The following is a 576,716-nucleotide window of genomic DNA, read 5'->3' on the forward strand; positions in this document are numbered from 1 at the left end:
AAAGTTTTGTAAACCTGGGAATGCGTCTAAATCCAACTTTTCCCTGAAGCAGGCGTAAGGAGGCGCAAAGAGGAAAAAGACTTTTAATTCTCCTTGTTTTTCCTCTTTCTATGCATGTTGCATTCTTCAGCACACATAGAAAGAGTAAAACACCTCTCATAATTGTTTTTGTGCAGGAAGGTGTCCACTTCTGCACAAAAACAATCATCCCCGCAACGCAGTCCCCCTTGCACCTGCACCATGGTGCAAGGGTGCCTGCGTTGGCGCATGGCATCCAATTGTGCGGCAGCGCAGGTGGGAGCTCATACGTCATGTTGTTGATATGACGCATCCCTTTGCTTTGAAAGTAACACAACGCCGTGCAGCCAAATGGCTTGTGGCACCGTGCTCCGTTACTTTCTTGTAAATAAGGCCCATGGTTTATGTGAGGTAGAATTATTTAAACTACGGGAACTTTGACATTCCCTCCCTTTTCTCCCTGCAGAACACCACAGAGTTGAGGTTGAAGCTTTATTAAACTCCAAACTCAGTAATGCGAATGCCATCTAGTTGTGTCTCACCACTACCACTACTCACCAGTGTCTCACCAGCTACCACTTCTTTAGGCAGTGAAAAATGCAGCAGCACGCCACAAATTTGGGCCTATTAGAGATTTAGTGACAGCTTCTTCTGCGACCTCCTCGTTGGCTTCGAGACAGTAAATGTGTGGGATTTAAAACCCTCTTAATCAACCATTGTTGAAAGATCTTGGGCTCAGTAATTTGAAAAAGGTGGTGCTGTATGTATCAGCATGCATTTGTCAGTCTCCTGATCAGGGGCTGTAGATAGTCCTACAGTTCTTGTGCAAAAGCCTGGCAGCTGTAGGTTTTCCGTAGTGCACCCCACATGTGGAAATCTGAGATGTTCCACTAGAGATGATGGACTTCCCAACAATTATGTAGTTTGAGAAGGCTCTAAAAACAATTCAGTTTTTTCACGTTGTGCTCCACGTGCCATGTTTCGATTTCCTCTTTACATTTTTTAGGCCAGTCATTTGCTACTAACAGATAGGACTAGGATAGTAAACACACCAAATGTATTTCATCATATTTTAGCTTTATTCTTTCATGTAACGTTAGTACAGCCAGCCAGTCAGTTCAGATTTCATGTTGTGGGTGGAGGGGTCAGAAAGGAATGAGCTCAAGTACAACAAACAGGAAATGGTCGATACATGCCCGGGTGAAAAAGGCTGACAGAAGATTAACATCTTTTTGGGCTTTGGACTGAACCAGAAGCATGCACATAATCTTCAGTGAAATTCATTCTAAGTGAATGTGTCATTCACATAGGTATATTTGATTGCCTGATTAGGTTTAACTATCCCATGTGTTGATAAGGCCAGTCCAGCAGACAGGCATGCAATCTCTTTCAAACCCACCTCTGAAATTTCTAAAAATGCTGTAATCTATCGGGTATAGCACAAATAAATACAGTAAAGACAGAACGTGTTCCCAATTAGGAACATTTTAAGGATCATTAAAAGGTCCTGTCAATTTGTTTTGAAAAATTGAAACATTTAATTCCAGAGAAATGGTTATGATCTAACTGTGAATGCCGAATTACAATGCAGCATTGTCTTCAGTAAAGATCCACCATACAACATGAATACACTAATGTAGTTTTAGCTCACATGATCATTCTCACAAATATTTATAAAATCTGTTGATGTTGCAGCCGGATCGCTGTTCCTCTTCCCAGATTTCTGAAAAAAAAAAGGAAAACAGTTGAGTTCATTTTCGCCATTGTGCCCTAGAACAAAAAAAATTCCATTACCAATTTGTAAGAGTACATGTTCGAGATATTAATTTTTTTAGAGATATTTCAGTTTGACGGTATTCCCATTGTTTCCAACTATATGCACTTCTGTTTATATGTCCATATAAAATTCTCCGGAAACGTGGTCAAGTACAAAACATAGCACAATCCTAAAAGGAACAACACCAATAATTACAGTTGTCATGGAACACATTTAAACTATGCCCCCTTTATGAGTGGCCCAGAGGAATGCCAGTTCATTTCCCATACTCAGGAACTACCATTATCAAGGGCCCTGCTAAATCCAGGGGCAGGGAAATAATAGTTATTGTAGGTTTTGAGGGAATACTTTATGAGCATTAATATTGATAGTGTTTATAAATCGCTTGATTGCCCGAAGTTGTCTTGGCGCTGTTGTCTGCTAGACATCATAATATGTTCAGCTTTGGTATTATCGTGCCGATCCCCTTGTTTTCATTGGTTCTTTACAAAGAGATTCCGGCTGCTTCCAGGTCCCGAAATCTCTACATGAAATACCACAGTTTAAAATTCCAGTGGACCTGGAAACTCCTGTTACCAGACCAATCAAAATAATTGGGCCACTAGTAATGTGGGCAACGGTTGACCCCACTGACCTCAAGACCTACTGGCCCATCTCGCTCCTTCCCTTCACAGCCAAAGTCGCGGAAAAAACTGTCAACAGGGAACTGGCTTGATTCATCAAAGAGAACGCCATCCTTAACCCGTCCCAATCCAGATTTTGAAGCAACCACAGCACAGAGACCCCCCTATTCGCCGCCACAGACGACATCCGCACCCTCCTAGACCAGGGAAACTCCGGAGGCCTCATCCAGCCTTCTACACCATCTCCCACCACACACTAGGCACCAGACTACTCAACGTCGGAATACAGGGAACAGCCCTAGACTGGATCTGATCATTTCTCACCAGAAGAAGCCAAAGGATCAGACTACCACCCTTCCTCTCCGAACCCACGAATATCACCTGCAGAGTCCCACAGGAGTCATCACTGAGCCCGACCCTCTTCAACATCTACATGGCCCCCCCTCGCAGCCATCCTCCCAACAGCACGGCCTCAACATCCTATCCTACGCAGACGACATCCAGTTCATCCTCTCCCTCACCAAAGACCCCACCACCGCCAAACTGAACTTCCAGAAAGGAATGCAAGATGTCCCGGTTTGGATGACCAACAGCTGCCTGAAGCTCAATGCTGAGAAGACAGAAGTCCTCGTCTTCGGAACTACCCTTTTAGCATGGGACAGCAGCTGGTGGCCAACCGCCCTCAGAATCCCAACCACCCTATTAGACCACGCCAAAAACCTTGGCATTGTACTCGACTCATCACTCACCATGAACCGACAAGTCAATGTGTCACCTCCAGCTGCTTCAAACCCCTCCGCACCCTCCACAAGACCTTCAAATGGATACCCCCTGAGTCAAGGAAGACAGTCACCCACGCACTCATCACCAGGCCACTGGACTATGGAAACACACTCTACACTGGCATCAACAAGCCCCTATTTCCGAAACTCCAGACAATACAGAACATCACAGCCAGACTCGTTCTCGGCATACCCCGGCACAAACACATCACCCAACACCTACGCAGCCTCCACTGGCTCCCCGTGGAGAAAAGAGTCACCTTCAAAATCCTCTCTCATGCCTACAACTGCCTACACGTCGTAAAGAAAGGACACGGGAACCCTACTCACAATGGAACCAGGGTGATTAAGTATTATAATGAAGACAGTGGCTCCTGTGGAAGAGATACTTAATAGTAGTTTCAAGGAAAAGCGAAGAAATCGCATATATATGCAGGGTTTGCAGTGAGATGTCAGATAGAAAGAGACTCACACACACTGATTGAGTTCTTCTGAAATTATATTGAAAAATACATTCACAGTAAAATAGTCTTACACGATATAGTAAAAATTATTTACATTTTGTGTAGTGTGTCCCAAGTGAAATTATGAAACAAAACATATGAATAACATTTGTGAAACAATATGTGCAAGGTTTCAATTAGACTTTGTTATTTACAAAAAGCGACCACTCTCTCTTTTCAAAATACATAACATCTATATGATGATAGAGTGCCAGTTACAATGGTTCGCTTTTCACAGTTGTCGACGGCGTTTTGACCCTAATATGGATGTAGGGTCTCTTCAGGACTTACAATGTTGGAGACATTTGGGGAAATAGTGAATTATTTTGTATTAGAATTGGCGGTCAAATAAAAGTATGGGGTATTGTTTTTACCGATTGAAGGGCTGGAAACTACCTGATTTTGGAATTGCTGGTATATGGGTGGTGTACATGAAAAAAACGTGTGCAAGTGAATTAAAATGCTCACTAGGAAACCCAGCCGGGTTCTGTTAAAGAAGACAAAATCATATAGTTTGTGTTAGATAAAGGGTGAAAATAAGGGCAAGGGGAAAAGAGAGAAAAAAAGCACAGGTATGCTAGCATTATCAGGTCTCTTGGTCACTTACCCCTAATAAGCGCGTGAATTATCGCAATTCAGTGGTGCGCAATAGCTGTCCTTTTGGTTTCCAGGCTTGGTTATGGATGATTCCTTATCCGGATGTTTGCGTCATATTCAACGCGGGCGTTTAATAATATATTCACCGCTGGTGTTGATTTCTACGGTAGGAAACCAATCAACCATTAAATACTGTCTATTTGTAAGTTAATGGTCATTTATGCGATGAATTACATATATTTTTGGGATAAATTGATCAATGGAGGGGAGCATAGTAGCTTATCTATCATTTAGAAAAACGTGGTCCGCCTTGGTTTCAGTATAAAAGGGCTCATTAATTGGAGGTTCATGTCTATTTCATAACTAATGGTGATTTTAAGATATATTCAATTAATGGTATTGTGTATTCATAGTGAAGTACCTTCTCTGAAGGCGAAATGGGAGGCGGATTTAGCGACGGAGATCCCGGAGGCGTCGTGGTCTGGTATAGTAGAACGGGCCTGGAAAGGGACGCGCAACGTGAGGTTTCAGCTGGTGCATTTTCATATCCTTCACAGGGCGTACCTGACCCCCGATAAATTACATAAGTATTTCCCCACCCACTCGGCGGCCTGACCGCGCTGCCCAGCAGAGCTGGCTGATTTCCAGCACATGTTCTGGTCCTGCCCAGCGCTGGGCTCCTTTTGGCAAGGGGTGGTGGAGCGCTTACGAGAGGTCACAGAAAGGGATTTGCAGACCTCAATGGTGCACTGCGTCCTACACTGGTTCCCACACACATCAAAGAACAAAATTACTAGTAAGTTTCTGGACCTGGGCCTGCTTTTAGCGAAACGCGCCATAACATCCCAGTGGAAGGCGACTAGGGGTCCCACGGTAGAGAGATGGCAGGCGGAACTCAGCAAGTGGGCCCGCTGCGAGGGGGAGGTCCGTCTGCAGTTAGGGCAGGCAATGATCCAGCTTTGGAGAGGGCACGAGCCTGGGAACGATTGGTACTGGAACTCACACTTTCGGAGTCTGACGGCGTTGGCTCCCCCACACGTAGCCCTGCTCCTTAGGCAACATAGCCTGGGTTTAAGGTTGTCCAGGATCTTTCCCTTAGATTGCTCCACTTCCCACGTGATGACTGCAGTCTCCTACTGCCTAATCCTAATAGTCTGTCTCGGGCCTGAACTACTAACGACGGATCCTAGGTTGCTCTGGTAGTACTCTGACACGCCTGGGGGGGGTGATGCTGGGGGGCGGGGGTTGGGGGGGCTTGGGGTTGAGGGAGGGGGGATGTTTTTTTCCTAGGGGTTTGAATGCTGAGGGATGGGTGGACAGAAGGACAAGAAAAGCGGTTACGAGAACTTCCTGCGGAACGGTTGCAATTGTTTTGTTCCCTTGCTTTTCAGCGTCTAGTACTCTCCTGTCTAATGCCACCCGACCTCCGGGTTGTGGGCTGGATGGCCGTGTGATGCTTTCTTTAGAGACCTGTATAATGCAAATGCTGACAGCTGGATTGTTGCTCGAATTGGTTGTACAATATATAAGTCTGCAAAAAAAAATATTTAACAAAATAAAAAAATAGTGAAGTACCTTCTCTCATGGATGTTAAACGGTTAAGTGAAAAAGGTTTCCCTCTAATTGTGACTTAACATGTATGCGCTAGTCTATACAATCAGGGCTATGCATCTTACATACCTTTCTGTGCTTAGTACAGCATCAAAAGAACTGCTTCCGTCAGTTCTCGGGTGGTGCAATGACGCCTGCCGAGTGCGTTCAGTTTCTATTTAAGGACTCAGACATTTCCAGTTAACTCCGGTTTCTGTAGAAGGGTGCACGGCGGCCGCCCCGTACAGTTGCTGGTACCGGGCACGTATGACGAGGCCCGTGACCTGTATTCCAGTGATAAAATGCCCGATTTGCATATAGCGTTGCCCAGTGGAGGATAATGATTGCGAATATAGGTATTTGTAAAGTGAAGGAAGATAGGATGATTAATTATTAAGGCAACCAAAATGGAAGAAAGAAAAAGTGAAATAATGAGGAGATGAAAAACAGACTAAGAGGTTGCCGTGAGTCAGCATTATCTACTAGTCACCATACATGCCAACATTTCAGAAGAGCAAAGGGGGAGATTTAAAAAAAAATCGGGAGAATGGGGCCGTGAATCGGGTTACTGGCATGTATGGGCTTTGGAAGTGTGCTGCTGCAGGGTCGGACATTTGAAACGCAAATGCACGTTCTTTTTCTTCCCTTTCAGAAACCTGGAGCCAATGGCAGGCGGAGCAAAGGTGATGCAAGGGTTGAACACTGCCTGGCCTGGCATGTTGCTGCTGGCAGTGCATTCACCCCCCCCCCACCCCCCTCCCCCTAGCCCGCCCCTGAAACTGGGCACACACACAGCCCCCGGAGTACTTCACAGGTCTTTAAAAGACCATGCGCTAGTTAATGAGGCTTAATTGGTTTTTCAACCCTCCCAGCCCCTGCATCACCTCTCTGACTTTTTCTGGAAGAATTAGCACGTTCCACAATACCAAGCCCTGTCAGCTGAAAACCTTGAGGAATCGGGTTTTTGCTTGCTGGAATCGGGAGGCGGGAGACTAGCCCTCAAATCGGTAGTCTCACGCCTGAATCGGGAGGGTTGGCATGTCTGAGTCACGTTCATGTTTCCTGAACCATTTTCGAGCATAGTGGCAGCTGCCGCAGGGTCATATTTTTCGCGTGTGTGCTGTAATGGGTAGGGGACTGGGGTTTGTGCCATGATAGGGGTGATTGGCATTTGGGAGGGAAATGTCCCGAGTGCTAGGATGTTTATGGCATGTGTCTTATGGGGACAATAAAGATTTGTGTTGTGTTGATGTAATTTAGCACTGCCACAAACAAGTGTTCCTTTTAGTCATGTTAGGTGAGGGTATAGGGTATTGCTTCCTTTTCTTGTGGGACCTTCAGCAACGGTCTGATATAGCAGAATAAAATAGGCTACCCATTTAGTATTTAAAATTGTAGGACCAATATTCTTCCCCCTATATTAATAGCATTCTCATAGTTGTCATCAAAAATAGTATTTAAACAATGAGGTGAAAAATGATAGTTACATTGATTGTATATTCATCATGTATAAAACAGAGTAGTTCGGTTTCACAGAACATATTAAAACAATTTGCCACAATTTTATGTACTAAATGAGTAGCGTAATGATAGATAAGCTACTATGCTCCCCTCCATTGATCAATTTATCCCAAAAATATATGTAATTCATCGCATAAATAACCATAAACTTACACATAGACAGTATTTAATGGTTGATTGGTTTCCTACCGTAGAAATCAACACCAGCGGCGAATATATTAATTAAGCGCCTGCGTTGAATGGTGAACGTTGTTTACAACGTGGTGTTTACACCGCACGACCCTTACCATGCTGCCATTACAACGCAAGTCGTTACTACGACTTGCGCTGGATGGCGCTGTTGGTTAAGGAATATTGTAATTTTATATTCCAACACCTTCCCTACTGTTACGTGGACTGGTGTTGGAAGATAAAATTAGAATATTCCTCAATCCGCGCCCTTCATCGCAAGTCGTTGTAACGACTTGCGCTGTAATAATCGCGTTGTTAAGTGCCGCGATCTAAAAGATCGCGTTGTACTGACATACATTCGCGTTGAATAGGATGCAAACATCCGGCTAAGGAATCATCCATAACCAAGCCTGAAAACCAAAAGGACAGCTATTGCGCACCACTGAATTGCGATAATTCACGCGCTCATTAGGGGTAAGTGACCAAGAGACCTGATAATGCTAGCATACACTTGCTTCTTTTCTCTCTTTTTCCTTTGCCCTTATTTTCACCCTTTATCTAACACAAACTATATGATTTTGTCTTCTTTAACAGAACCCGGCTGGGTTTCCTAGTGAGTATTTTAATTCACTTGCACACGTTTTTTTCACGCACACCACCCATATACCAGCAATTCCAAAATCAGGTATTTTCCAGCCCTTCAATCGGTAATAACAATACCCCGCACTTTTATTTGACCGCCAATTCTAATACACAAAATTCACTATTTCCCCAGATGTCCCCAACATTGTAGGTCCTGAAGAGACCCTACATCCATATTAGGGTCGAAACGCCATCGACAACTGTGAAAAGCGAACCATTGTAACTGGTACTCTATCATCATATAGATGTTATGTATTTTGAAAAGAGAGAGTGGTCGCTTTTTGTAAATAACAAAGTCTAATTGAAACCTTGCACATATTGTTTCACAAATGTTATTCATATGTTTTGGTTCATAATTTCACTTGGGACACACTACACAAAATGTAAATAATTTTTACTATATGGTGTAAGACTATTTCACTGTGAATTTATTTTTCAATAAAATTTCAGAAGAACTCAATCAGTGTGTCTGAGTCTCTTTCTATCTGACTTCTCACTGCAAATCCTGCACATATATGTGATTTTTTTGCTTTTCCGTGAAACTACTATTAAGTATCTCTTCCACAGGAGCCACTGTCTTCCTTATAATACAAATGCCTACACAACATCAGATCCACATACCTCAACGACAGAGTCAACTTCCTCATACCTGAAAGAAACCTCAGCTCACCCAACCTCGCACTGGCCAAAACCCAGCGCATCCACAGAGCCAGAGCAGGCGGAAGATCCTTCTCTCACATTGCAGCCAAGACCTGGAACAAGCTACCGGCAAACATCAGATGTGCTCCCTCCCTGAACACCTTCAGGAATACCGTCAAGACATGGCTCTTCGGCTAACAACTCTGCCGACCCCCCACGCCTTGAGAACCTCATGGGTGAGTAGCTCACTTACAATTCCCCTGATTGATTGATTGATTGATTAATGTGGGCCTATGACGTTACATCTAGAAAATCCACAGATATGGAAATCAGACATGGGCATTTTCAGCGTTCATATAACAAAAATGTGTCCTCATCAGGACAATCTGAAGGTTTCACACATACTCCACGAGGGATAAAATAAAAATAGCACATAGGTAGGACCATTGCAAAGATTTGTGGAACCCTACTCACAACAAAATCCTCATCCTATGGCAATGGACCATTTATATTCTTTCTAGGAGCAATTTGATGCAATCCTGCTGGTGGTGCCTTAACCATCCTTCTGCCATAGCTGTGCGATAGACCTAGCAAATGTCCTAGGTCCAAAGAAGGGTGACACGAGCGAAACTGCAGCCCTGGAAATATGCTGATGATGTCTGTGAAAGCATGATGATGATCTCTGTAAAAGCACGCTAAAGGATATTCATAAATTTGCAGCTATACAATAAAATATATCATAACAGTAAATTCCGTATTTGGCAGATGTTTTGGCATTTTTATTTTCTTTAGCTGCGCCAAAGATTTCAGAGATCCCTAGTAGCTGAGGACTTCATGGTGCAACCAAGTCTGGGTTACAGGTGAGTGAACTGCAGTCTTAGCTGCTTCAGTACACTTTGTCACCTCTCTTGTAACTCAAAGTGATGGGAAGTAATGTGCACCATGTTTTTTCACGGACAGTGAGTCTTACAATTTCTAGACAAATATACTTTTCCAGATATATTGGTCCATGGGGAAAAAAAAGGTTTTACAATGCGACTAATGCAAACAATGGCACTTATATCATTGCTTAAAGCAAATTCAGCTCAAAGGTAAGTAGCCTTTCAAGCACTTTAATCCAGATAAGAGGATCCTAAGTAATTATTATGAATAATTCAATCACTCGCTGTAAAAATCTATCTTAGAATAAACAATCAAGTCTGTTTTTGCATTGATAGTTAAAATAAATCTGATTGGGTCTAAGTAAAGCATGTCATGTGAAGGTTCACAAGAGGGCACTGTGAGGCACCTGTGCGATTCTTTAGAAGCATTGTGTATTCCTGTAACATATGGGACATTTCAACTTTGTTTATCAGATCATGTGAGAAGTATTTATTCAAAGTAAGTTTTTAGACATGAACTTAGAAATATTCCTGCCCGCCCGACAATGCTATTAGCTAACTAAGATGCAAGTCAGCTGTCATGTGTACCTTATATGTGGCATGCTTTCTTATTACAGATGGAACAACATTATAGGCTAATAAATAAAACACAAGAGGTTTTTGTACAGCGCACAGCCTGAGCTCACATATTTGAAGGCGCTCTTCTATGTTATAACTAACAAAAATGAGGCTCGGTGTAATACATTATTTGCTTAGGATCACACATTTTGGTCAAGCAGGGAAGCTTCTTCCACCAGCCACCACCGGAAACAACATCACAATGCTATACATAAGAAATAGCCACAATATATTGCCTCGTTTAAAGTGGGCTAGCCAAAATCAAAGCCAGGTGGAAAGAAGATGAAAAATATTCACTATTTGATATTTTTTTTGTTTAGTACAAAAATAAATTGCTCTCACAAGGATACTGTTAGGTTCCATACTTGACTCTAAGTCCTTGCAAAGTTGTTGCATATCTCCACACCTTTCTCAAGCACTCTGACATGTCAGGAGAATGACTATTTGTGTTTTGGAAAATTTATAAAAAAGAAGCTCTGGGGAAAGAAATCTCAATATCCATGAACACTAGAGAACTGGAGACTGTTTTTGGGAGCAAGAAACAGCTAAATGATAAATTTCTTATTTGAAGATTCAACTTTTTGGCATTAAAGGTAATCGGCTTTGTGCAACCGTCTCAAGTGGTATGGTACAAGACTGTCATAACTAAAATATCATTTTGATATTTTTTTAAATGATATGTAGGATACAATATTTCTATCAAACAATATTTTGGCCAATAATATTCATTGATACAACCTTCACTTGAGTCATGGAGTCATTAACAACAGCATTGCGGCATGTTTAATTTTCTATGGGCCTCATTTATGAAAAGTGACACATCGCTGCGTGAAAACAGCAATGCGTCACTTTTCATTGCACCCTCCTTGTGACATGCTGAATGCGTCATATTTACAGTGTGATGCATATTGTCGCAATGAGTTACAGATACGTCAGTATTTCTGACGTATCTGTAGGCGCAAAAGTGACACATTGCGGGAGTGTGTCACAAAAGTGATGTAACTCCATCAATGGGTCATTTCACATGGGCAAGTCCCATGTCAAATGTGCCTGCGTCAGTCTTACGCGTGCTGTTAGGCAGGCGTAAGATATTGATGCATTTGCGTCTTAGAAGTGATGCAGTGAAAGGCTTACTTGCATCAGAATGCCCACCATGCATACATTAAACCTGACACAGGTATAATGTGGCGCAGGGGTTTACAGAATGACGCATCTACCTAGATGCGTCACTTTGTAAATATGACGCAACACGGTGCATTGTTTATGCTGCTGATGCGTCACAAAAAGTGATGCGCGAGCGGCGCAAAAGAGACGCATGGGCTCATAAATAAGCCCCTATGTTTTTTGGCCATCAAACTGGGCAACTTATGATTCTAGTGTTATTTTGATGGACATTTAATTTAATTTCTTTCGCGCTGCATCCACAATGTATGTTTGTATGTTGTTAATGTCGAGTTGAGTCATAAATTGATTAATCATCTATCAAGATACATGACAATAGAAGGGCAGGATTGCCTTGGAAAACTTTTCAACACACAGAGTTAAAATGCAGCATTAGATTACAGAAACTAAAAACTTTGTTCCCACAGGCCACACATTCTAATTCCTAACATCTTACATTCAAATCACTCTCTTCTCCTCACTGAACTATTGGATTCTCATAGACTTAATATTGCAAAAATAACCACCTCTTGAACAGGATTAAATAGCACTTCAAGTAGCGGAAGGAATATAAACCTTTAACACTTACATCACTCAACCTCTAAGAGCTCCACACGGGCAAATTTAACCATTTTACTTTGCTAAAAATAGAGTCATTAGCAGAGATTACGTAGTTTGGATAAACCTCTTTTAAGACTTTCCATAATATATATATATATATAAATATTCAAACTATCCCTTTATTATCTGGTATATGCATTTTGGGTTGGAAAAGCCCCTTGCGTGATTTTACAGATGGTCACCCCTGCCCTAAGCTTTTCATCTGTACTTTTTACTGGCATCCTAATATTTTTCTCCCAAACACTCTTGACAATCATGCCGTGCAATGGCCTATATTGTTTGAAAGATTCTAAGATCCAGAGCCCGGATCTGTGCTCTAGAGGGGAGCGCCAGGTGTTCCTCGCTTGGACACAGGGTTACGGTTAATATCCTGGACAGAATCCAGACCGAACCGACACCTCATCAAATGACATACATCTCCATAATCCCTACTCCTCCCCCAGCAACCACCACTATTTTTACTATACCCACCTCGCCTCACACTCGTATCACCTCTCCCCCAGCCTTCCCACACGCCCCCTCGTCCTCCACTACCACTGCGCATCTCCACAACCACACCTTCATCCACCCTTTAGTTAACACACCCCTCCCCACCTCTTTCGACATTCCCAGTAACTCCATTGCGGATTCTGCTCCAATCTCTCCTTACACACTTACTACCGATCAGTCCGCAGTCCCACCTTCTCCCTCTCCCTGCACTACGAATCTCACCATCCCTCCTCCTACAGCTCACACCAATACCCCTTCACATCCTCTCTTTACCCCCCTTTTCAGTAACTACCACTCTATAAGAATGCCACACAACAAATCATATCCTCCTAATGCACACATCAATACCTCACCACGTCCCCTCTCCACCCCTCCCTTCCCCATGGACTTCCACACTGAAAAATCACCATTCGTCGAACCAGTTCACGTCACGCCCTGGGACACCACACAAGCAATAACCCCTCCTCACTTAACCACAGTTAGGCTATCAATATGATTACTCCTACACCTGACCCCAGACTCGATGAGATACTATTATCCTTACAACAAATAAAAGAGGACATCCAAACTCTTCACGACCTGATACGGCAACAACCCAAGCCACAAGCGAAACCCATTCATCGGCCATGCACTAGCCCCAGCCTCAATTCCCCAAATGGAAAACAGTACCTTACCCCAATGCCTCATCCCGTCCAATCAGGGGAAAAAACCCTATCACCGAATGAGCTCACTTCCCTACATCATTCCTACGAACTTCCCTCCCTACCCTCTAAACCTGCGCACACAGATGACACACAGAAACTGTCCTTAATCCAACTCATCCAATCCAATGCATCTGAATTACAAGACACACTCCCAGAGGTATTGTTGAAAATAACTTCAAGAAAGTACCTATCTCCCATGACCAGAACACCACTCTGACTAAGGCCCAGCTAAAATGTATCCTACTAAACTGTAGACCAGCAGCATGTCATGCCGTCGATATAGCTGACCTCATTATAACCAATGAACCCGACCGTATCATTTTAACGGAAACTTGGCTAAACGAATCATCCACACCCATCTTAGACATTTTAGTTCCCCCAATCTATTACATCACAAGACTAGATAGACTTGATAGGTTAGGGGGAGGCATTGCTTGCATTCATAGGAACAACTTCTCTGTGAACCGCTCCAACTCCCCGGTATTCTCTTCCTGTGAATACCTTTGCCTAGACATCACAAGCAATAACAAGCCAATATGCTCACTTCACTCATTCTACCATCCTCCTGGTAACAACCTTACCTTCATCGAACACATAAGGGATATTCTAGCCACAAATGTCAGTCAACAGAATACTCAGATCTTCCTGGGGGAATTTAACCTCCACTGGAACGATCTTGATGACCCAGAGGTCAATAGCCTCAAAGCTTTCCTTTCCGACCTCAACTTGTCCCAAATCTGTGATAGCCCCACCCACGAAAAAGGCTCAACCCTTGATCTAGTAATTTCCAAAGCAGACTCTACCCAGCTGGAATCGATTCTCCCTTGCGACTGGTCCGGCCATCACATAATCACTTTCCACAGCAAGGAAGTAGTTAAACTACTCTCTGTCCAACCTGCAAGAACGAAAATCTGGGAGAGGAACCTAGAAAACCTCAATCCTGCCGCACTCACAACTGCTAGCCACATCCTTACACCACCACCGGATGGATGAAAGGATGTACAGGATCTGACCAATCACTACTTCCACTCTATGAACAGGGTACTTGACAACCTAGCTCCCCGACAATTGAAAAGAGTCACCACAAAAGACTCAAACCCCTGGTATGATGGTAGGCTAAATGAAGACAGAAGATCAATGAGAGCAATTGAAAGCCAATGAAGAGCTGCTCCATCCGCTGCCCACCTCAAATTACTAAGAAGCACCAGAAACTCCTATTACAGAAAGATTAGACGTACAAAAGCTGACTTCATTTGTAAGCAATTAGACCAAGCTAAGAATCGCCCCAAAAAACTCTTAGAAATAATCAAAGCTCAATCTAAGGGTGTCTCCCACTCACCCCAATCTAATCCGGAAACAATCCCCAATTGCGAAGAACTTGCCTCCTTTTTCACAACAAAGACTGAAAACTTAAAGACAGACCTACTTAACAACCTATCATCCTATACCTACCCACACATGAACTCCTCGCTGACCACACCAGTGACCCCGCTTAACTGCTCTGCAAAGCTCAACCTCAAGAACAACGCCTCCTTTACCACCTTCAACCTGCAGTGAAGAAACTATCTTAAACACGCTCACAGCTTTGAATCCCTCCAATCATTTCACAAACCCTCTCCCAGCAACCCACTTAAAGACCTTCATTCCAGTGCTAGTGCCCCTATTGACCAGGATTATAAATACCTAATTTCTGCAAGGAACTATCCCAGACATCCTCCAGGCTGGTCAGGTATCCCCCATCCTAAAGAAAGTATCTGCAGAGCCATCAGATCTGAATAACTATCGCCCAATATCCAACATTTCAACCCTGGCCAAACTACTCGAAAAATGTGTCCACATGCAGCTTAGTAACCACATTGACCACTTCAACCTGCTCGATCAATTCCAATCTGGCTTTCGAGCAGGGCACAGTACAGAATTAGCCATGACCCACATAATAGATGACGCACTACAAATACTGGATCAAAACAAAGCCTGTTTGTTAATCCTACTTGACTTATATTCAGCCTTCGATATAGTCAAACACGACAACCTTCTAGACCTCTTGAACATAGAATGGGTTTATCTGGAACGGTGTTAAACTCACTTCCTTCCTCCAAAACAGAACACAAAGATTCAAGATCAACCAATCCTTATCTAACCCCACCCCAGTCACATTGGGAGTACCCCAGGGATCTTCCCTCTCCCCAACACTCTGTTTATGGAACCACTCACTGAGCTTATCAACTCCTCAAATATCCAATATCACATGTACGCCGTTGACACAAAACTCTACATTAAGGGCCACTCTCTTGAAGACATCAAGTTCCTTAACTCAACGCTCCAAAAAACACAGACCGGGCTGGCAAAGAACCATTTAAAACTAAACACACTAAAAACAGAATTCCTATTAATCGCCCCCCCCAACCAAACAACCATCATCCGCGAGTGGATAAAGCACCTAACTGCACTTGAAGGTCAACCTCTCATCATTGATTCTTCTAACTCTCTAGGAATAACTCTGGACAATAAGCTAAATATGCAGAAACACATCAGCACTGCAACTAAAGGAGCTAGTTTTCAGATGAACACCCTGAGAAAACTGAAACACTTCATACCCCCAAATGACTTTAAATAGGCAGTTCAAACCCTAGTAATTCCCAGAGTGGACTATGGGAGTGGTGCTCGCTGCGGCCTTCCCAGATCAACAACCGCTCCGCTAAGAGCCTCAATCAATACAGCTGCTAGACTCATCACAGGCTCCAAAAGAAACTGCCACATTTCCCCTGACCTTCGTTCCCCTCAACTGTTTACCTTTTTTGAAGCCGGAATCCATTTGAAAATCGCATGTATGACACATAAGGCATTGCACCACAAAACCCTAAAATACCTTTCGGAGATGGTGGTAACAAATCTACTAGGAATTCTGATAATCTTCTACTTAAACCAGGTTTCTCCAAGAAAAAAACATACAATCGTACCTTCTCAGGAATGGCCCCCAGGATTTGGAACGCCTTGCCCCAAGAAACTAGACTTAATCCGTCCGCTGCTTTCTTCAAAAAAGAAGTGAAATCGACTCTCTTGTCCAAATTCACCTGTACTTCCTATACACTCTTGTAGATGTGTGCTAGTCTCTAATAGTTGCCAGTAATGCATTCGCATAATTCATTGTATTTATATGTATATGTCATTTACCTGTATTTACCCTGTAAAGCGCTCTGGTACCCGCAAGGGTCTTGTTTGGGCTATACAAACCAGTCAAAATAAAAATAAAATAAAATAATCTTGAGGTGGTGGTATTACCAAACACTTTTTCTGATCTGTAGTACAGGACAGGCCTTTTTCCTACCCTTGAAGAGTAATACGCCTTTGGGCTCACTTGGGTACATTTCCACTACTATGATATCCCTAGACCCTGGGCTGATATCCTGGAGTCAGTGATGTGTGCACAGGGAGTATGTATGGTGACTAGTTGTGGGACTCTATGTTCAATGCAAGTGCCTGACAATGAAGCCAGTGGGATCCATTGTTTATTATTCATGGTAAATCATGACATGAGGCGGAGGGACAGCCCTTCCCCAGACTGTCAAACTGTATTGCTGACATTCCTGAGCTTTAGTTTCAGACAGGTGTGAGAAGATAGAGACAGGGTAATTGTATTTGCTTGGCAGTGGTGTTTTTGAGAGGCCTGTAGAGTGTCTCTTCCTGAGGCCTGTAGATTGTCTCTTCCTGACCACCACTATTTGGCTTAATGGATGATATGGGGAAGTGGAGACAGAGATCTCCTTTGTTGTGCTCTGTGAATCATCCAGCACCTGTGTCTCTCCCAAATGCTGATGGGTTCCAGTGCAAGCTCCACACATGTGAAGGGGCTTGTGTTTGGGTGCATCGCCACTGTTTGCTGTGAAAACCATTACGTAAAACATTGACCTCTTTCTAGAGGAGAGATACACTAAACAAGGGGATCCCTTTGGAACAGTTTCAGAACCTTGAAAATGAAATAAACATTCCCTCTCTGCAACATGATTATAAAGGTGGGACTGAAAATTCCCCAGCTACTTCTAGACTTCTTGCTGACTGTCAAGGTTACGGTTGCAAAGTGCCTAAGGACCTCAGAAGGTTCAGGCCTGGTGTTGCTGACAGCCAGTCTCTCAGAGCTGAGGGGACAACACCTGAAATGGCTGCAAGATGCTGTTGTAGAATCTGTTGGACTGCAGTTGTATCAGTGCCTGCCTGGCCTGCTAAGAGAGAGGAGCAGAAGATACTGCTTCAGAAGGAGACTGCAGACAGGTGCCCAGCTTCCGTGGTCAAGAAGAAAGGACAACCCAAAAGTGAGTACTAATATGGAAAGGCAGCAGAAGCCAACACAAATGTTGGAGTGTATTTCCCTGCCTCTCCAATTGCTATTAAGTCCCCATCGGCATGCTGCAAAAAGGAGCAACAGCAAATAAGGAGCTGACCCAAGTGCTTGACTGGGAACCTTATAGTTCCTGTTTAAATTGTGCACCAACCAAGAAAGAAAGAGCGTTACTGCACCCAAGATTGTGTGCTCACTCTGCCAGCAAGCAGAGGATCATCAAATACTGAAGCCTCATCAGCAGCAGAGAAGCGACTCTTCACTTCTTTGTAATTGGTTCTTTTGGTTTTGGCCTGTACTCTGGCTGGAGCTGAAAGCCTCACCAGCTGACTTCTCATGCACTGCACCAAGTTCCCAAATAACACAGGATTAAGGTGGGGTCATTGCACATACATCCACGAGTGAAGACTTTGTGCAATTTACCTAGTTCCTGCTATGCTTACATAATTCCTGAACCCTTGAAATTGTGCTCACCAGACTTTGGGACTCCTTTGGCTTAGGGAAATGCTAAGGTGGAGGTTAATCTTAACTAAGACATTGAAAGATTGGCTTACGGGCCACCAACTCAGAAGCCAGTTTACATTAATCACAGCCTGCACCAATGAGATTATTCAAAGCCAGATAGATTTTGTAAATGAATTGAAATACCAGTATTTGTAAAGCGCACAGCTACCTCCGAAGTGGTTTCCCGGCACTGGGGGCCCTCGGGAAGATTAAGTGAGCTATGGTCCAGGGTCGCATGGTGCTGGGCTAACCTGCCGGCGGCGGCGGAGATCGAACCGTGATTCCCATAGTCCGGAGTCAGTTACCCTGGCCACTGTGCCACACCTCTTCCCTGTTCCCTGCTGTACCTGTGTTAGAACCCTGTACCCATGGGCATATTCTTTTGTGTGGTATTTTGTTTTGGTATAACAAAATATTTCTCTTCATAATATATAAGCACATGATTGGACAATAATTGCTGCATAATAATTGGTAGCTGTTAAGATCTGAATCTCTACAGCTCCCCCACACACAATCTGCCTACAAAGTCTTTGACTACTCACGCCACTACTTCAAGAGTCAAATGCTGAGGAGGTATATTATTTTGCAGTGCCATAGTAGATCAGACCATGGGCCAGCATCAATATCTGTGTTGCCAGCACTTTGCCTTATTACTGATGTTCTTACATTCACGGTTATTGCTCAATATTTACCCGCAAAAGCCTTGGTTCAAGAAGCAAATATCATGTGATAAATGTAAAATTGGATGTGTGCCAAGGCTACATGAAATGTGCTATTAACATTTACTGCATCATTTTGACACTGAACAGGTATACCAGGTGCTTTTTGTAGATGAGGACATACCTCAGATACAATCTAAATGCAGATGGCTAACCATATATAATACAGTACATACAAAACACACAATTCATGCCAAATAATGCACACTATGCACAAAAATATTTACACAGTTTCTCTCATTTGAACAATCCAATATTTATCACCTTTGTCTCGGATGGGCCAAAATAGCAGATACAAACTTCATGAGATTAATATGCCTCCTTAGTGACTGCACCTGTTGGAGAGGCAAAGCACTAGACAACTGAGGCCCAGGAGCTTCCTTTTCCCAGCCTATGCTTTGGACGCATCAGCATTCTTTGGTGGAGCTCCTGTGCATCCAGGATGCAAGATAAACCTTCATCCCACCTGGGGATGCTACTGCAGGGCCTGACAAATAGAGGTAAATCCTGGTTTGGGATTAGTCCAGGATAGATTAGGCATTACTAGAAATAGGGGCTCTAGTTGAAATAGGTATGTACTCTGTCCAAGTGGGGACCCACACTAAAAGTTTACCCTTGCTCACCCTCTGGTAGCTTGGCGCTGAGTAGTCAGACTAAACTAAAGATGCAATGAATAAGGTATTTGTGCACACAGTAACACAGTGAAGACACCACAAAAGTATTGTACACCACTTTAGAAAAATAGCCAATATTCATCTGAGTAAAACAAGACCAAAATAACAAAGTCCGACATACACAAATCAAGATATGAATTTTTACAGATTACATCAAAATGCAGTGCTTAGAAGTCTATAGTTCCAACTGGGGCCTTCTGGTCACACTTGACTGGGACACATCAAAAAGTTTAGTCCGACCAGGATATTGTGCAGGCCAGATACAGGAGTCACGTAGATCCCCCTACAGTACCTTGGATGCGTCGGAAACCAAAGATGATGCAAAGTGCAGAGAAGGTGAGGCATCGTGGATACAGGTGATGCGTTCGTTCCTGAAGGCAGTACAAGGTCATTGAAGCTTTGCCGCACCAGGACGATGCCTTGCACAGAGGAGGTGATGTGTTGGTTGCCGATGCGAGACCTTGATTCCTGAAGGCGACGCAGTGTTGAAGGCGCTGGGCGTTGATTCTTCGACATCGAATTAAAACCGATGGGTTGAAGGCGATGCGTCAGTCGAAAGTCATGCAGGTCTGGTGATGCATCGGAGTCTGGACTGTGCACCACGAACTTTGGTGGTGCAGTGTCTGAGACTCACGCTGCAGCAGTTCTTCAGAGGTGCTGCAGCAAAGTTGGGGCTGCTTCGAAAGTCTCCCTTGTATTGTGCACTTGGTGAGCTGTGTCCATTTCACTGGGATATTCCGGTTCAGAACTGATGCTTTGGGTTGATGTGCCAATTTCTTATTGCACCACCAAATCTACCTCCAAGGGCCCAGGACCAGTTTTGGTGCAACTTGGTAGGTCCGGTCAGGACTCACAGCAGATGTCCTGAGACTTCAGCAACAGGAGACAAGCTCAGTCAAGTTCTTGGAGAACCTTAGAAAGTAGGATGTAGAGAATACAGTCCGTTCCTCTCACTCACAGGCAAGACGCAGCAGGCCAACACAACAAAACAAACAGCTAAGTGGAAGTCCCTCCTGGCAGCACAATAGCTCTTCTTCCAGGAAGATTTTCTGCAGTCCAGAAGTGTTCTTAGTATATGGTGTCAGAGGTCCAGTACTTATAATCATTTTCGCCTGTGAAATTGGGAGACTTCAAAGAAAGTTCTTTGTAGTGCACAAGACCCTGCCCTTCCTGGCCCTGGACCCAGACGTGCTGCAGGTAGGTCTACTGCTCTTTATGAGAGGAAAAGCAAAGGCCTATTCAGGTTCAAGGGTCAACTCCTCCCACCACTCTAGCTTCGGAAGACCCATCAGCCTGGTGATGGGCCATCAGGATATGCAGGGCACACCTCACTCCCTTTGAGTGTGACTGTCTAGAGTAGATTCACAAAGCCCAACTGTCACCCTGACCCAGAAGTGTATTCTAGGGACAGGCAGAGGCACGAAATGGTTAAAGTAAGAAAATGCCAACTTTCTAACAGTGGCATTTTCAGACCTGCAATTTGAAAACCAACTTCACTAAAAGATGTGTCCAGAGACATCAAACTCCTATTTTCTATCTGCTCCCAATTGGAAGTTACAATTGCAAAGTGTTACAAGGCAGCTCCAATGTTAACCTATAGGAAAGATATACCTTGCTGTAGTGAAAAACGAATTGAGCAGTTTTTCACTACCAGGACATGTAAAATTCAAAACTGCATGCCCTAAGGTTTAAATACACTGCACCCTGCCCATGGGGCTAACCGGGGCATTCCTTAGGGGTGCCTTGCATGTAATAAAATGGAGGATTTGGGCCTGGCAGGTAGGTGAATTTGCCAGGTCGACATGGCAGTTTAAAACTGCACACAGAGGCTCTGCAGTGGCAAGCCTAAGGCAGGTTTGAAGGGCTACTCATATGGGTGGCACAATTAGTGCTGCAGGCCCACAAGTAGCATTGGATCTAGAGTCCTTGGGCACATGAAGTGTGCTGTACTAGGACTTATTACTTATTAAGATATGCCAATCATGGAGAAACCAAATGCCATTACATTTTTTTTTAAATTAAGTTGTATTTGTCTAGTTTCACATACTTTGCAGGGCTCTGCACACATCAAATACACAGTAATTTTGACTTTGACTTTTATGGATAATAGACAAAAACCACAGCATAACAAACTCCACCCCCCCCAACTCCCCCTACCCCCCAGATTGCGCCCATGTCACATAAGTCCATCCACTTAATGCCATTACGTTTTAGACGCAGAGCACATGCACTTTAGCACTGGTCAGCGGTGGTAAACTGCCCTGAGTCCTAAAACCAGCAAAAATTAAGCTAAGCACACAGTCAAAAATAGGAGGTCAGAAGCAAAAAGACTGGGGAAACCACACCAAAAGATGCCAGGTCTAACAGGCCTCAATATGTAAGAGTCACGTTGATCTAGGACTAGAACGGATATTTGTTAACAGACACGCATTCGGTTTCCATGTCAAGCGATCTACTGGTCTCATGTGATGCATCAAGAACTAGATGGGAGCTTCTTGAGGGAGTAGTGCATTCAAAGATGGAATCTTCAATTTCTCCTCTGTGACTGCCTGTCAGTCATCAGTAGGAGATGATGGAAGTGTTCTTAAAGGACGGGCATTAGTTAGCCTTTGTTGGCCTGTGAGTCTCGTTTACCTGGGAGGGCCGTCCTCCACAGAGCATCTGCATTATCAATGCCTGCTGACTTCAGAATGTCTAGCTGCCTGTCACCTTTCGGAACACTTTTGCCCATTTCCCGACTGTTGGTTCACTCAAGTTTTCAGGTGTGTCCTGGAGTTAAAGGAACTTGGTTGGGGGATTGGCAAACTGCCCTGAGGGGTGCACAGGAAAATATGCCAAATGTGGGCCCTGTGGGAGACATTCACCAATGTGTGCCTTTTCCCAGCATTGAGACTGTCAGAAGCTAGAAAATCACTTTATAATATACCGGTTATTCCCATCAGCTTTTGGCTTTGGTCAACGTCTCAACATTGCATTTAAAGATATACCAGCTATTTTGCCACTGGTTTATATATTACCAGATTCACTTTCAACAACAGCTTAAGTGCCTGGGTTGTGGTCAGAACTGTTTTGCATGTGCCACTACACCTCCATGTGTTTATGTATTGATCGCACTGTCCTTGAAAAGGCATATGGCAATACACCTGTTTTGTGCAAGACTCCAGGTAGCTATCAGCCATTACCTTCATCAGATTAGACCCTATTTAAATACCTATTCAGCTACTTGCACACTACCCAGCAGAGAGCCCACCTCCCGCCCATAGACTCTTGCAAAAGGACACAAACGAGCTCTGAAAAATAACATACCCTTACACTGCACTCTAGGTGGGGCTGGACTGTATACCAATTCGTTTTTTGTAGTGTAGAACAAGGTCCATGCAATATGACTATTCACAGGGCAACATTTCATGTTGTATGTCTTAGCCTGACCTAGTTTTCTATCATAGGTAGCATCGTAATAAAATAATTATTCAGCCACAAAACACTAAAAGAAGGGAGAACTGATGTTCTGCCCTGTAGTGTTTCAATCGGCTGTTCTATGTTGTTCTAGGAATGAAAGTCAGATGTTGTCTCGTCTCTAACAGATTATTTATTTTCCCATTATTCCACTCACTTTGCTTGTCTATCTTGTCTCAGGATCAGTGCTTAATTTGTAAAAAAAAAAATAATAATAAGCGACAGGGCCCTCTCCTGGAGGCCACTGCAGCTTTTACCACCTATTGCCCCTTTCAGCGCAGTCAATGCTAGTACCAACACAACTATTGACCATCACACTTCTACAAGTGTGGCTGATACTAGCAGCTAACCAAAGCACATGAGGCTAAGAGGTGTCTTTTACCTATTTTAGCTTTGCCTGAGTTTTTAATATTTCGTAATTTTGAGAGGAGATTTTGTTGTGGCAGGTGTGGGGGCCTTTTCTGCTACCGTTCACCAGTAGCTTTTGGGGTTTGTCTCCCCCTCCTCAGTCCACCGCAGCACCTGTTGCTATATGAGTGGGAGGCGGGGTCATCAGTTTCGCTCCTTCCGTTCTCCCTGCCATCCTGAATCACGGCGGTCTAGTTGTTTTACCATACCGCATCCTTAGGGCATAAAACGAGACAATGGCACCAACGTGCAGCTGATTGTAGCTGAGGGGTCATCAGTTTCACTCCTTCCGGTCTCTCTGCCAGCATGAATGGCAGCGGTCTAGTTGTTTTACCATACTGTGCCCTTCCAGCATAAAACAAGATAATGGCACCGACGCACAGCTGACTGTAGCTGCTAATCAAGGCATGCGAGGCTACGAGTTGCCTTTTACATATTTTAACTTTTCCCAGCAGACGCGTGCGGCTTTCAAGTCAAAGGCAAGCCTGTCTGCGCCCGTCCGTGCCTGGACCGTGCCTAGTACCGGTCCCCCGGGTGGTTTTTCCATTCAACCCCATAGGGCTTATAGATACTCTGCATACATGCTACAAGAACTTAACTCAGGTAAGACATGTAACAGTCCAGTTCTATCTCCTGAGGACTGTGGTAATTTAGTAACCTGTCCAGAATGTAACAGGAGCCTTCTCAATTTAAAACTAAAAACCCTTCGCTCCCCAGACAAAAAAGTTGTTCCTGACATGAAACAGGTATGGTGTACTCTTATTAATGCGTGGTCCCTGGTGAAGCATACCATGGATTTTGCTGACTTTTTAGAGGTTCAGCCTTTAACTTGGCATTTATCACCGAATCCTGGGCAGATACAGCGGCTGGGCCGGACCTGGCCATAGTGATTTCTTAAGTTTTCCTCACCCACAGACTTGACAGGATAGGAAAAAATGTGGAGGTATAGCCATAATATATCAACAGTCCTTCATATGCTCCAAAACGGAACCTACTATCCTGAAAGATTTAGAGGCTGTGGCGTTTAAATTACAGTTTTTGAAACATTATTCCTTTAATGGAATACTTTTATATCGTCCTCCAGGGCACTGTTTTGTCTTTTTTCCTACTTTCTCCCAGTTTTTAGATTTTAAAAATCGATTCACCAGACTTCACAATTTTAGGCAATTTTAATTTGTACTTAAAAACCCCAGAGAACACTAATGCAGCATATCTTGCAGACATGTTGCTTAGTCTCGGACCAGAACAGCGGGTCAAAGAACCTACGCATCAAGCAGGCTATCGACTTGATGGCCTTTTCTCTGACTGCCCATACTTATCAACATCAGCAGCCCTACCCTTGCTATGGTCTCATCATCGAGCAGTTATGTTTAACATTAAATTAACCCACTCATTGCATTGCACAATAAACCTCGACCAGTAAAGCTGTCATGCAATGGTATTTGATAAAGGAGCTAGAGCTAGATGCCATCCTATCTGAAACACGGCCCTACATAACAACAGATTCTGATAGAGTGGACCGTCTATACCAGGGATGGTTGGACAAGGCCACAGAGAAAATAGCACCGGCTAAAGTCCACAGGATGAACCAGCATACTCCCTCTGAACCGTGGTTCACAGAAAATCTAAGACTGCATAAACAAGCATGTTGTAGGCAAGAAAGAAAATAGAGGCTCCATTATGAGAATTCAGAAAAAGAAAAATATAAAACTATTTAAGCCTTGTATAAAGATCTGATTTAAAAAGAAATGCAAATATTTCACCCGGAAGATAGAAGCAACAAAAAACTCCACAAAAGAGCTCTTTGTCAAACATTTATCCAAACCTCCAGAAAAGGGGAATCAGGGCATGGACCAAGCCTTCTGCAATTCATTGACAGGAAAGTTTCCCCATGTCTGGAAGATAGCACACACCCTTCCTTTACTTAAAAAAGCTAATCTATATCCCACTGATCCTGGGAACTATTGTCCAATTTCCAGATTGCCCCTTCCGGACAAAATAACTGAAAAAGCTATCAATTCTCAGCTGACAGCTTTTTTTGAGGACCAGAGCCACTTAGACCCCTGCCAAATTGGATTTAAGAAACATCACAGTACAGAATTGGCGCTGATAAGTGTATCAGAACAGATCAGATTGATGCTGGATGTGGGCAGTAGTGCAGTGCTGGTCCTGTTAGACCTCTCAGCAGCATTTGACACTGTAAACCACAATATTCTGCTGAATAGGCTTGAGGACATTGGGGTAAACGACAAAGGTCCTGGTTTTTAAATCATTTTTGTCAGACAGAATTCAGTTTGTTGCAGTTGACAATTTAAAATCTTCCTCCTTCTCTCTCCCATGTGGCGTCCACCAGGGTTCGTCTCTTAGCCCGACCCTTTTTAACATCTATGTAGCTCCATTGGCCAAACTTATTCCATCTTTTGGGTTATCTGCAGTCCCTTACACAGATGACACCCAATTACTGATCTCAGTATCATCCAATTTTTCAGAGACAGCAAAGCGTTTTTACACTTGTAGACAGGAGATCAGAAAATGGATGGCCAGAAATTGCATGAATCTGAATTCAGGCATGACCTGGGTATTGCTCTTTGGAAAGAAACCCTCCTTTTGGTCATAAGATTGGTGGACACCTGAACTTGGCCAACTTTCGTTGGCAGTAACAAAGGTAAAAATCTTTGGAGTTATCTTTGATAATCAACTGACCTTTGAAGGGCACGTACATTCAGTCACGTCTACCTCTTTTACTATGAAGCGTTTAAGAAATATCTTCCCCTTATTCCGAAAGACCTGCAAAAAACTGTCATTTCCACTCTGATACTCTCAAAAATTGACTACGCAAATGCTCTTTTCGGAAAAATCTGAAAGAAAAGTTTCAATGAGCTACAGGTTCTACAGAACTCAGCTGCTTGCCTTCTAATTGGCATATCTAAAAGACAATCAGTCTCGGCTGTCCTTACACTTCTCCATTGGCTACCTATTGAAAAGCATATACAGTTTAAGGCACTGTGCATTGCGTTCAGGGCTCTACATGGGGAAGGCCCTGAATCAATTAAGCTTTGGTTTCATTGGTACATTCCGCCAAGATCCCTTTGCTCAGAATCAGCATGTCATATCACTGTCCCTAGAGTAAGAAAAGCACAATGGGGCAGGAGAAGTTTCATAGGCAGCACTTCCTGTCTCTGGAACAGCCTTCCCTTATACCTAAAAAAGGAAACAGACCTCTTCTCTTTTAGGAAAAAATTTAAAACCTAGCTCTTCAATCTATCAGGAGCCTTTTAGCCTCTGCCAGCCTCTTAACCTTGGCCAGCCCTATTAGCAAGCCTGCGCGCCTAGACACCCCCGGGTAGTAGTGCATGTTTATTATTAATTTCTATTTCATTTAATTTCAAATCAGACTCTTCCAAGCACCCTCCACTATAGCAATCACTTGGGTGCAGATATCAGTTATGTTTTATGTATTTTAAATTATTAAACAGCTGTTATTCTGCTAATATCTAATTTAGACAAACAGTGCCACCATGTGGGCGGACTTTCATAGGTGCCGGTGCAGACAATTAGGTACCGGTGATGAGCACCGCAAACCACCGGCTCAAACTAAGCACTGCTCAGGATAATCGGCCCCAAATAGGTAAGGCAAACCAGAGTTGCACTTGTCTCTCAGACAGCCTGGCAATCATGAACTGCCAAATGGGCTAGCTTGAAGGGCCAGTGTGTATGCCGTATTGTTTTTGGTCCAGTGGCCCTTGACGGGCCCAAAAAACAAAAGCCGCCCACACATGGCTCTTTCTAGCAGAATCATCTGGAAATGCCTGACTGCCCGAACTGCCCATCGAACACTGAGCCACACCCACAATCACATCTTAAGATGTTGGTACCTAAATCCACATCACATGAGGGAAACCTCAACTTTTAAACTTATTTCCTAGTCGAAATCTGAGGTTGCCGATTCCGAACTTTCTCTTGGCCAGACCACCTCTGGAAATAATGCTGAGAAATTCACATGTCATTGTAAATGACAAGCACCTGTTTAGAAACGTGCATATAAACATGAAAATCAATAAACATATTCATTTCTAATCAACAGAAATGTTAATCAATTTATAGTCAATATTATACCGTTTGGGTGGTAAGAGGCAGCAATTATCAAGGCAGAGAAGATGCGTGAGGTATTATTACATATGCAAGATACAGACACACTTCCACACCGAGGTTTGAAAGAAAATATTATTTCTGAAATATTTCTTCTCACCAGATTGTTTCCCTGTCCAGCCGTCCCTTGATATGCCACAAAATGGATGAAGGTGTAAACTCTGTAAAACATAAAGACTTGTTAAATAAATTCAGTTGCTATTATCATCTAGACTCGAATACTTTCCATTATTAATATTTTCCTTGTAGGTATTTGTAAAGGATAAAAGCTTGTTATATCCATGGCCACTGGAATTATGGGGCAGGGGAGGACCAAATTATGCAGCCAGACTGACTAATTTATGTGCCATGAAAAGGCAAATCATGTGACATAATTCAGCACATTTTGTGATAGCATTACTTCATTCTTTTGTCATTTTCACACGTGGTAACAGTCTGGGCAAATATTTCACCTTATTACCACAAGTTTAACACCCATATACAGCAATATGCAATTGAAAAATGACAAGTTAAGCTTTGAAAAAGTCTTTCCACTGCGTGGGGACACCTGTCACCACATTTTTAGTAACAAGTTTGATCTGGAAACATTTGTTTTTTGTTAAAATTGGCAGATTATGGAGTAGGTAATGGACTATGTGGCAACTGACATAAATCCATAATTTTCTTGAAAATGCAACACCCACAGAATCACATATTTCCATAGACCGTGAGAATATATCTCCTACCCTCGTCTACGATTGTACACTAAGCAAATCATGTTCTCACTTGCCAAGGCACAGGTCCAATTCTACTTAGATCTATGGTACCCACCTGCTGGTAAAATCCTGCTTCTTAATCATATCTCATAAAACAGTTGAGCAACTCACCTGTACTAAATGCTGAATTTTTATCTCAAATTTGAGAAAAAATATCTCAGCTGTTATGGAATAGAGTCTTCAGAAATTATTCTCTACCAGATAATGATCATAATCAAGGTGATTTATTTCTCTGGGCATTGATGTTAGCGAACTCTGGAAGTCTGAGTCTGTTTTTATTTTTCTATTTTACGATTTGCATGATAAATAAAGTTTCTTTGGCCCACATTTACTAAAGTTTGTGCAAATGCAAAATATGTAGCAACTGTAATGCAGTACTTTGAAATGGAAAGTAACCCAACACTATATTTTGCATTGCATCCCATGAGCACCTGCGCAAAGCTTTACTAAATGTAGGCCTTAGTGAGTTGTGATTTATGTCTATCTTCTATTCATACATCAAAGGAATCATGCCACGGCCGTTTTCAAGTCTTTCTTCTCTATCTATATTGGAAGAATCTCTGAAAATGTACTTCTGTTTTGCATTATATATTTGCAGGAGCCGCTCTTTTCTATACCCTAAATGCCAAATGCACTAACATTAGCAATACCGACTTCCTAAACACGATTATCTCTGAGTCGTAGTTAGGAAACCGGTATTCCGAAAGTGTGAACCTTTTTATTTTCGAATAGCGATTTCCTGTAGATCTCAAATCGACTTAACTCATGAATAGAGTAGTTCTTTAATCCATCAAGTAGAGATCATTCTCAAAATTTATATACAACAGTCTTCTTTTATAAAATACATCATACAAAAATAAATAAATAGTTATAGCGTAAAAGGTTACAAGAATTTAAAATCATATGAAATGATACAGAGCATGTGACCATTGACATTAAAAACAAATACCCTGTGCTGTGACTCCATAACAGGAGTCCTGAGTAAGAGCCCAGAACCTCACTTTTAAGAGAGGTTCAGTATCTTTTATTAGGAATTTAGCATCTTCCCACATAGCCTTCAGCCTCAATCTGATTAACCAATGCCTCAACTCTCTAAACCACTTCACCCGTCCTTCCGCTTTATCCAGCTTGTGTACTTCCTCTACAGCTTCTTTAACTGGGATTTGAGGTTTGCTGGTCCATATTCTGAACGAAAACACTAATGCTTTCAATTCCGCTATGTACTTAACAACACTTCTTAGGCCAAGGTCTAACCGAGCCAGTAGAAGTGGAGTGCTAATTGGCAGTTTAGTAATGACCTTATAAATGTATTTTCTGCCTGCTCCAGGCTCTTTGTCTGGTCCAAGCCCACAGTTCTACACTGTAGATTGCTACCCCAGACCTCTAGCTCGATGTATTTCTAAGGCTGGAGAAATAGGACGTTAAGCAGTTTGATTAGGTTTCTTGACCAGTGCCGAGTCAACATTCTGTAGTGTAAGGGAGCTCGTTTGGATTTGGACAGTCCGGCTCAAGTTACTATTCAGTCTGAACCCCAGGTAGTCAAAAACCTTGACTTGTTCTAGCGTGTTTGAGCCCAAACCGATTTTTCCTTTAAAACAACGGTGGGGGTTAAAAGCCAACGCAGGCTGTGGCACCTGGGCTATACATTTTGCACACCCATAGGTGTTTTTGCAATCAGTAGAGTTTCATCTGCGAACAGGAGTGATGGAATTTGTCTGCTCGCAAACTTAGGCGGGTCCCCCCTGCAGTTATGCAGAGCTTAAATTAGCCCATTCCAGGGCCGGACTGGCTACCGGGCAGTTGTGTGTGCTGCCATGCTGGGGCTAATTTCGTTGATGGGGACCTGCGTGTGCAAAACGAAATTCGTTTTGCTTTTTTTATTTCAAATCGCACGCAGGTCCCCATCAACTAAATAAGCCCCCACCACAGAGAAATTAGCCCCCAGCTCAGCAGCACACAACACAACTGCCCGGTAGCCCATTCATATATAAGGTAAATAGGGTTGGGGCTAAAAGGCATCTTTGTCGTACTACTTTGAGCACTCCTATCTTCCCAGTGAGTTTGCCCCCTTGGTTCAATCGAACTTGGGCATAATTATCCTGGTGCATGCGCACTATGTGTTGTAGCAGACTGAATCCCTCAGGGCGACTTATAATTTGGTGCAATTTATGGAGTCAAATGATTGCTTAAGATCTACGAATATGATATGATTTCTAATGGTGACATTCTTCCAGGTAACCAGTAAGAAACAGAATACCGGATGTAAGGTACTAGTGGATTCCCTGAAGCCAGCTTTTAGGTGAGACAGTGTATTGTTTTCCTCGATCCAAATGTTTAGGTGCATCAGGATCAATTTACTAAAACAATGTAAGCCATATCTATGAGGCAGATTGGTCTGTAATTAGAGGGATTCCCTTTTTTAAATATGATTTTGGCACCCTTCCAGGTACTTGGGATATCCCCTCCTAGCTCTATTGCGTTAAATGTTGAGTGAAGTACAGGACCTCATATGCTGGGTTCTGAGCAGTAAAGACCCCCCGTTATCTTGTGTAATCCTGGAGCTTTACCCTTACCCAGGCTGCTAATTGCAGTCACAGTTTCTTCTAAAGTAAAGGAGACTACTTCTGCTGCTTCTTTCTCAGGTAGCAGATTTGAGTCGTCCTTTGAGACCTCAGAGTCCTTATCGCTGCCGTCCATGGCATACAACTGTGCAAAGTGCTCCTCCCAAACATGTGATTGAATTATAAACTCCTATTTATTACCGTGTGCACTGCTCCACTGGCCAATAAATGCCAAAATGATTGACTATTTTTCATTCTTGATGCTTCAACCAAAGTTCGTCAATTCTCTTACTCCCAACTTTTCTTACCCTCTATCTGTGCCTTGTTGTAGGCTCTTCTTCTCTCCATTATAAGAGCACTGCTCCCACCTTTTACTGTGGCAATTAGGGTTGTCTTAGCCTGTTTGCAGTTCCAATTGAACCAGGGCATATCCCTAAGTCTGGGGTAGTGCTTGCTGTTTGTCTAGAGACGTGACTCTTAATTACCTTATGAAGATGGGAGAAAGTAGACATGATAGCTAAGTCATCGCATCCCAAGTTGCTCAAGTTAATGAGGGCAGATGCCACCTCGACGTATATATTAGCTAGAGAGTTATCATCTGAGGCTAAATGACTCAATTTGATCAGTCTATCATCATTTAAGGTGACTCTCAGGGAGACAGAATTGTTTAACAAAAATTGAATATCGACTAAGCCCAGAACCATTGCATTATGATCAGTGTCATATCTTGGTATAGTGGACATGTCATGTACCCTATGCCATAAGTCTAGATCGACCATTATATCGTCGATTCCTCTTTGAGCGTTCGCCCTGTAGAATGTAAAGGTAGCTTCTAAGTCAGATTCCATCTGCCCATTGCAGGCACGTACTCCTGGGTTAGGGTAAAGGCTAGAAATACTTGCTGCCCTGCCTTTGTGCATCTCTTGAGCAGGGGTGTCTGGAGTTTTTTAATACCCCTTCATAGTTCTTCCTCTAGAATGAGGTCCTGCACATAGTCACAGGCTCATGTGCAACATTACAATCTCCAGCTACAATAACAAATGTCCCTCTATCTGTGTTGTCTTAAAAATTGGACAAAATTGCTAATGTGCTAGATTCCTGGATTTGGTTCTTGAAACAATTATATATATTAATTAGTCTTAAGGAAAACTGCCCTTTTAAAGATATGAGGTCAATGCCTAGTTTATCAGCTGACTCTATATTTCGTTTATTAACTTTGCAGGCCAGGCTTGTCCTAACCCAAATAAGTAGACCTCCCGATGGTCGACCTGCAGGTGAAGGTCTAGCTTGAATGCTAAAGTTAGTGTACCCTACTCTGAAAATTGGTTCAGTCTACCATGTTTCCTGGAACATGCATATGCGGAATTCCTCTATTAAATTAGCCCAATTGGAATCTTACAGTTTGGACCTTAGCCCTGCAACGTTCCAAGAAACTCTTTTTTATTGGTCTTTAAGGTTTGGGAGCTCTTGTACAGTAGGGCCCTCAGCTGACTCTTCTATACCTGTGTTTGGATCATGTTCTGGGTAAAAATAGCCTTGAAACGGGGTAATTTGCATACTTATTGAGGTATTAGCTCTAAGGAATCTACTCCTCTCAGGATGACTTGTTCATTCTTCGGGTAAACTATTTTAGCGATCAGTGGGACCTTTGTGAGTCAATCTAAACTGTCAAGGTCGGTTAGAGACTGGAACATATTATTAGTTGTAAGTGCATAAGTTTGGTGGCCCCTGTGCTGAATCTGGGTTGGGGAACAGGATCTTAGTGTATTACATGGGAATGCATGAGATGTCTGTAGAAATACCCCAAGGGTATTCTCCTCCACAACATAAACCATAACGATAGTGCCCGCTTTTGGAAAATTGTAAATACAATTACGCACCCGCAGCATGGAGGCACTTTTCCCCACATACTAGAGAACACCTGGGCCCGTTTCATATGATCATTTCAATCATAAAATTCTGGGTTTCTTATCAATTTCCCAAAACAGGAACTTATTGGGTGTCCTTTCGGAAGGCACTCAAACTAAGGAGGGAGTCCTACAAACATCTTCCGACATAGATCAACTGCCGGAGGAGGAGACAAATGCTGCAGAGCTGCTCCTAATGAGGTGGCAGATCGCAAAGGGTAGAAAGGAAGGGACCCCGGGCCCATACGGAATTCCCCCGGCTCTGTTCAAACAGAGGGCAATCATTCTTTAACTACTATCATCAGAAGAGAGGTCACTGGCAATAATACCAGACTCTTGAAAAGGCTCCGCGATTGTCCCGATACACAAAAGCAGTGACAACACCTTGCCTGGTAATTATCGACTGGTGACTCTGATTGACAATGAGGCCAAACACTTTGCAGGAACTGTGTTGGAGGAACTTACAGCCTGGGCTGATGCCAACATAATAATACCACTAAACCAGACAGGCCTCCGGAAAACAACAGGTACAACAACCAACACCCTCTCAATCTCTCTGCTTATTGATGCAGCAATATCCAAGACAATGCAGCTGCACCTTTGTTTTATTGACTTTAGCTCTGCTTTCGATAATATAGTTAGGGCAAGACTGTGGGGGAAGCTAACCCACTAGGGCATTCCACAAGCTCTCTTAAAAATGTTAACACTCCTTCATACAGACACCTGGGTACAGGTAAAACTGGGAGCAGGGACCGACCTTTCGAGAAGAGTAACAACAACCAAAGGCCTGAAACAGGGCTGTGTGCTGGGGCCTACCTTATTCAATCTATTTTTGGCAGATCTCCCACAAACCCAGGCTGGGGGGCACAACTTTGTCCAATCTCCTGTATGCCGCCGACGTAATTCTTCTTAGCCACACTGCAGTTGGCATGCAACACCTCCTTAATGAAATGCAGAACTACGCCAGAAGAAACAAATTGTCAATTAATCTTATTAAAAAAAAGCATGACCATTATTAACAAGAGGAAATGAGCAAGGTCCTGGCACCTGGGAGGCACGCAAATAGAACTAGCGGCAGTTTACAAGTACCTAGGCGTTTACATAGATAAAGAAGGATCCTTTGCATGACCTCAAGAAGAGATTAAAAGAAAAGGTGAGGTGTTAGCACTAACATTAAAAAAACTCAAACATCAAAACTAACTGGTCCAACTCTAAGCCCCCTCCTGAAAGTAGCACAGGTAAAAAATCTACCCACTATAACCTATGGCATCGAAATAAGACGCCAAGTTACTGGACAAAACTCTAGTCAAAGCATACAGAACCATGATCAGCCTCCCAAACGACACCTTCCTGGTGCAACTAAGGCTCGAGTTTGGCCTATTGAAGCAATCATGGGCCAGGTATGGCGCATACATCATCTGCTGGAATGAGATCAGATTATCGGCCCCAAACACTGTAAACCAGATCTTATGGCAAGACCTCCAACAGAGGGAGAATTCCCTTGCAAGAAGCTACCTTCAGGAGGCTCTGGTAAGCACTGGGCTATCCGTCCTCTGGAACACGCAGATCCATTACCCATGCTTTAAAAAGCTGGCCTGGAAATCCCTAAAACAGCTGTCATTGGTGGAGGATAAAGCCGCCTTTTTGCCCAGATCTCATGATTGGATTACTTTGAATAACTATAAGATCTTAGCCCCTCAAAAATACTTCAACCTGGGATATCCAAAATCATTGAAAATAAAATTCTTAAAATTTCACCTTGGAATGCTCCCAAATACACAGAACCTTCCACCGTAGCTGCAGGCATCATACCCAACTTCTTGCAGCCTCTGCAAAAATGGCCTGTGTCAGTGCTACAACTCCACAATGCTGGCCTCATTAAGCAATTAGACTTCCTGATGTTATCTTTTGGCCTCTGTAGTTTTGTCACAGTGGCCTCCAAATTACTGAGTCTCTCCAAAAGAGGGGAGTGATTAGCAATCAGAGCTGATTCAAGTTTAATAAATATTGTATCCAGCTCGAGCCTCAGTTCAGGGTCAGAGTCATTGTTGCAGTTAGGAGGCTGAGTCTTACTTGTACAGATTGACGGGGTGAATCTTCTTTATCCTCCTACATTGGCAGGTATTTGAGATCATCTTTGCATGCTGTTTGAATCAAGCCAGGATGTTTTGTTTTCTTCTTCCCCTTTGTTGGAGGCCCATTTGCAGTTGTTGAGGAAAGATTGGGAAAGGTTGGGCATTTTGGACTGTTGTCAGGACCCCATAGCAATGCAATCTTGGTGGATCAGATCACTTTGCAGAGTTGCAGGGTCTGCATGTAGTAGATAGATTTCTTCTCTGTCCATTGATAAGCGTTGGTGTGCTAGTGTAATTTCATTATCTAGGACTTTTGCAGCACGCACCAAGAAAGAGTCAAGAGTGTTGCCTTGGGGTCTCTTGGGGAGCCCTCTTTGTCCCCACATTCTTCCTTTTTACCGTCTTTTGGGCAGATAATAATTCAATAATAGATTAAAATAGATATTCCTACCACACTAACATATTGCAACAACCAGGGGTGCCGGACCAATTCAGCCATGTTCAGTCAGAGGCACTCCATCAACGGGAACTATGAGCGTCTGCCTCCACATGAGAAAAAACCATTGGGGATAATGCTGTCCACAAGAGTTCCTGGGGCTGATGCTTCCGTCCCCCCTCTTTTTTGGCCGATTCTTAGCAGCCTTGACCCAAATGCTCCTTAGTGGGCTGTGTTTCATACAGCGCGATAGTGACACTGAACAATATTTTACCAGAGTCAGAGGACCAAGATGGGGGCCAGCCCAGCCTCCTCAGGTCTCTGATGGGCACGGACGGGAGATGGTTAGAGCTTTTAAAGTGCGTGCTGCTCCCACAATACACCTCCTCTGTATTGCAGTCTGGAACACAAAGTCCCTCCACGGTCCGGCACCACACCGGCACAGCACCAGCAGGATTGTGTCCTGCGCCGCAGTAGATGGTTAGCGCTTTTACAGCACATGCTGCTCCCACAATGCACTTCCTCTGTATGGCAGTCTGGGGCACCGAATCGCTCCACACTCCGGCACCACAACGGCACCAGCAGAATTACGCCACATGCCATGGGAGAGGTATAGTGCTCTTACAGCGTGTGCTGCTCCCACCATGCACCTCCGCTGTATGGCAGTCTGTAACACCGTGTCACTCCACGCTCCGGCGCCACACTGGCACGCAGTTCAGTATTTGTAAGGGGCATGTTTTGGGTGTTCCCTTCCAAATACAGATTCAGTATGGTATGTATTGCTGTTTGGCAACTTCATTCCATTCAAAAAACAGTAATACTTTACCACCATTTTAAAAGTGGTGGTAACCCATTTGGAAATGGTAAGTGGTCCCCTAGAAATACCTTCCACTTTGCGAATTTAAAAAAAATATTTTAAGAAAAGGCAGTGGTCCCACAGACTACTTCCTTCTCTTGAAAAAACCAAACTTCATATTTTTTATTTTTTATTTTTGAACGCATCTCATTTTCCTTTAAAGGGAAATGGACTGCTACTAAAAAAAAGTTTTGCTTTATTAAAAAGCAATCACAGACATGGTGGTATGATGACCTCAGCAGGCCACTATCCCTGTGATGGCTTTGATTTCTAATACGTCACAAATTGCAACCTACATTATTAATATTCTTTAGGTTGGTTGATTTGTGAAATACTAGGATTCACTATTTGGGTAAAAAAAGCATACATTAGGAATACCGATTTCCTAATTGCAATTCGGAGATAATCACAATTAGGACATCAGTACTCCTAATGTTGGTACATCTGGCCCTTAGATACTTAATAGCCTCATATTTGATGCTGAGGGTATGGGAGTGAGCTAACCAGGGCTCTTAGAACTCTATTTAATTTCTATTTTTGCTGCTGCCTTCTGAACCCATAAAGACCAGGGGCTGGGAGAGAACCAGCTATTCCAAAGTGCTAGGCAGGGATAGCACCATTGATGTCCCCAATTAATATCCACAGTGTATGAGATTGACTTCTTTGCCTGATAACGGCTGGTATGACATGTGGCCAAGAGACTCATGCCCTGAATAAGGGTGTTGGGCATGTTTCGTTAAAGAGAGGATGCAAGATATGTTTAGGCATGCCCACATTGTCGCGAGCCCTAGTAGATGGCAGATAGGATGAGGCTCCTGTCTCAGGTGTAGTTTCTTGTGAAGAGATTTTAGTGAGCTGAAAATGAAAATGAGTTTAATATACAAAAGGAATTATACTACGAGGTACTTGTTAGATTAACAAAAGGAATTATTTGTTCTTTCGAAATGAGCTGAAAACACCCCTCTTCAATGATTACTGATGAACAAATGCTGAATGTGCCCCCCTCTGGGTTTGAGCAGCTAGCCATGAACAGCCTTTGAGCAACATACTGTTCCAAGAAAGCTAAAGACATTGCTGTCTTGCCCACTCTCTGGCCCTAGACATCGACACTGCGACCTCTACTTGTATGTAACTGCCCTCCATCACTGTTCTGGTGTCCAGTTCGTTGAGAGCATGCCTAATTTCTCAGGGCAGGCTTTAGTACTGGTGACGCCCAGTGTAACAATCTCTCTTGGTACCCCCAATGACCTCCTTCTCCATGGATTACCTCACTGCCACCCTCCAACAGTGCCCCTGATCTCTCCATAGCCTCTCTCTCACATGCATTTAATTTGTTTTATAGCGCTACTCATACCAGTGTAGGGTGTAAGAGCACTTTACGTCACTGATATAGAAACAATCAATCATGCATGTGTAAATCAGTCTACAGGGAATGTTTCATAAAACAATGAGGATTAGAAGGTGAAGGAATCATGTCATCCATACTACTAGGCAGTATATTTCAAGAGCACTTGGTCTGGAGAAGCACAGACTCTGGATTCATAATTTACCACAGTGGTTGGGTTTGGCTTTACTAATACGAATGTATTTCTACCCAAAACAACCCTTTTCAGCAACAATAAGATAATGAAAGACGTGGAATATTTAGGGTTCCCACTCTACGCCTTGCACTTTGCATGCAGCTCTTTAATTACAGTTAATACATTAATGTGATATGTTAGGATTGTGGTTTATAAACTGCAAGTAGCAAAATCATCTCTGTGACAAAAGCAGTAACCCAAAGAGCTATCCGCATAAAATACAGTTCCATGATATCTGCATGGTACACGTGCTTTGACCCTGTGTGCTCCTTTATGAGAAGTCGGATCTGCCACTAGACAAAACTCGATCTCTCTGAAACAGGAACATTAGTCACAAAATGTATCTTGCCATTTTTATTGTTACCTGTAAACTGTTTGGCACACGAGGAACTCTGCAACAAGTGCTTTTAAACTCACAACTTATTTCTAAACACAGCGTCCCCCTTCCCCAGGTCAGGGTCACGTATGCCTGTACCGGTTACACCCCGCTAGAACCGGCCCGCATCAGGACCACACATCCTACTTCCGTTTCTGCAGTTTAGCATCTGTCTGAGGTCCGCTACTGCTCTGAACCCCAGGATATGCTGATAGATTACTTACTTATAGGTCGTCACTTACCGTTGACAGAAACTAGCTGCATATTGGCGCATGTTGTCACCAAGATCATCTTCCACAATGTTTATATGACCCATGGCAAGTCTGTTGCCACTATGGTCCCAATTGTGAGTTGTGCAGCATACAAGTCATGTCTGGAATTCTACTACACACAGGGGCATATTGCCAAGCAATAGCGATAATTATCGCTATTGCTTGGTTAGAGACAAAAATTTACCGCTGAGCTGCGGCGATTTTTATCGCAAATAAACCTTGGTATTACCAAGGTTTATCGCAAATGCGATAAAAATCGGCCGCAATGCATGAATATCGCTGAAAAGTCAGCGATATTCATGCATTATCGAGCTAATGCTCTTAGCCATGTTATCCACCTCCCATTGGATAACATGGCTAAGAACTGCTCAGGGCAGGTGTTAGCTTTTGGAGATATTCGCGCTTAGCGCGAATATCTCCATAAGTTGGTAATAGGAGATAGCGATGTTAGCGACTGGAAACAGTCGCTAACATCTTGGCACGCCCACTTTGCATGTCATTAGTGATAAATATCACTGACATGCAAAGTGGGGCCCAAGATGGTCGCTATCTCCTACTAGCTGTCGCTAACTGGTGTTAGCGACAGCTAGGTAATAGGGAGATAATTTTATCTCCGCTTTCTTGGCTTTTAAAGCCCAAAAAGCGGAGATAAACCCCCTTGATAATATGCCCCACAATTATTAGTGGGCTGGTGTTCCCCCACATGAATTTCCGAGATTCAGAAACTCAGTATCCGATTTCACCAGCCAGAAAATCTAGCTGTAAATTCACAATAGGAAAGAGCTCACTTCTCTTTACCACCCTCACCACACCCCTCCCTCAACTCTTCACCCAACCTGGCCCGTCACAAACTTTTACAACCTGCCAAGAGCGTGGCGTTTAACTCTTATTAAACAGATATATGTGTAGAAATGCCTAAAGCAAGTGATAAATGTCTGCGGAAAACTTCACAGAATTGGGTGTTCCATGCAGAATTCCAACCTGTAAATCCAACTCCACACAGTTATTCCCTATTCAGTAGAGAGTATCTCGTATTCGGTGGATAAGTGTGTGGTAATAACAGGCAGCAAAGGAAATTCCTGCCTAAATTATAATCGGGCCCTTTGTCCTCCACTGATAGTCATATTCATTTAACGCTGTAAAACATATATCATTTGTTGTTCAAATTATATGTCTTTAAGCCCATATGTTAATTGTGTGTTATTTATATAACCTTTCTCATTCTCTAAATTTTGATCCAATCTATTAATTTTTCCCATTCAACAAATGTTAATTTATGTTTTATTCACATCGTCCTATCATTTGCATATGCACTATTACCCAGTTGTCTAAATGGGTCACTTAACACTCACTAGAACATGGTCTAGGCTATAGCACAGTCCCTTATTCCCTTTTTGATGTTTCGACTTTATGTGAGCTCTGATTACGTTGTGTTTCATGATGAAACTTTTTTTCCAGTACTGTCATGCCAATTAGATTTAAGACCGCACACAAAAATATAAAGACACCTGAATGTATGTATCACAGTACTAAAAAATAAATAGGTATTTAATGGTCCAGCACTAGAGAAAAGGAATGCTGAGTTCCTGCCTCTCCGCATGGGCCAGAACCGTTTTGCAGAACTGGCCCACATATTGGACTGGACTTCTTTTTAGATTAACACATTTTGTATTGTTTTTAAGAACAACAGAGTAGGTCACATTTCCAATCAATTGTAGTGTCCAAGCAGTTGCACACTCTGATAAAAAAACATTTACATAACATTGCATAGTCGTACATTATAATTAAAAAACAACAGTATCCCAACACCCAATGCCTCACAACAGGTCCAATTGACTGGACTTTCAGACGGCCAACAGCACTGGTCAAATATACATCGTGTCCTGAACGTTTGAGCAGTATACTTCAGTCAGGAAAGTACTATGCAGTTCATGGATATCCTTTGGGGGAGCCTGGTGTAACAGCTGGTACCCTAGGCTGGCACTGCGCTTGCTCCCCTTGTCCCAGTAGCCGTGAATGCAGAAGTAGCAAAATAATGTGAACGTAGATTTAAGAGCCATGTATATTGACTCCTCACAACCCCTACAAATGAGTAGCAGGCTGAAGACAGGATGGGGGCAGGACGAGGCTTCAACACTGTAACTTCATCAGCGGTCAAAGGATGCATAATGCCATTTCTACTAACTCTACATTCAAAGCACTTTCTGTCTGTGTGTCTATGCATTGGTAAAGTGTCATTCTGGCAGGAAGAGTGTGGTATACACCAACCAATGGAAAAGAATAATCTAAGCCACGACGAAGGTACTGGGGAGTGATTTCGGGTAATATACACTGCCCTGTGTACCGCTGGTGCCAGAGGCAGTGTTATCATCAGCAAAAAAAGTAAGCGTCCCTTACTCCCATAACATCAAGTAGGAGGTTGTTGAGGGGTAGTGGTGGGACAATGGTTCAACCATATGATGTCACCAGGGTTCACAAAGCATGTGATGTCACTTCCGCTACCTTTCACATTTTCGTCATTTATCCAATGGACATCCATTTCCAAGGTTAAATCAAAGATAAATGCTCACCTGTGATAGAGAAGTGCTAGGAACTGTAGAAGCAATAAAGCAGCGAAGGACAGTAGGAACATGAATCCAATGGGCTCCACAGAAAGATGTTCAGTCGTGGAAATAGTGCCATTTGAATACATCTTTGGCAGCTTAATGTGTATTGAGGGGCCAATCAGCTGAAGGAAGAAGGTTGCCCCAATCCACAAGAGGTTCATCATGAAATAAATAAATGTTGTCTGTTGGAAAGAAAGGGAAGAACAACAGATATTGAGATATTTACAAATAAAATCTGGGGCAGTATCATGATGGGCTGAGGCTGTATCATGATGGGACAGGCATCTGCGCCCGTCCACGTCCGGTCGGGGCTAGGGGCTCCCCACTATGCCCAGATTATTCAATATTCATTCGAGCAGATGATTAATCTCCAAGGCCCGTGGCCTCTGGACGATACCGGGACAGCACGAATCAACAGCTTGGGTTTGGCAGCCTCGCGCTCCTCTCCCCTCTCCCCCCCTACCCTCTCCCCCTACTATCGGCCCCCGTCCTGACCTACCGGCTCCTCCTACCCCCACTACTTTATCCGCCTATTATCTCAACACCAGGTCAGCAGTCAAGCACTGCCACAAACTTTTCATCTTACTGGACCTGTACAAACCCGATCTCCTATTTCTCACAGAGACATGGTTCCGCGACAACTCCCTTCCCTCTCTACTAGCCGCGCTCCCAGCCTCATACTATGCTTTACGAGCTGACCGACCTTCTGGCAAACTGGGCGGCGGTGTCGCTCTCATTGCCCGCAAAGAAATTTCCTTTCAAACTCTAGTCTTCCCCTCCATCGCCTCATCTGACTTCTTAGTCGCTCGCTCACTTTCTTTTACTACCCCGCTTACCTGCCTTCTTATGTACCGTCCTCCCCCACCCTCCCATCTCTTCCTTCCTAGCTTCCAAGACCTGGTTGCTACTCTAGCAGTCAACAACTCTTCAATCCTGGTGTTAGGAGACTTTAACTTTTGGCCCTCAGACCCGGCTGAATGTTCCACATCAAAAGAATTCTCGGAAACCCTTTTTTCCCTTAACTTCGCCCCTCACGTTCACTCCCCCACCCACATCCAGGGACACATCCTTGACCAGATTCGGACCCTGAACTGCCCAGTAACCTCTCTGTCTATCTCCCCTTGCACTTGGTCCGACCATTTCTTGTTCACTTTTTCCCTACCTCTTAGTCCAGCCCCCAAGCCCTCTCTTCCCAAAAACATCTGGGCACGCTCCTGGAAGCATGTAGATGTGGCCTCTCTATCCGCCATACTCTCTGCGTCCAGCCCGGACTTTTACGGTCTGTCGTCATCCGCGCAAGCCGACTCCCTTAACTCATGGCTTCGATCAGGTTGCGACTCTGTCGCCCCCCTAAGGCGGGTGTCATCCAGACGCACCAATGAGCAAACCGCTGGTTTAATGAGGAACTCAAGGCCCTAAAGCTCAGGGTTCGTCGTGCTGAGCGGACCTGGAGGCAGGATTATTGCCCGAACCTTAAAAACCAATATATCACCCTTCTGGCCTTGTACAAAAAATCAATCTTGGCGACCAAGACTGCCTATTTTTCCTCTAAAATCCTAACTGCCGAAAATCAGCCCAGAGAAATCTTCTCCATCATGCACGATCTTGCCTACTCTGACCGTGTTACCCTTAAACCAGCTCCATCCCAGTCCTTATGTGATTCCCTCAACTCCTTTTTCCTAGACAAAATTTCCAATATCAAAGCAGAAATCCCCCCCCTCCTCCTTTGTCGACCCCCAGAATCCGCCAGTCTCGGCTCGCCTTGATTCCTTGCCCCTTCTTACAAAAGAATCTTTCCTCTCCCTCCTGCCCTTGGTCAAATCAGGTTCCCCTCTGGATCCCTGCCCTGCTCACATCCTGAAACAGATCTTTTCTGCCTGTGTCTTGCCCCCTCTTAATTTCCTCAATAACTCACTGTCACAGGGCATTGTCATTCCATCTCTCAAATCGGCCATTATCCTTCCCATCCTCAAAAAACCCGGCGCCGACCCTTCCGCTCTTGAAAACTATCGCCCCATCTCTTTATTGCCCTTTCTGGGGAAGGTACTAGAGCGCCATGTGACCAGAGCGCTTGGCACCTTTGTGGAGGAGAACAGGGTATTAGCCCCCGTCAGGCGGGCTTCCGCCCGCAGACTCCACGGAGTCTGTAGTGTTATCGATCCTTGACAACCCCAGAGAGGGCATGGACACCAACCACCCCCAGGCCCTGGTCCTCCTCGATCTCTCCGCCGCCTTCGACACGGTTGACCACTCCATCTTACTGTCCCGTGCCAGGGCGGCGGGGATTGGGGGCTCGACCTTGGTCTGGCTGTCCTCCTTCCTGAGGGACCGCACCCAGGCGGTACGCCTGGGCGACTATTCGGCAGACTTCTGCGCAGTTCAATGCGGAGTTCCCCAGGGCTCCTCCCTTTCTCCTCTGTTATTTAATTTGTACATTGCCCCCCTCATTTTTGCCCTTCAACAGATGGAGGTCTCCGTCTACAATTATGCGGATGACCTCCAGCTCATTTTTTCTTTATCCACATCCCCTGAGTCCATGTCCAACTTCCAATCGGTGATGCTTTTTATCCGGGACTGGATGAACTACAACCACCTGAAGTTAAACCCCCACAAAACGGAGCTGGTTCTGACAGGTGGTTGCTCCAGTCCCTGGACCCCTCTGTTCTGGCCCCCCTCCTTGGGTCCTCCTCCTCCCCCCTCTTCATCTGTTAAAACCCTTGGTTTCAAACTAAACGACCAACTCACTCTTCACTCCCAAGTTAGCTCTGTGGTGTCCTCTTCTTTTCTTTCACTTCGTACCATTTGCAAAGTTTCCCGTTTTTTTTCTTTCTCTGCCCTTAAGCTCATAGTCCTGGCAATGGTATCCTCTCGCCTGGACTATGGTAATGCCCTTTACTGTGGCATGCCCGCCTACAGCATGCGACGACTTCAGCTGGTCCAAAACCAGGCAGCTCGCCTGGTCTTCAACCTGGCCAAATCCCATCACGTCACTCCCCTCCTCAAGTCCCTACACTGGCTCCCTATCCGAGAACGAGCCCAGTTCAAGCTGGGCTGCATCACCTTTCAGGCCCGGGCCGGCGCAGCCCCTGCCTTTATCTCTTCTGAAATCAAACCCTACGTCCCTGTCAGGGAGCTACGCTCATCCGCTCAACAATTGCTCATAGTTCCTCGCTTTAAACGCAAAAAGTGGGGTGGCACGAAATTTTCTACTCTCGTCCCTGCTTTTTGGAATTCTCTCCCTGCCCACCTCAGATCCTGCGCCCAATACACACTCTTCCGTAAGGCCCTAAAAACTTTTCTTTTTCTCAAGCTTTTTCCCCATAACTGCTTCTCTTCACTCTCCTTCGCCTCCTGCCCTCCTGGGCGCCATGAAACCGCCAGGTGTACGCGCGCTTTATAAATAATTTTAAACTCAAACTTATGTGCCTGGTGTTTAAACTTCAAACATGGAACTTGCCTGAGTTAATGCATGAACATTAGAAGGAACAAGCTAGAAACAGTAAACAGAGACTGCCTCTCTCTTTTTCAGACTTGTTCTGTCTAAAGTTCACAGTTAACCTAAGAAATTCTGTGTTCAATGTGTGAACTTTAGCCACCTCATATGCAGCAAACAGGCGTTCAGCCCATCATGTCACAGCATCAGGCATCACCATAAACAATGGCATACAGTAGTGTAAATTCATACATACTTGGAAGCAACATGTATTGGGGATATTGTCTAGCAACATAGAAAATCTGTCAACACTGTTATACATGGTTCCTTGCAAATGGCACAAAGGTATGTTAAACCTTTCACTGTTGTGGTTTTGTGCATCTCTTTGCTGGAGTTTTCTTCCCTAAAAATCCATGCTAGGTTGTTCAAATGCATGTACCTCTTTGGTTTCTTTGTGCACTTGTTCAAACTATATGTTTGCTTTTGACACATTCAGGGCTACATATTGGGCAAACCCCACATCAATACCTCATTGAAGCCTGAAAATGTAGTGATAAATGTGGAGGTAAATTCATATATATACATATACATATATATATATTATATATATATATATATATATATATATCCACAGATCAGGCTCCAAACTCGTAGTCCAATGGCGCTCTTGTCACCGGTGCTGACTTCAAAGCAGAGCCCCGCTTTCGTCTATTCTCCAAAGAGCTATCAATGATAGCATAAGTCAGCACTCAAACAAAGGATATATTTCCCAAATTTTCCTTTTATTGTTCAAAAAGGCAGCATTCCTCGCATAGTACCAACGCGTTTCGCAACGTACTGTTGCTTGATCACGGTAAGGATACAATGTTGCTGTTCTTTCTTATATTTTTCAAAAAAAACGGCCTGAGACCCATCAGTATGATCTCACTTCCTGTCCAGCAACAGGAAGTAGCTTGGGAGTTGTAGTTTTTACATTAAAAAAACGAGTGTTTGTAGTTCTGACATTGGGGTCAATGCAGTCTCTTATTTCTCTATGGATGTGTTAACATAATCAATCAAGTAATACATTTCTGTACATTTCATAGAAAAATTTCAGGGATGACGCTTATTGTATCATAACATTTGTCAAAAAAAAAATTGTCTTTTTTTTTTTTTTTTTTCCCTTCTCTCCATTAAAGTGGGGGTAGAGAAGGAAAAAAAAGAAAAAAAATGTTTTTGACAAATGTTATGATACAATAAGCGTCATCCCTGAAATTTTTCTATGAAATGTACAGAAATGTATTACTTGATTGATTATGTTAACACATCCATAGAGAAATAAGAGACTGCATTGACCCCAATGTCAGAACTACAAACACTCGTTTTTTTAATGTAAAAACTACAACTCCCAAGCTACTTCCTGTTGCTGGACAGGAAGTGAGATCATACTGATGGGTCTCAGGCCGTTTTTTTTGAAAAATATAAGAAAGAACAGCAACATTGTATCCTTACCGTGATCAAGCAACAGTACGTTGCGAAACGCGTTGGTACTATGCGAGGAATGCTGCCTTTTTGAACAATAAAAGGAAAATTTGGGAAATATATCCTTTGTTTGAGTGCTGACTTATGCTATCATTGATAGCTCTTTGGAGAATATATATATATATATATATATATATATATATATATATATATATATATATATATATCTCACCGATGAGGCGCCTTCACACTTTGTGCTTCATACCATTTATTGGAGATTTCACAAAGATGCAGCAGCTCGCAACCACCAGCTTTCTCCTAAGCCTTCATTGTCCACACGTGTTTCAGGAGCAATCTCCCTTATTCACTGGCACAGGCATCATTGAGGCACAGCAGCAGATTTCACAGCGCAGCTGTGCTGTTTTTGAATGTTCAGCCCAGTGGGCGTGAGTAACAAGTGCATGTTGGAAGACTGAGTTCTACTTATTAATATCTCAGTGATTGCGCCGTGAGTCCCCCTAATTTGATGGAAACCACAGTAGGCACTGGTGCTTGCAACCCACTTATAGTCTTGTCATTTCAACCTCCAACTGGACACAGAGTTCCATCAGCGGACCACGAGGCGGCGGCGCCCTGTGGCGGAAGAGCTGATTCACAGCGTAAAAGAAGAAGAGACGCTGCTGGAACTCCATGTCCAGTTGGAGATGGAAATGACAAGGCAGAATAGGGAGGAAGGTGGGCAGGAGGCGCAGGGTGGGGGTCGTGCCATGTACCATGTTATGTAAACATAAGCTTGTAAATCTGTGTATGTATATATACATCCACACACACACATACGTACAAAGCGCTGAAAAAAAACTGGATCAGCCAGATATAAAAGTGTACCTCCTCATCGGCTAGGCAGAAACCAATAAAAGGCTTCAATTAGGTAAGACTTTAGAGGTGCATGTGAAAGGGGAGCATTCCTTTCACTTCTGATTCCCATGTTGACCTGACCTTTGACCAAAACAAAAACCGGGAAATTTATTTAAAATTTACAAAAGTGTTGGGACACCGGGACTGTTCTCTGAAAACCAGGACTGACCGAGGAAATCCGGGATGTTTGATCACTCTACTGATTCAGCAATGGGAGAGCACAGAATGTTCCTATCTTCCTTCTGCCATCCTCCCCTGCTCCCTGACACACTCCGAAGGCCCTCCTCCTCCCTGAACTCACTGCGCCCACATTACCATCAGCTCAATTGGCAAAATAGAGCAGAATTGTCCCCAGAATGGTGAATCCACATACTGAAAAGAACGTGATTCTGATATGTCCTTGATGTAAATTCTAATTGCTCATGGGACATTTGGCCAGGAAAAATGTTTCTATAAAATCATCAGCGCCATTTTACCATTTGAGGTGCATGATTCCGGTTTCAATGCTGTGTCTGCTTGCTCTTCCGCTCTATATGCAGCTACACTTTTGATTCCTCTCTCCTTCTTAAAAGTGCTCATTCATCTTGTTTTGTCTATGAGTTCTATGGTATTTGTAGAGTGCCTATACACCTCCAGATGCAAGTGCCCTTTATGATAAATATTAAATAAATAAATGTGATATGCACAAACACCTAGCACCATGCCGCAAATTGTGCTATTTGCCAGGTATGGTGGAATCTCCTCATTAGGCAATTTAACCCAATCACGCCATGCCTGTGTGCTTCAGATTCTACTGGCCTACAAGGGGTACCAGAGGACTCTACAATGTAGGAGTATAAAACTCTTCACACTGCCATCCTCCTTGATGAGAACACCAGCAGGGGCTAAGTGAAGCTCCTCAATTTCATTGGAGATACCTCCAAATGCGGGTCATCTTTGCATTCTTTGGGCTCCCTTGATTGCTCATGGCCTGCCTGCCCTGACCCCCTCTCTTCGTGGTGAGTCACCTGGACCTTGCTGGTCCCGACATTGCACCTTATTCGCTTGCCACATTGTTCGCAGTTGCCAAGGCTTGTTGGTACTCCCGACGGGCATCGACCCCTCAACTCTTGACATCTGATGTGGGGCACTCGTGAACGGCTCCTGGTCTTCCAAAATGCAGCACGCATAGAAACAGCAAAAGCGAGGAGAAATAAAGCATTTCACCTTGTTTCGCCTTGTTAAGATCAGGTCTTCCCTGGTCTTAATTTTAGCAATGCCCCATATTTACGCCACCCACGTAAATAGGGGGCAGCATCAAAATCAATGGGTGTTGAGGCGAAACGCGTGCACTGCAACACCTTTTGCCCACCCTTTTCACGCTAAGTATAGCATTAAAGGGGGTCTTATTTACAAGGAAGAGTTAAGCCACATTAAGTGCCTTAATGCAGCCTTGTAAATAAGGCAAAGCCCCTATGCCAGAGGAACATCATAAAAAGTGCTGTTCCTGTGGCGATAGGGGCTTGTAAATATGCCCCTTGGAGAGTGCCCTCTGGGGTTGGGGTTCGCAGGAATGACACTAGTGATGATAAGTATACACTAATAGACATAATTGTGTTATTTTCCCCAAACATTATCATTGTTTCCCTCACCCTAATTTCTCAGGTAGCTTTAATTCTAATGGGATAGGCTGTGAGTCCAGCATGAGTCCAGCATGAGAAAGAGCACAACATACTTCACTTTTTCATGACATGCGAGAGAAAGGACGTCTCAACATAACAAATATTTCCATGTAGAGAAAACCCACAATTTTTGATGTTGTATCTTGACCCATCTCATTCACATGCAAAAATCTGCTGAAGTATGACTCTTAAAATTCATTCTCATAAAATGCATGCCAGCTAATCCTTATTTGTAGATAGCTTAATGTACTCATAGTGACTTCCAAAATGTGAATAAATCTTACCAAGCCGTATGATGCATAGATGTACAAATTTTGGGTGAACTAGGCCATAATTTCGAACATTTATTGAATGATCTGTTACAAATGCTCTCATGTGGCCGGCATGTTTCTTTTGGAAGCAAGCTTTCAGGCAGTCGGGGCTCCTGCAGGTAAGCGCTTCGGGGTGGGGGAGTCAACAGATGATTGAATAGGATATATGTATTTTATTTTCCCTATTCCGTCGTCTGTCGGCTTCCCCCCACGCAGCCCCGCACAACCGTGCTTACCTGCACAAGCGGTAATTGCTTTCAGGTAAAACAAAGTCTACTCCATGTACCTTCTCTGAGCCCTCCTGCTCAGTGAAAGAAAATTCTGGATCTGCCTCCAAACGAATGCTGGCCACCTCCATGATGCTGACAGGTGGAGGACAAAGCACAAAGGCCTCAGTTCATAAAGAATGCGAATCCGCACCTACAAGTTTGGTACCTCTCATGGGTGCACACTTATGACAGAAATTCACAAATAAACTCATGAAAAGGCACGGCATTTAAAGGTTTCCAGCTGGAAAAAGTTAGCGAATTCCGTAAGAGAAGCATTATACATCCATAATGGTACATATTGTGAAATTGCTGATGGTGAAATACCATCAACTTTATGTGCAATGGCCCTTTATTTCCTTTTTCTCCACAAATAACATGTTGTGCCCCATAATGGAATTTATTAGCCCCTTGGTAGGAGTTAATCTCAGATCATTTCAAGAGTGTGAATGTATAAGCAAGGAGTTTGATAATATGCACAAACTATCAAGTTTGTGGATGTTCCCAATATTCGCAGGCAATCCAACCTTTGCACACTACTCTTGAGTGTGATTTTCTCTTGCATTCTATTTCTCCCTCATGGGAATGTAGCACATGAGCAGAAGGATTTACAAGCCCAATGCCAGCAGTTTTTAATACCCTATACTTGTAATTCAAGCCATTTCTGTAGATAAATCAGAGGTACACATGCAAATGGCCCTGTGAATTGAGCATATAATCACAAGGAAAATCTCACTTATCTCATCTCCCAGGGGAAGCACTAACAGCATGGACGCCATTTAGAGGTCACCAGGGGTTGCAGCTGCGACCCCTGGCTTGTCCCTTGTGACCTCTGGCACTGCCTTTGCAGCGTCTGGCCTCACAGGAGACACAATCAGTACTAGGCACAAAAGCGCAGCTCCTCTCTCCTTGTTTTTTGTCAATTCCTTATTTCACTAAAAGAGAATACAATTAGTGTTAAAAAGAATGAATTACAGTTTGCCTGAACATGACCCTTCCTGGCAGCTAAGGCAAGTAAACAATTGTGTTAAATATATATTGTGTGCACACTTGCGGGGGAGAGTCTATCTGTGTGAAAACAAGTTGGTGTATGTGTAATATGTATATGTAAGCATGCATGTGTGAGTGAAAGTAAAGGTATAATGCAGTGGCCTAACAATAGATAGTTCTAACTTGTTAATGACCCCTGACCGTCCCCAAAACCTATTTAATTGCTAATTTCTCAAAAACGGCGGAACAAAAGTATACTAAATCACCAAAAGTTAGATTTTTGAGTAAAGCTCTGACTTTCTGCCACATTTGGTGTACTTCCGTTCTGTCTTTTTTTTGTATCAGAAAGCAACGTTTCCTATTGCAATTAGCATGGGAAATCAGCATTTTTGAAAATCCCTATTTATTTTGGTTTCTACTTGATGGATCAGCACAAAACTTTCATGGACAAATCTAAGGTTGATGAAGTTTTTCTGAAACGTTTTGTGCAGATTTCTAAAAAGACACCAACGTTATTAATGTGGAAAAAACTATTTACATTGTCAAGTGCTATGTTATGGCTACCACACAAAGGACAACCAAACACATCTTTTAGGTTAAATTCAGCTTCACCTCCCTCGAGTCACAGAAAGCACATTTTCTCTTATTATTATCAATTAACTGTACAATTAATTAAAATCATTACAGTAAAAGTGCTCAACATATTGCGGCTAAAACAAATAGTTAAAAACTGTTGTTTGTAACAGAAGTTTAAAACATATTTTGATCAAACAATTTGCCTCCCCTCCCCAATCCCACCAAAGTCAATCTTCCCTAGGGTTTGTGTTTATGGAGGTGTGGCTTTGGTGGCAGTCCGGGATCCCGTGTTGTTCTATGGGTAGTATGGGTAGCATTGTAGAGCTTTGATTCATTCCCATTGGCCTCTGATCCATTAACCATGAGAGGCGCTTTCCTGGAGGAGATACTGGAAGTGCAGACAGGCATCAATACACGGTCAAGACCACCTCAACACCATTGCGCTGGTTTTGTAATGTACTTCTCCAGAGGTTTATTTCGTTCATTTGCCGTTTTTAGGGCAGTCCTGATGTGGTGGATAAATTTCCCCCGTCTGCTAGGGTCATCGTGTTAGGCTTGGAAAAACACATGGCTGACACTTCGCTTCAGGATTTTGTTCCATTGATGGTACAAATCAGACGCAATAGTCGCCTACGTTACTTGATAAGATTGGGGCAACAACATAGAAGCTGCAGCCACGATTCCCTCTTGTATGGGCGGAGTCTACAGTTTGTGGCTCCCCCCCCCTTCGAGCCCGTGCAGCGTTAAAATCTGGGATTTCTAATTTGATTAGTCTCTTGGACAGAATTTTGCTTTGGCTGATGGAGTGATAGCGTCACTTAGGTAAGCCTGGGCTTTGCCGCTGTGTAAGATCTATACAGCGGGTCTAAGATAGGGCATGACGGAGGGAATTGCAGTCCAGATCAAATGATCACTTGTTTGCCTATCAATCTTTTCCATGGGTTCAGAGGGATCTCTGGCCTCAATATGCTCTCCTCCACTATATTCAATGTTTCGATAGCTTTATCAAGGGAGAAGTGCCAGGGCGTACATGACTCTTCGAAGATTGATCTTAACTGGTGTTTTAAGGTGTTAGCTGGGGCCCTTAAAATCCTGAGATAGAGGGGCATATTACCAACGTTAAGCGATATTTATCGCTAACGATGCTTAGCAACGAATTTTTTACCGCTAAGCATCGTCAGAAATTATCGCAGATTAACCATGCTATTATCAAGGTTTATCGCAAATGCGATAAAAAACGTCCGCAATGCATGAATATCGCTGAAAAGTCAGCGATATTCATGCATTACCGAGCTAATGCTCTTAGCCATGTTATCCACCTCCCATTGGATAACATGGCTAAGAACTGCTCAGGGCAGGTGTTAGTTTTTGGAGATATTCGCGCTTAGCGCGAATATCTCCAAAAGTTGGTAATAGGAGATAGCGATGTTAGCGACTGTTTCCAGTCGCTAACATCTTGGCACGCCCACTTTGCATGTCATTAGTGATAAATATCACTGACATGCAAAGTGGGGCCCAAGATGGTCGCTATCTCCTACTAGCTGTCACTAACTGGTGTTAGCGACAGCTAGGTAATAGGGAGATAATTTTATCTCCGCTTTCTTGGCTTTTAAAGCAAAAAAAGCGGAGATAAACCCCCTTGATAATATGCCCCAGAGTTTTATGATGTTGCCCTGGCACATCAAGTCTGGTCTCACCACTCCTAGCTCCAGCCTTAGCCTTGGAATTTGGAGCACTGTTTTATATGCTTTAGATTGTGCTGAGTTTAAGCAAGCATGCTGTGGCCCGGGGAAGGCCTGGTGGCCATAGCTGATTGCTGGTAGCAGTTTCACTTTTAACACTTTCAGTATTGGGCCGGCAGTCGGGCTGATCAGGTGATGGTTTAGTTGCTTGAGTAGATGTATGACCCTATTAACCTTGGTTCTCTCATGTTTCAAATGGGCAATCGCCTTAGCCCGTTCCGTGATTTGCAAGTTGCCCAAATGCCATTGTGCTTTCTTTTTCTGATGGTAGGTCCCAAAGATGACAACCTTGGTCTTTCCTTGGTTTTCTGTCAGATTATGGATGTTGTTAAAGCGATTTAAAGCAGTTAGGGCTCTTTGTAGGCCCACCTTTGTGTGATCTATTATGGCGGTATCATCGGCGTATTGAAGCTCCGGCAGCCTCGTGTTTCCTAGACTTGGTGTTACTAGGCTAGGTCTTTTTAGGGCGTCCCTCAGATCCGCTGTGTACAGGTTGAAAAGAATGGGAGCCAGCACGCAACTTTGTTTCAGCCCGTTCTCCGTGTTAATTTTCGGGGACACTGTGCTGGCGCTAGTTTTTACTCTTACCCAGGTGTCTTCATAGAGCGATCCTATTGCCTTCAGTAGGTTTGGTGGAATGCCTCAGTTTTCTAGCTTCCACCATAAATTTCTGTGAACCACTTTATCGAAGGCTGTACTGTAATCTATCAAGCAACATAAGAGTGGAGGGTGGTTCTTCCGGGTAGCCTGGATGGATAAGTAGGCCAATGCCAGTACGTTATCCATGGTCGATGCCTGTGACCTGAAGCCAGTTTGATAGGATGGTATAATGCTATTGGAATTAGCATGGGAAATCAGCTTTTTTAAATACCCCCATTTATTTTGGTTTCTACTTGATGGATCAGCACAAAACTTTCATAGACAAATCTAAGGTTGATGAAGTTTTTCTGAAACGTTTTGTGCAGATTCCTAAAAAGACGCCAAACTTAATGGGGAAAAAAACTCTTTACATCGTCTCAAGTGTTATGTTATGCCTACCACACAAAGGACAACCGAACACATCTTTTAGGTAAAATTCAGCTTCACCTCCCTCGAGTCACTGAAAGCACATTTTCTCTTCAAGAAGCATTACATCCAATAGGCAGAGAAAAGAAAGTGTTGAATAAAGTATGTGGATTGAAAAAGATGTATAAGACAATCTCGTCTCAACTTCTGTGCCAGCGTTCTAGTGTAGCAACTACTAACTGATAAAAACGCCTCTTATTATTGGCATACGTTAGAGATGGGAACAAATAATTGAGTAATAGTGAAATAAAAAAACAGAACAGTCATCAAAAATGCATATCATTTTAGGTGGTTCACCAATATTCAGACAGGTACAGTGGTATTACTAAGATATATAAAGAAGATCCACATTGAACAATCTGTACAAGAGGTATTATTGAACTTAATGTCTTACTTTTCAGGTCGTATTGCACATTTCAGAACCCTAGAAGTGTGCTCCTTCCTGAGTGGATTTGATTCATTTTTAAAATTAATGTTCTCTTTAAAACTGGTACAATGAACCCTCGAGGACAATGTATGGAAGGAACACTTTATATGTTAGAGGATCATTGGGAAAATCTTCCCCCTGAGAACTAGGATATATAGTAATATGTTCAATGTCAGAAAAAGGTCACTTCATTTCACAATGTTTCATTATGTTCCTCATCAATTTCTTAAGCATGCAAAATGTAACCACTGAAATGTGGGCAGAATTGTTATCTCGGTTTGCAACATGCATAGATCTTCCAGAATTCACAGTTCGATGACAAATGTATGTTCATACCTTGTTTCTCAATGATTTCAAGTCACTCTCAATTCTTTCCTGTGTTGCCTTGTCTTCCTTAATGGGCTCCAGGTAGTGGCTCATCAAGCTCTCCCAAAACTCCCTTGCATCCTTAAATGTGTTGATTTTCAAGACATCAAGAATATATTTAAATTCATATAGGTAATAAAACAAATGCTGCTTGTAAATTGATTGCACATGACAGTGACAACATTCACTTCCATCAGTAGGCATTCCTGCAGCAACATTTATATCAATATTTTTCCTCATCTTCCAAGGAAACAAACCATTCAGCCAACAGAGTTTTGTTAGCTCCATTCCACCCAAATATTTATTATATAGACCCACTCTTGTGAACATTCAATGGCTCGCCATAAATTTCAGGGATTTTGCTCCAATCTTAATTTAGAAAAAGCCTGTTTGGTTAGGGTCACCTTCACATTACATGTTTCCCTATGGCAGCCTCACCCAGTGCACCATCTCCTGAGGCGTTGTACATGCAAGAGTTCCCTGATCCCATCATCTTCGACAAATTGAGGTGGGTCTGGATCCTGGTGGTCAATTGGAGTGAAGGATACAGGGGTGTATAGTCACAGGGAAGCATGTCCGAGGCATCACAATATGAGTAATAATTCAGTAGGTTGAGTACTGTACAAGAGGCAACATATCTGTTTTTAGAGAATAAACTAGCTATCAGGAGCCATGGCCTCACTGTTATTAGCATTTAAGTGTCTTTGTCCGTGAGTCTTGGCATCCAACATTTTATGTCAACCCTGCAAAGGAGTAAGAGAGCAACATCCCATAAATAGACCACAGGATTAATTCCTGTTTTTACATACAACCACCAAAGTCCCTGTAAAGATGTCTAGTTTTGTTTAAAAAGGGCTGTTTGAAGCAGGAGTGGATTCCTATATGTGTTTGTGGTGCAAAGTAAACAACCCCTTCCTCTACTGAAAGGAAACACTGACATGTATGGGAGTGAGTATTATTCATCATTGTACATGTGTGTGTTCATTGGTGGAATTGCATGTTTCATACTATGATGTGTTCGGTTCGCGATGTCTGGCTGGGATTGATCTACCCACTTGAGATTCCTTTTTTTAGTGTGGAAATTGGTCATATCTTCCGAATTTTTCATGTCACAAGCCTAGTTTACGGGTGGGTGAAGCTGATGCTGAAGATGACCTTATCAATGGCAGAGCCAGTATGAATACTATATAATCAGTGGAGACACAGTGTGCCCATCACAACCTACTCTTACCATATTTATCATGTACACTATAGCAGAGTTTCATGGAAGAGCATATGTTCGCTCCTAACATACATTGTGTAATCTCTTTGCCTGTGTGGGACACTTGTAATGGGGATGTTAGAAATGAACCCACTGTGACAGTTTTCATGTGGGGTGATGAGAATTCAAACATTTCTCACAGACATAAAGGATTTTCTAACAATGAAAATGTCTAACAAAGCGATGCTACAACTATGGCGGAATCAGTTTTTTTTTTAAACCAGTTTGTTACTCCACGGTAGACTGGCATGTTTCATCTCCCTCATGGACTAACAGACTTGTTTCAGAAAACAAGTCCTGCTACTGACGGTGTCAGGAGAGGGTGTGGAAAGTAGCAAATCTGGTATAGACTATAAGCAGGGGGTACATAATTTACTGTGTATCGTAAACAGCCTCTGTTCCGAGTTGTCCTTCAAAATATTAGAAATTACAAGCACAATTTATTATTTTCTGCACCAAGTGACACATAAATCATGTTTTTCACCTGCTAAATTTCAGCAGGTTTGACCAGTTGAAGTTCAATAAAGGAAAACTGAGGGTGTGGAATTTACAGTGAAACTCAGAATTTGCATCCCTGCACAAACAAGTATTTGGAATTCACCATCCCACTCATTGTGAGGGGGCAAATGTAATAGCTGTAACACACGGGGACATGTTTAATAGCTCCACCAAACTGCATGTTGACTTTACTAACCTCAACGGAATCATATGTATTTTTTTACTTTCTCTCAGAGATTCCAGCTGCTGAAAACAGCAGAAACCTGGGGAAATTAAAGAATTTCCAGGGAAATCCGACCTGATAGCACCAATTCCCCATTATCCCTCATTTCTTAGTGGATGGTCGGAGTCCATCTCATTATGGCCTGGATTTTTCCTGCCATCAGTAACTCCAGGGGTGAGGAAAATTCGGCCCTTTTTCTGGGCTACTCATTAATGAGGGCCTAAGTGTCTTGCACATAATTATGTCTATGACGTACTTATTCCCTGTCAACCAGCCAGTTACTTCCGTGGGGTTGGTAGTGGCTTTCTCACTTGTCCCCTTGTGCTCCATCTCAGTGTCTTGTTACATGGACCGTTTTCTACTTTTTCTAATGAGTGAGCTGCTCGCATTCATATTTGTCCTTCTTTCTTTGGAATTAAAAAAAGAAACTCAGGAAAATATTTACTCACATTAGCCTTTCCACCAGTGACGTAACACAATGTGAGGCCCCCCCTGCAAGATATGTTGAAGGAGCTCTCATACTCCAATCAGTAGGGGCTGAAAGGGCCCCCTCCAGTATGGGTAAGCCTGGGGGCGCCACTGCACGGCAGGGGCCTTTGTTATGCCCCTGCTTTCCAAATTAAATTAGAGTATAGTATGTGCAATTTTTGTGCTTTTTGTGCCACCTGCCTAGGTTCTTGACGTTCAATTACATAGACCTAAAATATCTGTAAAGTTACATTTTTATACTAATTATTTGAATAAAATGTAATTTAAATAAATGAATTAAAGTGATAACTGCTTAATAACAATGCTAGGGCAATATATATGTACTCATGTCCCGGTGAGTTTCGGATACTTACCTTTTTGCCCATTTAGATTTACAAATTCTCAAGAAGTGTAAACAAATTAACTCACTTCAGGAAGGTTCTCTTCTTGAAATACACTGCATCTTGACTTCTCATTGAGCTGTTCAATCCAACCTACAGGAAAAAAAATACAGAGTATAAAAAATATGGCTATTCTAAAAAATAATTGTTATAAGTGTTTTATTCTGTTTCTACTTTTTAACCGCATGCGCGCTAGCGGTTTTCCCGCTGCGCGCTGAGATTTTAAAAATCCCTTACGTGACAAGGTCAGCTCTTCATCCGCGTAGCGCAGGTTACGCCCATGACGAGCTGACCTTGTCATGAGCGTAGAAGGGGTTAAATTATATGTGTTCACCATGGAAGGAATTGCAATGTTAGAAAACATTATGTGACTGGCAGGTTTTCGTATAGTATCCATACCGCTTAAGCAAAAGAAAGCTGAAAATATTTTTGTATTTTATATTGTGGGCAGTGGTGGCCCGTAAGTACAGCTTAGATTGGAGAGGGGGGTTACACACACATATGCACACGCACAACTATGCATTTACATGCGGACATGCACACACACACCCATTCACAACACACTCACTCACAAATACAGATACATTCATACACGCGCACGCACCAAACAGCCAATTAAAACGCAACACTTACCTGCTGCAGCTCTCGGCGAGGGAAGCTTTGGAGGTGCCAGGAGGATTGGGACTGCTGCCTCCCCTCAGCCAAGGAGGAAATGTGGCAGTGCCTACCTTGTCACAGAGTGGATTGGGGTCAAATAAACTGCTGACCCCCACTAAATTCTGTCAGTAGGTGTCAGTGATAGACAATCAGCCCTGAAAGTCCTGGGCACTTCAGGGCTTAAAACTGAAGCACCCAGGTACAAAGCTATCACTGATGCTCCCCCTCGTCACAAGAGGGAGGGCCTCGAGAAGCTTTGCTGAGCCGAGAAGGTCACACCCACAGGAGCTGTGACATCCTCAGCCTAGCAAAGTTTAGATCAAGCAGCCAGGAGACTGTGCATTTAGGCATGTTTAGCTACTGGCTGCCTGACCTGAAAAAAAAGAGTGTCTGTCAGGCTGACCTATGCTTAGCCTTATAGGCACTCTTCATGCCCAAAAGGTACGGGATGCGGCCCCTAAGCCCTAATGGATGGACTGTTTCTGCTTGTAGGACATTGGAGCAGAATATCCACGTTGGCTATCCTGCTGAAGCTGCAGAACAAAGCATTTCGGAGATTTCAATCAGGGGTGTAAAACATAATCCCAAGACAAGTGAAGCAATCCAGAATTTTAAGAATATCCATCAAAGATCCATTTACATGCAATGACTTTAAATGGAAATCATTTACATTATTCCAGGTTATTCTGAAAATGATCTGGCCCGTCAGACCTATGTCGGACACTCCTGCTCTAAAATGTGAGCCTCAGATGTGTTTTATAATGTTTCTCTGGCCTTTAGCAAGACCAATTAAGCTTTTCAAGATGGACACAACTGTCTTAATAGATTAAACTATTTCTAAAATACCAAACGTGCTGACCTAGTTGGCATATTGGCGCATCTAAGCAGGGGGAGGTACACAGTTAATTTTCCTGGAAAAATGTAGGAAAAAGTACTGTAGAGGTGCAATAGCACATTATTCCGCATTTGCTCTTGCAGAACCTGATGTTTTGCTCTGGATTTTGAGAGTGATTTATAATAAGCCCCTAAGTTACCCTATCATCCTCACTGTTTTTTGCCCACCACAGTCAGACACCTAGGAAGTTCCCATGCACACCTCTAACAGACTCCCATTCACTAATAGCTACAGTGTAGCAGAACGGGCAGAGGTTCATAAAAGCCTTGCATTAAGTTTTTTTTTCACGAGGAAATTGCATCGTCTGATGTAGTTTAGCTCCTTAACCCCTTCGGGGCTAATGACGAGCTGGGCTCGTCATCGCGCTTACCTGTCCTGCGCGGATGACAAGGCCAGCTCGTCATCAGCCCCACCCTCGGGGGAAGCGCTGGCGCTCCCCCCGAGGCTCTCAGATCGTCATTGTTTTGCTGGGGGCGGCAGTGGAAGAGCTTCCGCTGCCTCCCCCGCCCCCCCCCATGGTAATCCCTGATGACGTCAGCGCGCACAGCGCGCGCTGACATCATCAGGGATTCCCAGCGCTCGGGAAGCCATTTGCTTCCTGCGCGCTTCAGAAGAAGGTAGGTTTTGGGACTCCGGCGGGGGTTTGGGGCAGCGAAGAGGCATCAGGGGAGAGGAAAGAGATTTTCCTTTCCCCTGATGTCTCTTTGCAGGGCATTTCTGCCTCACGATCGCGCACAGCGTCGCGATTGTGCGGCGGAAATGCCCCCACTAGACACCAGGGATATACTTTTAGTTTTTAGGAAGTGACCCCTTGGGCAAGGGTCACTTCCAGGCTGGCTGGCAATATGTTTTCGTTTTTCTGCCCCCCCTGGGGGGAAATCGGCCCGTTTTTTCGGCCGTTTTGCCCCCAGGGGGGGCAGAAATTCCCCACTAGCACCAGGGATATAGATTTGTACAAAGATGGCGGCCATTTATTTTGTTTACGTTTTTCTGTCCCCCCTGGGGGCAAATCGGCCCGTTTTTTTTTGCCGTTTTGCCCCCAGGGGGGACAGAAAATGCCCACTAGACACCAGGGATGTAATTTTAGTTTTTAGGAAGCGACCCCTTGGGCAAGGGTCGCTTCCAGGTGGGGTCTGAGTATGTTTTCGTTTTTCTGCCCCCCCTGGGGGGAAATCGGCCCGTTTTTCGGCCGTTTTGCCCCCAGGGGGGGCAGAAATTACCCACTAGAACCAGGGATTTTTGTTGGGGCAATGTGTTTGTTTTGGGAAGCGACCCCTTGGGTAAGGGTCGCTTCCAGGTGGACATGATTGTGGTTTTTTTTTTCTGTCCACCCTGGGGGCAAATCGGCCTGTTTTTTTTGCCGTTTTGCCCCCAGGGGGGGCGGAAAATGCCCACTAACACAAAGTTTTTAGGAAGCGACCCCTTGGGCATGTTTGCTGGTGGTGTGTGTGGGGAGTGGTACTTGGCTGGATGGTGTGCGTGGAGCGGTGCTTGGCTGGCGGTGTGTGTGGAGTGGTACTTGGCTGTCGGTGTGCGCTGAGTGGTGTTTGGCTGGCGGTGTGCGTGGAGGGGTACTTGGCTATCTATGCACAGAGTGGTGCTTGGCTGGCGGTGTGTGTGGAGTGGCGCTTGGCTGGTGGTGTGTGTAGAGTGGTACTTGGCTGTCTGTGCACGGAGTGGTGCTTGGCTGGCGGTGTGTGTGGAGTGGCGCTTGGCTGGTGGTGTGCGTGGAGTGCTACTTTGCTGTCTGTGCACGGAGTGCTGCTTGGCTGGTGGTGTGTGTGGAGTGGCGCTTGGCTGGTGGTGTGCGTGGAGTGCTACTTTGCTGTCTGTGCACGGAGTGCTGCTTGGCTGGTGGTGTGTGTGGAGTGGCGCTTGGCTGGTGTTGTGCGTGGAGTGCTACTTTGCTGTCTGTGCACGGAGTGCTGCTTGGCTGGCGGTGTGTGTAGAGTGGCGCTTGGCTGGTGGTGTGCGTGGAGTGCTACTTTGCTGTCTGTGCACGGAGTGCTGCTTGGCTGGCGGTGTGTGTGGAGTGGCGCTTGGCTGGTGGTGTGCGTGGAGTGCTACTTTGCTGTCTGTGCACGGAGTGCTGCTTGGCTGGCGGTGTGTGTGGAGTGGCGCTTGGCTGGCGGTGTGTGTGGAGTGGCGCTTGGCTGGATGGTGCTTGGCTGGCGGTGAGTGGTGCTTGGCTGGTGGTGCTTGTGGAGTGGCGCTTGGCAGGTGGTGTGCGTGGAGTGCTACTTTGCTGTCTGTGCACGGAGTGGTGCTTTGCTGGCGGTGTGTGTGGAGTGGCGCTTGGCTGTTAGTGTGCGTGGAGTGCTACTTTGCTGTCTGTGCACGGAGTGCTGCTTGGCTGGCGGTGTGTGTGGAGTGGCGCTTGGCTGGTGGTGTGCGTGGAGTGCTACTTTGCTGTCTGTGCACGGAGTGCTGCTTGGCTGGCGGTGTGTGTGGAGTGGCGCTTGGCTGGTGGTGTGCGTGGAGTGCTACTTTGCTGTCTGTGCACGGAGTGCTGCTTGGCTGGCGGTGTGTGTGGAGTGGCGCTTGGCTGGATGGTGCTTGGCTGGCGGTGAGTGGTGCTTGGCTGGTGGTGCTTGTGGAGTGGCGCCTGGCAGGTGGTGTGCGTGGAGTGCTACTTTGCTGTCTGTGCACGGAGTGGTGCTTGGCTGGCGGTGTGTGTGGAGTGGCGCTTGGCTGTTAGTGTGCGTGGAGTGCTACTTTGCTGTCTGTGCACGGAGTGCTGCTTGGCTGGCGGTGTGTGTGGAGTGGCGCTTGGCTGGTGGTGTGCGTGGAGTGCTACTTTGCTGTCTGTGCACGGAGTGCTGCTTGGCTGGCGGTGTGTGTGGAGTGGCGCTTGGCTGGTGGTGTGCGTGGAGTGCTACTTTGCTGTCTGTGCACGGAGTGCTGCTTGGCTGGCGGTGTGTGTGGAGTGGCGCTTGGCTGGTGGTGTGCGTGGAGTGCTACTTTGCTGTCTGCACGGAGTGCTGCTTGGCTGGCGGTGTGTGTGGAGTGCTGCTTGGCTGGCGGTGTGTGTGGAGTGGCGCTTGGCTGGTGGTGTGCGTGGAGTGCTACTTTGCTGTCTGTGCACGGAGTGCTGCTTGGCTGGCGGTGTGTGTGGAGTGGCGCTTGGCTGGTGGTGTGCGTGGAGTGCTACTTTGCTGTCTGTGCACGGAGTGCTGCTTGGCTGGAGGTGTGTGTTGAGTGGCGCTTGGCTGGTGGTGTGCGTGGAGTGCTGCTTGGCTGGAGGTGTGTGTTGAGTGGCGCTTGGCTGGTGGCGTGCGTGGAGTGCTACTTTGCTGTCTGTGCACGGAGTGCTGCTTGGCTGGCGGTGTGTGTGGAGTGGCGCTTGGCTGGTGGTGTGCGTGGAGTGCTACTTTGCTGTCTGTGCACGGAGTGCTGCTTGGCTGGCGGTGTGTGTGGAGTGGCGCTTGGCTGGTGGTGTGCTGGAGTGCTACTTTGCTGTCTGTGCACGGAGTGCTGCTTGGCTGGCGGTGTGTGTGGAGTGGTGTTTGGCTGGCGGTGTGTGGGGAGTGGTGTTTGGCTGGCGGTGTGTGGGGAGTGGTACTTGGCTGGATGGTGTGCGTGGAGTGGTACTTGGCTGTCGGTGTGCGCTGAGTGGGGTTTGGCTGGCGGTGTGCATGGTCTGGTGCTTGGATGGTGGTGTGGGTGGACTGGAACTCTGCTGGCGGTGTGTGAGTAGTTACTTTCTGTTGGTCACTACACACACTGCTAGTTGAGTGACACTCTACGCAGTCCATCATTTTCTGTAGTTGCTATGTCAGATATGTGGGCGTGTGAAAGTGATGGGCGGCTGGCGGTGTGAATGTTTTGTATGTGTCACACGTACAAAAGGTGTATGAATGTCCTTACTGCCCCTGTGTGATATGGGTACTGGTAGTAGCAAAAGACTGACTGGCACCAAAGTGGTCAGGCACTTTACAAAAATTCAAAAAATTATCCAGTGTCTTGATGTTAAAACTCATCTAATCTCATTTGGTCTAAGCCCTAATTGATGGCCCATCTGGCCGAATTTTAATTTGGGGGGCAAATTTGTGTGTTGTTTTTTTAATTGTTATATTGTTTGTGAAATGTGGTAGTAATTTTTTTTTCTTCTCTATTTTTGTCTTGTTCCAGGCTTTTGCTGTTTGGATTGTTGTAGGTTGCGTGTCTGTTTGCAGCTTGTGTAGTTGCTTGTGCTTGGTAAGTGAATGTATTTTGTACTACTTCTCCTTGATGTTTGTCTTTTTGAAAAAGGTTGTACCTCTAGCAGTTTGTGTGGCTCTGTGTTTTTTTTTTCAGGATTAGTGTTTGATGTGCACTTTGTTTTCTAATGTCATTTCTTTTTTTCTTTCTAGTGGGATTTCATTTCTTTTCGCTGTGTCTCAACAGAGTAGGTGCTGGTGAGTGTAGCTATATTTTGTAAGAGTGAAATTGTTTTGGATTGTATTTATCTTTTAGTGAAAGCCTTACCTTGTTTACTTCTTACTTTGCACAGTGTAGGTTGTTGTTCACTTGTGTGTGCAGTCTTCTTGCTTTGTAAGGATAATGGCTAGTCGCAGGATTACTGCTCAGCAGGTTCTTGGTTTGCTTTTTGAGTCTTCCTCGGACCATGGTTCAGAGTCTGAGTCCGATTCGGACTCCCAGGAAGTGGCAGAAGATTCAGGCAGTGAGTTTTCTCTTCGCATGGAATCATCATCATCGGATGATGACTCTTCTTCTAGTGCTGATGAAGGGCCTATGGTACAGGAGGACATTGTGTTGCCGGTAGTGGGCCAAGAGGCACCTGTGCTGCTGCCTAGGGCCGCAAGGTTTCCTTTCTTTTTACGTCGGCAAGAGGCATGTGGGCTGGAGCCTGCACCCAAAAGGCTTCACATTGCTGTGGTGCGCAAAGGGGCATCTGGTGCTTTTCGTCTTCCTGCTCGTGTAGTGCAGCAAGAGGCATCTGGGGCTGTTAGGCTTCCCATTGGTGTAGAGCGGCAAGAGGCATCTGGGCCTGCTGGGTTTCCCGGTGGTGTAGTGCAGCAAGAAGCATCTCAGGCTGCTGGGCTTCCCGTTGGTGTAGTGCAGGAAGAGCCCTCTGGGGATGCTACGTCTTCTGTTGGTGTTGTGCAGCCAGAAGTATCTGTGGCTGTTAGGCTTCCCGTTGGAGAACAGCAGCAAGATGTTTCGGTGCTGCAGGCTGGGGTGGCTGCTCCCCCCGTTGATAGGGATGGCCTCTGGGTTCCCCCTGGCTTGGTGCAGCCGGCATTGCCAGAGTTCACTGGTGTTCCTGGGTGTAGAGTGAATACAGAGAATTTTCTGCCAATTAATTTTTTTCAGTTGTTTTTTGACGATGTGTTTTTGCAAAAGATTGTTGAGCAAACCAATTTATATGCAGAACAATATTTGAGGGCCAACAGTGCCAGCCTTAAGCCCTATTGTAGAGCAATCCGGTGGACTCCCACCAATGTTGAAGAGATGAAGAAGTTTCTGGGATTAACTTTTTTGATGGGCTTGATAAGGAAGTCATCAATTACTTCATATTGGTCCACTAGTCCCTTGATGGTAACAGCTGTATTTCCAGCAGTCATAAGTCGTGATCGGTATACGCTTCTTCTTCGGATGATGCATTTTGCTGATAATAGTTTAGCGTTGTCACGCGATCACCCTGATTGTGACCGTTTGTTTAAAATTCGGCCTGTCCTTGATCACTTTGTTGATCGTTTTTCTGAGATTTTTGTCCCTGGTAAAGAAATTGCAGTGGATGAGTCTTTGGTGTTGTTCAAGGGCCGCTTGGTTTTTAGGCAATACATTCCTAGTAAGAGGTCACGCTATGGAATCAAACTGTATATGCTGTGTGACAGTGAGACTGGATATGTCTACAATTTCAGGGTGTACACTGGTAAGGAGTCCCGCATTAACCCTCCCGGTTGTCCTTCTACTTTTGGAGTAACTGAGAAAATTGTGTGGGAACTAGGTAGAGGATTATTTAACAAAGGCCATCATTTATATGTAGATAACTTCTACACTGGTGTGCAGTTGTTCAAGGAGTTGGCCAAAGTGGGCACTGTTGCTTGTGGCACAATGCGCAGTAACCGTAAAGGTTTCCCAAAGGAACTTGTTTGCAAAAGGCTTGTGCGGGGACAGTCTACGGCATTGCGATGTGGGGAGCTTTTAGCTGTGAAGTATTCAGACAAGAGAGATGTGTACATGCTGACTACTATCCACGATGAAAGTACTGTACCTGTGCCTGTTTGGGGTCAGGGTGCTGAAGTGCGCAAACCTGTGTGCATTCTAGCTTACAATAAGTTCATGGGTGGTGTTGACAGAGTAGATCAGAGGTTGGAACCTTATGCTGCTCTTCGAAAGGCTTACGTTTGGTACAAGAAGTTGGCTATCCATCTGTTCCACTTGGCATCATTTAATGCTTTCGTTGTGTACCAGAAGTCTTGTTCTGGGACGAAGATGACTTTTCTTAAGTTTCAGGAGTCTATAATAGGCAGCCTTGTACTTGTGCAGCAGGCAAGTGTTCCTAGATTTGGAGTGGTGGAGGAAGTGGCTAGATTGCAAGATCGCCACTTTCCTGAATCTATTCCTTCCACTACTGCTAGAGACTTTCCGACTAGAAGATGCAGAGTCTGTTGGCGAAGAGGCGTGCGGAAGGAGTCTCGTATATACTGTCCTGACTGTCCTTCTAAGCCTGCATTGTGTATGTCAGCTTGTTTTAAATCGTACCACACGCAAAAGAACTATTGGGAGTTTGATTGAGCTGTAAAGTGAATTGCTTGGTCTGCATTCTGTAAAACATTTTTAGTTTGTTTCAAGGATTGGCATTAGTGCAAAGTTTTTATTTTAAGAATTTGTGTTACCTGATTTGTAGGTATTTCCATTTGTTTAGTGTCATTTTCAAAAAAAGAATTCTAAATGTGTTTGTGGTGTGTGCCGGCTGGTGCTTGGCTGGCGGTGTGTGTGGAGTTGCGCTTGGCTGGCGGTTTGTGTGGAGTGGTGCTTGGCTGGCGGTGTGTGTGGAGTGGTGCTTGGCTGGCGGTGTGTGTGGAGTGGTGCTTGGCTGTCTGTGCACGGAGTGGTGCTTTGCTGGCGGTGTGTGTGGAGTGGCGCTTGGCTGGTGGTGTTCGTGGAGTGGTACTTGGCTGTCTGTGCATGGAGTGGTGTTTGGCTGATGGTGTGTGTGGAGTGGTGCTTGGCTGGCGGTGTGTGTGGACTGGTGCTTGGCTGGCGGTGTGTGTGGAGTGGTGCTTGGCTGGCGGTGTGTGTGGAGTGGCGCTTGGCTGGTGGTGTTTGCGGAGTGGTACTTGGCTGGAGGGTGTGCGTGGAGCGGTGTTTAGCTGTCTGTGCACGGAGTGGTGCTTGGCTGGCGGTGTGCGTGGAGAGGCGCTTGGCTGGTGGTGTGCGCTGAGTGTTTGGCTGGCGGTGTGCATGGTCTGGTGCTTGGCTGGTGGTGTGGGTGGACTGGCGCTCGGCTGGCGGTGTGTGAGTAGTTACTTTCTGTTGGTCACTGCACACACTGCTTGTTGAGTGACACTCCACGCAGTCCATCAATTTGTGTAGTTCCAGTGTCAGAAATGTGGGCGTGTGAAAGTGATGGGCCCTTGAATGGCGCTGTTTGCTGGTGTGAGTGTTGAAATGTGATGGGTCCGCGGCTGGCGGTGTGAATGTTTTGAATGTGTCACACGTACGAAAGGTGTATGAATGGCCTGTAAAGAGGTTGGTGCCTTGACGTGGCTTTACAGCTCACGAGCTGTGAGTCAGTGGTTCAGTTTATCATACTTGCAATTATACACAGTGTATTTCATTTTTGTGAAATTACTTGCGTATACAATTGTATGTACTGAATCATCACTCACCCTCGTGCCAAATCCAACCAGTATGTGTGTGTGCTTGCGGATTAGATGGGTGTGCAGTAATAATTGTTTTTTTTCTCTTTCTGCATTAGGGTGTACCTTGTCCCTTATTGTGATTGTTGTAATGTGTTGCTTTTATTCCAGATGGTGTCAGTGGTCTTGTTTGTATCAGGTATGAAAGGTGCGTGAATGGCCTGTAAAACGGTTGGTGCCTTGTCGTGGCTTTACAGCTCACGAGTTGCGAGTCACTAGTTCGGTTTTTATGCATTTATTTATTGACAGAGCATTTCATTTTTTTGAAATATCTTGTTAATAAAATTTTATATACTGAACCATCACTCGCCCTCGTGCCAAATCCAACCTGTATGTGTGTGTCTTTGAGGAATAGATAGCCGTGCTTGAATGTTTGTCTTTTGAGTAACTCTGTTAAGGTGAGGTACCCTTTTACTCGGGAGAACAAGGGGAACGCTGGGTGGTAGGACATTTTTGCCGGCACGGCGATCCCACGGCAAAATTTTTGTAAAAGTGCTATTTTTACCTAATTAAGGTTTGCAAGGAGTTCTGGGTAGGAAAACATTGGGGGACCCACGCATGCCATACCTCCCTGGACTCCCCCGGGTGTCTACTTTTCAGAAATGTGTGGGTTTGGTAGGTTTCCCTAGATGGCTGTCTCGCACGGGGCCAGAAACCCAGGTAACCCCTCTTGCAAAAGCTGGAGAATTCATGTTCACCAGCTTTTGCAAGAGGGGTTACCCGGGTTTTTGGCCCCGTGCGAGACAGCCATCTAGGGAAACCTACCAAACCCACACATTTCTGAAAAGTAGACACCCGGGGGCTTCCAAGGAGGTATGGCTTGCGTGGATCTTCCAACGTTCCTTTACCCAGAATCCCTTGCAAACCTCATTTTTTGCTTGGAAATAATCATTTTTTTTCACACGTTTTAGTGTGGGAAAGCGTGGCATCACTGGGCTCACACAAATTACCTCCCACCCAGCGTTCCCCAAGGTCTCCCGATAAAAATGGTACCTCACTTGCGTGGGTAGGCATAGCGGCTGCTTTAGGAAAAGGCCCAATTCATACTGTGGAGACAAAAACATTACCTTTAGCCAAATAATCTTATTTTTTGAGGGGGTCACCTGAGCTTTTGGCCCGGGGCTTGGCAGGCATCTTTGGAAACTACCAAACCCAAACAGTTCTGAGAACTAGACACCCGGGGGAGTCCAGGGTGGTATGGCATGCGTGGGTCCCCCAATGTTTTCCTACCCAGAAACCCCTGCAAACCTGAAATTTTGGTCCAAAAACCAACTTTTCCATACTTTTTTGGGTGGGATCTCGCTGCCGGAACAAATGTCCTACCACCCAGCGTTTCCCTTGTTCTCCCGAGTAAAATGATACCTCACTTGTGTGGGTGGGCCAAAGGCAAGTGACTTAGGCTGGGGTGCTTAATTTGTAAAACGTAAATATGAGTAAAAACTACCTTTTTCAAAATTCATTTTTGGGGTGTTCTACTTTGGGGCACCCACACAAGTGAGGTATCCTTTTACTCGGGAGAACAAGGGGAACGCAGGGTGGTACGACTTTTTTGCCGGCACGGCGATCCCACGCCAAAAAGTTTGGAAAAGTGCAATTTTTACCTAATTTTAAGGTTTGCAGAGAGTTCTGGGTACGAAAACATTGGGGGACCCATGCATGCCATACCTCCCTGGACTCCCCCGGGTGTCTAGTTTTCAGAACTGTTTGGGTTTGCTACTTTGCAAAGAATACCACCGAGCCCCGGGCCACAAATTCAGATCCCCCCCCCCAAAATCAAGGTAGTTTTGCAATAAGGTAATGTAAATTAACCACCGTACGATTTGAACCGTTTCCTGTTGCAGCCACTATGTCTACCCACGCAAGTGAGGTACCGTTTTTTTCGGGAGACCTGGGGGCACGCTGGGTGGGTGGAAATTTGTTGATCCACGCAGATTCCAGAACTTTCCACCACAGAAATGTGAGGAAAATGTGTTTTTTTGGTCACATTTTTATGTTTTCAAGGAGTTCTGGGTAGGAAAACATTGGGGGACCCACGCATGCCATACCTCCCTGGACTCCCCCGGGTGTCTACTTTTCAGAAATGTGTGGGTTTGGTAGGTTTCCCTAGATGGCTGTCTCGCACGGGGCCAGAAACCCAGGTAACCCCTCTTGCAAAAGCTGGAGAATTCATGTCCACCAGCTTTTGCAAGAGGGGTTACCCGGGTTTTTGGCCCCGTGCGAGACAGCCATCTAGGGAAACCTACCAAACCCACACATTTCTGAAAAGTAGACACCCGGGGGCTTCCAAGGAGGTATGGCTTGCGTGGATCCTCCAACGTTCCTTTACCCAGAATCCCTTGCAAACCTCATTTTTTGCTTGGAAAAAATCTTTTTTTTTCACACGTTTTAGTGTGGGAAAGCGTGGCATCACTGGGCTCACACAAATTACCTCCCACCCAGCGTTCCCCAAGGTCTCCCGATAAAAATGGTACCTCACTTGCGTGGGTAGGCATAGCGGCTGCTTTAGGAAAAGGCCCAATTCATACTGTGGAGACGAAAACATTACCTTTAGCCAAATAATCTTATTTTTTGAGGGGGTCACCTGAGCTTTTGGCCCGGGGCTTGGCAGGCATCTTTGGAAACTACCAAACCCAAACAGTTCTGAGAACTAGACACCCGGGGGAGTCCAGGGTGGTATGGCATGCGTGGGTCCCCCAATGTTTTCCTACCCAGAAACCCCTGCAAACCTGAAATTTTGGTCCAAAAACCAACTTTTCCATACTTTTTTGGGTGGGATCTCGCTGCCGGAACAAATGTCCTACCACCCAGCGTTTCCCTTGTTCTCCCGAGTAAAATGATACCTCACTTGTGTGGGTGGGCCAAAGGCAAGTGACTTAGGCTGGGGTGCTTAATTTGTAAAACGTAAATATGAGTAAAAACTACCTTTTTCAAAATTCATTTTTGGGGTGTTCTACTTTGGGGCACCCACACAAGTGAGGTATCCTTTTACTCGGGAGAACAAGGGGAACGCAGGGTGGTACGACTTTTTTGCCGGCACGGCGATCCCACGCCAAAAAGTTTGGAAAAGTGCAATTTTTACCTAATTTTAAGGTTTGCAGAGAGTTCTGGGTAGGAAAACATTGGGGGACCCATGCATGCCATACCTCCCTGGACTCCCCCGGGTGTCTAGTTTTCAGAACTGTTTAGGTTTGCTACTTTGCAAAGAATACCACCGAGCCCCGGGCCACAAATTCAGATCCCCCCCCCCAAAATCAAGGTAGTTTTGCAATAAGGTAATGTAAATTCACCACGGTACGATTTGAACCGTTTCCTGTTTCAGCCACTATGTCTACCCACGCAAGTGAGGTACCGTTTTTTTCGGGAGACCTGGGGGCACGCTGGGTGAGTGGAAATTTGTTGATCCACGCAGATTCCAGAACTTTCCACCACAGAAATGTGAGGAAAATGTGTTTTTTTGGTCAAATATTTATGTTTTCAAGGGATTCTGGGTAACAAAACCTGGGGGTAGGCAGACGAGTCACCCCATCCTGAATTCCCCTGGGTGTCTAGTTTTCAAAAATGTATAGGTTTGCTAGGTTTCCTTAGGTGCTGGCAGAGCTACGGCGCAAAAACAAAAGGTAGTCTTTTTGTCCGAATCGTGCAAAATTTCACTGGGAAATTGAGGTGCGACCATGCTGCGTTTTGCGCTGTTTCATGTCGCAGCCACTATGCCTACCCACGCAAGTGAGGTACCATTTTTTTCGGGAGACCTGGGGGCACGCTGGGTGGGTGGAAATTTGTTGATCCACGCAGATTCCAGAACTTTCCACCACAGAAATGTGAGGAAAATGTGTTTTTTTGGTCACATTTTTATGTTTGTAAGGGATTCTGGGTAACAAAACCTGGGGGTAGGCAGACGAGTCACCCCATCCTGAATTGCCCTGGGTGTCTAGTTTTCAGAAATGTATAGGTTTGCTAGTTTTCCCTAGGTGCTGGCAGAGCTACGGCGCAAAAACAAAAGGTAGTCTTTTTGTCCGAATCGTGCTAAATTTCACTGGGAAATTGAGGTGCGACCATGCTGCGTTTTGCGCTGTTTCATGTCGCAGCCACTATGCCTACCCACGCAAGTGAGGTACCATTTTTTTCGGGAGACCTGGGGGCACGCTGGGTGGGTGGAAATTTGTTGATCCACGCAGATTCCAGAACTTTCCACCACAGAAATGTGAGGAAAATGTGTTTTTTTGGTCAAATATTTATGTTTTCAAGGGATTCTGGGTAACAAAACCTGGGGGTAGGCAGACGAGTCACCCCATCCTGAATTGCCCTGGGTGTCTAGTTTTCAAAAATGTATAGGTTTGCTAGGTTTCCTTAGGTGCTGGCAGAGCTACGGCGCAAAAACAAAAGGTAGTCTTTTTGTCCGAATAGTGCAAAATTTCACTGGGAAATTGAGGTGCGACCATGCTGCGTTTTGCGCTGTTTCATGTCGCAGCCACTATGCCTACCCACGCAAGTGAGGTACCATTTTTTTGGGGAGACCTGGGGGCACGCTGGGTGGGTGGAAATTTGTTGATCCACGCAGATTCCAGAACTTTCCACCACAGAAATGTGAGGAAAATGTGTTTTTTTGGTCACATTTTTATGTTTGTAAGGGATTCTGGGTAACAAAACCTGGGGGTAGGCAGACGAGTCACCCCATCCTGAATTGCCCTGGGTGTCTAGTTTTCAGAAATGTATAGGTTTGCTAGGTTTCCCTAGGTGCTGGCAGAGCTACGGCGCAAAAACAAAAGGTAGTCTTTTTGTCTGAATCGTGCTAAATTTCACTGGGAAATTGAGGTGCGACCATGCTGCGTTTTGCGCTGTTTCATGTCGCAGCCACTATGCCTACCCACGCAAGTGAGGTACCATTTTTTTCGGGAGACCTGGGGGCACACTGGGTGCATGGAAATTTGATGATCCACGCAGATTCCAGAACTTTCCACCACAGAAATGTGAGGAAAATGTGTTTTTTTGGTCAAATGTTTTTGTTTGAAAGGGATTCTGGGTAACAAAACCTGGGGGTAGGCAGACGAGTCACCCCATCCTGAATTGCCCTGGGTGTCTAGTTTTCAGAAATGTATAGGTTTGCTAGGTTTCCCTAGGTGCTGGCAGAGCTACGGCGCAAAAACAAAAGGTAGTCTTTTTGTCCGAATCGTGCAAAATTTCACTGGGAAATTGAGGTGCGACCATGCTGCGTTTTGCGCTGTTTCATGTCGCAGCCACTATGCCTACCCACGCAAGTGAGGTACCATTTTTTTCGGGAGACCTGGGGGCACACTGGGTGGATGGAAATTTGTTGATCCACGCAGATTCCAGAACTTTCCCCCACAGAAATGTGAGGAAAATGTGTTTTTTTGGTCACATTTTTTTGTTTGAAAGGGATTCTGGGTAACAAAACCTGGGGGTAGGCAGACGAGTCACCCCATCCTGAATTGCCCTGGGTGTCTAGTTTTCAGAAATGTATAGGTTTGCTAGGTTTCCCTAGGTGCTGGCAGAGCTACGGCGCAAAAACAAAAGGTAGTCTTTTTGTCCGAATCGTGCAAAATTTCACTGGGAAATTGAGGTGCGACCATGCTGCGTTTTGCGCTGTTTCATGTCGCAGCCACTATGCCTACCCACGCAAGTGAGGTACCATTTTTTTCGGGAGACCTGGGGGCACACTGGGTGGATGGAAATTTGTTGATCCACGCAGATTCAAGAACTTTCCACCACAGAAATGTGAGGAAAATGTGTTTTTTTGGTTAAATTGTTTTGTTTGAAAGGGATTCTGGGTAACAAAACCTGGGGGTAGGCAGACGAGTCACCCCATCCTGAATTGCCCTGGGTGTCTAGTTTTCAGAAATGTATAGGTTTGCTAGGTTTCCCTAGGTGCTGGCAGAGCTACGGCGCAAAAACAAAAGGTAGTCTTTTTGTCTGAATCGTGCTAAATTTCACTGGGAAATTGAGGTGCGACCATGCTGCGTTTTGCGCTGTTTCATGTCGCAGCCACTATGCCTACCCACGCAAGTGGGGTACCATTTTTTTCGGGAGACCTGGGGGCACGCTGGGTGGGTAGAAATTTGTTGATCCACGCAGATTCCAGAACTTTCCCCCACAGAAATGTGAGGAAAATGTGTTTTTTTGGTCAAATTTTTTTGTTTGAAAGGGATTCTGGGTAACAAAACCTGGGGGTAGGCAGACGAGTCACCCCATCCTGAATTGCCCTGGTTGTCTAGTTTTCAAAAATGTATAGGGTTGCTAGGTTTCCCTAGGTGCTGGCAGAGCTACGGCGCAAAAACAAAAGGTAGTCTTTTTGTCCGAATCGTGCTAAATTTCACTGGGAAATTGAGATGCGACCATGCTGCGTTTTGCGCAGTTTCATGTCGCAGCCACTATGCCTACCCACGCAAGTGAGGTACCATTTTTTTCGGGAGACCTAGGGGCACGCTGGGTGGGTGCAAATTTGTTGATCCACGCAGATTCCAGAACTTTCCACCACAGAAATGTGAGGAAAATGTGTTTTTTTGGTCAAATATTTATGTTTGCAAGGGATTCTGGGTAACAAAACCTGGGGGTAGGCAGACGAGTCACCCCATCCTGAATTGCCCTGGGTGTCTAGTTTTCAAAAATGTATAGGTTTGCTAGGTTTCCCTAGGTGCTGGTTGAGCTACGGCTCAAAAACAAAAGGTAGTCTCTTTGTCCAAAGAGCTTAAGATTTCACTGGGAAATTGAGGAGCGACCACGTTGCATTTTGTGCCGTTTCCCGTGGTAGGCACAAGGCCGACCCACACAAGTGAGGTACCATTTTTTTCGGGAGACCTGGGGGCACGCTGGGTGGGTGGAAATTTGTTGATCCACGCAGATTCCAGAACTTTCCACCACAGAAATGTGAGGAAAATGTGTTTTTTTTTTCAAAATCTGAGCTTTGCAAGGGATTCTGGGTAACAAAACCTGGTGGTAGGCAGTCGAGTCATCCCATCCTGAATTCCCCTGGGTGTCTACTTTTCAAAAATGTATAGGTTTGCTAGGTTTCCCTAGGTGCCGGAAGAACTAGGGTGCAAAAACTACAGGTAGGCACTTTGCCAAAAAAGGGTCAATTTGTAACTGCAAAATTTAGGTGTGACCACGTTGCATTTTGCGCCGTTTCCTGTCGCAGGCACAAGGCCGACCCACACAAGTGAGGTACCGTTTTTATCGGGACACTTGGGGTAATTCAGATTTGTAAATCAACTGTTATTACCAATTGAGATTTCTTGCATTTCTCCCTTTGAATGAAAGATATTGTGTAGAAAAAAAAACTTTATGAAAAATGACCAATAATTCTCATGCTAGTATGAGTATTCCCAACTTTGAAAATGTGCAATTATATACTGTTTCTGAACTCTATAATTTGTACCCAATTCATACATACATAGGTGTCTTTCATGCAGATTATTCCATGTGTACATTTTCCAAGACAAAGTGCACTATACCCAGTAAATGAAAAAATACCATTGCAAGTTGCTGCTCAGTTTTTGGATCTGGGTTCGTCGGGTTCTTGGTGAAACTACAAGTCCCATATATCCCCACAACCAGGAAGGTCTAACGGATGTAACGGTATATTGCTTTCCAAGAGCTGTCAAAATTAGAGAAAGTTATAGGTGAAAACGTTGAGACAAAAGGCCGTTGTTTTCAACAAATTTTCAAATATTCCAATATCTAACTGTTAGTTTCTATAACGAACCCTTCATGGATTTAGACAAATGACCCCTTTCTGAATTCAGAATTTTGTCTATTTTTCGGAAATGTAAAGCTTTCCAGGATCCATTATTGCTTTCAAACTCATTTCTACCATTAACTGGAAGGAGGTGGAAAGCTCTAAAAATAGCAAAAATAGGCTATGTCCCAGAAAAATGCCAAAACTGAGTGAAAAATTTCGGTTCTCTGACAAAACACTGTCATTCCCTAAAAGCTGAGAAAATGGAGAATTCAGCCCCACAAACCCTTTTTTGATACCATATTCAGGGAAAAAGCCAGAGGCTTTCATTTGCAGCCCGTTTTTCCCATTTTTCTGAAAAAAACAAAAAAAACACTATATTTTGGTTAATTTCTGGGACCCCTCCAAGGGAATCCACAAACCCTGGGCGCCTTTAGAATCCCCATGATGTTGGAAGAAAAGGACGCAAATTTGGCGCGGATCCCTTATGTGGTCAAAAAGTTACAAGGGCCTAAGCGCGCACTACCCCAAAACACCAAAAAAAGCCTTAGCACAGGAGGGGGAAAAGGCCTAGCAGCGAAGGGGTTAAAGAATTACAATTTTCTAATACACACTTTTGAATAAGGACTCCACCAGTGGCACTTACTTTCTTTTGATTGAATAGGATTTTCCTGTAAGATAGCTGCCTCTGTTTCTTGACTGAAAGAAAAGAAAGATGTGATTTTTGTATATTTCAGCCTTTAAAAAAAAAATCCTGATACTAAATTGTACATAGAATTTTGATAAACCTTTTCTGAATTCCACACGACAACATCATGGTCTAGTTGACTGCTGAAAGAGAGAACTTGGTGAAAGAGCTGTACTTTATTAATATCAATATTTTCAAAATGCGTCGGATCTGATTACTGGCCTCATTTCAGTAAGATCGCAGTTGGTGGGAAAAGCAACTGAGCCACACGGTGAAGAGGGACTGAGGGTGAACAAAGACTTTCAAAGCTAGAGTTGATATTATACATGGTGTAATGTGTTATTGTCCATGCTAAATAATGTATGTCATTTTGAGGAGTTAATGGTGACATAGCCCTTAGGGATTAAGGGGCATAATTTCAAGAGCGACGTTAAAATTATCGCCGCTTTTTCGGCAGGAAACTGCCGCTAAAGTGGCGATAAGGGGCTTGATAATATGCCCTGGAGAATTCCCATAGAAGCCCAGGTTAGATGTCTAACCTGGGTTTCTATTGGAATTCTATAGAGCATATTATCAAGCCCTTTATCGCCACTTTAGCGGCAGTTTCCTGCCAATAACGCGGCGATAATTTTATCATCCAGTATTGATAATATGGCCCTAAGTTATCATCTACCATATGAATATTTGGATGAGGCATTACGGCCAGAGCAGTCGACTTATTAACTGGGGAGCCGGGTTCACATCTCATAGACGGCTCCACATCTGTCATTCTGGGCAAATCTCTTACTCTTCACTTGCTTCAGGAAAACAAAAATAAATGAATGTGACCTTTTGAAATATAATGGTGAAAAACACAAACAATTCAACCATTTTAATTGTTCTTAACTGTACTCCTATCTATCACTACTATATCTACACTAGAGAGAGCATATCAGGAGTATCCTTCTGCCAGACCTGTTGGAATGATCTAACCCCATACCTTGATATAATGTGTCAGGAAGCCGGCCTTAGTGCATTGACGTACGTACTATCTCTAAGTGTGCAGGCCTACACATGTTTTTTTGCACAACTATCTTCCTTCTCAGGATGAAGATCAGGCCAACAGAGCTGCATTTCAGACACCGCTCACAGCATTTTCCATGATTACTTCGGTGTGAAGTGCTTCTCACCGAATGAAGCTTGGATGCTGTTTAAATAATAAAACACCATCCTCATCATACTGTGCCAGAGGTGCAGAACAATGGGGCATATTACCAAGCAATAGCGATAATTATCGCTATTGCTTGGTTAGAGACAAAAATTTACCGCTGAGCTGCGGTGATTTTTATCGCAGATAAACCTTGGTATTACCAAGGTTTATCGCAAATGCGATAAAAAACGGCCGCAATGCATTAATATCGCTGAAAAGTCAGCGATATTCATGCATTACCGAGCTAATGCTCTTAGCCATGTTATCCACCTCCCATTGGATAACATGGCTAAGAACTGCTCAGGGCAGGTGTTAGCTTTTGGAGATAGTCGCCCTTAGCGCGAATATCTCCAAAAGTTGGTAATAGGAGATAGCGATGTTAGCGACTGTTTCCAGTCTCTAACATCTTGGCACGCCCACTTTGCATGTCATTAGTGATAAATATCACTGACATGCAAAGTGGGGCCCAAGATGTTCGCTATCTCCTACTAGCTGTAGCTAACTGGTGTTAGCGACAGCTAGGTAATAGGGATATAATTTTATCTCCGCTTTCTTGGCTTTTAAAGCCAAAAAAGTGGAGATAAACCCCCTTGATAATATGCCCCAATGTCTTTAGTTATTATGTGGGGAAAGAGTCCTCTCCTAAGAGCATAAACAACAAATAAGGGCATTGCATTCTATTATACGTGACCCTGAAACAAATTGTGCAGACTTCAGGGTGACAATGCCTACCAGGAATAAGGGCTTTTGGGCACATTTTGTGTTAGGGGAAAACATGTGCAAACCACCATTAGAAAAAGATGCTAAGGTAAATAGGAAAGCTAAAATTGAGACTAAATGTAAACTCTGTTAAAGAATATTAAAGTGCACAAAAATAAGGAAACACAACATGATGAAATAGCTAAAACTCTTGGGGAATGCAAAATTAACCAAAACTTGTGAAATAAAAGAGAAAGTAAATAGCTGATCATGCATTACTTTTTTAACATTCATTGTCTGTTTATCAATCCATGTTTTTGGAATTATTGTTAAGGGCATGAGGATAGGGCGAGTTTTAATGTTGTGCAGCATGCAACTGTTTTTACTATACAGACATATTAAAATACAGCAGCTCCACTTCTAGAGGGGCCAGTGACCTACAGTCAGTGCCTGGGGTGTCACACTGTGGGAGGTTAGTGCGACCCAGGGTTGCAGCATAAGATACAAAACGCAAGATTTGCATTATAGCGCTTGCCATTTTTTAGGACAAGGCGCCAAATAACATACGCTTGCATCCAGTCCTACCATGTGATGAATAAGAAAGGGCAGGATCTCTGCCTGTGAATGACAGGCATCTGCCCTCTCGCAGGGATGCAGACTCAGACGCCCAAAACCTTTACGCTGACAGCATCACTGGCCTTCAGTGGATACCACTATAGACTTCAATAGCAATGAAGGGCTTTAGAAAGGTAAGCCCTGCATTGTATGTCACATTGCAGAAAGTTGATTTACTGTCGGGCTTCTGTCTCCTGCCTCAGTTCGAGGCAGGGCAGGCAGCCTGGGAAAGACTGCCCAGACTTAAATACATTGATTTGTTCAGAGATACAATAGTATCTCTAGATGAATAAATCTATTTAACTTTTCTTTAGCTGAACATGTAGAAATTTCTGAGGGGTGCAGCCCAGAACCCTAATGAAGTAACTGCCCCTGCCTTCACCTTCAAAAATGTGACCGAAAAAGGAGGCCCAGAAAAGTGGGATACATTGGGGGGGACTCCCTCCCCTGGGCAAGGTGAAGTAGTTCCTGAGGAGGGCTTATTGAGCAGAAGGACTACTCACCCTGTCCCTGGCAATCCTAAGGATCAGTGCTTAATTTGTAAATGAATAAGTGCCAGGGCTCAAACCTTTGCTCAAAATCCCTCAGGCCGGTGCAGCTGAATATCTACAATGCCAAGTTCCCAAACCGTGTATCTTTATTCCACATCATGCATTTTCCACCTGTCACGCTACACTCCCTGTCACAATACACTCTTTACCTACCTTTTGCATGTTATTTTTCTTCCACTGTTTCCCTCTTTCACACAGTATTTCTATCTTTTTCATCCTCCTACTTTCTCTGTCTTGTACTGGGTCAACTATGATAATGGTCTCCAAAAATGAGTACCTGTGGGTCCCATCTGCCACCACCAGCTCAACTTAAGCACTGGTTGTTGACTTGACCAACATCTACATTCAGACAAGTGAAAGGAGGATAAGGGTATCGATGGCCAAAAGCTTTGAGTTAAGCACTGCTGGTGCTAATGGTGACTAATTGTAATGTGTTACTGTGGTGGTAAGGAAGGATGCTAAAAAAAATGTGACTACAAATAAATATAGGGGTGGCTGCCCAGATACTGTGCAGTCTCCTACAGCATTGCCAGAAATCTAGATGCTTTGTGAGGAATGTAGTAGTGTCCAGAGCATTGCTTCATTGAAGTGAATGTATGGTATGTTATTGTTCCAAGTTCTAATTGTTTTATAAACTTTCCGACAGAACTTTTTCAAACTTTATAAAAATGTAATTGAATTGAGCATCACGATATGCTCTTTGAAATTTCTGTAATTTCTTATCTTTTATAAGATTAGTTTTCCTGACTTGATATGGAAATTATTTCCTTGACACATACTTCAACATAGACTTTCTACCCAAATGTTAAGGTAAGATTGCTATTCTACAGCCCTTAAGGCCCACACCACTTCACTTTCCTCGAATGCAATTTAATTTCTAGCACAAACTATCGTGTTTGGACACCAATCAACGTTCTCCCTATGAAAAAGGTAACACTGCAAAACGAAAAAGTCATGATGCGCTTCTCTGATTGAATTAATTTTTCATCTTGTGCACCTTGCCAAGTGACTTTGCTCACATACCTTACCTGCTCAGTGAGGTGAGATGTGATGTTGGCTGGTCACATCAGGTCACATCACTGTTGCGCTCTAATCTTCTGTGCAGGTCGCAGGGGCATCTAAAGTTCAGGCTGTCCTGTCATGGCCTGCTACCCACCTGCTCCCTGTAATGCGGCCACTGCCGGGCTCACGGACGCAGCACAGCAATCGCGGTGTGCGAGCGTTTTTACACAGTGCTGCAGACTGCAGTACAACATCCGTCTGACATGGACTGCACTTGGTGGTAGGCCCAGGCCACGAGCATGCAATAGACAGGCAGAATGAATTATGTATGGCCTGCTTCAGCAGGATTCTGTTCAGAGCATTTGAGCTGGATATGCTATTCTACCAAGCTAAACACTTTAAATTAACTCTGACTTTGAAACAAGAGTTTCCTGAGACCTGAGTTTCCCAGCCTGCCTCACCCAAAGCTCACTCAGCACCAGCCCGCAATCAACTGTAATTATCCAAACAGAATACATGCTCCTTAGTGAAAGACAGGAGTACACTACTGACATCACTGATGCAGTCATCATGCCTGCACCTGGGTGGGCCGTTATCTAGAGACATACATGGCAATGCCAGACAGACAGTCGAATCGAAGGAGGGCAGGACGGACAGGTACATTTATTATTAATAATTACTGGGCCCAGTACACACGGGAGATAAAGCAAATAGTCCCGGCCCTGGTAATTAAGTCCCGTTGCTAAGCACCGGAAACACCGGCACAAATTAAGCTCTGCCGAGAATGCTATGTTGAGGGTTTTACAGGAGTCCAGAACTTACACTGCCATTAAGCAAACACAGGGGGACTAAAGTGGGAGGGTAGGAGGCAATGGAGAACCCACTGTGGTCCTTGGACAATGTTCCGTGGAATTATATGTTAGAGCACACCGTGCTTAGCAATCCCTCCCTGGCTCTTAGATGAGGCTTAGTGGTATTTCAGGCTAGGCCACCCTGTGGGTGGGGACACAGAGAACCTTCTTTTATACAAAGTCAAGGTTGTAGGAGTAAGAGGAAAGAAGCCTCAACTTTTGGCAAGGTGAGAGGAATTTCTTAGGGAAAGACACAATAAAACCATCCATGACCACTTGGTAAGACCCAAGAGGATTAGACTTCCTAGCCTCGCTTTTTGGCAAGACCAGAGTGTATTTTAAACCCCCATTCCCCTGATCCAAGACAGTTCAGCATGGCAGGAAGAGATATATAGAAGTGGGTGGGCCCGAGGCTCACTCACTAATTCATGGTCCAGCAGCAGCTACTGCTGTTTGTGAACATTAAGAGGGATTTTCTTAAAACAAACAAATTAACATGCTTTGCCATCCTTAGCAATCTTTTTGACATTTAGGATTAAATAAACCATTTTTGATATATTCTCTAATTTGATCTGAGAACACATTATAGTTCAAAATCAAGTGTGAGCCAAACAAAACTGCTGCCCACTGAACATTTTTCAGATGGGTTCCAGCCAATCACGGTCAATCATGTTCACGAACATTTGGGAAATTCAGCCAATAAGAATGCTCTTTTGCATTTTAAAAATGTTCCAGATGTTCTTGAGCATCTAAGGGGTGTATGCACCAAAGCACACATGAACAATGGCAGCATTAAGGCACTGTTCAATACCTGTTGAATATTGTGTAATTTGTTTAAGCCTTTTTTCTTTTCATTGATGGCTACATTTGTCTATGATAAGTTTCTAAAATTAAAACCCTTCTCTCTTCTTAATTCTCCTTTCTATTCTTTTCTGTCTTCTCTCCAAGCTAAATCTAACCCTTTTGTCGTTCACTTTAAGTATTTATTTATTTTGCATGGTATAATTCTGCCCTGCACGCAATCCTAATTTGCTGTTCATTCACTAGTTATGCAGTTCTCTCCTCCATTCCTGTATTTATAAATCAGCAATGACTCCAACTCAGATGTGTAATGCATAACCCAGGGGCGAAATCCATCAGGGGGCCCCCATCCATTTAGCAGAAGCCAAGTAAATATCTGTGAGATATGGGAGACTCAAGAGTCTCTCTTCACATTCCGCAAGGGGGGCTTTATTTTGAGTTACGCCATTGCTCCAACTTCGACTGATATTTTCCCAGGTTCTACAAAATTTGTGTGTACATAAGATTTATACAATCAAGAAATGTCTCTGTTTTTGTATCTATGCTACATCGTCAATCTCAATAACAAAGTTTGAGAGAAAAAGCTTAAAATCCTTTTTTGGCCCCCTCTCTCATTATAACTTTGCTCTCTCAATTGCACTGCCTTGCACTACTTATTTTTCTTCAAAGTTTGGTGCAAAATGTTCTTTGTACATTTAGTATCAATGAAAACATGGTCATTCCTATGGAGTATTGTATCAACCCTAAATGAAATGGTGTACATGTTTTGTTTGTGACTGCTACAACCTGTGCTAAACTAGTCCAAATAATTATATATAATCAATGATTGGCGAAACCTAACTGTCAGTGTGAGTCCTAAATGAAAAGAACTGGGCAAAAGTTCAATGTCTATTTCAGTGTTTTGAACATAAAAATTCTTAATACCACACTTATTTATAAAATGTAAATATATTTAGCAATTTCCAAATTGCCCATTATGCTCTTTGATTCTCTGCTAGCTTGGAGACTTACTTATGTCTCTTGTTCATTTCTACCTTTTATGGTCAGGCTGGGCAATGCAGATGTCGCCAGACAATTCTGTGGGAATCACCAGAAAATGGACTTTGGCTCCACCCACATGCTGGGAGCCAGGAGTGGTGTTCTGATTCTGCTGAAGTTGTGTGCTTCCACAAAAATTGCTTTACTGCCACAAAGCAGTTATCATTTTGTTTATTGACAAGCTGTCTAAGGTTGCACTTTCAGGGGCACACACATGACATTGTAATGTTATTAAAGTGCCTCAGATAACTAAATGATGTGTGGCGTTTTTCTCTGGCAGCAGCATTTTCTAACTTACATGGATTTTCAGGTATCTCGTGGCAGTATCACTTTCACCTGACCTTTAAAACTGCCCCAAATATTATTGTACTGTTCTTTGCTTCCCACAAATCAGTGGCGGCTCCTCGTGGGAGTGCTGCGGGCAGTGGGGTGGGGGAGGGGCAGGGTGCGGGGTAGTAAACTCTGGCTTTCGGGCAAACAGAGTTAAGTAAAGAAATATATAAATAAAAAGAATGGCATTGCGCGAGCTGCATCACAGATTGGCGCTGCAACGCCCACAATGTAATTTGTTTTATTTATTTATTTCTTTACTTAATTCCGTTCGGCCGTAAGCCGGAGTTTACTACCCCCACCCTGCCCCTCCCCGGCCCCGCCTCCCACAGAACTCCCACGAGGAGCCGCCACTGCCACAAATACATTTCAATTTACATGCTATTTACTAGCAATACTTGACATTCCCATACAACAATCTTGTAGACCAAGACCTATTTGCTTTGCCATTGTTTGTTTAGGATTGTAGTCATAGAAGAGGGGCAACACAGTTTTGTACTCCTTGATTTATAACGCTATTTCTGCATTCTGTTTAGACTGGTGTTGTAGTTTAAGCATTGTATTCAGACTGGGGCTGCATTGCATTTTTTATTTTGTTTTCACTCTAATGGTTATATTCTCAACATTGTTGCTTTGATTTTGGAAACAGTAAGATAGTTCCAACAGCGGAATGCTTTAGCAGTGATTTGGGTTGCACATTTTAGAGCCATTTGCCTCTGAGTGGGTGGGTTTTAGGGGTCTCTAAAAAGGCATCTGTTCTCTTCATTGACTTACAACTGTATTCTTTCCTATTCTTTCAGAGATTTGCTGACAATGTTAGTGGCAACTCAATGATGTAATGGCGCTTTGTGTTGTGGAGTGAAGGGACAACCAAAAAAACCTATACAGCCCCCTTGGGGAGTTTAAGTGGGGTTCATCTCCTGCTTCATTTGAGGGCAATGGACCTCACTGGAAAGGAGAGCTGCTCTAAGAAGGGTATGTAAGACCAGCTAGGAAAATGGCGCTGGGGACACCTATCTAGGCAACCACTGTCTTCCAGATACTTTCTTTAAAAGACCCATTACTGCTACACCATGAAAAAAGAGACAACTACGTTTATTATCTCAGCTTAAAGCGTTGGTAACAAACTAGTGGAACAACAAAAGGATAACAATGTACATCATTAGCTATTTTCCAATTCCCTATGTACTGCACAGGAGTACTTTCCCTTCTCGAGGGCTGGCCACACTAATAATCTTGTGAACTGGCATCATTGGCCTGGGCAAATTTGGTGTCTGTTTAAAGATGGAGTAGGATAGCTGTGTTGGACTAGAGTATATAAAAGGTGAAAAAACTGTTTACCCTAATCAACAAGGGTGGAAAGCAACTGAGGAGTCCAGTGCAGCTTGCAAGATCTGGGCTTTGCTTCTCTGGTCTTCCGTATGAGGAATCAGATGTGTAGAGCGCGCCTTACAACGGGCCCTCAATGGCACTGAACAAAAGTATGATCACACATCTTATTGTAGAGGCAGGTTACCACATTATTTGGTACAAGGTTTAGTGTAAGGTTCATCAGCAAGGTAAAAGATTCTGTAGTCTTTACTTCCCAGTCACTTAGACATGTGTGTGTGTGTGGGGGGGGGGGGGGGGGGGTGTGCTGGAGCATGTTTGCAGCCATAATAGTCATTCTTGGGGTATGCCTAGGGTCACTGGATTTTTGCTGCAGTGAAGGACCAAGTTATGCGGCAAAAAAAAGGAAAATGATGCAATGTAATGTATCACATTTTGTGTTAGCATTACCTCATTATTTTGGCATTTTTACACCTTACAGTGCACTTCTGAGCAAAGGTTTTACCTCCCTAGTACCACTTTGACACCAAAATAGTAATATAAGCAACAGAAAGGTGACCAATCAACCTTTAGGAAGGGTCTTCCACTACATGATAACACATTTTGCAGCGGTTTTTAGTAACTTTTTATTCATTGGAGCTAGAAACAAAAATGTTTTTATTGCTGAAATCTGCAGATTATGCAGCAGAGGATGGATTAAGAGGCAAACGCTGCCAATCCATAACTATGTGTAAAATGCTGCAGCCCTAAAATCCCCAAAATCCTGGGGCCCTGGGTATGCTTTAAAAAGTTGCTGAAAAGCACAGCAGTGAGCCATCTCTAGAAAGATGAGACCTGGCTCCAGCAACAGCTTCTGTATCTATTCACAGTGGGTCGTCAAAAAGCTAAAAGCCAGAGCCCCTTCTAAAGTGTCTTCTTATGCCTTTTTTCCTCTGAAGGGACTGCCAGATCTTGACACCAATCTCTTAAAAAGCTATGCTAAAAGAGGCTACAATTAAATGGAATACCTAAGAGGAGTGTCTACCTTCAGATGGGAAAGCTATATCCAATGTTAGAAATATTAATTGAGGACATCGCATCAGCTGAAACCCTGAAGTAACGGGTGACAAGTTATCTGATTGTTTTTTGTCTGTTCATGCTCAGATTCTGATGAGGCCCTGTCCTCTATAAAATCAGGAACTGAGTTGTACTGCACTTTGTTGAGGGGCTTCCTCCTGGTAGGATATTAATTTCCTGACAATCAGAGTCCAAACTACACAAGTGGATATGGTTCTTCCTCTGCAACCCATCGCCTCCTGCCAGGCTGGAAGGTAATACCATCATTAATATGTTATGAGGCAAACATCCTAGGCACACCGCCTGTTTAGAGTTGGAGAGCAAAGTTAACAATTCAGTCATCAGTTGAGGCAGCCATTTATGGTTCCTATTTCTGTCTTGGGGATGTAAAAGTAAATTACCACTATTCATTAAACAACCATTTACAACCCATTACTACTTTGAGACCTACACCCTCCACCAGTCTCTCTGAGACACACAACATGTAAACATCTTCATCCAGTCACCCTTTCTTTGCTCTCCAGTTTCCTAGTCACCATCCATTAGCAATGGAGACTTAAATCCATTTACCATTCAATCACTCAACCAGACACCCCTCTAGACAAAATGCTCTCACGCCCACCCTCTCCCACCAGTCAGTACCATTTCACATACATCAAACTACTAGCCTCCTACCACCCTGTTCTTATGCCCCTAACAGCCTTGCCTCACGCACCATTAAAAACCATTGACTCTGCCATGATTATTTCTTCCCACCAGGACACCTTATGTTCTTTTCATGGTCTTCATGATGTCCCTTCCCAAAATTGAGCTAATGGAGTCTGAGACCCCGCCTAACTATTACTGTTCACTAGATGCTTCATTTGTTGACAGTAGAAGTTGAAAGATGGAAATCTACTGACTTACATGGGTAAAATGGCTTTTTGGTATAACGTATGGTTTCTGATGGAATTAGGTTTTTGCTTTGGATTTCTCACAGAGAGGAATTCAACTCTGGGTAAAGATATCCTGTCCAGACTCGGTTATACTGTAAAATCTTGGAAATAACAAAAGATTCAAAATCTAATCAAATTGAAAGTTCCTCATAATGAATGTCTCAAATGTTAACTATTGTTTCTTTACCTTTCCTGTGGTGCAGCATCTTCTAATTGCGCTATTTGTGTTTTTTTTGTGCTGGGCATCATTTTATAGTTGTTATTGCGAACCTGCATCTCGATGTCCCAACAGAAGCATTGCCATTTCTTCTGGTACCATGCATGTGGGGTAGGCTCGTCTTGCTCCTCTTTCTTTACTTCGATTGTTGTAGAGGTCTCCCGGGTACCCCAGGAGACCACGTGCAAGTTAGCCATTGAGTAGATGGTCATTAGGAGATAGCCACTGGGAACACAGATAATGTACAGCAGACCATAGATCAGCAGATGGAACTCTTTTGGGTGCAGCATTGCTGTTACTACGTACAAAAGACTCATAAAAATGAGAAACAATCCAGTGGGAGTCATGAAAGTTTCCTCCTGAACCATGTCACCTATAAACAAAGAGAAAGAGCAGAGTGTGTGATAAAGTTTTATTTATGTTTATCCCACCACAATACATCCATAGCAAGTTATTTTCACAAAGGATATTTCCATCCCTACATTGGCACCTAGGCCACTGCACATGAGAGATTCCTGTATCTTTAGCATCCTACTTATATCATCTCAAAATACAATATCTTATAAAAAATAGCCCTGCTGAATACCGTTTAAGAGAAGTTAGAAGGGTTTTAAAGTCAGAGTGCTATTATCTGGGCAAGTTACTATGCAAAAAAAAACAGTAAATGAACCTGTTCTTCATAGGTGTTCAGCTGCAGTCCATCAGTGAGGGCATCAACGGATGTATTAACGTATTGATTGCATACATACCTTTCCGTTAATTTTGTTAGTGCACCACCACCCACGATGTTAACAATGGAGGAAAATGGGAACTACAGTTGCTGGAAGACTATTGTAGCATGTCTGAACTCTTCCAAACATGACATCTTTTGCGCCGAACACATTCAAAATATTGTTCCAAGGAGTTGACAGCAGTAGGTATATGTAGCATTGACAGATAATGTCACAGCATTTTGAAGGTAGTGACACCCAAGTCCACTATAAGTGAGAATCCTAACTCCACTGGTTTCCACCACATGTTCACTCTGTTGAAAATTGGGCTACTGGTTGAGTGGGGTGAAACACAGCTGAAGCAGAAAACACAATCCCTGTCAGGGTGAAACAGAAGCAAACCACAAAGTAAATTGTGCCTAACCCTCTGGTGGCTTGACTTAGAGGCGATGTGTAAAGTATGTATACTGCAGTTCAAAACAGTAATAAAGTGAAAACACAACACATGAAAAACCCCATACCAATTTAGAAAAATAGAGTAAAATTTAATAAATGATTTCGGATTTAAACAACAAAAATTCATTCAGCAGAACTAGAGCTATGCAATCTCAAAGATATAAGTGAAAATAGTGCCTAACTGTGGTTATCTGTGATGCCGGACTGGGAAAAAGCTACAAGTGCACTCCGACCACGATGGAGCAGACACTGGGACCAAGTTAGCTCTGCTGAGCAAGAGTACCTTAAATCCTGGTTGCGGAGTGTTGTGGGATACCGTGTTGAGGATGAGTCGCACAGCAGCAGTTCCAAAGAGCTGCCCGGTTGTGATGCGAAGTCCTGGGTAATTGTTAAGGACATAACAAACATAAGGGAGGGACTGGGACACTTATAGGTTCAGCATAAATGCCCCATAGTAAATATATAACAACAAGTTATGCAGTTCCTGAAGAATGTAAAAAGAAAAAGAAGAGGACCGGTTGGTGTAGGTTAATGTCCAAAACAGGGGGAGAAGGTGTCTCCCACTTTAGGAACTAGGGCCCTCACACACCTGGCTGAGTGTCATGCTTCATCATAGTTGATGCTCTTTGTCAAGCCGGCGCTGCAATGTCTGACAGGCACCCCATGAGGGGCTCTTTGTCGGAAATCTTTTATTCCCAATGCCTCAAGGTGCAGTGCGGTGCGGGTATAGGGCCTTGTGATGTAGATGAGTGTCGAAAGTGTGGGTGCCAAGTGTGAGTAAAAATAAGAACATGGGATGTAGTGGTACTCAAAATTAATTTTTAATCAGCGAGTCTACTAATCTCATTTAAAAATGATAGTGACACACTACTGATGTAGTGTTCTGCAGGGGCTAAATTCTAGAGGTCAACATGCTTCTTGCCTAGGTTGTCCCAAGATCAAATGGCAATTATTCGGGTCCAAAGATGTAAAACAAACTATCTACACAGTGCTTGGTTTCCTTAATTAGTATCCATGGTAGACTAAACACACAAACAAACAACCAGTGAGGTAGCTGGTTTATTTTAGACTACCACTGCTTAGCAGTTGTAAAGTTGTAAACTGCACAGAGTCTTAAAGCCAAAAAAAAAATCTGCAAAAATGGGGGAGTAAGGCAAAAAGTTTGGGGATGTCCCTGTAGAAAGGGCCAAGTCCAACGCACTCTAATAGATGTCGCTATTTGGGGAATAGGTGCTTTGTCACAGGACCAATTTTTGTGGGAGTCTGTGCTCTTTGGGACAGACGTACTAAAAGACTAGTAAAAAAAGTAGTATCAAATTGGAAATTGACTTTTTGTAGACATTGTTTTATTTTAATGATGTGGCTTATGTACAACTAGGTTGTATTGCAAAATCTCCATTTGCAGGGGACTGCAGAATGACTGCCGTAATGTATATTAATTACGCAGGCCACTATTTGTGACCCCTATCTGAATGGCTAAAAACACAAGGATGGTTGGTGACAAGGAAGAGCAGACCATTATCCCTGTGAATGCATTCCTTGAAGGAACAAGTGCTAATATTAACAAAGATATTTCCCATTAGGGAACAGATATGGCTATTAAGCTGTCCCTTGAGGCTGCCAACATCATTCACAAAGAACAAAGTGTCCCAAGAGGATACCTTCTTGTTTGTGAATCAATTACCACCTCCTGTAAGGTGTTAGTAACTTATTAGTGAACCAATTGCATTGCATACCATTGATACGTGTCATACTAAATTGTAATCTGGACAAGAAGCCCCTTCCAAATGTATGACCCACAGGGTTGGGTGGAATGTGTTTAGAAGATAGGACATGTACTTTTAAGTTTTTCATGTCTTGGTAGGGAAAAACTCTCCTAATTTAGTTTTGTACTGCTGCAAAGCCTATCTCGACCACAGGATAACTCTGGGATTACTTTATTACATCTTTTAAGTGTAATTCCCAATTAGCAAGAGATAGACTTTTCACGTTTTGTACCACTGGACTCCCAATTTAAAATCACCACTTATGGTAAAGTTGGATTTTAAATTACCGTTTTTCCAAAATGCCACTTTTAGAAAGTTGCCATTTACTTACTATCACCATTTGGTGCCTACTGCCTGTCTCTATTCATTCTGGGTGGGGTGACAGCTGGGCTTTGTGTATGCCCTTGTGACAGCCACAAACAATGGGAGCTAAAATGTATCTGGAGGGGAATTCCTGGGAGATTACACCTGAATAGGTTGTGTCCTGTCCACACACAAAGGCCTGCATACCCCTTGTAGTGACTCTGGATCCAGGACAGGAAGGGAGCTTTCTTTGAAGTCTCTCCCACTTCAAAGGCACAAATGAGTATAAGTACTGGACCTTCAACACCATAACTTCAGTACACTTCTGAACTTGTTAAGACTCTGACTTGTTAAGACTCTGACAGTAAGACATACTGCTGTGCTGCTAAAAGTACTGCTACACTGCTGGACTGATGCTTTGCTGGCCCCCTGCCTTGCTGAGTTGCTCTGCTGCCTGACTGGGTGAGAAAGACTTGACCTGTATCACTTAAAACCCAGAGGGACTCCAAGGACTTGCCTCCTGATCTACGTTTTAGAGATATCAAAGACTTCAATTCATCCTGCTACAGCACCTGGACTTTGCTTGCTCCAAATCTTGCCCTGACAAGAAGTGGCAACCCAGTCTTGGCCCCTTGGAAGTGGGTATAAAGTGCTGTTTCAACCAGAACCTGTGCATCTTCTTTGGGACCAGCACATCTTCGCCTTTGCATGAGTCGGAAACAGCACATCCTTGTCATTGAGTGGCGCGGACCCAGCGCATCTCCTTTGAAACCAGCACATCGCCTTCGGAATCGATGCATTGCCTACTGCATGAGCAGTAACCGTCCATTGCATTCAGAACCAGAGCCCTGCTCGCTGAACTGATGCATTGCTGGTAATGTGTTGAGAAAATCGACTCACCTCATCCAGTGTGTGGCTCGACACAGATGCACCTCGTATCTTCGTCGGCGATGACACATCTGGAATCAAAGTACTTTGGTTCTGTGGGCCCAAGTGGGTCCCTATATCCAACCTGCGCACCATCACGATCAGCCTGAACTTTTTACTTTGCCCCAGTCCAGCGTAGTCAGATATCCTATCTAAGCACTTATTGTTTCTAAGCGCTATTTTACATGTATTCTTTAAAAATTCATTTCTCGACTTCTATTTGTTGGATTTTTTAGGTTTGGTCTTGTTTTATTTATAGCATTATTCTATATTTTTCTAACCTGTGTGGAATTCTTTATGGTGTTTTCACTGTTCTACTGTTTTAAGTGCTGCAGAAATAATTTACACATAACCTCTTAAGTTAAGCCTCACTGCTATGTGCCAAACTACCAGAGGGTGAGCACAGGATATTTTAGGGTGACCTTGACTAGGATTGTAGTTCTTGCTAGAACAGGGTGCATACCTCTGCCAACCAGAAACTCAATTTCAACAGACACAATAAGGTGTTAACATCAAGCACTGCCCTATTTAGCACTAAAATTATCAGTGACAGCTTTTTCCACTTTTAACTTCTAATACCAATGACATAAATATATTTTGACCTTTATACTTAATTGGTTCAGCCTTACCTGATGAAAGAACCTCAATTTAAGGCCAGGGAGCTACTTCCTGGGTGGGCACTATCTATATAGCAATATTAATATACAGAACAGAACAATTCATCTTCTCAGTTCTGACCCTTTAAATAAAGCCATTGTTATTCACTGTCTCGAGGCACACCACTTATGGGACAAACAGCAGAGAAGAATTTGACTGAAAACTTCAAGAAAACTAAACTTGTCTTGGCAGAATCACCCAAATCCAATGACTTCTGCTCTGAACAAATTTCCTAATTTTGACCAAAGAAGTTGAAAGCGGGGAGGACATAAAGCATGTACGTGATGATATCACTAGCTAAATAAAGACAGTCATTAATTCTCTCTCTTTGAACAAACACTAGAAGCATGGCATGCGCCCATATCTTAAATTGTTCATTTACCCCCTCCATGGCTAACTGTAATGAATGCCACCTTTGGTGACAAATTCCTACACTCCAACTCGTTTTAATTATCTTTCAATTGACATGTTTTCCTTCATTGATGCATTCTTGAGTTTGTCAGATCTACCTGCTCGCTTGGTTGAGAGTGTGAGGGTTGCATTAACTGTGTTCCCCCCATTCAGGAACTCTGGGTATACATTGACACCTTCCTGGCTCACCACCATTGTTCTAAGCATACCTGCATGTACAAGGTTGGTGGTACATGTTGGGGTGATCCCCCAGAAGGTGGAGCCGCTCCTCCACTTATATGAACATGAAGTGCCATTCTCTATTCCTGAAATGACATGGTGTGTGCACCAAAGTATTTCTCTAACATCACATAGTCCGGTGCTACAGGGCTCAATCCTGGATGGAAACTCTTTAACAGCCTCTGCGATAATTTGAAAATGTTGAAAGGAAAGAGGATGAAGTGCCTGGTCATCATGCAATCCGGTATTTGTGTCTTGCTAGACTTCAGCTAAGTTTATTTTTGGGTTATGACCTTCCCTGAGCCAGCCTACATCTTTAACTCCAACTTCTCCTACACCCTGATCCCTTCAGCCATATTTACTCCAGGCACATGCCTTCCCTCACCTCCAATCATTTGTTCTATTGTAAGTAACACCTTACTTTGAAGAAGAGGGTACCTGTCCCTAACTATTTCTCGCATACATTTAAAAAGGGCTTCTGACAGCCAAGTTGAAGTTTATTTTATTTTATTGAATATTTGATTGTATAGATAAGCTTTATACACTGTTGTTCCATATATTATCATATAATAACGTCACATTCCACCCACTCCACTTTATATAAAAGCAAAACATTTAGTTCCCTGACAGTACAAATTAAATTAAATGTTATTGTAATCTGTATTTTACATTTCAAGAGGCCCTTTTACATTCAGCGTATTTATTAATTTAAGAATTGAATATAGTATCATTGCACTGTGAGGCACAGGTGAACTTTATATAGTAACAGCAACAGCCACACAAAGGGGCTTGTAATAAACTACGAATGGAAGAGACAAGAGGAAAATGGGCAGAAGATTAGAGCGACAGTGAGAGGAATGGAGACGAGTAGACCACAGAGAGTGGTATGAGGGAAAAGTGGAGGAAGGAGCAGGTGAGGGGGCAGCAAAAATTGGATTGGAGGGTGAAGGTCGGGAAGGAAGGAGGGTTGAGTGGACAAGATAGGAAGAGAGAGAAAGCATGAGAAGGGGAGAATAACTGGGTAGAAGAGACAAAATGATGTATTGGGGATAAAGGGAGAGGAATAAGAAAGGTAGGAGGGAAGCAGAAGAGGAGGTGAAAGATTGTTGTAGGAAATATCGAGGACAACCTATCGAAAGCTACAATATCGTGACTGGAATACTGAGGGACAAAGTATTGAACAAGTAAGTGCACAGAGGGAGGCAAAGATTTACTATTCTTAACACCACATCTACGTGCTTGAAGATATATCATCACATAGGTACAAGGCATATGAGGAGTTATGTATAGAAATGCATTGAAACTTGCCTTTTGATATTTTGTCCCTCAATACTCTGGTCACAATATTGTGTCCATTTAATATTTTGCACTCAATATTCGCGACTTGCGCCATGTCTAAATGGATAAGCAGGGTTGAAGACTAGAGAGGGGAGGAGAAGAGAGATCGAGAGAGTAAAATTTGTTGTGTATAATTACCCTTATACAACATGTTGTAGTCATTCAACAGTACACTATCACTCCATTTATTTATTTTATTTGGCTCGGTGTAGCACTTGGGCAACTTGGCAGCCACTTCAAAGCAACAAATTGTATAGCTACAAAAAGGGAAATGATGATCATCAGATAAGACAAGATGAGATGAGCATCAGATAATATAATGAAAGCATACGACTAATGCAATTCTGGGAGTACATAGCCAAGATGGAAAATAAAAAAACGGACAGGCGGAATACAGTTACAGCCGACGCCTGGCTTGACCACACGGCAGAAATATATACAATGATCCCAGGTGGCCAAAATGTCAGCTTTTTCCCAGTAACAGATGGGGCTGAAGTGGAGGAAGACGACCAAACAGATATGGGGGGTCAAGTGCTGGAGCCGAAAGAAGTTATGAAGATTTAAAAAAATATAAAACAGGACGGAGCCCCGGGCCCAAACGGCCTACCAGGCAAACTGTTTAAGCAGGATCCTAAGGAGAGGGCAGACCTGTTAACAACGCTGTACTGGGAATGCAGAGCCTATGGTGACGTGCCGGATGCCTGGCGAGGCTCTCTATTGCAACCAATATATAAGAAGGGAGCAAAAACGGACTCTAAAATTTATAGACTCATTGCCTTGCAAGACATCAAAGGCAAAGCATATGCCAGCCCTTTGTTACATGAACTAACAGCCTGGATAGAGGATAATGAAATGCTACCTTTTTACCAGATCGGATTCCGAAAAGACTGCTCCACTATAGATAACATTATGGCCCTTTCGTTCCTGGCATATCAGGCAAACTCCAGTAAATGTCTGCCAGTATTTGCATGTTTCATAGATTATTCAGCCGCCTTCGATGGAGTTAAACAAAGTAAGCTGTGGCACAAATTGTCCTGCTGGAAGATCCCCGGAATACTATTGAAGGCACTGATGTCACTGTATACCAACATGCGGGTGAGGATCAAACTGGTGGGGGATACAGTCACACATAAAATGTCAACTGACCGTGGCCTAAAGCATGGCTGCGTTTTAGCACCTACACTTTTTAATCTTTACACGGCAGACCGGGGGAATGCTATACATGGAGCAAGTTTGTTAATCCCAAAAATCGAACAGCAACGACTAAATATACTTCAGTACGCTAACGACCTGGTGATTCTTGATCACACCAGAGTAGGTTTACAAAGAGGGTTGAATGCACTAAATAATTACAACCTGGAAAACGAACTTGTGGCCAACTTCAGTAAAACAAAAGTTGTGGTGTTTGGTAAACACATGAAGAAAACATGTTTAAAGTGGAGACTGGGCAACAACAGCATAGCCACAGAAAGAGCATATCAATATTTAGGAGCATGGCTGAACAACAAAGGCAAGGCAACCTTGCACCAGTCCAAGACGCAAGCCAAAATACAAGCCGCCATTTCCACCCTCTGCAAACTCCATGGTAAATCATATAGCCCTACCACGAAACCCATCATGAGAGTCACAAAATCAAAACTCCTTGCTGTTGCTGGGTATGCATCACAGGCATTCCCAGGTAAGATGGAAAAGATGATGGAAAAAGCTCAGTGCCAGTGTTACAAAGGGCTTTTTAGGCTCCCCAAGTACACAAGAAACTCCCACATTCGGCTTGAGTTTGGCCTTGTACAACAAAAATACGAATGCAGGAGCACCCTGGTTAAATTTTGGTTCAAGACGACAACAGCTCAGAAAGGATCAGAAAGGAGGCATTAAGAACAATATTTGAGGGGTTGTCGAAACCATGGCAGAAATACTGCCTGGAGACAGTGGCAGAGTTGGACCTATCTGCAGCATTCTGGTCACTAGAAGGTCTAAACTACCTTGCAATAAAGAGGGTGCTAAAAATGCACACAACCAGATATCAAGGAATGAAGATATAGCAAGACTGAAGGTAAACAGAGGTCTGGCCGGCCTAACTAAAGAATACGAGTCGCATTAAATCCAGCCATACATAACAGTTCTCTAGGAAGGAAGTATTTGAAGGAAATTCAATGGGCGCGTCTAGTCCCCCTACCAATAAAAGAACTGAACCCGGCTTGGAAATCATTGAACAATATAGTCAGTTGCAGGCTGTGTAATTATAGGGATGAATCATTGGTACATCTACTATGCTGCTGCCCTGCATTACTACAGCATCAAGGTATTCTGTTAAAACCAATGATCCTGAGACATGGGACCAGAAGATGCACTGATGCAGTGGCACTGCTTCAGTCAAGTTTAGAGTCTTCAAACCTGGTGAAATTTGGCAAATATATGAACATGACACGAATGGCCCTAATCAGAAACAACACAGAGGAAAAACGTGGGGTGGCAACTGTGCCCCACAATGAACTACCATTTAATTTGAAATGAAAACCCAGGGAATATGGATCTTTGCTAATATTGATTTTTTTTTAAAAACAACAACAACAAAAAACCATTGAATATAAGAACAAGGCCACATTTTAGATATGGTCTGGTATTACTGACCAACCAATAGTCTTTTATTTATATATATACGTTTAGACAAATGTTTTACAATGTCGTGAGATACGTATTTTATTGTAATTCTGGATAATGCACTGCAATTTTGCAAAGATTTTAAGTAATTATGCAAAAATAAAATTCATTCATTCATTCATTGTGACTAATGACCAGTGGATACTGAAAGGCTCTCCTTGATGTTACAGATTTTAAGGACATTGATTTCCTGAACATTTTTCTTTCTCCCTCTACCAGCCTTAACATTGTTTACATCTACCATCTTTCAGGCTCATCTAGAGCTTAACTTCACTCTTTCTAAGAATCTTAGGACCTCATCAGTTAACCAGACCTTAATTTTAGGTGATATACATATCTGGTTACATACGCCTGACTCCTACGTCATTCTCAAATACTATCACATTATAGAAACCCAAATGTTCTCCCGCTTGGTTATCTCCCCTTCCTCTCTCGGAAGCTAAAGTTCAAACATTTATTCTAATTATGTCAACCTCATGTTTACACCAATTATTTCCTAAGCCGATTCGTTTTAAACCTCTTGACCACTAAGTTAACCAAATGTCTTGTCGGTCCCGATAAGTCTTCATAGTATACACTAAGCACAGGTGTTCTCAGCTGTTCTAGACTTTCTCATGGATATACTCCCTCACTCTATAGGGTGGCATTCAACTCTCATTTTAATAGCCATCCTTTAATTGCCCTCTAATGCAAACCTCAAACATTCCCATCTTCCTGTCCACATTCAAACTATATACCATGAATTACACCTTGCTCATGCTAAAGCTAATAGAAGGTGAGGGAAGCAACTACTGCTTTGAAATCTGATGTTGATGTATTGCACTTGATTCTCACCTAGCTACTATCACTTCAATTAGCCATGTTCAAACTAGCATAGGTTGCTACTAAGAGAGGTCTCCTCAAATGTATTGATGATATAAATAAGCCAATGACCTTAAATTGATGGTGCAGCTTTATCCCTAAGCCCTCAAATATTCAGCTACCATCTAACAACTTCAGCCCTAGTATTGACTGTAGTTTTGCTTTATCTTTCTGTGACTATTACAATTTAAGTAGAACCCAATAAGAGATACATTTCTACACCATTGTCTTTTAGGTTGCCATTTGTTCTTCTTCATTAGACGAGGGGAACTAGTTAGTTATGTTTGGGTTCTACTGGAGGCATCTTCAGTAGCTAAACTTTAGGCATGTGTGGATGACATCCCCCCTTCATATCTGAGCCCAATTCCTTGATTTCTGACTTTCGCCAAAAGTGTTATTGTGCACTCCTCTTCTCAGATTATTGCCTTAGTCTATATAAAACAGAAACTATAACTTTGACAATGGCGTGATCTATGTACAATGTCTCAGATGCAGGTATGAAATGTGTCAACTATCTTGCCAGGCTAGTCTCTAACTCAGTATTCAAACTCTGGAGTGATACTGTTGAAGTGTTGATATCATCTGTAATACTCGTCACACCATCCTTGGTAACTCTGAATTTCCAGAAAACGTTTCCACGCATTACCTCTATACTAACAACTTTAATATGGGGATATGAGGACCAGTGCCGCTCTGATGTGGCTACAACTGGCGAAAGGAAGAGGCATGTTGATAGCTTTATAGTTTTTGGCAATTATGCTACTTTCCTGCTGAAACAAAAACAACTGTGGTTGCCCAACCAAGTGAAACGTGTTCCAAAATGGCTCCGGCCATAAAACCTCTTGGTATCATACGAGACACTGTGTCAACTTTTCAGCTTGTTGAGGGAATTGGGCATATAAATAATTATGCGGGCAACAGTTAACAATTGATGATCTAATGTCAATGGTGTCAATCCAGTTCAACAACAAAATGTCAAGATGAATCACACCTTTTTTAACTAAAACTATTGTCAGGGAAGGTGCAGATGGATGACATATCATATGTGTGCAGGTAAAAAGGATGATGTTTTCTGAGCTTGAGAAGGAATCATTTCTACCACGTGGGAAATGGAGCAATTTTGCAACATTATTGGGAATAGGTTCAAGGCTGAGTGCTTGTACGGCACACAAAAATGCAGTTGTACATCATACCATATTTTACAAGGACCAGTGAAATATGAAAACTATTTCACTAGCCCCTGTGAAATATATTTTTCATCATCATATTGGCACTCTGCATTGCTTTAAAATTGTGAGGGCACCTCAGATTATACAGGAATATTGGACCAAATAACACAGCCGGGTACTTTCAATTATGTGGCAAGAAAAGGAAATTGAAGCTCTACGTTCTTTGGCAGTATTGCTTCGATCCATCAGAGCTAAAATAAACTTTTTGTTGACATTTGCAAATTATCCACCAAATTATTTGGCTAGTGTGCTGAATACATACTTGCACAGATAACGCTGCAGTCACAGAATCTCACGATTCCACAGACTCTATCGTTCATTATTTTATCAATAAAGTATACATGAAAGTTAAATAAAACCTAAATATTGTGACTTCAAGCTGTCTGTATTGTTGGCTGCACCTTTAAGGGAAGATCTTCAACAACGTCTCCTTCTATAGAGAAAATGTGTTTCTCAGCTAAGCAAAGGGTGCTTTTTTTCTAAACACCTAGGGGCATATTAGCAACGAAATGCGATAAATATCGCAATCCTCGTTTAGCGAGGTTTTTATTACCGCTGTCTTTCGCTGGATTACATCGCCCTGTTAGCGGGGTATTATCAACACGCCGCTAACAGGCAATGTAAAATCCAGCGATAAGAGTGGAAACCTGCGATAGCGGGAGAAATACTACGATAAAAATATAATGATATGAAAAAGCTTGCTGATCGCAAGTGTAGACTTAACCCATCAATCCACCTCCCATTGGAAAGATCATTAAGTCATATTTTTTTCAGGTGTTAAATACATGCGAAAAACGGGGCTTAGCGTGACTTTTATTATCGCTGTGCAGGTCCGGGGCTGCATTAATGATAGTGCGAAGTTGTGTTAACGACTATTTACATGGAATTCAGGTAAAGAACTCCTACCTTGCATGTCATTAGCGATGACTATCGCTGACATGCAAGGCGATGGAGAAAATGCCAGCTATCGCCTGAAAGCTTGCGCTAACGCATGTTAGTGCAGGCTTGCTAATAGGGCGATGAAAATATCGCCGCTTTTTTGGCAAAAGGTGCTGCAAAAGCGGCGATATTTCACTTGATTATATCCCTCCTACTCTCTTAGGGGCATGTCATCAAGACAATTATCGCTGCTTTAAAGCGGCGATAATTGTATCACACTATTAGCAAGGTCACTCTATCGCATGAATCCTTGCCTCAGAGCCCTTTCCCTTAACGCCCAGCTTTGCATCTCTAATGAGATGCAAAGTGGGCGTTCCTCCCAAAAATAACATGAGAAACGTCGCTAACCGACATTTCTCCTATTTACAATCTGCACTCTAAAGAGCATAGCGATAAGAAAAGTAGCGCTAACCTTGGTTATCGCTACTTTCCTTACGCCTGCTTTCAGGTTGACTTAGCCATCATATCCAATGGAAGGTAGATATAATGGCTAAGTCCACCCTGCCCTATCAGCAAGGTATCACCTGTTTTTTGTGCGATTATCGCTGGTTTTCCAGCGATGAGCACACATTTTGTAGCTATTGCTGGTATTTTATCGCTTTTGAGATAAGCGTCGCTGATAGCGCGCTATCTCAGGGATAAAATACAGCGATAGCAGGCGATAATTGTCCTAGCGCTAAGTGCGCTTAGCGATAATTATCGCCCCCTCTTGATGATATACCCCTTAATTACATACTTTTATTGCGGACAAACAGAAGAATCCCGTATTTTATTTACTTTTTCAGTTAACACTTCCCTGTTTGAAAAATGTTTTTAAAGAAACGTCCTATACTCCAAAGGTAGTGATGTGGTGATCTTCACTTTGCCTTTGGTCTCCTGGACTATCATGTCAGAAGAACTGCTCAAGGACAAAATTATTGGACTGCTACCTGTGATGAAAAGAGCATTATGTGATCCGGGTAGATGACATTTTGACATACAATTGAGAGAATTTTCGCGACAATCGAGGCAGATTTGATTTTAAAAGGGGGTACATTCTCCCAAAAACTATTTTGTAATTTAAATTTGAATATGAGGCACAATACAATATATATTCTATGTTTAAATTCCTAAATTGATTAGGTTTTGGGGTCAGATGAGAAACAAGCATTTACAATGCAATGGTTTCGCCTTTACATTAGGAGAGAAAAGGGGTGTCAGAGGCTACGCAAATGAACGCACACGGTAATGCACAAGGGAGCGACAGATCTAGTGAGGGAGTGAATGAAGAATCGGCTTTGAGCTATGGTTGAATGACTCATTGAATAAAAGGAGAAAAGTGGAAGTCAGTGGCCGAATGCCTGGGTAAGTGGGTCAGTGTTTGAATTACTGGGTGAACGGATGAAACAGTGACTCCCTCGCCTGGGTGAGTGATTGAATGGGAGCGTATTTTTATCTCCACAAATGAATCACAGGTGCATCATTGACTGCGAATTTGAACATGCGTTTGCAACATTCACAGGCGTAGTTAAACACATCGAAATGCAATGCAGTTTGGAAAACAAATCGTCTGGACACCTGTAAAAACTGAATTTTGACACAACTAAACCTACTAATTTCCTCGTTCAAAGAGAAATATAATTCTTCAGATATACATCAGCACTATACGATTTGTTTGTCTCCGCAATGCCACAATTGTGCATGCTAAAGCTCTGCAAAATGGAAACTTGCTGTGAAAAAAGTATGCCTACATTTTCCGGCATGGAATGAGGTTACAAATGTGCCTCAGATGTTGCTTTTGGCGTGGTTGACTTTGAGTAGTTTGAAAAATATAGAAACGTAAAAGCGAAGGAAAATCGTTAAGCTCCTCAACTTTCACGCAGGAAAAACAGTGAATTTTGCACAAAAAAATCATAGGTTAAAAAACGTGTTTGTGCTCGCAGCACACTTTGTTCTCTACCCGTGCATGTGTCTGCCGGGTGTGTAAACGCTATCAATGTGCATACGTAGGTGCCCATTGTTCAGCACTATGGATATGGCACGCGGACTCGCACTTGATGGCTTGAGCGCGTTGCGTGCAGTTTCCACTTTTGTTCCCGCTATGTTGGCCTCCTGTGTCTCCCCCAGGGTACATTTTGCAATGCGATGCCCAGCTCTGTATGTAATGGGTTAACGAGGTAAAACAAGGCCACCCGCCAGAATGCTAGCAGTCGAAGCTGGGGTGGCTCGAGTACATTATCCACGACGCAGCGACTACTAAGGTCGAGAAAAGAAGCCGGAAAGGCAAAAGGGGCAGTGAGCTGCTGAGAGGCAGTGCTTCATTTTTGCCGGTGGTCGCGGGTGGTGACCTCTCACTTTTGCCAATCAGAACTTATTTTTGGTCATTAGAATTTGACCAGGAGCGAGAAAGGCAGCAAATTGGTAATATTAGAGAAAAATAGGAAAACAAAGACTGGGACAAATCAGGAGAAAAGGGGGCCTGCAACTGCAAGAGTGGGATGAGGAGACAAGAAATGTCGGATTTGTGGAAGAAAGAGACACGAGGTGGAGTCGAAACTTGGTAATCGGTAACCCCTATATTATTGGCAAAACTGCGGCCGGTCAACAAGGAAAACTGTGGGTCCATGCACTTTTTCTTTTAAACACATTAGCAATGGGGGGACACGAGGAACTGTTGAGACGAGACGGAGAGATGGCAGACGGGACAGACACAGAAGTGCTGACGACAGACGATGGCGTAGCAAAGGTGCCGGCTGACCAATAACAATACAACAACCATAGTTCAGTTTGCTCCGTGCCGCTGCATGTGCTACACTAGTGATAGCCACGCCCCTGAACACAGAGAGAAGCCAAGGAAGCACTAAGGAAAATATGGTAATCAGACAAATAGGACGTGTGAGGAGATCCGTCAACACATGAAATAGTCGTGAGAAAAATAAGAACTGAAAAAGAGACGCAAAAGAGGTGCGTTTACAGATCGGGCGCTAGCAGTCCTGTGGTCGACTGCCGGGACCTGCCCGACTCCTCTGTCCCATCTCACATCTATAGCAGACTTTCCAAGCCGGGCGGGGCGCTCCCCGGCCCCGCACCTCTCAGGCCTTTTTGTGCAGGGACAGAAATAGTTCCGAGAAGTTTGTTTGGAAACTGAAAAAGTCAGTCTGCCCCTTTTCCTCCTCAGTTTCCTCCCCCGAGCCGGCGTCATCAGCGGAAACAAGTCAGGTCCCGGGCCGGCAGCCAATCACAGCGCGGCCCGGGGAATAACGTCACGGGGTGTCCCGGGCCGGCAGCCAATCACAGCGCGGCCCGGGACACACGGCAACAAGGGGCGGGACTTAAAAAAAGAGTCAGAAACGCCCACGATTCACGTTCTGACCAGGAAAAAGTGATTGACACTGATGTCTTCCAATGGCTAGCCTCCATTTATGGAGCTAGCCAATGGAAGAAGGGGCGGTTTCAAGTCCCCACTACTGAGATAACATTAGATTTCGCCCTGGGCGGGGCACTGCTTACGCAGTGCTACGGCCAGGGCGAAACCTAAAAAGTATTTAGTATTATCTACTTTAGCCCCTGTAAACCAACTGGGGACCCACTGGACTATGTGCACACCTTACTTTGGTATAGTATATACAGAGCCAGCTTTCTACAAGAGGGAACATGGAAATGTAAGAGAGTGAAAACAACCTATTGCTTTGGTTCCGACCACAGAGAGGCATTGGTCACATTCATTGCATTTGCCTGCTGTTTATAAAAGGAAAGAAAAGAGGTTTGTTGTGACAGAAGAAATGTATGGAAAACACACAAAAATAGAGGAAGCCACCTACCCCTATGCAAATGTATGACCAAAAAGATATACAAAGTAGAAGGAGCCCAGGCCATATACTCCTGGACGGGGGTACCCATACTAAAATATATGCGTGAGTGTATACCAACACAAATACATGAAGGAAGATTCGCATATGCAAATATGCATGCACAAAGTAACAATCATATACACAAACGTATCCAAGGTGTGCAACATGTTCACCTAAAATTAATCAATATATAAACATTATTAAATAAATGCAGGAAGGCACACAAAAACGCACATAGCCAGGCATATTCAGAAAGACACACACAAACACACACTAGAAGGTAAGGACACACTTGCTCACACAAACGTTTGTAGAAAGGTAGAGACATGTAATAATGACATTAAGAAGGTACACATACACACTCTTGCTCACACACCTCATGGCTAGGGAGGTATACAGAGATCCTACCATAAGCACATAGGGGCAGATTTATGTTAACTGGCCCATCCCCAGGGATGCGCCAGTTAACATGCGCCACAGTGCGCCACAGCTCCGCCACCCATGGTGCGCCGCATTTATGATGCGGCGCACCATGGGGCAAAAACGGCACAGATGCGTGACGCATCTGTGCCGTAAAGGTGACGCATTGCTGGAGTTGCGTCGCAAGCACGACGCAGCTCCAGCAAGGCTCGGGGGTGCCCCATCTCCACAATGCTGTGTCAAGACCTACGCCTGCTTCAAGCAGGCGCAGGCTTTTGACGCAGCATTGGCCTGAAAGTGACTGAGTGAAATCTTATAGATTTCACTCAGCCACTTTTGCGAGGCGCACCTGCCCCGGAACGCCCACCCTGCGCCGGAACGCCCACAAGCGGCGCAGGGCTTTACAACGTGACGCATCTGCCTAGATGCGTCACGTTGTAAATCGTTCGTAGGGATGCGCCACGTTTACGCCGCCTTGCGTGACGCAACAGCGGCGTAAACGTGGCGCAAGTGCCTCATAAATCTGCCCCATAGTGTACAGACAAACATGCAAGATGCAAGGCGCAGCGAGATTTTCCAAACACACAGCAGCATATCAACACACGCCTCAGGACTGCTCTTCTCAGAAATCGCAGCATAGGACCATTGTGAGAATACAAATCTGAATGGGGTGGAGGGTAGCACATGGAGGAGGAGAGCTGTTGGAGATGGTGGGAGGGTGTCAGACCGCAATGCTCACTTGTAGAACCTCAGAACTGGTTACAAAGCCAAACACAGCAGCAATTGTGAAGGCACCACATAAATGCAACTGGGCAGACTTGGGCTGCTCTTTCTGTGGATGGCAGGGGGAGAGCGGTGTGACAGGGTAAGGAGGGCTTTGGTGGGCCACATGGGAGAGAACATATGTACGAATGGGACACGGAACGAGAGCCTACATAGTAAACAAGGGAAGTTAAGCCCTGAGGGAAACAAAAAAAAGAGGCAAAACTATGCATTCCTGTACAAATACAAAGCACACTGGAGAGTAGTGAGAGTCAGCCTCTCCATATTACAGCAAGAAAAGACAGATCCATCTAACAGCTCCTAACAATAAACAGCTTGGAAAGGCAAGGAGGAAACTTTTGTAATACTTGTCTGACTTGCCATGCCAGTAAAATAAGTTTGTATTTTTATGTATAAGAAAATAAAGTAAGACAGCATACCAGATGCTGCAAAGACTAACTTAAGTTGGTTACAGTATGAACTACTGAGATCGAACCCATCTCAGTGTCTGTAGCCAATGGAGGTGGAGCTCCGATGCCCAGATGTCAGCAGGAGCCAATTCTCGGACAGGAGGCTGAGAAGGGTCAGGGAAGACTGCTCTGTGAGGCCAAGGGCTGCACACACCCCAAGTTCATGCACATTCTCTTTTTTCTGCACATTGTGTATCAAAACAATGCATGTGTCAAACCCAACAGATTAAGAAAATTAAAGAGGCGCCATCAAAATCAGCCTCTGACATTTGATCTCGGTCTTTGAATGCATAGCAAATGTGAGGAGAACAAGAATTACAGCCATGTTTACAGAAACGGAATTCAGAGCTCGTAGCACCTGAGAACATCTAGCGCTTGTGTGCGGCGCACTTGGAAAAGGAAAAAAGGAGTACCTTTTACAGTTGCTATAATGGGAAAGTGGAAGGTTACAAGTACTGGGACACCGCTCCGTGGGAGTAAACAAACAACGAAAAGATGGGACAAATAGGAAAAATTAACTACTTAGAAGCAAATATTTTTAAAGGACCCCGACAAATGAAAAGCAGTGGGTGGGCCCGTAAACCCACTGAGTGAATACAGCAAGTCTCGGAGAGACAGTGCATGCGAAGTCTAGGCTCGACCTAAAAAACTGTGCTGTCTATAGGGTCCAGTGTACATTGTGATTCCTGTGCAGAGTGTTACACTCCTAAGCCAGTGTCATCCTACTTTTTTTTATTCCTTCAGCATTGCAGGAGTTTGGAACCATTTTTTGACTCCTTGAAGCAAAAGCCTATTGACAAAGGGGCTAAAGTTCCAGGGCTGTTAGTCTATCTGTACATAATGTAACCAAATTGCAGTATGGCTTCTGCATTTTATATTCTTAATTTTGTCTGGGAGAGAAAGGCAAGAGAACCGTTAGAGGGGGACTTAGGAAAAGATCCAACTGTTTGGTACACATGGTAGCGCCCCAGAAAGATGAATGGATGAGTTGGCCATGCCATTGGTTGAAGCTGTGTTGCTCAACCTAGTGAGCTATTTTAAATACTATTCTAAAGTCCTAATAGATTTATAGAAATGGATGCCCCCCTTTCACATGGACCAAAGACAGAAGCTTCTCTTGAATAATTCACTGCTTGGTAGGTTTGATCGTTTTGTCAAATGCACAGGGCTTGTTCGCTAATAGACTACCAGGACTACTGAAAATGAAATATGAAGACATTTAGAAAGAAAACAGCATTGGTTTTGAGAGTTACTGGTGATGGTTCCTGCTTACACCAAGAGATTGTGAGATGTCAACACTCCCCCTTTAAATGACATTCTCAGAATCTACTTGAAGGGGCATCTTGAAAAAAAAAGTTGAAGTGAAGTAAAAGACTATGCATTTTAATGAGACATAGGCCTTGGGGACAACCCTATAACCCTGGGAAGTGTAATTCATTTTTTTTATGTATATTGTGTACATTTGGTTCATATGCATTACAGCACTTTAAACGAGCTCCCCACAAGGGTAGATTCATTTTTAAGACATCAGGAGTTTATGTGGTTTGCCCAGATTCACAAGATTAAGAGCCAGAACAGGGATTTGAACCGTTTTCTCCAGTTCCAAAGTTGGCAGCTATGGTCCCCAGGCCACACCTCTTCCCCTCCTCTCATAAGCTCTTCCAGGGAACACTCAAAAAGTATTGGACTATTTCACTAGTGCCCCATCAAAAACTCTTGTTTTTTTACCGCTTATGAGATAGATGGGCTGTAAAATGTACAATTTTATCCTATTTTTATGTTTTTTCCTTGGGTGAAATCACTCCACCTGAGACTTGTAATGATGTGCACCCGTAGGTATTGATTTCATGGGAGCCTGGTGCTAGCACGGAGGTCAATGGCAAGGCGGTGGTGGCCCAGAGGTAGAAGTGTGCCATATGAGTCGCAAACGTGGGCCTCAACCTCCTTAAAAAAAGCTTTCGTCAAGGGTATTTGTTTATTTACTTACAAGTTAAGCACCGACTAAGAGTTCCTCCTGTTACATGACCGAAAGCGTAGTAGTATTCGGATCTTACCTGTGACATCGTTGCGACCACTGGCTGGCAGGTCGAAAAGCTCACAAAAGTGGCTCTTGTAAGGAGGGTGTAGGCGCTATCAATGATCGGTAAAGTGAAAAGGTCGCTCTCGAGTTCAGAGTGAGCACCTCAAACCGAAGGGCAAATTCAGCGTTTACAGTGGATGGCAGCATGAGAATATGACCCCTCTGAGCACCGTGAAAGCTTGTTTTTGGGTTACCAGAAGCATTACAGTGAATCTAAAAAAACAAATGCATCATGTACATTGCTCAGTTGACAAAGATAAGTGTTACATAGTTGCAAAATAGGGAACTAATTCAGTAGGGCAAAGATGTGAATAATCTTATCAGAAGACTCCATGTCTTCTGGGACAAAACATTTCAATCCTGAGAATTCGTTTAACAACCTAATGCATGCTGTGGGTTGTAGTCTCCGTTCATTTAAACGGAACATAAGTGGACTTACACCCTTGAAAATGTTGATCTGTGGGAAAAAAGTAAAGTGGGTAGTGTCCCGGTTGACATAGATTCATCTAGCGACCTAAGTTTGAGAAAACTCCAATAGACCAATATTTCATGAAGGACCAAAACACTGTTTACGTGCCTGTAAAGTCTGTTGCTAAATCTGCGTTTTATCTCTTAGTTCTCATTAACCATGTGGCCACACAGTAAGGGACATTGTATCCCTATATGGCGAAGCCCCTTTGACCTCAGACTTTCTCACTTAAAAGTATTCTCTTACATTTTTTTACCCACCACTGCGCCTATAGGGTGTCGGTTGCAGCGCCAATAACTTGGTGGGGTCCGTTTCCAGGTAGTCTGTGGCGTGACCCATCTCGCCCGGTAGAGTGAGAGGCAGGGACGTACTGGAGTATCTATTAAGAGTGCAACATGTGCAGCGCCACCGGGTCCCATGGGTGAAAGGGACACTAGAACTACAACTAACGATTATTATTTTTTTATGGCGAGGGCTTAACAACTCCGCACGATAACATACTCGTCAGAAATTCCCGGTCAGGCGCTTAGCTTCAAGTTCTGAGTCACCCGAGCCACCTAATTCAAAGGAACATCCAGGTGGGTGTGGAGGCGTTAGATACATAAAGCTCGCGCGCCTCACGGGTCACACACTACACCAAACAGTAGCGACACAGTACCTCACTACAGGGAGTTAGGCAGGCCAGCCTCCTTCACCCTTCCAGCCAGCATGTCTTTCGGATGGCCGCAGAGGAAGAACCGCGCCCTCCTCATTGTCATGAAGTCCTTCCACACCCGCTGCCCCCTTCCCTCGCGCAGCGGGGCTGGGGCGGACGCGCACAAACTCTTCAGAGTCCTCTCGGACATGGGCTTCACGGTGACGCTGCACTTTGACCTGACGGCGCAGGAGGTCACGGACGCCTATCAGGAAGGTAAGCCTCGGGGCGGCTTCTTCTCTGGCGGGAACTTAATTGCTGATTCTATAGAGGTGTGCAAGCCACAGGTCAAACGGGAGAGTCGAGACATGGGTCTGGCTAGGTTCTAAGAACCCTTACACTAGCCGAAACAGGTGCATGTAAAGCGTGCAACAGACCTCATGTAAAAATCTAGTAAAGTATGTCCAGAATTAAAAAAATGTATATCTTTAATTTAGGGACACGTTTCACTTTAGCATTTCGGATTATAGGCGTGTATTTGAAGCGTTTATTAATAATGATACATTTTGAACATGAACTTGGAAACATTCGTGCCTCCGTTCACACTGATGAGGATGCCATTAGTGAACTATGTGCAAAGCCACTAGAATTATGCGGCAGGGAAGGGCCACATTAAGTGAGAAGGTTGACTGTATTATGCAGCGCGAACATGAAATTAATGCGGCACATTTTGTGCTAGTGTTACAAAATTATTTTTTCATGTTATTACACATGGTAACATGTGGCAAATATATATTTTTTAAATCTGCAGATTATGCAGTTTATTATGTTTTTATGTGGCAAACGCGGAACATCCATATTTTTTGCAGAAAACGGCACAGATGCATAATTCCACTGACCAAAAGAGGCAAATCAGTTGTCCTGTGTACCCTCTGTGTAGCCTCGATCTTTATCATACATGGAGCAACGTGAAAGTCTATTAAAATGAATACAGAAGTAGTTTTTGTGCAGCACACATCCTGAGCCCACATATTCCAAGGTGCTCTTATGTGCAATAATGAAACAAGCCAGGTCCCGGGCCGCGCTGTGATTGGCTGACGTCACGGGGGTGTCCCGGGCGGCAGCCAATCACAGCGCGGCCCAGGAATGATGTCACGGGGGTGTCCCGGGCCGGCAGGCAATCGCAGCGCGGCCCGGGACAAAGGGGCGGGGCTTAAAAAAAGCACCAGAAACGCCCCCGAATCGCGTTTTCGTGAGAAAGCGCGATTGACAGCCTCTGTCTCCCAATGGCTAGTCTCCATTTATGGAGCTAGCCAATTGGAAACAGAGGCGGCCCGAACCTCACTACTGAAAACAAAAGATTTCGATCTGGGAGGGGCTTTGCCCCTCGCCAGGTCGAAACCTAAAAAAGGGGTTAATCGTTCTGATATTGCATATAGGGCCCGAGTCACAAAACTAATCTGAGGCAAAATCCTAACTTTATGACTTTCGGTATTCACAAAAGGCATTTAGGAGTAGTAAAGTTAGGATTTTGTCTTAAGTTTTGGTCTTAAGACAAAATCCCAACTTAAATTAGGAATTTGTCTTTAATTTGTCTCAAGTTTTGGTCTTAAAACACAATCCTAACCTAAGTTAAACTTAAATTAAACTTAAGTTAGGATTTTGTCTTAAGACCAGTACTTAAGACAGATTTAAAACAAAATCCTAACTTTACTACTCCTAAATGCCTTTAGTGAATACCGAAAGTCGTAAAGTTAGGATTTTGTCTCAGATTACTTTTGTGATTTGGGCCCTCTGTGTGTAAGTGAGATTTGCTTTGGATTTGCAAGGATTTTGTTAAGTACATTAGAATAGCAGTTACGATTTTCATGTGAGGGCCACTGTGGTCCCAGATTAAAGAACACTACTCATACCAGTTGAAAGTCGCATGAGGAAGCTTTTATTGGACCAGTTAAGAAGCGATTTGAGTGCCCAATTTGAGGTTTAACTAGAGTGCAATACATGTACATGTAATATCTCTATGAGTGATATATATATAGTATGTAATACAAATGCAGTTGTTATAGCACTGTGAATATTACTAAAGGTCTTGAGATTGAAATATGTCAGTTAGCACAATCTTCACTGGCAGACACACACTCACCTATGATGGATAGGAAAGTAGCAGTCATCAGGAATGCATAGCCAATGCTCATGTAAGCAGCAACAGTGATTTGCGTGTCAGGCTTGGTCACGAAGCAGACTAGTAAATATAATGCTGGAGGGATGATGGCTAACACGATGGTTAGATTTCCATTCCAATGAAACACAAAGCTTAAGGCACCTGTAATACAGCAATCAAGACACAAAGTGAAAAGCCTACTTTGTATGCATCTACAGAAAGGCGTAAACAGTTCTTGGATGATGTGAAATAATTTTCATTAAAAATATGTAACCTACGGTGTCTCATATTCCAATTAAAAAGAGTACTAGAACCCAATGGCTTTATTTTCTGAGAAGACTATTGTCCATTGCTCTAGGTTTGTAGCCGTTGTACAATATTTTAATTATGCTTCTTTTTTGTTGTTGTTTAATTTGTCTTTTCTTTCTTGAGTTCTCTAATCTTAGTATTTGGAATTACAAATTATCGTACTGACAGCCCAATGAGGTCCTGATCCAGCGGGCTATAGAAAATATATCATAAACTACACTACCCAATTTCATAACCTATAAACAAAATTCTAAACTATACATGGACCCATTTATGAACCTGATATATTTTGGGCCTACTGAATCAGGTGGTCAAATAAATCTATATACACATTATTTACAAACTATAAACATTTTATACATTTGCAGAAAGAATATTATCATTAGAATAAAACCCAACCATTTAAACGACCACCATAGGCGACGTGATCTAGCTAATGGTAACCTATACTTCTAAATAACCAAGACCAGCTTGTTTGTCAAAAGTAAGATTTTATTTTCTAGATTATGGTATATATGTTGTAAGTTTTATAAATGAAATTTATTTGCAATAAAGCAAGCATGATAGTAAGAAATATGAGAAAAATACAATTTAAGCAATTGAATCAATTTAAAGAAATTATATAAAGTTTAGCATTTCTAAAACCTATTTCCCTAACTGAGCTAAATAGACAGAAATTAAAGTAAAGTTCTTTGAGGATTCTTACGTGCTCCACGCAAAGTCCAGCAGCACATCACCCTCATCGGAAAGTCAGAAAGCAGCAGCCAGCCCAACCCTAAGGGCATGACTTTTTATACCTTTCTACGCTAACTAAACTAGCAAAGGAAAGTTTTCAGAAATACTCGACGTCCCATTGGCTGAGAGTGACAAGTGACATGTCACCCGATTCTTAAAAAGTTCCACAAAATCATGTCTTACAAAGACCATTGTCTCTTCCACGTGAAGCCAGAGGCTTCCTGCGATTGCAACTTTGTTTTAAGTCATCCTCGCAGCTTCCATAGTCTTACAGTGCAACTTCCGCGGATGCCAAGTTAAGGACTGACAAAAAGTTCACTTTCGACCTTGGCCATGTCCGACAGAATGATGTCAGCTCATCAGTTTTTGCTTTGTGAATGCAGCTTCAATAAACGTTTTAATTCAGAATGGGCGTCTCGTGACTTTCTGCAGAATTATAGGTCAGCTTTTATTTTGCGGCTCAAATAGCTAGGCCTCAAAAGCAGGCAACTTATGATTTCTAGTATAAAACAAACACAAGAAAAGTATTAATGTAAGAAATAAAGTATATTCTGTATCCACCCCATGGTTTACTAAATAATTAGCCCACCCGATTAATCAAATGTTACCTAGCCATTGCAAACAAATAAAGCAGCGTTTATATTTACCAGTCTCCGTTTTTCTATGAGACCCATATGCACCTAGAATAGTAGAAATGACATCATACAGACAAGGAAAAGCAAAACAAGCACATGCTTATTTAAGTCTGCAGCAGTTAGTAATGACAAAAACGAAAACAATAAATTATTTTATTATTTTGCACGAACAAAAAGATGCAACATTTATGCACGTTTATGAGCACACATGTTAGTCCCCCCACGTGTAAAGTTTAATCTAGGTTGTATTAGCACGACATATCACAAATCATTAATAATTTTATTCATGTTATGGAAATGTGACTTTGCGAGTTTAAACAAAATTTTGTTCTCTATCTCGCTCCATCAACTCCCTCATCTGGTGATTAACAAATCACCACACCAGCACTCAAAATTTTGGTAAATTTATTTTATAAGAAATCGATTCAAATTCATTGTATTAGTAAACCTAAAAGTCTGTTTCAGCATAATCCTTGCAATTAACATGACGCTCTCTATGTAACTCCTGCAACTCAATCTCCCTTTCCTCTTCTTTTCTGAGTTTATAAATTCTCTTCTTTTCTCTCAAATGCTTCTTTCTTTTATGCAACAAACATCCTACTTTAGTCAAAATAAAAATGAATATAATTATAATCAAAGGTGCCAGAATCTTGCCAAGAATTGAACTTCCGATATTATGAAACCAGTTTTTAATTGCTTGAAACCTATTTGAAAGTTTCCCAGTAAAATCTTCTTCTTCTAAAGGAATTATTTCAGAATGCATTTGTGTAATATTCTTAATATACATTTCAATATTTTTACTTTCATCCGGTATATATGTACAGCAATGTTGGACATGTAAAATGCCACAGACTCCTCCCTCCTTTGCTAGGAGTATGTCTAAAGCAAGACGGTCTTGAATTACCATGGATCTAATTGCAATAACTTCAACATTCACTAATTGAAACCCATCAGCAGTGTCAGTTGATAATCTATCAACTATAGTGGACAATTTTCTGATTCTCCCTGCATTTAGGGTTATACCAACAAAAGGTATTACAGCTTGGAAAATATCTCCCAGAACTTCAGTAAAAGTTTCTCTTTTAGCTCTATTTACATAATTATGAATTTTAAATAATCCTTCTGAATCTCTGTCAACATGAAACACTTTAGGAAAAACAATTCCCACATAACAAGTTCCATACCAATGGTCTGGAAGGTTGTAGTAGGCTTTGTCACCACAAACAAAATAAATTCCAGGAAAGATAGGATCTTTTCCACCTTTAAATCCCCAACCTCCCAAAATCTGATAAGTATCTTCACAGTTGCTTGCACCTACAAAATAATTATCAAAAAGTGTGTTATCTCTTCTAATGCAAAGCTTTCCACTAACAGGTTTGTCTATGTGAATTGCAATATTTTCAAGCATTTTGCCATTTAGTTTCTCATCCTCTTTTTGCCAGAATGATGACTTAGTCTGCTTGACTAATTCATTTCTCTTATAAATTGCTCTTCTCTCCTCAACCATATTCAGAAATTTCTTTCCTTCAGCACTTAATTTACATGTTAGATTATTCTTGTAAGCATACTCATAAGTGAGTTCGTTAGTAACAAGGAAATATTCTCTCAATTGTTTAGCTTTCTTATGCTTATTTAAAGCATTATCAATCTTGACATTAGCAAAAATCTCATCATAATTTGAATAGTAATATTCTAAACGACCAGTTTGATAAAATAAACTAGTTAATACACTACATGTAACAGCATAAGTGAGAGGAAGCATATTATATGTTACTCCCTCGGAAACAGAAGCGGGTAATTTAACGCATACATAACAATCCTTTGCATCCATTACCTTTACATATTCACTCAAAAGCTTTGTGAAAGTATTGCTTGAAAAATCACCTATTGATTTATCTTGATGAATGTTAGGCTGATGATCAATAACTTTAGCAGATGCACTATGTTTAGTTTGGCTAACTAGAGCTTTGCTTGTTAAATTAACTTTATGTAATTCTCTATTCATTTCTAAAGGTATAATCACAGCTAGTACCAACCAGAGCAGAACTAAAATGAGCAGACACACCAGAGTCATCTTACAGCATCTTTTAAAAACAGAGCATTTTGAAGTGCTCTCCTTAATGTAAGGCATTTTAGGTTAGTTTTAGCCTCAAAAATAAAAATTAAATTTTAAAATTTATATACACCCCCCTTTTAAAATATATTTTTCTTTTATAACCCTAAACAAGATTTCTTCGACCTTATGTCATACATAAGTTTTCTTCTACTAGACAGTTTTCTTCGACCTTGTGTCAACTAACAGGATTTCTTCAGCCTTATGCCAATTTAATAAAATTGTACTTCAATCATTGTCACTAATTTCTTGGATTTCGTTTTCTTCTTCACTACTATCATATATGTCTATAACAGGTGGAATTACTAAGTAAGTCCACTCAGGAGACTTGTATTTTTGGTTTGGTCTAATTATTCTCTTCCCTTTTCTTGATATCACTTCTATTTTCCTTCCAACTCCAACCTCTTTTCCAGGACTCTTTTGACTACTGATTTCTTCAACTTGTTCTATTGGCTTTTTAATCAATCTGACTCTCAATCTTCCACCAGGCCAGTAGTCTGCTTTTCTCACGTACTTTTTCTTTGGTTCAGAATTATTCGATTCAGATTTCCAAGTCCTTTTCTTTCTGCTTTCACTTCCACCTTCCACGTCACTTTCCTCAGTTTCGTAGTCTGAAATTTCAATTGACTCAGGAACTTCTCTATACGGCAATTTCACTCCTTCAGGAACTTCACTTTGTCTTCCATCACTGGTACTCGGTAATTCGTTCTCCTCCTCTTCCTCAATTACCTCTAGCTTCCCAGATTTCGGAATTTTGTTCCTTACTTCAGAGCTTGTTCTCTGCCTTTCGATACTCTCCTGGTCTGAAACTTCTTTTGGTTCAGCTTCTCTGTCTTCAATATAGACAACCGAATCCTCAGTTATCTTTCCTTTTAGCAGATTCTCTTCACCTTCAGAATCTATTTCAATTATTTCTAAGTCTTTTCTTGTCAGATTTCCATTCACTGGCACAGTTTCCAGATGTCGACTTTCTTGTCGATCTTCAGAATCTGGAATTATTTCACCTTCTGTTCTGTCTTCTGCTTCAGAATCAGAGTCATCTGTGGTATCACTTTCAACATCAGAACTCTCAGGAGTTGGTATTGGAATAGTATGACTTGGATGAATCCAGCGCTTCAATCCTCTGCACTTTACAGCATTAGTAGTGATCAAGATTACCTGCCTAGGTTTCTGCCATCTAGGAGATAGACAATTCCTCCTCCGATGTACTTTCGTTCTGACCCAGTCTCCAGGTCTCAGATCATGTGTCAAAACTTTGTCATTTGATTGTGCTTCAGTTCCCACCTGATTAGACACAGAAGTTACCATATCAGATAACCTTTTACAGTAATCCAAAATTGCACTGTCATTTATGCTCAACAGTTTACCTATAGGTACAAAAGCTTGCCTCATAACTCTTCCCATCAAAATTTCATGAGGACTCAAACCTGTCTTTTTATCTGGTGTACTTCTTATTGACATCAAAACAAGTGGAAGAGCATCAGTCCACTTAACTCCTGTCTCTAGACACATTTTTCAATTCTGTTTTTGATAGTTCCATTTATTTGTTCAACTACACCTGATGCCTCTGGTCTGTATGCACAGTGTATTTTCTGCTCAATGCTCATAGCTTCGCAAATTAATTTCAACAGTTTGTTATCAAAATGACTTCCTCCATCACTCTCAATAGTAACTGGAAAACCGTACCTTGGGATGATTTCTCTGAGCATTAGTTTTGCTACTGTAATTGAATCACAATGTCGTGTAGGAAAAGCTTCTACCCACCTTGAGAACAAGCATACAATTACAAGTACATATTTCAAACAGTTGTGTAAGGGCATTTCAATGAAATCTATTTGTAACCTGGTAAAGGGACCACCCTCTCGACCAATTATTCCTGTCCCCACCACTGATTTTCTGTTTGGATTCATTTGTTGGCATGATAAACACCTTTGACAAAAAGATTCTGCAATGGTTCTAAATTTGGTATTGAACCATGTTTCTTTAAACAGTCTGACCATAGAATCTCTTCCTAAATGTGCAGGACCATGATATAATCTGGCCATGTCAGAAATCATGCAATTTGGTAAAACTACTCTGCCATCTTTGTAAACCCACACTCCATCTTCATCACGTTGTCTACAATCTGATCTTAACCACTGGTCTTTTTCTTCATCATCTGCTTCGTTTTGTAAATCTCTAATCTCATTCCATGTTTCTACAATAGTTGTTAGCATTAATGAATTTGAATCAGTTTCTGTACTTCTATTCCGATTGTATGAATAATTTTTCCTTGCGCAGTACTTTGCTGTTTCATCTGCGAAGGCATTTCCTTTGGAAATATAATCAGTCCCTCTAGTGTGTGCTGCACACTTGACTATGGCAATTTCTTTTGGCAATTGTATTGCTTCAATTAATCTTCTAATGAAAACTGCATTTTTAATTGGTGACCCTGTTGATGTCATGTATCCTCTCTGTGACCAGAGTTGTCCATAATCATGCACAACTCCGTACCCATACTGACTATCAGTAATGATGGTAACTCTTATATCTTTTGATACTTCACATGCACGAATTAAAGCAATCAATTCAGCTACTTGTGCTGAACGAACTCCTTCAAGACATGATGCTTCTTTAATGTTTTCGACTGTACAAACTGAGTATGAAGCTTTCAAGACACCACCTTCGGATCTTAAGCATGAGCCATCTACAAAGTAGACAAAATCCGATTCAGGCAAAGGTCTGTCTTTGATGTCTTTTCTTGGTTTTGTGCAGAATTCCATGACATCTAAACATTCATGTTCTGTCTCAATGTCATTAACGATTTCTGAATCAGGCAGTAATGTAGAAGGATTCAGATTCAAACATCTTGAAATCGAAACATTATCTGCTCCTAGTATGATTTTCTCATACTTTGTCAATCTGCTACTTGTTAAATGTTGAGTCTTACCTCTTGTCAGTAATATTTCAACTGAATGAGGCACAAAAACTTTTACAGGAAATCCCATAATGATTCCTTCACTTTGTTCAAGACTGATACTTGTAGCTGCAACTGCTTTTAAACAACCTGGTAATGCTTTTGCAATTGGATCAAGAACTGCAGAGAAGTATGCAATAGGTTTCTTTAGGTTTCCATGTCTCTGAATTAACACAGATAATGCACATCCTTCTCTCTCACTGCAATACAGTTCAAAATCTTTCTCATAATTTGGCATACCCAAAGCAGGAGCTTGGCATAAGCTCTTTTTCAAGTTTTCAAAAGATTCCATCTCAACATCATTGAGAATAATTGGATCTTTTACATCTGATTTGGTCAGTCTTTGTAGTGGTTTCGCAATTACTGAAAATCCACTTATCCATTGTCGACAGTAACCTACCATTCCCAAGAACATTCTGACCTGTCTTTGTGTTCTTGGCGGTAACATTGCTTGAATCATTTTTATTCTCTCTATTGTTACTTGTCTTTTTCCTTTTGCAATTCTGTGACCAAGATATTTCACTTCCTGTTTGCAAAACTGTAGTTTTGCTGGGGACACTTTATGTCCTTCTTCTGCAAGGCGATTTAACAGAATTATTGTGTCTGTTACACAATTTTCTCTTGTCTTTGCAGCTATTAACAAATCATCAATATACTGCACCAGCGTAGACCTACCTGGTAAGTCTAAATCTTCTAATGATCTTTTTAACAGTTCGTTAAAGATTGAAGGACTTTCTGTATAGCCCTGAGGGATTCTTGTCCATCCAAGGGTCTTACCTTGGAATCTGAAAGCAAAGATTTCATAACTGTCTGGGTGTAGAGGAACAGTAAAGAATGCATTGCAAAGGTCAATGACTGTGTACCATTCAGCATCATATGGAATCTGAAATAGAATTACTGCTGGATTTGGAACCACAGGACAACATGGAATAACAATTTGATTAACCTTTCTCAGATCTTGTACGATCCTAAATGTTCCGTTAGCCTTTTTAACTCCCATAATTGGTGAATTACAAGAGCTACTCTTCATTTCTTCCAATACACCTTGCTTGATTAATTTTTCAATTACAGGTGTAATACCTTCAATTGTCTCTGTTTTCATTTTATACTGTGGAGTGTTTGGAAATTCTATTCCCTGCTTCAATGCAATTTTAACAGGATCTACGTTTTTCATCAGACCCATCTCATTCCCAGTAAAATCCCATATTTCAGATTTCACTGTTTCTTTTAGCTCTTCAGGTAAATCTTTTTCTTCAAATGCAGGAAACAATTTTGTTTCTTCTGCTTCCATCATCATCATTGTCATTCTGTACAAACCATCTTCCTCCATTGTTTGTAATTCAACTCCTTCAGGAGAACAATATATTCTGCAATTCATTTTACATAGGATGTCCCTACCTAATAGATTTACTGGACTACTATTACAAACCACAAATCTGTGTTTGTCTCTGTAATTTCCAATTTCAACTGGTACTGGATCAGTTAAGTCTGTTTTAATTTGCTGATTACTTACTCCGACAACTTGGATGGTATCCCCAGAGAGAGGTAGGTTTTCAATTTCCACTGATCTAACAGTAGAACGGGTAGCACCAGTGTCCACTAGAAAAGTGATGTCTACATCATTAACTTTCCCGTTTACATAAGGACCAGACTGGTCAACCTCAAGAGTGGCTCCAACAACACACTCTTCCTCCTCTCTCGGGCACCGTCAGCAATAATCATCAGAATCACTGTCTTGGCTTTCTGTCAATAAAAACTGTTGTGAAGCATTTTGCATTTGAACCCTTTGCTGCTTTTGCTGTTTTTGTGGTTTTATTACCTGTTCACATCCCTGAAATCCCACGTTTGGATTATATTTTTGAACTCCCCCACAATTCGGAAAAGGTGGTTGTGGCAACTGGTCTTGTCGATTATTCACCTGTTGTTGTTGCTGTTGTTGTAATTGTCGTTGAACATTAAATTCATTTAACCCCTGTTGCATCTGTAGCTGTTGCTGCACGTTAACACCATTCTGCATCTGTGGATTCAATAAGGGATTCTTTAAATTTCTAGGAGGATGAGGACACTCGTCCCTCCAATGTCCAATTTCGCCACAATTAAAACAAGGTAATCTTTGTTTCAGCTCTTCTATCTTTGGGCTAAATTTCTTTTGGAAATTATTACCTTTAAACTTTCCTTGTATCTGGTTCGTATTTCCAGTTTGAACAAAATTAGTGTTCTTATTTCCCATGCTGGCAATCTGTTGCTCAGCCACTTTTACCTGTGCCCACATGGCTTTTTCCTTTAGCTTTTTCTGTTTTACTTCTAATTCATCGCTACAATATTTTGCCTTTCTCAGAATATCATCAATAGATAGTGCTTGCCATCCGACAATACTAGTTCTGATCATTTCTCCAATTTCAGGCTTTAGTCCATAAACAAATCTATAGATAAAATGACTCATGTCTTTCTCATCTAATTTTTCATAACCACTGTATTGTTTAAAGATTAACAGTAGTCTTTCATAAAAAGAATGAACTGATTCTTTTGTTTCCTGCTCTGTTCTTTCTATTTTAACCCAATCAACTTCTTTGGGTGGAATTTTGTTTTTCATCCAAACAATTACTTTCTCGTAAAAATCCATTACGAGTGGATTTGGGGCACCTGTTTCTTTGATTCGCTCAGGTTCTGTTTTTGGCCAACTAATAGATATTTTACATTCTGTCCAAAGATCAGATGGAACAACAATGTCAAAAAATCCATCCAAATCAATCCACAGAACTTTTGATACTTTGATAAATCTATCGACTTGCCTGTACCACTCAACAGGTTTCTCTCTTAATTTAGGAAAATCATTTGTGAATAACAGAATGTCTTGTCTCGACCATGGGACATGAACATATCCTCCACCTGCAACTTCTCTCATTGGAAATTGTTTTGACATTCTTTCTAATCTTTCATCTTCCTTCCTTTTAGTCCATTTCACTCTCCATTTGTTCAGTTCTCCTAGCTTTTTGATGTAGACAATTAAATCTTTAATGTGAACTATTCTTCCCATTGAGTTCAAACTCTCAATGTCGCTTTCTGAGAAATCTAATCTGTAATGTTTTGCAAAATTCTTTTGTTTACTCACATCGATTTCAAGTTCTGCAGCTAGATCCTCTAATTGATCATATTTATTTTTCGTTTTCCATTGAATACTTTTGCAAATGAATAATAGTTCATCATCCCGATAGTAATTTAAACTATCTGGGCCAATTGTTCCAATTATTAATTCTTCAATATTTGCTTTTAATTTGGCCACATCAAGCTTTGGTGTGGTTACCCTGACTTCAGGACTTCCTACATCTGACATAGCACCCATTGGTGTTTTTGGAGATAAATCCTCATTAAAGGTTAAATCAGGCATTCTCGATCTAGAAGTGTTTAATTCAGTCAAGTCTGAATAAAATTTTTCAGCAGGCTTTTGAATTTCTGTATTTAAAGGAATAGTTAATCCAGTTTTGTTTGTATTTCTTTGATCAAATACAGGCTGAACAGGACCTATTGTTACTGGAACTGTGACAGCTTCCATGCCTTTTGTCATTCTTTTGATTAATTCTTCTTTAGACCTTAAGTATTCATTATAATCATCATCCTCAACATTTCTTGTCTCTCTTGTATATTCTTTTGGAGGTTCCCTTGCTCTTGGAGTCATTGAAAAATGTCTACCCTCATTTCGAGCATTCTCAAATTCTGGTCTTCTAGGAGTTTCAGTGATTTCACAATTATTTGGATAAAGTTTAGGAGCTTCACCAATTGGAGGTGCACTCGGTGAAGTTTCAGTAGAAACCACCGGAGTAGACCATGATCTAGAAGGTCTCAAAGGCTGATTAGGCTGTTTATTTCTAGAAGTTGTATATATTTCTTCCATAATTGCATCCTCAGATTCACTTTCCATAGATTTTCCTGTAGGAGAACCCATTACCATTTCATGAATTAAATACAATCCTTCACTCATGTTTCCCTGTCTCCACATTCGTAATCTATCTTCATGAGTTTCTCTTTTCCATGATGGACTTTTAGAAGGTCTTTTAATTCCACTAGCTTCTCTTTGTAACTGATACATCTCATCTTCCCACTCAACTAAAGCTTCAAATTGAGTTGGTCTCGGTTTTGGAACAAGAGCATTCATTTTCTCTCGTAAGTTTCTTAAAACTCTTACATTAAATGAACCATCATTAGGCCAAGCCAAAACACCATCGTTTTTAGTATAACGTTTCCAACTGTCGAACCATAAGACAGTATGATATCCGTATTCACCTTCCATGTACGCTGCAGGTGTTTTATACTTATGAAGTAGTTTACCACCTCGCGTTTCGATTTTCTTGTCAGGTGAAAATAAATTCTTAAATTTCTGAAATAATGTTGTCTTTTTCTCAACATGTTTAAAATGATAACTCATTTTCAAAAGTAAAATTTAATTCACAAAATCGTTCGTAAAATATTTCCGGGATGTTCCGCAAAACAACCAATCCGTGCGCGAAACACACTAACAAGCCAATGGCAGTTGAGCTACGTCAGTTTCCTGCTCAACCAATAATTTTGGAGATTTTCCTAAGGACCAATCAGCTCACAGGCCGTCAGAGACTCAGGAGCCAATCAGAATACAGCTTGTGACGTAGGTCACCTAATCCCAGCGCGGCTCTGTGACGTACACAGCAGCTGCGGTTTCTCGCTTCTCACTCCTGGCGCTTACCCCTCCTTCACAAAATCTTTTCACAGCGCCATTTTAAGAACACTTTTCAGTGTAAATTAATTCTTAACAATGACTTATAAAGACAACATCTGTTCGTTTCACTAATTAGGATAGTTTACATACATTCAAGTATCCACACTTCGGAATAGACGGCGCTATTCACACTAAGGATAATATTCAATTGTCAGTAGAGTAACCTTACCCCACCCTTCTAACACGTATAATTATGAACTCGCTTTGCTCTGAACCCACCGCGAAGTGAAAGTTCTAAGAGTTCCACTTGAACATAAAATACAACTCAAACTCGCACTTTTACACGGAAAATTCCCTAAATTCAAACACACACGAAATCCGTACAGGACTCTCACCTGTTTATAGAAATCATGCACCGTTAGCAAAATAACGACGTTATCCGTACAGGGCTCTCACCTGTTTATAGATATGAAACATGTACCCGTACAGGACTCTAACCTGTTTATAGATAATCATGCACCGACGCTAATTTTACCCTTCACTCAAGCTTGGATATAACTAATACTCTCATCACAGTGAGTTTTATGGAAGGCACTTTGTCCCTATTCTCATGCTGCTTTGATTTCTTAGAAAATCCTCACTATACAAGAATCAGACCTAGCCCTAAAACTGTGCTGCTCGGCGACAACACTATGGTACACGGCGATACCTCTTGTGATACTCGGCGATATCACTACAAACGAACAGATGGCTTGCGTGACTAATTTCTTGCCACACAATCTATACCGGTATAGCTTACAGATAGGCACGAAAAACGAACTTAACGAGTGTTAAAACATTAATCCTATTTGCATACCATGACGCAATCCTTAGCAACCAACATGTTACCTTGGTTACCGCTTAGCAACCATCAATTTCTGCTACCAGATAATTGATCCAGCGGGCTATAGAAAATATATCATAAACTACACTACCCAATTTCATAACCTATAAACAAAATTCTAAACTATACATGGACCCATTTATGAACCTGATATATTTTGGGCCTACTGAATCAGGTGGTCAAATAAATCTATATACACATTATTTACAAACTATAAACATTTTATACATTTGCAGAAAGAATATTATCATTAGAATAAAACCCAACCATTTAAACGACCACCATAGGCGACGTGATCTAGCTAATGGTAACCTATACTTCTAAATAACCAAGACCAGCTTGTTTGTCAAAAGTAAGATTTTATTTTCTAGATTATGGTATATATGTTGTAAGTTTTATAAATGAAATTTATTTGCAATAAAGCAAGCATGATAGTAAGAAATATGAGAAAAATACAATTTAAGCAATTGAATCAATTTAAAGAAATTATATAAAGTTTAGCATTTCTAAAACCTATTTCCCTAACTGAGCTAAATAGACAGAAATTAAAGTAAAGTTCTTTGAGGATTCTTACGTGCTCCACGCAAAGTCCAGCAGCACATCACCCTCATCGGAAAGTCAGAAAGCAGCAGCCAGCCCAACCCTAAGGGCATGACTTTTTATACCTTTCTACGCTAACTAAACTAGCAAAGGAAAGTTTTCAGAAATACTCGACGTCCCATTGGCTGAGAGTGACAAGTGACATGTCACCCGATTCTTAAAAAGTTCCACAAAATCATGTCTTACAAAGACCATTGTCTCTTCCACGTGAAGCCAGAGGCTTCCTGCGATTGCAACTTTGTTTTAAGTCATCCTCGCAGCTTCCATAGTCTTACAGTGCAACTTCCGCGGATGCCAAGTTAAGGACTGACAAAAAGTTCACTTTCGACCTTGGCCATGTCCGACAGAATGATGTCAGCTCATCAGTTTTTGCTTTGTGAATGCAGCTTCAATAAACGTTTTAATTCAGAATGGGCGTCTCGTGACTTTCTGCAGAATTATAGGTCAGCTTTTATTTTGCGGCTCAAATAGCTAGGCCTCAAAAGCAGGCAACTTATGATTTCTAGTATAAAACAAACACAAGAAAAGTATTAATGTAAGAAATAAAGTATATTCTGTATCCACCCCATGGTTTACTAAATAATTAGCCCACCCGATTAATCAAATGTTACCTAGCCATTGCAAACAAATAAAGCAGCGTTTATATTTACCAGTCTCCGTTTTTCTATGAGACCCATATGCACCTAGAATAGTAGAAATGACATCATACAGACAAGGAAAAGCAAAACAAGCACATGCTTATTTAAGTCTGCAGCAGTTAGTAATGACAAAAACGAAAACAATAAATTATTTTATTATTTTGCACGAACAAAAAGATGCAACATTTATGCACGTTTATGAGCACACATGTTAGTCCCCCCACGTGTAAAGTTTAATCTAGGTTGTATTAGCACGACATATCACAAATCATTAATAATTTTATTCATGTTATGGAAATGTGACTTTGCGAGTTTAAACAAAATTTTGTTCTCTATCTCGCTCCATCAGTCCCCATTACACTGATCAGGTGCTAATCATATGGCTCATTCTTTCTCCGTGAAGGTGGCCATTATCACCTCAACCAGACACCATCACCAACATATGGGATATAAGGCATACATATATACACATTTATCTACAACCCTCGAGAATTTCAGTCTCCCAGTTTATTTCCTTCACCCATACATCCTCTCAATAGCACTGCAGTAATCTTAAGGGCGCACATTGCAACTTAATTATTAAGTACCTTTCCCACATAATACACATTGGAGTGCCAGTGTAAATGCCTTCAGAACAGATAGCCTCACAATTATTTTACCATCTTTTTTTGTTGCAATCTGGTCAGGTTAGAACGTAAACGGTCATTGAATTAGTGTGTCATATATTTGGTGCAATAATCTTAATAATTTGTGGACCCATTCAGGTGTTAGCAGCACATGAGCCAAGCATACATAATATTCATGAGACTCAAGCAACTCAATTCCCTTTCCGCCCCATCCTTAAAACTCATTTTACTTGATTTATTCGACGATTGCCACCAGATTTACCTGTCCACATCTTGAAATGGTATGTCCTCAGTATTTTCTCAGTAATGGCTATTATGATCTAATCTAGGTCAACTGCCGCAGACATAAATGGTTGCCACTTTTGGGTATAATAAATGTTTGATAATTGCATTCCAATATTATTAGCCTTTCATGGAGTTGTATTTCAAGAAATAGGCACTTTTCCGCCAAACAGTCAGCCTACGTGGTCTGTGTTGCAAACTTATGCACAATTTTGCTTTCATGTAATGAGTACCCATGGCAGCCATACTTTGTGCAAAGTTATTCCTCATTAGGTTATAAAAATGTTTTTTTAAAACTACTCGGATCCATTTCATTTTTGCTCTGTCCTAAAAGCAGCTTTAGATGTCTGCCCGAGCGCTAAAAATGTTCCTTAAAAGAGCTTTGCATCATTAACACTTTCCGTGCTCATGGCACGGTTGCGCTGTGCTCATAATGAGTGGAGCTCGTCATAACCGTCGCAACGCTCGCACACGGGGACAATTTCCCTGCTGTGCTGAACGTTCGAAAACGGGCGTGGTCACAGCGCCACCGTGCAGCTTGATGAGCCGAGCTCGTCAAAAGCACGGCGGCGCCGCGTGCGGCCCCCCTCACCTCCACACCGCAGGGAAATTAGCCCCGCAGCGAAGGGGTTAAAGCTACTGCCTTGTTGGAGATTCGCTGGCTTTCTGGAAAGACCCACACACAGAATGCATTTAAAGGGCCGGTAAGTTGGCCTGCTTCAGTCACAGCATTAGTTGAAGTGCCAGTCACGTTTTGGCTCAGCCCATATAACAGCCATCTGGTGTTTGGAGTGTCAGTCAGTGAGTGATGACGCTTTGTCAAGTACCGCCATGCGAAGGACGTCAGTGCCTGGTGTGCGGCCACCAGCCCTGTTCTTCTCACATGGCCTGTCCAATGAGCAGTCTGTATGGCACAGGTGGTGGGAGACCACAGGAGTGTTTATGGGGCCTGATGACACAGTGGCATCTGAGGCAATCTCTGGCACCGAGCTCCACCCGGGCTGTACTTGTGTCACTGCCAGACCTACTGCAATATGTAACACCATGCAAGGAAATAATCATCCTCCCCTCTTCAGTGAGTTACTTCAAGTTTTGAGGCTCTGAAGTGGTAAACAATGAGAACAAGCCCAAAATTCAACTTGGATAAACCAGAGAGTCATGGTCATTAAAAAGGCCTCCCTTGCAGGGAACCCATTAGGTTTAAAAAAGAACCCTCACCCATCAACCTAGTTGGTGGCATGCTTCATCATTAGGTTCCCACCCAGGGGGACGAGAGCCGCCTAGGTGTGCTGTGACGCCTGATTACAGCAGACCTGGTTTGATTTGGAGTTGGCAAGTGAATCCCGTGAAAGTAAGAATTTTAAAACTACCTCCAGGATACCAAAAACGTTATTATGCAGTCCCTGGGGTAGAGGTAGAAAATAGTCACTGGACGTGAGTGAGGCGATATGGTCTTAGACGTCCCAAAAATAGTGAGAATGGTCAGAGTGAGATGGGCTACATTTTCAAGCCAATATGATCAAATTTAATAGACTTTCTTCAGGACCAGCGGCCTAGGGTGAGTTTGCCCAGAGCTAGTGTAATCGATGCACACACGCAAGGTGTGCATAGGTGAAATCAGTGCGTTGCTTACGAAATTCACCGCCAGTTTAAAACATATTCTTCTAGAAAAAGGAGAGATACAGTAGCTAACAGCATGAAAGGGCACACAGTGGTAGTGACCAATCGTCAATGCATGTACCCCCAGGCCAGTGTGGTTCGTCTACAAACTAATGCGATTGTGAGTGATATGATCACATAGTCTGCCATGCAGTTTGTAACATCAAGTGTAAGGAACGTTCAGAAATCTATTAAGTCTTTACTTGTCTACAGGTACCTTGAATGTTGAATGGAACCCTAAATCAAATTTTCATATAGAAAGCACATGAGATGTGCCGACAAGTGAACAATAAACACGTTTCATTTTCACAGGCAGCCAAAGTAGGGAACGGAAACAAAGGCGGCAGAAACATGATATATTAATAGACAATATTATTATATAATTTTGCAGTGCAAGTTTCCCTGATGGTCTCTATTTATGTTTACTTCTTTTGCCAAATCAGCTATTGCAATCTGTCCCCTCTGTTTCTCAGCACTTATATTTCCACTGGCACTGTTCCCCGTCAATTTAAAGAACGGGTTGTGATGTATCTTCTAAAGAAACTTGGTCTAGGCTCTTCTTCGGACTATATGCTTATACCTCTTTTAATCCCAGCTGACAGAATCCTAAAACACTAGTAGCCATTCATTTTGCTCTTTTCTTAAAAACAACATGCACTTGATGAGGCGGAGGTTGGTTTCTGACAGGGCTTTGACCTGGTAGTGAAAGTAATGTCCATTGATGGATAATCTCTGGTTGCTTATTCCAGAAGTGTCAACAACATGATTTTATTTGATCACTCAACTGTTGCTTTCTTGCTGCACTGAAACTATAGCACTGGAACATTTCACCTCCATCGCTTCTGACAATACCTGTGGGGTGCTTGTGAAGCCAAATAACACAAAGGGCGTTACTTGTAGATATGGCAGCAAATATATACTTTATTAAACAGGAACTTTAGTCACAGTAAACTCACTCCGTACAAACCCCAACAACCTCCAACTCTTGACATTCAAAATCAAACATTCCATTAGAACTGTGACAGAGACAATACTAATAAGGAAGAGGAGGGGGTAATAAAGGAGTGGAAGGGAATATACTATAGGCTTATAGTCCGCCGTAGCGGGCTATACTGGCTATTAAAGGCCCGCTGCAGCGCTAAAGGCCCGAGCCGAAGGCGAGGGACTTTAACAAGGCAGCAGGACTTTAATAGCCGGAATAGCCCAGCTATAAGGCTATTAGAACATTCTGCCACTAGAGGGCAGAATGCTCTAACACATTAAACAAAGGCTTTAGAGAGCGCAAGGGGATTGATATTCCCTCAGGCTCCCTGAAGCCTTTGTTCACAGCCAGAGCTGTGAACAAAGAAGCATTGTAATGTTGAAGCTCCAGGCTTATACCAGCCATTATAAGCCCGGAGCTACTCTATTGTTTTCAATGGAGCTTCCAACATTCCAATGTTCAAATATAGGATACACATATGTGCAATGTAAGATACACATATACAATACCACAGAGCTTCAGTTTTCTGCCCACTTGCTCTAACTCTCTAATCCCCTTTTTGAGCCTCTTGATGCTCTCATTCACCATGGCTTCTAATCACATATGTATGCCAATTATACTCAGATTCTGTTCTGATTTAGCTGCTGGGCTTCTGAGCATCCCACTGTTTGGCACTGCATGCCTATCTCAAAAACGAAATGGGAAGCACCTGATTTCAACTTAACATTGATAAAACAGAGGTTCTGGTGGCAGCAGCCACACAGAGTTTTGGAAACTTTCATTAACCCTTCATAATTATCACTGGTCCTGCTGGAGGAGTTCAGTAGATACCAGAAGGTGTCTCGGTAAAAGAAGCCTGCTTAAATCAGAAGTTCTATCCTTACACTTTCCAAAAGAACAAATAAACTCATAACAATGAGGCGTTTTCTCTAGGTGGCAGCCACAGTGGTGACTTACCTGGGCATCTCAGTAGCTCTGACTAAACAGCCCGTTGCATTGAATTATTTAATTTACTTCTACCAGTGGAATTATGTGTAGTTGTATTATCTCAAAATAATTGAACAAAAGATACTTTTCATGGTTGTGGAGACCAGCTGTTGGCCCGATTTAGATTTTGGAGGAGAGGGTGCTCAATCACCTAATTTATTTGGGCCGACTTTCAGTATTTTGGTGACCGAGACTTCTACCTCTCTTCTGATGTCATACACATCCTATGGACCAAAAAAGTAAGGGCCTTCGGAGATTTTGGCATTTGTCTCACTTTTCAGAGTGGGCAAACAAATAGCAAGTTTTCACTGTCCATCGCTACCAGGTAAAACCTTACAGTAAGGCTAGTGAAAATTGCAAAATGGCCTCCAGGCCATGGGAGAAAACCACAATAGGAAGGGGGTTCATTGCTGTTTTTTTTATTTTCAACAACAAAATCCATTTTTGGACCACCATGGCGATGATACATACTATGTATGCCAAAGTCTAAATCAGGCCCATTGTAAATATGTAAGTCCTCTCTAAAACGCAGTACTTTATCCAGACCATAGTGCTTAGCTTCCAAAGCCACTAAATCCCTTTGCACAATTATGAAAACTGGTCCATTAGTTTATCAAGTTTTTCATGGAGTGGGAAAAGCACCAAGCAGGGACCAAATTCCCGTAACTTTAGATGATAAAAGGAGAGGTTTCACAACCCAATCTAACTTTTTACTATTAAGCAGCTCAAATGTGGTACGTGATAGAATGAGGAAAGAAGGAGACAGGGAAGCACTAGTGTTTCATTAATCACTTAATAGAAAGTACTATGTAATGTTAAGAGGGAAAACTCTGAGATGAACAGGACAGGAAATGCCTGATGGTGGGATCAATATTTCAAGGGGCTGGGGGATCCGGCCCCTTGCCAAACTGAAGATGGCGTATAGCTTAACCAAACAAGAGAAGTTCCTCTATCTCCAAGTGAGGCTCTGAGTGCTACACTCATAAATACAGCATAGCCATGAAGAGAACTTACACAATTTGAGAAGTGAATGTTAAAAGAGTACACAGTAAACACCAGATTTTCCACCTCTGTAAGTTGATCCTTATGAACTAACCCAGAGAGAATTTACCTGGCCAAATATTGGAAAAGGGGTTAGGTAGGTCTCTAAGAAAAAACAATTGTTGTAGGTCCTATTATATAACAGAGCTTGTTCTCAATGCCAATAGATGGGAAACACTATGCAAGCAAACAATTTATTGGTACCAGACCGACCAAAGATCGATGAAAGGAATGCTCATACACCCCTGGGTTGTTAGTCCTCCTTAACTTGTAGTAAACTCTCTAGCATGCGGACTTCAGTGTTAGAGGCCACTGAAGAAATGTGTAAGTAAATAGACCATAAAAGCCTGCATTGATACTGCAAGGGCTCTCATACAATGCCTAGCGTCTGAATTTCAAAAGCTGACTTGTCCGCAATATCTTAACGCATTGCATTTAGGGCCACACAATTGTCCCAGATCTAGCACTGGGAGTATTACTGCACCATGTTAGGAGTCTGGTTTACACATACTTAGACTGAAGTTGACAGACGGGATCTTTGTGGGGGAGAAGAAGCTAATTTGTATTTACCTTTACTTTTCGCTGGTGAATGGATGTAGGCAATAGTAGGTGTTAATGTTTAATTATAAAAAGGCAGAACTATTGTCTTCACCAATGCTTGTTGTATTTGCTCTTGCAAGTTAAGAGTCTTAGGGGCATATTTACAAGAGAATAGCGGAGCACGGCGTTAAGCTAAAATTGCTAACGCAGTGCTCCGCTATTCTGAAATGCAGGGATGCGCTGTATTTACAAGATTGTGGTGCACCCCTGCATTTCCCCTAGCGCTGGCACTAAATTTAGCTACCTAACGACCAACGCATGCACCCTTGCATCACAGAGCAAGACTGCCTGCATTGTGGGGAATGATTGTTCATGTGCAGGAAGGTGTCCCTTCCTACACATAAACAATCAATAATGGCGATTTGTAACTTCTGTGTGTGCTGCTTTATGCAGCATACATAGAAGTTGCAATGTGTCATTTTTTAATGCTTGCTTATATGCAGGAAGGGACACCTTCCTGCATATGAATAATCACTAGTGGTGATTTTCTGGTTCTATGTGTGCTGCAGAAGGCAAACAGAACAGCAAAAACAAGGAGACATTAATCACTTCTCCTTGTTTTGACAGATTAAGACTAGGTTTTCCTTGCTGCTGCCTCCTATTTATGCCACCCTTGTAAATGGGGGGTAGTGTCGAAAAGCAATGGGTGTTGAGGTTGCCTGCCCCTTTCACGTTAAGTACTGTGTGAAAGGGGCTTAATGCCGCCTTGTAAATAAGGCGAAAGGCTTACCGCCACCATAATGTCACAAGAAGTGACGTTCTAGTGGCGATAAGCTTTTGTAAGTATGTCCCTTAGTTTTACTACAGGCTTTACTTCTCCCATAAAAGGATAGTGCAAATGAATTCTAGTTGTACAGTTCAGTATATTTTTGACTCTTACACGCAACATGTTGTAGTATGGCAATCTTTATGAGTTATAATTCAGTCACTTTTGTGATGTGGGTGCCTCATACAATGTACCTCTCAGCCTTATTCAAAAATAATTTTTCTTATTATCTAAGTTGTCTAATAGACCAGTTTTGCATGCTATATGTGTTTGAACTACTCTATTCAAGTCCACAACATCTGTGAAAAGAAACCACAAGGCAGTGAACAGCGGCGGAGACAAAAGAAGTGCATTATTGTTATGTATACTAACAATCTGAGGACCAGGGCCCAGTGTGACTCAAGTATCTTTTGGGGCAGATTGATATCTATAATGAAAGGAACAGACATGCTGTTCAAATGCATTTACCTGCAATCATCAAACAAACTGTAGCAGGGCTTAAAATGGAAGATCCCATTGTCATTATTTGATATAGTATGAAGGGAGTAGAAATGGAAGTGTTTTTCTGTGATGCTTCCTTTCCCTTGTGTAGCAGGTCCAGTGTGTTTGCCATGGTAGAAGGCCCCCATCGTCGTCGTTGGTTGTAAAACTCTTTGAACTCCTGTGGTGCATTGGTGAAGGCATCAGATGCTGCATTGTATTCCACCCTCCAGCCTTGCTGCAACAGCAAAGTACAGAGCCAGCGATCCTCACCTGTGGATACAGTATTTAATGTATTTAATTAGCGGTGGGTCAGTGCTGCACAGGCAGTCGACAGTGATCATCACAGCAACAAAATTAACTTCACCATTCCAAATACAAAGTAAAATGTCATAAACAGAGCGACTGGAAATATGCAGTCGATTAGGACCAAATTATGAGGCAGGGTTGACTAAATTATGGAGCAAGAAAAGGCAAATTGTGGGGCGTAAAGCAGCACATTTTACAAAAGTAATACTTCACTATTTTGTCATTTTCACACATAGTAACACTGTCTAGGAAAGGATTTCAGCTTCTTAGTAACAATTTAGGACATATTTCTCAGTGTGTTGTGTCTCCCTCGTGCAACGTAAGGGAGATGCAAGGACAATGCAACACTGAAACAAGATTTTTCAAGCCAACTTGAGTGGCCCAGGGATGTATGACATTACAACGCATGCTTTTACATCGCATGCCTTTACAACGTGGTTTTTACAACGCAAACCTTTACAACGCATATCGCTTTGGGGTGCTGGATAGTGAATAGTTTAATTTACTATTCCAACTCCACTCCCCGTGGACACTAGGGAAGGTGTTGGATAGTAAATTAAACTTATTCCCTATCCTAGAGGGCCCCCCCAGCGCAATGCGTTGTAATGGTTTGCGTTGTAAAAGTTGCATCGTAAAGGCACTGCGTGGTAAAAGTTGCGTTGTAAAGGATGTTTCCCGTGGCCCAGCATGGCTTGATAAATCTGGAGTAATGTAATGTAAATCGCTGCGTTGTGTCACTCTGCTCCAGGTAGGCATTCTATGGGTGTTCTCACGCATCCACCCATTGGATTCTGGCTCATTCTTGGATTTCCCAACACTGGTAAACCCGGGAATGCCTCAAAATGCTATACCTCCCCAGGGGAGGCGCAATAAGGAGAAATATCTTTATTCCTCTTACTTGTTTCCTCTTTCTAAGTCTGCTGCATTCTGTATTTTGGTCGCAAAACTTCAACACATACCACAGTATTTGAAAGGGACGCCCTGAACACACCATTTCTAAATACCAAATCACAAACCCAAATTGCGATTTAGTAACAAGGCACTGAATGGCAATTTGGCTATTGTACATTTAAAATTGCTTTTTTGCAGTCGCAAAAGGCCCAATTTGCAGAATCTAGGCATTAACAACTTCCAAAAAAGCTTTGTACATCTGGCTCTAAGTCACGCAGGCAGCCACACAGTACTTTGAATGAAATAGGAAGTATCTCAGTAACATATGGGTGAGGCATCTCAAAACATCTTGTTCCAAACCTTAACTCTTGCACGGAAAACTATTTTCATTGTCACTTGCTTCTTTATCTGGGAACCTGTGGAGGGTTTTTGGCACATGATTAAGCCTTAGGATATGCTGGAATATAACATAGGCCTCTCGAACTATAGTCCAGTGGAAGAACAATCTATTCAGCAGTGCTAATTAGGTGGTATGCTAAGTCAATTATGCAGCGTCTGTTTCCATTAAAAATCAAATCTGCAGTACAGAAGTTTTAATATATATTTCATTTATATTATGGATTTAGACATGGACATAAAAACTATCTACAACATGTTCATAATTCATTGAGAAAGGTCTTTGTAATGTGAACACTAATTTGTGATAATAGTGAAATAAAAAAGCATGATAAAGAATGAATCATTCTATTCACCCCATTTGAATTATATTGGACACTGCAGTCATACTCACCTCTTCATTCCCACAAATTGGGATAACTACTTTATCAGAGCCGCACTGTCACCTTTTAAAATGTGCTACTACAGCCAAGAGCTGCAGGTGACCAGTTAACATTCACAATGTGTGTGGCATAGCATTGCACACAAGAAGTTTAATATCTTTTGACCTGTTTGAGCTAGAAACATGTTTTTACCAGTTTTTGTATTTACAAGGTTATCCTGCCCTTGTGCGTCTGTCTTATTTGAAGAAGCAGACATGGCTCTGAGCCATCCATCTGCATATTGCTCAACCCCTTTTGTAGAGGTAGATGGCTCAGCTATTCTTTAGAACTATGCCTAACCAACATCACAATTCAATCTTGGTAACACACACACACATATACATATATATAACCCGCTCTGTGCTGGTTAGCTGAAACCTAATCATTCCCCCTCCAAATGGAAAACAACACCCTTAATGCTGTCCATTATGTAGTAATGGACTGCCAGTCCCAGAATGCACTGCTCCGGTGCCGGGCGATGCTGGGGTAGGTAAAAACCAAATAGCTGGATGGATTTGTGCAGGCGAGTCAGGGAAATATTAAATAAACATAGAAATTCACTAAAAGAAACAAAGGTTACAGGGACGTTATAGTTAGGTTGCCATTTTATCCACAAAAAACCATAGAAATTCAGCAGTTATAGTTAGACTTATAGTAATACTTATCTGAAGAAACTACAACTTATGACTTTAAGTAACTTTAGGCCACAAGTTATAGTTTCATAAAATAAGTATAACTATAAATATAACAATAACTTCTGAATTTCTATGGTTTTGTGTGGATAAAAAACTCAACAGTAACTATAACATCCCTGTAACCTTAGTTTTTTGTGTGAATATATATATATATATATATATATATATATATATATATATATATATATATATATATATATATATATATATATATATATATATATTCACTGAAAAAACCATAGGTTTGACACCAGTTATAGTTAGCTGGAAATTTTACTGACATAAAACCATTGAAATTCCCACGTTATAGTTAGTTGGACTCACTATAACTTGCGCGCCTGCAATGCACTGCTGATGACGTCACATATTACATCACTCATGACATGGTCAGTGACATCACTCATGACATCACTGATGACACCATCCAGTGAATGTGTGTCTTTCTGAAAAATAAATATGTTTTATATATGTATATGTAAAGGTCGATGGAAGAATAAATGTTTAAATAAGTGTCTTAATGGAAGTTTTTTTTTTTTAAATGATTGGTTAACTGGCTTATTAAGTGTATCTTAGTGAATACATATATTAGCGAGTATTGTTTAAATATTTAAATGTTTGTATCAGTGTTTCGCTTTGTGTATAAGTGGCTGCATGGGTTGGTGAGTAGCTACATGTGTGTGTATATGGGTTATTAGATTTTTTTTTAGTATCAGTATGAGTGTCTGTATGGTTTGGTGGGGGTGTTACTTAGCACATAGATGCATCAATGACTGACTCACTGTTTGTATGTGTTTTGAAGACAGCATATGTGCAGGACTGTATGGGTGGATGAGTGTGTATATGTGTGTGTTAGTGAGTGAATGACTGTCTCACTAGTGTCTTTATCAGTAACTACATATGTTTTAATCTAGTATATGTGAGTATTGATGTATATAAGTGAGTATATGTGAGAGTGAGAGATTGAAAGAGTTCTTGTTTAAATAAGTATGGTATGTGTTTCTATAAGTGATTGTTTAGGAGAGTAAGTATGTGTAAGTTTCCTTAGAAGTAAGGTGGTAGTGTGTGTATAGCTGTATATGCAAATAAATGGATGTTCAATAGTTTATTTGAATGTGTGATTATGTGTGTGAGTAACTTTTGGATGACTGTCGGTGTGTAACAGGATGTATAGTTGTTTCACTACATATGATGAGTGAATACATGTATGAGTGACTATAAAGAACTGTTGGTGAATGAGTGGATGTGTATATAGATGGTGGTATTACTGAATTGGTTGTTGTAACTGGTATGGGTATCTCTATTTTTTTGAAAATTTTAGTTTCTATTTTTGAATATATGTTTCAAGGGTTACATTACACTGAAAGGAGGTCTGTCACTCTGTCACAAGGATGGTGTCATCAGTGATGTCATGAGTGATGTCACTGACCATGTCATGAGTGATGTAATACGTGACGTCATCAGCAGTGCATTGCAGGCGCGCAAGTTATAGTGAGTCCAACTAACTATAACGTGGGAATTTCAATGGTTTTATGTCAGTAAAATTTCCAGCTAACTATAACTGGTGTCAAACCTATGTTTTTTTCAGTGAATTTAATAGGTTTTTTAAATGCTAATTCCTAACTATAACTGGTGTGAAACCTATGGTTTTTTCAGTGAATTTCATAGGTTTTTTAAATGCTAATTCCTAACTATATAAGGCCTGAAACCTATGTTTTTTTCAGTGAATTTCAAAGTTTTTTTTTAATGCTAATTCCTAACTATATAAGACCTGAAAGCTCACCAGGAATCTCCAGTATGCGCCAGGGGACTGCAATGCAGAGAGGTGTAATGAAGCCACGCCCCTTTTTACACCTCTCTGCAACGCAGCCCCCGTGAGGGAGAACTAATTCCCCTTGCATACTGGGGGCCCCTGGGGGCCAACTAGCCCACCTGGAACCTCCAGTATGTGCCAGGGGGCTGCATTGCAGAGGTGTAATGAGGCTATTCCCCTTGTTACACCTCTCTGCAACGCAGCCCCCTGCCGTGTTTGCAGAGGGGGAACTAATTCCCCTTGCATACTGGGGGTCATAATCGCCGCAGCCCAGCGGTAAAATTTTGTCTCTAACCAAGTAATATGCCCCTAGGACACCACTGAGGAGCTATCAAACTCTGCAGCACGGGTTAACTCAGCCGGAGCAAGGTTTTGAGGGTGCATATCCCTCATATGTCATCACATGCCCGTTGTACTTATGGTGTATTGTTCTTGATGCCCCTTCTGAATTCCTTTTTTGTATATTTTACAAATCAGCAAAGATAAATAATATTTTGAAATGTTTGTAGTTTTTATCATTGTTGTTGTAGTTTATTAATGTTGTTATTGTTTGTTATAGTAATTTCAGCTGCATCCTTTACTTGTATTTCTTTCATAATGCCGAGACGTAGTACCACAAAGGTAATGCACTTTTCACACCCTGCATAAGCATTGTCCAAGAAACACATCACAGGAGAGAGGGCAGTATCTCTATACACTATACTATGTAGAGTTATCATTCAAGAGACTTGTCTCAGGTAACAGGGCAGTTTCTCCCCACAGTCTACTAAGGATACCTTTCACCATGAGAAGAGGTATGATTAGCGAGATACATTTCTCTCAAACAGTGCTAGGGATACCTTTTTCCCTGGTAAGATGTGTTAGCAGAGAGATTACTTATTTACCAGGCAGTAGTACATATCACTGTTGTTCTAAGGAGAGGTATGAAGACAGATGCCACTGGTTCACTACACTGTACTGTATATCCAAGTTGTCAGGGAGATGCCACTGGTTCACTACACTCTACTATATGTCCAAGTTGTCGTCGGAGATAGGTGTTAGTGCAGAAGACAAATGGCCTGATTATGATTTTGGCAGATAGGATACTCTGTCACAAATGTGGGAGATATTCCATCCGCCATATACAAGTTCCATAAGTTATATAGGAATTGTAATTTGGCGGACAGGATATCCATCACATTTGTGACAGAGTAACCCTGTCCGCCAAGATCGTAATCAGACCCTAATTTCCCCTACATACTACTTTACATATCTGGCAGGCTGTGGAGAGGTGTGAGTGGACAGGGAAATCCATTCCCACACACTAATAATTATGGTTATTTCACTCAGGAGAGGTGTCTGTGGGGAGGCTAGTACTTCTTTCACTTATTATAAGATAGTGAGGTCTTGCATGTGAGCTGAGTACCATCGCCATCCTACTATGCATACTACTAAGCGTGGGAAAGATGTGAATGGAGAGGCAGTGTCTCTTTACACCCTACTCTACACACCAGTTATATTCATGCAAGGTCTCAGTGGAGAGGGCAGTGTCTCTTTTGAGACTTTTAGGGGGGATTGTAAGAGGTAAGTATTGTAATGAAGGAAAATGTAAATTTTTTCTCTAAAGTATTTTTACTATTTTGCGAGATTCTTGTGGGATTGTATAAAAAAATAAGTAGCTAAAATCTGGTGCATATTCATTATACCTTTTACAACAGGATGTGTTCAGTGAAAATGCTAATTCCATTACAAAAGTACGCTCTCGCAAAAGGCTCTCAAGCGTAAAGCAGCAAACACTGACTCCTCGGAGTGGACACAGAGGACTGTGTGCATGGATCTTGCGAGAGGCCAACAAGAGTCAACCACATTATGTATGAGAGCATCATGACTCTTGCGAGTGTCTCGCGAGAGTCATCTAGAATGAGAAAAAGGTGTACATAGTACAAACAACATACATAATGAAAGAATAGTGTTGCTCTGAAAAGAGCTTTTCAAGGAACATTTTCAACAACTGTATTTTGTATTTTTTTTAAAAAAGGGATAGAACAAAAACAATAAAAGAGGATGCAAACGTAGAAGCAAATATTTTAAAAACTCCTGCCTAGTTAGCTATTTATGGTCCTGGACAAGCCTGTCATGTGCGCCCCTGATTGTCTCAGAAAAAAAATATTCTCATGGCAGAGACAGCAAAAAAGGACTTTGTTCAGATATGCTGGGTTGTCATCTGCTTGCGCTGTGAGTACCTGGGCAGGCACACTGTCACCAGGTTTGAAAGATATGGATGTCCCTGAGAAGTTATCAAGCTCTGCAGCATGGGCTATCTCAACCCCAGCAAATAGCTCTCTAATGCCACCACATCTCAGTAGTATTCATGGAATATTGCTTGTTCTGGCTGCCCCTGCTAACCTCTTTTTTGCATATGTTATAAATTAGATATTTGGCAAACACTTTCTTCCCACCATGCCTCATCTTCAAAAATTGTTAGACCAAGGACCAACTGGGTGACTGACATTTAGGAACAGGAGTAGGGTTCTCATCTGAATCAGATGATGACATTCTGATCACAGAAAATTAGTAAAGTCAGAGAGGTAGCCAAAAAGGTGCAATCGGAGAAAAACCCAATAGGCAAATGATGCAAAAAGGAAGGAATCTTTATTTGGTAAATAAAGACATCAATATGAACCAATCACAATCTTTCCTTGGGTTGTCTTTCCACTACCGAGCATCTAGTGGGTGTCTCGTGCAAGGGCTGTGAGATCGTACAATACAGAGAACTTTCTTAATATCTCAAATGTAACTATACATCAACTGTTTTTGTACTTTAAAGAACATTTCTCAAAATTAAAAAAAATTCCTGTTATGAACCTAATTACAAATGTACAATGTCGCGAGCGTAACACAAAAGCCTAACAGGAAGTAGAGCCCCCTGATAGTGCACACAGGGAATTGTCTGATAAGAGCCGTGAGTTTGTAAACAAAGTAATAAATACAATGTAAATTCTGTACTGATTTAATTATTAAACAGTGTCATTCAATAACAAGCATTTACAATGCAACGGTTTCGCCTTTGGAAAAGTTTGAGTTATTGGCATTGTAAATGACAACATTTGTATTTATGTGTTGGTTTTGAAAACAGATAAATAATTGCCATTGTCATTTACATTGCAAATAGCTTTAACATTTCCAAAGGCGAAACCGTTGCATTGTAAATGCTTGTTCAAATGTTGGTATGTATGTTTGTGATTCGGCAAACACGGCGAGGTTAAACAGATGATACAAAAGAATCTGTGACCTCACATCAGTGCAATGCTCGGAGGATGGCGGGGTTCCTGGAAGTCATACACAATGTGCATTGGTTCTAGGGGGTGTGTGCTTTTGGGGGGATTCTGGACAAACAAAAAATCGGAGCACGTGAAGGGGCGAACGTGCTTCATACCATCGAGCTCTAACCCACTATAATGGAGAACATGAACTCCAGCAGGGTGATGTCGAGGGCAGCCACGGAGGCGAAACTTGTTTGAGTAGTGAATAAAATGCGCAGTACTATATGGCCAGCAAGGCATGCTCTTCAAACATAAAGCCAATGTACGGGAGGGGACGTTGACACTGAATGAGGCATGGTCCTGGCAACTTTGAAATGAATGTATACAGGGGCGGGCAGCTTTTAGAAGCAAGTGCCAGAGAATGGGTGCGCGTGAGAACCGAAGCGAGCAAGGGTGCGGCACAAGGAAGGATCCCGTAAATATCAAGATTATCACACGTGGGGTGGGCAGTCGATTGCAGTTTACGTTGAGCTGTATATAGAGGTTCTCGCGTGCAGATCTCGCACGTCCGGCAATTACGAATTTGTAGGTAAAAGCTCGCGACCCCCCGCCCCCAAATCTACGCCGGTTACAAGTAATTACTATTGTAGCATCCTCAGTTTCCATCAGAGAAATCCAATTGCAAAATCACTATATAAAATAAGTTAAAATACAATGATGGGACCAGAACATGGGTGGTCCCGTTTTATTCGATAAGGAACGGGCAGCCCGAATACGGCCCTTTTAATGCACCGCGGTAAAAAAAAACTCCCATCTCAAAGGTTATACCAGGTTGCATGAGAACTGAACTGTCCCGCGAATCATTAAAGTGCATTAAGGACAGCGAATATATATCTGATCACAAAATTCTATAAGCCGTAGGCAGAGAAACACCTATTGCGCGGCCCCGAGCCCCTCAAAACAAAGCGACCTCCCCGTGCGTCAAGGTACAGAGGTCTGTGTGAGCTTTTCATACCTGCGATGGCGCCCTGCCTCGCCCCGCCATGCTTCTTCTTTCTTCCCCCCGGGCTGCGGGGGCGGGCACTTCCGGCCGGCCGCGCTGGGATTGGCCGGCCGGCCAACCACTTCCGGGTCGCTGCGGGCAGCGCAGCGGCCCTTCTCCTTAGGTAGGCAGGCGGGGGCTGATTTTTACGGACACGGACGGCGGGAGGGGGCGGGAGTGGACGCGGACGGCGGGAGGGGGCGGGAGTGGACACGGACGGCGGGAGGGGGCGGGAGAGGACACGGACGGCGGGAGGGGGCGGGACAGGACACGGACGGCGGGGGGGGGGAGAGGACAGGGACGGTGGGAAACGTGCACAGGACAGCGAGGGGGGGCGGAAATGGACAGCGCATCAGTGAAAGGGGAGGGAACGGGAGAAAACGTAACTCCGCCCTGGGAAAAAATCTCGGGAACGCCCCCGAATCTGGTCCGGCCTTGACGGACAGATCTCTGTTCCAATGGCTAGCCTCCATTTATGGAGCTAGCCAATGGGACAGGGGGGCGTATTCCATTCTCCTTACTGGAAATCAAGAGATTTCTCTGGAGGCGGAGCTAAGAGCTCCGCCCTCCAGCGAAACCTAATAACTGAAAAGGTAAAAAAGAACTCTGTACAACAGATTAGAACAAAATGCATAAGTCTGTGATCTCGCAAGCCTCCAGTGAAAGCGATCACACACCTTAAACAAGCATTAGAAATGCAATCGGGCTCGGATTTATTTGAGTTTGAGCTAATGGCATTGTAAATGCCAATGTATTGTTGCTATGTGTTATGGAGTGTGTTCATGTGGTGTGCACTGCCAGTGATCTCCTTGTGAGTGTGAGAATATTGCACCGTTACTGCCTGTGTTGTCCTTCTTGTGAGTGTGAGAAGCTTGCACCTCTGCTGCCTGTGGTCTCCTTGTGAGTGTAAGAAGCTTGCACTGCTGCTGCCTGTGATGTCGTTCTTGTGAGTGTGAGAAGCTTGCACCGCTGCTGCTTGTGATGTCCTCTTGTGAGTGGGAGAAGCTTGCACCTCTGCTGCCTGTGGTCTCCTTGTGAGTGTAAGAAGCTTGCACTGCTGCTGCCTGTGATGTCCTTCTTGTGAGTGTAAGAAGCTTGCACTGCTGCTGCCTGTGATGTCGTTCTTGTGAGTGTGAGAAGCTTGCACAGCTGCTGCCTGTGAGTATGAGAAGATTGCATTGTGCATCTCTGTGCTGTGCCTGTTCTTTATAAGGGACTCTTGCTCTGTTGCTGCTGCTGCCTTGGCACAGTACCTGCTGTGAGTGTGTGAGGGAAGCTTGCACCGCTGCTGCTTGTGATGTCCTTCTTGTGAGTGGGAGAAGCTTGCACCTCAGCTGCCTGTGGTCTCCTTGTGAGTGTAACAAGCTTGCACAGCTGCTGCCTGTGATGTCCTTCGTGTGAGTGTGAGAAGCTTGCACCGCTGCTGCCTGTGAGTATGAGAAGATTGCATTGTGCATCTCTGTGCTGTGCCTGTTCTTTGTAAGGGACTCTTGCTCTGTTGCTGCTGCTGCCTTGGCACAGTACCTGCTGTGAGTGTGTAAGGGAAGCTTGCACCACTGCTGCTTGTGATGTCGTTCTTGCGAGTGTGAGAAGCTTGCACCTCTGCTGCCTGTCGTCTCCTTGTGAGTGTAAGTAGCTTGCACTGCTGCTGCCTGTGATGTCGTTCTTGTGAGTGTGAGAAGCTTGCACCACTGCTGCTTGTGATGTCCTTCTTGTGAGTGGGAGAAGCTTGCACCTCAGCTGCCTGTGGTCTCCTTGTGAGTGTGAGAAGCTTGCACCGCTGCTGTTTGTGATGTCCTTCTTGTGAGTGTGAGAAGCTTGCACCGCTGCTGTTTGTGATGTCCTTCTTGTGAGTGGGAGAAGCTTGCAACTCAGCTGCCTGTGGTCTCCTTCTGAGTGTAAGAAGCTTGCACAGCTGCTGCCTGTGATGTCCTACTCACTACTCTACTCTACTCACTACTCACTACTCTGCACTCACTACTCACTACTCTACTCACTACTCTACTCACTACTCTGCACTCACTACTCACTACTCTGCTCACTACTCACTACTCTACTCACTACTCTCCACTCACTACTCTCCACTCACTACTCTGCACTCACTACTCTGCACTCACTACTCTACTCACTACTCACTTCTCTACTCACTACTCTGCACTCACTACTTTACTCTCTACTTACTACTCACTACTCTACTCACTACTCTACTCACTACTCACTACTCTACTCACTACTCACTACTCTACTCACTACTCACTTCTCTACTCACTACTCTGCACTCACTACTTTACTCACTACTCTACTCACCTCACTACTCTACTCACTACTCTACTCACTACTGAGTACTATACTCACTACTCTGCACTCACTACTCACCTCACTACTCTACTCACTACTCTACTCACTACTCACTTCTCTACTCACTACTCACTTCTCTGCACTCACTACTTTACTCAATACTCTACTCACCTCACTACTCTACTCACTACTCTACTCTCTACTCACTACTCTACTCACTACTCTACTCACTACTCTACTCTCTACTCACTACTCTGCACTCACTACTCACTACTCTACTCACTACTCTACTCACTACTCACTACTCTGCACTCACTACTCTACTCACTACTCTACCCACTACTCTACCCACTACTCTACCCACTACTCTACCCACTACTCTACCCACTACTCTACCCACTACTCTACTCACTACTCACTACTCTGCACTCACTACTCACTACTCTGCTCACTACTCACTACTCTACTCACTACTCACCTCACTACTCTACTCACTACTCTACTCACTACACTACTCACTACTCTACTCACTACTCTACTCACTACTCACTACTCTGCACTCACTACTCACTACTCTGCACTCACTGCTCACTACTCACTACTCTGCTCACTACTCACTACTCTGCTCACTACTCACTACTCTGCTCACTACTCACTACTCTACTCACTACTTTCTACTCACTACTCACTACTCTACTCACTACTCAACTCACTACTCACTACTCTACTCACTTCTCTACTCACTACTCTGCACTCACTACTTTACTCACTACTCTACTCACCTCACTACTCTACTCACTACTCTACTCACTACACTACTCACTACTCTACTCACTACTCTACTCACTACTCACTACTCTGCACTCACTACTCACTACTCTGCACTCACTGCTCACTACTCACTACTCTGCTCACTACTCACTACTCTGCTCACTACTCACTACTCTGCTCACTACTCACTACTCTACTCACTACTTTCTACTCACTACTCACTACTCTACTCACTACTCAACTCACTACTCACTACTCTACTCACTTCTCTACTCACTACTCTGCACTCACTACTTTACTCACTACTCTACTCACCTCACTACTCTACTCACTACTCTACTCACTACTCACTACTCTACTCACTACTCTACTCACTACTCTACTCACTACTCTACTCACTACTCTACTCACTACTCTACTCACTACTCTGCGCTCACTACTCACTACTCTACTCACTACTCTACTCACTACTCTACTCACTACTCTACTCTACTCACTACTCTACTCACTACTCTACTCACTACTCTACTCACTACTCTGCCATCACTACTTTACTCTCTACTCACTACTCACTACTCTACTCACTACTCACTACTCTACTCACTACTCTACTCACTACTCTACTCACTACTCTACTCACTACTCTACTCACTACTCACTACTCTACTCACTACTCACTTCTCTACTCACTACTCTGCACTCACTACTTTACTCACTACTCTACTCACTACTCTACTCACTACTGACTACTATACTCACTACTCTGCACTCACTACTCACTACTCACCTCACTACTCTACTCACTACTCACTACTCTGCACTCACTACTCACTACTCTGCACTCACTACTCACTACTCTGCACTCACTACTCACTACTCTGCACTCACTACTCACTACTCTGCACTCTACTCACTACTCTGCACTCTACTCACTACTCTACTCACTACTCACTACTCTACTCACTACTCACTACTCTGCACTCACTACTCACTACTCACCTCACTACTCTACTCACTACTCACTACTCTACTCACTACTCACTTCTCTACTCACTACTCACTTCTCTGCACTCACTACTTTACTCACTACTCTACTCACCTCACTACTCTACTCACTACTCTACTCTCTACTCACTACTCTACTCACTACTCACTACTCTACTCACTACTCTACTCACTACTCTACTCTCTACTCACTACTCTACTCACTACTCACTACTCTACTCTACTCACTACTCACTACTCTACTCACTACTCTACTCTCTACTCACTACTCTACTCACTACTCACTACTCTACTCACTACTCTACTCACTACTCTGCACTCACTACTCACTACTCTACTCACTACTCTACTCACTACTCACTACTCTGCACTCACTACTCTACTCACTACTCTACCCACTACTCTACCCACTACTCTACCCACTACTCTACCCACTACTCTACACACTACTCTACACACTACTCACTACTCTACTCACTACTCTACTCACTACTTTCTACTCACTACTCTACTCACTACTCACTACTCTGCACTCACTACTCACTACTCTGCTCACTACTCACTACTCTACTCACTACTCTACTCACTACTCTACTCACTACTCTACTCACTACTCTACTCACTACTCTACTCACTACTCACTACTCTGCACTCACTACTCACTACTCTGCTCACTACTCACTACTCACTACTCTGCTCACTACTCACTACTCTGCTCACTACTCACTACTCTGCTCACTACTCTACTCACCTCACTACTCTACTCACTACTCTACTCTCTACTCACTACTCTACTCACTACTCACTACTCTACTCACTACTCACTACTCTACTCACTACTCTACTCTCTACTCACTACTCTACTCACTACTCACTACTCTACTCACTACTCACTACTCTACTCACTACTCTACTCTCTACTCACTACTCTACTCACTACTCACTACTCTACTCACTACTCTACTCACTACTCTGCACTCACTACTCACTACTCTACTCACTACTCTACTCACTACTCACTACTCTGCACTCACTACTCTACTCACTACTCTACCCACTACTCTACCCACTACTCTACCCACTACTCTACCCACTACTCTACACACTACTCTACACACTACTCACTACTCTACTCACTACTCTACTCACTACTCTACTCACTACTTTCTACTCACTACTCTACTCACTACTCACTACTCTGCACTTACTACTCACTACTCTGCTCACTACTCACTACTCTACTCACTACTCACCTCACTACTCTACTCACTACTCTACTCACTACTCTACTCACTACTCTACTCACTACTCTACTCACTACTCACTACTCTGCACTCACTACTCACTTCTCTGCTCACTACTCACTACTCTGCTCACTACTCACTACTCTGCTCACTACTCACTACTCTGCTCACTACTCACTACTCTCCACTCACTACTCACTACTTTCTACTCACCTCACTACTCTACTCACTACTCACCTCACTACTCTACTCACTACTCACCTCACTACTCTACTCACTACTCACTACTCTACTCCCTACTCTGCACTCACTACTCACTACTCTACTCACTACTCTACTCACTACTCACTACTCTACTCACTACTCTGCACTCACTACTCACTACTCTGCACACTACTCTACTCACTACTCTACTCACTACTCTACTCACTACTCTACTCACTACTCACTACTCTACTCACTACTCACTACTCTGCACTCACTACTCACTACTCTACTCACTGCTCTACTCACTACTCACTGCTCTACTCACTACTCTGCACTCACTACTCTGCACTCACTACTCACTACTCTGCACTCACTACTCTACTCTACTCACTACTCTACTCACTACTCACTACTCTACTCACTACTCACTACTCTACTCACTACTCTACTCACTACTCACTACTCTACTCACTACTCACTACTCAACTCACTACTCACTACTCTACTCACTACTCAACTCACTACTCACTACTCTACTCACTACTCACTACTCTACTCACTACTCACTTCTCCTCTCCCTACTCTGCACTCCCTACTCTGCACTCCCTACTCTGCACTCCCTACTCGGCCCTCCCTACTCGGCCCTCACTACTCGGCCCTCACTACTCTGCCCTCACTACTCTGCCCTCACTACTCTGCCCTCACTACTCTGCCCTCTGCCCTCACTACTCTGCCCTCTGCCCTCACTACTCTGCCCCCACTACTCTGCCCTCACTACTCTGCACTCCCTACTCTGCACTCCCTACTCTGCACTCCCTACTCTGCACTCCCTACTCTGCACTCCCTACTCTGCCCTCACTACCCTGCCCTCACTACTCTGCCCTCACTACTCTGCCCTCACTACTCTGCACTCTGCCCTCCCTACTCTGCACTCTGCCCTCACTACTCTGCACTCACTACTCTGCCCTCACTACTCTGCACTCTGCACTCACTACTCTGCCCTCACTACTCTGCACTCTGCACTCCCTACTCTGCACTCCCTACTCTGCACTCCCTACTCTGCACTCCCTACTCTGCACTCCCTACTCTGCACTCCCTACTCTACACTACTAGCCAGGCTGCTGTACAACATGGCTAAACATATCCCTGACAAAACCAACAGATTTTGTATAGGAGAGTCCTATTTGCTTTGCCAATGCTTGTTTAGCCTACCTCAGTCAAAGAGCAGGCGCGGGTTTGCCGGCGCGCACACAGAGCTGAAGGGGAAAAAAAACACATCAGTGCACACGCTCCCAGCGCGGCACCTCGGACAGCTGGTAATTGAGGATTTATGTATTCTTCTGCGCGTGTCTTTATGCAGGAAGTGGACATTGCAAAAATTCCAAAGCCCTATGGCGTGCTGCCTTACTTAAACACAGCCTTGCCTGGACCAATTACCATTCACATGGCAGAATACCACACGCAAAAAACGCGTGCTTTCTGGAATGCGGCAGCCCACAGCCCTTACTGAACTTTTTTTTTTTTATACCATTAGAGCTCGGAAGCCCCGCCCCACTTCGTGTGACGTAGGCCCGAGCCCTAAAAAAGATGTACATAGTGAAAACACAGATTATAGTATTTGGAAAACTGATCATTGTCATTTTGAAATATAAATACGAAGTTTATGTAAAGATATATGCAAAGGGGGGTGTGGCCAAGCAACATGGCCTCTCGAGCTACCAGTCTGTTTGCCCATAAATCCTTGTAAAATCCTGTAAAAAGTAGCTACAAGTAGCAGAAAGACATTGGGAACGATTTGCGCTGATCCCCCAAATTGTTGGCCCGAGTGGCGAAAAGATACATCAGCCGTAACATCCTGAGCATCGAGGTGCAAGGAAGATGCTGCTCGGGCCTGCGGAAGTAGGTGGCCTGAGGCTGAGCCTGAGCATGGCTCCCTCTGCACCAGAGCCGAACTGAACTGGTGCCTGAAGACGTTCCTCGCTTGCACTACTCGGCAACCTGCGGCCATCCGGCCTGTGGATGACCAGTCAGATCCCGTTGGAGACCGCAGTGGATCCATTGTGGACGGGCTTGGTGATCCTGACCGGTGCGTGAGAGACGGAGCAGCAGCTACGGCTCCTATCTGCAGTTCCCTCTCCAGTGGAGGCCTCTGAGGCGGAGCTGGTGTGCGGGTGGTGCACTGGAGGGGGCTCTATTCTCCTCCTTGCCGCCGGCTGCAGGTATAGGTGGCGAGCAGATCCCCATGGGTTCGCAGAGAAGCGAGGGCCTATTTCGCCACCATGGCGAATTGAGACGCAGCTGCAGCCCGGAGCTGTAGGCTGGCGTGGCCGGGGCCAGCCACTTCACCAGGTGAAAGTCTGGACATCGCAACCGGGAAGCCTGGCTGCAAAGAGGGGGCTGCATTGTATGCTGGGCATTCCGGAAAAAAGCAGAACAGGGAGCTGCTGAGCAATTCCTAGCACATTGGATTCACACTCCACTACGACCCAAGGGATTGTTGGACATTTTTGTTGTAAAGAGAGCTCCTAGAGTCCTGGTCCCGCCTTCGCCCTCGGGGCACAGCCCTGAGCAATCATAGTCAAAATCCTTAACTACCGGGACAGGGATTGCATCCTGCGGAAAGACCAGGATCATCAGAATCTCTAGCTCGAAAGCAATAAGGTTGCTCTGTACCTGGACTATTCTAAGCAAGTTCAAGATCTTCAAAAATCCTTTCTAGGGGTAAAGCGCAAACTACAGGAATTGAATATGCAGTATATGCTTTTGTAGCCCACAAAGTTGAAGGTTATAACAGGGGGCAAGGCACACTTCTTTGACTCCCCAGGGACGTTTGGGACTGGCTGGAGACCCGGGAGAGGTGTACCCGCCCGGCGAACGGCAGGGGAGGAGGAGAAGATGGGAAACAAGACTAGCTAAAGGCCATGGGCAGCAGAAGGGTCGAGAGGAGACACAGAACATGAGTGAGCCAACGCAGCGAAGGTTAAAGGTGGGTGAGGATGGATCATTGCAGTTGGATGCCCCTGAAGATGAGGACCTGATGAATAATCCTCTCGTAGCGACCCCTGCTGGGTGGGAGGCAGAGGCTTGGAATCTGGGACTGACAATAGACACTGTGCCTGAGACACCAATGGAAGAGGCTCCCAAGGGGGAGAGGGACTAGCTGACGTGTAAAAATACTTGTAATGAGATTGTGACCCAACACTGCAAGGTTGCTTGGTAAAAACTGTATAGTGCTCTGGTCGATGTTTGAGAATTCAGCTAAATGATCGTTCAGAGAGATCGGGTGGTGGTTGGGATGCCTGCATGAGTGAATAGACATAGAAAGGAAAGTCGTGAAACTGATAATAGTAACATAGAAGGAGTTGAGGCTTAGAATTGCAATATGACTACCGATAAGTAAAAGGTGGATGGACTGGGGAAAATAAATCTACTTGTTGCCCCTGTTAGGTTGATAGGGATGCTGTGCACGTCCTCGCACAAGCGGAGGGTGGGCAGTATCTGTGAAGTTAGCTGGGTGTTGTTCATGTGAGGGTGGAGGGGTAGTTTGGGTTCTTGTTTATGGATCAATGCAAGTTGTGGTATAAAAAATGAGCTGGTTGACATACAAGAGCAGTAATTCCATTGCCACTGAAAGGAAGAGAACACAAACAATAGAATATGGCACAGAAGGTAAGGTTCCTATATCTGGAATGTCAGAGGGTTGGGTACATGCACCAAACGAAATAGAGTCCTTTTGTTTCTTAAAAGGCACAATGTAACATTTACATGTTGCAGGAGACACATTTGGATGGCATAGGGGCAAGAAGGTTAGCAAAAAAGTGGAGGTGTTCCATTACTTGCACTCCATCTATGCCAGGGGCACACTGATTTGGGTGGCTCCTAGAACCCCTTTATGATCCAGTATACGGATGCCAATGTTGGGGGCTGCTATGTGCTTTTAAGGGGGAAGCTTGATGGCAAATATATAACTATACTGAATACTTTACATTTTTTATGGCACTGCAGGATCTGATCACTGCGGTTCCAGACACTCCACTTATATGGTTGGTGGACTTGAATTGTGTCTTGGATTTGGATCTGGATTGCCATCCGCATAGAAGGGGTGCCAAACCGCGAATGACTAAACAGCTGCAGAACGTGATGCATTGTCTGGGTTTAAGGAATATCTGGCTAACCACCCACTCAACACAGAAGCTATACACATGTTTCATGCCCACACATAATATGCACTGTAGGTTAGAGAGGATCTTAGCAATGGAAACCCCTGCCCTTCTAGCAGCAGAAATAACTCTTTTAGCTTAATTTTTGACTGATCATGCACCAGTGAGCTACACGATACAATGGGCTGTCAGGGAGCAGGGTCCTCGCTATTGGCGGCCACCATCGGATCTCTTGGAAGATCAAGTCGGTAGAGAGTCCCCCTCGACAACACTGACAGACTATATGTCTTTCAAGTGGAACACCACAGATAATAGAGCCAACAAGTGGGATGCAATGAAAGCGGTGGTCCGTGGGGCAGGAATGGGACTAACTTATAGTGTACGGAGGCAATTGCAATGTGAGCTGCAGGACAGGTAGGGCTCATTAGGAGAACTCCAGTCGGGTATGCAGGGTCAGGGAGACATTCAAGAGAGGGAGCATACATTGCGTGAGCAGGTTGCTGGCACATGGGATTGGCTGGATACCAGATATCGACAAAGACTGCATGCAGAGGGAGATAAGTCCGTCAGGCTATGAGCATGGATACTGCGCAGGGAGCAGGCACCCCCACTGATCACATGTATACATAACCAGTCGGGAGAATTGGTACACTCCTGAGTATGTATATTAGAAGAATTTCAGCGACACCTGCAGCAGGTATATACAGCTGACCCATCAGTCAGGGCTGAGTCCTACGTTCCATTCCTCCAATTGAGGAGACTTCCTGAGACAGCCCAGTTAGAGCTGGAAGCACGGATAAGTAAACAAGAGATAGTGGAGGCAATTGCAGACATACCTAAAGCCAAGGCACCAGGGGGAGATGGGATACCAATCGAATATTATCAAGCATACTCAGCAAAGCTAGTCAAACCACTACTACAGACATTTGTTGAAACATTTGAGAAAGGGATTCTGCTCCCAACAATATGTGAAAGTGACATTTGCATGCTCCCCAAGCTGGGCGTAGATAGGAGACAGTGAGGACCCCGCAGCATACCAAAAACTTACAATGATAAACAGGGACATGAACATTTTATGCAAGGTGCTGGCCAAAAGGCTGACCCTTATATGGAGTATTTGGCTCATGAGGATCAGTGCAGATTCATCCCGGACTGTAGCTCATCTATGAACATCCGGCGCTTAGCACATGTAATACACGAGACACAGGGAGCCACAGAGGAGATGGCGCTGGTTTCCATCGACCTCGAAAAAGCATTCAATACAGTGGACTGGGGATACTTGCTGGAAGGACCAAGAATATCGAGATTGGCCTGCACTATTAAAAGTGGATTACAATATTGTATACGGAACCAAGTGTCAGGGTCTGACTGGGTCAGACTAGATCTGTGCAGTGGTTACTGGGGCAAGGCACCCAGCAGGGATGCCCACTGTCACTGTTGCTTTTTGCTCTGGCCATAGAGCCCATGGCGGTGTGGGCAAGACGCGATCGTGACCGCTGGGTAATACAACTTGGGTGTGGTACTCACCTCGTCTCACTATATGCAGATGATGCTCTGTTTTATGTTGCATACCCTCGTAAGGCGATTCCGAAACTCCTGCAGTTGTTGGATCACTTTGCATTATATTCAGGCTTGCAACGTAACAGGCAAAAGTCTTTGGTGTTCCCACTAGCAGGGCTGACGGTACATAGCACAGAGCTAATGCCCAAACTAGGGTTGAGATGAGAGACTGACATTTTCCGGTATCTGAGAACACATGTAGCGCATGGGGATGCACAAGTGCTTCATCTAAACATCACTAAGGTACTCGAATTCCCAAAGCACACAGTAGCATTGATAAACATGCTACTGATGTCCTTAATGGGCAGATTAGCCATGGCAAAAACGGTGGTGCCGCCCCGATGTCCGCAGAAGTGGCCCCAGTCTGAACAACTGTAGAGAATATGTCCTTCCAGGTTTGGTTCTGGCCACTTTATTTATAAACAACACCTTCATCAAATTTGTTCAGGCGCGGGAAGGGTTTGATCTGGGACAGGGGCAGTACCTTCAATGCGCGGGCTGGTAGAACTGGTCAGTGTTACATGCAAGGCCAAAGGCTGTACGTGGCAGACGTTTGGTGCCCACAGGGGAGTGGGCACAGGCGCTGCACCCAACACCATGCCATGCACAGAATCTATATATCTTAACAATATATATCATTGAGGTACATAGTTGTGAAGCTAACAAAAGGCACCCTCCGCTTTCCTTTATATACTTACCTTGTTGGCATTTTGGTTGTCAATATTGTTGCTGTGATATTTTTGTAGGGTGATATTTAAAACTCAATATTTCAGTACCATTCTCCAGCCTTATGCTCTGCTGCTTTGATAACTTTCTGACTCATAAGACGGGGGGACACAGCAAGGAATGGGGTAAGTGTAGAGACTTTAAGAAAGGAGTGAGGCAAGGATGCACAGCATATGAAGTGACAAAAGAAGCAATGAAAGAAAATTATACACATAAAAAACCTGATTCAAATTTTGAAGTTAAAGTGCAAAATTTGCATAATAAAAATGCAAACTAATCTCCCTATTCAAAGAGTTGCAATATGTTGTTCTAACTGCATTGGAAAAATATATTACTTAGGCTTTCCTGTTTTCAGTTTCTACTTTTGTTAAGTTCTGGTGGGGTTTTTTCAGTGTTTTCAAGTGATTTCAATACCTTAAAAACAGTGATTATCAATGGTTACACATTTTTGTGCATTAAACAACAGAAACAGTGTTTTTCCAGTGTTTATGGAACATTTTGCTTTTATTATTGCTTGCTTTCTGCACTGACAGTGCATGGTATATAGAGAATGCACGTATAGTGTATATGAGGTCCAAATAGATTTTTAAAAATTAAACTTATTGTACTACACCATACACTATTTCTTCAGTAAATCTTTGGTCATGTGCACTCGCACTTTCATTCCCATGTAAACTTCTGTGAAAAGCTCCTCTCAACATTGGCACTTGAGATGGGCAAAGCCAAAACAGGCAGTACACAATTTTTTAAGTCTGGTCACTGACATAGCTTTCCATGCCAATACTGCTGCACTTGAAGATTACGATGCACAGGGCAGGTTCTGCAACAGTTGAGTTGAACTGGGCACTTATGCCCTCAGAATTATTGAAGCAGTCACAAATGAAGCGGCACTTTTGCAACTACGAAGGAAATTCCCCTTTACGGAAGGGATCTAGAACTTGTACAGATTACCACATTGAGGTTTCACTGACTTCAAATTCGATTGGTGGTGAAGGGACATTTCTATACATCATTGCAAGCCATTTCTTATGCATTGTAAAATAAAAGTTCCTGAATTTCTCTTCAACATTGCTTTGCTTACCACGTGGCAAGCACTCTAACATGGAACATGTTGCAGTGCCAAAGTCACTAAAGGTGTCGCCCAGCCTACTGGGGGAAGCCGGGAGGCTGTGTTGCTTTGTGTTGCTCTAATTTTACTTGTTCTTAACTTGAAATCTAGCAGAAATCGGCGTTTTATTTACTAAATAGCAACTCTGCCTGAAATAGCTTGACTCAAGAAGCTTTACCTGCTGACTCCTTTCCCCCTCCTTCCCGCAGCCCTGGGCCACTCCCAGCCGAGCATTGACACTGTGGAGCTGGTCCCGGGCACAGAATAGCGGCGGCCATATTGTGTGTGGCTGGGATTCATCGCGCTCTAGTTGCGCATAAAAGGGGTCCCGATCGACCCAGCGCTCGATTGTGTGAGTGTCTGAGTCCCTCCTGAGGCGGAAGACGGGAGGCTGTGTTGCTTTGTGTTGCTCTAATTTTACTTGTTCCTTACTTGAAATCTAGCAGAAATCGGCGTTTTATTTACTAAATAGCAACTCTTCCTAAAATAGCTTGACTAAAGAAGCTTTACCTGCTGACTCCTTTCCCCCTCCTTCCCGCAGCCCTGGCCCACTCCCAGCCGAGCATTGACGCTGTGGAGCTGGTCCCGGGCACAGAATAGCGGCGGCCATATTGTGTGTGGCTGGGATTCATCGCGCTCTAGTTGCGCATAAAAGGGGATGTCCATGCCTCCACGCAGCGGACGCGTTCTGCGGACGCGCCTGACTCGCGCCGGAGTCCTGCCAGAGTCCTGCCCGTCTGCGCCCATCTGCGCTAAGGAGGTGCCAGGGATGCTGTCACTTCCCTCACTTACTCTCCCTGTGTCCTGAGAAATCTTCAATCCGCACACTGTGCCTTATCTCCTGCTTGCCTAGATTGTATTTCATCACTGGGCATTGCGCGCATAGCTTCCCTCTCACGTCCCAGTGTCAAGCCCTCAACATGTCCTCATATTAGTGACACGCGCATACGTGTATTATACTTAAATACACGTTCATTCCTAAAACATCAGGCTGACCTTTTCATTCTACTTACCGACGAAAGCCCCGATATTCTCCTTATCACCGAAACCTGGCTGACAGACGACTCTCTCCCTGATATTCTGGCAGCATTGCCCCCAGCCTACTACATGCTCAATATGAACCGGCCTCCTGGCCGCGCTGGTGGAGGGGTGGCAGCTGTCATACGAAAGGAGTTCAAATTCTTCTCTACGTCTTCTCTCACCCTTGCTGACGTAGACAACCCTATTATCAGCCTGGAAACGGGGGAGGGAGCTCTTACTCTCATTGTCCTTTACCGCCCCCCTTACTCTATGCCTCTGTTCCCCATCACCTTTAGCGAACAGCTAGCTAATCTGATTACCTCATCTGCCCGAGTCGCTATGTTTGGCGATTTTAATTACTCGTACAATGATAGCGACGCTGGCCCCCATGCAGCCGAGCTGTTTGAAGTCCTCTCTAACTTCAACATGACCCAACTCGTCCCCTCCTCTACCCATATCAGGGGTCATATATTAGATCACATCTGGACCCACAACCTCACGTTCTCCTGTCCGGTGATCACTCCTTGTATCTGGTCGGACCACCACATGATCGACACGGTGATCACAGTCAGGGATCGTGTTAAGGCTCCTCCCCTGGCAGGTGGGGTCGCCCGTAAATGGAGTACCCTTGATTCGCAATGTTTTTTCACTTCTCTGGCTGATACCCAACATCCACTGCGCAGTATCGCGACTGTCCAAACTCTGGAGGATGATTTCTCCAACTGGATCACAAAAGCCCGCGATCTTTTTGCCCCCCTCTCCAGATTCCCTCGCTCCCGTCACAGCAAATCACATAGGTGGTTTAACACCTCCCTGAAGACCCAGCAGCTTGAACTACGCCAGACGGAACGTAGGTGGAGACGCAACTATTCGCCTACTGACAGAGAGGCATATGTCGCGGCATGGAAAAAATATAAAAGTGCAATTACAGCAGCAAAATCCTCACACATCTCTGAAAGGATCCTCGTTGCCCCTAACAAGTCTAAGGAGATTTTCAGAATCATGAGTGAGCTGACGTCTGACGCTAGAACCCTCCCTTCCCAGGCCCCCACCCAAGAGTCCTGCAACGCCTTAAATAGTTTTTTCATTGAAAAAACTATTAAGATTAATAATACCATCCCTTCCGTTTCCTCCGCTGCTAAACCAGCCTCCTCTCCTGGAAATCCACTCTCACTATCATGTTTCCCCGTCCTTGATTCTTCTACTCTGGCCAAACTCGCTCATCAAGTTAAATCCGGCTCACCCAATGATTGTTGTCCCCCCTCTGTTCTCGGCGACATTTGCCTGGCTCTGTCGGACTGCATTCTGCCTTTGTTAAACACCTCCCTTGAGACTGGCACGGTACCTAACTCCTTTAAGGAGGCTGTTTTGGTACCCCTGCTGAAAAAGCCTGGAGCTGACCCGGAGGACCTTGCCAACTACCGGCCTATTTCTCTCCTGCCCTACCTATCCAAACTCCTGGAGGCGCACGTCACCAGCTGCCTTTCTCAGTTCATCGAGTGCTCTGGCCACCTCGAACCCAATCAAGCCGGCTTTAGACCTGCCCACTCTACCGAGGCTGTGATCTTGGCAGTCATGGACTCTCTAAGGGGCAATGCCGACAAAGGGTCTCCTCAGGCGCTTGTCTTACTGGATTTGTCGGCAGCATTCGACACGGTGGACCATAACATCCTCCTCCACCGTATCGAACAAGCCGGCATCCGGGGCCTGGCTTTGGCCTGGATCAAATCTTTTTTGACAGGCAGAACCCAGGCGGTTCGTCTAGGCCCTTTCATGGCCGCTAAGGAACCATCCATCTGCGGAGTGCCCCAGGGATCCTCCCTGTCCCCCCTGCTCTTCAATCTTTATCTCCATCCGCTCATCCATTCTTTGCAGAGGTGGGACATTACCGTCTTCAATTATGCAGACGATTTGCAAATCATCTTCCCCCTTAATACCCCTAATGCAGCCCTTGACTGTCAAGCGGTTATGGTACACATCCAGCAATGGATGAACCTCAACCAGCTCAAGTTGAACCCGGGGAAGACAGAACTAATCCTCCCGGGTAACAGCCCCACTTACTGGGGCCCACAGTTCTGGCCGGCGGAGCTTGGCTCCCCGCCTATCCCGGTGAAGTCAGCAAAGAGTCTCGGGGTTATCATTGACACAGAGCTCTCCCTCAAGCCTCAGGTGGGTGCTGTTGTGTCATCTTGCATGTCTCAGCTAAGGAAAATCAGGAAAGTTTCCCATCTCCTCACACCCGAGGCCCTGATACAAGTCCTGATCGCCCTGGTGCTCTCCCGCCTGGATTTCTCCAACTCCCTGTACCATGGCCTACCCAAATATCTTCTTCACAGGATTCAAATTGTGCAGAACCAGGTGGCTAGAATGGCCTATAAAACCCCGAAGTGGCAGTCTGCGAAACCACTACTCCGCAAACTCCACTGGCTGCCGGTCGAACAGAGGGCTGCGTTTAAGATGGGCTGCCTGACTTTCAAAGCTGTGTTTGGAACTTCTCCCGCCTTCCTCAAATCTTTAGTTACTCCCTACTGTCCGGTACGTAACTTACGGTCCTCTCATCGCCAACTCTTGGCTGCACCTCCAATTAAGCTCAAAACATTTGGTGGCTGTAGATTTGCTCACTTGCCTCCCAAACTCTGGAACCCGCTGTCTCTTTCGCTTAAATCTTCCAATTCCCTTCTGGAATTCAGAAAACTTTTGAAAACCAGTCTTTTTCACACAGTCTAGCTAGTTCCCCTCCTTCACATCTCTCAGCAACCAATCAGCACCAGGAAACTTATGGTGACCGAGCGCTATAGAAAACCCCATTAAGATAAGATAAGATACAGTCAAGGAGATGTTTCACATCTACACAAATTATGCGGGACACTTGGCAGACAAGGGTTTTTTCAGACTCAAGTTTCTTTAAATTATTATGGCCACTACAGCAGTTATGTTTTCCTGTAAAAATCTAAGACTGCAGTAGAGTGTACTTTTTTCCACATCACTATCAATATGCGACCAAAGATCCTCAAATTTCTTGCCTTTGGCATCATCACTCTGCAAAAATTCTGTAAACGGTTGCCACATGGATAATATAGCATTCATAGCCCCTTGGACTGAGAGCCATCAGTTAGGGGATACATTCGGGGTGACTCTTTGATGCCACCCAAGGCACAAAATGAGAAATATTTGCGTTTTAGTTCTTGTTTATAAGAAAACAGTGCACCAGAATGGACTAAAAAGTCAATAGCATTCCTCATTAACTCTGAAGATTGTTGTAAAGATGCTTTCAGCATACCATCTAACAAGTGGCAAGGATCGCTTACAGGGAAGCACTTCAGCTCAGGTATATTTATAATTTTGACAGGTCGTCACACAACTTTTTCATATACATAGCGGAATCTCTGCAATTACGAACAATATCACTTCAATCTTTGTTGAACTTGAAAAGAACCTTTTTTGCAGAGCATTCCAAGTGACACTGCGTTCCATGTTTTCCAAAAGTCTGGTGTCATGTTTTCACCATTATCCGAGATGCTTGGTGATAGCGCTCTTTTCACATATACTTGCCTCTATACCTTGATTGAATGTTTAAAGCCTGAGGTGTTGCCTATTCACCTACTATCAATACTGACTCACTAGAAACTGGGGGCTGATGTATTGAGGGTTTTTACCCATTCTCTGTGGTTAAATGTGACAACACATATTAGGAAAGATTGTTATGAAGCCAGCAATTTCACCTATCAGTGAAAAAATCAAACACGACCAAAATATCAAATATGATTTTGATATTTCCTGAGATTCTCCACAGTTAATAAAATAATTAAACAAGACCTAAAACATGCTTCTAAACCCTGCATCTTTAGACCGAAGACCACAAAACTGAAAAAAGGAAGAAGAAACAATATTTTGGTAGCATCCCTAAACAACAAAACTCATGCAGAATGTGAGCCCAGTCTTGCTTACTACTAGCTCATATAACAAAAAATTACTCTTTCACTCTCTTTTCCATTTCTTTGAATGGCATTTAGTTTGTGGTTGTGCAGGTGTTTTTCAGTGTTTATATGTTTGAATTGGTGAGCACTAATTTTCACTCACTGAGGTTTTATCAGTTATTATAGGTTTAAACCTAAAACCGGACAGCCTAATTATACTCTTATATGAGTTGCATTTATGGTTTTCAATGTTTGATTATTGTTCAGCTTAAAATAAATGCAATCCAAATCTATTTCTCCCAACAGGCAAAACTGAATTGCAAGAACCCCAGACAATGTTCTTACTTGTGACCGTAATATTAATACTCTGAAACTATAAAGATCAATAGTTTTCAAGATCATACATTATGGGTTAATCACTATGAGAAATAGAAACAGTTCACATATTCACAACCACAGATACAAAATCGCCAAATAATCACTTTGAGTTTTATAAGTGCCTGCTCTGTTTCCTTTGCCATCGCTTGTTGTTTTTGTTCTTGTACATTAATAGCTTTAGTTTTACTTTAGAGCTCTGTACAGATGCTCACTATCCCTCTTCGTCATTACTGTTTATCTAGCATACTTTATTGTTAGTGGCTCCTGGCTCTTTCTGTAAAACCAAACCTGTTCTTAAATTCCTGAAGAAGCTCATCTTGAAACCTGGGATTCTTTCAAAGTAACCCCCATGTCCCTCCTTCCTGTGTTGACAAAGGTATTTGAAAGTTGGGTCAACTGCCAGCTAGCCCAACAAATTGAGAATAACAACCTCCTCAATACTTTCCAATCCAGCTTTAGGCCCACTCTTAAAACAGGGACCGAGTTGATCGCCGCTGGTAGTGACATCCGAATGATCCTGCTCCGCACCCTTCATTCTATTAGATCTTTTGTTGGCATTTGACACGGTTTCCTATAACATCCTTCTAGACAGACTCCACCTAGCTGGTCTGCAAGGTATGGTTATTGACTGGTTTAGCTTCTTTTTGAATCACAGGCAGTCCTACTGCCTCTAACCGCTTGTCTTTCACGATCCTACGATGCAGAGTTTCTCATGAGTCTGCTCTTTGTTCACCCCCTTTTCTTCTATATGTGGTGCTGTTAGAAGATCTTTTATCATCCGTTGGCTTCCAATTTGTTTTGCTTATATTGAAGATACTCAGCTAATTCTTAATTTTGGAAAATGTTGTGGCTCCATTCATGATGTCTTCAAATCCTGCATTTAACAGTTGCAGACTGGATGAATACCAACTCACTCCATCTCAACTCAGATACAACTAAGGTCTTGTGTTTGGAAATTCCTCCTTTTGGTCCTCATCCTGGTCCCATCATTCTCTAAGGGCTAGCCTTTTATAATACACACAACCGTAACCTAGGAATAATTTTTGATTCTAATATGTCTTTTGATGCTCATGCCTAGAAACTTACTTCCTTATTATAAAATACTAAAAACAATCCAGCCTACTGCCTTCAGCAACATCTGATCCAATTGCTGATTATAAGCAGATTGGACAATTACAACGTCTTGTTCACAGCATTTCTTTTCTATCCGTCTTGAAGGCTACAAATTGTTTAAAACTCGGCAGCCAAATTAGCGCTGAACATTACCAATATTCAATTATTTCTTCCCCATTCAAAAGAGATGCATGTTTAAGATGCTCTGTTCCTGTAATAAAACGGTTCACTCATCCTCACACAAAAACGATAACCCTGGGCGTAGGACTACACTAGGCTCGCGGAGCGTGCGTAGTTTGCGCTACCACATACTACGCGAATTGCATGTCGCACAGTGCAAAAACGCATAGCGGTCATTTTTTGCTTGCTCGCGGTCCTCAACTTCAAGTTGGCGACCGCGAGCGAGCAAATTCAACATCCCGGCGAGACTTTTTCCTCGTTCGCGATCAGCATCATCAAGTTGCCGATCGCGAGCTTGGAAAATAAACCTCCTGGCGAGATTCTCGAAGCGGGAAGGTCATGTTTCTCATTGCGAGTGGTCACGTATGTTCGCGACCGCTCGTGATGACAAACTAATAGTCCGCGTTGAGAAACCTGCTGCTCTAGTACAAATCTACTTGAGCGGCAGAAAACAACCGCTTGCACTGGGCAAGATGCCATTTGCAATGATTGCATAGTGCGGACAAGCATCCGGCACTGTGCAATCAGTGCAAACAGCATTTTCCCTACCTCACTACACAGTTTGCGTAGCCTGGGTAGTGCGAAGAGCACTTTGCGTAGCTACGCGTAGCGCTACTTCACAAAATACGCCCAGGATTAAAAAACTACAGAATCTCGTTGTTCACTGGGGATTTCCTTCCAGATCTTTCCACTCTGCCACTTCTTACTTGGTTTCTGTTTCAAGGTTTCATAGCTCACGTGCCTTCCCTGTGATTACAGCGCAAGGCTGGAACACTCTCCCTCTCGCTATTTACTCAGAACCAGTCTACTTAGGGTCCTTAAAGTTTTGAAACCCCATCTGCTCAAATAAAAAAAAAATATCTGTCTGTTTTACTTCAGTATGTTCATTTAGATTCTGCAGTGTCAGGACACCCACTGGTATTTGCAAGTTTACAATACCAAAAATCAATTCAAAATTAATATCTATGAAAAGGTTGCAAGTTAATTCAACAAAGTAGCTTATGATGGTGAAGAAATCACTCATGATCGAAAAGAACAAGCATGTCACAGGAAACAAAACATATAATTTGCAAACACGATGAAGGAAAGAATGTATTCTCAGTAGTCACAATGGGCTTCCAACTAGTACCACTAATCTATTTCATACAAATGGCCCTTTTGAAATGACAATGTGTATTAAATACAGGACCCAAATGCAATCATATCACTTGGGTGAATGAGTAATTTACCATTTCATGAAGGTTACAATGGGATGTAACTATAATCTCTGGGCTATAAATGCTATTTTGCCAAAAGGGCAAGCAGAAAAGATCTATTGCTTGGAGCCTGGTTCCCCTCCAGATAAATAGAGGAGGCTAAAGGGAGTAAGAATTAATACCAGCAGACCTCCGCAACCGGTCTCTGTATCACTGCTAAGGAGTCTTCCTCTAATGGCAGTTCACTATGTCCCATTAGAGAAAAAGTCCTGTAGCTTTGATGACTGTGTTTCAGTAACTAATGGGCTAACTGGCAGGCAGGAACTTCAAGTTCAAACAGCTAGTATGGAAGTCAGTACCACATGGTCCATCACCATGTAGATTACAGTTAAAATTCACAAACGAATTGACAATAAGTGGAATCTGTTCTTATTAAAGCCCTGGCTATGGGTGCGATCAGCAAGGAAACAGCATCTGCAAACTCAGCATGCAGACAGCAGAACAAAACCACAGCTTCTTCTGTTGTTTCAGCAGTTTGAGAGGTTTATCACACCAAGGCTGTTCAAGGAACCAAAACCTACCATGACAAATTTATCACACCAGCCCTTATACTATATGTGGTAAGCGAGTGGAGTGAGTGAGCCTGCCACTGGAAGGAAGGCTTGTGGGGTAGGAGGTGTTCTCTGCTCCAGAAATATTGAAAAAACTGCAAGTAATTTACAGCACATTTTATATTATAGAACCTTGTCCAATCATTGAATGGATGGATGGAGATTGTAAATATGGCTGCACAGCTCACTGGATCAATGGATATTTGGATGAGTAAGGAGCAGTAATGGATGCTATTCATAAATAGCTGACAGTCAATCAAGACTTGTAGTTATATGGAGAAAACAGTTTAATTGCACTAACCAAGAGGTGAGCCTCTGGTTTTCATTTTAACACACCTGCATCAATACCTAGGGCCCCATTCCAAATCACATTCTGAGTTTTATCGGGTGAAGGACGTACCCCATACGTTTCTGTGTACATTTTAATCCTGCTATCAGAAGGTCAAAAATGCCCACAGAAAAGGGTAATGGACCATATAATTTCCAGTCCCATACGTCCCATACGTTCTTACTCGTCTGGATCTGGACACCTGTGATGCCGGTAACTATGTAGGAGATACCATCTGGCTCATAACAGGACCTCTAGTGTTCCCAGTCCAACAGCCACTAGGTAACTGAGTTTTTGATCTATACAATACTTACTCACCTACACTGTTTTTTTATGTAATCTTTGTGAATGACCCAATTAATGCGGGTCAAACTGCTCAAGTAAATGCATAACTGTGGATTATTGTTTTTTAGAATTACTGCCTAGTCCCATAGAACAAATTACAAGTAAACCAGAACCCACATAAATGGCATCTGCCTCCTTTGGGGTCTCTGCGCTTCAAGAATGAAATAACAACAACACCAAATAGCTGCTCTCTTGTAAAAAAACTATCATGGCAGAAGCCACTTCAAATGACACACCAGGAAATTATTTGAAGAATCAAAGTCTGTGTCTGACAGGCCTGGAACGGCCATATCAGGCACCAGAAGTTTTCACAGTAGTTCAGGAAAGTAGTGGCCACTTTTGTTGCTGAGGCTGGGATGGTCTTTTTCCTACCTACAGGACTTTGGTACTTTATAAAAAAAATCTATGTTAAACACATGGATTGACAGTGTGCCCAGTCAGACCACATACACTTCAAAACCATTCGTTTTCGCATTTTGTTGTTTTCTCTTTCCTGCAGGGCTACCACAAGCAGCATTGACATTCAGGGCTTTAGCCATATGAGAGATCTGCTGTTGCTTGGTTCAGAGAGTCCAATACATATGTGATAAAGACTCTTCAAAATGTAAAACAGTGTATTTCTTTATAATATAACTATTGCATTTCAGATTAATATGGTAAATTATACCATTGCATTAAGTGACAATTGTTGGAAGTGATAGATTCTTACAAGCAATGTTTACAGCATCTATGCAGTACACAAACAGTAGTGAAGTGAAGAGACAACACAAGAAAAATGCCACACCAATTTAGAAAAACCGAGTACATTTCAATTAATTACTTGACATCAAAACTACAAAAATCCAATCAGTATAACCATAGTCACGATTTTTTAAAGTTTGTAGTGAAAACTAGCACCTAATAGACCAAAGCGCCAACTTTGGACATCTAGTTGTGCGAGACCAGGTCAAAGTAAAAAAAATATGGCCAACCGTGATGGAGCGCAAGTTGGTTTCAAAAAGTAGATTGAGCACAGGCAGTGCTTATGTTCGGGCTTGGAAAAAGATTCAACAAAAATTCTCTGAGAAGGTAGAAGTTCATCAGGGAAAGGCTGCAGGCAGTATCAGAGGAGAAGACATCTTAGTCAGGGAGCTGCTGGAAGAAGTCACAGTGAAGTTTTTTTTTAGTTCGGACTTCAGTCTCTTTTTTGTAAGTCAATCTCCAGTGGGATGAAGCGGTAGCCAATGAGAGTTCCACAAGGTTGGATACCCCTTTGGCGAAGCACCATTAAACAGGATTTGCTGTGTGAAAGAATGTACTGGGAGTCGCCGCAGAACCAGGCTGCGCAGCGATTAACTTTGGGTGGATAGACAAGCAGGTTGGTCCCAGTCTTCCCTCGGTTCTCAGAGCAGTTTTTAGCCCAAAAATGTTTAAGTCCCAAATTTTGGCTTTTGACTACATGGGCACCTTTAGCACCACCAATGGTCCAGGACTGGAGGTGTACCACTTTAGAGGTTAGGACTCAGGCTGAGTCTAGGTGTGGGTTCAAGATGGTTGGAACCTTTTCTGTCCCTGAAACTATAATCAGGATGCCAGCCAACTAGCGCTTGGACTGGTTCTGGTAGTTCTGGGTTCAAGCAGGGGAACAGGACTGAATCAGCAGTGCAGGCCTCTGACGGTTCACGGCATACTCCAGGTAGCAAAGCTGCTCTTCTAGGTGCAGCAGAGCAGTTTTGTGAAGTACACAGCAGCTCGCGGCAGCAGACAGACCTTTGAGAGTCCGTTCACAGGTTCAGAAAGTGAACTAAAGAGTGGGTCTGAGGGTTCTACTTTTAAATCTGGTGCCTTCTTTGAAATAGGAGAAAGTTTTAAAAAGTTTCCTTTGAAGTACTTGAAGTTTTCTGCTTCCCCTTCCCTGGCTCCAATCTGGCTGTATGAACAATGCAGGGGTGGCAAGTCCTTCTTGCGAAGGCAGAGCACAGGCCATTCAGTTACAAGTGGGGCTGTGCACAGCTACGGTCCCCCAGCCTATTAGCGATGACCAATCCAGGCACACGCAATCCCTCTATTGTATGGGTGTCTGGGGGGAATAAACAAATACCAACTGCCAACTGCACCAAGCTATTTGACCCAAGAATAGGCGGCAGGCAACAAATAGGTAAGGCAGGAGAATGCCAACTTTCAAAAATTGTACGTTAAATCCGACTTTACCATTAAGAAGGGTTTTAAATTACAATTTCTCAGACACCAAACATGAAAGTCTTACCCCTTTCACAACCACAACCAATATATGTAAAAATTATTAATTAAAATTACCTGTCCAACCTTTAATTAAAATGCAATGTGCCCTATGGGATACCTAGGGCCTACCTAAGGGGTGACTTATTTGCAATGAAAGGTGAGATTAGGGCTCAGAAAGGGGGTTATATTGCCAAGTCGAATTAATGGTTTAGAACTCCATTAGGGCTGCAATGGCAGGCCTAGGTCATGTTTTAAGGGGCTACTTAAGTGGGTAGCACATTAAGTGTTGCAGTCCTACTAGTAGCAGTTAATGTACGTGCTATATGTTATGCCACTCTACAAAGGACATCTATATGTAAATTACATTTTACTATCAGATGTGAGCCAATTTTACCATGTTTAAGGAAGGAGCCCAAGCATTTTAGCGCTGGTTAGCAGTGGTAATGTGGACAGAGTCCTAGTATCAACAAAAAGGAATTCAGAAAAAATAGGAGGAGTGAAGGCAAAATGTTTGGGGGTGACAATTCCAACAAATACTCAGCACTTTAGGCACCAACAGCTCTATAAAAGTTGGTTTAATGTAGTGTGCATTGGTCTTTATGTGCTCCCCAAAGCAGTTTGTGAAAACAGGAGTACACAAGAGCAGTGACCCATATTAAACTCCCTTCAAAGAGTAAATTATGAACTTAACTTTGTGCACCCTGTTTCGAACACACAGGACGCACAATCGAAGGGGTTAAAAGAAGTTTTCTTTCACTATGCACTGCTAATGCAATACATTGTTTCCAGAGTACCGCTCTCTTTCACCAACATTTATTTATATAATTGTAATTGCAAGCAAACTTATATTAGAACATTGGAATGGGGAGCACTCCATTGAATACAATGGAGTGGTCCTACCTTCAACGTGCCAGTAAAAGACCGCGAAGCAAAATTCCATTGTTGTTTTACAAAGGCCTCTTGGAGCCCGAGGGGATTAAAACCCCCTCGGGCTCCAAGAGGCCTTAGTTTTATTTGGTAGAACATTCTGCCCTCTATTGGCAGAATGTTCTAATAGCCTTATAGCCCTCCGTATCTGGGCTATCCCGGCCATTAAAGTCCAGCTCCCTTGTTAAAGGCCGAGCCAAAGGCCTTTAGGCTATAGTATTGATTAATAATGGTCAAGCCACCAGATGAAGCCAAACACCATGTTTTATCTTTCCCTGAAATAAAACATTTTTTTAATTCTGAGAAACAGGTCGTGCTTATTATACCTGGCCAAAATTGAGCCAGAGCATTACATTTTTGTCTCAAAAGTGTTGTCGAAAAACAAAATGTGTTCCAAGGCTTAACGTCTGGCAAACTTAATTGATGTCATACATGTGGGCATTTACCTAGTACTCAGGGCCGGCTCTAGGGCGGCAACCAGTGCCACCGCCCTGTGTCCTGACCTCAGGGGCACCGTGTTTGCAAGTCTATTTTGGTTTTAAAGCACCTGCTGCTGCGTTTCTTCCCTCCAGCAATTTCCAGGCTACAATACAAATGTCAAGATAACTCCGATGATTAATGTTTTTCCTGGAGAGTGATGAGAGTTTTGTTTAGTGGAGGTTTTGACTGGTCATTATATAGCATAGAGGATTAATATACCTGCTGCAAAGAACGTTTACCTTGCAGATCTCAAAGTGCATATAATGTAAATAGGTCAGTGGGTTACTGCTTTTCTAAGAGACACCCTTTTGTTACTTGCGGTTTATAAGTTAAGATCCTAATATAGAACAGTGAATTATTAACTGTCATCGAAGATCTGCATGCACATTGACAAGTATAGATTAGAGCATAGATTAATGTTCCAAAAAGGGTTCATTTGGGTAGAAATTGTTTCTTATTATTAAAGAGAACCCCCAACTATGGTGTTCCATTTTCAATTCTGAGTTTGTGCTTCTCCAGACCAAGCACTCTTAAACTATACTGCCTAACAGTATGGATGGCATGCAACTTCGACACCTTGTAGTCCTCTGGCATATATAACATTTCATATACGCTGAATCACAAACATATGATTGATTGTCTCTGTGTAATGTGTGTGTGATGCAAAGTGCTCTACCACCCTACACTAGTATGAGTGGCACTATAAAACTAATTACATCTGAGAGAGAGTTGGTATGGAGACTTGAGGGGCACTGTTAAAAGATGGCGGTGAGGGAGTCTGTGGACCACCTCTACCATGGATGGGAGAGCGCCAATGAACGTTGTTGCACTGGGCGCCACATTGCTAAATTTGGCCCTGCAGGTACTGACCGATCATGAAAATAGAGGAAGAGATCAAAATTAACTTGTGAAGAAGGAAATCAGTGCCTCAAGCAGCAGAGCGACATCGAATGTGATTTTTAAAAATAAAACTAAAGTTCCCGTAATCAGACGTCCATGAGGAGAGATGGATTCAATTCACTAGTCTGCAGAGCCAATGAAACAAGCATTTCGGAGTACTTGAAGCAGTATTCATGTGGCAGTAATTTGTGTACTTTTACATCCCTTTGTAAGCTGGCCTCAAAAATTCTGAAATGAAAATAGTCTTGGATCATTTATATACAATTAGTATAAATGGAAATAAATGTGCCCTCTTTGCAGTTGTATTAATAGGGAGTTGGATATTTTTGTGCCCATCCATGAAGGCATTTTTGAGTATGTGAAGCAGTATTTTTTTAGTATTGCATCACATTCTCATAAATGCTTTTATAAACGGGCAGCAAGCAGTTGATTTCCGCAATCTAATCTTTAACATCTCTGCCAGAGTTCTGCTCACCCCATACTCCCTCCTTATTCATATTTCTCCCATGAATGGGGGAGAGGGAAAGCCTATAAATCCTAGCCTGAGATATTTTAGTCAATTTCTTTAGAAAAATGTGCTTTAAGATGCATCATTTTGCCCCATATTTTTCAAAATCTTATCCTGATGACAACCAAATCCTGTTGAACTTCAGTTAGTTTAGGATGGGGGTTCTCTCTCTTCACTCACAATGTAATTCATGCCTTGTGTTTTATCCCATAACTTTAAAATGTCTCCAGCCACCAATGATAGCAGGCATGAGTGGGCGTGAACTGAATTACTGGGGACTGAGATTATTATCCTCTAAAAATGTGTGTGGCATTGTGCTGGCCATCACATAATGGTGGTCATTCTCTTCATATTGTTGACATCCTTACCATAAAGGTGGCTATCAGTGCTCCAATGCAATCGTTCCAGGACGTATTGTGAACCACATCAGTCATAATTATGGCCCAGGCTTTATTATTGTCAATGCTTTGCATATTGTGGGAATATTCTAGAGGTAATTGTGGAAATACCCGGAAGATAAAATTGCTGGTGTGTGATAGTGAAATATGGCCATGCAAGGCAAAACCCATTAGAGTGATAGTGGTAACAGCAAGTATTTGATTAAATCGACAACCTGTTTGGGGTCCAAATGTGTTGTCACTGCTTTTGTTCAGGGGAGTTGTGTTTCTTTATTGAAAATGAGCTGCTTTTTATTCAATAGCCAAATCTGGGTTTTTTCAGAAACCGGAAAGCTGATCCTTAGTGACCAAACAATTGCTTTAAAAATATTATTACAGCTGATATTGGAGTACTATTCCATGCTGCGGTTGGGAGACTTATTACTGATGTTGTTTCATTGGTCTAGGAATAATTGCTTTGGATGTTATTTCATGTCTCAAGTTGAGGCAATTTATCATCTACCTTTATAAAGTATTTTTGCAACATTTTCGCTGTTGCTGTTTGAGTGAACTGCTGAATTCTCAGTAACTTGAGCAGTAGCACAATAATAATCCACATTTGTAAAGCGCACAATCACCCGTAAGGGTCTCTAGGCACTGGGGACCATCGGGAAGATTAAGCAAGCTATTGCCCAGAGTTACATGGTGCTGGGCTAATCTGCCGCCAGTGCCAGGGATCGAACCGTGATCCCCAGATTCCGGAGTCAGTCGCCCTAGCCGCGTCGCCACACCTCTTCCTCTTCCCATTATAAGAGCCTCTAACACATAGTGCCTCCTTGTGTTATCTTGCGAAAGGGAGACATTACATGAGTGGAGCATGGGTGTTCCTGTGCATCCACCCATGTATTTTAATGCAAACCGAGTCAGTAAACATTTGTTTACCTCAAAATGGTGCGCCAATCCATGGCTGGTGAATGAGGAGATGCATCTTTATTTCTCTTTGTTACTTCCTGTTAGCATTCTGCAGCATACATAGAAAGAGTAATAAGCCTCTAAGAATAATCCTCTAACAGTTGTTTTTGTGCAGGAATGTATCCCTTCCTGAACAAACACTATTCTGACCTCAGTGCATGCACCATAGCGCAGGGGTGCCTGCATTGGTGCTAGGCAGCCACAAGTGTGCCACCGATAGAAAAGGGCAGAACTGTGTCATATCTTTGTATATACACGATGCAGTTCTACTCTCTCCATTTCCCACAATGCAACGCAGCACCTACCTTGCTGTGCAGCGTTGCATGGAATGATAATAAATATGTCCCTCTCTCTAGAAGCAGGAGTACAAATCTGCTTCAAAGCTCAATGTGTAAAAATTAAAAAGTTAAATATTAAAGCATAACAATATTTATATATATTGTTGGAAAATGATAGGCATGTTAATTTGTAAACTTCGATTTCGTTAATCGTCAAATACCATTTAAAGTGTAGGCAGTTTGCAGGGAAAGTGTGCTAAATAATGCATTGTTTTGCAATCATTTTTTAAAGGTCGTCTGGATTTAGTAATCCCGCAAAACCCCATAAAATGATCTCACTTGTATGGAAAACCATAAACTTATTTGGATATTTAAAGATTGTTCCTTCGGAACTTTGGTGGGTTTTAACCCTAATTAGGTGGAATAATTCACCAAAGAAATGCTATGGAGCTCTCCAATCTGATACAGGAATATATCCATTTATTTTTGGAGGAAAGAAAGTGAGGGTGAATCAGGAAAGGAAGCGAGAGCACACTAAACAGTGATTTGAAAAAAATCTCTAACAATGTAGTGAGTACAAATTCTTCAGACTTAATATGTGATTTTTAACTGTCTTAAACAAGTGCCTTTTGATCCTGTAGATGAAACCAAAGTATGTATGGGTAAGTTTGTTTGAAAACCTTAGATTCTCTCAAAGTCCAAAAAATTGAAATTTTTCCTCTCTGTTCTGCATGGGATGTCATCAGGTCCTCCATGTCCGATGCATCTATTACACAATTCATTGGAGTTTCTGCAGATTGCATTTTCTGGGCAGAGTTACATTTTCTGAGTAAAAGCAAAGGTATATTGGAAGGACATGTTACCCTAATGTGTGAGGTACCTTATCATCTGAAAACCTTAAATCCGACGTGCTTTATATAGGCGTTTTATGTATTTTCCTGCTCCCATTTCACAAGCTTTGTTTTTTTACTTCTTATGTAGGGGTGTAGACCTGCTCCAAGCTTTTAGAATTAGGAAGAAACGTGTATCGCTGAACACTTCATTGTAAACATGGTTTCGTTTTAACAGATTCTTAATTTCATGTGCCAAATACGATGTAGAACAGTCTAATCATGACCTGCACTGATTTTGTACATAAATGAATTGTTGATTTTAATATATATGTATTGTATGTGCCTTTTATGATTTTTAAAAATCGAATAAAGTGTACTTTGACTGACTGACTGTTCCATGTCCTTCTTGTATCAGTTATAGATAATTAAGGAGTAAGGCTGGTAGTGAGTAAGCTAAGTTAGATACCAATGGTGGCGTCCATTTTGTATAGGTTGACACTGTGATGATTCAATGATTTTGGGAACTATATATAAATATCTGTATTCAGTGCTTGATCTAATGGAACAGTCCAAATAGATAGTTTGAACTTTGCCTGCCAGTAATCTGCCAGTAATGCTACGTATTGCAAGGCTGGAACAAGAGAGTACATTCCCATGTTACTACATTCTGCCTGCTTGACTTAGCAACAGGCCCTGTAGGGCTCAAAAGTGTATTCAGTCACATCAGCTAATGTGGACCATTGTGATTGCATTTGGGCATAAATGTAATTGTTAACTGTCTGACACAAGGCATGAGGGACTTGCCACGTACACATTGGGTGGTTTCCAATCTATTATTGTGTAATAATGTACTGAAAGTTTCTGAGCACAAATGTTTCTTCACCACCTGCCGGAATATGAAGACCTGAACATGAACTGTTACTTATGACAAAGTATAATTAAATCATGTGGTTTGCGACTATAAATGCTTGTGTTTTACTTCTGCTATTCAAGCACTCTGCACCCATCTGAGGCTCCTGTACACGTTAAATAAAATTTCTTAATCTCACTCAGGTGGTTGTGACAGAGTTTGAATTTAGGTCCTAGAGAATTTATTGTTTCAACTGCTCAGACCAATCCTGGTGCTTCTCTCGTGCTATGAGAGCAGCACTAGATTGGGTGGAGATCCTGTGCTTTCAGGCCCATCCACTTCTGGAGGAGGAGAGGAGCAAGAGCAACGAGGTGGCCTGCAGTGTGAGCAGCAAGTAAGGGATTTTTATTTTGGTTTTTATTCCCCAAACCCCCCCACCGTCAATTTACTAGTTTCAATTTATGACAGCTGTCAATGCCCTTAGTAGGGTTTTCGTTTTTTCCCCTAAGATAATTATATAGAAGCGCATTAAAGTCAATTGTTTTAGAAAAGTAATTTAAAAATGCCTAAGGCTCACAATAAATAAAACAAATTACAATTCCACAATTAGCAGTACTGCTCTGCTGAGATTAAATCTCTACTTGGGTGACCACCTGGTGGTATTGCAATTAAACATTACGGTGGGTAATTTGAAAACACCTTTTGGGGTAAACACTGGGGTACACACTCCAAGAGGCAATTTTCAGTTGGTGGTAAAAGATAACAACCAACAGAACATATATTTCTGCTTAATCAGAACTATAAAAATAATGATGGTGGTGTAATGTATAAGTCAGAAATTAAAAATAACTGTTCAAAGAATACATTTTCATATATGAGACAGTTATAGGACCTTTGTAGGAAAAGTATAATTTCATTATTGTTCAATGACCTCACATAACAAAACCGTCATGCTGTGAAGGTGGATGTGGGTCTTACGTATTTTAAGATTGCCTTAGGGCGGATTTTACTTTGAGTGCTAAATTCCATCAATTTTGGACAGTATTATTTCTGCAGCAGGAGGTAGCATGCTGTAATACATTTACTTCTATCTGTAATTTCCCTGTGGTATTATCATAGGAATGTTCTACAAAGCTTGGCATTTTGAAGTTGCCAACTCCACGTGGTAGTCCAGTTGGATGAGGTGGAGAATTATTTGAAAAAATAAGAACTGCAGGTTGGTTCCCTGCACCACTGCAATAAAATATAGAATGAATGAGAGGCCTTTTTCAAAAGGGCTCCCAGGTTCCTTACTTTTTTTAACATTCTTTTTATTTAACAGACACACATGTAAACATCCCATCATTGCACATAATAAACACATTTTACATCATCTGCAGTTCAGGTCAGGGATACAGTATTGCATATCATGAACAGGGGGGAGGACTCACCGCTACCTCCGTTATTTACTTTATTTTACTATCACACAGCCTCAGCTGTGCCTACTTGCGTCAGCGATCTATACTTGTCCCACAAATTCCATATCTTCTCACACTTTTTAGGCCATCCCCTACTCCGGTAGACGGCTTATTCAGCCAGGCAACACCAATATAGATCTTGTTTCCAGACAGTGAGCGTTCCCAGTTCCTGCACTCCCCAAAGTCTGGCGATGTTGCGCTTCACCACCCTGGAGGCCAATGCTTGCCATACTTTCACATGAGGTGGCCAGCTGATTTCACCTGCACAGCCCAATAAGTGCCATTGAGCGTCAAGTGGTATTTGTGTACCTAGGACTTCAGACAATACTCGGATGATTCGAGTCCAGTATCATTGTATAGCCGGGTATTCCCAGATTATGTGGAAGAAAGTGCCTACCTCGCCACATGCCCTGATGCAGTGATCTGAGACTGCCCAGCCCAATTTGTAATGTAGCGTCTGAGTGGTGTAGGATATATGCAGGATTCTTATCTGAACCAGCCAGAATCTTGCCCGTATGGCAGTTTCTCTGGGGCTCTGAATTGCTTCCTGCCAGTCATCGTCCTCTATCAATCCCAGGTCAGTCTCCCAATCAACCCTCAGGGAGATAAAGGGATCTGGAAGGTTGTTCATGATTTTCTGATATGTTAGGGATGTTGCCTTGTCTAGCATAGGATCAAGCAATAGTAGGTCCTCTAGGGTAGAGTACTTCAGGATGGAGTCTGCTTCTGATATATGGTGTGTCTTAGTTGTATGTAGCGAAAGTGTTCTGTATCGGCCAATTGATATTCATTCTTGAATTCATCAAAATATAGTATTTTCCCACCCACCATACATCCCCCATAGTGTCCAGGCCTATCAGGCTCCATTTACAGAATCCCTGCAGGCGCCCTACGTCCCTCAGCCCATAGCTCTCTCAGATTGGTGTCTGTTGGGTTAGCCTCGACTCCCACCCCAGTAGCCGGTTCGTAGTTTGCCACGCTCTTATGACCTTGTGTGTGTGGTGGTAGTGAATCCCCTGCTGTTTCCGGTAAAGGGCTGCTAAATGTCCAACACTTCCCATCGTGTATCTATCAATCCTGTATGCTGGTTCCGTCTGTGGCTCAAAGATCCATCCATTAATATTAATCAATTGGGACGCTAGGTAATACCTCTGGATGTCCTGGACCACTAGACCACCGTTGTATACTCCGCGCTGTAGTTTGCGCAGTGCTCTCCGGGGTCTGCCTCCTTCCTATAGGAGGGTACGTTGTTCCCCCTCTATGGTTCTAAAAAAAGAATCTGGGATTCTGTACGTAGTATTTTGTAGAACATAAACAGTTGCAGCAGGGTCTTCATCTTAAATAATGTCACTCTTCCCATTAGGGAGATCGGCAGGTTCCGCCAGTGCCTTATGCCTCCAAGCAGCCTCATCAGCTGTGGATAGAAGTTAAGGCTTAGGATTTCCCCAATTGTTTTCGTGATCCACATGCCCTGGTACTTGAATCTGTATTGATGCACCAGAGCTGCACAGTCTGTCGTGAGAGGTGGGAGTGCTCCCTCAAACTTGAAAACGAGAGACTTATCCCGATGTCTCTGATACTCAAAGTAGGTGCCAAAGGTACAGAGTATATTTATTATTCGGTGAAAAGTTTGCCTGGGTTTGTGCACGCAGAGCAGCACGTCATCTGCGTACAGTGATATGCGCTCTTCCCACCCTCCTTCGATTTCTATGCCCCAAATCAATGGGTCCTGTCAGATCCATGCTGCCAGTGGCTCCAGTGCCAGGGTGAAAATATTGGGGATAGCGGCAATCCCTGGCACCTGCCCTGGTTGAGGGCAAATCTTCTCAATACCGAACCATTAATGAGCACCTGGGCCTTTGGACACTGGTACATCAATCAAACTCAAGCTCAAAAGCACGGTCCGAGGCCCAATTTGAGGAGCACAGCGTTCAGGTAGGGCCATTCAATGCTGTTGAATGCCATGCGGGTGTCTAATGACTTGAGGGCGGCTGTATGTGCGGGCATGTCACTGTGGCATGAATAACCCCATAGGTCGTGTGGCATAAACCCAGACTGATCTGGATGTATTAGTGTGGAGATAATGGGTAGTAGTCAGGTGGCCAGTACTTTTGCTAGTACCTTGGTTTCATAATTGAGAAGGGATATGGGCAGGTATGAGCCACATGCGTCCACGGGTTTGTCTTTTTTGGGGTTGACCACAATTGTAGCCAGCCTCAAGTCTTCAGGCATGCACCCCTCTTCCAGTGCTGTTCGAAACATGTCAAGCATCGGCTGCACCACCATTGTGGCTACGCATTTAAAGAGTTCCACAGGCAATCCATTTGGCCCAGTTGCATTTCCAGATTGTAGATCCTTTATGGCCCCTTCCACCTCTTCTTTTGTTCAGTCGCCGTCGATTTCCGTCTTGTCCTTGGCCGCGAGTGTTGGAAGAAAAATGTCTTTACCAACTCCCTGCTATCATCTTCGGATTTGTCTGTCTTTGATTGGTAAAGCAATTTGTAGTAGGTCGTAAATGCCTCTGCTATGTCCGGTCCCGGTCCCCGTTTTACACCATCTGCTGTACGAATTTCAGCAACCCAGTTCCTCTCTTTGTTTCTGTGTTAAAGCCAAGCAGAAGGTTATTGGCCTTATGCCCCAGGTCATACAGATGCCTCTGCGTTGCCACTGCATGATGTCGGGCCATTTCCTTCTCCAGATCCCGGAATTCCTTTTGTTTGAGGTGTATTGAGTGGTGCAGATCCAAGTTGTTAGCTCCACTGCCTTTGGTGCCCAGTTCTAGAGGCACTATTTCCTGTTCTAGTGTGTTGCACTAAGAGCGCCTCTCCTTCTTTATACCTCCCATCTTGGGTTGCAGGTAGCCCTTTCCCACTACTTTGTATGCTTCCCATAAGGTGGAGTGTGAGTCTACCAACCCAGAGTTTTTGTCAAAATATTGTTGCATTAGCTCGCAAAGTTTATCTTGAAATTCTCTATTCTGGAAGTGCCATGGTCCTATACGAGGGGTGTAGTGTAGTTTCCAACCAGGTCCTAGATGAGGAACTCTACTGGTGAGTGATCTGAGATGCCCCTGGCTCTATGCTGTGCTCCTCTGAAGTGGCCCATGCATTGCGTGAAGAGGTAATCGATGCTTGAGCCAGACCCATGTGCAGCAGAGATATGTGTGTACTGCCCTACTGGTTGTTTGTGTAGACAGCACAGATCTGATAGGCCCATTGCCTTAGCAAACATCCACAGCGGTTCTGTCCCACCCCTATTCGCCTGCATTTATGTTTTGTCTAGCTCATATGACATCACCGCATTCATATCTCCGCCCAAAATATGTATCCCTGGCAGCATGTCCAGTAGTGTTTTGCTTATTTCAGGAAGGGTGTCAGCCTGGAGTTTTGGTGGTATGTATGCTGAGCGTATGTTAAAATTTAGCTCCTCCCATGTTCTAGCTAAGAACATACACATGCCCAGTGGGCCCTGCCATATGCTGCCTCTTATCAGTGCAATTCGATTTTGGCGATTTGGGGGGGTGTTGTGCTGTGCACCCATGCCTAGAGAGATACATATTCCATACATGATTTTGTATCATCCATTTAGACCTACACGCGCAAAAATAATGTGAGCCGCCCTGATACCCGCAAGCCTCTGAAGCCTGACACCACGCCTTAAGTCCTGCTCTGCGCCTATTGCAGGTATGATTCATACTTAGGACAGACCGTTTGCCTTTCCTAGTGCGACCCTTTTAATCCCCGTGCACTGAGCACCTTTACATATGTCTTCTAGGTGTGAACACGATATACCTACGCCACGGCAATCTTTTTGCCCGCGTGCAGGTAAATATTTTCTACTTCTCACGGAGTCTGAGTAGGCATTCTACAGTACGTTAATGTACGTCTGACACCAAATTCTGTACTTTTTTGCAGAATCTGTTTCCCAGTCCCTGTCCTGAAGAGAACCTTGAATACTTAGGTTCGAAACGCGTCGACAATACCACCCTGTGGCTACAACAAAGGGTGCCGCTAGGATGTAAATCATACCACCACTCTGTATCCTAGCCTCGCAACCCTATTTAACATTACACCACAGGCTTTCGTTGACAGGCAGGCTTGTTTTCGATCTCAACCCCGCCTCTCACTTGGTTTTTTCAATCTCTAGGACTGGTGCCCGTTTGTTTGCTTATGGACTAATCTCTGCACTGTATATAATTGCAATTTATTTGAATTATTATACATATGTGATTGTCTTTTGGTGTGTCTAACCAATTTTTTGTTTGATTCTTTGTTGTAAATTTGTAAATGTGTGCATTTGTAGATACTGTATATATGAACCTTTTGAATTGACAGTGGTTTTGTTTGTGCTTGTGTTTCAAAAAATTGCTGATAAATGTAAAAAAAGAAAAATAAACTTGTTTGGAAAATTTAATCCAGTGGTCACATGGTACAGATTGACTGTGTGTCTTGGGAATTGTTTCACGAATAATCCTGTCCAGCCACCTTGTTCTGTTTTTCTTATTTGTTGAGATCCGGGTTGGTCCGGGTTGGTCAGATGTAGGATCCGATACCTTTACTGTTTCACAGCCTCTTATCAGTGGCACTAAGTGGCACTAAGTTCTCGACCAGTATTGCTACCCCCAGGATCCTGTTGTGAAGCCCGCATGGGCAGCTAACGTATAACTATATCTATTAAGTGCGAGACATTGGTTGCCTTTTAAAGTGAAGGAGGGCTAGCTCAGGAGAGTGTCGATGCAGGTACTGCATGACAATGGTCCTTTTGAGCTTGTCCCTTAGGCCATTCATGTTCCAAGTCAGAATTTTCAATGCAGTTGTGGGTCCTGGCCCTGTAGCCATATCTATGTGTAGTGCGTGTAAGGGTCCCTTCCCACCCCCTTCCCTCCCCCCCCTCCCGATTCCTGCCAGATGTGGTGTGTCTGATATGATGGGGTAGTACTGTATGCTCATTCCACAGAGAAAAAGTTTGTGATTTAGTATAAGGTCCTCCAGGAAGAGTCCTGCATCAGGGCCCTCTGCCCCTTCAGGCACCCCCTCCACTTTGATGCTGTCTCGTCTTTCGGAGATGGGGGTGACAGGATCAGCGCTTGCCTGGCTACGATCCTTTTTGGCCAATAGAAGTTTTCAGTTGCACTGCCCACCCTTCAAATCCTCCCTACGGAAGGTAAGCCATGGGGTTCCTCAGGGCTCAAGTTTGAGCCCTACCGTGTTTAATATCTATATGGAACCCCTGGCTCACGTGGTGGAGGCATTTGGGGTGGGCATTGTTAGCTATGCCGATGACACCCAGCTGATGTTTAAGCTCACACCCGACCGCAGAGAAGACGCCATTAACTTTTCGAACTGTATGTCGGCAGTAGCAGCTTGGATGAACAACAACTGCCTGCGTCTTAATGGCGAAAAAACAGAATTACTGGTGGTAGGGAGAGCAACATCAGCATGGTCTCGCCTGTGGTGGCCCATTGAATTAGGGAGTCCTCCCACTCCCGTGGAGTCGGTAAGAAACCTCGGCGTAATGCTGGATATAGACCTTTCTTACAAGGCCCATGTTAGCAGGGTGACTGGGAGGTGCTTTGGTATACTGAGGGTTCTCCGGAACGTTTTAGATCTCCTCCCTACCGGAGCCAGAAAAACCATTGTCCATGCTCTGGTGACTCCGCACCTTGATTATGGGAACGCCCTGCTGATAGGGCTAAGTCAAAAAGGCCTTCACCAACTTCAGTGCGTGCAGAATGCTGCCGCACGCCTCGTGCTTGGACTTCCGCGCAGAGCTTCTGGGAAGACCTCTCTGGCCAAGCTCCACTGGCTTCCAGTTAGGGAGCGGATTAAATTTAAGCTCTTTGTTATGCGCATCGTATCGCTCAGGGCAAAGGCCCTGATTATTTAAAGAACCTCCTTATTACACATCGCCCCACTCGGAACTTAAGATCATCTGGTACGATGTTGTTTAAACCTCCCCGTATCTTCAGGGCCAGAATGGGCGGACGCTCCTTTAGGTACCTAGCCTCCAAACAGTGGAATACTCTCCCGCTTCATCTTCGGATGGAACCATCTGAATTGAGATTCCGGGGAAAACTTAAAACTTTTATGTTCCCTATCATGTAAACCCCCCCCAAGCATTTCTATTATCTGCCTCTTGAAATCTATCAGCAGTTAGCGCGGAGACACACTGTTCTTTGTGCAGCCAGGCGCTTTATAAATGACTTATTATTATTATTATTTGTTTCTATGGGCTTGCTCTTCCTGGTCTTTGAGCTTTGCCACCATCACTTTTTGTTGTTGTGTGAGGTGCTGTATTTGTTTCTCCTTTCTTTTTAGAAGCAGTTTGCATTTTGGTAATATTTGTTTCCGCAGCGCCCACTTTTCTGAGGATTTATTCAAGTCCGCTTTTAGCAGGGTCACTTCGATTGTTTCCATGTCCATTTTTTATTTGAACGTCGTCCCTAGCTCGTGAATCGCTGTCATGATTGCCCCCAGCGAGAGCTCCACCAGGTCCTGGGAGCCTTGTGTTGGTGCTCCCTCTGCCATTGTTATTTTGGGTACAGTGTGCTTGTAGAGTGTATTAGATTATTGCGGGGGCAGTCTTGGCGCACATTCTGTAGCTGTGGCAGGTGATGGCGCTGGTATTGCAGCGTCTCAGGCCTTTAGTTGGCCCACTTGGCTCATTAGCCTGCCGCCTCCTTTCAAGTGTGAGTGGGAGGAGTGGTGAATCCCCCACCAGCCCTCCAGTGAATATCTGGAGGAGAAGGAGCAGACTGAGCTTTGAAAAAGCCCCCCCCCTCTGCCCCTGCGCTCATCAGTCTGGCGCCTCTGCACCTCCTGGTGCAATTCAATTGTGTTCTCTGCCCGACCACTCCTCTCGAGTCCAATGGGCCCTCTAGGGCAGGGTCCTTGCCACTGTGGCTATGTGTGATGTCTTCGCCACCTGCGGTCGCAAAGCATGTCATCCACTGCCATCTGTGTCTCTCTGAAGCACGGCCCGGCTATCTTATCACGGTCAATACCACAGCATCTATGCCTCTGTAGTTATTCAACCTCAATCCATGCCGTCAGTCCCCTGCCATCACCCCCTGGCCGGGGGAAATAGTGTTCCGAGTTGTGGGGGTTAATACAGCGAAGGCTGCCCCCAGCGGGGGACCACCAAGTTGGTTGAGTGTTTTGTGGCCTTTGCGGCACCTCTATCTACGGGCTCACCTGCTGTACCACTCTTCGACCGTCTCCCGCTTCTGGAAGGGCAGCACTGAGGGCTCAGGTGACCCCTGGGGTTTTTATCCTCCGGCCACGATCGCCGTCCACGCGATCGGGGGTCAGTAAGTGTTTGGAAGGCTCATCCCTCTGTAGAATCCCAGCCGCGGCGCACTTCAGCCGCGAGGTCTTGATGCCTCCCGGCCTCCACCGCCACCTATTGCGTTCTTTTTTCCACACCAAATGGTGCCCTTCTGTGCTGCGGACTTTTGGGCGGATGTTACTTTGTCAGGGGCTCCCGGAATGATACTGGATTTTGTGTAGGATGGGAGGTCTGCAGCAGAGCTCCCGGACTATGCCACCATCTTGGCTGGTGCCAAGCCAAACCCCCCAGGGTTCTTTACTTTAATGCAATGGAAGCTGCTGCATCTGAGTTGGGAGGCCTATGAAAGGGCAAAGTCTTTATTTCTGCTCTCCTGTAACCAAAATCTCGAGGCTCTCCTTCATCCAGTGGAGTACTGCTTCAAGACCAACATGCTAATTTTCATTGTTTGCGCTGGGCGCACCTTATAAAAGAAGCACCCAGCACAAACAATGAAAAATGCCTCCAGGGCAGCCGCCAACTTGCGCTGCCCCCAGGGCAGTGCATTCCTGTGGAAAACAGAGCAGCTGCTTTAAAGCTGCTCCGTTTTTTCACCCTGCAGGCGGTACCCGCCTGCACTTTCAGAGGGGATTAGAGATCCCCTTGTAAGTGAGTGCAGTCAGTGACGGCACCCAGCTGCACTTTCAAAGAGGATATCTGCGGGGTCCACAGGACCTACTTTCCCCCCTCCAGATGGCGCTCTCAGGTGGCGCACTGACTATAATACAGTGCGGGTGCAGAGGCACAGGGATTCCTTTATTTGCATTGGACACACCCCCATGCAAATGAGGGAACTCCCCCTGCAGATAGATATCGGTATTACAGAAGGGGCAGCATAAGCATCTGTGGTCTTCTGTAATACCAAGTTGTCCCGTGGGAGCGCATAGCTGACGAAAGCGCTGTTGCACCCCCAGGGCACTCTCCGTAATACGGCCCTTGGCGGCTATTCATGTTGAAGAGAAGGCAAGATAGTGATGAATCTTGAGGAACTCCGCTGAATACTGAGTCAATTGATGATTTCTCTGACCCTATTCAAACTTGCTGGCTGTAGCTGGAGATGAACAATCCAATTCAGTCTAGAGTGAGTCCGAAGTTAATATCCCATTCCTTACTCTTTTCAAGAAAGGTGTAATGGTTCACAGTCATATATGCTCATGAGATGTCATGAAGTACGAGGGCAGAAATGTAAGCGAGGGGCACTAGTTGCCTCTTGTGAATCAAATCACAGCTGATGGTTGTGCAACATGTGTTTGTGCTAAACTTACTCTTGTAGATGGCTGATTGCACCCTTTTCAGTGATCTAACTGAAGTACAGAATCATTGCTCACTCTTCCATTGAAGGTATCGTATACAAGTCTATTTCCAATCGAAATTCCCCAAAACTTAAAGTTTCTAAATGCCAACAATGTTGAAGGTCAACAAGAACCTCTCCATTTCTTGTTCAGCTTTTGGAGGTGCTACTCAAGGAAAGTTTAAATAGTGTATTTTATCATTGGCCTGTGAATTGATATAGAAATCTGTTCACATCCTATTGTCTAGTAATGAAAAGGTCCTGTTCAAATGCCGTGAATATATTTGTTTGGTATGATCCCATACCTTCGATGCATAGACTCAGTGCAGAACTGTCAATAATGCTAAAATGTTTAACAAAATATTCCTGCCTACTAACAAAAGCAACTGGGCATATTATTTTGGAATCTCTTCTTAGCCCTTGCATACACTCTTGGCAAAAATGGCTCCTATGGGATAGGTGTTCTAGAACCCAAGAAGAGTCACAGCTCATGGTCTCCTGCTGGCAGGGATTACAGGGCTATTTAAGTTTCTGAGTGATGTGTGCTTCAGTCAGATCAGAAGTCGTCAACCAATCAGGATTCCTCCAATGTTTGAAACTGGAATTACCTAAATAGAGTCACATAGGTATTCACAAAGTATGCTTGTAGATGGAGACCTCCTCACATGTAGATCTACAAACACATGTAGATGTAAATCTACGAGTAAGGTTGTAAACATATGTTCCTCCCTTCAGTCGGTCTATCTTATTCATTAGGTTAATTCCTTTTTTGTGACACAACACAGTAGTCCAAGTAGAGTTGAGTAAAGGTAGATATTTTATTTCCATTTATCACTTTTTAAAACCATTCCACTCTTTTTTATCATGTTTTATGGCAGGTTGTTAAGAAAAAAAGGGGACAGCCAACATGTGTTTCGCCCTATGTGGCAGATTGAGCCAGGGCTTTCTCAAGGCTAGTTGTGATCTTCAGAAATCATACAGTCTGATGGAAGTATATTACATTCCAGATTTCTGTTTCTGTAATCTTCCAGTTCAGATTAAGGAAACACTTCTACGGACGGAGTTAACCTGGGACTCAACCTATAAACTTCGAATTGTGGATATTTTTACCTATCACTATGAAGAAATCTGGAATGTAATATACTTCCATCAGACTGTGTGATAAAAAAGAGTGGAATGGTTTTAAAAAGTGATAAATGGAAATAAAATAATTACCTTCGCTCAACTCTACTTGGGCAACTGGAACGAATTGTGTGGCAGCATTTTTCGCGTTTCCCTGAGGGCTTTTGTTTCCTGGTGCCCACTCTGGTGTACTTTGCTGCGCCTTGTACGCTGGTGACACCGCCGCTGGTCTTCCCCTGCCGCCGCTGCTCTCTTGCATCAGAGCGCGGCCGCAGTTGGGGGGGGACCGCGAGTGTGAGGACCACAACTCCCGTGAGCCTTTGCGGCCGGAAGCCTCCAACGCACGCTACACGCCTGGAGGCGCATAAAATCGGAGTCATCTCCCGGTGGAGCGGGGGACTCACCTGGCAAGAATTGTGTGGCAGCATTTTCACGTTTCCCTGAGGGCTTTTGTTTCCTGGTGCCCACTCTGGTGAACTTTGCTGCGCCTTGTGCGCTGGTGACACCGCCGCTGGTCTTCCCCTGCCGCCGCTGCTCTCTTGTATCAGAGCGTGGCCGCAGTTGGGAGGGGACCGCGAGCGTGAGGACTACAACTCCCGTGAGCCTTTGCGGCCGGAATCCGCCAACGCACGCTACGCGCCTGGAGGCGCATAAAATCAGAGTCATCTCCCCGCGTCGCGGGAGCGTTCCGGGAGAAGCCCGGGACAAGGGCGGGACCGTCCAAGGCCGTCACAGGCCAGAGGAGGTCAGGCCGGGCCACCCCCCTAAGGTTATGAACATCGATTTGACTGTAGACTTTCCTGTATATTAGAAGATTGAGCCGATATCTGTTTTAAGCCATTTCCATTCGTTTAATTACGAGTACATATTTTATTGTAAATCATGTCTACGCGACCGGGTAAAGGGTGAAAGTCAATATGAAATCCCACTGGGGGAAGTATCACTGGAACGTTAGATAACGTTATCACTTGGGCAGCAGCTCTCCTCGAACGGGAGATAGCAATTACTGAAAAACTGCGTTCATTAGAATCTCTTTGTTCCAAACGATCCTCAATGGGTACATTTAAAAACTGCATAACTCCTGAAAATCGAGTAAGCCAGTGTCTTGTCGGCCTAGGTTTGCCAGAGAATAGTATAGGGTCAGACAGACAAAGTATTATCACCCTGGGGAATAGCTCACAGGATAGTACTACTACCTATGAGGAAAGCGGGCATACTAACACACACCCCACGAAGACTCATGTACGTCCCACTGTAAAAATGATAACCACTAGCACTAAACAAACAGGGAAAAGGAAGCGGTGTGGGGGTGGACAGAAAGGTAAATGCTCAAAGATTCCTAAAATCGTGAACAAAGTGGGTAACCTATCAGCCCCACGCAACCCCACACAATTCCCTGCTTCTGCCCTGTTTAAGAGTGCTTCCCTTCCATCTAATATTGGCCTTCATCAGCCGCTGAAAAGACTGCCAATGACTGTACAGGGAGAGGGTGGTTTAATTGGGCAGGTGGAACAGATTGTAAAGTCCCTAATGCTCCCCCTCATTGAGAGATTGAAAATAATTTATGAAAATCTAGGCAAGCTACAACAGGCCACAATGGATAACACTCAACTGCTACATTCCCTATTAGATAGCAAGAGATCTGGGAGACAAACTATACACTCAAGCAAACGGACTGATTCTAACCAACCACCGACACCCATCGCCAGACAACCTGATACGTCAATAGAGAGAGGGACTTTGACTAACGGGGATCTTAGACCAGTGGATATAAAGGATAGACCGCAAGGCATAGAGGGAAGTCGAAGTCTTGCAGCGGCCCCTGTGACTTACCAGGAAGAGGGCACACAACAAGTTTCACAGACTAACGGATCTACACAAACTAACAAGCTAGCTCAGGGTGTGGGTAACCGAACCATTCTAGACTTACCCCCACAAAGTACTCCATTAGTGATAGTCCTGGGAAATGTTCCTCCCCTCCCTGTGGGAGAGAGAGAGACTTTTCCCAGATCAAAAACAAGGTTACACACTGGCTATCCCGTAATACTGTAGGAGGTCAAATGGTAGGGCATAATATAATTATGGCCCGGCGACTAGCCTGGCTGGGATGCTCTAGAAAATCTAGAGATGGAGACTATTATAAGTGATAAACTGCAACAGACCGGCACCAGTGGAAAGGATACTTAGGGAAGTAGAGGGAGGCACACCACAGGGGGGACATGGTATAGAAATATTACCTCTCTGGTTTTTCTATAGGTCAGGGCCGCAGGGTGGTTTCAACAACAGGAACAGGATGTACATCAACAAGTTACCTATCCTTAGAGGACCAGATGGGTGGGATACAGTACCCTCGAGGCCCATCGGAGTTCACATGAGGGGTGGTTCAGGATATCTCCCGCATCTGGAGGTCACAAATAGATATAATGTCCTCTCAGGCCTTAATGACTGCGACTGACTGTGTGGTAATCCTATTACTTACTCCCCCTCAAATGGATCTAGTTTTCTACCTGTACATCCCTTACCACTAGTTAGCTCTGTGATAGCTCCTGAAAATAACAATAGTTCCATCAGCAGGAGAAGGCCCCCATGAGGATAACCTTTTTGGAACAACTCAGCTTGATTCACCTAGAAAGCCTACTCCCGTGATAAAAGAGGTTAACTCAGAATACAATGTTCTTTCATGGAACATTGCGGGGTTGTCAGGAAAGGTTTCAGACCCCTTATGGGTGCAGTTTGTAATCCAATACTCCATTATCTGTCGCCAAGAGACATGGGCTACTAACCGCAATATCTCACTGAAGGGTTATAGATAACTTTGGGTACCAGCATTAAGCTCAAACAGCGGCCGTGCATCGGGAAGATTGGTCATCTTCACCTCCCTGGCATTAAGATGCAGCATAAGGGTCTTTTCCTCTGGTAACAGAAACATCCAGGCCATCACCTTGTGGAAAGAAGATAGCAGCCTGTGTGTGGTGAATTTTTATAACTCAAGTAACAAGGGCGAGAGATGAACTGCACAACTTTATCACTCAGTGTCGTGGTCCAACTAGAAAGAACCTGCTACTTGCAGGAGACTTTAACGTGCACCCTTGCGGCGCCTCCATGTTAAGTACCTTGGCGACCATGGGTTGCCCCACGATAGCGGGGCTACATTTTGAACACACAAAACAGGGAAATGCGGTGAACCTTATCCTAGATGAGCACGACCTGTTGTTTACTATGAGTATTGCACCACTGTTAACCACACAAACGGAACCCACTTTTAAAGGTAGAAGTCATGGAACCTTTATAAACTTTATTCTAGTCCCTAGAACCATTATGACCCTCCTTCTGGGCTTCTGTATAACACCTAGTGCACACAGCGATCATAATCCAGTCTGTGTGTCGCTAGGAGGGAGCCTTATGAAAAAAAAGGATAAAGTCGTAGGAGGAAACATGTTGCAACCCATAAATGGAGGGCGGCGCATTAAATGGAACCAGGTTATACCGTCCCTCTTCCTCGATAGACTTAAAAAAGACTGCGCAGCTGAATTTTTAGGCTGTCTTAGCGATGAACCCTTGGGCAAAGGAGTTCTTAAAGCCTTCGAATGTATTGCCTCTAAGGTAGGAGAGATGTTACATGCCCCGGGGGGGGAAATTCCATCTGGAGAACCTAAATGGTTTTGCCATAATTGCTCCAAAGCAGCTAGAGACTTGAAGATTGCCCTTAAAACAACTCTCCGGGATAGACCTCGGATCAGCACACTCTGAAGTGGAGCTGAAAAATGCACTTTGGAGGGAACTTTTAGACCCTTTGACCCTAGCAAGCGGCTCAAGATTTTGGTCCACAATTAACCGCTCACCTTTATTAACGTCAGGGGCTAAAGAAGTGGGGTCAAACATTACGGAGGATGAATGGGTGTCGCATTTCTCCACAATCTTTAAGGATACAGTTACACAACTAGCCCAGCCCAAAGAGATGTTGGGGATGGACGTTATGGTGTTCTCAGTAATGGAAATGACGGAGGGAATTAACAACCTTTCAAACAAGAAGGCCCCAGGTCCAGACGGCATCCCCCCTGCCCTATTTAAATCTAACCCTCTATTTTGGGCCCCCATTCTGGCAGCAGTGGGAAATTCTGCAGTGAAAAAGAGTTGTCCAACCTCCTGGGGAGTATCAACAATAGTACCTGTATTCAAGAAGGGAGATCGAAACTGTACTATAAACTATAGGCCCATCTCCCTGATTGATTCTATTGTAAAAGTTCTAGGGGGTGTTATATTAAAGAGGTTGACTACATGGGCAGATGAGAAAGAGATTATTTCCGATATTCAGTACGGGTTCCGCACAGGTCACTCAACCATGGCCAATGCCTCAATCTCTATCTGATCTTGGGTAAGTACACCCTTTCACGCCCGGGGACTATCTACATGGCCTTCATGGACCTTTCCTCGGCATTTGACTGTGTCAACCAGGGAAAGTTGTGGCAGTCCATGGAGGCCATGGGGGTTGAGCAATATCTGGTGAACTTCCTAAAAGATCTACATAGAGACACAAAGGCAAATGTTAGATACACCATAGATCTTAAGGTAACAAGAAATTTTAGCACCAAACGGGGGGTCGGGCAGGGGTGCATTCTGGCCCCCTTTCTTTTTAATCTTTATATAAATGACCTTGAGGAACTATTGGTTGAGACAGGGGCTGACTATCCCTATGTGGGACAACTGGGACTGCCTGTTCTGCTGAACGCAGACGATGCTGTCCTTCTAGCCCGCACCCCGAAGGGGCTACAAACCATACTCGATGCCTTTCACGGGTTTGTGGCTAGGAGAGACCTATCCATAAACAACACAAAATCCTACGTGATGCAGGAGGGGCAAGGAGCAAAAAAACAGTACCCCTTTAAGGTTGACGGTATCAGGGTGCCTACATATACTTCTTTCTCCTACCTGGGTGTTCTCCTAGATAATCAGCTAAACTGGGCCACACTCTTGAACAAGAAAAGGGGAGAAGTCATCAGGGCTAATGCTGCGCTCTTTGACTTTGCCGCGAGAATGCGTAATAGACCGGTGGCGGCAATGTTGAAGGTTTACCGTGCAAAGAGTATCTCGATAGCCAACTATGGGAGTGATCTATGGGGATACTGCAACCTATAGGGCCTTCAGGTGGTTGAAAATACATTTCTAAAGCAGCTCTTGTGTGTCCCGCAGGGGACCCCGAACATGTCTGTGCACGAAGAGACTGGCACGCCTTTTATTAGTGATACCCTGTCCCTGCGACCCCTTACCTTGTGGCTACAAAGTTGGCTTAATAAACACCTTGGCCTTACTCATAGCCTCCTAAGAGAGATCTTGAGCCTAGATTGTATGACCAAAATCCCTTGGATGAAATATCTTAAAACCAGCTTTAGTAAGGAGGGACGCCTGGATCTGTTTTTAAAACCGGCAGGAATCACTAGTAAAGACATAGCGTATATTAAACAGTCCTTTACCACATTCAAAATAATGGAAAGGGAGGAAATGGATCTGTTGAAGCCCAACGTGCGTCTTCATTTGATGCTCAAAACCTCGCCTGATGAGGAACCATATCTACTTTGGCCACTACCAGCTTATGATCGTATTTTATTAATCAGGTTTTGGTTTAACTTGTTTCATCTTTTATTAGCAGTCCCAAGGGGGTGTCATAAAGGGAAAGTGTTAGCATCCTGTGGCTGCGACAATTTGTATCCAAAGGATTTGTTGCACTTTTTGTTTTTCTGTAAATATTATGAATTCCCAAGGGCTTTTTATCTTAAACCTATTTTAAAAAGGTTGAATTTTGTACAAGTTCGTCCTGCATTATTTTATTTACAACTGTTAAAACCTGATTGTATACCTCATGTGGCCGGCTTTTTAAAAAGCTCAATGAAGTATAGAAAATGTTTGGACACCTAGAATTGAATTAGTAACCCCCAGATTGATGCTCTCCTTAATGTGTAATAGTTGGAGCTCAATGCTATGAAAAATCCGTATTTTAACTGGTGTACTTTGTATTATGTATTTTAACTGAAAGCTTGAAATGTATTTTGCTCTATGAACTTTTATGGTTTTGTACAAATAAACCGAATAAAGGGGCATATTACCAACAACTAGCGATAATTTTTGTCTCTAACTTGTTTAGAGACAAAAATTATCGCCGCAAATCGGCGATTTTTATCGCAGATAAACCTTGCTATTAGCAAGGTTTATCGCAAATGCGATAAAAAACGGCCGCAATGCATGAATATCGCTGAAAAGTCAGCGATATTCATGCATTATCGAGCAAATGCTCTTAGCCATGTTATCCACCTCCCATTGGATAACATGGCTAAGAACTGCTCAGGGCAGGTGTTAGCTTTTGGAGATATTCACGCTTAGCGCGAATATCTCCAAAAGTTGGTAATAGGAGATAGCGATGTTAGCGACTGTTTCCAGTCGCTAACATCTTGGCACGCCCACTTTGCATGTCATTAGTGATAAATATCACTGACATGCAAAGTGGGGCCCATGATGGTCGCTATCTCCTATTAGCTGTCGCTAACTGGTGTTAGCGCAGCTTGGTAATAGGGAGATAATTTTATCTCCGCTTTCTTGGCTTTTAAAGCCAAAAAAGCAGAGATAAAACCCCTTGATAATATGCCCCAAAGTATTTTGAATGAATGAACTGTGTTGTGTCACAAAAAAGGAATTAACCTAATGAGTAAAATAGAACGACTGAAGGGAGGAACATATGCTTACACCCTTACTCCTACTTGTTAATATGAGGCAGAAAGGTCCAGAGCCTTGAGCTACTTTCCTCCTAAACTCTTAGGAATTTATATCCCACACCAGGATCTCTGGACCGTATTTTTTCCTTGAATCTAGATGTAAATCACCTCATGGGTGAAATATACCATTTCAAAGTGTAGATTTACATTTAGATGTAGGCATTCGAATCACCAACGCCTCAAATGAAGAAATGGAGACTCCTGCATCTGGATTTATGAGCAAACAGTCACTATTAGTAACTTTCTACCTGTTTGTGGGGATCTCCACTACTGCAGCACAGATATCCCCATAAATGTAATAGAAGATTTAAAGAATTTACTTGAATAAAAGAAATAACAATTTACTTTTTATTTTCAAAATATTAAAACACATTTTCCTAAATCCTGTTTACATAGAACCACCATAGTAACAGAACAACACAACTGCACTAAAGCTTTACACATTATTACATTTAACTTATTTTTTTTAGTTTCGTTTTTTTTAATTGTTTAAGTTAAGTTAAAATACATTACGTTAAATTTAGATTTTCCCACCTTACACTGCCTTTGGTGTTGAAGATATGACAATCTTGGTGCAAGTTATGAATTTTTTTATTTGTGATTTTTTATTTAAAGAGTTACCACTTTATTAAAATGGTATTATATATATTACATGTATATTTGTTATGTTTACCTGTGCATTAGTGTTATTGCTTGCTGTGAGAAGTGGGGTTTCTGGTTCACTGGGGTGTAGGCCCGGGTCAAGCAGAAACCACAATCCTAGTCAGGGTAAGGCACATGCAAACCCCAAATTAACTTGTACTCACCCCCCTGGTAGCTTGACACAGAGCAGTCAGGCTTAACTTCGAGGCAATGTGTAAAGTATTTGTGGAACACTTTAAACAATAAAACAGTGAAAATACCACACAAAAGATCCCACAGCAGGTTAGAAAAATAGAACTTAAAAATCCAACAAGTACAACTGGGGTTATGAATTTTGAAAGAATAAACTGTAAGATACCACCTATAAGCATAAAGCACCAACCACTGCAATCTGGCTCAAAGTCAAAAGTTCAGGCCAACAGCAATGGAGCACGGGCTGGATGCAGTCCCAGATTAGTCCCAATGAAGTTTTACCTTCTCATGTTTTTGTGCCAAGATTCCTGTTCGGTTGGAGGGGGGTTGCGAGAAACAAGAAGAGCATTGCGGACGGCAGTCGGTGTGGTGCGAAGAGCAGGCTGGACGTCTTGGATGGGTTGGCTGGTGCTTCGTGTTGGCGATCCCAGGTAGGCTGTAGATGCTGCTATGTGCTGATTTTTTAAGCAAGCAGTGCGGTTCTGGTGAGAACTGGCCCGTTTGCAGTCACAAAGAGCCCAAAAGCTTTATTTTAAGGGCTTGAGAGCCACACCAAGGGTCCAGGACCTGAGAGGCACCACTTGGGGGTCAGGAAATTGCTGAAGGTGTGTCCAAGAGCTGTTTGGGAGCCGTTTAAGTCTCTGAGGCTCAGATCAGCAGGCCAGCAGACTAGCCCTATGAATCACTCTGGGATCCTGGGTTCAAGATGAAGTTGCAGGTCCAGCTCTTCTTCACCAGGCAAGGGGCAGCAGGCATCAGGTCAGCACAGCAGGGCTGCAGTCCCTTTAGGGAGAAGTTGCAGGTCCAGCTCTTCTTCACCAGGCAAGAGGCAGCAGGCAGCAGGTCAGCACAGAAGGGGTGCAGTCCCTTTAGGGCAGCAGTCTAGCAGAGTGCCAGTCCTTGTATCCGCACAGTAGTCCTTCTTCCTGGCAGAGAGTCCACAAGCCCAGAAATGTAGTGAATAATTAAAGTCTGAGGTATTTCTTTTATACTGCCCTTGTTCTGGAAAGTGGGAGAAGCTTCTAGACAGTGACTTTTAAATGCACAGAATTTCCTGCCTCTCCGGCCCTGGCTCCAAGCTGACTGAAGTGACAATGCAGGGTCAATAGGCCCTTTGTGGGGAGGCAAAGCACAGACTATTCAGGTGTACGTGGGGCTGCACTGAGCTCCGCCCCCTCATCCTGCCAACACATGGCCCGCTCAAACACATTATCCCTCTATTGTGTGACTGTCTGAGAGGAATTCATGAAGTTTACCTGCTGCTTACACCTAGTCATGTGACCCAAACCAGGCTAATGGCACAAAAGGGCAGAAAAAACAAACTTTCTAATAGAGACTATTTTAAAATTGTGATTTAAAAACCTGACTTCACCCAATAGAGCTTTTCACCCCAATTTCAAAGGAATAAAAATGAACTGGTTATTTCTTCCCATTTGATTATTACACTTATAAAATGTAATAAGGCAACTGCATTGTTATTCGATGGAAGAGATAAGCCGTGCAGTAGCGAAAAAAGAATGTAAGAGTTTTTCACAACAAGGAAAGGTAAAATATAAAAGTACATGTCCAACTTTTTTAAAAAATTGGTCTGTCCCTGGCCTACCTTAAGGGTGACTTATAAGTTTAAAAAAGAAAGAGTAGGACCTGTCAAAAGGTTTATTATGCAGGTCGAAATGGCAGTTTAAAACTGCTCGCACAGGACGCAATTGCAGGCCTGAGACATGTTTCAACAGCAACTTAAGTGGGTGGGGCAATCAATGTTGCTGACCTACTAGTAGCATTTAATTTACAGGCCCTGGGTACACGTAGTACCACTTTTCTAGGGACTTACAATTAAATTAAATATGGCAATTGGGTATAAGCCAATCTAACATGTTTCAGGGAGAGAACACAAGCACTTTAGCACTGGTTAGAAGTGGTCAAGTGCTCAGAGTCCTAAGGCCAGCAAAAATAAGTGAATCAAAATGAAGAGGAGATGTAAAAAGTTTGAGAGGAGACCTTCTAAGGCTGACTGGTCTAACCCTTGCCTCCATTGATTTCCATAGACGTGTGTGGCAATACTAGTGATTGAGCATGTGTGGTGCCTGACTTACTCCAAAGCGTGGTTGAAGAGAATTTCAGTCTGTTTTATCAGGAACACTACTATACTAGATTTGCATTTTGGAGTATATAAAGTAATGTAATTTTATTGGTCCACATTTGCTTCGTAAATAGACCCCACTGAGTGCTACTCCAGTGGAAGCTTTTAAAAAATTAAGATTGGGCTCTCAGACAGAGCATCATAGGAACCATATTGATGAAGGCTATTTATCCATCTCTCCACTGAAGAAGAAAATAATTTCAGCACTGCAGTTAGATAACTTGCCTCTGTTCAAGTCAAATTAGCCTGGCTTGAAAAACCACAAGTTAAGGAAGAGGGCCTCAGTGTGGCCTGGGGGGTTATCCTGTCTTAACTAAGTATAACCTACACAGACGAAAATATAGAGCAAGAGACTGTGTAGAATAATCACAAAGTTATCATATAAAATGCTTGTTAAATATTTTATGTGTTTATTTTACTTAGGGTAGAAACAATGCTTGGCTAAAGGACAGAGCTTATGATTTACACGCGGTGCAATGGCAATGTCATTAATAGCAATTGCACAGAAAAAGATGGGAAAGGATTTATACCGGACAATTCTCAAAGATGACTTAAACTTGAGAGTAATTTACATATGTTAATAACTCTTACATGTTTTAGCAACTTTACTACTTTGGGGTATTCACAAAATCCGAGTGTAAAGCGTGTCAAAAAACTGTACATTTAAATGTCTCCATCTGCTGAAAAAAGTGTGGAGCCAAATTTAAAAGTGTAAGTTACTAGTGGCAAAAATAAACAGTAGTAAATCCATGGAAGTTGGTTCATCAAAGTGCCAGAGGTAGTGGAAGTAACGTCACACGCCATGTGACCCTGCCTGATTTGTCACTGTAATTGACATTACAAACAGTTTGACCTAATGACATAACAGGAAGTGACATCAGCTGCCCTTTGACACAACCCAATAATGTCACAGGAAGTGACATCGCAAGGTATTAGACCCAATGACAGAAAGTGAAATCACCTGATCTTTGGACCCCATGAAACCATGGAAGCTACATTACATGACCTTTGGTTTGGTGCTATTATAGGAAGTCATGGTTCTAACGTTTTGTTACTTACATCATAAACAGAGGCTGGAAAATCTTTGCAGATATAAAAGGAGTACCCTATAAACATACATACTTCAAATCCTATTGAAAATGCAGCTACATACATTGTTTCAGGTAGTATCTTGAGATATACAATTATCATAAAGTAGCATTGATTAAGAACCTATCAAATCAAGGGCAACAGTGAAAAGTACGCTAGTCAAGTTAAAATCAGACATTTTCGATACCAAATAAGTGATAAAATGGAAAGGTTAATACAATTCACAAATGCAGTGTTCGACAAAAAAACAATGGCAATTAATGTATTAGTCACATTAACTAACTGATGGCTAGACCACTAGAAGGGTTGAATCTGAAATATGTACTGTTTAACTATCATCGCTGATGTTTTGCAGGAGGGCATTTGAAAATCTTGTGTCAATTCCAAAACTCAGATAAACTTTTCTTACTTTACTTGTTGCTTCTTTTAGAGTTTTGCCCAGGGCCTGCAGCTCACCGGAGTCATGATGACATCACAAGGGGACTCAAAGAGTTGAGATTCTAGTCGAGTTGATGTGACGACTGAGTCAGTCTCACTCTCACACTACATGCCCTGCAGCCCACCTGAGGTCTGACTGTTCGACTCAATCAGAGAGTGACAATTTAGAGACGCAAGTCACTCACTGCCCAGTTGGGACTGGGAGTCTGTTACCAAACCTGTGTTGAAGTCAATCGCTCACTCATGAGAAAAGTGACACCCAGCACCCACACCACACAGCAGGCATGAGTCCAACTTTGACTCTGTGGCTGCACGTCACACATTCTTTGCATCAAGAATATTAATCTTCTGCACTAGCCTAGATAAGTGAAAACTGCCACTAGACAAAACTCTCCTCTCTTTGCAGCAGGTTCATTACTAAATCACAAGAGTTATCTTGACAGTTTTATTGTTGCCCTAAAACTGCTGAACATGCAAAGTACTTTGCAGTGCTTTTAAAACTGCTGTATTTCTTCAAACCCAGCCCCACTAACAAAACCTATCCTCCCGGGGAAAACAGCTGCCTATTGCCCGATGCTCGATATGGCCATGTCTTGTTGGCCAGGACACCAGCACTCACTGACTGGCGTGTGCATGCCATGGCTACACGGATGCAGTGTTCGACATAAAATAATGGCGATTAATAGGTTATTACATTACATAAATGATGACTAGGTAGCTAGAAGGTTTGAACCTGAAATGTGTGGTCTTTAACAGTAACTTCTGAAGTTCTACAGGGCATTTGAAAATCTTGTGTGAACTCCAAAAACAGATAATCTGATCTTACTTTATATGTTGCTTTGTTTGAGGTTTGCCCAGGTCCGCAGTTCACAGGAGTCACAACAACCGGCACCACCACAAGGAAAGTCGGACAGTCAAGACTCTAGTCTAGACTCTAGTTGAGTCGATGTAATGGCTCAGTCAGTCTCACTCTCACACGATCTCATCTGCCCCATGGCAGACCCGACTTCCGACTATCCAACTCAGTCAGAGAATGACAATTAAGTGAAGAAAGTCACCGATGGCCAGATCCTAAACTTGTGCTGATACTAGTCATTCACTCAAGAGTCTTGAAATCCAGCACCCAAGCAGCAGGCAAAAGTTAGGCTCAACTCCAAGGTGCACCACATCAGCATGGCTTGTACTGTGAAGCGGGGGCTGGCCAATACTTTTTGCCTAGACAGCCATCATTGGTAGTGCTTTTGTGTGCTACCTGATTCATGGCCCTGGGACCCAGTCGGTGGTCCCAAACATGGTGGTACACATACTGCACCAGGCACCACGTCCTCCTCAAGTAGTGTAAGATGCAGGAGGTGCGTGGTTGTACTTACACACATGTGCTGCTAGCTGCAGCACGTTTAGTTAGTCACTGTCCAATCATGCTCAGCCATGCTGTACACACTTTGTGCTGATACGCTAAGCTTCCGGGCCCCGGCCCGCAGCAGATACGTACAATCTATCAATTCAATGACTGCGCCGACCGGCCCAACCTGAGGTCACCATAGCACCAAGGGAGACAAGCTCTTTCCCCCACCCAGAACCAGTTTGCAGGCCATCATAATGTCTCTGCAGGCAGAGCCACAGCACAGGCAGTGCAATCAAGCGCTGCTTACACTGCAGATTATTTTTTTGCCACCAGAGCGCTTGCCAATGCTGACAAACAGCTATGGGTGGCGAGCAAGGTGGCAAGGGTCGCAACAGGTGGCTTAGGGGTTACGGTTGTGCCCCTTGGCAACCCCTATTTGACATCCATGAGTAAACCCAGAACCAGACATGGCCAACAACTAGTACTACCACTATCCTCCCATAGAAAGTAAAGGAGGTAGAGATTTATAGGTGAATGTCATAGGAAATAATGTTATATAAAAATGAAAAGTTAAAATTATAAATAAATATGATCTAATGTTAAAAAATCAAAAAATAAATATCTTTATTTGTTAAATAAAACATATTTTAACAACCATTTTTGAATTTATAAATAATGTAACTTTCATTTTCATTAAAATATAATAAAAGTATTTGTAATCAATTCTATATATGACTTTTAATAATAATTAATTGATAATAAAAACATATTTATTTTACTTTAGGTGGGACTTCATTTTTTATTTACATTTCAGATTTTTTTAATTCAATTTAAGATATTTCATTTAAATACATATTTATTTCAGAATTTGGTTAGAAGTGCTGTAGCACTTTTTATTTCGTTCTACATTTAGAACATTTATTTATAATTAATTTACATTTATGCTTACTATAAACATATTTTTATAAATGGTTTTTTAGTTAACAAAATGTTTTGCCATAGGGAGACTGGACAGTCCATCTGGGGATCTCTCTGTGCTAAATTAGCAGGAAAATTTAAAAATAATGTAAAAAATCGATGGTATATTAAATCAGTATATACATTTTTATGTCAAATATTAATGTAAATTGAATGTGTATATATAATATATATACATTTAGAACAAACAAAATATTATTGCACTATTAGCTTAATTTTGAATAAATCTGTAAACCATTTAAACATATTAAATTAAATAAAAAGTATTTTTCAGAAGTTTTATTTAAAAAATACATTCCCACACTAAGTAAAGAAAATATTTCGATATGGTGTAATTTACTACTGGTTTGTGTCCCTTTTTGGCTAGAGTAACTTTAAAAGTGCAGTTTGTGAATAACAATCGACTTATTCTTTTATAGGTGAGTGAGTGTCCCTCCCTACACCCCTCCATACACCCCCTTATTCCTTTCTAAACCCCTTACATTTAGTAGTGAGTATACTTCTTGTTGCAGCTACTCTCCCATGTCTATCACACATTTACTGCTAAGGGGTCGATTCAGATGTCGTTTTGAACTATTCCGACTGAATCGGTTCCGGAATTGTTTCCGACTGACTTGGGTCCAACCGATCAATTACGGTGCTTCCCAACATCCTTCGGCCGGATTGGCATTGACTTTAATGGGAGCCTGTGTTCCGAACGAGAACACAGGCTCCCATTGAAAAAAGGTGATGGTTGGGGAATACCATGCACCCTGTGCCGGGCACCCCATGGTGCCTGCCACACTGTGCATGGTTTGTAAGAGAGGTCCCTTGGGTAGCCCCAAGCGCCCCACCTGGAAAGTCAGATTCCGACAGCCACTTTATGTCGGGCTGACCGAATCGTAATGGCTGTCCAATGCGGCCATGGTAATTGCTCGTTCGGAAACAGTGTCCATAGAGCTGTAAAAATCGGCTCAGAACAACACGGCTGTCCAAATGCCATTTGGAAACAATTTGGACAGCCCAAACGGTTTGCTTGCATCGTAATCGGTCTTCCAGAAAGGTGTCTGAATCGGTCGGAAAACATAGGTTCCAAATCGGATTTGCCGAACCTGAATCTAGTTTGGAGCCTTTCCGGTCGGCATTGTAAATGACCCCTAAGTAGTAAACGTACATGTGTGAGGATCTCCCCATAAAAAAGATAGGAGAGGTGGAGGTTAAGAATTACACTCACAGGTTTCTGAATTGCATTTTGTAGTACTACAACTTGCAGTTTGTTAATAGGCCTGTCAAAGTTGTAAATCTGTGCCTGCAGGTGTCAAACCTGGCATAAGTGTAGATTTATGACTGTCAGAAATTCTTAAAAGAGGTATGACTGGAAATCTGCAATAGCCATAGGTTTGTGATTTCCATTTCATATAATCAAACTTGCATATTTGCTTCTGTGAAAATCTGCAGCTAACTTTTACTTTTTTTTTCCATATGTACATATTTACCTGCCAGTGAAACCCCTTCAGAGCCGCCCCACAAATTTGGGGGAATTTTGAGTCAACTTCTCACCTGGTTGTCATTTCCGGGCATTTCTAAGCTTGGATAGGTTGTAGAGGTTTTTTAATGCTCCCAAATATGGAAGTTTGTAAATGTACACAGAGCATTCCAGCTATGAAACACCCACTCCTTGACCGCTCACTGCTCTTTTTTAGTGAGAGAATGTTACCACTAAAGGGGGTTATTGCTCATTTGGTCTACTTCCGCAAACATTTATAATATTTCTTATTTTTTAATTTTGCAAATTTTCAAATGATTACAATGTTTGCACAGTTACAAGAAATCATGAAGAAGCATTGCACATCTCCTACCCCTGCCTGAATGTTGATCAAGTGTCATTTCTCTGTATGAAATAGGTGACGAGGGGTCACTTCTGGCAACATTTTGCATAAAGTATGACTCTGTTTGGAGCAAGGACTATTGCTGTTTTCTAGTGTGGCCTTACTCTTCCTTCAGAGAATTCTGTAACTAGCGCGGGCTATTTCTTAGCCAAATTAGACAAGCTGTGGAGCTCGATTACTGACTAAATATGAATATTTGCAAACCAATTACAATTCTGGAGAATCTTAAAAACCTGATTATTTCCGATCACATATTTCTATGATAGAGACCACTGCTAGAAGATGGTTGGTCCTTGCATGCCTGACCAACTTTATTTGCAAACCTTTTTACAACACCTAGGCTTCAACTACACCTACAAGTTCACTGCACAATGGTTAAAACACATTTCCGATCCTTACATATCACAACAAACTCTTCGTATATAGGCCTATATGCACCCAACACTCTTCCAAAGATGCAATCCCAAAGGGATTCTTACAAACAAGATAATATTGGAGTGATTCACAATCTCGTCAGTGGTATGAAGCTCGATGTAGGTTTTGCAATACAATACAATGCATGATGTACCTTGATCATACTGAACAAAGTGAGAGGCTTCAGTGGCTTTTGTGGTGTACATCTTCAGGACATTGTCATCCATCAGGGCCGCTGCCCTGAACAAACTAAAGCACCCAGGGCTGCAAAGCACACAGCCCAGGACATGCTCCGAAGATTTCTGCAACCAATGGGCCACGGCATATTCAAACTTCTGGTACCACACCATAGGACCTATAAGGAGGTATTAGTGTGTTACATATATTTTATTATAATTCATAATATTTACAAGAGCCACAACATTCAAAATATCAATCATGATAATGGTACTACTCCAACTCCTAATAATAGCAATAATAATAACAATAATAATAATAATAATAATAATAATAATAATAATAATAATAATAATAATAATAATAATAATGATAATGGTAATAATAATAATATTAATAATAATAATAATAATAATAATAATAATAACAATACATACATACATACATACATACATGCATGCCCACATACATACATGCAAACATACAATTGCTGTGGGCACACCTCATTAGGACAAGTGTTTGGCAGTATTTGAAAGCTGTGCTGACATTTTAATGACTATCATGAGGCATGGTTACCTTAATGGAATATACTGCTTCCATTACTTTTTTTGGCTTGGGGTAACAAAAATAACACCAAATGTAACATTTTCACCTAAAGGTATACTTTCCTGTGTTACACTTGACCCTAATATCAGCCCAGAACTGTTTCCATATCAATCTGAAAACAAATTTATATGTGTACAGAAACGGTATACATGTTGGCTCCTAAAATAAGCCCTCTGCCTATACTACGATTCACAGGGCAGCATTTTGAGGATGAACATAATTATTTTATGAAATTAAATCACATATAGCGTTAGTGATAGCAGTCATTGTGTTAGTGGCTGAATAAACCCAGAGCCCTTTGCTGATGTTACCCATCTTGGTCTAATGGTGCTGAGGACATTAACATTGAGGGGCATATTATCAAGGGGGTTTATCTCCGCTTTTTTGGCTTTAAAAGCCTAGAAAGCGGAGATAAAATTATCTCCCCATTACCTAGCTGTCGCTAACACCAGTTAGCAACAGCTAGTAGGAGATAGCGACCATCTTGGGCCCCACTTTGCATGTCAGAGATATGTATCACTAATGACATGCACAGTGGGCGTGCCAAGATGTTAGCGACTGGAAACAGTCGCTAACATCGCTATCTCCTATTACCAACTTTTGGAGATATTCGTGCTAAGCGCGAATATCTCCAAAAGCTAACACCTGTCCTGAGCAGTTCTTAGCCATGTTATCCAATGGGAGGTGGATAACATGGCTACGAGCATTAGCTCGGTAATGCCTGAATATCGCTGACTTTTCAGCGATATTCATGCATTGCGGCCAATTTTTGTCGCATTTGCGATAAACCTTGGTAATACCAAGGTTTATCTGCGATAAAAATCGCCGCAGGTCGGCGATACATTTTTGTCTCTAACCAAGCAATAGCGATAATTATCGCTATTGCTTGGTAATATGCCCCTGAGTTATTTGCCCTTTCCCTTGTTATGCACCCTTGCATTACTTGGATTAATCATCAATGCCATATTACAATATTTTAATGAGAAGAGCTCCAGTTAGGGCACTCTGCTTCAACATTCCACGTTTCTCCTCTACAGGTGTCATTTTTGGGGGAAGATTAAGCCTTCAATGGGTGTAATGGTCCAAAGGCGTCATAGGTCCAGGGCTATCTTTGGCATTATGTGGCCGCTGACATGCTAGATGCTACTTGGGGAAGGGGAAATATTACGGCTGATTTAGGCTTTGGCTGCAGGCAATAACAGAAAACTCAAGCTGCGAGAGAGAGTGATGCCTTACAGTAGATTGTCAATCTAACGTCACAAGTAATTTATGTCATGTTTGCAATCAGACACTTAGGGCCAGATGTAGGTAATCACATATTACCGATTCCTAAATATCGAATTTTACCGATTCAGTATTTAGGAATCGGTAAATGTGATGTAGCTAATGATTAGGTACATTTTACCGAATCAGTAATATTCTATATTTACCGATTCGGTATTTACCGAATCGGTAATATGGGGAAGACTTACAAGGGTGGTAGGGTGTCACATTGACACCCTGTTGCACCCCTGAATAATGCATGGGTGCACATGTGGCAGACATACATGCCCTAAGGGCATGTATGTCTGCCACATGGCACTGTTAAAAAAGCACAAAATTGCTTTTTTAACGGCTTTCGATATTTACCACCAACTTGTAGTTGGTGGTAAATACCTATCCTTAAATGATAAATGAAATTAACTTGAGGGCTCCCTACATTGAGGATTCGGTAAATTACCGATTCGGTATCTTAAGGATTCGGTAATTTACCGATTCCTTAAATTACCGATTCGGTAAATTACCGAATCCTTCATTTTGGCCTCCTACATCTAAAAAGCCTAATACCGGTCGGTAACGCCCAAAATTCGGTAATTTCGGCCATAACCGACCAGTATTAGGCTACCTACATCTGGCCCCTAGACTCTTATGATTCCCAAATAGGGCTTAATGCTCTTTTTTAAAGTCAAATATTCACTCTAATAGTTAGGTAAAAGGTAATCGCAAGTAAATGAAAGCTCTTGCATAGCAGTAACCCTGGAAATTTTTTTTTGTCACATCATGAAACAAATATTACTACCAAACATTGTAAGGGACCTAGGGCAATAAATGAAAAAGGGCCTCATTATGACTTTGCTGGTCTCGGAGCAGAGCTGCCACAATGCCTCCCGCTCTGAGACCATTAAAGCCATCAAAGATCACCCACAGACTACATCTTATTTTTACTCTGGCAGGCAGTTCTTAGGCTGGCCCATGCACCGCAAGGGGAACGTCAAGTTCCTGCTGGGCATGAACTCTCAAGTCTCAAGTCCCTGCAGCAACTGGAGATGCATGCACACAGGGAGGCACAATATGTGCCCCCCTGCATGTACCCCTTGACGCAGAGCCCTGTAAGGCTCTCTTTGTTTCTTCACCACCACACTTTTCATGGCAGTCGCACCGCCATGAAAAGTGTCGCAGAGAGGAAACTCCTAATAGGCTTGGCAATGCCACTGCATATTAAGAGCCTCAGACCACTACACCACTGCCAGAGATCGTGATCCCTAGCGGCAGCAGTGGTTCCAGGGCGATCCAAGCGCCACTGTATGTGGACCGCCACCACGGGCTCGGGTACTCGTAATAAGGGCCTATGCCTCATAATCAATGAAATAAGAAATTTGTTGCCTGCTAACAAAAGGTTGACCAGAAAGTACATTTTTACATGCGAGAACAATCAACCATCCATACCGCCAGTGATGCTACAAGAATATTCCTACCAACTCCAGTGGGATGAATTCTACCGCAGGCCGCGCCTACATTGGGATACATCCTGAGTCGGTCCACTAGGAGCAGCAGAGAGGAGGGCTGAAAGTCTGTGTCGCCATCCAGAGCTAAAATGTAGGTGTTTTTTGCTTTAATCTAAAATGAGGGTCAAGAAACATAATTAAAGTTAAAAAATCCTGCTATTGTGAGATTTTACCGCTCCCACTTCACATTATGACTCAGATAATAAGCCATAGACAACAAACGTGCATGAGGACGCTTTGCTTTTTATGGCACTCCACTTCAAACATTCTAATTAAATTGTTCAAAATAATATAAATATAGTTGAAGAAAGAAATATAATTAATACACAGGGAAAGAGTGTGGATACTTTTTGTGGATATATGAAATCCAATCACAAACTATTTTGGTTGATTGAATTTCATGTCCATGATGGGAAATAGTTCATTGCCTGACACAGCAACCTTTATCACTGTATTATGAAAGTGGATTAGTGGTGGAGCTCTTATGTTACAAGAATGTTGTACATTTCTATGCAAGCAGACTGCAGTTAAGGCAGAACAATTATACTATGACGCTTTACAATAACAACAACACCACAGCAAACAACACAACATTACAATAGCGCTCCGTAGTAAAACTTTAACAAAAGCACTACACAGCAACAAATACAAACTACAAGTTTTGTGACTCACGTAAATACATATGCTCATTAATTTATACACTGATGTATGAAATTGTAAATCTCAACAGTTATTTATTCATGTATTTACTTATTGATATTATCTATGCCATAAAACTATTTCGGAGCCTGTATTATGAGGAATGATCACAAAACGGTTGGGTTTTGTGAGGAAGAATCATTGACATACCTGTAGCTTGATCTTCACTTTTCTAATACTCTTGCTTAATTCGTTTTTTTTAGAAGGCAGCTTTATGTGAGAATTCCTCTAGAGGGTTTTATTTTACTTTACTTCTTTCTGGTTCCTTTACGATAAGTTGGTGTTGTAAAAGGACAAACTCTTATACAGCCAGAAACAGACACTGATAAAGACCACCATTCAGAGCATTTATGTCCTTATTAGGCAGACTAAGCTGTAAATCTTAAAGAAGCAGTAAATTAGGTGTGTTAGTGGCTGTGTGTACCATTGCAGTATTGTGGGCTATTGTCTCTAGGATGCATGCATTGTGTCAGTGTTCTATAGATGCAGTACATTACGGATTCTCCCCAGAAAGCATTGCCTCATCACTAGGGGGCATATTATCAAGCCCCAGCGATAATTATCGCTAAGCGCACTTAGCGCTAGGATAATTATCGCCGGGTAGCGTGGATTTTTATCACTGAGATAGCGTGCTATCAGCAACGCTTATCTCAGAAGTGATAAGAATCCTCGCGCTAACTGCCAAATGAGAGATTATCGCTGGAAAACCAACGATAATCTCTCGAAGTTTGGCGTTAGCTTGATGATAGGGGCTCACAAACTTAGCCATGATATCCACCTTCCATAGGATATCATGGCCAAGGGCCAGATGTAGGTCGGCCAATACCAGTCGGTAACGGCCGAAAATCGGTAATTTCGCCTGTTACCGACCGGTATACATGAAATCAGATGTAGGAGCCTAATTTTCACCGAATTGGAAAACATGAGTCGGAATAATACCGACTCGGTAAATATGAGTCGGTATAATTCCGACTCGGTAAACATGAGTCTGTTTTTTACCGAAGCGGAATTTTACGAATTCATATTTACCGAATTCTTATTTACCGATTCGGTAAATAAGAAACGGTAAAACAATGGGCATGGAGATGTAGGAAACCCGAAAAATACAGAATTTACGGAAATTCAGTATTTATGAGTCGGTATTTACCATGGATTGAATGCAGGTGGTAACCAGGTGAAGGCCATAAAATGAGTCCCAAAATGCAACAGTGTGAGCAGAATGGTGGCTTTCTACGTCATTGCAAGGCGGCAAAGACTACAGGCAGCAGGAGAGAGGGAATGGCTAAGGGAGGAACAAGTGTACAGGCAGAGGATAACACTTTTCCAACTGACAGAGTCAGAAATACTCCAGAGGTACAGGCTACATCCCCAAACCATCCAGGACCTGATCAGGGACCTACACCCAGTCCTGGAGCACCCAACACCCAGGGCCCACGCCATCCCACCCCATGTGCAGGTGCTGTGTAGCTTACACCTGCTTGCCTCTGGGAGCTACCAGAGTGTGATAGCTGCAGTGGGTGGTGTGTCCCAGAGCTGCCTGTCGCGCTTCTTCAGGAGGTTTCTTTACGCCATGATGCAGAGGATGGAGCATTATATTTCATTCCCTGACACACCTGCGGAACTTGCAAAAACCAAGACTGATTTCTATCTACTGGCACACTTCCCACACGTGATAGGCTGCATAGACGGCACCCACGTACCACTCTGTCCACCTGCAGCCACAGAACACATATACAGGAACCGGAAGTCAACGCACTCCATCAATGTACAGGTCATATGCAACGCTGGCAGCATCATCACAGACATCGTTGCTAAATTCCCAGGAAGTACCCATGATTCGTACATATTTCAGAATAGTGGGATATACTCACGTCTAGGTGCCAGAGAATTTGGAAATGGATACCTGCTAGGTAAATGACATTGACACACCCTGACACTCACAGTAGAGAAATGTATCATGTACATGCAACTAATGTCAATCTTACTCCCCCCTAGGCGACAGTGCATATGCCCTGCGGTCCTTTGTGCTCACCCCCTACCTCAACCCATCCAACAGAAGTGAAAGGCGGTACAATGTGGCTCACAGATCTACACGCAACGTTGTGGAGCGCGCATTTGGACTCCTCAAGAGCAGGTTTCGCTGCCTCCACAAGAGTGGAGGGGCACGCCAGTACACTCCAATCCTGTGCTGCAAAATCATTGCGACCTGTGCCATGTTACACAATCTCGCCACCAAGAAAGGCACAGAGGTGGAGATCACACATCATGAGGACATTGATGATGGCACAGAACAGGCAGAGCCCCATGCTACAGTAGCAGCACCAGCTACAGATGGGAGACTGAGACGGGCAGAGATCACACAGCAATATTTCTGAGTAAGTAATGAGACACAGACAGGCTGTGCGTATGATGTACGTAGTTTTATTTTCACTACGCAAGTGCAATGATACCACACAATGGTTAGACGAAATAGCAATGTCCATGACTGGGTGGTCACAGTTAACACCACTGTGACCTGTCCTGTGGGTGGAGGGCATAGTCAATGTTTACGTCCATGGATTACAGGGTGGGACTGATGTGGCTGTGTGTCATGACTTTCGGTGTGGCCTGTCTCTGTTGAATGACGCCTACCGCTCCTGCGTATTTCTCGGACAGGAGTGCTTGCGCCACTCCTGCTGGTGGATTCCTCACTGTCAGCCACACATGTGTTGCCTCGGGTGGCTGTCTGTTGTGCGAGCATGAGCTCCATGGCAGAGGTCACTCTGGCCATCCCCACAGATAGATTGGTGCAGCACTGAACAATGGCATCCTGCATTGCCACTGAGCGTCTGCACAGCAGGAGGTTGCAGTGGCAAATCTGTTTAGGGCTTTTGTCTGCTGCCGCACATCCACACGAGCCTTGCGCCTCTCCAAGTGGTCCCTGTCCAACTTGTCGCACAGGACAGTCATGCACTGTGTCATGTCTGTAATGCCAGATGCCAGCGACTGCATGCTCTCAGAAATGTCTCCTATGCCCTTGCTTATGTCATTCAGCTTGTTGTTGGTGCTGCATGCCTGCCTCTGAACAGGGGACGGAGTTGTCGGGGCGGGGGACTGTGCAGCTGCTCCTGACTCCTGACTCCCAAACAAAAGAGGAGACTGAGGCTGTGGTGTGGTTGTCTCCTCAGATGACTTTGCTGCCTGCTCTGCGTCCTTCCCTCCTTGTACTGTGCTGGGACCAGCTTCATCTCTCCTCTTCTCCCTATCCTTTTCTGTGCTGCGCGATGACTCTCCTATGGACAGACATGGACATTGTGTCAGTGGAGTAGTTCACCTGTGTCTCTTGATTAAATCACACTACTATCAGACATTTGCCTGTCCCTCATTTGCTTATGTTAGTAGTGTGTCGCATCCCTTGCTGTATGGTATGCTGACTGCATAGAGGTATCTACCTATGACTACGTCTCCTATTATGCATTGCTGGGCATTAGTAATACCTGTTCTGGAATATGATGTAGGCACACAGAGTGTGGAAGGGGAATAGGTACATGGGTTCAAGACAATGTACATGCATCTTGCCTTGTTTCTTTGCAGCTCTTGCGGAGCTGTCTGCATCCCCAATGCCATGGATGGATTCAGGCTCAAGGGTGGTTCCACCAGCTCCTCAATGTCGTAGAGTCGTGGTGCTCGGTTTCTGCCTCCCCCTCTTGCTGCAGCTTCTTTTCGGTGGGCAGCTAGTTTCTTTTTGGTAATGATGCGAAGGTCATACCACCTTTTTTTTAAATCGTCTATTTCACGGTGGGTGACACCAATGGCATTTACCTTTGCTTGAATGTCAATCCAGGTAGTGCGCTTGATGGACTCCGCAACATGCAGTGATTGTTTCCCAAACATCGTGCTGTAATGTTGGACAACCTCTGCAACAAGCACCTGAAGTTCTTCAGGGCTGAATTTCAATTTTCTTCTGCGCTCTGCTGCATCCCTCTGTCCATCCTGACTCTCCATGATGCTGTACAGGTTAGCTCAGGGAAGCCTGCTCCTCAGTCTGTCCTCCTGCTCTCCTGACTGTTGGTTTCTGCACCTGCATGGGTGTGGACACTCCCAGGTACTGGGGAGGGGTGCTTGATTCTGATTGGTTGATTCCTCTGTACCTTTGGTTTTGGGTGTGGTTGGTGTTCCTGATTGGTTCACAGGCTCACATGTTTGTCAGTTTCAAATTTCCGATTCGGTATTTACCGAATCGGTATTTTCCGAATCGGTAAATTCCGAATCTGTAAAACACATTCATTCCTATGGGCCATGAGTGAATCCGAATCGGTAATTTTTACCGATTTTTTATCTACATCTCATTTTCCGATTCAGAAATACCGATTCGGTATGAGTCGGTATTTTAGAATCGGTAAAATGAATTTACCTACATCTGGCCCTAAGTCAGGAAAATACCAGGTGTGAAAAAAGCAGCGCTGCTTTTTTTTATCACTAACAGGGTTAGCGATATCCTTCATAATAGAAGAAATGTCGCTTAACAACATTTCTCCTATTATTTTTCTCTGGAACGCCCCCTTTGCATCTCATTAGTGATGCAAGGGGAAGCGTAGAGAAAAAGGGTGCTAACATGCGAATTAGCGTGTTAGCACCCTGTTGCTGATAGGGAGATAATTTTATCTCCGCTTTCTTGGCTTTTAAAGCCAAAAAAGCAGAAACAAATCCCTTGATAATATGGCCCACGGTTCGTGTTTCTTAGATGCAGTAAAGTGGGATAATTTCCCTAGGGAGCAATGGAGTGTGATAGGTTAGTTCCGCTGGCCAGCAGGATAGTAAAGTTGGTTCGTTTACTTAGGAAGCCATCCAGGACAAGTTGGTGTTCAAGGATACAACAATAGCCTTGAAATTTGGACAGAATTCTCAAACGTCACACTTTGCTCACTTTATAAAGTTTGCAACATTAACCAATCTTGCAAGTGGGGACGTGGCCAAGATGGCAGCCGGTGAGGGCATGTTTTGTTGAGCTCGGCACCGAACCCAGCTACATCCTGCATCAACTCCGCCTTGGTGCCTGCAGACCCAAAGCAGCGAGTGCGTAATCACCCCTGGAGTTTACTTGTGGCCATGGCCCGGTGATTTGAGGCCGGTGGAGCAGAAGGTTTGGGTAAGGTTTGGCCACCCGGCATGACCTGGTAGACACTGGCTGTGGCACTGGATGCGACCTTGCCTCAGAGACCATGCTTACCCAGTTGTTTTGGCCGGGAGTCTTGGAGAGCGCAAGTGGTACGGGCAGGGACAGCTCCTAGCCAGGAGATTAGGTTCCTCATCGGATGCGGGGTCTGCAAGTGCAGGGCAAGGCCTCTAATAAGCGGCTGCAGGACATGGTGAGTGGACAGGCCCCACCTGGCAGTTGGAGCCTGCTTGAGACGTAGTCCCCACGCCTGTGACCTGAACCGCAGGTTGATGCAGGCGTGCGCCATTGAAGGGATTGGCAGCTCGTGCTCTAGGGGTACCCGGTGGATGCTGGCAGCAGGGGAGGGTATCCGATGCCTGTGTTCCTGGTGCAGGCCTGTGATGTCTGTGTGCCTAGGAGCTCAGGCCCCAAACCTATTGTCACTGCAAGCTGGAGTGCACAAAGAGACCTGGAATAGTAGGTGAGGCACTCAACGGGTGTTTGCTTGACTCTTGGATGGAAGTGTTTCTGCCTGCACTGAGGTTTACCTGTTGCAATATTGTGTTCGGCTGGCTCCGCCTGAATCCTCTCTACCTGCATTGGATTGTCAGGCTACTTACTTGTGGAGTCCTTCTGGCTGAAATGCTGGGCCACAAATTCACAATGCTTAATGGGCATGGCACTGCCCAAGGCATGTGCACATACCTGAACTGCACTCCCAGGAGGGGGGAGATACTTGTGTACTCACCCCAGACTGTACTGGGTGAGGGAGGACAGAAACAACCCTCTCCTAATTAGAAGGTGGAACCTGAGCAGACTGGCCTGGTGGTGTGAGGCAGGGGCCCCTCTCATTTTTTGTCCCAGGATGGTGAAGCACAAGGGTGGCAGGCCACTGCTCTTGGCCTCTGGAGAGGGACCTGGGCCTTCATCATGACAGCCCAGGGTACAGGGACCATGACTCAGTTGGAGGCAACTTTAGGGCAGCACTCGGAGCAGTTCGCCAATATTTTGCTCGCTAGTCAGGACACTAATCCCACCTTGAAATAAAAGAATAGACACAATATCCCTGGAGTTGTCCCTATAGGGGGCAGACCAGCAGAAATTGTCCTCCTGGGTGGATGACATGGAGTCTGCTCTCACGACCATGCTCCCCTCCCTGCAAGAGGTCCAATTGCAAGTGTGGCTACTGCAGGCCGAAGTTAACCTCCCGCAACTACAAGCAGCGGAGGCAGAAGGTAGGTCCCGCTGCAATAATGTTCATCTTATTGGGCTACTGGAGAGGGCTGAAGGGCCCAATGTGAAACTGTTTCTTGAATAGTAGTTGATGACAACAGTTTTAGTGGGGAGGGTTCCTACATTCTTCTCCATTGGGTGGGCCCATTGAACCCAGCAAGGCCCACCCCACCAGGCGTAGCCTCACGGTCTGTGATTGCGTGCCTCCAGAATTACCAGGAATGAGATTTAATACTGCAAGACTTTTGCTCCAAGGGCCCATGGCATTGTGAGGGAGCGACAGTGTCAGCATACCCAGATTACACAGTGGAGGTTAAGCGCCGCTGCAGCCAGTGCATGAGGGTCAAGCAGCAATTACATCAGAATGGGGAATAATTACACACTGCCTGACTGCGGGTGAGTGCAGGAGACGCAACTAATTTCTTTCAGATGTCAGAGGAGGCTGCCTGTAGGCTGCAGGATGTGCAGGGTCTGGGAAAATTATGCAAACGCTGACCAAGACATCACCCTACTAGTGAGCAGGTGGTTCACAAGAGGGCTCAGGTGGTGGTGGATGCCCTGTTGCACAGTCTTTACTGCCTTTACTGCCCTGTCATCTAAGTGGGATTCAGATTTCGAATCAGGTTCTACTGTCTCTGGAGTGCCTGTGGGGAATGGAGTGTGGGTCTGGCTCTCCCCGTTTGGGTGATGATATTGCCTGAGGAATGCTGAGTACAAGACACCGCAGGAGATTAATTTGATATAAGGGGGATGTTCCTTGCTGTTTGACTGTGGGCCTGCCAAATGAGCCAGGTGTCCCGAACACCAGGGCACACTTTTGAGGAAGGGGCAGGATTTAGCAAACTGGAACAACACCACTGCCACGCTCTACTTTGTTCACGAGTTGGACATGTTCATAATGTTAATGGGTGTATGCCAGTTGGCTTTCTGTTTCCTTGTTGACGGCTGTTTCTGCTGTAGTTTTTAACCCTGGCTCCGGTGACAGCTCAGCTCAGCATCATTTGACTCTGGGCAATAGCTCACTTAATTTCCACGACAGCCCCCAGCGCCTTGAGACCCGTAAGGGTGAGTATTTCGAGCTTTACAAATACAGATTTACATTTACATTTACAGACATAAATAGGCAGGCTGTGCACTCTTACCTTGCACGACACAGCATACACATGGTGCTTTTCCAGGAAACTAAATAGGTGGCTGAGGGAATGTTTATGGTATGGCACACTCAGCCTTTTCGTGGGAAGCGCTGAGCTGTATTGCTCTTGGGGTCCCTTTTGTGGTGCATGCTCAGAGTCAGACCGCGACGGCCGACATGTGATACTGGAGGGTCTGTTGGACGGAGACCGCTTTTTATTTGGGTTGATATATTCCCCCAATGTACAGCATGCTGACTTCCTGGTGAGATTATCCCTGGCTCTGTTGCTGCATACCCAGGTGGTGTGTGTTTGGACCAGGGATTACAATTGTGTTCCGGATGTGGTGCTGTACCACTCTGCTCTTCCCATGGAAGAGGCGTCTTGTCACCAGTTGCCGTGCCACTTTCAGCGGTGGATGGATGGCATGCTGTTTCATAATGTGTGGTGATTGCAACACCCAGGCGCCAGGGAGTACTCATTTTATTCCCGATGGATGACGTACACACACAATTAGAACTTTTCTTTTGCTGTGATGCGATAAGTGGACACGCAGTGGTTATGGACCATTTGGAACACACTATCTCTGATCACTGCCCGTTACTGTTGAAGATACACTGGGGCCGAGAGTGGGCTGTGATCACCATGCGGTGGTTACAGGTGGAGGCCCTGCAGTACCCCTGGTTCTGAGACACCATAGCCTCAGGTCTTACACAATTTTTTAACAGAACACAGGTTCCACTGCATCTCATTCATCGGAGTGGCAAGTGCATAATGTGGTCATGCAAAGCCAATGTATTGCTATGATGTGGAGGGTGAGAGGGACCGTGTGAGGAGAATTGTTGGACACAGAGCGGGAGCTGTACAACATTAAGCGGGTAACCCCGACATGCGCAGATAGAGTGCAGCCGATACAGGAGCTTCGGCAGCAACATAGGGAGCTCTTAGCCTGGCTCGCAAATCTTGACTATAAGGAATATACCACCCGCTTGCAAGATGATGGGGGCCAGGTGGGCAGAGTGCTAGCATGACTGCTGCGGGAGGACACACCCCGCTCCCCAATAGGGGTTATCCGTACTGAGGAGGGCGAGCTGAGTATTCCCAAGCTGATATAAAAACAGCATTCATGGCATACTACTGCACATTGTATGCAGTGCGGGACACAGCTACCACAGGCCAAACCTGTGACTTTCTGCAGGAGGTCCCCCTCCCCCATCATACGGGTGGCAGCAATACACAAGGCCATCTCGCAAATGGCATGCAATAAAACACCAGGGACTGATGGCTTCCCGATAGATTATTACGTGTCGCTCATAACTTTACTTCCCCCACAGCTACAGAAATTGTATAAGGAGCCGGTGGAGGTAGGTATACGTCCGCATACCCTCAGGGAAGCCTTGATTGTGGCACTCCACAAACCTGGGAGGGACCATCAGGATGTGCAATCATACCAGCCGATTTCGCTGTTGAACTTTGATGATAAGATACTGGGGAAGATCTTGGCAAACAGGCTGCTGCCTGTTGTAGATAAACTGACCCACCCAGATGAGAATGGGTTCATACCGGAACGCAACACTTTATGAACATCAGTAGACTGCTGAACTTGATGGGATCATAAGAGGGGGATTCTGTGAATAGATAAGCAGTGTCTCTAGATATTGAGGAAGCGTTCAACACCCTCGGCTTGCATTATCTGTTTGCACTGCTTGAGTACTTGGGGATGGGCCCGGTCTTCCTGGGGTGGGTGCAGACCCTATATTGCAACCCAGCAGCACTTTTTTAAACTAGCCCATTTATATCTGACTGTTTGGACATATGTTTAGATACTAGACAGGGGTGCCCACTGTCACTGCTTATTTTGACACTCCCCGTGGAGCATTTGGCACCCTGTCTCCGCATTAAGGTTTGGACGTGGGGAGTGCATGCGTGAGATGACTGACATGTAGTGTCACTGTATGCGGATGATGCTCTAATCTGCTTGCAGTATGCCAGCACTTCCTTAAGACTGCTCATGTTGATGCTTGATGTATTTGGGAATTGTCAGGCCTGTGCATAAATTCAACCAAATCCTGTGTGTTCCCGCTCCGATGAGTGGAGGGAACACAGGTGAGAGAATGTGATACCCATGCGACTGGAGTAGTGCTTAGATACACTTAAATACCTGGGAGGGAACATCTATCATTGAGATGCAGACTTGGGGCATGGAAACTTGGACCAGGCGGTTATCTCCACATGGGACTCCCTCCCCTTCTGACTGTCATTGCCCTTATCTCCAATGGCCGAGAGGCAATTGAGATGATGCTGATTTTACCTCACTTGCTGTATCTCACTGTTGCCACTCCTTATACCAGGGCACGTCTTCAGGGGCCTTAATGGGCGGCTGTCAGACTTGATTTCGGGGCAGGGCAGGAAGAGGGCAGCACTGCTGATAAGGCAGATCCCTTTAGTGAAGGGCAGCCCAGGGACTCCCAATTACGAACTTTACTACACCGCGAGTCAGTTGCAGTGGGCACTTCGCTGGCTTTGTATGAACACCATCTTTCGCAGAGAGGGAGGTTGTTCAGCACATACTGGGGCGGAGCTGGTCCTCACATGGCTGCAGCATACTGCCCGTCCAGGTCACCCAGAGAACAGACTGATGCAGACTGATGGAGGTGGCACGTAAGTGTTGGCACAAATGTGTTTGAGGTAGATAAGTCACCCATTACATGCGTCCCAGTTATCGATTTGGCAGCTTCCTATAGTAGTAGATTTATTTGATCAGAGTGCTATGCACATCTGGAAGGAGGTAGAGGTATTACTCACCAAGGAACTGTATCAGGAGGGGACACTGAGGTTGTTCCAGGCTTTGGGGACCGCCTACGGAATATCAGTTGGCACCTGTCATGCTGTGGGGGAGGGGGGCTGAAGAGCCACGGATGACTCTCCTGTTGCAGGTTTTGCTCATGCACAAGAATGTCAGGAAGACAGTCACTGTTATTTATAGCACTCTGCATGAACAGTGCTGGGCAGCAGTGATGCCAGCCAGGGCCAAGTGGACGGCTGGACTGGGTGCCGCGCTGTCCGATAAACAGTGGGTGGGTGCAACAGTGCATGTGAAAGAGGTAACCATGAACCTACATTTCCATTACATGCAATTTAACAACTTGCACCAGGCCTACCTGACACTTCAGCACATCCATAGGATATTCCCTGGGGCTCCACTGCAGTGCCTGCTCTGTCACACACAACTCGTTGACTCTTACCATATGGTGTGGGCTTATGTTTCTGCTTCTCGCTCTGCAAGTAAGCAGAAGGCAGGGTATGCCTGGTTGGGGCAGGCAGGAGGGTATGCCTGGTTGTGGGCTGGCGGGTGGGTGAGTCAGGGAGGAGTGGCTTGCCCACTGTTGTTTGCTCTGACTGTTTGGTCGGCTCTCTGGGGCCAACCAAACCAGTCATGCTCACTCTACATTTTCTCTATGTAGGCTGCATGCAGCCTACATAGAGAAAATGGCCTCCCTACAGGTACCCGGCTGAGCACTGTCCTACCAATCACAAGACTGCCATTGCAGCATTGTGATTGGCTTAGGGTAGGGGAGGGAGGATGCATGCTTCCTGTTCAAGCAAATAGGACCCGGCCAGGAACCAAGGCGGCGCGGGACCCCGTAAGGTGCGTTAATAAAAATATATGTTAACCACGCCCACGCGAACCCCTGTGCGATACTCCTCCATCCCACCACCCACCAGTCATAAGAGCCGCGACTGGGCACATGTATATCCTGAAACTAGGGGGAAAGGCAATGAGAGGCTGCCCTGAGAGGGGACAAGTTTGCACAATTGTTGGTAACTTGTGATATTATTGCTGTTCTATGATCCTTCACATTATGACACTGTTGAGGTGCTTTGGGCAGCCCGCAGCCCATCTCCTACTGGCGTGCAGTGCCCCTGCCTGATTCTTTTGAGCATGTGCTCTAAATTTGTTATTAGTGCCCGTGATAGTGGACTGATGCCAGTTGGGGAGAAGCGTGATTACCCGGTGATAAGTTGTGCACGATCTGAGCGAACTCCAGCATTGTGGATGGTGGAGGACCTCAGCTCACTCCAAGAGTTGTTTACTGTTATACTGTAAACTCCATTAAAGAGATTTAAACAAAAAAATCTTGCATGTATGAGAAACACTGAAACGCGCTTGCGAATATTTCCTGTAAAAACTTCCTATTAGAAGAAATTTACTTAAGAAAATGTCTCTGATTCTAAGTTTTCTCTTTGTGTAGTTTGAAACTTTGCACGTTTCATGAATATTAGAAAGATCACAGAGTTTAGAAATTATAAAACATAGGAGTCATACAGTCAAAAGCTTTGTAGCTCCACACAGGAAACAGACTCATGAGAAATGGGGTGGCTGCATCATGGAAATATGGTTCATGGTAGTGGGATTTCTATGTGTATTGTAACACGATAAACTGGATAAAATCGGGTTTCAGAGGACATCAGATGGTAATAACAAACAGGGGTAGCATAAGGAAAAATAGTAGGGAAGGTAGAGTGTTATTGCCAGATCGCAAAAAATACAACACAAGGGGGGAGATTTACTATTTTTACACGTAGCACACTGCAGCAGCTGCAAATGCTGTGCTGCACTACTTGAAAAGGAGAGAGGAGGAGAGCGCCCAATTTAGTCAAATAAGGCACTCTCCTCCCCTCTCACTAGCGCCTGTGCTGAAATCATCTGCCGTGCGCCAAAAGAGACCTTTGCGCCATGGTGCAATGGTGTCTCGGTGAGTCCAAGATAGGTTTTGTACTGGAAGGAACACTTCCAGTACAAAATACTATGCACAGACTCACTTTAACAGTTTTCCCACTTTCTATGCGTGCTGTAAAGTGCAGCACATATAGAAAGTCGGAAAAGGAAGGAAAAATTAAAGAATTTCTCCTTCCTTGCGCCTACTTGAAAAGGGCACAGTTTTCTCATGCTAAACCCAATCTACTTTATTTAATAAATTGAGTTTAGCATGAGAAACCTTGAGTGGCTGCATGGGAACGCCAATGCTTAACCCTTGGTACACCCCCAATGGAGCAAAGTAGTTCCAGAGCAGCGCTATGTGCTGCTTCACATTACTTTACAGTTATTTCCAGTTCAAAACAAGCTTAGTGCTGGAAAATGAATTGCAAAAAAAAGATTTTTGGCTGATCTGTGACGCAAACACGGCGCAAAATCATAGTAAGTCTCCCCCAAGGTGTGAGGTAAGCCAAGCATAATAGAGGAGACACAATATTTGGAGGTTAGGGAAAATACCTTAAAAAAACGAAAACTAAAGAGATATAAGGATAATATAAATGGGCTGACCAGACAATAATACTGGTGAACAACAAACCTGGAGCCGTGTTTCACCGAGAATGGCTTATAGCAGGTTGGACTCACCAACCTGGTGAAGGCCATTCACGGGGAATAATTTGTGGAAACCTGTTGATTAAAAGGGGTCATGATTAGTAGTTTCATTTAGTATGTTTTTCTCTAAAATCACATACAACGAAGTTGTAGTGTAGTTTAGTTGGGTTAATTTCTTAAGAATGGGCTAACTGTATGTATTTTCGTGTAATGTGTGAGTGCCACTCGTGTTTTGTTTTGTGTAATGAATTATTGCCGCCAGACTACCTTTCAGTGTATATTACACTGGAAATAGTAGCTCAATCGTATTTCAGGCAGACCTAAATCTACACCATCTAGAACCCTAGGCAAATGCTTTCTTTCTGTCCTTCTCTCTTTGGTTCTCTTGCAGCCATTTTTGCATGCTTTCTAATACACCCTCCATGGTTTACGTGCATTAAAAAAGGAGGGTGAGGATGATAAAAAGTTTAATGACCAAGAAACTCTTTGAAAAGAGAATTTAACAATGCCTACTTCTCCTGTGCCCTTCTTCTGGAGACATTTGTTTGGCCTTTCATTATCTGAGTAAGATCTAACATCAAAAAAGATTCAATCTTTATTGGCTAGGATAAACAAACCATTGCCAGTCAGTACATAGTACAATGCAGTTAATATTTACCTGAAAACCAACAAGAATTGGGAACCCTAATGTGTTTACTCTTGCTGTAATTAGGCGAGCAAATACAATTTAAATAATTTGGCACATTGTTTGAAGGAATTTAACCACAGCTCATGTCCATTTATTAACCAATCAGGCTTGGGAAGTCTATAAGTTCCTCTGCTTTAAGCCCCTCTTGTTCTGCTGTTCCGTAATAAAGTACCACACTGCCAACCTTTCACACAACTATGCCACATTTATTCATGCCCTATGCTCCAACCACAAATAATGGAATTCAGAAAGAAGTACCTGTAACTCTTGTCTCATAGTTTCTTGGCTTTCAGTCCCTTGTACTGCGTCTCGGTAGAGTTTCCATCCCAACAAATAATAGAGGTACATAATCTGAAAAGACAGCATACACGGCAAGCACTATGATTAGTAATGTCATCATATTGGTGAGTGTTAAATTGTCAGTAAGTGTGTTTGGGCACAAAGGGCCATTGGGAAAAGGCTCAGAAGCAGACATGGAGAAGGGATATGCTGACCTCTTTGTTACCATCACAACACATCATTTCTAATCCTTCTGCACATTTTGTCTTAAACCTCCATTTGCACCATGTCAGTTATATCTGGACACTGGGGCATATTACCAAGCAATAGCGATAATCATCGCTATTGCTTGGTTAGAGACAAAAATGTATCGCCGACCTGCGGCGATTTTTATCGCAGATAAACCTTGGTATTACCAAGGTTTATCGCAAATGCGATAAAAATCAGCCGCAATGCATGAATATCGCTGAAAAGTCAGCGATATTCATGCATTACCGAGCTAATGCTCTTAGCCATGCTATCCACCTCCCATTGGATAACATGGCTAAGAACTGCTCAGGGCAGGTGTTAGCTTTTGGCGATATTCGCGCTTAGCGCGAATATCTCCAAAATTTGGTAACAGGAGATAGCGATGTTAGCGACTGTTTCCAGTTGCTAACATCTTGGCACGCCCACGTTGCATGTCATTAGTGATACATTTCTCTGACATGCAAAGTGGGGCCCAAGATGGTCGCTATCTCCTACTGGCTGTCGCTAACTGGTGTTAGCGACAGCTAGGTAATAGGGAGATCATTTTATCTCCGCTTTCTTGGCTTTTAAAGCCAAAAAAGCGGAGATAAACCCCCTTGATAATATGCCCCACTATGTTTAGAGGTGGGTGTAAAAGATGAATTCACAGTAAATTGGCGGTAGTTGTGCTCCAGCTTGTGGTTCCAGGAGCGGCCCGTGCAGCTAAGAGCCGTGGGGTCGGGTTGGGGGCGTGATTCAACAGATGACCACAAGGGAAAATTAATTAAATAATGAATTTTTCCTTGTCTTCATCTATCGAAACTCCCCCACCCCCCTTCGCCCCACCGCTCTTACCATCACGGGGCACGGCTGTGTGGTTCTTCCACTTCATTTGATTTTCTGACAGCTGAGCTTTTTAGCCGTCAGAAAATCCTTGCCCATTACCAACCTGCAACAAGGCTTCCTTCCATCATAAAAGTGTCATAAGGCCTGACTTATTTAGGGAAGACCTTCTAATACTGATTTATCTTGTTTGAAACAACATGACAGACATAGTGGACAGATACAGGAAAAAACAATATTCCTCACACACACAGAACTAATTCCCAGAGTGCCCGGGCCTTTGCTACTCTGCTTCACAGGAAAAAAACTTTGCTTGGTTGATGATAACTAATTTACCTAACCTTAAATCAGCCCCCTTGCCTTACATTTTTATTTGCAACGGATTGCAATGTGTTTATCTCCTGGATTTAGTTAATTATATCAGTGGAATTAAAGAATCCTATATATTTTTTTCTTGGTTTGAAGATAACACCCGTCATAATAGCGATGCCAATAAATATTAAGTTCAAATCATTGAAAGGATTTGTGGCAGGAGTTAAGGCCATAAGTGCAGATACTGAATCCATGACAAAATCAGTCGATGGAATCTTCCATGGAGCTCAGAAGAGTCCTATTATGACCAGCCACATTATTTGACAGCTATGAAGTGTGCTCTCAGTTGTATACAACAATATGGAACTGAAACATACTGTGAAGAAGCAATATCTGTATCACAATATCAATAATCGCTATATCAACCAGAAAATTGTATACAGGGAAGTATATATTTATTATTACCTTGAAATAGAGTTGTAGTCAATATTGTGAAAGCACTAACGTTGCCGGTTGATAGTGCTACCACAATATTATGGGATCTTCCTCTCACCCCACTAAGTCCCCATATACAATATATGCGTGGATGGATTTTAAGTTCAGATTACCTGTGACCACCTCTTCTTGTGCCGGATACGATCCTTGTCCTTCAAGTGCACATATAAAAAGTTGCCATTGGGGAGAGTGTATTGGAGCTGCCCCCCATAAGGTGTTACTGTAAGCCTGGTCCGTAGAGAGCTTGCATCTGTATCCCAATTACTTGAAAACTGAGTTTCCTTATCATATGTAAACACCCTGAAGATCACAAAATCAAAAGAAAGGTCGAATGAAAATAGCACGTTTTCACAGTCAATCACAATACATTGATCAAGAAAGATGCCCATACAGGTTTTAAAGTAGAGGCTTAGCATTAAAAACTAAGGCTACATTTGTTAAAAACACCAAGCAAAAGTTCTTCAAGAAAGTGAACTAGAGTTATTAGCCAGATTTCATCAAGGAGTTTTTGTTGTATTTAAGTGTAGAATAGAGAGATAGCCTACATTAGAGAGGCACATTAAGGGGGGTTTATGTCACATCCTGCTTGTGCTTGGTTGCTTTGCCATTGCTACTGAAACAATATTCTGTTTGTCCTATCTCCATATGTGGTATAGTCAGTCTGTTGTGGACCACATGATAATTTTGCACTGCAGCTGATTTACTAATCTGTCAGCACACAGAAAATGAGAGTTTGGTAGTATTTGCAGAAATTGTACTTCATACATAATAATGAGCAGCATTCTCACTGCAATTCTTATGGAATGGCTGCATGTGAAGTGATGAAGAGCCATGGAGCAGCACAATTTAGGCTCCACCCTTACACGTCACAGAAATGCAATTATAAACTCGCATTCGTCATTATATTCACTGAGTGCCTTGGCTTAATTAACATGTGTGAAACATACTAGAATGTATTCATTGTAGGGATTAGAGATTTATACACGTGTGCCCTAATGTTCAGTTTAAACATGTGCATATATTCTTTCTTCAAGTTATTACACTTACACTTCAAGCAATATTTGCATATGTAAACATGTGCTCTTTTGCTCATATTTTATATTTATGCTTCAAGTTGCACATATGCATGTATAACCATACATTCGAAGTGCATATTAAATGCTCAGTTCAATTAGCCTTACTATAGGTCTCAATTGAAATGCAATTTGCTTTTCCAGCATGTTCTTTCTTTCTTTGAAAGTGTATTATTAGGATTCTCGTTAGTTATAGAAAGGTTTATTGTTTGTATTAGACTGATGATATAGAGGCCTGGAGGGAAGGACCTAGTAAATGTGGAGAATTAATGGTCGAAAGAGGCCATCCGTTCATCATGTATTCGAGTTGCATTTCCCATCCTAATCACCTGTCGTAGCTTCCACTGCAGCCCAGGCACAAGACACTACACCTTTCATTCTGCTACAGCACTTTATGACTGATGCTCAGCCCGGCACCAAAACATAGACTGCAGCTGAAGAGACATAGATACACAGCAAAGAATGTATACTGGCTTCAGCATCAATGATAAGGTTGAGAGCATTACCCCAGAATCAAGGGAGCAGCCTGTGAAAGGCAATAAGAGTACCATACATTTGATGATGGCGTCCGGTATTTACAGCCGCTAGAAACATCATATTTACGGTATGTAGTGTTAAATAAAAAATATTATTATAGTAAATAATGCCAAATGGAGAATGGAAGAGGGAATAAGGACAGTATGGAGGAGGATAAAAGCGTAACCAGTCCTGCTTCATTCATCGCAGACGAGCCAGACAATCAGCCGCAACTAAGCCAGTCCTGTTTTGCTGTTCTCTTCCACAGAGATCACTAGTCCTGCCTGACGCCTCCTTTTTTACTCATCTCCTTTTCTATATAGTTTGATAGACATTTCCAGGCCAGTTCTCCTTCATTCTTTCCTTCCACAGACTTTAAATGCCTGCTTAGGTCAATCCTTCGGCACTCATCTCCTCTTGTAAGCAGTTTACCAGTAATGCTCAGGCAAACCTGACTTTAATTTGCTTAAGTGTGCACTTGTTACATTATGCACAGAACAGAGCTTGGAGCACTCTAAAGAATTATCCTTCAGAACCACTGGCAATTTAGCTGATCTCTTTTGTTCAAATATTTTGTTTCTGGCATTTCCACAAAGAAGATGTCCCTCAATTGCCTAGAGGTCATTGGGAGGGCGCTAGAGGGTGCACTGCAAGATTGCTGCACCGTAGTACAGCTCCACCGGCTGTCCTCATAATCCTTCAATTATCTTGCTCCCGGATTGACATCCACACTCACAAACGGGTGGCAATCCCTCCCTAACTGCATGGAATCTCCTTTGCGGGGCTCGCTGGCTGCCTGGACCCCTGATCGGCGCTCTGTACAGACATTGCTGGATCGGCTGTGAAGTGTTATGACGGCCGTGTGACTGGGGTTCGCGGGAGCGGCGTTGCCTGACGCTGCTTGGATGGCCCCCGGAGGGGTTGTGAGGTGGACTAAATCCTCATACCAGTTCACTCTGCTGCCCTCAATGGAAGCCTGCCTTTAGGGGTCTTGCGATTCAGAAAAGCGGGTGGTGATGAACAGAGTGTCTGAATTAAGCAGACCACTCTTACCCAGTCCAAAGATCAGGGCTTGATCCATCACCGTTATTTAGCTCACTGCCCCATCCCAGCTCAGAACCTGGCTATATGCAAATTAGTCTGTCCCTGGCCCAGTGCATCATGGGAACAGGGCAGACCAAACTACCAAGCCAATTCTTCACCAGAAAGGAGACAAGCTTCCGGGGACCGGTTTCTGGCATTACAGCCATCGTCGGCCCGGCTTGCTTGAATCCTGATGGAGCAGTGAGCAAGGGACTCATGTCTGAGTATACCCTGCCACACCTATAATGGCCAAAAACGATTCAGAAAAGGGGGTGGTGATGAACAGAGTGTCTGAATTAAGCAGACCACTCTTACCCAGTCCAAAGATCAGAGCTTGATCCATCACCGTTATTTAGCTCACTGCCCCATCCTAGCTCAGAACCTGGCTATATGCAAATTAGTCTGTCCCTGGCCCAGTGCATCATGGGAAAAGGGCAGACCAAACTACCAAGCCAATTCTTCACCAGAAAGGAGACAAGCTTCCGGGGACCGGTTTCTGCCATTACAGCCGTCGTCGGCCCGGCTTGCTTGAATCCTGATGGAGCAGTGAGCAAGGGACTCATGTCTGAGTATACCCTGCCACACCTATAGTGGCCAAAAACGATTCAGAAAAGGGGGTGGTGATGAACAGAGTGTCTAAATTAAGCAGACCACTCTTACCCAGTCCAAAGATCAGGGCTTGATCCATCACCGTTATTTAGCTCACTGCCCCATCCCAGCTCAGCTCAGACCCTGGCTATATGCAAATTAGTCTGTCCCTGGCCCAGTGCATCATGGGAACAGGGCAGACCAAACTACCAAGCCAATTCTTCACCAGAAAGGAGACAAGCTTCCGGGGACCGGTTTCTGGCATTACAGCCGTCGTCGGCCCGGCTTGCTTGAATCCTGATGGAGCAGTGAGCAAGGGACTCATGTCTGAGTATACCCTGCCACACCTATAGTGGCCAAAAACGATTCAGAAAAGGGGGTGGTGATGAACAGAGTGTCTGAATTAAGCAGACCACTCTTACCCAGTCCAAAGATCAGGGCTTGATCCATCACCGTTATTTAGCTCACTGCCCCATCCCAGCTCAGAACCTGGCTATATGCAAATTAGTCTGTCCCTGGCCCAGTGCATCATGGGAACAGGGCAGACCAAACTACCAAGCCAATTCTTCACCAGAAAGGAGACAAGCTTCCGGGGACCGGTTTCTGGCATTACAGCTGTCGTCGGCCCGGCTTGCTTGAATCCTGATGGAGCAGTGAGCAAGGGACTCATGTCTGAGTATACCCTGCCACACCTATAGTGCCGACGACGGCTGAAATGCCAGAAACCGGTCCCCGGAAGCTTGTTTCCTTCCCAGTGTAAGAATTGGCTTGGTAGTTTGGTTTGCCCTGTTCCCATCATGCACTGGGACAGGAACAGACTAATTTGCATATAGCCAGGTTCTGAACTGGGATGGTGCAGTGAGCTAAAAAACGGTGTTGGATCTAGCCCTGATCTCTTGACTGGGTGAGAGTATTCTGCTTAATTCAGAAACTCTGTCCATCACCACCTCTTGTTGTTAAATATTTTGTCCATCCTAAGCGTGGAAGGGTATACTCAGATGTGAGTCCCTTGCTCATTGCACCATCAGGATTCAAGCAAGCCGGGCCGACGACGGCTGAAATGCCAGAAACCGGTCCCCGGAAGCTTGTTTCCTTCCCAGTGTAAGAATTGGCTTGGTAGTTTGGTTTGCCCTGTTCCCATCATGCACTGGGACAGGAACAGACTAATTTGCATATAGCCAGGTTCTGAACTGGGATGGTGCAGTGAGCTAAAAAACGGTGTTGGATCTAGCCCTGATCTCTTGACTGGGTGAGAGTATTCTGCTTAATTCAGAAACTCTGTCCATCACCACCCCTTGTTGTTAAATATTTTGTCCACCCTAAGCGAGGAAGGGTATACTCAGATGTGAGTCCCTTGCTCATTGCACCATCAGGATTCAAGCAAGCCGGGCCGACGACGGCTGAAATGCCAGAAACCGGTCCCCGGAAGCTTGTTTCCTTCCCAGTGTAAGAATTGGTATTGGTAGTTTGGTTTGCCCTGTTTCCATCATGCACTGGGACAGGAACAGACTAATTTGCATATAGCCAGGTTCTGAACTGGGATGGTGCAGTGAGCTAAAAAACGGTGTTGGATCTAGCCCTGATCTCTTGACTGGGTGAGAGTATTCTGCTTAATTCAGAAACTCTGTCCATCACCACCCCTTGTTGTTAAATATTTGGGGGTCTTGCGGCGGGCCCGCCGGGCCGGAGAACGGGAGACCGGACTGCCTGCTGACCTGAGATCGGGCCGGAGGTGAGGTGCCCTATTGCATTCGCCGCCTGCCTGGGAAGGGTCGCGGGGCCTTTCCGGTGTTTTTGATGCCCTTTTGCACGATACTGAGATGTGCCTGGTACCGGTGAGTGCCGGAGGTAAGGCAAGGACCACTGCATGTTTGGCTGCAGAAGACGGGAAGAGGACTGGACCTGCTGGGCCGTCGCGGCTACATCACTGAGCTCTCCGGGCGCAAGGAAAACTAGCACCAGTCTCTGCAGGTGTGCTGCGGGGAGTCCCTAATCTGATCGCTTGCACCAGCAGGTGAACGCGGGCTGGGTCTGCTACTTGGCTGACTGTGCTGCCTTTTGAATTTTCACCCAATTTTCCTGTGCTCCTTGGGCCTGGTGTGTGGGGCCATTTAATCCCATGTTGTGGCAGCCTACTCTGCAGCCCGTTCTTTTATCCTCTCTGTTTAACTGACATCAGTGCACAGACCCCTCTTAGATACAGCGCTGCTGCCACCATTTTGCTTTACGCTATGTTCAATAATGATGTCCTCCTAGTGCTTTCTATGCTGATAACTACAAACTGTTGTGTGCCCAGTTTCTCAGTGGCTGGATTTATGCAGTATTTATATACACACTACCTGGCTAGTGTACATCTGCAGTATTGAGCGGACTGAATTTAGAGCCATCATCCTGCTAACTTCACTTAACCACACCAAATTTGGAAAATAGGGGACCCCCCTGCTGAGGGGGATCGGATGTACTAACTGTGCACACTGCTTCAAAGGACTATTTGCTAATTACTCTGCCACCCCCTTCTCTCAAGAGTGAACTGCCTGTGCGGGGTTCTGTGCTATGTGTTATAAACCGGACATATTGAGGGGGCTGTATTGATCCACCAAGCCTTGTGTCGCCTGTCCCCTTTTCGCCATGGGTAAAACTGATAAAGCCCAGCCGCGCCTCACTTTGGACTTGCTCAAACCAGGCAAATCTCAGCAAAATGCCACCTCTGACACCGAGCAGGACGCGTCCGCTCAAGCACCAACGGCAGTGGAGAAGGCGCTGTTCACCATTCAAGCCAGTCTACAGTCCATAAATGGGAAGATAGAGGCTCTCAGTACTCGCATGGACCATATGTCAGCCAAATTGGACAAACAAGCCACCAGGATAGGCAAGGCGGAACAGCGCATATCTAACACAAAGGACGGGTTGCAACATACCACCACTAAAGCATCGGACATGGAAAAGATTTTGGCAGTCATACAGGCCAAAAATGAAGATCTTGAAGCCCGATCCTGATGCAATAATTTACGTATAATGGGGCTGCTGGAGTCCACAAATGTTGGTAGACTGGAGGCGTATGTGGAAACCATGCTTCGTGACATAAGTGGGGCTGAAAATTTCTCGGACGTCTTCATTGTGGAAAGGGCGTGCCGGTCGCTTTCGGACCACCCTCCTCTGGGGGCCCCCTAGGCCGATCATTGCGCGCCTTCTGAATTTTAGAGATTGCAACACGGTACTCTGCATTTCGAGGCTGAAAGACTCCATCTTATCTGGATTTTACTGCAGCAGTCCAAGCTGCAAGGAAGGAATTCTTGCCTGTGAAAAGGTTTCTGCTTGCAGAGAATGTACAATATGCAATGCTATATCCGGCTCATCTTCGAATTGGGACAGATGACAAAGCCAGAATCTTTGCCAGCCCTAAACAAGCCATGGATTTTGCTAAATCCCTCAAGCGCAAAAAACAGGCTCTTCCTGATGCATTGGACTACGAGGACTAATGGACGGCCGCTACAGCTCTGCACCAATATCTCTGAACTGTTATGTTATCTTTACGATGCTGCAAGTAATACTCATGTTGCTGTGCTTTATGAGGTGGTGCACTGCCTCTGGCACACCGATCTTCATGCTGTGCACTCTTGGGCCTATGTTATGGCTGCTTGATTATGTGCATCTGTATCCTTCTCTATATATGTAATTTGCTTTAGCCCCTGCCGGTGGAGAAATGTTTGACATATATTTTTGATTGTTGCACCGGTGAATGGGCTCTACCACAATTTTTTATGGGAGCGCACAATTGTTATGACAGCCACCTCCCGAGGCCATTGCGCTGCAGTGTTTCCCCCATTGGGTGTGCCCCGTACCTCTTTTCGGTCTTGTTTCATTTTGTTGGGGTATGTATTTTGTTTGTGGGATAGCTTTGACAATTAGGGTCTGCTGAAGTGGGTGGAAGTTGGGGGATTTTTATTTTCTGATATAGGGTTTGTTCATGTGGTTGGACCGTTCATCTGGCTATGGCACTCAGGCTCGGCATTGTATATGCATCGTAGGTTACGCCCTCAGCCACTGATTATTGTCCTCCACTCCACTAACGGGTGATAAATATACTTGTCTGATGTGGAATGTCCATGGGCTACATTCTCCTAAAAAATTAGATAGGTTTTTGCCTCTTTGGACTGACAATGGGTTATGATTGCTCTCCTACAGTAGACGCATCTGACCAAGTTATCGGAGGCAAGGATCGCTCTCAAATGGGCTGGGTTTAAATTGGCATCATCATACTCTTTCTATGTCAGAGGGGTCCTGATTTTTCTTAACTGGGGTCTACCTTTTACGCCAATCAAAACATACACAGATGACGGAGGTCGATGTGCCATAGTACATGGAAATCTAGAGGTCTGCCTTATTACCATTATTAATGTGTATGGTCCCATTGCAGACAAACCTGAAGTATTTGCACACGTTTATGGTGTGTTGAGAGAGTGGCCTCAGTCTGCTCTCATGTTGGGGGGGACCTTAATACATACTTAGATTCCAATATGGATACATCTAGTCCGCTAGGAATACGTACACCTAAAGTGGCCCAAAGTATCAAAAAAGCTATGTTGGAATTTGGGCTCTTTGATGCTTGGCGACTTCATAATTGCTCTGCCAGAGAGGGCACACATGCTACGCTGGTGCACCACAGCTGGTCCTGACTGAATTACTGGCTCTTAACACCTAGACTGCTGCAGCAATTCCCCCTCTGTGCTAACATTTGCAGGATCCCATTGTTCATGACGAGCTCAGCTTGTCATAAGCACACGAGCAGTGTACTGCATGACGAGCTGAGCTCGTCATGAGCATGGAAGGGGTTAAACTAGGGGGCGAATGAGTGGGTCACTGAAATTGCCGCTCTCCCGCGTACATTTTCGATTCATAATCAAGTGCAACTTGTTCTCACGATATCGGCCAATACCCATCACCCGTATACATGGTGTTTCTGCTCTGAGGCCCTCCTACCGGTCCCAGGATGCTTGTTTCCGGTCCAGGGAGGACCTGGCTTGGCAGTTCGGTCTGGACTGTTCCCATGAGGCACAGGGTCAAGATTGATTTGCATATGGCTGTGTCCAAACTGGGGTGGCGGAGTGGGCAAAAGAACGATGGATTTAACCCAGATCTCTTAACTGGGGGAGAATGTCTGAATCATTCAGCATTCCATCCATCGTTTGTTACAGTTACACTTTTCGCCCTAAGTGGGATGGGTATGCCCAGATGTGGGTCCCTTCCTCGCTGATCCACTGGATTCAAGTTAGCCTGGCTGATGAAGGGTGATATACCCTGAAATCAGTCCCAGGATGCTTTTTTCCAGTCCAGGGAGGACCTGGCTTGGCTATTCGGACTGGACTGTTCCCATGAGGCATAGGGTCAAGACTGATTTGCATATGGCTGAGTCCAAACTGGGGTGACGTAGTGGGCAAAAGAAGAATGGATTTAACCCAGATCTCTTGGCTGGGGGAGATTGTCTGACTCATTCAGCATTATGTCCATAATTTGTTGCAGTTACCCATTTCACTCTAAGAAGGATGGGTATGCCCAGACATGGGCCTCTTGCTCACTGTGCCACTGGATTCAAGCTAGCCTGGCTGATGAATGGTGACTTGCCCTGAAACCACTCTCAGGATGCTTGTTTCCGGTCCAGGGAGGACCTGGCTTGGCAGTTCAGTCTGGACTGTTCCCATGAGGCACAGGGTCAAGACTGATTTGCAAATGGCTGGGTCCAAACTGGGGTGGCGTAGTGGGCAAAAGGACAATGTATTTAACCCATATCCCTTGACTGGGGAGGATTGTCTGAATCATTCAGCATTCCGTCCATCATTTGTTGCAGTTACACTTTTCGCCATAAGTGGGATGGGTATGCCCAGACGTGGGTCCCTTGCTCACTGTGCCACTGGATTCAAGCTAGCCTGGCTGATGAAGGGTGACATACCCTGAAACCGGTCCCAGGATGCTTGTTTCCGGTCCAGGGAGGACCTGGCTTGGCAGTTCGATCTGGACTCTTCCCATGAGGCACAGGGTCAAAACTGATTTGCATATGGCTGGCTCCAAACTGGGGTGGCGTAGTGGGCAAAGGGACAATGGATTTAACCTAGATCTCTTGACCGGGGAAGAATGTCTGAATCATTCAGCATTTCGTCCATCATTTGTTGCAGTTGCCCTCCTAGACCCCACATATACCAACACTATTAGGAAAGCAATTGAACAATACTTTAAGATAAACGTAGGCTCTGTGGAGAGTGCTGCCACTCTTTGGGAAGCGTTTGAGGTGACTATCAGGGGTCTGCAATGGCACCATGGCGGGTATTTTAAAAGACCTACGGGGGCAGATAACAAAGACGGAGGCAGAGCTAGCACATTGGAGCGGGATTATACAGCCAAACCATGTGAAGCTACATTCTCGAGCTGGTTTTAGAATATGATCAGATGGCAGAAACTGAAGTACGATATCTTTCCCACAGACACTTGGCCAGGGCATATGGGGAGGGGGGAAGGCTAGGCCGCAATTTAGTCGCTAAGCTAAAATTTCTGGCCAAACGTCATCATATTACTCAAATAGTGGACGCACAGGGCAGAGAATACTATACACCACTGGACATAATGGACCAATTTTGTATTTGCTATGCATCCATGTACGAATCAAGGGGGACAGCACCTGACTCGGATCTAGCGGAATACTTGTCAGACAAAGCCTGTGCATGGCTGGCGGACAGTTACCGCAACTATCTAGGTCAACCAATTGAAGAGTCTGACATTAAGGTGGCGATTCATGCCTTTCCCGATAAAAAGGTACCGGGGCCGGACGGCTTCAGCGCCAAATTCTATAAAGAGTTTGCCAACCTAATTGTGCCAGACTTGTGGGAAATGTACGCAGAGGAACATGACTCTGGTGTTCTGCTGCTGTCCTACGGCAAGAACTCATCATTACCTTACTAAAAAAGGACAAATCTCCGTCCCTTTGTGACTCCTACAGACTGTTGTCATTGATCAATTTAGATGCCAAAATACTCGCCAAAATACTAGAGCGACTAGGCTCCAGCCTCTAATGTCCTATCTGGCCCTACCGGACCTATCCGGTTTTATCCAAGAGAGGGCCACGTCTTATAATTTAAGAACTATTTTTGCAATGTTCCATGTATTAGATCTGGGCCTTCCTGCAGCTGCTTTAATGTTGGATGCTGCAAAAGCATTCGATTCTATAGAGTGGAGAAACATGTTCCAAATCCTGCAACTTATGGGGTTCCCCCCAGCTGGGTGCGCTTATTATATTGCGACCCCACAGCCCGGGTGCGGGTGGGAGGTTTGACCTCAGAGGCATTTCAGATCCAAAGGGGCACCCGACAATGTTGCCCACTATCGCTGATGTTGTTCTCCCTCATGCTCAAGCCTTTGGCCTGTGTGATTTGTCAGCAGCATAGAGTGGTGGCCTTCAATTTCCTTCCCCGCCCTGTCAGTATATCTCTCAATGCCGACGATATTGTGCTCTTTGTCAGAGAGCCACAACGTTACTGAGCCCAGTTGGAGAGGGAATACATTAGATTTGGTTTGTTCTCAGGTCTAGCTATTAACTGAGATGAATCTGTGACAATACCTCTAACACCTATAACAACTCCCCCCAGTATAGACTACCCTCTGTTGTGGATTACGGATCCAGTTAAATACCTGGGCATATGGGTGCATCGGGACCCTGAGGTTGTCATAAAAGAAAACTATGGCAGAGCGTGTATCTCTTTATAACAAAAAATTGATAGATGGATCACATTGCCACTGTCTTTGGCCGATCGCAATGCGGTTATAAAGATGGCCATTTTGCCACGTTTATTATATTTGTTTTTGCAAAATTCCTATTAAGTTGACACAGCATTTTTATAGAACTGTACGTTCATCTTGCTTAGAGTGATCGGGGGGGGGGGTGTAGACAGGCCAGCGCGGGTTGGGGTACACTCACACTTGATTATGCCAAAGGTGGATTCAGCGAGCCAGATCCTTACATCTATTATCTATGTGCCCAGGCGCAGTATGCATACTATTGGTTCAAACCGCGTTCTTACACTCCTCATGTTGCGGTGGAGGATGGTGATGCACACCCGACTCCACTATCCGGCATTATAATTCACACACCGCGCGGCACCCAGAAACTAGAGATTAACACGCTAGACACCACCATTGCTGCCTGGCAATCTATTTGTAGACTTGCCACTAAGCTCCCTATTTATGCTCCAGCACTGCCCCTGACGCATCATGCATCGCTATCAGTGACTCAGGAGAAGGGCCTGATAAGTGCACTCAGAGAAACAGGCATTGACTCTATGCAAGACTTGTATCCCAATGGGAATTTTATCACCCCTGAGGGGCTTCAGTATATACCCAATCCCTTGCCACTGTTTCAGTTTACTATACATAGGCTCGAGCAGGCAATTAAAACACATTACACTAGATACCCAATTGTACCGCCTGTATTGCAATCTTTACAATTGTTGCTGGTCACACCTACATGACACAAGTTAATTACCAAGTTGTACAGAGCAGTGCGAGATGAGAAAACCAACATTACGGACACAAGCCTCGCGCGATAGAACGACAAATTAACGCCACCACTGTTGCCCTCTGAGTGGCAACACATATGCAACCTCACCAGCACTTTTATACCTAATGGTAATTTGTGAATCATACAATTCAAATATATTCATTGGGTGTATCATACACCCCTTAAGTTGTACAAATGTGGGCTACACAACTCCAGCAAATGTAAGAGATGTGGCACCTAGCATGGGAATGTAGGCTGGTGCTTAAGTTCTGGGAAGAGGTGGTAACACAATTGAGGATGTCTGGGGCGGATCACTAACAAAATATCGAAGGTTAAAAAAATCAACCTACAAAAATATTGGAGGAAGAATATCGATGTCAAGAATATCGATATCTTATATACACAATGGTAAGTACAAAAATATGGAGAGAAAAAATATCAATGTCAAAAATTTCGTTATTAAAAATATTGTTTTTTTTAGTTAAAAACAACATGTAAAATAAAGTAAATAATACTTATAAATAAAATAAACATAGTTAAAAATATTTTATAATGTTTAAAATTAATAAGTAATATATTCAATTTGATAAAATTTCAATTAAACATATACATATAATATATAATATATACTTAGTAATCAGTTTTAGTAATTATTTTAATAACTTATACATTATTTAAAAATATTATAAATTACAAAAACATCTATACACATAAAACAACATAAATAAAAATTAAATATTTATGTATAACAAATTATTATTTTTTTTTTTTTTTGGTGTCCTCATTTTCCGCCCTTGGTGATCAACTAGTAGCATGTGGAAATGAGCTTACTGTCTCAGATAAACTGGGAGGAGCTCCGAGGAAAGCCGCCCTATTTGCCCCACAGTAAATAATGTCATAATCCAACTAAGCCACTTTGAAGCAACCATTTGGGACACATGCTGCGTTCATATACCCAATCGTACATTCTTTACCATATTTTGGGTATAGTCAAATAAAGGTAGAAAAAGGGTGCCAAGCAGCGTAATCATTGGACCTTGGGGAAAAAAAAAAAAACAACCCAAGATCAAAACAAAACCATCTACCAATTTAGTAGTCTCCAAAAGTTTCTCTTGCTTTGGTTTCCTGATCTTAGAAGGTCCATCTTTGATGTTTGTAATACCGACATTCTCCAGTCCAACAAAGTTGGGGATAGAGCATCTTTCCACTTCTTACATATTTCCCTCCTTGCCAACAAAATACAAAAGAAAAGTAAGTCTTCTGCTGGACCATGAATTTCCGGAGAGATACCAAAAATAACAAGAGTAGGACAAAGAGTTAATTGGGATCCTAAAGAATTAGATATTGAAGTAGAAACAGCGTCCCAAAATGATGTTAGAAATGGGCAATCTAAGAACATATGTAAATCCGAGGCCTCTGCCAAACCACATTTAGGGCATGAAACCGGCGAATTGTCCGTGAACTTTGATAGACGTTGAGGTGAATAGTAGGCCCTGTGTAATGTGAACAAGTGGTTTCGGCGTAACCAAGATGGTTTTACAATGTTCCACATGACTTTAAACGATTCATACCACATATTCTCTACACTAATATCTGTTATATGTGTAGACCACAGCTGTTCTGGTAGTAGGAACTCACCCTCGACCTCATCCAGTAAAAGATTGTACCAGCATGAGACTTCTTTCTTAAATGGGGGCCTGTCTGTTAAGAGAGACACCAATGTGCTGTCCCCTCCCAGCTGAAATCTGCCTTTAACAGAGGGCCATGCATGCGCCCAGCTTTGCATTTGAAGGTATTTGAACCTAGAGAGCCGAGACCCCACTTTTGTTTTTAGTGCTTCCCATGGGAGTAGGCGTCCCTCAACAAAGATATCCCCCCAGACTGCCATACCTGACTCGCGTAGGGGTGTTGCAAGACTATCTAAAAGCCAACTCGGGGAGCCAGGAGAGTTCCATAATGGAGCTTTACCAGAGTAGTAATCAATTCTAATGGTACGCCTAAGTTTAGCCCATGTTCTACATGAATCTCTAAGCACCTTTAATTTTATTTTCTTAAAAAACTTAGGATCTCCAAATTTAAACAAAAATTCGTGGTCCGCCACCCTTTCTCCTCTTAGTAATGCAGCAAACATTTGTCCACAGGCCGAATTCAGAGGGGATTTCAACAGCATCCTGATATGGGACATTTGAAAGGCCCACCCGTAGAGTTGTAGGTCCGGGGCTGATAAACCTCCCTTCTCTCTACGTCGCCTGATCTTCTTCCAGGCAATTCTCGGTTTACGGTTATCCCAAATAAAGGAGCGTATATCACCTTGGAGCTTAGCTATCATAGTGGGATTAAAAAAAAGAGGAATGGTATTAAATAAAAATGTAATCTTAGGCAAGATCATCATTTTGATTAGGGTCGATCTCCCCAATAGAGATAGTGGAAGTGTAGACCATGATTTAATTTGTCTGCGGCATTCTTTAGCTACAAGTGAAAAATTTGCTGGAACTATCTCGTCAATGTTTTTATATATATTCAAGCCTAGATATCGAAGAACTGAACTTATCTGGGCTCCTGCTACGGGCTCGGGGTCATTCAAGGCCATAATATCTGTCTTGTCTTCATTGACTTCATAACCTGATACTGCTCCAAACTCTTTAGCCAACATAAATACTGTTGGGAACGCCGATCGTAGCTCTGATGTAAAAATAAGAAGATCATCCGCGTATAGGGCGACCTTTCTCTCCCATCCCTCAAACTCAAAAGACTTGATGTTGCTATTGTCTTGGATCTTTTGAGCAAAAGGCTCTATATGGAGATCAAACAAGAGGGGGAGAGGGGGCAGCCCTGGCGGGTACCCCGAGTGATGTTAAATGGGTCTGATAGTTCTCCATTGACAAGTATAGATGCTGATGGATTTTTATACAGGAGTTTAACTGCACGTCTAAATTTGTTGCCAAAATTAAATTTTTCCAAGACCTTCGATAAATACACCCAATTAACTCTATCGAAGGCCTTGGTGGCATCTAAAGTCATTACAGCTAGAGGTAATGATGTCACCGTCGCCATGTCGATAGCACCTATAAGATCATAGGTCAACTCAAACAGCTGACGCCCCCTTACAAACCCCTTTTGATCTGTATGCAAGATGTTTGCTGCTACCGCCCCCAACCTATTTGCAAGCACAGAGGTGAAAATTTTATAATCTGTATTTAGAATTGAGATTGGTCTGTAAGACCCACAATTTAATGCTGATTTTCCTGGTTTTAGGATCAGTGTAATTGATGCATTATCCCATGATTTGGGAGGGGGCATACCTTCAAGAAGGATCTTATTAAAAAGCTCAGTCAAAAATGGGATAATCGTTGGAATCAAAACCTTGTAGATTTCAGATGGCAATCCATCAGGTCCTGATGCCCTGCCTTTTTTACTATTGGCTACAGCTATCCTGACTTCCTCTTGTGAGATAGGATCTTCCAGATTATTACTTTGTTCTGATGTTAAAACAGGAAGAGAAACATCCGCGAGCCAATCTTCAGCCTGCTTTGGCTCTACATTATTATCCTCACAATAGATATTACTGAAGAAGTCACGAAACATTCTCCTAATATCTAAATCAGTAGAAAATGTATTACCATCAGACCTGATAGAGTTAATATTATTCCGCACCAAGTCGGTCTTAGTTTTCCATGCCAGCAATTTGCCTGCACCTTCGCCGTATTCAAAATGTGCCAACTTACTGGCTTCCCATCTCTCTTGAACCCTAGCATTTAATATCGAGCTTAACTCTCCTTTCAAGATGGTCATTTTATTCTGCTTCTCCTGAACCGTAGTGGTGCAGGCATCAGGGTACCTAGAAATATCTGCTTGAAGATTGGCCAGCTCTAGTTCCAATGAGGTCACTGCTTCTCTATAGGTTCTGTTCTTATATGATACTTTGGTTTTTATCTGACCTCTTAAAAAAGCCTTAAGTGTATCCCATATAACACTAGGAGAAGCAGATCCCATATTTTCACCCAGAAAAAATTGGACCTCTATCTTTAGGGCATCAGTGATGTTAGTTGATAACAGTAATGATCGATCAAATGACCAATTATTTGATTGATTTTTCGGAAACCCCTCCAAATCTAAAAGGATTGCCGCATGGTCTGAGAGATGAAACGGAAGGTGGGATACAGATTTAACCAGGTGAACTAAGGATTGACTAATCAGGATGAAATCGATTCGAGATTGGTGATGAAACCTATAATTTCTAAAAGTTATACCTCTTTGTTGTCCATGCTTTGTTCTCCAGATATCGTTATATCGTAGCTGCTTCATATTCTCTTGCAAATATGCCCTAGTTTTGGACAGAACTTTAGCTCTATTAGACGGAGATTTGTCCACTAAGGGATCTAGGACTATGTTAAAATCACCTGCTAGGATAATTGGGTCAGGCGACGAATATAGATGTGAAAAGACAGTCTTCAAAGCTTTTGGATCGTCTTGATTTGGGCCATAGTATCCCACTATAGTTATTTGAGCCCCATATATTATAGCTGACACTATTGCCCATCGTCCTCCTGGATTTACAAGATTCGAAAGCAGTCTCGCTTTAATGGATTTTCTAAATAAAATTGCCACACCTCTAGTGTGTGTTGCTTGTGACGTCGCTATGCAAACATCAATCCATCTGTTCCTCTTAATCAATATCTGTATTTCTGGTTCAGTCAAATGTGTCTCCTGGAGTACTATAATCTGCGCACTCGAGTCTCGAAGATATTGCATGAAGTTATTTTTCCTGGGACTAGTCCGCAAACCATTAGTATTCCAGGAGAGAATAGACAATTTACTCATCTCTTCATTACTGTTATTCCCACAAAGAGAATAAAGAAACATCTATAGACCATGCGACCAGACAAAAAGAAGATTCTAGCTGAGACATATCCTAACGAAAACCACTTCACATCAAAAACCAAATTACCGCAAAAAAGAGGACTCTTTTTTAGTTTTTTCCCCTGCAACCCCCCCGTGCCCCTTCTTGACCCCCCCTCCCCTCCTGGAAAACCCTTGTCTTACCTATCTGGAAAACCAGAAGATGGCACTCTATTGTGAACTCCCTGTCTATTTACAGTCGGAAGATAAAAGCAAAAAAACAAAAAAAGGAATGTAAGCGGGAAGAGGTAAAACTTCATGCCCTTACTTAAATCCTCTTGGATTAGAAGAGATGTGTGGTGCACTGCTTTAATTATTTAACAACTACCTAACTTCATCCCGTTTTCTTATTTCTTTCATTTTACTTTTTCCATACCTATACCTGTGCATCCCTTTTTTTTTTTTTTCTCCCCCCTTTTTTTTTCCTTCTTTCTCATTTTTAGTTTTCAAATTTTCTTTCTCGTCTTCCTTTTTATCTTTAAATACTGAACAATTTCGCCAAATTGTCTCAGAAAAAAAAAGATATCCTCTATTTACCTGCTCCTTTCTCCCTGCCTATAGTAAGCAGTAGTTCATCCGCTGCCTGCACTGATCTTATGTTGTGCATGGTGTTATTATGCATAATTCTCAGTGCAGCGGGAAAAACCAATTGAGCAACTGCGCCATAGCTCCTAAAAGCCTCAAGCCTTTTTCCAAATTCCCATTGTCTGTCAAGTGTAGACCTAGACAGATCTGATCTCACTTGAAAGCGAAACCCTCTTGCACTGACAGTTTTCTGCTTTAACGCAAGATTTAGGATGGTTTCCTTGATGGAATATGTGAGAAAATTAACCAAAATCTTTCTGGGCTTGGTTCTTTGGGGATTCTTCTTAAAGGGCTCTCTATGAATACGCTGGATGTCTCGCGCTAATTCCTCCTCAGTCTGGTCTAATCTTAGCGCCTCCTTCAATAACGAGATAATATATTGCTTGAGATCTGAGCCTTCCTTTTCCTCAGGAATATTCATTATGCGCAGATTATTCCTTCGGGCGTTGTTCTCCAGCATCTCCATACGTTCTGACAGAATTTGATCCTCTTTCCTAAGAGTGACAATATTCAACTTAGCCTCTTCGAGGTGCAGGGACAAGCCTGTCACTCTATCTTCTAGCGTTTCTGTTCTCATCGATAAGTCACTTAGTTTTTTGTCTAAACTCTCACAGTAGCATCTAATGTCTGCTTAATTAGCAGCTGTGGTTTCAAACCCTTTTTTTATATCTACCGATAGAGAGGTAAACATCTCCTGAAAAGACGTCTGTAAGGTAGTGATCAAATCTGTGTTTGTGTTAAAAGGTAGATTAACACTAGGCAATGGAGGGGAACTATCTGATGTAGTTGCTGATGTAATTGCTATAGTCTCTTGTGTAGATCTCTGAAGGTCCAAGCTAGCTACTGAGGCTAACATGGGAGGCGGAGCCAGTGAGGGTGCCAAAACTAAAGCCGGTGATGAGAGGTGACTTAATGAACCAGCAGATGAATCCTCCATCACTCTTTCTGTATTAGCAACCTGATCGTCGCTCTCTTCCACTCCAGTTCCCTGGTTCATGGAGCATTCCGCGCCCTCTGCCATCACGTTTAACAGGTTGTCAGCCTTGCCAGCCCTATCAGGCTTGTTTAGCAGATCCTCGGAACTCATCAGACTCTCAAGACCAATATTTTCTTCTGGTACCTTTTCAAGCCTGTCCGGTAATAGTACTACTTGTGGTACCGCCTTAAAATAGGACCTCAGTGATGGAGTTATTTTGGATACTGAGACAACGTTTTGACTCTTAGACCCTTTGGCCCCCCTGGCTGATTTACGCGTATAAACACGTTTCGCTTTAACCTGCCCAGTCAGGTAAGAGGAGAGCTTCTTCTTACTACCACAGGAGTAATCTAAGGTAGAAGTATCACTTCCCTCAGACTCCACTATTTTTATCACAGATTCACCCTTACATCCAATCTTATTTACATAGTCTGGTGTAAGCGAGCACAAGTCAGCAGTGGGGGTTGAAATGTTATCTCGGAACAGCGATTTTTTACTCCTCCCCCTGCTCAGCTCCCCCTTACTAACCTTCTGTTTGCTACCTCTCAGATTGTAGGTTGCATCTGATCCGTTTACTCCGTTTCCGTTTCCGCAGTTATCACCTCCTCCACCTTCACCTTGCTCATGAATTAGTTTTGCCTCTCCTACTTTCGGCGTCCTTTCGCCGGCCGTCACCACCTCCGTGATGGCAGCAACCCCCCTGCGTCCAAGTAGAAAGCCCCGGGTACGTCGCCCTCGTCGGAGCTCCAGGGCGGCCAAACTCCACACCAAGCCGCCGGGCAGTCCCAAAGCACACCCAGGGCGTGCGACGACTATTTCCTCACCCACCAGAGCTCTCTCATTAACAGCAGCAGCAGTAGCAGTAGTGTACACGGGTGAAGCCTTCTCAGCAACTACAGCAGCGGTGCCTGCAGGTAGACACGCCCCCTTACCCATCGAGTGTTTTTACAGTGAAGACGGGTGAAAAGGAGACGAAAAAAACACCGATTTTGTTTTAGTTGCCGCTCACCAGGGTCCAGGATCTCAGCTCAAATAGCATATTTGGCTGAAAACCGCATCGAAAACCGACCTAATTTCGGAGACATTAGCGAAAACGGGAGTTCTCAAGCAGAGTGCCGCAGCGGCTCAAGCGGCCGCCGCCATGTTTTCCGAACCTCCCAATCATGTATAACAAATTTTAAAAACTACATTTACTTTTAATATTTTTAAAATTAATTATATACCACATTAACCAAAATAATAAAAATATATTTAATATTAAATAGCATAGGGAATAATACTACTATTCCAACTCCCAGAAAAACAACAGTAAGAAAAATGTTGGATAGCGTAGGGCTTAAAATTTCTATTCCCACTCCAGAGAGTGCAACAGTAGAGAAAGCATTGGATAGCGTAGGGGTAAAAATTACTATTCCCACTCCAGGGAGTTCAACAGTAGGGAAAGCGTTGGATAGCGTAGGGGTATAAATTACTATTCCCACTCCAGAGAGTGCAACAGTAGGGAAAGTGTTGCCTAGCGTAGGGGTAAAACTTACTATTCCCACTCCAGAGAGTGCAACAGTAGGGAAAAAGTTGGATAGCGGGAGGGTAAAAATGACTATTCCCACTCCAGTGAGTGCAACAGTAGGGAAAGTGTTGGATAGCGTTAGGGTAAAAATTACTATTCCCACTCCAGTGAGTGCAACAGTAGGGAAAGTGTTGGGTAGCGTGGGGGCTAAAAATTACTATTCCAACTCCAGAGAGTGCAACAGTAGGGAAAGTGTTGAATAGCGTAGAAGTTAAATATAACATACTTATAAATAAAAAATACCAAATAATTAATGAATTAATTATTAAATAACTAAACTATTTACAAATACTAATACATAATTATTAAAAACATAAGTACCAATGACTAATTAATTAACAATAAATTAATAATAAATACCAATAAATAATAATTAATAAATATCAATTAACAAATAATAAATATTGAACAATAAAATATGCTTGATAACAAAAACATATTAATTAATAAAACATAATTACCAATTAAATATTGAACAATTAAATGATTTTTTATTCCAAAAATAATTATTATTAAACACGAATTACCAAATAATAGTTACTTTTTAATATATTATATAAATGTATCAATAAATAATATTTAACAATATTTAATTGCTAATTAATGATAAAACAACAATAAATGAATTTTCATAACCAAAAAATTATAATTTAAAGTAATTACCAATTAATAATTAATGTCCAATAAATTAATTATCAATACCCAACAATAAATGTAATAATTATTTAATTAGATTTCAATTACTTCCAACACTATTCCCCTATAAACGCACAACACACTCCAATAATAAAATAATACACTTAACATAATTATCAATTAATCAATTATTACAAATAAATTACCGGTTAATAAAAAATATTTACCAATTAATAATTAACTAACAATAATATAATTATCAATACCAATTAATTAAGATAAATTATTACTTAATTACAATTAAATTACTTCCCACCCTAGTCCCCTATAAACCCTCAACCCGCTGCAGAACTTAAACGCAAAAAATAATTACAATTAATTTACAATTTGTTGTATCTTTGCCTTTAAATATGTACATTCCATGTTGGGAATACAACCATGTCATCTGAGAATGTTTCCTATGAAAGACAGTTGCTACATGGTCTTGGATGTGAACGACTTGTTTTCCTGTTGGACAAATAAACTGCTCCTCAATTGATTATCCTGGTCTACTTCTTCACAATACTGGCGACGATGGACCCAACAGGAGATTGAGAACCCTGCGTGAAATAGATTTTCAATTTTTTTTCAAGAAAACTCGGAAACTGAATTTTAACCTCCTAGACTTCCGTTTCAATTTCCTTCCGTCTTGCCACTTTTGGCATTGTGGTGAACTACGCACGTTGTGACCTTGGCAAGTACAATTTTATTTATATCTCAATTTTTCCCGAATTACACTTACCGTTACTCAACATGTTTAAAAATTCGGCACGCGATCCCCGCGAGCTGTATTGGAACATGCCTGTCTAGAACATTTCTTCGTAGCTCGCAGCCAAGCAACAGACTCGAGCGTTCAGTGCATCAGCCTCAGAGCATTCAGCGCACCAACGTCAGCACAACTAACGCGTCAACGTCAACGCGTTTGATCGTCAGCGCACTTTGCCTCGCACACGCTGTACACGCATTTCTTGTTGCTACGCAACCACACATTTATTGCTAGCAAGCACCCAATCTACGTTGTGTTTCCTCATAAGCGAGCTCGTTATCCATCACGCGTTTTTCACCACAATTATTGGATGAACTCAGGCAAGTCATAATTTTAAGTTTTGATGCAGATTTGACCATACGTATTTTCTGATGAAACCGTCCTTCTTAGAGGATTTAATGACTGATGTTCGTTTATATTAGACTCAATTGCCTGATGCTTTTGAGTAGCGAAATACTCAAGTGAAGTAACACTGAAGAAGTGGAAGTAGAACCACAGCGGAGTCTCTCCTTGTTGTTATTTTAATTCATTATTTTAGATTATTGTGTTAACTTATTTTGTTAACTTATTATATTAGTTTGTTTAGTTGTTCTTGCTTTTCAGCATGTCTTCTTCTTCTGCCAGCGGTATGAATCAACCTCCCCAGTTTTTAAGTGAACAAGGCGAACCAATACTACCATGGAAGAAGTGGAAACCGATATTTGACTCTTATTTACTAGCCATTGGTGGGGAGAAGTTTTCTGCTGTCAGAAAACAAGCAGTTCTATTGAATAACCTTGGTATAGAAGGAAGAAATATTTACGATAGTCTTGACCCAATACCTATCGGTAGAGGCGCTGGTGAACCTTCAGATGTTTATGAAATGTCTGTTCTACTTTTAAAGAATCATTTTGGTGCACGCATAAATGTTGTTATGGAGAGACACACATTTTTTATGCGCACACAAGCGAAGAGTGAGAGAGTAGGGAACTATGTTGCTGCACTCAAATCCCTTGCACAAACCTGTGACTTTGAACTTTTGACAGACTCTCTCATTCGTGATCAACTTGTTCGCTGCACCAATGATCTTAAAATCCAAGAAAAACTTTTATCGAAGAATCCTATTTTTGAAAGAGGCCATACTTATTGTTGAAAGTGTTGAGCATACCTCTACATGGGTTAAAGAGATTAGGAAGGGTCCCTCTCAATCTGATGCTGTTTCCGCTGTAAGTTATGAACAACGCCAAACTTTTCAACCAGAATCGAATATTGCTACTGTTAGCAAAGCCCCCCCTAAACAAGAGAAATCCACTTTTAAGGTTGAAAAGTCCAAACAAAATATTAACAACTTCAGCAAAGACAATAAGTTTAGATGTCCCAGATGTGATAGTGAGAAACATGGACCGAATTACCCGAACTGTTTCGCAAGGAGTACTGTTTGTAGAAATTGTGGTAAGAAGGGCCACTATGCAAGGATGTGCAAAAGCAACAAAGTTAATTGTATTGATGATGAAGAAGTTTACTCTCAGGATTCTGTTCATTGTATTACCGATGATATCATTAACGGTGTGAGTCAAGTTGATGAAGATGAAGTGTTTATGCCCTCTTGCGAGATCCAAATTGCCAACAAAATTGTTCCTGTACTTGCTGATTCAGGTTCCCTGTTCACTCTTGTCAGTGATAAGTTTTGGTATACCAATTTTGATGGAGACAAAATCAAGCTAATAGCCCCTGATATCAATCCTGTAGGATATGCCAAACAAAGGATTGAAGTTTTAAGATATTCCATTCAAACCATCACTTTTAAAGACAGAGAAACAGTTGGTAAAGTCTATGTCGCAAGAAGAGGTGATAATCTTCTTGGGTGGCGCCACCAAAGGAATTTAGGGATTACCTTAAACCCAAATGCACCTGAGCAAGTAATGTTGGTTTCTCAAGTGGGCGACTTCTCAGACATTATTGAGAAATTTCCTGAAGTTTTTAGTGAAAATTTAGGTTTGCTAAAAGGTTTTAAACATAAGATTGTTTTGAAAGGGAATGCCAAGCCTGTAGTACATAAAGTTCGCAAAGTACCAAATCTCATGTTACAACCTCTTCAAACAGAAATTGACAGGTTGTTAGAATTAGGTGTTGTGGAAGAGATAGAATCCTCAGAATGGCTTGCGCCAATTGTTTTGACAACCAAGGACAAGGGCACAAAGATTAGGATGTGTGTGGACCTCAGAAGTTTAAACAGTTCAATTTGGGTAGACAGGCAACCATTACCTAATATCAATGAGATACTGACCAGATTGGGTGGTGCAACGGTGTTTAGCGTTATGGATTTGTCAGCAGCGTACCACCAAATCTTATTGCACGAAGATTCAAGACATTTAACTTCCTTCGTGACTCCCATAGGTGCATTCAGGTTTATCAGGATGCCCTTTGGTTTGGCCAGTGCCGCTGCTTGTTTCCAGCGAGTCATGAAAAATGTTCTATCAGGTATAGAGTGTGTCCTTTTCTTCCAGGACGATATTTTAGTCCATGGAATTAATGTTAATAAACATGATATCACCTTATTTTCCGTCTTGTCCAGACTCAAAGATGCTGGTTTGACGTTGAAACAAGAAAAATGCAAGTTCAGGGTTAAATCAGTATCTTATTTGGGACACAATATATCTGGAGAAGGTATCAGTCCTAAGTGCGACCTTGCAGAAGCTATTCTTCTAGCCCAAACCCCGACTAATAAGGATCAGGTGAAATCCTTCAATGGTTTGTCGGAATATTATTCTAAGTTTATTCCAAATTTTGCCAGTGTAATGCATCCAATTAGACTTCTTCTTAAAAAAGGTACTATTTTCAATTGGAACAAGGAGTGCTCTGATGCTTTTGAAACTGTCAAGTCTGAGATTGCAAAGATGCCAACGTTGGGGCATTTTGATGTACAGAAAAAAACTATCTTGTCCACAGATGCCAGTTTACGTGGGTTGGGGGCTGTATTATCTCAACTAGTGGATGGTTCAGAAAAAGTTGTTGGTTTTGCTTCTCGCTCTCTGAAGGGTGCAGAAGAGCGATATTCAGTCATTGAACGCGAAGCTTTAGCCTGTTTCTGGGCCATCAAGCATTTTAGGTTTTATTTGTGGGGTTTACCCTTTGTTGTTAGATCTGACCACAAACCCCTTGTGCAGCTATTTTCATGTAGGAATGTTGAGTGTACAACTCCCAGAATCAAGAGATGGGTGGAAAGTCTCATGGAGTACAATTTCTGTGTAGAATATTTGCCTGGTCTTAAGAATGTCCCTGCTGATTTTCTCTCTAGGTCTCCCCTAGATAAGTTGGCCGTGTATGATCCTGACTGTTCTACTGTTTCTTGGGAGAGAGAGTCTGCCTTAAACGAGGTAGAATGGAAAAACAGTTTTCCTGATGACCCAGCAAGAATTTTTGTTTTAGAAGCTACAGTAAATGGTTGGCCTGTTTTAAAAGATGTTCCTGATTCTGCCAAAGGTTATTGGAATGTAAGAGATGAGCTAAACATTGTTCAAGGTGAATTGTTGAGGGGTGACAGATTGATTCCTCCTTTTGGAATGAGGGAAAAGATAATTAATTTAGCTCACGAAGGACATTTGGGTCGTAGCCTCACCAAAGCAAGAGTCAGGGAGTCATACTGGTGGCCTGAATTAGACCGTGAAGTTGAGATTGTTGTTAAGGACTGCCACATTTGTGCGGGCAATGACAAATCTAAGAAAGTGAACACCCCACCTCTTTCTCCCATTGCTTTACCTGAACGTCCTTGGTCCAAACTTGCTATTGATATTATTGGACCTTTTGAGAACCTGGGACCCTCTGAGAGATTTGTTGTAGTTCTTGTCGATTACACTTCGAAATGGTTGTCAGCTTCTTGCATGGCAAATGTTCTGAGTAAAAATGTCATTGAGTTTTTAAAAGATGCTTTCACCTGTGAAGGGATACCTGACATTTTAGTCTCTGATAATGGCGTCCAATTCACCTCCCAGGAGATGTCAGATTTTCTCAAGGATCTATCCATCACACATCATAGAACTGCTCTTTATTCTCCGCAGGCAAATGGCTTGGTGGAAAGCATGAATAGACTGATTAGGGCATGTGCCCAGACTGCTTTAGAGAGGAGACTTCCATTGAAACCCATTCTCAGAGAGAAACTCTGGGCACACAGAAACACTCCCAATAGTGTAACTGGTATTTCACCATTCAAGAGACTCAAAGGTAGAGTTGCAGGTTCTAAACTAAATCCTTTGTGGTTATCTGTCAAAGATAGAGGGTCTGTACTCAAAGATATTAGAATAAATGATTATCAGAACAAGTACAAACGCAGATTTGACGTCTTGAAGGGAGCGAAAGATTCTTCTTGGAAAGTAGGTGATTTTGTTTTTATCAAGAAGGCAGTTTGGTCCCCTAAGGGCGAGTCGAAGTTCTTCGGACCCAGGAGAATCGTGAAAGTCATGAAAAATGTTGTTATGCTTGCTGGGGGAGATGTTTGGAGCATGTCACGTTTATCAAAGTGTGTGGAAAGGAGTGATGATAATGTGAAACCTGATTCTGTAGATAGAACTGTTGATGGAACTATAGATGGTAATGTTAATGTAAAACCAGTTCCTGTTCCCACAAATTCAAGAGTCAGGAGACCACCATTATATCTACAGAACTACTACACAAAATGAATTTAATTCTTCCAGGATTAATTCAATGAATTTGTTTATTTCTTCTGTTCATTATTCCCAGCTTGTTTCTTTTCTTTTTCTCTAGTTTTCTTTTCTTTTGTTCTCTCACATTTCTTTATTATAATAAGGGAGATGTGTTGTATCTTTGCCTTTAAATATGTACATTCCATGTTGGGAATACAACCATGTCATCTGAGAATGTTTCCTATGAAAGACAGTTGCTACATGGTCTTGGATGTGAACGACTTGTTTTCCTGTTGGACAAATAAACTGCTCCTCAATTCATTATCCTGGTCTACTTCTTCACAATACAATTCCTAAAAAATAATAATTAATTTAGTATAATTAAATTACTTCCCACCCTATTCCCCTATAAACCCACAACCTGCTACGGTACTAAAAAACAAAAATAACTTTAAAAAAATTCTTAACATATTAAAATGGTATACATATATTTTAAAACAAGTAGAACACTTAACAAAACACATATAACACATACATATTAAATACATAATAAAATTCATAGCAATAATATAAATATCGATATTAGTAAACATTGATATTAGTAACATCGATATATTTGATATCGATATTACTAACTTCGATATTACTTACTTGGATATAAAAAAAATCATTATTACTTACTGTAGGATTGATATTCTGTCCATCGATATTCTTAACATCGATATTCTATCCCTTCGATATTGTCACCTCGATATTAGTGTAGGTCGATATTTTATTTTCGGTTTTGTGACTGCTCACCGTCTGGGGCCTCACTGCAACATGTACAGCTAATATGTCTCTTATGGTATGTACCCCAGATAAAAGGGACTCTGGGCAAATTTGTGAGAATTGCGCTATTGATGGCTAAGTGACGGGTGGCATTTAATTGGGAAAGTGCCCTTGCCCCAAAAGTTGCTCACTGTGTAAAAGACTTGGTGTACTGTAAGGAGAATCCAGAGTTATACGCAGAAGACCTTCCAACGTCATCCAAACCAAAGGGCATTTGGGAACCACTGCATCAATACCTTCAAAGGAAAGCCCAGTGTGTTTCGCAATCCACTGCAGAATGATGAATCATGTATGTGCTCAATTTTTACTTTGCAGATGTACTTGACAGTCATGTATTATGCTCTCGCCTAATGCTAAGGAGAATGGCTATCCACGCATTGTTTGTATGTTTGTTTACTGTTTGAACTGCCTAGCATGGCAGTGATGATGTATATGCCACTTTGAAACCTCAATAAAGAGAATTAGGAAATAAAGTGCCTAGAGGTAATTCTGGGCAAGATGTATTTTTTTTTTAGCGTGCGCAAACGGGTCTTCGATTCCTTTGCGCATGCTAAAAAGCATGGGCCCATGTACAAACAGTATTTTGCTACTTGCAAATAAATTGTGACACGCAAAATACTGTTTTGCGACTCGCTATTAGGAAGGGACGTTCCCTTCCTAATAGCGACCGTAATGCTATGTACCAATGTTTTGCAACCGCAATTGCGATCGCAAAACACTCGCAAAGTACCACCTACTTTAAGTAGGTGGTAATTTATTCGCAAATTTTAAAGGGTCCCCGGGGGACCCCTTCCCCTTTGCAAATGCATGCAATATTATTTTTTAAGGGCAGGCAGTGGTCCCATGGACCACTGCCTGCCCTTAAAAAACGAAACAAAAAGATTTCTTTAAAAATATAAAAATGCATCCTGTTTTCTTAAGGAAAACAGGGTGCATTTAATAAAACAAAGCTGCTTTATTTAAATGCAGTCCCAGACATGGTGGTCTGCTGAGCCCATCAGGCCAACATCCCTGTGAAGGCCTGTCATTCCCAATGGGCTAGTAAATTGCGAGAGGCTCATTAATATTCTCGAGCCTAGCAATTTACGACCACATTTGGAATCTCAAACAGTGTTAAACACACGGTTGTACGTGCCAAATAGCGGCTCGCAAATTGCAAGTCACAAATGCGACGCAATTTGTGAGACGCTATTTGGCAGGTCGTAAATCAGGCCCTATGTTCACTATACAGCGCTCTATAAAGCATATACTGTTACTTTTTTGAATTGGCTTTTATTTTCAGTAATTATTGCAATTTGTAAATGTGTTGCGTGTCACAGTGAAAGCTGGAAATAGTCTAGTAGAAAAAATATTTTTATTTTGGGGGGGAAGGGCACAAAAAATGTCCAAACAGGATGCCATTTGAAATTGATTGCGCTTTTACAGTGTAAAGTAGTCAACAAAATATGCTTTTTAGCAAAGTGTTTTTTGTAAAAATTATTTCATAATTGCACCATAAAGCACAAAGAAAAAACAGCTGAGGGACACCTCCTATGTAGCCTTGAAACCAAAACCTAATCTACACAGAAACGGATAAGTGACACAAATTGTAATTCAGATTTTTTTTGCATGGCCAAGGGAAGCCAGCTTACCTTTTGGAGGACAAGAATAAGTAAAAATAGAGGGAACGTTGCTTGGGACATAGGGCCATATTATCAAGAAAGGGCGATACATTATCGCCGCTTTTATCAGCAGGAAACTGCCACTAAAGCAGCGATAATGGGCTTGATAATATGCCCTTGTGAATTCCCATAGAAGCCCAGGTTAACGTCTTAACCTGGGCTTCTATGGGAATTCAAATGGGCATATTATCAAGCCCATTATCGCCGCTTTAGCGGCAGTTTCCTGCCGATAAAAGCGGCGATAATGTATTGCCCTTTCTCGATAATATGGCCCATAGTTATGCATGCATATATCTCCCGCCTCTGCTAGTTGGCAGCAGGACGGATGCCGGCCATACCTGTGCACTTCTTCTACGGCTGTCGCCAGGCACTCCACATAGGTATTGACACGCCGTTCCTTCAGTCCTTCCGTCTCTTTAAGAAAAGCATCATCGAAGTAGATGTGCGCCTCAAAATCAAACTTTTCCTTGCCGGAAACTCCATTTCTTGGTCTGTATTTATCTAATCTTTAATCAGGAAGGAAGCAGCGCAACAGATAAAAAAAGAATGTGTCTTTAAAGGGTTTACATTGTTGAGGGGGTCATACAATGTAACTGATATTCGATGAAACAATAATATCTGTTACTCCATATGGAGAACATTATGCCTGCATCTCATAATGATGTTTGTACATTTTGCAAACATTGGTGTATAGACATAGGCACGCATATGCACACACACACAAACACACACACACACACACACATTACTGGTTAATGTACAGTCATGATGTTGCCATCATTAATAACTCGTCTAGTTCGTGTAATTTCATTTCTACCAAACCATCAATGCATTCTTCTGTGCATCAAGCACGCCTCTCTCAATCTTTTTAAGCAGTTAAGAGTTGGGTGTTTTTTACATTACCCTTTGAGTATGACACGTTTTCTTAATATAGCCTTATAGCCCATCGTAGAGGGCTATACCGGCTATTAAAGGCCCTCTCCAGCGTTAAAGGCCCCGAGCCGAAGGCGAGGGCCTTTAACAAGGGAGAGGGACTTTAATAGCCGGTATAGCCCAGCTACAGAGGGCTATAAGGCTATTAGAACATTCTGCCACTAGAGGGCACACGGTTCTAACAAAAAAAGAACAAATCCTTATGGGAGCGCAAGGGGATTGGAATCCCCTCAGGCTCCTTGAAGCCTTTGTTCACAGCCAGAGCTGTGAACAAAGAAACATTGGAATGTTGGAGCTCCAGGCTTATACCAGCCATTATAAGCCCGGAGCACTCCACTGTTTTAAATGGAGCTCCCAACATTCCAATGTTCTAATAATGAATAACATGCTTAATGATATAGATGTGTTATACAATACTATTTCATAGGTACCTGTTACTAAAATACTGAGCTTGGCTGTTGCACAAAATATTGTATTCATCCAAAGCTACTTTCACAGGTTCTTCAACCCTAGCAGTGTAAGGGACACGTTTGCCAATCCCTCCCAAATACCAGGAGCAGTAGAAATGACATAAAATATCCTGTGTCCTTTTTATGACCTCACAGGATTGTATTTCGACTCATGTTCTGTGTAAGACCTCGCCTTGAATGTTGTGTGGATTGTAACGCGCTCTAACATCTTCTTAGTAGAGTTGAATAATGTAGTAGGAGTTGGTAAAGCCAGTAGGTTTCTAGCATTGGCTACCTGCCATTTGACTTTGTCAATGACAGCTGTCTTTTGTCATGGTGTTGCAAATCGTTATCGTCGGGTAAGCCATAAGAAAAACATTTTTTGGTCTCAAAAGCATACATTGCCCTTGCAGATCATGACTCTAAAGGGAACTACTTTGTGTGTAAATGTGCCCCTCCTGAAAGGGAAAAATGCACTACCTCACAGTGAAGATAGCCAATGGCAGAAGTGGGCTGACTGATGCTGTAGTGGGCAGGGAACGAGAGCAAAAGAGAAAGCATAACCTCGAACATCAGTCTGAATAATTTCGTGGAAGGTAGCAAGAATAAGCAGCCCACAAAACGGTGGTTTGAGTTCTCCTGAGAAATACGTGGCTTGCAGGCATGAGCGAATGTTAATCAGACTGTTTATGTGTTATTTATTTATTTATTCATCTTATAAAGCACACTATCACCGTGCAGGCATTCTGGCGCTGGCGGCTCAGAAAGGCAGGAGGATGTATCAAGACATGGTCAGGCATTTAGGTCTAGGGGAACAACCAGGTTTTTACACTTTTTTTGAATGGAAGGAGCTCCCTAATTTGTCTGATCTCCCAGGGGAGTCTATTCCACAGTTTGGCCGCTTCCACCCCCAAAAGATCTACCCCCTGACCTAGCTTTCCCGAACCTTGGTACCTTCACCAGTCTCTGCGATGAGGAGCGGAGCACTCTTGATGGGGTGTACCAGTCAAATTTTTTTGTCCACTTATTAGCGATGACATCCACATTTATGGGGAGGCAGCTGGTGTTTAAATCCAGACAGCTGGCCAAGGTTAAGAACGTTGGGGTTTGGTGGGACTATGATCTGTATCTCACAGACCATTACAGCCCTAAAGTCAGCGTAAGCACATGAGATTTTTTTGTTATGTGGTTCAAAAGGACACAATGACATCAATTTTGGTGCAGCTTTGAACTCTGTCAGACTATTGCCTTCTGCCATACTCCAGATTGTCCCAGTATCTCATTCACGAACTCCAGGTATAATAAAATGCCAAAGTGGGGCAATTTGGATGTATCACACTTAAAGACCATGTTTCTGTATAAGGAAGGTCAATTCATTGGTTGCCAATCAGAGTCTAAATTAATGCATCATTCTCAAGCTCTTGCTGGTAAAGCCTCAGCACGAAATTCACTGACATACGCCATTGCACGCGCTTAAATTGAAGGGACAAAGTCTTCTGATTATCCCCCAAATCCAAGATATCTAGAAAAGGAACAGAGGTTTTGGGTTTCAGGGAACACGCCAGTGGAGCCGACTACCAATGTGTAGTAATAAATCACTACTGTTGAGGGTTCCAATATTAAGTTTATTTGATATAAGTACAACAGGTGCTCCCAGCTTGGCGGCAGTCTCTCACAACGAACATTCTAACACGCACTCCCGGAGGCAGAGTGGGCTGTACCAAGGGGGAAGAGGGGAGAGGGGTGGTAGAGGGGAAGAGGGAAGTTACAACACACCTTCCCCCCTAAGGAGAACAGAAGGAAAGGAAATGCGGCGCCCCAGGCGGGGGGAAAAAACGAGAGTGAGAAGAGGGGGGGGAAGAAGGAGGAGAAGGGAGGGATGAGAGGAGAGGAAGCGTGGAGACAAGAAAAGAAGGGAGAGGGGAAAGGAGAACTGGGGCTACATCAAGGAAACAATTAAACAGCAAACTATAAAAACCATCACGTTAACTTCAGTGTAGAACTGACAAAAAGTAGTCCTGGGCATTAGGTTCCTTTGGTCCTCTAGGACCCGTAAAGAGTCCTGACCTTTCTCCCAAAGGATGAACACCCTGAGTGCTACAATAAGTGTAGCCGGTTATGCCGATCCTTAGAAGTCCACTTCTGCCACTCCGCCATTGCGTTTCTATTAATTGCGGGATAAGTCTCAAAGCATGGGTAAAAGGCAGGAAAGAGTGCAACCTAACTTTTTCCCCTAGGATCCTCTAAGTGTGAACAAGCTATACAGTTTATTCCCACCTGGAGTTGAGCACTCCTCTACTAGTCTTTCCATATCCCTCGGGGAGGGTGTATAGGCGGTAACCCTGTTTTCTTCCTTGGGCAGTAACTGGGGCCCGGACACACCCCGCCTGCTCCCTCTGACAAGATAAGACTCTCTCTCAATGTCGTCCTCGATGACTGGTCTGGTCCCTCTTCTACCCTCCTTACCTTGGCCGTAAGCAGAGTCCAGACCTTTTCCGAACTCCATTTCAAACAGCTCCGGATCACTAGCATCAGTCTCTGCTGACCTCAGTCTGTCATTCTGCTCCCTTCCTTGATTCCCCTGGAAGAACTCCGTAGTGTATCCTGGGCCATGACACTCCTGCTTGCTCCAATAATTATCGAGTGGACCCTTCTTCCCTGACAGGCCTCTTGGTGGGAGACCTTTAAATATTTTCTGCATTTCCCCACTCTCACTCTCCATCTTACCACTGTAAGGCCTTTGAAAGTATTTAGCTTTCTTCTCACCCTTATCCTCCGACAAACTTAAGTCCCTTTCTCTTTTCTGCCCACCATAGTCCACATATTCTTCCCTTGTTTCAGTCCTGAACTCAACCGGTGTGGTACTTTGCCTCGTCTCACTGCGATTAAAGGGGTTACTCCTACATTTCATTTTTTCTCGCTCATTTCTTGCATTTACTATGCGCTCCTCCTTTCTCTCGAATTCTCCGTTTTTCACAACTTCACTTCCTCTGCCTTTTCTCTCGCATTTCTTACGTAATTCTCTTTCGTCCACCCAACTTTGGTACATTTCAAGTTTTTCCCTTGGTTTGTCCTTTGCTACTTCTTTTCCACGTCCTTTATTGCTTGCAGCTTCTTGAAAAACTACCGAACCTTTTGACGGTGACGTGCGAGCGATCCATGTTTCACCCTTAGTTGCATCCGTGCCGGCCGCTCTCCCTTTAACTGCTTCCTCTCGCCCCGGTCTGTGGAGATCTGTATCTCTTTCCTGTTCATGTTTGTCTTCATACTCCTCCATCATTTTGGTCTTGGACTCAGACGATGTGGTTCTTTGCCACGTCCCTTTGTGATTGAATTGGTTATTCTTACATTTTATCCTTTGCCGCTCATTTGCTGTAGTAATTATGCATTCTCCCTTTCTTTCGAATTCTTTTCTTTCTTCACTTTTTCCTTCACTGTTTTTTCTCTCATGTTTCTTAACTTCTTTTCCATACTCTTTATTACTTGCAGCTCCTTCAATACCACCCGAATCCTTTGATGTCAACGCACGAGTCTTCCGTGCTTCACTGTTTGTTCCCTGCATGCCTTGGATCTGTGCCAGCTCACCCACGTGTTCTTTTCTTCTTCCATTACCTGATATTTTCAATTTCTTTTGATCCTTCCACCCTGGCCTGGTGGATCCTCTTTCCGTTATACATATGGTACTCCAAGTATTATTTCCCTTGTGCATTAAATCCATTACTTTGTAACCTATTACGTTGATGTCCTCCCCTGTGTACATTTTTAGGGATATGTTGGCCTCTTTGAATTCATCTCCATTCTTTTTTTTAGTTAATTCTCTATTCCATTCGCTCTTGTTTACCAAACTTTAACGTGATCCTGAAACTGAGATCATATCTGTCCCTACTCCACCTATGAAGATGGTACACTCCGGGTTTATTTTTCTAGTATTATCTTTCTCTTGGCTAACCATTTTTTCCTTGATCACTTCTTCCCTTTGTACCTTTACCAACGAGGCTTGTTTTTTATATTCATCCCACGCACTCACGATGCCTTCATTCACATTTCTGACTGACCCTTTCGTGAATACTTTTTCCATTTCATGGTACTTTTTCCGTCCTTCAGTTCCTAAGCTGTGAAGTAATACTTCAGCCTTTTCCTCCGGTATAAGAGATACTTCCTCTTCCTCGATGACTGATATGTACTCCTCAAAATATTCTTTCCACTCACTCCATTCTGCAGTGTTTATTTCATCCCCCTCCATAAACAGCACTGGTGGCGGAAAATTATACCTTAGGCCCCACTCCATGTTGAATGCACCGCTATATCTAGAAATTCACGTGAAGATGTGGTATCCACCTCACCCAGAAAGATGGTGGTACGAGTGCACTTTGTAGAGTTCTCTGTCGCTCCGAGCAGATTAAAAGTAATGCGCTGGCTGTGGGCACTGGGGTTCTAAATTTGAAGGAAACTTTCCTACTCCACCTACAGTTATCCTTCTTGGCTCCCTGAAAACACTAAATATGCCTTGCTCGCGCCGTTTGTAGGTTTATGGCCCTTGTAAATCCACTGTCACAGATACAAAGAGGTTACGTGTCCCTCCCAAGGCGTACTGCCTCGAATCTGTAATGACTCCGCCACAGGGGTTCCTTGCACTCCCTGCCCCTTTGCAATCTTCTCACGCCGCTTCCAAGCGCTGCCTCCGTTCCGTTTCACGCGTGGCCACAGGGATTAACTCCCTTCCTTGATCACCTCAGTTAATTTATACAGCTAAACGTGCTGCCACAGTTAATCTTCAATGACTGGAACGAAAGCTAGCTACACTCTCTGTTCCTCTGATTTTTCCTCACACAGCTCAGTTCACTGCTGCCGTACAGTTTCATAGGATTACAACACTGTTCCGTTTCACGCGTGGCCACAGGGGTTAACTCCCTTTCTTGATCACCTCAGATAATTTATACAGCTAAACGTGCTGCCACAGTTAATCTTCAATGACTGGAACGAAAGCTCGCTACACTCTCTGTTCCTCTGATTTTTCCTCACACAGCTCAGTTCACTGCTGCCGTACAGTTTCATAGGATTACAACACAGTTCCGTTTCACGCGTGGCCACAGGGGTTAACTCCCTTTCTTGATCACCTCAGATAATTTATACAGCTAAACGTGCTGCCACATTTAATCTTCAATAACTGGAACGAAAGCTCGCTACACTCTCTGTTCCTCTGATATTTCCTCACACAGCTCAGTTCACTGCTGCCGTACAGTTTCATAAGATTACAGCACACTGTGTTACACTCCACGCTCCTCACAATGTTACTAAAGCTCGACGATCCCGGATAGAAACAAGCGTGCGTTGATAAGTAAGGCCCACAAGGGCAGTGTGGTAGATGACACTCGCGCCTGTCAAACTTTAAAATTAGCCTCACTCCACTTCTCCTCCAGATCAATTTCATAGGTGCACACCACTTGAATTCAGCAAAAAGTCACTGTACTACCAACAGGGTAATTCTTTCATCCAATGTTTCACACACTAGTCCTTCCTACGTTATGCAGTAAATTACTTGAATTATTATATAACCTCTCAGTTCAAGGAGATTCGTAAATTACTCGCTAAATTTCACCTTAAGACTATTGTTGTCTTATCTCATATGTTCCTCTTGTGAAAGACAACTACCTCAAGATGTCGTACCTCAACTTCCTTCGGGGTGAGTTATCCAGCCGACAGCTTCCCTAGTTGGGACGGCTTCTCAGCTCAGCCTTGGCTCCCAATCAGTAACCCTTCTGGTTGAAGACTGCCTCACACTTGTCACCAGGGCGGTAGTGGTAGAAAGCACAGCTACTGTCGGAGCCCAACTGACGTCGAAAGAAGACTGTGCCTGAACCACGCTGCCCTGACCGTCCGGCTATATTCTTCCACAGCACCAACAGCAGGTATACCTCCTCACCCGCTTCCCCTCAGCGTCTTCTTTCACAGTGGTGACAGATCCGTGTCCCGCTACCGGACAACTTCTTCACTGTCGCGTCACAACCAACTGTCCCGGCTCTACCTCCCGCTGCTTCCTGAAACGCTACTTCCACCACCGCGGGATACCGCCAGGGGACACTGGTTACCAGATCCACCGTCGCCAGTCAGACCTCATACGAGGAGGGAACGTTCCTCTTTTCCACACGGCACCAGCTCACCTTCTCCGAGGCCTCACACCCGACTCCCTTTTACGTTCCGGAATCGAGAATCTCACGTCCCCCCAAGGGAACACCTCGATGATTACCGCCTGGATTGCCGATATGTCTGCTGTCCAGTGATCTTCAAACATCAACTGGTGAGTCTCTCTTTTCAATTCAAAGCTCTGCACAAGCATCACATATCCAGGGGGGAAAGCACCTAACTGACCCTGGCTCAGCTCCTCGTCCTCGTCGCCAGAAATGTAGTAATAAATCACTACTGTTGAGGGTTCCAATATTAAGTTTATTTGATATAAGTACAACAGGTGCTCCCAGCTTGGCGGCAGTCTCTCACAACGAACATTCTAACACGCACTCCCGGAGGCAGAGTGGGCTGTACCAAGGGGGAAGAGGGGAGAGGGGTGGTAGAGGGGAAGAGGGAAGTTACAACACAATGCCTCTAGTGCAGGTAGATATTCTGGCATTCTTGGAAAGAAAGAAGCACCTGCTCGCTTCAGAGTGCGTGGAGAGGGGGATGAAGAAGACATCTGAGGGTTTGGAAGGAAGGTGCCTGAATGCAGGTCGTTTTGCAGTAGTTTACAATACTTACTCAACTTACTCACTACTGTTAACGGCTTCTTTTCTACCTGCGTAGCACTAGCAACTGGCGAACAAAACGTAACTATGTTGTCAGTAACCAACTTTCTACACCATCTGCAAAGTAACAAGTCACTACCTCAGTTATTAACGTTCTTTCCTCTCTACATAACTGGTTATGTATGTGGCAAAGCTTTTATAAGTTCTGTTCAATGGTACATACAAAACAGGTCTGGGTGCATGTTATCATGGCCATTGTTTGTGAATCTGAGCGGCTAGAATAGGTGCCATAGGTCCTATAAGATATACTAACTTGTTTGACTGGATTAAGTAATAAATGTGAGCTTGATTGCAGTGTTTTCCTTAATGCATGTTTTAAAACTAACGCTGACCAGGCAAAGAAAGGATATTTTGTTTCTCTGGTGCACACCCTGTTCATACACTTGGCATCTGAAGGCTGAAGCGCAACTATAAAGAGAGAGGATCTTTCAGACTTCTATCTTAAAGGAAAGGGGAAATGTAGCATAAAGCGTTCATCCACTTCTTGTATTTTTTAACAAGAAGCACTGCTTGTTAATTATTGTTGCAAAATATGGGCTGAGCAGGAGCTGACCTCTTCTTGCTCCATTGATCCATGATATAGCCTAAATAACAATGCTAAATGAGGCAAAGGGTGTAAGGGGGACTTAGAAACACGGAACAGTTTCTGGAAGGCATGCTAAACTATGGAGTTCTGTTTTCAGTGGCGGCTCCTCTGCTAATGCGGAGCATCGCCCCACTGATTTTTCACAGTGCGAGAAGCAAAACCATAAAATGGTAATAACTTTCAGTTATTACCATTTTATGTTTCCTTTGCTCTGGGCTGCTCTGCTGCCGGGCCAGGGCAGGGGAGGAGTGGTATGCCCACTCCTAAATATGCAATGACTGTTTGGTCAGCCCTCTTGGCCGGCTCGAACCAGCCATGCGCACTTCCAGTTTTCTCCATACAGGCTGCATTACAGCCTGCATGAGGAACATGCCCTCCCCTCCAGCCCCTGCGCTCAGACCAATCACAATTCCACATTGCAGCTTTGTGATTGGCCTTGGGGAGGGAGCCTGGCTGCCTACTTCCTGTTCCTGGAGTCAGAGACATTTTTTCGTATTAATTATGCTCCCTCCTGCGTGATTCCACCTGCGTGATCCTGCCACACGCTACCCCAAGCAAACTCTCCCACCCATGAGCCATGCCGGCCGCAACTGTGTTTTGGTGCCTGATGGCATCAAGATGTATACAGGGAGGCTTTACATGACTTGGCACATCAGCATGAACAATGTTTTTAAATGTCTGGTTGTAATTTAGATATGGTTTTGGCCCGATAGGGCAGAATCTGTAATGGAATTGGGGCATATCTAAACTACGCCTTAACTTTTATAATACTTCCTCAGTTGTTTATGTAAATTATGATACTCTTAATGCGCATAATTTCAGTGATATACTATTGTTTGTGCGTACTAATGTCAGGGTACATTTTGGGGCACCATATATTACCCATGAAAGATTCTCTGTCAGGGATGTCTGACTCATAACGCTATCACCTATCTCTGCATAATTGATTAGGGAAAGAGTGAGAATTAACTTTATTCTCTTTAAGTGAGTCCCTATCACTGTATAGTACTCTGCCACTCTCGGTGGCCTTTGGAAAAACGCAAAACATAACTTAGTTAAATCATCCGAAGGTTATGGGTGAAAAGGTCCTCCCCTCCTGTGGATACTTTTATGTGGAACCAACTTAGGAGAAGTAGGATGACCCTGAGAAAAATGCGATAATATAGCATAAACGCAGGCCAGAAATAGGTGGCGCTCTGTGTTATAAAATATTAATTGGCCCAACTGGAGAAGAATAATAGTATACATTCAACAAATGGCAACACCACAACTGACACATTCTTTGGCGAAGGATTGCACCAAAACAGATACATTTAATTTTTCATGGTTCTCCAAATTCTTGCACAGGATCTAAAACTCAGTCACAACTTTTGATTTCATTGCTAACAATTTTACTGTTTTTGCTCCATGTGGATTATGATTGTAGCACTCAAACCCTGTGTTGCAAGGTTACGGCAGTGTTTCTTCCCTTCCTGTTTTCTGTATCGTAACATTTCACCATTAACACATAATGCATTATTTAGATCAAACTGTACCTATACATTGATGTAATGATCTTTAGCATTTCATCGAACGTCTCATGCCACATTGTTGCACAGAGGTAGATATTGACTTTTTCTGTGGTGCTGTGAAAAGAAATAATAGGCAAAATAAACAGACACTTTTAACAGCATAAATAGAAACAGGTGGTCCTACTACTACACAATACAAGTCATAGAGATCTATGAACCAGGAAGTATACATTATGTCTGACTGTATGAAGGGAACGGGTAGTGGTATATGAAACGATAAATACACTCTTCATAGATAATGACTGGTGGCCAACAAAGATATATAAAATCCATTATAGATAAATATGTGTAACAAGAATACCGTACAAGGCATACAATCTATTTTTGTTACCCTTTCAACCTAGCCCACCCCAAATCTCACTCCACCAAACATGCAAAACAATGACAAGTCACATATCTTGCATTCATTGTGTGGGTGCTCAGACCATTCCATCACTGTCTGTTATATCCTTAATCTTCTTGCCCCCAGACATATATAAACCGAGGAGGGCTGCCCATACTGATATGGAGATAAGGTGATCATCCATTCCTGAGTGGACCCAGCAAGCTTTAAGACTTGCTCTGCGTTGTAGCATCATTTACACTCAACTACATGTGGGTGTACTCATAAGTCAGGTGTTCCGGTAATGAAGAATTACCTGAATCAATAGATTGTAACGAAAATATGCTGAGTCCACTATTTACGTGCATTAAAACAAACCACAGACACGTTCACTGTTTGCCACCCTCACTGATTCTTACAGCCTTCCTTCTGTACACTACTTCACTAGTGTTATGGCGTCTGTATTCAAGAGCACTATTAAGAAATGCATTAGGAGTGCATGTGAGTTATCACATTGTTTTCACACGGTTAGAGAGCGAGAGACTCTAAGACAAGTTGTATGCTCCCAAAGTGCCGTAAACACACAAAAGGCAACTGGAATTATTGTGTAGATCGATCCTTCCACGAAATACTTGGATATCCAAAGATATTGGATTAGACACCTCACTCACTTGATTGTGACATGCTTCATCATCTGCGCCTATCCACACCCTGGTAGGATGGTCCCACCAGGGTGGACTCAACCAAAAATGAATTAGGAGTGAGTTCTTGGATAAATCAAAACTGAATAAGCAGATGAAAAGTATTTTACTAAAAATATCTACAGGTATACCTTTCAATTCCTTCTTTATTCATGGGTTACCTGGGATATGATTAAAAAAAGTTTTCAGAGGTTTTTTGTTGAAAGCAATTTGTTCAACTAGTGTCTTAGCCAACATGCTTCAGCCCTTGCATAAAGCCCATCCGGATCTGGGGGCCTTCGTCAGGGCTTATTTTCAACATCCCTGCTTACTTATGTATGCACACCATGCACAAATGTGAGGCCTAAAGCTCTCACCTGTCTCGGTCTTCTGTTCCTGGGGATTTCTTATGAGGAAAGAGGGGGCAGGGGAGAAAAAGGGAAAGAGGTTAAGGGTCGATTAAGGGAAAAGTTTCCTACATGGAATTATCCATGTGGTCCCTATCTCAAATACATTCCCATAAATGATGACGGTCGATGCCTATCATGCTTATTATAGGGTGTAAGAAGGAGGGCAGGGCAAAGGGTCCGGACTGGGACTTGAGGAGGGGACTCTGGTTTTGATGACACCCAAAACCCATGGCATGTACTTATAGTTGGCAGCACGCAGGAAAAGACATTTGTGCCACCAGGCCGCGTAAAGCTTTCTTACAAATTCATATGTAGGGAGACAATAGCAATAACTGCAATTACAATGTATATTGCACCTGACATATCTGAGTCAGGGGATGGCTTTAAAAGAAATTTAACTGCTAACCACCTGACTAGGAAAGTAGTAGTAGCTATTGACAGTGATTTCTCAACTCAGCCTGTATACAATGAAACAATCACGACACCTTATAAAGTGCACTACACACCCGTGAGGGTCTGAAGGCGCTGGGGGGGGGGGGGGTGCTGCTGCTAGTGGTCGAAGAGCCAGGTCTTGAGGAGTCTTCTGAAGGCCAGTAGGTCTTGGGTCTGTCGTAGGTTGGTGGGGGGGGTGTTCCAGGTCTTGGCGGCTAGGTGGTTTGGATGCAGAGGACTGTGGCGAGGGCGAGGCTGGGGGAGCGGAGCTGGCGGGTGGGGTGTAGAAGTTGAGTCGTCTGTTGAGGTATGCTGGGCCGGTCTTGTGAAGAGCTTTGTGTGCCTGGGTGACAGTTCTTCTTGTCTCGGTGGGGATCCACTTGAAGATCCTGTGGAGCATTCTGAGGGTGTTGATGCAGGATGAGGAGACAGCGTTGACCTGCTTAGTCATGGAGAAGGTGGGGTCGAGAATGACCCCTATGTTGCGTGCGTGGTCGGTGGGTGTTCCTAGAGTTGTCGGCCACCAGGAGTCGTCCCAGGCTGAAGGGGTGGAGCCGAGGATGAGGAACTCCGTCTTGTCCAAGTTCAGCTTCAGTCGGCTGCTCCTCATTCATTCGGCGACGGCCTTCATTTCTTCGTGGAGGTTGCTCTTGGAGGTGTGAGGGTCTTTGGTGAGGGAGATGATCAGCTGGGTGTTGTCGGCATAGGAGATGATGTTGAGGTCGTGCTGTCGGGCGACATTGGCGAGGGGTGCCATGTAGATGTTGAACAGCGTCGGGCTGCGGGTAGAGCCCAGGGTATGCCGCAGATGATTTCGGTGGCAGTGGAGCGGAAGGGGAGGAGGCGGACGCTCTGAGTTCTGCCGGAGAGGAAGGATGTCGTCCAGTCCAGGGCCTTCTCTTGGATCCCGGCGTCGTGTTGGCGTGTTCTTAGTGTGCGGTGGCAGACCGTGTCGAAGGCGGCAGACAGGTCCAGGAGGATGAGGGCTGCTGTTTGTCAAGCAGGGTCCCGATGTCATCGGTGGCAGCGATGAGGGCGGTTTCGGTGCTGTGGTTGCTGCGGAACCCAGACTGGGACGGGTCCAGGATGCTGTTCTTTTCGAGGAAGCGGGTCAGTTGTTTTTGACGATTTTCTCGGTGACCTTCGCCGGGAATGGGAGCAGGGAGATGGGTCGGAAGGTCTTGAGGTTCTTGCGGTCCGCCTTGGTTTTCTTTAGTAAGTCTTTGACCTCAGCGTGCTTCCAACTTTCCGGAAAGGTTGCTGTCTTGAAGGAGATGTTGATTACTTTCCGGAAATGGGGTGCGATGGTTGTGCTGGTTTTGTTGAAGATGTGGTGAGAGAATGGGTCCAGTAGACCATTGCAACATGGTGCTTCACTTTTGAGTTAACCTTGCACCCTGACTAGTGGCATTTTGGTCCATCAACACAGTGTGATTAATCCGGCCACTTCATCTGCTTATGTTTTATGCTTGTCTAGCAATCCATTTTTTTTTTAATTAGAAAAGGTTATGTTACAATAGGCAAGGAACTTGATTCTCTTAACTTAGTTCAAGAGAAATAAAAATTAACTAAGACACATTTATGGTTACTCTTAAAACAATTGGACTTAGGACTGTTTGCTGTTGTCCTGTTGAATGATTCACCAAACAAATCTGATGTTGGGAGGTCAGCTGACCGTTGTCAATTGGTAAGTCCTTTTTCTCTATCCACTATTTGACTGATCCTCCTCATCATCCCATCAGTGCTACTTGGATATCACCACCACAGCTAAAACAGTTTACGACCATTTCTTTAATAAATTTAACATATCCATTTTTGTTCGAATGTGTCTGGATGAACAGAAAAGTGATATGCACTTGTGTATTTTTGAGAAGACATGTTTTAATTATTGTTTTTCTCATAGTCTTACCATGTATTTTCTTCAGAATCTCCCTCTTTGAAATTTTGGACATTTATATTTAGCAGCATGGATTGGTCAATGAAGGCTGCCTCATAGAGTCGTCTGACAAAAAGAGTGGTTGTCCTTTCGATCCTTTGGAGCTCCAGCTTCCAGACATAGTACGTGGAGAGCAGCAATCCCACCCACCAGCACAATCCAGAAACACCAAGCAAGGCAAATCCGGAAATGTACTCTGGTCCTACGACTGTAGTATTACAGATGTTGTGGCTGATCTCTAAAAGAAGCAGCTGGGCGTTGGAAGGGTTCTCATCCAATCGCACACTGAGATTATGGCAAAAAAATGGCGTATCGAAAGATCTGATGTCCCCAGATCGCGCCTCTGCTTCTTTGTATTGTAAACCAAAAACTGTTGTAAAAGTCAATATCACGGTCAAGGTAGTACATAACATAGGAAAGATAAAACTGCATTTCAGTGAATGCATTTTGCACGCCACAACACCAAACCAGTGGCACAGGACCGAAGATAAAGCTTGGATTCCAAAAAGGCTCATGGCCAAGTTCACCTCGTCCCATGATGCACTTGTTAATGTCGACCAATTTTCGCCCATGATGGGTACGCTGCTGCCAACAACAGCCCCAGTGACCAGGATCCGGATCACACTGCTGCACATGTACCTTACATTTCTTGACTCATCAAGATTTTTCTTTAGGTGCTGTAAGCATCCATTCTTACTAAATGTGGTGAAGTTTTCCCACCAGTTGATGGATGCAAAGCATACCGCAACAGCAGCGATGGGAATGTGTGTGCTCATCTCAGAACTGCCTATGCTGCTCCTCAGAAGATCTACGTGATATCCTACACCAAACAGTATGAACCCCAGCAGGGTGAACACAATCGAGAGAGCAGGCAGTGACGTCTTCCAGTCGGGATTACTCATGTGCTGAATAATTTGCAGAATCGAAGGAACGAAGCAGGCACCGTTGAGGATCATTGTGTTGCTTAGAATATTGAAATGAGGCATGGACACGATAGTGAGTACAGCGGTGCAAAGTGCAGCAACAGATTCTAGCAGGCAGACCTGTCCGAAAGGAAATAAGAAAAGAAGCAGTTAGGGATACAACATAAAACAAAGCAAAGGCAGTGCATGGCTTGCGTCCTTCGTGATTGTTAAGCCGCTGTATGCATTTCTCAATGAAAATGTTATATTATATTTTAGTCAGTCAGTGAGATGATATGGGGTGGATTTGGGAATAAAAGTTTGAAAGTATGAAATCTGCAGAACAAAGATTTTCTTCTACAATATGCACAACTTTCCAACTTCACGGCGTTCACAATAATCCAGATGAATTTGCATGTAAATCTAAGTGAATCACCGATTTCCGTGCATAATACTAAGGTTGCTGTGTTGCGCTGCACCTTTTTAAAAACCTATCTGTCCCTTTGTGTCTAACATTTGATTTAATAAATAGTAATTCAAAAAGAAAATACTGTGTAAAATTGCCCTCGTGCTTGTACATGCATGTGTGGCGGTATTCTTGAAACCAAAGAAAAATCATTATGTGATTGTTGCGAAGTGGTGTGCATACTTGCGTTGCAGTCTTTGTGATATTATATTTTCTAATGCATGAGAAAAATCATTCCATGATTGCTGCCATGGGTAGGCACATCAAAATAAAAACAATAAAAAACACACAATTGATGAACGGAATGCAAAACAAATCAAAACATTCACCCCCAGTCAAGCTCACCATGCCACCCCAATTTGGACCTGACCATATGCAAATCAGTTTTGACCCTGTGCCTCTTTCTCTCTATTATAAAAGTTGCAGACTCACTATGAGTGATATATACTCAAGAATCTCTTTCCAGTGTTGTAGGCTCATCATAGAGGCCTTTGCATGTGTTAGGAGGGTCATCCCCCACAGACTGTGAGATTTAAATATAACTCAATTTAGAACAAGGTATGTACTAATATTGATAGTCTCTTCAGGACATGACTACCTAGGGAACGAATGGGTTCTAGACTGTTTTGAATGAATGGATTAATGATACAACTAAATGATGTGTGAACAGTGAACTAACAACATGACATCCTTCACAAGAACCTGGTGAATTTAATTTAATATATTCGCTGGTATTATAGAGGTCACCATAGCTCCACATGAGGGGTGAATTACTTTTTTTCTGGAATTGGAAAAGAGCAATGAAATAGAAAATAAGTTTGCTGAGTAGACTGTTTGAAATTAGTAGCATCTTAAGAGGTCACTTTTAATAAAATGTTTAACTTGTGAAAGATTTAGTAGACTGTTTGAATATGGGCAGTATCCTAAGAGGGTGGGGGCCCAAGTGTCAGTTTTAACAATATGTTAAATTATTGTAATATTATGTAAAGAATGCCAATAAAAGATGATCGGATGTTCTATCAGAATATAGCCTGTTCAGTTGTATGGGGCAACAGTAAAAAATTATTGTTAGAAACAGAACTTCAGAATGTATAGTATTACCAGTTTGCGCAATGTGCCTAAAATGCGTTTTTTACTACCTAGATCTGATGAAAACTTTTTAGTCCTGATGAAGGTGGAGCTATCAAGGAGTCGCCCCAAACACTGAGTCAACTGTTTTTTTAAGAAAAATGTTATCTAAAAATTTGTAGGAACTAGATTGTAACCCAGATTGGGAGGAAGTCATGGGCATCTATTGAAGGAAGATGTATTTAATTGTGAATATTTATCAATGAGTTTAATAAAACCTTTTAATGACTTCTGTTTTTATATTTGTTTTTATATATGAATTAATTTTTCATGTATTTCTGTAAAGATCGTGGTGGTTAACAGAGTGTATTTACCTTGCAATTGGACAATAATTGCCGTTTAAGAAATTTGCCTCATCTACTTAAGCACAGGGACACATATTAACATATGACACTTGGTCCAGGGCAAGGTGTTTGGCCCCTTTTTCAGATTTTAATAAAGGGATTTTTTGTGTTTTGTTGGTCTGTACCCCGTCCCTTTGTTTTAGCATTGGGGTAACTCCCTTTCTTTCTCTATACCTCATGGGAACAGTCCAGCCCGAACTGCCAAGCCAGGTCTTTCCTGACCGGAAACAAGTAGACGTGGGTCCCGTACTCTTCATGTCACTGGAGTCAAGCTATCCTGGCTGATGAGGGGTGAAACCCCGAAACTGGTACTAGGATGCTTGTTTCCAGTCCAGGGAAGACCTGGCCTGGCAGTTCGGGCTGGACTGTTCTCATGGGGCACAGGGTCAAGACTGATTTGCATATGGCTGGGTTCAAACTGGAATGACATGGGGAGCAACAAAACGATGGATTTAGGCCCAGATCTCTGTACTGGGGTGAATGTATGGCATTGTTCTGCATTCTGCCCATCAATTGTTATTTTTGCGTTTGTCACCCCGAGTGGGAGGGGTATGCCCAGAGGAGGGTCATGAGCTCTCCATGCCACTGGAGTCAAGCTATCCTTACTGTTTAGGGCTGAAAGCCCGAAACCGGTCCTAGGATGCTTGTTTCCAGTCCAGGGAGGACCTGGCCTGGCAGTTTGGGCTGGTGTTCCCATTGGGTGCAGGGTCAAGACTGATTTGCATATGGCTCGGTCCAAACAGGAATGGCATGGTGAGCAAAAAACTATGGATTTAGGCCTAGATCTCTGTACTGGGGAGAATGTATGACATTGTTCTGTATTCTGTCCACCAATTGTTATTTTTGCATAGGTAGACACATAAGCATGGCGGCCATCTTGTAATCATTTTTCTTATTATTAGGAAAATTAATATTAAGTTGGTTGCCATGCTTGTAAGCAGTCATTGGAAAACCCAATTAGCAAACAGATGTCAAGGGTAAGAAATGTTGGCTTTGCCAATGCTTGCCTGTGTGAGCAATCAGCACAAGAAAAACATTTGCCAATGGTCACAGTATCCTTTTAAAAGATGGGTTTACAAGAGTCAAGAGGAGAATGTAGCTCTGTCAGTTTTCATTCAGCAGGTCTGTTTGTTTAAGCGTAGTTTCTCCAGAATTACTGCTTAGCAGATAGATTTAGTTGAGAAAATGAAAAGCACAATCTAGCATAACATTTAGGCAAACTGTTCTTGTAAATAACAAGCATTGGCAAAGCCAATAGGTTTCACCTTTGGGAATTCTATTGGCTTTGTCAATGCTCTTTACACATTGCAGTAATCAACCACCCACACAAAACAATACTAACTGCAGTGAAAGGAAAAGCTAAGCACAAAGGACTTTGAATAAAGCTGTACATCAAAGTTCCCTATATGTCCACTATAATGATACGAACTGCGCATGCGTCCCAGTGCTACCAGTAAACAACCTGCTTTTAGAAATATCACAGGATGTATTATTATACAATACAAGCATGAATAGAAATGAAGGTGTTTGCTTTTTAAAGAATTGTTGTTGGATAAAGAAAGCGAATGACAAGATTTATCGGGCATCAAGCAGACACGCTGCCTGCAGTTAACCTAAACAGACAGTAAGAATATGCTGTTGTGGATCCCAATTAAAATAAATGATTTCTCATCATACATCACTTGTGTTTTGGGATGTGGGGTTTTATGTTGGCTCTGGTATTTGCACAGACCTCCTTTAAAGTGACCAGTGTTTCTCCCTGTGTGTGAAAGGCTCTGACTCTCAGGCAATATGTGAGAAACGATGGAGCAGGAAAGGAAACACTCTGCCTGTGAATAATGATGCTAATATGGAAAAATCCCTGACAGAAGCCCTTTTGTAGGAACAGAGGACATTTATGGTGAGACTGAACTGCCTCTGCTGCCAGCACTTTCAGAATATAAGTGGTTCAAGGCAAGCTGAATAAAGAACTGTAATTTAGTCACGCACATCTGGGGCTACAGAGCATTACTAGAATAAAATAATTAATTTAACACTAAACACTTTGTAGAACAACAGTAATTAAGTAGTTTTCTATACATTATAGATGTGAATTACAGTATGCTGCAAAGCACCAAGACAGCAGTGGGGAAAGCAACAACAGAGCAAGAACAGGGTGAAGGGCGAATGGTTTAGGGACTGCAGAGAGAGAGAGTGCATGTAAAAAATTAAGAAAACAAATAGATTAAGCTGCTGATTATGGACATATTAGGAGATGCCTCCTGATTTAGTTTCTATCATTTCACACAGTAATCATGTTGCTTGTTCATATGCCAATTGGAATATATAACAATTGCTGGGGAAAGTTTTAAAAACATTGTGTCCAGTCCAGGTGTAAAACAAAGGACAAACAGCTTACTGAGCTCAACACTTGGTGTAAAACAAAGTAGGGACGATTCTCAATATAAAATTGGAGCTGTGCCCACTGCCTCTGGTAAAAATTAGGCCTGGGCAGTGAACTTCACTCCGTTTGTGGAGTTTGCAGAGTTTTCTCCACTCCGCACTCCGCGGAGCTCGCGGAGTGCAGAAAACTCCACTTTGCGATGTGCGGGTGGGTTTTTTCCCCGCTCGCGATTGCGAACAGTAAGTTTGCGAGCGCAAGCTGCCGCTCATGTAGAATTTCTTCCCAAGCAGCAGGAATACCAGCACAAACTGCAGTTAGCACTGCACTTCGCCACTCAAGGAGCTTCGTGAAGTTTTTTTGTAACTTTGCGGAGTTCCGCGTAGCAAAACTACGCGAACTACGACCAGGCCTGGTAGAAATGGAAGGAGGCTTGCTGAGATCAGTGCTCAGTGTAAAAGAAAAAACAGCAAACAACTGATAGAGTGGAGAAATTGTATCCTACATGGGGTACCTGCTAGGAGTGCAATGTGATTGTCTTTAGAACCCACTCACAAATTAATCGATGTTATGAGAGGATAGGATATTAAAAGAAAATGTAAATCAACAAACATGTTATTGGGAAAGTTAATGTAATCCCCTGTAAGCCTTGGTACTTATCGCTTAAAACATGTACTTAACATTGTAATTAATGTCACTTGTTTTGAGTCTCTTTAGTAAATGCAATTCAAAGATGTGCTAATAACAATAACAGCTTTCCTAGGTTAATGATGAATATGGAAATGTGTATTAATGTAGTCAGCTGATGTATCTGTGAGTCTACATTGTATGGTAAATATATTAACTTAGCAGCTAGCTTGAATCATAGGCCTTGATTTGTATTGCATTTGAAGAGTCTTTATTTCTGACAGTAATGTTCAAACTCTCATGTGAAACTTGCAGGATATGTCTGTCTCACGTTTGCAAATTAGGCAAGATTGCAGAATTAAGGAGTTACAGTTAGCTTGGTCGCAGGAGACAAGGCGAAGGGAGATGTTTTCACATGGGAGACGGAAAGATGACCAAGGAGGAACTGTTACAGAGGGGAGTGTGCATGGGGAAGGCCATGAAGGGAGTCAACATCATGGAAATGTTTGTGGCTCAGCCCAGTGTACAGCTTGTGAGACAAAAAGAATTATGGGCCATTTCATGGATACAACTTTATGTATATGATACTGTCATATAGATATGCCTTGCCTTCACACTGTGTTAAGTCCGCATGAGCTTATCAAGAGTTTAAACGCCATTTTACCTTTCTGCTGCTTCTGCACACGGCACATATTGTTATTAGAGCTTTGAGCCTAGTAGAATGTTTTGCTTCACACGAGAATAATATGTTTTGCTATTATATCAGCTTTGCTTGGTAAGCTATGTCTGTACAGTGAGTGCAGAGGCCTTCAAGGATATATCAACACAGTGGTTGTTGTGAGGTCTGATCTTCACACGTTCTAGACATAACATACATGCAACTGCGGCCAACTTTGGCTTTAGGCGCATTTTATATTGTACTGCACAGAGCATACACACACACTTGATGATGCTTCGCATGCAGAGAGCTGGTGAAAGATGATGTGATCCCTTTCCACTAGCTAAAACCCAAATAGACCTTCTTAGATATAATATAATATACTAGCAAGGGAGGGTAAGATTTAGGTGCTATTTAGCCTTCTTCCCTCTAGCATTTTAACATTATCTCCCTTTGTATTCTATGGACTAGTAACTATGCTGATTACTTTGTTTCTTATAATATGTTTGCTTGTATTAGCTAAGATACTGCGCTTGAGAACACTGCATTAGAAAATAAACATTTCAAATGTGCACATGTCTTCATGTACTCCTCATTATGGATTGATATGGTTGTATAACGAAAGAGTGTTCATGTGTTCCACGTTACCTGAGGTGTTCTAAGTCCATGTTCTGGGTTGTCTAAACATTGGGAGTTTGTAAGAACCAATGAGACACTGATTGCTAGTCTGGTAGGGGATTTTGGGTACTAAGGTGAGTTTTGGCATACCCTAATTCACTGAGGTTCCAAGTCTCTATGCAAAGTTCTGTGTAGGAGCAGAATCCCTGCGACATGACGCCCAATCGTTGGTGGTCTTATTACATGACACTTGAGTAGTGCTATATTTAGTCCTTAACCCCTTCGCTATTGTTTCCGGTTAACAGTGGTGTCGTACAAACCTACCTATACTTACATAGGTCTTTTCAAGCTTGATTCTTTTAAAACGTTTTCCTTGAATTGCTACCCAGTTGTGCTATGTAGTTTTCTTTGTACCTCTTTCTTTCTGAGTCGTTATGGCCGCGGTGGACATTCCGCAACATAGTCGCATTGCGGTGCGCAATCATTTGCAGACTTATAATGTCCCCGTGGATGACATGGCTGTGATTATGGTTGTGAGTGCGGAGGTGGCTTACCCATACGAAATATTTTACTCGTGGGTGACCTTCCCGGCTGTGAACGCAAATACTACTTTGTTCGACACGTACACTCCCACTGCTGTGCCGCAGGAGTATGCACCATACAGGGCACAGGAAGTTCCGATAGACGCTTGGCAGAACCGTGTTTGGTTTAATGGCGCCCTACCCCACTCTTTGACAGCTCCGAGGTTAATCAATCAATCAATCAATCATACCATTTGTATAGCGCACTACTCACCCGGGAGGGTCTCAAGGCGCTTGGGGGAAGGGGTATGCTACTGCTCGAACAGCCAGGTCTTGAGTTGTTTCCTGAAGGCGAGATGGTCCTGGGTCAGCCGAAGGTGGATGGGGAGGGAGTTCCATGTCTTGGCAGCCAGGTAAGAGAAGGATCTTCCTCCGGCGGTGGCTCTTCGGATGCGTGGTACGGCTGCGAGGGCGAGGCTGGTGGACCGTAGCTGGCGGGTGGGTGTGTAGAAGGTCAGGCGGTCGTTGAGGTACTTGGGGCCCAGGTCGTGGAGAGACTTGTGTGCGTGGGTGAGGAGCCAGAATGTGATCCTCTTGTCGACGGGGAGCCAGTGCAGGTTCCTCAGGTGGCTGGAGATGTGGCTGCGTGGGGGGACATCCAGGATGAGTCGGGCGGAGGCGTTCTGGATGCGCTGGAGTCTTTTCTGTAGCTTGGCTGTGGTTCCGGCGTAGAGGGCGTTTCCGTAGTCCAGTCGGCTGGTGACGAGTGCCTGGGTGACAGTCTTCCTGGTCTCGGTCGGGATCCAGCGGAAGATCTTGCGAAGCATACGTAGGGTGTTGAAGCACGATGAGGAGACGGCGTTGACTTGTCTGGTCATCGAGAGGGAGGAGTCCAGGATGAAGCCCAGGTTGCGTGCGTGGTCGGTTGGCTTGGGAGCGGTGCCCAGGGCTGGGGGCCACCAGGAGTCGTCCCAGGCGGAGGGCAAAAATCCCATTATGAGGTTAGGTCCCTTGTCCATTCCAGGCGCGACTTGGCCTGTTTTGGCTGGATTTACACCTCATCCTCAGCACGGGGCGTGTACCGTTGCAGAGTTAAGACGACTACATGTAGTCGCGATTAGCGTGATTAGGTCGTTAGTGCAATACATTACCCGTAATCTCCCGGGTGGGGCCCCAGGTGGTGCGGCGCTTCCTGCCGGACAGGGCGGAATGAAGCTTAGTCCTGTAATGGTCAACGCTGTAATGGGAAAGCTCCTCCAGGATAAGGATGATTTTCCTTTCTGGCTTGCCGAAAAGTTTGACCAGCTTGAAGTGGTATTTCCTAACACGACTCCTGGTGAAAATCACAGGATTCTGACAATTAGCATGCCAAAAGACTTGACCCCAGAAATTGGTGACTGTGAGTCGTGGGGAAAAACCTTTGCGGCAGTATATGCAAGGTGCTACAGCACTCCGTCTATGACTGTCCTTCCGACGGTCATTAAACGTGTTCAGGATGAGCATGGACCTGAGGCAGTGGTTGAATTGGGTATGCGCCTATGTGGCTCCTTTGACGTAGTTTCCGATCTCATACTTGCGAATGTCAAGGTAGATGCGGTGAACTTTCAGGTGTCCAATGCTTTGCAGGCGGTTCCCGATGCCGACAAACCCCGACAGTTCCCGAGGATTATTGTGCCGGCTTAAAAGACCGTGGGCCGCAATAGCGCGGGAGTCAAGCCATTTTCCACTAAGGAGAAAAAGCAACCCTAAGGGCCGAAGTCAGAGACTGACAAACAGCCCAAGACCAAAAAACAAAATTGATCAACGCTCTCCTTGCTCTTTTCAGAATTCATCGGCCTCATCTACCGGTGGTGGAGTTGGCGGTAGAGGTCAGGGTGGCCAGCAAGGACGCGACCAGCCCCGCCCAAAGGACGGTAAAGGCAAGCAGGACGATTCTACACCAAAGAGATCCCAGTTTCATAAAAAGAAAGTCGCCGCTTTAACAGCGAGATATGCCACAGATAGTGAGAACGCAGCTTCGGAATCAGACATGGGCTCTGACCTTGCTGGACAGCGCGGCGGATATTACCATAGTGCGAGAGGCCCTGCGTCCGCTACTGAAGGTGACAGCGACTGACCGTTATGTTGTTGTGGAGACAGCTGACACTAGAGTAGCTCCCCCTGATAGACTTTATGAAATAGTCCTTTTAATTAAAGGTGACATACAACGCACCATAAAAGGGGTATTTTGGGAAAATCTTACAACTACCTATGACATTTTGTTAGCGGAGGCTGACGGGCCCCCACCTTTTGTGTTCGCAGCTCCGAGAGGGGAGGAGGTAATCCTCCCTAGTTTCGCGCACACTGTCTCGAAGGAGCATGTGCTGAATTTTGCAGAAGAGTGGGCTAAAGCCCTTGCACCGGCTCTGTACCGTACACACTGTGGTTGGGATACATTTTCCCCACACCACGAAATTCCTTTACGGTCTATGCCACAGCCTCAACCTCAATATCCCATTAGACGCGAAGCTAAGGCTTCCGCCGCGGAAATCCTTGAACAATTGGAATATCAAGGAGTGATTGAAACATGTGTGTCACCGATGAATAACCCTCTTTTTACTGTGACCAAACCTGGCGGATCGTATCGTTTGGTATTGGATTACCGGCATTTGAACTCACATTGCCGTACCTGTGCAGTACAGAATACTTACGGCTCTGCCTTACTGGATAGTCTTGTGCGTAAGCTGTTTAAAACCACGCTTGACATATCCAACGGTTTTTATGCCCACCATTTGGATGGTCTAAGTTCCCAATGGACCAGTTTTACATGCGGCGACGAACAAAAACAGTTCAAACGTTTACCAATGGGCTATAAGAATAGTCCAGGCGTATTTGCTGCCCGCATAGTCTCTCTCTTGGAGAGAGTAGACCCAGATGCGTGTTCGTATGTGGATGACATTTATCTCACAGACGACGAACTTTGGGAGAATCTGTGTCGCGCTGACCGCGTGATTTGTAGCTTAACTTTGCAAAGTCTCACATTGCGGAGTATACAGTGTTGTTCCTGGGCTACGAGCTCAACAATGAAGGTAGAGGATTGGCTCGTCACTTCTTGGAGAAATGCACACAACTGCGCCCTCCGACAACTCTGAAAAAATTACAGTCTTTGCTGGAATTTTTGAATTTCGGGCGAACATACATTCCTGAATAAGCCCAGCGTATCAAGCCTTTGTATGCTTTGATACAACCTACTTTTACCAAATCGTGTTGGCTGCCAGAACATTCAGCTATTCTGCAATCTTTGCAGGCTGATCTGCTAGAATCTAAATTCTTACTGACTCATGATAACCATACCATCTTAGTGATAAGAATCATCCCTGGGCCGGTGGGTTTCACTTACCTTACTTTTAACGTAGGAGACACAGTAACTATTGCTTACAAGTCACACTTCGGCTGAAATGCGATTTTCCACTATGGAGAAAGTCTTAACAGCAGTGCAGATGGCGATTCTTAAGGAACGTGCTCTGTCACAGGGAAAACGCATGTTGGTTGTTACCCCGTTTCCTGCATTAGAGGCAGTGACGAAAGCCAGTGTACCAAATTCTAAGGCTTTGCACCCTCGGTGGATACAATGGGCAGCATCATTGACATCTCCGGATGTCACATTTATTTTTGATTCCTCCTTACAGTCGCAGGAGTTTTTGCAATATGAATTTGTTCATTCTGCACCTTTGGCCATGCAACCTTTGGAGGATTTCCATTGCATCATTTACACTGATGGTTCAGCGCAGGTTGCGCATGGGTCTAAACACGCATACGTTTCTGCTTGCGCCATTGTGGTAGGTGCCATGGTGAACGATGAGTTCAAGCCCAGAGTCGTGCACACGCAGACTCTAGGGGACTGCACCGCACAATTGGCAGAGCTTCGTGCTCTGATGCTTGCATTGCAGTACGCTGATCCTAGTGTAACGACTCTTATTGTGAGTGATTCTTACTACTGTGTTCAGTCTTACAATGAAAACCTGTTCTTTTGGATTCAGAATGATTTTCGTGATTCCAAGGGTAGCACAATAAAACATAAAATGATCTGGGTCCGAGTGGCTGAGCTTAAGGAGCAGTTGACACTCGTGTTTGTAATTCACACTTTAGGTCATCAGCGCGTGGGAGTCCACGGTGTTGGCAATTCGCTTGCCGATGAGGCAGCAAAATCAGCAGTATCGACATATTTGGTTGCAGCGGTTACACGGTCCAAAAGTAAGATTGATGATGATATCTTAGCAGCTGTTGCTGCGACTGAGAAGGGAAGTAAATATCCTAAGGGGTTCCCTTCGAAGTATACATATCACTTAAGTCCTGATAAAGTTCCTTATGTGAAAATACCTGACGTTGGGGAGAGATTAATTCCCAACGCGGATCGCAGACTCACATTGCTCACAGCGGCCCATGAAGGAGTTGCATCTGTGCATGCGGGTGTTTCGGCTACTGTGGCTCAATTACAACAGCGTTTCTGGTGGCGGGGACTGTACAAACAGACACGGGATTATGTCCTTCAATGTGACATTTGCTGCACGTCCGCCCCAAACACAGTTGTTCATTTCTAATAAACCACTTGGTTGTGTTTATTTAGACCACTGCGGTCCGTATAAGTTTATCTTAGTAGCAGTGGATTCATGCACACGCTTTGTGTGGGTATGGCCTCACCGCAGCGCTGATTCACGGACTGTCATAAGAGATTTGCTTGTCTTTGTAGGGATTTTTGCCTGTGGTACCTTCCATTCGGATCAGGGTCCTGCTTTTGCCTCTAAGGCGTATAAGGATGCCATGACTTCATTGGGGGTCCAAGTCAAGTTTTCGTCTCCATACAGACCCGAGGGTAATAGTGTTGTGGAATGAATGAACAGCGACTTAAAGCAATCTTTCACAGCTCGAGTTATGGGCACTGGCAGGAACTGGCTGTCCCACCTCAATGGCATGCAGCGTGCTCTAAATAATCTCCCTAGAAGGTCTCTGGGTGGGCGGACCCCATCCGAAATGCTCTTTGGTATCAAGATGTATGTACCGGACCTTGACGGTCTAGACTCGGCGGCTGTTGCTGCCTCCTTTGACGTAGATGAACATTACAATGTTTTACAGACTCTACAAGAGACGAGAGACAGTCTTGCAAAGGAACATTTGCCCTCCACCTCGGATGATGCGTTGCAGATCCCGGTAGTTGGCTGGCTACCCCAAGTTGGTGAATTGGTTCGGGAGAAGATCGAAAACAAAAAAGAATTTGGTCCCTCTCATCGAGCTCCAGTTCCAGTGCTTGGTGTGAAGGGCACAAGAACAGTAATTGTACCACCACTTCCAGGTCGTAAGGAAAACAGGTATATCTCCATTGACAATGTCAAGATACACAGAGTGGCCGATTCTTCTTAGTATGACAAAGGCAGTCTCATGTCCTTCGATTGTGAGAAATTCTGTTTTGGCCACGGCTTCGAATCCTGAGCCTGAGGTTGCCTTCGAGATGCCTGCAATTTCTAGTCCTTTATCGAGTACATTGCCTGGTACTCAACTTGATGAAACTGACTACACTTACCCAACTGACTTATCAATGCCTGATTTACATACTCGCTTGGCCACAGAATCCAGATTTTCATTTGACACTGTTTTACACACATCAAGAAAGCCTTCACGGATTACTGTTTATGCAAGATTATTTAAAAAACATTTTTTAATACCCCCTTGAACATATATTTGGCTGGTGCTTTTTTCGATTTACCTTTTTATGTCAATTGGTTTTGTGTTTTATTTTTTCCGTATCGTCAATGGACACTATGTCGAAGAGAGAACATGCATTCGACATATCAATGGAACATTGGCACCCCATTCCTCCTCACACACTGCGCACAGATTGAAGAAAGACTTGGCTTTTGTTAACATCACTGCTTGGCCTGTCCTGGGTGGGATAGTATGGGATGCTGTAAAATTTAAGATTCATGGCCCCACTGAGGTTATAAATGTCCCTAATGTGCTTAGAGTTAATATGGGGGATGTAGTTAAACAAAACATACGTTCTGATGATTGGGATGTTCAGGCCGTAGAAGCATTGTTTTCTGATTTGAAATATTATGCTGCTTTTGATGCTGAGGATTTGTATTTAGAATCTGCTAACTACGGTGATTTGTATTGCTATCAGCATTTTGGCAATCACTACCTGCATAAAACTAATACCAGAAGGAACACTGTAAATTATACACAATGGGAGCATTGTCCAGCTCCTATACAAGGCAGTTCTGCATCCTTTTTGAAAAAGTACACTTATTTCACTGATTTTAATCAGTCCAATCCCAAAGCATTTTATTTTAAAATGACCGAAAAGTCCATGTCCAAAGTTAGACTTAACAATACTAAATTATTGTACTAGAAAGTCCTTTCTAGACCAGCTAGCTGTTGGAGGCTACGAGTTATGGAAGGAAATAGTTGACCTTAAATCTGTTTGGGGTTCTAAAAGTTGGCAAGTGCAAGGCACTGAGGCTTTGCACCGCGCATGTCTCATCCCGAATCATATGTTGTTTTTAAAATCTACAATTTCACAGACAACATGCTTTGGATTGGCTACCTCTAAAAAATTGAATGCTCCTTCTTTCCTTGATTTAGAAAAATATTCAGGTTGGGGTAATGCTACTAAATTTTCGATCAGTGAGTTGCAAACTCTGTTGCTAAATTCTTCATTTAACATATCCAGTTTGGATCCCAATGGCTGGTTGCTTTGGCACAGAAGTGCTGACTCGTGTCAGCATCGTTTTCTGGGTTTGGCTCACGGCTTTACACAGGTCAGAGTAGATCCCCGTTTTGAAGGTGACCATTCTGTGACTACCTATTCCGTAGGCAAGTTATGTCAGACTTGGCTCAAACATTCTACCTTAGCATCAGTTAAACAGCATTTATCTAAACTGACTGACGATGTTGATCTGAATGATTTCATAAAGGGCCCGGCTAAAGGTAGATCTAAAAGATGGATACATGCTGTTTATAACGAATTCTGGAAAACATCCCAGATTGAGGCGGCAACACGCCTTAGAGCTATAGATCAAGCCAATTTAGAAAAAGTGCTAGCAGTTGTAGATAAAAGCACTAACACGCTTTCTTCCCGCATTTACACATTGGATAATATTGTGTCTTCTGTTGTTGATATTGTGCAAGATGAAGTGTCTGTATTGTACCATGGTCAAAATCAATTGTGTTCTGTTATGCAGTTTGCTTGGACCCTGCAGACTCTCAAGGCCGGTAAAGTGCCATGGCATTACATGAATACCTCTTCCCTATTTGCCCCATTTAATTTGACTGATAAGCAATGTTTGCTTTCAATGAAGGATGCTTCTTTTTCCATGTTACACATTGAGCGATTAGAGTCCTTACCGTTTTCTGTGGCAGAGGCCACTACTGCAACGTGGCTTATCCACGGGTTGATAACTCTACCATTTCTTCTGTTCGAGTTTAAAAATTGTATGAAGTACTTTGCCATTGGTAGATACGAGCCTCTTGGTAGTTCCTATCTCCATGAAGCCTGGTCGCTTCCATTCACATATAGATGCCTTAGGGAAGGCAAGGAAGTTTATTTGAATGGCGAAGAATGCACTGAAATACCGGATCACTCATTAATATGCGGACATATCCAATTACACGGCTCCTGTAATCAAGACGAGCCTAATTTAGCCTGTGTTTTGAAAGGTACCCCCGTGCCTGCTATCGTTCCCACATTCGCTTTACTGGCAAATGGGAGTTATTTACTATTAAACAATGAGGATTGCTGTGGGTTAATAAAAGGCATTGCTTATGTCGTTACCGTCAGTGAGCGTGTGGTTTGCTATAAAAATGTGATGTATCCACCCACGCATGGGAAACTGGATGTTTCCATCTCGCCGAGGATTCCGACCTTGAAAGCAGAGTTCAATAAGATGAGTTGCATAAGAGCTCTATTGTCCCAAAAAGAAGTTGCCCTCACATCTGCTCGTGAAACATTTGTCCTTCACGTGTCGAACACCCGCACAGAGGTGCATGCTTTATTAAATACTGACTTGCCATTACATTTCCATGAATTAATTTACACAATCTTTAATGCATCCTCCACAACTGGGCTGGCGCACTTTTTTAAAGTGGTTAGCAGCTTATGGATTATCGTTTCGATTTTCCTATTTTACATGTGTCCAGCCTGTCTTTCATTGCCTGAGCTGCGATTTCGACTGGGCCCTGGATTTGTGTCTCTGCAATACGGTGTCTCCTGATGTGGATTATAACCAGCTCATGAGCCCCTAAGTTGCTCATGAATTGCTTTGTTCTGACGGAGGGATTATAGCCTTTGCAGCGATGCATGGAATGCTGGGTCGTTGGAATATATTCGCAGCGGCGCAAGATTTCTTGGCACACAGCTTCATTGAGAACCCACCGAGTTGTCCTCTGATGGTGCTAGAGGCTCCGGTAATTGAAGAGCATGTATGTTCTTTCCTGATATTAAATTGAATGGCTGAACTCTTTTCGGATGAGAACAGTGACTTCCTGTTGGAAGCTGTTGCTGCTTATTTTGCATATTCAATGTTAGGGTGAAGTTTTTCATCACCATTAATTGGACATTGAACATTTTTTTGTATTATTATTAATTTTTCTGGCATATGACAAATTTTCTCTGCCCCAGGCCTATTGACTTTGCCCAAGCCAGTGACTAAACTTTCTTGCTTCTGAGATTTTGGGTAAAGATTTTTTACTTTTTTCACTTACGCAAATTTGAGCTGACTATTGTTCCTGAACTTTGCATTTCAAAATTTGCCCCTTATCTTTTCTTATCTTATCCGTGCTCGGATCAAGGGAGGGTGTCATATAGATATGCCTTACCTTCACACTGTGTTAAGTTAGCATGAGCTTATTAGGAGTTTAAACGTCATTTTACCTCTCTGCTGCTTCTGCACACGGCACATATTGTTATTAGATCTTTGAGCCTAGTAGAATGTTTTGCTTCACATGAGAATAATATGTTTTGCTATTGTATCAGCATTGCTTGGTAAGCTATGTATGTACAGTGAGTGCCGAGGCCTTCAAGGATATTTCAATACAGTGGTTGTTGTGAGGTCTGATCTTCGCACGTTCTAGACATAACATACATGCAGCTGCGGCCAACTTTGGCTTTAGGCGCGTTTTATATTATACTGCACAGAGCATACACACACACTTGATGATGCTTTGCATGCAGTGAGCTGGTGGAAGATGATGTGATCCCTTTCCACTAGGATCAGAGGTATGGGGCCGCCCTGCTAAAACCCAAAGAGACCTTCTTAGATATAATATAATATACTAGCAAGGGAGGGTAAGATTTAGGTGCTATTTAGACTTCTTCCCTCTAGCATTTTAACAGGCTTTCTCCCTTTGTATTCTATGGACTAGTAACTATGCTGATTACTTTGTTTCTTATAATATGTTTGCTAGTATTAGCTAAGATACTGCGCTTGAGAACACTGCATTAGAAAATAAACATTTCAAATGTGCACATGTCTTCATTTACTCCTCGTTATGGATTGTATAACGAAAGAGTGTTCATGTGTTCCACGTTAACTGAGGTGTTCTAAGTCCATGTTATGGGCTGTCTAAACATTGGGAGTTTGTAAGAACCAATGAGACACTGATTGCTAGTCTGGTAGGGGATTTTGGGTACTAAGGTGAGTTTTGGCACACCCTAATTCACTGAGGTTCCAAGTCTCTATGCACAGTTCTGTGTAGGAGCAGAATCCCTGCGACAATACCTTGGAGAGAGAGACAGTTGCCCCAATTCCGCATGATCTGCTGACACATGCCACAGTTGTGTTACTGCTACCTTTTTTTACTGCTGCCTCCCCTACTGTGGCTCCTGTACCATTGCTTGTATTATTTATATTAGGCTTTTTGCACTTTTCGATCTCCACTTTCAGTTGGGCTTTTTCAATGAGGATATTTGCTTGGTTTGGGCTTCCTTTTAAGGGGGATTGGGCTGCAAAGGGTCTACATTCCACCTCCTCTCTTTCCTGGCTTTTCATTGGTTCCTGTGCGGGCCACTTACTTTTGCTCCTGTTCTATTTGTTGTAGCATATTCTTTTAATTGTCCAGTGCTTGTTTCTTTTGTAACCTCCCATGAGGACTGCCCCTCTTACAGGTGCTGTTACGCTTAGGTCCCAGGGTCCTGCTCCGTGCAGCCATGACTTCCCCCAATTCCCTCTCCCACTTTGGCTTTCGCGCAGTATTCACATTTCTTTGATCAGAGTGGTATGAGGGCGCCTGCACCATGCACTTCCCCTCCCTCTGGTTTTCTTTTGTTCTGGAAGTTCATTCACTTGGCACTAGATGTATTTAAATGTAATTGTTACCATCTGCATTTTTTTAATAAAGCTGATGCCGGGACTTAAACTACATTCTCGAGCCCCAAAGTCCCAGCTCTGTTTGTTATGCCACATCCCCATACAGGTATACTTGCCGACAATCACAATATGCCCCCATTGATGGCTGATCCTAAGGGGGCATTTACCCTAAAGTCCTCTTTCCATTTCAATTATTTTGGTATTTACATGACGTTGGAGGTTTAAACAACCTTCTTTGGCGGTCCCTACATTTTTTTTTTTTGTTTGCAGAGTTTTATATAGCGCGAACTAGACCCGAACTGAATCAGGTATCAGAGCGCTTTACATAACACCAGTTACGTTACATGAGGACACGCATTCATTTTTAGGCACGGAGAGATTAAGTGATTTGCCCAGAATCACAGTAGGTTTTGTGTTTAGGTACATTGTGTGTGTTTACTCTTGTGCATGCCTTCAGTCTCTGGCACACCAGTCTACTCCTGACGGACCTCAAACAGGTGTCCTTCCTAGAGTTGATAGAATCATATCAGTGATGTACTGCTCACTTGAAGAAGCATAATTACCTTTTCATTTGGGGTCTTGGTCCGCTCTTGGAAGTTAGCCTCATCACAGAAAGCATGATAAAAGCGTGCTTGGTGAGTGTGTTTATTGCAGTCTTTATTTGTGAATTGAAATTGCATATGATGTAGAATTTTTACATTGTATACCAATGTGCTAAATATTTCACAGATAAACAATGTATCAGAAAAGCAATATGGATCCCTTTTATGCAACGAAATTGCTTTTTAATTTGCATTACATTTGAGGAGCATTACGGTATTATACTGTCCTTGTATGAACTTAAACTGCGTTTTTCAATCTGCTGAGTTTAGTATTTCACGCGTGAGATAAGTCCAGCTTGTGTGACTTCCTTCGTACCTGCTCATGACATGGCATTACAAACATGACTTCCTAATTTTCCACCATTCCGGCTATGCTCTGTGCTTTTGTTCTTTTGAATGGCTGTCCACGCACTGGTGAAAAATCAGTGCTTCTCCAAGAGGTTTGACTGCAATGCATTTTTTATTTGCATGCTGTATTTTAAAGACATGACAGTGCCGTTAGTATGTGTCTGCATTATTCATGTGTACGTCAGCAGTCTCTTGTAGTTAATGTTGGACTCTTGGCCAGGCGTGTGTGAGAGGATATTTGCTATCCGCCTTTGGTGTACCATGGTAATCAGAAGCATGTCATATTACTAAATAAACAACTCCAAAACATACGCACTTGGGGGCATATCGTCAAGGCGCCGCAATAAAATTATCGCCGTTTTTGCATCCGTTTTTGGGCAAAAAGCGGCAATAATTTTATCGCTTTATCAGCAAGGTCACACTATCGCGTGAATCCTTGCCCTAGTGCCCTTTCCCTTAACGCCCAACTCTGCATCTCTAATGAGATGCAAAGTGGGCATGCCTCCCCAAAAGAACGTGAGAAATGTCGCTAACCGACATTTCTCCAATTATCAAGCTGCACGTTAACCTGCCTAGCGATAAGAAAAGTAGCGCTAACCACGCTTATCGCTACTTTTCTTATGCCTGCTTTTAATCTGATTTAGCCATTATATCCAATGGAAGGTGGATATTATGGCTAAGTCTGCCCTGCCCTATCAACAAGCTACGCCTATGTGCGATTATCTCTGGATTTCCAGCGAAAATCGCACATTTGGCAGCTAGCGCTTGGATTTTTATTGCATTGGGGATAAGCGTTGCTGATAGCACGCTATCTCTGAGATAAATTCCAGCGATAGCCGGCGATAATTATCCTCGCGCTAAGTGCGCTTAGCAATAATTATTGCCGGCTGTTGCTGATATGCCCCCTTATTCACAAACTAGGAGTGCTGGGAGACCTTGTACTGGTTCCTCATTGGAACATATTTATGTGGTGATTTGAATAGTGCCCACCTGGGGGAACAGCAGGCCCCACACCAAAAAAATCTCTTCTTTTCAGTGGCCAGTTGGAATTCTCTGAACACAAGCACATTTGCTTAACTATCTGCAACAGGAGGGCCATAGCTCAACACACATCGCAGCACCCTAATGTCCTAACTTAAAAAAAGTTTATTAGGCAAAGAAACACAAACGTAAAATAATTTGGCCTCTTTTGGGGGCCGCTTTTTAAGGTAGTCCTCTTAAATTGTGAATTATCTTCTACGAGCCCACCTACTGACCCAACGACCTCCCCTGTTCCACTTGCATGTCTTTTTCTGATGATAAGTCTGTCTGATAAGGCAAGAGTACGTGTGGGGGAAAAGTGTTTGATTTGCCCTGTGTCGCCTTCAGTAAGGTGTCTGCTGCTTTTGACTCGTGAGAAGGACACCACTGGCACATGTTTGCGGTGCTCTGAAGACAGCGCAGGCACTAGTTCACAGGTAAGCACTCTTTTGATTAGTAAGTTCTAAAGCGCATGAAGCTGCCCTTCTTCCAAACATGTGATGAGCAAACCTGCCGTGCTGGTCATGACATTGAGGATCTGGTATGTTATGGAATGTTGGGGCATATTATCAAGAAACAGCGTTAACATTATCGACGCTTTAGCGGCGATAATGGGCTTGATAATATGCCTCCCTATGTTTCGTGTAGCAGATTTCTTTTAATCGCTTCTCCTCCTTTTCAGTCAAGTTTGCGAAGGAAATAGCCTGACCTTAGGAACGTTAGTATGTCTGTACCACTTCTCCAAAGATTCATTGACAGATGTTTTCTCCACATCCTGTTCGATTTTGCATGTGAGCATCATATGGTGTCACAGAATGGATCCCTGGATGCAGTTAAGGTGTGCCCCCAGTGGGTCAAAGAAAGGACACATTGAAGTCAAGACCCGGCTTGTTCTTTCGCATCTGGGATGCTGAACCTCAGCACAACTGTTAACCAATGACAGCAGTCTGAAATGGAGTATTAACTATACTGCCCTAGAGACCACAGCCTAAGGCAAATATTCTGCTCATGTAATAAGTAAACCTGTCTGGCAGTCATGGTAACCTTGCACCAATTAATCTGTATATACCACTGATTTAATGTGGCACCACGCTGCAGCATCCTGACCTAGTGCACATTAGCATTACACAGTTCCTGTAACCCCTCTCTTGTACTGTGAAAGTGTGCTGAGCTACACTTTATTTACTTTCTGTTGTATGACAATGTTGAGGTCTTATTAAAGCTGCATTTCTTTTTCAAATAAACTCTGGCTGGACATTTCTTCTTTGCTGTAGCACTGATTATGACATTAATCTGTATCTCCTCGAAACCTTCACTCAGTCTCCCATGAGCTAACCCTAACTTCTCAATTAGGGTTGACCGGAGACTCGAGGAGACTTTTGGAAGCTCAGGGGCATAGTATCAAGGACCGGTGTTAAAATTATCACCATTTTATCGGCAGGAAACTGCCGATAAAATGAGGGTAATGGCTTGATAATACGCCCTTGTTAATTCCCATAGAAGCCCATGTTCTGATGTTAACATGGGCTTCTATGGGAATTAACAAGGGCGTATTATCAAGCCCATTATCGCCATTATCGGCAGTTTCCTGCCGATAAAACGGCGATAATGTTAAGACCGGTCCTTGATAATGTGCCCCTCAGTTCTCCTTCCCAGACTCAGTATCTGGGCCAACACAAACACATGCAATCTCACCTTTAATACTCCAAGTTTGTCCTTGCAACCTCAGTTTTGTAGCAGGCTGTATTATCCATGTTTGTACCTAACAAGCCATTCACAACCCTGGGAGCGGCATTGCTGTACACTACAATAAGCTTAGCAGCTAGCCACATATGAGTCTTAGATAGCTCTGAGTGGACAGGTTAGGATGAGACTCCATCAACCGTATTTGACTTTTTTTCTCTCTGGAGAAAGCACCTGTGGCTGGAGTGGGGCTGTCCTCCCTTGGTGGAGGGAAGGGGTTTGTCGAAAGAGTAGAATGATGGTGCATGGTTGGTAAGTTAAGAATTCTTAAAAATGGAGGGACCTGAAAAGGATCATCTAGTAAAGTAATTAGAAGAGACCTTTTGCATAATTCCTTCCATTGTATTTAGAGGCGGTGTGATGGGTGAGCTGGAATTACTTTGGTGGCAGACATGGTAAGACTAGGGAGGTGACTGCCACTCTGTCAAAGTTTTATGTATACGAATAATATCGTCTCATTCGGTAATTGTGATGTTCTGCTAGGTCTTACATTTAAAATGCAATGCTTCATTTTAACTGATTGAGACACTCTTCCACATTCCCAAATAAACCAATGCGAAGAAACCTGTTTCTGTGGTGCTCCAATCGCAGGCAAGTGGTTTTCAATGCTGGCCCAGACAAAGGAGTCTTGTTTTGCCAGAATGTGCCTGCATTGTACTCTGGGTGTCACTTAGGGCCATATGTATCAAAAAGTCATTTTGCGATTCTCAAATAGCGATTTTTTGAGAATCGCTATTTGAGAATCGCAAAATGCTATGTATGTAGGATTAGCAAATATTTTTGCGAATCCTGCATATTCCTTAATTGCTAATTGCAAATTGTGATTCGCAATTAAGGAATACCTCTCTATTCATTCCTATGGGCCTAGAGGCCCATAGGAATGAATGGGGAGATATTTGCAATTTGCGATTCTCAATTAGAGAATCGCAAATTGTGAATGCAAATTCAAGGGTGCCAGGGTGCCAAAAGAACACTCTGTTGCACCACTGAAATGTACATATGTGCGCAAGTGGCACACATACATGCCCTAAGGACATGTATGTGTGCCACATGGCACTTAGAAAAATGCAAAAAAGTGAATTTTTCAAAGAAATCGCAAATTACCACCAACTTGACGTTGGTGGTAATTTGCGATTCCTTATGGCCAAATTGCACATTTTCTGTGCCTCTTACATTGCATTTAGGGAATCGCAATTTGCGATTCCTTATTTTGCGAGGCTGTTATATCACACTTACCTGAATTGCGATCGCAGATTCCTTAAATGCAATTGCAAAATAGGGAATCGCTATTTTGCGATTCCTTATTTTGCGAGGTTGTTATATCCCACTTACCTGAATTGCGAATTTCGGCGTTTGCAAACTAAACTTTGTTTCATACATATGGCCCTTAGTCTGTTTATAAGACAATGTCTGTTAGCGAGCCCACTTTTATCTGACATTTGAATTAACTTGTCATTAGTGCTACTTTATTACTGTACTAGACAGTCCGTACTAGCTTTCATTGCTTCAGCATTCTTTAAGGGATGCTTGTGGCACTTGGTGTTTTGGATTTCTCTGCACCACTGAGAAGTCTCTTTGGCCTGCATTCTCTACTGACAGTAAGAAGAGATAGCTTGAATTCTCATGCCCCCTACTCCGTACACTACTACACTTTACTTCAAAATGGCATGGCTGACACTAAGGTTTCTCTCTTGTGCATAGGCTTTTTTCATCAACTTCAGCGTTTGGAAAATCATCGTTCTTGCTAGCAATAAAATAGTTGCTCAGCAGGCAACCTCATGTTCGACCCAGGAAGTGTTTCCCAGCTGCGATCTTGAAGTTCAGCCTGAACTGATTTGAAATCACCTGCACCTCTTCCCCTGTACGCTTATGTTGATCCTTAATGACAGATGAGCCAATGAGAGATGTGCTGAAAACCCTGGGTGCTTTATCAATTACGTGTCACAATGACTTAGTACAAAATAAATGCTTCTGGTTTTGTTAGTTCGCAGCCGGTTTGCGAAAGGCATCGTGAGGACATTCAGGAAGTTGGCCTAGGAATGCATTCAGCCCCTCGCTTACCATTGGCTTTGTGGTTGAAACTTTCTGGCTTTCTGTTTAATAGCTTTATTTGCTTTAGGCTGCCCAGCCTTTGAATCTTGTTCTTGTCACATTTGATAGGTATTCAGAGACAGAGGCCAAATGTTAGGATGTGCCTTTCCTAGGAGCTTTGGGGCATATTAACAAGGGCTTTATCTCCACTTTTTTGGCTTTAAATGCATAAAAAGCAGAGATAAAACGATCGCCCTATTTACAAAAGGGTGCTAACATGCACAATCGCATGTTAGCACCCTTTTTCCCCAACGCCTTCCTTTGCATCTCTAATGAGATGCAAAGTGGGCGTCACTGGGCGTGTCCCTGATGGACTACCTTGTAAAATATCGCTGATGTGCACATCACGATATTTACAAGGGAGCCCACAGGATTTTAGCACATGTTAGATTTTGGCGAAAAAGGCTGTTTTCGCCAAAAACTAACATCTGCTAAAATCCTGACTTAACTATGCTTAACATAGGGGGTGGATTATGCTGATACGTATCAGCAAGGTTATCGCCATTTTGCAGGGAACATCGCTGGAAAACCAGCAATGTTCACTGCAAAACGGCGATTTCCACGCTATCGCTGGATTTCTTATCACCGTTGTGAAAAGCGTTGTTGATACAGCACTATCACGGCGATGAAATCCAGCGATAGGATAAACATCGCTAAACGCGTTTAGCGATGTTTATCTCTAATCGTTATTGATATGCCCCTTGGTGTTTATTTTTCGATCTCTGACTATCAGAGTGAGAGGGTTTATATGACAATCATGCTTGAGGAAGGCTGTACAGATCATTTTTTTCAACCTCACAGCAAACTTGAAATGTCTGTAAACTGTGCTGACGAGCAAAGCAATACATTGGGTAATGACATTATTACAAATTATCATTTGTGCTCTGTATACTTTTATTAGTATAACTGAAGGTGAGTACAAATATAAAGGTCATTTCAATTGAATATGTATGCTACCATACCATGCATACTCCATGTTACCCCAATCCACTCTGGCCCACTCCATGCCAAAGCACTCGACCGTGCACCACCCCACACTGCGTCACTGCACTCTTCTCTGTTCCACTCCACTAATCTCTATGCTACACCACTCCATTCTACTCTATGCCAGTGCACTCTACCTCACACTACTCTACTATACACCATTGCACTCTTCGCCACTCCAGTCTACACTACTCCGCGCCACTCCACTCTATACCACTCTACTGGCCAACACTACACTCTGGTATACTGCACTCTATGCCACTGCACTCTACACTACTTTACTCAAAACCAATGCACTCTGTGCCAATCTAATCTCTACTCCCACTCTATGCCACTTCAATCAGTGCTGTGCCACTCGAATCCACTCTACTCTTTGCCACTCTGCGGTGTATCCTGCACAACTATACTCTACCCAGCACAACTCCACTTTACGCCGAAGCAATCTCTCTCACACACATACACACACGCTCTCTTTGCAATCTTAACAAACTGCACTCAGGTTATTTCTCTCTTTTCTTTTCACATACACACGCAAATTTCTCTCTCTCACTCTTTCTCTGCCTCTTTCTCTCTCTAAAACACAAGTTATCCCTCCCTATCAAAAGCCAATTTCTTTCCACAGCTCAGAACAGCACTGTCAACCAACTTATATTCGTTTTAAACAAACCTCAGGCTCTGCTCCTCTTTAAAGTACAAATACGGCCTCCTTCTATTATCTATTTAAACTCCCACAGGTGCTCATCCCACGCATACTTAATAACTACTTATATTTCCAGGGGTACTTACGCCCAGGTTTTTTCACAACCTCTCAACTACACAAACTTGATAGATCTTGCTACACATTCCTTATGTTCATTCTCACTTTACTTTGGCCACTTATACTTTCTTTAACTACCACTATCTAGTAACACTGAAGAACCGGGTTATTTAGGACCCGGCGGCGCCAGGGGCACGCCCAAAGTCTTCGGGTATCACCTGTCTTCAAACACAGAGACACGGAATCTTCTTGGTGACGTCAAAGATCGAATTTATTGGCTGCAGCCAGTAACAGAAGTCCTAGAAGTCAACACGGTATGAGTTCTCAGGAGACTGCTCAATTTTACAAAGCAAGCCATCCCTTTTTATGCCAAAAATCACATTCCAGACAAATACCTTACATTTACAAACTGTCCAATCACATGTATCCAGATCAGAGGTATTGCATGACGGTAAAACCCACTTTTCAGTTGCCCAGCCCATGATCAATCATTGGTTGAACCCAACATTCTTCATCAGACAGGTCGAACGAACCCCTAATAAAAAGGGGCACATCCCCATCGTAAATAGACCATAAAGAAAGGAGCAGAAACAGGTGTGAGTAAGATAAGACATATTTGTGTGCAATAAAGGTTTACGATGTCCTGTGCCTTGATCCTCAATCTTGATCAGCTACTGGGAAAGGAACTGGCCTAACAAGTTTGGCTTCAGGCAAGAGGGTCAGTTTGCTCAGGTCATTCAGAAGTCGGCTAAAGTGTACGTGTGCTAAAGACTCGTTCGGCCGCAGTCATCGGCCTATGTGAGGGCAACCACAAAATGGCTGCCATACACAAAATGGAACCCCAGGGTTCAGAATGAATCCCTAAATACGTAGTGAATCCATCGGTGTAACGTGAGGAAAACACTCATGCTTGCCGAACTAACTGGTTACGGTTCGCTAATAGCAAATTCGTAACAAAACCATGACCTTTATGAAACGGGTTCAGAATTCACGGAACCTCAACACCATAATCATTTACCAATAAACAACATACAACATAATTACACTACACAAATGCAATCCACAACCCACAAATACACAAGTAACAAATGAAAATAATAAACATGTTTCCACTATACAACACATACACACACTACACAAAAAAAACCACATACGTATAAAATATTACTAATTACAACGTCCACAGCTCTATCTCTAAAAAATGTGAGAACTATTGCATTGAAAATGCTTGTTACACTGCCCATAACGTTAAAATACTGGTGACCCTGGTGAAAAATCAGTCAGATGAAAATTCTTGGGAGACTTCAACTGCTGCTGTCCTTGGTTTTGGTTCCTAGCGTGAGGGATGATTGCATGGCTCCTGTCCATGGAATACCAGTGTTTTTCAGGAGCCTTCCACTGCTGTATTCACTTTGTGGAAAGAAGGCCTGTGCAGCTGCTCTTAGCGGTGTACATCCATTGAGCAACAGTGGTTTTTACAGGTGCAGCTCATGCGTTTTCATTTTTTGTGTGATGGGAGCTTACCCTTCTGGGGCCCTAATATGTAAAGGGCACACTTTCCCTGTTTGCACCCGGTGCACCTTAAAGTAGTTGCCCCGGGTGTAAACAGGGGAAATGCACCCTATTACATGAAATGCACTGCCCCCAGAGGAGCTGCGAATTTGCAAAAAATTGAGCATCTGCTTTAAAGCAGCTTTGTGTTTTTACAGTGCAGGCGGCAGCCGTGAAGGGGTCTTAGAGAGTTCCTAGGAGAGTGCTGCATTTAGTGACTACACCTGTCTGCAAGGGGATGTCTGGAGGGTCCATGGGACCCTATCACCCGCTCCAGAGCGCTGATCTAAGGAGGCACACTGACAGTGCTCCACCTTTTAGGCGCCGCCCTGTAAGAGCGACTCGCGAGAGCTTCTTTGCCTCTGCACACACATCTGTAATACAACGGAAGTGCAGAGGCAAAGGGATACCCTCATTTGAATGGGGCATTCCCCCATGCAAATGAGGGAACATCCCCTGAAGATAGCACTGGCACTTTATGTGCACTAGTGCTATCGGTATTACAGAAGAGCCTGCACAAGAGTCTACGCCCCCTTTTGTAATACCAAAGTGCTCCATGGGCGTGCAAAACGGGCGCAAACTCCTGTTATGCTCCCCAGGGCACCTTCTGTAATATGGCCTCTGATATCAGTCGTGTTCCTATTCTGTTTGTGATGGTAGCAGACACAGTTGCTGTCCCTGTTGTTTGACATGGAAGCTTGGAGTGCTGCTCTGTGTGCTGATAATGCTCTGCTTGAAGGAAACATGCACTGTTTGTGCTCATGCTGAACCTATGCTCTATGAGGGATTCCGGCTTTGTTGTTGCACGTACTGTACCTAAACTTTATGTGAGGGAACCTTGAACTCATGCCCATATTGCACCTGTTGTGAGTGAAGTTTGAAGCTTGTAATGCTAGTACTTAAGTAGCAAGTGTCGTTATGTAAAGCTTGTAACGGCACTACTTTTTTTTAAAATTCTTTTTATTGAGTTCCAAAATAGACAATCATCATTGCTGCTATGCAAGGTTGTACAGTAATAAAATAAGAGATCAATAAAATAGCAAAAGAACAATTGTGCTTGAACATCTCGCAGTATGTCTGCACATGAACCTTGATACCACATACCAGTACTTATGCTAAGGACGAAACACCTATTACCCATTAACATTTTCAACAAGCATGTGCGGATTCGCTTTGAGCCTGCGATAGTAAACATTGCTGTAGTGGTTCCCAAATTTCCTTGGGCTTCGAAGACGATGGAAGTTCTTCTGCATACAGTTATAAGTTTTCCCTGCAGTACACCATGTCTTTGATCCACCTGTCAGCACGGGGTGCCAACGTGCTCTCCCATGTTAGCGCTATTGGCCTCTTTGCCAATAAGAGAACAATTCACAAATTTCCCTAAGGTACCCTTTATCTGGAGCACATAACAGAGCAAACAAATCAGATGTGTACATTGCAAAGAAATATCTGACATAGAATGTATACATTTCAATACCTGTTCTCAGTATTGGAATACAAGCCTACAGCTCCACGCCAGATGCCATATGTCTGCATCTGACTGGCCACACCGCTTACAATTACTCGTATCTCGGAGGACGATTTTGTATAGTTTGAAAGATGTGTGAGATATTTGATGAATGTATTTAAAATGAATAATTCGTAAATTACCATTAGGTGTGAGTTGACTGGTCAGTGTGCAGATGTGTTCCCATTCTGTTGGTGTCAGTGGAGGAGCCAGTTTATCATTCCAACAAGTTAGACTTCTGTCCACCCCCTCACTGTTTCGTCTGGCACTGCTTTGTATAATTTGGTGACCAGCTGGCGCTGAGTGCGGGCTACTAATAATAGCTGTAGGGAGTCTAGGGGGGGGGCGGTTCAGCAGGAAAAGACGTGTAGTGCTTCTTGACTGCGAACTTCATACGGTGTAGAGTGAATTGAAAGAGAGGAGTTTGGCTAGTAATGTATGTAAGTTCCTCAGATGTAATGAAGTTCCCATCTAGATAGAGGTCCTGCATGCGGTCGAGACCAGCCTCCCTAAGTGATCGCATTGGGCCCGCCTCCTGCGTCACCGATAGTGCTGCATGGCACGCCAACGGCATAGCCGGAGCATATACAGGAAGTTTATTTGCAAGTTTTCCAATGGCCTGCCAGGCAGCAATTGTAGCGTCCAGGGTATTTATTTCAGATTTTGGCGTGCCTCTGCGTGTGTGTGTGTGTAATCATACCAGCTAAAGGGATAGGATGTGCGTCACAGTCCTCCACTGCAACGTTAGGTATGAAAGAGTGGGGACTTGTCCCAGTTGATTGTAAGACCAGAGAACAGGCCAAAATGGATATATACACGCAGAACAGGGGACAAATATATGTGGGGTTCACAGATAAAGAGCACCATATCGTACGCATACAGAAATATGCCAACAGGGCGATCCATGAAATTTAGTGCTGATTCCCTATGACACTGCTGGATCACACACGCCAGTGGTTCTAGCATAAGAGCGAATAAAAGTGGAAATAGAGGACAACCTTGTCGGGTGCCTCTTTCAATTCGGTATGACTTAGAGGTGAGCCCCCCACCCGTAAGTGCGCTGATGGATTGGTATACAGAAGTCACACCCAATCCAAAAAAATGCCCAGAAACCCCATCCGCTTTAATATGTTAAACATATATCTTCAATCAATGGAGTCGAATGCTTTTGCTGCATCCAACATGACGCCCGCAGCAGGTAACTCAGGATCTAAAACATGGAACATAGCAAAAATGGTTCTCAGAGTATGGGAAGTGGAGAGCTCCGATATAAAACTGGATTGGTCTGATAACACTAAGCTGGACATTAGAGTTTGAAGTTTGGTAGCTAGGATTTTAGCAAGAATTTTCGCGTCCAGATTAATCAGCGAGAGAGGACGGTATGATTCATAGAGAGATGGTGGTTTATCCTTTTTGAGGAGATTGATGATCATGGCCTGTCGCAGGGAAGGAGGTAGTATGCCCGACTCATGGGCCTAGGCATACATCTCCAATGGATGTATGACATTACAACGCATGCTTTTACATCGCAGTTTTTACAACGCATACCATTACAACGCATAGCGCTTTGGGGTGCTGGATAGTGAATAGTTTAATTTACTATTCCAACTCCAGTCCCCGTGGATAATAGGGAAGGTGTTGGATAGTAAATTAAATCTATTCCCTATCCTAGAGCGCCCCCCAGCGCAATGCGTTGTGATGGTTTGCGTTGTAAAAGTTGCGATGTAAAAGCACTGCGTGGTAAAAGTTGCGTTGTAAAGGATGTTTCCAATCTCCAATAGATAGGGAGTCAGAAGTTCAGCATCCACTTTATCAAATTTGGCTGTGAGGCTATCCGGCCCCTGGGCTTTGTTATTTGGGAGGGAGCGTATCGCTGCTTAATATCAGTTACGTCAATGGGTTGGCTAAGATACTCGTGGTGCCCGTTTGACAGTCAGGCACAGGCAATGTCAGAGAGGTAAGCATCTAGGGCATCATCATCCATGCTCCCACGTTACGTATACATATCCATATAACAATCCTTGAACTGATCCACTATATCCTGTGGTGTAAAATGTTCCCCCCGTGGGCGTCAATGATCTTGGTAATGTGGTGTTGTTTGGCCTGAAACTTCAATCTGGTAGCCAGCTGCCGGCCTGTTCTGCCCCCTTCATCATATGCCCTGGCGACATGTCGACGTGATAAATAGCGTGTTTAAGTTTCTGCCATTGTGTTATATTCCACAAGCAGCTCGTGTTTGCGGGTAAGTATGGAAGCACAAGGCCTGGTCGTATATTGTTTTCCCAAGTCTCCCAGCACTGTCTCTGTCTTGGAAAATTGGCCCCTGATATCCCGTAGTATACCTGCTGTTGTGCTAATGCAGACCCCCTCACAGTGTTCTTAAATGCTTCCCATAAGGTGGCCGCACTATTGACCGTACCCACATTTAACTCAAAGTATTGTGTTATTGCCTTCCTAATTGTGTCCGCATATGTGGGGTCTAGTAGGGCTTCAGCAGGAAAGCGCCATGCGAGGGGACGGTGCGTGTTTGTAGAGATATTGAGGTCCAGCCGCACTGGGTTGTGATCAGACAAGGTGCATGGAAGAGGAGAGACATCTGTGAACCACTTGTTTGCTCCCTCACTCAATAGACAATATTCCAGGTGGGACCAACTATTATGCGCCGGTGTAGCATGTGTACCCCTGCGTGTTTTGGCATTCCGTAAGCGCCACCCATCCACCAAGCCTAATTCTAGCATGGCGTCTCTTATGCATTGGGCAACTTTTATGGTGAGCACACCCAGTGGGTTGGATTTGTCCTTGCTAAGGTCCAGATGTGTGCTTAAATCTCCACCCCACAAGATGGCTGCATCCGGCCAAGTGCAAAATATGCTGAGCATTTTTATAAATACCTGAGGCTCATCTGCAACAGGGCCATATACATTAACAATCGTGATCATTGACATTCCCAGCTCACCATGTACTATAGCCCAGTGCCCTTCATCATCTGTACACGTTTTGAGTGGTGTAAATGCCACACCCCTCTTAAATAGAATAAGCACCCCCCTAGCATAGGTAGAATACGACGAGGCAAGTTTGTTTCCGGACCATTTAATCACGATCTTGGCCTCTGTGGATTTAGATAGGTGCGTCTCCTGTAGGAGAGCTAGTTGAATGCCATGCCTATCTAAGTAAGCAAACACTTGCCAAATCTTTTTGGGGGAATTTAGCCCACGGACGTTCCAGGTTAGACATGTGTATCTATCGCCCATGACCAGATTTGAGAAATCCAAGCACACACAAGAGCGAAGCAGGGAGTAGTCAGGGGCATTATAATGTTGCATCTTGACAAGTATAGCAGTACAATTACAATAAACAGTCCCCAGTGAAAACTAAAAATCTCCCCACCCCAACCCACTTTAGCAGTCCCAATTTGCCAAAGTCATATCCCAAAATCGCAACATTCCCCAACAAATAGAAATAACTGCAGAGCACAATATGGGGTACACCCATTAGGGGACGCCGCAGCACATCCAACTCCCAGGTGAAACAGGGAGGTGGCAGTCTCTTGTAATCTCGTATTCCTGCAAGCAAATATCAGTCTTAGAAAGGAGGAAGCTTATAGTGGCAGAAGCCATGATACAGATGAACTGCGGCTCTCAAACAGCATATCGACAATCATAGTGCATTACATAACAGTCCTACATTCCCTGTGGGAGCAAAAAATAGCGTAACATAAAAGGATATGAGTGCAGAAATATAGCCAGCGATGGCACTTCGTCATGCCTATGTAAAAGCGAACATCAGCCCATAGGAGGCCACATGCCATCATGTTCGGTGTATTTGGTGGCCACAGCATTTCGGACCGTGTTCGATCCATGAGGTGGCCTGTTAGTCTGAGGACAAATATATATCGGTCTTGCCTGTCAGTCCTCATTATCCGATCTATCAGAAGGAGCCTGTTTTTGGCGTCGGAGTGACTTGGCAAACTCCAAGGCCTGTTTCGGGCTTGTGACGATCTTGGCCTTGTCGTCAGTGCCTATCCGAAGGCGGGCTGGATAAAGCATTGCATATTGTATATTTTCTATAATCAGAATCTTTTTTGCTTGGTGAACCTCTTTTCTGGCCGCCTGAACTGTTGCTGTAAAGTCAGGATAGAATGACAGGGTGTTACCCTGGAATGTGATGGTGCCTTTCTGTTGGGAAATGCGGAGCACAGCATCGCGATCCCTAAAATTATATAAACGGGCGATGATCAGTGGAGTAGTGTGGCTCACTGGTTAGAGGCGGCAGACCCGGGAGCAGAAGTCAGCCCGGGACCAGGGTTCAATTCCCGACGCGGCAGGGTCGTGGACCTGGGTCAGCGGACTCGATAATTCTCGCTTCGGTGCCTACTCTAATCAGGGGTCCCACTCGGCAACTCTGGGCATTAGCTTGCCTAATCTCCACAACGGCCCCATCAACGTGTGGTAAATAAATAATTTATTACCGGATCTATTTTTCAGAATAATCAATAAACAGGTAGCTCAATAAATAAGAGTCAAGATTCGAGGTAGTTGGAGTTGACAGGCTTTAATCAAGCATAAAGGACAGGAACAGGACAGCCTGTACGGGAGTAGGATGGCAGGGCCCGACAGCTGTCGGGCAGGATCTGGGAATTGGCTAGCTTTTAATAACAGTGCACAATATATATAGTTAAACAAAATACATTACATTCAATACAGTAGGCGTAGCAGTAGCAGTCGCGAAAGATAAGGGCAAAATGATGTAACAAGAAGGCGTGTACAGGGCGTATACATAGACATGTGATGCAAACGTAACAGAATATGTCATAAAAGGGGCGGAAACATGGAGGGGGCTACCTGAGCAGCTGGGACCTCTAACCTAGTGGTGCGCGTGAACTGGCAATGACGTGTTACCAGGGAGAACTGGGGGCTATGACTTCTGTGCTAGAAGAGGAGACTAAAGTCTGGAGTGTCAGAGCGACATGTACCCAGGCATATCTAGTATCTAGTGTTTAGAGTACATGTTGATAGAATCCAAAAGTTATCAGGGCAAAGGCTAATAGACTTTAAGACTGGTGCATGCATAATTCTATATGTAGTGCGTGTGTGAGGAATATTCTATGAATATTAATACAGTATTTCTCTTACATGGAGACATAAAGGCTAGACCATGACGGAAACTATTGATGCGATTCAGTAGCTTAGGAATGCAGAGAAGGAGGGCTGAACTGATAGCTACAAACATAACATACTCTTGGCAGACTGGGAGGCAGAGCCAGGCCGGGCCGGGCACTGCGTGGCATGAAGTAAGCTAAGGGTCAGGGATACAGGTGGGGGCTGTATCGCTCCTCGGAGAGGGTTCAGGAAACAGGAGCTGAATCTGAGTCCGGGCCCTTTTGAGGCCTAGAAACGGGGACAATTCAATGAATTAACGTGCACACTGTAAAATGTGGCAACGTAGCTTTACATAGGCCTAATATTCGTTGTTCTCACGAGGACTGGAAACTGACATACTAGAGATGGACACAACTGTAATTGCGTCTTTAATCGATCAGAAGGGGATACATGCATATCGATCATGCACATATAGCATAACATGGGGAACACGTAGGCACATACAACATGGCAAAATTTACTTTTCCACATTCCCTCCTTGTGCCCTACGTTTCCATCAGGAAACATCAATATTCATGATACCATCTATCATTTCATATAGCATCATTTGCTCGTCTCGAATTGTCTTGGAACGGGATTTAGGACTAGGAATACAAGAGGTAGCACAAATGCCGCAAATCGCAGGGCCACATTGTATACAGAGGCAGCAACTGAATATGATCATTACTGCAATACCTAGGAATGACAATACTTTCCATCCCCAGGCAGATATAATACTCCAGAGCCAACCGGACCATGTCCAGGTGCCTGGATTCTGGTGTAACTGATGGGCAGTGTAGCAAGATTTAGAATGTTGCAGCGTCTGATTTCTACGTGTGGCTGGAACAGTGTCAGTTCATAACCTGTTAAACGTGCAATTGTCAAGTGCTGAGTCTGTGTTCGGTTTAAAAGAACTTCCACGGAGTGTGGGACTTGTACTGTCAGGGAATGTCCTAACACTATGGAATCACTTTGTCTGATTGCTAGAGCTGTGGCTGCAACTGACTTGAGGCACGCAGGCAGAGCCTGGGCTACTGGATCTAATGTGCTCGAAAAATAAGCACAAGGCTTGTACTGTCCTGCTTGATCTTGTGTGAGAACAGATAATGCAGTACCATCACGTTCTGTGACAAAAAGTGTAAAAGGCTTACTGTAGTTCGGTGTAGCTAGAACAGGTGCTTGGCATAAGGCTTTCTTTAATTCATTAAAACTAAGTGTATGTTCAGATGTCCAAGGGAGGACAGTCGATACGGCTGCCTCCTGTGTCGTTAACTGTATCAGTGGCTTTGCTAGAAATGCATACTGAGGAATCCATTGTCTGCAATAAGAAGTGAGGCCAATAAAAGCACGTACCTCCTTCTGTGTCTTGGGCTGTGGAAGACTCGCTATTAACTGGATACGATCTGGTGTCAACTGCCTACCCCACTTGGACAGCAAGTGGCCTAAGTAGATCACTTGCTGGACACAGAACTGGAGCTTTGAAGGGGACACCTTGTGCCCCTGCTCGGCCAGGAAATACAGAACCGTAAGCGACGCACGCTCGCAGTCACGTTCAGAACGGGCTGTGATCAGTAGATCATCGACATACTGGAGCAGGGCAGTGTCAGTTGGCATGTGAATATTGTCTAGTTGTCTCTTAAGTGCTTGACTGTAAATGCTAGGACTTTCTGTGAAACCTTGAGGAGCTCGTGTAAATTTATAGCTTCTTCCATTTAAACAAAAACCAAAAAGGTACTGGCTGTCTGGATGAATGGGGACACTGAAAAATGGATTCTTGAGGTCGATAACAGTGAAAAATGTAGCTTCAGAATCAATGGCTGTTAATAGGGAAGAAATATCTGGGACTACTGGGTACTGGGGTATGATACATTTGTTAAGCTCTCGAAGGTCAATCACTAATCGATATACTGGAGGTGCATTTGGATCAGTACGTTTCATGACTGGAATGATAGGAGAATTACATACATTGGAGTCAGTTTCTACAACCACTCCTTGAGCAATAAGCTCGTTAATAATTTTGGATAAGGCTGCTACAGCCTCAGGTGGCAATCTGTACTGTCTGATTCGTGGCAGGACTATACCTTGCTTGAGAGTCACACGATGGGGTGTGATGTGCATAAAACCTACATCAGTTGGACCTTGCGCCCATAGATGCTGCGGGACATTTAGTAACCTTGGATCAAAATCACGTAATACATAGTGACCTTTGAAGTCACGCAAAAACAATCGGACTCCTTCTGGAGAACAGCAAATAACTGCACCTAATTCTTTCAATGTTTTAATGCCTAACAAATTTTCTGGACATGACTTCGTAAGTAACAAATCAGTAGTTCGGGACAATGGACCTACTTCTAGAGAAACTGGTTTTGAAATTTCGTGAACAATAGGCTTTCCTGAAAATCCAAGGGAAACATTTTTAGAGCCTGAGAGCGGAGCCCCTGGAACCTCGTCATGACTGATAGTAGTCCTACTTGCCCCTGTATCAATCAGAAACTTTCTGTCTTTCCCTAATACTTGACTGTGTACATAGGGACCCTCTTGATCTACAGGTATCTCGATGAGAGGCAAGCCTACCTCCCTCTCTAGGCTGTTTCATGAATACTGTTGATACTCTGGATACTCTGACTGAGCATACTGGTACATTTGCTGTGTAACGTGCTGTGTTGCAGCGATAGGCTGCGATGCTGGAACTGTCTGTTGTGCATTCTGTGGTGACTGTGAAGTCTGTGAAACTTGTTCTTGTCTAGGCGGACGTGGTCTTTCTTTAGTTTTACCAGTGGCTATGTTGTGTTTCAGAACTGCACACTCGTTTATAAAATGACCTGGCTGTTTACAATAATTGCATGTCCCTTTAACGGGAGTTGCAGGATGACTGGCTTGATTCGGACCCCTCTTCTGACTGTCTTGTGGAACAGATTGTGCAACTAATACTTTCATTTTCGTATCTTTCATACGTCTCCTTTCATGTTCTTGCTCTTCCCTGATTCTGTTCTGGTGATACTGGAGCATCTGGAGCATTTGTGACGGGGTATTAGCTTGCCAGGTACTTTCGACTTTCAATACTCGATTTTTAACTTGTGGACTTGAATTCTCGACTAGTTTGGTAACAAAAAGATGAGGGTACGACTCGCTACTTGTCTTCAAACCACTATTAATAATAAAACATTTCTCAAATCTAGAATAAAAATCACTAGTGTCTTCATCCTGTTTCTGTTTGCATGCTGAGATTGCATCCCAATCTTCCTTTTTCGTGGCTAGTAACCTTGGCAAAACTTGTATCAATAACTCGGGCAATTCTTTACATTTGTCCCCAAGACCGGTACCTGGTACTCGTATATTATCTTCAGCTTCTAGAGCTGTCCAATCAATCTTTTTCTCTCCCACCTCCCATTCTTTTTCCTTGAGTTTTTCATATACCCCTGCGGGCAACAGGACCTTTAGCATTTTAATAATATCTAGATACGTGTATTCTCCCATACGGAGCATGTCTTTTAATTCTCGATGGAACCCTGCTGGATCTTTGTCGTGACAAGGAATTAATTTCTTCATCTCTAAGAGTTCCATCTTTGTGACAGGGGTGTAAACAAATACTCGTTGCATTTCACCACCCGCTGTCCTAACTGGGTGTACTTCTCGTAACGGATGCTGTCTATCTATGTAAAAGGGTTTACTTTCTGGAGGTGAGACATGAACAAAATGCGGATTCAAAAACGTTCTATATTTGTGGCGCTGTTCTAGAATGACACTAATTAAATCGGTACCTAAACCTTTCCATTTATACTGGAGTAACTCGTTCAAAATATCATGTAACGGACCTGGATCAGAATGTTGTCCCTCATACAGTGTAATGAGATGCTGGATCATATACATACCCACCAGTCGCTGCTCGGCTGGGGGCAGTTTCAGAAACATTTGTGCCACTATTTCGTCTGGAAAAGTGGTAGAATCAGTAATCCATCGGACTGCTGATCGGGCTAGTTCTTGTTCATGCATGGTGCTAAGTTCACTATAACCGATTCGTGATTTCAGAATGTGATCGGTAGCTTGAAATACTTGTTCAAGAGAACCTTGTTCTGGTGCTGGAAGATGAAAGACTTTCTTGTGTTCTAGGCGTGAATGTCGGTCTGGAAATCTAGATTTACCTACATACGCTATTCTGGCGGTATTCTCGTCTTCTACCTCTTCAGTATCAGTGTTGTCTTCTTTCTCGCTTACTTGTGCTGCTTTGCGTTTCTCGTGTAACCTTATTATTTCCTTACGAATTTTCCTGTACATACTCTCTATACTACTGAGTGTCTTGTGTCTTCCCTCGGCTATATGATCACTCCACTTTGTCAGAACTCTCATTTCGATCGGATCTTTAGTCGGATAATCTTGTTCCCTTATTAAACAATTGATTAGAAACTTTAATAGCATGAGCTGAGTCTCGGCTTTCCTTAGAGACATGATTTCGCCAATACTTTCTGGGTCTTCTCCTGTACGGATGAAACGATATATTCTGTCTAGTTCTTCTTTCATATTCGGTAGGGTGTCCAAATATTCGGTCACCCGTCTTACGCGCAATGAATATATGACCATATTATCATCGCCTGGGACTGGATCATAACGGCATTCAGTAAGAGCTCGTTTGATATCTGCAACGGACTGCTGTTTGGGCGTACGCTGTAACGCACGTTCATGTAACTCGACTAATGTTACACGTTTGTGTGGCGGCGGGGTACCAGGAGGACCTCCCCCCGCGGCTCCTAAACTAGAATCGTCGACTGATACTCTTCGTTCTGGCAGAGTGACCGATGTAGCGGGAACTTGTACTATGGGCTGGACCGGGGGTACCGTAACAGGTGCTGTAACAGGTGCCCCGGTGGCTGAAGGAACAGGAATTACATTATTTACAGGAGCTGGCGGAACAGGATTTGCATATTCTGGGACTGTGTCGTCCAAATAGGACGAGAGAAAAATATCAGCTGCGGTCAGTTTGTGACGTAGCTTAATCGGAACTAATGGCGGCGGAAAATTACTCGGTGCTTCTGGGGTTGCTTTTGGCAAGCCCTCGGCAAGAAGAGGATACATACCCTTAATAAGGGCATTTCTCTGTCTGTCTGACTGTTCGGCTTTAACTCGTTCACCTACTTCGATTAATTCCCTTTCTTGGGCTCTTTCTGAGGATTCCCTACTTAATTCTGTCTTTCTGATTTCTTTTTCGATTCTTCTATGAGATTCTTTGCGCCATAACTCGATGGCATCTTTCTGGGACTGTCTGGATTTCTTTTTCCATAATGCTTCTTCTACTCGCATGATGCACTCGGCATCCCACGTACCTGATACGGGCCATCTATATTTCTCTTCTAATTCTTTGGTGTACTCCACCCATAAGTCTAGATATAATATGGCACTTATGCCATGCTTATGATACATAAAATGACCTGGACTGTCCCTAGGCGGGACAGGAACTGCTTCTTCGAGCAGACCTTTTCTAGTTCTTAACTGGCGTAACTTCGTGAACAGAGGCATAACTAAGACTGGAATCTGGACACAATACAATACACGATAAACACAATAATAACTTTAAGAAAACAAAGCACTCATACCACGACATTGAAAACACATGAAATAACATTTAAAATAACAGTTCGGACAGAATATTACCTGGAATACTGAAAACAGAACACATGAATTTCTCGAGAACAGAACTTACTGGAACAGAAACTTACTAGAATGACTAGATGCACTGCTAAAACAGTACGAAACTTACCGGTCCCATAAAGAGACACGTCAGGACCCGCGCCCACCTAAGTGAACACTTCGTGTTGGATTTGCGTACCCAAACCCACGGACCAGAGACAAATTGATTGACCCTGTCTAGATACTACCCCAGCAACGGTACTCACCGGGCAGCAAGAACGGAAGGCCTCGGACTGGACTGGACTGCTACGACGACGGACGGACGAACTTCGGACTTCAGTTACAGGTGGGCCTCCAGATACCTCGGACCTTGGACTCTCGGCTTGGGCTCTGGTCGGGACTCGCCGCGTTCCTCCACCGCCTCGTCTGGACGCTGGACCGCAACTTCCGTCTCCTCCGTGGGCCTGAGGGATACTTGAAGCAGAAATATCTGCACGTGCACGGTATGGTTCCGTCACGGCTGCAGAGGATCAGGGGGCCTGCGTGGCTTCTCCGGCGCGTGGGGAAAGGGCAAGTCCCTATTCGGGCGCCATTATGTGGTAAATAAATAATTTATTACCGGATCTATTTTTCAGAATAATCAATAAACAGGTAGCTCAATAAATAAGAGTCAAGATTCGAGGTAGTTGGAGTTGACAGGCTTTAATCAAGCATAAAGGACAGGAACAGGACAGCCTGTACGGGAGTAGGATGGCAGGGCCCGACAGCTGTCGGGCAGGATCTGGGAATTGGCTAGCTTTTAATAACAGTGCACAATATATATAGTTAAACAAAATACATTACATTTAATACAGTAGGCGTAGCAGTAGCAGTCGCGAAAGATAAGGGCAAAATGATGTAACAAGAAGGCGTGTACAGGGCGTATACATAGACATGTGATGCAAACGTAATAGAATATGTCATAAAAGGGGCGGAAACATGGAGGGGGCTACCTGAGCAGCTGGGACCTCTAACCTAGTGGTGCGCGTGAACTGGCAATGACGTGTTACCAGGGAGAACTGGGGCTATGACTTCTGTGCTAGAAGAGGAGACTAAAGTCTGGAGTGTCAGAGCGACATGTACCCAGGCATATCTAGTATCTAGTGTTTAGAGTACATGTTGATAGAATCCAAAAGTTATCAGGGCAAAGGCTAATAGACTTTAAGACTGGTGCATGCACAATTCTATATGTAGTGCGTGTGTGAGGAATATTCTATGAATATTAATACAGTATTTCTCTTACATGGAGACATAAAGGCTAGACCATGACGGAAACTATTGATGCGATTCAGTAGCTTAGGAATGCAGAGAAGGAGGGCTGAACTGATAGCTAGAAACATAACATACTCTTGGCAGACTGGGAGGCAGAGCCAGGCCGGGCCGGGCACTGCGTGGCATGAAGTAAGCTAAGGGTCAGGGATACAGGTGGGGGCTGTATCGCTCCTCGGAGAGGGTTCAGGAAACAGGAGCTGAATCTGAGTCCGGGCCCTTTTGAGGCCTAGAAACGGGGACAATTCAATGAATTAACGTGCACACTGTAAAATTTGGCAACGTAGCTTTACATAGGCCTAATATTCGTTGTTCTCACGAGGACTGGAAACTGACATACTAGAGATGGACACAACTGTAATTGCGTCTTTAATCGATCAGAAGGGGATACATGCATATCGATCATGCACATATAGCATAACATGGGGAACACGTAGGCACATACAACATGGCAAAATTTACTTTTCCACAAACGCCGGGGATGCCTGGCTCCACCTTGGGGACTCCCAGCAGGGACCATCCCACAGGGAAAGCCAGGACGGGTTCCCCAGCGTTATACAGCGCCAGGAAACCTACGGGTAGCAGTGCGCTTTACAAGCTCAAATACATTTACATTCAGAAGGTGCCTGTTTTTGGCGTCGGAGTGACTTGGCAAACTCCAAGGCCTGTTTCGGGCTTGTGACGATCTTGGCCTTGTCGTCAGTGCCTATCCGAAGGCGGGCTGGATAAAGCATTGCATATTGTATATTTTCTATAATCAGAATCTTTTTTGCTTGGTGAACCTCTTTTCTGGCCGCCTGAACTGTTGCTGTAAAGTCAGGATAGAATGACAGGGTGTTACCCTGGAATGTGATGGTGCCTTTCTGTTGGGAAATGCGGAGCACAGCATCGCGATCCCTAAAATTATATAAACGGGCGATGATCAGTGGAGTAGTGTGGCTCACTGGTTAGAGGCGGCAGACCCGGGAGCAGAAGTCAGCCCGGGACCAGGGTTCAATTCCCGACGCGGCAGGGTCGTGGACCTGGGTCAGCGGACTCGATAATTCTCGCTTCGGTGCCTACTCTAATCAGGGGTCCCACTCGGTAACTCTGGGCATTAGCTTGCCTAATCTCCACAACGGCCCATCAACGCCGGGGATGCCTGGCTCCACCTTGGGGACTCCCAGCAGGGACCATCCCACAGGGAAAGCCAGGACGGGTTCCCCAGCGTTATACAGCGCCAGGAAACCTACGGGTAGCAGTGCGCTTTACAAGCTCAAATACATTTACATTTACATTTACATTTAGAAGGGGCGCCCGGTGGCGGGCAGGCCGCAAGAGGCCGATGTGCACGCTCCACAATGAGTGTATCAGACAGGTTGTCTGTGCCACAAATGTCCCGGAGGGGGAACATCCTTTTCAACGCAACTTTTACCACGCAGTGCCTTTATGACGCAACTATTACAACGCATGTCATTACAACGTATAGCGCTGGGGGGCGCTCTAGGATAGGTAATAGATTTAATTTACTATCCAATACCTTCCCTACTATCCACGGGGACTGGAGTTGGAATAGTAAATTAAACTATTCACTATCCAGCACCCCTTAACGCTATGCGTTGTAACAGCATGCGTTGTAAAATCTGCGATGTAAAGGCATGTGTGGTAAAACCATGCGTTGTAATGTCATATATCCGTCCCGGAGCATATTTTCTATGTATGTTTCTAATCTTCCCACATTTGTGTACTCTGGCAGACCCAAAATTCGAATATTATTACACCAGGAGCGCGCTTCAAGGTCTTTGCTTGAATGACTGCCAAGATCTTCTCCATGTCGGTTGTTTTGGAGTGACCTGTTGCAACCCGTCTTCCCTGGTTGAAATGCGTTGCTCTGCCTCGCCAATCCTAACTGCCTGCTTATCCAGCTTAGCTGATTGTGGTCCTTTTGGTTACATTGTCTAGTTCGGAATCAGACGCAGCCGTCTGCTGGGATTTTCCTGATTTGCGTAGGTCAAAGTTGAGGCGGGGTTGATTTTTGTCAGGTTTGCGCATGGTTGCGGGACTGTGTAGGCACCAGCACCTGCTCGCGAAATGAAGCTTCCCAAGGTGATTCTAATCTTGCTGTTACGTCACAGGTTATATGGTAGGCCCTGTACTCGCTAAGGGATAGTTGCTCCCAGATTTGAGTGTTGCGTTCAGTCTGAAACCCAATCGCAGCAATTTCTCCAATACTCAAGCCAGGGGACCCATGAGGGTGTCCAGCAACCAGTAATCTCGAAAGTCAATACACGTGGCTGAGCGGTAGGATATAATCTGAAGCAGAGAGCAACAAGGCGCCTGCCTTTGGTTGCAAGTGTACTGGAAGAACTAGGCTCAGATTTGTGATGCCCCTTCCTGCCGCTGAACTATATTTCTCCCAACCAAGCACAGTGCAGTGATATTATACAGATGACAAGTTTTGGTAGTTAGCGTTTAGGCCCTTGTGATGTAGGCAACCATAGGCGCTACAGCGTCATTGAATCTGGTCACAGCGCGCAATCAGGCTCGAGGGCCATGCAAGCGTGAGACCCAGAAGCCGCAATGTCCAGCCCGCCAGGCCCTACAGTAGGCCATGGACAGATGTCCAGTCTGTTTACTGCTCCCCAAGCAGCGCACCCTGGAAACTCATTGCTGATTAGGTATGGAAGCAGGCCGCCGCTGCAACTATCAGCTGCCGCTACGATGCAGACCTTCACATTTGTGGGGCACGTAGCCCCGGGCGGCCGCGATGAAAAGTCGCCCTCGGTCAGGCCGTAAGGATGGGACATGCCGCTACTCCTCCAACACGGCCTCACTGGACCAGGCTTTGTCCCTGTTCCCTCTCTTGATCAGTGGCGGATTACCGCTGCGCAATTCCAGCCCATATCACTTCACCAGCATCAGCCGACCCGCAGGAGCCGCCAACACAGTAGTTCCCCCGGCAAGGTCGCCAAACACACAGCGCATATGTAGGGGCCGCGGACAGGCTCGGTAGGCCGTTCACCTGCTAACGCACCTGCACCCACAGCTCTGCCGATCAGCAGTCTCTCACAGCGAGTCGCTTCAAGTCGTTATGTGCAGAGTGTCTCTAGCCACAGCAGTTGCGACCCTCAATGCTGTGTCCACGGGGCCGTAAGGGTCGTCAAGGCCTGCTCCCAGAGCCCCAGCTCTGTACGCTGTTCTCTACAAGGCCGCCATGTTGCCTCGCAGGCGATGCACCGGTGTTCATCTCCCATGGCTGTTAGAGGCTGCCACTGCCTTTAAAACACCGCCAGTTCAATGTGCAGCTATAGTAACTGCTCCTCTACACATTTGACAGTGTAGTTAGTTGGCTTACAGGGGTCAGGATAAACGGAGGATATTATTGGCGGCCGGCGGAGCTGCACTACGGTGCAGCCATCTTACTGTGCGCCAAGCCACGCCCCCGTAATGCCACTACTTATGCATCACCTGTGTTATATGTATGAGATGGATGCTTGCCTTACTTCCCCTGTCTAAGCAGTACCCGTTCCATGAAAAATTAAAAACCTGGCGAAGAGACCTACCTAGCAGGGTAGAGGGGCTAGAGGTGTTGGAGAGGAAAAGACTCAACATGGTGATAAAGAAAGGAAAAGAAACAGAGAGAATATAAGAAGAGAGATTAAGGCAAAGGAAGACAGGAAGAGATGGAAACCAGGGAAGTGGAAATGATGGGTGGAAATGAAAAAGGGTCGTAGTGTAATAGATAAAACAAAAAGTAAGAGGCAAAGGTAAAGCAGAAGAAAACTACAAGGCAGAGGGCAGCAGGGATGAAGACTAGGACAAGAATAGAAAGCAGAAATACGTAAAATAAAAGAAATAACAGCAAAAGAAAGAGAGGAAAAACAAAATGCAAGATGTGGAGAAGGGAGAAAGTAAAGAGAAACACAGGGACAGGAATATATCTACATAAGAAAGAGATAAGGAAGAGACAGAACAAAGGAAATTTAAAGACATAGAAGTAATGAGGTTAAAGGATACAGATAGTAAGAGAAAAGTCAAACAAGTGGAAAACAGCATGCGAAAAATACATAATGATGAATACCAAATGAGAGCAGGATACAAAGCGACAGAAAGAATTGGAGATATTTACTGCAAGTTGGATATCGAATTGACAGGGTGACAGAGGCCCAACAGGTTGAATGGAGAAATTAGATCGTAAGAAGTGATAGCAGAGTGGTGAGGTATAGGTGTAATACATAGAAATAAACAAGCATGTGCAATGCAATAGGTCTCGCATTTACAAGTGTTTGAGCTATTTATGTGTTGTTTTTAAAACAGATAAATCAAAGGCATTGTCATTTTCAATGCCAATAAGTTAAATGCTCGCAAATGCAAGACCTATTGCATTGCAAATGTGTTCGGCATCTGTGCTATAATTTTTTTTAAAAAACATTAGGAGATAGCGTGTCCTGCCTGAAAAAGCAGGCAGGACAAAGCCAATTGAGAAAATAGGGCCCGGAGGCTGTAATTAAAGCCTGCTGAGTAACAACACACGTAACAGGGGGTGTCACAATGGGAGATTACAAAATGAGACAAGATGGTACTAAGATGGGACGACTAAGCCTATTGACCAATGGACAGCCACAGTTTACAGTGGGCAATGGCACAATCCAATGAAAAATATATGCGGTGAGTGGGCGGAGCTTTAAGTCCCTACTTGAATATAGCATGCCTCGCAGAGCAGCACATGCGCTGCCCAGGCTCGACCTAAATAGCTTGTTGAGGCCAGTACGGGAAACATTCTTTACAACGCAACTTTTACCACGCAGTGCCTTTACGACGCAACTTTTTCAACGCAAACGATTACACGCATTGCGCTGTGGGGCGCTCTAGGATAGGGAATAGGTTTAATGTACAATCCAACACCTTCCCTACTATCCACGGGGGCTGGAGTTGGAATAGTAAATTAAACTATTCACTATCCAGCACCCCTTAACGCTATGCGTTGTAACAGCATGCGTTGTAAAATCTGCGATGTAAAGGCATGCGTGGTAAAACCATGCGTTCTAATGTCATACATCCGTCCCGGAGCATATTTTCTATGTATGTTTCTAATCTTCCCACATTTGTGTACTCTGGCAGACCCAAAATTCGAATATTATTACACCAGGAGCGCGCTTCAAGGTCTTTGCTTGAATGACTGCCAAGATCTTCTCCATGTCGGTTGTTTTGGAGTGACCTGTTGCAACCCGTCTTCCCTGGTTGAAATGCGTTGCTCTGCCTCGCCAATCCTAACTGCCTGCTTATCCAGCTTAGCTGATTGTGGTCCATTTGGTTACATTGTCTAGTTCGGAATCAGACGCAGCCGTCTGCTGGGATTTTCCTGATTTGCGTAGGTCAAAGTTGAGGCGGGTTGATTTTTGTCAGGTTTGCGCATGGTTGCGGGACTCTGTAGGCACCAGCACCTGCTCGCGAAATGAAGCTTCCCAAGGTGATTCTAATCTTGCTGTTACGTCACAGGTTATATGGTAGGCCCTGTACTCGCTAAGGGATAGTTGCTCCCAGATTTGAGTGTTGCGTTCAGTCTGAAACCCAATCGCAGCAATTTCTCCAATACTCAAGCCAGGGGACCCATGAGGGTGTCCAGCAACCAGTAATCTCGAAAGTCAATACACGTGGCTGAGCGGTAGGATATAATCTGAAGCAGAGAGCAACAAGGCGGCCTGCCTTTGGTTGCAAGTGTACTGGAAGAACTAGGCTCAGATTTGTGATGCCCCTTCCTGCCACTGAACTATATTTCTCCCAACCAGGCACAGTGCAGTGATATTATACAGATGACAAGTTTTGGTAGTTAGCGTTTAGGCCCTTGTGATGTAGGCAACCATAGGCGCTACAGCGTCATTGAATCTGGTCACAGCGCGCAATCAGGCTCGAGGGCCATGCAAGCGTGAGACCCAGAAGCCGCAATGTCCAGCCCGCCAGGCCCTACAGTAGGCCATGGACAGATGTCCCGTCTGTTTACTGCTATCCAGCGCCCCAAAGCACTATGCGTTGTAATGGTATGCGTTGTAAAACTTGCGATGTAAAGGTAGGCGTTGTAAAAGTATGCGTTGTAACGTCATACATCCGGCCAGTACTGATGTCCTGGGATGTTTTCACACCCCTTAACCCCTACCGCTCTACCGTGTTTTCCCGCTGTGTGCTAAAACTTTAAAAATGGCTTGTTTATGACAAAGCCAGCTCGTCATCCGCGCAGCGCAGGTAACGTTGATGACGAGCTGGCTTTGCCATCAGCGCCGAAGGGGTTAATTAATGTTGGCAGTTCAAAGCCTTGGAAAACCACTATCTACACTGGTTTTCAGCTCGTTTTCCCTGCCACCGTGTTAAATCGGCTCCTTACCAGGAGACCTGTGTGAAGGAGCCGATACCGTTTGTCACGCAGCGGCATTGTGTAAGTTGACAGGCATGCAGGGCTGTTTTTTTCCTATGATTCTGGGACTTGTATTCTTTTTCAACCCAGTATAAAATAGTCTTACAAGTCCTGGAATTTTAAGAAAAAAGGGACTGGTCAAACATGTCAGTCATGGACCTAGAAACCTTTGTAGCTGTGAGTGCACCTATATATTGTACACATCTGTGTTCATGCAGTCTACAAAGGCCAAAACTACTGGCTTTGACTTGCCTGTTAAGTAAGCAAGTACTGCTGGTATTTCAATATGACTGCACGTTCAATTCTTTCTGTTCTCTCCCTTCATGTTGCTGCCTAGAGGCCACTTTGTGGCACTCATGGATGGGTAACGGTGCCCCAATTCATTTCCTCGTTATCATTCACCACCTCAATTGCTGTAGAAAACGAAGTGCCAGCGCAATGTTTCAGGCAGGCATCGTTAGAATGCAGCACACGAGGGCACTGCCCCTTCCTTTTTATTTACTACATGTCTCTCAGGTGCAGTAATGCTTCTAGACCAATGCTGTCTCTCGTCATTATTTTCAGTCATAAACAAGCAGGTCTGGGTCACTGCATCCGTTCACAGGAATAATGTATATCTGAGGGGACAAATCAGTAAAGCAGACTTGATGACGTCTTTTGATGCCTTCCCTACACAGATCCGCTTCACAGTCAGGAGACTTAGATAAGTAAGCCCCATCAGGCTGAGCAATTTAGTGCACTTCTTCATCTGCGCAATATCTCAGATCCTGTACAAAAAAATGCTCAGTGCACTTGTCTCGTTGCAAAAAAGTCATTTACAGGTTTACCTCATACACCATCGCTTCATAAACACAGTGGTCCTGCCCTGGGCGTGGTTTAAAAAAACACCCTGCATTCTGGGAGTTGTAGTCTTGGTCCTCCTCGGTTAAAATAGCTGCACAAAAATTATAGATTGATGGTGGTTGATAAAAAAAGGAAACAAATTCCTTAAATAAGTTGTCCATCATGTTGTTCAGCCATTGGCAGACCTTAAGTCACAATATTTTTCTTTAATTTTCTGCTAGAAATGTACAAAAATTCTATATTTTGCTGGAGCTGACAAAATTCTACAAAAAAAGGCTCTCGGAATTTTGCACATTTTAGAATACGTGTACCAGCACGATGCTTTTGAAAATTATGTGGAGTCAGTATGTTTTAAATGCCAAATTCCTTTTGTTAAAAAAAAAACTACTTCCATTTTTATTACAATAAAATGTAAATGAATAGTTGCAGAATAATGACAATTCAAAATCCACCTTCCGTCTTAAACCAGCTTCTACAAATGGGTCAGCTCTGTATCCTTGCCAGTAGTTTTCCTGCTTTTGCTTCAATTGCACTGCATTTATACTGTTTAATTTCATGATTCCCTGCGTCAGGCATCCCGGGGCACCACTTCCTGGTGACCGCAGGATCTTTCCAGTAGCCCGGTCTGCTATCATCATCTTGTGCCCACACTCGGCTGACATCAGATTGAAGCCTCTGTTGCTTCCTCTCCTTTGCATTAAACACATTTTCTAACAAACATTTTCTACAAGAGGAACCCCTGCAGAGGTCGCGCTCCTGCATGCCTAGGTAAGCACTGGGGCTTTTGCGATGACGTCCAGGGGAGTAACAAACACCCCTGCAGCCCCGCGGTGTGGGGGGGGCAGTCTTCTGTAGGTGGTAGAGAGCTGTGAGAGAGAGGCTTGCTTTAAAGCAGCTGCAGTGTGCAGCTGACCCAGGACTGAGGAGAAACAAAGTAACAACTTACATTGTTTCTCTTCAGTCAGAGCCAGGACCGGGAAAAAGGATATGGGTGGGGGCCCCAGGGAGAGCATTCACCACAGGGCAAAGCATCTAAGAAGAGACCAGGCAGCACAGAGCTGAGAGAGGCATGAGAAGGATTGCAGCTCTAGGAACAGGATCTACTTGGACGCATTACATATATGGTTTTGCAATATCTGCAAGTCATACATGGTTTGGATTGGAATTTTTAGTTGTGGAATTGTGTTGTGTGTATTGTATCTGTGTAGTGAAATAATGTGGCATGGTATGCAGTGTAATTATGTGCATAGTAATTGTATGGTATTGAGTGTACTAGAATTATGAGGAGTTGGATTGTGTGTCATGGAGTGGGATTGTGTGTCTTGGAGAGATATTTTCTGGAATGGTCATTTGTATTGTGGAGTGGTAAGTAGTGGAGTTTACTTATGTGGTGTGTTATTAAATATTGAAGCATGATGTGAAATTTTGTGGTGTAGATTGGATGTATGTGGTGTGTTGTGTAATTGTGTTGTTGGTTTGAATGATGTAGTTTAATGTTGAATTATGTGGTGTGGAATGGAAATGTGTAGAGTTGAATTTGTGTGACGTGGAAATGTGTGCTGTTGAGTGAAAATTATGTTGAGTGGTATTATGAGGCATGGTGTGAAGTGTAGTTATGTGGAATGTTGCTATGTGGCATAGACTGGATTTATGTGGAGTGTATTTATGCAATATGGAGTAGAGAATAATTATGTGGAGGTAAAATATGTGGTGCTGAGTGGTATTATGTGGAGTGTAATTATGTTGTGTGATGAATTGTGTGGGGGTGAATTATGGAATTGTGCGACGTGTGGAATTATGTGGCATGGTGTGGTGTATAATTGTGCAGAGTGGGAAAATGCAGCATGTTGCAGAGTTGTATTTTGTGGAGGATAATTATGTGTTTTGGAGTGGAGTGTAAATATGCTGTGTGAAGTATAATTATATAGGTTGAAGTGGAATTATGTGCAGTTGAACTGTGTTGTGTGGAGTGGAATTATGTGGTTTGGAGTGGTATTAATTTGTGTGGAATGTTATTATGTGATGTGGAATTATGTGGTATGGAGTGAAGTGGAAATATGTTTGAATTTTTAGGATTGTAATTATGTGGTATGGAATGTTATAGGGTTAAATTATTTATAGTTGATTTGTGTGGCATGGAATTATTAGATGTTCAAATGTGCTGTGTGTGGTAGACTTAGTATAGCTGACAAGGTTTCAGATTGCGATGTGTGACATTTTCATAATTTCATTGTAATTATGAGTGACATTTCAACGACTATGAGTGCCACTTTCTCGTGAGCAAAATCAAGCAATGAAGAGGAGGGAAACATATAAATATTAGAAATTATGCCCATTTGAGTAACTAGAAACTCCAAGAAAGTCACTGAACAAAGTGTGCTAACAGCAGGCTACTGAAAACTGAGCAGAGTCAGACTGTGTGAATGTCACCCATTATTACAGTTAAATTATGAAAACCAATCTGAAACCATGACATCTATGAGTGAATCAGTGTGAAAATGTGCTCTAATTGAGGTGTATTCCTCTGCACCCTTATGGTGACCAGCCTGCCAGGTGTCTTTGCAAACTTGCAAGCACCAAGCAGTTTTCCATCAGCTTAATGTTAATGTAACTCTACAAAATAAATACATAGGATTTCCTCTGCAGAAATCAGAGGTTTGCCTGCGCCAGGTTACACTTACTCCAGCACTTTAAAAGTGGCTGTTCATTCAAGGTCCAATCAGGCCTCCCATAATGTCTGGTTATTCTGCATGGAAATGCTGCAAAGTTTTTTAAAAATGCTAATCTGTGGTCAGATTAAACCTCCCAAAAAAGAGCTGCTTTCAGTTATGAGTAATCAGTTCGTTTTTGGGATGCTAAAATCACAGTAAGACCCAGTGACTTACCCTGTAGTGCCTCCTCAGTGATCTCCTGTCTGAGGTAGGGTGCAACTGGGATCTAACATGTTTTAGGACTATGTGGTCTAGACTGCCCCGGTCTGAAGTGTTTCGTCCATGTAGGCAGGAGTGTGAGGAGGGGAGATCCGAGCCTGAAGCAGTATGTGCAGTGGTGTCTCTGATGCTCCCAGACTAGAGTTAGGCCATAGCTCCCTGCGCCACAGTAGCCACCTTGACCCTCAGCGCAATCAGCTCGTCTGCGGAGCAAGGTCTGTAGGTGCATTAATGCAACACCTGCTGGACAGATGGGGACCTGAGGCCTCTTCTGTGTGTGTGTAAATTGGGCCTCACGGGCCTGCGACCAGCAGGCAAAGGCCCAAACTTGAGAGGCGGGATGAGGCAATATAGTAGACTGTTAGAGCATGCCTCTCAATGGACTCTAGTCAAAAAAAGGGCATTGAGGACGTGGGAATGCCAACAGGCGTTGGATGGCTGCGAGGTGACTAACCCCAGTAACAGGTGGAACTGCAATAGATGACTGGAGGCGCTAACCCTCTGAGGAGCAATAATTCATGGCAGTAAGGGAAGAGGAGGTTATGTCTATGCACTCCGAGAGTGTATGGTGGGGTATCAATACAATGTCACCCGGGTACAGTAACACTTTTGGAAATCATTGTCACTCATTTAGCAATTACTCAATGTAACACCCCTAATCAGTGCAGATATATATCTATCTTACATCTGAACCAAAAAAACGCTCTGACACAGGTAAAAGTTACCAATACACCTAGGTCACAGGAGTTATGGGACCTTCACAATTAACATTTTTGTTTTTCGTTCCGGTGTGTCTGCTGTGGAAAGTAGCTATTACCGTCATGTGAAAGTTTTGAAGAAAACAAGTAGGAATCAGCCTGAAAACAGACTCCCGCATGTTTTTCCTTTATTACTTACTCATCGTTATTTCCGTTCCTCCAACAACAAAACAGCAATAAAATTGGGCACTTCAGTGCTGTGGTGTCATCGTGTTGGAATCGTATATCCCGGCTCCTCCATGCAGAGAGATGTTTTTGCACATCACTCCCCACAGGGAGGTGGAGGTTATCCCGGGTCACATCACCCACTCCATAGCTCCGGTGCCCTTCTCAAGCCCCTAGCTCCTATCAGGAACCAGTCCTTGCATATGTCGCTCTCGAAATAGCTGACATCGCGAGGCCTAACTTTATGGACATACAACGGAAATACGGCAACATTTTGTGGGCATAGAAAAGGGACATTCATTACAGGACTATCACACAGGCAGCTGTACTGCATAACAAACTTTACCGCATCGTGCTTAGGAGACAGGGGAAGCACCAGAAAACAGACGGCATCCACATGGAAATAATACTACACCAGCATTGAATAGCAGCACTGGTACCCGTGGAGGCATGATGCTGTTATGCGTGATTTTGCATTTCAGTGCAGTGATGTGGATCGCCACACTGAAATGCGTTAACCTAACGCCAGATGCGTGGTACTTGGCAGGGCTGAATTAGGTGGCATGTATTCTGGCAAGCTGTGCAGGCTAAGGCTTTTATGTCATGGGGTATAAGGTGGACGTTTGTCTATTTATCTTTGTAAAAATAATATGGGCTGTTTCTTTACCTTCCGGTACATTTCTGAACAATTTGTTAAGCTAAAATGTATTGTTGCATTGTGTGCGCATGCAGGGAAGAACAAGTGTCTGGCAGACATGCAAAAAATCATCCTACGTCTCAGTACTAACTTCCACACTTCTAAGCAGTAATTCCAATCCTAGAATGAGTTACCTGTTTGCTTTCCAACGACAGTTAGTAAAACAAGTAAGTGCTTTGCGAGCCTGTCTAAGTAGCAACGTTTTTAAATGGACTTGTTTTCGTGCAAGTTATTGCTTTTCCTAGTTCGCTGAAGGGATGAAAAACATCTCCAGATAATAATAGGGTTGACAGGAAGGTGCGGTTGCAGAATATTGATATGTGTGGATCTGATGAGGACTGCGGGCAGCAAGTGCTTGATAAGCTATTTGCATAAGAAAATACTATATATTTTTTCATTATCCTCCATTAGTTATTAGTAAATGTTGGACTTGGCCCTTTTTGCAGGGTCAGCCCTGAACTTTTTGCCTTCCTCCTGTAGTGTAGTTCCTATTTTCCCTATAGGCTCTGCGCATTGAAATAACATAAACAGCAGTTTAGACGTAGGACTGAGGTCATCTAGGTCTATACTGACTATGTTAGACTTAATTAGGTTTGCCAGCTAGCTCAGAGGTCACTAGAAACTTTCTCGAGCAAACAAGGAGGTGTTAACTTCCCTGAATAGACAAGAAGGGATTAGCTTCTGACAACCGCATAAACATGACAACTTTGCTCCCTCAGAATAAAGAGTATATCTCTAGAGTCGTGTGAAAACAATAGACAACTATTTCACTCAGTCAATCGTGCATGCTTAGTCTCACCAGAGTGCAAAGATATAGAGAGACGGGCGTTTTCAATAAAATTTGTTATTTATTGAGCAGTCTTCTTTCTCATGCAAGAGAAATGAATTGTCACAGTTGCAATACTTATCATGAAGTAAAGTGCTTACAGTAAAAGGAGTATTATGAAATAATACTGTAAAAGCATTGATATGGTTTCTTAGCCATATAATATTTTAAAACAGATAAAATATATGCATACATAAAAACATTGACTAACGTACTCAACTGGTGCTTCTAAGATACGCCTACCCCGGTGTACCTGACCTAAGCCTAATTCTTGGGAAGGAGTAAGTAAGTTGCAGTTTAAGTTAAGTTTGTTTTTTGCCAAGAATCTGAATCAAGAATTCTCTTAAGGTTTTAGTTAGCTCCGTACCTTGGTTTTAGAATGAAGGAGGTCTTGTATCTCGTGTCTGAGGACTCGATCTCCCAGCAACCCGCAAGGGTGACAGGAAACACCGGAGCTGGAATTTCTCGGCAGGAGAAAAGACAGCGTCTCTCTCAGTGCGTCAAATGGGAGGGTCGGCTTCCTTCAGCACTCGCATCAGCTGGGCGTCGGGCAAGTAGAATGCCGCTCTGCTCCAAACCACCGTGTGTTTGCTTAAGGCAACGTTGGTATATTTATACCTGAAAGGTGCCGTGTTTGACGTAAGTTTGGACATAAGACGTCACTAAGAACTAACAGTTCTTTCTGGACTCCAGGAGTTCTTGCGCTAATCAAAACAAAAGCAGGGGGAATTCCCGGGCTGCTGGAGGCTTGGTTTGTTTAAAGAACATGTTGTGTTTTCTAGGAGTCTATGGGAGTAGCCTTGCCGTATTTGGACTGCATTGGCTATGGCTAAATATGGACATGATTCTTATGCCTTTATAAGGGTATGTTTTGTTATAACCACATAAGGGCATGATTCGGGGATATCTAATTAGGGTCCTAAATAGATTCACAACACTCCTGTATTTTGTCTGACCTGTTTTTGTTGGTTTTATGACTCTGGGCACTTTACCACTGCTAATCAGTGCTAAAGTGCATATGCTCTCCCTATTGTAAATTGATATATGGATTAGTGATTCCATGATTGGCTGATTTGGTTTACTTGTTAGACCCTAGTACAGTGCACTGAGTGTGCCCAGGGCTTGTAAACCAAATGCTGCTAGGGGGCTTGCAGCACTGGTTGTGCCACCCACAGAAGCAGCCTGTAAAAGTGTGTCTATGGCTTGCCATGGCAGAGCCTGTGTGCAGTCTGGTACTGCCATGCTGACTGGGCAAGTGCACCCACTTTCCAGTCCCTAAACCTTCCCTTTTCTTCCTATCAGACACCCCTATGGTAGGCCCAAGGGCAGGGTGCATTGTAAGTATAAGGTAGGACATTCCCTGGTGTGTATGGCATGTCCTAATAGTAAATAACAGCCATTTTCGTTTTTCACTATTGCAAGGCTACCTGTTCTCCATAGTCCAGAATGGACAGTTAGATTATTACATCTTATAATCCTAACAGACTCAAGGAACATGGTAGAAATTCGAGTTTAGTATGCCTGAACTCAAAATGATAAAATACATCTTTTAGTGAAGTTGTTTTTAACATTCTGTGTTTGAAAATACCACTTTTAGAAAGTTGGTATTTTCTTGTCTAACTATCCAAAGCCTGCCTCTGCTAGGTTGTGTTTTCCTTGTCTGGAGTTTGTGTGACAGGGCTTAGGGATTCCAGGAGACAGGATGAGTCTGCCCAGTGGTGAATAGAGAGATCTGCATCTAGATGGGAGGGAGGAGTTGCACCGGGACCTGAATAGGACTGTGCCTGCCCCCCACAGTGCTGACTCCACCCCCTGTGGTGCGTCTGATGTCTTTGCCCTGCACTGTGAAAGGAGAGAAGGACTCATGTTAACTAAGTGCTCCAGGGCTGTGCTTTCCTTCCACAATGCTGGCTCCACCTCCTGTGGGGCATCTGATGTTTCTGCCCTGTACTGTGAAAGGAAAAAAGGAGTCATGTACACAGAGTGCTCCAGAACTGGTTTGGACTGGGTAAAGCCCCCTCTGCCTTCAGAGGACCTAGGATTTTGGGGTATAAATATTGGGACCCTGATCGAAAAAAATTAGATCACTTTGGACTACAAGAAGAAACCTTTGCTGAGGAGAGGAACCTGAAGAAACTGAGGAGAGACTATTCCTAAGCTGAAGTGCTGCTTATGCGATTGGCCTGCAGTGGTTGCCTGACTGCCAAAGGACGGAGCAAGGAACTTTGTGTACTTTATTTTCAAACTGTGAAGGATCTCCAAGTGCTTAGAACAGAGCTTGCCTCCTGCTGAAGTCTCAGGGACAACAGACTTTACCCCCAACTCCCCAGAGTTCTTTGGAAGTGCCTGCTGCTGTTTTGGGCCTTCTGAGGGACTGCGTGTCGCAAGGAGCTGGAAGCATAACTCAACAAGGAAGTAGCGTGTCGCTGCTGCTGCCGTCACACTTTTGAACAAAGGTGTCACCGATGGTGCTGTCGTATTGCACCGCATCGAGAGAAGCGTCTCGCAACGAAGAGGTAGCGTGTCGCTGCTGCTGCCGTCGCACTTCTGAATAAGGGTGCCACTGCTGGAGCTGTCGTATTGCACCGCATCGAGAGAAGTGTCTCGCGAAGAGGAAGAAGCATGTCGCCATCGCTGTGGATGCCGTTGCATCTCTGAACAAGGGTGTCGCTGCCGTCACTGTCGCATTGCACCGCATCCAGGAAAGCACCTTGCATCCCCGGAGAAGCACGCCGCCATCAGAGCTGCTGCCGTCGCATTTCTGAACAAGGATGTCACCGCTGTAGTTGTCGCATTGTGCGGAAGCTTCTCACAAACTTCGGAGAAGAGTGTCGCAGCTGAAGCTGTTGCCGTTGCATCGCTGAACAAATAGAATCATTATGTAGCAACATACCTCAGGATAAAGCAATGGAAGCAGTTTCTTGGTTCATTGATGAGTACAATATTACATGTCCTGAAACATTTTTGTTACAATGCCTGGAAATAGTCTTAACAGAAAATACCTTTGAATTTGGTAACACCCTTTTTGAGCAAATAAAAGGCGTGAGTATGGGAGCTTCTGTGGCTTCATCTGTGGCAAATATTTATATGGCCTATTTTGAGATGCACCACAGCCACAAAGAAATTGCTCCCTTTTTTAAGTAAATTTTTGGTTGGTTCAGTTATATCAACGATATTTTCTTTATTTTACTGACTCAGATGAAAATCTACCAGAATTTTTAAAATGGCTCAATGTATGTGACAATAATCTTCGATTCACGTCACACACTAGTCACACACTAGTCGGGATCAAGTCGAATTCTTAGATATCATTATCAGACACAATCAGGGCAAGTTAGAGGTCGATCTATTCACTAAACCTACGGCTCGCAACACATTACTTCATTTTGAGAGTTACCATCTCCGAGCTCAAAAACTGAGCATACCCTTCAGTCAATTTCTTAGACTGAGGAGAAATTTCTCCAACATTCAAGATTTTGATACCCAGGCCATGACATTAAAATCTAAATTTCTGGCCCATGGTTATCCGCACAGACTAGTTTGTGAGTCCTTTAAACGGGCCCGTTTATATGACCGCGATTGTCTTCTGAAACCGAAAGAACGCACGACCAACAACCAATTGGTATGCACTACTAAGCATTTCACAATGAATAATAAGGTACGCCAAATCATCAATTCGAACTGGCACATATTGAATAGTAACCTAGAAAACCAAGAATCAAAATTATCTAAACCTTTATTTGCCCACCGTAGGAACAGAAACATCAAGGATTTAGTTACAAATTCCCGGTTTAAAGAAGGAACTCCTTTTATTCAAAAGACAATCGATGGAGCTGCACCTCTGACAGGCACCTATAAATGCTCCAAATGCATGTGACAGTGCTCTACAAGGACCCTCTTTGATATATCAAGGATATACCATCAAACCTAGAAAGCTTTCTAACTGTAAGACTAAAAACGTTATCTATCTCCTCATATGCCCATGCAACATGGGATATGTAGGAGAAACCTCACGATCTTTCTGTACTATACTCACAGAACATCGGCCTTCTATCAATAACCTGAGAATGAATGCCCCTTTAGTAGAGCATTTCAATGATAACCATCATAAACCATCTGACATCAGCTGGTTTATAATTGAAAACTTGGACAACATTGAAAATATCCAAACTGAGGAAATCCGCAAGAAACGTGAAGTTTTGGGGCTTTTCACTCTTTCCACCCATGAAATGGATTAAACAACGAAATCCCGTGGGAAAATGCAATTAAGTATAATTCTTGTTAAAATGAGTTTTCTTTTCTCTGCCCACTTTCATAAAGTTATTGATCATATTTATAGGCTAATACTCTTGAAAGACAGCTCACTTTGAGCCGATGTATCCATTATTCACAATCTCTTTTATAGTTATTCTTTATTAGATTTGAATCCTTTTCTTTTCTTTTCTTTTTTCCTACCCCTTATCATCATTTTCCATAAATGTGTACTTATCCTTTATTATACACTCGTTCGGCTCTGCAACAGCGGTCTAGCTTCATAAAAATGTTGTCCTTCTTCCATGTTTAATATGCTTTATTTCATTCGGGTAGACTCTATGGCACAGAGACTGAATCAGCGGTCTAGTCTCATTACAATTTTGCCTTTCTTCCATGTTTAACATGCTCTTTTTCGTTCAGGCATACTCTATGGCACAGAGATCATCTAGCGCCCATTCTACCCAGTCTCTATATTTGCATCTATGCAGAAGTACGTGAACCCGCTCACGCTCTGTTCAGCTATTTAATGGCCAATAGATTCAGCGTTCATTTGGCCAATAGATTCAGCGTTCATTTTACCGAGGCTGAACACGCTGTGATTACGGACTGTTACGCTGCCCAGTAAGTACTTGTATGGCTCCCATTGTATATCGTGGTATTTTGATGTCCCCGCCTTAGCTTTATTTTACCCCGCATTTTGACAGTATCCTTTTTCTCTGTTTGATACGCTATCTACAGTTGTCGGCATAGAACTTCTGAGCCGTTAAGATTATACGCCTTGCCCTACGTAAACATTGTTCATTTCCTAGGTCAGCGGTATTCATTTTTTCATTTGGATCACATTCCTGGGTTATTTATTTTTCGGTAGGAATTCATTCCGTACTATGTAATATGGCCCCTTTACTTCATTTCGACTCGGTCCTCTAGATATGTACGCTGTGCAATTCTTACAGTGATACACCTCTGTAATGTATGTTTCTTAATATTTATTCACTGTAACTTTCAATGTATTCTTTTGTTTTAATTGATTCATTTATGTATTATTTTTTCTGCTGCATTAGACATCAGGCACGTGATTCTTCTTTGTCCCGATTTAAATACTGGTACCGTCGTGAGACTATGCATCGAATCTAGTCTCCCACATGACACTCAGACTTATACTGAAGGTATTATCAGTTTCACCTCTATGTACATTCAGGTCAATTTTTCCGTAGTCTGAGTTCTAAAATGTGACCTTGTACTTCACAGATTGCTGTAAAACATACCAGCACCCTTCAATACAGTCATTGGACTTTGAGTTCTCAAATCGGAATACCAGGTCTAATTCCCGAGGACAGCGATATAGTGCCCGCAGGCGTATACCGCAGGCTCTAACTACGACGGGCCCATACAAGGCGGTTTTTCAAATTAATATATCATTTTGATGCAGGTAACTATTCGCAATTCCCCATGCTATGTTTGTAGTGTATGGTTATTGTTTGAAATGACGCGCGTGAACACACGCACGTCATTCACAAACAATATATACTGTGTATGGTTTGAATGTGTGTGTGTGCGTGTCTGTATGTTGTGGTTTGAATGTTGCGGTTTGCATGCAAGTTTGGATCGCGTGTCCGTGTTGTGGTTTGCAGGTAACGCTGGGGTTAAATAACGTTGCAGGACAGAAAAACGGCATTCAACTGCTGCGCTGAAGTTCACTGGCTGCACAATAAAGGATCTCTTTACCGATACAATTTGGATTCCGTTTTACTTACTTTTATTACACTGGCGACGATCAGGAACACGTTTCCATGCGTGCAACAAGTACAATTTCAGAAGGTTTTCGTATATTCTGCAAGGAATCGTTTTCATTGGCTGTTTGACTTGGATTTTTCTGCATTGGCACTTTCTATTGGATTTTTCACGACGCTTTCCATTGGATAATACAAAGAAGGATTTGTGAGAGCTATTTCCATTGGTTACTACTTAGTATCATCGTAAAAAAAAAAAAAAAAAAGGGGAACACTTTATTCTTCAGTTTACTGTGGATTGTGAACAAATAAAATATATCTGCCTAGAGGAGTATAAACAAGAAGGAAATTAACAGTAAGTGACATCTGTGATTCGCACACACTGTTGTGAGTCACAAACATTTCAATTGTAAAATATTTATTTTCTTTCATTGTTTAACTTTGTTTTTCATTAACAATGACTGGGATTCAACCTCCTCCTTCATTTTTAGCCAGTAAGGGTGATCCTCCCATTGAGTGGGACATTTGGGAACCTATGTTTTTAGCATATGTTGATGTGTTAGAAGAAGAAGAATGTGGAGCAGAAAGGAAATTAGCTCTATTAAAGCACTGTCTTGGTGGAATAGCACTTAAAGAATTCAAAAGTCTGCCTCCCTTAAGTGACACTGCTAATTTAGATGTATATCAGATTGCTACCAGGCAATTAGCTATTAGATATGGAAAAAAAATTAATATGGTCATGGAAAGGTTTAAATTTTACTCAAGGAAACAACAAACAGATGAGTCCATTGATAACTACGTATCTACATTGAGAGCACTAGCAGTCACATGTGATTTTGAACATATTAATTATGATCAAGTTTTAAGAGATCAGATTCTTATGTGTACTAATAACAAAAAGATACAACAAAGACTATGGACGACTTCTGATATGACTTTAAATGCAGCGATTGAAATTGCAAAGTCAATAGAACATTCTGAAAAATTTGTAGATGAAATACGTTCACAGAGCAACAGTAAGTCTGATATTCTAATTATAAATAAAGAAAATGAGAAGTTTAAAGATTCAGGGAAATATGGGAGAAATATTAATACAAGGAATGATAACCAGTATAAAAATTAATACAGGAATAGATGGCAAAAACCTGATCAGAGAACAAATATGTGGCAAAGACCTGATCAAAGGATGAACACGTGGCAAAGAGCAGATTCAAGAACATACAATATGTACTGTTTTAGATGTGGTAGTAGTAATCATCTAGGGAATTCGAAATTGTGTCCAGCATTGGACAAAGTATGTTCAAGATGTGAGAAAAAAGGGCATTTTTCAAAAGTTTGCAGATCAGCACCAAGGAGAGTCAGTTTAGTTCAAGATCAAGAATATGAAGGTTCAAGTGACTGTGAATTTGATGTGAATACCATAATGTGCATAACTAAGGAACCAAAAGTAAGGAAATTCCCTTCATGTAATATTACTATTAATGGAGTTTCTACCAAAGTATTTGTTGACTCTTGTTCATGGTACACAATTCTACCTAACATTTTATTTAAATCTAATTGGCCTAACGTTAATTTGATACTACCAGATATCACGCCAAGTGGATATACAGGCCATAAATTGCGACTCATTGGTTTCTTCATTGCTGAACTCAAATTTAAGAACTACTCTACACATGGAAAGGTGTATATTACAGAATCTGGTGATTCATTATTAGGTTGGCCACATGCAGAACAATTGGGAATGAAGCTTGATCCTAACGCTGATCCTCCTGTTTATTCTATTGATTCTGAACCAGGCAAATCTGTACAAGAAAAAACTGGAGAAGATCTGATTTCTGAAATTAAAGGAAAGTTTCCAAAATTATTTTGTGATGTTCTAGGAAAATATAAAGGATTTGAACATCGGATAAAAGTATACGCGAATGCTTTGCCTGTCCGTCATAAAGTAAGGAATGTGCCTCTTTCTTATAGGGAAAAATTAAAAGAGATTCTAAATGACATGTGCCAAAAGGAAATAATAGAACCCATCGAATCCTCTCCATGGGTTTCTCCTATTGTCATTTCGATCAAATCTGGGGGAGATCTTCATGTATGCATAGATTTACGCAGTTTGAACAATGCAATTTGTGTGGACTCACATCCCTTGCCCAATTTACATGAAATGGTTTCCACCTTGGATAATGCTAAGATATTCTCATGTCTTGATCTAGCAAGTGCGTATCACCAAGTCGTACTGCATGAAGATTCAAAAAACTTAACTGCTTTTATTACGCCTGAAGGGCTGTATAGATTTTGCAGGATGCCCTTTGGATTGGCAAGTGCAGCTGCAGTTTTTCAGAGACTGATGAAAGAGACACTAAGTGGATTAACTGGGGCAATTGCATTCCAAGATGACATTTTAGTCTTTGGGAAAGACATGATTGAACATGACAAGAATCTATTTAAAGTATTGAACGCCTTATCGGAGAAAGGTTTAACTCTACGTGCGTCCAAGTGCAGATTCAGGAGAGAAGAAGTAGAATATCTTGGACATTGTATTAGTGCTAGTGGTATAAGACCTAAAAATTCGCATTTGGAAAACATTAGCAAAGCTCCTGTTCCTCAGAACAAAGAACAATTAGTTGCTTTTTTAGGTCTTGTCGAATTTTATGCAAAATTTATCCAGAACTATGCAAGTGTAATTGAACCTTTCAGGATGCTCTTGAAGAAAAATGCAAAATTTGAATGGACAGAAACTATGACTGAAACTTTTAATGCTGTAAAGTCAATGATAATTAAGGCACCCTGTCTTAAACCATTTGTGATTGGCAAGAAATGTATTGTGACAGTAGATGCAAGTAATTGTGGATTGGGTGCGGTGCTGATTCAAGAGGAATGGGGTAAAGAATGGATTGTATCTTATGCCTCAAGAACGTTGAGAGAGTCTGAACGTCATTATTCAGTAATTGAAAGAGAACTTTTGGCATGTGTTTGGGGTGCTGAGCATTTTCGACCTTTTTTGTGGGGAACGAAATTCACCATTAAAACTGATCACAAGCCTTTGGTACATATATTATCACCAGGTGGAGGACGTACACTTTCTTCTAGGTTAGCTAGACTTTCATCTAGGTTACAAAATTTTCAGTATTCTTTGGAATACATTCCTGGGAAATCAAATGTTCATGCTGACTGCATGTCAAGGCTTCCATTGGCATGCAGAGATTCTGATGTGGTTGACAAAGATGAATGTGAAGTGGCACATGTTTATAATGATGTTAATTTAGTGTTTGGAGAAAATTCGATAGTAGAAGAAGAGACATGGAATGAGGAAATGAACAAGGACTTAGAACTCAAAGAAGTTAAGGAATATGTATTAAAAGGTTGGCCTGAAGGAAGGAACTTTACAGGAGGTTTAATGAGTTATCACAAAATTAAGGATGAACTGGCAATAGAAAATGGCATCTTACTAAGAAATGATAAATTTATTCCACCTTTCGGTCTTAGGAAAAGATTTCTGGATTTAGCTCATGTGGGGCATTTTGGAATATCAGTCACTAGAAGACGTTTAAAGAACAATTTCTGGTGGCCGGGTATTGATTATTTTGTCGAGCAACAAGTAAAGCTATGTGAGTTATGTGCTAAGAGTGATAAAACAGCTAAAGCCTTACCCAGTGTACCACAACCTGTTGGATTACCTGCATCACCATGGAATAAGATTGGCATTGATATTATTGGACCATTTAGTGTTTTACCACAGCAACATTCTTTTGGTATAGTACTCATAGATTATTTCTCAAAGTGGCCAGAGATAAAGACGGTTAAGGAAGTTACTAGTGATGCTATCATACAGTTTATGGATGAAGTTTTTTGCAGAGAGGGTATTCCTCAAGAAGTGATGACAGATAATGGCCCACAGTTTGTCAGTAAACAAATGGAAAAGTATTTTAGTAGATGTGGCATTTTTCATAGGAGAATAGCAGTATTCCATCCTGAAGCCAATGGTCAAATAGAGAGATTCAATAGAGTGGTTAAGGAGGCCATACAATTAGCTGTCAAAGGTGGGTTGTGCTGGAACAAAGCATTACAATCCATGCTGTTGTCATATAGGACTGCTCCCAATGCCATTACCTTGCTATCTCCTTTTGAGATGTTGAGAGGGCGTAAACCCAGTACTAATTTGGTTCCTTGGTGGTTAAAGAACAAGGATAGTAATCGTATTGATTTTGCGGAAATTGATTTTGAAGAAATTCGCAGGAAGGTTCATGTTCATAAGGAAAAAATGAAGAAGGATATGTCAAAAGTGGAAACAAGGTGTTGTGTGCCTATTCGTGTAGGTGATTTTGTGAGATTAAAAAAAGGCAGTTATGTACATAAAGGACTAGCGAAGTGGTCTGATCCTGTTAAAGTTGTTAAAGTATTTAAGAATGCGGTAAGGGTGTTTGATGGAAGTGTTTGGCATTTTAGCCGAGTTTCAAAATATAATATCAGCAAGGAATCCCCTGAAGATGATTCATCCAATGTGATTTTGGATGATAATGACTCATTCAATGTATTTTTGGATGTTGATGCTAATGATTCAAAGTCATCTGTACCATCTACTGTTTCCATTGGTTGTGATTCCAATTCGCAAGAGTTACTAAGAAGTTCAAGGAATCGCAGAATTCCATCAAGGTTCAATGACTTTGTTCTTGTATAAAAAAAAAAATTAAAAAAAAAATAAAAAAAAAATAAAAAGGAGGGAGGTGTGTAGTGTATGGTTATTGTTTGAAATGACGCACGTGAACACACGCACGTCATTCACAAACAATATATACTGTGTATGGTTTGAATGTGTGTGTGTGCCGCGTGTCTGTATGTTGTGGTTTGAATGTTGCGGTTTGCATGCAAGTTTGGATTGCGTGTCCGTGTTGTGGTTTGAAGGTAACGCTGGGGTTAAATAACGTTGCAGGACAGAAAAACGGCATTCAACTGCTGCGCTGAAGTTCACTGGCTGCACAATAAAGGATCTCTTTACCGATACAATTTGGATTCCGTTTTACTTACTTTTATTACAATGTTTATAGTTTGAAATGTCATATTCTTGTTCAAATCCATATCCATTTATTTTCAGTACAGCAATCTCTGTCTCTTTCATCACAACAGCAAGATATTTATTTCAGTACTCTCTGAGTAAGTTTTAATGTACTGATTGTTGTTCTCAACTAGGGTGATATAGGTATCTATGCACAATAAAGGTCGTCCTTATTTCCTATTTTCAATGTCACCAATCTGGGAGTTTTCTTCTTGGTGCTTTGATACTTAGAGACATTTCTCATATCAGTCTCATACACAAGGTATCTTTCTATTTCACCTTTCCATCCATTTCACTTTTTTCTCCCTTTTTCTCCCTAGAGTCTCCCTTGACATTTTCACGCACAACCGTTATCCCTGCTTAAGTTTCAGTGTACCAATATGTGTTTAACATGTGTATTGTATATGTGTTTTGTATTGCACAAAACTTATCGTGGCTCTTCCTGAAGAAGGCGCTTGCATCCCCAAACGCACGTAGAAGACTCTATGAACTAGACTACATCTTAGCCACTTGTGATTGTTTTCATTGAAACTGTGTTTTTTATTCTTGTCGTTAAGTAATTGATTATTTTATGTTTGTGCAAGGTAATTAATACATTATTTGGACATTATGCCATGCACAATCATTTTTATGTATGTTTATGTCATAATTGTTAACTTTTTATTAATAAAATGATACAATTTTAACTGTCTTTTATCTGGTACCCTAAGCTTATGCGGCTATCATTGCCTTATGTATAGGGCTTGATTTTCTATAAAGTCTCTTGTTGCTTAGGAATGTTATGCAGTTGATGGTTGTTTCCCTGTCCTATGAACTTCTAGAATTTTCAGGTGGTCCCTTATTTTGTGAAACTTAAACTACTACAGTGGTATCATCCCTTTGGGGGGGGCAGTCGGGGGTTAGCACTCCTGCTGTGGCCAACTTAAAGGCGAGATGGGACTGAAAAAATACTACCCTTGATAGGCAGTAAGGAAACACTAAGGGGCTGTCCCTTCTAATGTCCCTCTGCGGGGGACGTGGCCATTCAACAACTCCACCAGAGTGCACTTCGAGTTGAGATCTAATACCCACAAATCCATGTATAGTTTTGTGCTGCAATAAGTTTGAAATCCAATTTCTTATGTAGCACTAAGCAAGTGAGTGCTCCCAAATGATGGATCTGGAAGCTGGGCATGAGGAGGATGAAGTGATTTGTCCAAGATTACACAAATACTGTATGCATGGCAAGACAAAAATAGGGGCATTATATCTTTGAAAGAAAACCTTAATCTTAGTCCACAAGACCATGGCCTACAATGGCTAACCTATTTCGACATAAACACGGATTGGGAAAAAACATTTGACTCATCAAGCCGCTCATCTCCAATGTGCTCCATCTGAAGATTTCTTGTTCAAATTAAAGAGAAATGACCAGTAGTGAAATTTAAGTTACTCAATCTGTATTTTGGCTCCAACAATGTGGAAGGGCCTGTCTCTTGATTACACCTGTTTTATAATTTTAAGTTCTTTCCTAAAAGATATAACAATACCCTAATCCAAACGATCCATATTGAATAGATTCCTTGCATAGACCTCTCGAAGATCACCTCCCCAGGGCGGAAGGGTCATCACAATGGCAGCATTTTCTAGATTGGTCAGAAGCAGGTCATTTACAGGAGAACCCTTTAAAATGTTGGTCCCCTGGGGACCAGGATCTGAATAGTTTCGGAGCAGCAGCAAAATAACCACCATGAAGATGCTAGAGCAATGTGGACTACAGCAATATTAATTGACAGACAGGCGCTTTATGGGATATCTGTTGCAACAGCCTACTTTGGCTCAGTACTTTTTATGTACCTGTCTATACCTATCACTTTGTTCATTAAACCCTATGTAGAGCTCTCTGATACCCTTGCATCATGGTCACACTTTATAAAACACTATAAATAAATAACAATATATAAATAACAATATGTTTTTTTGTCTTGAAACCTTAGCTGCCTTTTCTTGTGCTCTTGCTGTCACCTTCCACTAGAATCCAGAATTCCTCAATGTGTATGTCTGCTTTGCAGAAGAAAAGAAATCCACATCACATCACTGCCCTGGGCAAAGTTTTAGGGCTCAAATATTAAGGGTTGACCTAAAGTGGGTAGGAGAGTGATTGGGCTTCATGATCTTAGATTGGACATAGAGGTGGTTGCGAATAGATGAATGGCTATGTTTACTAGATGTCTGTTCAATTTTCTTGTAGCCTGTAATACTGCTTTTCACAAAGAATTCCCACTTGTGGCAGATAAGGGTTTCAAAGCACAGGGACAATATCTTTTTTGACCAGGGGACTATTCTAACAGGACGCCGCAAAGAAACCTACCTCCCTGCTGCTGCCATATTTGAGGTGATCCCACTACCGGGGCTGACGGTAGCAACTCGCCGGACCCGCTTCGCGGGTCCCGCAGCGCGGCTGTGACCGCGGGAGTTGCTGCAGGTGGGGCTTGTTGTTGTTGGCTGACCGGCAGGGCTGTGAGCACAAGGCAGGGACTCCGTGGACCAGGAGTCCCTGCATGCCTGTAAAACACCAGCTGGGCTGCTCTCCCTGCCGGCTCCGCCCCCCCCGCCCACAGAGTTAAAGGGGGTTGAGGTAATCAGCAAGTGGGACTATTCTAAACAGGACGCCGCTAAGAAACCTACCTCCCTGCTGCTGCCATATTTGAGGTGATCCCACTACCGGGGCTGACGGTAGCAACTCGCTGGACCCGCTTCGCGGGTCCCGCAGCGCGGCTGTGACCGCGGGAGTTGCTGCAGGTGGGGCTTGTTGTTGTTGGCTGACCGGCAGGGCTGCGAGCACAAGGCAGGGACTCCGTGGACCAGGAGTCCCTGCGTGCCTGTAAAACACCAGCTGGGCTGCTCTCCCTGCCGGCTCCGCCCCCCCCCCGCCCACGGAGTTAAAGGGGGTTGAGGTAATCAGCAAGTGGGACTATTCTAAACAGGACGCCGCTAAGAAACCTACCTCCCTGCTGCTGCCATATTTGAGGTGATCCCACTACCGGGGCTGACGGTAGCAACTCGCCGCGCGGCTGTGAGCGCGGGAGTTGCTGCAGGTGGGGCTTGTTGTTGTTGGCTGACCGGCAGGGCTGCGAGCACAAGGCAGGGACTCCGTGGACCAGGAGTCCCTGCGTGCCTGTAAAACACCAGCTGGGCTGCTCTCCCTGCCGGCTCGGCCCCCCCTGCCCACGGAGTGAAAGGGGGTTGAGGTAATCAGCAAGTGGGACTATTCTAAACAGGACGCCGCTAAGAAACCTACCTCCCTGCTGCTGCCATATTTGAGGTGATCCCACTACCGGGGCTGACGGTAGCAACTCGCCGGACCTGCTTCGCGGGTCCCGCAGCGCAGCTGTGACCGCGGGAGTTGCTGCAGGTGGGGCTTGTTGTTGTTGGCTGACCGGCAGGGCTGCGAGCACAACGCAGGGACTCCGTGGACCAGGAGTCCCTGCGTGCCTGTAAAACACCAGCTGGGCTGCTCTCCCTGCTGGCTCCGCCCCCCCCCCCGCCCACGGAGTTAAAGGGGGTTGAGGTAATCAGCAAGTGGGACTATTCTAAACAGGACGCCGCTAAGAAACCTACCTCCCTGCTGCTGCCATATTTGAGGTGATCCCACTACCGGGGCTGACGGTAGCAACTCGCCGGACCCGCTTCGCGGGTCCCGCAGCGCGGCTGTGACCGCGGGAGTTGCTGCAGGTGGGGCTTGTTGTTGTTGGCTGACCGGCAGGGCTGCGAGCACAAGGCAGGGACTCCGTGGACCAGGAGTCCCTGCGTGCCTGTAAAACACCAGCTGGGCTGCTCTCCCTGCCGGCTCCGCCCGCCACCGCCCATCGCCAATCACCGTCCACGCTATTAACAGTCTACAGTGTACCCGCTGCGCGGGAGCGCGCGGGAGTGCGCCGGGAGAAGCCCGGGACAAGGGCGGGATCGTCTGTGGCCGTCCGAGGCCGGTAGAGACTGGACTGGGCCTAGGCTCTTTGATTTGAGGTCGCATTTTGAATTTTATGTGATAGTTCCTTTTCGTGCGCCATATTGGTTAGTTTAGGGGGGGGGGTTATATCTCCTTATTAATGTATTAAGCTGTTACTGTTTTTTGTTTGTAATACCACCCTGTAATAGTGCCCACGTTCCCCGCTACTTCCGTTCCTGGTTCTGCCTTGATAAGACTTATGGAGTGCCGTGAAACCAGAAGCATGGCAGCTGCGGGAGGGAAAAAACTGACTGGGAAACTAGATGATTTTATTGTGCGCACCAACTCCCTGATTAATGAGGGCATTGTATTAATGGAAAGAAGGGTGTCCCATGAATTAGCAATAGCAAGGAGATCGTCGTTAGGCCTTATTGGCGTTGCACGCACCCCAGATAAACCCTCACAAACCCCCAACCTAGTTCAGGCTGTGGCTGATATCCATGTTATGGATGTTAGTCAGATAGACTCCTCAGTCCCATTGCCCATAAACCCTCAGGATGAGCATTCTACCTCCCCGAAGAGCTGTACGGGGCAAGTACAACCAATTCCCCAAGTGATTAACCAGACACAATGTATAGATGAACGAGGAAGGGGGAAGAGGGAGGGGGCAATCCCTAAGCGTAAGCAATCATTTGCTTGTATAACTAAAGCTAAAAAAGCCCGTCCCGCACTTGCTAGTCAAATCAGTGAGGAAGCAAATAACATGGCCGACTCAGTAGAGGTAAGAGATTGTGTAACTGAATCTACTGGTCAGATAAATGGGGCAGTTAAAAATGGCCAAGATACCGTCAGTCTGCCCCTGACCATCATCGATGATACTATTTTGGATGATTCCTTAGCGGATATTCTCCAGGATAGCATCACAGCTGATAGGTCTCATCATGACATTAATGGGGAAGTTGTTGGGTTAGAGGCTTCATTGGGTTGTAATTTAACGGAAATTTAAAAAAATTTACTTGCACCCCTAGAAGCTAGACTTAACGGCATTGAAAAAGTGCTACATGATATACACAAAGATATTAGGTATCATGATAGTAGCTATGCCAATAGGGCCGCTAACGCCCCCACTATATTAACTAAAGCCCAACCAGTTGCCAAGAATACTGCAACAGAAAATCGGAAAATGACAAAGGTCAAGACTCTGAACTTGCCAACCCCCGTGATGAATAAGACAAGTCCACATGCACAAACTCATATATTAAGTAAGCCCACTGCTAAAACTAACTCTAGTATTCCCATAATCCCTGCCCCACAGATTGACCCAGTCCCCACTGCAATAAATCAAACACGGCGCAATATCCATCTTCCTCCAGATGCTTGCCCATATGTGATTATACTGACTGGAGTAACAGAACTGGCCCCCTCACAATAAGAAACTTTCCAGACACTTAAAAATAAGGTATGTCACTGGCTTATGAATAATCACCCCTTACCACCAAATCTTTGTGGCAACATGCTAATGGCTGAAAGAACGCCATGGGTAGGACATAACCGGAAAACCATACATGGCGACTGTATAGTCGTGACCTTCGAAGACCCACAAGTTGTAGAACACATCTGTAGGAGAAACCCTCGCAAACAAAATGGTTCCCTGGTCACGGCTAGACCCCTGTCCTTTTTCTATATGCCAAAGGAACAACAAGATAATAGATGGAGCTGGCTGAAAAACCCAATCCCTCATAGAGGAAGCATGAGGCAAGAGGTAATCAGGGAAAGACACCCCAATGGTTGGTACGGGACTAGCGAGGAGAGGTGGAATTTAGTCCAACGTAGAGGAGGCAGGTATAATCAAGACCCCAGATTCCAAACAGATAGGTGTAGGGGTAACAGCATGTTGGGTGGCTATAACCACGGTCATGCCGGGGTCCCTAATACATTAAATAACCCATATAATGTCCCGATGACAAACCAGTTTGCATGTTTGACGGACTTAGATTGGGTCGATTGACAACAGGTGATCATCCCATCAGATTTGGATAAACTCAAAAGTGTTGATTCGGTGTCCTTGATAGAAACGAGTCCAAATAACAGTACCAAAAACATGAATGATATGATAGTAGATTCAATCATCGATGACCCTGGAACCGGTAATGCTGAAAAAACTAGCTCAGCACATGAACTGGAGAATAGGACTGTCTCAAGAGTAGTAAGAGGCATCAAGGTGGGAACCTGGAACATTGCTGGGCTTAGAAACAAAATTGATGATCCTATCTGGAGGAAATGTTTAGGCTCTGCTGATATCATTGCCCTTCAAGAGACCTGGGACACCAATAACATACTTACCTTAGATGGTTATACTACGTATTTCCTCCCCGCGGTCGCCACCTCTAGCGGTAGAGCAAGAGGAGGCCTGGTAACATTAGTGGCTGCTAACATTGCAGGAACATATACTGTGATCGACTCTGGTTCACCTTATTGTTTGGTTGTCAAAGTTGTTTGCAGAGGGGCTCAAAATGTGTTAATTGTGAATTTTTATAATTCTTTTGATAGAGCAATCTCAACAGGTAACCTGACAGCGTTGGACTCTTTCTTAACAGCTTACATGGAATTGCCAGAGAATGATGGTTATGTAATTTTGTTGGGGGACTTTAACATCCATAGATGTCCTGATAAATGTCCGCCTAATGATCTTTCTGCTCCTCCAGGGCAGATGGACTCTCACTTTGAACATACGGAACAGGGGTCATTGTTGGAATCTATCCTTGCAGAAAATGGTTTGATGTTGCCGACGGGGGATGACCCTGATATACCAACTTTTAAGGGAAATGGCCGTGGGTCAATTATTGACTACATTTTTATAAGTTCAACATTAGGGAGTAACATTGTAGAATACTCCCCGGAATGGTCTCATTTTAGTGACCATAATCCAGTTTTTTTACGAATTAATGGAGTTTTTAATGGTCCCGAAATTAGATCAAATAGTAGGATCGATTTAGATCTTCAGACCACAGATCAGGCCCGGAGAATTAAGTGGGGCAAAGTCATCCCCGAGGACTTCTCACGCAACCTTTTCCACACTAGAGGCGAGGAGATTCGCATCTGTTTGGATAAGGAAGCAGGGGACAAGGAAGTAGCGGCTGCATATCAAACGGTTTGCCGCCAGATCATGATTGACTTAACAAATAACAGTAAAGTAAAAGACTCAGGATCTACTGGGTGGTTCGACCGTAATTGCTCAACATGTAACCGCAAATTAAAGGAGGCCCTGAAATGTAAGCCTATTGATAGGAAGCAAGTAGCTTTATTAAGGAAAGCTTATAAGGCTGCAGTAATGCAGAGGAGGCGGGAAATTAGGGAGGACGCCTGGGTAGAACTGACCTCTATAGACGTTATAAAAAATAGTGCAAAATTCTGGAAAGTGATTAACAAACCATACTTCTCAGATTCAAGCAATAATGTCTTAGATTGCGCCATCCAAGAGGACAAGTGGTTTTCACATTTTAAACTAGTTTACGAACACATGTCCGTAGGAGGCGACAATAGTAGTAGGGGGTCTACTTCCTCCTATTCTCTAGAAGTGAACGAGGCAGAGGTGGTCGAAGCTATCAATAAAATGACCAGTAACAAGGCCCCTGGCCCTGATGGTGTGCCAGCAGACCTTTTTAAATCTGATATAGAGACATGGTCTAAAGTTTTAACCAATATTTTTAATAGAATTCCAACAACAGGGATCCCCAAGACCTGGTCGCAGTCGGTAATTGTCCCTATTTTTAAAAAAGGTAACAGAGGAGAGCCAAGTAATTACCGCCCAATCTCCCTTATAGATTCTGCAGTAAAGGTACTTGGTAGGATGGTATTATCTAAATTATCCGATTGGCTCGAGGAGACAAACACCCTCGCTCCCGTACAGTACGGGTTTAGAAAGGGACATAGTACCATTGACCAGAGCCTTAACCTTCAATTGTTAATCGGAAAGTATACCTTAGCAAAGCCAGGATGCCTGTATATAGCCTTTATGGACCTGTCCTCGGCTTTTGATCGAGTAAACAGGTCCAAGCTTTGGGAATTACTTCTCAAAATGGGCATCGATGAGAACATAGTATACTTTCTTGCTGATCTCCATCGGGATCTCACTGCTACAGTGAGATACGATCGGAAGGGGAATAGGACAGGAGAAATTGGAATATCTAATGGGGTCAGGCAAGGTTGTATACTAGCCCCAATATTATTTACTTTATATATTAATGAACTAGCAAGCGTTTTGGGAATAGCCTATAAAGATATTCCATAGGCAGGCAAGTTTTTACTGCCCGCTCTGTTATATGCGTATGATGCCGCTCTTATATCGCGCACACCAGTGGGTTTACAAAGTCTTTTAAACTCATTCTATGAGTTTATGTCCGCTTTGGACCTTGATGTCAACTATACTAAATCCCATGTTATGGCCCTGGGCACGAGGGGCAGGCAAAGGAAGCTGATGACCTTACATTGCAATGGAAATAGGCTATCCAGGGTATCCAAATTCCCATATTTAGGGGTAGTCTTTGATGAAAAATCCACCTGGCTCCCCCAATTAGTGGAGAAGAGAAACGCATTCATAAGATCTATCTCGGCTGTTTTGAGCTTTTCTCGTAAACTGGGAGTAAAATCATTGGAAGCAGTATTAAAAGTTTACGACGCCAAATGCGTCTCTATTGCAATGTATGGTGCAGACTTATGGGGATTCAAGAATGTTAAGCAGCTACAAGTGGCAGAGGACACATTTTTAAAGTCTATCCTCTCAGTCCCCCAATCGACATCATGTTTTATTGTCCACCAAGAGTGTGGAGTGGGCTATCTAGAAGATCCAATTGCTATTGCCCCCCTTTTGAAGTGGATCTCGGTATGGTTAAACCAAGAGGTTGAGGTAAATCATGAGATCTTGAAGGATTGCCTCAGACTAGCACACTGGGACTCTATTCCATGGTTAAGCTATGTGAAAAAAATTGCAGTCTCATTAGGACGCCTGGAACTTTTTGAGGAACCATCTAAACTGGTTAAAGCAGATATAAAATGGGTTAAGACCAACTTTAAAATGCACAGAGGGATGAATAGAGAGGGTTTGGAGTTGATCAAGCCATCTGTGAGATCCCATCAGTTGGTTGTTACATCGGATGACGATTTAGAATTATATCTGAAAGTTGTCAACAATGCCAACCATAGATATCTTTTAACTAAGTTCAGATTAAATAAGATTCATCTACTTATCTCTGGGAGGACATGTTGGACTAGGGAGATAGACCTGAAAGTATGTACCTGCAACGGTTTCTCAATAATGGATACGGCCCACTTTATGTTCTTTTGTGGGCACCTCAGGGAGATACGGAAAAAATGTATTGTACCATTGTTAAAGGACAAGGGGTTTACACAAGTGAAACCTGCGCTTTTATATCTCCAATTGTTGTCCAACAGAAGGGACATTTTTAATGTTGCCACTTTCTTGAATACAGCTATGAGAATGAGGGAATTAATTAAATAGTTGGAGACGATACCAAGGATACTGTTAAATAATTGATTTATGGGCTCTTAAATTAGACAAATCGCTGTAGTTTTACAACTTTTATTTTTTGTAATGTATCTCCTTTTTAATTGATAATGTATTGTTTCTGAAAATTAATTCATATTGTATTCTGAATGACTCTTTTCTTTTATCGTGATATGTTTACTTTTATGGTTTTCTGTATAAACCGAATAAAGTATTTTGAATTGAATTGACCAGGTTCTTGCACAGAAGTGGGAGAACCAGGAATCAAACTTAAATCTCTTAGTTCTACAGCCTCCAACAAAGCACATAGACCCAATTCTGTCCAGCACTGGGGCAAAGAGGTCGCAGACGCAGATTCCGCTCTCTTAGGTGGAGTATTTTCAGGTCGAGCCTAGGCACCACATGCGCTGCTGTGTGAGGCGTGCTGTATTGAGGTATGGAATAGAAGCTCTGCCCATTTCCCACCCATCTTTTCAATTGGCTCCTATTACTCTCCTTTCTAAATTCCTGCTTTTTATTCATGAATATTCTTAGTAGTCCCTCCTTGGTACCTCATTGTCTGCATTAGTAACCTCCCATAACGACTGGACTTTTTACTTGTGTTGTTACATGGTCTGCTTTATCTACTCTGTGAGCACAATTTTCTTTAATTATCTTCCAGTATTTAACCGACGATGTGCTTTCCTACACGGCAGCATGCTGCACGCTTTTATATTTTAAATAGTAACACCTGCAGGTCCGCTTTAACTATAGTGGTTGCGCTTATTTATTTATTTATTTGCAGCACGGTCCGCTTTAAGTATAGTGGCTTTGCTTTTTTTAACATTTAATTTTCCAGCGCGGTCTGCTTTAACTTTAGCAGCCACAGGTTACAGAACCTTGATTTATTTATCTATTTATTGGGGTGAAATCGCCCCATACCGCGCTTTCACTTTAATATTGGCTGTGTCCCTTTCTTTAGACACTGCTCACTGTAACCTGAATACGGCGAGCAGCGTATAAAGATAGGGCAAGGCAACCATTAAAGTGGTTTCGCATTTGCGAGAGTTTGAGCTATTGGCATTATAAATAACAATGCCTTTTATATGTGTGTTGGGTTTAAAAACACAAAAAAAGGCATTGTCATTTACAATGCCAATAGATTAAACTCTCCCAAATGCGAGACCTAATGCATTGAGAATGCTTGTTTTCACTAGTGGTACAAAAGGGGGGTGATGGACGGAGCATCTGAACCAATCAAACACTCACATCCAGTCAACAGATCTGGGTTTAATCCATCACCGTTCTTTAGCCCATTCTGCCACCCCAGTTCAGACATGGCCATATGCAAATCAGTCTGACCCTGTGCCTCATGAGAACAGTCCAGCCCGAACAGTCAAGCCATGCCTTCCCTGGACCGGAAACAAGCTTCCGAGGACCGGTTTCTGGCATTTCAGCCGTCTTCAGCCTGGCTTGCTTGAATCCAGTGGCAAAGTGAGCAAGGGACTCAACGTCTGAGCATACCCTGCCAACTTATGGCGAACAAAGCGGTACAAAAGGGGGTGGTGATGTACCGCTTTGTTTGCCATAAGTTGGCAGGGTATGCTCAGACGTGAGTCCCTTGCTCACCTTGCCACTGGATTCAAGCAAGCCTGGCTGAAGACGGCTGAAATGCGAGAAACTGGTCCTTGGAAGCTTGATTCCGGTACAGGGAAGGCACGGCTTGGCAGTTCGGGATGGACTGTACCCATGAGGCACAGGGTCAAATTGATTTGCATATGGCCATGTCTGAACTGGGGTGGCAGAGTGGGCTAAAGAACGGTGATGGATTAAACCCAGAACTGTTGACTGGGTGTGAGTGTTTGATTGGTTCAGATGCTCCGTCCATCACCACCCCCTTTTGTACCGCTCTGTTTTCACTAGTGGCCTACTACACCATGTGGACTTTTTTTGTATAAAATGAAAACTAAAGAGTTAGGAAATTGAGCATGAGGAGGAAAAAACCTAGGGATAGATTTACAAGCCCCTTGCCCCACTTTTGCGTCATTTTAACAAGGGAAAATGACGCAAAAGTGGTGCAAGGAGCTTGTAAATCTGCCCCTTAGGTTTTAAATAACTGGGGAAGTTGGCGACGAGGAAAACTTAATCCTCACTTCTTGCTGACTGACTTTCATTTGCATCTGCACGTCGCTCAAAAAGCAGCCCCATTCTCGATCCTTTTGTTAAGGGTTGAAACAGGCGGTGCGTCCATTGGGGAGTGGGGGCGCCCGCAGCTCCCTCGGCGTCTTTGAACTTAAGTAAACTCTCAGTTTACTTAAGTTCAAAGAGCCAAGGGAGAACTGACAATCATGTCAGTCAGCATGACGTCGGACCGCCCAGCATCTTCAGAGACTGATGGGGGTGGGCGGTCTGGCGTCATGTTGACTGAAATGATTGTCAGACCAGTGGGGGGCAACAGGCAGCAGCACAACACAAGTGCGCATGAGTGGGGACGGAGGGCGAATTTTTGCACCGTGCCCACTCATGCGCACTTGTGTTTTGACTTGGCTGCGCATGCCCATTAGGAGCCCTTCGGGCTCCTAATGAGCGTGCTGCGGGCGAAGAATAGCCGTGCCCTAAGACAATCCTGGCGCTGCTGGCAGCATCAGGATTGGCTGAGAGGGGCTGTAGGCGCCAACGGACCCAGGGCGGTGCGGACCTGCTCAGGACCTCACCTCAGGTAGGATTTTTTAAATGTATTTTAATACCCCCCTCGCGACACCCCCCACCCCCATTCCACCCCCGCGAGCCACGAATGTGTAAATCATCATTTTCTGTGGCACGTTGACTTCCACCGTCAAATGAAGCTCCGTGGCAGTATCTAGAACCATTCTGTTCAAAGGTTGTGTCACATAGCACAAGTGGTGGTAGGTGGTCATTATAATGTCAAGTGTAGCTGAATGAACAGGCAAAATGTTGTTTCGGGACCTGCAGTGCAAACAGTGAAACGTACATGTTCACTGGTAAACAGTGTTGCATTACAGCTCTCACAACTATTCATAGTGGCGGTCAGTATATCAGCGCGCGCTTGATTTACTCTGAGCATCAGACACGTTGCCGAACGTTGTAGTCCATCTAGAGATTGGCAACAGACCCACTAAGAACTCTCGTTTTATGAATGACTCCTTCCCGCGGCGCCTGGGCTTGTTAGCTAATTGTTTTAGTGCATTCTAGGGCTTACAGTTTCAGTTACAACCCGTGTAATGCACATAGACAGTGCTGTTGGGTAAGACGCCAGAAGTGGTGAAAGGATTAACAGTTGACATGTAACCACTAGAATCGACCACAAGCTGCACTAATGCCAGCTCAGTTTCTATGACGTGTTTCATCTAAAGTTAACACAAATGCAGGCCAGTGTTATACATCACACTCGTCTTCTTGACTTTTCTAGAATGTGTTAAGGACATTTTCATTTATTGTACACAACATCTCATAAGAACACCGTCTTATCAACTATTACTGCAAGCAGAGTTGTCTACGCAAGGTTTACAGAATCTGTGGAATACTGGATCTGTTTACTGCTTCATGTCAAGTTTAAATTAACATCCTAACTTCACCTGACTAACTTGCTGCTTACTGAAAATGGCGTTTAGTTTGCCCGGTGCTTCCTTCACACTCAACGCCAATGATTATTCGAGGGTTTCAAGAGCGCCCAAGGTTAAACTAGCTTTGTGTAGAAAGTGTTACATATAGCTTCTGTATGTCAGCTGCTGCCATTTATCAATACCTTGATTAAAAAAAAAGTTCCAGTTAGTAGTTTGATTTTCACGCATCGCAGTATTTGAAGGGCATTTTCCTTTTCACACTTTGACACACTGAGAGCAGCCCGCTTTTTAGCTGGTAATCAGGATATTAAACATATCTCCTGCTCAGCGCCTCATACTTGGTTATAAAGGACAGTGCTATATCAGGAGTGCACGCACCTGGAGAGGCAGATGGACTGCGGTATTGTGTTTGTGTTTAAACAAAGACTTCTGAGATTTGCTCTGCTTTATTTAATCCTGTTGGTGCTACTTGCAGCAGGCACTTTAAAATCATAAATAGTTAAGCAATGTACATGGCTGGAAGCCATGAAGCACTGCAGCTGACTGCTGCATCATAGCTATGATCCAAGCAGGATATCTCTATTCGCTTTTATGATGTCGCACATGTAAATGAATTTGTCTGTTTCCTGTTTTACATGACTTTATTTTTTTAATAATTATTTTCCATAAAACAAACATTGGAATGAGTACATTTTTGCGGGAGCGAATCCGAATGCTGTAAGGGTGTTATCATTTCCACTGTTGTTTAATGCTTTGTATATATGGCACATTGTGGTCACCATGAGCAATGTAATTGAAGGAATTCTCTGTATATTATCGTTAAAATCGATTATTTTATTTTTTTAAAGTCGTATCACAAATACCTAGGCCGGCTGTATTTGTTATAAATTAAACCTATTGAGTGCAGTGTAGCAAAGGGTGAGTGGTGTCTGTGTGAGTGCAGGTTGAGAAGTGTGCCTGTGTAAGTCCAGGGTGAGTGATGTGGATGGGTGAATGCAGGCTTACGGCTTAGTGATGTGCCAGGGAAGGGTGAGTAATGGGTCTATGAGTGGAGGGAGAGTAGTGTAGTGTGCCTTTGTGAATTCAGGGAGAGTGATGTATCTGTGCAAGTGCAAAGAGACTTGTCTGGCTACTCCCAGAGATGTGTTCGCCGAGCCACCTCTTTTTCAAATTTGCTTGAGAATGCACCATTTGCACACTCTTTTTAAAAAAAATTCTCGGCGGAGAAGCCTCCCGAACCCCCCGTAAGGGGGTCGGGCACGCTCACTACGCACGCTCACCACAGTGCAGTATTTACGCCTCACCACTCACCACTTTCAAATGTCAACAGCCGCCCCTTTGTTGAAATGATATAGGTTTCTTAGAGAGCAAGGATATGCATACAGGCACCCCCTCAACGTCAATTCGTAAGTTAATGGCACAGAAAATAACTTTTGGTATGCCCTTCCATTGCGGACCGAAGAGTATGTTGAGCTCTCTGAAGTTAACTGTATTGCCAAAAGCCTTGTTGATATCGTAGATAGAATGCTGCAGTGGTTAAGTATTTGAACATGAGCAGAGGGAATAACAGGGTGGTAGAAAAAAAATGGGGCCCTTGGCATTCCTTACAATGGGGGGAGGCGCGGGGAGGGGCTAAGGTTTTGTTACACCACCAGTTAAAGCTTTGGAAAGAGAAACAAACAGCATCAAAGGATCAACTTGCTGGCACAAAAGCTATTTTGGACTGAAAGCTGACCCTCACGCTGTGCTCAAACCCTTAACACCTTTGCCCTGCTCATGTATGCAGGGAGCGAATATATGGGGCAGGCCAACACAAATGCCTTAGGTTTTGGGGCAAAGCCAGATTTACTAAATAGCGTAATCTATCTTTGTCCCAAAACCTAATGTTAATGAAAGACAGGTATAGCCAGGGCACAAGTCGTAAAAACAAGAAGCCAGGGGGACGTTGTCACCGGAAGTGACGCCGTGACAGGAAGTGACGTCACGAAGGGTGCCGAGCTCCTCGTCCCAGAGAGGCAAAAGAGTGAAGTCCAGCTGTTTGGCAGGGGGGACAGCGTCCCCCCGGTAAAATAAGTGGGGGACGCCGTCCACCCGATTGGTACCCCGACTCGAGCCCTGGGTATAGCAAAGGTTAATATTGAATGCTATACCTACATGTAACGTGTGTATAACATTATAGCATAAATCTTACATATCTAAGGTCTGTGATGGTGTGCGTAGGAATTTAGGCTAGAGACCACAGAGTCTCCTTTGCACCGCAGCACAAGGCTCCGTGTGATGCAGACCAGCTTGGTTTCCAGTGAGTGTGGCCGATGACATCATTGGCGGGCGACTTACTAAATCTGACACTGAGGCACTTTCTGCCTTCACGAACGCAGTGCTGCAATTTTCACGAACATGTATCTGTGTGAAGAACAGTGAATTTGGGCCTTCCTTTATGGTATGGACAGCAACACATCGAAAACTGGCTAGAAATGCATACACAACACCTGGTTAATGTTACCTTTTGAAGTGCTAGAGTAGGGACACTAAAAGCCAGGAAACTTAAAAAGAGATGAAATTTATATTGGCAATGGGTAAATTTCAAAGTTCTCTACTCAAATTATGATACAAACAATTCGAATTTCTAATTCGAATCTGGTGGAATCAATGACATCACTGATATGCTGCTCCCGAGGGGGATTCAAGTCTAGACTAAGTATGCCGTATTTAACCCTTATTTGAGCAGACTCAAACCCGTTCAGTTCTCTCTGACCAAAAGACACCTTTTGATTTGTATAAGTCAAGCCAGCTCAATGCATCATGATTGCATACCTCCCGATTTCTAAACGTGATCTGTGTTTAAACATGGTTGTGAAATTATCCATAAAGTGCATTTGAAAAGATTTAAGATATATTTTGTGGGCACACACCAGCAAACCTGCATTAATAACTTCCAAGTTGTTTTTGCTTATAAGAGGCTCATCTAAGCATTACAAGGGTAACATTCCGGTATTTGCCTTTGTACATACATTTGCTCACACTTAAAATTCTGGGAGAAAGGTAACATTTTCTGAGTGAATAAATCTTCTTACAGTGGCAGGTTGTGGAAATTCCAGAGTGGAGATGCTTGCAAATGGTGGCAAATACGGCTAAACCTGCAAATTTGTGGGTATTTAGAAAACTGTCCAAGGTAGGTTCTCACCTTTGAAACAGCTTAAATTCCTGTCAAGAGCAGCAGTAAATCTGATTTTGCAGTAGCAGTGACAATAGGACATGCCCAAATGTTAGGACAAGGATATTCTCAAAGGGGTGCATTTTCGTATACTTAAATGTTGAGGCACGTGAATACTCATAGGACTCTGTAACCGCTACATCTTTTCAAGAGTGATCCTAGTAATCTTTGAAAATTACAGGAAATTCTGAAATATACACAAATGATAGGCATAAGCCCTTCAATATAAATTGACAAACCTCCTGTTGGAACATTGTAAATTATATCTTCAACACAACAGCTTGCCTGACGTATCCAAAGAAGGAATTCACCCCCATATCACAGGTGCTAAAGGAACGTCACTCACTAGCCATGTAAGCCAGAATACTATTCAGAACCAGTTGTTAGACTCACAAGGCTCTTCACGTACGGACTTTCACTGCCTAACCTTACTGCTCACCATTTGTGGAAGTTGGAGAGGTAGCCAGTGTAAGAATTCACTCCTGCAAACCTCTGTCCTAATTGTTCAAGTGACATAGACACTCTGGTGACTTATCAGTTGGGTTATACCAACAGCCTATAACTGGGGCTCCCAGTTTACCTGATTCACAGAGTACAGATAATTCAGAGGTTAATTCGCTGGGTACCCTTCTGGCACCATATCTCTCTTCACTTGAGGCAACTACATGGGCTCCCTGTGGTTAGGAGGATAGAGTTGAAGGCTATGACTTTTGCTTTTAGAGCCGCAAGTGGCACTGGCCCATTCTATCTCAAGCAGAGGCTCAGTCCATATCGACAGGAGCGGACCCTGAGATCCCATCATCTCCGACTCTTCCACGTCCCATGATATGCCAAGACTCGACAAGGTGGCAGGTCCTTCTGGGTAAGGACTCCTAAACTTTGGAATGCATTGCCAACCCATCTGCGCCTGATAGAGACAGAACAGGAGTTTATGAAGGTCTTAAAAACTTGGGGGCATATTATCAAGGGGGTTTATCTACGCTTTTTTGGCTTTAAAAGCCAAGAAAGCAGAGATAAAATTATCTCCCTATTACCTAGCTGTCGCTAACACCAGTTAGCGACAGCTAGTAGGAGATAGCGACCATCTTGGGCCCCGCTTTGCATGTCAGTGATATTTATCACTAATGACATTCAAAGTGGGCGTGCCAAGATGTTAGCGACTGGAAACAGTCGCTAACATCGCTATCTCCAAAAGCTAACACCAGCCCCTGAGCAGTTCTTAACCATGTTATCCAATGGTAGGTGGATAACATGGCTAAGAGCATTAACTCGGTAATGCATGAATATCACTGACTTTTCAGCGATATTCATGCATTTCGGCCGATTTTTATTGCTTAGGAGATAAACCTTTATAATATCAAGGCTCCTAAGCGATAAAAATCGCCGCAGCTCGGCGATAAAAATATCGCCACTAAACCAACATAGCGATAATTATCGCTGGTTGTTGGTAATATGGCCCTTGGCTCTTTAGTCAGGTGTAGTGTTATTGGCCGGTGTTTCCCTTAGTCCTGCTCTTAGCGCCGAGGCCCCTCAAACGAGGTGGCTGTGCACTTTACAAATGACGATTGATTGATTAATTGATTGATTGACATCAAAGCAGTCTTTCACTGGTGCCATCAACAGTTTCTGGAACCCCTTTCTAATGTTGTTTCTTTACATGGCAAACGGTTTATCAGAAAAGTCGTTCGTTTCTCAAAAGAACGCCTGTGAAAGCATGGTACATCTCGAACATTTTGTGGTAAGTTTGGAAAGTAAGAAAAGTAAGAGAAAGACATTACAAATGTTTGAGGCTTGTACTACTTAATATCGACCCTTCTAATGCAAGAATAACGAGTGCAGAATATTGAAGGACATTATATCAAAAGTTAAGTGAATATACGGAAATACAGTTTCACTATTTCTAACTCCACATCTACATACCTTGAAGATATTTGTACTGCCTAGGTACATATATTTGGCGTTAGGTATGGCAAATATGGACTTACCTGTCGATATTTTTTTTAATATTGCTGCCGCGATATTATGTCTCGGAAATATTCTGTGGTCGATATTTAGGGTGTACTCCTGTTTGAGAATTTGTTACTGTGGTTGTTCAACTCAATTTCATTGCATTTTCCTACCCACTACTCTGAGTCACCACAACCTATCCTGTAGGTATCACTTACAAGCCTGGAAAATGTCCTGGTGTGGCGACAGTTCTACATGAGTAAATGATACTTCTGCATGTGAGACTTGATTTGTGACTCACTTGCTTGTTTTTAATGCAGATTTACAGACTCTTTCTACATGTGATGATGATGCAATGTCCTGAAGAGCGCAGATACCATTTCCATCTGCTACAGAACTTAACACACTTAAAACATTTTGAGAATCGAGCTCCACAAAATCAAATAGAAAGGCCTAAACACATCTAATCACCCCATACCAGTTATTTAGCCTATGTTAATTCATGTGTCTGCCTATTTCATTGTTGAGCTTCAAATGGATCAACATTCTAAATGCAGCTGTAGAAATACACACCCAAGCCCCCGCCCCCAAAAATGCCTTTGACAGTTATAAATATTTCTCCCATATTTGATGATCAACTAATTTGAGGCCGCTCTAGCCTCCTAGAGTCCGCCCTCCTCACAGAAGAACTACTACTTGAGGTCTGTTTTTACTTTTCTTTCCAACACCATAATTTCCCGATCTAACATTCAATATTGCTTCACAAATGCCCCAAATGTAAAAATGTTCCTCTAGCGCAAATTGGAAGAAAATCGACCTGAGCATAGAGAGGAGTGATTTGCCCAGGATCACACAACTTTGTCAGGCGGGAAACCCTTGGTTGTAAATCTGGCAACTTCTAGACATTTCCTCCTGCTGCAGCATGATTTGGAGGGAAGAGTACTAATTGACGAGGATGCTCATAGAAACATGCTAATTTTATTTTGATTGTTTTAGTTAAACAGTTCTTACCACTATTAAAGCACTCCAGCTTGGGAACTTCGAATTTTTGAACGTCATTGTCCAAAGGCATTTTACAAGTGTCAACAGATTGGGAAATACCAGCATAGCTCCAATGATGAGGAGAGCAAGAGGTTTTCTGGAAAAGTGCAAGGGTTTTGGACCGGCCAGGGTGACCATCAACAGGAAAGAAGCCTTAGGAAGGAAGGGAAGGAGAAGAGAAGTGAGCTGTGTGAGATCACATGGCAACCATTAAATATGTCTTGAATCTTCTTTTGTCTTGAAGGTGCATGCACATGAATACAGTAGGCATACCTAGTCACCCAATTGCAATGCTAAAAATCATGTCACATCTTAAATTGTCTCTTTGAAAAATTGACTAAGAAGGATATCTTACTCCATACGCAAAGTGAACCATAACACTAACACATTTTTACTAAGCTACCTCTAAATACAGCCCAGTTAGACTTCATGATGCCATCCGGTAAGTCCAGGTTTTGACCGACTTACAAACTGGAGCTGGGAAGACAGACAGCCTGTGCCCCACTCATCTTCCAGGATATACCGGGAAATAATATGCATTAAGTAACGATCAATCCTGTCAGGTACTGCCAGAAATACATTTAGATATTAGTGGGTTCTGGAACACACTTTTCTCTAAAAGATGGACCTAAAGAAAATATGCACTATAGGGCCTATTCACAAACTGCATTTTGTAGTACACTTAGTTGTAAAATAATAGTACTAAAGATTTACTAAAAAATGCGATTCACTGACCTACATGCTGAGGCCTATGCCTCCCTCTCTCCTATCATTTATGTGCAAGGATCTCTGGCCCGACTGCCGAGATATCCGCACACATGGGCATTTGTTTTAGTTGTAAATGTGGAGGGGACATGAAAAAGTGGCTGGAAAATGATGCATTTTTAAGGACAAATTATATGAGTTAAGGAAGTGGTAAAGAGGTGTTACGGGAGTGAGAGGGAAAGGTTTAGGGAGCAACCATACACAAAGAATAAGCCTGTTTCTACTCAAAAACTGCCCCTCTATAGGGACTACAGGTAAAAAGACCCAAAACAGTCAGCACCACACATGGCCAACCACTAGCACTGCAACACCCTCCTTTAGAAAATAATGGTGGTTGGGACTTATAATAGAAGCTCTTAGAAAGTAATGTAACAAGTATTAACTAATTTATATATATTTTTTAATGTTACATCATTTTAAAATAATTGAATGTTATTTATAATTCAAAAACATGATATAACATAGGGAACACATCTGGATACAATACATCTTCCTATGGATGGAAACACAGGAACACAAGACATGATACATTTTCGTTTTATACAGCAAAAACCATCATGAACTCTGATGTGAATCTTAATACTAACATCACAGCCAGTGCTCAGACACACGCAACAGTTAACTAACCCTGGGCGTAGTTCGCGTAGTAGTGCTATGCGTAGCTACGCGAAGTGCACTTCGTGAGCTACGCGAACTGCGTAGTGCACTGTGCAAAATGCTGTTCGGACTGAATGCACAGTGCCGGATGCTTGTCCGCACTGTGCAATCAGTGCAAACCGCATCTTGCACAGTGCAAGTGGTCGTTTTCTGCCGCTCGAGTAGATTTCTACTGAAGCGCCAGCTTTCTCAACGCGGACTGGTAGTTTCTCATCGCGAGCGGTCGGAGCATACGCGACCACTCGCAATGAGAACCCTTACCTCCCCGCGTTGAGAATCTTGCGGTTTATTTTCCAAGCTCACGATTGGCAACTTTATGTTGCTGATCGCTAACGAGGAAAAAGTCTTGCTGGGATGTCATTTTGCTCGCTCGCGATCGCCAACTTGAAGTTGAGGACCGAGAGCAAGCAAAAAATGACCGCTACGCTACGCGTGTTTGCACTGTGCTACGTGCAATTTGTGTAGTGCGAAGTAGTGCAAACTTCGCAAACTTCGCACAGGGGTACAGTTAACACCCAAATCACCAAAAATTTCAGAAGTCAAGATTTAGACTCATCACAACTCATCCTTTGTCTGTGTCTTCAGGACATTAACACATGATTTAGGCTTTTGGGAGGGGAGAGGTAACATGATTTTAGTGAGGCTCGCACTCATGCGCTGTTACTTTCAGTGGGGCGTAAACCCATCCATTTTCACTGGCCATTCATTCATCAATTTTAGTGGAACATAAAGAAACTTGGTCTTCTCAGCTCATTAACCTAATTGATGTACCAGAATCTCATTGGTGACAAGCATTAAGTCTACTTGCTCTGCGACAGAGGTAAATTTGTGAGTGTTACTAAGGTAGCTTAAAAAGCGTATGTGAGCCCTAACTTTGGACATTGCCGTGGGCCCAAAACCACAGCCAAGGGTGGCCCTTACAAGCTTGTCTGCTATGAATAAAGGGAGAAGGCTGAAGTGGGCCCAGGTGGACCCACTGCAACTACAAAAGTCTCTTTTTTCTTCCAGTCTCGCTGATTTTAACACATGCTTGGATAGTGACGCAGGGAGGAGGGAGGTATTGGAGGCATGTGAAGGCATAATCTTGGGGGTTAGCAAACTCTTGATGGTTACAATCACTAGTGCAGGGAAAGTATAAACCCCAAAATGGTTGCCAGGGAATGCCCATGATCCTTGCCCAATTTGAAGGCAGTGTTGAAGCAGTCCCTGAGGGACAGGCAATTAATTAAAAATTGTAGGCGGCTCTCAAGGCGGCACAAAAGGAGTGTAGACACAAGTTACAGGAGGTAGCCTGGAAAGAGCTATGTCAAGCCGGTGACACAGGGGAGAGTTGCCTTTTTTGGAGTGTTGTAAACAGACCCTATTTTTCAGAGAATTCTGGCCTGCTTTTATGTCATCATATTCCGGAGCAACACTGGGTGGCTCATTTTGAAGGCATCTATAGCCACGAGGAGTCAGTGGTTGGTAAAACCCCTGGGGGACTAAACAAAACCAGCAACAGAGTGGTTTTCACCTTAGATGAAATCCAACAGGGAATTCTCACCTTGACCAGTAACAAGGCCCCGGGCCCAGATAACATAATGCCAGACTTGTTTAAAGCTAACATTGAGGTTTGGGCTCCTCTATCAACACAGGTTTTAAATGCAGCTGAACAGGAGGTGTTGCCACCCTCCTGTCTACCGCTGTGATTGTCCCCATATTCAAAAAGGGGGACAAAGAGAATCCACAATGCTATCGGCCAATCTCACTTTTGGATGCCTCCGTTAAGGTTCTAGGGAGGGCAGTTTTAAACAGGTTGTCTGAATCGGCAGAACATAATAACATCTTAAGTGACGTCCAATCTGGAATTAGGGCGGGGAGGTCGACAGCCGACCAATGCCTTAATCTCCATCTAATTATCAACAAAAACACGTTGGCTCAGGAAGAATCCCTACATCTTGCGTATATGGACCTGATATCCGCTTTTGACAAGGTAAATCGAGGTAAACTGTGAGCTCTACCTAGTGAACTGGGGGACGATTCTAGCATTGTGGCACTTCTAGCTGATCTGCACTCAACAATGTCTGCCTTGGGGCGCTTCTCTTCCAGAGGAACAGGCACAAGACCATTCTCAACGAGCTGTGGGCTTCGCCAAGGATGCATACTATCACCCTTCCTGTTTACTGTGTATGCGAAATAGGCTAGAATCTGCTCTTCTTTCGGTGGCGGCCGACTGCCCTAGGATCAAGAACAGATTCCTCCCCATATTACTATATGCGGACGATGCGGTCCTGATGGCCCGGATTGCGCAGGGGTTGGATTTACTACCAGCTAAGTATGTGTCTTGCACAGGCTCTTGGACTGCTCGGTCAATTTCTCTAAATCTTATGTAATGGTAGTGGGCCCCAAATCCACTAGAAGCAAGACCTTCAAGGTATCACATTTTACCCTGTCCAAAGTCAATGCCTTCCCCAATTTGAGAGTTTTATTTAATGCCAAAAACAGCTGAAAACCCCTGGTGGAGGCTAAAAGTTCAGAGTCTGTTAAAACCACTGAGGCTGTTTTTAGTTTTGCACAGAGGCTTGGCTCAAGGGTACAGAGGGATATTTTAAAAATATATCAATCTTAGTGTATTGCACAGCTGCGATATATTAGTGAGGTCTGCGGGTTACACCAAGATAGACCCTATCCAGACAATTGAGGACAACTTCTTGCACAAGTTGGTCCAGGTCCCGTAGCCCACCCCGGCCTTTTCTGTGCACGCAAAACTAGGACTTGATTGCGTCTCCGACCTAATCACCCTAAGCCCGCTTCTGTGCTGCATAAAAGTCTGAAGCAGGGAGGAGCTGAAGTTTAGTTGCCTGATTCTTGAGGACTGCTTGTCCTTGGACCAGGCATTGAGTATTCCATGGGTAGCCCATGTTAAGGCATCTTTTTTTTCATTGGGTAGGCCTGATATTTTTTTTAATCCAACAGATCTCTCCACTCTCGAGCTGGGGAGTGTAACCGACTGTTTCTGGTTCGCTCCCGTTTGGAGAGAGAAAGTCTTAAACTCCAGCAGCCATTAGTTAGGGGCATTAGGCTTCTAAAAACTCTACAGGGTTTGGAGCCATTCCTGGGCATGTTTCACTCACTGTATGATAGGTATTTATTGGGCAGGCTCAGGTTTAATCAAAAGCAGAATTTTTTTGGGCTTCCTCACGTGGGTGGGTTCGGCCGGGGGGAACGGAATACTGTGGCTGCAACAACGTGTTACCATATGATTTGCTTCACTTTCCAAAGTTTTGCTCCAGTAACAGTTGGCAGAGGAAGTGTTTTTTAATCCCTTTGCTTAAACCATTGCATTTTAAACAAGTTAGACCTGCCTTGTTGTATTAACACGGTACAGGTAATTTTTACTATTTTATCTTTTTTACAGGCTTTCTGGGAAATGAAGGAATCAAGACCTGCTTAATTGTTTTGTGTGTTGCTTGTTTTTTTGCAAACACAAGGAAATGATTGACAGAGCGCTGAAACTTTTCAGACCCTGAACTGCAGTCACAGATCTGGTTTGAATCCATCATCATTCTTTAGCGCACTTCGCCAACTCAGTTCATATCCAGCTATATGCAAATCTGTCTTGACCCTGTGCCTCATGGGAAAAGTCCAGCCTGAACTGCCAAGCAGGTCTTCCATGAACTGGAATTAAGCATCCTGGGACCGGTTTCGTGATAACAGCCCACATCAGCCAGGCTCTCTTGAATCCAGTCGCAAAGTGAGCAAGGAACTCACTTCTGGCTATACCCTGCCAACTTCGGGCGAACAAAGCAAACACAAGGAGATGATGGATGGAGCGCTGAAAGTTTCAGACACTCACCTCCAGTCACAGATCTGGGTTGAATCCATCATCATTCTTTAGCTCACTTTCCAACCTCAGTTCAGGCCAAGCTATATGCAAATCAGTCTTGACCCTGTGCCTCATGGGAACAGTGCAGCATGAACTGCCAAGCCAGGTCTTCCCTGAACCGGAAACAAGCATCAGGGAACCGGTTTTGGGGTAACACCCCTCATCAGCAAGGCTAGCTTGAATCTAGTGGCAAAGTGAGCAAGGGACCCATGTCTGAGAATACACTTCCAATTTAGGGCGAACAAAGCGAATACAAGGAGATGATAGAAGGTACGTTGAGAATGTTCAGACACTCACCCCTAGTCACAGATCTGAGTCGAATCCATCATCATTCTTTAGCTTACTTCACCACCACAGTTCAGAACCAGCTATATGCAAATAAGTCTTAACCCTGTGCCTCATGGGTACCGTCCAGCCCAAACTGCCAAGCCAGGTCTTCCCTGAACGGGAGACAAGCATTCTGGGACCTGTTTCGGGGTAACTCCCCTAATCAGCCAGGCTAGAGGACCTGGCCTGGCAGTTCGGACTGGACTGTTCCCATGAGGCAGAGGTTGATGACTGATTTGCATATGGATGGGTCCAAACTGGGCTCACGAGGTGAGTTAAATAACAATGATGAATTCAACCCAGAACTGTGACTGGGGGTGATTGGCTGAAAAGTTTCAACACTCAGTCCATCATCTTATGTTTGCTTTGTTCACCCTAAGTTGGTTGGGTATGCCTAGACGTGGGTCCCTTGCTCACTTTTCCACTGGATTCAAGAAAGCCTGGCTGATTAGAGGTGTTGACCCAAAACCAGCCCCAGGATGCTTGTTACCGGTTCAGGGAGGACATGGTCTGGCAGTCGTGCAGGTCTGTTCCCATGAGACAAAGGGTCAAGGCTGATTTGTGTATGGCTGGGTCCAAACTGGGGTGACGATGAGAGCTAAAGAATAATGATGGATTTTACCGAGATCTGGGACTGGGGGTGAGTATAAGAAAAGTTTCAGCACTCCACCCATCATCTCCTTGTGTTTGTTTTGTTTGCCATAAGTTGGTAGGGTATGCCCAGACGTGGGTACCTTGCTCACTTTGCCACTGGATTCAAGCTAACCTGGCTGATGAGGGGTGTCACCCCAAAACCAGTAGAGTGTTGCTTGTTTCTGGTCCTAGGAGGACCTGGCCTGACAGTTCGAGCAGGTCTGTTCCCATGAGACAAAGGGTCAAGACTGATTTGCGTATGGCTGGGTCCAAACTGGGGTGGCGAAGTGAGCTAAAGAACGATGATGGATTCAACCTAGATCTGTGACTGGGGCAGAGTGAAAAGTTTCAGCACTCCATCCATCATCTCCTTGTGCTTGCTTTGTTTGCCCTAAGTTGGCAGGGTATGCCCAGAAGTGGGTCCCTCACTCACCTTGCCACTGGATTCAAATTTGCCTGGCTGATGAGGGGTGTTACTCCGAAACCAGTCTCATGATGCTTGTTTCCGGTCAAGTGAGGACCTGGCCTGGCAGTTCAGGCTGAACTGTTCCCATGAGGCACAGGGTCAAAACTGATTTGCATATGGCTGGGTCCAAACTGGGGTGGCAAAGTGAACTAAAGAAGAATGATGGATTCAACCCAAATCTGGGACTGGGGGTTAGTGTCTGAAAGGTTTCAGCACTCCATCCATCATCTCAGTGTTTTTGTTTTGTTTGCTCTAAGTTGGCAGGGTATACCCAGACGTGGTTCTCTTGCTCACTTCGCCACTGGATGCAAGTTAGCCTGGCTGATGAGTGGCGTTACCCCAAAACCGGTCCCAGGATGCTTGTTTCCAGTCCAGGGAGGACCTGGCCTGGCAGTTCGGGCTGGACTGTTCCTATGAGGCACACTCTCAAGACTGATTTGCATATGGCTCGATCCAAACTGGGATGGCGAAGTGAGCTAAAGAACAATGATGGATTCAACCCAGATCTGTGACTGTGGGGTGAGTGTCTGAACAGTTTCAGCACTCTATCCATCATCTTCTTGTGTTTGCTTTGTTTGCCCTAACTTGGCATGGAATGCCCAGAAGTGGGTCCTTTGCACACTTTGCCACTGGATTCAAGCTAGCCTGGCTGATGAGGGGTGTTACCCGAAACCTGTCCCAGGATACTTGTTTCCAGTCCAGGGATGACCTGGTCTGGCAGTGCGGGCTGGACTGTTGCCGCGGGGCACACGGTCAAGACTGATTTGCATATGGCTGGGTCGAAACTGGGGTGGCGAAGTGAGCTAAAGAACGATGATGGACCCAACCCAGTTCTCTAACTGGGGGTGAGTGTCTGAAAAGTTTCAGCACTCTGTCCATCATCTCCTTTTGTTTGCTTTGTTCGTACTAAGTTGGCAGGGTATGCCCAGACGTGAGTCCCTTGCTCACTTTGCCACTGGGTTCCAGCTAACATAGCTTATATGGGGTGTTATCCTGAAACCCGTCCCATTATGTTTGTTTCCTGTCCAGCAAGAACCTCACCCGGCAGTTTGGGCTGGACTGTTCCCATGAGGCACACAGTCAAGACTGATTTGCATATGGCTGGGTCCAAACAGGGGTGGTGAAGTGAGCTAAAGAACGATGATGGACCGAACCCAGTTCTGTAACTGGGGGTGAGTGTCTGAAAAGTTTCAGCACTCTGTCCATTATCTCCTTTTGTTTGCTTTGTTCGTACTAAGTTGGCAGGGTATGCCCTGACGTGAGTTCCTTGCTCACTTTGCCACTGGATTCAAGCTAGCCTGCTGATCAGAGGTGTTAACCCGAAACCGGTCTCAGGATGCTTGTTACCCGTCCAGAGAGGACCTGGCCTGGTAGTTCGGGGGATTGACTGTTCCCATGAGGCACAGGGTCAAGACTGATTTATATTTGGTTAGGTCCAAAGTGGGGTTGCGAAGTGAGCTAAGAAACGGTGATGGATTCAACCCAGATATGTGACTGGGGTGAGTGTCTGAAAAGTTTCAACACTCCGTCCATCATCTCCTTGTGTTTGCCTTGTTGTTATAAGCAACTGCATTGTTTGTTTTTTAACTCGATCTTATTATCTGTATTTGTACTATTTTATGGTGGTTTTATTTACTGACTAAAGAAATATTGATTAGTATATCTTGCACAATAAAGGTGATATACAGAGTATGTGAATATCAATGCATGAGTTAATATGTATTCACACATGTCTGCATATAAAACTTCATTAGAACAACAGCAAGCCGTCCCCTAATTCTAAATGTATGAATTCTACCAAACATTGAGGCTGTGACCTACAACTGGGTTGTGCTGCCCTTGCATAATATATTTATTTTGTGAACCTAAGTTGAATGTAAGTTTGGAAAAAGGTTTGTTACTCTGGTCCAAAAAATCAAAATGTTGACTGTATGTGGGAACCGGAAAAACTATAAAACCACTTGTTTTAAATGTACAAGAGTTCACCTGTGTGTTCGCTGCTGGTGTGGTGTATATACCCCCGATTTTGTAAAGTCAGTGTGTGTGTATGTGTGTGTGTGTGTGTGTCTGTGTGTGTATGTGTGTGTGCCTGCATGGGTGTATTTGTGCTTTCCTTTTAATAAATGTGAAATCTTATCATAGTACGATAAGCCAAAATGGCAATTGAGTAAGAAAGACAGCTCCAAAAAGTCAGATTTGTGAATTTGTTGTTCACGGTTATTAGAACTCACCTTACTGAAAAAGCCTAGCGCACACACCAGCAATCCAAGCAGGACACAGATCAGGTTGTTAATGAACAAAGGGCACCACTCGGTTTTCTCCTCCTCACTGTCCACTGGCTTCAGCAGAAATGGATCCCAGGATCTTCTAAATCTATAAATTACAAAACATCAACTCTGAGTAAGAAATTTCATTTTCCCCAAAAATTCTGACAAATTTGGGCCTCATTTATGAGAAGTGACGCACCACTGCGTGAACGCAGCGATGCATCACTCCTCAGTGCGCTCTCCTTGCGATATGATGGATGCGTTGTATTTACTGTATGACGCATCATGTCGCAAGGAGTTACAGATATGCCAGTATTCCTGACGTATTTGTACGCGCAAAGGTGACGCATTGCTGGAGTGAGTCACAAAAGAGCTTGCCTCATGTGAAAGGGCCTGCGTCAGTCTTACACCTGCTGTGAGGCAGGCGTAAGATATTGACGCATTTGCGTCCTAGAAGTGGCGCAGTGAAATCTCATAGATTTCACTGCATCACTGCTACGAGGCTTACTTGTGTGGGAATGTCCCCCCTGCATACATTATACCTGATGCAGGTATAATGTAGTGCAGTGGTTTACAAAGTGACGCATCTGCTTAGATGCGTCACTTTGTAAATAGGGCGTAACAAGGGGCATGTTTTACGCCGCTAATGCGTCACAAAAAGTGATGAAACCGCAGCTCAAAACTGCTGCAAGGCCTCATGAATAAGGCCCTTTATTTTTGCCTATATAACATCTGATTACCTCTATGGCAACGTTAGGCCTTCGGGCCAGGCATGCTTTGTTTTAAGTGGCATCCATCATACTCTGCATTCAGGAGCTATTAACACCGCCCTCGCCAGATATTCCCTGGTAATACCAGGCTAATATTGGTTGTCAAATATCAGGTATATCTAAGAGTGCAGGGAGACTCCTGTCCTGTTGGCTATGAGCTGAGTTGTGTGGTTTTGGCAAGGATATTTCCCCACTGCCAAATATGGTTTAAGTGGTCTTTGCGTGCCATACGGAAACCCAACAGATCAGTACACACAGCCAAATCTCCGAAAACGAATATTTTGTACTAAATTATTTTCTCAAACCTCACTGTTTTTAAATGTTTTTAGGTAGGTTTGTATAATTTTGCAGAAATATTCCAAATCTTGAAACAGATTTCAATGATCTAAAAAGACATGAGAGGTATAATATGTTAGACTTTATCCAACCAATGGAGAACTTAAGGCTCATTACTTGACTAGGCTGTGAAGAGAATGCACTTATGTTGTGTAGAAAAAATGGCAGAGCCTGCCAGCTTAAACCACTTCAAAGACAGTAATGGACAGTGGGGTGGGATATTTTTCTGGACATTCCTGCAACTGCTCAAGGATATGATCAGGTATATGCAATATCCTTTATTCTGTTCTCACCTCCCCCTGGACTCTCTTTCTCCATGAATCACAGGAGACACAGGCCTGCATATGTTTTGATAACTAAGAGGTGGGCTTACTCATCAAGCAGAGGCAATGGTGGCTCCTCTGCAAAGGCAGAGGAGTGTTGCACCACTGGAATTGCAGCACTGAAAAAAAGGAAAAAAATGATAATAGCAAGCCTTTATTATCATTTTCTTTTTTCTTTCGGGTGTCGGGCATGGCTGGATCCCTGATACCAGAGCAGGGGAGGAGTGGTTTGCACTCCTCTAAGGGAATATGGCAGTTTCTCCTGCCATATAGGTCCGGCCAAACTGTCAATTTGTTCAAAGAAGTATTTACCAGAAATCAGACTAAAATGTTATTTGCAATATTTGGTCTGACCCAACCTAATTGGTATCTGTTCACAGCTATTTTGTATGTCTAACCTAGAGACAAAAGAGAGCAATAAAGCAAAAATCAGCAACACGAGGAATCTTTTTTATCAAAAGATATTTCTTTTATATATGTTATTGTTCAAAAGTTGAAAGGGTACATATCAACCATTAAAATTTATCAAAATGCATTCAAATGAAAAAGGGATGAACACATTTTTCCTACAATACATCTGAATAAAAAGTTCAATCCAAGAAAAATAACAAATGACTCCTGTTTTTCCCAAAGTGAAGGTCACTTGTGAAATCAATAACAAATGTAGACATGGAGTCGACGTTTCGTTCTTTTATCGTTTACTCCTTAAGACCTTCTTCAGGACAACAGATATTTGCATATAGCGGTGACCCTTTATATAACTGATCCTGACGTAATTTCACCAGGTAGATTTTAAACAGGCTCTCTATGGCAGTCCTAATTTTCTGAACAGTTTTAAGTCACGGAAACTGGTCTGTATATCGGTAGGATTTTCTTTAATTCTTTTAAACTTTTTTACTCTCTTTTCACATTAGAGAATTTGCAAAGAGTACTCCGCGTCGGAAAAAGTCCTTCCGGATCGAGATGCTCTAATCTTCCGAAGTCACGTGAGAACAGCATGTTTTTCATTGAGCAGTATTTCACAGACACGGGGAGAACATGCCCAGCCTCTTCAGGCATTGCCTGAGCGTCAATACAGGATGCTCAGGCCAATCACGCAGCTGCTCCTGCAGCGTCATGATTGGATGGGAGAGCCCGTAAAACGGAGTGCTTCTGGTGCTTTCAGCAGAGGAGGTGAGGCGTGCAGCAGTAAGTTTTTTATTTTTTATTTTTGATTAATCCCCCCACCCAACCACCCCTGTGGCGACCGAGCCGCCACTGAGCAGAGCTCTTATCCAGTAAGAGAAGTTTCCACCATTTTAGATTTTACAGAATAGTCAATATAAGTATTCTGCTGCAAAACAACAATTTCACAGATCTGGTATTACACCTACGGCTGATACATGGGACCCATCCTTTGTTAAGGGCCTTCTACAACACTTCAACATGTGTTGCTGTAGCTTTAGTTACTTTTGATCTGTTTGAGTTAGACACATTTTTTGTATTTAAATCTGTAGATTATCTAGCAAATGACTGAATATGTGGCAAATGTGAAAAAAACATAATTATGCTGAAAACGACACAGCCAAAAAAATGCATAATTCCAGTGGACATACTTATAAAATATACACAGATGCCTACAATAAGCATTCAGCCCATTGTGTTTTCAACATGGAGTGTACTGTTTATCCACAGCAGGCGTTACACCAACTGAGTTGTTTAGAGTGCAGAGCTTATCCACCACCATCCTTTTGTATTTTCTTATTTTCATAATTTAGAAAAAAAATATCCACCACCAAAAGAATAACTTTTTCTTTTGTGTGTATTAATTTACCCGCCTAAGACTTCACCTTCCAAATAATATATTCCCAAAAAATAATTCGTAGAATAAGGACAGCTCTCTCTGACTGATTTTTTCCCCCATAACTTGTAAAGTATACACAGTAACACAATATCAAAATCGTTAGCTTCTCAAATAATTATCGGAACTTACCTATGATTTGATTATAACGTAAACAAACAAGTAGTTTTTTTAATTAAAGAATTTGGAAGAAAAAATAGAGAGAGATGAAAAACGACATATTGAAGCATATAATTGACAAAAGGGGAGGTTCTTTCCAACTAATGTCTAGTGTGAGATTTATCATAGTGCCAAGTACCATCGGGACTATAGTCCAGCGCAGTCTATACATTTTTTTGTTGGACTAAATGTTAAAATCGAATTTCCTGAACATACAGACTTATAGGTAAGTAACTGTAAGGAAAAGGGATGCTTTTCACATCTGGTTCTAACTGCTCTTATGGACAACTCAAGATTCACTCTTGTTGTCTATTTGATGTCAGTCAGAACTCAGATAAAAAATGCCGCCTTTACGCGCTGTTACCCATCTGGAATTTCATGTTAAGTAAGGCCCCTCCAAATCCTCTTGAACTGCTCAGATCAGCATTAAAAGTAGGGATGAGTCTTTAGGAAGCCATCCATGCATGATGTATAATATATAACGATATAACCCAAGCCCCTCACCCCATGTTGTAAGTAAAATCTTTTAAAAATGCCCACTTCCCACTACCCTCAGCAATGCCCTTAACTGTCCTGGCAAAATATAAAAAATTACCTACTCTACTACCACGCCGACCCTCAACATCACTGTCCACTCAGTTGTTCAAATATTTATATTACCTAGTGTCTTACTACCCATCCCCAACGATTCCTACCACCTTCAGGATTATGCCCCCTTCAACGCCCAAATATCAAACAATTGCCTGGCCTTCTGCCATCTTCCTGCACCATCATCTGTAGATTCCATCCCCTTTTCTGCCCAAAGCGGTGCTCTTTACTGTCAATCAGAGCAGAGACCAGAGCCACAGTATTAGGCTCTGTAAGAAGCATGTTAGCAAATGCTGCAAATTCCCTGACAGCATGGGGCGCCATGTTGGAGTACCTTCAGAGCCCTGCTGCTGAAAGGGAATGTTGAGGTTGGTAATGGTATAGCACCTCCCGCGCTCTCCTAAATCTCGATGAACACCTCATGAAGACCTGAGAGAGCTTCAGGAAGGTAGATGAGACCCTTAAGGTCAGACAGGAACAGAAAGAAGGTCCGGGCAGGAAAATTTAAGTGGCACCAAATAGTGAATGAGAGAGCTTAAAAAGTAACCCACATTTGCAAATGGAGAAGTTTTGAACTTGTAAAGACACGGTGCAGGTGTTTTGCAAGGTATGGGAGATGACATGCATTTGTGCTTGCAGCAGACAATGTTTTGGGAAATATCAACGAAACCAACTTTAAAATCCAGCCCATTGGACTATCAAACAGTCCTGCAAATAGCCTAACAAATGACCCACACACTCACCTGCCAAACCAGCCTTTCTGGCACTGCCAGATTGTCCTATAGCACAGCCTGACCCTGAAGACCGTCTGCTGCAACTCTGCTGATTCACTCAGGCTCCTAATGACCTTCTGAGGCAAATCAACCCTGATGTCACATCAGTGGGAGAAACATGTTTTTCCACAGTTTTTACATCATAGTGGTGAATAACCAGATTCAGAATTCGGTATTCACTTTGTGGTATATAAATAAATAATACCGGATCTATTTTTGAATGTATGAATGAATAACAGATAGCTCAATAAAATAAGAGTCAAGATTCGAGGTAGTAGGAGTTTCTGCAGGTTTATTACAGCATAAGGACAGGATCAGGACAACCTGCATAGAATGGCCCAGCAGCTGCTGGGGCTTGGTCTGGGATGAGCGCGCTAACTTTTAATAACAGTACATCGACTTATATACATAGCGCAAACGCATAGCATTACATTGCAGTAGGCGTAGCAGTGGGTGGAGCAGTGGGTGGAGCAGAAGGCGTGACGCGTAGCAGTCGCGAGAGATAACAGTAAAAAGAGGTGTAACTGGGAGTATACTTAGACATGTGATGAAAACGTAACAGAATATGTCATGAATGGGCGGAAACATTGGAAGGGGCTACCTAAGGAGCCGGGACCTCTAACCTAATGGTGCGCGAAAACTGGCAATGACGTGTTACTAGGAGAAGCTGGGGGCTACGAACTCTGTGCTAGGAGCAGAGACTAGAGTCTGGAGGGTCGGAGCGACATGTACCTAAACCCTATCTGGTATCTGATGTTTAGGGAACATGTAGATATAAACTAGAAGCCATGAGGGGAAAAGCTAACTTGACTCTAAGACTGGACCATGCATTATTCTACATGTAGTGCGTGATGAAGAATATTAAATGACCATTAATACAGTATTTCTCTAACGTGGAGCCGAATAGGCTAGACAATGACGGAAACTATTGATGCAGTTCAGTAGCTTAGGAATGCAGAGAAGAAGGACTGAACTGATAGCTGGAATCATAACATACTCTTGGCAGACTCAGACGCAGAGCCAGGCTGCACCGGGCACTGCGAGGCAGGAAGTAAGTGAAGGGTCGAGGATACAGGTGGGGGCTGTATCGCTCCTTAGCGAGGCTTCAGGAGACAGGAGCTGAATCTGTGGTCCGGGCCCTTTTGAGGCCTAGAAACGGGGACTTTATAATGGAATAACGTGCACACTGAGAAACGTGGCAATATAACTTTACATAGGCCTGATATTCGTAGTATTCACGAGGACTGGAAACTGACATACCAGAGGTGGACACAACTGTAATTGCGTCATTAATCAGACATGGGGAATAACATATGCATATTGGTCATGCACACATAACATATGATGGATGAAGCGTAGGGACACAGAACATGGCAAAATTTACTTTTCCACATTCCCTCCTTGTCACTACGTTTCCATCAGGAAACATCAATATTCATGATACCATCTATCATTTCATACAGTACCATTTGCTCGTCTCGAATTGTCTTGGAACGGGATTTAGAACGGGGCTTAGGACTAGGAATACAAGAGGTAGCACACATGCTGCAAATCGCAGGGCCACATTGTATACAGAGGCAGCAGCTAAATATGATCGCTACTGCAATACCTAGAAAGGACAGGACTTTCCATCCCCATGCGGAAATTATATTCCAGAACCAACCGGACCATGTCCAGGTGCCTGGATCTTGGTGTAACAGATGGGCAATTTTATGGAGTCTGGTTATAGCTGAATAAACAGACGGCGCGTTATTTGGAATGAAAATGCAGCAACTAGATCCGATGACTCTACAGGCCCCGCCCCTATCGGCCAGTATGACGTCAAGGACGAGACGATTCTGCAAAACGACAAATCTCATAGCAGATTGTTCTTCGGTTAAGTTACCTAGAGCAGAGGCAGTCTCATTTACTACAGCTTCAAGGGTTCTTGTTAACCTACGGATCAGTTTACTATTCTGGACAGGTCCTACAAAGAAAAAGAAACCTTTATTGAAATCTGTATACTGTTCTAGAGTAGTTTCAGTATAATCGACAATTGGGGACTCCCTTCTATGTCTAATGTGTACTAGATGTGTGTTTCTGTGATAATCAGATGGGGCTAGGAAAACAGGTGGCAGTAGGAAGGCAATGTAACAGGTTCCCTCCCAATCGAGGGGCAGACGAACATATGCAGTTTGACCACAAATAAAATAAGAATGGCGTGAAGCTTTAAAAATAGATTTCCTACTGTCACTATACTTGACAACAGTAGTACATTCACTATGTCCTACATGTACAGAACCATGACTACGGACACATAATTCGCCTTTGACTGGTAGTACTGAAATAGCAGGTAAGTCTGGAGTAGTATCAGACTGAACATTCAGGACCATAAAACTCGACGAATAATTACCTAAATTATATACTTCATTTTCTAGATCTAAACCTGTTCTGTGGGGAAGACCTTGCTTGTCTGGAAAACATGTACTGTTAAGAAAAGACATATCTGTTGAGGATGACGTTAACGTGGACCATGCTCCACACGAACCATTATGTGAGAATGGATAAGGAAACAGTGGCAGGACTCCCTTCGGTGTCTGGAAAGGGGGGAGTCGACCACACACCCAACAATTAGTGGCATTGCTGGTCTGGTGTGAATAATGTAACATGCGGATGAATGTGTTGTTGCGCATAGCGAGGCGGTATGAATATTCGTGAGGAGGCAGATCACTAAACGTGTGTTCTACTGTAGCATTAGCAGACATATTTACATGAGGAACTGGAAAATACAGATAGAATGCATAGCTGGTGCAGGAAATCATTATGCTGATGAATAATACGAAACTCAGAAAAACGATACATTGAATTGAGTTATTACTGACTCTCTCACTATGGGGGTCTATTTTATACATGTCAGAAACAGTCTAACCGTTTCACCTAGGGGAGGACTTATACAATCAAACTGACTGACTTATTTTACTAGACCTGAGCTTTAACTTATACTCCTGCTGCGGAGTTTTCTCTAACAAGGGAGGGGTTGTAATAATGTCTTTTGCGGGACAGTCCTTAAGAGCAATATTCTGGCAGTACTTCAAATCCTGGGAAATGTTTTTAGAAACGGATTTCAGTCCTTTAAAAAGTTTAACATGAGACAGGTGGATCCATCCTTTTCTGCCTTCCAACTTGACGGCGGTACGGGTGGTCAAGAGGACCTGACGTGGCTCCTTCCAACGTGGTTCCAGCGGACTTGATCTGTCGAAATTCCGGACCATCACTAGGGAGCCTGGAACGATTTCATGTGGTGCCACCTCGGTATTGTCTGGAAAGGCGGCGGCAACCTGTGAACGACATGAGTTGAGGGCAGACATCAAGGAAGCTAGGTAATCTGTCAGCATATTACATGAAACATCGGTAATACTTCGGGGTCTAGGAGTACCCCACATGTTAGGGGGGCGGCCGAATACGACCTCATACGGGGACAGACCTGATCTGGAATGTGCAACCATGCGCATATAAAACAAAGCGACTGGCAGAGCTACTAGCCAGTCCACACCTTTTTCTTTACAAACTTTTGCGATACGGATTTTCAGGGTCTGATTATGTCTCTCGACCAGACCGGCTGCTTCAGGATGGCGTACACAATGAAACTTCCACTGGTACCCTAACAACAGGGAAACGTGCTTCATTAACTCTGAGGAGAATGGCTGGCCATTATCAGAGTATACGACTCTAGGGAGTCCGTATCTAGGGAAGAATTCACGAACCAACTGCTTGGCAGTGGTCGCGGCTGTGTAATCTGGGACTGGATATGCTTCTGTCCACCTGGACAAAGCGCATACAACTACAAGGACATACTTGAAACCTCGACATCGCTCCATCTGAATATAATCCATCTGGAGGACCTCAAAAGGGTGGTCAGGGGGCTGGAAACCACCTTGTTCCACCGGGACACTTTTACCTGGATTAAACTGACAACATATCATACAGGTGCGGACTTTCTGCTTGGCTGCAGCTCGTAAATGCTTGTTGAACCAAATGTTCTGAATACTGTCTAACATAGCTTTTTCTCCTAAATGTGCTGGACTATGTGCGGTATTAATAATGACTTGAACCATAGAGTCGGGGAGAAACCATGTGGCTCTACCCTTCGTCAACCATCCTTGATCTGTCTGGACCCCTCCTTGTTCAGACCATTTCTTGATTTCGTCGGGGGTAGCATGTAACTGGATATCTATGACGTCTTGTGTAGGGTCCTTAACTGTCATGCATGTAGTCGGATCTGGAGTATGTGTCATGTTAACTGGAATGTCTGGAGTCTGTGCTGTAAGCTTGGCTGTGCGGTCTGCTAGATCATTACCTTGGGAAATAATGTCAGTAACTTTCGTATGTGCTTTGCATTTCATGATGGCAATAGATGTCGGTAAATGTATGGCATCTAACAGGGCTTGAATAAGGAGACCATACTGAATCTTGGTTCCATGAGAAGTCATGAAACCTCTCTCCTGCCAGAGCACTCCGAAGTCGTGTACAACTCCGAATGCGTAACGTGAATCTGTATAAACATTAACTTTCAGGTTCTTGGCATGTATACAGGCTTGTGTCAGAGCGACTAGCTCTGCTGCTTGAGCGGACAGGGTATCAATACGGTGTGTTTCAATAACTTCGGTGTCAGTAGTCACTGCATATGCTGCGACTAGTTCTCCTGTACTAGTTCTCATACATGAACCATCCACATAAAGTGTCAGGTCGGGATCTGGTAACGGAATGTCTGTCAGGTCTTGTCTTGGCTTTGTCGTAATGTTAACTACTTCCACACAATCATGTGGGTCTGGATTTGAATTAACTGATGGTAACAGTGTAGCAGGATTCAGGACGTTGCAGCGTCTGATTTCTATGTGTGGCTGGAACAGTGTCAATTCATAACCTGTTAAACGTGCAATTGTCAAGTGCTGAGTTTGTGTTCGGTTTAAAAGAACTTCCACTGAATGTGGGACTTGTACTGTCAGGGAGTGTCCTAAAACTATGGAATCACTTTGTCTGATAGCTAGTGCTGTGGCTGCAACTGACTTGAGGCACGCAGGCAACGCCTGGGCGACTGGATCTAATGTGCTCGAAAAATAAGCACAGGGCTTGTATTGTCCTGCTTGATTTTGTGTGAGAACAGATAATGCTGTACCTTCGCGTTCAGTAACGAAAAGTGTAAAAGGCTTACTGTAGTTCGGTGTAGCTAGAACTGGAGCTTGACATAGGGCTCTCTTTAACTCGTTGAAACTAAGTGTATGGTCAGATGTCCAAGGGAGGACAGTCGATACGGCTGCCTCCTGTGTCGTTAACTGTATCAGTGGCTTGGCTAGAAATGCATACTGGGGAATCCATTGTCTACAATAAGAAGTAAGGCCGATAAAGGCACGTACCTCCTTCTGGGTTCTGGGCTGGGGAAGACTCGCTATCAACTGGATACGGTCTGGTGTCAACTGCCTACCCCTCTTGGACAGTAAGTGTCCTAAGTATACCACTTGCTGGACACAGAATTGAAGCTTCGAAGGTGACACCTTGTGCCCCATCTCGGCTAGGAAATACAGAACTGTAAGGGATGCTCGTTCGCAGTCACGTTCAGAACGGGCTGTGATCAGTAGATCATCGACATACTGGAGTAGGGCAGTGTCAGTTGGCATGTGAATGTTGTCTAGTTGTCTCTTGAGTGCTTGACTGTAAATACTAGGGCTTTCTGTGAAACCTTGAGGAGCGCGTGTAAACATATAGCTCCTTCCATTTAAACAAAATCCGAAAAGAAACTGGCTGTCTGGATGAATTGGAACACTAAAAAATGCATTCTTGAGGTCTATGACAGTGAAGAACATGGCTTCGGAATCAATGGCTGTTAACAGGGAAGAGATGTCTGGAACAACTGGGTACTGAGGAATAATACATTTATTAAGCTCTCGTAAATCAATCACTAATCGATATACTGGGGGTGCATTTGGATCAGTACGTTTCATGACTGGAATGATCGGAGAATTGCATACATTGGAGTCAGTTTCTACAACTACTCCTTTTGCCATGAGCTCGTCAATAATTTTGGATAAGGCTGCTACAGCCTCAGGTGGCAATCTGTACTGTCTGATTCGGGGTAACACTACACCTGGTTTGAGAGTCACACGATGGGGTGTGATTTGCATGTAACCTACATCAGTTGGACCTTGCGCCCATAAATGCTGTGGAACTTTAGACAATCTTGAATCAAAATCTCGTAATACATAGTGACCCTTAAAGTCACGTAGGAACAGACGTATTCCCTCTGGGGAACAGCAAATAACTGCACCTAATTCTTTCAGTGTCTTAATACCTAATAGGTTTTCTGGACATGACTTAGTAAGTAACAGATCAGTAGTACGGGACAATGGACCTACTTCTAGAGTGACTGGCTTAGATATCTCATTAACTATTGGCTTTCCTGAAAATCCAAGGGAAACATTTCTTGAGCCTGAGAGCGGAGCCCCTGGAACTTCGGCATGACTGATTGTGGTCCTACTTGCCCCTGTATCGATCAAAAACTTTCTGTCTTTCCCTAATACTTGACTGTGAACATAGGGACCTTCTTGATCTACAGGTATCTCGATGAGAGGCAAGCCTACCTCCCTCTCTAGGCTGTTTCATGAATACTGCTGGTACTCTGGATACTCGGACTGTGCATACTGGTACATCTGCGATGTAACGTGCTGTGTTGCAGCAATAGGCTGCGGTGCGGGAACTGTCTGTTGTGCATTCTGTGGCTGAGAAGTCTGTGAAACTTGTTCTTGTCTCGGCGGACGTGGTCTTTCTTTAGTCTTACCAGTAGCTATATTATGTTTCAGAACTGCACACTCGTTTATAAAATGACCTGGCTGTTTACAATAATTGCAGTTCCCTTTAACGGAAGCTGCAGGATGACTGGCTTGATTCGGACCCCTCTTCTGACTGTCTTGGGGAACAGATTGTGCAACTAGTACTTTCATTTTCGTGTCTTTCATACGTTTTCTCTCGTGTTCTTGCTCTTCTCTAATTCTATTCTGGTGATACTGGAGCATCTGGAGCATCTGGGACGGAGTATTTGCTTGCCAGGTGCTTTCGACTTTCAAAACTCGATTTTTAATTTGTGGACTTGAATTCTCGACTAATTTGGTAACGAAAAGATGAGGGTATGACTCACTACTTGTCTTGAGACCACTATTAATACTAAAACATTTTTCAAATCTAGAATAAAAATCACTAATATCTTCATCTTGTTTCTGTTTACAGGCTGAGATTGCATCCCAGTCTTCTTTTCTCGTTGTCAATAATCTAGGTAAAACTTGAATCAATAATTCTGGTAATTCTTTACATTTATCTCCAAGACCGGTACCTGGTACTCGTGCCTTGTCTTCAGCTTCTAGAGCTGCCCAATCGATCTTTTTCTCTCCCACCTCCCATTCTTTTTCTTTTAACTTTTCATATACCCCTGCGGGCAGCAGGACTTTTAACATTTTAATGATATCTGGGTAAGTGTATTCTCCCATACGGAGCATGTCTTTTAATTCTCTATGGAACCCTGCTGGATCTTTGTCATGACAGGGAATTAATTTCTTCATTTCAAGAAGTTCCATCTTTGAAATCGGAGTGTATACAAACACTCGTTGCATTACGCCACCCGCCCCTTGGACTGGGTGGACTTCTCGTAACGGATTCTGTCTGTCTATGTAAAATGATTTACTTTCTGGGGGTGAGACATGAACAAAATGCGGGTTCAGAAACGTTCTATACTTGTGACGCTGTTCTAGAATGATACTGATTAAATCGGTACCTAGACCTCTCCATCTATACTGGAGTAACTCGTTCAGGACATCGTGCAACGGACCTGGATCAGAATGTTGATCCTCATACAGAGTAATGAGGTGCTGGATCATATACATACCCACCAGTCGTTGCTCGGCTGGGGGCAGTTTCAGAAACATTCGTGCCACTATTTCGTCTGGAAAAGTGGTAGAATCAGTAATCCATCGGACTGCTGATCGGGCTAGTTCTTGTTCATGCATAGTACTTAATTCACTGTAACCGACTCGTGATTTCAGAAAGTGATCGGTAGCTTGAAATACTTGTTCTAGAGAACCTTGTTCTGGTGCTGGATGATGAAAAATAGACTTGTGTTCTAGACGTAAATGGCGATCTGGAAATCTAGATTTTCCTACATACGCTATTCTGGCGGGATTCTCGTTCTCTTCCTCTTCAGGATCAGAGATACTTTCTTTCTCGCTTACTTGTGCTGCTTTACGTTGTTCGTGTAACCTTATTATTTCTTTACGAATTTTCTTGTACATACTCTCCATGGCACCGACGGTCTTGTGCTTACCCTCGGCTATATTATCACTCCACCTTGTCAGGATTCTCATTTCGGCGGGATCTTTAGACGGGTAATCTTGTTCTCTTATTAGACAATTGATCAGGAACTTTAATATCATGAGCTGGATCTCGGCTTTCCTTTGAGACATAATCTCGCCAATACTTTCTGGATCATTCCCTGTACGGATGAAGCGATATATTCTGTCTAGATCTTCTTTCATATTCGGCAAGGTGACTAGATACTCGGTCACTCTCCTTACACGTAAGGAATATAAAACCATATTATATTCGCCTGGAACTGGATCATAGACACATTCGTTAAGGGTTTGTCTGATTTCTGTAACAGACTGATGTTTGGGCGTGCGCTGTAACGCTTGAGCATGTAATTCGAGTAATGTTAAACGCTTGTGTGGCGGCGGGGTTTGAGGAAGACCTCCTCCTACGGCCCCTAGACTAGAATCGTCGACTGACATTCTTCGTCCTGGCAGGGTCGGTAATTGTAACGTGGGCTGGACTTGTATGGCGGACTGGACCGGGGGTACCGTAACAGGTACTCCGGTGTCTGGAGGAGCGGGAAGTGCCTGATTTACAGGGACTGGCGGAGCGCGAACAGGATTTGCATATTCTGGGACTGTGTCGTCCAAGTAGGACGAAATAAAAATATCAGCTGCGGTCGGTTTATGACGTAGCTTGGTCGGAACTAATGGTGGCGGGAAGTTACTGGATGCCTCTGGGGTCGCTTTTGGCAAACCTTCGGCAAGGAGAGGATACATACCCTTAATAAGGGCATGCCTCTGTCTGTCTGACTGTTCGGTTTTGACTTGTTCACCTATCTCGATTAATTCTCTTTCTTGGGCTCGTTCCTGGGATTCTCTACTTAACTCTGACTTTCTGACTTCTTTCTCGGTTCTTCTATGAGCTTCCTTACGCCATAACTCGATGGCATCTTTCTGTGACTGTCTGGCTTTCTTTTTCCATAATGCTTCTTCCACTCGCATGATACATTCGGCATCCCATGTACCCGATACGGGCCATCTATACTTTTCTTCTAACTGTTTGGTATACTCTACCCATAAATCTAGATACATTATGGCGCTTATGCCATGTTTCTGATACATAAAGTGACCTGGGCTGTCCCTGGGCGGGACAGGAACCGCTTCCTCTAACAGACCCTTTCTAGTTTTTAACTGACGTAACTTGGAAAATATAGGCATGACTGAACTGTAATCTGGACACAATACAATACACAATAAAAACACGAAATCACATCACACTCATACCACAACAGTAAAATACATGAAGAACATTATAAATAACAGTTCGAACAGAATATTACCTGGAATACTGAGAACGGAAACAGAACAGAATTTCTCGAGAACGGAACAGACTAGAATTACTGGATGCACTGCTGTAACAGTACGGAACATACCGGTCCCATAAAGGGACGCATCAAGACCCGTATCCACCTAGGTGAACACTTCGTTTGTGAGTCTGGGCACCACCAACCCACGGACCAGGAGTCAATTTAGATTGGTCCTGTCTAGATACTACCCCAGCAATGGTACTCACCGGGCAGCACGGAACGGAAGGCCTCGGACTGGACTGGACTGCGGACGACGAACTTCGGACTTCAGTTACAGGTGGGCCTCCGGATACCTCGGACCTTGGACTCTCGGCTTGGGCTCTGGTCGGGACTCGCCGCGTTCCTCCACCGTCTCGTTTGGATGCTGGACCGCCTCCTCCGTCTCCTCCGTGGGCCTGAGGGATACTTGGAGCAGAAATATCTGCCAGTGCACGGTATGGTTCCGTCACGACTGCAGAGGGTCAGGGGGTCGGCGTGGCTTCACCGACGCGTGGGGAAAGGGCAAGTCCCTGTTCGGGCGCCATTATGTGGTATATAAATAAATAATACCGGATCTATTTTTGAATGTATGAATGAATAACAGATAGCTCAATAAAATAAGAGTCAAGATTCGAGGTAGTAGGAGTTTCTGCAGGTTTATTACAGCATAAGGACAGGATCAGGACAACCTGCATAGAATGGCCCAGCAGCTGCTGGGGCTTGGTCTGGGATGAGCGCGCTAACTTTTAATAACAGTACATCGACTTATATACATAGCGCAAACGCATAGCATTACATTGCAGTAGGCGTAGCAGTGGGTGGAGCAGTGGGTGGAGCAGAAGGCGTGACGCGTAGCAGTCGCGAGAGATAACAGTAAAAAGAGGTGTAACTGGGAGTATACTTAGACATGTGATGAAAACGTAACAGAATATGTCATGAATGGGCGGAAACATTGGAAGGGGCTACCTAAGGAGCCGGGACCTCTAACCTAATGGTGCGCGAAAACTGGCAATGACGTGTTACTAGGAGAAGCTGGGGGCTACGAACTCTGTGCTAGGAGCAGAGACTAGAGTCTGGAGGGTCGGAGCGACATGTACCTAAACCCTATCTGGTATCTGATGTTTAGGGAACATGTAGATATAAACTAGAAGCCATGAGGGGAAAAGCTAACTTGACTCTAAGACTGGACCATGCATTATTCTACATGTAGTGCGTGATGAAGAATATTAAATGACCATTAATACAGTATTTCTCTAACGTGGAGCCGAATAGGCTAGACAATGACGGAAACTATTGATGCAGTTCAGTAGCTTAGGAATGCAGAGAAGAAGGACTGAACTGATAGCTGGAATCATAACATACTCTTGGCAGACTCAGACGCAGAGCCAGGCTGCACCGGGCACTGCGAGGCAGGAAGTAAGTGAAGGGTCGAGGATACAGGTGGGGGCTGTATCGCTCCTTAGCGAGGCTTCAGGAGACAGGAGCTGAATCTGTGGTCCGGGCCCTTTTGAGGCCTAGAAACGGGGACTTTATAATGGAATAACGTGCACACTGAGAAACGTGGCAATATAACTTTACATAGGCCTGATATTCGTAGTATTCACGAGGACTGGAAACTGACATACCAGAGGTGGACACAACTGTAATTGCGTCATTAATCAGACATGGGGAATAACATATGCATATTGGTCATGCACACATAACATATGATGGATGAAGCGTAGGGACACAGAACATGGCAAAATTTACTTTTCCACAACTTTTAAGGCTCTCTTTGCCATGAATGACAAACTTCATGCACATCTGATTCCAGAATAAGCTGTCTATGAATCTAGATCCTTACTCCATAAAGTGCTGATGCTGGGTGCAGACTGCCCATTATCGAATTTGAAATCCACAAGCCTCCAGACCAGAAATTTTTTGGCAAAGCATTGTAAAAATTTGAAAAGATAAGAGAGGCATTCGTACTTCAACCGCTCTCGTGTGTAACATTTTTATACTTAAAATCTTCAAACAGGGAGTCATCCATATATCAGCTACTTGTATATGTTTGTTTTATATATAGTAAAATAAGATGACGAGACACCCAATGAGCCACCTGGGAACCATGTGTGAAGTCGAACTTATAAATTCAGAGGGTCACTGTGGACTCATATGACACCTGATTACGACTTGGGCGGTTGGACCGCCCTGCAACTGCTGACGCCACCATGGAACCACCGTTCCCTGAGGGAGGCGTGGCTGTCTGGAGTCGGCAGTATGCTTGGCGGGACTGCCGTGATCCCACCAAGCATATTAGGAGTTTCCTCTCCTCCAGGGTTTTAATGGCGGTTCCACCTCCATGAAAACCCTAGCAAAGAGGAAACAAAGGGGGCCCTACAGGGTCCCCTGTGGCTCCACCGCATGTAGATGCACACAAGGGGACATAACATGTGCCTGTGTGTGCACATATGTTCCTGCACGTCATGGACTTTTGAGCCCATGCTGGGCAGGAAGCTTGTTGTGCAGTCCCATTGCTATGCCTTTTATAAAGTCACCGCTCCTTTGAAAATGGCACCACTGTGGGACCGCCATGCAGCCTGCCTGCCAGTCTACTTAAAAGTCGTAATATGGAAGGCAGGTGGCGATGCCCTTTTGCACTGTGGCGCCACCACTCTGACGGCCATGGTGTTCAACTTGTAATTACACAGTGAAACCAAAGTGAACCAGTGGAAAAAGTGTGTATACAAAACAATAAAAACCCAGAGGAACTATCTGAGAAAGTGTGGTCCAGGAGTCCAGATGTGTGAATTTGCAAGACGTTCAGATCTTACATACAAATTGGAGGTCATTATCAGGATTAGACAATTTAATACCATGAGAAAGCAAGCCAAAAGGTCATACTAGTTGTATCAGAAGGTATTGTAGGCACGGAGTGGGCCACGCTACCCCACTAATTCCGACGCCATGCAACAAACATCTAACACTCGCCATCATTGCCCACTACAGCGGAAGTCCTGGGGTGAGACACATAGTCCGAAACCCCTAAGATACCCATCACCGCTTAGGCACCCTTAGACATCACTACGACTTGTAAACACGGAGTGCTCCTGGGAGGATAGAGACCCATGCAAGACACAGATACCCACAAGCGCCTTGATCCCGGACACCCCATCAAATGCCCCAAAAAATGCAATCTTTCCACCGTCTGCTAGAAATAGGTTTACCCTGCCCTAACCTCCCTGTCCAGGTTCCAACCCTCACTTAGTGTTGTGTAGTTCCTATATAACCTATACAGGATTTGTGCCTTTGGATAACATAAACTGTGGGACTGGTGGCAGACTGATTCTGTGCACCCCCACAGGATACTTAGCCTGTCTGTATCAGCTAGCTCACAGTGCCACTATAATCTCCTTTTACCAAGGAGAGAATAGATTCTGGCAACCTCAGAAAATGGCAACCCTGATCCCTCAGTATCGTGGAAACAATGTACTACTTTTTGCTCAAGCATTCGTGCTCACAGTTTGTCTCATAGAGAAACCGGCTGGGCGTTTTCAATAAGAATTTATTGAACAGTTGTTATTCTAGTGTAGAATAGATGTGCTGCAACAACCATAAGACCGTAGCAGAGATATATGATTAGAAGCACTAAGAAAGTAAATTGATGGTATATCTCTACCATCTTGCAATAATCATGAATACAAACAAGTATATAAAACACATCATAAAAGGTGCGTACTCCTATGATGCCTTCCTAAATAGATGTACCTAAGAGTACCTAGCATCTGTGTAGTTGTTATGCCAAGAATCCCCTCTAGGATCTAGTCAACCCCATTACCTGAGAATGATAGAATATGGGATCCAATCTGGTCTCGAGATGGACACCCCGCGAGGGATGTTGGACCACTGGGAGCTGAAGTGTCTGCAGGCAGGAACCTCAGCGTCTCTGGTCAGTGTGTCAGCAGGGAAGTCTCGGTCTCCTCTCCCTTTCCAAGCAAGACATGATGTATATATACCCATAGGTCTCCCCAGGGGTCCTACCTTGCTGTGTTACTGTGTCGGCCTAAATGATGACGTTGGGCCTGAACTTTATACAGAGATATTATACAGGAGATGTTAAACCTGTTGTGCTTCCAAGAAGCCTCATGTGTAATGTATGAGATTTGAACTAGGGAAAAACCCGCGTTCTGAATGCAGTGTCGTATCTAGGTAAAAGGTCAGTCTTTACGAACCGTTATGTATGTAATGTAGTGAAGAATATAGGTGAAAGGTTGCAATGTTACCGGCACCTATATAGGGTACCTATATGGACTACAACATTAGTTGTTCGCACCGGTACCACCAGAGACCGGGTATCTCCTAGGAAGAATGACCACCATAGGAACTACACTAAAACACAGCACAACCCTGCACAACATTAGTGGAGAAAAAAAATGGTGTGCCCACCATCCATACACTTCACCATGGAATCTATGGAGAAATAGAAATGCAGTATACATATGCAATAGTTGTCCCAATATTTGACAACAGATGCGTAAAATGTAATGAAAAGGCAATCAAAGTTGGTAAAAGAAATAAATCATATATTAGAGAAGCTTTAAATTGGTGAGTTCAGCATGTCTGCTATGCCAAAACTATTTTGTTTGAGTTAATAGACTAAACATTTGCTCCATGTACTATACAAATCTTGCCTCTTAATTCACTAACAGCCTTGTCATCACGCCAGGAGCAGGAAATGTTTCTCAGTTCATGTTTAAAACTCTAATTTGAATAAATATATTATGAAAGTGTATAAAAAAAACATTGGACGGTATTGTTGAGTGTATGTTGAAACCTTCAGCCTTCAAATGGTTGGACCTTATCTCTGAAATAATATCGTTTCTCCTAGACACATCAATTGATTAATTGACTCAGGACCCCTTATTGTTTCCCACCAACTTTCATGTATACCGCCTCCTACGAATGCGACATTTTGGCTGGATTATTGATTCATCCTCAATGATTAGGTAGTGCTTTGTCAAATGAGTTTTAAGTGAGCCTTTGTGTTTAGAACATTTGTTATTTATTAAAACTTAAAATATTAAAAGAATCGACAGTATCTCAACTTCTCTTGTGAGTTTTTTTATATTTAAAGGAACAGTACTGAAAGCGTATTTACTTGCAGGCACATGCATCAATATTGCTTTTTGCGATTCCTTAATTGCGAAAAATAAGGAATCGCAATTAAGGAATCGCAAAATGCAATGCATCAAGAAATCGCTAAAAAAATTGCGATTTCTTAATATTTCTTAATTGCGACTCGCAAATTGCGACTCGCAATTAAGGAATACCTCCCCATTCATTCCTATGGGCCTAGAGGCCCATAGGAATGAATGGGAAGATATTCTCAATTTGCAATTAGCAATTAGCGAATCGCAAATTTAGAATGCGATTTCAAGGGTGCAGGGGTGTCCAAAGGACACCCTGTTGCACCCCTAAAATCAATCTGTGCACATATGTTGTGCGTACACATGCCCTAAGGGCATGTGTGTGCACAACATGAAACTTTGAAAAATGCACAAAAGTGCATTTTTCAAAGTTTTTGCAAATTACCATGAGGTTCAAGCACATGGTAATTTGCTCCCCCTAATTGCGAAATCGCAATTTTTTAAAGTTTCATGCATTGCATTAAGGAATGGCAAAATGTGATTCCTTAAATGCAATCGCAATTTGAGAATTCTTAAATATTTGCGAATTCTCAAATTGCGAGGCCCTTCACCCTTCATGCATTCCAAAAGCAGATTTTCCAATCGTAAACGGACGATTTTTGCGATTCGCACCGTTTGCGATCGCAAAATACTTTGATGCATGTGCCTGTTAGTTCTCAGCTTTGTCTGTCAAATCTTCTGAATTCCAACCTTTTACCTAGCACAAGGTTTATTCTTTTTAGCATATAGCATATTTTATAGTGCAGTTTCTGAGCGTATTTGATATTTATCACCCATATAAACTTTAAACGAATTCATTATTGGAAGCAGAATTCCAATCACCCTCGGTATTTTTCTCACTCCAGGGGAGCAACAATTCACGTGTATTCCAGTGGAGTGAGACCGTCTGGGACTTAAGTCAGCAAATGATGGTGGCGAAAGTTCACAGAAACGACGTATTTTTCAAGATCTGTAGGCTGAGGCACCAAATATGAAGGGGCAGATTTACAAGCCCCTTGTGCCACTTTTGCGTCACTTTTAACATGGGAAAACTCAAGCAAAAGTGGTGCAAGGGGCTTGTAAATCTGCCCCGAAAAGTGTAATTAAAGAGAGTGTTGCATTACCTTTGTATTACGTTAATGAAAACGATTTTGATAGAATGGTTCTACTGTCACATTTGTCCTGATGAAGGCACCATGTGGGTTACATTCGGTCGAAATGTTTTTATTCCTTTGCATGCAGTGCTGATTTCCTGTGGACTTATTGGCATACAAGGCCAAACAACTCCCATGAATTATCTTACTGGAGAAAAACAAAGAGGCTTTAGGCACACCAAATGCTTAATATAGAGAGTGAAGGCTCAGACTACATGACCCCGATGTAGACATTAGTTTCTTCACTAAGTAAAATTCGCTTGCGTTTTTGTTATATGTCCGCAAGGCTGGTGGAAGATTAGCAGGTGACATAATGTTGTACCGATTTTCTAAAAGATAACTGATATACTGAGGACTAAATTCAGCAGGGAACCAGGTTTGAAAAGGGTTAGTACGCAATTTATTATGATTTTAAAAGTACTTTTGATGCATTCCCTGAGGAACGGTTTTATAGTGTTCGAGCTCTATTGCCACATTTCCTGTAAAACCCCCAGTGTATGTCACCTTGTGGTTCATTTTGGTTCAAATCGATTGAAATAGACTACGACTGAGAGCAAGCATTTTTTACACTTTGCTCCCAAGTTAGCTCAATACTAAGCATAGTGAATCACAATGATTTTCTTGTGTGAATTAAAGAATAATTGATGGACAGCACTTAGCAATTTGCGCACTCTCTTTTCTGTTTTTTTTCCCTCTGACAACCAGTGTGCTAGTTAATTAGAATTGGGAAGCAGGCAAACATAGAACAGGCTAATGAATATAATGTTGGGGTGGTGTAAATCCGTTCAGAGGTTTTCAGATATCAGCATTTAGAAAGTTTCTGAGTAAGAGCTAAGGGATTTACCCTTTGGTAAATCTCTGCTGTTTGGGATTCACAGATCCTCCACAAGGCCAGATTAAAAAAAAATAAAGTAATCTGGATAGACAAAGAAGCCTTTTCTCCTGCTGTCCCTTTCAGACCTGCAGTTTCTGAGTAGAAACCACAGATCTGATTTATCTGTTGTGCTACTGCAGGAGAAAAGTTCTCGTGCCGGAGCCATTTCAGGACGTGCGGCGCAGTCAAAAGCCAGGCCCTTCTGCAAACCCCACAGCGCATGGCCATAGACCACGCGCAGTGTGGGTTGACTGCCTGTGGTCAGTTGGGCTGAGAGTTTGGCCTCGGGTTTGGAGCCCTGCATCCAAACTCAGCTGTGCAAATTAAAATGCTGTGTATGGGGGAGGGTGGGATTGTAATTAGCAGTCAGCTGGGGGCAGGGCCTCCCCAAAAGCCACGTCCTGAAGCCAACCTGAGCTGTGCACTGCCAAAGGCTTGGCACAGCTGGACTTGCCCATCTGGGGGATTTGGACGCATGGCCTGGCTACATTCCAGGCCCTTCGACCAGAGCCCCCTTCTCAAGGCTGAAGACAGTGTGCAAAGGGGCATGGTAACCCATGGCAGATTGGCCGCAGGCCCTGCTCCCAACCCATGAGGATCCAAGCCAAAGACTGTGCATGTTGGGAGTTGGCCACCCATGTCAGGTTTAGCACAGCCGTAGATCGCAGTGGTTGTGCGCTTGTCCGAAGGCTATGTACAGAAAGCTTGGCTATCCATGTTGGATAAGGCGCAGAGGCTGGCCACACCCAGGCCCATACACTGGCCACGTATGTCAAGTTGGATACAGAGCCTGGCTTATGGCTTATGGCCAGTCTCTGTCATCAGGTCCCATTGTGCACAGCCTAACGTGTGTATGTGTGTGTTTCAGGGTTTCAACTAGAATCAAACTTGGGGGGGGCTTACACATAGATTAGTGGAGACAGAAACATCATAAGAGCTTTATCAAAATTACTTGTGGGGAGGCTCCCTTCGCTATTCCGATGTAGTGCGTAAAACACTAAGTCATTCTTTGTGACTACATTTGGCAAATAGTGCATTTAAAGCACACTGGGTCAATAACATTACTCTCGGCTAACATGTTTTTGTGGCTCTCAGGGAATTTTAGCACAATGAATAACAAATGTTTTATTTTAATACACATTAGGCCAGTAAATTGGAACAATGTGAAACACCAGATACTATTTTACATCACAATCTCGGGCAAATCGTAAACTCCAAACACTCTGGGCCAGTTGTGTCAACCTAACTAGTCATAAAGAAAATCTTTTACAAGATATTTTACCATCCTTCCACTAAAGAAAGTGTTCAGGAGCAAATTACACAAATCAAGCACATTGATTTAATTACTGCTCTGTTCATGCTTCATTTACCTGCACACAAAACGTTTATGTTATTTTCTGAATATGATGTCAGTATAGCAAACAGCTTTGTAGCTATTTGGGGGAAGCTGCCACATAACCTAGCTGTATAGCACAAAGAATATTAAATATGTATTATTTGGCACTTTGTGACAACACCCACCAAGTATTTTTGAATTTGAAATGCTTGTGTAGTCATTTTGCAAGAAACACAACCCATGTTTGATAAGATTTGCTCTAATGACATACATTACGGATAGAAACTGAGCACACAAGCTTGAATGTAGATGATACCCCTCCATCACCGATGGGTGTCAATCGGGGATTACCAAGGGTAAGAGATGTTGACTAGTTTTCCATTTGGCCCTCCCATCATTGCACTCAGTACCCCTTGTCTATGTGAAAGGATCAGAAAATGAACAGAGCTTTAAAAGTCTCTCTACCTAGCCACTGGGCTGCAAATAAGTAGCTGTTGTGAAACTAAGCATGGGTAAAGATATCAACCTTTGATACCACTACAGCTATTGCTGCCATTTTAGTGAATAAAGCTCATGGCAGCTCAGGGCTGACATTGAAACCTGCAATTTGCCCCTGAACACAAATAGGATCAGATTATTAAATAGCAATAACATTTGTGAAAATAATTTGCAACAGTGCTTGAAGAATGAGAATGTATTTCCGGTAACAATGTTTGCAGATTTCTATTGAATTCTTGTGTGAAGCAAATTACGTATGAAATAAGAATTCATGGGGTGAAAGCTTAGTAGCAGTATGATGAAGTAATCCCAGAAAGAACTTTTGATGCATGAGACTGTCTCATAATAGGAATGATGGTACTAACCTAGAACAATTGCATAACAGTTTGGAGTAATCATAGTGTGAGAAAAAGACTGAGCTGCAGACAAACAAGTGCGTACTTCATTGTGGAGGGCAGGAAATCAATCCCAACCTCATTTGAGGTAACATATTGGCTCATCCGAGCAGGATGCAATTACTGCAGGGACAGAAAATACCTTCAAGAAGTATTATCCATTTTAAGCACTGCTCCTCCTGCTAACATAGCATTCTGCCCTATGAACTATGGCTGAAGACTATTCAACCATGCTGGCCTCTGTCCTCAAAGAAGTCATCTCTCCTTTTCACATTCCCTCCTGCTGTCTCCTCAGCTAAACGCAACTATTATAGCAAGGATCATGAGAGATCTGCCTTGAGGCCCTATGTAGAAGGTAGGGGTTTTTCTTGGCCTGCCCTAGTATCTCCTGCTCTCAAAATACTTGGTCAGATGTTCTTCAAACTACCATCCCCCCCTTGTTCATTTCCTTCAAGAAGCTACACACAGATAGAACTTCCTTCTCTGTCCACAAAGCAACCTTTTAAAACTCCCTTCCTGCAAAGATAAGAAACATCCAAAACCACTTCAGATTCAGGGATGCCGTAAAGACTTGGCTATTCCGTAAAAGGTCACACCCCTACTGTAGAGCAGTCCCAAATCCTAACAACCCCACAAAGTTGAGTCAGTCACCTATGTACTGGTGGTAGGTATTTCCATCTCTCTCTCCTCTTGGCTCCATTCCAAGCATAAGTGTATCTCACAATAATGCATGCTTGTATCTTTTCCCCAAAACACATTGAAAATGATGCTCATTAGGACTGCACAATTTTGTACTGTTAACTAAGTAATTCTACTTAAGCCCTGATTAGAAATGTCTTGGAGGAGAGAGTGATATCTATTGGACATGTTAAGTTAGATATTAAAGGGGTCTCAATTTATTGGGTGTGATAAATAGCATCAATTGTGAATTTTGTCTGAATATGGGGCATATTATACATATTTTAGTGTTCTCTGCACTAAAACCTGCATGCTCTGCTATTTACAAGGCACCTATCCCCCAGGAAAGCTTTTCCCAAGTACATTTTGGCAAGGGAAACCTGTTGAAATTTACTTGGGAAAAATGCTGTGGTTGTGGGGCTTGTGGTGTGGATATGTGCTGTACCAGGATCTACCATACATTTTGAAATTAACTAGGCCAAACATAATTGATGGCTTTACCCACTTAAGTTCATATAACACAAAGTTTTAAGCACGGTACAAAGGTGGACACTACAAACTACAACAGTTAAAAAATATATCTCAAATGTTTTTAAAAAGCGTCATTGAATGTGCTTTTAAAGCTGCATCTAATTCTGAATAACTAACCATTACTCCACAGCGCACAACATAATTAAGATATTTGCAAGTGCTGTGATTTAAAAAAAGCAACATAACTGACACACTTCTGTACTTTTGAGACTTTTATTTATAGAGGTTCTAGTATACAACAGATTGTAAACTTAGCATTTCTTCAAAACTGTTTAAGTTAAATATATACATTTGTGTTCTACATTACACTGACTATAGGATATTTTATAGTTTTGATAGATTGTGTTAGCTATTTTATCTATCCCAGAAGGATGAAAAGGTAAGATGCCTTTGTTGGAATTCAAATTCAAATCTTTGCCCGCTGGGCTTTAGAGTTGATTGAGTGACTGAACGTTCAAGCCAGGCTCGAGACAGAAGCCTTGCTCTGACGACTCTGAGGTCCTCTTAGACCCTTGAGACCACTCACACTCTAACCTCAAACAGCAAGAATATTAAAACAAAGCATTGACCTGTGATGTAAAAGAGGAGACAGTAATAGCCATCTAGTGTCTGAAATTTACAATGAGAAACCAGAAAAACTGAAATCAATCCCAGCTTTCTTACTTGACTAAATGGTGTGATCCTTGGCAATATGTTAACTCACCACACCTCCTTTTATTATTGCACATGGCAGTGCCTTGAAATACGTGAGCAATGTATAAAAGCTTCTTGCATTTGATTTAATAGTCTGAAATGCTTCTACACGTATAATAAGAATCTAGGCCACATTTAGGGTGCCCATGACAGCTGTCTTGCCTCTTAGTGGCTTATTTATGGGATTTTGGCATAGGGCAGTGCAACAAGACACCTTGCTGTGCTGCCCTATGCCACTGTGAAGGGCAGGAGTGCATCATATTTTTGCAATATGGTGCATTCCTGTCCTTTCACCCTGCGCTGGTGCTGTTTGTGCAGCCTAGCACCAATGGAGGCACCTTTGCACCATGCAAGGGTGCCTCCTTGCATGCAGGATTGTTTTTGTGCAGGAAGGGGCAACTTCATGCACAAAAGCAATGCTAATAGTTGTTTTCCTTTTTCTATGTGGGCTGCAGAATAGCTCACATAGAAAGAGGAAACAATGAGGAGAAATGAACATATTACTCCTCATTACAAGTCATCTTATGAAGCATACAGATTTTGCGCTTCGCCAGGTTTACATGACTTTGTAAATCTGGTGCAGCTTCAAATTCCATTGGTGTTGCATTTGAAAACCCAATGCAACGCCCATAGAACGCCTCCGAGGTGCAGAGTAAGGCAACGCAGTGATTTACGCTGCATCGCCTTAGTCATGATTTATGAGGCCATTCAAAGGAGAGCCCTGAGTCATGCATGTACCACTTTCCTTGGTGCAAAAGTGACGCAAGGCTCTCAAAAATAAGCCTCCTAATTCACTAATGGCATTGCCATTATGGTGGAGTGACATGAATGCTTTCTATGTTAATGATAAAATAGTATCTCTTTTTTTAACAATTCTTTTATTGAACTCAAGGTATGACATTCGAAAAAGCATTGTACACCCACATTGGCAACAAGGATGCAGAGAAGGAGCATCGAATAACAAGGTAATGGCAACACAATAGTACAATGTACATATGACAGTGCGTTGAGGGCTCGTGTGATGGTTTCTTCCCTCATTTTAGGTGGCTTACTGATTCCCCCCTACATGTCTTCCACCTGTCCCATATTTGGGTTCACTTGGCGGGGCATCCCCTAGCTACACAGATGCGTTTTTCTGTGACCATGCACCAGTCCATGTTGTTGCTCCAATCCCTTATGGCAGGCAGGTTCTGGGCCTTCCACAGTCTTACAATGTTACGCTTTGACACCATCAAGCCCAAGGTCACCGAAATACCCTCTTTGGAATTTAGGTCAGTGGGTCCCCAAACATTTAGCATAGCGAGTTTTATATTACAGTCGATATTTTGCCCCAATACTCTTACCATAAGTCTCACCACCACAGCCCAATGCCTTTGAAAGGTTGTGCATTCCCAGAGTGTGTGAATGAAGGCACCCTTCTGTCTGGAATGTCTAAAGCAACCACCGTCTGAACTGTATCACATACGAACCAGCAGCGAGCCAGACAGATAGAACCTATGCAAGAGCTTCAGCTGTATTAGACGGAGCCTTGAGGAAATGGCCAACTCGCGAGGAAAGGCCACAGCTGCCATTCACTCCTCATCATCCAAGCCTGCCACATTGTGGTCCCATTTCGCCCTCAGCTGGACCAGGGGATCAGGCGTGTTATTGATCAGCTTCTTATAGATCAAGGAGATGGCCTTCTCCGACAAGTTTCCGTCCAGTACTCTGTCCTCAAGTGGGGAGGACTTGGGGAGTGACTCTCCCCTGGGGAGCACAGCGAGTAAAGCATGTCTAATCTGCAGGTACCGAAAATATTCAGACTGTGCCAGTTTGAATTCCCGTCACAACTGCTCAAAGGGAATGATATTGCCCGACTTCTACAGGTCCCCCACCCTGGAGATACCAATAAGATTCCACCAATCAAAACCGTTAGAGAGGATTAGCCTACCCAATTGCTTGTTGTGCCAGAGTGGTGTAATCCTACCCTCCCACCGCCAAACCCTTTGTGGCGGCCTTCCACACCTGCAGCGCATGTCCGGTGGGGCCAGTTAGGGCTGGCCTCAACGAGCGCAAGTACAGAGCGCCCTCAAAACTGCCTCCCGGCAGGAGCCACCTATCGATCTGGAAGGCAGGGTCACCCTGTAGTGCTGCAAAATGAGATGCCCAGTGATATTTCTTGATGTCCGGTAATCCAATACCCCCATCAAACCACCACAATGTGAGCTTGTGTGTGGCGATTCGGGGGGGGGGGTTTACCCTCCCAGAGCAGGTCCTGTAGGAGACCATCTATTTCCTTGAAGTACGAGGAGTCAACGTAGTGAGGAGTGTTTTGTAGAGCGTATAGGAGTCGAGGTAGGGAAATCATCTTAAACAGGGCTGCACGTCCTAGAAGAGACAAGGGGAGTGCCTTCCAATGTCGGACGTAAGGGATGCAACCTGCGATGCAAGATAAAGCAGAGCATCGCCTGCATACAATGATATACGGTCTTCCCAACCAGAGGTCCACCTGAGCGCCCTGATAATAGGAACATTACGGATCCACATTGTCAGGGGCAACCCTGTCTGGTGCCCCTGCCGAGCACAAAAGTGGAAGATTTCCTATTGTTGACCATTATTTGGGCTAGTGGCTGCTGGTAAAGCAGACAAACCCATCCATTGTATTTAGGGCCCAGACCTAATTTGTGGAGCACCGCGAACATAAAGGGCCACTTGATGGTTTGAAAAGCCGCCTGTGCATCAAGAGAGACCACCACTGCATCCTCACAAATGTTAGCACGGTGGCACATCACACCGTGGAATCTGCGCAGGCTAAAGTAGGTGTTTCAAGTGGCATGAATCCAGACGGATCTGGGTGCACAAGGTGGGCAATGACTCTCAGTAATCAGGTGGTGAGGACCTTCGCAAGGACTTTCGCTTCGCTATTAAGCAGTGAGATTGATCTGTGGGAGGAGCACTTGTTGTTCGGCTTGCCTTCCTTGTGAATGACTACGATAGTTGCGAGTCTCTGGTCGGTCGGTAGTAGCTCCGCCTCTTTACTTTCTAGGAGCATTTTGTTAAGATAAGGAGCAATTGTGCCCACAGTAAGTTCGAATAATTCAATAGGTAGGCCGTTGGGGCCCGATGCTTTCCCCCACGCAAGTAATGGATAGCTTTTTCGACCTCCGTCTCTGTGATAGCAGCAAGATCAAGGTCAAGACCCTCGTCCTTGGTAAGCGATGGTAACGAGATGTCTTGCAAGAAGGAGGATGCCTCAATCTCCGTAGGGGGGGTCTGGGACATATAAATGGATTGGTAGTATCGGCCAATGATGTCGGCTATGTCCTGTGGATTCGTGAGAGGGTACCACTTGCCGTCTCTATATCAACTACCACCCCGTTGGCCTAGTCTCTACGGTCCAGCCAAGTCAGCAGTTTACCAGCTTTGTCACCTACGTCATAGATCCTGCTGAGTGTTGCTCTGTGGTGTGTTTTGGCTGCATCAGTAGCTAAGTCAGTGTATTCTTTGATTTTAATTTGCAGTTCTTGTCAAGTTTCTTTGGTATGTTGCTGTACTAGTGTGCCCTCCAGTTGTAAAATGTTCGCCTCCAAGTGGAGCAAGTGAGAGCGCCGCACTTTCCTCAGGCCTGCGATTTGGGCCAATGCCACCCCCTGAATAAGTGTCTTATAGGCCTCCCAAAGCGTTGCTGAGGAGGCAACGGACCCCTCATTCTTCCAAAAGTAGAGTTCCGAGTCGCCCAAGATTTTGTCTCTGACCTGGGGAATCTTGAGGAAACAAGGATTGATCGGGGTGGGTTCTCCCACCTTCAGGCGACACAGGATCGGTGAGTGATCAGAAATGCCCCTGGCTAAGTGCTGAATTTATTTGACGCTGGCCATCTGGTGAGCAGGCGTCAGGACATAATCGATACAGGATATACTACAGTGTGCGCCCGAATAGAATATGTATTGTTGCTCGTCAGGGTGTAGTTCCCTCCAAACGTCTACCAGGCCCAGTGCTCCCAGGAAGCTGTGTATCTGCATTTGGGAGGGGGGCAGGACCCCCTGGGGCCAACGCTCTAGAGAGTCAGATACAATGGAGTAGCAATTCCCTCCGATTAATACTCTGCCTTCTGGTAACCCCAACAGGAAATTTCCAAGGTCAGTGAATGCCTGGGCATGTAGGCCCCGAGGCACATAGACCAAAAGGAGGTTTAATTTGCTCCTTTTACAGGTCCCTGAAATGGCCACAAATCTGCCCAGGCTGTCTGTGCGAGTGAGGTCGATGGTCATAGGGAAGGATTTTCGTACTAGTATGCCTACTCCCTGGGAGATGGATCCGAACGCTGAATAAGCCACCAGTTTGAATCCCCATCGCGACATAGCCCTGCAGTCTTTTCCAAGTAGGTGCGTCTCTTGTAACAGGATCATATCGGGGGAGTGGCGCTTCAGGAATTGAAGCACCACACCCCGTTTGATTTTATCTCCCAGGCCGTTCACATTCCATGACAACAGTCTGAACCCTCGTCTAACAGCTACACCCGACATAACTGGGGGGGGAAAATTACATAGTTGTGTGGGACCCCTCCCGAGAGTGTCTATATAGCAAAACATGCTAGTGAGCCCCTCCGCCTACAAAAGTAGTGGTACGAGGAGCAAAGTACGTTGGTTGCCAGTTTTGAGTAATGTTGTGTGTGTCATACCCATGTAACATGAAACTAAACACATTAAAACATCCCAAACACCCCACCCTACACTACAAAACGCCCTCAAAGCATCATTACAGCTACGGATCCTTACGGAGAGACATACAGCCTGATTCATCAAGCCGAATTGCGCTCGCAAAGGGCCAGATTCTGAGAATCTGGCCCATTGCGAGCGCAATTTTTGCATTTGGGATTCATCATCCCAAATGCAAAAATCGGTAATTGCTAATTCGCTAAATTGCGAAGAATTACATTTAAGGAATCTCTATTTGAGATTCCTTAAATGCAATTCATCAACCATTTTTAAATTGCTAATTCGCAATTTCGGGCCGCTAATTACCGAGAGGTCAGACCTCTCGGTAAATAGCAAAAACTTAGAAAAATGCTTTTAAAAGCATTTTTCTAAGTTGCATGTTGCACACACATATGTCCTTTGGACATGTGTGTGCGCAACACCAGTTTCAATTTGCATTTAAGGGGTGCTACAGGGTGTCCTTTGGACACCCCTGGAACCCTTTAAATCGCTATCTTATTTGCGAGTAGCAAATTGTTAATCCCAAATAAGGAATACTCCCCATTTATTCCTATGGGCCTTTTGGCCCATAGGAATGAATGGGGAGTTATTCCTTATTTGCGATTAGCAATTTGCTACTCGCAAATAAGGAATGTGTAGGAATCGCTATTTATTTAGCAATTCCTACATGAATACCGTTTTGCGAGTCCTTAATAGCGATTCGCTATGAATCGCTATTAGGGGCTCGCAAAACGGCCCGTTGATGAATCAGGCTGATAGTGCACATGTTCCCAACACTTCAAACATAACAAACTCGACCCCCCTCCCTGCATGGCGGATTCAAAAACCCACCTCCCCAACGTTGCGAAAGTGCCTTTCACCCACCCCTCAAACTAATGGGTGCATGTAACTAACCAGGCACCCGCTCCTTACATAAAGGCTAACGCTTAAACATTAGAGCGAAAGATGCGTACTCCCAATTACATCATAATGAACATAAGGAGACAGTTGCTTTACAATTGAAACGGTTCCATACACGCTACCATGTGGCAGGATCAGTCACAAGAAAGACCCTACGGCACGCAGTCCGATGGGTTAACGAGCAGGGTTTGACACACAAATAGATTATTATACAGACCACTTATCTAACGCTGCCTGTCACCGCCACGTGCCCCCCGACACGGCGTTCCTTCTGGGTCATTCTGGACTCGTCCTTTGCCAGGCTTTTAGGTGCGATCATTGTTCCGTCCCGCCGTGCGCCAGCTGTCCAGCCAATCCAACGCCTCCTATGGGGTAGTGAAGAACCAGGCTTTCCCGTCCGACTCCACCCTCAGCTTGGCCGGACAAAGCATGGCCTATTAGATATTTTTTTCCGGAGCACACGTTTTACTTCCAGGAAATTGCCCCATGTCATTACACCTTGAGGGTGAAATCTGGAAAGAATGTTACAGTACTATTCTGGAATACCAGTGGGGGTGCAACTCGAGCAGTCTGTAGGATAATGTCTCTGTCCCTATAATTAAAGATTCTGGTGACTATTAGTCGTGGGGGGCTTCAGGCCTTGGTCTACCCCCGGGACTCGGTGTGCCTTCTCGACGGAGAAGAATGCAGAAACCCTCATTGGTTTCAGGTAATTAGTGACAAAGTCCTCAACAAACAAGTCCGCTGCTGGCTCTTCTGCTTTTTCCGAGACCACCAGTATACGAATGTTGTTGGGCTGGGAGTGCCCTTCGTAGTTGTCCAGTTGCGCCTCTAGTTTAATTGTCAAAGTTCATCTACTCTTCGCTGCACGTCTAAAGTGTCGGTGACCAGCGAGCTCGCTTTGATCTATACATCCTTCAGTCTAGTATTCATGGAGCGCCTGTCCGCTCTGATAAGGGATACTTCTAAGGACACAGAGTCAATCCTCGACTCCAACGACGTGCCATGAGGATGTCTTGCAGCGGCGGTTCTTTCTCCCCTTCATCCGATTGCTGCTGCTCGGACTGATCATTGCCCTCCCCCTTTGGGCTGCGCCTGAGCCCTTATCCCAGGCGAACTTTTCAAGCTTGGCCTGCATTGCCACCTTGGAGTTGCGTCCCCCGGCCATGGCCAGGCACAATGGGCAGGTAACTAGCAGGGAGACAAAGGGCACTCAGGCAACTTTCACCTTCCTTGCTGCGCAGCGCCCCTCGGCGGGAGCCCTCCCTCCGGCGGGCTACAATGCAGCAGTCTAACTGTCACTACGCCAGGTGGTAAATGCACTACGGAGAGCAGGTCATACAGGCAGTGAGACTCAAGTTCACAATCAGGCAGCATGGCCCCCAGTGGACGCCGATCACGGTTGCCCCTCTATGTGCTGTTTTCCTCACTGCAGTTCAGTTGTTCTTGGAGCTGACCTTCTCACCATGTCTCGTCTGGGAAGCACCACCCAGCAGGAGTATTATAGGGACTGCGTCCAGAGGGAGATGAGCAGAGTCAAGAAGATGACAGAGTTTCCGATGGTCCTCTGCCCACAAGCCCCAGGTACAGTATATTGAGTAGGGTGCCCAAGCTGCCCCTGTCTTAAGTGTTCGAGTGAGCGATGGACCACCAGCTTGGGCCAGAAATCACCGAACGCCGGAGGGAGGGCCACAACTCAGCCCCGCCGGCGAATGGTACAGAGACCACAGTGCAGTGCTGTTCAAGTGGTCGGAAGTCAAGGAGGGCCCGGGGTCTCAACTGCCCCACCGAGATCCAACAGCGGGCCATGAAAGGTGCTTCGGCTGGCTAGCGCGGCCCAGAGATGTCTGGGACTACCGCTGGGCTAAGTCACAAACTCCAGGGGGTGCTCCCGCACTCAGCTCCTGTGACGGTTATCACACTTTGGTTCTCTGCCCAACGGTAGACCCAGCGGTTTCCTACAGGTGATGACCTGGATTTCAATGGCCCCTGGGGTTGCTCAGGTAGGCCCAGCGCCGGGGACTGAAGCAGAGGCGCGTTCACCCTTGAGCGTGAACTTCAGGCGGATGTCTCTCACCTCAGGGGCGCGGGCTCAGTCGGCTGCCGGGTACGGTGAAGTTCTCGCCCATGTCGGCCGAACAGGAAACCCCTCCGAAGCCCTCAGCCAGCTTGTTAGGAACACTGATGTAGTTGGTGGGTACAGACTCAGCACAGCACATGAAGGTCGACAGACTGGAGTAGCTGCGCTGCAATTAACGGGGCCTGTTAGCCCCTCCCCCAACTCGAGCTCCGCCGCAACTGGCTAATGGCAGCGGCAACCTGATCTCCTGCACCGCAAGCAGAAATTGGTGGTTTTGCGGCTTAATCAACTCGCACGGATGTCTGGGTCTCGATTCTGGAGTCGTTGCCTCAAGCAGTTGCGGATAGTTCAGCGGATTTGTGTCAGAGTGGGTGCGCTCGGTCGAAGTAGCCTTAGCAAGTAGACATGTTCCTCGGCGGTTGACCATGCCCCTCCACTTCTACATTTTCAAGAGATGAATTTTCAATGCCATTATTATATTTTTGTATAATGTCAAGTCAAAGTCAAAAAGGCTTTATTTCGATAAAAAAGAATTATCATAAAAGCAACACATAAAACACAATACACAATAGTATATAAAATCAGTAAGACACATATGAATTATTTAAGCAAATTAACTCGGAATTCATTAGAAAAATGGTTTTTTCTTTTTCTTTAAAAAGGAATTAAACAATTAATTTTAGCCTTTTGGTGCGAATGGACCAAGCCCATGATAAAAATTTAGCTAAAACACAAGCATACGTGGGACGGCTATCAGACACTAATATCCTGATTGCAGTCACATGGCTGTTGGTGCCTAGCTGCCGACATAGGTTTTTAAGCCAGATCCTCCTTGGGATTGCATACTCTGTGCATTCAAACAAAAAATGCGCCAATGTCTCTGGTTTTATTGAGCACGCTGGACAGAGCTCTGTGGTTTGTGCGTGTGATTTCCAGCTTGAGGTAAAGGAATAAAGGGGAAGGGTTCCTGTTCTAAACTTAAAATATAGAGCCCTATCAAAGGGTTTTTCAATAGTATCAAGATACACTTCCCGTTTGGGCTGATCTTTAAACTTCAAAAAGTCCTCAGTAAGTCTGCCAATGCTAGTGCTAGTATTTCTTTTTATGGAGATCCAGTCCCAGTAAAGTTTCTTCAGCGTAAGCTTCGGTGGAGAAGTTCTTTTTATCCACGCTTCACTTAAGCCCAAATTGGCTAGCAGCAACTTTATGTCTCTTAACCATTTAATTTTATGCCACCCAGGTAATGACATAATTTCTGCAAGGCCTTGGGCATATTTACTGAGCTCCTCCACACGCCACAGCCGTGCCCATAGCAAGAGTGGCCGGAATTTTGCAAGGTCCTCTATTGGGCGACTTCCTAGGTCCAACATTAGCGGGACAGTGGGTGTTCCCTGCGGTAAAGACATAATTGCTCTGCAGAATTTCTTCTCGGATCTTGGTAGAGCATCAGAAATGGATGACCCCCAAAGTTCAGCCCCATAGAGGGCAGAGCTAACACCTTTAGCCGAGTAGATCTCTAGGACAGTAGCTATAGGTCTTATTTTACAGGAGCGTTGTTCTTTCAAAAGGGCTCCTGTAATTCTCTTATGAGTTAAAAGCATTTTATCGAGGTGCGGTGTCCAGTCCATTTTATGAGAAAGGCGTATCCCAAGATAATCAAAGACTTCGACCCTTTCCAGCGGTTCAGCATTCAGGATAGGGGAGCGGACTGGTTTTTTGGGGGAATTCAGAACCAGAAATTTTGTCTTACTTGTGTTGATTGTCAGTCCACGATTTGCGCAAAAAGATTGGAAGTTGTTAAGAAGCCTTTGGAGTCCTATTGGGGTCTTAGATATTAAAAGCGTATCATCCGCGAAGAGGAGGGTTGGTATGCGTTCGCCAGCCAGGGATGGTTCATCTGAAGGATGTTTACGAAGATGCTCAACCACCCCATTAATGTAAAGAGAAAAAAGGGTGGGAGCCAGGACACATCCCTGGCGCACACCTCTCTCTACCGGGATACTATCAGTTTTTTCACCCTCTGGTCCCCACCTAATCTGGGCAAAGCTGTTTTCGTGCAGCCTAACAAGCAACACAAGCAAGTAATGAGGTAACCCCATGTCGGCCAGTACGCTCCATAAGGTCTCCCTGGGTACAAGGTCAAAGGCAGTCTTTAAATCGATAAACGCGAGATAAAGACTGCCCTTGCCTATAACCACGACCTTCCAGTAGACCATCATGAGCCTAAAAGCTTGCTCAATTGTCCCCGTTCCTACTCTAAAGCCCGCCTGGTAGTCAGTGAGGATTTTGTTTTCATCTACCCAATTTAGAATTCTTAACAGTAGAACCTTGCCAACTACTTTTTGGCTAACATCCAACAGGCTAATGGGCCTATAATTTGACGGGTCTTCCCTGGGGCCTTTTTTGTAGATAGGGACCACCTCCGCCCCTTTCCACGAGGAGGGGACAGGGGCGCCCCTACAGATAGCGACAAGTAGGGAGTGGATGAGTTTCCCCCACTTTGAGGTGTCAAATCTTAAAAGGTCGCCAGGGATACCATCCGGACCGGCCGCTTTCTGGGGAATGATGGTGCCTATTGCATATTCAACCTCCTTAATAGTGAAATCAAAATCACTAGGCTGAATATGCCAGATTGGAGGGAGCAATGGTGTACCCGCAACCCCCCCTTGGGAAACGTTCATCAGCAATTGGTCAGCTTGGCGGGTATATAGCTTTTGTATAATGTTTTGTTGCACATTTGAAATGAGAAACATTTTCAAAGCTGGAGTCATGCACAGACTATTAGAGTTAAACCATATTCTTCGCTCGGTCAGTCCTCCCTGTTAATTTGCTGGCTCATCCAACTCTATGTAAAAGGTATATTTATAGAGAGAAAAATATTTTTTAAATTGTTTCTATTTAATTTAGATCGTACTCCAAACCACTTTTGTCATGATTTTATATATTTGCTTCAACTTATACTTTATGATTGTACTTGGGACACTAAGAAAATAAAAGAAATGACTACACATATTTATGTTGTAATACCATGCACAATTTGAGTTCACTTAAAGTTTTCTTCCCAATGGAAAATCCTTCAGGCATATCACTGTCTTTGTCTAGATTGCACTGTGATGGGTGCTTATTGTGCAGCTTTTATGCTATGAGGATGTTGCAGTGTACCGCTGTTGTGTATTTGGGGATAAGGCAGGCTCTGATAACAGCAGCTTTGATCACTGCTGCTAATTTCACACCTCCTCAATGGCCCCATTAAAAGTTGTTCAAGCAGAGCCGTGAATGAAAAGTGGGCACCTGAAATAAGAAAGAACGACGGTACATCTGGCGTGAATGTTTTGGAGTGACTGACTTGAAGGTAGGGTGACCAACTGACATGGGTGCAAATTCAGGATGGTTAGTGTAAACATTTAGGACAAAGGTACAAAATTCAGGACACAAATTCAAGACAAAAGAAAAGTTTTACTGACATACGAGTGCCATTGTGAGATGTAAAGCGGCATGCATAGGATGTAGCTAATTGGGACACGCAGTGCTGGACTAGAGTGCAGTCCTCTGAGTGGCCAGCTTTATGTGTCAGATCGCTTCAAGCATTCCATTTCTGTTCAGCTGGTAATGACTGGCATAGGGGCTGGTACAGTACTGCGTAATGGATAAGACCCATAGCGGACAGGTCTTGTGTGAGGTTAAGAGCATTAAGCAGAAGAAGGGAGTTATTAACCAGACTGCTTGAGCTATAATTGGCTGCACACTGCTGAGCGTTATGGTATTATTGTAGGTCAGAGTGGTTAGATAGGAGTTGACATTACTATTTAATGACCTGGCTAGTGGCTAGCCATGGATCACTGAAATAATATCGACTACCAAAATATCAACTACCCAAAATATCGACGAGAAAATATCTACAACCAAAATATCGAGTTTGTATGTACAAACAGGTAAGTACAAAAATATCGAGTACAAAATATCGTTAACAAAAATATAGTTGTAAAAAATATCGACTTTACTAAAAACAATGTTTAATTACATCAATATAAAAAATTAATTACTAAAATATAATTAACAATACTTAAAATAACTTTTAATAATTAAATAATTAATGAAAGTAAACAAATAATATTTTTTAATCATATTTCTTAAAACATATATATATATAGTAACAAAATTTTATTAAATAATAGCCAATATTATTAACGTACAAATACAAAAGAGTAAAAATTACTATTCCCACTGCAAAGAGTGCAACAGTGGATATATGACGTTACAACGCAACTTTTACAACGCACTCCCATTACAACGTAAGTATTGGTAAGTATATAATAATTTTTTTTAATTTAAATTATTGAAAATTATTTAAATATAATTTAATTTAATTTAATTTCATACAATTAAATTAATGTAAATTTAATTTTACTTTATTTTTACACTGTACCCCTGTACCCCTGTACCCCAAAACTGACCCTGAACCCTAAAAAAACCTTTTACCCAAAAACCCAAAACTGACCCTGAACCCTAAAAATACCCCTTTACCCAAAAACTAAAAACTGACCCTGAACCCTAAAAATACCCCTTTACCCAAAAACTAAAAACTGACCCTGAACCCTAAAAATACCCCTTTACCCAAAAACCGAAAACTGACCCTGAACCCTAAAAATACCCCTTTACCCAAAAACTAAAAACTGACCCTGAACCCTAAAAATACCCCTTTACCCAAAAACTAAAAACTGACCCTGAACCCTAAAAATACCCCTTTACCCAAAAACTAAAAACTGACCCTGAACCCTAAAAATACCCCTTTACCCAAAAACTAAAAACTGACCCTGAACCCTTAAAATACCCCTTTACCCAAAAACTAAAAACTGACCCTGAACCCTAAAAATACCCCTTTACCCAAAAACTAAAAACTGACCCTGAACCCTAAAAATACCCCTTTACCCAAAAACTAAAAACTGACCCTGAACCCTAAAAATACCCCTTTACCCAAAAACTAAAAACTGACCCTGAACCCTAAAAATACCCCTTTAATTTAACATAATTAGCAATTAATCAATTAAATTAAATTAATTACCAATTACATTTTAATTAATTAACAAATATTATTTAATTACCAATTAATTAAATATTACTACCAATTAATACATTTACATATTTAATAAATAATAATTAAATTACTTCCCACCCTATTCCCCTATAAACCCACAACCCGCTACAGGAAATACATTATTTTAATTTACATAATTAGCAATTAATCAATTAAATTAAATTAATTACCAATTAAATTTTAAATAATTAACATATAATATTTAATTACCAATTAATTATTACTACCAATTAATAAATTTACATATTTAATTAATTATAATTAAATTACTTCCCACCCTATTCCCCTATAAACCCACAACCCGCTACAGAATAAAATTACACAATAATTAAAAAAAAATCATTAATTAAAAATAATTATAACATAAAATGACACTTTTCACACATATTATAACATAAAAACACTATAAATAATTACATATTATATAAAAAAAGATATTTTTTACTTTCGATATTATTTACAGTCGATATTACTTCACTTACCTTAAAAACGATATTTTGGCTGTCGATATTCTGTCCTGTCGATATTTTCTCCAAACGATATTTAAAACTCGATATTTTGTCCATTCGATATTGTGGAGTCGATATTATGTCTGTGCACCGCTAGCCATATATCAGCCCTCCTTATTTTACCTGCATATTGGAAATAGTATACTGCTTGGGCTGTTTCGTTTTTGTGAGCTGTAAACTGCAGATTCTCATTGATGCACAGAAGTGTGTTACAGAGTACAAACCGTATACACTGTTAAGGAATAATTGTAGGGCACAAGTAGGCACTGTCTTTTACATACAGAAAATGTTCTATTGAATGAAAGCAAACTGCCCACATGCAGTTTTACTGATAAAACGACATACTTGGAAATGTGGTTTCTGCAAATATGTATCATTTAAACATCACCAAGTAAAGTGTCTTGATTGTTTAGATACTATTAAAACTCTGTTTCCAGACCACTTCTGAATTACAAACAAGTGGTCCATTTGTGGTTTCCTAACTGCTGATATGTTTTGAAATATTTGCACAGTCTATTTACAGGTATTTCAGATTTTTGTGTTACAAAGAAACTGAAATCTTACAGCGTTTGTTTTCCCACCTACAAGAACATTTGGGAAACATGTGACATTCTGCAACACATTTGTCGTTATATATAAATTGTATTAGCTTCAACAGCATAGTAAATGATGACTTCACTGTACACCAGGAAACAACATTCTTTGATAGGACTCTTCAATGATTCCCTCACTATCGCCAACAGTGCCTCTCTCTCGCATGTATTTAATGTTTTTTATAGCACCTCTCATACCAGTGTAGGGTGCCAGAGCACTTTACATCACACACACATACAGAGACAATGAATCATACGTGTGTAAATCAGTGTACAGAAAATGTCACATAAGACAATGGGGACTGCAAGGTGTAGGATACATGTCAACCATACTGATAGACGTTTTGTAAGAGTGCTTGGTCTGAAGAAGCTAAAACTCAGGATTCAGAACAAAACACAGTAGTTAGTGTTAACTTTAACAATATGAATGTATTACTTACCAACCAAACCTTTTTTAACAACATCAGGATAATGAAAAACTGTGACTATAACTGTGTTATAACTTTATAACCTGTACCATGCAGCTTGGATGCAAATCTTAGATGGTAGTTCATAGCTCACTATGCTAGATTATGTGTCTAACTCTAGAACTGCACAGTAACAAAAGAATCTCAGTGACAAAAGCTGTAACCCACTGAACTCTGCACATAAAATACTGCTCTTTGATATGCATGGTACACATTCTTTGCAGCAGGCATATTAACCCTCTGTGCTTCCTTTGATGATTCAAAACTGCCACTAAACAAAACTCCCATCTCTTTCCAGTAGGTGCATTAGTCACTGGAGTCATTGTGACACTTTTATTTTTGCCTCAAAACTTCTGGATATACAAGGAACTTTGCACTACCAGCCCCCAGTATCAAAACTGCCTCCCCACACCCTTCCAGCCTCCCAGGGAAACAGGCGATGTGGGTATAGCAAGTCTGGCCTTGCTACAACCCTCCAAAGGTGTCCCTCCTCTTCACATAGACCCTCTATCATGTGTATTTAATTTCTTTTATAGTGCTACTCATCTGGAGTACATACGGCAGGGTGTCGGAGTGCGTTACATCATACACATATTTATATAGAGACAATGACTCATCAATGTGAAAGTCAATGTATAGGAAATGTTACTTAAAACATTGAGGGCTACAAGGTGTAGGAGTCCGATGTCATCTATACTGGTAGGCAGTTGCCTAGTGTGGGCGGCCACCGGGGTGGTTGCCCCAGGTGCAATATTCTTAGGGGTTCAACATTTTAAAAGAAAAAACATTTGTGGTGGAAGGGACTTAAGTCACATCGGTGTTGTTGTTTGCAAGTGCAGTTTTTGTTGCCTTGCCTACCTTTCCCCGCAGAAGGGCTGCACAGAGCTGTGCCCTCATGCATCTCTCATGGCCTCCGGCAGGTGGAGGGCTGCTTGCTCTGTTTCCCAGTGGCATTAGAGCAGCGCTGCCCATTGGCACAACAGTGGAACATCTCTTGTGGTACCACAGCGCCGTACAAGGAATTTGTTTCAGTTTTTTGGCAGGCATAAGGAGCATTTCAAGCCCGAGTTCTGCGCTTGCTGCCTGACTGCATGTTTCGGTCTGGGATGGCGTGTTAAGTGACCCAGGGGTGCGGCATCGATTCATTCTTTCATCCATTATTCAGTCTTTCACCATTCATTCTCTCCTTCCATTTGTGAGCCCATCCATATCCAAACCTATCCATCATCCATCCTTCCATCCATCATTTCACTCATCCATCCCTCCATGCACCCTTTCACTCATTCATTCATCATCCATCCATACTTTTACCCCATCCAACCTTTCACCCGTCCATCAATTCACTCATCCATCCAACCATTTATCCTCGCACGCAACCAGCCATCCTTTCACTTATTCATCCACCCATCCGTCCACCCAGTCACTCATCCATCCATTCCTCCATCCATTCACCATTTCACTCATCCATCTATCCTTTCTTCTAGCTCTTCACCCTCCCTTTCACTCATCTATGCATTTGTTCACTCATCCATCCTTACATCCTTCTTTTAACTCATGCATACACCCATTCCCCATCCATCCTATCCATCATCCATCCATACTTTCACTCATCCATCCATCCTCCCTTTCTCTCTCCATCCCCCTTTCACTTAGCCATCCGTTCACCCATCTATCTACCCAACAGTACATCCACTCAGTAATCCATCCATTGACCCTATCATTCATTCATCTGTCCTTTCACTCATCCAACCATGAGCTGAGGCTTTCTCTGCAGAGATGCAGAAAGAAAAAGTCCATCAAGAACTTCACCCTTGCTGGTGTTCCCAAAACAAGGGGTGGGGTAGGGAGGGTTCACGATGCCCCTGTACATAGGCAAGCTGAAAACTTGGAAGTCATGAGTCATGCATTATGCCCTGTGCCAGGGTCTGAGTTGACTGTGACAGGGTGTTGTTTCCAGGGCTATAAGTGGGTTGAAAAAACGTGGGTGTCTCTCCAAAGGACATGGCGATGTAATTAAGGGTGTGACTTAAAACATGGTAGCTAACAATCTGTGCTTCGCATAGTGAGCTGCCCAACTGGTGTTCTGCTACTTCTGTTATTCCATCCAGATATATAATACATCACACCTACAACAAGCCAGGACTATTGGCTTTGTCAACAGCTGTTAGTTGCATAAAATAAAAAAGCAGCAACTGTGGCTTTGTTGTTTATGATATTGAAAATGCTTTATTTCTAAAATAATGAGACTGTGAAAGACCCATAACCCCTTCTTTTTCTCTTCTTTTGCTGGCTTCTTTACATGATCTGGATTCTGGACATGTCTTCCATCTGGTGAGGTGCCTCATTTTTCTTGATGTACTCTTAAAACTGAATGCCCTGCCCTAGGCCGAGACTGAAGGAGGCGCACCACATGCTTGAACAGTCCAGACTGACCCATTGTCATTCTGTGTGTGACAATCAGCCACATACAGAATGACAATGGGTGGGGTGGGGCTGCTCTTGTGCTCAGAGGATGAGTGTGGGGCGGCCCCATCAGAGAGCTGAGCCTTCTCACAGGGGAACTGTGCCCACAATTATGGAAAAGGCATCCGTAAGAAGGACCATCACAGACAACGGACATAAGATCCAAATCAAGGACGGTCAGTGAAATTTACGGACGGTTGGTCACCCTACTTAAAGTTCAGGTTGGCAGGCACCAACCCCAGCCTGGACAGCCCAATGGGTGCTGCGCACCTGGTGTATATGTGTGTGTGCGTGCACATATGTTCACTGAAAATTGTGTTTGTTATCTATAATATATTTAGGCCTGTTGCCCTGTCACAGTGCAAATCATACTCCACACTCTAGATCACCCCCTTTATCCTACCTTAGTAATAAGGCGGCCTTTTCTCTAGCTTAAAAGTATGTCATATGGCTTACCATCTGGTTCTTAATGGTGACTCTCTGGAGCTTGTACTGAAGTTGTATATTTTGTCTCACACTACACAAGAGCTTACCCTACATCTCTTTGTTTTGCAGCAGCCTGTAGAGAAAAAAGTATTACAATGCTGAGGTTCCTGCTTCTTGAGAAACTTGAAAGATACGGAAGGAATGTTGAGCAGTGTGATGACAGATTTGAGGACGTGGATATCTTCCCATTCGGGGCTATTTCGCTACCAAGGAACTAGTATATCTTATCACATACCCTCCTTGTCATCATGCCAGAGCCTATTCATCACCATTTTACGGCCTTTCGCTTGTTTATTCTTGTACTGCTTGTTTTTCCATTTTCTTCTTTTTTGTATTCCTATTTCCTGCATTCTTATCTCTTACTGAGATATGTATCTTTATAGGACATTATGATTTACAACTATGTATTCCATCTCAGTGTAAGTTTATATTTGGCCTAATTTGCATATTGTCAGGAAATACGACTCCAAATTAAAAAAAAATTTAAACGAATAATAGAATGTCATTGCGGAATACGTATTGTTGGACTTGGCCCTTTTTGCAGGGTCATCCCTGAACTTTTTGCCTTCCTCCTATCCTTTTTTTTCTGACATGGTGTTGGTGGTTCAAGGGCTCTGGCCACTTTAGCACTGCTGTCCAGCGTAAATTGCATGTGCTAAACAGGGTAAGATTGGTCTACACCTGTTTGGCATATTTAATTTACCTGTCAGTCCCTTTTAAAGTGGTATCTCAGATACCTGGGGCCGGTAAATTAAATGCCACTGGTTGGGTTGCAGCGCTGATTGCGCCACCCACCAAAGTAGCCTTTCAAACCTGTCTCAGGCCTCTGCCATTGCAGGGACTGTGCGTGCAGTGTTACTGCTGCTGGGATGTGGCACCTAAAGTGTGTGCCCTGTCAGTGACCCCGCTTTTATCGCATGTCAGTCACCCCTAAGGTAGGCCCTAGCTAGCCCTATGGGCAGGGTGTATTGTAGGTGAGTGACATGTCCTGGTAGTGACAAACAGCCATTTTGGTTTCTCACTACTGTGATGCTGCCCTCCCATAGGAATTCATTGGGGATTCCCTGATAAGTGTTTCAGTGGTAATTCCTGATATCAGAGGAGCAGCGTGGTCAAGTTTGGTATATATGGAATGGGAATAATAAATGCTGCGCAATGGTGTGCGCAGATTTATTATAACTATTTTAGAAATGCCACTTTTAGAAGTTGGCATTTCTGTGTGCTATGTGTCTGCCTGCCTGATGTGTATTGCATGTCTGACTTTGGAATGACAGGTGCTGGTGAGGTGTGTGTGGCTCCAGGGAGGGCAGGGTGAGTCAGCGCTAGGCTGAATAGGGGATCTGCATTTGGAGTAGTGGGAGGAGTAGTCCTCTGATCCTGAATAGGTCTGTGCCTGCCTTGGTAAATGCTGGCTCCACCCCCCTGTGGTGTGTCTGACCACCAAGTCCCCACCTGACAAAGGGGAAGAGGAGCCTTTTCAACAAAGTGATCCAAAACCCCCTTAGAACCAGTTCAGGCTGATTCCCTCAAGCCTTGTGCCAGGGCAGACAAAGCAAATAGGTGTATAAATATTGAGGCTGTGACTCCATGAAGTGGTGTGCTTTCCCTGTGCTTAGGAGGGACATTCTGCTGCTAGGCCCAGGAGGAACCGCCACGAGGGACTGCCTCCCTGCTGGAGGTCCCTGTGAGCTGGCCTGCTTGAGCCCATCCTTTGTCCTGGACGTTTTGGGGCATAGCACCCCGTGAGCATTACATCTTTCATTCCAGGAAGGAATCCTGGTGCTCTGCGCTGCATTCCAAAGGACCCCCAACATGGGGATTCCCTCACCTTGATGCATCAGAAGCTGGAGCTCACCCTCCATTGGTGATGCTCGATCGGGAGCCCACCCCACATGGATACTTCATTAATAGCGGGAGCCCCCACCGCGTTTGTGCTCCTTTGAGTGGGAGCCCACCCCACATTTGGTTTTATCTACGGGTGGGTGCCCACCCGTGGGTGCCCTCCCCGCACTTGTGAGGAAGAGGAAAAGCCGCTGCTCCGAGAAAGCCCCAGAAGCCAGACGGCCTTGCCTGGTTGTGGGCGGGGCCGGAAGAGGCGTGCCATGGAGCCAGGAAGGGAGCCAGGTTGATGGAGATCTCGATTCCTGCGCACTCCAGGTCAGGCACGATCGAGTGGTAGACAGGAGCCTACCCTGTCTCCAGGAGCAGCAACGTAAGGCTGCCGGATCCAAGGCGGGCTCCCATGGTCAGAGAGAGTCCCATGGGTGATCAGCAGAAGCAATACCTCCCCACGAGAAAAAGAAGTCCTGCGCACCGGCACGAAAGAGAGGGCACAGAAGTCCACAACGAGCTGGGGCTCAAATTGGGCATTAGTGCCAGGGGCAGTTGCACCAGAGGGCACTTCTTCTTTTCCAGGGTCCCGGAGTGGGGCTCAAGAGGTACTGCAGTGCCCAGGGTGATGCCACAGCTGTCCCACCAGGGCCAGCTTCAACGTTTGGTCAAAGTTTATTTTTGGAGTCCCAGAGTGGGGCTTGCACTGCTCAGCTGGTGCCAGTGCCATTTTCCTTTCGGGGCAATTTTGTTAATGGAGTCCCCGAGTGGGGCTTGCCAGGCACAGTGGTGCCAGTGCTCTTTCTACATCAGCTGCATTGCGAGAGCGCAGGTAAATGCACCAACGGGGGCATATTATTTTTAATGCCAGGAAGGGGTGAGATACACCGCACTCCCCAGCGCATTGGGCACTGTGATTTTGCTGCATTGGCAGCTATGCCCTGACTTTCTGGACAAAGGGCATTGGAGCCCCAGTGAAAGGCCAGTCAGCCTGCGGTCATTTCAGTGTGTAGGCTAAGGTGCTGTGCACATTTGCAGTGTTACTGTGGTGCACGGTTTCGTTTATGCCTAATGTGATGCCTACTGCATAATGTGTTTATGCATACTGAGATGCCTAATGTGTTTATGCTATGATGTTTTAGGATGATGCCTCATGCTAAGGTGATATAATGGATATAATGCTGAGAACAGTATTTAGCCAGTATTTACTGGTTTTGTTTTACATTTGTTACTAGTGCTTCCTAAAGGTTCTGACAGTGGCCCTGTCATAAGTGGCATAAGATAGAGTGGCATAGAGTAGAGTGTCAGGGAGTGGAGTGGCATAGAGTGGAATACCGTGGAATGGAGTAGCATGCAGTGGAGAGGTGCACAGTGGAATACTGTACAGTAGAATGGAAGGACGTAGAGTCAAGTGGCATACAATTGAATAGCATAACGTGGCATCGCATGGCATGGCATAGTGTCAAGTGGCGTAGAAAGGTATAGCATAGATTAGAGTGGCGTAGAGTGGAGTTCCTTAGAGTGGAGTGGTGTGCAATAGAGTGGTGTAAAGTTGGGTGTCGTGCAGAACAATAGCATAGATTGGAGTGGCATAGAGAAGGTTAGATGTAAAGTAGAGTAAAGTAGAGTGAAATAGAGTAGAGTGATGTGGTGCAAAGTGGAGTGGAGTGATGTACAGTGGAGTCCGGTATAGTGGAGTGGGGAAAACCAGAGTGGCATAGAATGGATTAACACAGCATTGAGTTGTGTACTGTTGAGTGGTGTTGAGTTGAGTGCATACAGTGAAGTGGCTTAGAGTGGAATGCATAGAGTGAAGTGGCGTACACTGAAGTTGGATAGAGTGGAATACTGTGCAGAGGAGTGGCGTCATCTGGTATAGAGTTGAGTGGTGTAAAGTGGAATAGTGCAGAGAGTGGCATAGAGTGGAGTATGGTGGAGAGAAGAGGCATTGAGCTGAGTGGTGTACATTAGAGTGGCATAAAGTGGAGTGGCGTAGAGTACACTTTCTTTGGGTGGAGTGATATAGAGTTGAATCGTGTAGAGTAGAGAGGAGTAGAGTGGAGTGGCATAGAGTGCAATAGCATAGAATGGAATGGGGTAGGGTGGACAGGTGTACAGATAAGTGGCAGCACGTTAAGTGGCGTACAATAGAGTGGCTTACAGTGGAGTGGTGTAGAGTAGAATAGCACAGAATGGAGCGGCGTATGGTGGAGTGGCATAGCACAAAATGATGTTGTGTGGAGTAGTGTAGAGTTGTGTACAGTTGAGTGGGATACAGTGGAATACATCAAGTGGAGTGGCATGGAGTGGAGTGGCATAGTGTGGAATGGCATAGAGTGGAATAGCATAGAGTGGAGGGACATATAGTGGCATAAAGTCAAGTGGCGTTGACTCAAATACCATTGATTGGAGTGGCATAGTGTGGATAAGTGTAGCGTTGGGTGGCAAACAATGAAGTGGTGTGGCCTGGAGTGGAGTGGCATAGAGTGGAAACACATAGTGTGGATGGGGAGAGTAGCATAGAGTCAAGTGGCATTAACTGGAATAGCTTAGAGTGGAGTGACGTACAGTAGAGTGGCGTAGAGTGGGGTGGAATACAGTAGAGTGGCATAGAGTGAAATAGCATAGAATCAAGTGGCATGGAGTGGAGTGGAAGTGAGCTGAGTGGTGTAGAGTTGTGTAAAGTTGCGTGGCAAAGAGTGGAATACATAGAGTTGCACAGGATTGTAACAAAGTGGAATAGCATAGAGTGAAGGGGTGTGAAGTGGTGTAGAGTCATGTGGCATTGACAAGAATAGCGTACAGTGGATTGGCATAGATTGGAGTGGCATAGAGAGGAATAGTGTAGTGTTGAGTGACGTACAATGGAGTGGCATGGAGTAGAGTGGATTAGAGTTGCACCAACTGGATTAGCATAGGGTGGAGTTACAGAGAGTGGAGTGGCGTACAGTAGAGTGCCGTAAAGTAGAGTGGTGTAGGGTGAAATAGCATTTTGTGGTATAGAATGGAGTGGCATTGAGTTGAGTGGTGTAGAGTGTACTGGCATAGAGTGGAATAGCATAGAGTGGAGCAGCAGAGAGTGGAAGGGCACACAGTAGATTGGTGCACAGTACAGTCGCGTAGAGTGGAGCAGCATAATGTGAAATTGTGTAGTGTAGTGGTGTATGTTGGTGTAGAGTTGACTAAAGTTCAGTGGAGTTCTGTAGAGTGCAGTTGTAGACAGTAGGGTGACTAGAATTGAATAGTGTACAGTGGAGTGGCATAGAGTGTAATGGTGCGGTGCAGAGTGACATAAACTGGTGTTGAGTCAAGTGTAATGTCATAGAGTGCAGCAGTGTACAGTGGAGTGGCGCAGAGTAGAGTGGCGTACAGTGGAGTGGTGTAGAGTGAAGTGGTGTACAGTGGAATAGCATAGAGTGGAGCAGCGAAGAATAGGATGGAGTGGAGTGACGTAGAGTGGGGTGGGGTGAGGTACAGTGTTGTGGTGTAGAGTGGAAAAGTGTAAAGGGTTGTTGCTTACAGTGGAGTGGCAGAGAGTGGAACAGTGTATTGCTGAGTGGCGTACAACAGAGTGGAATTGATTGGTGTAAAGTTGAATAGCGTAAAGTGGAGTGGCATACAGTGGAGTGGTATACATTGGAGTGGTATAGAGTGAAGTAGAGTGGTGTACTGCACAGTGGAGTGGCGTACAATGGAATTGTGTAGAGTGGACTGGCGTTCATTGGTGTAGAGTTTAGTGGGAGAGAGTGGAACAGCAGAGATGGGAATCGCATAGCATGGAGTGGCATGGAGTGGAGTGGTGTAGAGTAGGGGTGGGCGGAAGTCTCGTAAGGGACTTTCGCGGAGAGGCACGGAGATTGACCCAATCTCCATGCCTCTCCGCATATTTCCGTTACGCGACGCACGCCCGACACCCGCCCGCCGCCCGCCTCCGGCCCGCCGTATTAAATGATAATTAAAAGCCTAAAATTAAATTTAAATAAAACTTACCTTATTGCAGGCGCATCCTTGCCCATCGCGCCTTCTTCTTGGAACTGTGCATGCACGGGAGCCTGCGCTTGCGCATTCCTGGTGAGGAATGCACATGCACAGGCTCCTGCGCATGTGCAGTTCCCAGATGAAGTCGCGATGGGCAAGGATGCACCCACAATAAGGTAAGTTTTATTTTAATTTAATTTTAGGCTTTTAATAATCATTTAATACTGCGGGCGGGAGGTGGGCGGGAGGCGGGCGGAAGGCGGGCAGCCAAATTCCGTTCCGCCCCCGAATGTGCGGAGATTTGCCTCATTTTTCCGCCTTCTTTGCGCAAGGCGGAAGGGGCAAATCTCCGTACATTCCGTGGGCGGAAAAGAGATGTCCGCCCACCCCTAGTGTAGGGTGGAGTAGTGTATAGTGGATTAGCATACAGTGGAGTGGCGTACAGTGGGGTGGCGTACAGTCGAGTGGTGTGCCGTGATGTGGTGTAAAGTAGGGTTGTGCAGATTGAAATAACATGGAGTGAAGTGGCATGCAGTGGAGTGGCACTGGGTGCTGTACAGGGCAGTTGCATGCATTGGAGTTGTGTAGAGTTGCATAGAGTTGAGTGTCATACAGTGGATAGCACTGAGTGGAGATGTGCAGAGTGCAGTGGCATACAATGGAGTGGCATACAGTAGAGTGGAATAGAGTAGGGTGGCATAGAATGAAATAGAGTAGTGTGGACTGGCGTAAAGTGGAGTGCCATAGAGTGAAGTGGCTTAGAGTGGAATAGAGTAGATAGGAGTATGGTAGAGTTGACTGGCATAGAGTGCAATAGTGTACAGTGTTGTGTCATACAATTGAGAGGCGTAGAGTGGAGTGACAAAGAGTGAAATAGCATAAAAGGAGTGGCGTTGAGTGGAGTGGCATAGAGTGAAGTGGTGTAGAGTGGAGTGCAAAAGAGTAGATTAGCGTAGAATGGATTGGGGTAGACTCCAGTGGTGTAGAGTGGAAAAGCGTAGCATGGAGTGACGTAGAGTGGGGTGGCATACATTGGAGTGGCGTACAGTGGAGTTGCATACAGTGGATTGTACTAGAGTTGAATAGTATTGAGTGGAGTGGCATCGAGTGGAGTTGCATGAGTTGGAGTGGCATAGACTGAAGTGGCCTACAATGGAATGACATACAGTGAAGTGGCATAGAGGGGAGTGCCATGGAGTGGCGGCACATACACTGGAATAACGTAGAGTGGAGTTGTGCAGATTAGGATAGCATACAGTGTTGTGGTGGACAGAGGAGTGCCGTAGAGTGGAAAGCCGTAGAGTAGAATATCATGGAGTGAAGTGGTGTACAATGGAATTGCATGGAGTGGAGTGGCATTGAGTGGAATAGCATAGACTGGAGTGGCATACAGTGCAGTGGCATTGAGCGGAGTGTCATAGAGTGGAGTGGCATAGAGTGAAATAGTATAGCGTGGAGTGGCATTAATGGAGTAGTGTACAGTGGAGTGGCGTAGACCAGACTGACTTAGAATGGAATACCATTGACTCAAGTGGCGTAGAGTGGAATAGCGAACAGTTGAGTGGCTTACACTGGAGTGGCATAGAGTATTGTGTCATAGAGTGGAGCGGCTTAGAGTAGAATAGTGTACAGTGGAGTGGCATAGAGAGTAGTGACGTTCAGTGTAGTGGCGTGTTGTTTATTCGAGAGTAGGTGAAAGAGACATAGTGTGAAAGTTGCTGAACAAATGTGGGTGAAATTTGGCACAAATATATATTATGGGGTGGAAAGGGTAATTTTTGGTATTAGCTCTATATTTGGTAGTACGTAAGTACTAATAAAGTTGTAAGTGACAAAACACTTAAGGCCTTATTATGACTTTGGAAGTATTCCCGCAGGCCACCACGCAAGTGCCCTGCAGGAGGACCACAAAAGCCATACTCACACTGCCCAACGGATTACCATTGGAATCATTGGAGGGCGGGCGGTGCTGCGGTGGTGTCATGGTGGTGCCTGTCTAAAGGCCCATAGGTGAGCCTCAGACAAGCACCACCGTGCCTGTTACAGCATGTTCCTTCATGGTGCAGCATGCACAATGTAGTGCATGCCGCACCATGCAGGAACTAGGGTGCACATATGCAGGGGGGGCACTACATGTGCCCTATCCATGCATTCTCAGGCCTTGGAGCAGCAGGGAGCCCTCTTGGGGCCCCCTTTGTTGCCTCACTGCGATCCATTTCATGGTGGGCTCACCGCCATGGACAGGCTGGCGGTGAGTCAACTCATAATATTTTTGGTGGTTGGTCTGCAGAGGCACCACTAGCATATTACTCTGCCTGACCATTGCACCACCTCTGCAGAATCCAAGATCCCCGGCGGACACAGGGATATAGCTTTGGTCCAATGGCCAAACTCCTAATATGGCGGCCAGACTGCCAGACGGTTGGTCTCAAACTGACATCATGGGTTCAGCGGTCCAATGAACCTGTCAAACTCATAAGAACCCTCATAGTTATATATTGGGCTTCATTATACTGCAGAAATTTCATGACATACCATGGTACATGCTGATCACAAGGCAGTATATAATTGGCTAATGATTTCCTTTACAAAAGTAAAAGGCAGCCACATATCTTTCACCACACTTTGGCTATATTCCGGGCTATGTAATTAGATATAGGTAAGTAGTGAGTTTTATTGTTCTTTCCTACGTATTTCCACTTTATTAAAGTGGTAATAGATAGGGAAATGTATTCATATTTTTCCATGTGTTATTTAAAAGGTGTATGCAGTACTGCGCTAGTACCAACTAAGTCTACCAGTAGTTACAATAAATATATGTAAAAATATGGGGGGCGGAGCTGGCAGGCGCTGAGAATGGCCGCGTAGTTCCCGAGCTCCGCCGGTGCCACCTAAAATCCTGCTCAATCCTGCATCAACCTCACTTGTTCTGTACCCCGACACCCCCACGGTTGGCGAAGCCGCTAGGGATCAGTGTGATCCGTCTGGAGGGAGAATCCGCCGACCCAAACGGCAGCAGCTGGCTCGTTCTCCTGAGCGCTGAGTGGGCCCGCAGACCGCGGCCTCTGGTAAAACCGATATCCGCATTGCGTGAGGAGGCGTGCGGCAGAGGACAGCGAGCGCACCCCCCGTGGGCAACTCTCCTGCACCAGGCGGCTGCGGACACGGCGAGGGGAGGCGAGCGCCACTACGGGCCAACGGAGGCCTCAGCTCACTGCCACCGCGGGATCGCAATCGAGACGGTGAGCCTGACCAGCGGGGGAGGAGGGAGCCCGGCAGCGCCATTACACCGCGACCGGCGCTGAGCGCCCGGGAGGCTGCAGCCACACCACACGGAGAGGGAAACGCACTCGGCAACAGGACAGCGGAGCGGCCGGTCCCTGGGCCTACCCTCCCCCCTTCATTACATCCACTCAGGTGGGTCGCCGGTTCGGGGTCCTACTGCATCTGGGGACCTGGCGACTGGGACGGTGGCGGCACCTGCAGCGACCTGCTCCACTGCCCAACTCGCCCCTCGCCTGCACCGGCTGTACTACCAGGGGGTCAGCCCGCGTGGCCCAAGCATCCGACGGGAGACAGTGACAACACTGTGAGGGGCACCCCCCGTCCTAGGTGGGACAGACGCGCTCCTTCCCCACACCATCAGGAGGGCGGAAGGGTGTGGTGGCAGCGATTTGACCCCTGATTTCTCTCATTGGAAAACCTGAGAGGCTCACTGGTGACGGGACAGTTGATTGCGTGACAGCAGCCTAATTGGAACCAGCGCTTCGTCGACGGTGGAGCACAGTCACCACAGGACGCTTCCAAACATGGGGAACGGGGACAGGACCCAGAGTAAGCTCCCCTTCTCACAAAGGAGGTTACCTGTGCAGAGTCCCCAGGCACAGCGCGACGAGGAGACGCGTACAGGGGAGACGCAGGAAGAAAACTCAGACATAAAAACAATGCTCCGCTCCATGGAGCAAAACATCCAGACAAATATAGCGGCGCTGGGTTCCAAGATGGACGCCATGTCCTACAGAATGGACCGCATGGCGGAACGCCTCGACAAACACACGGAAAGGCACGATATGGCTGAACGGCGAATCACAGAGGTAGAGGAGGCCCAAACGGACCTGGACGCGGTGAGGCGGCGAGCGGAGACACTCATCAGAACACTACAGGACAAAACGGAGGATTTGGAAGCGCGGTCCCGTCGCTGCAATCTCCGCATCATTGGCCTGCCGGAGACTACTCAGACGGGGAAAATGGAATCATTCATAGAACGATTGCTCATTACGCTATTGGGCGAAGGTGTGTTCTCGGCAATGTTTGTCGTGGAACGCGCGCACCGCACGCTTGGCCCACAGCCCAAACCGGGTTTCCCTCCCCGTCCAGTCATAGCGAAGTTGTTAAACTACAGGGACAGAGACACGGCGCTCAGGCTGGCACGAACAAAGCGGAACCTACAATTCGAGGGGTCGGCGATTTCCATATTCCCGGACTTCACAGCGAGGGTGCAGGAGGCAAGCAAGCATTTTGCCCCTCACAAGAAACGACTCAGAGATATGGGTCTCGATTATGCAATGTTGTACCCGGCCAAATTGCGTGTGAATAGGCAGGGGCATTCACATATCTTCACGGACCCAGCGGAGTTGCAGAAAACCTTGAAAACATGGGCCAGGGAGAAGAAGGACGGACAAGCCGAGAACCAGAAGGAAGCAGATTCAAGCCAATTAGATGAACAGGAGTGAACTGGGGGTGCGACGCTTGGAACACAGTGAACTTATGATGAAGACCCTGTTATCCTGGAGTTTTGAGGGATGCTGATTCGGAGGAGAGACCCACAGGGACGATGTGACAGATAAGTGGGGCCAGGGTTCTGGAATAGGGACGTTCTACTCGGTGTATTGAACCCTGTTCACATAGGCTCTGTATGCCCCTGACATGTTAGCAGCAGGCGGTGTGTAGGGATCGCCTATGGGGTGGCGGGGGCGGAAGGGACAAGTACGGTGAACCGGGGAGAATAACCATACTGATATACAGGTTGGTGCATTGATGCATTGCTGGTGGTGCAGGGCGGGGGGAGGGGGGCTGGGCACCAGAGTTGAGAGTTGAGCACTGAGGACGAGTTAGCTTGCTACCTTTGCCTCCGAGCATAATGCACACGGGGCTGTTGAATTTTTTGCTGGGGAGGGTTGGTTGGGAAGGGGACCTGCACGGCCAAATTGGGGTGGGTCTGCTGTGGGTGGCGGGTGGAATGTTGGGGACTGTATTTGGGTACAAGTTGCTGCTTTGTTTGACTGCGGATGTGCTGAAAGCTGAATTTTGGACGGGTTCCACTGTGTACGCTGCTGTCACTAACACGCCACACTGCCTGCTCAAGCTCCCCCCGTCGGGGCACCTGAGACTCATGCATAATTGCCTCAATACTCACACTGTCCGACAGGGTTGTGGCTGACGCCACTACACCACAGATAGGCACTGCACCGACTCACCTACGGGCACTGACATGGAATGTCAGGGGCCTCAATGACTTTAGAAAGCTGCGTAAGGTCCTTAGTTATTTGCGTAGACATCACATAGATCTCGCTCTCATACAGGAGACTCATCTACCTCTAAACAGCAAAATGCTGACACACAAAGGTATAGCGGGCTGTAGTGTGGCAGCGGGCTTCACCACTCACTCAAGGGGGACACTCACATGGGTCAATCCGCGCTCCAAACTCACATTGACGTCTCTAGAGACAGACCCTGAGGGACGATACGTACTCTGTAGGTGCAGGGGCAAGGGGCATGATTTATTGATTGTGAATGTGTATGGCCCTAACTACGACTTCCCTGATTTTTACACGGAGTTAGCCCAGAAGTGCAAGTCGTATGACTACTCGAGTATGCTCTGGGGAGGGGATTTCAATTTGGTACTCGACCCGCACCTTGATAGGTCTGCGGGACCCCCCAGGAGTCCGTCGGCAGCTGCCATGGTACTTCGGACTGAACTAGTGCACTTGGATCTATTGGATGTGTGGCGCAGTCGGCATCACTCCAGAGGGGGGTACACTCACTACTCCGCTTATCACACACTCCACGCCAGAATAGATTACTGGCTTGCATCACAACAGCTATCCAATAGTGTGAGGGACTGTCTGATACTGCCGCGCACGCTATCTGATCACTCTCCTCTCCTCCTGATACTGGAGACGCCGGTGCACAGGATCCCCCCCTATACGTGGTGCTTCCCTCCGTATTCTCTACTGAATGAGGCTTTCAGAGGAGAGATCGCAAACGAAATTGACAACTTTTTTGAGATCAATATGGGCTCCGTGGAGAGCTTCCAAACGCTATGGGAGGCATTTAAGGTCTACGTGCGCGGGATAGCCATGGCCAAACACTCCAGTGTCCTGAAATCCATTAGGCAGAGGCTTCAACATCTTGAAAACTAGCTGTCCGAACTGGAAGAGAGACAGCCGGTGGAGCCTGAGGGGGAAGCCTTGGAACAAATTAAACAACTGGTGACAGATTATAGTGCAGAGGCAGACAGGGAGGTGCAACATATGGGTAAATACGCCACAGCCCGCACTTATGGCGAAGGTGAGAGACCTGGCTCCCTCCTGGCCAAAATAGTCCGAAGCGAAAGACGTCCACTTATAGTGGGTGAGCTGGTGTCGAGTACAGGGGAGGTCCTCACGGATGAAGAGCAGATTATTGGGGAATTCAGGCAGTACTATTCCACTCTCTATAAGTCTAAGTCAACAGGAATGGAAGGGGCAATTGACAACTACCTAAGCTATATCAAAATGCCACAGCTGTCCAACTCACAGAGAGAATTCCTCATGATGCCCATTCAAAAGGAAGAAATAGTGGAGGCGCTAGATAGCATGCGGTCCGGTAGCGCCCCAGGTGCTGATGGGCTGACTGTTGGCTTCTACAAGGCCTTTAAAGAACAGTTGGTGCCCTTCCTCTCCACACTATTTGACGACATATGCATGGAAGGCAGCATGCCTCCTACCATGCGAGAGGCTCTCATTATAACGCTCCTTAAGCCGGGGAAGCCTTCCACTGAGTGCAGCTCATACAGACCCCTGTCTCTGATAAATGTTGACGCGAAGCTGTATGCCAAGGTACTTGCGACGCGACTCGCACTACTCGCCCCGGAACTGGTGGCCCCAGAACAGGCCGGTTTTATTCCTTCTAGGAACCTCACGTACAACATACGCACAGTCCTAGGGACGATGCAGCATGTGAAGCCAGAGAATAAGGCATTGGCAGTATTTCTCGATATGGAGAAGGCGTTCGACTCCGTAGAGTGGCCCTTCATGTCGAGAGTGCTCAGAAAGCTGGGGTTGGGCGAACCCTTCCTACAAATGATAGGCGCCTTGTATTATAAACCCTCGGCCAGACTACGAATAGGTGATAGAGTCACGGATGCGTTTGAAATAGGCAGAGGCACTAGACAGGGCTGCCCCCTCTCACCATTACTATACGCCCTAGTGGTGGAACCCCTAGCGTGTGCACTCCGGGAATACCATAGTCATGAGGGCATTAGTTTCCCTACTTATAAGATATGTATCTCCACGTACGCAGACAATACGCTTTGTACGTCAGAGACCCGGAGCTCAACCTCTCCCCCGTACTCAGGGAGGTGGTGCAGTTCGGAGCACTGTCTGGTCTAAAGGTGAACTGGACCAAATCGGTGGCATTCCCACTGACTCCGGTGACGAGTAGATTTGTTATGGATTACCCATTACAGTGGTCAGAAGAACCGGTTAGATACTTGGGCATACAGCTGCATCCGGATCCGGATATCTTAGTGAGGGAAAATTATGGAGTCGCCTACACCAAGTTAACTGAAGATGTAGACAGATGGTGCAAATTGCCGTTGTCCCTGTCAGGCCGCATCGCGCTAATGAAAATGATAGTTCTCCCGAGGTTTTTGTTTCTTTTTAACAATATCCCGGTGATCCTCTCTAAGGCCTTCTTCAGAACAATGACTCAGACCTTCACACGGTTGGCATGGGGAGGTTAGCAACCAAGGGTCCAGTGGCAAGTTCTAATGCTCCCGTATGAACAAGGCGGTCTAGGGGCCCCGGACATTGAACGGTACTATAGGGTTGCGCAAGCGACGCATTTGCATACATGGATACACGGGGATCGTAATATCCCACACGTGATCCTAGAGACTCTATTCACAGACCCCCTCCCTCCACCGGCCACAGTATTTGAGCCGGCCACACGCCGGGTAGGATCTCTGGATTCAATCACAACGACGAACCACGCATGGCACTCTTTGGCCAAGAGACATGACTACGCACTACTGTACTCCCCCCTTGTTCCGATAGATTGGGCCGTGTGGCTGACGCCGCTACGGGAGAAGGGGGTCACGCGCGCCCTTAAACAACTAGGTATACTTAAGTTGGGAGACTTATTCAAGGATGGGAAGGTAGTTTCCTGGGAACAGGTCGCCCCTTCCCAGACCCCAGTGTCGCTACTGCACCGTTTTCATCTACATAGGGTCCGCGCAGCGCTTCAGGACCGGCTGGGACCGACCATGGCGGAACCTCCCGAACTGCCAGAGCTGACGTACGTTATAAAAACGGCATCATCCAGCAACTTGATTTCGCGGTTATACAAGGCAGGACAGTATCACCGGGAACAGCCACCCTCGAAAGCCCGATTGGCATGGCAGCGGGACCTACAGACGGAGATAAGTGACTCGATGTGGAAATACTGCTGCCACAATACTAAAAAAGTGTCGCTTAATGCCCGGCACAGACTTATTCATTTTAAATTTTTACAGGGAGTATATTACACTCCGGAACGCCTGCACAGATACGGGCTCCGACAGACATCGGAATGTGAACGTTGCCATGTACCGGTGGCGGACTTCCTACATCTGGCTTGGTCCTGCCCGGGAATTAATAAATTCTGGGAAGACATTTTTTTAGAACTAGGTCTAATACTTGAGATTGAGCTCCCAGTCGACCCTGCATTGGCGTTGTTGGGACACACCAGGATTCTCCCACTGGCGACACTTCGCCTGGCAGATATGGGGTTACTTATGGCTCGACAAGCGGTGGCGCAGTGCTGGATGCGAGGCCCGCTTCCAACCAAAGGTAGATGGGCCAGGGATATGCTGTACAGCTGCACCCAGTCACAGCTCTATAGTGAATTCCTACCCCCTGTCAGTAGACCAAAAAATTTTTGGGACCTGTATCTGACTTACAACTCCACTAAGGACACCGCGGATGCAGATCAGGAGGAGACAGAGGAGCGGCAAGACGGGGAGGAGGGCCCCGAGGATTAGATACACAGTACCTGGTAGCCCAAGCGGGAAAGTAGGCGGGACATCTGGGACTCTGGAGATGCTGGAGGGACACTGGACATTTAGGAACACTTGCACTGGGATACACACAGAGCGGGGGGGCCTGGCGGGTGAGGGAATCTGGTGGGTGGGGAGGATGCAGAAACAGCGTGGTTTTGGGCGGGGTGGCATATAGTACTGAGGCGGCAGTGACGCAGTGGTGGCAGACACATAGGCAGTCAGGGGTGGGAGGGGGGAGGTTGGCCGGGATTGTTGCGGGAGCAGTGTTAGACCCGGATTACATTGTCAGACACACACACTTCACGATAATATCCCCACTTCATAGCGGTCATCAAACCCATACTTACCCAGGAACGAGGGGACGGGGCGGGGGCGTCGGCATATCCTGAATATCAATTGAGTTGTGCTATCTAAGACTTGCGTCACCCGACCCTTGGGTTGACGGTGCGTTGATTTTATAAGTTGGTTTTGATCTATGTACTGACATTGCCCTAGTTTGCTGCCGGCCCCAGGGTTGTAGGCGGAAAGCTGTGTGTGTGAACTGATGATGAATAAAAGTTTATAACCAAAAAAAAAATAAAAAAATATATATGTAAAAATATACTGCAGTACACTATATTTGTAAATATAGTGTAGTATAGTGTACTTTTTTTTACTTTTGTTTTACAATTTTTCTAAGTAACGCAACACTTTCTATGTAGAACTGCAGTACTGTGTTGATTTAAAAAAAGTATATATATATTAAAAAAAACACTTTAGTACACTATATTTGTGAAATATAGTGTAGTACAGTGTATTTTTTAACTTTTGAAATACTTTTTTTCGAGTACTACAGTTATTTCTACATAGTAAGAGGATACTCCATAACTTTTTTTTTCTAAATATAGAAACCTATAAATAATTTTCCCTACCTAGCACCACTTTAATAAAGTGTTGATAGACAGGGAAAAATATAAAAACTATTACTTACCTTTAGTTAAGGCTTCAAGCTAGAACATAGGCAAAGTATGCTAAAAACATCATGACTGCCGTTTACTTTTGTAAAGGCGGCCATTAGCTAATCATACACTGCCTTATCATCAGCAAATACTGCGAAATTACCACAAAATAACGCAGCCTGATATATCACTAAGTTTTAGAGGCTTATAACTTTAAAAATACTGACCCTACTTACCTCTACTACCAAAAAGGATCATCTACACAAAATTAACTATATACCTGCCAAATTTAGTTCAAATCTGACTGCCCGTTTTTGCACTGCGGCTGAATACAAAGTCTATGGAAAATGCATTGGCGGGAAAAAGTGTTTTTCTCTTTGCACCACTTTGATGAATCTCTGCAAAACTTTGCATTGTCTGCCAATGTAGAAAAAGCTATAGGCCTGCAAAGTATTGTGGAGATTCGTCAAACAATGGCATAATTATTAGGGCTTTGAGTGGGACGGGGCCTGCATGTGCTCAGCACCGGCAGTTCTAACAAGCATTAGAAATGCAATCGGGCTCTGATTTTTTGAGTTTGAGCTAATGGCATTGTAAATGCCAATGTATTGTTGCTATGTGTTATGGAGTGTGTTCATGTGGTGTGTACTGCCAGTGATCTCCTTGTGAGTGTGAGAATATTGCACCGTTACTGCCTGTGATGTCCTTCTTGTGAGTGTGAGGAGCTTGCACCTCTGCTGCCTGTGGTCTCCTTGTGAGTGCAAGAAGATTGCACTGCTGCTGCCTGTGATGTCGTTCTTGTGAGTGTGAGAAGCTTGCACCACTGCTGCTTGTGATGTCCTTGTGAGTGGGAGAAGCTTGCACCTCAGCTGCCTGTGGTCTCCTTGTGAGTGTAAGAAGCTTGCACAGCTGCTGCCTGTGATGTCCTTCGTGCGAGTGTGAGAAGCTTGCACCGCTGCTGCCTGTGAGTATGAGAAGATTGCATTGAGCATCTCTGTGCTGTGCCTGTTCTTTGTAAGGGACTCTTGCTCTGTTGCTGCTGCTGCCTTGGCACAGTACCTGCTGTGAGTGTGTAAGGGAAGCTTGCACCACTGCTGCTTGTGATGTCGTTCTTGCGAGTGTGAGAAGCTTGCACCTCTGCTGCCTGTGGTCTCCTTGTGAGTGTAAGAAGCTTGCACTGCTGCTGCCTGTGATGTCGTTCTTGTGAGTGTGAGAAGCTTGCACCGCTGCTGCTTGTGATGTCCTTCTTGTGAGTGGGAGAAGCTTGCACCTCAGCTGCCTGTGGTCTCCTTGTGAGTGTAAGAAGCTTGCACAGCTGCTGCCTGTGATGTCCTTCTTGTGAGTGTGAGAAACTTGCACCGCTGCTGCCTGTGAGTATGAGAAGATTGCATTGTGCATCTCTGTGCTGTTCCTGTTCTTTGTAAGGGACTCTTGCTCTGTTGCTGCTGCTGCCTTGGCACAGTACCTGCTGTCAGTGTGTAAGGGAAGCTTGCACCACTGCTGCTTGTGATGTATTTCTTGCGAGTGTGAGAAGCTTGTACCTCTGCTGCTTGTGGTCTCCTTGTGAGTGTAAGAAGCTTGCACTGCTGCTGCCTGTGATGTCGTTCTTGTGAGTGTGAGAAGCTTGCACCGCTGCTGCTTGTGATGTCCTTCTTGTGAGTGGGACAAGCTTGCACCTCAGCTGCCTGTGGTCTCCTTGTGAGTGTAAGATGCTTGCACAGGTGCTGCCTGTGATGTACTACTCACTACTCTACTCTACTCACTACTCTGCACTCACTACTCACTACTCTGCACTCACTACTCACTACTCTACTCACTACTCTAGTCACTACTCTGCACTCACTACTCTACTCACTACTCTACTCACTACTCACTATTCTACTCACTACTCTACTGACTACTCTACTCACTAGTCTACTCAGTACTCACTACTAGAGCAAGGCATAGCCTCTGACCCTTATAATGCTAATGCAAACAACAGGCCAAAACACAAAATGACAGTTACTAAAAGACATTTTTAAACTAACACCATAAATAAAAACAGAGGCACGCCTAGTCCCCACCAGCATGTCAAGAGAGCACAATCAAACCAATGTAACACAGCTTAGCAATCAGTCCTCAGCGCTTTGGAATACATTTATAGACCCAGGAAAACAGCCTGGACCTGAATGAGATCACATACTCGGGAAAGATGGAGGGGTTCACCCATCACTGAGCTGGGCAGGTGGCCTCTGGCCTGAGTGAATGAAAGCCTGCCTTCGTTTCATAGGTCTGAAAACACAGCTGCTGCTTGGAAACTACTGTGTCCTTGGTACCCCAGGTGCACAAGCCATTCGACGTGATTCTCCTGGGCTTTCTGTCACTCACAGAACATTGACTGTCTTTGCAATGGTGTCTCAAACCCTCTACAAGAAGTTTGTTTCCACCTTTTTCCACCTTTTAAAGTGATGAAGTTTGCATGCTATACACGTTCGTAAATGATCCTCAGTGAGGATTGATATAAGTGTATCGTGTACACAAGGTCAAAGCTTCTAAGATTCCTAAATATTAAGAGCCATAGGAAGTGGAATGGATTTCTGCGCATGCGCGAGAGCCTCGGGGCTAATCTGCTATAATTTAGCCGCATGTCTCACAATTCGCAGGCAGTATGCTCCTCCATTACAAACGTGTGTCTAAATATTAGCTGCTTAAAATACTGAAAAGTGGATTCCCAGTAATATTTCATGTATACCTGTCCACGATTCTGACAGGCATAAATGACACCCTGATAAACGCACAGCTGTGTGCCACTTCTTTCGTCCCCACCTGCAAGGGATGTCGTGTGCCAGATTAATTGGTGCAGAGAGCTCTTGTGTGCCGAACACATGCTAAGAGCGATAACATAACAACGGTTATCACCCTGCCTGCTGACGCAGCTTCCCAAACATGCTTTGTTCAGGTGACATTCGTGTTTTACATTATGCAGCCGGTTTTCAGCTCAAGTCACTGCTCACCAGCGTTCTATAGTCAATGGCGATGAACGTGGCTAGAAACCAGGTGACAGGAGCACTGAGTTCACAAGTGTAAGGCTAATAACCTGCAGGGCCTGTGCGCACAATCAAGAGCACGTGTAGGTGTATCAATATTAAACAAACCACCAAATTATATTGTTTTCTAGATGTGCATCCATGTTGGAATTAAGAAGGGTTCCGTTTTACTATGTCATGGGGTTTACCTACGACTGAACTTCAGGTATCACTGCATTTTTCTTCACCTTCTAGGGTGTGGCAAATCGGTTTGCACTGCTGGTGAATGACACACTAAAATTCAGGTCCTTTGACCCTTGTCACTCGCCGCTGCCGCTGCGGCTCGCTCAGCAGATGCCTCCCGCCTCTGGGGCCGCCCCAGCCGGTCGCTGGCATCGGCCATCATCTATAAAGCCGCGTTTCGTTAAATGTTTACACGTTTCAGTGGCAGAGATGAGCGTGTTTAGATTTCCAAGTGGCGCTTTGACAGGGGCGCGGGCAGAGAAGAAGCCGCCAGGAGCGCCTCAGCTGAGACTCACATGCCGAGGAGTCACGGTATTTATCACTCTTGTCGCTTCCGGTCCTAAAACCCGACGGAGGCTGCAATGCTCGCTCCCGGATCCGCAGCCGAGCCCAAGGCTGATAAGACTGGGTGCGTCGTACTGCCTATAATCACGAAAGCTACGTTTAACATAATACGCCTGGGTTTGCACCCATGAATCTACTGCCCCCTAGTGGTCCGTATCTGAGACCCTGGGAAAAGGTAAGAACAAGGAACAGCGCGTGCCCAAGCTCTAACCACACTGGTCCCCACATCACACTGATGCCGGGGCCCTCGTTCACCTCAGATTTCTAAAATGCAGTTCTGAGCAGTGAAAAACAACTGCGTCGAGTGTGCTGACACCTGAGCACGGCCTTTTGGTGCTGTAAAAGTAGATAGTTACTGAGTTTTAAAGTGGTCAAGAATATACGGATTACATTCTATACCCACCCGTCTGTGGTTCCCTACACTTCTGAAACACGGGCTGGATTTACTCACATACATGCAACACAGTGCTGTCGCATAGCGGGGGGTGAGCCAGAGAGCTGCAGAGCAGCTCCCCGGGCCGGCAGGAAGGAGCCGCACACGGCGTCTATGCCTGTGTGCACGTGAGGAGGACGCGCGCCAGACAAACACACTGCTAGATGGTGAACGCGCGCACACCATCTGGAATGCATTACACGGCCACCCTGACAGCTCCTAATTATAATTAATGTACTTCTTTGCGCGAGCACGAACGAAATATGCCCAAAATGGCGGAACAAAACTACATTTACCCTATCACTTGAAGCCTATTAAAACGACAACACAACGAAGACGAATCACTGGCCAGATGACAGAACACTCTAAGGAATGTGTGGAATTTGTCTCGGCCAAAGCCCTAGGAGATACTTCTTTTTTTTCTTCTTTAACATTAGTTCTCAAACTCCTCCCACTTTCAGTGGGGAGGAGTCCGAGCCCTAAAAAGCAGGCGCTGAGATGAGTGCCTATCGGGCTCTCCATTTTTGCCTTCACCCTCAGGGTGAAAAAAATCTCAACTCTCCAGCAGCACAACCCTGAACTGTATGTGATGTAACTTCAAAGAGACTCGTTATAGTTTTCACAGCCTCACTATTTCAGAACTGATGAATTTTCAGTGTTACATACAATGAAGCCATAGTTGTTGCTTATTTGTCTTATGCAACTAACAATCATTGATAAAGCTAATAGTACAGGCTTGATGTAGGTGCTATGTAACATGTTGGATTATATATCTTGTTGCAATGACAGAAGCAGCAACACACCAGTCGAGTAAGCACAGATTTAGAGCTTAGGTGTTTTTAAGTCACACCCCTTTATATATTAGCCACGGCAGTTTGAGAACCCCACACCCCCCGTTGTTTCATCCCACTTAAAGCTCTGAATGAAGGGCCAGGGTATTCCGGAACTCGGTAGACCGAACTAAAAAGGAATGGCCACTACTTTCGATTTTATGCAATGTAGTGTCAAAGAGGAGACAGTGACACCTGAACAAAGTTTCACTAATAAGTAAAACATACATTAATATTTAAATACATAAATAATAATGTAAATAATAAATACATTGAATATCCACAAGAAATGGCTATTAAGTGTGAAAAACACGTTTACATTCAGGTCATTGTGCCTTCAACTACTCAGAGAAGGAAAACATTATAGCAAAAAAACAACAAAATAACACTAAATAAGACTTCGGCCTGACCTCCCGCATGCATGATGCTGCACACATGTTTTACCTCAAGTCACGTGGTAGCTCTAAGGGCCTGACTGATCGATTCTGACTTTGTTCTTCATAACTCTCTTTGATTTATTTTTGTGTCTAGGTCTTTACTACTACTGGAAGTTTAACCACAGGGGAAAATGTACATCCTCTGCATGGGCTACCATACTGTTTACTTGTCTTTTCCAAACCCCACATAAAATGAAATCGGAAATCTAGGAGCAACTTTCGTCACTGCACGTAAATTAATCGTTCCCAAGTCTGGCGTCACACTCCACTAAGCGGTCATATTTACAAGTATAATGATTTCTACGCATACTTTATTCGCTGAAGTGGACGCTTGTTGGGCATGAAGGTCAACTGTTAACTTCATGTTTTAAAAACAATAAAAATATGTTTTTTAACTAATTTCTACGCATTACATGTTTAGAAAGCACTGCACAGTGTTAAAACTGGCCAACTACGTCATATAAAACCATCTATAATCACAGTTCCAGGTGCACCTCTAACTCTATACTCCCTTAGAGTACGTTCTATATTTTCTTTCTTACCATACCTTTCTACTTCTGTGGGCTGGCGGTCATTCTCCTCTCTGTTGGCATTCATACTCTGAGTCTGATCTGAAGAAAGTGTATTTCTCTTGCTTCAATATCCCTCGACTCCTATGATTTATGGTCCGATACCTTTATAACCTTGAGAAAACCTCCGGAAGAGTTACATAGCTGTTGGGTGAAGAGGTTTTGAGATGAGAAAATGATTCATTCACGGCTGACAGGAAGGAATTGACTTTCCTGGAATAGATAAGAATCAGTTGCCTGGGACGGACCCAACAGGTCTTTTATTGAGATTCGCGCTGTAAAGATTTGTTTCTGGGCACAACGTTTAAAATTCTTGACGGACCAGTTCAGCATCGGACTAGGACAGATAATAGGTCCGGGTACCAATATTAAAGTGTCTCCCATCAGCGAATCACATCGCTTATAAAGGTGCCAGCCCACACATGCAGATTTGGGTAGTTTTGAAAGTGAAAAGATACGTTGTTTAGGTGTTCTGCAAGGTATGGGAGACTGCATGTATGTGTGCTTGCTGTAGGTAATGTTTCTTGTAATGTCAGGGAAATTTACTGTACTAACCGGCCCGCCAGACCATAAAACAGGCCCACAGACAGCTAAAAAACTGGCCCAGACAATCAGCTTTCAGACCAGCCCTTCTGGCACTGCCAGATTGCCTTATAGGCCAGTCTGACCCTGGACCAGGTCGACAACAGTCATGTGGAGCTTAAAACAGCCTGTCACTGAATGCCAACTTAGGTGTTAAATTGTGTGTTTTTACACCATCATATATATGGAGGCTCTGCACCACCTTCAACCAGGTGTAAACACCACCACCACCAGCCATCTCTTCACACCTCCTGCCGATAGTAATTAGGAGGCATGACTGGGCTTCCCATGCTAAGGCTGTGGCTGGAGGTTGGCAGGGCTCTTGCGGACCTTGGCATGACGGTGCAAGCACTGTCATGTTGTATTTCTACAAACGCTTTTTATGTATTTTAAGAGCAAGAGATAGCAACTTAAATATTATGGCTTGATTTAGAAATGCTTACAGTGGTTTGAGTGCGCTGAACCCCTAAAATATGCCACAGCTTCCATTTCCTCTCCAAAAGATGGAATCATAGGCCTAATACTTCTAGCACAACTTGACCAAAACCTCATTTCACTCTCTTCAAACCAAAAGCCTCATTCATCTCATTCCATGATAATCACTTGGCAACAGCAAAGCAAGATAGCAGGAACTCATCCAATTACGAGGTAGGTTCAAAAGGCAGTCTTACCACACATATAATAAATCCCTCTCAGGGGCATATGAACAAAGACTGGCAAAAACTACCACTAACGCTAGATAGCGTCAGTTTTCATACACCTGTGTACCACTGAAAAATATTGCTTTTTCAGCGGCGTATGTACAAGACGTCGCTACATGGCCATAGCTTCAGAGATCAGCAGTGAAAACTGCCGCTAACATTAGCGTGATGGCGATAGGAATTCTGGCGTTTATTACAAAGAACAACGGTCCTGTGCTAATTAGAGAATTTTCTGAGGCCACTAATGATATATAGACCACAATGAGTACTATATATGTTTTTTACAATGCCCAGCCGGACAGAGGATTTTAATTCAATTGGTTTTCAAGAATAAGTTCAAGGAATATAAGTACACACAGTTATACAAGGGCACAGTCCTGTACCCCACATGAGGAAGAAGGTGGGAGGAGAAGACAATCGACTAGTGCACAAAACAAAATTAGAAATAGTCAGGCAAACACTTTGGAGCAAAAATAGGCTTGCCTATAAAATGTAGTAATGCAAGCTCTACAAAACAATAATCCACATCAATATCTTTCAATGGTTAATATGTGGTATTGTTTCAAAACAGTCGACGTTTCGATCCCTAGCTCCTAGGTGAGTGGGATTATCATCAGGACTCATTTAAATTACAATTGCCTGGTTATTCACGTTGACGCCTGTTGAGATAAGGGGATAAGAAAACAGGGGAGAAAGGTGAAGAAAACCTATCAGAAGTATTTACATAAAGAGGTCAACATTATTTCTTTATATCCGTATGCGTGACCTACACCACAGTTATAACAAGCATTAGAAATGCAATCGGGCTCGGATTTATTTGAGTTTGAGCTAATGGCATTGTAAATGCCAATGTCTTTTTGCCATGTGTTATGGAGTGTGTGCATGTGGTGTGTAGTGGAAGTATGTTGGTTGAATTGTAATTTTACCAATGGTGGCATGCTGTGCTTTATATGAATATGTTTAAAAGTAAAGTGTACCATACTGCGATTGCTTGGTGGAAAAGTGCACTGCCGGCTGGAGGTGTGTGTGCCTGGTGGAAGGGTGCACTGACGGCTGGTGGGTGTGTGCTTGGTAAAAGCGTGCACAGATGGATGATGGCTGTTGGTGTTTGTGCATGGTGAAAGCATTCATTGACGGCTGGGGGTGTGTTGTTGTGTGTGTTGTTTTCTGTGTGCTGGTGAGTGTGTGCTGGTGAGTCTGTGGGGGTGAGCCTGGGGAGTGAGTGTGGTGGTGAGTGTGTTGTGTTGAGTGGTGACAAGTGTGTGGTGTTGAGAGACTGAGGTGTGTGGTTTGTGTGTGCGTTATGTGTGTGTGGTGTTTTCTGCACACTCACACACTGCCCCGTAACATTCACACACTGCTCACCCGCACACTCCCAATGTCACCCTGCATAGTCACACACTGTCACATAGTCACACACTCAGCAGCACACAGCACTCAACAACACTCTGCCCTCAACAGCACTCTGCCCTCAACAGCACTCTGCCCTCAACAGCACTCAACAGCACTCTGCCCTCAACAGTACACAGCACTCTGCCCTCAACAGCACACAGCACTCTGCCCTCAACAGCACACAGCACTCTGCCCTCAACAGCACACAGCACTCGGCCCTCAACAGCACACAGCACTCAACAGCACACAGCACTTTGCCCTCAACAGCACACAGCACTCTGCCCTCAACAGCACACAGCACTCTGCCCTCAACAGCACACATCACTCTGCCCTCAACAGCACACAGCACTCAACAACACACAGCACTGCACTCAACAGCACTCTGCCCTCAACAGCACTCTGTCCGCAACAGCACTCTGTCCGCAACAGCCCTCTGCCCTCAACAGCCCTCTGCCCTCAACAGCCCTCTGCCCTCAACAGCACTCTGCCCTCAACAGCACTTAACAGCACTCTGCCCTCAACAGCACTTAACAGCACTCTGCACTCAACAGCATTCTGCACTCTGCACTCAACAGGATTCTGCACTCTGCACTCAGCAGCATTCTGCACTCTGCACTCAACAGCACTCTGCACTCAACAGCATTCTGCACTCAACAGCACTCTGCACTCAACAGCACTCTGCACTCAACAGCACTCAACAGCACACTGCACTCAACAGCACTCTGCATTCAACAGCACTCTGCACTCTGCACTCAACAGCACTCTGCCCCCAACTGCACTCTGCCCCCAAAAGCACTCTGCCCCCAACAGCACTCTGCCCCCAACAGCACTCTGCCCCCAACAGCACTCTGCCCCCAACAGCACACAGCACTCTGCCCTCAACAGCACACAGCACTCATCAGCACACAGCACTCATCAGCACCCAGCAAATAACAGCACTCAACAGCATACAGCACTCAACAGCACACAGCACTCAACAGCACACAGCACTCAACAGCACACAGCACTCAACAGCACACAGCACTCAACAGCACACAGCACTCAACAGCACACAGCACTCAACAGCACACAGCACTCTGCACTCAACAGCACACAGCACTCTGCCCTCAACAGCACACAGCACTCATCAGCACACAGCACTCATCAGCACCCAGCACATAACAGCACTCAACAGCACACAGCACTCATCAGCACCCAGCACATAACAGCACTCAACAGCACACAGCACTCAACAGCACACAGCACTCAACAGCACACAGCACTCAACAGCACACAGCACTCAACAGCACACAGCACTCAACAGCACTCTGCCCTCAACAGCACTCTGCCCTCAACAGCACTCTGCCCTCAACAGCACTCTGCCCTCAACAGCACTCTGCCCTCAACAGCACTCTGCCCTCAACAGCACTCTGCCCTCAACTGCACACAGCACTCAACAGCACTCAACAGCACTCTGCCCTCAATAGCACTCTGCCCTCAACAGCACTCTGCCCTCAACAGCACTCTGCCCTCAACAGCACTCTGCCCTCAACAGCACTCTGCCCTCAACAGCACTCTGCCCACAACAGCACACAACACTCAACTGCACACAGCACTCAACTGCACACAGCACTCAACTGCACACAGCACTCAACAGCACACAGCACTCAACAGCACACAGCACTCAACAGCACACAGCACTCTGCCCTCAACAGCACTCTGCCCTCAACAGCACTCTGCACTCAACAGCACTCTGCCCACAACAGCACTCTGCCCACAACAGCACTCTGCCATCAACAGCACACAACACTCAACTGCACACAGCACTCAACAGCACACAGCACTCAACAGCACACAGCACTCAACAGCACACAGCACTCAACAGCACACAGCACTCTGCCCTCAACAGCACTCTGCCCTCAACAGCACTCTGCCCTCAATAGCACTCTGCCCTCAATAGCACTCTGCCCTCAATAGCACTCTGCTCTCAATAGCACTCTGCTCTCAATAGCACTAGTGTTATCTTGCAACACATTATTTGGTACAATATGTATGCATTTGCAGAATGCATGAGGGTAGCTAAAGGGTTGCTGTGTGTTGCGAAGTGAAACCGATCCATACGTAATATTAATTTTACATTTCACCGGGGAAAGCACTATCATGGCACGCATTATTTGGAGAAGAAACAAATAAAATAATACTGTGAATACAATTAACAAAGGCACACTGTTGCCTGAAGTCGTACTTAAACGAAAGTGCACTGTGAAATTTTTTCAAGCTGCTTAACTAAAACGACTACGAAATCAAACAAAGGGAGCTGCGCGCTGAGCGCTGCTGAATGGTGAACGCGCCCGGACATCTGGATTCACTTACGGAGGCACCCTGACAGCTCCTAATTATAATTAATGTACTTCTTTGCGCGAGCACGAACGAAATATGCCCAAAATGGCGGAACAAAACTACATTTACCCTATCACTTCAAGCCTATTAAAACGAAAACACAAGGAAGACGAATCACTGGCCGGATGACAGAAAACGCTAAGGAATGTGTGGAATTCCTCTCGCCAAGGCCCTAAGGATACTTCTTCTTTTTTTTCTTATAACATTAGGATCTCGAAACTCCTCCCCCACTTACAGTGGGGAGGAGTCCGAGCCCTAAAAACGACTTCCAGTTGGCATCTTCAATATTCAGCATGGCCACCTGTGACATTTTATCTACTACTGTCTGTTATCTTCAACATTCACACAAAGTGTCATGGTTATTGTGTTTAAGTGCGTGGTGAGTGACACGGCTGGATGCAGACCTACTGTGCGATCTGCACCGGCGTCCCCTGGAACCCAAGATTAGAATTAAAGTGTTCTAGTGAGTCAAGAGTGACACTGGTGCCTAATTCAGGCTAGGGGTGTGAGAATCAGGAACGTCCATTCCTAATCTGGAGGAGTTGTCAAACCTTACCTAAATTAAGTGGCACTGGGTGCTGTACAGGGCAGTTGCATGCATTGGTGTTGTGCAGAGTTGCAAAGAGTTGAGTGTCATACAGTGGAAAGCACTAAGTGGAGATGTGCAAAGTGCAGTGGCATACAATGTAGTGGTGTGCAGTAGCGTGGAATAGAGTGGGGTGGCATAGAATGAAATAGAGTAGTGTGGACTGGCGTAAAGTGGAGTGCCATAGCGTGAAGTGGCTTAGTGTGGAATAGAGTAGATAGGAGTATGGTAGAGTTCACTGGCATAGAGTGCAATAGTGTTCAGTGTTGTGTCATACAATTGAGAGGCGTAGAGTGGAGTGGCAAAGAGTGAAATAGCATAGAAAGGAGTGGCGTTGAGTGGAGTGTGATAGAGTGAAGTGATGTAGAGTGGAGTGCAATAGAGTAGAATAGAGTAAAATGGAGTGGGGTAGACTCCAGTGGTGTAGAGCGGAAAAGCGTAGCATGCAGTGACGTAGAGTGGGGTGGCATACATTGGAGTGGCGTACAGTGGAGTTGCGTACAGTGGATTGGCCTACAATTGAATAGTACTGAGTGCAGTGGCATAGAGTGGAGTTGCATGAGTTGGAGTGGCATAGTCTGAAGTGGCATACAATGGAATGACATACAGTGAAGTGGCATAGAGTGGAGTGCCATGGAGTGAAGTCACATACACTGGAATAACGTAGAGGGGTGCAGATTAGAATAGCCTACAGTGTTGTGGTGGACAGTGGAGTGCCGTAGAGTGGAAAGCCGTAGAGTAGAATATCATGGAGTGAAGTGGTGTAGAATGGAATTGCATGGAGTGGAGTGGCATTGAGTGGAATAGCATAGACTGGAGTGGCATACAGTGCAGTGGCATTGAGTGGAGTGTCATAGAGTGGAGTGGCATAGAGTGGAATAGTATAGCGTGGAGTGGCCTTAATGGAGTAGTGTACAGTGGAGTGGCGTAGACCAGAGTGACTAAGAATGGAATACCATTGACTCAAGTGGCGTAGAGTGGAATAGCGAACAGTTGAGTGGCTTACACTGGAATGGCATAGAGTATTGTGTCATAGAGTGGAGAGGCTTAGAGTAGAATAGTGTACAGTGGAGTGGCATAGAGAGTAGTGACATTCAGTGTAGTTGTGTGTTGTGTATTCGAGAGTAGGTGAAAGAGACATAGTGTGAAAGTTGCTGAACAAATGTGGGTGAAATTTGGCACAAATATATATTATGGGGTGGAAAGGGTCATTTTTGGTATTAGCTCCATATTGGGTAGTAGGTAAGTACTAATAAAGGTGTAAGTGACAAAACACTTAAGGCCTTATTATGACTTTGGAAGTATTCCTGCAGGCCACCATGCAAGTGCCCTGCAGGAGGACCACAAATGCCATACTCACACTGCCTAACGGATTACCATTGGAATCATTGGAGGTCGGGCGGTGCTGCGGTGGTGTCATGTTGGTGCCTGTCTAAAGGCCCGAAGGTGAGCCTCAGACAAGCACCACCGTGCCTGTTACAGCATGTTCCTGCATGGTGCAGCATGCACCATGTGGTGCATGCCGCACCATGCAGGAACTAGGGTGCACATATGCAGGGGGCACTGCATGTGCCCCACCCATGCATTCTCAGGCCTTGGAGCAGCAGGGGGCCCTCTTGGGCCCCCCTTTGTTGCCTCATTGCCATCCTTTTCATGGTGGGCTCACTGCCATGGACAGGCTGGTGGTGAGTCAACTCATAATATTTTTGTTGTTTAGTCTGCAGAGGCACCACTAGCATATTACTCTGCCTGACAATTGCACCACCCCTGCAGAATCCAGGATTCCCGGCGGACGCAGGGATATAGCGTTGGTCCAATGGCCAAACTCCTAATATGGCGGCCAGACTGCCAGACGGTTGGTCTCAAACTGCCATCATGGGTTCAGCGGTCCAATGGACCCGCCAAACTCATGAGAACACTCATAGTTATATATTGGGCTTCATTATACCGCAGAAATTTCATGACATACCATGGGACATGCTGATCACAAGGCAGTACATAATTGGCTAATGACTGCGTTTACAAAAGTAAAAGGCAGCCACATATCTTTCACCACACTTTGGCTGTGTTCTGGATTATGTAATTAGATATAGGTAAGTAGTGAGTTTTATTATTCTTTCCTACGTATTTCCACTTTATTAAAGTGGTAATAGATAGGGAAATGTATTCATATTTTTCCATGTGTTATTTAAAAGGTTTACGCAGTACTGCGCTAGTACCAGCAAAGTATACCAGTAGTTACAATAAATAAAAAATAAATATATGTAAAAATATACTGTAGTACACTATATTTGTAAATATAGTGTAGTACAGTGTACTTTTTAAAACTTTTTTTTTTACAATTTTTCTAAGTAACGCAACACTTTCTATGTAGAACTCCAGTACTGTGTTGATTTGAAAAAAAGTATATATATAATAAAAACTTAAGTACACTATATTTCTGAAATATAGTGTAGTACAGTGTATTTTTTAACTTTTTAAATACTTTTTTTCGAGTACTACAGTCATTTCTACATAGTAAGACGATACTCCATAACCTTTTAAAAAAAAATATAGAAACTTATAAATAATTTTCCCTACCTATCACCACTTTAATAAAGTGTTGATAGGTAGGGAAAAATATAAAAAACTATTACTTACCTTTAGTTAAGGCTTTAAGCTAGAACATAGGCAAAGTATGCTAAAAACATCATGACTGCCATTTACTTTTGTAAAGGCAGCCATTAGCTAATCATACACTGCCTTATCATCAGCAAATACTGCGAAATTACCACGAAATAATGAGGCCTGATATATCACTAAGTTTTAGAGGCTTATAACTTTAAAAATACTGACCCTACTTACCTCTACTACCAAAAAGGATCATCAACACACAATTAACTATATACCTGCCAAATTTAGTTCAAATCTGACTGCCTGTTTTTGCATTGCTGCGGAGTACAAAGTCTATGGAAAATGCATTGGCGGAGAAAAGTGTTTTTTTCTTTGCACCACTTTGATGAATCTCTGCAAAACTTTGCATTGTCTGCCAATGTAGAAAAAGCTTTAGGCCTGCAAAGTTTTGTGGAGATTCGTCAAACAATGGCATAATTATTAGGGCTTTAGGTGGGACGGGTCCTGCCTGTGCTCAGCACCCGGCAGTTCTAAAAAGCAAGTGCTGAGATGAGTGCCTATCGGGCTCTCCATTTTTGCCCTCACCCTTAAGGTGAAAAAAATCTCAACTCTGCAGCAGTACAACCCTTCACTGCATGTGATGTAACTTCAAAGAGACTCGTTATTGTTTTCACAGCCTCACTATTTCAGAACTGACGTATTTTCAATGTTACATACAATGAAGCCATAGTTGTTGCTTATTTGTCTTATGCAACTAACAATCATTGATAAAGCTAATAGTACAGACTCGATGTAGGTGCTATGTAACATGTTGGATTATATATCTTGTTGCAATGACAGAAGCAGCAACACACCAGTCGAGTAAGCACAGATTTAGAGCTTAGGTGTTTTTAAGTCACACCCCTTTATATATTAGCCACGGCAGTTTGAGAACCCCACATCCCCCGTTGTTTCATCCCACTTAAAGCTCTGAATGAAGGGCCAGGGTATTCCGGAACTCGGTAGACCGAATTAAAAAGGAATGGCCACTACTTTCGATTTTATGCAATGTAGTGTCAAAGAGGAGACAGTGACACCTGAACAAAGTTTCACTAATAAGTAAAACATACATTAATATTTAAATACATAAATAATAATGTAAATAATAAATACATTGAATATCCACAAGAAATGGCTATTAAGTGTGAAAAACACGTTTACATTCAGGTCATTGTGCCTTCAACTACTCAGAGAACGAAAACATTATAGCAAAAAAAAAAAAAAATAACACTAAATAAGACTTCGGACTGACCTCCCGCATGCATGATGCTGCACACATGTTTTACCTCAAGTCACGTGGTAGCTCTAAGGGCCTGACTGATCGATTCTGACTTTGTTCTTCATAACTCTCTTTGATTTATTTTTGTGTCTAGGTCTTTACTACTACTGGAAGTTTAACCACAGGGGAAAATGTACATCCTCTGCATGGGCTACCATACTGTTTACTTGTCTTTTCCAAACCCCACATACAATGAAATCGGAAATCTAGGAGCAACTTTCGTCACTGCACGTAAATTAATCGTTCCCAAGTCTGGCGTCACACCCCACTAAGCGGTCATATTTACAAGTATAATGATTTCTACGCATACTTTATTCGCTGAAGTGGACGCTTGTTGGGCATGAAGGTCAACTGTTAACTTCATGTTTTAAAAACAATAAAAATATGTTTTTTAACTAATTTCTACGCATTACATGTTTAGAAAGCACTGCACAGTGTTAAAACTGGCCAACTACGTCATATAAAACCATCTATAATCACAGTTCCAGGTGCACCTCTAACTCTATACTCCCTTAGAGTACGTTCTATATTTTCTTTCTTACCATACCTTTCTACTTCTGTGGGCTGGCGGTCATTCTCCTCTCTGTTGGCATTCATACTCTGAGTCTGATCTGAAGAAAGTGTATTTCTCTTGCTTCAATATCCCTCGACCCCTATGATTTATGGTCCGATACCTTTATAACCTTGAGAAAACCTCCGGAAGAGTTACATAGCTGTTGGGTGAAGAGGTTTTGAGATGAGAAAATGATTCATTCACGGCTGACAGGAAGGAATTGACTTTCCTGGAATAGATAAGAATCAGTTGCCTGGGACGGACCCAACAGGTCTTTTATTGAGATTCGCGCTGTAAAGATTTGTTTCTGGGCACAACGTTTAAAATTCTTGACGGACCAGTTCAGGATCGGACTAGGACAGATAATAGGTCCGGGTACCAATATTAAAGTGTCTCCCATCAGCGAATCACATCGCTTATAAAGGTGCCAGCCCACACATGCAGATTTGGGTAGTTTTGAAAGTGAAAAGATACGTTGTTTAGGTGTTCTGCAAGGTATGGGAGACTGCATGTATGTGTGCTTGCTGTAGGTAATGTTTCTTGTAATGTCAGGGAAATTTACTGTAATAACCGGCCCGCCAGACCATAAAACAGGCCCACAGACAGCCAAAAAACTGGCCCAGACAATCAGCTTTCAGACCAGCCCTTCTGGCACTGCCAGATTGCCTTATAGGCCAGTCTGACCCTGGACCAGGTCGACAACAGTCATGTGGAGCTTAAAACAGCCTGTCACTGAATGCCAACTTAGGTGTTAAATTGTGTGCTTTTTACACCATCATATATATGGAGGCTCTGCACCACCTTCAACCAAGTGTAAACACCACCACCACCAGCCATCTCTTCACACCTCCTGCCGATAGTAATTAGGAGGCATGACTGGGCTTCCCATGCTAAGGCTGTGGCTGGAGGTTGGCAGGGCTCTTGCGGACCTTGGCATGACGGTGCAAGCACTGTCATGTTGTATTTCTACAAACGCTTTTTATGTATTTTAAGAGCAAGAGATAGCAACTTAAATATTATGGCTTGATTTAGAAATGCTTACAGTGGTTTGAGTGCGCTGAACCCCTAAAATATGCCACAGCTTCCATTTCCTCTCCAAAAGATGGAATCATAGGCCTAATACTTCTAGCACAACTTGACCAAAACCTCATTTCACTCTCTTCAAACCAAAAGCCTCATTCATCTCATTCCATGATAATCACTTGGCAACAGCAAAGCAAGATAGCAGGAACTCATCCAATTACGAGGTAGGTTCAAAAGGCAGTCTTACCACACATATAATAAATCCCTCTCAGGGGCATATGAACAAAGACTGGCAAAAACTACCACTAACGCTAGATAGCGTCAGTTTTCATACACCTGTGTACCACTGAAAAATATTGCCTTGTCAGCGGCGTATGTACAAGACGTCGCTACATGGCCATAGCCTCAGAGATCAGTGGTGAAAACTGCCACTAACATTAGCGTGATGGCGATAGGAAATCTGGCGTTTATTACAAAGAACAACGGTCCTGTGCTAATTAGAGAATTTTCTGAGGCCACTAATGATATATAGACCACAATGAGTACTATATATGTTTTTACAATGCCCAGTCGGACAGAGGATTTTAATTCAATTGGTTTTCAAGAATAAGTTCAAGGAATATAAGTACACACAGTTATACAAGGGCACAGTCCTGTACCCCACATGAGGAAGAAGGTGGGAGGAGAAGACAATAGACTAGTGCACAAAACAAAATTAGAAATAGTCAGGCAAACACTTTGGAACCAAAATAGGCTTGCCTATAAAATGTAGTAATGCAAGCTCTACAAAACAATAATCCACATCAATATCATTCAATGGTTAATATGTGGTATTGTCTCAAAACAGTCGACGTTTCGATCCCTAGCTCCTAGGTGAGTGGGATCATCATTAGGACTAATTTAAATTACAATTGCCTGGTTATTCACGTTGACGCCTGTTGAGATAAGGGGATAAGAAAACAGGGGAGAAAGGTGAAGAAAACCTATCAGAGGTATTTACATAAAGAGGTCAACATTATTTCCTTATATCCGTATGCGTGACCTACACCACAGTTATAAAAACGACTTCCAGTTGGCATCTTCAATATTCAGCATGGCCACCTGTGACATGTTATCTACTACTCGCTGTTATCTTCAACATTCACACAAAGTGTCATGGTTATCGTGTTTAAGTGCGTGGTGAGTGACATGGCTGGATGCAGACCTACTGTGCGATATGCACCAGCGGCCCCTGGAGCCCAAGATCAGAATTAAAGTGTTCTAGTGAGTCAAGAGTGACACTGGTGCCTAATTCAGGCTAGGGGTGTGAGAATCAGGAACGTCCATTCCTAATCTGGAGGAGTTCTCAAACCTTACCTAATTTCGGGCATAGGACAACGCGTTGGCGTGTCTACCTGGGGGAGATCCCGCAAGGTTGGGGTTATCTATTATTTATAAATTATTATCTACGCTGTGGAGGGTGAGGCCACTGAGCTGCCCCAAACTTATACTGCAGGAGCGCTGCAAGTTCACGCCTAAGGGGGCCCTACTGCATTGGGAGGTTCACCAGTGGACTTGGTGGAGACTGCCGTACCCACGCTTGCGAAATCCCACCTGGTTGAGGCTCCTGCTGGCTGAGTCGCAGATTTGGAGAGAGTTTCCCGGATTGCGACACAGTGTCAATGTCCAGTTTAAGGAGAAGGTGGGACACGTAGTGGAGGAGGCCCGGGGTTTGAGCTACCCAGACCTAGCACCTGTACATGACGCACCCCCAGGGGCGGAGTGGCATACCCACTTAAGTGCGAAGTGACTGTTTGGTTGGCCTGCTCAGGCCGCACAAAGCAGTCTTAATCTTAATCAAAACCACTTTATTCGGTTACTGAAAACCATAAAAGTACCATTCATTAGATCACAATACATTACATAAAACACATACGGTACACAGTAAAAACACATACATTACACAATAAAATTTCATACCCGATTCTTCAATAATAGGGCGATTTAAGAAAATTAGGGCGGGAATAAAACAAAATTCATGAATACATAAAAGTATGGTTAAAACAATAAGGGCAATACACCATTACAATAAAAATTATTTAGTGATAAAAAGGCAAGTATTAAAAAAGTAGTAACATGGGCTTTACAGTATTGTTATACCAGCATGGGGTGCCGGATTTTTCTAAGTCTCACTGCTGCGACAAGAAAGCTCACAATATTAAAAATCTCCCTTGAATCATTAAGCTTTTGTAAGTACAATAGAGCAGGTTTAACCTGAATAAAACCTCTCCCTTTTAATATTGGGACTAAAAACCTCCTGTGGATAGCGCAATAATGATCACAAAACATAATAAAGTGCATTGTGCCCTGTATCGAAAAATTATCGCAGGTACAGGGACCTAAATCACACGTCCTGCTCCAGCCTTGTGAATCCCAGATAAAAATGAATTAGGTTAAAACGGAATCTTGTTAGAAGCAGGCAGTGAAATGGTTTAGTAACAATCCTCAGATAGGGTTTAATCACAGGGATAGTTTTTAACAGGAAATGGATTTTAACCTTAGGTTTCATTAGTTCAATCTCCTCCCTCTCTACCTTCATCCGATCCAATAAGTGTATTTTTACCCATACCAAATCATCTTTAGTTACTTTATCCAGAGAATTGAATAAGTCTGGAGGTCCAAGCTTAGTTAAAATATTCTTGACATAATTCACCATGGAATTTTATTGGCTTGGTCCAGGGTGACACAATCCCTGATTATCTTATGGTTCAGCATTAATTGGGGGTAAAGCCAGGTTTTAAGCCAGCAGAGCACCGGAGCCTGCCACAAAGCAGTCATGTGTACTGTCCTGTTCGCAAGGCAGGCTGAATGACAGCCTGCATGGAGAACATGCCCACACCTCCAGCCCCTGGCTGAACGCCTCATCTGGGCACCAATGACCAATCCCAACTGCACAATGCAGCATTGTGATTGGCTTAGGGGTGGGAGCCTGGCTGCCTGCTTCCTGTTTCTGTGTTTGACTTGGCCCTTCTGGCAGGTTCACCCCTACATTTTTTGCTTTTAATTGTGACCTAGTGTTAGTGATTTTTGGCTTCTGCGCACTTTACCACTGTGTCCCACGGTAAAGTGCGTGCATGTGGTAAGGTTGGCCTGCCCTCCCATAGGAATGCATTGGGAATGTATGTGTCCATGGTAGTTCCTGATGCGTGGGGAGTGCAAGCTTGAGTTTGGAATGTGCGGACTCGTGAGATTGAATGCTGCGCGATGATGTGTGCGGCGTTAATGTGTCTAGTGTGGAAGTGCCACTTCTATAAGTTGGCCTATCTGTGTAATAAAGGTGAAATGATTGTCTGGCTTGTGATTGGCTGGAACTGGCTGGTGAGCCTGGCTCCAGGAGTCAGGATGGGTCTGCCCCGGTGGTGAATAGAGAGATTGACAGCCAGATGGGTGGGACGAGTGCACCTGGGACCTGAATAGGGCTGGGCTTTCCCCACACAATGCTGGCTCCGCCCCCTGTGGTGCGTCTGATGACCCTAGCCTGGCCAGTGAATGGTAAGAGGGGCTGAGCACAACAGAGTGCTCCAAAACCAGCTGTGACTAGTTTTCCCCCCACCCTGCAGACACAGACAAAGGATTTATGTGTATAAAAAGGGACTGTGACCCCTTGCAAAATGTTCTCTTGCTGATCCTAACTTGGAGGGGGCCTGCTCCTGATGGGCGCCAGGAGGACGGCCACTGGGGACTGCCTCCCTGCCTGGAGGGCCCTGTGAGCTGACCTCTGGGCCCAGCCTTGCCCCCCCCTGCCTTCCTAAAAATACTTTTGCTGGACTCTGCCTCTAAAAGCGCCAGGGGAGCGCTATGTCCTGAGTGCTGGGAGCACTCCTACTTTTAACTGCAGTCCGGAGCTGCTTTCGCCTTTCTGAGGGATTTCCCGGCGTGGGGATCCCCCTTTGATCACGCGGGTGCCCACCCCGCTCATTGCCATGTTTCTTTTTATTTAGATAGCGGGAGCCTACCCCGCATATTTTTCCTTTCTTAACCCCTGATGGGTGCCCACCCTGCCAGGGACTTGTGAATGTAAGAGGGAGCCTACCCCTCGTTTTGCCCACATCACCGCCACAGCCCGGGACATCAGAATCTCACTGCTGCGGCCCGGAAGCTGCCTGACGGTGGGCGGGCTGGCACCGACAAGAGAGGAGCCTAGCGGGCTCCATTTTCGCTTCCCCCAGCCGGGAGGAAGCTGTCCCGACTCGCCGGCATCCCTGCGCAGCCCCGGTCCCAGCAGGACGGACCGGGGGAAAGGGAGACAGCCAGCAAAGAAATAAAGCGGGGCTCCCGTGTGAACAGGAGAGCCGCGTGTCTGCAGAGAGGAGAGCCCCGCAGCACCCAGCCCGAGAAGAAGTTGACCACGACGTCGGAGACTCCCCGCAGCAGAGCCCGGTAAGTGTTGACGGGCGGGGGAGAGCTCCGGACACATCCATAGTGCCGCTTTTGTGGGGTGTCAAGAGCCCACAAGGTGCACGGTCCATTATTGCATTTAGATCCCAAGAGGCTCCAAGGATTGTGTAAAGGGGGCATTGTTGTGTGTAGAGCCTGAGGGCTCCGACAAAAGCCCCAAATATTTCTGGAGCCTAGAAGGCTCCCGGGCACAGTGCTATTTTGAGCCCACAAGACTCCACCTGATCTGGGGCCATTGTTCTCTGAGTCCCCCGAGCGGGACTCCAACGTGATTTGGGGGCAGTTTTGGTGGTAGAGCGGCCGCGGCTAGCAGCGGGCCGCTCCCCCAACGCGATGGCATTTGTTTCTTCAGAGCCCACGAGGCTCCCGGGCACACATTTATCTCGAGCCATCGAGGCTCCAACGCTAAAGGGGGCATTTGCTGATTTTGAGCCCCAGAAGAGAGCCAGGAGGCACGCTGGTGCCAGGCTCAGTTTCTACAGCTGCCCATCACATAGTGGGCAGCTGCTACGTTTAGGCCTGTTCCCTTTGCGCATTCTTCTTTTGCTGCCTGCGCAGCCTGCCCTGACTATGCTGGACACAGGGCGTTTCAGCCCCTGAGAGGCCAAATTGGCCTGGGGATAGTTTATGTGTTGGGCCCTTGCATGGGGTACATGTTTTTGCCACATGTGATTTCTGCGCAATCGTGATTACCTGCCTAATGTGACTTCTGCATCATGTGTAATGCCTTTTTCCCTATACCTCTAAATGTATTGTTATGCTTAGGAGGTTGTTTTTCCTAGTATAGGTTATGCTAGTGAGTTCATGGTGCCCTGCGTGATACATGCCTAAGGTGGTTAGGGTAGCGTAGTGTGTACTTACTTTTTACCAGTGATTACTGGTTGTGTGCTACATTTGCTATTTGGTGCTACAATTATTATATGTGCTATGTGCTAAGCGTTATTCCTCCAAAGTGCTAATACTACCAAGTGCTTATTCCTGACAGTGGTCCATGTGGCCGTGCCAGTGGCACAGTGTAAATTGCGTGTTTATTATCTAATGTGTTTGGTATAATACAAAGGCTATTTTTACATTTAACCTTGTGTGGAGTTTCCTTTGTGGTGGGCCTTGGGTGTTGTTGCTGGGTGCGCGCGCAAACGCTTTACACCTTACCTCCGGGATAAGCCTGACTGCTCGTGCCAATCTACCAAGGGGGTGAGCAGGGGTTATCTTGGTGGGTGACTTCCTTGCCCTGACTAGAGTGGTGGTTTCTGCCTGGTTTTGGCGCAAGCCTTAGCCAACCGGAAATCCCGATTTCTAACATTCTGGAAGCAGACTCAGGAGAGCAGGAGCAACGAAGACACAGGACCTGGCCTCGAGGTAAGATTACACTCATTTAAATATTTACACCACCAGCTCACACCACCCCGTGTCCAACGCCCCATCCAGTGTTCTTTCCGGTGTTTCCAACCTCCCAGCTGTCCAGTCCCCCACAGCACTTCTCAATGGCGGTCGCTGTGCGGCCATGCGCAGTGGGCATACCACTGGTGTGCCAAAGGTATATATAGAGCTATGATGCATGCCATTATATCGCATTCTATAAAAATGCATACTAATACTAGGCATATTGCAACAGTAGGGAAGGTGTTGGATTGTGGAGATGTAAACATTACTATTCCCACTTCAGTGAGTGCAACCCTAAAACTAACCCTTGCACCCCAAAGCAAACCCTGAACCCTAAAATTCGTATTTGAGCACCTGAAACACCCTAAAAATCATATTTGACCCAAATGCACACCCCAGTTTTCATGATTGACCCCAAAACACACCCCAAATTAAAATTCTTATCCCATAATACACCCCACAATTCATCTTCGAAACCCGAAACCCATACCCACCCTAAAAATTAAAAATACCCCATTACTGACCTCATCATGTGTTGTAATGGAATGCGATGTAAAGGCAGCTGCGTTGGCGGATTTGTGTTCTAAAGGCATTACGATGCCTGCATTGTAATGGACGTCTCCCATGCCAAAGGCAAGCCATAGGCAAGCCCACCTGTGTCCTTCTGCCGATGGACCGCTCTCAGCACCAAGGACCCTTCCTCTCTGACACTCCACCTCTACAGCACCAGCACCCTCCTCGCCATCTACCCTCAACGCCACATCGCCTGCCAGGACCAACATCTGCTCCGGACCGGACATCGCCATCACTGACGGCTACTAAATCACCTGCAAGGACCACCCTGACCGTCCAGGAGGAGACATTGCTATCACCTACAGAAGCACTCTCTGACTGACCACACACTCTAATGACCGGACGGTGACCATGGAACACCTCAACCTCCAGATCTGGACCAACCCCAACCCCATCCTCTGCGGCACCCTCGTCTGCAGGCCCCTTGGATCATAGACACCCATCTCCAATATCATCGTAGATCTCATTGCACATCAGGCTCTCCCATACACCAACAACAACCTATTTGCAAACTCAAGTTCCATCTGGACACACCCAGTGAACAGAACACTACCCCCTCTTGGGGTAGCTCCTTATCTTCATACTCAAGCAGCAAGTCACTGTAGCCAGCCATAAAGCAGGACACACGGTCGAGCATGTCTCCTCTGCCATCGGGACCTTCAACAACAGCCACACCACCGGACTTTCCTGTACTTACCATCATTGTATACATCATGTCTTCACCATGCCTATCGCACACAACAGCCATCATTGCCCCCGTCGCAGCTGGATCAAGGCCACCGAAGTACGTCTCATCAACTCCCTCAGCACCACCACTCCGCCAACGCTTACAGACGATGACACAGCAGCGCACAACCTCCAACAATGGTTCTCCAACTGTGACGACACCCGGGCACCCCTCAAGAATGGCACTGCATCAGTACCTTGAACCTGCATGATGGCAGGCATATGGGTGATGCAGTGCCACAGGGATAGGCTGGGCCCATGCATTGCTAGAATTGCATCATGGTTGTGACACAACTGCAGCAATGGGTTACTTAAGCGCAGACAGATACGTCAGGATTCCAGATGTATCTGTCATTACTTGCGTCATGGAGCGCTGTCCAGTAAATACAGTTCATCTGTGGTGTCGCAAGAAGGGGGTAGTGAAAAGTGTTGCAACGCTGTCTTGTCGCAGCGCTGCAACACTTTTCATGATTATTGATAGTGCGCAGTCCTGTCCTGTAGTTTTGTCGCAGGGCAGCAGAGCAACATTGCTTGCAGCACAGTCCAGCAACAAAACCTGCTGAAATGAGGAACCAAGGGCTATCTCCATTTTTAAGACCAGCTATTTTCTGGTCTTAAAAAACTGTTTCTAACTGCAGTTAGAAGCAGTTATTTTGGTCGTCCAAACTTAAGGAATCCCCTTGTACACATCCTGAAGTGTGGTTAGTGACCATTTTTGCATTGGAACACCTCCCTTGCATGTCATTATCGCTAACAGAAGTGGCGATCTTTAGGATGGATGTTTTTGCCGGAACACTGCAGCTAACAGAGGTTAGCGGCAGCTTGCACATATAGCGATAAAAATATCGCCGCAATACCGTTGGAAAAGTGCCGCTAGCGCCGAGTTAATTCCTTGCACATGTGCCCCTAAGTGTTCGTTCTTCACCATCAAGAAACTTACCAATAACAATATTTCATTCCCTTTTTTCACACAAACTCTATTGATATAACTGCTGTAGATCTTTCTCTCTTGCTCCATTCCCAACCTTGGATGCACATTCAAAGTCCTAAATTACTCTCCAGCCTTAATATGTTCTCTAATTTTCTTTTCATCATCCAGTCTTTCAAAATGTTCACTCTCCTTTCATAATATTATGTAACACATTTGCACTCCCCTCTACTCAAGCTACACAGACTCCCTTTTAGTATTTGTAATATTTTTGTTAGTTTGTGCAACTGGATTTAAAAACTTGTAGGTTATCAAAGAACTAGGATCTCCAGAAATAGGAAGGTCTTCCACTGATACGTTGATATCCGACATGTATGTCAAAAAACCTCTTGTACATTAAATATATTAACAAAAATATTGCATGACAAACTGCAAGACATTGACACTTGATAATAAGTTGCTCCTTCACCTGCAGAAGAAGGAAGAAAAGTGCACACCAAACAATAGCTAATCTCTATTTACCTATGTACTCTTTCAAAAGATATTACTTTCAAATGTACTCACTTTTAGACCTGTCATTCTTAGGGTGGTCTTCCCCAAAGCTTTTTGCCTACTCCCCTCCTGTGTTTCCTGAAATTTGTTTTTGTTGGCTTTAGGACTCTACACTTTACCACTCCTAACCAGTGCTAAGGTGCTTGTGCTTAGTTCTTAAAACATGGTAAAATTGGCCTACACCTGCTTTCCACATTTAATTTACTTGTAAGTCCCTAGTCAAGTGAAACTATATGTACCCAGGACCTGTGAATTAATGACATATTAGTGGACTTGCAACACTTATTGTGCCATCAACTTAAGTATCCTTTTAAAACATGACTCAGGCCTGCCATTTTAGCCTGTGTGCAGTTTTATACTGCTGATTCAACCTGACAAAATTAACCTTTTGCCAGGCCTAAAGCTCCCTTTAAATTACATATAAGTCACCCCTAAGGTAGGCCCTACAGAGCCTAAAGGCAGGGTGCATTGTTTTCAAAATGTTGGACATGTACGTTTGAGTTTTATATGCCCTACTAGTGAAAATCTCCAAAATGTATTTTTCACTACTGTGAGGCCTACCTCTCCCATAGGATAAAGTTGGGTTACACTATTACATTCATTAAGTGATAACTTTTGTTTGGGAACTTGCAGAATTGTCATGTTTGGTCTCTAAAGAATTATAAATTAAAATCTAATTTAATGTTAAAGTCAGATTTTAGTCACAATTCTGAAAATGTCACTTTCACTTTTAGAAAGCTGAAATACAAGGAGACAGCTTTGTTGAACTCAAGTAAACCAAACTTATACTATTGTGTGCTATGAAACCAATATAGATTATTGAGTGTGCACCCTCTCAGGTGGTTCTACCCCACCACCTGATTCAAAACTGAAAAAGGAAACTAGGACCTCAGTCTTAGACAGAAGGTGCATTACTACTATGCACTCCTAGGAGTGTCAACTACTATATACTGCTGAGGAGATATATCCAAACAATATACAAACAAAACATTAATCACAAGCGACATTGTACATCATCATATATCTTCAATAAGTCATCTTCGACACATCCGTTCTTCGACTTCAGTGTTGTGTATTATTCAAGCGCTACTGCTTCATGGAAAGATTGTCATTCAGTATTTGAATTTGTCTTTCAAACGATTTCCAAGTAATTCACAACAAGTCCCAAAGCATTTCGGGTGACAAAAAAAGCCCTTCTTCGGGGGAATATATGAATAAATTATAACAACTGTATGTGAGTTGGCCTCTCATGTAATTTTGTATCAAGAACATAACATTGTGGCGCATGGCCATCATATTTAAATGACGTGGACGAGTAACTCAGATTTACATAAATATCCTGTCTAAAAAACCAAAGTTACAGTTCTACTACAATTGTATTAAACGACAGAGAAAGGTAGAAATGGCGTAAAAATTGTAAAGAACAGAAGTTAAGCAAAGGTTGAAAAAAGATATTAAGAAGATAGTAGTGTAATGCTCCTCGAACTTTACCCAACGTGTTTCTAAATTCATAAAACCAAAACGTGCTCCATTTGTGACCCTGACCGCTTGCTGTGTTCACTCTGCCTCTTCGTGAAGTCTCATGCTCCCCATGCATGCATTCATCCTTCGTGAGATAAATACCTTCTAGGGCCTGCTGGAATATATCCGACTAATTACGATTATCGGCGGACAGCCTCGATAGGTCTCGGTGAGATGTCCAAATTATTCAAATTATCCAACTGCTACTGTGTTATATTTCATATTGGTACCCTGACATAGGTCCAGGGAACATCGTGCACTTTCCCTACATCATCTCCCCCTTATTTCATATGAACGAGCCTTATAAGGACATAACTCCAAATAAGGACAGAATGCCTTGTATGGACATAACGCCTTATAAGGACTGTAACCTTTTATGGACTGAACCTTTCACCTAGTTCCATGACAAGGGTGGGTTTTTCCCAATCGATATTGACAAGACATCATCCTTAGCACATATGAATAATTTATGAGTTCACTCTACAGGAGGTAATCTTCACCTATCCCATCGACGCACAAGGTTTAATCCCCAATGTCATCCTCATACAAAACAATGGGGAACATACGCACATAGACTGAATAAATACAGCACCTCTTGCTATCAGTAAGCAAGAGGGAACCAAGACTTCAAGGCAGACACACTGACCAGAGACACTGCAGCTCCGACATGCCATTGCTCCAGCTGACAGTGGTCTGACGATCCCTTGCGGGGAGTCCAAATAATGTACAGGACGAAGTTCCACACTCTCACTACTCAGGTATGGGGGTTTGACTAAATCCTAGTGGGATTCTTGGCTCTTAGACTTAGGCTCTTAGATGTAGGCTCTTTCGTACCTACTCACATGCTAGGTACACTTAGGTACATTTAGACAGGCATCTTAGGAGTACGCACTTTATTTTACAAATGCATTTTATATTCATATATCTGTTCATGACTATTGTAAAATGGTAGAACAATATTATTTTTTCTTATTCACTGTACTGCTGGTTCTATATCTCTGCTACTGTATTACAGTTGTAGCAGCAAACTTATTTTACATGAGAAAACAACGGTCTCTTCTGTGTATTCTCTCAGAGCAAAACAAGCAAGCACGAGTGACTAGGTGAAAAGTAGTATATTGTTTCCATGAGTCTGAGGTTATGTTCTGAATTTGCACAAACTAATCTCTCTGATAACAGGAGATTCTAGTAGCAATGCGAGCTAGCTAATGTGAAAACATAGGCTGACATATTCGATGGGGGTGTACTGACTCTATTTGCCACCAAGACCACAGTATATGTTATCCGTAAACAGCGTAGGTCCTGCATGAAAGGGTACTATCGTAACTACACTACATGACGCCCAACGTGGTCTAATTGCACCCAACGTGTCAAACATGGTTTGCCCAACGTGGTAAAATATATGGCACACTTACTCAACAGTAGAATCTGAGTAGCTCAGTCATGCCTATTCTCAGAGACTCTACTTACAAAACCCAGAGACGTCTGGAGTAGGTGGGAAAAAACTCCACCACAGCTAGGTAGGCGAGATATCCTATGTATTGGCTGTTGGTTAATCAAGCTTGAAGAAATATTCCCAAAATTGTCCATAAAACCTTGGCATAAAACCTTTTCTTAATTTCCTTGACAGTTATTCCATGTCATAAAAACAATGTCTGTCGAGAACAGAGAACTAAACCCACTAGAGTAACTACTTCCAATTGATGAGGAAAATACAGATGCAATACATATTGCACCCACAGTAAGACAAACTCTTGGACTGTTAAGGGTCCGAGTAAATGGGAAAGGTGGTCTAAAAGCGTGAATGACCACCTAGTTCCAAAGTGCACACATTACACTCATACAACAATAACTCAGGTGCTTTACCTGGAAGAGCAGATCTCTCATATGGATACAATAATCTGGATGAGGAATAGATTAGTACCTGCGCACACTCTCCTATGGTCGCACCTTTTCTCAGTGTACAATATGTCGAAAGTCTGTAAACAAATGGGAAGGATGTGATACTGAGGTAAAACTAGAGTTAAGGCTACCTTTCAAAAAAAGCAATGCTCGGCAGTAGAAGGACAACATAAGAATCAGCTAGATATACAGGGGGGGCTTAACACGTTGGAAACATGTAAGTACGGAAGACAGGAACAGTCTAAAATAGTGGACCCATGTTGGTTTGAAATCCCCATAGATGAAGTGCCTATAAACTAATGGGTAGGTCCTCAAAGGCTCAGAACAGAGATGGAACAAAGGGCCAGGGGTCTTACCTCAAAAGTAGAGAAAGGTTGTGCTGCTGTCCCAGCGCTTACTATCGTCCGACAGAGTTAAGCACACAAAAGAATCCTATGGAGCAGGAGGGACACAGGGATCTCCTCCAGGATTGGCGGCAGGAATGAGGCGTTCCGAGCTTCAGAGGGAGTAACGAGGTATGTCTTGATCAGATATCCAAGGCGGCAGATAATTGGCCGGGGACATCTCCCTGCTATTTATTGGCCCGCAGCCGAGCGGTAACCAAGTTCACAGGGGGCGGCACTCCCTGACGAGAGCAGGGCTTGCTGGAAATAGAGGGCAGACTGCTTAAAGTTTCCGCTAAGTCCAGACTTATGTTCTGCTAAAGCTACTGGAGAAAGAAAGGGTGGAATGCCAGACGGTGCTGCCATCTTGGGGGTATATGCTGTAACGAAGGACAAGCCTTCTTGAAGGTACATAATCAAGCGGGGATCAGAATTGATCTCAGAGTGGACCAATTAAATAGAGAAATAAAGAAAAAGGTTTGAAAACTATGCAGAGAGGAGAGGTGGCAAAGTATCACATAGGCTGATATGGACATGCCTCTCCCCCCCAGCCTAAGTTGATGGCCGGATGTCCGGCCAGCATACGTCGACCAAGCTGAGAGCCTCCTATTCCTCAATCTCAGTAGTAGCAAAGGAAGAATAACAAATAAAGGTCCACAAAATCGAACAAAGTCTTTAGAGATGCTAGATAAAAGGAGCCAAAAATTAATGAAAAGTCCCTGCAAGGGTAATGAAAGTCTCAGAAAGGGTACGAAAAAATAGCGGGAACAGTACTGTCCTCAGGCGGTAAAACAGGGAGAAGAGGCTGTGAATAGGTGGTCAGAGGGACAAAATGGTTCAGATAGCTTGCTCCCAGGGGGTGTTTCATTCAGTCCTTGCTTCTCGGAATTCAGAAAAAAAATCAAAAACTCTTCCCTGGTCTTAAGAAATTTGCTATCGTCCCGACTTTTCACAGAAGCAATCTTCTCTAGCACTTTTCATTTAAGATCAATTTCCGTATGTCCCATTTGTAGCCAATGATGGACCAAAGGGGCTGATGTTTTGGAGGTCTGAATGTTGGATTTATGCTCTCCAATCCACGTTCTAATCTCTCTGCCCGTTTCGCCCACGTAGGAGAGGTTGCATGGGCAAAAAATGCAGTAGACCACATTTGTGGTCCTGCAGTTGGTCATTTGATTCAATTTGATGAATTTGTTCCTGATGTTAATGTGGTTGGCAACAATGGCGTTATCACATGCCTGGCACCTACCACATGTGTGGTTGCCTTTGATGAGGGTATCTCCTATAATAGACTTTTGTGAAAACGACTCCGTTTGATCAGGTTTTGCCCTCACTAGGAAGTTTTGTAGGTTTCCTGGGGTCCCTATTGGCCTGAGGATGGGGGCCACGGGGTCCCCATTCTTTTTTTTTTATTTAAAAAAAACTTCATGGCAGTCCAAGGGGGATGGGGTCTCCGGGGCGAATACGAAATATTGGAAGTGAATCATTTTTTTGGGGGAGTTTGGAGTCGCGACCCCAATGCGTCTCTCAGCGTGGCCCCCCGTGTAACGTCGCATTGGAGTCGCAAATTCACCTTAAATAAATAATTGAGTTGTATATAATTTAGAAGGTAGTGTTGTATTTGTGAATTTGTTTTAAGAGGTACAGTGATTGAAGTTAATGACAAGATTACAATTGATTTAATTGTTAGAAATGTATAAAATTTAAATTGAATAGTTAAACTGTTGTAGTACATTTAATTGATACTGTTGTTTTGCGAATTCGCGTGGGTGCGAAAATCCCCCCAAAATTAAAAAAATATATATGTGTAAAAAAATACAATTAGTAGTATGTTATAGGTTAGCTCTAAGAAGAGCCCTTGTTTACATTGTGAGTTTGTTGTAGTGTAAGTACAGATGCAGATCTTTAGATTGTTGAGAAAGACTCTGTTTCCTTGATCTGTGAAGTGTACTCCATCACTTTGGTAGATGTCATGCATATCAAAATGTGGATTGTTGTTATATATAGAGACCTTCTATGGTCTCTGAGGTAAGCAGAACCAGCTTTATTGGCTTTCTTTCTAGCTTTCTCAGTCTGTGGACAGAATTGATTTGACCACTTCCATTTCTGTCTTTGGCATATGTTATAGAATACAAAGACAGTTTGAGGCAAAAGCAACATCAATTGTGCAAAGGTGTCCTTCATTAGCATTTCCAGCCCTACCCCAGTCAATGTGCCTAGGTCATTGCCACCACAGTGCACAATCATGAGGTCAGGGGGTTGGAGATGCAAACAGGTTTTAACCAAAGGCATCAATTGGTGCCATTTTAAACCTCTCTGTGCAATCCATTTAATATAAACATTCTGCTGAGCTAGGTCTTTGTCAATACCTCTGTGTTCCGCTTACCTATTGCACTAGAAAACATAGCTGTGACCAACAATCCACACTGTCAGCATCTTGAAGAGATGTCTGGAAGTAATGAAAAGATGTCTGTAGCTGAGGTAGTCAGTTGGTAGAATGAGAGGTATGTAAAATGGTGGACAAGATATTGTTTTTTAAAATGGAGATAATTGATTGGCTGTTTATGAGCACTGTTCACTCAAAAATAGGGTGCATGTTACTTTCTTGAAAAAGCATGTTTTTTATTGGTTAATAAAAAATGTTTAAAAGGAACAGTTGATAGGAAAAGCTCATATTTTTGAAATGTCATTCACACTTGCTGTTAGCATTTGTAACATTGTGTGGTGAATTTGAAAATATGGTGAACTAGTGACCTGTGAGTTCAGTTGATTGTTCCATGAACTGTTATTATGGAAACTGACTTTAAGTAGGCCTTGGTGGTACAATCTCCGCCGCTCGCGGAGTTTTCAGATTTTTGGCAACTCCGCGTTCCGCGTAGAACACAGAGTTACCGAAAATTCTGCGGCGGAGTTTTTCCCTTGTTCGCGCTTTCAAAATGCTATTTCATGCACGCGGCAGCGACTTACCGGGATCCCTGCATTTGCCAAAGAGTTTTCGTATCCGTTCGCATGTGCCACAAGATTTTGGTAGGCGGCCGTACAACCCCGCGTGAGTGTACGATCACAAACATGTCAATCAGACGCGCCATTGGACATCCGGTAGAAGTTCGGTGAAGCTCGCAATGCCGTACATGCAACATTTGCAATCTATAGAAGAATATCTCTCTCGAGCAGCATAAAACCTTCTCGGAAATAATGATTTGGATGAAAAAAACTCCTCAGATTGACATTTGGCTGTACTTTTTTGTGCAAGAAGTCCGTTTTCTTTTTTTACTTTTTTTTGGAGAGGAAGGAAGTGTCCCAGAGTCTCCAACTTCCTCTTCCTGTCCAGCAGGCTCCTCCCAGTGCTTTGTCCATGTCCTGTTCATTTTCATTTGGATTTGGAGCTGAAAGGATCACCCTTTGTGTCTGCTACATCATATATCATTGGATTTGAGGATCTTTGGATTTTAGATTTTACAAGTAAGTTGGTGTTGTTTGCTTGATTGGGGCATTGCAGTCGCTGCAACTATAATTTTTGTACTTTTCATCATTTAAAAAAAAAATATATTGTGGGTAGCCAGTATGCCCAGAGCTAGTCATGGGTGCATGAAACAACTATTTTCGTGGTGTCTGTTGAATTTAAACATCATTTAGGGCATGGATGGCATTGGATTGAATTGCAAAATGTGTATTTTTTGGGGATAAATCAATCATGTGTTTATTGAGCGCTACTACTCACCTGTGAGGGTCTCAAGGTGCTGGGGAGGGGGGGTTCGTAGGTTTCATTCCATCAAGGAGGGGGTCTGTCGAAGAGCTAGGTTTTGAGGTTTCTTGTGAAGATGGGGAGAGATGTTGTCTGTCTGAGGTGGAGAGGGAGGGCTTGCCAGGCTCTGGCTGTGAGGAAGGAGAAAGAGCGGCCACCTGATCCGGTCTTTCTGGTGTGGGGGACTACGGCGTAGGAGAGCTGGGCTAATCGTAGGGTCCTTTGGGGTGCGTGGAATTTGAGTCATCTGTTCAGGTATGCTGGTCCGGTGTCGTGGAGCACCTTGTGAGCATGGGTGAGCACCTTGAAGGTGACTCTAGCTTCAATGGGGAGCCAGTGAAGTGTGCAAAGGTGCTGGGAGATGTGTCAGTGTCTTGGCAGGTTGAGGACCAGTCTTGCGGCAGCGTTCTGGATGTTCTGTAGCTTGCGTGTGAGGTTTTTGTTTATTCCGGCCTAGAGTGCGTTGCTGTTGTCGAGTCTGCTGGTGACCAGGGCATGAGTGACAGTCTTTCAGTGTTCGAGGTGGATCCATTTGTTGGTCTTAGAGTAGGAGGTGGAGGGTGTGGAAGCAGGAGGATGAGACTGCATTTATCTGGCGGTTCATTTTGAGTTCGGAGTCCAGGAGGATTCCCAGATTGCATGCGTGGGACGTGGGTAGAATTCCGAGGGCGGGGGTCCACCAGGTGTCGTTCCAGGCATCGGGGTGTGGGCCCATGATGAGTACTTCCATTTTGTTGGTGTTTAGTTGAAGGCAGCTGTTTTTCATCTATTTGGCAACAGCTTCCATACCTTCTCTGAAATTGTGTCTGGCGGTGTTGTGTTCGTTGGATAGGGAGAGGATGAGTTAGGTGTCGTCTGCTTATGACACAATGTTTAGTCTGTAGGTTATGACGATGGGGGAGAGCGGAGCCATGTAGATGTTAAAGAGTGTGGGGCTGATGCATGACCCCTGGGGGACTCCGCAGGTTGGTGGTGTAGGGTCCAAGAGGAAAGGGGGAGTCTGACCTGCCGCGTTCTGCCTGAGAGGAAGGAGCGGATCCAGTTGAGGGCCTTGTCTTGAATCCATGCGTTGTGGAGTCTGCCTATTAGGGTGTGGTGAGAGACCATGTCGAACGCCGCTGAGAGGTCAAGGAGGATGAGGGCTGCAGTTTCTCCTTTGTCCAGTAGGGTGCAGATGTCATCTGTTGCTTTGAGGATTGGGAGGAGTCGAGGGTGTTGTGCTCTTCAATTAATGTGGCTAGTTGGATGTTGATGGCTTTCTCGATTACTTTAGCTGGGAAGGAGAGCAGGGAGTTGGGTCTGTAGTTTTTTAGGTCGGTGGGGTCTGCTGAGGGTTTCTTGAGGAGGGGATTGAGCTCCGCGTGTTTCCAGTCACCGGGGAATGAAGCGGTTGACAGGGAGTGGTTGATGTTGTGGTGGAGTACGGGTGTGATGGTCTTGGCGGCTCTGTTAAAAATGTGATGGGGCAGGTTTCCGTGGGGGCCCCAGAGTGGTTTGAGTTCATCGTCTTCAGTGTGTCTTCGGTGGTGAGGGCTGTCCAGTTGTCGATCGTTGGCTTCGTGGTGTCGGGGTGGTTGGTGAGGGTTAAGTGTGTTGGTTGTCTTTGTCGAAGTTGTCATATATGCTCTTGATTTTGTGGTGGAAAAAGGTGTTGAGTTTGTTGCAGAGGTCTTGTGAGGGAGGGATGTCGGCAGACTCACTGGTAGGTTGGGCAAACTCCTTGATGATGTTGAAGACTTCTTTGCTGTTGTGTGCGTGGATGGAGATTCTGTCTTCGATCACTTTTTTCTCGTTTTTCTGATGAGTTGGTAATGGACTCTGGAGGCAGCTCTGAAGTTGTTGTAGGCTTCTGTGGATTTGTTGTTCCTCCAATCTTTTTTGAGGCGGTGGCAGGTGCGTCTGGACTCTTGAAGTTTGGTGGTGAACCATCTAGCTTTCATGGCATGGGTATTGTTGTTTTTCTTGAGGGGGGCTAAGGTGTTGGCGCTGTCGGTAATCCATTTGTGCAGGGTTCAGGCTTCGGCGTTGGGGTCATAGTTTTCCGCAACGGTAGGGGTGGAGTTGCTGAGTGATGAGGTTAGCTGGTCATCGGTGATTCTGGTCCAATTTCTACGTGGGAGCAGGTGCTGGTGTCTGTGGATGGTGGGTGTTCTGTAAGTAAGGATTGTTTATTTATTCATGTTCTTAACTCCGTTTGGCCGTATTCCGTGGTTTACTATCCCCCACCCTGCCCCTCCCCCGACTCACCGACCCGCAGCACTCCCTCCAGGAGCCATTACTGGTGCTGGCATCATAGCTGTGGAGTGTCCGAGAGGAAGGGTCCTTGGTGCTGAGTACGGTCCAAGGGCAGACGGACGCAGACGGGCTTGCATTTGGCATGGGAGACGTCCATTACAACGCAGGCATTACATCATAATTCCTTTACAACCAACTCCAACAACGCAGGTGCCCTTACATCGCATTCCATTACAACGCATTGTGAGGTCAGTAATGGGGAATTATTAAGTATTAGGGTGGGTATGGATATTGGGTGTCAGAGATGAAATTTGGGGTGTGTTATGGGGTAAAATCTGAAATTTGGGGTGTGTTTTGTGGTCAATTATGAAATTTGGGGTGTGCATTTGGGTCAAATATGAAATTTGGGGTGTGCATTTGGGTAGAATATGATTTTTAGGGTGTGTTTTGGGGATCAAAGATGAATTTTTGCGTTCAGGGTGTGCTTTGGGGTGCAACAGTTAGTTTTAGGGTTGCACTCACTGACGTGGGAATAGTAATTTTTACATATCTGCAATCCAATACCTTCCCCACTGTTGCAATATGCCTAGTATTAGTAAGGATTGTAATGGAATGCGATGTAATAGTATGCGCTGTAACTTTATATATACCTTTGGCACATCAGTGGTACGCCCGCTGTGCATGGGCGCAAAGCGGCTACCATTGAGAAGTGCTGGGGGGGGGTCTGGACAGCTGGGCGGTGGAAAACGCCAGAAAGGACACTGGATGGGGTGGGGAGGCGGGTGTGTGTGTGTGTGAGCGGGTGTTGTGGATATTTAAATGAGAGAATTCTTACTTCGAGGCTGGGTCCCATGCAATGTTCCCTCTAATATTTTTCCTCTGTGTGCGGCAGTGTAGGGTCTCTGTGCACTGCAGCCGTGGCTATGTGCGCCAGGAACCACACCGCGTGTGTGTGCAGTGCCATCTATCACTACAAACGTTTGCTTAAAACCCTAGCAGCCTAGCTCTGTTAAGAAGAGACATTTTATTCCTCTGTCTGATGTAACATTTCCCTTTCACTATGATTCAGTGTCTCTGTATAATGTGTATGCAATGTAAAGTGCTGAACACCTTGCACTGGTATGAGTAGTGCTATTAAATACAATAAATATGAAAGAGAGAGGGGTTTTGGAGACTTGGAGGTCACTGTTAAAGGTTGGTAATGAGAGTATCGTGGCTGAGGTGGTCATTGGGCGCCAACAAATACTGTCACAGCAGGCGCCACCAGCACTAAAGCCGGCCATGTTCAAATAGCTCTAATAATTACAGTGAAATTATGAAAACGTCCCACATTGCAATTTGAAACCTTGGCAGCTCTGTTACTGCATTTCTTTTCTTAATAGGGATGGGCTGCGGAGTGGTTGTGTGCATTTGTTAAGGCTTTCTTGTTAATTGCAGCTCATGCTGGTTGCTGCGATTAACATGAAACTTTAACAAATGCACAAGGACATTTTAAGGATTTTGAGAGCCAGGGAAAAACTTATTACGGGGCCCCTGATTAGAACAGCTTTGGATTTATGATCCAATCTCAGCTTTTTCATGTCCATTTTGGCCAGCTCACCAACATTGCAGAGGCACACTGGTCCAAATTCTAAATGTGCTTCCATGTAATATTCAGGGTTAGTGGGATGTATTTTCAAAATTGTAACATAGCCTGAAGGAAAAGGAGAGGAGATTAGTAAGAAATAGGATTTAGTGGCGGAGAAAGGCGGAGAGAGGAACAAAGTAGAAAAAAAGTCAGGGCGCAAAGACGAGAAATGGCGAAGGGGTAATGGAGAAATTGGTAAGAGAGGGATGGAAAGAAAGGCACCCAGAGGCTTTGGAGAACTGGGAGGGAGAACGAAGAATGGAAAACCGGTAAGAGAGAGAGCAAAGAACAGGCAGTGAGAGGGAAATGGAGACAAGAATGGGATGGGGTGAAGGGGAAAGAGGGTAAACGTGGAGCGGGACTGATATGAGGAAGAAGAAAAAGAAGAGAAGGAGACGGCGAGAGCAGCTGGGGAGTGGAAGAAAAAAGGACAAAAGATAAGTCAGAGAAGACAGCGAGTGTGGTATGGCAATGCTTCAGAAGTAGTATCTCTGCATATCGACGTTGGGGGGGTGCTATAAGGAGCCATTTCGCCACCTTGTCAACTCTAAACGCTTGCTCTATGTAACTGTGCTCACCTGAACAAACTAAGTGGAAGGCTGGTTAGGCCGTGCCAAGATTTTTTATCTTACCAAGATGCAGGTCTGAGCAGATGGCAGCTGCAAGTGTGTAAATGACTGATCCATCTGTCGGGAGTATTCTCTTCACTAACACTTGCGTCCCTTCTCTTTTTGAAACTCAGGGGCAGCAACATTGTCGTGGTGTCACCAGGGCTTTAAGTGGAAGCTTTTTCAATATTATATGAAAGCCATGGTTGCGGCTTATTTATCTCATGCAAATAACAACCACTGACAAAGCCAATAGTCTGACTTGTTGTAGGTATTGATGGAGCAAGGTTGCACACGTAAAGCGACTTGCTTGTATTCAGCCCTCTCGAAAATAATATTAATGTACTAACTAACATGTTTCGTCATATTAAAATTGCATTACATGACATTTCTAGTATCCAGGGGAAGCTTGACAATGTGCTTTTACTATTTGTAATCCACTTGCATTAAAATGGCTGCTGCTAAGCGGGATTTTCTACTGCGCATGCGTCTGTCACACCCACGTGACATGATGTATTACTTCGCTGGGTGGGAAACTTTTGCTTCTGCGCACTAGAACTAAGATGGCTGTTCTGTGTCTAACGTGCAAGAAGCTTGCATCGCTGCTTTTGCTAAGCTGTTCGTTCTGCTTAAACCTTAATGCAATAGTTTAAATAAAATAATGAGAATAGAATAGAGTGGTATACAGTGCCTTCATTTATTCTGTGTTTCTAAAACTGTTTCTCTTCTATTTTTGCATGTATAGCATTTGGGCCTGAAATGTACTTCTGGACTCCATCTTTGAAGGAACTGCGCCTGTGCAAAGAAACTCAAGCTATTGAAGCCATGGCATTGAACCATTGCCAAAATCAGACATGAACTGTGAAACTATGAGAACATGAACTCCCAACCCTGCCAGAGGAAGCTGAATTGTATAATTTGTTAAAACATTGTATGTTATTGATACATTCACTGCCGGGTGGAATAAAAGTGCATGGGAAGATAAAGTTATGGGAGGGACTGAATGACATTTACCTCATATTAATATGGTGTGATGACCTCTGCTCGTCTTTTGACCAATAAAATTGTGGGATTCACACATTTGAAACATTGGAGGGTGGTACACTGACCTGGAAAATAGTATAACTAGGGTAGGCTTAGCTAGTTAGATTGTCCGACTTGTCCGAATAGCTGACCTGTCACTGACCCAACGCACTCAATAGGTGATCGAGAGCAGAGGTGCTGGCGGAGCACTCTGTCAGAAGATTCGATAACCCAATCGGGGTCCTGGGAAGGAGTTCGATAACCCAATCGGGGTTCGACTGTTAGCTGCAGAGAGGGTTTACAACGCTGCCATTCTGAACTTTAGCTGTGGTGCCGATCTTAGCCTGTGGTGGTCAAGTCCTGATCCAATTTGGTACGTAACCTGTCCTGATTCTGGTCTGCACCTGTTCTTTCTCGCTGGCACCTGCACTTTGGGGTTTCTATCCTTTATCCCAGCCCGTGGACAGGGTTGGTCTTCACACCATTCTAGGTAACTATAAAGTGTGGGTTTGTCATTGTATTGTTTCCCTTTTCTACCCACCCTGTGTTTAATGCTTAACGACATTTCTTTCCAAAACTATTGCACATTTCGTTTTAATCTTCATCATTCTAATAGAACAAGAAAATATTAATTGTATTATGGTTTCAAACATTTAAGAATTTACCTTAGATAAAAGAACTTAAATCTTTATTGAGTTTGTGGTTATTCAATGAGTGCAAATGTAATTCTACTACCTATTTTCTTGCTAACTCCCTTCATCCTCTAGGACTTTAGGTATCGGTGACTTGGTTTGGTAAGTTGAAATGGTATAGGTCCTGAATGGTTAAATTAAAATTGATTGAGTGTAGGTTTACCTGTCCAATTTGTATATAGTTTTATGGGCCCAGGTGAGTAGGGTAAAAATTGAGCAGGTGAGTCTGCGCTCTATCAGTATGAGGTTACTTGTTGTATCATATCTGGATGCAATGACAGAAGCAGTAAAATGCAAGTAGGGTGGTACACTATGCCAAGCACAGAAAAGTGTAAATCACCCCACAGCTGCGCTCTAATAAGTATAGAAATTCAGCAAGTCTACAAACACGGCGTGTGCTTTTCACGCTGTGTTTGTAGAGTTGCTGCATTTCTTTTATTTATTTATTTAAAAAGTTTTGTGTAGCGCGAACAAGACCCCAAAGGGTATCAGAGTGCTTCACGTAAAGTAAGGGTAGAACAAAGTAAAGGAGACATTGCAAAGTTGTTGTGAAGAGCATCTAAATTTCTTAAATGAGTGTAGACAGGTTAGGGACATTTTTAAATGATTATTCTACGCTCTCACGTAGTGTTAATCTCACCATCAGTACTGGCTAGTTTCTTGTCTATAAACAGAAGCACGCTGCTATTATAAATCATTTCTTTCCTTTTAGCTTCTCCTTAATCCCCAATGCATCACATCAGCTCATCTATAATCACATTGTAATGCGTCTCAACACCAGTTTGCTTCTTGATCCACTCCAATCTGGCTTCCTTCCCCTTCATCTCATAGGAACAGTTCTTACATAGCCCTGAGTGGCATTGCTGAGAAATCTGAAGGCAGTCTCACCTTATTAGACCTTTCAAAAATGTTGACAGCCACCCAGACCTATTCCCCACTACCCCTCATCATCTCCTCCCGATTCTTTAGCCCAACATTTCTGTCCAAGAACAAGAAGTGCATATGAGCTTGCATAAAAAGATATCCAGTGACATTTTAACAGAGCTGGGCTGCGGGGTGATTGTGGGGCTTTGTTAAAGATTTCAGGTTAATCACAGCACCCGTCTGGAGCTATAATTAACCTGAAAACTTTAACAAAGTCACACAATCACCCCGAAGCCCAGCTCTGTTAAGAAAGGAAATGCAGCAACTCTACAAACATGACGTGTGCTTTTCACGCCGTGTTTGTAGAGTTGCAGCATTTCTTTTCTTAACAGAGCTGGGCTGCGGGCTGATTTTGGGGCTTTGTTAAAAATTTCAGGTTAATCACAGCGCCCGTCCAGACCTGTAATTAACCTGAAAACTAAAACAAAGTCACACAATCACCCCGCAGCCCAGCTCTGTTAAGAAAAGAAATGCAGCAACTCTACAAACATGACGTGGGCTTTTCACTCCGTGTTTGTAGAGTTGCTGCATTTCTTTTCTTAACAGAGCTGGGCTGCGGGGTGATTGTGGGGCTTTGTTAAAGATTTCAGGTTAATCACAGTGGCCGTCTTGAGCTGTAATTAACCTGAAAACTTTCACAAAGTCACACAATCACCCCGCAGCCCAGCTCTGTTAAGAAAAGAAATGCAGCAACTCTACAAACATGACGTGTGCTTTTCACGCCATGTTTGTAGAGTTGCAGCATTTCTTTTCTTAACAGAGCTGGCTGCGGGCTGATTTTGGGGCTCTGTTAAAGATTTCAGGTTAATCACTGCGCCCGTCCGGACCTGTAATTAACCTGAAAACTTAAACAAAGTCACACAATCACCCCGCAGCCCAGCTCTGTTAAGAAAAGAAATGCAGCAACTCTACAAACATGACGTGGGCTTTTCACTCCATGTTTGTAGAGTTGCTGCATTTCTTTTCTTAACAGAGCTGGGCTGCGGGGTGATTGTGGGGCTTTGGTAAAGATTTCAGGTTAATCACAGTGGCCGTCTGGAGCTGTAATTAACCTGAAAACTTTCACAAAGTCACACAATCACCCTGCAGCCCAGCTCTGTTAAGAAGAGAAATTCAGCAAGTCTACTAACATGAGGTGTGTTTTTCACGCTCTGTTTGTAGACTTGCTGAGTTTCTTCTCGAAATAGAGCGCAGCTGCAGGGTGATGGGCAGATTGTGTGCTTTTGTTTAAAGTATTCATGTTAATTGCAGCTCGTGATAGAGCTGCAATTAACATGAATACTTAAACAAACCACACAGTATGCACTGCAGCTGGGCTCTACATCAAAGAAACACCCGGTTTTCGTACTGCTCACTTTTTAAAAGCAGCGGAGCGAATGTCCTTCTTTAATGTGCGTGCTTCACACACAGCACTGCGCGCTTCATCTAACAGAAGTGCGTGCACGTTGTTGGGAACAGTGGTCCCATGTCTTCGTTGCTCCTGCTCTCCTGTGTCTGCCAAGAACAGAAAGTAGGCAGGTAGGCTCCCTCTCCTAAGCCAATCACAATGCTGCAATGCGGCGTTGGGATTAGTCATTGGCGCCGGGACAAGACATCAGCCAGGGGCTGGAGGGGTGGGTATATTCTCCATGCAGGCTGAAATGCAGCCTGCAGTGCAAACAGCACTGTGCACAAGACTGCTTTGGGGGGCCCGAGCGGTTATTGTGCACTTGAGTGGGCATGCTACTATGCCCCTGCCTTGCTCCATGAGTGGAGCCGCCCTAAGCACCCTTCTGCACGCAAAGGAAACAAAACACAATTACATCAGGAAGTCATCATCATGTGATGATTTTTCCTCTTTGTTTGACCTGGCCCCATTGGCGTGGGTCTCCCATCCATTTTAGCTGTTGCCTCATGTATTTTTGCTGGTGTTAGATGCTTTGGGCACTGTGCCACTGCTGTCCAGTGTCACAGTGCAAGTGCTCCCTATTGTAAATTGATGTATTAGTTCCATGTTTGGCTATTTAGTTTACTTGTCAGACCCTAGTACAGTGCACTGAGTGTGCCCAGGGCGTGTAAATCCAAATGCTGCTGGTGGGCTTGCAGCACTGGTTGTCCCACCCACAAAAGCAGCCTTGTAAAATGTGTCTAAGGTCTGCCATTGCAGAGCCTGTGTGCTGTCTGGTACTGTCACCCTGACTGGGCAAGTGCACCCACTTGCTGGTCCCTAAACCTTCCCTTTCTTCATATCAGTCACCCCTATAATAGTCCCAAGGGCAGGGTGCATTGTAAGTATAAGGTAGAACATGCCCTAGTGTGTGTGGCATGTCCTAATAGTGAATTACAGCCATTTTCGTTTTTCACTATGGCAGGGCTGCCTGTTCTCCATAGGCCAGAAGGGCCAGTTAGATTATTACATCTTATAATCCTAACTGACTCAGGGAACATGGTAGAAATTCGAGTTTAGTATGCCTGAACTAAGAATGATAAAATACATCTTTTAGTGAAGTTGGTTTTAACATTCTGTGTTTGAAAATACCTCTTTCAGAAAGCAGGTATTTTCTTGTCTAAATATCCAAAGCCTGCCTCCACTAGGTTGTATATTCCTTGTCTGGAGTTTGAGTGACAGGACTGGGGGATTCCAGGAGACAGGATGAGTCCGCCCAGTGGTGAATAGAGAGATCTGCATCCAGACGCAGGTCCAGCGAGGCATCCAGGCTCCAAACGCAGGTCCAGCAAGGCATCCAGGCTCTCATCCTGGTCATCTTGGATGTTGGGTGGCTTGAGGGGGTTGTTGATCTGTGCTGCACTTGGCCTTGGCTGCTCCATTCTGAATGTCATTGTTTTTTTGCCTATTTTCCTATTCGAGGTCAACCGATGGGCTATGTTTTCCAATAGAGTCAAACAAAACTCAAGTTGGGCTGACTAACATTCATTTTTTTGCCGCTGATGGGCCTTTCATTGTTTTTCACCTGCTAACTCCAGAATTCCTATCGCCATCACACTGATGTTAGCAACAGTTTTCGATGCCGATCCCTGAAGCTATCGCCATGTAGCGACATCACTAACATGGCAATAGTTTTCAGTGGTATGCGGCGGTAAGAAAACTGCTGCTAACAAGCGTTAGTTGTAATTATCGCCAGTGCTTGCACATATGGCCCTTTGTTCTCTGGGGGCAGAGAGTGTCTGTGCCCAGCCAGAACCAGTCCTGTCCTCTCTGGTGCTGCTTCCTGGCAGGCGGTAGAGACAGCATTGTCATAGGCAGACTAGGCCCATTCAGGTGAAAGGAAATCTCCTCCCCTACTCTAAATGCAGGCCAGGCCTGTTCAGCCCATCCCTGACACATCTAGACTCTCTGGAGCCACTGCTTCTCCCAGGCCCTGTCATCCCAAAGCCAGAAAGTCAATCCAAAAACCCAGCGGAGGCACACTGGCTGGCTGAGCAAGAAAATACCTACTTTCTAAAAAGGGTATTTTCAAACACAGAATGTAAAAATTCCCTTCACTAAAATATGCATCTTTAGATTCTGAGTTCATGCATACTAAACTTTATTTTCCCACCTTTTTCCCTGGGGTAGTTAGGTTTATAAAATGTTAGAAGCACACTCCCCATTCTGTCCAATGGGAACAGGTAGCCTTGCAATAGTGAAAACGAAATTGGCAGTAATTCAATATCAGGACATGCCACACACATTAGGGTATGTCCTACCTTTCGCATACACTGCAGCCTGCCTACAAGGGTACCTTCGGCCTACCTTAGGGTGACTGATATCTAGGAAAAGGGAAGGTTAGGGCCTGGCAAGTGGGTAGACTTGCCAAGTCGACATGGCAGTACCAGACTGCACACAGGCTCTACAATGGCAGGCAAGAGTTACATTTACAGGTATGTGTGGCACAACAAGTGCTGCAAGCCCACTAGCAGCATTTGATTTACAGACCCTGGGCACACACTGTGCAATGTACTAGGGACTGAATAGCAAATCAAATCAGCCAATCATGGAAACACCAATCCCTAACACAATTTACAACAGGAGCACTTTCACTTTAACACTGAACAGCAGTGAGAAAGTGTGCAGAGACACTAAACCATCTAAAACAGAGTTGAAACCAGGAGGTCAGAAAGCAAAAAGACAGGGGAAACACGCCAAAAGATGCCAAGTCTAACACAGGTTTTCTATTTTTTTCTATAGGAATTTTTTTTATCATTTGTAATATATATTATTAAAACATTATTATATATATAAAAATAACTTGTTATTTAAAATATAATGAAACAATTATAATGAATTTAAAGTTTATTCTTAAATGTTAATTTATTTTTTGTTTCTATCTGTCAGAGATTTTCAAAGAGTGGGTCCCGCCCATCTGAGGATCCATGAACGCATCCCCAGAGAGGAGTAAAGTTCCTCACCATCTTGGTGAGGGGGCGCAGGACAGGCACTGCACTATTGTGCTTCAGACTGCTTTTGCTTGCAAACTGAAGTGTCAAAACTGTTTGAGGGAAGAGAGAGGAAGAGGCCGATGGACTGACAGAGAGATGTGTTGCAGTTAGGTTTGCAACCTTTTATGAGGGTTGATAAGAGGAGAACTGGTTCTTGAAAATGAATTACTCCAAACCCCTCTGCATGGTTTTGTTGCATGGCAATTCTGACGCTATACTCACTTTTATAATAATTTAAGGGTAGATTACACTGCTCAAATAGTCTCCAAGTAGTTTCCTCTGCTGTTTTATGATTACATTACAAAAATGAAAACATTCTCATTTTGTAACTGTTTTGACATGAAAATATGAGCCAGGTCGGTAAAATAATGGCCATCTAGTAATTCTGTCTGTGATCAGAGCAACGCTGGAGTCTCGGCTCACTGGCCCAATGGGATGCAGGAAAATACAAGGCTCCCAAAAGGCAGTTGCTGCATAGTTTTATATAGAACACAACTATAAAGAGGCTGTAGGGCATCCACTGGGTGATCCCAAGAGATGCCAAAGGGTAGGTAGTGAAGGCAATGGGCACAACTGCATTTTATGAAGGGGCTCGATATTATTTATACATTTTAAAAAAAAACTTTTCTTTAATAGAAAATAAAGCACCATTGAATGTTATAGACCAACTTTTCTTTTCCCTGAGTACATCTGTGCTAGAGACCCCACATCTAGTGTGTATTATGGACTACAAAAAAGGGTAACACTGGGTTGATTGTATAAGCCCTGCCCCCCGCCTTACCCCTTCTGCTCCATTTCTCAATCATAATATTTTAGAGGGTGGCCTGACACGAAAATGTGTTGTGCAGGGTGGGCTTGGCGCAAATAAGTTTGAAATCTTCTGCCCCCTATGTTAGTATTAGTGCTTGTGTCCACCCACTTTTCTATGGGAATTTGCGGCAGTCTCAATGGTCTAAATGTGGTATATCAGTCTTAGGAAACTCATGGTACTGAATTTTTGTTGTAGATATATATGATCATACCGAAGAAGCCAGGAATTGAATGAGCAAGCAATGCACGCTGTATTGTTAACAGCAGGTGATCATTCAAAAAAGGCCAAATATTGTAAGGGTATGGGGACTGATGTCACCTTCACTGAGTAGAAGTGAGTTCTGCAAGGAGAAGCCAATGATTGAATGGGCACTGGTATTCCTCTACATTATCCACATTAAATGTTGTATCCTGTGTACGTGGACTAAATACTAAATGGGCTAGGTGTCTAAATCACTTCAGCACCAATTAAGCATCCATCCATCCGTTCATTACTGTCTGTCCGGCCCCTACCTGTCTATGTCTGCTGGTTCATGCGTTGTTTAACTGTAAAGGTGCTGCTGGAACTTTAGGGAAATCTGTATCTTTTCCTTCTTGACTATAGAACTTTGAAGCTCTTTGCCTTGTCTCTTCGCGCCCACCGAATCCGTTTTTCGTAAACTTCTGAGGCCCTGTCTTTTTGTTTCATAGGCCTCTTGTTCTTGGTTTGATTAATTGACTGTTTCACTTTTAAGCCGCCAGCGCCGGTGATTTTATTGTACTGTATTTTATGCAGGTCTTGTGGTCCAAATACAAGAATTCTGTTTCTCTGTTATCATTGCTATCTGAATGCCAGTTAGTATTTGAGCATAGGTGACTGCATTCCTGATGGCTTGAGTGTTTTTTGTGTAGGTCTGGTGGGATGCAAAAAAAACACAAGGATTTTCAATGTTCAAGGCAAAACAGAAATGTACCAGTGGAAGCGCTTTCCACACACTTAATAAAAGGCTATTTATTTTTAGCGCCTTTTCAAGGCATATTGGGCCACAACTCGTTCCTGTCCTACGGCTGCGTGCTGCCTTCCTTACTTCATCTTTTGTAATTGTAGAGAGAGAGAGAGAGAGAGAGAGAGAGAGAGAGAGAGAGTGAGAGTTGGTTTGTGCGCCTGGATAACTGCAGGTGTGTTGCTGTGTTGTGTTTGCATATTTGTCTACATGTGTGACATGTCCATGTGCACATGAGTGCTTTCTTTGTGTGCATGCACTATTCAAAACCCTTGCCCCTTGGTTTTACCAATGCTTGTTTTAAATATCCTCTCACTTTTGTGTGGGGTTGAAAATCTCGAACTCCAGAAAATGATGGTGTCTCTAATAACTTCTCATGAAAAAAATATGACAAGGTGGTCCTTACCTGTCTTTGTCTCTGCTCGTCAGCCATCTCGGTTCCATCGCCGATGAGACAGTCTAGTGAGTGATTCTGACGTTGGTTATCTCGCACCTTTATATGTTCTGAGTTGACATAAGGAGTGGTTCGACACACCGCACTGTTGATGTTGTGCCCATGTGTCTCTGGAACTAGGGTCAGTGCCAACAATTTACAGTAAGAGCAACTAATAAATTGCTTTCTCTTCCTCCGGGTGAAACTAGAATGCAAAATCAATATTACCATTAGGCTCACAGGTACTTTTTAATGACATTTGATTCCTTTGTGCAAGTAACTAGAGGGGCTAAATGAGGTGGATGAGCCGCGTGCAACACAGTGGTGCTGGAACAATTTTCAGAGAAAGGTGCTGCCATCAAAGTTAAATGATTGAAGTCAGAGGGAGCGTGAAACATCCAAATATCGCACAAAGAACAAATGTAGCAAATGAGCCACGTCCATTCAGCAGGAGAGTGATAAAGGTCTAGGGCCTCATTTATGAGGCCCCTATACCGCAGTTGCGTCACATTTTGCCACACTGGGGCGGGATAAAAAATGAGCCACACTGCACCATATTTACAAAGTGACGCACCCAGGCCGATGCGTCACTTTGTAAACCCGTGCTGGGTGGGTGTTCCGCCGCCGAAAAACCTTGTAGAAGTGGCGCTGTGAAATTCATGAGATTTCACTGTGTCACTTCTACGGCGTCACTGCATCAAATCCTGATGCCTGCTCAAAGCAGGTGTAAGGAGTGACGCAGGCCTTTTCACATGGGGCTTGCCCCATGTGAAAGGACACATTGCTGGAATTTGCGCCTGTTTCCAGACACACACCAGCAATGCACCATTTTTGTGCCGACAGATACGCCAGGATTCCTGACGTATCTGTAAATCCTAGACCATGGACATGGAGCACCCACCATTTAATTAATACAACACATCCATGGTGTTGTAAGGATGGCACACTGAAAAGTGTTGGATCACTGTTTTGCCCCAGCAATGTTACCTTTTTCATACATAAGGCCCCTAGTATGTAGTTAGTGATGCGTTTTGGAGCACACTGTTCCACATATATTACTAAACCATGGTGTGGTAGCGCACTCTCATTTCAGACAGTACATTTTCGAGTGAAAAGACCAGTACATTGGCAGAGAAATGTGGTTTTACTGATAAAACTAAAAAGTTCACAAACAATAATGTGTAGAAACTGGTTCCAGGAAATATTTATAATTTGCTCATCACAAAGTAAGGTGTCTTGATTTGTTTTGATTCTATTGAAATCTTTGTTTCCATCACAATTCAGAACTACAAAGAACTTGCTTCATTTGTGCTTCCATACTGGTGATGTATTTTGAAATATTTGTACAGTTCGATTATACGTATTTACAGTGGCAGCTCCTTCCCTATGGTGGAGGAGCGTTGCCCCCACCAGCCTCAATAAAATATTAATAAAACTAGTTTATTATCATTTTCGTTTTCTTTTATTTAATTAGGCTTGGGGGCGGGGCCATCGAGGGGCAAGTCAGGAGAGGGAGTGGTGAGTACTGGCTTCAGTGCACATGTTGGTTTGGCTGGCCGTCTCAGGCTGGCCAAACCCACATGCGCAGTGAAGCTGTCTCTAACTCAGCTGCATTGCTGGGTTGGAGAGAAAGCCGGCAGAGGCTCCCAGTCTCCCTGGGAGTGCAAATCCTCAGCGCTCAGGCCGCTCTCATGCATGAGAGCAGCATCAGGATTATTTGCAGGGGAGGCTGGGAGCCTCTGCCTGCAGCGAGCAACAAGCATAAGAGCGGCGTTTCGGCAGGTGCAATGCGGCAGGTAAGTTCTTTTTTTTAACTTTTTAAAAAATGTTTTCTTTGCCCATACAACTTCGACTGCACATTAGCCGTTACAGGGTATTTAAATTTTGATGTGTGCTAGAAAAGAATTTACATCCTCCAAAAATGTCCACTGTCATTAACCAGCAAGATTGTCACATCATTCACTTACAAAATCCTCTTTCTTTGCAGGCAGGGAAAAAACAGTAAACACCAGTCCCCATGTTAAAATATCAAACAGCAGCTTGTCACAATATATACCCTGACGTTTGACCTCTTCCTACTCACAGTAGTTGTGACAAGATAAAAACACAAATTAAAGGCATTTTTATTACTCATTCACCTTCTGAAGTTCCGTATGGTCATCTTGGGGTGCTGCAGCATCCCCTGCACCTCTGTTTCCAGAATCTATGATGCAACAGGAGACTTACAGACACTATACTAAACATAACAAGGATCAGATTGCATGTATTGCACCAGTGACTGAGCAGGTTGCACTAGGGGCCAAGCACTTTTGCACCTGAATTTAAACTCACCAATGACATTTGCACACTTCAATCAGTGCAAGAATGACATTTACTCTCACAGAAAATTGCTGCAGGAATTTGGGTTACTGGTTGAGTGGGTGAAACACAACTCAAACAGCAAACACAATACTTGTTAGAATGAAGTCACAAGCAAATTCCAAATCAACCTTTGCTCTTCCCTCTGGTAGCTTGGCACCTAGCAGTCAGGCTTATTTGCATCCAATGTGAAAACTATTTATGCAGTCATTCTAACATTAATAAAGTGAAAATACACAACAAAAGAAAAAAACAACACCAATACAGAAAAATTTAGTAAAATGTAATAACTTTTTACGACCACAAGGAAAAAAATCCAATTAATAGGAATGGAGACATGCAACTTTAAAAATATTTAACTAAAAATAGTGCTTAGAGGCACTAATCGCCAACTGTGATTATCTGGTCCTGCAGGACTGGGACAAAGTCACAACTTCAGGCCGATAGCGCACGGGCTGGATACAGGGACCAAGTTAGGCCAGCTGAACAAACTATTTTAAATCTTGGTTGCAGACCGTAGCAAGACTCCATGTCGAGGATGCTTTGTGCAACAGTGGTTCTGACAGACTGGTAGCAGCAATCTGAGGCTCTATGTTGGAGGTGCGTTCTGCAGCAGCGGTTCTCATGAGGTTGTTGATGGGGCTTGCGATGCAAGGTCCTGTGTCATCATTGATAAGGCCATTGTCATAAGCTTTTGATGCAAAGTCTTGAGTTGGGGATGTGTTCCGCAACAGAGATTCTGAGAAGCTGCGGTCTGTGATGTGCGGCCCTGCATAGGGGATGCGTCATGCAGCAGCAGTTCTGATACAAGGCTGCAAGGAGATTCATCATGCTGCGTTCGTTCTGCCCAGGAGACCAGAGCTGGAATGGCAGAGCACCTTCAGGCCCACTACCAAGAGACCAGGACTGTGGTGCACCACTTGGGGGGCAAGGTTCACAGCTAATAGAGTCCAGGTCCTGGGTTCAAGGTAGTTGAAGCCTTTTCTGTCCATGAGGCTTTGATCTTGAGGCCAGCCAAATAGCACTGGGATGTCACTCTGGTGGTGCTGGGTAAAAGATGCAAGTCCAGTCCTTCACATTGGGGCAGTAGGGCAGCTGAGTAGCAGTCCTGTGCTTTCCTTAGGTCCAGAGGTGTACTGAAGAGTTGGGTATGGAGGGTCCAATATTTCTCATTGGTTCAAGCTTTGAAGTTGGAGAAGGTGCTGGGGGTTGCGACCCACAGAGGTTTTTGGAATTTCCTTCCTCCTTGCCCTGGCCTCAGCTTGCCTAGGGGCACAAAAGAAAAGTGGAAGACCCTTTATGATGTCCAAGTTTGGTAGGTGAGAGCTCCACCCCCCCTCTAAAGTCATTGAAGGCCCATCCTGCCAACACCTATTCCCCCTTTGTCTCACTGTCTGGGAGCATTATACAAAGACCATCTGCCAGATACACCTAGTCATGTGACCCAGGATTCAGGCCACAGTCACAAAATGGTAGGGACAAGAAAATTGCAGCTTTCTAAAAGTGGCTTTTTCAGAATGGTGACTTAAAATCCATTTTCACCATTAAAGAGGGTGTTACATTACAATTCTTGGGACACCAAATTCAACATTCTTACCTATTCCGGACTGAAATGAATCACTTATTAAATGTAGCAAGGTAACACAATGTTATCCCATGGAAGATGCAGCCCTATGGGCTGTTTAGTGTCTACCCTAGAGGTGACTTATCTGTATTAAAAAGGAAGGTTTAGACTGGGCAAAATGTTTATTTTGCCAGGTCGAAATGGCAATTTAAAAACAGCACACACAAGCTGCATTGGCAGGTCTAGAGCATGTTTAAAGGGCTTATTAGGTGGTTGGCCCAATCAGTGCTGTAGGCCCACTAGTAGCTTTAAAATGTACAGACTTTGTGCACATGTAATGGCCTTTAGGAACTTACAAGTAAATTTAATGTGCCAAATGAATGAAAGCCAATTTTACCATGTTTAAAGGAGAAATAGCAAGCACTTTATCCCTGTAATAGTAAAGTGCTCAGAGTCCTAAAAGCCAACTAAGGGGCCGATTAGGATGGCGGACAGATCGCCACCGCCATGCAGGCGGTGGCGATCCGACCGCCATCTGTGCCCGTCCGCCACCAATTTCCCCCCGCCATATTACAATGGCAAGGGGAACCGCGGCGGACAGAAACACCGTCCGCCGCTTTTCCGCCTCGTTCGCCTTGCGGCCGGGGAGGAAAAGGGTTCATATGGCTGGCGGTGTCTTCCAGACACCGCCAGCCATATTACGATGGCCGCATGCAGATGCCTTTCCGTGGCGGCAATGCCGCCACCGAAAGGCATACGGGCTTTGCTTTGGGGGCCTGTTGTGGGCCCCCAGGGTGAAAGGGGGGGGGGGTGGTGCACATGGGGGGTACCTATGGTATCTCCCTGTTTTTCACAGTACAACATGGCAGGCCACTGTGGCGGGTGCATCCTAATTCGGGGCACGGTACCTCCGCCCTTGTGGCGGACGGTCCCTGCCCCAGACAGGATGGCGGACGGACTTTGTCCGTCCGCCATCCTAATCGACCCCTAAAACAGGTTCAGAAAACAGTAGGGTAAAGACAAAATGTTTAGGGATCACCCTTCGGAACAATTACACTTTGCACTGGTGAGCTAGTGCAAATGTTTTGGTCACCAGTGAAAAACAGCTATTGCAATTAGTCTTACCCCAGAAGTGATCTTATAACACCCTTGAGTCAAACGTTTTGAGAGAAACCCACATTTTGTGAGTACATTGAAAAGAAGTACTCTGCGAGGCCTCTCTTTGCCATGATACCAGAGAAGTAATTCAGACTATTGTTTTGTTTAATGATTTTTCTTCATTGTGTGTAATAAAGTAAAATTTTAAAATATCAACTACATTAAAGTCCAGTTGAAATTGTCCAGGTAATGTTGTGTCCTTCGTTATTACTTATGACAATTCCCAAAACCTCATGCTACTTATCTTTGAACCTAAAACACCCTTACTTCCCTTTATTGCTATCCTTCACTGAACCCTTAACACTACCCTCTTTGAACCCTAAAAACCCTTACTAACCCTTTATGCTACTCATCCCTGAACATTAAAACCCCAAAACCACCGCTTAATGCTACCCTTCCCTCAACACTAAAAACCCTTTACTATCCCTTAACCTTATACTAGCCTTTACTTCCAATTATTGCTACTCTTCCCTGAAACCTAAAAACCCTTGCTACACCTTGACTCTAACTTTCCCTGAACCATAAAAGACTATAGCTACCCTTTAACACTCCCCTTCCCTGAATCCTAAAAAACGCTTAAGAGTCCCCACCCCTTCCCACTGCAAATGTTCCTCTGTATTTCAGCGGGAGGATGCTCCCTTGCCTATGTCCCTAGCGCACTTATCGTTGCCCTAGTAGGACTGGCATTTTTCATTTTATTTTTCTTGAAACAACTTTTTAAAGTACTTTTTTTCTGTAGATGACATTTTTGACACAACGTACTCGCAGTCTACTTTTATCCCATGTTATTTTTTATTGCAAATTAAAGAGTCACTAACACTTGCAAAACCATTTTTTGTTGGAAGAATGCTTGAAGAGCATGCACAATAGGCAGTCCAAATATTAAGAATCGTGTTTGAAAATCCGCAAATATTTTTTCAAATTTCTGAGGGAAAAGAACGGAAACTTTGAGAAATCTGTAGTGGGCCAAGTGAAAAGACACATTAATTGTTCATCAGTTCAGTCCAAGAATAATAAAATGTGGTCCATCAGACTGCCATGAATGTTTTTCATTATACCTGATTATCTCAAACCCAATCGAAATAAAATATCTAAATAACACTTTCTGCATCCTCCTGATGTCCTTGTCTCTGTGCTTGTTACACATGTCTCCATGCGAGCCTAGTTCACAATAGGATGGGTGGGGCTCGGGTCACTCAAAACAAGTTTGTTAATAAATTGGAACAAATAGTAGTTGGGGTGGAAATGCAGCTGTCATATCCATTTGTGAAATGTTTGCACTTTGATCCATTTTTAGACAGGATAATCCCGTTCATTTCATTGCCAATTCTATGTCTCCTTCTCTTCTGTGCACTTATTGCCTCCTCTGAAAACAAACTACCCTTGCTGCTTCCTGCTCCGTCTGCAGTCCCACTACCCATTCGGTTCCTAAAGCTCACTGACTGCCCTCCCTACTAGCCAACCCCTCTGCTCCCTGCCCCCTCTAATCACTCGCTGCCTTTCCGTCAGAAGGGCATTGTGAGAGGTGCACACCCAAAACTGGCAACTGCCAGAGGGCACAGAGCTGATGTGATCAAGATAGCTAGATATCAAAATTTGGAATGGGTAGAGGGACATATAGGGGCCTGCCAGATGTTCCGCCAGGACAGGAGTAGGTCAAGTTGGAGATAATGACTGTGCTTACTAATTAATTAGCATGAGGGAGGACTATTTTGGGGAGGAGGGAGGGTATATACAGGAAATGTCAGTATCCTGCATTATACACAGTGCTGCCACCAGGTTTTGTGTGTCTTGCACTGTAAAATGCAAAATATATATATATTTTTTTAAAGCCTGACGTCCTGCCATAGTGACAGGTGTGCATTAAAAGGAGCTTATTATGCTGAAAATTATGTGATAATGACATCAGCAGGATCTCTGGCTCCTCCCACTTGTTGGGAACCAGGGGCCTCATTTATGAGGCCTTGCGTCAGTTTTGCGCTTCCGATGCGTCGCTTTTTGTGACGCATCGGCGGCGTAAAGCATGCCTCCTGTTGCGCACTATATACAAAGTGACGCATCTAAGCAGACGCGTCACTTTGTAAACTCCTGCGCTACATTATACCTGCGTCAGGTATAATGTATGCAGAGGGGGCGTTCCCCCGCAAAAAGCCTCGTAATAGTGACGCAGTGAAATCTATGAGATTTCACTGCGTCCCTCTTAGGACGCTGTTGCGTCAAAATCTTGCGCCTGCCTCACAGCAGGCGTAAGACTGACGCAAGCCCTTTCACATGGGGCTTTCCCCATGTGAAAGGACACATTGCTGGAGTTGCGTCACTTTTGTGACACACCCCAGCAATGCGTCACTTTTGCGCCATACAGATACGTCAGAAATACTGACGTATCTGTAACTCCTTGCGACATGATGCGTCATACTGTAAATATGACGCATCAATCATGTCGCAAGGAGTGCGCACTGAGAAGTGACGCATCGCTGCTTTCACGCAGCAATGCGTCAATTCTCATAAATGAGGCCCCCGGAGTACATGCTTTGATCGGGGAAAAGTTGTGTGCTTCCACAGAAACGGCTTGGCCACCACACCGCTGTGATCATTTTGTTTATACAGCTGCCTGAGATTTAATGTCAGGGGCACACACATGTCATTCTAATGCTATTATAATGTCTTAGATAATTAGATAATCAATGCTGTTTTCTCTGGCAGCAGCACAGATAGGAGGAGGACAGTTATTAATCTACATTGATGTTTTACCCTACACCAATATTATTGTACAGCTCAGTGCTGGCACACAAATACATATCCAATCCCAACCTATCTACTTGTAATGCTTCACATTGCAGTACAACATTATTTTAAAGCCAGACCTATTGGCCTTGCAAATGCTTGTTTTTTCATTTGACTACTATGCATACAGACATCACAGAAACTTGCTATACACGACTGACTAGCCGAACCTTAAACTTTAAGCTCTAGGGCAGTTGGTGGCTAAGTTAAAAAATAATAGTTTTTCTGTGTCATGTCTCTCTTTCACTTCACCACTTCTACATCATCCCACTCTCTCCCTCTCTCCCTCGCTCTCTCTCCCCCTCCCTCTACTTGTTTCTGCATCTCTATATCCCTACCACCTCTTTATCTCATCCCTCTCTACCTCATCCATGTCTACCTCACTTCTATTAATACACCTGTCGAACCCACATCGCTCTCTCACTATATCACTCAGCTCTCTTTCTACCGCCTTCTGTGCCTACCTCCTTGTTTCTATCTTCCAATTGAAGTCTCTCTCTGCCTCACCTCTCACTGCACCTCACTGTTAACTCTCCATTTCATCTCTCTGTTTCTCTTTTCCGTCTACTTCATATTTCTCTATTCCCACTCTTTCTTATTTCTTCTCACCCTTCTATCTCTGCCAATCTTTCTATAACTTGCCTCTTTCAGCCCTCTCTCTGCCTCTCCACTGTCGTCTTCATCTCAGATCTCTCACTGCTTCATCTCTCTCCAACCCATCTCTCTCTTTCTTTATATCTAACCTCTGTTCCTCGACTTCAAATATCTCCCTCCTTTCTACTTTATTATCTCCCTGTTTATACCTATTATTCTTCATCATTACCTCCTCTGTCTACCTCTTTCTATCTGTCTGAACCCCCTTTTCAATTTCATTTCACCCTCTCTACTTCCTATCTCTCACTACCTCTCTTTATACACCTCTACCTCACCTATCTCTGATACTTTATACCCGACAACTCACATGCTTCCTCAATCACCCACTCTGGATCAACTTCAGTGTTTTCACTTCCTCGCGTCTGTTTACTTCAACTTTTTATCCTCTGTACCTCATTTCTATTTCTTCCCTTCACTCCTCTCACAGGGAATGATTTAGAGTTTGCCCAACAGGGTACCCTCTATGCCACAATTTAGGCTGGCTCACTGCACACAGAGATAGGAAGACCTTAGGTTTTCTGTTGACAGCAGCTAATGGGGGCTTCCTCCGATGGCCTGAAGGAAAGGGACTTTTGGAGGAAGGACATTACATTGTCGCCCATATTTAGTGTGTCTGATTTTAGGTATTTTGTTCCTGTCCATCACCACCCTTTGTTTTTTCTCTACTTGTACTTCCTTCTTAGCAGCTACCTTCTTTTGCTCTGGCATCCAAGGGTCTTTGCCTGATTCCCAGTCTGTCAAGCGCTCATCACTACTCATGACCATATTTAACTTGTCTTCCGATTGTAACCTTCTTACTAACTGTTGCTCTCCTCTTGTCTTTTGTTAGTTTCTGTATTCCTTTTGCCACAAGAGGGGTCCTGAAAAGAGGACTTGCTTGAAGTACCAAGGCTATTCCAATCTGAGGAAGCCAAGTCCTGGTTTTCTTCCACCCTTATTTCTGCTTCCCTTTTCCTGTTGTCACTCAATCTCTCTGTTGGTGTGGTTGGGATCCCCCTTGCACTGCTGAGAGATTGAGGAACTGCAGTGGTTTCTCAGTGGTCTGTCTTCTTGGAACCTGGCAGAGTGGCAAAGACAGAAAAGGGTGAAAGATGGACGAAGGGAAATAAAGGAAAATAGTGACTTGGAAAAAAACATTAATGAAAAGGAAACTGAAAGAGTGCAATAAAGAGACAGAAGGTGAAAGGAGAAGGAGGTATGGCATGGAATCAAAACTTGGTAGCCTTGATGTCCACCAACCGTGGCCTTCGGCAGAACTGGAGCTGTCTCCTAAGAAAACCTTTGGCCCACTACACTTATTTATTTATTATTTTGCAAATGAAAGGACTGGACTGGCAATGGAAGGTTATGTTACTTATTGGAACATGGGCAATAATTTTACAGTGAGCATTTTGTCAAAATTCCAAATTAAAAGGTTACAAAAAGCATGGCTATTTGAAAACAGCATTTTCTGCAATGGCTTGTAGTTTCACGTTTCTATTTTACATATTTGGGGTATTAGCATTGCGGGTGAACTCCTGCAATAATATCTATTGTTCGGACCCCTGTTGGTACTACTCGCAAAGCCTGTCTTTTTGTACATTTGAAGAGGAAGTCCCACACTTCAACTAGTTTTCCCAAAAATGTCTCTCCGCCATCTTTTCATTGCCTCGAGATTATAGTATAAATTTAAACCTCTGCACCATATGTTTTTGGGGAAATAACTGTTCAGCAAAGGCAAGGATTAAAGGCTGCCATATTTTAGGGAGAGGGATTTGCCAAGTTTCAGGGAAAAATGCCCGATGCTTACATAATTGTGCGCCACCTCAGCCAAGGAAGGGTGTCCCTGTGTAAGTTTAGATATTTATGTATCACCGAACATCTACTATAGCCTTATAGCCCGCTGTAGAGGGCTATAGCTCGGGCCTTTAACAAGGGAGAGGGACTTTAGTAGCCGGTATAGCCCTCTACGGTGGGCTATAAGGCTATTAGAACATTCTGCCACTAAAGGGCATGATGTTCTAACAAAAAAAACAAAGCCTTATGGGAGCGTGAGGGGATTGGAATCCCCTCAGGCTCCCTGAAGCCTTTGTTCACAGCCAAGCTGTGAACAAAGAAACATTGGAATGTTGGAGCTCCAGGCTTATACCAGCCATTACAAGTCCGGAGCACTCCATTGTTTTCAATGGAGCTCCCAACATTCCAATATTCTAATAATCCAATATCACTACTGGACACTGTAGAAAGAGGGAGGGTGTGAACATACTCAAAGGTTAATAAGGATTTAAAGGCAAATATCTCTTGCAAGTAAACTATTATGTTTGAGTGGCTCAAATGACTACATCAAGTGCCATGTTGTGGACCCGTTCTGGACCCATGCAAAGGGCCAAAAGTGGGCCCCGCTCCCATTTTGAATATAATCATGCTTCAACAGCAGATATACTATGGGACTCATTTCGAGGATCTCATGAATTCTGATCATAAAAGGAGTTCCTGGCCACATCAGGATCATAAGATCTATGAGGTTGTGAGATGAAGAAAATTGTGGAAGAAGAAGTGCCAAATATAGTCACTGGAGATACAGAGGATGACCTGACAAGGCAGGCTACGCAATATGAGGTCCTCTTCCTACCTGACTATGATGAAGTCACTTTGGAGAGTGCATGTGCTACACAGTACACTCATGAGGAGTTAAAAGAAAATGAAAATAACCTGTTGAACAGCACTCTATTAAAATGAAGACTTCTGGAAGTCCTCAATAAAAGGTCACCAGACACACAATAACTCGTAAAAAAATCATTCTGCTATATAAATGGAATTTAGGAGACTGTTAAATGTTGTTGGAACCTTAGCGGCTAATGTTGAAAATTATCTAAAAATATTGACATCTTACATAGATCAATAATATATTCACGCCACAGTAATGCCTAAGATGTTTGATGTATGCAAGACCATCTACTTAAGAAGGATCTAATACATGAGAAGATATCAATTCAGCATTTGCATTCTCCTCCAATCAGGTGGCTATGTTGTCACTCGCAGCTAATCCACTTTGACAAGGCTATACTTGAGCAGTGACTAACAGCGGTGACTCTTACACTAACTGAAGGAAGTAATTTTCCTGCATGTGTTTGCCTATGCAGATTAGGAATGGGACCTATGTGTATTAGTGAATAAAACTTGGCACATGAAAAGACACAACCACTTGCATTGTATGCTTAGAAATATTTGTTTCACTTTCTTTTCTATGTTTTACCATTATTTAATGTCCAACTGTACACACAACTGGGTGTAGTTGTTGTTTAATAGGCTGCACTTCTTTTATTTACTATTTTGAACTTGATTAACCAAGACTACAAAATATAAAGATACTTTATATATGGTTGGAGCACTATCATGGCAACCTTTTCAATAAAGCATTGCCCACTTGAGGTTTCAAATATGTCACTTGGTTTTATTTTTAAATCAGTGCATACCAGTTGTTAGACTTGTCAACCTTAAGGAGGTCTTCCCCCAAACTTTTTGCCTTCCTCCCTTTATTTTTGCTGATCTCCTTTTTGCTGGCCTTAGAACTCTGAACACTTTACCACTGCTAATCAGTGTATGTACTCATTACTTAAAACATGGTAACATTGGCTTATCCCTGGTTGGCATATTTACTTGTAAGTACCTAATACGGTGGTATTATATTCACCCAGGGCCTGTAAATTAAATACTACTTGTGGACCCACAGCACAGATTGTGCAACCAACTTAAGCAGCCCTTTAAACATGTTTCAGGTCCTAAACTGACATTTCAACCTGGCAGAATAAACCTTTTGCCAGGCCCAAGCCTTCCTTTTTAAGACATCTCAGTCACCCCTAGGATAGGCCCTGAACAGCCCAAAGGAAAGAATGCAGTGTATTAAAAATGTTGGGCCTTTTTTATTTCATGGTACTGAAAAACTCTTACATTCAATTCTCACCACAACAAGGCCTACTTCTCTCATAGGCTAACATTGAAGTTACTTTTTTACATGTATTGAGTGATAATTACCAAATGGGGGCATGTGACCAGTTAATGTTTGGTGTCTTTAGAATTGTAAGGAAAAATACTCTCATGGTAAAGTCGGCTTTCGAATTACAATTTTGAAACTGCCACTTTTATGAGGTTGCCACTTTCCTGCCTTAGCCATGTAGTGCCTGCAGCCTGGTTCTGGGTCACATGACTGGGTGTAGCTGACAGTTAAGCTTTGTGTATGCCTCCTAGACAGCCACATACAAGAGAGAGCTTATGTGTACCTGGATGGGCCATCACAGGCAGGGAGGCATGGTGGAGCTGAGCACAGACCTACTTGCACTTCAATAGGCTGTGTCCTGCCTCCACACCGAGGGCTGCATTCTCCCTGTAATTAGTCTGTAGACAGGGCAGGGCATGCAGTAAGCCTTCAAAGAGAATTTCTAGAAGCTTTACCAACCTTCCAGTGGAGAGACACCAGGTGTAAATAGTGGACTACAGACACCACTTCTTAAGTACACTTCTGGACCTGTGAATGCTTTGCCAGGAAGAAGACCTACTGTGCTGCTGAAAGGACAGCCACTCTGCTGGACTGCTGGACTGTAGTGTACACCTGCATCCCTCATGCATCAGTGAGAAGCACTTAACCAACCTCAAAGAGCTGGTTGGCTGCCCCCCTGACTCAAATCTCTGCGACAAAAGACACCAATAATCTTGAACCCAGCACCTGGACTCTATCATTTGTGAGATCTACCCTGCCAAGTGGTGCCACCCCAATCCAAGACCCTTGGAAGTGGGCTTGAATGTACTCTGCCAGCCCAGCTTTGAACCAAGGAGAACCAATGCGTCTCCTCTCCTGTGTGTTGCAAACCTGAGTAGAACTGACACATCACCTCTGCTTCAAGGGTACTCACAGCACAAGGACTCCACGTGGACCTCACAGTCAGCATCAGAACTGCCACTGGTGTGGGATCCTTTTGTGGTGCCCTTTCACTGTGTTACTGTTTTAAGTGTTGCACAAACACTTTACACATTGCCCCTAACGTTTATCCTGACTGCTCTGATCCAGTCTGCCAACGGGTTGAGCATAGGTAAATGTAGGGTTTGCTTGTGACCTCACCCTGACAAGTATTATGGTTTCTGCTTGAGTTTGGTTACACCCCTCCCAACCAGCAACTCAATTTCGTATACCAGTCTTTAATGGTAATGGTGATATTAACATAGTGAACGCCTTCTACAGCATGGTCACTCCCCCCAGCAAGGCAAAATCCTCCCGTTTCCTCTGCAACCCCTGACATCCTACTGCCCAGCCTCCTCTCCATCATCCCTCACATTTTTACATTTACCACTTTTTATGAGCAGGTAGTAACTGCGAGTCAGTGTCGGTGTTATTCCTCATGTAAATGTGAATTCTATGCATAAACAACAGCTAATCATAGTGTTATTCCATTCTCTGGGGACTGGCATGTAATAGCGAGGCTTATGGTGCTGGTACCAGTTATTTCCCGACAAACAGGACATAAATGCTCCTAACTTGTAATCATGACTGTGAGAAGTTGGCCTGGTATATGATGTCCACTATTCTAGTGGGCACCTTCCACCAGTCCGAACGACCCTTATTAATAGTAGGTTGTAAAGTCAACCTTATAGAAAGCTTTCCTAGTGGTAGCTGTGGAGAGCAGCCTTCAGGCTAAGAATTAGAGGCAAGTTAAACTAGTTGTTTTACCACTTATAATCTCTTGAATGATCAAATGAAAGCACACCACACAAGGTATATATCAAATATATATTTATTTATTCTAAGCACAACCCCGCTGGACTCTTCATGAGGTCAGAGGTAAATATACAATACAAGAAACTTAATTAGCATACGATAAGTTGCACAGTATACGTTATGCCCTAGGAGCCTCACCAACCATATACTAACATAGTGGTATGAGAACCACGTGAGAGTTAGAAAGCAGGCCTAGGGCCTGTAGAACCGCTGGGGCTACCTGGAGCCACCAAAGATTAGGATGCAGTAGGCCCACGGGGGACGCGTGCAGTGTCTAAACACAGCCGCGGATCACCATTGACTTTCTATGGAGAACAAACAAGTTACAATTTTGAAGATTAAGGGCACTTAGAGGTGAACTACGATGGAACCCTTTTAGACTAGGACACTTCGAGAGTCAAGACCCACGGGAGCACTGGACTACTCGTGTTACCTCACCCAGGGACGCCGGGTGCAAAGATGTCTTTTGGTGTCGGGTTTCGTCGTCGATTCATATGGAGAGCTGTGAAGAAATGCTGCAGGCAACCAGAGGAAAAATGTCTGGGTGGATCCAAGGGTGGATCGGAGATCTGAAGAACCTGAAAGCAGAGGGGACAGAGTCTGGGTCACTAGCCAGTGACCAGGATGGCGAGGAGAAGATGCCAGCCGATGTCGGGTGATTTTAGGTGAAAGAGGTGAAGCTTGACTCTTCAGCCACAAGGACCAGGAAGTGTTGATGACAACCAGGAGCTGGATTCGAGCTGTCCCATGAAGGATCTAGCTGACTGCAGTGTCGGAATCCAGATTGGACCCAACAAGCCTTGGCAACAGTAACCCATGCAAGATGACAAGATTGGCTTCGGTGCAGACCAGCAAGGTTTGAGGGACTCCTCCTCTGGAGAGTAGTGGGAGCACACCTGAAGCAACCAGGAAAGCTCAAGAAACAAAGGATTGGTCTTCATGGGGGCAAAATAGCCAACAGACTAGGAACCGCAAAGGCGCCTCAAGCTGCGGTGAAGAAAGGGGACTCATGGGTCGCTCGTGGAGTGCTGGCCTCTGTACTTCAGTGTAAAATGAGCTCTGTGATGGGGCTTCAAGCACCCCAATGCACAACTTTGGCATACCTCGGGAAGTAGGTGCAGTTGCAAAAATGCAGGATGTCCAGGACTTCCGGTCCCACGTCTCTCATGTTAGCTAAGGGTCTCAGCTTTGCTGGGAGCTCGGGTCAGCTTCAGAGATGTCTGGAAGTCCATGTTCTGTGTCGCAGATTCCTCAGGATCTGGCGGGAGCTTCAAAAATGTAGACTGGCAAAGATGCAGTTGTTGCCTGTTTAAACAGGGTGGTCACTCCTTGACCACATGGGAGATTTTTCCATCTTCTAGTCGATGTGGAAGGTCCAAGATATTTGTTGCAGAGTTTTGTCCAGGGTGATCTAAAGTCCTAGGGACTGGGGTTCTATACTTATAGTAAGTTTAGGGGTTGGACTAATTCTAAGGTCCCTCCTATGGATGGACCTGGGGAGGGGGTGGTTAAACCCCTTCCCCTTTGTCCAGTTTCGTGCCAGAGCTGGGGCTGAGTGCCCCAGTGTTAGACCTGTCTGCTTCTGAGAGTCCCCTCACACTATGATTTATTTTGTTCCCCCGTGCCTCCTAAAATTTGTCGCTTTTTCTTTGTCTACCAGGACCTTTTTGTGTGTTGTCCCATGGGGCTAGATGCTCTTTGATGCCCAGTTGCTCACCAAGTTCCTGGCACCTATGTACAAGGCGCCTGACGGAACCAGTGGCATAACCAACTGGGGTTGTCAACCCTAAAATGGTGGATACAATTGTCCCCTATGAGAGTGACTCCCATTGGAGCCCCTCTGACCTCTGACCCAATGAAGGTTTTGGCGCACTTTGTGTAACCTGCAAACCTGACAGGAATCCCCTCAGGAGTTACCAGTACACAAAATGGCTGCCTTAGGAAGCCCAGTACGGTGGCTCCTAATGACCAAAAAGATACCTTGAAAGGACCATGTCATTGATATAGCCAGGGAAGGTTCTAGAACCTTCTGGCTCATGCTGGCATCCTAGGGCACGGGCTATAAAAGGCCCAGTCCCTGGCGGCCATAAAAAGAATGATCAAAGAACACCAGAAGAAGAGGACTTGACCCCAGATTGACACCTGCCCTGTTAACCCCCTGAGGCAGCTGATAGCGCAGGCAGAAGAGCAGCAGAGGTTGCTGGCGTGGACCCTGACTGGCGTTCCAGTCAGAAGCGTGAGCAGTGACCTCTAGCCTTCAGCGCCTGGTCAGCGAGTGCCCAATTGCCCCTCAGAGACTTTGGCCATAGTTAGAGCCTCCCCGCCCCCCAGTGGTGAGATCGCAACTGCAACTCTTAAAAGTGCCACCTTCAACTTAAGTGCCTCCTGGCGGGCGTTCGGATGTCTCCGAACCCACCACCGTCGACGCGCTGTTTGTGGATAGAAGGTGAGGTGCTGCGCTAGGGCGGGGAAAGGCTGGCCTTCATTTGGGCGAGATTACTGTCTCTGCTCTGCCCGAGTGACTTGGGAGCTGGTGTGTGGGCGGGAACCCCCTGAAGTTGCCGCGTTGTTGTGGAACTGTGATGCGGTCTCATTTTGAACTGTGCGCGCATGTGTTTTGGCCCCTCCGGCAGCCCGTTCGACGGTCCCAAGACTCGTGAACTCGAGCCGCCTTCGGAAACCCCGCCTGCGCTGACAGAAGCGCACAGACTCCTCCGGCAGCAGTAGCATTGAACCGGCTGGCCGCGGAGTGTAATTGCCGTAGTCATTTTATGCCTTTATCTTCCAGATATACGCGCAATGAGTTGTGAGTGCAACTAAGGGATTATCACGCGTATCTTGTGCCAGAGAGCCCGAACCCGTGAACACTTCAAAAACTGTAAGAGCACGCATTCCGCATTGAATGACAAACGTAATGTGTTTACCCTGAAAGTGATTAATTGATGGCAGCGATACCAGAATGACCCTGTGATATTTATGTGAAACGATCAGTATCTAACCTGCTAGGAAACTGTCCAGTCATTGCTGATATTTATTCCAGTCATTGCTGATATTTATTCCAGTCATTGCTGATATTTCTTCCAGTCATTGCTGATATTTATTCCAGTCATTGCTGCTATTTATTCCAGTCATTGCTGATATTTATTCTAATGTATTGAATCCTGATATTTATCCAGTATATTTATTTATTAGAGTCCAACTATTTATTCCTGAGAAACCAGTACACAGCTAATCAAACCCATGTAAGAAATGTGAATGTGATTACCTAAGTGAACTTCCTTCAAACCCAGAGAACTTTTACATAAACGAAACGTATTTTTCTATAACAGTGGTGTGGTGTCCTTCTTTTTGTGTGGTGTGCAGGGAGTTATTATTTGGTCATAGCCGGCTTAACACAACAGCCTTCTACCGCCTTGTCAATCAAGCCAAGCTACCCCCCTTTGTGCTGGGCTTGCCTATCGCAGGTCCAACATAAAATTGGTGCTCAGCGGGTGGGATTGCGAGCCGTGCTTGTTTTGAACCACATAATAATTCAGTGTGCACCACAGGTACACACCCGGAGTTTTCTCCTAGCGGCCCTCAAATTCAACGTTTTGCTTTTTCCAAATTCTTTCCTGGAGGTGGGTGGAAGTGACCCTCAAAGTTCTTATCCTGGTCACCTACTTCGGGGTGGTGGTCCACACTTTTCACTGACAAGATGGAATTCGAAATGTCAGAGCTGGAGACCTATACTGTGGCCCAGCTCAAGGATTTCTGTCAGGAGAGGGGAGTGTTTGTCAGACGAGGGGCCAGAAGAGAGGAGCTCCGTACTAGTCTGCGAGCATGGGTGGAAGCACACACGGAGGGAACGGTGGAAGAGGAGGAATCGGACAGAGGTTCTGTCATTGATAGGACTGCGGAATGTCCCCCAGGGGTGGGTGAGATGTCAATCAGCCCCAAGGCAACCTCGCGGGAGGGCAGCAGTGTGTCATCGAGAGGGTTGTCAGAAACCGAGTTAGCTGACAGGAGAGAGGAAAGACTGTTAAGGTGGGAAATAGCAAAAATGGAGTTGGAAGAACGGAGGGAGGGGAGGAGGTTGGAACATGAGTCCAAGCTGGAGATGGAAAGGAAAAGGATAGAACACGAGTTCAAGCTACGAGAACTCGAGTTCCAGGCCTCTAACATCACTCCGAAGGGTGTCGAGTCAAAGGAATTTGCCAGGGAGCACAGGCCCCATTAACCCAAGGACGTAGTCGCCAGTTATACCGCTGGAGACGATATAGCCAAGTGGCTGGCAGCCTAGGAGGTCTCCTTAAGAGCCCATGGGATCCATGAGAAGCATTGGGGAGGTGGATTATACCGGTACATGCCTCCGACAGGTAGGGATGCCCTATTGGCCCTAGACCGGGAGGAACAGGTTAATTACCCCGCCATGAAGGTGGCGCTCATCAGGAAGTTTGGGTTGACCCCCGAGAAATACCGGCAAAGGTTTAGGGGCAGCCACAAGCTGAGCTCACAAAATTGGGTTGACTTCCTGGATTTTGCCAAGAAAGCCCTGGAAGGGTGGGTCCAAGGTAGTGAGGTGGAGGACTATCAAGGGTTGTATGACTTAATCCTCAAGGAGCATCTACTCGAGAAATGTCTTCCCGAGCTGAGGCAACACCTGGTAGACAGCAAACTTACTTGCCCCCGTAAGCTTGCTGAGGAGGCGGACATTTGGGCGAGTACCCGAGTGTCCACGAAGGGGACTGGAGGAGATTCTCAGAAGTCCGGACAGGGCGCTCCCCAGAGGAAAGAGGGGGGAGATAATAAGAAAGAGTTCTCCAAAGGTCCCCAAAATAACTTTAAGGGGAAAAACACCTTTTCCAACTCTAAGGCTAACCCGCAGAAGAACCCTAACCCTGGCCAGAGTCAGCAGCCAAGGGTTGTCCATTGCTTTGAGTGCGGTGGTATTGGACATTACAAAGGAGACCCGAAATGCCCAAAGAGACCACCCCCTCCCACTGGAGGAAAGGCCCCGGGAGTCGCTAGTGTAGCGCTCGGGGAGGAGATGTCCTTAAGTAAGGGAAGGGAGTGGGCGGGAGTCACCTTAGTGTCCCTGGGTGATCGGGAGATGGTTCCAAAGATCCAGGTGCCCGCGAATACTACCAAGTATGGGCAGTGGATCACCATCAATGGCCATAGAGGGGAAGCTCTGAGAGATACAGGAGCCAGTATGACTATGGTAAGGAGTCATCTGGTGTCCTCGGAGCAGGTGATGCCAGGCGTACTTCATCCAGCCGCAATGGCTGACGGCAGAATGGGTCACTATCCTGTGGCCGAGGTTCCCTTTGAGTGGGGAGGGGTTGCAGGTCCACTTCGAGTCGCCGTGCCAGTCGATTGTTTGCTGGGCAATGATATGAAGCACAATGCTTGGAAGGAGGTGGAATACCGGACTCATTCTGAGATGCTGGGTACACCTGATTGGGCCTGTGTGAGTACCAGGTCGGCGACTGCTCGAGAGGAGAAGTAGCAGGGGTCGGAGTCTGGAACAATGGCCCGCCCCGTAGCTGCTGATGAGGGAGCATGTCGAGGACAGGAGGAGCCTGCCTCGACGTCCGTGCCCCGTGAGGCGGATAGGCCACCTGCGGAGGTGGACCTGGAGTCCACGGAGGAGGACATGGTTCCGTTGGAGAACTTACCTATCCCCGCTGATTGGCGAGTGGAGGGAGGTCCGTCCAGGGAGGAACTGAGCAAGGGACAAAGGGAATGTCCCTCCCTCGAGGGTCTGAGGCAACAGGCTGAAGCCCAAGCAGCGGGTAACGAGTCTGGGAACTATCATGTTTACTGGGAGGATGGCCTTCTCTACAGTGAACCCAGGGCGCCAGTGCACGGATTGTCACGGGCCCTGGTAGTCCCACAGTGTTACCGAGCCTTCCTGTTAGAGTTGGCTCATGAGATTCCCTTGGCAGGACACTTGGGTCAGGACAAGACCTTTGCCAGGCTTGTCCCCCACTTTTATTGGCCTCGAATGAGGGTGGCGTCCGACGCATACTGTCGGTCGTGTGTGTCATGCCAAGCCAGTGGGAAAACAGGGATGAAGCTGAAAGCTCCCCTGGAACCACTTCCCGTCGTTGGCACCCCCTTTGAAAGGGTGGGCATCGACATTGCTGGGCCCCTAGATCCACCGACAACCTCCGGTCACAGGTTTATCCTGGTACTGGTGGATCATGCCACAAGATATCCAGAGGCAATTCCTCTGAGAACCATCACTGCACCGGTGGTGGCAAAGGCCCTGATGGGGATCTTTACCCGAGTGGGTTTCCCCAAGGAAGTTGTGTCTGATAGGGGGACCAACTTCATGTCAGCATACATGCGGGCAATGTGGAAGGAGTGTGGAGTGACCTACCGGTTCACCACTCCTTATCAGGTTTTCAGGTTTTTAATGTCTTTATTTCGATAATAAAATCATAAAAGACAAATTTAAAAAACAAATACGAAACATTTCAACCATAATACAATAAATTGGGAGAAAAAAAACATTAAACATGTTATTACACTAAAATCACAGCTAAAACAAATTATTAAACCATCGGGATATACAAAGACATAATTTAACCTGGACCTAAAAATAAACTAAGTTTGCACATTTCAAAGTACCAAATTAGTAAGCTCTTGCCTAGAGCAGTTTAGTGAGAGTTCCTTCTTGCCCTTATTGCCCACGCCCAGCCCAGAAATTTAGCCAAGCATACCACAACGGTTTCCGAGGTATTAGTTTTCAAGACCCATATTGCTTCTGAAGACCTTTTACAGGATAGGTGCTGGAACAAAGGTTTTAGCCATGTAATGCGAGGTTCTAAGTACTGCGGGCAAGCAAACAATAGATGACCCTCTGTTTCCTTTTGACCTGGGCACCAGCAACAAGAACTTGAGGATGTTTTTCCCCAAGATGATGTAAATGAATTCAATGGTAGGGCACCTACTCGAAACTGGTGATATAGTTTCTTGTCCAGTGATCGGGTGATGATATCCCAGTAAGTCTCCCGGGAAGAGTCCTGCTTAAAGCTTAGGAATCTTCCTGTTAGGCTACCAGAACTGGAAGCGATTACCAAAGATTGACGCCTTGATGCCCAAAATAGTTCTTTGAATTCTTTTTTAGAGGGGAATGTGTTGGTGTCTGGGGAAGCCCAAAGATGATTTAGCCCCATATCTTGTAAACTCTTTTTCACTGAATGAAGCCATGGGATTCTTTCTGAACCCCCCATCGCCCTCACCTCTGCTAACTCTTTTGCAAATAATGTAAGATCCGGGGAGGTCCACAAACGCCTCCAGAGAGCCACTACTCTGAATTTTGCCATATCGTTAATAGGAAGGCTTCCCATGTCATGGCAGAGAGGTATCGATGGAGAGGATTGTGGTAACCCTACCAAGTTTCGAAGGAATTTACACTGAATTTTATAGAGACTTGACAGGTCCATAAATCCCCATAAGTCAGCCCCATAAAGTATAGCTGCATTTATTTTGGTATCATAAATTTTCATGGCAGGGATGACCCGTTTAGTTATTGATCTCTTCTGCTCACGCAAAAGACAGCCCGTCAATTGAGCAAATTTTAGCTGTTGGGCCGCGATTTGCCCTTTCCATGACAAACAGCGATCCAAAGTGACCCCCAAGTAAGTCATGGTTTCAACCTGTTCCAGGTTGACCCCACTTATTTTTACGTTACTACGTACAAAGTTATTCCTGGTTAAAACCATAAACTTGGTTTTACCCACGTTTATTTGGAGATCATTATTTACACAAAACTCCTCAAAACGGTTCAAGGCCCGCTGTAGGCCTGACCGTGTCTTAGATAGGAGTAAGGTGTCGTCCGCGAAGATGAGCATGGGGAATTTAATCCCTGCCAGAGATGGGGCATCAGTGTGGGTATCCGAGAAAAATTTTACTACCTGATCTATAAAGAGCAGGAAAAGAGTGGGCGCGAGGACACAACCCTGGCGAACTCCATGGGTTAGAGTTAATCAAGTGAAAAATGGACACTTGTAACAAGTCCAGACCGTTGGTTGGAAAAACTATGGTACCCTCAAAAGACCCAATGTGAATAGGTATAGCGGTATATATCGTTCCTCCGCCCCTACATTGTGGTTCGTTGGCAGTTATCATTGGGTACCATAGATAGTGTGGGTGCCTGCCTCAACCAGAGGCTCCTCTGGTCTGGGTTGCAGTGGCCAGAGAAAAAAAATTTTTTGTGCAAAGAAAGATCAAAAAAAAATTCAAAAAAAAAAAAGACTGTTAAAAATGAGATCAGCACCTAGAGAAATTTTAATGAAATGGTGAAGATCTTATAATAAAACCAATGGGTACTTGTCCTAGATCGGATTATGTGATCCAGAAGTATTCAATTACAAGGGTGTCGACATGTTTCAGCCCCCCTTGGCTCAAAGGAGTCTACGGGGCTTTCGTCAGGACGGAAAAGGACAGACAAACATGAATGTTCTACTCACACTTATTATGTGGAGTTCAATGGAAACAGCGAGGGTCAGTGTTTAAACCGCTCGAGTTTGAAAAGCCCCCTAATGCGGAGATTGTTGCTTTCATCGGGGAGGTTCAGAGCCGCGTGTCTGCGATCCTACGCTGCTTGTGCTGACTCTGCCCCAGTCCGGGGGCAGAGTCAGCACAAGCAGCGTAGGATCGCAGACACGCGGCTCTGAACCTCCCCGATGAAAGCAACAATCTCCGCATTAGGGGGCTTTTCAAACTCGAGCGGTTTAAACACTGACCCTCGCTGTTTCCATTGAACTCCACATAATAAGTGTGAGTAGAACATTCATGTTTGTCTGTCCTTTTCCGTCCTGACGAAAGCCCCGTAGACTCCTTTGAGCCAAGGGGGGCTGAAACATGTCAACACCCTTGTAATTGAATACTTCTGGATCACATAATCCGATCTAGGACAAGTACCCATTGGTTTTATTATAAGATCTTCACCATTTCATTAAAATTTCTCTAGGTGCTGATCTCATTTTTAACAGTCCTTTTTTTTTTTTTTTTTTTTGAATTTTTTTTTGATCTTTCTTTGCACAAAAAAATTTTTTTCTCTGGCCACTGCAACCCAGACCAGAGGAGCCTCTGGTTGAGGCAGGCACCCACACTATCTATGGTACCCAATGATAACTGCCAACGAACCACAATGTAGGGGCGGAGGAACGATATATACCGCTATACCTATTCACATTGGGTCTTTTGAGGGTACCATAGTTTTTCCAACCAACGGTCTGGACTTGTTACAAGTGTCCATTTTTCACTTGATTAACTCTGATACTGTTTGGGGAAATAAATGGACACGTTTTCCTCGTCCCTCCTCTGATTATCCTTGAACTCCATGGGTTACCAGGAAAGAGTCTGTATGTTGTCCTTGTCCTCCCCACCTTACCCTTGCATGGTTCTCTTCATGCATTCTAATAATTAACTCTAGTAGTTCTACCGGTAGCCCCAAATCCCTCAATACCTGCCACAATTTGCCTCTAGGTACCAAATCAAAGGCTGATTTCAGGTCAATAAATGCGGCGAAAATGGTACCACCGCCGAGCGTAACCACCTTCCAGAAGATCATTCAAAATCGAAACACCTGGTCGATGGTGCTCGTCCCAGATCTAAAACCTGCCTGCATTGGAGACAATATATTTTCTGAGTCCATCCACCCCTGCACTCTGGCCAAGATCATTCGGGCAAAAACTTTTTGGAGACAGTCAATTAAGCTAATCGGGCGATAGTTGCCCGGATTAGACCTGTCTCCTTTTTTATATATAGGGATGATCTCAGCCCCCTTCCATGTTTTAGGGATGCATGCACCCTTTGCTAATGCGTTGGCTATGTTAGTTATGTATGGCACTCAGAGATCTGTGTTTGATTTAAACAAATCCGCTGGTATTTGGTCCAACCCTGGGGCTTTCCCCCGCTGAGTCAGGCCGAGGGCAAACTCTGTCTCAGTGTTAGTAAAGGTCAGAGTTTCTCCACAAGTGGGCGTTGCATACAGCTTGTTCAATGTGGGAAGGGGATCAGTGCCCACCATGCAAAATTGGGACGAATAGTGTGTTATCCAGGCTTCTGGGGACACATGATTAGTTGGGGTGCGGGAATCAACATCCTTCCCCCATTTAACTATATCCCAAAATCTAGCCTGGTTGTTTGACTTAGTAGCATCTAGCAGATCGGCCCAATAACCATCCTCCCACGTCCTTTTAGCCTCCCACTGAACTCTTTTGTACCGTTTCCTGGCCTCCTTTACATCACACATATTCCTAGATTTAACTTTATCTACTAGGTTACTGTGAGCCACCCTGCATTCTTTATTGTACCACTTTGCCCGAATGGCGAGTGGTCGTCCAGCTCCATTCTGACAAGGTTTCGAGAGAAGTAACTTGAGCTCATCGAAACATTGTTCATGTATGTCCAGGATTTTGTTTGGTTCTAAGATACCTTTCCCAGTGTCATCTGTAAGCATTTTGTTTAGTGCAAGCATAACCACTTTCTCTATATTAGTCTGAAGGGATTCATCCCCTGAAATGTTGGACCATTTCAGCCTCCTACGGTCATTCGATAGAATTACAACCCCTTGCCCCGTTGGAACAGGATCTTCCATTCTTACCAAACCATCCATCCTTAATTTCAATGACAGCGGGTTATGGTCGCTTTCTGGGCGGGGGACGACTTCCATATCGACCATCAGTGACCAAAATTCCATTTTTAAAAGAAAATAGTCTATACGACTTTTCCTTAGTCCGTTGTCAAAAGTAAAATTGGCACCAAGGTCAGAGGGTGAACGTCCATTTACTGCCCTTAGCCCCCAAGTAAGACATAGTGCAGTCCAGTTCAGAGCAGCCTCCGTTGCTTTCACCGGTTTACTAGTCAGTAGGTCCGGTATATTCCATGTTACATCCTCCGCGGACCCCCAACTGTCCCCTGCAACGTAGAGCGGCTCTATGGTACAGTTCAAGTCGCCAGCTAGAAGGATTAAGGATCCTTTATTCCATCCCGCTAATTGTCTATCCAGAACATCCACAATCGGGGGACACCGACCACCAGGGAGGTAGATGTTACAGATGAGCATATCTTGACCACCTTCCTTGCTCAGCTTGATGGTCAATAGGTCGGGGTTGTCCTCATAGAGTTCTGTGATTTTAAATCCCCATGCCTGTTTGACCCATGTTGACAATCCCCCTGATGCTCGCCCTTTGCTACTTTTAATTTCTGGTTTAAAGAAGTTTATAAAACCAATTATATGTACAGGTTCGGTTGCCCATGTCTCTTGTAATAGCACAACATCATATTTAGTGATAAAGTCCAGCCAATCCTCCGAAACCATGCTAGCTTTTACTCCCGCAACATTCCAGGACACAATATTAAATGTTGTTGTAGATTCTGCAATATTGTTACATGGAATGGGCGAAAAGGTGGCATTTGTTGGGGTAGGCCTAATGGACAGGTTTCTATCCCCTATTGCATCTACATTACTTTTTTGCAAACATTCCCCCTGTACCATAGCCACTATTTCTGCTATTTTGTCTGGTGCGATCTGATCACCTATTTCAGATATCAATGGAATTTGGTGTGGAGTTTGTACTTCCCTCTCATCAACAACAATGGGGCCACTCGTCAAACCGGGAGAACACCGTCAATCTACCATCTCCAGGTCAGACAATGGTCCAAAGTGGTTGAAGAGTAGGGGGTACTGAAATTGGTGAGGTGTTCTAGGTCCTTTGTACCTCCCGTCTCTCACTCTCCACTGGCTTGGACCTGTAGGGCGATTACTATTTGTATGAGGGTAAAAATAGGAAAGGTCTAGGGATTGGACATCGCCCTGACGGGCAAATCTAGCTTTCCGTCGTATGAGCTCCACAACCCATGGGTCTTTGAATGAGATCAAAATACAGTCCCCTTCCAAGTCTTTGGTACCATAACCCACCCAGTCTACTCTTCTCACATATAGAATTTCTGTTGGTGATGATGGTGGTAGGGGACGGTTTTTATTTAACCAATATATTGCTTTGTTGCGCAATTCCCCTTGCGTCTCCTTAATACCGTCTCTTAAGGGCGCTACACCAGTTAAGACTAAGGTATATTGGGCCGCTTCTGGGGGCAAGTTTGCTCGGGGTGTTGGGCGCATCTTTTGTTTACCCTCCAACGGTGTCCTAGAGGACTGAGGATTGGGTTTTCCCCTACTAAATGTCTGAGCTGGGGTACTGTCAGATTGCTTTGGCCTGCTATCTAACATGGACGGATTCACTTTGTCTGGGTGAGATTTGGGTGGGTATTTTTTCCCTAGTACGTTAGTTGAGGTACTTCCATTAGCAGTGGTAGCAGTATTGGTGGTCCTAGCCCCAGCTATCAGTTTATTAATAGCTACCCCATACGGTACGGGCTTGATTGCCTGATTCACAATTGGATTACTAGCCATTTGTGTTTTCCCTAAAGTCGAATTACGTGCCCCCACCACAGGACTAGGTGTGGATAGTTTTTGCAGAATGCCCATATTGGTGTTAACCACTGTTTCCATTGCGTCAATTTTGGAGGTCATCAGCCTGGTTCTCTCCAAAACTGGAAGCAAAATGGTTTTTAGCATAGCCTCAATCTTGACCAACAAAATGTCGTCACTATTGAGGCAGGTTGGACAAGTATTAGAAGGCCCCAGGGAAGGGTATGATGGACAAAACACATTAGGAAAACCATGGGGTGATTGTGGGGCTGGTATTGTCCCGCTACAATTATCATTCAGTTTGGGCTGTTTTTGATCTTTTTCCCCCTGGGGGCTCGAAACATGTTTCCTCTTTCGGGATATCAATTTTGTGCTCATTTGAATCACCTCCGTTAAATTAGGTGGGGTAAAGTCGATGAGTTGAGGTGGGATAACCAAGTTATATTCGTCTTCCCCTGTTATTGGGCAATCATCCCCATCCCTTGACAGATTTACACTAAGTTTCTGGGCCCCGCAATCCAATGGTGAAGGTGGCAACACCCCTTCTCCATCTGCATGGACTATTGCCTCTGTCTCGATGGAATAAATGCAGTTAGATGCTGCATGAGGAACAGGGCTTTTCACTAATGCTAGTCCACCTATGGAAGAGCGCTTTCCAGAAACTAAATCTAGCGACAGCCTTTTTTCTACCATTTCAATTTCTTTTTCAAGGATCCCAGTGGCTCTGGTAATGAAAGCATCTAGGGGGCCTGAAACTACACCCTTTGATGTTTGCAGCTGAACTAGACGTTTTTTCCCTGATCTCAATGTCATGATGAAATACAAGTTAGAATTTTCTTCCGTACTTTGCAGAACTGTCTATAACCTTCCCCTGAGATAACAGTCAATGATGATAATATACCTTTAGGTCCTGCACTGGTAATGTGCATTCATGTCAGGAGGTGTTTTTAGCAGGAGTCCTGGCCCAACCCAACCTCGGTCGACCACGGACGGCCACAGACGGTCCCGCCCTTGTCCCGGGCTTCTCCCGGGCGCGCTCCCGCGCAGCGGCACAATTAGCTCCTTTAATAATAAGGGGGAGAGTTAATGGGCGGGAGGGCGGGGCCAGCAGGGAGAGCAGCCCAGGTGTTGTGAATTGGGCTCGCAGGGACTCCTGGTAGGTTGAGTCCCTGCCTCCACGCTCGCAACCCTGCCGGCAACTCCACGCACCCCAAGGACCTCAGCAAGCCCAGCTCCTCTCCCAGGTCAGCTCCGCTTCGATGAGGGACGCTGCGGGACCCGCGAAGCGGGTCCCGCGAGGTGTAGGCTCCCCACAAAGACAAAGTCAAATGGCCAGCAAAGAAACAGCTAATCCGGTAAGGAAGGTCCCGTCAGCACAGATTCCCAGCCCGCTTTTCACTCAGTGGGCGGGGGGGCGGGGCCAGCAGGGAGAGCAGCCCAGGTGTTGTGAATTGGGCTCGCAGGGACTCCTGGTAGGTTGAGTCCCTGCCTCCACGCTCGCAACCCTGCCGGCAACTCCACGCACCCCAAGGACCTCAGCAAGCCCAGCTCCTCTCCCAGGTCAGCTCCGCTTCGATGAGGGACGCTGCGGGACCCGCGAAGCGGGTCCCGCGAGGTGTAGGCTCCCCACAAAGACAAAGTCAAATGGCCAGCAAAGAAACAGCTAATCCGGTAAGGAAGGTCCCGTCAGCACAGATTCCCAGCCCGCTTTTCACTCAGTGGGCGGGGGGGCGGGGCCAGCAGGGAGAGCAGCCCAGGTGTTGTGAATTGGGCTCGCAGGGACTCCTGGTAGGTTGAGTCCCTGCCTCTACGCTCGCAACCCTGCCGGCAACTCCACGCACCCCAAGGACCTCAGCAAGCCCAGCTCCTCTCCCAGGTCAGCTCCGCTTCGATGAGGGACGCTGCGGGACCCGCGAAGCGGGTCCGGCGAGGTGTAGGCTCCCCACAAAGACAAAGTCAAATGGCCAGCAAAGAAACAGCTAATCCGGTAAGGAAGGTCCCGTCAGCACAGATTCCCAGCCCGCTTTTCACTCAGTGGGCGGGGGGGCGGGGCCAGCAGGGAGAGCAGCCCAGGTGTTGTGAATTGGGCTCGCAGGGACTCCTGGTAGGTTGAGTCCCTGCCTCCACGCTCGCAACCCTGCCGGCAACTCCACGCACCCCAAGGACCTCAGCAAGCCCAGCTCCTCTCCCAGGTCAGCTCCGCTTCGATGAGGGACGCTGCGGGACCCGCGAAGCGGGTCCGGCGAGGTGTAGGCTCCCCACAAAGACAAAGTCAAATGGCCATCAAAGAAACAGCTAATCCGGTAAGGAAGGTCCCACCACTCCTTATCACCCACAGGCTAATGACCTTGTGGAAAGATTCAACAAGACGTTGAAGGGTATGATCAGAAGTCTACCCGAAAGCCTGCGGAGGAAATGGGACGTCCTCCTACCCTGTTTACTTTTTTCTTACAGGGAAGTGCCGCAGAAGGGAGTGGGCTTCAGCCCCTTCGAGCTTTTGTACGGGCACCCTGTACGTGGACCTCTCAGCCTGGTGAGGGACTCCTGGGAAAAGTCTCCCCGGAAAGTTCCCCATGATGTGGTGAGCTACATGCTGGCCTTCCGGAGCCAAATGGCTAAGTTGTGGAAGCAAGCTTCTGACAACTTGGAAGCCAGCCAGGCAGTGATGAAAGCGTGGTACGACCACAACGCTCACCCAGTGGAGCTGGAGCCTGGACAGAAGGTGTGGGTGATGGAGCCGGGAGAGCTGAGCGCTCTTCAGGACCATTGGACAGGCCCCTATGAGGTATTGGAAAAGATGGGCAAGTCTACCTACCTGGTGGACGTCAAGACCCCACGGCATCCCCATAGGGTGCTGCATGCCAATCGCCTCAAGCCCCACTATGAGAGGCCCGAAGTCATGTTAATCATGGTGACTGATGGATCGGAGGAAGAGGACACTGAGCCTCTCCCCGACCTGTTTGCGTCTCAAGAGAAGGATGGGTCAGTGGGGGGAGTGAAACTCTCACCATCCCTAACTCTGGAGCAGCAGGAGGAATGTCGCCAGGTCTTGGGGTCATTCTCTCCTCTGTTCTCCCTTGTCCCGGGTAAGACCCATCTGTGTGTTCATGACATGGACACCGGTGACAGCCCACCTGTGAAGTCTAAGTCTTACCGGCTGTCGGACAAGGTGAAGGCCAGCATCCGAAGCGAAGTAGCTAAGATGCTGGAGCTCGGAGTCATTGAACCTTCGAATAGCCCTTGGTCTAGCCCGGTGGTTTTAGTTCCCAAAGCTGCACCACCTGGCACCACGCCAGAATTGCGATTCTGCGTGGACTATCGAGGACTCAATTCGGTCACGAAGACCGATGCTCATCCGATCCCTCGGGCGGATGAACTAATTGACCGGTTGGGAGCTGCCCAATATCTGAGTACCATTGACCTCACAGCAGGGTACTGGCAGATTCCCATGACTGATGGAGCAAAGGAAAGGTCAGCCTTCTCCACACCTGATGGACACTACCAGTTCTGTGTGATGCCCATTGGGCACAAGAACGCTCCTGCAACATTCCAGCGACTGGTGAACACGATCCATACTGGGAAGGAATCCTTCTCTGCTGCTTACCTGGACGACATTGCCGTCTTCAGTAGCAGGTGGGAGGATCACTTGCAGCACCTGCAAGACGTTCTCTAGGCCCTGGAACAAGCTGGTATGACGATCAAGGCCAGCAAGTGTCAGATTGGGCAGGGGTCGGTGGTGTACTTAGGTCACTTGGTGGGCCGGGGAACGGTGCAACCCCTTCAGGCAAAGATTGAGGCGATCGTGGCCTGGGAACCCGCCAAGACCCAGACTGAGGTCCGAGCCTTCCTGGGCCTCACAGGTTACTACAGACGGTTCGTGAAGGGGTATGGCACTATCGTGGCTCCCCTTACTGAACTCACTGCCAAGAAGCAACCCAGGAGAGTCATCTGGACCGAGGCTTGCCAACGAGCCTTCGACACCCTGAAACAAGCATTGTGCAACGCTCCAATTTTGAAGGCTCCAGATTTCTCAAAGGAATTCATTGTCCAGACAGACGCATCCGACATTGGCATTGGGGCGGTGCTATCGCAACTCAATGAAGAGGGTCTGGATCAACCCGTGGTCTTCCTGTCACGGAGACTACTTCCCCGGGAACAGAGATGGAGTACCATTGAGCGGGAAGCCTTTGCGGTGGTCTGGGCACTGAAGAAGCTGCGACCATACCTGTTTGGTTCGCACTTCCTGGTTCAGACAGACCACTGACCCCTTTGTTGGCTCATGCAGATGAAGGGGGAAAACCCAAAACTGTTGAGGTGGTCTATCTCCCTACAGGGAATGGACTTTCGGGTGGAACATCGGCCCGGAGCTGACCACGCCAATGCAGACGGTCTCTCCAGGTATTTCCGCCTTAGTGTTGAGAACTCCCAAGGGGTTGGGTAGCTCTCCCCACTTTCAGCTGGGGGGGACGCGTGTTAGACCTGTCTGCTTCTGAGAGTCCCCTCACACTATGATTTATTTTGTTCCCCCGTGCCTCCTAAAATTTGTCGCTTTTTCTTTGTCTACCAGGACCTTTTTGTGTGTTGTCCCATGGGGCTAGATGCTCTTTGATGCCCAGTTGCTCACCAAGTTCCTGGCACCTATGTACAAGGCGCCTGACGGAACCAGTGGCATAACCAACTGGGGTTGTCAACCCTAAAATGGTGGATACCATTGTCCCCTATGAGAGTGACTCCCATTGGAGCCCCTCTGACCTCTGACCCTTTGAAGGTTTTGGCGCACTTTGTGTAACCTGCAAACCTGACAGGAATCCCCTCAGGAGTTACCAGTACACAAAATGGCTGCCTTAGGAAGCCCAGTACGGTGGCTCCTAATGACCAAAAAGATACCTTGAAAGGGCTATGTCATTGATATAGCCAGGGAAGGTTCTAGAACCTTCTGGCTCGTGCTGGCATCCTAGGGCACGGGCTATAAAAGGCCCAGTCCCTGGCGGCCATAAAAAGAATGATCAAAGAACACCAGAAGAAGAGGACTTGACCCCAGATTGACACCTGCCCTGTTAACCCCCTGAGGCAGCTGATAGCGCAGGCAGAAGAGCAGCAGAGGTTGCTGGCGTGGACCCTGACTGGCGTTCCAGTCAGAAGCGTGAGCAGTGACCTCTAGCCTTCAGCGCCTGGTCAGCGAGTGCCCAATTGCCCCTCAGAGACTTTGGCCATAGTTAGAGCCTCCCCGCCCCCCAGTGGTGAGATCGCAACTGCAACTCTTAAAAGTGCCACCTTCAACTTAAGTGCCTCCTGGCGGGCGTTCGGACGTCTCCGAACCCACCGCCGTCGACGCGCTGTTTGTGGATAGAAGGTGAGGTGCTGCGCTGGGGCGGGGAAAAGCTGGCCTTCATTTGGGCGAGATTACTGTCTCTGCCCTGCCCGAGTGACTTGGGAGCTGGTGTGTGGGCGGGAACCCCCCCGTGAGTGAGCTCAGAGGGAGGATCGCGGAGCCCCTGGAACCCCCCCTTCGCCCTTGGGAGAAGTGCCATACTGACTGGAGCGCTTACCGGTGCCGCCGAAGTGAGGTGGGCCGTCTCTACCCCTGAAGTTGCCGCGTTGTTGTGGAACTGTGATGCGGTCTCATTTTGAACTGTGCGCGCAGGTGTTTTGGCCCCTCCGGCAGCCCGTTCGACGGTCCCAAGACTCGTGAACTGGAGCCGCCTTCGGAAACCCCGCCTGCGCTGACAGAAGCGCACAGACTCCTCCGGCAGCAGTAGCATTGAACCGGCTGGCCGCAGAGTGTAATTGCCGTAGTCATTTTATGCCTTTATCTTCCAGATATACGCGCAATGAGTTGTGAGTGCAACTAAGGGATTATCACGCGTATCTTGTGCCAGAGAGCCCGAACCCGTGAACACTTCAAAAACTGTAAGAGCACGCATTCCGCATTGAATGACAAACGTAATGTGTTTACCCTGAAAGTGATTAATTGGCGGCAGCGATACCAGAATGACCCTGTGATATTTATGTGAAACGATCAGTATCTAACCTGCTAGGAAACTGTCCAGTCATTGCTGATATTTATTCCAGTCATTGCTGATATTTATTCCAGTCATTGCTGATATTTATTCCAGTCATTGCTGATATTTATTCCAGTCATTGCTGATATTTATTCAAGTCATTGCTGATATTTATTCTAATGTATTGAATCCTGATATTTATCCAGTATATTTATTTATTAGAGTCCAACTATTTATTCCTGAGAAACCAGTACACAGCTAATCAAACCCATGTAAGAAATGTGAATGTGATTACCTAAGTGAACTTCCTTCAAACCCAGAGAACTTTTACATAAACGAAACGTATTTTTCTATAACAGTGGTGTGGTGTCCTTCTTTTTGTGTGGTGTGCAGGGAGTTATTATTTGGTCATAGCCGGCTTAACACAACAGCCTTCTACCGCCTTGTCACTCAAGCCAAGCTACCCCCCTTTGTGCTGGGCTTGCCTATCGCAGGTCCAACACCCAGCAACCGGTTTGAACTGGGAAATGCATGGAGCACCTTGTGTGCCCCAGGCAGTGTCTGAAAAGCATTCACTGAATGCAACCCACCCTGCCCCAATACACTAATCCTGTCTGGGGAGGTGCTAGCACCTCGTTGGACAGGAAACCTATTGTCAAGGCCTCCCCTGCCGGAGTTTTGTCCAGCAGCAGGAGGGCAGACTCGTGTCTGTGGAGGCAGCATCCATTTTGTGATGCTGGGGCTCTGTTTAACTTTAACCGGGTTTACCAGTAACTACATGTCTTCTCCCCCTAGAAGAGTGGAATGCTACCCCTGCCGCCAGAACTGGCGGGGGTAGTATTCCAAAGTGTTTGACACCTTACACAACATGTTTTGATAAAGCCAAACCAAAGTTAGCATTAACCGCAATGATTATAATGCACTTAAGAGTATATGGTATGGCTATATCATAGAACAGCTATAAGGAGATGGTTCCGATAGCTGTAGAGGGGCTGAGCTCATGCTAGGGCACCCTCTCACCCAAAACCAAGCACTCTGCCTTCAGGATTGTCAAGGCCTGCCATAGGAGTGACTTATAGGTTACTCTGGGTCTATATATATAAGGTAGATATAGGTATACTATATCTAAGTAAGGGGTGCTTACACCACCTTAACCAGGCTGCAAGTGCAGACCTTTGGTGTCAGTTTGGAAGGCTAACCAGGGGTGGCAAAATACGGGCTGCAGCCCCTGGTAGGCCCCTGGGGTCCCTATGCCCTGGGTACCTAGGGTACCATATACAGGGGCTCACAAGAATGCCTCAGTAATCAATCTGGTATGTACCTAAAGTACATGGTAACAATTTAGAGAGAGTACAGCTAGGCTGTGGGCCTGATTAGCAGGGCCCCAGCCGTACTAAAGTCGAAAAACCAGTGAAGCACAGCAAAAAGTGGGGGTTACCATAGTAAGCAGACCCTACTCTCCTACATAACCCCCTCAAACGCAGGGACATTAAACTAACTTTGACAAGTTGAGTCTACATGTTCTAGGTGGAAATTTCTGGAGAGTCCATCTGCATTGGCATGGTTACTCCCAGGTCTATGTTCCATTGTATAGTCCATCCCCGGTAGGGAAATGGACCACCTGAGTAGTTTGGGATTTTCACCCTTCATCTGTTTTAGCCATAAGAGGGGCTTATGGTCTGTTTGAACTGGGAAGTGAGTACCAAACAAGTATGGCCTCCGCTTCTTCAGAGACCAAACAACAGCAAAGGCCTCCCTCTCAATAGGTGACCACCGTTTCTCTCTAGGGGTCAGCCTTCTGCTAATAAAAGCTACTGGCTGGTCCTGACCTTCTTCATTCAATTGTGATAGCACAGCCCCTACCCCAACTCAGAAGCATCTGTTTGAACAATGAATTCTTTGGAGTAGTTAGGACTTTGCAGAATTGGTGCAGTGCACATGGCCTGCTTCAGGTCATCAAATGCCTTTTGACAACTGACTGTCCACTGAACTTTTTTGAACATTCTTTTAGAAGTTAAGTCATTCAGGGGTGTCACTATGGAATCATACCTCTTGACAAATCTCCTATAGTACCCAGTCAGGCCCAAGAAAGCTCTGACCTGAGTCTGGGTGGTTGGAGCAACCCAGTCCATTATGGTCAGGATTTTGCTCCGCAATGGTTGAACCTAGCCTCCACTTACAAGGTGGCCCAGGTACACAACCTGACTCTGCCCTATCTGGCACTTAGTAGCCTTGATAGTTAGGTCTGCCTTCTGCAGGGCCTCCAAAACATTTTTCAGGTGGATCAGGTGATCTTCCCAGGTGGAACTAAAGACAGCAATATCATCAAGATAAGCTGCACATAAGTCTCCCAGGCCTGTGAGGACTTTATTCACCAACCTTTGAAATGTGGCAGGTGCATTTTTCAGACCAAAGGGCATCACCACAAATTGATAATGCCCACTAGGGGTTGAAAATGCTGGCTTTGGCTTTGCATCATCAGCTAGTCTGATCTGCCAGTAGCCAGCTGTTAGATATGCTCGGAAATTTGGCAGAGGCCAGCTTATCTATGAGCTCATCTGCTCTGGGTATTGGATGGGCATCAGTCTTAGGGACTGCATTGAAACCTCTGTAGTCTACACACCTCATCTCTCTCATACCAACCTTGGTTGTGAGGGTTTGGCACTAGGACTACTGGACTAGCCCAAGGACTGTCTGAAGGTTCAATCACTCCCAATTCCAACATTTTCTGGACCTCAGTACTGATACAGTCCCTGGCATGATCAGGTTGCCTGTAAATCTAATATGTTAACAGGCAGACTGTCCTTAGTGTCCACTTTATGAGTGCACCAGGTAGTCTGACTTGGAGTCAGTGAAAACATATGTCTGTATTGTTGCACAACTTGTCTGCAGTCAGTTTGCTGCTGGTCAGTGAGGCTGCCTGCCAAGGCTACACCATCAACTGACCCATCATCAGGGTTATGAGAGAGCAGGTCTGGGATAGGGTCACTCTCTTTCTCCTGTCCTTCATCAGTAGCCATGAGCAAGCCCATGTCTGCCCTGTCGACATATGGTTTCCGTCTGTTGACATGAAGCACCCTATGGGGGCTCCTGGGAGTTCCAAGATCTACCAAATAGGTAACCTCTCCCTTCTGTTCAACAATAGTGTGGGGCCCACTCCACTTGTCCTGGAGAGCTGCTGGGGCCACAGGCTCCAACACCCACACTTTCTGCCCTGGCTGGTAAACAGTCAGCATAGCCTTTTGGTCATGCCAGGCTTTCTGTAATTCGTGGCTAGCCTCAAGGTTTTTGGTTGTCTTTTTCATGTACCCTGCCAACGCGGGAGCAGAGACCAAGTACATAGTCCACAATATCCTGTTTAGGGGGTTTGAGAGGTAACTCCCATCCCTCCTTCACCAGACAAAGTGGTCCTCTTACAGGATGTCCTAACAAAAGTTCAAATGGGCTGAAGCCAACCCCCTTCTGTGGAACCTCCCTTTATGCAAACAAAAAGCAGGGTAGCAGGATATCCCATCTCCGCCTGAGCTTTTCTGGGAGACCCTTGATCATACCCTTTAAGGTCTTGTTAAATCTTTCAACTAGACCATTGCACTGTGGATGATAGGGTGTGGTGAACTTGTAGTTCACTCCACACTCCTTTCACATTGCAGTTAAGTAACTTGACATAAAGTTTGCACCTCTGTCTGAAACTACCTCCTTAGGGAAACCCACTCTTGAGAAAACTCCCAAGAGGGCTCTTGCCACAACAGGTGCTGCAGTGGTCCTAAGGGGATTTGCCTCCGGGTACCTGGTGGCATGATCCACTATCACCAGGATAAACCTGTGCCCGGATGCAGTTTGGGGATCCATTGGTCCAACAATGTCAATCCCTACACGTTCACAGGGAACCCCCACCACAGGTAGTGGTATAAGCGGGGCCCTTTGTAGTGCCACCTGATTTGCCACTGGCTTGGCAAGTGACACAGGAGCGACAAAACTCCTTTGTGTCTTCAGACATGTGGGGCCAGTGAAAGTGTGGGACAATTCTGTCCCAAGTCTTGTTCTAGCCCAGGTGTCCTGCTAGGGGAATATCATGGGCTAGTGACAAAAGGAAGCCCCTGATTGTCAAAGGTATAACCAACCTCCTGGAAGCACAAGGCTTGAGGTCTCTACTCTCTGAATACAGAAGCCCTTCATCCCAATAGATTCTATTGGTGCCACTAACATTCCTGGCAGCCTCAGCAGCAGCTTGCTGTCTGAGGGGTTCTAGGGAAGGGCAGTCCAACTACGCCTGACTCAGATCTGCCCTGGAAGGCCCCCCTGTCCCTAAGAACTCAACCTGATCAGGTTCAAGCTCCTCTGGGACAGTTCCTTCTTCAGGCTCACAATCAGCTTCCTCAGAAGGCTGATCTTCCTCACTCTGAGTCAGGGGGGAAGGCACATCCTTAACCCTACTGCTCCTTTTCCTGGTAGGCAACTGGTCCATTATTCCAGAATCCAGTGCCTGTTCAGTGTTGCACTTTTTGACCTGTGACCTAGTCACTGCAAGAACACGTGCTGAGATTCCTAACATTTCTACATGTGTCCTAAACTCCACTTCAGGCCAGGCTGAAGTCTCTAGGTCATTGCCAAGCCAACATTCTACAGGGAGGTCTGAATTAACAACAACTTTCTTAAGGTCAATTACCCCTCCCCAGGAGAAATTAACAACTGCCATACTATGTGTGGTAGTGACATTGCTAGCATTTGTCACTTAGTACATCTCACCAAGTATCATTTGTCCAGGGTCCACAAAGTTAGGCATCACCATTGTGACACTGGCACCTGTGTCCCTATAGGCCTGAGCCCTTTTCTCATTGATTAAAGGAGTTTGTCTGTACTTGCCCAGATTACTGGGACTCACAGAGGGGGTCACATCCATGCCCCCATCACAGATCAAAACAGCTTGAGTTGGTACTCTGACTAGGCCAGAGTCCATCTCAGTTCCCAGGGTTAACTCTACTATACCCTTCTGTTGAGAACCACCACTTGGAGCTGAACTAGGGGTAACAGTTGCCTTAGGGGCAATGGTTGCTGGAGCTGTCTCCTTCTTGGTGCACTCACTAGTCCAGTGAGTATTATTTTTACAAACTTTGCACCATGGTTTTCTTGGACCTTCTTTCTTTTTGGATTGGGGACCCCCAACATTAGATGCTTTTTGGGAACCTTGTGAAGACTTCTGGTCTTTAGCTTTCTCCCCACCCTTTTGGTCTTGCTTCTTCTGGACACCACCTTGGTTCTGTACCTAATGCTTCACCCTGGTTGTGGCCCATTTGTCTGCCTTCTTTCCCAATTCTTGGGGAGAGGTCAGATCAGAGTCAACCAAGTGCTGATGCAACAACTGGTTCTGACAATTATTAAGAATCTGTTCCCTCATGATTAGATTATACAATCCTGTATAGTCACACACTTTACTGCCCAGTAACCAGCCCTCCAGAGCCTTAGTAGCACAATCTACAAAGTCAGTCCAGTCCTGAGCCTTTTGTCTTCTGGGTATCTCTGAACTGCAACCTATGCTGTTCAGTGGTTAGGCCAAACCCATCTATTAGAGCACTCTTCAGGACTTTGTAATCATCAGCATCCTCTTCTCTGACAGTGAGGAGCTTGTCTCTACCTTTGTCTGCAAAGGAGAGCCACAAGATTGCTTCCCACGTCTCCTGGGGTATCTTATGTACTTTGCAGGCCCATTCCAGTGCAGTGATTCATTTGTGGATGTCATCCCCAGTTTGATAGGGAGGGACAATCTTGTTTAGGTTTCTATGGTCATAATACCTATCCCTACCACTAGGGATATTGCTGCCACCAGGGGATTCTATCCCCATCTTCTTTTTCTCTCTCTCAAGAGCGAGAGTCTCCTTTTCTAAGGCAATCTCTTGCCTCCTGATCCTGAGCTTGAATTCTCTCATTCTAGCTTCATGTTCCCTCTTCTCAGGAGAAGTTCTTCTCCTATGGGATGAGGCAGAAGACCCTATTGATGGCCCAGAATGGTTAGATTCCAATGAAGGTGATGTTGGCCTTCTAGGTGCACCACCCGGTCTACGTGGAGGGATGGAGTGAGGCCCATATTGGCCCACTTCATCTCCGGGTAGCCCTGTTTCTCCCAGGTTGGGTCCATTGACACCATCCTGGTCTGCATCCTCATCATCCTCAGAGTCCTGGTGGGTTGCCCCACTGGGATCCTCTTCAGTTGATGGTTGCACCCCATCCCCATTACCTAGTCTATCTGGGTCTTATGCTTTTTCCAAGTCATCTGCCACTAAGATATCTATCAGGTGTTGGGTGGTGGGACTTGCGGCCAGATTCATCATACTGAAATCGGCTCGCAAAGGGCCAGGCCCTTTGCGAGCGCTATTTTTGCATTTGGGATTCATCATCCCAAATGCAAAAATCGCTATACTAGAAATCGCTATATTGCGAAGAATCGCATTTAAGGAATCTCAATTAGAGATTCTTTGAATGCTATTCATGAACCTTTTTAAAATTGCGAATTCGCAATATGGGGCCGCTATTTACCGCGAAGTGTAACTTCGTGGTAAATAGCGAAAACTTTAGTGCATTTTTCTAAGTTGTATGTTACACACACACATGTCCTTTGGACATGTGTGTGCGCAACACCAGTGTACATTTGCATTTCAGGGGTGCTACAGGGTGTCCTTTGGACACCCTGGCACCCTTGAAATCGCTTCCTTATTTGCGATTCGCTAATTGCTAATCGCAAATAAGGAATGACTCCGCATTCATTCCTATGGGCCTTCAGGCCCATAGGAATGAATGGGAAAGCCATTCCTTATTTGCGATTTGCAATTAGCGAATCGCAAATAAGGAAGCAGTAGAAATCGCAAAATAAATTGTGATTTCTACATGCATCCCGTTTTGCTAGTCTTTAATAGCGATTCCTTAATAATCTCTATTAAGGGCTCGCAAAAGAGGACAATGATGAATCTGGGGGCTGGTCCTTGCTTTAATTTCCTTATGGCACACAAACCCATTAACTCTATACTTATAGTACGTTTAGGGGTTGGACTAACTCTAAGGTCCCTCCAATGAGTGGACCTGGGGAGGGGGTTGTTACACCCCTTCCCCTTTGTCTAGTTTCATGCCAGAGATGGGGCTGAGTGCCCCAGCAACTTGTTTGAACTGGGAAATGCTTGGAGCACCTTGTGTGCCCCAGGCTGTGTCTGAAAAGCATTCACTGAATTCAACCCACCCTGGCCCAATACACTAAAGCCTGTCGGACATGAAACCTATTGCCCGGGCCTCCCCTGCTGGAGTTTCGTCCAGCAGCAGGAGGGCAGACTCGTGTCTGTGGCAGCAGCATCCATTTTGTGATGCTTGGGCTCTGTTTAACTTTAACTGGGTTTACCAGTAACTACATGTCTTCTCCCTCTAGAAGGGTGGAATGCTACCCCGCCGCCAGAACTGGTGGGGGGGGGGTAGTATTCCAAAGTGTTTGACACCTTACATGACAAGTTTTGATAAAGCCAACCCAAAATTAACATTAACCGCGATGATTATAATGCACTTAAGAGAATATGGTATGGCTATATCATAGAACAGCTATCAGGATATGGTTCCGAAAGCTGCAGAGGGGCTCAGTTCATGCCGGGGGACCCTTTCACACAAAACTAAGCACTCTCCCTTTAGGATTGTCATGGCCTGCCATAGGATTGTCTTATAGGTTACTATGTGTCTATATATAAGGTAGCTATAGGTATACTATATCTAAGTAAGGGCTGCTTACACCACCTTACCCGGGCTGCAAGTGCAGACCTGTGGTGTCAGTTTGGAAGGCTAACCAGGGGTGGCACAATACATGCTGCAGCCCCTGATAGGCCTCTGGGGTCCCTATGCCCTGGGTACCTAAGGTACCATATACAGGGGCTCACAAGGATGCCTCAGTAACCAATCTGGTATGTACCTAAAGTACATGGGAACAATTTAGAGAGAGTGCAGTTAGGCTGTGGGCCTGATTAGCAGGGCCACAGCCATACTAAAGTCGAAAAACCAGTGAAGCACAGCAAAAAGTGGGGGTAACCATAGGAGCAGACCCTACTCTCCTACAATGGCCTTAATCAAGGCCATTGAAGGAAACAGGACATTGTGATAATAACACAACAACCAGTTGTGTTCCTGCTGCAGGATTTTCATCACTCTTGGAATGCTGCTCTTTTGTATTACGAATAAATTATGTGCTGATCCAAGGTAATTAGCATAGCAGTACATAATAATTAGGTCTTTATTAAATACCATTTGGACAGTCAAGGACTATAGGCTTAATTTATATGTCGACAGAAAGGATACTCCATTGAGATGGACTACCCTTTCCGCCAACATAATGGTCCACCCACCCGATTTAAAATGTGGGTAGACCTTTGGTAATGGCGGAAGAGACTACTTTGTCTTCGCTGAGATTATACCCCTCTGACGGTCCAACAGAGTAAGGTCCATCAGAGGTTGACCTATGTGTCTGCCAACAGAATTTAGATGGGCGAACATATAGGTCAGTTTTCACTGCCCGTCACCACCAGGAAGACCCTGGCGGTAGGTGGCAGTGAAAACTGCAAAATGATAACGCTCATATAGTGGGGGGTATTGCTGTTGTAAAAAAACCTTCAAAATGTGAAATATAAACCTGTTTGGAGTTTGTTTTTGAAAATAAATATAACTTGTAAGTTTAACGTATGGCTCCGTCATGATGACCGAGCCGTCCGTCAAACATTCAATGTATTGAAAATATGGTGGGGTACAAAAGGGGAGCTAAGAAAACTATTTCTTCTTTTAAATCCCATAGTAAACTTTGCTCTCCACTGCAGAAAAATGTTGAATAGAATTTCACCAAATTTGGCATGAACTAGAACCTTATCCTGAGGATGTGGCTTCCTTTATTTCCTGCTGACCCTTTCAAAATTCAGTAAAGTTTGTGAGTAAGAAAGATTAGAAATATGGATTGGGTGGACTTCAGAGGTTTCATAGATAGAGATATATGAACCTTTAGTCCATGCATTGTTCTTGAACCCCGGTTCATGGACTATGTGTGAACGGAATTCAAATAGTCTGATTTCCAATTTGCTTTCCTGGGTCTGCAAACCTGTAGGCTCTGATTGGCTGGCTGCAACAAAAACATGTCTTGCTGTTGCCATTAAGGGATGCAGGCCTCAGTGCACATGTCCTGTAAAAAATATAGGGTTTTCAAGAGTTTGATAGGGTGTGTACACCGTGACCACCCAAAAAAGGTAATCTCCTGCTTGGACCTGTTAGGGAAAAGAGCGACCTAAGGACATACATATACTCAAAACACAGTGGACCCAAAATACGATATGCTACACAGACGAGAAAGACACACAAATAGAAGGGAAACTCCTAAATAAGGGACAAGCAGGGCTGTAGCTTGGTCAGTAAGATAGGGGGGGGGGTGAATTTAAGATTTTTCAACAATCATGAATGAATGAATGAATGAATGAATGAATGAATGAATGAAACATCACTTGTATAGCGCTAACTACCCGGAGGCCTCGTAGCGCTTATGACAGGAACTAGATTAGCGAGGGCACAAGGCAGGTCAACAGAGTGTAGCATACAAGTGAGTTTTTAGAGTTTTCCTAAAAGAGAGATGGTTTACAGTTTCTCGCAGCTGCAGAGGAAGAGTGTTCCAGAGTTTTGCCGCAGTGTGTGAGAAGGAGCGGCCACCCCAACGAGCCTTCTTGACTCTGATGGGAGTGGCCAGCTGGGCCGTGCTGGAACGGAGGGAACGAGGTGGGGCATAGGGAGTGACCAGTGACTGAAGAATTGCAGGGCCAGTACGATGGAAGGCCTTGTGTAAAATACACATGGCCTTAAATTGTATCCTTTCGGCTATAGGGAGCCAGTGAAGTTCCCTTAAAGCATTCCTCGCTGACTGCCGACGGGGAAGGTTATAAAGTAGACGGGCTGCACTGTTCTGGGTGACTTGGAGCCTCTGGATGGTATAGGCAGGAGCTCCCATGTAGAGGACATTCCCATAGTCCAGGCGGGATAGTATAAGGGCCTGGACTAGGATCCTCCTTGCCTGGAATGGGAGCAGAGGGAGCAACCTCCGAAGCATCCTCATCAACCCAAAGCAGGTAGCCGAAGTCTTCGTAGCTTGAACCGAGAAGTTCAGGTCGGTGTCAAACCAAATCCCCAAGCTTTTTATTTGGGGTTTGGGCGTGGGGGGTGGGCCTAAGCATGGAGGCCAGGAGGATGCAAAACCCGAGGGGGAGGGGTTGACCAACAGGATGACATCTGTCTTCTCCCCGTTAAGTTTTAGACATGAGGATTGCATCCATCTGGAGACCGCCTCCAGACAGGAGCCTAGGGTGCTAGACGATCCCTCCTGGTGGTCTAAAGAGACCACCAGTTGGGTATCGTCTGCGTAGGTGACAATACGCACACCGAAGGGATGGACTATCCTGTCTAGGGGCTCCATGTAGACATTAAACAGAGTGGGGCTCAGGGAGGAGCCCTGAGGAACCCCACATCTGAGAGGGTGTTTAGGAGATGCCACCTCGCCCTCGAAGACCTGAAAGAAACGGTCAGCCAGGAAGGATGTTAGCCATTCCAGGGCTGCGTCCGACACACCCAAGTCCGCCAGACGTTGTAAAAGCGTGACATGGTTGACTGTGGAACGCAGAGCTTAGGTCGAGTAGGATAATGGCGACCTTTCCACCCTGGTCCAACACGGTTCTAGCTTCCTCCGTTACCGCTAAAAGAGCGGTTTCAGTTCCATGTCGAGGGCGAAACCCTGTTTGGGAGGCACGCAGGAGACCATTTGATTCCAAATGGCTCGTCAAGGTGTTGTTTACGTGCCTCTCAAGTAGTTTGCTCAGCCAAGGGAGCAAGGATATAGGGCGATAGTTCGCCAGGATGCTCTGGTCCAAATTGGGCTTCTTCAACAGAGCCCTCACCATTGCGCACTTCCATGACGGAGGTACGGATTTTGTGGTGATAGAGGTGTTGAGGACGTCCAGTACAACCGGGCGAATTATGTCCATTACCTTAAGAAGGGTCTGGGGGGATGCCGAGTCATTGGGTGAGCCAGAGGTGATTTGAGGGATAAGTTTATCCAGTGCTGGCGTATCCAGGAGAGGAATGGCGTTTAGTTGACAAGGCGTGACAGTAGGCAGGGAAGGAAAAGGAGAGGGATCCAGAGTGCTGTCAACTTCTCCAAAAGAACAGTATATAGTCTGGATCTTTTGGGAGAAGAAGTCAGCCAGATTGTTGCAGCGGTCCTGAGCGCCCTCCACGGAGGGGCATTCCGTTGGGGGTGAGATAAGGGTTTTGACGATTTTAAAAATTTCCCTTGGGGCATTAGCGGCGGCCTCGATTTTACTACCGTAGTAGGAAGCTTGTGCAGTTTTTTGCTCCTGTTTATAGAGCCTAATGGCCGCTCTATAACTGGCCTTCCTGTCTTGGGAGTAGTCTTGTCTCCAGGCTCTTTCGTACTTGCGACAGAGCAGTTTCTTAGATTTGAGGTTAGATGTAAACCAAGGAGCAGGTTTGGGTCTTTTTGTGACAGTGGTGGCTCGCACGGGGAGGACCATGTCCAGTGTGGAGGAGATCCAGCCATCGAAATTGCTGGCTGCGGTGTTAGCATTCGGTGCCTTCCTCGGGGGATCTCTAGCCAGGGCAGTTTCCCAATCAGGGAGGGGGAGCGAAGACCACTTCCTACCTCGCTGTTTGGCAGGGTGACAGGTGGGAATGGCAGAATATGTGTGCCAGATAAAGGGAACTAAAAAGTGGTCGGTCCAGGGTAACGGAATGGGGGTTAGCACTGTAAGATCGTCGCTATTACTATAGATATGGTCCAAGAGATGGCCTCTGTTGTGGGTTATGTGAAACCCTTTTTGATGGAGATCGAGAGCAGAAAGGCTAGATCGGAGCGTGTTGGCTGCTGTGTTGTGAGGGTCATCCAAATGCAGATTAAGGTCCCCCAATAGAGTAAAGTTGGGAGAGGACAGCACAATGCTAGCAGTAAGATCCGTTATTTGGGCAATGGAGTTTTTTAAGGCGTCAGGAGGGCGATAGGCTAATAAACCAGAAAAAGTGACAGTGGGTGAAAATTCTAATGAGAAGAGGACACTTTCGCAGGCAGGTGAGGTGGTTGGGGTAATGCGGCATTTGTAATTGTCTCGGTAGACAATAGCCAGTCCCCCACCCCTCCCGGTCTGACGATCGAGCCTTTTAAGAGTAAAGCCTTGGGGAATAGCCCACCCAATCGCTGGATCATTATCTGAATAAAGCCATGTTTCCGTTAGGAAAAGTGCGTGGGGGTTGAGTTCTTCAATCATTGGATATAGCTCCGTGTGATGTTTACAGACGGACCTGCAGTTTAGGAGATACAATCTCCATTCCAGAGCAGAGGAAGGGCGTAGAGTACCTATATTAGGAGTAGAGGGCTTCCAGCTGCAATTCGTACAGGGATAATTGATATCAGACGGGTGAAACAGATGGGCGCAATGAGGACGTAAAGGAGGGCGTAGGGCGAGCATTGATGAGACATCATAAGAGAGTGTGGGGAGAGCCATAGCAAACCAGACTACCCACCGGTCCGCCGGAGCGTCTGGACGCGGACTGGCGCAGACTGGCTTCTCTCTGGCGCCTCTCCGGCGCGTCTACGGCGCTACCGCTGCGCGTCACCGCTGCGCGAGTAATTGGGGGCTAAGTAGGTTAGGCGGAGTGTGAGACTAGCGCGTCAACCCACCAAAGATGGCCGCCTCCGATGGAGCAACCAGGAAGTTGTGCCGCTTGCCTCCCTCCACAACAAACAGCACTGGTAGCTGCGGTGGACCGGGGAGTGAGCGAGCACAACAGATAGGTAAATTACACAGGTACAATTTTAAAATCGGTACACAGTAAAATTTGCTTTTTCAATCAAGCTAAAATAATGGCTAGCAGGAATACAAGGGGAGAACGCTTGTAGCAGTCCTGCTTGCTACCAAGCGCCAGCGCTACTAAGTTCTCAATCAGTTCTCGAGCGCGCTTCCTACCGGCCCTTTTGTGATCAGGGCGGAGTGGGAGACTAGCGCGTCAACCCACCAATCATGCTGTCTTATAATGTTAAAATACATAATAGGACAAGCAGAGTGCATGAGAGGGACTTAACGGGCAGCAGAAAGGGTGAGGAAGGTTAATTGGTAGGGGTACTAAGTGAGAGAAAGCACATTTTTTTGTGAAATGACCAACATCGTTGGAGTCTTTCCAGACAGAGAGAGAAAGAGAGTGTGCGTTTGTTTTTGTCTGAGCGAGTAAAAATTCCTGGTGAAATCCAACAGACACCTCACCATACCCAACTGCAAGGAGATGTACCAAACTAATTATGACAAATTACATTTATTAGGGATTATAACCCCTGAAGCTACGTCCCTGGGGACAAGGAGCTGCAATTGATAAGAAAGTCATAACGCTAGACCAAGGTGCTTTTCTAAAGCCCATTTTACGTATATCTTACCACATCTGTAACAATAGGTCTCTCAGAGAGTTAAACCTGTTGGCTTTGAGGACTAAAAACACTACAAAATGATGTACACCAGTACATGACCACCTAAGCATTTTGGTTCACGCAGGGAGCAATGCTTTGTTTTAACTAAATATACTGCATGCATGACTTTATCCATAATGTCCCCTCCATTTGAATCACAGTCACTTCTAAATACTCTTTAACAGTTCACATTGTTGATGGCTAACACTAAATTGAGATATCAATGTCAAAAGTTTTACTAAAATAATTTTGTGAGAGTTTCGTGTTTGTGAAAAAAATTAAAACAATTGCCTTAATTTACAGAAACGTATTAGCCCAAGATGTTCTGCTCGTACGTTAAACAAACATAGGGGGATATTACCAACAAGAGGCGATATTTATCGCTAACTTAGTTTAGCGCTACTTTTTTTATCGCCGCGCATCGCCAGAATCTATCGCCGCGTTAGTAACGTATTAGCAGTACATCGCTAGCCGATCTTCATGAGTTCCAATGTCACCTTGGCAAGGAAAAAGGAGATATGGCAGGACATTGTGTCCAAAGTCAATGCAGTGGGAGAGAGGAAGAGGACAGTGGATGAGTGCAAGAAGCGGTGGCCCAATACCAAGAGTAAGACCAAGAAGAAACTGGGAGCCAACCTTAAGGTAGCGAGGGAGACTGGAGGCGGCGGACCAGCTCCACAGCAGGAGCTGGATGAGCTGGAGGAGCAGGTGTCCCACGTCATCAGCGAAGAGAGTGTTGTCGGAGGCGCAGGATAGTGCTGAATGTGAACGCCCACAACAACACCAGGGTGAGCATCAACCAGGGAAAGGGGGAAGGGGGTGGATGGGCACAGTGGCACCCATGTACTATGAAAGTATTTGTATTGCATACCCTCATGTACTGTCCAACAAGTCCTGGATACCCCTGTGCATGCTGGTATAGGGACATATCACCATTCACAAACAGCACATCACACAACACACAGGGCCATAGTAACAGGAATGACACCAGCGTAATTGATGTATTAGCGGCAGGAACCTGCTGCCAAAGCACTGATTAGGGGCATGCTAATATGATTAATTGAATTTAAATAGTAGGCCAGGTGTACACCAGAAGCTAGTTTGCTATTTGAATCCAATAGTGCATATCAGCAAGCATCGTTGTGTCGCAGAAGCAGCAGTACCCTCCTGAAAAAGCTACTACAATGTTGGCAACATATTTCATATTATGGCCCATTGTGGCGGACAGACTGGCCATAAAATGTGCACAGTAAAGCTAGGCAAACATAGTCCAATTACAATGCCACAGCACCCCATATGTGCATCTGAAAGACACACAGTGGCACAACAATGTGACATGTGGAAAAGTAGCCAAATGGCCCCCTTCTCACATTTGATAAAAGTGCTTCTAATGAACTATTAGTTGCATCCCTCTGGCACTCCTTCAGGTTCACTGTCAAAGAACTAGGACTCCAAAAGTTGTATATCTTTGCTGGAAACGTTCACTTTATTTTTTATCCAAATTTTCAAAACTTGGTTAATGAAATGTATTCATCATTTCATTCTCATTGTATGGCTTCGTTGCTTTATTTAGCTCCTATGCATTTCGGGCTGAAAGCCCTTCCTCAGGGAGCATCGCTTTTCCTCAATTCGTAATCGTGCTTTGCATGTACGAAGTTCCAAACTATACGAACAGATTCTCCCTGTTATTGCAAAACGCTGGCATCACTTCCGTGTTTCTGCCTTCAAATGCCTTCTCACATCACCATGCACATGCAAATTTACTGCACAAGTACACATGTCACTCGGATGCCATATTGTGGATGTGCAGGAAATGTCTATGCCCCTGCGCACTATCAGGCATGCCTCCACCAACGTCAGCACACCTGCAGCATTGCCCACATATGTCTGAGTAGTGTCCAAGCACGTGCATGCCTTGCCGGTTCCATGTTTAAATATCGATAACAAAAATATAGTTAACAAAAATATAGATGTAAAAAAATCGACTACAAAAATATCGAATCCCTATACTTAAACAGGTAAGTACAACAATATCGACTCAAAAATATCGATGTAAAAAATATAGATGTAAAAAATATCGACTTTAAAAAATAACATAACTTAAATTAAATAATTAAATAATATTAATATTATTAACAAAATAAATTAATTTACATTTATATTCTAACTAATTATAACAAATACACTTAATTTACTGAATAGAAACACAATAAATGTGTACATATACATATATTTTCTTAATTGCATTTTATTATTATCTTTATTTAATTTATAAACTTTAATAATTATATAAAAATAAACACATATATAAAACATTTTGAATAAAAAATAATATTCTATATTTAATTAACACATTAAAATATTAAAAAATAATAATACATGCATTTAATAACAAAATACAAACATTAGTAGTGAAAACATTTGATAGCGAAGGGGTAAAAATCACTATTCCCACTCCAAAGAGTGCAACAGTAGGGAAAGCATTGGATAGCGTAGGGGTAAAAATTACTATTCCCACTCCAGAGGGTGCAACAGTAGGGAAAGCGTTGGATAGCGTAGGGGTAAAAATTACTATTCTCACTCCAGAGAGTGCAACAGTAGGGAAAGCGCTGGATAGCGTAGGGGTAAAAATTACTATTCCCACTCCAAAGGGTGCAACAGTAGGGAAAGCGTTGGATAGCGTAGGGGTAAAAATTACTATTTCCACTCCAGTGAAAGCAACAGTAGGGAAAGCGTTGGATAGCATAGGAGTAAAAATTACTATTCCCACTCCAGAGAGTGCAACAGTAGGGAAAGCGTTGGATAGCGTAGGGGTAAAAATTACTATTCCAACTCCAGACAGTGCAACAGTAGGGAAAACGCTGGATAGCGTAGGTTTAAAAATTACTATTCCCACTCCAGAGGGTGCAACAGTAGAGAAAGCGTTGGATAGCGTAGGGGTAAAAATTACTATTCCCACTCCAAAGGGTGCAACAGTAGGGAAAGCGTTGGATAGCGTAGGGGTGAAAATTACTATTCCCACTCCAGAGAGTGCAACAGTAGGGAAACCGGTGGATAGCGTAGGGGTAAAAATTACTATTCCCACTCCAGAGAGTGCAACAGTGGGGAACGCGTTGGATAGCGTAGGGGTAAAAATTACTATTCCCACTCCAGACAGTGCAACAGTAGGAAAAGCGCTGGATAGCGTAGGGGTAAACATTACTATTCCCACTCCAAAGAGTGCAACAGTAGGGAAAACATTGGATAGCGTAGGGGTAAAATGTACTATTCCCACTCCAGAGAGTGCAACAGTAGGGAAAGCGTTGGATAGCGTAGGGGTAAAAATTACTATTCCCACTCTAGAGAGTGCAACAGTAGGGAAAGCGTTGGATAGCGTAGAGGTGAAAATTACTATTCCCACTCCAGAGAGTGCAACAGTAGGGAAAGCGTTGGATAGCGTAGGGGTGAAAATTACTATTCCCACTCCAGAGAGTGCAACAGTAGGGAAAGCGTTGTATAGCGTAGGGGTGAAAATTACAATTCCCACTCCAGAGAGTGCAACAGTAGGGAAAGCGTTGGATAGCGTAGGGGTAAAAATGACTATTCCCACTCCAGTGAGTACAATAGTAAGGAAAGCGCTGGAACACAAAATAATAAAATTCATTTCCAATATAAACATAATTAATATATACATTTAAATATATTAATATTAACAAAGATAATAAAAATGTATTAATTACACATTATTTAAAACTATAATATCCACCACACACACCTAAAATTAATTACACATTACATTTAATATTTACTAATTCATTAATGAAAATTAATATATTTTTTAAAATTAATTAATTAAATAATTACCAGCTTTCAAACCATATACACTTAAAAACACCACAACACACACCTAAAATAATTACACATTTACAATCAATAATTACTAAATAATTAATGGTAATTAATAAAAAAAATATTTAATAATTAATCAATAATAAATTATTTAATTACCAACCTTCAAGCCATTTACACGTATGAACTCCCCAACACACACCTAAAATTAATTAAACAATTAACATAATTAATTATGAATTGACTAATTGAAATTAATTAACAACTAATTATTACACTATTATTAATTAATTAACACATTCATTAATCAATTAATTTTAAATAATTAAATTACTTCCCACCCTATTCCCCTATAAACCCACAACCCGCTACGGAAGTAATAACACAAAATGAAACATAAAAACATTAATAACTAATACAATTCCAAAACATATATTAAAATACCAAACAATTCTCATTTAAAACACTAAAATACATAACATTATTAGTAAATCGATATTTTTGTAAACTATATTTTTGTAAACGATATTTATTACAACTATATTATTGTTATCGATATTACTTACCTGTCAGTCAATATTCTGGTCAAACTATATTTTTAATGTCGATATTTGTTCCACTCGATATTTCTGCGGAGATTTTAATGTCAGGCGATATTTCTACGTCGATATTAGTACTCTGCACCGCCTTGCCAGCCTGACACATACGCACATGTACATACCTACAGACTTCTCAAGCACATGTGCCTAATGTCACCTGTGTGCTAATGTCCGAGGCAGCTTGCCTAATTGTGCACAATGTGGTGTCAGAGTTGCATGTGTCTGTGTGCACACAAATCGAATGTGTGTGGTGATGATCAAAATCAAAATTTAAGACAACACCTGCAATCTCATGTAATGTGCCTCCTTGCCTATCCATAAGATGTGGGGCCACATTACCCAGATTGGTGACAAAATCATCACTGCCTTGCAGTAGAAGAATGCAGGTAAAGTGGCGTCAAGAGGCGTGATGAAATCCCCCATAGAATTGCATCCATAATCCAGTGTCTGGTCTGACCTTAGGCTCATTTGGGGGCATATCAACAACAAATTGCAGACAGTGACGTACAAAGACCTGTCTCACCTTAGTATTCTTCTTAACCTCATTCCACTGACCTCCTTCTTCCAATGTCTTGCAACGTCCACAAACACTCACCTGGGACCCATGCATGGACTTGCAGCAAATCTATTTTTCCTTGACAATGGCACAGCAAACTCCGCCTCTTCCCTTGGCTCTGACACTCACAATGGACTATGTCTGCCACTCCAACATCCATCAAATCATGTGTTCTATGGGCCAGCACTGGTGCAGTCTCCCGCTTGTATTGTACATAAATTCACTTAATTCACACAGGCGTGTTAACAAGACCAAGCAAGTATTTAACTGAGGCAATAAGTAAGGGGCTGTGAATCCACAAGAAGGTCCATCAAGGGAAATAGAACCAATCTACATGTGCAATCTGGAATGGATAGGCAGTGAGATGACCGCGTATGAGCCAGTGGCGGTTTCTCCATATGGGCGTCGGGGCTCCGCCCCCGTTACATTCAACAAAAGAAGTGCTCAATAAATGCTTGTATTTTTTTAAATAAAAAAATACCCGATTTTGGTTGTCTTCTAAATTATACTCTGTCAGTAGTGAACAGTAGTGAGCACAGGGCACTGTATGCCCCACTCATCGATAATGCTGCGGTGACCGTGGCTGTTTTGAAGTCAGGATCACGTGACAGTATCCTTGCATACTCCCTGGGCGGGCCTAAAGAAGCCCAAGTGTTTGCCGGCTGATAACCTCACAGCCCTGAAGGCTGTGATGTCATCAGCTCGGCAAAGACCTAGCTTCAGGGCCCAGTCTCCACCCCCTAATGGCGTGGAGGTTAAGTTAGCCACGGGCGTTTTAATACTAAGCCCGATATCGCTAACCCTCCACGTCAATCAGGGAGTGGAGGAGCTTGTCACCACATCCCTTTCCCAACTCATTACAGGGCATTCTGGGACCCACCCTGTGACGAGTTGGGAAAGGGGTGTGGCAGGTGGGAAACTGTGGAATCGAGTCTGCGCAGACTCGTCCTCAGACTGCTTTGCGCACGTGAGTCTACGCTGTCCACTGTGGTGGGACTCACTGGAAGCCATTTGATTAACTGTGTCAAGTTTCATAGTTCGACTCCAGCAAGACGTTATATTTTGGCTTTTTTTTTTTGGTTCGTCCTGCTCGGGGAATTTGCTCTTACTTTTAAACATTTTAGGCCTCTCTCTATCCACCATCTTCAGCCCTCTAATTAGGTCCATCAATGGGCTCCGTGGCGTGTGCTGACTCGGAGCTTTATTAATGTATTTTTTGTATTACAAAGGTCGAGCTATTAAGATGCACAGATTATGAGGCTGTTGCCTGGCTCGCACCACTTCGAAATCAGCTTTAAGGCGGACAAAGGAGGGAGGGGGGCTTTTTTCTGCTTCCAGGGGTCACGGACACACGACAGTCTGCCAGGTGCACTCTAAGTTGATATTCTACATGAATATGGGTGCAAGTCAAAGAAAAGTGCCATGAGGAGCAAAGCATCGAATCACATAAAAAACACTGGGTCAAATTAACCCGAATTGTAGTGGCAAGTAAGGGGGAAACAACATTATCACGACAAAAGACAAATGGATGAGCATGAAATATTGTTTGTGTGTGTTTCGGTTAGTGTGTAAATACTTGTGTGTTGTGTACCTGTGTATGAGAAGTAGTGTGCATATTGTGTGTGTATTTAGTTGGTGTTGATTCACAAAGGGTTTGTGTGGTTGCTATAGATGTGTGTGGTGTATTGTTGCCTATTCCTCTATTGTTTATTTTGCTCTTTATTTCAGGACAGGTTTTGTGATACCTGGATATTCGTGTCATTTTGCATCTTTGCGAGTTTGTAATGTAAATATACGGCTGTCCTTTGTGCAATATTTAAGTTATTCCAATACCTATATGTTTTCATAATTTTCACTTGTGCCTGGCACCTACTACACCTGTGGCATGCATGCAGGTTTCATTCATAGATTGCATTTGTTATGACGTATTCCTCCCATCACTCTCTCCTATAACTGCATGGCACTCTTACAAACAAGCTGTTTGCTAGTGTAGGGAGTGCTGCTACAGCCTGTGTTGACAAAAGGTGGGTGAGAGGGGGGCTGTGGGGGATTGTGGTGATTTTGTTGAGCAGCTCCTTTCAGAAGGAAGTGGGGGGTTTAATGACATGATTGCTGCTCCCCCCACACACATGCCAACAATAGGGGTCGTGTTACCTGCAATGAGCAGGCTCCAAGCCTAGAACTCCATTATCGTGTTGTTCACCTTCTGACTTAGGAGCTAAGCATCTTTCCCGGGCATCCCAGGCCCAACAACGCCATCATTGGGTCTGTGTACCACCTCCTACTGCAGAGTCCTGCACAAACATGGAGCCCTGTACCACAGTGTTACAACGCTCTCTGTCAAACCATCCCTGTCAGCACTTGTCTGCACTGTCACACCATCCTTGTGTGGATAGCTGTCTTGACACTGCACGAGAATGGCATATTAATGATAGCACTAAGGTGACACTAAACATTGGTTCCACTACACTATAGTGATACATTGGGAGGGATAGACTATGTGGTGGTGACAACAGGTTGGTACATTGCACAGTAGTGACAGAACAGGGATACCACTACATGCTGGTTACATTGCGTGGTAGTGACAGCACAATGGACAACATTGCACCAGGGTAAAATTTGCTTGAAAATGCAACATTTGCACACTGTTATAAAAAAAAGTTCTCAGGGGTAGAACCCCCCCTCCTGAATATCCGTTAAGGCAGGCGGGCTTGCCACAGTGCACTCACCACAACTTTTACGCCGCACCACTTTCAAATGTCACCAGCCACCACTGGTATGAGCCAAATATATTTCTCAAGTTATCAAGTTATCAAACAGCACATCCGTAAAGCACACCACCCAGCTGTGAGTGTCTCAAGGCGCTGTGGGGGATGCTGCTACTTAGCTAAATACAAACATCACTAACTACACATCTAATAAAATTATAACATTGTGGGAAGGGAGAACAGGAGAATGGGGGATAACATGGGTAGGATTATGGAAGTCCCAAGTGTTGGCGGATCTCATGTATCGGTTTAGGTACAGCAGTTCACCATGAACGTCTGTCAACAACTTGTTGTTCCTGTTGACCGCCTCCAACATCCCCATAATTGCCTCCGTCATCTGAGGCAGAGTTGTGGGGGGACTGGCACCTGGCTGGGTGTGGAGGGAACCGGCACCTGGGCGGGTGTGGGGGGAACTGGCACCTGGGCGGGTGTTGGGGTAGCTGGCACCTGGGCGGGTGTGGTCTGCGCTTGCAAAATCGATTGTTGGCCCACACTGGCACAAGCAGTGGATGGGATGGGCTGCGGGGTAATCTAAGTAATTTCTGGCAGTGCCTTGCATCTTCCTGCCTTCTTCTCGGCCAGGTGCTTCCTCGCCATATCACGGTAGCCCTTGTTCACACGCCGAACATGGTGATAACGTTCCTTTGCTACCTGGAAGGCATGGACCTGCGCAGGAGTCATGTTGTCTGTAAAATATAGTAAATGTCAATTTCAAGCCAATCACACTATGTCACGGTCCAACAGGAAATCAATGTTCCAACTCCAATACAACATGGAAGGCAACACACAAGCCTAACTCTGTAAAGTCACAAAGTGACCTGTCCAAAGAAATGTCAAGGCATGATTCGTTCACTACAGGCTATGGATAGTGACATGACAGCGCATGGCAGGGGACATGTACAGACAAATCTAAATGCTAACGACACGGTCAGAACATGGCACCATTGTGCACCCTGAGTGTGTGCAACTTGTACAATTTACTCGAATAGGGAGGCATTAGCCCTCCGTGGCCAGCACTACCCTCATCTGATCCTGTGACACACTGCTGCTACTTCTTTACAATGCACATGTGCAGCCATGTGTGTCTACCAGCAACTGGGAACAGTTTATTGAGTCAGTGCCAAGACTGGCACTCTTGTGCATGGGTGCTAGTGTGGCTGTGTGCAGGTGTGCATGTCAACCTATTGTAAGCTCAGCCTACATGCACAGGGACAAGACTGGGACATCCCTACTAACAATTAGAATTTTTCTGTAACACGCATCACACATGAAACGCTGACTTTACCACGAAGTGCAGTTACTCACTCAACCATCACTATACAATGTCTGCTTTTTTGACACTGCGAGGGGCAGACATAATTTAACCAATTATCCCACTCATGGGTGTCTTGTAACAACTAATCTCACTGTGTAGTAGATGAGAACACACATGCGTTCACAACGCAAACAGTTAAAATGGACTACACATAGCAATGGCACCCTGGGGTCATGAGGTTATGGTGTTGCCAATGCCAAATGCCTACTCACAGAGTGTTGGAGAGCCCGGCATTGCAAAATCAATGTGAGATCAGATGATGCAGAGTGAAAGCATGCTCACAAAATGCTTGTTGTGTGATGTCACCAATTGTGACAGAGGAGTTAGTACACATGATCCAGAGACAAGCATGGTATGTCACCACAGACACAGCCTGACCACACCACTGCAGTGCACAAATATGCAACTGCAATTGATATACACATCTATTTAATGTGTGTGTAACATTCCATTTCTAATTTTCCCTATGAGCTCCACACTGCCACTTCTGTGAAGCTACAATGCAGCATATCTTCAGATTTCATTGTGCCAACATGTCTGCACTTACATGGCGTGAACATCACTGCCTCCTGGTGTACAACGCAACACCCACTGCACGCACATTGGACGATATACACAGCATGGAAGTGTGCCTTATTGACTATGCAGTGCTACTCAACATGTGCTAAAATCAAGGAGCGCATTGCCTGCAGCATTTTTTGAACAATGACTAGTTTGCTTGATTCGGTGCTAGATATCATGCACAGGAATTGAAAGCTGTATCACTGTCTGATGATGGGCACAGTCTCAACTGTGAATGATATGCCTTGCCCCACATCCAACTACCAATTCTCAGACAAATCTGATTCACAAAATACATCTTCACATTGTGGCAGAGTGACATGCGATACACACCCATAATGCCAAACAACAACGTGTAGCATTCGGTACTGACATTCATGACACCACAACATGGGAATTTTTCATGTTAATACTCACCAGTGGCGTGTGGGTCCCGGAATCTATCGATGTCACCCTGTGTGATGGGTTGACGGCCATCTGTGAGTGAACAAATGTAAATATGTGTTATTACCAGGCATCAACAAACGTGACATAAACATGATGAAAAACATGAGTCACAGAAAAAGCAGCATCACTGTGGAGGTGAACGACATGTTGTCCACATGACCGTGTTGACTTTGACTGCCATGCACACATGACCTGTGAATGCAGTGGTGGGCCACACAAAACATCAGTGCTGTAAGACATGCACATATGAGTTGTGTCACGCAATCTCAAGGCACCATTTCTACACAGGCATGATGTCTAAATTGTTCTGAATATGATGGCATCTCTGCAGTTTGTAAGAGGCAGTTACGCAGTGCTTTGGGATGTATGACACTCTGGAGCAGTCAAATTTCCTTAGTGTCTTTTGACCTGAAAAGGACATTACCGCACATAAACCATGTACAGGGGCAGTGTAGGTACAGTTCTGCTTCTCAAGTAGCTCTGCATATGTCACACTGTGTTCTGTCCTGCACATAGGTCACACACACAATGGCTCTGCTTGTACATGTACAGTTACCCTTACTGGACACACACACACGGCATCCTGCACACAGTCTTTGCCCAACTGTTCAAACTTTGGCCCTACAGTGCCCAGTGTTGATCCTGCACAGCGGGTCACACATAATAGGCCCCTATGCTTGCCAAAATGATGCAGCTTTGTGTGTCTGATGTAACCACATCATGCGTTGGCACATTGCACCTCCCACCTCACTTTGCAAATTTGTAACAATTGCACCACTACTCAATGACGTCCGCTGTGGGGACAGAGGAGCAGGACCACTGACTATTTCTCTGTGGATTTGCTCTACCCGCTTACAGATCCAACATTGCATGTAGGCTCACGCAAACCCCTGCACTATCTAATGTGAGTTTCTGATGGCCTCCTCCGTCCACCGGGTCACCTGTACCTCATCCATGGTGTACAAATGGACCTCTATCACCTGCTTACCGCTCCATATTGCAATCATTGAAATCTTTTAACATCCAAACTTTTCACCCTCATCAATTTACTGATGCTCTTTCTTTCCTGGCTGTCTGTTACTCACTCTTTATGTCCTTTCAGCCTTCTTTTCTACCATCCACGCACGTGTCTTGGCCACCGATGCTGCCCCCGCGTGCCTCTTCCCATCTCCATCCCCGACATCTTCTCCCTGCATGCCATTGCAACCATCAACTACACCCCATTTGTGAACCGCAAATTCCACGTTGGCAAACAACTGTAACCCAGCACAAATATAATCCTGCACAACATACATAACATTGTACTCTGCCAGATTGTGACTGAGCACAGGCACTCATCGGGACCCACCGTTGCACCACCCTTCACAACAGGAGAGTCAATGAGCTTCTGCCACATCCCCTAAATGGAATTGAATGACTGTTGATGTGTCCACTCCACCTTCAAGCCAGTCACCATCCACAGGAACATGCTCCTACTCACACAAACAGACAGCACCTGAATCGTTGCTCAACATCCACACTCATCACTCAGGTACTCCATCACAAACATTGAGGAAGACTACACCAATGCCATCGCATCACAAGACATGCACAGATGCATCTCCAACAGCTACACAACCACCAACCACAAAATAGCAATCAACAACTGGACACCCATCACCATCACTGACACACTGTAGTGAATGAAGTCAAACCACTCTGGGTGCCGCATGGAACCCTGCTGCTCCAACATTTTCAGCTTGTATGCAAGATACATGTAAGCCAAACTCTGCCACAACATCAAACGTTCTCAGGCACCAACTACATGGTACACAATGAGTTCAAGTCACTCCTGATTGGACACAAGGCCGACCCCACAAACATCAAACACTACATGGCCAACTCCCTGCTAGCTATACCAACCAAACTCATTGAGAAATCCATTGACAGCCAACTTTCAACTTTCATCATGACAGTATAACATCATCCACTCATCCCAATACTGCATCAAGTCATACCACAGTCTATGGACCCCCATCATCAACGCAAGGGAGGACAACTGCACACAAATGGATGAAGGTAACAGTGCTGCCCTCATCATACTTTACCTCTCTGTGGCGTTCAACACTGTCTCTCAACACACACCAATGTGCAAAATCCATGACGCGTGGATCCCAGAGAAGGCCCTCACCTGGATCTGCTCCTTTATCTATATACAAACACTGTGGGACAGAGTGCCCCCTTTCCTCTCAGACCCCACTACAGCAACCTGTGGAGTGCACCAGGGGACCACCCTCAGCCCGAGGCTTGGCAACATCTACATGGCTCCGCCTGCAACTATCTTCTGAAGCTATGGAATCTACATTGTACCATACAACAACGAGCAACAACTCAGCCTCTTCACAGCCAAATGACACATCTCCGCCATACACAACTTTTGCTAAAGCATGGAAGGCCTTGCCATATGGCTAACAGACAGCAGCCTACAACTGATCAACAACAAAACGTCAGTTCCCGTCATGTTCCAAGGCAGAGATGCATGGCTTTACACATGGTGATACCATGCACTTGGAAACACCCACCCCCGGGACAAAGCACGCAAACTGTGATTCTTGATGTACTGTAATATATATGTATGAACCCCAAGATCTACCCCATCTCCTGTTCCTGCTTCCATACCCTCTGCCCCCGATGTTAGGCCATCACATGATTACCACTCAAACACACATGGACAGTCACTCATGCCCTGGGCAACAGCTCACCCAAATACAGCCCCAATCTCACAGCTGGAAGGAAGTCAAAGCACATCTGCAAGCTACAGGGCAACACACATGCCACCGCAGTACTGATCCTCACGCTGCCAGGACACTGACACATCTCCCACCATCTGCGCACAGTCCACTGTCTCTACATTGGAGCTCGAATCCTCCTCCAAGATATTCATCCCCGCTCACACAGCCCTCCTTAACACTGGACCAGCTTACCTCAGTGTACAACTTACTTTACACACATGAAAAGAACCTATGATCAGGCCATCTGTCCTACAATGTGTTCATCGGCACAAAAGAGACAAGATTGTGAGTCTGCTCCTTTTCCTACCTTGCAGACATGGCCTGTGATGAGAATCTGCCCCACCTCAGACAGACAAAAGTGCTCACCATCAAGGATGATAAAAGCTGGACACATCTCTTCGACTGACTACACCCTTGATGGACTCATACATGCAAAGACCCCCCGCGCCTTGCGACCCTTACTGCTGAGTGGCCACTTACAATTTCATTGTCAATTTTTGGCAAATGTCACACGGGAGATCTCTGTTCCATATGTGGTCTTCACAGCACAAATATGTGTTCACACATTAATTACAACGTGACTACTCACTAAAACTGGCACTTGATGGTGCTATACAATAAGGGATATTTGGATTCACTACTCATACACCTACTCTACTGTTGCACACACTGTGGTTGGAAGAGTTAGTCATTCCAATCCTAAGTTACGTGAATCATGCACAAGTGTTTTTGGCTAAAAACATTGTCTGGACCATGTTGTCACAGTATCACAGTGTTGAGACAGCATGTAGATGTCATACCTACTTGTCACACACGTCACTCATTTGCGTACATAACTATTGTAATGGAATAAAATGGGCTTTTCACTTACCACCCTGTAGGTCAGGCATCACCCCGGCGAAGTCCAGGATGTCTGCCTCACGTGCCAACATGTCCTGCCAGCGGTGCTTCCACTGGCGGACGTTCCGGTTGACACCAAATTCCCAGAGCATATGGACCCGCACACGCTCCCAGCACAGCTTCCTCACAGTCACCTTGTATCCCTGAAGGATATGTCCCCCACTCTCCAACATCAATGGAAGATAGTACTTTATCAACCAGAGGGAGCCCCCCAATACCCCCTCGGTCATCCTCCTGTACCTTCCCACAGCTGGCATCCCCCTGGCATCCCCCTGCACCCACTTAAAACTAAGAAATAATAACCCACTTAACAAAGTCTACCTAACTAACCCCACACAAATACAACAAGACTGAGGACAGTAGACACACAAACAATCTAAAACAATTAAAACAGACTAAACAGACACTTTTCACAGGACACAGCACACAGCACCACTCTCAAAATCTCAAATCAACAGCACAATCCACCACACACCTCCTTCTCTCAGCAAAATCACTAGCAATGTGCTGAAAAGTGAAAGTGAAAGTGAATACCACACCCCTGTGACAGGAAGCAGAAATACGTCACTTCCTGTGTGTTATCTGCAAAAATTTAGCAAAAGCGATGAAAATCTGGACACAAATAGGCCGCAAAGGTCTTCAGTGTTAAACTGTAATGTGAATGCGGCCCGTTTTATGAAATGCGATATAAATATGTGCTGTTAGAATTGGGGGTCCCTGGTTGGCACAGGTAGGTACTTGTGACAAGCAGGGACCCTCTCCTCTAGTCAGGGCAAGGGAATTACTCTCCCAAAATAACCCCTGATCACCCTCTAGGCGGTGTGGCACAAGCAGTCAAGGCTTATTTCAGAGACAATGTAAGTTAAGCATTTGTGACCACATACAGTAACCCAGTGACAACACTACAAATGGACACCACGCAGGTTTTATATAAAAAATAGGTATACTTTATATAGAGTTATCACAAGACCAATAAACGACAAAAAGAATCCACAGTACTATTAAATTTCAAGAGTTCAGGTTAAAAAGGCTTAAATCAAGGTTCTGTGAGAGTCTGTAACCCGGACAGGCTACAGCGTCGTGGAAAATAACAGAGTCTAGCAAATCCAGCAGACCGCGTCAGTACGGGCTCACTCAAATGGTCGACAGACTCAGTCACAGTACCTTTTACTTGGGGCGGCCGGCAGGGACGTGACGGCCAGTTACGGCGATCGTCGCATTGCAGAAAGGAAGCGTTGCAGGACACGTTGTCCCTCGATGCGGTGCAGGCAGCGGCCCGTTGACAGAGTCGGTGGATCCAAGGCTTGCGTTGCAGGGCGAGACAGTGCTTCGATGCGGTGCTTGCGGTGCCGTGAACGAGCCAGAGTTCGGAAACTGGCGTCGATCAGTCCGGACAGTGGTGCGAGTCAGGCGGTGCGTCGCAAAGCGTGCGAGGCGGTGCCCAACTCTGGTGCGGTCACAGGACTCGAAGTCAGCAGCAGTGACTGCGTCGGTCAGACCAGTTTGATTCAGTGTAGCGAGGCGTTGCACGTCGCGGTGCAGGCTACGGCCCATTGACGGAGTCGGTGAGAGCAGAGCTTGCGTTTTTTGAGGCGGACGTTGCTTGGTGCGGCGCCTACAGGACACCGGGCCGGTCGTGATTGTCGGTCACAGCTCTCTGCCTCTGTAGCCACATGTTTCCAGCAGCAATTCACAAAGGCTGGTGAAGTCCACTGGTCCTGGGACTTCGGTCAGGGGGCAAGCTCTCTTCCAAGCCCTTGGAGATCTTTGCACAAGTTGAAAAGAAAAGTCCACAAAGTCTTTCTCCTCCCTTTGGCAGCAAGGCAACCACTGCAGGCCAATCCCCCAAGCAGCTCTTCAGCTTGGGAATAGTCTCTCCTCAATTTCTTCAGGTTCCTTCTCCTCAGCAGAGGTTTCATCTTGTCAGTTCCAGGAGTGATCTAATTTCATGGGCTCAAGGTCCCAATACTTATACCCCAACATCCTTTGTTCTCTAAGGGGAGAGGGGCTTGTGCCCAGTTCAAGCCAGTTCTGAAGCACTCTGTTCACCAGACTTCTCCTTTCCTTTAACAGCACAGGGCAGGTCCATCAGACGCCCCACAGGAGATGGAGCCAGCATTGTGGAAGGCAAGTACAGTCCAGGAGCACTTTGTTGACAGTCTTCCTTTTCTTCTTTCAGTGTGCAGGGCAGAGACATTAGATACACCACATGGGGTGGAGCCAGTATTATAGAGGGAAGACCCAGCCCTATTCAGGTCCCATGTGCGACTCCTCCCTCCCATCTAGATGCAGATCTCCCTATTCACCACCAGGCAGCCCCAGCCTGTCTCCTGGAATTCCCCAGTCCTGTCACACACAAACCCAGACAAGGAATACACAACCTCGCAGAGGCGGGCTCAAATGGTTAGGCAAGCAAATACCTACTTTCTAAAAGTGGCATTTGCAAACACCGAACATTAAAATAAACTTTACTAAAAGATGTATTTTATTATTCTGAGTCCAGGCATACTAAACTCGAATTTCTACCATGTTCTCTGAGCCTGCTAGGATTATAAAGTGTAATAATTCTAACAGCCCATTCTGGCCTATGGAGAACAGGTAGCCTTGCAATAGTGAAAAACGAAAATGGCTGTACTTCACTATTAGGACATGTCACACACATTAGGGCTTGTCCTACCTTATACCTACAATGCACCCTGCCCTTGGGCCTACCATAGGGGTGACTAATATGAAGAAAAGGGAAGGTTTAGGGACTGGCAAGTGGGTGCACTTGCCCAGTCAGCAAGACAGTATGAGACTGCACGCAGGCCCTGCAATGGCAGACCTTAAACACATTTTACCAGGCCGCTTCTGTGGGTGGCACAACCAGTGCTGCAAGCCCACTAGCAGCATTTGGATTTACATGCCCTGGGCACACTCAGTGCACTGTACTAGGGTCTGACAAGTAAACCAAATATCCAATCATGGAACCACTAATCACTACATCAATTTACAGTAGGGAGCACTTGCACTGTGGCACGGATGTATGACGTTATAACGCATGCTTTTACAACGCATGCTTTTACAACGCAACTTTTACAACGCAGGATCCATTACAACGAATACCATTACAACGCATTTTTTTACAACACATATACCTTTACAACGCATACCATTACAACGTAAGTATAGGTAAGTATATCTTTTTTTTTTTAAATGTAAGTTAATACATTTAATATAATTTAATTTTATTTAATTTTAATTTAATTTTTTTTTTTATTTAACTTAATATTTTAAAAATACCCCTTTACCCAAAAACCCAAACCTAGCCCTGAACCCTAAAAATACCCCTTTACCCAAAAACCCAAACCTAGCCCTGAACCCTAAAAATACCCCTTTACCCAAAAACCCAAACCTAGCCCTGAACCCTAAAAATACCCCTTTACCCAAAAACCCATGCCTAGCCCTGAACCCCAAAAATACCCCTTTACCCAAAAACCCAAACCTAGCCCTGAACCCTAAAAATACCCCTTTACCCAAAAACCCAAACCTAGCCCTGAACCCTAAAAATACCCCTTTACACAAAAACCCAAACCTAGCCCTGAGCCCTAAAAATACCCCTTTACCCAAAAACCCAAACCTAGCCCTGAACCCTAAAAATACCCCTTTACCCAAAAACCCATACCTAGCCCTGAACCCTAAAAATACCCTTTTACCCAAAAACCCAAACCTAGCCCTAAACCCTAAAAATACCCCTTTACCCAAAAACCCAAACCTAGCCCTGAACCCTAAAAATACCCCTTTACCCAAAAACCCATACCTAGGCCTGAACCCTAAAAATACCCCTTTACCCAAAAACCCAAACCTAGCCCTGAACCCTAAAAATACCCCTTTACCCCAAAGCCCAAACCTAGCCCTGAATCCTAAAAATACCCCTTTACCCAAAAACCCAAACCTAGCCCTGAACCCTAAAAATACCCCTTTACCCAAAAACCCAAACCTAGCCCTGAACCCTAAAAATACCCCTTTACCCAAAAACCCTACTTACGTTGTAATGGTATGCGTTGTAAAGGTATATGCGTTGTAAAAAAATGTGATGTAACGGTATTCGTTGTAATGGATCATGCGGTGTAAAAATTGCGTTGTAAAACCATGCGTTATAAAAGTTGCGTTGTAACGGGTGCACACCCTGTGGCACTGAATGGCAGTGGCACAGTGCCCAAAGCATCTAACAGCAGAAAAACACATGAGGCAACAGCAAAAATGGAAGGGAGACCCACGCCAATGGTACCAGGTCTAACACGTGTCCCCTCCAGCTGAAATGTGGGGAGAACTACCCTACCTCCTGGGAGTTCTCATCACTAAGATGGAAAAATCTGGACAGACCATCAGTGTTGGCGTGTTCTGTACCAGGGCGGTGTTCCACCATAAAGTCCATACCCTGTAGGGAAATGGACCACCTCAACAGCTTTGGATTCTCACCCCTCATCTGCATCAACCATCTGAGGGGCCTCTGTTCTGTCTGAACCCGGAAGTGAGTCCCAAAAAGGTATGGTCTCAGCTTCTTCAGTGCCCAGACCACAGCGAATGCCTCACGCTCAATAGCACTCCACCTCTGTTCCCGTGGAAGTAACCTCCTACTGATGAAGGCTACAGGTTGATCTAGGCCCTCTTCATTCATCTGTGACAAAACAACCCCCACACCATGCTCTGAAGCGTCTGTCTGAACGACGAACTCTTTGGAGAAGTTGGGTGCCAGGAGCACGGGCACCGTGCACATGGCAGCTTTCAGGGCCTCAAAAGCTCCATGACAGGTGTCAATCCAAATCACTTTCTTGGGCTGCTTCTTGGAAGTCAGCTCTGTCAAGGGTGCAACCATGTTGCCATACCCCTTGACAAACCTCCTGTAGTACCCGGTGAGTCCTAAGAAGGCCCTCACCTCTGACTGGGTTTTGGGGGTTCCCAAGCCAGGATGGTTTCAATCTTGGGTTGTAGGGGCGCCACCTGGCCGCTCCCAACTTGATGTCTCAAGTACACCATAGAACCCTGCCCGATCTGGCACTTACTCGCCTTGATCGTGAGGCATGTCTTCCGCAGTGACAACAACACTTCCCAGAGGTGGCGCAGATGTTCTTCCCAAGTGACACTGAACACTGCAATGTCATCCAGGTAGGCGGCACTAAACTCATCCAGTCCAACCAACACCTGGTTGACCAAAATCTGAAAGGTGGCAGGGGCATTCCTCCTCCCAAAGGGCATAACCCGGAACTGTAAATGCCCTTCTAGTGTGGAGAATGCTGACCTCTCCTTTGCCCCATCAGTCAAGGTGATCTGCCAATACCCAGACGTCAAGTCAAACGTGCTGAGGTACCGTGCAGCCCCTAACCGATCAATGAGCTCATCAGCTCTGGGGATCGGGTGCGCGTCGGTCTTCGTGACCGAATTGAGCCCTCGGTAGTCCACACAGAACCAGAGTTCGGGTGTGGCACCCAGCGCTGTAGCCTTTGGGACCAAGACCACTGGGCTGGCCCAAGGACTGCTGGAGGACTCAATCACCCCTAGTGCAAGCATCTTTAAGACCTCCTCTTTGATGCAAGTCCTTACCCTGTCAGTTACCCTGTAAGACTTGTGCTTCACAGGTAAGCTGTCTCCTGTATCTACATCATGGGCGCACCAATCTGTGATACTAGGAACCAGGGAGAACAGATCAGAAAACTGTCCCAGCAACTGGCGGCAGTCATTCTGTTGCTCAGGGGTCAGGGTGGAAGAGAGGTTAACACCATCCACTGACCCATCTTGCTCTGTGGCCGCCAGGAGTTCAGGAAGAGGCTCAGTCTCCTCTTCCATTCCAGCATCTGTCGCCAAGAGCATGCCCACTTCAGACCTCTCTAAGTGGGGCTTAAGGCGGTTGACATGCAAGACCCTCAAGGGGTTCTTGGGAGACCGCAAGTCCACCAGGTAGGTAACTGGACTCTTGCGCTCCACAACCTCAAATGGTCCGGTCCACTTATTCTGGAGCACACAGGGCTCCACTGGGGCCATGACCCACACTTTCTGACCAGGTTGAAGCTCCACCAGAGTGGCATTCTGGTCATACCACCGCTTCATCTCCTTCTGGCTGGCTTCCAGATTCACCTCAGCAAGTTGCCTGAAACGCCTAGTCTGGTTTCTGAAGGCCAGCCTGTAGCTATATACATCCTGGGGAGGTTTCCTGGGAGATTGCTCCCAGCCTTCCTTGACCGGACTCAGAGGTCCTCTGACCGGGTGCCCATAGAGAAGCTCAAAGGGACTGAACCCTAGAGATTTCTGTGGCACCTCCCGGTATGAGAACAACAGGCATGGTAAGAGGACATCCCACATACGCCTCATGAGTTCCTCAAGACCCATAATCATGCCCTTCGGGGTTTGGTTGAACCTTTCAACCAACCCATTTCCTTGGGGGTGGTAAAGAGTGGTGAACTTGTAAGGCACCCCACACTCCTGCCACAGAGACTTCATGTACTTAGAAATGAAGTTGGTGCCCCGGACAGACGCAACCTCTCGAGGGAATCCTACTTGTGAGAAAATTCCCATCAGTGCTCATCCCACCACGGGGGCCGTCACTGTCCTCAGGTATGGCTTCCGGGTACCGGGTGGCATGGTCCACCAAGACCAGGATGAACCTGTTGCCCATGGCTGTCTTGGGGTCTAGTGGCCCCACAATGTCAATCCCTACCCGTTCAAAGGGGGTACTGACCACAGGGAATGGCTGGAGAGGAGCCTTCTGCTTCCTCCCACTCTTTCCACTTGCCTGGCAAGTCTGACAGGTCCTAAAATGAGTGTCTGAACTCTTGCGCATTTGGGGCCAATGAAAGTGGGTGACAAGCCTCTCAAAGGTCTTGTCCTGCCCCAAATATCCTGCCAATGGCACATCATGAGCCAGCCCCAGTAGGAAGGCTCTGAAGCGCTGGGGTACCACCAGCACATGGGCTGACCCAGGCTCAGCAACCTTAGGCTCGCTATACAGGAGACCATTCTCCCAATAGATCCAATGTGACCCAGACTGATCACCTGCAGCTGGCTTGCAGCCTGCTGCCGCAAGCCCTCATGAGAAGGGCATTCTCTCTGCTCCCTGCAGAATTCTTCCCTGGAGGGGCCTCCTTCTTGCTGCCAGTGGGTCAGCTCAGACAGGTCCCCCGTTCAGCTACCTGTTCCCCGGTAGGCTCCAGGGCATCCCCCTCAGGGTCTACCTCCTCCTGGGCCGTGGAAACTTCAGGGTCCGGTTTCCCGCACCCCCTGCCACTTCTCTCTAAGGCAGGTTCCTGGGCCCACCTCTCAGGCTCCAGGACCTCTTGAGCGCCCCTACTGGCTGCCATTGACCGGGTGGTCACGCACGCCCAGTCAGGCAGACCCACAATCCTCAGGTAAGTACTCTTCTCCTCCTTCTCCCAAGGTGAGCTCTCCAAATCATTCTTCAACAAACAGTCAACAGGCATGGCGGGCCTCACAGCTACCTGAAGAGTACCAGAGACCCCCCCACTCAAAGGGAACATGAGCCATTGTATAATGACTCTCTGTGTTGTCGGCATTAACAACTTGGCAGAATGCATGTGGGACAACCTGCTCTTAAGACACCAGGTGACACATGACAGCTGTCACACTGGCTCCTGTGTCTCTAAGAGCCTCCACCTTTTGGCCATTGATGGTCACCCACTGCCCAAATTTCTTAGTGTTGTTGGGCAGTTGGTTCTCTGGGATCACCTCACAGTCTCCTAAAGAGACAAGGGATATCTCTGCGGGACCCCACCCACCTTGGACTTCCACCTCCTCCCCAAAGGCTACACTAGCCATATGCCGGGGCGCAGCACCAGTGGGTGCTGGTTCACCAAACAGGCGGCACCTGGGATAATTCGCCCTATGACCCAGATCCCCACATCTGTAACATTGCAGGGGTCCCTGTGGAACAGGATTACCTGTCGGGACCACTGGCTTTTTCTCAGGGGGAGGCTGGGAACCTTTCCCTTGGTTCCCTTGGGAACTACTTTGGGGCCCTCTGCGGAACTCCCTCTGTTTACCCTTGTCCCCCCCATGTTTTTGCTGGGGACCCTGCCCACCTCTGGCGGAGTCTCCCATGTGACCCTTGTGGACCCTGGTACTGACCCAGCGGTCCGCCTCTCAGCAAGCTTCCTAGGGTTAGTCAGCTTGCTATCAATCAGGTGCTGGTGCAGCTCTGCAAAACAATTATCAGACAAGTGCTCCCATGCAATCAAATCCAAGAGACCTTGAAAATCATTAACTTTGCTGCCCTTTACCCAACCATCCAATGCTCTGCAAAAGAAAGTGACATACTCTACCCAGGTACTATTCTCTATCTTCTTGCACTTTCTGAACCTCTGCCTATATAGTTCAGGGGTCAAACCATACCTAGTCATGGGTGCCTCTTTCATGTGGCTATAGGCGTTATGGACTTCAGAAGGCAAGTCCCACAGTGTGTCCCGCCCCTCACTAAGGAATCTTCCCCACAACCCCGCTCCCCAATCTCTCTCAGGGACCCAGTGAGAAGACATGGCTACCTCATAGGCTCTGAACCACTCCCCAATATCATCATTCTTAAAAAAACTCCTTTGCCACATCTTTGGGGATGTATTTTCTACCTTCCCCATGTGCTGGCGGTGTGCTGCTTCCAGAGGGAGTGCTCTCTAGGCACCTAGCTTTCAGATTCAACTCCCTCAAAACTTGGTCATGCTCCAATTGCAATCTCTTTTTTTCCAGAGCCAATTTTTTGCTCTCTAGCTCTACTTCTAGAGCCATTTTCTTGCTTTCTAGCTCCAGTTGCCCATTCAATTTGAGCTTAGCCATCTCTATTTCGTGCATCCTGTTTTCTTTTCTGTGTGCCAACTCTTCTGGGGACAGACCTCGGGCAGAAACACTGCTACCCACTGGGGAGGGTGCACCCCTTCTCTCACACCCAGTGGCCCACCAAGCTGCTGCTCTGTATCCTCATAATCTCCCAAATCCCCAGGGGCATTGCTTGCTGCCATACACGCCCTCAGCGCCTTGTGGTAGTGCTCCTTCTTAGTGATTCCGGTCAGGGTAATTTAAAACTTTTTGCAGAAGCTTTTGAGCTGCTTGTTGGTGTAGCTTTCTAGTTTCTCTTCCTCCCAATCACAATTAACAGATGCAACAGAGGCTGTCTCCTCCACAATGACAGAATCAGGCATGATTTAAAAAAAAATGGAGATCTCTGGCAAAAACAAGTAACGTTATGGTCTGCACTCACTAAGTAGTGTTCACCAATCACTGTACATGAGTCACAAATGCAAATTCGGAATCCTTTCCGCTTGACTTCCAATGTTAGAATTGGGGGTCTCTGGTTGGCACAGGTAGGTACTTGTGACAAGCAGGGAGCCTCTCCTCAAGTCAGGGCAAGTGAATTACTCTCCCAAAATAACCCCTGCTCACCCTCTTGGCGGCGTGGCACAAGCAGTCAAGGCTTATTTCAGAGGCGATGTAAGTTAAGCATTTGTGACCACATACAGTAACCCAGTGACAACACTACAAATGGACACCACACAGGTTTTATATCAAAAATAGGTATACTTTATATCGAGTGATCACAAGACCAATAAACGACAAAAAGAATCCACAGTACTATTAAATTTCAAAAGTTCAGGTTAAAAAGGCTTAAATCAAGGTTCTGTGCGAGTCGGTAACCCGGACGGGCTACAGTGTCGTTGAAAATAACAGAGTCTAGCACATCTAGCAGACCGCATCCGTACGGGCCCACTAAAATGTTCGACAGACTCAGTCACAGTACCTTTTACTTGGGGCGGCCTGCACGGAAGTGCGGGCCGGTTCCGGTGATCGTCGCGTTTGCAGAAAGGAAGCGTTGCAGGACGCGTTGTCCCTCGATGCGGTGCAGGCAGCGGCCCGTTGACAGAGTCGGTGGATCCAAGACTTGCGTTGCAGGGCGAGACGGTGCTACGATGCGGTGCTTGCAGCTTGCGGTGCGGCGAACGAGCCGGAGTTCGGGAGCTGGCGTCGATCAGTCCGGACAGCGGTGCTAGTCGGTCGGTGCATCACAAAGCGTGCGAGGCGGTGCCCAACTCCGGTGCAGTCACAAGACTCAAAGTCAGCAGCAGTGACCGCGTTGGACAGACCAGTTCGATTCGGTGTAGCGAGGCGTTGCACGTCGCGGTGTCCTTCCAGTCGGGGCGCAGGCTATGGCCCGTTGATGGAGTAGGTGAGTGCAGAGCTTGCGTTGTTCGAGGCGGACATTGCTTGGTGCGGTGCCTATAGGCCACTGGGCCGGTCGTGAGAGTCGGTCACAGCTTCCTGCCTCTGTAGCCACTTGTTTCCAGCACCAATTCACAAAGGCTGGTGAAGTCCACTGGTCCCAGGACTTCGGTCAGGGGCAAGCTCTCTTCCAAGCCCTTGGAGATCTTTCCACAAGTTGAAAAGAAAAGTCCACAACGTCTTTCTCCTCCCTTTGGCAGCAAGGCAACCACTGCAGGCCAATCCCCCAAGCAGCAGTTCAGCTTGGGAATAGTCTCTCCTCAGTTTCTTCAGGTTCCTTCTCCTCAGCAGAGGTTTCGTCTTGTCAGTTCCGGGAGTGATCTAATTTCATGGGCTCAGGGTCCCAATACTTATACCCCAAAATCCTTTGTTCTCTGAGGGGAGAAGGGCTTGTGCCCAGTTCACGCCAGTTCTGAAGCACTCTGTTTACCAGACTTCTCCTTTCCTTCCACAGAACAGGGCAGGCACATCAGACGCCCCACAGGAGGTGGAGCCAGCATTTTGGAAAGCAAGTACAGTCCAGGAGCACTTTGTTGACAGTTTTCCTTCTCTTCTTTCAGTGTGCAGGGCAGAGACATCAGACACACCACAGGGGGTGGAGCCAGCATTGTAGAGGAAGGCCCAGCCCTTTTCAGGTCCCAGATGTGACTCCTCCCTCACATCTAGATGCAAATCTCCCTATTCACCACCAGGCAGCCCCAGCCTGTCTCCTGGAATTCCCCAGTCCTGTCACACACAAACCCAGACAAGGAATACACAACCTCGCAGAGGCGGGCTCAAATGGTTAGGCAAGCAAATACCTACTTTCTAAAAGTGGCATTTGCAAACATAGAATATTAAAATAAACTTTACTAAAAGATGTATTCTATTATTCTGAGTCCAGGCATACTAAACTCGAATTTCTACCATGTTCTCTGAGCCTGCTAGGATTATAAAGTGCAATAATTCTAACAGCCCATTCTGGCCTATGGAGAACAGGTAGACTTGCAATAGTGAAAAACTAAAATGGCTGTACTTCACTATTAGGACATGCCACACACATCAGGGCTTGTCCTACCTTATACTTACAGTGCACCCTGCCCTTGGGCCTACCATAGGGGTGACTAATATGAAGAAAAGGGAAGGTTTAGGGACTGGCAAGTGGGTGCACTTGCCCAGTCAGCATGACAGTTCGAGACTGCACGCAGTCTCGGCAATGGCAGACCTTAGACACATTTTACCAGGCCGCTTCTGTGGGCGGCACAACCAGTGCTGCAAGCCCACTAGCAGCATTTGGATTTACACGCCCTGGGCACACTCAGTGCACTGTACTAGGGTCTGACAAGTAAACCAAATATCCAATCATGGAACCATTAATCAATACATCAATTTACAGTAGGGAGCACTTGCACTGTGGCACTGAATAGCAGTGGCACAGTGCCTAAAGCATCGAACACCAGAAAAACACATCAGGCAACAGCAAAAATGGAAAGGAGACCCATGCCAATGGTGCCAGGTCTAACATGTGCACTAATAGGCCGCAAAGGTCCATACGCAAACTGTGAGGTGTATGCAGCATTTTCTTTGTTCAAATGCGATTAAAATATGCTTGCTAATAAGCCGCAAAGGGCCCAATGGTGAAACTGTATGATACAATGGTGTATTTTCATGATGAAGATGATTAAAACTTCGCCTGGACATTATTTTTTCACTTTAAGACCATTTTAATTTTCCTTTCTGTTTCAATATGTTTCATTTGGCATTTAGATTTTATACATTGATTATTACGTGATACAGCAGCATGCAGTTGTTGCAAGGCAACACCCATTAGGGAAGATCTAAACTCCAAGCACCATAAATCATGGTGCAGATTTACAAGCCCCTTGCGCCTCTTTTATGCCGCCATTGCGTCCCTTTTGTGATGCAGCGGCGGCAAAAAAGATGCACCATGCAGCGGGGTATCTACAACATGACGCATCTGGGAGATATGCCAAGTTCTAAAGCCCTGCGCCAGAAGGAGGCGTTCCTGCACAGGGGGTGGCGTTCTGGCGCAGGAATGCCTCAGAAAAGTAGCTGAGTGAAATCTACAAGATTTCACTCACTCACTTATAAGCCCATGCTGCGTCAGAACCCTGCGTTTGCTTGTAGCAGGCGTAAGGATTGACGCAGCATTGTAAAAATAGGGCCCCCCAGAGCATTGGAGGGGCTGCGTCGCACTTGCAAACCCCCTCCAGCAAAGCGCCACATTTATGTAACAGATGCGTCACGAATTGGTTCTGTTTGTGGCCCATGGTGCACCGCATTGTATATGCGGCGCATCCTTGGTGGCGGGGGCGTGGTGCACAATAACTGGAGCATCCCTGCTGATATGTAGGGATGCGCCAGTTATTGGAAATCTGCCCCTTAATGTCTAACACTGTGGGCCTAAGAAGACGTGTAGGACGCCATGACTTAATGCAAGAAACCATATCATAAGCACAGCGGCTAGTTGGACGCAAAGAAACTCCCATACTGGCATCCTGGAGTCCCAATGGTTTATAGGCTGGCAGAAAGGCCATATGACACCTGGGCACGCATCAGCGTTTTAAGACTGTCCCTATTAAGCACGCCGGTGGTGCGTTGGTATGGCAGTCTTTAATCCATTAGCTATACATTATGAATCAAAACAGGAACAAAGAAGATACAATAGTGGGGAAGGATGAGCATATGCGACGATGGGTCAAAAAAGACGCCCTATTGCCAGTGTCAAGAAACATCACAGGGCATATCATCAAGCATGGCGTTAACATTATCGCCGCTTTAGCAGCCGAAAACTGCAGCTGAAGTGGCGATGATGGGATTGTTACCACGCCATGGAGATTTACCATGGAAGCCCATGTTCACACCAGGGCATGGGCTTCAATGGGAATTCACTTCTGCGTATTGTCAAGCCCATCATCACCACTTTAGCTTTAGTTTACTGCCGCTGACGCGGCGATAATGTTAACACCATGCTTAGTAATGTGGCCCTACAATACTAATGAGTGTTGCTCTCGCTACATCAGTGACTATCTCTGGCAGCATGCGACGCTGAACATAGGACGGCAACAGTGATCTAAGCGTCGGAAGACAGGGTGTCTAGGTGATGAAGAGTGTATGGGGGATATGCAGTGTAGTCAGTCCGTAGGATTCCAAGAACCCTCTGGTTCAGTGGCGTGTACTGCATCATCAAGCAACTGTAAGGCTCGGAGTCTCGGTGGTTGTACTCTAACGTTTTCCAGTCGCCCCAAATGGTACCTCAAGGCGTTCCAATATTCCCAGAATTTATGATACCTTAGCTGAAGATGCGCCATGAGCAGCTCCATTGCCACTGTGTGCCATAAGCGGCTAACCACACGTTTATAGGAGGTGTTTCTGCTTTCTTCAAAAAGAGGGCAACCGATTATTTGGCCAGCACCCAGCATACGAAGGCTAAGATGCCAATCATGACGAGTCATGGCTCTCAGGTTCACTGGCTTCAGGCCCAGAATGCTCATGAGCGTATCTGTAGGCAATGGATATCCATGTACCCGTTTAATATGGCTGAGGACTTCTTTCCAATGAGCAGTCAGTAGAGGGCACGTCCAACAAATATGTATTCAATCTCCTAGCGCATGAGTACAATGCCAACACAAGGGGGATGCATTGGGTAACATTTTCTGAATCTAGTAGGTGTATAGTACCACTGAGTCATTACTTTGTAGGCAGATTACTGTTGGGGGATGCCATTGAAATATTTAGGCATGTCACACCTGAGACGCGCCTATTGACAAGGGGTAATATCTACACCAGAAAGGGACAGCCGCCGCCGCTGATAGTGATGGGTGTCAAAACCCAGCCAATGCTGGAGCACTTGGTATATGGGAGAGATTCGTCCCTTTGTGGGGCCGGAATGACCAGCCAAATGCTCAATCGGCGTGAAGGGTTGCGTGGCCGTCTGCACTAGAGAGGAGCCCTGTAACCAATGTTGGAGCTGGATATATTTAAATCTGTCCTACTCTGCTAAACAGAATTCCTGCTTACATTGATTAAAGGTTTTGAGGTCGTACTCCAGTCTGCTGGTGATGTGTGCGTTGTTTACATATTTTAGTCATTATGGTGTTACCCATTGCAATATATTGCCTTCTGTAGGCTCAGGATGCAGTTGGAGCTGTTGCAGGCAATGGAGTAGATCTGGCAGGTCAGGGTGATGGAGGAGTTGTGGATGATGCGGAGGTTGCATGCGTGGTCTGTCACTGGGGGCAGCCTCACAAGGCCCAAGATCCACCAGGGTTTTGCACATGCGCATGTGGATGGGCCAAGGATGAGGAGGTCATTCTCCTCTGATTTGAGCTTATGCAGATGGTTTCCATCCATTCAGCTCGTTCCGACATTCATTTCTGTGCGCAGCTTGATGTGTCTTTGGCTTTGTTTGTGAGGGAGAGGATGTGCTGTGTATCCTCTGTGTGTGATGATATGCTAAGCCCATGCTACCTGGCAATGGCGGTGAGGATGGCCATGTACATGTTGAGAAGCGTGGGGCTTAGTGATATTCCCTGGGGTACTCCACAGTTGGTGTCTGTGGGTTTGGAGATGGAGTGGGTTTGTGTGATAATTTGGGTGTTTGCGTAGGGAAGGAGTGGATCCATGAGAGGGTGTTGATAAGTGTATTGCATACACGAATGAACAGGGTAGACAAATTTGGAGGCCTGTGTGTAGAGATTGTTCCATTACTTTAGTCATATTAAGAAAATGTGCTACATAATAGCAAGAGGCTCGATCAAATGTGCGCCACTTCAGCTGCAGGAAAATGCTGCTAAAGCAGTGATAAGGGGCATCATGAGATGTGTCATTTGATTCCAATACAAGCCCATGGTAGATGTCCTGCACATGTAACCTGGCCTTCTACAGGACATCAATTGCGCATATCATGAAGCACATCATCTCCGCTCAAGTGGCAGTTTCCTTGCGCAAAAGCTGAGACATTTAAATTGGTCTTCTAGCTAATATGGCACTGTGAGACCAACTTGTACCATTACAACTTCACATAAGCAACCTCATCAAATCGTAACCATTTGGCAAAACAATGTCCTCCCCTCCAAATCAGTATGAATTGACATTGTCCTGCTGTCTCCAAGTCAAATAATCCAATGCATGATTGTAGCTGACAATTACTGATAACATGTATCTCCCATATCACATTTCAGTGGGCCAGACAGCACCTCCTGGACAGCAGCCTGGCCAAGCAACCACTGATGACGTGGATATGTACGATGACATCAACGAGGACTCCCTGCAACTCCTGATCGACACCCTCAACCGCTCCGCCTCCGGATCAGGGCAACCCAGCAGCTTTGCGCCAACCCCACCCCCTGCACAAACCAACGTGCAGCAGGCACCTCCGCCCCAGCTAGCTCTAAGGAGCCCGATCCCACCACCCGGGCCTTCCAAAGGCGGGTTGTAGAGCTCCAGGAGCAGTTGGGGGAAAAGGTGCAGGTGGGATTTCAGCACCTAGCAGACAAACATGAGGCCCTACGTGGGTGTCTCAGTCCCATTAGGGACCACATGCAAAAGATCACAGACACCCACAGCCCCTTCAATGCTCTCCAACAGTCCATGGCTGACATTGCTGGAGTCATGATACAGAGACACCAGTCACTATCTGCTCTGGGTGCCTCCAGCAATGTCAGCCAGGATCTGGCCAACATCCGCCGGATCATGGAGAGCATGGAGCGGATGCCGGCCCAAGACATGGCTGCCAGGGCTGCCCATATGCACGAGGTTGCTGGGATCTATCATGCCCTGCACCTGCTCATTGCCTCCTTGCTGCCACAAGGTCTGGTGCAGATGGATGCTGCTGCTGCCTCAACATCCTCGGCTCCACCACCTGGTGTGTCAGTGCCTCACAGTGCTGCACCTACAACACCAACAGAAACCTGTGAGCCACATGATACACCGGGATGATGGAGATGAGGATGACAGCGCATTTCTGCTGAGGAGGAAGCGGTAGCATCCCTCTGTGCCAAAGGCCCAGTTTTTTCTGTGGTGCTGTGCTCAGTGTCGTGCCACACATACACTTCTTGCACTTTCTTCCACTGTCCCCTGGAACCACCTCGGACACTCCATGGACTGCCATATCACCCCATTCCTTGCCACTTCAACCAGCCTGTGGACTGAACAATGCCTCTTCCCTTGGCCCTGTTAACCTCAATTGTCTCTGTCTGGCCCTCCAACGGGCACCCTCTGCACTGTATGGCCCTGCACTTGTACAATATGCCTACCAATATTGTAAATAAAAAGTATTTAATTCACACATATGTGCTGTTGTACAATGATATCAATTTACAAAGTTGGCGAATAGGGTCTGGATACTGAGTCAGCCAGAAGGTACACCAATGGAAATACTAGTAGTGTACATGTCAAAACAGATACAAAGATGCTGAAAATTGGGTCGATATGTGTAAACAGGTGGTGCCACCATTGCACCAATGGAACGGTATACCAATGTCACAATCTCGAACAATAGCCCATCAAGTAAAGTCATGTATCCGTACATGTCAAAGTCAGTGGCTGTCCACGGCGGTTTGCAGCCATTTTCCCCGCATTTTTTATCCCGCAAACTTTCAGTCCGCATACCATTATCCCGCAAGGTCATTGACCTCGCATACCATTATCCCGCATTTTTTAAAAACGCATGTGCATTTATCACACATGCCTTTACAACGAATTACGTTTTAAAGGCATGTATGGTAAATGCATTTGCGTTGTGAAAACCACGATGACGAGAGAGGTAAGTGGGTTTGTGTTTTAGGGTTTAGGGTAGTGTTGTAGTGTTTGCGTAGTGTAGGGTCATGCTGGGGGTAGTGTTTTAGGGTTTAGGGTAGTGTTGTAGTGTTTGCGTAGTGTAGGGTTATGCTGGTGGTAGTGTTTTAGGGTTTAGGGTAGTGTTGTAGTGTTTGCGTAGTGTAGGGTCATGCTGGGGGTAGTGTTTTAGGGTTTAGGGTAGTGTTGTAGTGTTTGCGTAGTGTATGGTCATGCTGGTGGTAGTGTTTTAGGGTTTAGGGTAGTGTTGGAGTGTTTGCGTAGTGTAGGGTCATGCTGGGGGTAGTGTTTTAGGGTTTAGGGTAGTGTTGTAGTGTTTGCGTAGTGTAGGGTCATGCTGGGGGTAGTGTTTTAGGGTTTTGGGTAGTGTTGTAGTGTTTGCGTAGTGTAGGCACATGCTGGGGGTAGTGTTTTAGGGTTTAGGGTAGTGTTGTAGTGTTTGTGTAGTGTAGGTTCATGCTGGGGGTAGTGTTTTAGGGTTTAGGGTAGTGTTGTAGTGTTTGCGTAGTGTAGGGTCATGCTGGGGGTAGTGTTTTAGGGTTTAGGGTAGTGGTGTAGTGTTTGCGTAGTGTAGGGTCATGCTGGGGTGTAGTGTTTTAGGGTTTTGGGTAGTGTTGTAGTGTTTGCGTAGTGTAAGGTCATGCTGGGGGTAGTGTTTTAGGGTTTAGGGTAGTGTTGTAGTGTTTGCGTAGTGTAGGGTCATGCTGGGGTGTAGTGTTTTAGGGTTTTGGGTAGTGTTGTAGTGTAGGGTCATGCAGGGGTAGTGTTTTAGGGTTTAGGGTAGTGTTGCAGTGTTTGTGTAGTGTAGGGTCATGCTGGGGTGTAGTGGTTTAGGGTTTAGGGTAGTGTTGTAGTGTTTGTGTAGTGTAGGGTCATGCTGGGGTGAAGTGGTTTAGGGTTTGGGTAGTGTTGTAGTGTAGGGTCATGCTGGGGGTAGTGTTTTAGGGTTTAGGGGGTGTAGTTGTTTAGGGTAGTATTGTAGTGTTTGTGTAGGGTCATGCTGGGGGTAGTGTATTAAGGTACTGTTGTAGTGTTTGTGTAGGGTAGTAAAGTGCTTTATGGTAGTGTTGGGGGTCGTGCTGGGTATTACATTAGAGTGTAGGGTAGTGTAGGGTAGGGTAGTGTACTTTTACTTACCTTTACAACTTTTACAACGAGTATACCTTTAACATAAAGGCATGCGTGCTAAAGGCATATTCGTTCTAAAAGTTTCGTTATTTTAATTTGTGGCCTAATAGTACATGCAGGATTTTTTTTGCGGACGGTTGGTATGCGGGATTACGTCATATATTCGTCCACGGCTTGTGTCATCAGTAACACTAGTAAATTGATATGTCTTGTTACATCCGCTTACACATGATGTGGAGGACTGACCCTGTTGGTATTGAGCAAATTGCACATCACATTCTAATAGTCAGAACACCACATCCCCATTGATGGAGACACGGAAGGGCACATGTCCACCCCAGATATACCCCACCACATTGTCAGCATCAAGAAAGTAGAGCCCTGCATCCAATACACTATTTTAATTACCTCCCAGCGGCCTAGGGACATCGTGCCATTGAGCTAGTATTAGCAAAATATGATAGAAGAATGCCCCCTGTTCCATGTTGTTTGCATACAAAGAGGCAAGTACTACTGGCCTGCTGTCTAGTATGCCATGCACTGTTACATACCTGTCTTTGGTGTCTATTTTGACGTCCATGACTTGAAAGGGGACCCCCAGTCTGACCCATATTAGTTCCACTCCTGCATACACTGAGTATCCCGTGGCATCCAACTGTCACAGCCAACGACGATGTAAATGTGGCAGTTCAGGTTTTTGACAAATGATTTTCCTGTAGCTGCGCTAGCTGTATATTGTGTTGTTTGAGATAGGAGTAAATTTCCAACAACATGACGGAGTGTGTATTCCCCGCCCATTCCATGTGCCCATTTTAAGGGAGGTCGTAGTAGGTGAAGAGTGTAAACAAAAAGAGAGCACATGTGCATGTAGACTTTGAAACAAGTAAATGTGGTTGTAGTGTTGAGTACCCTGGCACTAAATGTTTGAAAGTTGACCTTCTACAGATGTTAGATGGCAATGTAAACAGTTCCCAAAGGATAAGTAATTACAAAAGGGCGAATTTGCAACAGTCAATCATCCAAACCTTGTACCAAGGCAACATTCACACAATGACAGAGGGGTGTGTGCTATGCACCGCGTGATGGACCAAGGATATGCAAGTGTCTTGATTGGTTCTTGTGAGGTCCCCAGCTGCCAGACAGTTGCAAGTGGGCATGCGCCACATGGTGCAACATCCCAGCCCGATGATCCATACCGACATATGGAAAACGTGTGGGAGCGCAACTTGAGGAATGAGAGGGCCCTCAGGGTCGTCATAGAGTCAGTGATCATGACACAGCCAAACTGCAAGTATGTTGGAGTTGGCGGGGATTGTGGCACAAGACAGTTCAGTATAGGCATGCCATGACTGCTGGCCCCAGTAGTTAGCAAGGGTGTGTCACCCAAGTGGCTCACAAGTGCAGCTTGTTAGGCAATGTAGCAGGACATTTGTGGAGTGAAATTGGGCAGTTCATGAGAGTATTGAGATGGCTGTGGGTCTTTGGAGGAGTAATTTTGGCTGATCTGGTCCTGCTGGCTCATGGTAGAGCAAGGTGGTCCAGTTGAGATCCTGTGATGTCTGCTGTGACCTTGAGTACCTTGCGACATTCAATCTGCACTTGGCTCAAATCCGGTCCTGCAGATTGTGAGGTGTGAGATTGTCTCCGCCTTTTACCTGCATTGGTGCGGCAGGAGGATGCATTGTGCGACTGCTGTTGCGGATTAGAGGGCACAGTTTCAGTGTTTGCAGAGGCGTAAGAGCCCATCCATTCTTCAGCCTGTTCTGGATTTTGAACGAAGGTGAGTATTTCCCTTTGCTACTACACGTAGACGTGAAGGGAACAGGATAGAGTACAGAAGCTTGTATTGCCTAAGACGTTTATTGACTGCCATGAATGTGTATCTGTGTTTTGTGACCTGTAACGTGTAGTCCTGGACACAAATTTAGAATGATTGACAACCTGAATGTTCTCGTAGTTTTCTAGTTTCTTGCATTATGGCATCCCTGTCCCTGTAGTTGAGGATGCGGATCAAGAACGTAGGTGGGTTCAAAGCCATTGGCAATGGTCTTGTAGGCACCCTGTGCCCCCGTTCCACTATGACGCAAGATGAGAGAGTGCCTTCAGGTAGCTTAGAGTAGGGTCAAGTCTCAGTGTACACATCCGGATCTTTCCCCTCCTGGCCTTCCGGCAGGCCCACCATGCGTACGTTGTTGCGTTGTGTCCGTCCTTCGGCATCCTCAACTCTGTCTCCCAACAACTCAACATGGTTGAGTACGTTTTGTATATGTAGGTCTGCACCTGCAACCTGCAGGGCAATTTCAGCAACGTCAGCTTCTGCGGGAATGGAGCGATCTACCAGTTAGTGATGATCTGCACGAAGATGTGTGAGGTCCATTGCCACCTTCACAATTTTGTTTTACTGAGGAAGAGCATACTTGCTGTAGTGACTCACCCAGCTTTTCAACTGCAACTAAAACTGCATCCAGCTTGCCAGAGCCATAATCCATTGTGGTTTGCACTGCCATCTCACTTGATTTGCCCCTGAAGGACAGAGCGGAGGTCAGTACGCCTCCTGCACCCACCCTGGCACGAGTGCCGTGTGACATGTGACTGGGGTCTCAGCCACATGTTGCCTCATGGCGTGGACTAGGTGGGGCCTCGGAATGTCCACCCATCGCAGATGAAACAGCCACACTAGGGCGCCACCATTCAGCAGGGAGCACAGGCTGAAGTGTAGGGCAACTGGAGATCTACATTACAGGCGGGACAACAGGTTGGCGGGTTGGTGGACAGTGTCCAGCTGGAGAGTGCGGTGTTGTTTGCTAAAGCACAGCTCAGCGTGGTGTGTTTGAGAGATTTATCCTAGCCGGTTGGCTCAGTATCACAGGGGTGGAGGCCTTGCCTGCACTACGATGTCATGATGAACATGCAACAGCTCCTGTCTGCGGGCGCAACACTGTGCTCCGCATCTGCAATGCAAGTAGGGTTGGCTGGCAAAGTGTCCATTACAAGTCACTCATTGTGTGGTCGGAGTATGGCACGGGTGGTGAGCGTCTGTTGCCGCACCTATCAGTGTTCCTCAGGACATGGCCGCAGTCATAGCTAGTCCACACAGCAGAGGGTAGCAGTGTGGGTGGAAGTGAGGCTATGCCGAGACTGTGTTTAGCTGCTGGGCCAGCAGAGGCACCACCGCACCACCCCAGCACACAGGATCACAAAGAAGCTTCGGTCGTCTCCCTGCACTGACCACCAGATCCACAGTGGCCAGGATCAGACAGTCTAAGGTCAGGAGAGGTCAGGGGTGTGTGGGGTGAGGGGAAGGCCCTCAGGGATGTCCAGATGCACTGTGACTCATCGTGACTCGCCACCAGTTTGTCCTAAGTCTGTGTCCCCACTTTTACCAAGCACCGGTTTAGCAGCAGGACTATTGGAGGACGCCGTAGTCCATCTAGGGGTCTCTTTCCCGAATCTGTAAGCGTAGTGGTCCGTCACAGGATGTAGGGTGTGACCCTCCAGGTCATCCTCCCGGGATCGGGCATCAGTGCGCAGGACCACGCAGGCACACCGAGGGTTGGCGTCAGGGTCCAAGTTGCTACAATGGTCTTGTCCGGTGGAGCAGATGTCCAGGGCACAGTTTGCACTCCCCTGTGCATTGTGGCCCTCCTCCTTCTCCCAGTGGCACCGTAATGGTAACTGCACCACTTGGCACAGCCTGCGGGCGGAGCTCATCCGTGGCCTCACATAGCCAGCAACCCAGATATGTTATGAGCGCACTCTGCTGTTCAGAAGTCCCTGGCTCAGCGGAGCGATGAGCAGGCCTTGATTTTCCTTTAAATTTGCCTCAGGGCTGCAGTAGGTGTGTAGTTATGCCGCCGCTCACCAAAAAGTGCAGCAGGTCAGCATACAATGGATGAATGTGCCCGTAGAAAGGAAGCGTGTACCCAAGCACGTCTGCACTCCTTGCCTGCTTATACACCACACGTCATGCCATGTTGGCATATCTCACAAGTGGGCCATCAGTAATGATTTTTTTTTTACATGTGCTACTCACCCATGGGGGACACATGACATAGGGCCATCACTTTTGGTACACTTCCAGGTGTGTGAGTACCTGCATGTGTACTGTCAGATGTATATGTTACATAGTGGTTCATATGCAATGGGAGATGTGTCTCACTGGTAGCTATGATTGAGCCTGGTGTCTGTGGGTATCCTCATATGGTTGTCTGTCCAGCTGTAGGAAGTGTCTTCACCCATGCATGGTGCCCTTTTGGAGATGTTGGTGTTTTTCTTGTGTCTGTGGTGGTGGTGGTCCATCAGCTTTGACAAGTACATATAAATGTTGTGACCCCATTTGACGCCCCATTTCCCTTTTTTCTCCAAAATGTGCCCTAAATGTCATAATGCGCCACATTTCACGCCCCATTTCTATGATTTCCCCCCAACTTGACACCCAAATTTCATATTCTGCCACATTTCATGCTCCATTTCCATAATTTCCCCCAACATGACGCCCAATTTTCATATTGTGCCACATTTCACGCCCCATTTCCATATTTGCCCCCCAACCTGACACCCATATTTCATATTGTGCCACATTTCAAGCCCCATTTCCATGATTTCCCCCCAACTTGACATCCAAATTTCATATTGTACCACATTTCACGCCCCATTTCCATAATTTCCCCTCAATTTTCATATTGTGCCACATTTCACGTCCCATTTCCATAATTTCCCCCCAACTTGATGCCCAAATTTCATATTGTGCCACATTTCACACCCCATTTCCATAATTTCCCCCAATTTGATGCCCAATGTTCATATTGTGCCACATTTCACGCTCCATTTTCATAACTTCCCCCCAATTTGACGCCCAAATTTCATATTGTGCCACATTTCACGTCATATTTCCATATTTCCAAATATTACATGCCCTCTTTGCAGCTCTTACCCGATTCCACACATAGACCTTCGGCGCATATGATCGAGAACCTCATTTACATTATCGGCATCTGAGCAGCTGTTAACTGCCAATAATACGGCGACAATGGGCTTGCTAATCTGCGTAATATATTTCCAATACAAGCCCAGGTTAGATATCCTGCACATCTAACCCGGGCTTCTATAGAAATTGTAACACGCAGATTAGCAAGCCCATTATTGCATTTTTAGGGACCGTTTTCTGCCGCTTAGACAGATAAATTGTTTTACAAGGGTCAGGATAATAGGCCCCATTGCATATTGGAAGGTTGCATGCACTATTAGCTCCTTTACACCATTTCACACACTCCTTAATTAGAGATTTCACACTACGTACACCCTCCAGTATACCTTGATTTGGGCAATGACAACAGAATCTAAATCTCATCCTCGTCACAGACAACACCCTAGTTTGCTTGTATTAAACTCAGGGGACACAACATTTTAACATTGGCTAGCCTAAGTAGCACCATGAAGACTCTAGTCTCATACATTTGACACACTGCAAAGCATATCTGGACTGTGGACACGTTCCCAAAATCAATCGAGTAGTGTTTTTTTCTTACCACATGTTGAGCCATGTAACCGTTTTATGAGTACAGTGCCCATGGCAGAGAGTGACACGGAGACATGGTATGTGTTTTTGACATTTATTTTGACAAACGCCACTTGTGTGGTCATTTTGCTATGACATACATCAGAGGGGGACCATCACACTGTGACAGACTCAGTCAAAGAAATTGTTTATAATTCTGTTCCTTCGTGCAAGTCCAGCTGCATTTGCTGTGGCGTGTACAGCACCAGCCTCTTCTTCATCCTCATCTTCATCTGGTGGTGCAGGCACTTGTATCCATGGAGCTTTTGTACGCACACATATGTTGTGCAACACACAACATGCCATGATGATTTTGTTGACCATTTCTGGGCTGTACAGCAGGCTGCCACCTGTGATGTACAAGCAACGAAAACGTGACTTTAACACGCCAAATGTGCACTCCGCAATGGACCTTGTACACCTAGGGCCAGCACATTGGCAGCTGTCCACACCCAGCCAGGAACAGGCACCAAATTCCTGCCAGCCGTACACCCCATCAAAGCATTGAGTACACGGCAAATGTACTGCAGAACAGGACTCCAGCGTTTGGAAATGTATGGCAGCAATGTATCCTGGGTGACAAGGAAACTTTAAATGGTGGACACTGCAACAAGGAGATCTCACACTTGATTACGGTCACACAACTGGGTAGAGACCTGTCCTTCCTCCAGCTGAATTGTCGGTCCATTACCTAACATAAATATGTAGACCACACCATACTCAAGGGACAAAAGCCCAAATGAGATGGTCATTGCAGAGACGTTGCTTGTTGATGGTTCCACCCCTGACATCCTTGAAGCTGTACCCAAAGGCTATGTGATCACAAGTCATGATCAGGTGTGACAAAGAAGGGGTGGTCTAGCAATAACGTACAAATTATCTTTCACATGCCGAATGGGGGAGGCAGACATGTCCAAATGTGAAGGATATTTTTCCACACTCACCATCATTGACGATAACAACATAGCATGCTTCCTGATTTCCCGCACCACTGGCCCTGGATATGAATTTTGTCAGTAGCCGTAGGTATTCAGTGAGCCATAGAGCAATCTGACCCAATGTTTTCATGATCTTAGGGTATCTCAACATACACTTTGATGATTTTGACAAATCCAAGGTACCAATAGTCTGTGATGGGCTCATGGTCCTCCACCTGACACAGATGAGACATTGCTCCCACACACCAATCAGGCCACTTCCTGGATACTATCTTTAATGACATGACAAGCATGGAATTTATTGTAAATACTCGTGGGCAGTTCCATGGTCCTACCACCATAGTATCCTTTTTGACATCCCACCTCAAGTTGTAACAACATGCAAACCCAATGAAATAGTGACCCACAGGCAGTGGGATGATTAATGACAAAGACATTTGCAATGGCTTTATATGACAATGAACCCATATTGGGTAAGGTCATTGACATAGCCTACAGACAAGTAGAAACCTGGTTCACAGTGGCACTCAATGAGTTTGCACCATGGTCCACTGACAATGCCTGGGGAGCTATAGCCTCTGCACCCGGGTTCTTACCATAGGCAAAAGCAAATATGCAAACAGCTGACACGCAGATGGCATATAAACTATTGTATCATAGTTAAGGAGGCTTACAAGCAAGTATAATCACAATGTTACAAACTGATAGGGGCTGTCGCTGCAACTTTTTTGACACAGAAATTGATATGTCTGAATACTCATCTGCAAACATGTTTAGCTTCCTGAAAGTCTTACAATGAGATGTGAGATTGACTCAGCCCCCTGATACATCTGAGGAGTCCTGTAATAGAGTATTCAATTTATTGCAGAAAAGGGGACCGAGATTTCTGTCAACTTTCCTGTGGCGGCTCACCAGGGCATATGCACCAGAACCACTATGGATATAGCAGTCAAAGGAGTAACCTTAGATGAGTTCGGAGTGCTAGCAACAGATGTGATTAGGAGGTTCGCAACTGTTGTCATAACAGGCTCACTGCAGGATCCTGCACACACTGAAATTCTGATGCAGGTAGGTCACTGCATTATGCCATTAATGTCATTACTGTTCTCCAACTCATTCCAATAATGAACAGTCCCCTTCGAATAGCAATAAGACATGGTCCGTCCATTGAGATGAGACCTCACATTGACCATGAAGTGCATTGGTTTTTGTGGCCCATTTTAACGCTACCTTTCCAGGTGAATAGTTGCTGTACAAGTAGTTAATCTAGAGCTCACCAATCATTGCACTGAGAACGCTCTACTACACATATCGCAATCTTGTTTCCAAGCTGCATATTCCACTGATACTGCGTTTCTCTTGCCTAGTGAAACCCTGGGACAAAGAGCAGCTGTGGGTCAGCTGTTGCACAGATCCTGTTGCTTTTCAGTGCAGCATTTGACATGGGCTAATACTCCTGTGACTGGAGTCATGTGTAGTCAAGAGCTTTGCCCTCAGATGGATGTGTTATTTAATTACATCAAGGGGCGTTCATGCGTTACAAGCGAGATTCTCTTCTGAAAGTACTCCCCTCCTACATGGAGAGCCTCAGGGCTCAAGATTGAACACAAAACTGTGTGATCTCTATTTTTAACCACTTTCCAGCATGATGTGGGTGCACTGGGTCTCAATTATATCATACGCCGATGATACTCTGCTTATCTTCACACTGTTCCAAAAGCCAGATCTCATCACCTCACAATTTTCCCTGTGCATGGAGGCTGTTACTGCATGGATAGCTAATCACTGCCTGAAACTTAATGGCAGTTCAACAGAGGTGATTATCATAGGAGGAACGTCATTCGTATGGACATCTGCCTGGTGGCCTCATACGCTTTGTCAACTCCCAACTCACAAAACAGACGGGAATTACTTTCTTATATGGCCTGACTCCAAATTTCGTATGACAGACAAATTAGGAAAGTAGCATGGACATGTTTAGGAACACTGCAAGTCCGGGACGTACTTCCCATCAAGGTCAGCAAACCGTAGTACATGCAGTGGTCACATCTCATATTGATTTGGGGAATCTCTTGTACCTTGGCGTATCAAAATGGGGCATTTTATCAAGTACGGCATTTGATTTGTTGCTGAGAACTGCCACTAAACCGGCGATACATTTGACACTGGTCTTGATAATATGCTCCTCAGCCTTTTGGCTGCCAGACGTTGGGGCTCATTGCCAGTGGTGCTGAGCACTGAGCCATGGGATGCCACCTTTTGTAAAAGGCTAATTACATGGCTCTTTGCAAACTGCATTGGGAACCGGCAGACATGCAGGCTGTTTCTTCTAACTTGCTCCACCATCTGAGTATCTGCTATTTTCACAGGGACACACCAGCGGGGTGAACATACACTTTACAAAGGATGAATGTGAGACTAATTTTGTTGCATGTGTGGACTACATCTAGTTCACCAGGCACACTGAACGCACATTTGTTGACCACTTACGCAGACACAACCTTGTTGTTGTACCCCAAGTCACAGTTGACTACATGTAGGCCACCACTGAGTTGGTGATGCCCAGTCACCCTGTGGTATGGTACATACCACCTTCAACAGCAACAGCCACAACACTGCAGTTGTCAGCAATGGCACAAGACAACATTTTTCTATACATGTATCTACAACTGCCAATGCACCCTTGTGCCATTGTGCAAGTGCTACATACAGCAGGCACTTTAGGACAACTCGGTCAGCACCAACATCTGACTTGGCTGATGCATCTGTGTATACATGTGGTGGAGCTGGTGCAGGCTTTGGGATATTATGGGACAGCACCACCAACATTGACATGAGGCTCCTATTCACCATCAACAACACACACACACACACACCCCTGCTCCTCCATGTGGCTTTTATGTGATTTGCAACATTGCCGATCTGCAGCTGGTACGTCATCCAAACAGGGAATATATGGGACATCCTCCTGCTGACATAACCTTCAGCATGTGTGATCACCTGGTTGGCCATTGCCTTCAGATGTACACACCACTAAGCTAGGTACATGGGCACTGTATTTGAAACCTACATCTCCATGTACCTATAGGTGTACCCAGTGGCCGGCATCTGCATTGCCTGCCTCTGCATCCTCCATGCAGCCTTCACATGTTTTCCCACATTGTTGTGTGCTACTGGGTCACACACAGTAAGTGATGTCAAGCTGGGATACATTTGCACACTATATGGCAGCATGTCCACATATGCTGTGGGATTCATCCTGCCTGTCCAGCACAACACATGCACAGTGGGACTTGTGTTTCAACTTTCTTTGTGAGTAATGTTTCTCCATCGCACATGCATGTTTCCCACCTCTCAACACATTTGCTTATGGGGGACTAGGGTCTACACCTTAGAGTGAGGTTGATCAATATATCTAGCTACAGTTCCCACAGTTCATGGTGCTAGTGTCTCTGGTGTGTGGTTATGTACTTTGACCTGTTGTATGGGATATTGTGACATGGACATTTGCACATTTCTGTTTTGCATTTGTGTAATGTTGATGCAAGTGGTATGTTGGATTGGTACTTACCAACTAAGACTGCATTTCCATATATGCCATCCTGGAAGCGCTGATTTATGATGGACTGTGGAAAGATGTAGGAATCATGCACACTCCCTGGGAACTTAGATATGACATTGGTGAACAGTCCGCGGTGGTCCACTATCGCATGCACATTCATGGAGTGAGTGTGTTTTCTATTGCAATATATGTGTGCACTGTCCGTAGGGGGCACAAATCGGACATGTGTGCAGTCTATTGCGCCCAGAACTTGTGGGAATCCTGCTATGGCGAAGAATCCTTGCTTGACCAAGAGCTGTTCCTGTACGGTGTTGGGGAAGTAGAGTTGCTGGGGTATCAGGCTGATTATGCCTTCCAACACAGTTGGGAGGAATATTGAGAAGGGTGCCTGTGAGACTCCTCCAACTCTGGGTGTTGTTTGCGGGGGGATATTGTTTATCCAATGTATTGGTGGTGTCAGCCTGGGGGCTATCTGGTTCAGGATGTATTCAATAGATGTCCTTTTGAGCCTGTAGTGGGCTATGACATCCTCTGGTGTCAGGTCACCAAGGCTGAGACATCTGCGCAGGGCCCTCTGTCATCTTTGGCGCAGCCTTGGTGGTGGTCCAGGAAGTGGTTGCGGTGGCAGTGGTGGTTGTTGCCTTTGTGGGACTCCTAGCTGTATGATTAGAGCCTCCATGGCATCTTCAAGTCCTCAGCTTTGTGTCAGGGCTGGTCTCCTTTATTTGACTACTTTTATCTCCAATTTTTCATTTTTAGAATGGTTTTAGCAGTACTTATTTATCTCCAGCTAAGGGGCCTTAGCGCAACATTTTTTTATCGCTAAGCAGGTCCAGGCGATCATTGCTAATAGTGCGATTGAGCGTTTTCGTGAGATTTAGCGAGGGTATGCTACTTTGCATGTCATTAGCGATATTTATCGCTACCATGCATGGCGATAGTTGAAATGGTAGCTATCGCTGGAAAACTGTCGCTAACAGTAGTTAGCGACAGCTTGCTAATAGGAAAAAGTCCCGCTAAAGCGGCGATATCGCCCTTGCTAATATGCCCCAAAATAATTTCTTGTAAGTGGGGGTACTAATACCATTTAAAATACATTATACTCCATCCCAAGGATTTAAAAAGGCAAACCCTTACTTCCAAACAGGCAGTTTCACAAGAGTTTCCTTGGAAATCTGTGTGCAATCCACAAATAGCAAACTCTGCACCCATCCAAAGGAGTTATCCAAGTGTGGCATATTAACACATTTTATTTACGGTTGATTTACTAATGTTTGGGACAATACAGTGCACTGCGTTGCGTCTATGGGAAAGACAAAAATAGGATCATGTCTATTCAAATTTGGCACTGTTTTATATTCCCTCATCGATGGCACACTTTTGGCTCCAATGGGCCAATGCAGATAAGCTTGCACCATAGTGCAAGTATATGTGTGTTCTGTCAAGCATAGGTGCTGTATTGGAAAGGGACTTGTCTAAAACTATGCTTTAATACTTTTCCCACTTTTTAGTGTGTTGTAAGCTCAGCACATATTCAAAGGTTAAAAAGTGTAGAGAAGAGAGAACTTTTCGTAGACCTTACACCTGCCTCAAAGAGGTGGAAGTTTCTGGTGAAAATCAAGTCTATCAGTAATAATAGATAAGGATTTGCATCAGACCAATGAGTAGTTCCCTAGGAATTCACATGGCCCACCCATGGAATGGGGAGAGGATCCTGTCCATCGGCTAGACTGCCGACTTTGGTGCTGGAAACCAAGGTTCGAGCCTCGGGGTTGCGTCCACATCCTGTGATTTTGGGCAAATCATTTAATCTCCCTGTGCCTGAATGTGTCCTTGTGTAAGGTAACCGGTGCTCATGTGAAGCGCTCCTTCTGGTCAAAGTTCGCGCTGTATAAAATATGCATACATATTTTTTTTTAATGCCCCCAGTGCAAAGAGGCGCAAAGAAGTGCATTGTGCTACTTTGCTTATCTTTAGGCAACTTTCCAACTCAAATCAGTATTTCCCTTAGAAAGTGAATCCCAACGCAACATCTTGCGCTGGTTTGCATTGTGATGCAAACCCGGCACAAAGTGCTGATAAATGTACCCCTATATTCTTTAGGCCAAGCCATGGGCCTAGGGAGCCTCGGTGAAAGATTGTCTGGATGGTATGAAGAATAGAAGTAGTGCTTCCTGTGTATTAAATCATTGTAAATTGAAGTCTTAGAATTCCACTAACATCTCTATCAGAAATATGAGATATACCGGCATACTAGATCAGAGGTAATATTGAGAGCTGTCTTGTCACAGCCTGTTACAAATACACAAAAAAACGGATGCCCGTGGTTCGTGCACCCCTCCCTATGTTATCCCACAGGTTGTGTTTGAACACCATGGCACGCAACTAGTAACTTGACGAGGGGAGTTGTGAAAGAGCATTTGTTTGCATCTATATGTCATCTTAGGTTTCCAAGAAGGTTCACAATAAGCGGCGTTCTTTTGACAATCAGAAGAGATGGGTAGAGCTCCGAAAACTTGAGTACGGAAAACAAACAAAGGTCTCTTTCCTTGTCAACGTGCGTGCTTAGTCATTTGCACAAGTACTGTAAATGCATCTTGTTTTCCTGAAAGACAAGCTGGTAAATTGTAAGGACCCGCCATTCGTGTTTACTTTTGTCAATACTGCTTAATGCAAAGGATTTACAGTAGTTCTGCTGTCAATGACTACTGAGTGATTAATATGGTGGAGCGTACCAACGAAAACTCTGCTGCGAAAATTAGGGGGAAGTGAAAGCAACGCCAAGAACAACGCGTGTCTGTTCACAAGGAAGCAACTTAAAAAATTTGAAATTGTGAGAGAAAGAGCTTTGGCCTTTTATGCCGTTGTTGACCAGATCTTCCCTACACGCTTGCTATGTATTTTTGGCTATTCAAGACTTCTGAGTGTTTGGGGAGTATAATGAAAAGATTAAATTAAGGTCCAGCTTTACAATCATTTTGTGTCAGACTTGTGTTACTTTTCTTATGCAAACTCGACGTAAAGTGATGTTGTGTGCCTGGAGTTTTCTTGGGTTGTAACCCAAAGTAACACAAAGCTGCGCAATGCACTGCCTTGCGCTACTTTGTGTGAAGGGGGTGTTCCGCAGGTGGTGCATGGGAGTTCCTGTGCAACCACCAGGGGTTTTGACACAACTCTCTATCTACAAAAAAATTGTAGGCAGAGATTTGTATCAAAATCATGTACCTGCTCGAGGCAGGCATAACAAGGAGAAATGTTTTCATCTTTCTTCATTTTTCCTTCTTTTCATGTGTGCTACATTGAACAGCACACAGAGAAAGTGGGAAACAACCTACATTATAGTGTTTGTACTGGGAGGGACCCCCTTCCAGCACAAACCTTATGCTTCCCACAAAGTAGATATCCTTGCTGTACGACTCAAGGATGTCAGCACTGGAGCATTGTTGCCAAAACAGCACCAACAAAGGAAGAGAGCAAACCAGGCACCATTTAGTGGATATGGCACTGCTATGATCTTTTCCTCATCCACTGCACAGTGGTGAGAGCTGTTTTCCTTGTTCTCGCTTTAAATGCATTAGAAATGGATGTAATTTTAAGGTTTTCCCGGGGGGGCATTTGCGACCCCTAACTTTCCCCTTGCTACCCCTGTCACTACCCTTGCAACCAATGTTTCCTCTAATTTTTCTTCTGTGTGCGTCAATAAAGGTTCTCTGTGCACAGCAGCCAAGGCTGCCAAAGGCACCTAAAAAGTCACTATGCAAGCAATTGTAGCACGTGAGCTACCAAAGTCAGTAAGTTCTACCACTTCAAATTAAATGTAAAAGGTTCATTTTGATTTACTTTAAGTTGCATGGAATAATCATCTTTAAGTCAGACATATTATTCACTATCATGGTCATACCAGTTACCCATGACAATTACTCCACCAGCACCTGCATTAAACAGGTACATTAATGACAGAACTTAAATGTTTGTACCATCAAGTAAATTTACTTTGAATAGTGTGGGAGAGCATTTAACAGAGCTTTAACGTTTTCCCGTATCAGACATGACTAGCTGATCCAGTTATCTATATTTCTTGCCAATGCATAACATGTATTTTTTCCACTATATTATAACAGCAAGACTAAAAACAGTGGAAAAATTGATAAAAAGGATTGCCTGAGCTAGATTTGCCTGTCATTGGACAACATGAGATGAGCTAGCCATGCCTTGACACTGGACAGCAATAGATGTCTTCCTCTGGTGCCTGGAGCCCAAACATAACTCTGGGCCATATGAGAAGTGCAACTTCATACCCACTAAGGCTATGAAGGAGTGGAAGGTAGAACTCTTCATGGCACAAGCTTAGGATGACCGCTGGGTGCATCGCGCTGCAGGTCATTGCCTGACTCCAGGGCATCAACATCATCCAGGTATCGGTTTTTCGTAGAGATTCAACTGGTTCTGGGCTCAGAACCTCCTGATATCTAAATTGAGTTTCCATCTCCTGGGACTGACAGTGCACAGTTTGTTGTCTTCACCCAGGTGATTCTGGCTCTTGTCCAGCTTTCTCTGGTGCACTTGAAAGCCCCAAGTGCTCTTGGAACCTCTGACTAGGACTAGGTTTCCACCAGAGACTTCAAAGCTGGCCCTGGTCAATCCTGCTCAGCCTCTTCCTGACGTGGCAGTTGCTCCATTGCCAGGGTTTCAACCATCACTGATCTGTTACAAAATGTGGCACATTTCTGAAAGTTGAAGGCCATTTTCATATGAGCCCAGTCCCATGCCCAAAAGATGATGGAGAAAGATTTCTTTGCAGTGTTTTTCTTTGTGTTAGTATTTTGTCAGGTTTGAAGGGATTTTTGGCTCTTACTCAGACCACATTCAGATGGCCAATATCATCCACTATGATGATAGCAATGAAGCAGATACTCTTTTCCCCCTTACTAGCTCAGATGGTGGGTACAGTTTGGCTCTGTTGAAAACAAGTGGCCTGGGTACTTTCCCTGTAGTAGATCTAGAGAGTCCATCAGCACCTCCTTGCGCTGTGCTACTCATAATTGTTGAGGATTATGGAATGCCTTTGTCTGTGGATCAAAACAAAGCTAACCACACAGAGATTCTGCAGCTGGCCTTCTCTGCTTTGTATCCCTTGCTCCCCTTCAGCTAGGCATTCATAGATCTCATTTTTGTCAAATGGAGAAAACAAGTTTCTACTCAGTTAGTGAATCATCACATCACCCTGTGTCATAATCATTAACCTCAATCTTGCCTGGCTCACTCCCGAATACTCTTGTGGTATAGGCTTCCACTGCCTCCAAGCAGAATCCTGACTCTTTCCTCTCTACTCTCCGAGAGGGAATTTGAGAGGATTGAGGCAATGGAGAAGGAGTTAGAAATTGCACAAATGATCACCATTGGGACCATTTTGCAGAAGTGTTGCATGATGGTCAGGACACCGCTAAAGAGAATCTGCTTTGGCCTACATACTGTGGAATGGCTGGTGAGGCACATGGGCTTCTATATTGCCATACATCACTTTGCCTGGATGCACTAAACAGGCTGTTTGGTGATGTCCAGCTGATTCTTATGATCATTTCCTTTGATGATGCTCATGTTTTTGGCAAGAAGGCTGACTTACACTTGAAACATTGAAAACAGGGTTATGGCATGGCACAGTTATTTGGCTTGGCTTCCCCTGCTCTTCGGTTCCACAGACAATACTATCAGTTTGCGGATTACTCCTAAGGTATACCCTTTTGACAGTGCCACTCCTCATAACCTGTGAAGTAGAAGTCTAATTAGTTCTTTTCACAATACAGAGGACTTGGCAGTTCCAAGCGTGTCCGAGGACAGCAGCAACAGTCCTCCTGCTCTCTTGAATCGCAAAATCACTGTAGATTGCCCTTGAGGGAACACATCTGGCCTGTAGGAGGGAGGGTGCCATTTCACTTATATAATTAGCTGTCCATTTCTACAAACTTTGGTTCCTCCAGGGTGTCAACCAAGGCACACCCTTCCAGGACATGTTCTCTCCCATTATGCATTTCCTCAATCCCCTCAAAAGACCATGCTGGCCCTCTCTCCATCACATTGTATTTTCTTTTCCTTTGGCACAGTTAACACTTCGTAGAAGTAGGCGAGCCAGTGGAGGCTTGAGCCAGATGCCTGACTCTGACTTACCTTGAGGTCATCTTGGAACCTCAAGACCAAAACGAGCTGAGCTTTCATGTGGTTTCTGGGTGCCATCCACTCTATAAACTCATGTCCTAAAAATTGAAGACAAATGTTAACACTTGATATAAAGTAGGAGAGAGAATAAGATACTCATCTAGTGCCAGAATTGCACAATGTGAAAACAAAAAACCTGGGATCAATTATGACTTCCCTGCTTGATCAGCGCGAGGCATTTTGGAGGTGAGCAGGGAATGTGAGTTGACTTAGGAATCGCACACGCTCATGCGTGTGCGTTTCCTTTTAGCTCCCCCATTGGCCTTTGTGTGTGTCTTATTGTAAAAGACTGCACGCAATTGTCCAGAGGCGCGTGCATAGCTCTGCCCACGGCCTATTGCTGTCTATTACGCGCACCAAGCGCGTAATAGACACCAATGGGCCGTGGGAGGAGCAATGATCGTGCCCACACACAGGCGTGATGCACACACCACTTATTTTTCTTAACTTTTGGTATAATCGCGGCATTCTATACTTTGGTATAATCGCAGCACCGGCGCTCTACTTATAACATTAAAAGTAAAGCGCGGGTGCCGCAATTATACCAAATGTAAAGAATTTTTTTTCTATTTCTTTACTTTTGGTATAAGCGCAGCACCCGTTATAAGTAAAGCGTGGGTGCCGCGATTATACCAAAGGTAAAAAAATAGAAAAAAACATCTATTTCTATACTTTTTGTATAATCGCGGCACCCGCGCTTTACTTATAACATTAAAAGTAAAGCGCGGGTGCCGCGATTATACCAAAGGTAAAGAAATTGGGTTTTTTTTCTATTTGTTTACTTTTGGTATAATTGCGGCACCCGCACTTTACTTTTAATCTTATAAGTAAAGCGCTGGTGCCGCGATTATACCAAAGGTAACGAAATAGATTTTTTTTCTATTTATTTCTTTTGGTATAATCACAGCACTCGCGCTTTACTTATAACATTAAAATTAAAGCGCGGGTGCCGCGATTATACCAAAGGTAAATAAATAGATATTTTTTTCTATTTGTTTACTTTTGGTATAATCGCGGCACCTGCGATTTACTTACCTCGGCGGAGGTATTCCAGGACTTGGTCAGGTTAGTATGGGACCGTTCACTCTCAGGGCACCGACTGCTAATATTAGGACACAGATGTATAACAAAGTAACAGTTAATACTGAATGAACGAGAACTTGATATCGTCACTGCCCTGTAGCATGTAGTGCCTGCTCGATCTACACTAATGGTGTACTTTGCTTGTATTCGATACTTTTTACAATCTTTTCCTCCATAAACTAGGTATTTTTTATAATGGCACCTGAGTAAGGATGCTTAAAGCTTCTCATATTAAAAATGAATTTCTTCTTTACTCAATGTATCCACTGTGATCACGCAAGCATGTGTTATTGTCAAGTTTCCTTTTTCATTAGCTAGAAGGGAGTGATGTCTCTGTGTGCATGTGACCGTGTCAATTTATGGGATTATTCTGTAATTTGAGCATTTTAGTTTGAAAGGAAATAATTTATGTTCATAGATTTCTGCATGTTAAAACACAATGTTTACGATTACATCGAAAAGTACACCCAACTAGAAATATATAAAATGTCATCTTTTTTGAAAACCAGATAACTCATTAACATACAATTGTTTTTGTTGATTCTGAAACTATGTCTAAGGTTGCAAATATATGCATTTAGCGCTCAGGTATGCTACAAAATATCAACCTTTGCTTCAGGGTTAGAATTTTACATCAAACATGCCAGACAAACTCTATTTGCATTCGAATTGTTTCTCGGCTCATTGAAAGTTGTGGAGTTCAATGACCCTTGACTCATCTATGCCAGTGCTTCTGATACTTTGATGTGAACTGGTGTGATTTACCTGAAATAACTCTTTACTGACTTCTGGAAAGCAGGAAACTGAGTGCACTGCATTGCCTCTTTCCCGAATGTGAAATAACGCATCTCAGAATGATGACATAATTTTTTCTCTGGGTGGTGTTAGTCGGACAGATAATTCTGGGGAGCTTTTCGAGCTGCTTTGTTTCTGTACCCGCGTTTTTTGCAAATCAAAAAAATGCCGAATAAAATAAATCACAGTTTGACCTAGTCCAGATGCAGTAGGCCATCACCAGAATACAAGAATGGTATCAGCTACTGAGGCAATTATTATAAATTGGTCTGTAGGCTTTAGTCTTGGTTAACTGTGTCCGAGATCCACATAGGTACAGATTAAAAGATTTACATCAAGTACACCAGGATTACAAACTGATCATTAAGCTTCTTTCATGGTAAATTTTCAGAAGCATATTCATGTATTGGAGTACCGCAGGGGTGAGCAAACACAGAAATCAAACCGATACAGGATGAGCTACAGACTTGGCCGCATATATCACGTGAATGTGTTTTACTATACAATACCCATGAAGTGGGTATCATTCTCTTTAAGGGCCAGATGTATTAATACTCTGGTCACAATTTGCGACTAGTCTGGCATTCTACAAATCGACCTATGCACCAATAGGTCAGTTCCCGAAATTGCATATGGGATTGTGTTGCAGTCCACACTAACTCAGTAATGTTCATGAGGTAGGTTGCAAATTCCGACTCCTTCTGATTAACTAGCACAAGATGGGCTGCAAAAGTCTGCAGAAAGCAATTTGTATGATGGGCTCTAATGAAAGAAACTTTGAGGTTTTGCCTGCGCTGTGCTTGCAAAATCTCTTGTAGTAAAAAAAAAAGTTTAAAAAAACCTAAAACGGGCTTTGAGCCCACCCATTACATGCCTTTATTTACCATTGAATCACTCATACGCCACTTTGCTTACCCATTGACTGCCTCTCACGTAGCTCTCATGTAACTTTACTTACCATTGGCTAGCTTCCCCATGGGTCTCGTTTGATCACTTCCTATTGGTCAGGACTCCTCCTCCTCGCCACCGTCTTCTCCTGGCCATCAAGTCTTTCTCTTGTCATGGAGCCTAGACCAAGTACTGCTGCGGGCGGCCTGTGTCCCTCCACTGAAGGATCCTCCGGTATATACTTCTTTTTTTGTAAATGTATTTTATTGTTTGTTTTTTACTTTTACCTTTTTATCACTCGCCTTCACCCTGCCCTCCTCCTCCCACTCTTAGTTGTTTTTAAAACCCACTCCTCTACTCACCCCCTCACCCTCCTCCCTGTGGGGCTAGGCACATTCCCACTCATATCGCTCTAATGGAATTCTGCTTTGAATGTTGCTCCATAATGCGATTAGGGACAAAGCAAAACAAGGCACAACAGTACCTTTTTCTTGCTGTTACTGTTTTAATTTTACATTCCAAAGAGGTAAAATACCAGCCTTTGTTGATTTTAAACTACATTTCAATACGGGCTATGTTGCTAAAATATAAACTAGGTAGAAACCACCCCGTGCAAGATGCCCAGTGCCCCAAAACTATCATATAAAGGCTGGGGCAGCATATTCTTTACTTTCCTCAAGATTCACTGGGCACCCAGCAGCTCAAAGAGAGGCGCAAATAATGTGAATATAATACGCTCGCACTGTCACTTTTTCATGGGTAGTGGCTATTGAAACCAAGGGGCCCTCCTCCAACAAGGATTTGAACTCTACCGTACTGTGCCTCTATCAGTGTTACACCATTTGTGTCATTCTGTCATCCAGTGAGCGTCGTGAAAGTCAAACTCGCATGTCTATCTTGTTTTTATTTAAGTTCAGGCAGCCAAAAGATTGGGAATGCAGGATAGCTTAGCCTATGGGGCTGACCAATGGGGCTCAGTTTCGAATAAGCCTTGTAGCTGCATGGTCTGGTACTACCGACCACCCCCTCCCTAACATGCAAACACCACATACAATCCCCATAGTAATTTAGTCAGGCGAGGGATTTCTTTGGAAGGCAGGGAGTCTCGTGACCCCCCGGCCGTATTTATTAAAATATGAAAACAAATGAAAATTTGAAAAATAAACATTATTTACATAATTATTAAATGAAAAATTCAGACATTAGATTTACAGCAAGGTAGACATGTATGAAGGGCTAACCTTAACAAATGTCTAATACAGCGTGTTCCTAACCAAATCTAACATCCTACTTATCAATTTTGCATTCACAAATTCTGAGGCCTATGGCAAGGTCGCTAACGGTGTCAGATCCTTTTTTCCGCTGCGCACTCACGTTCGAGTGCGCATGCGCAACAAGGGCCCGGTTACCGGGAGAGTACGTACCTCTCCTGGTTACCCTCGTACGCACCGTGAACTCCATTTAACCATAACAGGAGGGCCCTTACACTCGCACCATTTGATGACGTCATAGTGTATGTGTGGGGTGGCTACGAGCCTGAGGAAAGCGTGACTCCCTCCCCCGCACCCTTCCAAGCAAGCGGATATCCTGCCCCTGAAGTTATGGGAGAGACCAATGGCCCCACCCCCTGGGCGACCCCATTCGATGAATGGTGCCGCCCCCTAAGGACCTTAAATTGCTGCTCACAGATTATGACCTTACCGCCTGACCAGTATAATAAATACGACAATTAAGCAACCTGTGACGGGAAAAAAGGCCTAAGGAGAAAACAAATGAATACACATCCACATCACTCATTGAGCACATTCCACTAATATTGCCTGTAAAAGGGAAAAAAGGCCTAAGGAAGAAAATTACACATATCAACAGTGTTCAATACCATCACCAATGAAACCTACCAACGTTCAACTGAAATTCTGCTAACAGGGATGGTGGGCGGGAAAAATTTAGCGGCCCCTGCAGCAGGGGCGAGGAGCGAACTTGGGGAGCGCGGGAACAAGAGGCCGCTTCCCACGCCCCACAGGCCTTTTCTACCCTCCTAGTCCCTCCCCTTGACCCGGAAGCACTCACACCGCTTCCTGGTCAACGGTGGGACCCATAACCCACCAGGAGAGGAAAGGGGGGTCGGGCCCAGAGAAGTGTGCGAGGGGGCCGAGCGGCCCCCCTTTCCTGGTGTCATGCTTTGTGGTGTGCCCTTAGAGACCAAGAGCAGGCTTCAGACAAGAAGCAGAAGAGGCTGGATTACTTTTCGAGAAAGAATAGCGTGCGATATCAAGCATCACTTGAGACCTAGGTAAAGATAATTTTGTCCCATTGAACTGGGCTCCTTCTCAGGAAGTGCTCCCAGAGCGCTCAATGTACATATACCTATTGAGTTCATACAAACACTGTCCATAGAGTATTCATCGAGCAGTAGCAGCACCCCCCCACCCCTCCCCTCAGTGCCTTGAGACCCTCACGGGTAAGCAGCGCGCTCTACAAGTACATTGATTGATTGATAGATTGGTTGATTCACATTTGCATCATACAAGCTGCATGTGAGCACACACAGGCCTACACTCAAATGAAATATTCACTATCTGAGACAGAGTATACAAGTACGATGTGGACTCTAGCTGTTAATGTGTCTGTGAAGATCATCCGCAAAGTTCTCTGGCAGATCATGTGCTACTCTCTTGAAGTACGTCACGCCACTTTATAAATTACTATCTCTGAGGCTCAGTCTCTCGCTTGCACATTAGCTCTCCCTCTCACTTATTGGGGAACGAATGCAGCATGCCAGGAGCATCAATTTGGGCAGAAACTGCCAATGGGTGTGTAATAACATAGTGGTGCCTTTGGATTCATGGATCTCTCATCCCTGGGCCACAGCACGACTGTGCCTGCTGCACCCATGAAAGCTACTCACCTGAACATACATATATGAAATGCACAGCTTAATTTTTGTTGAAAATAATACAATAGTGCATATTGTGTGTTTTAGTCTCTGTGGGTAGAAATTAGACCTTTTACAGACTGTACACTTCCATGATGAAATATCTATTATGTTGGCAAGGATAGCAAACTTTAGTGGCACCTTCCTATAGCAGCAGATCCTGTGATGGCAGTGGAGCTTTTTTTCGGTCCTCCCTCTTGTCGTCACCCCGTTGTTTTTTTTTTAAAATATTGCACTGCAGCGCGGGCTGCTGTGCAACATGGCTTAAAGTAAAAAAAAACTATGACGGGGTCATGTCCTAGTGCTTTTATTCTTTTTTTTCTTTAAGACATGTTACACAGTAGCTCGCACTGCTGTGCAACATGAAAATAACATTGACAAAGCCAAGAGATTTTGTATAATTGAAACCTATTGGCTTTGTCAATGTTTATTTTCATAGCATCTCGTTTTCCACAAAGGAAATGTGGTTGTTCTTAGGGGGAAAAAAAGTTTTCTCCCCTTGAAACCTTTTTCAACGTTAACACACTGGAAGTTGTCCAAATGGAACCCCTTCCCCTTTGCAAATGAGTTACTACCCCAACTTGGGGTCAGTAACTTTTCAGTGATGTGCATGTGGGTTTCCGGTTACAAACCATTCATGCATAGGAGACAAGTTCACAGTTTGAAAGGGACACTACTTACATGCCCCTTCCAAACTACAAGTTATGTCCATTTGCAGTCCCACCTTAGGAGTTGGTAACAGTTTACTGAGTCCTAAAATGGAATTCCTACTTTAGACAAACAATTTTTGCGGGTGCAGATTCTCATATTTTGCAAATCTTATCATGTGTGACTGCAAAGTAAGTTAATACCTCTGGTTCCTTAAGTGTAAAATAATGTGCAAATGACAGGCATTAGATAATATGTCTTGCTTCTTTTAGAAATGGCTACATGTCTCTGAGGTATCATATGGAATTAGATTGTCTAATCCACATATCCATTAACTTTTCTAAAATATAATTTCGAGGAAAAAAATCTGAATATGGGATAAGATGCAGATGGAACCTCTTCAGAAGCCAAAAAGACACTCCTGAATAAAATTGAAGCATTAGCAAACTCGAAACTCTCCCCAATGCTTCAAAATTGAAGCACTGGGAAGAGGAGTTGGCTTAATGGCTAGGGCAGTAGACCTCCAATCTGGGGAACAGGGTTCGAGTCTCGGCAATGACGCTGAACATCCTGTGCTTCTGGGCAAATCACTTGATCTCCCCTTGCCTAAGCAAAAAATGAATGTGTCCTCATGTAACGCAACTGGTGCTATGTAAATCACTCTGATACCCGATTCGGGTCAAGTTCGCGCTATATAAAACTCTGTAAAAAAACATTAAAAGTAAAGCATGGGTGCCGCGATTATGGTAACAAAATAGATATTTTTTTCTATTTCTTTACTTGTGGTATAATCGCGGCACCCGCGCTTTGCTTTTAATGTTATAAGTAAAGTGCGGGTGCGCGTGCAACTGGCAGGATCACCTGGATCAGCCACGAGACCCTCTCCAGCGCCTCAGCAGGAGCCCCAGCGGACTCATTAAGGCCAGCAGAGGCAGTAGGGGTCACAGTGCACTAAAGGCAGCCGCAGATGGCCTCCAGGAGCGCTGGCTCCCTCGTCACCCACAACAATGCCACCTACATCCCACCTGCGCTCATGCCCGGGTAAACAATCTGTAGTGTCACGTGCAAGAGCATGACGGGGATTGGGGGGAATCTAAAATAGTAGGGACTGTTGTCATTATTAACTGTAAAGTAATGTTATGTTTGTATCCCTTTTGCGGTAGTCAGAATAAAACAAACACTGATGGGCCTCTCTTTCAAGGTGTAGTTCTGGTTAAGTCTTTTCTGCTGGTGTGAAATGCTGTTTTTAGTCCCTCCCAAACCTGACACTACTTCCTGCCGGAGTCTCTGATTGGGCAGTTTTGTTCTATAACATTCTGCTCTTGTCTTAGATGTGAACACTTACGCAGTTTGGAATTAACTCTTTCTCGCAGACGGAAACATGAATGTATGTGTGTGTGTGTGCGTACGTGCCTGGGTGTATGTGCGCATCTGTGTATGTTTGCATGCCTGTGTGTGTTTGCCTGTGTATGTGAATGCATCTGTGTGTGTGTGTGTGTGTGTGCGTGCATGCGTGTGTGTGCGGGCATCTGTGTATGTGTGCTTGCCTATGTGTGTGTGCCTGTGTATGTGTTCGCAGCTGTGTGTGTGTGCATATCTGGGCGTATGTACACATCTGTGTGTGTGTGCATCAGTGTGGGTGTGTGCGTGCCTGGGCGTGTGTGTGCATCTCTGTGTGTTTGCCTGTGTGTGTGTGTGAAAGCATCTGTGTGTATGTGTGAGTGTGTTTGCCAGTGTATGTAAAAGCACCTGTGTATGTGTGCGTGCCTATATGTGTGTGCCTGTATATGTGTGCGCATCTGCATGTGTGTGCGTACCTGAGCGTGTGTGTGCATGCCTGGGCATGTATGCGCATCTGTTTGTGTGCGTATCTGGGAATGTGTGCGCATCTGTGGGTGTGCTTGGGCGTGTGTGCGCATCTGTGTGTGTGTGTGCATGCCTGTGTATGTTTGCCTGTGTATGTTTGCCTGTGTATGTGAAAGCATCTGTATGTGTGTGTGTGTGTGCGTGACTCTGTGTGTGTGTCCAGGCCAATGCAATCCTTCAATTCTGCAAGATTAACATAAAAATTAATGTTATGTTTATATCACATTTGCCGTTGTCAGAATACGACATGAAGGTGAGGTCTGGCATTTTGTTATTTCCAAGCATGTACCTCTGGTCAGAAATGTGAGCACACACGTGTTTGTAGAACACCTGTCACTATCCCTTGATTGCACCAGTGATGGGGATGGCTTGTAAAGCCATTCAGGCCTACAATGCGGACTCTCGCCACAATTTACTAGAAACAACTTAACGCCATTGACAAAGGCCGCCCTGTTTACAGCAAAGAAAGCGAGTATTTTAAACACCAGTGCAAAATTCCTTGCATATTACAACAACTATCGAATACCAGCATACAAGTGTGATTAAACCCCCATCTCTCTGCAGTAGGCAACGCGCAACCAGCACACTTCCGCCATTGTCCATCTCTGTAAAGTGCATTGCAGACAGTACCACACTCAGAAAAGAGCCCTTTGTATGTTTTTTTGGAGGTGAAATCTATACACATTTAAAATAAGGATGGCAAACCACTGTGGAATTGCCACAGACATGTCTCGTCTGTATCTCTTAGTGTGGCCTTAAGTACAAAAATATTAGCAGTATTTCAAGTTATAGAGATATTTTTAGGTGTGTGTCCTAAATAACTACCTAATGTCAGCATATTCTCAGACTCGAAGCTGATACTTCAAGCAAAACTTACTATGAGTCAAGAGTGACGGAAATACAAATTAAAGCACCAAAACAATAGAAGACAACATGGTGAGATTGAAAGAAGGCATATTTACAAGAAATGTAAGTGCTGAGCCTCCTTCAAGTGCATACAAATTAAAAAAATACATCTAAAAACACATTTTTGAAAAGCAATTCGGCCTATTTATTTCAGCCATTAACCATTTTACTGAAACTATATAATAACCATCACAGTTTTAATATTTGCACGTAATATTTGTTCACACTGTGGTGAAGGCTATTGTGTGTAGGGCCAGGCACAAGTCCCTTGTTCCCATTATGCAAAGAAAGGAGTTAGCATACACAATTATCTAATCACACTATATCAGAGCCCTGCAGTACAAATGTAAAAACTCTATTTATTTTTTGCTCATGATTCATCGCACTCTATCTAGACAGGACACTTTTGCCATCATCAATCTCTGCAGGAAGGATATTGCAAGAGAGTACTAAATTCCACTAATTCCTCCACCTGTTTCTTTTCCCCTTTTCGTTCATACCATTTTTTCTTTCCCTTTCCCTCTCTCTCACTCCCGTCTCCTTCCCATTTCTTTATTGTTTTGACCTCCTATCTTCACTTTTCCCTTTTCTCTACTCCTCACTATCTTCTTTACCAGCGTTCTTTCCCTAACCACCTTTCTCTCAAACTCTTATAACCCTCTCCCCTCCTGGTCCTTGCCTTACACATTAAAACTTTTAGTAACGTGAGACCTATTGCATTGCAAATGCTTGTTTTACTTTATTATTGCATTTTGGAACATGTAAGCTGCGGATGTGTGTTGTACACACCATATCTTGTTAATAGATGTAACTATAATGTTTTTCCAGCTATAATAAGAATATAGGTCATATGTAGGGTGCACATGACAACTGACATACCTCTTAGTTCACTAATGACATTGCTGTCTTGGCAGGAGGCATGAATGCTTCTGAATTCATATTTAAAAAAATTGTCAAGTTTATTAAAGGCTTTTTAATGCAGTGAAATATTCTGATGTACTAAAGTGAAATGCTTCCCCATAGAAATATGCTTTTTGGAATTTTGAAGAGACCATCATATATTTTTTGATGATCTTCTTGCATGATTTACACACCACACATTATCGGGATGTGGCTCATGCACAGGCTCTTAGAGCCAAGACAAACCCTTCCCTCAAACCACACTGTTGATTTGTTGACACTCCCACCTCTAATACTTCTCTCTCAATATTTTGACAGCTGTATGTATCCTTTGCTCGAAATGGCACGAATGAGACCTTCGCCCAGTGCTCTACAGAGAGGCCAAAGATTGCATGAGCATGTTTACTGAACACCCTTATGGCCCAGTGAGAGACATTAAGAGAAACTCACACTGCTTTCAGGTGCAATTTCAGAGTGCTCAATTTGGCCCATCATAAACCCCATCCACACTAGGAAGTCGCCCACACACTAGGAGGCAACTCAGCTTTCACGGAGATTGCTAAAGTAGTGTCAGGAATGCTAAACTGGGTTTCCTAAGCTTTTTTCTTTTAACTCACAGCTAACATTAACATGTTGCCTGCAATAAACAAATGCTGCATTAACTGAAGCAGATGCACATTAAACAGCCAATGCTGCAGTCACAAATTGATTGACCCATACTGCACATTGGTCATACTTGGCAAAAAAGGGGGGATGATGAATGATAGGTAGGATAGATCTTGCTCACTTAACAAATACAGCGAGTCAAGGGAGTTGAACAAAGAATACAAAAAAATAAACCCCTCTTAGAACCATTGTTTTGAATGGTAATGATAACCCTACATACACCAAGTAAGCAAAGAAGGTGAGCAGCATGCTCCTCATGATGAGAAGAAGAACTGCCTTGCTTATTCATCCAAGCAATCCAAATATTAATTCGTCCTTTCATTCTAATTTACCCATAGTCACCATGATTAAGCTTTACTTTCTCACATCCAGTCTTTCACCAAAATGTTCAATATATTACTCATCTGTAGTTTTGCTCGCTCACAACTGTTTTGAGGTGGGTTTTATTTGAGGAGTTGCTATGTTCTGGTGTGCGCCTGGGGTAATGTGCTCCATTTTAGGACGTCAGGAAGTGAAAGTTCTGTGGCACTACTTTGACCATCTGAGGGGTTTGTTCGTTGATTCTTTATTGTTAGAGAAACCCAAGTGATTTGAAAGATCAGTAATTCTGGATGATACATTGATTATTGTAGATCTTTAATCCCCAATATATGTGTATTCTTCAATCCATGAAAATTACGAATATGTGTAAACATATCGATTGTTTTGTTTTTTATACTGCAGTTCAATTGATGTTCCAATGCATTTCAGGCTGGTCGCCCTTCGTCAGGGAACAGCGATGTAATGTAATCTACATAAAATACATTGAGGAGACCTTCCTAAATCAAAATAAGGATATCAGTAAAAATGTCAATAAGAAGCGTAGGTGATGCATGCAATGTGCTTTGGTAAATCCGTCTACATTGTGTTAAGCTGTTCACATACTGGAGGTGTGCGTAAACTTTATGCAACACTAAGTATCACTATTACAAAATTCAACGAGTCGCGGAAATTTGGGTGGAGTTGTTAATGCGGCATGAGGCCTGCAACATACCTAGTTGATATCAGGTGAATATAAGGTTAATGCGACGTACATTACTGTGTGCACCTGTGTGTTATGTGGTAAAGGCGCTTGCAGTGATTTGCCAAAAGTGGTATTCAGATGTTTTACAATAAATGTAGTGGTTGGAACGAGTTATAGTAAAACCAATGGCAGTCCATCTAGAAGTGGTGTTCAGACTTAAGAAAACCCGAGTTACGTTCAAGGGTGCTCTCACATGCTTCGCGTGTTTGTTAAAAACGGTAATCATTGTGGTTTTTATAAATGAGCTTGGTGCATTTTTTGCCATGCTTAAGAAAGTAATACAAAAAGACGATGACTGATCTACACTTACTGATGCCGTCGTTAGATTCAATTTCAACTGTGCTCGATGATCTGTGAATGCCGCCGACACGGTTGTGCATTAATTAACATGCTGTGTGGAATGACAGTTATAGAAAAATGACTGCTTTACATTCATGGGACACGGCGGCCATTTTGTAACATGGTATCACTGTCAATGTGACGGTGGGTTGCAACAAGAGTATATATATACTCACCATTATTCTAACCTTGCAGGCCACTAAATTTCCCAAATTCTGTAAGGAAATCAAAGAAAACTAAACAAAGGATAGCAGTGCATGAGCTCTCATGCTGTCAACTACTTCAAGAATAATCAAAAATCAGAAAGTCAAACAAGTCAATGAAAACTGTTGACCTGTAGAATACAAGAACCATCTTATGATTATAACAATGGATTCCAGTGTCCAATCAATCAGTCAGCGATTATAAGAAGCATTAGTATTCCATGCGTTCATTCATCCTATATGGTCTGAGGGCATCTAATTGCTTAATCCAAAAGTTTTCTCATTGCAGTAAATATTTATTCTTGTCTCTACCCTCTGTTTTGGTTATGACCTCCAGTATCAGAAATTTTAATTAGCTGATATTATGGTGACTTTCTAAGAAATGGCAGGTGACAACGGATTTCATGCTCTTTGTGTGAATGTTGGATTTGTGTTAATTTATTCTTGTTTTTATTTTTCGCTCTGTTTTTTTCCAGCGTATATTTGTCGGCATGGGCAAGTAAATGAGATTTGTGGTGTCACATGTGGCCGTAACTCGCAACTTGATATTGTAACCTTTTTAAGGATGTGTGATATTGAGTCCCTGAATAATGTAATTGCAGTTATTACAGTTATGGCATGGTTCTTTTGTGTGTTATTGGGTCAATATTTCTGGTGTGTTTCAGTATTTCTCCAAGATTTCTTTTCTCTTGTATCCAAATATGGGAGGTTCTGCAAACAGTTTGTTAAAGTCTGGTTTCAATGTTAAAATGGGCCAATGTTGTTTGATAATTTGTTTGTATGTGTTGCTCATGGTGGAAAATGTTGATACTACAACCATGTGGCTGCTTTCTATTTTGGTGGTTTTTAAAAATGTTTAATTTCGGGTTTTTTGTTGACATCGGAATTTAGCTTGATCCAGTATTGGCTTAGGGTAAGCTCATTGCACAAATCTCTGTTCCATTTTGTCAATGCATATTGTGGCTGTTTGAGGATGGGATACCATGATATCATCCACCCATTCAATAGTAACCCTTTCTTCAAACCATTCTTTACCATCCTTCCCTTAATCTACCGTGCAACTTTTCACCCTCCCACCCTTTCACACACTCATCCTTTTACTCATTTACCATTTCCTTTCTTTTAACTTATCTTTCATTGTTTTATGTCTTCCTCAAGCCATCAAAGCTCATTATGTGAGATTTTGCTGCATTGCAGAGGCCATAATAACTCAACTACCACTGTGGCTGGTAAAGCTGGGGGGGGGTTTCACTTAATGGTATTTTTTTTTTTACAACAAGCAACCCATGGCAATAGCTAGCGAGCATAGTTATTGCAAGACATATGTGACATACCAGGGGCCGTCCCTGCTGCTGCTTCTCCCCCTCCAACTGACCTGTCTCCTCCTGCAGCGGCACTAGAGCCAGCCTCACCAATGTTCTGTGTGTATAGAATAAAATATTACAATAATTTAGATCCCAAGTGCACAGCCCCAAATACAGCTGCAATGCAGCACTGCAGCTCAGTTAGCACGTCAGAATCTTCCAAATACCACTCACACTACGTTGGGGGTGGGGGTGGTCCAGGATGACCATGGCCACTCTCTCATGAACTGAACTGTGTGGGAGCTAGGCATAAGCAACAAACGTACATGGTAATTTTTATTCAAAATACTAGCTTACTTGGGCCTGCTATATGAATCTTCATGATAGACAGTACCAACACTCCAATACCCCAAGATTCTACCATAAGAAGTCGACCACAATCATAAAATGACTTACTGGGACCAGCAGAGCCCTCAGCAGCCGCACTGGTGGTCGGCGACGCCTGACCAGCTTCTCCCAGACCCTCAGAAATGTACCTCTTCTTGTTCTTGGGTGCTGAAGAAAGAAATGAAGAAGATAAATAAAAATAGGTTATTTATTCAGTTAATAATCTCCACAAAATGTTTTATGAAAAGCAAACGCAGTCTCTAGAACAGATCACCTATAATACTACTAGTTTTGACTTGAGTCAATCGACTGTCATTAAATCCATATTCCAGTAACAAAAACTACATTTGGTATTAAGGTTTTGCAGTGAATGATCTTTGATTCTATCTATTCCCATTCTCGACACCTTTGATGAGCTAACTCAGTCTCCCTTTTTTGCAATGCATAGAGGCATACTTCACATTTCTGTGAATTCTATTAAATAATCTGGAATTGTACGAGCTACATAAACAAACTCACAGAGAGAACGTGCTACTCACTGATTCGCTATAGTGACAGGAGAAGAGTCTGCAATGTCTTCTTAATTACTCAGGCAATTATTCAGGCAAAGCGAGCACCTGATAAGTGCGATTAGGTAGCGATGAGCACCTGCCCAGAAGAAACTAGAAACTGGATCACACAAAACTATACCAACGTAAACTAAACATAATTCACCTCTGAGTTTGAGCAGTATGCTATTCAGATTTTTTTTTGCATTGTAGAACACAAACACAAAACATAATTAATACTCACCAAGTCTAGCAGGTCGAGTAGGTCCTGTTCCCAGTCCAGAAAGTCCACCCTGCGGTTCAACATCTGCTGGGCAGTGTGCCAAACCTGGCTGCTGTGCCGCACGCACTGGTGCACTGGTCCCCATCCCCGATGCTGCTTCTGCAGGGGGTAGCCGCTACCGGGCCAGCCACCTACTGACAGCATATAGGGGAGGTGGTGCTGCACAACAAAACTAGTGCTGCCATCTCCACTTCCTCAAAGACAGCCCAGGGCTACACACCAGGGGCCTCATTTATGAAAAGTGACGCATCGCTGCGTGAAAACAGCGATGCGTCACTTTTCACTGCGCTCTCCCTGCGACATGATTGATGCGTCATATTTATAATATGACGCATCATGACGCAAGGAGTTACAGATACGTCAGTATGTCTGACGTATCTGTAGGCGCAAAAGTGACGCATTGCTGGAGTGTGTCACAAAAGTGACGTAACTCCAGCAATGCTTCCTTTCACATGGGGAAAGCCCCATGTGAAAGGGCTTGCGTCAGTCTTACGCCTGCTGTGAGGCAGGCGCAAGATTGTGACGCAACAGCATCCTAAAAGTGACGCAGTGAAATCTCATAGATTTCACTGCGTCACTATTACGAGGCTTTTTGCGGGTGAACGCCCCCCTGCATACATTATACCTGACGCAGGTATAATGTAGCGCAGGGGTTTACAAAGTGACGCATCTGCTTAGATGAGTCACTTTGTAAATAGTGCGCATCAGGAGGCATGTTTTACGCCGCCGATGCATCACAAAAAGTGACGCATCGGAAGCGCAAAACTCACGCAAGGCCTCATAAATGAGGCCCCTGGATGGAGGTGTCACCCACAAGGAAGTCGTCCCTCGGCCATGGCGCTGAGTGGGATAGAAATGATAAGACGGAAAAGGAAAGGAATTAAAGAAGAAAGAAATAAGGAAAGAAAAGACAAAAAGTCACAAAAACATGAAACAATTTACACAAAAACGTAAAATACTCAAACAAAAAATAGAAATTAGGGGTAGAAAAGTTATAACGGATTACAAAGGACAGATACAATGTGGGCCCAGTACCATAACAGAGAAAACAGAAAAAAGATGATCTCGCCCATGCAGACTGCATGGTGCTGTTTGCACGCGATTCAGAACACGAGAACACACTTGAAAACCGCATAGTGCCATTCACACTTGATTTCGGAGCACGCAGATGCACTCTGAATTCCCAAAGCCATGTGAATGGGGGCGCCAGCAACCTAAACCCACAATCGGAACTCCACATAGCACGGCTGAGGTTTTTTTAGACTGAGGAATACCGCGTAGTAGGACTCTGCGAACTCCACCCACCTTCTACATTAAGCAATTTGGCAGCTAGAACTATGGTTTGTTTCATCATGACTGACTACTTCACTTTTTTGTTATGTTTGTTTTTGCACAATGTATCTCCTCACATTTACTAATGTAATAAATACAAAAGTCACAACCCATTGTCCGCTATAGTAGATCTCACATTTACCAATGTATATATGTACTTCCATCTTTACAATGCCAAAATAAGCTACTTGTGTAAGCATGGATAGGTTTCATGTACACAATGTTTGGCTCAAGACCACAACCATGTCACACCAACACACACATACATACAAGTGTCTTGTCTTGTAACACCTTTAGTCCATTGTTCCAATCATAGGCTGTCATGATATCAGAAACATAGAAAATCCTACATGACTAGAACATTCTGTGTCAATGATCACATTTTCAGGTGCAGACCTTAACAACATGGAAGGAGGAGATACATCAGACAATTTCCTATTGAATAGGCAAAACTAAATTGGTCTATGTCATCAGCTGGAGCCATATCAACTACCTCACCAAAGGAATCCTGCATCTTTTAAAACAATAAACAAACAGACACACAGCAGTAAAGCTGTTTCTGAACATAGGGTCATTCCAATCCAGTATTGTTGCATCTGGCGAAATGTCACAAACAAATTTCAGTGATGTCCCACTAGCCCTTTGACCTACAATGAGGAGACAAACCAACAGCTACATACAGTTTATACTCTGAAACTACACCTATGACACAATTGACATAGTCAACTTCTGGTGTACATGGTCCGAAGCCAAACAAAGCAACACCAACAAAGTGAGCATGTGTCAAAACCTTTCTCCACAACACCTTTCAACCGATTTTGCCAGAGATTTAGCTTCCTAATATTTTTTCCTACATATTCTCCTCACATCATCATAACAAGAGTTGCTTTAATAGTCAAAGTCATGGCATCTCACAACATACTTTCACTCATGAGAAGAAGATGTCAATGAGATCTTGACGCAAGTCAGCTCCTTATTCATCACTACTATCATCAGCTGTCATTTCAGGTTCCTCACCCGGTGTCACTTCATAGTCTCCATCCTCTGCAATATAAGGTATGTTCCTTGCAGGACGATGTTGTGGAGCATGCAGTAGGCCACTGTGATTTGACACACCTTCCCGGGTGAGTGAAGGAGGGCTCCCCGCTGTCTTGTCCAGATATCTGAATCTGGCCTTCAGGAGCCCATAAGACAGCTCCAATGGCTGCCGTATTCTTCCAAGGGCCTCATTGAAGCAGACTTTCCCAGATGTTGTAGGGTTTCTCAGAAGTGCCAACAACCATGGACATTTGGAATACTCGGAGTCTCCTAGATGGAAGACAGTAATAGGTGCAACAATAAGTTACACACTACCTGACATCACTCACACAAAGTTAGTACAGATCAAACTTAGTAGCAAGCTCGGTCCTCTCCGGTAATAGTTGTGACATCAGCTGGGGTATGGAGCTGTTCCGCAGTATGAAGACATCATTGGCTGATCCTGGGAACCTGGCACAGACATTTGAGATGCACAGGTCCCCTAAGAATACAACTTGCACATTGATAGAATGAACGTTCTATCTGTACCGATAAACTTGTCCCCTGTCTCACGGTGGAACTAAGACAATATGGGTGCCATCAATGGCTCCAGCCACATGTAAAATGTGACCAAATCCATAGAAGTCAACCTTCACATTGGATAAATCCACACGTCTGGGGAACTGGATGTAGCTGTCAATGTATTTCATCAGTGCTGAAAGCACATCTTATAGTACACCACTGAAAATTGGTTGTGACATACCACCAGATATAGCCACAGTGTACTGGAAGAAACATGTGGCCAGAAAATTAAATACTTCCTTAAGACTCACAATAGGTGGTATAGATGTGGGATTAGTGTTTTGAGGATGGAGATCAAGCTCCTACTGATGACATAAATTATGTATTGTTTACCTATTTAAACACAACTTGTAGTTGCCATTCCTTTCTTCCATGATCTGAAGGTCTGGAAATGGACAGTACACTGGAGACTGTCATCTCCTCCCTCTCCCAGGATACCTATGTGTGGAGTGGAGACAATGTTGAGCATTGGTCACATTGTCTAGTAACATAAATGTAGTATAAGCCAAAAGTAATGTGAGAAAAAATAACTGCTAAAGAAAGCATTACACATAATTCACATATTAATTGTCTGCTGTCCAACATCCATCTATAATCCCCGTTGTGGTCTTCACAATTGTCTGTTACAGAAATATTCACATTATACATATAAAAATGTATCATTAGCAGTATTATATTGTAAACACTGAATTGTCAAACAAAATATTGTCACCATCAGTGTACAGTGCACTGCTGTAATGTAGCGTTTATGTACAGTAATGCAGTACACTGATGTTTTTGTAAAGGATATTATATAGCGATGGAATAAAACATCATGCAAACATGTTAAAACCCTTTTGTAGAGGTGGTGAAGTATTTAACAGTCACCAATACAGTAGTTCCAACTTCTGAGATGGAAGATGCCTGACCTTGCATCCACAGTGTACAGAGCCACAGGCTAACGTTGGTGATTGTGATAATCACAGGCCAATGGCTGTGTCTATCTACGCTGATGACCACGTACGTGGCATACATGTATGCCGAGGTTTGAAAAAGAATTCATTTGCATTCTGACACTACTGCTAACAACACCTCCTCCATCTTAGCTGCTGATTGCCACCTCTGGGAGCAATCATGCCAGGACAAGCAGGTGTGAAAGCCCCTGCCTTCTCTTCAGAGGAGCTGGAGAAGCTGGAGGAAGAGGTTCTTCCCCTGTATGGCTAGGTCTATGGCTCACCAGAGGAGCAGGTATATATCACACCTACATATTTTTCTCTGTTCAACTCCATCCTTTCCATTACCACAAGCTAAAATGTGCCTCCGAGTCCCAGAGTTAATTCAGATTACTGTTGTGACATTTTGTGGTCCCTACATAATACAATGTTATTGATTGTGGAGCACTGTACTGTGTGTACTTAACATCACCACTGTGATGTATGTTGTGTCTCGCCCATGCAGATAAGCCAATTAGTGGTCTGATCATTTGTTAATTCAGTTCACGATTCTGAGAGCAGAAATGATCAAATCCAATAGAGTCCCTGCCTATCAAGCAAGGCAATGGTCAATACTAGATATCCCGCGTTGACAAACAGCTTTAAGCAAGTCCATTCCCAGGCTGGATGGAGAGGTGTGCGAATTACTGACAGAATATCGGCATCAAAAATATCGACGTCAAAAATATCGGAGGCAGAATATCGATGTCAAGAAAATCGAAATCCTATCTACATCATGGTAAGTACAAAAATATCGGAAAAAAATATTGTGGCAAAAATTCTGTTAAAAATATCGTTTTTTTATGGTTTAAATGTTTTTATTAATTTCAAAAAGGAAAGGCATACAATCATCTCCATGTACATTGAATCTGTGAACCCTCAAGATCATAACCGTGCAATCGGGTAGAGTCCATTATAGGCATGGGTTCAGTATTCAAGGTGAAATCAGTCAAGTGCTCGTACATGGTATGAAAAAGGTAAGAAGAAGCAAAGGAAAGTAGAAAAAACTAACCCCCCTGTCCCAGGGACCCCCCTACCTCCTCCCAACCATTGCCCCCTGCCTCACCCCCAAGCCCCCAACCTCTCCTCCCAACTGTGCCGAGCCCCCAATGATCTACTTAACAGTCTGTCTTCCATGGTTCCGTGAGCCTCAACAGTCTAAGATATCGGGGACATTTGATTTCCTGGAATTCCGTGGTCAAGAGTGTCATGAATGGTTGCCATAGGTCATCATATTCGTCTACTTCTACCGCCATAGTAAGTGATAGTTTCTCCATTCCGAGCACGTGCCATAACCGGTGCAGCCATCATACAAAGTGTGTGAGTATGTTTTGTACTGCGGAGCCTAGAGCGATAGCCATCTGTCTGCCTCTGCGTGATCGTAAGGGGTAGGTCAGGGAGTTAGGGAGACCTAATAGTATAAAGGCCAGGAAGCGTAGGAGTTCTGTCTCAAAGTGCTTGTCTATTTCATCCAGCACTTGATCCCAGTAGGGTTGAATCTGTACACATTCCCACAACAAATGCACCAAGTTTGCCAACCTGGCCACAGCCACGCCAACAGTTCGCCTCTCGGCTGCGGTCCCACACATGTAGCCTTTCTGGGGTATAATACCAATATGTCACCACTTTCGTGAATGTCTCTGTGAGTCCCATGTGATATGCGGAGTGTCGGGCCCTGTAATAGATCCCCTCCCAATCGTTGTGGTGAAGAGGCCTATCCAATTCTCTCTCCCATCGTTCCCTGCCTTGGTTGTGTATGTGCGCCTGCGCAGCCTGTAGCATCTTGTAGAGATCGGAAATTAGTTTAGCATCTGACGTGCGGGAGATGAGCATTCGTTCGTATGGGGATAAGCGTCTATCAACGCTTGCGCGTACCTGCGGTTGAAATGGCCAATGTCTTGCTTGTAAATAGCGTAGCCGTTCAGTCTCTGGAAGGCCATACTCCTGCCTGAATTGGGAGAATGAAACGACCCCTTCCGCTCCATATATGTGGTACAAGAAGCGGCAACCAGCAGGCCTCCAATATGCAAAATTCTTCCCCAATGCGCCCGGGGTAAAATCGGGATTGTCGACCATCAGCGTGAGTGGAGATGGGAAGGTTGTAAGACCATGTACGATGTTAGTGGCATCCCACACTTCGAGAGGGACCTGTGTTATATGCGAGGCGTACAAGTTAGGGGGCCTGTGGGGCTTGCGGAGGAAGGGGATTTCCTGCAATGGTCTTGCCGCCACCGCCTGGTCCTGAAACAACCAGTGTTTCTCTGATTCCCATTTACTCCATTCGACTAGATATGGCAATTGTGACGCTTGATAATACAGGTGTAGATCGGCAACACCCAGTCCTCCCATCTCTGGGGAAAGCGTGACCAACGTTCTCCGCATTCAAGGCTTCCGGCCATGCCAGATAAATTGGGCAAGGTCCAATTGTGTCTGCCAGATCCACCCAGCAGGCGGTCACAGATGGAGGGCATGGAAAAGGTAGAGGATCTGGGGTAGAATAGTCATTTTGACCGCCGCGATCCTGCCTAACCAGGAGAGAGGGTAGTGTCTCCACCGGTTGACCTGCCTTTGGATTTTCCCGTGAAGGTTGGCATAGTTGGTGGTGACCATAGTGGGGTGCGAGGAGGCCAGTTGGATCCCCAGATATGGGATTGTGTCCATTGCCCATTGAATGGGAAACAGACTCTGCAGATAAGTCCGGGTGTGGAGAGACAGCGAGAGATCCAAGGCTATCGATTTGTCTGTGTTAATTTTGAATCCGGCAACCCGGGCGAAGGTGTCTAAATCTGCTATGCACGCTAGCAAGGCTGTCTTTGGGGTAGCTAGTGAGATCAATACATCGTCTGCGTATAGATTGATTTTGTGGATGTAACCACCAAATTTGATCCCTGTGATTACCAGATTTTGTCGCATTTTCTGTGCCAGAGGTTCCATGTACAAAGCAAAGAGAAGGGGCGATAGCGGGCACCCCTGCCTTGTGCCTCTCTCGATGGCAAAACTGGCAGAGGTGTATCTATTCACTCTGACCACGGCTGTAGGACACTTGTAGCAATTAAAAATAAAGATGCAAAATTTCTCCCGTATCCCCACCCTCTCCAGGACTTGCTCTAGATAAGGCCAGTGAACGCGATCTAATGCCTTTTTGGCATCTATGGCCAACTTCATATATTTCCCAGGCACTCGAGTAGCTTTCTCTATAAGGTGGAGGATCCTTTTGGTGTTGTCTGTCGTCTGGCGTTCGGGAATAAAACCTGCCTGATCCGGGTCGATAAGGCCGGGCAAATGGGGGGCTAATCGAGCAGCCAGGATCCCTGTGTAAAATTTAAGGTCAACATTAAGTAGGGATATCGGGCGATATGCCCCGCATTTAGTCTTATCTTTCCCGGGTTTAGGGATTACTGCAATGGAGGCCCCTAAGAGATCAGTCGGTATCGCCCCTCGTTCAGCAAACGTATTAAACAGTCGGGTGAGGATTGGGGCGTGCACTGCGCAAAACTTCTTGTAAAAAATAGCGGAAAAGCCATCCGGCCCTGGGGCTTTTCCCAACTTAAGTCGGGAAAAGGCAGCGATGACCTCCTCCGTGTGAATATTTCTCTCTAGGTGCTCTGCCTGAGTCTCTGTCAAGGAGGGCAGGGAAACCGAGTCCAAGAAGGAAGTACCCGCGGAACTATCCATCTGGCTTCCAGTACAAAGAGTGGCATAAAATTTGCGGAAGGTTTCCGCTATCTCAGCGCCGTCTGAGACACAAGTCCCATCAGTCCTGATATCCGTAACCCCTTGTTGCTGATGGGCCTCCCATAGCCTGTTGGCCAACAGACGGCAACACCTGTCACCCCCAGTATAGTAAGCGTGTCTCAGTCTCAGGGCCGTAAACTCTACCCTGTCTTGGTCAAGAGCTGTCAGTTGGTGGCGCATGGCCTTAACCTGACGCCACACTCTCGGGGCTTCCGTCCTCTGGTGCATCTGCTCTAATTCACGAAAGCGTTGTTTGAGCTCATCACGCTTACGCTGGCGTTCCCTATTATCAGCCGTTGAGAGGGCAATAAACTGCCCCCTAACCACCGCCTTCAGAGCAGCCCACTGGGTTGCAGGGGTTGTTTCTGGGTTGGCATTATGAGAAAGGTAGTCGTTAATGATGCCTTGTATGTGTTTCACGACATCAGCCCTGTGTAATGGAGTGTCCCTAACACACCATACCCTGGAGGGGCGCGATGCTGCGGGGGGAGAGTAAGAGTGGAGAGCACCGGGTCATGGTCTGAAAGTGAGGCTACCCCCTTCTCAGCTGCGGTCGTGAACGCGCGCACTGGGCCCGGGACCAAAAAGTGATCAAGTCTGGTGTAGGTCTTATGTGCATTAGAGTAATAAGAATATTCCCTATCTTGGGGATGGAGACTGTGCCAAAGGTCGTGTAGGTCTAAGTCGTGCAATCGTCCGAGTCCCTCTGCAGAGAGTGCGCCTACCTGGCGGGTGCGCTGGTTGGATCTGTCCAAGAGATTATCAAACGCCAGGTTTATGTCGCCCCCTAAGTAATATTACGGTCCGGCGTGGCTGTGGCCTCAGTAAGGCAGACAGTAAGAACTTCTCCTGGCCTTCAGTCGGGCGTATATGGAGCGAATTATAAACGTGAGACCGCCTAAGGCGAAACGGTATGGCAGAAGCCTCCCCTTAAGTTCGGCACTTTTATGCAATACCTCCCCTTTTAACTGCTGTGCCACCAAAATTGCCACCCCCGCCGTCTTGGTAGAACAGGAGGAGAAGAACTGATTTGGGAATTTGCAGGACCGCAGCCTATGGCAATTGCGCGCCAGCAAGTGGGACTCTTGGAGTAAGCACATGTCAGCTTGTACATTCTCTAAGCATGACAATACCGCCCTTCGATTTACTGGGTTATTAAGACCCCGCACATTGAGGGTCAAAATCCTAAGGGTGGTAGCAGGCATAATCGGTAGTCAACTGGGTCAGGCTTGTGCTTGAAGACCTATGTGTAGTGTCATCGGTGCAAACAAACTCTGAGTATGGAGAGGCCGACTGAACATGTGGAGCTGTGCTAGCATTGGATAGAAGTCAAACTTGGAGCACCTAACACCCTCCCTCCACCCCCACTACAATTCCCAAACTACAATACCTGTAAAGAGAGCAAAAAAGAACAAAACCACATAGTCCATCAACCATAGTTGATCAGTAAAAGGATATCGGGGTGTGGTAGCAACAGGAAAGTCCTCTTACTCCCGCCAACGGCCAGGGCCATACAGAATCAAACAATCGGCCAAGTATAGTGCCAAGAGTCAACCGGGCTGGGTGCTGCAAAGATCTGCGGAAACTGCCTCCAAGGCCGATCTCCTGCCCTCCATCACCTCCGCGGCTCGGGGCTTCTTGAGTTGGTGTCTGCGGCCCTTCTGCCACCATCTGAGTCTGGGGTCATCCGTCTAATCCTTGGGATCCTCGTCGCCATCTTTGGACTCCGGCAACTCCACACCCAGCAACCTGCAAGCCTCCGTCAGACAACACAGCTGGTATAACTTATTGTCCATGCGAAACACCAGTCGGAACGGATGGCCCCAGCTGTAGGTGATGTTACGCTGTTGGAGGTGCATAGTGATAGGCTTGAAGGTTCTCCTTCTCTGGAAGGTGAGAGCGGATAGGTCTTGATAAAGCACAGGGGAGCTCCCCTGAAACTGCAAAGGGTGTAGCTGCCGCACTTTTTGGAGGATGGCCTCTTTGGTGCAGAAGTCCTGGACACAAACTAGTATGTCCGGTGGCGGGGCTGACGGGGCTCTCGGGCGTCCTACTCTGTGCGCTCAGTCCAGTCTCAACTCTGTCTCCAATGGCCTGTCTAGGATGTGATTGAAAAGTTCTCTGGAGTAGGAGAAGAGGTCCTTCGAGGCCTCATCTAGCTTCACTCCTCGGATGCGTATATTGTGGCGCCGGGACCTATTTTCCAAGTCCTCGACGTGTGCTTGGAGGTCCACTTGTTGGTCATGGATCCGGAGGATCTCCTGTTGTACAGCCGCTATCTCTGTGTCCTTCCCATCGCTTTTACCTTCCAAGTCCGCAACCCTTTCGCCAATGCCATCCATCTCCCGTCTGACCTCTCGAATCTCCGACGTGAACTCTTGCTTGAGGGTATGAATATCATCCTGTAGGGCGACAAACATAGATTCGAGGAAAGCCTTAGTGATGGGTTCCGATCCATCTTCCTTCCCTGGCTTCGGGCCCGAGGACCCCGCCACTGTAGTGGAGGCCATTTAATCTGTTTGCACTTTGAGAAACAAGTCTTTAATGGTCTTGTCTTTCCTGTTTCTGGAGGAGGACATAGCACTCTCCGGATAGGCTCAGGTAAGGCGTAGCTGATCCCCCTTTGCCACCATCGTCAGCCCTCCTTCGGCAGGTATCGTTAGCTGAGGACTCCCCCGGCCCACAAGAGAGGCGATAGGCCAGGTAGACTGTGAATA

General features: G+C 44.4%; 1 protein-coding gene across 1 annotated transcript; it reads right to left on the minus strand.

Moving 5' to 3' along the window:
* Positions 1-1,126: 1,126 nt before the first annotated feature.
* On the minus strand, positions 1,127-351,639 carry LOC144762616 (chitin synthase chs-2-like). Its single transcript, XM_078647843.1, has 19 exons — positions 351,611-351,639; positions 351,067-351,208; positions 342,093-342,275; positions 258,583-259,652; positions 254,794-254,883; positions 244,832-244,999; positions 216,229-216,415; positions 214,217-214,309; positions 199,674-199,815; positions 196,310-196,510; positions 129,759-130,043; positions 108,771-108,950; positions 85,456-85,858; positions 74,831-74,883; positions 57,100-57,164; positions 54,191-54,301; positions 40,972-41,189; positions 27,684-27,744; positions 1,127-1,741 (listed from the first exon to the last, which is right to left on the minus strand). The coding sequence occupies exons 1-19, from the start codon at positions 351,637-351,639 to the stop codon at positions 1,661-1,663; spliced, it is 3,762 nt and encodes a 1,253-aa protein (XP_078503969.1). The 3' UTR covers positions 1,127-1,660.
* Positions 351,640-576,716: the final 225,077 nt, after the last annotated feature.

Source organism: Lissotriton helveticus, chromosome 6, assembly GCF_964261635.1.
Source record: "Lissotriton helveticus chromosome 6, aLisHel1.1, whole genome shotgun sequence".
In the NCBI taxonomy this organism is placed as follows: Eukaryota; Metazoa; Chordata; class Amphibia; order Caudata; family Salamandridae; genus Lissotriton; species Lissotriton helveticus.

What these genes read in the sequence shown, in the direction of transcription:
- LOC144762616 (XM_078647843.1), bottom strand. Translation starts at nt 351,639, where the DNA reads ATGTATGCAGGGGGGACATTCCCACACAA. An exon ending in CTTTGTTCAGTATGATCAAG is followed by an intron (nt 130,044 to 196,309) that starts GTACATCATGCA and finishes CTGTATCCACAG; the next exon opens with GTGAGGATCGCTGGCTCTGT. An exon ending in AGTTTGTTTGATGATTGCAG is followed by an intron (nt 108,951 to 129,758) that starts GTAAATGCATTT and finishes GCTGTATTACAG; the next exon opens with GTGCCTTAAGCTTTGTGTTT.